Here is a 561,188-nt window from a genome sequence, read left to right on the forward strand (position 1 = left end):
TGTCATCATCCTCAGAGGAGACCAGGATGGGTATTGGGAACCTCGGAGGTCTTGATGGCCGACTCGATGCGGATAGAATGGGCCGAGTCGGAAAAGCACTGATGAGAGTATCAAGTCTGTCCAGTAGCGGTGTAAACATCAATGGTTCCTGGGTCGGTGCCGGTGTGGAGGCTGGCATCACTGGCTGTTGTAGATTCCGGAAGGCATCGAGGACTGCCTGGCGGACAAGGATGTCCAGTTCCTCCCTGAAAGCTGGTATGGATAGCGCAACTAGAGGGGGAGGCAGGCTAGGCGTTACTGGCTCTTTCACAGGAGTCTGTAGAGGTACAGTACCTGGCACTGATGACGATGGGGAACGCCTCAAGGTCTCGGGTGCAGAGGAGGATGGGGGGTCCTCGGCCCGGACCCTCTTCAAAGGCGGCTCGATGGCCATCGATGCTGCTGCGATGTTGGTGTCAGCACCGGGAGTGGAATCGTTTTGGTGCTGGTGGCAATGTTTCCTTCTGTGCTCGGTCCGGTCTTTCCCTGGCACCGAGAATGATGCTACCAATGCCCTGGATGGTGTCAGTGATAGACGGTCACAGTCTCCCTGCCGCTCCTGACAAGGCCTGTCAGTGGAAGGACCTTTATTCGCCGGTGATGACTGTGCAGAAGTCTGAGTTAACTTTGATATGAAGTGTCTCCATCTTATCCAGACGGGCACATCTGCCTTTTGGAGTCATTTGGGTGCATTTGGGGACACAGACCGACATCATGCGACGAGCCCATGCACAGAACATACACAGTGTTAGGGTTCATGATGGGCATTGTTCGAGGACACTCTGGGGACTTCCTGAATCCGGTCTCCATGCCGATAAAAAAGGGTGCGAAACGGTTGGTGGCCTGCGGGAACCGAATGATAAGGCGGCAGGAACAGACTGGAGGCACGGGAAAAGTATTCACTGAGCGTCAGAGGAAATGGAGCGTGATGGGAGACCCCTGTTAGGGAACTTTTAATGAAGTAAAACTTCAAGTTTTTCCATGAGGAAAAAAGGTGTGAGAAATCTCACAGAGCTCCAAACCTGCGAGGCAAACTGCAGTGTGGGAAAAAAAGAGACTGAAGGGGAGACCCCTGTGGCCACAGGGATTATGGCATGCTCAGTGTGCCAGTCAACGTTCTAGAAACTTTGACGTTCCGTGACAGGGTTCCGTCTGATAACATCACCCACACGTGAGGACTACCATCTTGCTTGCCCTGGGAGAAGTCTTGTTTTACAAATCTTGTAGATTTTTTCAAAGGTGCAAAGAAGCATGTAGATGTAGATAAAGGTGAACGATATGTTTGAATTTTCTGAAGGCCCTTGACAATGTTGCTCATGAGACTCCTCAGGAAATTAGTCATAGGATATGAGGCAGTTTCCAATTATGGACTGGTAATTGGTTTAAAAAAAAACCAAAGAAACAGGATGAAAAAAAAACAAAATGGAAAAGCCAGGACTAAATGGTCAGCATTTCAGATGGAGTACTACAGGGATCTGTCCTGGAACATATGCTGTTTAACATCATAAATCTGAAAAAGGGAACAAGTGAGGTAATCTATTTGCAGATGCATGAAATTATTCAAAATTGTACAGCAGTGGATTTTGAGGAACTACAGAAAGATCTTGTGCGACTCTGAGACTAGGCATCTGCATGGCAGATGAAACTTAATATTTAAAATGTAGAGATTACTTACCTGATAATCTCCTTTTCCTTAGTGTATGCAGATGGACTCAAAACAAATGGGTATAGTGTGCTCATGCTAGCAGTTGGAGACGGATCTGACGTCAGCACGGGTACATATACCCCCACAGGAAGTGTAGCAATTCAGTAATCTTCCTTGCAAAGCTTTATGGATATATGTGTGACTGACCGATCGATTAAATGAACAGGATTACCCTGACCAATTGATGGTAGCTGGAGACTGCCAGTGTACTCAGCCGGAAGGCATCGACACCCGGCAGGGTGGATGCCCTATATAAGAAAACATGGCTTACCGTGAGTCGGCGAATCCCCATATATACCGGCAGCCGGGCGGGATGCTGAGTCCATCTGCATACACTAAGGAAAAGGAGATTATCAGGTAAGTAATCTCTACATTTCCTAGCGTGTAGCAGATGGACTCAAAACAAATGGGATGTACAAAAGCTACTCACGGACTGGGCGGGAGGCTGCCCGAGGACCATGTAGGATTGCCCTCGCAAATGCTGTGTCTTCCCTGGCCTGGACGTCCAGACGGTAGAATCTGGAGAAGGTATGGAGGGAGGACCACGTCGCCGCTTTACATATCTCTGCCGGCGACAGCATCCTAGTTTCTGCCCAAGAGGCCGCTTGCGCTCTGGTAGAGTGAGCCTTGACCTGTAGAGGCGGTGGGTTTTCCCGCCTCAACGTAGGCTGCCTTGATAACTTCTTTGATCCAGCAGGCGATGGTTGGCCGTGAGGCCGCTTCCCCTTGCTTCTTCCCGTTGTGCAGGACGAACAGATGGTCCGTCTTTCGTACTGCTTCTGACATTTCCAAGTATCTGGCCAGTATTATGCCGATGTCGAGATGACGCAGTATTCGACCTTCTTCTGACTTCTTCAAACCTTCCGTGGTAGGCAAGGTTATGGTTTGGTTGAGATGAAAATGTGAGACCACTTTGGGTATAAAGGAAGGAACCGTGCGAAGATGGATAGCTTCTGGAGTGATTCTGAGAAACGGATCATGGCAGGACAGTGCTTGTAGCTCTGAGATGTGGCGTGCTGAACACACAGCCAGTAAGAACACCATCTTCAAGGTTAACAGACGGAGAGACAGGCCTCGAAGGGGCCTGAAGGCGGATCCCGCTAGAAATTCCAACACTAGGTTGAGGTTCCACAGGGGCACTGGCCACTTCAGTGGCGGACGAATGTGTTTGACTCCTTTCAGGAAATGTGAGACGTCTGGGTGTTTGGCAATGGTGTTGCCGTCCCTCCTGGGACCGTAGCAAGGCAGTGCTGCTACCTGAACCTTGATGGAGCTGAGGGACAGACCCTTCTGAAGTCCATCTTGTAGGAAGTCCAAAATGATAGGAATCTTAGCGGCATGTGAATTGGTGCTGTGAGAGTTGCACCAGGCTTCAAAAACTCTCCAGATCCTGATATATGTCAGTGATGTGGAGAACTTGCGTGCTCGGAGAAGTGTATCTATTACCGGCTCCGAGTATCCTCTTTTCTTCAGTCTAGCCCTCTCAATGGCCAGACCGTAAGAGAGAATTGAGCTGGATCCTCTTGTAGGATGGGGCCTTGCCGCAGCAGGTCCCTATGTGGAGGCAGGGGTAGAGGATTCCCTGCCAGTAGTCTTCTCATGTCTGTGTACCAGGGTCTTCTTGGCCAATCCGGGGCCACTAGAAGAACTAGGCCTCTGTGCCGCCGAATCTTGTGTATAATGGCGCCCAGCAGGGGCCATGGAGGAAAGGCATATAGTAGGATCCCCTGAGGCCATGGCTGTACCAGGGCATCGATCCCCTGGGATAGCGGATCCCGCCGGCGGCTGAAATATCTGGGTACTTGAGCGTTGGACCTGTCTGCTAATAGGTCCATGCCCGGCGTCTCCCACTGATCCACCATCATCTGGAAAGCTGTGGGTGACAGCTGCCATTCCCCTGGATCTAGGCTTTCTCTGCTGAGGAAGTCTGCCGTGGTGTTGTCCTTCCCGGCAATGTGAACGGCGGAGATGTCCTGGAGATTCACTTCCGCCCAAGTCATCAGGGGGGCTATTTCTAGGGATACCTGTTGGCTTCTGGTTCCACCCTGTCGGTTGATGTATGCCACCGTGGTGGCGTTGTCTGACATCACTCTGACCGCTCTGTTGCGAAGTCTGTGGGCAAATCGCAGGCACGCTAGCCTGACTGCCCGTGCCTCTAGTCGGTTGATGTTCCACCTTGACTCTTCTCTGTTCCACCGCCCTTGGGTGGCGAGTTCCTCGCAGTGTGCTCCCCATCCGTTCAGGCTGGCATCTGTTGTGAGCATGGTCCAGGTTGGGGAGGACATTCTTGACCCCCGGCTCATGTGGCCGGGCTGCAACCACCACCATAGCTGATCCCGCACTCTGGCTGGTAGGGGTAGGTGTGTACGGTGTAGTTCTGTGATCGTGGGCTCCACCGGGATAGGAGGGCGCGTTGCAACGGTCTCATATGAGCCCGCGCCCATGGTACCACCTCCAGAGTGGATGCCATGAGGCCGAGAACCTGTAGGTAATCCCGAGCTGTGGGCCGGATGGCGCTCAGCAGGGCCTGCAGATGATTCCAGAGTTTTGACTTTCTCTTGGAGGTAAGGCTGACCTTGTCTTCCTGGGTGTCGAATTGAACCCCTAGATATTCCAGCGACCAGGACGGCTGTAGGGAACTCTTGTTTATGTTGACTACCCATCCGAGGCTTTCCAGAAGAGCTATAACTCTGTTGGTTGCCCGGTGGCTCTCCTCCGGTGACTTTGCCCTGATCAGCCAATCGTCCAGGTGTAGGGATGGACGAGAATTCCTTCCTTCCTGAGTGCTGCCGCCACTACTACTATGACCTTGGTAAAGATCCGCGGCGCGGTGGCTAACCCGAAGGGTAAAGCTTGGAACTGGAAGTGCTGATTCAGGACTTTGAAGCGTAAATAGCATTGGTGATCCCGATGGATTGGGATATGCAAATAGGCTTCCGACAGATCTAGGGAGGTGAGAAACTCCCCTGGCTGTACTGCATTCTTGACAGACCGTAGAGTTTCCATGCGAAAGCTGGGGACCCGCAGGTGTCGGTTGACTGACTTGAGGTCCAGGACGGGCCTGAAAGTGCCCTCCTTCTTGGGTACTATGAAATAAATGGAATAATGCCCAGAATTTATCTCCCCTGCAGGTACTGGGATTATGGCTTTTAGGGCCAGGAGCCTCTGTAAAGTCACTTCTAGTGCTGCCTTCTTGAGAGGTGAACAAGGAGATTCCACAAACTTGTCCGGCGGGAGCCTAAGAAAATCCAGGTAATATCCTTCTCGGATGATGGCGAGGACCCACTGGTCCGAAGTAATCTCGACCCACCTGCGGTAGAAGAGGGTTAGCCTGCCCCCTATGGCTGCTACCCCCGGATGGGCCGGCTGATTGTCATTGTGGGTTGCGGCCGGGACCAGAACCCGAGCCGGTTCTCTTCTTGTTGTGCTTAGCCCGAAAGGGCTGGTTCCTGGCCTGAGAACGAGGTGCTTGATAGCGAGCCCTGTAAGGGTTGAAGCGCTGAGAGTTTCTACCTCTAGATGGCCTAGCAAAGGAACGCTGGCTCCTCCTCGACCTGTCTTCTGGTAGACGAGGTAATGGAGAGGCACCCCATTTAGTAGCCCAGTTCTCGAGATCACTGCCGAACAGTAGGGAACCCTTAAAGGGCATTCTTGTGAGGAGTGTCTTGGAGGAAGTGTCGGCCGCCCAATTGCGTAGCCAAAGTTGCCTCTTGGCTGCCACTGAGGATGACGGGAGTGGCAACGGGAGTAGAAACGGGAGTGGTGCCGAGAGATTGGAGAAGAGCGGTGGTGGTCCCGCTTCACAAGAGTGGGAACAGGGAGGAGGCTGGCAACTACAGGCCAGTTAGCCTCACTTCGGTGGTGGGAAAAGTAATGGAGTCTCTGCTGAAAGAGAGAATAGTGAACTATCTACAGTCCGGAGAATTGATGGACCAGAGGCAACATGGATTCACCAGGGGAAGATCCTGTCAGACAAATCTGATTGACTTTTTTGACTGGGTAACCAAGGAATTGGATCAAGGAAGAGCGCTCGATGTCATATACTTGGATTTCAGCAAAGCTTTTGATACGGTTCCGCACAGGAGACTGGTGAATAAAACGAGAAGCTTGGGAGTGAGTGACAAGGTGGTGACCTGGATTGCAAATTGGTTGACGGACAGAAGACAATGTGTGATGGTAAACGGAACCTTCTCTGAAGAGAGAGCGGTTTTAAGTGGTGTACCGCAAGGATCGGTGTTGGGACCGGTCCTGTTCAATATCTGTGAGCGACATTGCGGACGGGATAGAAGGTAAGGTTTGTCTTTTTGCGGATGACACTAAGATCTGCAACAGAGTGGACACGCCGGAAGGAGTGGAGAGAATGAGACGGGATCTAAGGAAACTGGAAGAGTGGTCGAAGATATGGCAGCTGAGATTCAATGCCAAGAAGTGCAAAGTCATGCATATGGGGAGCGGAAATCCGAATGAACTGTATTCGATGGGGGGGGAAAGGCTGACGTGCACGGAGCAGGAGAGGGACCTTGGGGTGATAGTGTCTAATGATATGAAGTCTGCGAAACAATGCGACAAGGCGATAGCAAAAGCCAGAAGAATGCTGGGCTGCATAGAGAGAGGAATATCGAGTAAGAAAAGGGAAGTGATTATTCCCTTGTACAGGTCCTTGGTGAGGCCTCACCTGGAGTACTGTGTTCAGTTCTGGAGACCGTATCTACAAAAAGACAAAGACAAGATGGAAGCGGTACAGAGAAGGGCAACCAGGAAGGTGGAGGATCTTCATCGCATGACGTACGAGGAGAGATTGAAGAATCTAAATATGTACACCCTGGAGGAAAGGAGGAGCAGAGGTGATATGATACAGACTTTCAGATACTTGAAAGGTTTTAATGATCCAAAGGCAACAACAAACCTTTACCATAAGAAAAAAATCAGCAGAACCAGGGGTCACGATTTGAAGCTCCAGGGAGGAAGATTCAGAACCAATGTCAGGAAGTATTTCTTCACGGAGAGGGGGGTGGATGCCTGGAATGCCCTTCCGGAGGAAGTGGTGAAGACCAGAACTGTGAAGGACTTCAAAGGGGCGTGGGATAAACACTGTGGATCCATAAAGTCAAGAGGCCGCCAATGAAGAGTAGGTGACTCGCCAGAATGATGGCTACTGCCTGGAGACAATACCCTTATTCAATAAACATACACATGGTTACTGTGACTCCAACATCACTCTAAGCTTCAACAGCAAGAGGAAATGTGGAAAAAAGGATTTGCACTCACAAAGACGGGAGTATCTGGCTTGTACGGCGGTTACTACCCCAAACCAAATATCCAAATTACTACCTCCACCTTCCTCTATTCCTGATGCCTTTCAACTAGCTTGATCATTCCATTCTTATACTTCACTTTCAATGCATATCCAGCATAGTTCTCTGCTTCAACAGCAGGGGAGAAGAAAAACTGTTACTTCACACATCCAGCAGAGCTCTCTGCTTAAACGGCAGGGGAGAAGAAAAAAGGGTTCGCACTCACAAAGCGGGGAGTAGCTGGCTTGTTATGGCGGTTACTACCCCAAACCAAATGTACCTGATACTTCACTTTCGATGCATATCCAGCATAGCTCTCTGCTTCAACTGCAGGGGAGAAGAAAAAAACTGATACCTCACGCATATCCAGCATAGCTCCCTGCTTCAACGGCATGGGAGAAAGACTGATACATCACGAATTTCCAGCATAGCTCTCTGCTTCAACAGCAGGGGAAAAGAAAAACTGATACTTCACGCATATCCAGCATAACTTCAACGGCAGGGGAGAAGAAAAAAGGATTCACACTCACAAAGCGGGGAGTAGCTGGCTTGTTACGGCGGTTACTACCCCAAACCAAATGTGCCTGATACTTCACTTTCGATGCATATCCAGCATAGCTCTCTGCTTCAACTGCAGGGGAGAAGAAAAAAACTGATACCTCACGCATATCCAGCATAGCTCCCTGCTTCAACGGCAGGGGAGAAGATAAACAACCAATAAGGGCTGTATAACATAATCTGGGTAAAAACAAATAAGCATGGGTGTTGCTTGCTCTAACTAATCAAGCTAGATATTTCACTTGGATGCAGCTCCATCACCGCTCTCTACATTAATGGCGGGGGTGGAAGGGAATTAGAACCAAGAGCTAAGAGAAACAGATAAGTATGAGAGAAAAAATGAGGGAAGCTTGCTGGGTAGACTGGATGGGCCATTTGGTCTTCTTCTGCCGTCATTTCTATGTTTCTATGACACTCCCTTGGCTGCCGTACGGACGAGATCGGAGGCTGCATCAGTGAGGAATGCGAGAGCTGATTCCATGTCTTCTCCCGGGTTGTTGTTTCTAGCCTGCGATAAACAGGAACGTGTCACCACAGTGCAGCAGGTCGCGATTCGTAGGGACATGGCTGCCACCTCAAAGGCTTGTTTCAGAATGGTGTCCATGCGCCGGTCATGTGTATCCTTGAGGGCCGCTCCCCCCTCAACCGGAATGGTGGTGCGCTTCAGAATTGCGTTAACTATGGCGTCTACCTTGGGGCACGCCAGCAGCTCCTTGGACGCCGGGTCCAGAGGGTACATGCCTGACAGGGCCCGACCCCCTTTGAATGAGGCCTCCGGCGCCTTCCATTCCAGATCGATTAGCTGCTGTGCTGCTTGTAGGAGGGGAAAATGGTGAGCCGTTTTGCGCAGGCCCTCTAACAGGGGGTTCATTTTGGGGTGTCCTGGCCCGGAATGGCCAGTTCAGATAGGCATTGTGAGACCAGGCCTGGAAGATCCTCTTTCTGAAAGAAGCGTCTCATGGTCCGATATGGTTCTATCTCCGAGGGAAGTTCTCCCTCCTCGGGGGGGCTCCTCATTTTCCTCGGAGCAATCCGAATCCCCATAATTGGGGCTGTCGGGTGGCGAGTGGCCATGCCTGGGTCTCGAGGGTCCAGGGGCCGGATCATCCGGAACGGAAAGACCCATTCGAGGAGCAGACTGCATCTGGACAAAGGCGTGAATCCCCTTGAATAATTCCACCCAGGAAAGCGAAGCCGGATCTGGCCTTAGGGGCACCAGGTCTCTCAGGTTCCCTGGCTGCTCGCCGCGGCCTGCTAAGTCCGGAGTGTTCCCTGAGGAACCGCTGGGCTGGGACTGGTCCTGGCCTGGAACTCCCATGGCCTCCTCACATTGGGCACATAGTGAGTCTGCTCCCTCGCTCTGTGTGGCTCTGAGGTTGCATGCTGAGCAGAGGCTTAGAGCTCTCGTGCCTGATTCTGGAGGTGCCGGCTCTGCGGACGCATGGGCTCTCTTATGCTCCATTTCGTCTGTTATTTCCTCCCAGCCGGAGTATGCGCCTTGAAATAATGTGCGCTTAACAGCATGCGCCTAGAACGGGCGTCTTATAAATGTGCGCCTATGAATGGGCGTCTAAGCAATGTGCGCCTGTGAACGGGCGCCTATCCTAGTAGCGTGTGCTCAACGTGCGCCTAGCGCATGCGCTAAACAACGTGCGCCTAGCGCATGCGCTAAACAACGTGCGCCTATCGCGTGCGTACAGCAACGTGCGTCTAGGTGGCATAGGCGAGTAGGCAGGCAAAATGGCGACCTCCTTGGCGGGCTGCCTCATAGGCAGGCCCAGTTAGTCCACACTTCCTCGGAGACCATAGTAAAGATGTACGCCTTACCTTGTCTTCGGCGCTTCCCGGCTGCGACCCGGGCGGTCTCCGGCTTCGGGGGGAGAGGGTGAGTACCTTCACCGCCACGCTCGAGGAATTGCACCCGCTGCCTCTAGGCCGCGCCCGAACTCGTCTCGCTCGGGGGCCAAGCCGTGCCCGAGCCCTTCTCACTGGGGGGCTAGGTCCCTGCCGCGAGTCGGCCACCTGACCGAGGCTCCTACCTCCGAGGAACCACGGAAGTCAGCTCGGGAAACTCAACTGGGTGAGGGACCAACTGGTATCACCACAGGAGTGCGGGGCTCGTCTTCAGCAGGTTTTCTTCTAGGAATTTAGTCGTTAGAATTTGGAATCACGCTCAGCGAGCATGAGGTAGCTCCAAACTGCTTTGGAGACGGAAATTACTGAATTGCTACACTTCCTGTGGGGGTATATGTACCCGTGCTGACGTCAGATCCGTCTCCAACTGCTAACACGAGCACACTATACCCATTTGTTTTGAGTCCATCTGCTACACGCTAGGAAAGTACAAATGATGCACTTAAAAAGAATCCCAACTACAGGTACACAATGCTGGGTTCTGTAGTGGGAGTCACCACCCAGGAAATGGATGTTGTAGTCTTTGTAGATAATACATTAAAATCCTCAGCTTAGTATGTGACAGCAGTCAAAAAAGCAAAGAAAATATTAGAAATAATCTGGAAAAAAAAATGGAGGATAAAATGAAAAATATATTTCCTCTGTATAGCTCCATGGTATGATTGCACCTTGAGTATTGTATGCTGTTCTGATTGCCCCCTCTTAAAACAACAAAAAAAAGGTAGTGGAACTAGAAAAAGTGGTTATTTACTCTTTCAAATAATAATAAAACAAGGGGCACTCTATGAAACTAACAATCATCAGACTTAAATCATAGAAAGCACTTTTTCACTTGATGCATGATCAAGCTGCGGAATCTGTTGCCAGTGGACGTGGTCAAATTGACTAGCATAGCAGGGTTAAAAGAGGTTTAGACAGGGGGGTGGGGGGTGGGGGTGCTATGCTGCTGGCGACAGGATCAGACGTGTAACTGCTGGGCTCCTGACCCCGGGAACACTCTTCCCAACCCTGATTGATTAAAAAAACAGTGACACCGACAATAAAACAGGTACCCCGTGTGCATTCCCACCAGGATGGCCACAAAGCATAAAACAGCTGATTTAAAACATTTCGGCTTTAGCAAACAGCCGCCCGAATTTGCGCATCCAGAGAGTGTGCAGGCCCCGACACCGGAAGACACGCTGACTGAGGAGGAGGATGTCTCAACCAGAGCGGCGAAACTTCAACTTAGCGATCTTCCGAGTCGGGAAGAATTATGCAGTTGGTTTATTGATCTCCGGGCTGACATGAAGCAACAGAACTCAGAACTACTGGCGGTGATAGCCGAAATCAAGGAAGATCTAGCATTGTTGGGAAACCGTGTGGATGATCTCGACGTGAGGATGGAAGGACACGAGGCCAATATGGCGGACATAACAGTGTACTGCCAACAATTTGAGAGTGACAATCAAATGTTCGCGGAAAAACCTGAGGACCTTGCAAATAGGTCCTGGCGAAATAATTTGCATATTCTGGGAATCCCGGAGACTGACGATTACAAAGATACGCCAGCGGTGGCGAAGAAAATCTGTGAGTATATTTTGGCACAGGCCTCGCATGACGCTGTCTCGCCGTTAGACGCACCCCCCACCTCAGTCCTCCTGGAACGAGCTCATCGAGCACTTGGCCCCCGTCCCAATAACAAACCCAGGGACATTGTCATTTGCTTGAGTAGCTACCCTATAAAATCTAAGATCTATGAGATGACCCGGAGCCAAACGGAATGGAACTGGGAGAATTTAAAAATCTCTATTTTTCAAGATTTGGCGCCTTCTACCTTGTGAAAGAGATTCGAACTGAAAGAAGACACGAAAATTCTTCGGGAAGCCCACATCAAATATAGATGGACCTTCCCGTTTGGGGTCTCATTCATGTATCAAGGAGCATCATATCGAGTGAAAACTCTGACTGAAGCGGCTACAGCCTTAAAAACAGCAGGTCTACCTGCAGAATTCACAATTATGGCCACACAGGCTTCCCTACCAAAAAAAGATCAGATCCCAAAATAGCAAAGGGTAACCAATGGCTGCCGCCGTCGACTTCAGAGGCAATCAGGAGGACTGCACTCTTGACTCTTTGGTCAGATTTGTCAGATTTCCACTAAATTCTGCCAGCTTAATGTCTACATACTGGTAGAGGACCTTTTTGACAATCACTTAGCACACTTACCTGTTACTTAGTTGTTCGGATTGGAACATTGATTTCTGTATGTTTGGGTTGGATTCACTTCAAAAATTCCAAACGGTACACAGATGTTAGCATTAGCTTACATCGTTATTGTTAAAAGCTGGTTATCTTTGTTCATTTAGACAGGGTAGGGGGAGGGAGGGGTCTCAGGGATTTCGATACGAGCTCAGGGTCTGGTCTTTTTGCAAGTAGTTTCCCCCAAGATGGGAGAGATTTGCTATGGTATGGGAGCAGATGTTGGGGATTTCCACATTTCCAGGGAGGGACACCCTTGGGTCCAATTACGGGGGTTCCTATTGCTTTTTTCTCATAGATTTGAGCCATTACAAAGATAACTGGTGACACACCTTTATGCAGTCCTAGAGTCTACATGCTATCCTTTCTTACTTTAAATGTAAAGGGTCTTAATATGTATCGCAAGAGGCAGCTCTTGTTTCAAGAATTACAAAGTCATAAGATCCTATATTCAAGATCCTATATTCAAGAAACCCCTTTAAGAGCCAAATATGAGAGGCTACTGACACACAGAAATTTCCCGGTGCAATACTTTGCTGCCAGCACTACGGGGTCTAAATATTCAGGAGTCGCTATCCTGATATCTGCCCCTTGTGTCCATGAAGTGTTATATAAATAGGCAGAGCCTTCTGGGCGGTTATTGATGCTTATTATTTGAATTGAGTTGGAAGTTTTGACATTACTCATTGTTTACCTCCCTAACACGCAACAGCAGGGGCTTCTTCAAGTCATGGAGGGGGTTTTATCCCCGTTTGCAAAAGGGTTTATTATTGTAGGAGGAAATTTTAACCTCACCCTAAAGCCAGTTCTAGATAACTCGGGACCTTATCAGCCTCAGCTTTCTGGGGAACCTAGAAGGAAACTTATTGCATTATTAACGAATTGGAATCTAGTTGACATATGGTGTCAAAGGCACCCGCAAACAACACCTACTCCCGCATAGATTTCTTTTTAGTTGATAAGTTCATACAGAATAAAATACATAAAACTGAATTAGAACTGCTGATGTGGTCAGATCACGCCCCTATTCTGATGGAATTGGCTATAGCAGATTCCACTGGCGGTATGAAGTACTGGTGCTTAAATGACAGTTTGCTTGATGACATCAGCTTTGCTGACAGACTGGCCAAGCTGATGCTGGAATATTTTAAATGCCAGAATATTAACTCTACTAATCCCATCATTATATGGGAATGCTCTAAAGCATATGGTAGAGGCCACTTTATATCACAGGCAACTTTTTGTAAGAAACAGAATGCTGCAGAGAGAATGAGGCTTCTAGATGAGCTGCCTAATCTGACTCATTGCCATATGCGTAACCCAAATCCAGGAATTTATACACAATATCAAAAGGGAATTTCCTGGCGTGTAGCCAGATGGACTCAGTACGAATGGGATAGTATCCGCGTGCTAGCAGTTGGAGATGGATCTGACATCAGTACGGGGGCGTATATAGCCCCACAGGAAGCGCAGCGACTCAGTAATTTCCGTCTCCAAAGCAGTTTGGAGTGCCTGCACGCTAGTTGAGCGTGCTTTCCAAGACTACTTTGATTTCTTTCTCTTTTTTTCTCATTTCAGATTCTCTTTCATTGTTTCCTGCTTATTTACGTTTAGAGCCCCGCGCTCCTGCGGTAGATACCCTCGGGTTCCTCCCCCAGCGAGCTCCCGGGGTGATTGCCGTGCTCCCCCGGTGGGAAAGTCTTCGGTCCTGCCGAGCTGCGGCAGTGACATAGCCCCCGGACGACGTTCGGGTGTAGCCTACGAGGCCCTCGGTCCCGGCGTGGACGAGGTAGCGGGTGCATATCCTCAATTGGGGTGGCGAGGTGTTCCCTTCCCCCGCAGCCGGAGACCGCTTGTGTTCCAGCCGAGGAGCGCCGACGCTGGTAAGCTGTACGCTCTTCCTACGGGTCTCCGAAGCACAGAGGATCGGCGGCGTGGCATGCCGTGGAGGACGCCATCTTGGGCCTGTTCAGGTACTCCGCGCCCGTAATAGGCGCGGCTTTTCTTCCTCCTTTTGGGTTCTGGCTTATTGTGGGCCTATTGCATGCCACTGAGCGTATATCGCTAGCCGCCTATTGCTGAATGCCTATTTAATGCATACTGTGCGTATACTGCTGACCGCCTATTGCTGCCAGCCTATTGAATGCGGATTGAGCGTATACTGCTGACTGCCTATTGCTGAATGCCTATTCCATGCATATTGAGCGTATACTGCTGACCGCCTGTGACTGCGGCCTTTCTGAGTACTTTTGCTGCCGCATATTCTTATTGAGCGCCTGTTATATTAAGCGCCCTTTTGCTACCGCATATTATTGTTGAGCGCCTGTTGTGTTAAGTGCCTTTTGCTGCCGCATATTATTGTTGAGCGCCTATTGTATTGCGCCTTTTGCTGCCGCATATTATTATTGAGCGCCTGTTGTATTAAGCGCCTTTTGCTGCAGCATATTATTATTGAGCGCCTGTTGTATTAAGCGCCTTTTGGCTGCCGCATATTCTTATTGAGCGCCTGTTGTATTAAGCGCCTTTTGCTGCCGCATATTATTATTGAGCGCCTGTTGTATTAAGCGCCTTTTGCTGCCGCATATTATTATTGAGCGCCTGTTGTATTAAGCGCCTTTTGGCTGCCGCATATTCTTATTGAGCGCCTGTTGTATTAAGCGCCTTTTGCTGCCGCATATTATTATTGAGTGCCTGTTGTATTACGCGCCGCTTGCTGCCGCTTTTTCTTATTGAGCGCCTATCACCCGATGGAGCGGGACGCAGCGGAGTCTGCGGCACCGGCGCCCCCTACCTCGGGCATTGCAGCCCTTGGCCTCTGCTCTGCATGCCAGCTTCGGGCCACGCGCAGTGATGAGCCAGACTCGCTTTGTGCCCAATGTGAGGAGGCCGTGCGACCCTCTGGTCTGGACCAGCCGCGGTTTGTGGACAGTTCCCCAGGGGCTACCCCGGAGTTAGGGGGCAGTCTCGACCACTCAGGAATCCCGGGGGAGCTTGTACCCTGGCGCTTTGAGGCTGCTTCCATTTCCTGGGTGGATCTCTTTAAGGGAATTCATGCTTTTGTACAGATGCAAACGGCTGCCCAGCCTGGCCAGGCGGTTCAGGCTGTTCCTGTCATTTCTGCGGTGACTGCGCCTGCTGCGCCTGCTGCTGCGGTGGCGGTTCCTGCAGATCCGGTTCCTGGGCCATCACGCCCGTATCGCGAGCAGGACTTCCCGCCGCTGGACAGTCCGGATCAGTCGGACCAGGAGGTCTCGCCGGACGAATCCGAGCTCCCGGACGAAGGGGACCTTCCTCCAGGGACTGAGCCATATAGAACCATGAGGCGGTTCTTCCCTAAGGAGGATCTCTCCGACCTGGTGTCTCGGTGCCTGGCGGAATTGGATATTACAGGTCCCAGCGCTGTGGTGCCCCCGGCGCAGAACCCCCTGCTGGAAGTTCTTCGTCCTACAGCCCGCCATTTTCCTTTCTTACATGCGGCGCAACAACTGATCGATTTGGAATGGGTGGCACCAGCGGCTGCCTTCAAAGGGGGTCGGGCGCTAAGGGGCATGTACCCATTGGCACCGGCTATACAGGAGCTGCTGGTGTGCCCTCAGGTGGACGCCTTGATTAGTGCTGTGGTCAAGCACACTACCATTCCCGTAGAAGGGGGGACAGCCCTCAGGGAGCTTCATGACCGGCGACTGGATGCCATTCTGCGACAAACCTTTGAGGTGGCAGCTTTATCCTTGCGGATCGCCACCTGCTGCACGGTGGTGATGCGTGCCTGTTTGTCACAGGTTCGGAACAACGCTCCAGCGGCGGACATGGAAACCCGCTCTTTCCTTTCTTACAGATGCGGCTTCAGACTTGGTCCGCACAACAGCTAAAGGGATTTCATCCTCCGTGGCCGCCAGGAGGCAGCTCTGGATCCGTAAATGGTCAGCGGATGCGCCTTCCAAAACGCGCCTCACTAGATTGCCCTTTAAAGGCTCCTTTCTTTTTGGCAGCGACCTTGACAAGCTGGCCAGGGCATGGGGCACCTCTCCAGTGCCCAGATTGCCGGAAGATCGGTTCCGAAGGGGCCAGCGCGCCTTTCCAAGACCCTCCAGGGGCAGGGGTTCACAGCGTTTTCTTCCTTACAGGGGTCGCTACCAGGTGCCGCGTCCTCCGGCCAGGAATCAGTCCTTTCGGGCCAAGCAGCGTCGAAGGGGAGCGGGCCCGGGCTCGGGTCCCGGCCGCGCCTCCCAATGAGGATGCGCCGACTCATCTGGGGGACAAAGCTATAGGGGGCAGGTTGGCCCTCTTCTACCCGAGGTGGGTCGAGATTACGTCGGACCAGTGGGTCCTCGCCGTGATCCGGGAGGGATATTACCTGGACTTTCATCATCTCCCCCCGGACAAGTTTGTGGAATCTTCCTGTCCCATGCACAAGAAGGCAGCATTGGAAGCCACACTGGCGAGGCTCTTGTCCTTGAAAGCCATCATCCCAGTACCTGCCTGGGAAGTGAATTCTGGTCATTATTCCATCTATTTCATGGTACCCAAGAAAGGGGGTACCTTTCGGCCTGTTCTGGACCTCAAGTCAGTCAATCAATACTTGCACGTCCCGCGGTTTCGCATGGAAACTCTACGCTCCGTCAAGGCCGCCGTCCAGCCAGGGGAATTCCTCACGGCATTGGACCTGTCAGAAGTATACTTGCATATCCCGATCCATCCGGATCATCAGCGCTACCTACGCTTCAAAGTCCTGGGCCGCCACTTCCAGTTTCGGGCTCTGCCCTTCGGGTTGGCAACGTCGCCACGGATTTTCACCAAGGTGGTGGTAGTGGTAGCGGCGGCGCTCAGGCGGGAAGGGATTCTCGTTCATCCCTACCTAGACGACTGGCTGATCAGGGCGAAGTCACAAGTGGAGAGCCTGGGGATTACCGACAGAGTGATCGCCCTCCTGGAAAGTTTGGGCTGGGTGGTCAATCTCGGCAAGAGCTGTCTGCAGCCTTCTCAGTCCATAAAGTATCTGGGAGTACAGTTCGACACCCGGGCGGACACGGTCAGTCTTACGACCAGGAGACAGTTGAAGCTTCGGCAACGTCTCCAGTATCTGATGAGAGCCAGTCGGCCCATAGACTGGGATTATCTGCAGGTTCTGGGTCTCATGGCATCCACCCTGGAAGTAGTGCCTTGGGCGCGGGCCCATATGAGACCTCTACAGCATTCCCTGCTTTCTCGCTGGAGCCCCCGTCGACGGGACTATTCCACGCACCTTCCTCTACCGGCCAGAGTTCGGACCCAGCTGCGGTGGTGGTTGCAGTCCAACCACCTGAGCAGGGGGTCGAAGATGTCCTCGCCCATGTGGACCTTGCTCACCACGGATGCCAGCCTGAGCGGCTGGGGCGCACATTGTGAAGAACTCACCGCGCAAGGGCGATGGAGCAGAGGAGTGTCAACGTGGAACATCAATTGCCTGGAGGCCCGAGCAGTCCACTTGGCATGCCTTCGATTCGCTCACAGACTACGACACAGAGCGGTCAGGGTGATGTCCGACAACGCCACCACGGTGGCCTACATCAACCGGCAGGGCGGAACCAGAAGCCGACAGGTATCTCTGGAGGTCGCCCCACTGATGGTTTGGGCGGAGGCGACTCTGCAAGACATCTCCGCCGTCCACATTGCTGGGAAGGACAATACCACAGCCGACTTCCTCAGCAGAGAAAGCCTGAATCCAGGAGAGTGGCAGCTGTCCCCCACAGCTTTCCAGATGATTGTCGATCATTGGGGGATTCCGGCCATGGATTTACTGGTGGACAAGTCCAATGCTCAAGTACCCAGATACTTCAGCCGCCGGCGCGACCCGTTCTCGCAGGGCATCGATGCCCTGGTACAGCCGTGGCCTCCCGGGACTCTTCTATACGCCTTTCCTCCGTGGCCTCTGCTGGGCGCCCTCATCCACAAGATTCAGACACACCGGGGCCTAGTTCTTCTAGTGGCACCAGACTGGCCAAGAAGACCCTGGTACGCGGACATGAGAAGACTACTGGCAGGGGAACCTCTTCCCCTGCCTCCTCTCCGGGGCCTTCTACGTCAAGGTCCCATTCTACACGAGGATCCGGCTCAATTCTCTCTTACTGTCTGGCCCTTGAGAGGGCTAGTTTGAAGAAGAAGGGTTACTCGGAGCCCGTGATCACTACCCTCCTCCGGGCTCGCAAGTTTTCCACATCCCTCACATACATCCGGATCTGGAGAGTATTTGAAGCATGGTGCGACACTCATGGCACCAATCCTCATGCGACCACAATTCCTATTGTGTTGGATTTCCTGCAGGATGGCCTTCAGAAGGGTCTGTCCCTCAGCTCCATCAAGGTTCAGGTGGCTGCGCTGTCGTGCTATGGTCCCAGGAGGGATGGCAAGACCATCGCCAGGCACCCGGATGTTTCTCGCTTCCTGCTGGGAGTCAAGCATATTCGTCCGCCACTGAAGTGGCCTGTGCCTTTGTGGAACCTCAACCTCGTTTTGGATTTCCTCGCCGGCTCCACCTTCAGACCCCTTCGGGACCTGCCTCTTCGTTCTCTCACCTTGAAGATGGTATTCTTGCTGGCGGTGTGTTCAGCGCGCCGCATCTCCGAGTTGCAGGCACTGTCCTGCCGTGATCCCTTTCTTCGGATCACTCCAGAGGCTATCCACCTTCGTACGGTTCCCTCCTTTCTGCCTAAGGTGGTTTCACAGTTTCATCTTAATCAAACCATATCCTTGCCTACCACGGCGGGTTTGCGGAAATCTGAAGAAGGTCGTTTCTTACGCCATCTCGACATCGGCAGAGTGCTGCCCAGGTATCTGGAACTTACACAAGACCTACGTAAGACGGACCGTCTGTTCGTTCTGTACAGCGGGAAGAAGCAAGGTGAAGCGGCCTCGCGGCCCACCATTGCCCGCTGGATTAAAGAAGTCATTCGAGCCGCCTACGTGGAGGCTGGGAAGGCTCCGCCTCTACGGGTCAAGGCTCATTCTACCAGGGCCCAAGCAGCATCTTGGGCTGAATCACGGATGCTGTCTCCAGCAGACATCTGTAAAGCAGCGACGTGGTCCTCCCTTCATACCTTTTCCAGGTTCTACCGTCTGGACGTCCAGGCCAGGGAGGACTCAGCTTTTGCGAGGGCGGTGTTGCATGGTCCTCAGGCAGCCTCCCGCCCAGGTGGGAGGTAAAGCTTTTGTACATCCCATTCGTACTGAGTCCATCTGGCTACACGCCAGGAAATGTTTAGATTACTTACCTGGTAATCTTCTTTTCCTTAGTGTAGACAGATGGACTTAGCATCCCGCCCCGCTGCCTGTGTGCATGAGCTTCACCGATTCCAGGTAAGCCATACCTTTGTTTACATGAGAGCGTACACTCTACCAGGTGTCACCGCTTTCCGGTTGGGAACGCTGGCGGTCTCCAGCCACTGTCAATCGGTCAGGGGAATCCTGTTTTCACTTTTCACTGAGCGTCAGTACGCACATCCATAACAGCTTTTGCAAGGAAGAATACTGAGTCGCTGCGCTTCCTGTGGGGCTATATACGCCCCCGTACTGACGTCAGATCCGTCTCCAACTGCTAGCACGCGGATACTATCCCATTCGTACTGAGTCCATCTGTCTACACTAAAGAAAAGAAGATTACCAGGTAAGTAATCTAAACATTATAGGTACTAGATAACAGATTGCCCATCACCTTAACATAGTTAAACAATAGCACTTTGAAGGGGGAAATAAAGTGGGCCGCCTGCTAGCCAGACGATTAAAAGTGGTACAACTACAGAATGCTATAGCCAATATTAAGGACACCTAGGGTAAGATAGTAACTCAATCCGTAAATGCTTTACTGCTTTCTACACCTCACTCTATGGCGCCCGTAAAGATATCTGTGATGCGGAGATAGAAGATTATTTGTCAGCGGTGTCCTTACCTACGCTAAATGAGGATCAACAACAGTTTCTGGATAGCCCCATAACCACACCAGAAATCCTTCAAGCTATCAAACAACTGAAGGGAGGCAAAGCCCCAGGCTTAGATGGTTTAACTTCAAATACTATAAAACACTTTCCCACGTACTGGTTGCCCCATTAATGGAGCTTTTTAATTCTTTACGATCAGGAGGCACCTTGGGGCCCCACTCCAATACGGCAGGGATCACAGTCATTGCTAAGCCGGGAAAGGATCCAACACAATGTAGTTCATACCGCCCGATATCACTTATTAATTTAGACTTGAAAATTATGGCTAGAATCCTAGCGGAATGCTTAAACCATTTATTACCCACAGTGGTCCACCATGATCAGCTGGGTTTCATTCCAGGCTGGATTAACTTGGTGGGTATCCAAGGAATCTATTCCCAGTGTTCTGTTTTCAATGGATGTTGAAAAGACATTTGATATGGTGCATTGGCCATTTTTGTTTCGAACATTGTACAAAATGGGATTCGGTCCATCTTTCTTAACTTGGATACAAAAACTGTATGAGGGACAGAGAGCACAGGTCAAGGTCAAGGTGAACGGAGGCTATGGTGATGGTGATAGTTTTTTAATTGAGCGAGGTACTAGACAGGGTTGCCTGCTATCACCATTTCTATTTGCCCTCTTTCTAGAACCATTTACTTCTAAAATTCGGTCTTCCACTGAAATCCAAGGGGTGACAATAGGTCCTAGTCAATTCAAAATGTCGCTCTTTGCAGACGACATCTTGTTCACCCTGACTGAGCCTTTGTCCACCTTACCAAAGGTTATGGCAGCATTACAACAATTTAGCGCTGTATCAGGATTTAAGGTTAACTTCGATAAATTGGAGGTGCTTAATATTAATACTCTGCCCTCAGTTGCTAATATGTCATAGTCCTCTCTACCTTTTAGATGGACGAAGAACCCCCTTAAATATCTGAGCATTTACCTGGGCCCTGATATCACCAAGTTATACATGCTGAATTATGAACCTCTATTGAAACTTGAGGTGTGACCACAAGTTGGTTTTTTTTTTCACTTTAAAAAGCAAAATTATAAAAGTTTGGATAAAAGAACCAGGAATAAAGGCAACAAAAGACACAGTTGCAGCAATGTGTATATTGATATTGTAAGGATTACAAAGTGTGAAAAATGTGGTTAAACATAATGATTGGATTAGCAGAACATTTCAGAATTTACAATTCTGCAATATTCCTGAATATTCCATTTCACTTCAACTTCCAGTAGCTAGTGAAAACTTTTTAAAACCCTCCCAGCGCTGTATATTTATAACATTCCCCAGGTTCATTTTAATTTAACTGTAAGATTTATATTTAGGTCTGGAGTAGAAAGGCTGATCTTTGGAAACAGGAAGTCTTACACAATGCACAAATGACTTCAGCAACTGCTTGGCATTACAAAATGATGATACTCCTTTTGGATATTCATTTATTTACATTTCAGCATTACAAGATAATCCTTCTGAAATATTATAAATTTAACTTATTACTGTAACATTACTTAAGGTGTCCCTCTGGTGAAAAAGGCTGTTACAGAATATAAGCTCAGGATAATTTTCATTTGCAGGAGCTGACAAAAGTAGTAAACTATTGCCAGCTACTGAAAGTTATCCTAAGTCTTAATGCACTTTTACTGTACAATTACAGCGTGTTTAAAAAGTGATTTCTAACTACTAAACTTGGCAGATATGATCTATAATTAACAGTATAACCTCAAGCAGGCAACACAAAGGTCTCATTTTTACAAAGTCACTTATTGTTGGAATCCTGCATTAAGTTCCATACATCTTAGAGTTGGAAGGCTGTAAGAAATCCAGGCGAAACTACGATTAAAACTTTCATAGCAAAATCTAGGAGAGACTGGACAGTTAATACTATTCAGCATGGAATATTACTTAAACTCAAAACAAACATTTTTTAGGAATTTTAACTCAATGAAACGAAAGCAGTGCTTTTCTGTGGTTTCCTGGTATGTCAACTGTTTTAGCAATGTGTCAAAGCTGCATTTTTCAAATTAAATCAACATTTGGTGTATTCAATTTAAGACTATTCCAATGTCACCCATAGTGTTTGCTTCTAGTTTATTATTTCCCATTTCCAGACTTAGATTCTGCATTGCTTTTGAAAGTGTATCTTCTTCTTTCTTGTCTCCTGCTGCAGCATCTTCCAGAATTTCATCCACTGTGCTAAATAGCTTCTCTTCTGGTTGGACAATAGTCACTCCATAGCCATTGTTATTGTAAATGTGATTATTGTTCATTTTCAGTTTGGGAGCAGGAAGAACCTGTTTGGTGTATAAAACCAGTGTGCAGTTTACTTTTGTGTATTCTATTAAGGAACAGGTCTCTTAAATATACTTCTGTACTCTGTCTACCCTGTTCAAATTAACATGATATTAGTAATACTAAAATTGATACTGTTCTGTCTCAGTCCCTAACTTCTGAACTTTGAAAATATATTTGCAACTAAAAAGGGCAAAGGAATATTTGCATATTTTAAATTGTCTGTGAACAATATCCCTGTGTTGAGGGAGGTATTACTTCACAATCTATGCATTAACTTGCTTAGCCTCTCTGTTTAACCCATAATGTGATCATTATATGGGATGAATGTATACTGAAATTGTCTCATTCACCACCACTCACAATCATATATTTGTAATCTCTTTTGTAGGGTAAAGATCTAATTACTACATTTTCCCATTACTACAGGAAAAGTGTTTGCAAAAAGAAATCAGTTACCAACATTGTAAGAAATACTTTGCAAAGAAATTTAATCTTATTACTACTACTGTTTATCTACCTTATAAATGGGCTCTGACCGACGGCCCGCAAATGCGCAGTAGAGAGCAGCTCTACCGCGCATGTGCGGGCTAGCACGTTGGTCAGAGCCGTGCGTGCCCGAAACAAAAAACATGGCGGTGGGGCCGCAGGAGCGGCGGCGGCCGCGAAGAAGGAGCGGGAGGAGGAGCAGAGGCGCCGCGCGCGAGTGACACCCCCCCCCCCCCCGAGATCTGCCGGCAGGAGAAGCAGCGCTGCGCACACGCGGAAAGCAGCGGCGCCGCGCGCGAGTGGCACCCCCTCCCCCCGAGATCTGCCGGTAGGAGCGGCAGGAGAAGCAGCGCTGCGCACACGCGGAAAGCAGCGGCGCCGTGCGCGAGTGACAAACCCCCCCCCCCCCCCCGAGATCTGCCGGCAGGAGAAGCAGCGCCGCGCGCGAGTGACACCCCCCCCCCCCCCCCCCCCCCGAGATCTGCCGGCAGGAGCGGGAGGAGAAGGTGGTGAGAGGGAAGGTGAGAGAGAGGGAGGGAGGTGACAGAGGGAGGGAGGTGACAGAGGGAGGGAAGGTGAGAGAGGGGGAGGGAGGTGTGAGAGAGGGGGAGGGAGGTGTGAGAGAGGGAGGGAGGAGGAGGGAGGGAGGGAGGTGGGGGGGAGGGGGGTGAGAGGGAGGGGGAGAGAGTGAAGGAGGAGGGAGAATGAGGGGGAGGGAGTGGGAAGGAAAGGGACCGAGCCCGTTGTTACGGGCTTAACGGCTAGTCTTCTATAAAGTACTATTAGACATATGAGTTGTGCAGGTATACATAAGAGACCATTCTTGATCCATGGAGTTTATAATCTAGTCCAGACAAACATACAGTACATACCAATCAAGAGTCATGGGAAATGTATTAATTGTAGAGAAGTGATTAGGAGTTTAAAAATAACAAACCTCTTTCCACATGCTATTCTTAGCAGAGCAAGACCGCTAATTGCTTCAATAGTTTACATTCAAAAATAGAGAAAATGTTACCTGTTTATTTTCTTTCCATGAATCCTGCTACAACCACACCAGTCTTATCAAGTGGGTTATGTCCCTCTACCAGCAAATGAAGGCAAAGCACAGTTTTCCTGTGTTATATCACCACCACTATTTAGGGATGGTAAAGCACAGGAAAAAAAACAGTATTCCTATGACAAGGCACTGCAAGCAGAGTTGCTTACTTATAACAGGTGTTCTCCAAGGATAGCAGAATGCCAGTCCTCACACATGGGTGACATCGGATGGAGCCCGGAACGGAAAACTCATGTCAAAATTTCTAGAACTTTTACTGAGCCTCTCTGAGCATGCTCAGATTGCCATTATACCACGTATGCATAGGGGGTCTCCTCAATCCTACAACATAGAATTGAAGTACAAACCCAAATCCTTGTGGTGGCAAGCGGCTTTCATGAGGACTGCCATCCTGCTTGTCCTCAGAAAAAACAGAGTTGCTTACCTCTAACAGGTATTCTCCAAGGACAGCAGGATGCCAGTCTTCACACATGGGTGAATCCCTAGCTAAAGGTTGCCTCCCAAACTAAAAGGGGCCAACAAAACATTAAACAAGTGCCAAAGGCACAATAACAACCAGTTTTGTGGGTAACAAGGGGAGGGGGAGGCAGCCTGAAAAGAAAGAAAGGACCCTAGGCAGAAACAGTTAGATTCTACAACTCAAACAGGTTCTGAAGGACAGATTGGCCAAACCTGTTGTCGTGTCGGCATCCCTATCCAGGCATTAATATGATGTGAATGAGTGGAGAGAACTCCACATCGTAGTTCTGTAGATCTCCTCCATAGGGCCTGCTCACAAGTGGGCCACAGACGCTGCCATGGCTCTAAAGGAGTGAACCTTGACATGGTCCCTAAGTTGCAATCTCGCCTGGGTATAACTGAAGGAGATAAGAGTCTGCTAGCCAATTGGAACGCATCTGCTTGGCAACGGCGATCCCTAAACTATTCTGATCAAAAGAAACAAAAAGTTGAGTGGATTGTCTATGGTCTTCTGTCCACTCCAGTTAAGACTAAGGCTCTTTTGCATTCCAAACTGTGCAGGGCTTGTTCGGCTCGGTGCAAATGAGGCCTGGGAAAAAATATTGGTAGGATGATGGACTGGTTAAGATGGAAGGATGACACCACCTTAGGTAGGAACTTATGGTGCCTGTGCAAGACCCCACCCTATTACGGAAAAACGTCATATAAGGTGGATAAGTTACTAAGACCTGGAGCTCGCTGACCCTGTGAACTGAAGTGACCACCAAAAATATGATCTTCCAACTCAGGTACTTAAAGTCACAGGACCTAGCGGCACAAAGAAGCTTTCAGCTGGGCTAAAATCACACTGAGGTCACAGGACACTGCGGGAGGCCGTAGGTGAAGATTCAACTGAAGCAGATCTCACATAAATTGTACAACTATAGGCTATGTACAGAGATGGGCTTATCGTCTACACTACTGTGGTATGCGCCAATTGTACTCAGGTGAACCTTAACAGAGTTGGTCTTCAGACCAGTCTCCAAGATGTGTAGAAGATAGTCAAGCAGCTTTTGTGTGGAGCAAGAGAAGGGAGTCTATACTCTCTTACTCACTCCACACTGAAAACCTCTTCCACTTCAGTACATAGGACTTTCTAGTGGAAGGTTTTATGGAAGCTACCAAGATCCGAGACACACCTTCCAAGAGATCAAGCAGTTGTAGTATCAGCCTCTCAACATTCAGTGACAGGACCTTGGAGGTTGGGTGGCCGTAACCGGCCATGATCCTTGGTGATGAGATCTGGAAAAGTCCCCAGTCTGATCAGTTTCCTGATGGACATCTCCCAAAGAAGTATAAACCAGACTTGTCTCAGCTCTGAAGATCATAATCCCTTTGTTCTTGCGAAGCTTCAACAAAGTCTTCTACACCAGTGGCATTGGAGGATACGCATATAGGAGGCTCTCACCCCAATAGCAAGCGAAAGCGTCCAATGCTGGCTTGCTGTGTGACCTCTACAGGGAACAGAACCAAGGAACCTTCCTGTTCCAAGGTGCAGCAAATCAGAGAACATTCGTGGGTTTGGATAGAATGACTGTCTGTCTGCTGTCGTGTTCTTCTTTCCAGCCAGATACGTGGCCTTGAGCACCATCCCCTGAGAGAGGTTCCATGACCAAATCTGGACAACTTCCTGACATGAGAAGTACGAGCCCATGCCTTCCTGCTTATTGACATACCACATTGCCACTTGGTTGGGTTGTATCAACACAATTTTGTTGGACAGTCTGTCAGTCTATGTCTGAAAGCCTACAGAGCTACCTGATCGCCTGGAGCTCCAGGAAGTTGATTTGACACAACTAGTCTCGGATGGACCAAAGGTCCTGGGTGCTGTGTCCATCTACCTAAGCTCCCCAACCCAGAGTGGGCAAATCTGTAGTTAGGACACACTGAACTTCAGAAATCCGAAAGGGAATCCCCCCCCATTCCAAATTAATTTGTCCTGTCACCAGGACGAGGAGTGATGGGGTGACTCAGATGCTGTCCCAAAGTCCCTGAGCGGCTTGGCACCACAGGGACCATAGTATCTACTGGGCTCTTTGCATGTGCAAGTGTGCCCTGGGAGTGACATGTACTGTTGTGGCTGTATAGCCCAACAAGTACTGCATGTGCCAGGCTGAGACCTGCTGGCTTATGTGAATCTCTGCCACAATGGACATCAAAGTGACAGGCCTCAAATACAGCAGGAAGACCTTGGCCTAAGCAGTGTCTAGAAGGGCTCCAATGTACAATTGCAGTGATGGACTGAGATGGGACTTGTGGTGATTGATGACGAACCCTAGTGACTCCAGCACTCAGAATCGAGCGCATGGACTCCACAACCCCTGCCCAAGAGGTGCTCCTAACCAGCCAATCGTCTAGGTACAGGAAAAGATGTACTCCCAGTCTGTGCAAAAACACTGCCACCATGGCAAAGCATTTAGTGAAGACACATGGGGCTGACGCTAACCCAAACAGCAACATGCAATACTGGATGTGATTTTCCGCCACAAATTGGAGATACTGCAGGTGCCCATGAAAGATTGAGATGTGGGTGTATGCATCTTTTAGATTGAGGGGGCATAGCCAGTCCCCTTTTTGCAAGAAGGAGATCGAAGTGCCCATGGAAATCATCTTGAACTTTTCCTTCTGGAGAAACTAGTTCAAGGTCCTTAGGTCTAGGATAGGATACAGGCCTCTTGTTTTCTTTGGAATCAGGAAGTACCAGAAGTAGAATCCCTGACCTCTTTATCCTGGTGGACAGGCTCAACTGCTCTGGCCGTTAAGAGGGAGAAGAACTCTGGAAAAGCAAAATTGCTTACCTTGTAATAGGTGTTATCCCAGGACAGCAGGATGTAGTCCTCACATTTAATTTTATTTATTTATTTAACGTTTCTTTTATACCGATGACCGTTCGCACATCGCATCGGTTTACAGTGAACACAAAACCATTGGGCGGGGCCCTTACATAAAACAGATAATATACTGAACTAGGAAACATATAATTGAAATTAGGGGGGAGCCCTTACATCAAAACTATGTACATCAAAACTATATACAGAATTAGTGCACAGTACCAAATCGCCAAGCATAGAGGTGGTCATAACAGGAAATCCGAGTAAGGGTAAGGGTCGGGGGGGAGTTATGTAATAGGGGGTGTGATGGAGTAAGCTTGTTGGAAGAGTCACATATGGGTGACGTCACTGAACGGAGCCCAGCGTGGGAAACCTTTCTGTCAAAGTTTCTAGAAACTTTTGACTGGCCCTGAGAGGCCACTGAGCATGCCCAGCATGCCATGATATTCTCTGCCACAGCTGTCTCTCCTCAGTCTGATATGTAGCAAAAAGCGTTAGCAAAAATAAAACAATAAAGGTATGAGGCCCAACTCCGCGGGGTGGCGGGTGGGTTCTGTGAGGACTACATCCTGCTGTCCTGGGATAACACCTATTACAAGGTAAGCAATTTTGCTTTATCCCAGGACAAGCAGGATGCTAGACCTCACATATGGGTGAATAGCAAGCTAAAGGCTGAGTCATTCGTGGTGAAGTAACAGTAATGTAGAGATTACTTACCTGATAATCTCGTTTTCCTTAGTGTATGCAGATGGACTCAAAACAAGTGGGTATAGTGTGCTCGTGCTAGCAGTTGGAGACGGATCTGACGTCAGCACGGGTACATATACCCCCACAGGAAGTGCAGCAATTCAGTAATCTTCCTTGCAAAAGCTTTATGGATATATGTGTGACTGACCAATCGATTAAATGACCAGGATTACCCTGACCAATTGATGGTAGCTGGAGACCGCCAGTGTTCCCAACAGGAAGGCGTCAACACCCGGCAGGGTGGATGCCCTATATAAACAAACATGGCTTACCGTGAGTCGGTGAATCCCCATGTATATCGGCAGCCGGACGGGATGCTGAGTCCATCTGCATACACTAATGAAAACGAGATTATCAGGTAAGTAATCTCTACATTTCCTAGCGTGTAGCAGATGGACTCAAAACAAGTGGGATGTAAAAAAGCTACTCCCGGACTGGGCGGGAGGCTGCCCGAGGACCGTGTAGGATTGCCCTCGCAAATGCTGTGTCCTCCCTGGCCTGGACGTCCAGACGGTAGAATCTGGAGAAGGTATGGAGGGAGGACCACGTCGCCGCTTTACATATCTCTGCAGGCGACAGCATCCTAGTTTCTGCCCAAGAGGCTGCTTGCGCTCTGGTAGAATGAGCCTTGACCTGTAGAGGCGGTTTTCCTGCCTCTACGTAGGCCGCCTTTGATCCAGCGGGCGATGGTTGGCCGTGAGGCCGCTTCCCCTTGCTTCTTCCCCGCTATGAAGGATGAACAGGTGGTCCGTCTTTCGTATCGCTTCTGACATTTCCAGGTATCTGGACAACAGCCTGCCAATGTCGAGATGGCGCAGTATTCGACCTTCTTCCGACTTCTTCAAACCTTCCGTGGTTGGCAAGGTTATGGTTTGGTTGAGGTGAAAGTGTGAGACTACTTTGGGTAAGAAGGAAGGAACCGTGCGAAGATGGATAGCCTCTGGAGTGATTCTGAGAAACGGATCACGGCAGGACAGTGCTTGTAGCTCTGAGGTGCGGCGTGCTGAACACACAGCCAGCAAGAACACCATCTTCAAGGTTAACAAACGGAGAGACAGGCCTCGAAGGGGCCTGAAGGCGGATCCCGCTAGAAATTCCAACACTAGGTTGAGGTTCCACAGGGCCACTGGCCACTTCAGTGGCGGGCGAATGTGTTTGACTCCTTTCAGGAAACGTGAAACGTCTGGGTGTGTGGCAATGGTGTTGCCGTCCCTCCTGGGACCGTAGCAAGACAGCGCTGCCACCTGAACCTTGATGGAGTTGAGGGATAGACCCTTCTGAAGTCCATCTTGTAGGAAATCCAAAATTATAGGGATCTTAGCGGCATGTGGATTGGTGCTGTGAGTGTCGCACCAGGCTTCAAAAACTCTCCAGATCCTTATATATGTTAGAGATGTGGAGAACTTGCGTGCTCGGAGGAGTGTATCTATTACCGGCTCCGAGTATCCTCTTTTCTTCAGTCTAGCCCTCTCAATGGCCAGACCGTAAGAGAGAATTGAGCTGGATCCTTGTGGAGGATGGGACCTTGCCGTAGCAGGTCCCTGTATGGAGGCAGAGGTAGAGGATTCCCTGCCAGTAGTCTTCTCATGTCTGTGTACCAGGGTCTTCTTGGCCAGTCCGGGGCCACTTGAAGAACTAGGCCTCTGTGTCGCTGAATCTTGTGTATAATGGCGCCCAGCAGGGGCCACGGAGGAAAGGCATATAGCAGGATCCCCTGAGGCCATGGCTGTACCAGGGCATCGATCCCCTGGGATAGAGGATCCCGCCTGCGGCTGAAATATCTGGGTACTTGAGCGTTGGACCTGTCCGCTAGTAGGTCCATGCCCGGCGTCCCCCACTGATCCACAATTATCTGGAAAGCTGTGGGCGACAGCTGCCACTCCCCCGGGTTTAGGCTTTCTCTGCTGAGGAAGTCTGCCGTGGTGGTGTCCTTCCCAGCGATGTGGACGGCGGAGATGTCCTGGAGATTTGCTTCCGCCCAAATCATCAGGGGAGTTATTTCTAGGGACACCTGTTGGCTTCTGGTTCCGCCCTGTCGGTTGATGTATGCCACTGTGGTGGCGTTGTCAGACATCACTCGGACTGCTCTGTTTCGAAGTCTGTGGGCAAATCGCAGGCATGCGAGCCTGACTGCCCTTGCTTCTAGTCAGTTGATGTTCCACCTAGACTCTTCTCTGCTCCACCGCCCTTGGGCGGTGAGTTCTTTGCAGTGTGCTCCCCATACGTTCAGGCTGGCATCTGTAGTGAGCAGGGTCCAGGTTGGGGAGGACATTCATAACCCCCGGCTCATGTGGCCGGGCTGCAACCACCATCGTAGCTGATTCCGCACTCTGGCTGGTAGAGGTAGGTGTACGGTGTAGTTCTGTAATCGTGGGCTCCACCGAGATAGGAGGGCGCGTTGTAAAGGTCTCATATGAGCCAGCGCCCATGGTACCACCTCCAGCGTGGATGCCATGAGGCCGAGGACCTGTAGGTAATCCCGAGCTGTGGGCCGGATGGCGCTCAGCAGGGCCTGCAGACGATTCCGGAGTTTTGATCTCCTCTTGGATGTCAGACTGACCTTGTCTTCCTGGGTGTCTAATTGAACTCCTAGGTATTCCAGCGACTGGGACGGCTGTAGGGAACTCTTGTTTATGTTGACTACCCATCCTAGGCTTTCCAGAAGAGCTATAACTCTGTTGGTTGCCCAGTGGCTCTCCTCCGGTGACTTTGCCCTGATCAGCCAATCGTCCAGGTAGGGATGGACGAGAATTCCTTCCTTCCTGAGTGCCGCCTACTACTATGACCTTGGTAAAGATCCGCGGCACGGTGGCTAACCCGAAGGGTAAAGCTCGGACTGGAAGTGCTGATTCAGGACTTTGAAGCGTAAATAGCGCTGGTGATCCCGATGGATTGGGATATGCAAATAGGCTTCCGACAGATCTAGGGAGGTGATAAACTCCCCTGGCTGTACTGCATTCTTGACAGACCGCAAAGTTTCCATGTGAAAGCGGGGGACCCGTAGATATCTGTTGACTGACTTGAGGTCCAGGACGGGTCTGAAAGCGCCCTCCTTCTTGGGAACTATGAAATAAATGGAATAATGCCCAGAATTTCTCCCTTGCGGGCACTGGGATTATGGCTTTTAGGGCCAGGAGCCTCTGTAAGGTAACTTCCAGTGCCGCCTTCTTGAGAGGTGAACAAGGAGATTCCACAAACTTGGCCGGCGGGAGCCGAAGAAAATCCAGGTCCGAGGTGATCTCGACCCACCTGCGGTAGAAGAGGGTTAGCCTGCCCCCTATGGCTGCTACCCCCGGACGGGTCGGCTGATTGTCATTGTGGTATACGGCCGGGGCCAGAACCCGAGCCGGTTCTCCTCTTGTTGTGCTTAGTCCGAAAGGACTGGTTCCTGGCCTGAGAACGAGGCGCTTGGTAGCGAGCCTTGTAAGGGTTGAAGCGCTGAGAGTTTCTCCCTCTGGATGGCCTAGAAAAAGAACGCTGGCTCCTCCTCGACCTGTCTTCTGGTAGACGGGGTAATGGAGAGGCACCCCATTTATTAGCCAGCTTCTCGAGATCGCTGCCGAACAGTAGGGATTCCTTAAAGGGCATTCTTGTGAGACGTGTCTTAGAGGAAGAATCAGCCGCCTAATTACGTAGCCAGAGCTGTCTCCTGGCTGCCACTTAGGATGATACTCCCTTGGCTGCCGTACGGACGAGGTCGGAGGCTGCGTCAGTGAGGAACGCCAGAGCTGATTCCATGTCTTCTCCCGGGGTGTTGTTTCTCGCTTGTGATAAACAGGAACGCGTCACCACGGTGCAGCAGGTCGCGATTCGGAGGGACATGGCTGCCACCTCAAAGGCTTGTTTCAGAATGGTGTCCATGCGTAGGTCATGTGTATCCTTGAGGGCCGCTCCCCCCTCCACCGGAATGGTGGTGCGCTTCACAATCGCGTTAACTATGGTGTCTACCTTGGGGCACGCCAGCAGCTCCTTGGATGCTGGGTCCAGAGGGTACATGCCTGACAAGGCCCGACCCCCTTTGAATGAGGCCTCCGGCGCATTCCATTCCAGATCGATTAGCTGCTGTGCTGCTTGTAGGAGGGGAAAATGGTGAGCCGTTTGGCGCAGGCCCTCTAGCAGGGGGTTCATTCTAGGTTCCCCTGGGGTGTCCTGGCCCGGAATAGCCAGTTCTGATAAGCATTGTGAGACCAGGCCTGGAAGATCCTCTTTCCGAAAGAAGCGTCTCATGGTCCGATATGTCTCTATCTCTGAGGGAAGTTCTCCGTCCTCGGGGGGTTCCTCATCTTCCTCGGAGCAATCCGACTCCCCATAAGTGGGGCTTTCGGGTGGTGAGTGGCCGTGCCTAGGTCTCGAGGGTCCAGGGGCCGGCTCATCCGAAACGGAAAGGCCCCTTCGAGGAGCAGACTGCATCTGGACAAAGGCGTGCATCCCCTTGAATAATTCCACCCAGGAAAGCGAAGCCGGATCTGGCCTTAGGGGCACCAGGTCTCTCGGGTTCCCTGGCTGCTCTCCTCGGCCCGCTAAGTCCGGAGTGTTCCCTGAGGAACTGTCAAGTGCGCTAGGCTGGGACCGGTCCTGGCCTGGAACTCCCATGGCCTCCTCACATTGGGCACATAGGGAGTCTGCTTCCTCGCTCTGTGTGGCTCTGAGATTGCATGCTGAGCAGAGACTTAGGGTTCTTATGCCTGATTCTGGAGGCGCTGGCTCTGCGGACGCATGGGCTTTCTTATGCTCCATTTTGCCTGTTATTTCCTCCCAGCCGGAGTATGCGCTTTGTAATATGCGCTTTGTAATATGCGTTGCTTATCAACGTGCGCCTATGAATGCACGCTTATCAACCTGCGCCCCTGTTGTGGGCAGGATTTTGGTGGAAATTCTGGAGGAATTGAGGTGAAATTTAGTTTGTAGCCTCGAGAGACTATGGAAAGAACCCATTGATCTGATGTTATGTTTTGCCAATTTGTGTGAAAATGAGATATTCTTCCTCCCACTGGTAGATTTGGCTTGGGATTGCAAGGTTGGGTCTGTTCTCTGGTCTTTGTTTCAAAAGCCTGTTGCAGGACCTGTTTGTGCAGGCGGTTGTGGACGAGCAGGCCTGGATTGTCTGGTTTGAGAGTGTTGTGTAGGTCTACTGGATCTACCCCTAGAAGTGTGTGGGTAGTATCTGCGTGGCCTGTAATAGGAATGTCTTATATCTCTTCTTGGAGGACGACGAGAAGACTGAGTAGTAGGCTCTTGAGGGGTTTGAGACAGCTGACGCAGAGTCTCAGTGTGGTCCTTAAGCTGTTGTACAGCTTCTTGAATTTTGTCCCCAAACAGATTGTCACCCAGACAGGGCAGGTCCACTAGTTTGTCTTGTACCTCAATTCTGAGGTCAGATGCTTTGAGCCAGGTCCATCTGCGAGCAGTGATTCCAGCTGCTGCTGTCCTGGAAGCAGTTTCAAAATTATCATAGACTGCCCTTACCTCATGTTTGCCTGCTTCCAGTCCCTTTGTTATTACAGCTTGTGCAGGCTCTTGGAACTGGGTGGGTAAAGAGGTTACAAATTCTTCCATCTGCTTCCAGAGCTTCCTCTGGTATTGAGTGATGTAGAGTTGATACGCAGATATTTTGGTGCTCAACATGGAACTCTGGTAGACCTTTTTACCCAGTGTATCTAGGAATCTGTGTTCCCTGCCTGGTGGGATGGATGAGTGTGGGCGCACACGTTTAGATTTTTTCTGTGCTGATTCCACCACTACAGACTGGTGTGGTAATTGCTGTTTGTGGTAGTCTGGAGCTGGTTGGACTATGTAAGTAGTCTCCACACATTTATGTACTGCAGGGGTAGAAGCTGGGTGTTCCCAGATTCGTTTTTGGAGATCTAGTAAAAGCTCATGTACTGGTACTGCCAGTACTTGTTTGGGTGGATCCACAAACTGTAGCACCTCCAGGGTTTGTGCTCTTGTGTCTTCTTCTGCTGTAAGTTTAAATGGGATTGAGTCAGATATGCTTTGTATGAATGAGGAGAAGGAAAGATCTTCTGGGGGTGACTTCTTTCTTCGATCAGGAGAAGAAGGGTTAGACATAAACTCCTCTGAAGAAAATTGAGGGTTCATCATCCCAGGAGTCTTCCGCATCTTCTGTGTAAGGTGATTTTGGCCTTGGTTTATGTGGAAGCTGGAGTCCTGAAGGACCAGGCTGTGGGTCATCGATGAAAACATCTGGAGATGTAGTACGTGGCCTAATAGGTGGTAAATTATCGAACACATCTTGATACCTTTGTAAAAGGCGTCGATAAAAGGCCTCATCTTGAACTTCTGGAGGTTCCAGTGGAGGTTGATCCAATGGTATCGGGGATGCTATCGATGTCATCGGTGGATATGGTACCGATGGTGGAACATGTGCAAAGAGAGATGTGGATTGTGTTCCGAGCCTTGGTGTAGTGGTTATAAAACCAGTTGACATCCTGGGCGGCAAGAAGGATGCCGTCAGCCGTGGTACCACCGGCATCGGTATTATTACCGGCATCGATGTTGGAGGCAGCGGAATCAATGTGAAAGTTATCGGCATCGATGCTGGGGGCATCGGCATAGACACGGAGGTCGACATTGACGGAATCGTCGGTATATTTTGCTCTTTGAGAGCTTGTAGAACCACTTGTCTTATTAAAGTAGACATCTCAGGCTGTACAATTGGTGAAAACACCGATGGTGTACACGGTGGTGGTACTGAGGTGTCCATGGACAAAGTGGTTGGAATCGGCGACTGAGAAGGCCCAGGCATAGAAGGTGCCGGTGTTTCCTGCTGTCTGGGCCGTTTTGGCATCGATTCATCCTGGGACATCGATGTAGAAGATGATGGACGTCGATGGCGATGTTTGGATTTCTGGAGTTCTGCTGATTTGGTTGATAGTACAGACGATGGAGAGGACGGGTGATCACCGGAGCCATCCAGACGCGGTTTTTTAAGCAGAACCCTTTTAGTCACTCCAGCCGGAGATGACCTCGATGATTTCGATGGAGAAGGGATTAACTGAAGAGAAAACGGATGCTCCATCTTCTCTTGTCTGGCTTTTCGTCCTTTCACTGTCATTTCTGCGCATTTGGAGCATGTACTGACATCGTGTTTTTCTCCGAGGCAAAGTACACGCTCCAAATGCGGATCAGATATCAACATGTTCCTATTGCAAATGGGGCACTTTTTGAATCCCGTCGACATTTTGGAACAGACGGCCGTCGATGGATGCGAGTATGAGGGAAAAATATTCCGAAGAATATGAGAATGAAAAAATGTTACTCACCAACCGGCGAGCTTGAGAGCTCCTATAAGAGAGAATATCAAAAACTATTGACTTTTTCAGTCAGAAGATTTGCAAACGCGAGGGCTGTAGGTCCGCGATGCGAACGGCAGCGCGGAAAAGCGAAGACTGAGGAGAGACACCTGTGGCATGCTGGGCATGCTCAGTGGCCTCTCAGGGCCAGTCAAAAGTTTCTAGAAACTTTGACAGAAAGGTTCCCGCGCTGGGCTCCGTTCAGTGACGTCACCCATATGTGAGGACTAGCATCCTGCTTGTCCTAGGATAATAGTACTTCCTAATGTGCTACCAGTCCCCAATAGGGACTTGGGGGGCAATTTGGAGGAGTACTCAAAAGGTTTAATTTGTACTCTCCACTGATAATGGATAGAACCCACCGGTTGGAGGTTAAAAGGGGCCACTTGTTCGCGTAGCCTCCCCAGACCAAGAGATCCAACATCTTGGGTATAGAGAACATGGCTATGTTCCTTATGATCCAATCAAATTCCCATCCCGGGAGTTGACTAGGACATCTTCTGGGACTTCGGGACCCTCTGCTGCCTGGGATGGCTGTGAGAGGCCTGCTGCTGCTGATGGCGTAGAGGTGGTGGAGGGATCGTAGTTGCTCGGCTGGAAGAAAGGCCTCCTCTGGCCCAACCTCAGACTTTCTAGCAGAGGAAGGTGGAACCTGGGTGCCATTGGAGAGCTGCTGAAGTGTATCATGGTGTTCATGCATTTGAGCTGTGTCCTTCATTCTATCTCCGAAGAGATTCTCTCTGGTGCATAGCACATCAGTGAGTATGTCCTGTATCTCCTGTTTGAGATCAGATGTCCTCAACCATGCAAGTCTGTGGGCACCAATTCCAGCTGCAGAGACCCTCTATACTATTTTGAAAACATCATAGGTTCCTCAGACCCTCATCTTTTCCACACTCCAGGCCCTTTCGCACCAGTGACTTAAAGGTGTCCTGCTGCTGTTCAGCCACCACCCTGCACCTGTTTCAGAATGTCCCGCAAATACTGCCTCATGTACAGCTGGTAGACTGCTATTCAGGCAATGAGCAAGGCGCTGTGAAACTTCTTTCTTCCTCTGATCCTTCCCCAGGAGTACTGAGGAATGGGTCAGAGTGCAAATGTCCTTCTTGAGAGTGGATTAGTTGACCAAAAACTCGTACGGTAGCTCATGCCTATCAAATCCAAGAGCCTTTTGGATGAGAGAAACTGCTTCCGCCTTCCTGTTGACAGGAGGAACTGAGAAGGGGGTGTTCCCACAACCTCATCAGTTATTCCACAAGAATCTCGTGCACTGGAACTGCCATGATCTCCTTGGGAAGCTCCATTAACTGGAGGATGTCCAGTATTTTGTGGCGGGTATCCTCTTCTGTTTGCAACTGAAACAGGATGGTCTCCACCATCTGCCGGACAAATCCCGTGAAGGAGAGGTCTTCTGGAGGAGACTTCCTTCTATCAGCAGAGGGGGATGATTCTGAAAGGAGACCTTCCGCGTCATCAGAGATACTGGAGGTATCATCCCCCAGGGGTCATAAAGGCCCACATCCTCGCTACCTGACAGTAAGGACGTATCTCTGGGAGCTCTGCCTCCAGCCAGTGGTATGAGTACCGGGTCTGCTGGCCCTGGGGGTTCAGGCACTGGTGCGGGCTCCGAATTTCCTCCGAGGAGCCGTGAACCAGTACCAGATTGGTCTATGGTGTCTCCAATGCCCCAGGAACAGATATACTGGCTGTCGTTAAGGCATCAATGAGCATATACAGAGATTTTAGCAGCGGCTTGAGGAGGGACGATGCTGGTTTTGAAGTTGTCTGTGCTGCGACATCCAGACTCCACATTGCCTTCTTCATGGTCTTCTTTGATAAAGACTGGCATGCCAATACTGGCTCTGAGACCCAGGAGGTGTGATCACATCTTCTTCAGAACCAAGAGGAGGATCAGCAGTGAGCATCATAGTCGATGGTGATCGTCGTGAACCCCAGGCATCGCTGTAAGATTGGCAGTCCTTGCGAGGGGGATGCTTGAGGGGCATTGCAGTGCTCAGCACCATGCATCAGCGGGGACCAATTCAGATACTACTTCACCTCCCTTTGACGTTCAGATCAGTTCTTCCTCGGTGCTGAGGTTGAACACTAACCTGATGTCTTTGAACTGGGGGAGGCAGACTATGGTCCATCTCTGGCATCCCTGACAGCTATCAGCATTAACAAAACTGACAGCTCCCTCAATGTTATGCCTCAGTGTCTATCAGTGTAGCTTGATAATATCGATGCCTCCAATGTCGATGGACCGGCCTTCTCCGACCCAAAGATTCGCTCCATCTTCTTGAGTCCAATTTTATGTCCTTTAGGAGTCATCTTGGCGCACTTGCTGTAACCTCTGATGTTGTGAATGCCCCTAGGCAAGGCTTGAAATCAGATGAGGACATATAGATATGAAATAAAAGGGATGACAAATTGAACTCTATGGCAATGACAAACGATGACCAGAGGGCACTGCCACTGTGGGGACATCAGCGAAAGAAAACTTGTCGAAATGGCAAAAGAAAACTGGCTAAGACTAAGACGTTAAAGACCGAGGTACCCTGTGTCGATTACAGGAACTCGCTGGAAAAACAGGAGGCCCATAAATAAAATGAGAAGCCTAGGAGTGGGTCCAAAGTGGTAGAATGGATTACAAATTGACTGAGTGACAGATGTCAGCGGTTAGTGGTAAATGGAACCTATTCTGAAGAAAGTTAAGTGGAGTTCATTAAGTATTGATACTGGGACTGGTTCTGTTCAATAACTTTTTGAGAGGTACTGCAGAGGGATCAGAAGGTAAAATTTGGTTTTGCAGATGACAAGATCTGTAACAGAGTGGACAAGCCTGAAGAAGTAGAATTAGAAGTGACCTAGAAAAATTCAAGAAGTGGTCAAAAGTTTGGCAGTTGGGATTCAATGCCAAGAAGGGTACAGTCATGCAGTTGGGGTAAGGAATCCGAAACTGTTGTGTGTGTTGGGGGGGAGGGTGTGAAAGACTGATGTGCATGAACTGGGAGAGAGACCCTGGGGTGATAGATTCTGATGACGTGAAGGTGGCAAAGCAATGTGACAGGCAGTGGCTAGGGTCAGAGGGATGCTGGGCTGCATCAAATGAGGCATAACCAGCAGGAAAAAGGTGATAATGCTTCTGTACAGAACCTTGGGTGAGGCCCCACCTGGAATACTGTGTTCAGTTCTCAAAAATGATAAGGATAGAATGAAAGTAGTCCAGAGAAAGGCAACAAAAATGGTGTGGAGTCTTTATGGAAAGCCATATGAGACAAAAGGACCTTAATATGAATGCCCTTGAAGGAAGAAGACCCAGAGGTGATATGGTACAGACCTTCAAATACCTGAAAGAAAATAATGATGTACACAAATCAAATTTTTTTCCAATGGAAAGGAAGCTGCAAAACCAGGGGAGTCTTCCAAGGGGGGAAGACTCAAGAACAATGTGAGGAAATATTTCTTCTTGGAAAGGGTGGTAGATGCATGGAATGCCCTTGCTGAAGACAAGAACAGTAATGGAATTCACAAGGGTGTATGACAAACACAGAGAATCTGTGCTGGCTAGACAATGAAAATAAACAAATGGGAAAAGTTTACTATTACTCCTAAAGTTTACATTTAACAGAAGGCTTAGACATACCCTGCATGAAATGAAAGTTGCTACTTGCCCTTAACAGAAGGCTTAGGGGAAGCCTGCATGGAGTGTTAGTAGCTACTACCCTTAAAAATTAAAATACTAAATAAAAAAGACTAGGTGGGCAGACTAGATGGACCATTTTGGTTTTATCTACATTCATTCACTGTTACTATGCCACTCTTCACACATCAATCAAGGAAATATTCCTTAACTCCTTGGGGTCCCCCTTAGGATCAGCAGGAGGAATAATGGCCAATGGAATCAAGACCCTTACTGAGTTGGGATAATTGGCACTAACCTGAAGGTCTGGGACAATGATAAAGTCAGAAGACTGCTGTTAACTCCTCATCACAACACCATTTTCCATCTGGGCTAGTAATTGCTGCTCACGTTCTGAGTCGCCACTACATGGAACTCCTTCCTCTGCCTCAGTCCCATGACATGCTGATTCCAACCCAACTCAGACAGGGATAACATCTGGGAATGTCTATAGAGCCATCCCAGTGTCCTCAGCAGGAGCTGTGCAAGGCTTTCCAGTTGCAGGTAAAACCGTTTGTGCCATCAGAAAGCTGTCCAAAAAAGAGCTCTGTTAAAGAGGAGATAAATTAGTGCCCAGGGAAGCTCCAAAGCAAGGTGAGGTTTCCAACCCCTGATTCCTACAGGCATTTTCTCTAAGGTGCTGAATAGGCTGATCCATCAAGCCCTGACTTAAAGATGGAGTGGAAGAAGTCATTAGCGGTTTCCCCTTTCTTCTCAGCGAGACCAGTTGAAATATAGCAAAATAGAGAAAAACAGAGGCTGCCATCTAGGCAGAAAGCACTTGATAAAGTCTACCATGAAAGATTCCTGAGTAAATTAAAAAATCATAAGATAAGAGGCAATGTTCTGTTGTGAATTGGTAACTGGAAAATAATAGGAAAGAACAGAACAAAAGGGTCAGTTTTCCTAATGTTGGAGAGCTCCAAGGATCTGTACAGAGATGAGCATTCTTTCATATACTAATTAATGATCTGGAAAATGGAAGAGTGTTTTTCCTATTTTTTTGGCATGAGGTGCCTGGCTGGGATTAGTATACACCCCCACAGGAGTGGTGCAGGGCTGGACAAGGGCTGGTCTTCTGCTTAGCCAGCCCCTTCCCCTGCAGGTTCAGCCCTTGGGTTCTGGGTGCCAGTAGGGCTTGGTTTTGGTGGCAGAATATCAGGGCTGGTTACAGATGGAAACTGGGCTGGTCTTCTGCATAGCCAGCCCACTCCCCTGCAGGTTGAGTCCTTGGGTTCTGGAAACTGGCAGGACTTAATTAGACAAGGTGGGGCAGGCTGGACAAGGCAGGGCAGACATAAGCTGGAACTGAGGTCTAGCACAGACTGGATGTTGTGGGCATAGAGACTAGAAGCAGAGATCTGGGTATGGAACAGGCAGAGAGCTGAGGACTGAATACTGGAACATGCAAGACAAGACTGGACAGAATACTAAGAGACTAGGAGTGGATACAGACACAGGTTTGAACATACTAAGCAGGATTGGAGACTGGATACAGACACAGGCTTTGGCAAAATACACAGCAGAGACTGACTGGATACAGAAATATAAAGCAATAGCAAGGTGGGGAATGGATACTAGGAACTGGACTGGGCAGAGATAGACAAGACAACAAGGACTAGACAAGACAACACAGATCAAAGAACACTGAAGCCTGAAGGCAACAATACAGAAGGTCCATAGGCAACTAAGAATAAGTCCTGGAGGCCACTAAGCAAGGAAAACCTGAGTAAATCATGGAGCAAGGTCTAAGGTAAGAGCAAGCCCAGAGGCCACAGAGCAAGGTATAAGGAGACAAGGCCTGGAGGCCACAAGGCAAGGTTAGGCCTCGATAGGCTACAAGGCCAGGAGCAAGAAATGAGATAGCCCAGAGGCCACAAGTCATGGAGCAAGGTACGAGCGGCCAGGTTAGACTGCAAAGGGTGACTCCATGAAGAGGCATCTAAGTTCTGGCAAGATAGGGTTAAATAGGGCTGGAGCTTGGGTATGTGGTGCAAGCAGCGAGGTGGAGATGACATGGCTGGAGGTGACCCCTGCTGGAAAGAAGGCTATACCAAAGGTTAGGAATAGAGCTCACTTAGAGGCTTCAGCAGGATCAGGGTATGGTGAGGCTGCACGGCAGGCAAAATCGTTACATCTTTCTACTAATTTGAATAGTGAGGATTAGATGATCACAACCACTATGAACATTTCTTAGTAGAATATTGCAAAGGTTTGTCATTGCCTTCTGCAGCCCACAACACCTGGTCTTTCTAGTGGCCTACTATCCAGCTAGTAACCAGACTTGATCCTCTTTAGTTTCTGAGATCTGATAAGTTCATGCTATCACAGGCCTGTACTACTAAGGGAAAACAGAGTAAGGTGAAGCTGCAGCGGCACAAAGTTATTCAAAGTAGTTCAAAACAACCTGTATGAAACTACAACAGGACCTTGCAAGATGCCAAGACGGGGCATCTAAATGGGAGATGAAATTTAATGTGACATATGCAAAGTGATGCACATAGGGAAAAATAATCGCAGCTATGGGGCCAATGAAAAATCTGTGCAGAAAATGGGCATTCAGTGTTGAGCGTCCGCTTTCCTAATGCATGCCCAGCCACCTTTCCTGGGCACGTGACTGAATATTTAAATGAGGAGTCGAGCTAAAAAGGAGGCGCTAGGGACAAATGTGCAACCCTAGCTCCTCTTTGGCAGCAGATGCCCAGGAGGGGTGGCTGTCAACAGGTTAGGAAAACGGATGCTCAATTTTACGAGTGTCCGTTTTCCTAACCTGTGCACGTCAGTCAAAAAAGCAAACAGAATGTTGGGAATTATTAGAAAGGGAAGGGTGAATAAAACGGAAAATGTCATAATGCCTCTGTATCGCTCCATGGTGAGACCGCACCTTGAATACCGTGTACAATTCTGGTCGCCGCATCTCAAAAAAGATATAATTGCGATGGAGAAGGTACAGAGAAGGGCTACCAAAATGATAGGGGGAATGGAACAGCTCCCCTATGAGGAAAGACTAAAGAGGTTAGGACTTTTCAGCTTGGAGAAGAGACGGCTGAGGGGGGATTTGATAGAGATGTTTAAAATTATGAGAGGTCTAGAACGGGTAGATGTGAATCGGTCATTTACTCTTTCGGATAATAGAAAGACTAGGGGGCACTCCACGAAGTTAGCATGGGGCACATTTAAAACTAATCGGAGAAAGTTCTTTTTTACTCAACGCACAATTAAACTCTGGAATTTGTTGCCAGAGGATGTGGTTAGTGCAGTTCATTACCTGCTATTAAGTTCACTTAGAGAATAGCCACTGCCATTAGCAATGGTAACATGGAATAGACTTAGTTTTTGGGTACTTGCCAGGTTCTTATGGCCTGGATTGGCCTCTGTTGGAAACAGGATGCTGGGCTTGATGGACCCTTGGTTTGACCCAGTATAGCATTTTCTTATGTTCTTAAAATGGATGCTTGTTAATTGAATGTCCCTTTTACTAACCTGACCATTGGCACACTTTTTTTTTTTTTTTTTAACATTCTAGTCCTTTTGGTTCCTCTGATTTAATATCACCACAATATTAAATTGGTAGGAAGTACAGAAAAGCAGTATTTTCTGCTTTTCTGTATACTTTTTGGGCTTCTCAGAAATTAATGCCTGCTCTAGGCAGGCGTTAATTTCTAATGTCTGCATCGGACGCATTTTTTGTTGTTGTTGAATTGGGGAGAATAGCTAATAGCGCTCACTAACATGCATTTGCATGTGATGAGCACTATTAGCTTCATGGGGGGCTGGGTGGACATTTTGGACATGCTAATCCTCTTATAGAATAAGGGGTTGTGGATGTGCATTCAAAACCCATATCCGGACTTCTGGGTATGACGTCATCGAAGTCGAAACCATGATCTGCTAGCTCCAGGCTCCTTTCTCCTTCAATCGGGCGCCATCGCCGGCCTGACCAACCCCCTGGAGTCTCGGGCAAAGCTCCTGACATCCTGGCAAGGAGGGCTGTAAAACTGCCAGCTTTTCACACCGGTTTGACGGGTGGAAGGCGCGATATGCGCTATCGATCCTCGCGTGGCCTTCCCGGGACCCGAAGCAACATGGCCAAGATGGCCGCCGAGGCCAGCAGCAGTAAGCAGCTCGCGGCAATTTCAGCTGAGGCTCTCCTTCAGATCTCTGCCAGCATTTCTACAGCGCTTGATGAGAGGCTCAATACAGGCATCTATGGAGGACTACTTCTCACTACTTCATATTTACCTTGAAGCAATAAAAACTTGGTTGTCCCACAATAGATTGAAACTAAACGCAGCAAAAACTGAATTAATTTACTTATCTGTTCCTGATTCTGTTCAATGTTCTCCAAACACATTTAATTTTGATGGACAATCAATAACCATAAAAAACCACGCAAGAAACTTAGGTATAACTGTTGACTCCAAATTATCACTAACCAAACACATTTCAGAAACTGTTAAAAAATCATTCTTCAAAATACATATGCTCAAAAAACTTAAACCACTATTACTACCATCTGATTTTCGAACTGTCACACAAGCTCTAATATTATCAAACTTAGATTACTGTAATGCACTATACATAGGGCTACCTTTATCCACACTACATCCATTGCAATTAATTCAAAATGCAACTGCAAGAATGATCTTCAACCTACTAAGAAAAGAACACATCACTCCCATATTACAACATTTACACTGGCTTCCCATAACTCACCGTATTAGATATAAAATCTTGAACATTATTCACAACCTACTCTATAACCCCAGTTCTGTATGGATCTGCACTATGTTACATATATACAAACCTACAAGACAGTTACGATCTATAGACAAATGTCTATTAGAGATTCCATCGGTCAGAAAAACTAGCTTAGCTTTAACAAGGAAAAGGGCCTTTTTGGTCATAGGTCTGACTCTGTGGAACTCCATTCCCGATTTTATCCGAATGACATCTAACTGCAAAGAATTTTTAAAAATGCTAAAACCGTACCTGTTTAACGATGCCTACAAACTCAATAACTGATACCTATCTTGTACTGCTATTTAACCCTAACTTTCTGATCTAATATCTTGTTAAGATTAAGTTTGTTTTGTTATGTATGTATATTTGTAAACCGCCTAGACGGACATGTAAATGCCCAAGTGTGTGGTATATAAAAACTTTTAAATAAATAAATAAATCTGCTGTGGAGGGTCAAGCCTGGAGGATAGCGGTGGCAGAACAGCGTATTTCAGATCAGGAAGACAGTTGAGCTCTACAGAAAGGCAAATGCAAACCCTAAACACCCAGCTAGCTAATTTTCTAGCCAGGCTGGAAGACCAGTAGAACAGAAACAGGAGAAATATTAAAATCATAGGCCTCCCTGAGTCCTTGCCTGACCGTGAACTGTATTCCTTTGTGGAGAGCTGGCTCCTGGATAAAATTGGGCCTGGTGCTTGCTCCTGACTGCTTATACTGTGAACGAGTCCAAAGGGTTGGGCCCCTGAGTGAGGCAAATAGCAGACCCAGATCAGTAATGGCGCAAATTCTGAATTGGTCCCACAAAGTGCAACTGTTAAAAGCTTACCGGCAACACCCTGGAATGGAATATCAGGACATAAGATCTTGCTCTTTAATGATTTCTCCGCAGCTGTAGCAGTGCAGCGAAAAGCAATGTCTCCTGCCTGTTCGGAGTTGGAATCTCTTTTGCCTATTTCCTGCAAAGCTGAGGGTGCAGCATAACAAAATCCTCTTTTTTTTTTTAATAAGGAGGAAGAAGCGACCTCTTTTCTGGCATCACTGGACCCTGCCGCTGTTTCTTAAGCCCTGAACATCCTAATATGGGACTTGTCTGATCTCATTAAGAGGGGTTCAAGCAGTAATGTTATGCTTTATACTGAGCTATGTGCGGACCCCTGAACTGGTTACCAAGTGCTGAAAGTTGCAGAACATACTCTTTTAGACAGTGTTGAAGTTAACCTGTTTTTGTGCTTTCTCAAGTTATAGCTTATTAATTGTTCAAACTCAATATGTTTTACTTCTTGGTCAGATCCTGCTGTTTGAATGGCTCTGTTTGGGGCGGGGGCTGAGGAGGAGGGGGGGCTAGAGGAAGGGCCTGTGAATCCCATGTTTGCGGGACTGATGGGCACCTTGAGCCTTCTGTAGTGTAGAATGTGGTTCTGGGGCGCATGTTAGGATGGCTATATGGAGTGAGCGTGTGTATGTGTGTGTATGTCTGAAGATTGTATGGCAGCTGGGGAGAGGGGTCGGGGAGACCAACTGAACAAGTGGGGAAAGCCACAGGAGCCAATAAAAATGGAATGTCTTTTTGTGCAGGCCGAGGCTCAGGCTGGGGAGCGTCGGACCTACTGAATATTCCAGGATTAGGAAGCTGGGATCCAACGTAGACAGCTGAAATGGCCACTTTAAATGTATCTTTGCTACACGTGGATGGTATACACTCGCCCATTAAAAGGAAGAAATTGCTCTCCCCGTTTCACTGACTGCGGTCTCTTGTGGTATTTTTACAAGAGACTCTTAACAGATAATGAGCATGCTAAATTAAAAAGGGAATGGGTGGGCAGCTGTTATTACTCTTCCTATTCCTCCCAAAAGAGGGGTGTAGCAATTTTGGTCCATAAACAACTAGCATTTCAGCTGGATAAGGTATGGAAGGATACGGAGGGTCATTATCTTGTTGTTACAGGCTTGCTTCATCAGCAGAGAGTAGCTTTTTGAAATGTTTATGCCCCAAATTCCTACACACACAAATTTTTCACCCACATTATAGCCATCCTGGCTAAATTGTCCGACCATGTCCTGGTGGTGAGTGGAGACTTTAATATAGTTTAATATGGTTATGGATAAACAATTGGACTGTAAGCCCCCTTGTTTACCAGGAAATAGAGACCACCTCATGGGAGTGCATTTTGTCAGTGCAGAGCTGGGTTTGCTAGATATATGGTGGACCCTGCATCCCGGGGAACAAGACTTTACATTCTTCTCCCACCCCCAATTATCTTACTCAAGATTTGATTATTTTTTACTTTCTGAATTTCTGTTCTGTAGGACAAGAGGTGACCATAAGTACTATGTCATTATCGGATAACGCACTTATATCAGTCATCCTAGAGTTAGGAAGACCTCAGAGGCCTGCTTTCTCCTGGTGTATGCCCCCAGACTTTATTTTGGACAAATTCTTTCAGACCTATTTGCAGATGAGTTGGGAAAACTATGCCCGACTCAATGCCACTCCCGACGTGACCCCAGACATTTTCTGGGCTGCAGGGAAGGGGGTGATGCGTGGTCAAATCATTGCTTATGTAGCTAAACGAAATAGAAAACGCAATGAGGAAATTCTGCGCTTAACGGCTGATCTGAAAGCGGCCCAGTCAAGACATATATGTGATATGTCTGCTCCAAACAAACAAGAGGTAGAAAATATACGATTGGCCCTCAATACCCTATTATATCAGCGGGCATCTAAATCTCTGCGGTACTATAAATATCAGCTTTATAAACATGGCAACAGGCCTAGTAAATTATTGGCCAATCTGGTTCGAGCTAGGAGCCCGAAATCAATTATTGATGGAGTCAGAGGTAAAGACGGTAGCTGTAAAACTACCATAGAGGATATTACCTCTAGGTTTCTGGACTATTACCAATCCCTTTACAGTGCAAAACCCAGGAATGCTGAAGCCTCTGAGGTCTTTTTCGAGACTTCCCCTGGCCAAAGATAACTCAGGAGAGACTGGGGCTGTTAAATATCCCTATTAAAGATAGCAAGATTTACGCTGTTATACAACGGTTGAAGAATGGCAAAGCGGCTGGACAAGACGGTTTAAGCAATGATTTTTATAAGATATTAAAGTTTCCCCTGCTACTGACTTTAACCCGTTATTACAATAATCTTCTTACTCACAAACATGTACCAGAGGTAGACAATAGATCTATGATTGTCCTAATCCCGAAACCAGGGAACAATCCCTGTAATGTGGGTTCTTATCGGCCGATCTCGCTTATTAAATGTCGATATTAAAATTCTTATGTTTAAATCTCCACTCAAAGGGGTTGTCCCATTTTGTACTACAAAATACCCATTCAACCCTCTTTATCCCAATTTATCCACAAAAATATTTCTATGGGGAGCCAATTTTTTTATTTTGTTATATATTTTTCTATTTACCTCACCAATATGTTTTTATTGGCGGCGGATGTCTCATTCAATGACTTGCTCAATTAACTTCAAATCCATTGAGTTAATGTTGGTCAAATTCATGTATTTAATCATTGACATTCCACCCTAGTATCCAGCAAACTAAGACAATTGGGAAACACAAAGTATTCCAGTGGAATTTATCATCCAATTATTGAGATTGGTGCTATATAGTAATTTTTTCTTATTTGGGGATAATTTTTATCACCAAAAACATGGCATAGCGATGGGATCAGCAGTAGCCCCTTCTATGGCAAACATATATGTTGCACAGTTTGAGCAAATGCATGTATACAAATCTAAATGGTGGGAGAACATAAGCTGTTGGAGTCGTTTTATAGACTATATATTTTTCATCTGGAAAGCATCAAAGGATGAATTATTCAGATTCAGTCACTGGATGAATTCATTAAATCCCAGCCTAAAGTTTACATGTGAGCTAATGGGGAATCGATCGCATATCTTGATGTGTTGATTATTGTGAGTGAAGGCAAACTTACCACCACCGTAAACCAGAAGCCGATGGATCGAAACAATTTGTTAAAATATCACAGTCACCATCAGCCTTCTTTCAAAAAAGGTTTGCCGGCAAGTCAATTCTTTCGTATAAAACGTATATGTTCGACATCAACAGAGTTTGAAATTCAGACCGGTATTCTGTCAGAATGTTTCAAAGCTCGGGGATATCCCAAATCAGTAATTAGAAAAGCACATAAAAGAGCAAAATATACTAACAGAAAGCAATTGTTAGAATATCGGCAAAGAAGTGAAGAAGATAGATATGTATATTGGGACACAGTACAGCTACGGCAATGATAGCAGCCTGCAATTATCCCTGTGACCACAGGTGTCTCCCCTCAGTCTCGTCTTATAGCAAAAAGCGCAAGCGAAACTAAAATAATAAAACATGTAGACCCAACTCCACGGGGTGGTGGGTGGGTTTCGTGAGGACTAACATCCTGCTGTGCTCTGAGACATATTACAGGTAAGCAACATTTGCTTTCTCATAGGACAAGCAGGATGGTAGTCCTCACATATGGGTGAGTACCAAGCTGAGGATGCCCGAGAGTGCATCAAAAAGCACAAAGGAAGACTATCTATGAAAGCCGTTAGGAAATACAAAAGAGATAGATGCCTGTAGTCTTTTTCAATTCCTTTATTGAAGTGGAGACGTAAAAAATGATAGCCCGACTCTGGCCGAGTTTCGCCGCTTATGACGGCTGCCTCACTTTGTTTGGCATTACAAGTGGAGATCCGTATTTGAAAGTGGACTGCAAGATTGAACATTGTTGCGGATAATACAGATGCAAATACAATTAACAAATAAGTTCATGACTTGAACCAAATCAAGAGTCCATGATTGTATATACAAGCCCCTGAGGCAGCCGTCATAAGCGGCGAAACTCGGCCAGAGTCTGGCTATCATTTTTTACGTCTCCACTTCAATAAAGGAATTGAAAAAGACTACAGGCATCTATCTCTTTTGTATTTCCGAGAGTGCATCAAATACACCCAAAGACGTACAAAAGGCGCAACGACAGGGGTGGAATTTGGTAAGGAGGGCATCCTAAAACCCTTAACGGGTTGGTGGAAGGATGTTGGGTAGTTATCTTCTTTTCGGTTTGAGTAGATGGACTGGCCAAACATGGAAGCATGCTGGCCAGTCTTATCTAAGCAATAATGGGCTGCGAAGGTATGGAGAGAGCTCCAGGTCGCAGCCTTACAAATATGTACAAGCGGCACCGGCCAAAGGTGAGTTATTGAGACTGGTACGGCCCTAACAGAGTGTGGTTACACACGGTGTTGTAGTGAAATGCCTGCTTGTTGGTAGGAAAAAAAGATACAGACCGTCAATTAGGAGGAAAACATCTGTTTGCCCACTGGAACTCGCAGCTTGGCTTTTGCCACAGAAGGAAAGAGTTAGGTGTAATTTCTATGGAGTGTAGTGCAGTCTAGATAGAATGCAAGTGCACTCTTACAGTCCAAGGAGTGAAAACCCTCTCGCTCTGGTGAGAGAAAGGTGTTGGGAAAAAGTGGGCAGAGTATATTCTGAGTAAGGTGAGATGCTGCGTCTACCTTAAGAAGGATATGAAGCTGAATACGTAAGACCACTCGGTCATGGAGGAACGCAGGGTCGGGTGAGTATGTAACAAAGTGTGGAACTCACTGACCCTGTCGGCAGAAGTGATGACTACGAGGGAATTTCCCATGCCAGACTGTTAAGTGAGAGGAATGGCAAGGCTTGAACGGGGAACGTATGAGTCTTGTAAGCACTAAATATAGGCCCCATTCCGTAACCAGTAAAAATAGAGGCGGCTTAATCAGTGGATAACCATGGTAAGCTGACTCAGAAGGGGTTGAACCATTAATCGGGAATCCCCACTCCCAAGTAGTACACCAATTGGAACCGAGGTGTACCCATGTGGAGGATGTCTGGGGAGCAAAGTCCGAGGGAGTAAGAGAAAAGAGTGGTGTAGAAAAAAAGGGGGTAATACCCTTTTGTATGTGCCACATGGTAAATCATGCCATTTTGAATGGTAAGATTTGCGTTTGAAAGGTTTTTGTGACGCTACCAGTACCTGAATACATCAGTGAGTCCATGACATGAGACTGACCTGTGAGAAAGCAAATTGGTTACTGGTGTGATAGATTGAGAAGTATGGGAAAGCATACTGGTCTCGGCCGGGACGTGAGTCTGAGAAACAGTGAACCTCATCCCGGTGCAGCATAATAAGAGTGCTGGCTATGAGAGACATCGAAAGAGACACATATAAGAGGCCTTTGTTGCAGCAAAGGCGTCCATGGGAACGCATTCGATACATGTGTAGGGAGTAGAATCTGTCCACTGTATGGTTCGATTCAGACGCAGAGGTCAATGTTGGTTGACCTCAGCGCTAGAAGATTTTTCTCGCTACACATGTAGTCCGAGACCATCCGAGAGGATGGAAACCTATATGGAGAAGGTCTGCCAGTGCGTTCAGTAAGTCTGTTAGATAAGTGGCCCGGGGATGCATGGAGTGAGCACCAAGGGTAGAGCTGCGCAGCTTCCTAGCAGAGCAGCCAAGAGGTTGTGCATGCTTGTGTGTTGGAAATACCACATTGTCACTATGCTGTCTGTCTGATGCACAAAGGTTTGTTGCAGAGGCAGTATTGTAAAGCATAAAGGCATAACTCATGGCTCGAAGCTCCAGGAAGCTGATGTGAAACTCTGCATGGAGCGGACTAGACGCAAATTGGGTTGAGAATATGTTAGTTCAAACTCTGAAACCCCGAGTTAATGCGAGCATGAGCAAGACCAGTCTAGGTTTTGGTTCTAGATCTGCAATATGGATCAGGGACGAAAGCGGTTGAACAGCTTAGATCCACTGAAAATTCAGTAGACGATACATGCAAATTACTATCTATATATCTGAAAGTGATTAAACAAGTGCTTGATCAGTTGAGACTTGTACTCAACATGGATAAAACGGAGGTAATTATACTGGAGAGAAAGATTTCCCCAAGAGACATAAGCCAGATAAAAATTCAGGATAATATTACCATACAATTTTCAGATTCAATTAGGGATTTAGGCTTTATAATTGACCCAGAATTCACTTTTAAAAAGCATATCCTAGCAAAAGTGAGAGAGGGCTATGCAAAATTGTTGATGTTAAGAAGGTTAAAGCCACTGTTAGAAACTAATGATTTTCGCACAGTATTGCAGGCTCTCATATTTGGAAGCCTGGATTACTGTAACTCCCTTTTGTTGGGACTACCGACATCTACTATCCGCCCATTACAGGTATTGCAGAATGCGGCAGCCAGAGTTTTGACGGGGGTAAGGAAGAATGAACACATTACACCTATATTAATTAAACTGCATTGGCTGCCGATAGAGTATCGAATTAAATTCAAGGCCAAGTGTATTCTACATAAATTAATTTTTGCAGACCAGGTAGACTGGCTGAATGCAGCCATAAAATTACACGTCCCTCAAAGGAATTTGCGCTCAGCAAATAAGGGCTTGCTTTCTTTACCATCAGTTCAGTCAGCACATCTGAATCAGGTTAGAGAAAGAGCGTTATCTTTAGCTGGCCCGGGAATTTGGAACTCACTCCCAGCTCCATTGAGGTTAGAATAAAACTTTAAAAAGTTTAAGCGGGAGCTTAAGACCCGGTTCTTTACTAAAGCCTATACAGAATAATCTAATATATCGAGGTAATTATTGAGACCAACTTTGGTTTTATGTAACATTGTAGAGTATACTAAAAGTCTATAGAGGTTAATAACATAATACAAAGATTTCACTCTTAATAGAAGTAGGTATAAATTTTAGACATGTTTGACCCACTAAAGGAGAATATTGGGAGGATATGAACATAAGAACATAAGAAAATGCCATACTGGGTCAGACCAAGGGTCCATCAAGCCCAGCATCCTGTTTCCAACAGTGGCCAATCCAGGCCATAAGAACCTGGCAAGTACCCAAAAACTAAGTCTATTCCATGTAACCATTGCTAATGGCAGTGGCTATTCTCTAAGGGGCGGATTTTCAGCGCCCTGCTCGCCTAAATCCGCCCAAAACCGGGCGGATTTAGGCGAGCAGGGCCCTGCGCGCCGGTAAGCCTATTTTACATAGGCCTACCGGTGCGCGCAGACCCCGGGACTCGCGTACGTCCCGGGGTTTTCGGAGGGGGGGGGCGTGTCGGGGGCGTGTCGGGGGGCGGGCCCGGTCGACGCGGCGTTTCGGGGGCGTGTCGGCCGCGTTTTGGGGGCGGGTACGGGGCGTGGCCGCGCCCTCCGTACCCGCCCCCAGGTCGCGGCCCGGCGCGCAGCAGGCCCGCTGGCGCGCGGGGATTTACGTCTCCCTCCGGGAGGCGTAAATCCCCCGACAACGGTAAGGGGGGGGTGTAGACAGGGCCGGGTGGGTGGGTTAGGTAGGGGAAGGGAGGGTAAGGTGAGGGGAGGGCAAAGGAAAGTTACCTCCGAGGCCGCTCCGATTTCGGAGCGGCCTTGGAGGGAACGGGGGGAGGCAGCGCGGCTCGGCGCGCGCAGGCTATACAAAATCGATAGCCTTGCGCGCGCCGATCCAGGATTTTAGTGGATACGCGCGGCTCCGCGCGTATCTACTAAAATCCAGCGTACTTTTGCTTGAGTCTGATGCGCAAGCAAAAGTAGGCTGTTCGCGCGCCTCTTAAAATCTACCCCTAAGTGAACTTAATAGCAGGTAATGGACTTCTCCTCCAAGAACTTATCCAATCCTTTTTTAAACACAGCTATACTAACTGCACGAACCACATTCTCTGGCAACAAATTCCAGAGTTTAATTGTGCGTTGAGTAAAAAAGAACTTTCTCCGATTAGTTTTAAATGTGCCCCATGCTAACTTCATGGAGTGTCCCCTAGTCTTTCTACTATCCGAAAGAGTAAATAACCGATTCACATCTACCCGTTCTAGACCTCTCATGATTTTAAACACCTCTATCATATCCCCCCTCAGTCGTCTCTTCTCCAAGCTGAAAAGTCCTAACCTCTTTAGTCTTTCCTCATAGGGGAGTTGTTCCATTCCCCTTATCATTTTGGTAGCCCTTCTCTGTACCTTCTCCATCGCAATTATATCTTTTTTGAGATGCGGCGACCAGAATTGTACACAGTATTCAAGGTGCGGTCTCACCATGGAGCGATACAGAGGCATTATGACATTTTCTGTTTTATTCATCATTCCTTTTCTAATAATTCCCAACATTATGTTTGCTTTTTTGACTGCCGCAGCACACTGAACCGACGATTTCAATGTGTTATCCACTATGACACCTAGATCTCTTTCTTGGGTTGTAGCACCTAATATGGAACCCAACATCGTGTAATTATAGCATGGGTTATTTTTCCCTATATGCATCACCTTGCACTTATCCACATTAAATTTCATCTGCCATTTGGATGCCCAATTTTCCAGTCTCACAAGGTCTTCCTGCAATTTATCACAATCTGCTTGTGATTTAACTACTCTGAACAATTTTGTGTCATCTGCAAATTTGATTATCTCACTCGTCGTATTTCTTTCCAGATCATTTATAAATATATTGAACAGTAAGGGTCCCAATACAGATCCCTGAGGCACTCCACTGTCCACTCCCTTCCACTGAGAAAATTGCCCATTTAATCCTACTCTCTGTTTCCTGTCTTTTAGCCAGTTTGCAATCCATGAAAGGACATCGCCACCTATCCCATGACATTTTACTTTTCCTAGAAGCCTCTCATGAGGAACTTTGTCAAACGCCTTCTGAAAATCCAAGTATACTATATCTACCGGTTCACCTTTATCCACATGTTTATTAACTCCTTCAAAAAAGTGAAGCAGATTTGTGAGGCAAGACTTGCCCTGGGTAAAGCCATGCTGACTTTGTTCCATTAAACCATGTCTTTCTATATGTTCTGTGATTTTGATGTTTAGAACACTTTCCACTATTTTTCCTGGCACTGAAGTCAGGCTAACCGGTCTGTAGTTTCCCGGATCGCCCCTGGAGCCCTTTTTAAATATTGGGGTTACATTTGCTATCCTCCAGTCTTCAGGTACAATGGATGATTTTAATGATAAGTTACAAATTTTTACTAATAGGTCTGAAATTTCATTTTTTAGTTCCTTCAGAACTCTGGGGTGTATACCATCTGGTCCAGGTGATTTACTACTCTTCAGTTTGTCAATCAGGCCTACCACATCTTCTAGGTTCACCGTGATTTGATTCAGTCCATCTGAATCATTACCCATGAAAACCTCCATTACGGGTACCTCCCCAACATCCTCTTCAGTAAACACCGAAGCAAAGAAATCATTTAATCTTTCCGCGATGGCCTTATCTTCTCTAAGTGCCCCTTTAACCCCTCGATCATCTAACGGTCCAACTGACTCCCTCACAGGCTTTCTGCTTCGGATATATTTAAAAAAGTTTTTACTGTGAGTTTTTGCCTCTACAGCCAACTTCTTTTCAAATTCTCTCTTAGCCTGTCTTATCAATGTCTTACATTTAACTTGCCAATGTTTATGCTTTATCCTATTTTCTTCTGTTGGATCCTTCTTCCAATTTTTGAATGAAGATCTTTTGGCTAAAGCTATGTTTTTTTAAGATTATATGGGATTTTAGAAATGTTTTACTCACTGAAGGAGATTTTAGAGTGATGTAGGACATGATAGGAGCTATGTTTTTAGGAAAATATTAGGATTAATACAATTTTTTATGTAGAGAGTGATAGTTTTAAGTTTTATACTGTATGTTCATTTTACTAAATATGTTTCTAATTTTATTTGTTGTGAACCGTTTTGATAGATTCTGAGCGACGGTATATAAAAAAATGTTAAATAAATAAATTGAAATTTCACTGAATCTTACTCATAGCAAATCTGGACCGATGAGTAAAGTGCATGGTGAAAAAATCCCGTGGTCCAGCAATTAAAGAATTGAGGGGCTGAAGTTATGTTGTATGCACACAGAGACAGAGGAATTTGTCAGAATGTCTGCGCGGTTGTTGGACAGGAAGTTCGTTGTGACTGTGGTGTCCAGAAGTGTTGTATATGGGATTTATGGTAGTTAACAGCAATCCCAGGTAGTAGATTTATAGTGAGTCATGAAGAAGATAGAGCTCCTTGCTTGGATTGACTGTTGTTATGCAGCTGTCCATGCAAGGAAAAGCGTGAATGATGGTTTACTCCGTAGAGAAACAGCAGTCACTGCTAGTGATTTAATGAAATACCCAAGTTGCCGAAGCTGGAGCAACCGGCAGAGCTTGGGATTGTAATATTGTTGACTCACCATGAAGCACATAGAAAGATTAGAGGAGAGAGACAACCTACTTACTGTGGTATGGAAGCATGGTGACGAGAGACACCATTTTACCTGTCCCTTCTGAAGAAAGTTGATATTTCTGAGGTCCAGGATGGGCGGAGAGTAACTACTTTCTGTTGAAAGAAAAATAGTGAGATTAAAACTCCCCCCCACCCTGCGCTTTGTAGCATCCGGGGGACTGTACCCTGAACCTTGGTACCAAGTGGGGTGGACGCTCTGATATCCGGCAAGTTGAGAGACCAGGAGGTGTCCAACTGGCGGGGCTGATGTAATCTGGATATCATGTAATCTCCCATGGGAGCGTGAGCGGTAAAAGTCTTACCCGCATTTCTGTGTGCTGTACAAGAAAACGTCGAGACCTGTCGCCAGGCCTTGAGGTGGATTTGCAATTGAGGCAGTGTTTGCTGGATCTTGTGTTTAGCAGATCTGCGAATGCACCTGGAATTTCGGTCCTTAATTAGGAACCAGAAGCCAGAGTATTAATCAGTACAGAGTCCCGTTGCTGAAAACGGGAGGATGTCCTGATGCAATCCCAAATAATTGGTAGAGAGGTTCTCTTGGTATTGTGTCCGACATAGCTGGCAATAGCGATATGTGACACTAATACGGTTCTTGGAAGACAAGACGACCTACAACCTTTCGAACCATATGGCCCGATTTAGAGAACAGGTCTCAATGGGATTGTCGCTGAAGCGGGATTAGAGTACTTACCATCCGTTGTGGATCGCAGAAGGACGAGCCGGTGAAGATCGATGGCTCCGTGGATTTCAGGAGGCATCGAGGGACAGCCTAAAGGACGTAAATGTACAACTCAACTCTGTAACCTGGTATGGTAGCGCAGGTACAGAGGAGACAGGCTGAGCGTGTCTTGCGCTACCACAGTAATTTGTGGAGGGTCAGAACCCCGCACCAGTATCGGTGGGGAACGCCTGGGGTACAGGGGAGCCATTATGACTCATGAACCCGGCCCTCTTTGCAGTGGCTCGATGTATCGTGACGCCAGTGCAGAATTCCTCGGAACTCGGTCCGGTCATTCTGGAGCACCGAGGACTGCCAGCACTGTGTGGAACAGTGGCGGTGGCAGTAACGATGTTGCTCAACCCGGGCATTCTCCAGCACAGAGTAGGATAGCACCGATGTCTGGGATGGCGTCGGTGGCGGTCGGTCACCGTGCCGGTGACAATGAGTGCCACGGTGCTCGGCCCAGTCTTTCCCCAGCGCTGAGGTGTATGCCCTCGCTGTCTTGGATAGTGAATGATGACGGACTGTCAGCATGCCTGTACTGCTCTTGGCACTATGTAGTGTTGTAGGCTGATATGGGGCTTTAGTTAAGAACCCAAAGCATGGAGCACTGTGTTTAGGTGAGGGCATTGCGTGTAGGTGCTATGTCAGTATTGATGGTATCGATGGCAACATAGAAGCGGCCTCGAGGGTATCATCAAAAATATAGATGAAAAAACGTCGATGGCCCGGGCAGAGCAACGATAACAGTGACCGAGGCACCAACAGCATCGGCGTAGGTATCTATGGAAACGATGTGGCATCGAAGAATCGAATAAACATCCATGGCATTGGAAAATTGATACCGGCATCGATAGGAACAACGTGGGCATCGATGGAACCGACCCAGGCATCGATGGCATCCACCCGGGCACCGATGACACCAAGGTGTGCATCGATGGCATCCACCCGGGCACCGATGACACCAATATGTGCATCGATGGCATCCACCCGGGCACCGATGACATCGATGGAAAAATCAGTGCCATGGATGAAAATATTGATGGCACTGAAAGAATCGTTGCGGGGATCGATGGCATCGATGGACCGCGGGGGGGGGTGGTCGATGGCATCGAAAAAGGCAAGACGGCCTGGATGGGGGTACCGATGGGAGCATAGACTGCACGAAGGTTCCGAGGTATGAATTCGACAGAGGCCCTGGCAACGGTAACCGTGGAAGTCCCTATCCCACTAATGCTAATAACCAGGCAGAGGGTCACAGGAGGACACTCGCAGGCTATGTGGGGCTGACTGTGAAAACATAGGGAGAGGGAAGGCCGCAATTCGGTTGGTAGACCAGGGAAACCGTAGTGAGGTGACAGGAACAGACTGAAAAACAGGGCATAGTACTCACCGAGCGTCGACTAAATGTACGCGAAGGGAGACCCATGCAGGGAAAAAGCGTTTGTGAAGTAAAAGTTTGTGTTTCCTTGAGGAGAAATTGTGAGAATTTCTCACAGAGCTCCTAACCGCTATGCTTACTGCAGAGCGGAAAAAAGGTGACTTGAGGGGAGACACCTGTGGTCACAGGGATAATTGCAGGCTGAGCATGCTCAGTGCACTCAGTGTGCCAGTGTCAGTCAAAGCTTTATAGAAACTTTGACAGAAAAGTTTTCCGTAACAGGGCTCTGTCCACTGACCTCACCCATATGTGAGGACTACCATCCTGCTTGTCCTGTGAGAAGGACATTACCTCCTTCGGTGCATCAGCAAACTGAAGGACTTCTAACATTTTATGTCTGGAGTCTTCTTCAGTCTGGAGAGTGAATGGATTAGACTCGGACATCTCTTTGATGAAACTTATAAAAGAGAGGTCCTCTGGCGAAGACTTTCTTCTCTTATTAGGAGAAGGCTCTGATGGAATATCTCCTGTGTCTTGGGAATCAGAAGAGTCATTGGACCAAGAACCCAAGGGATCTCCAGAGGGCAAAAATGGACCTCCTCCGGCCAGAGGAGGTTGGAGCACCGAAGGGCCCGGTGGCTGTATGGGTAGCATCAGTGTTGGCATCGGTAGAGGTCAATGGGGCATCGGTGGCAAAAGCAGTGTGGAAGGACTCTGTGGCCTCCTTGGTGGCAACACTCCAGAAGGGCCCGGCACCAGGTCTGGCATCGGCGATTCACCCTTATCTGAAGTGAGGGGAATGGGCATTGAAGGACTCTGAGGCAACGGTGTTTTCCTCGGTGCCGAAGGCAAAGCACCAATGAGGGCATAGATCCTGTCCAGCAACGGTGCAAGCATTGGTGGCATCAGTTCCAGCATCGGAATCGGAGCTGGTATCGGTGCCGATGGAATTGGATGTCCGTGGAGAGCTTGCACCACCGTCTCGTGAACCATCCGGTTCAGTTCCTCACGGAACGCTGGCGTTGTGAAGGCCAGGTCCAGAGTGGGAGGCTGTATGGGCACCGGCGGAACAACTACCGGTATAGGTGGCACATTGGTCGGTGCCTCTCCCGGAGGCGAGGGACGCCTCGGTGAACCCGGCACAGAGGAGGTTTGGAGCTTCTCGGCACGGGCCTTCTTCCTCGGTGGCTCCTTGGAAGTAGAAGTGGAAGCCACTGGTGCACTCGGATCAGATGGTAAGGGTTTGCGATGCCGTTGCCTTTCCTTATGGTCTTCCTTACTGGTGTCCGGTGCCGAAGATGCGGAAGCCGAAGTCCTCGATGCGGCTCGAGAGTCATCTGTATCCGACCGATGACGGGACTTGGATGACGACTGTGTCGATTTCGACACTTTTGATGAGGAAACCTGTTTGGAATGGAATAAAGCCATCTTTTCCAAATGAGCCCGACGCCCTTTAGGGGTCATTTGGGCGCAGTTGGTACACGAATCTACATCATGGGTAGGGCCCAAGCACAACACACAAACCTGGTGAGGGTTGGTGATGGACTTTGTCCTCGGACAGTCCGGGCACCTACGAAAACCCGTCACCATCGTCATAAAAAATTTAGGCCACGGCGCAATCGGTGACCTCCAGGCCTAAAAGTTGGAACCGCCGGTAACTGACCGAAAAAGCAGTAAAACTTACCGAACGGACACGGGTATCGATGGTATACAAGGGGGACCCCAGCCGGGGTGAAAATGTTTGAAAAACTTGAACTTTTTCTTGATGAAAGTTTTCCTGTCACGAAACCGTGGAAGAGCTCCTAACTCCGCGTGGCAAAAGCTGTGCGGAAAAAAAGAGACTGAAGGGGGACCCCTGCTGGATGCAGGGTTGGTACCATGCTGGGCATGCTCGGTAGTGCCCGTCAAAGTTCTAGAAACTTTGACAAAAAAGTGTTCCGTGATTGGGCTCCATCCTGATGTCACCCATATGTGAGGACTACCATCCTGCTTGTTCCATGAGAAAGACTGAACAGAAATATTTCTTAAGCAATTTTCCCTTTTCCTCATCATCCTCTACATATTCCTCCCCTTCACCACTGAGTGTCACAATACAACCTTTGCACTTCCTTCCATCTCTAACACCTAAAAATAAATAATCTTGTCCCCCCCCCCATTTTACTGTATTTGCTATTTTTTCTTCTATTTGAATTTTTGCATTCTTGACTACTTTCCCAGCTTTTTCTTTTAGTTTTGCCCACTGCCCTTCTACTTCCCCTAGACTTTCCCATCCAGCTAACAACTCCTTGAGTTACTCCCTCATTTTGAGACAGTTTTCCTGAATTCTAGGACCCTCACCTTAGAATGAATCTTCATCAATACTGTCCCTGTTGGTAAGCACAATGTCCAGTTTCACATCTTCCCATGTGGGTTCCCATCCTCAAAGGTTGCTAATACTTAGTGAGATAAATACTGGAACAGTTGATCCCACAGGCAGAAAGAAGGTCCATTGAAGATTACACATATTCAGGCAGTTCGGATGAACCACGAGACCTTGCATGTGCAGGCAGTTCAGATGAACCACATGAACTGGGCCATATGACCCAGGAGGACAAGGAATGACCTTGCTGATATCTGATTTCACTATGAGGGACCTCACAAAACCCATTAAAACTCCAGTCCTTTTTGCGAGTAGAAGAGCCTTCTTTTGAGGTGAATCTATCCAAGCACCTAATAACTGAATCTTCTGGAACAGAATCAAGTTGGACGTTGAAAAACTGATTAGGAATTCCAGAAATTGGAGAAGCTGGATTGCTGTGCAGAGGGACTGTGGCATGCCTGCTGGAGACTGGTCCGTCACCAAATAATTGTCCAGGTACGGGAACTGGCAGACTCTCCACCTGAAGAGTTGTGCAGCAACAGCTGCAAGACCCTTCCTTGAATGCTCTTAGAATTTATTTATCGTGTTTTGTATACTGCCATTTGGTTTCGCCATCAGAACGGTTTACAGAATCATGGAACAGGTTGTATAAACCTTACCACAGCATCTTATGTAGTGCAAATTGATTACATATAATAGTTATTAATTGTAAGGGTCATTATATACAGTAAAGATCTTATGTACAGCAAAGATATTACATATATACTGTTACATATAGGAATGGGTTAATAAGTGAGGGAGAGGGAAGGTGTATAGGTTGGGTGATATATTATAAATTTTGGATCTGTAACAGCAGGGGGGTTTGACAATTCAAAGTGTCTTTCTGATGAAGTAATATTTACTATATGAGGTCAGTTGTGTAATCCATTGTTAAGCGTTCTTTGGGAGACCTAGGGATGTAGCATTTTTCCTGTTGTTGGGTTGCATGTGAACTTGGTGGACTGGTTGATTGAGTGAATCTGCGTAGGCTCTGGTGAACAGCCATGTTTTCAGGTCTTTTTTGAACATTTTGATGCTTGGTTGAGTTCTTATTCCAATTGGTATTGAGTTCCATAGTGTGGGGCTGGCGATGGATATGGCTCTCTCACGTGTTGTGTTCAGTCTAGTGGTTCTTGTGTGAGGGATTGTGAGGAGGCCTTCATTCATTGAGCGTAGGTTCCGTTTTGGAGTGTGTATTACGATGGATTTGCTTAGCCAATTGTTTTGTTGTCCTATGATTATTTTATGCAGGGTTGTAAGTACTTTGTATTCTATTCGGTATTTTATTGGGAGCCAGTGTAATGAGATGAGTGTTGGTGCGATGTGTTCATATTTTTTTGATCCAGCCAGAATTCTGACGGCTGTGTTCTGTAGGATTTGGAGAGAACGGATAGTAGCGAAAGGTAGTCCAAGGAGTAGGGCGTTGCAGTAGTCTAGGCCGGAGAAGACGAGTAGTTGCAGGACTGTTCTGAAATCATCTTGTGTAAGGAATGGTTTAAGATGTCTGAGCGGCAGTAGTTTGTGATATCCTTCCTTTATCTTGTTGGTTATATGGATTTTGAAGGATAGTTTTTTGTCAATGGTGATTCCTAGATTTCGTGTAAGGGTGACAGGTAAGATTACTGTTTTTGGGTTTTCTGTTTTGAGTGGCTTCATGAGGGCGTTGTTTGTTTTTTGTTTTTTTTTTGTCTAGGATGATTAATTCAGTTTTATCAATGTTTATTATAAGTTTCAAGTCATTTAGCTGCTTTTTGATTTCCGAGAGATAGTTGTTCTATCGTATGTATCTTCCAGAGTATTCTGTATAGGGACTAGCATTTGTATATCGTCAGCGTATAGGAAGTGGGTCAGACCAAGGCGTTCCAGTGTATGACAGATAGGGAGATGGTATATGTTGAAGAGTGTAGCTGATAGTGCAGATCCTTGTGGAACTCCTGTGTTGAGGTTTACTTTATTCGAGAGGTTGTTGTTGTACATTACTTGGAAATTTCTATGTGATAGGTAGGAGGAGAACCATTTCAATGTGTTACCCATGATTCCTATTTCAGATAGTCTGTCAATTAGGATGGAATGGTTGACTGTGTCGAAAGCAGCTGATAGATCCAGGAGGATTAATAGGCAGCTTTGTCCTTTGTCAAATCCTCTGAGCACTGTCATTTAGTGAGAGCAGGAGAGATTCTGTGCTTAAGTTTTTCCTGAATCCGAATTGAGAGGGGTGAAGAATGTTGTTCATGTCGAGGTAGTCGGAGAGTTGGGTTTGGACAATTTTCTCTAAGATTTTTGCAATGAACTTACCGTTCATTGATATAGGTCGGTAGTTTGAATGTTCTCCGGGTGTAGGTTGTTCTTTTTTTATTAATGGTTTGATGATTGCTGATTTTAAGCATTCAGGGTATTTCCCTTCGGTGAGGGAAAGGTTGACTATGTGTTATTGTTTTGTTTACTGAGTTTACGATCAGTTTAATTGTCTGAATGGGGATACTATCGATGGGGTGGTTTGCTGGATTCATTTTTTTAAATTATATTTTGGATTTCGAGAGAGGATGCAGTGTCGAACTTAGTCCATGTTGATGTAATTTTCCAATGCAATTTTGGGGTTTGGGTGTGTGTGTTGTTGTTGGTGATGGAGTTGTTTATTAGTTTTTTTATTTTAATCGGTGAAATATTCTGCAAATTCATTGCTGCTGTTTGTGCTGGAAGGTGTTCTTAGTTCATTTGGTGGTTTGGTGAGGCTTTGTTCGATGTTGAATTGCATTCTGGGGTTATGGTGGTATTTATTTATTTTGTTCAAATAGAAATCTTTTTTTGCATTATGTATTAGTTTTTTATAGTTTGCTAGGTGGGTTCGGTAGGCATTGAGTAGTGGGTCAGTTTTGTTCTTGCGCCAGGATCTCTCTTTTTTCCTGAGTTCTCGTTTGGCTGATCTTATGCTATCGTTGTACCATCGATTTTGGTATTTTGGGTTTTTATTGACTTTATGATGGTGGGGTTTATTCTATCTGCTATGACTTTGGTGATGTTGATCACACAAAAAGGCCCTCTAACACAACACGTGTATTCCAGTCCATGTATTCTCTAGTCTGCTATAAGGTCCTCTTAAAAGAGGACCTTATAGCAGACTAGAGAACTATGTAACAATTAGGTCTTGACGACCTGGTTGGAAACTCCTTGAAGTTGTGAGCGAGATATACGCTTGACATCACTTCCGGTTTTCGTCTAGGGGCGACCGGATAGAAGACTAGTAAGATGAGGAAACCAATATAGTCAATACGACCTGGTTGGGAACATGGTCCGACCTGATTGAGAACATTTGGGCTGTAGGAACTTCCGGTAGGAGTATTTTAAAAGGATCCAGTTGGTTGCTGTGTTTTGAAAGAAAGGCGAGTCCAAATTTGGACCGCGTCTGCATTATTGGATTTAAAATAGCTGCCGGCGATTATGAAAGTTGTCTGATGAATGCCTTTTTGGATGTCACGGAATAAGTGCGAAGGACTGTTCCCCTGAAGCAGGACCCCGGTGGGGGTCCAAAACGCGATCGTGTTGGGCTATGCAGATGAGTATCACTGCTGAATTTTGTTGAGTTTACATCAAAGAAGTGACATTGTTGTTATCCTATTTAAATCGAAATTTGGAGCTTTCATCAGTTTGTTGTTGGAAGAATACATTTATGATAAAAAGTGATAAAAGTGATAAAAAATTATTTAAAAAAAAATAAATATATATATATATATATATATATAGCAAAACGGACCTGAGACCATAAAGAGAGTCTGGTTGAATACCTTGACCCTATGAGTAGTGGTCCTACAAAATTTATATTCCTTTTTGAAGCGAGACAGCTTGAATGAGTTTATAAAAGAGATACCAGGTACACCATCATTTGTGATTTGGTGATGTTGAGCCATGAGTTTGTGGCTGTTTCTGCATTTGTAAAGTCAATGTTCGTGAGTTCATCCTGTAGATTTTGTTGCAGTGTTTCACTATCAAAGGGGGGGGGCGGTATGTGAAGGTTCTTATGTTGTTGTTTTCATTTTTGGTGGGTTTCGTGTTGTAGGTAAGGGAGGCATGGATGAGGGAGTGGTCTGACCAAAGGATTTCAGTTGTTTTGGTTTGGTTTGTATCCCAGGTATCCGTGTTGATAAAAATTAACTCAAGGGTATGTCCTGCTTTGTGAATTGGTCCCTTGACGATTTGTTCTAGTCCCATTGTTGCTAGTGCATCTATGATTGTTTTGCATGTGGCTGTGAGAGGGTGGGTGTCCATATGCAAGTTGAAATCTCCCAGTGTGATGATTGGCTTATTGAGTGTTAAGTTGGTTATGATGAATTCTATTACTGGAGAGCAGTTTCATTCTAATGAGCTAGAGGGGACAGTATAGTAGACAGATTTGTAATTTAGGCAAGTCAAATAGTGCGATTTCAAAGGGGGAAGATATCTTGGAAGTGATTAGTTTCATCTGCAAGCTTTTTTTGCTGATTAACATGAGACGTCTGCCTTTTTTTTTTTTTCCGGTCTGGAGATTGAGATAGTTTTGTAGGTTGGGTCTTCTATTTGATTAAGACGTCAGAGTTTTTGATCCAGGTTTCAGTGATTGCTATGAAGTCTGGATAGTTATCAGTGAGTAAATCTGTGAGAATGGGCATTTTTTTTTTAAAATATTTTATTCAACTTTTATAACATTTAGATACATTTCACAGTTTGAAATAAAAAAAGTGTTAGTGGGAGCGTTGATTAATACTTTATTTTTTATTTTCTTATTTAGACTGCTTCTTGAGACTTATGATTCCCTTATAGCCTCTCTCCTTTTCCTATAATTATATTTCTAGATTATTATTCACAGCTAGGGTCAAGATGTCTGATAAATGTATTTTTTTTTCTTTTTTTATTATTTTCTTTTTTTTTTTTTTACTATGGATTGTGCGTTTAGTAGTATGAATGATAGTATCATGCATTTGGTGTAAGTTTTCAAATTCCTGTATGTAATGGTTGATCGATTGTACTCACTTTTTTTTTTTTTTTGAGTTTTCTGCATTCTTCATGTGGTGTGTTTTCCAGTCGAGGAGTAGTGGTATCCGTTGGTTGGGATGTGATGGACTGGCATGCTTGTTGTTGTTGTTGTTCAGAGCAGGCTGCTGTGTATACTTGGCTTTTTGCAAAGCTAGGGCTTCCAGTCCTCTTGGGGGGCTGTCTCCAGAAGGATCAGGATGTCTTAAAATGAGCACTACGCATATGCACAAAGGGGTAGGCCCCTTAGTTGTGCTCCTTCGTGCGCGAGATGCCTATGGTGCGCCACCACTCTTTAAATCGATCTGTCCCTAGTCGCGTCTTCGATGAGGTCAGTGGGCGGAGCGTCACTTCAGGAGGGCTGGTCCTGTCATCCGGTCATCTCAGCGTGGTCGGCCAGTGGTGGGAAGGCCACGGCGGTCGGAGGGCGTCCGGAGGTTGGCAGGGCATGCTGGAGAAAACCGCGGTGGCTGGCGGCAGATGAAGGCCCAATGCCGGACCAGGAGCGCTGGTAAGGGCTGTGGCGGCCGGCGGCGAGGGGCGAAGGCCAGAATCCGGGCGGGAGCGTGGGAGAGGGCCACGGCGGTCGAAGTAGTGTGGCGGGGTCCGCTTCGGTCCATGAGCACGGGAGAAGGGGCTGTTCCAACTCACCGACACTCTTTAAATTGATCTGTCAAAAGGAGCATTTTGTACTGGTAGTGCATGCCCTTCACCATGACCCTGAGAGACTGTCAATGGGAGGGGTGAATGGGGATGTGTGCATGAGTCTTTCAGATCCTGGGAAATGCAGAATTGCTTACCTGTAACAGCTGTTCTCCCAGGACAGCAGGATGTAGTCCTCACATGTGGGTGATATCACTGGACGGAGCCCTACCACGGAAAACTTTTCTGTCAAAGTTTATAGAACTTATGACTGGCACACTGAGCATGCCCAGCAGGCCATGATCCCTGCAGCCACAGGGTCTCCCCTTCAGTCTAGTTTGTAGCAAAAGGTGTGAGCAAAAAAATAAAATAATAAAATGTTTCAGACCCAACTCCGCGGGGTGGTGGGTGGGTTTCATGAGGACTACCATCCTGCTGTCCTGGGAGAACACGTTACAGGTAAGCAACTCTGCTTTCTCTCAGGACAAGCAGGACGGTAGTCCTCACATGTGGGTGATTAGCAAGCTACAGGCTGACTCATATTTGTTTGGACCAACAGCGTACAACTTGTGCAACAGGCACAACAACTGGTGTACTGTTTGGAAAAATGAGATAGCCTGTTAGCAAGTTGACTTTGTTCGTTCACCAGAGAAGCGATAAACGTTACTGGTTGGTTACTTGAATCTGGGATGAAAGTGGTTGAATGGCTTGGAGCCACTGAGATTTCAAAGTCCATTGAGTTATTCTCACGGCCAGTATGGCCATAGGAGCGACGTGGACCGTGGAAGCCATGTGTCCCAGCAACTATGGGCTGAGGCTGTTTTCTTTGTGTGCAGAGATACAGCTAGTCTGGAGAGTATGTCTGTGAGGTCGTTTGGCAGGAAGGCCTTTGCCACTGTGGTATCCAACTCACCTCCTGACTTTCATCGGAGCAAATTTGGAGTCAGCTGGGATTTTTGGTAGTTGATGAGAAATCCCAGAGAATGTAGCAGATTGATAGTGAGCTTGAGAGCGTCTTGATGAGCCAATCGTCCAGGTAAGGAAAGACATGTATGCTTTTCTTGCATAGATGGTCCGCAGCCACTGCTAGGCACTTTGTAAATACACGGGGTGCCGAGGCAAGTCCAAAAGGCAGGACCCGGTACTGAAAGTGTTGATGTCCCACTAGGAAAAGCAGATATTTGCGGTGATGTGGGGATATTGGAATGTGAGTGTAAGCATCTTGAAGATCCAGAGAACAGAGCCAATCTTCTTTTTGCAGAAGGGGAAGCATGGTGCCCAAGGACACCATCCTGAACTTTTCTTTTTGTAGAAATGTGTTGAGATTGCGGAGGTCTAAGATGGATTAGAGGCCGCCTGATTTCTTTGGAATGAGAAAATAGCGGGAGTAGAACCCTCTGCCCTGCTGTGCCCGGGGCACAGGTTCCACAGCCCTGGCGCCCAGAAGGGTGGACAGTTCTGACTCTAGAAGACTTGTGTGATCTTTGTGTATCCACAGTGGATTGGTGGTGAGTCTGGGGGTACCATGAGAAAATTTAGATGGTATCCGTGGGTTATGATGGATATCACCCATTGGTCTGTGGTAATGTTGAGCCAGTTGGTTATGAAATGGTGAATTCGACTTCCTACTGGCAAAAGTGGATCTGGATTTGTGGAATGGCTGCTATTCTATGAATAGGTTTCAAAATCCAGAGGCTTGGCTTGTTTGTGGTGGTAGCTGAGGCCTAGATGTCTTGGGCTGTCGAGGATGTGCTCTCTGAGACGGCCTAGTTGGCCTCGCATGAGATGCAGGTAGGTAGTATCTGCGTGGGGGATAAAATTGTTTCCTAGGGTCCCTTCTAGTGGATTTTCTTGCAGAAGATGGGGCCTCGGTAGTTACCGTTGATAACTGCTGCAGGGTCTCATTGTGATCTTTTAATTGAGCCACTGCGTCTTGTATCTTGTCGCCGAATAGGTTTTCACCGGTGCATGGCAAATCAGCAAGTTTGTCTTGGACTTCAGGTCTCAGATCAGAGGCTTTTAGCCAGGCCCACTTCTTGGCGCTGATTACTGACGCTGACATGCGAGAAGATGTTTCAAAGGAGTCGTAAGCAGCACGGACCTCATGTTTCCCAGCCTCAAGGCCTTTTTGTAGTATGGCGTTGAGACTATCTTGCTGCTGTTGGGGAAGAGAGTCGGCTATTCCTTGAACCTGCTTCCAAAGATTCCTTTGATACTGTGTCATGTAAAGTTGGTATGCAGCTATGCGTGACACTAGCATAGAACCTTGAAACATCTTGCGACCCAAGATATCAAGGAAATTTTGGAACTTGCCAGGAGGTGTTGAAGAGTGTGGTCGCAGTCTTCTGTCCTTCTTTTGTGCAGACTCAACTACCACCGACTGATGGGGCAGTTGTGGTTTTTGGAATCCAGGAATATGTTGGACCAGATAAGTTGCATCTGTCCTCTTATTCACTGACTGAACAGCACAAGGATGCTCCCAGAGACGATAATGCAGATCTACTAGCACTTCGTGTACCGGGATAGCCATCACTTCTTTCGGTGCATCCACAAATTGGAGAACCTCTAATGTTTTGTGGTGTGTGTCCTCCTCTGTAATGAGTTCACAGGGAATTGTGTCTGACATTTCCCTAACAAAATTGGCAAAGGAGAGATCTTCTGGGGGAGATTTTCTCCTTTCTTCTGGAGGAGATGGTTCTGATAAGATATCCTCTGTGGATGTGTCTGTGTCAACATCTTCCCATGTGTCAGAAAAGGTCTCTTGTCGAGATCCTGAAGGAGGGAAGAAGATTGGTATGGTAGGACGGGTTGGCACCGATGGATCCTTCAATGGCCTCAATGGAAGATGCGGTGGCACAGATGCGGGTTTCGGTGGCACCAGAGGCATCGATGGAAAACGAGAGCCTCTCTGTCCCGAGCGCCCTGATGGACCAGGCATCAGTGACAGAGGACTGGAATCCGTGCCTTCTTCTGAGGATCTCAGAATGGGAATTGGGGCTTTCAGAGGTTTTGCAGGTTGCTTTGGCATCGGTGGCCCGGGTTGTGTTGGAAGGGCACCGATGAGTGTATCCAGCCTGGTTAGCAATGGTGCAAATATCGATGGCTCCAGTGTTGGTATGGGGTCCGGCATCGATAGCTGTAGGTCTCGGAGAGCATTGAGCACTGCCTGGCAGATGAAACCGTCCAGTTCCTCCCTGAAAGCTGGTGTAGATATCGCAGCTACAGGGGGTGGCAGGCTAGGAGCTACTGGCACCTCCACAGGGACTTGTGGGGGCTCAGTACTCAGCATCGATATCAGTGGGGATTGCCTTGGTTTTTCAGGTTGAGAGGGTGTTAAGGGCTCCTCTACCTGTGTCTTCTTCGAAAGTGGCTCGATAGCCATTGAGGCCGATGCGGTGTCTGTGCTGGCACTGGGAGTCGACTTGCATCGGTGCCGATGTGTGTGCTTCCCTCGGTGCTCGGTCCGGTCTTTCTCCAGCACCGAGGTAGATGATGTAGATGCCTTAGACAGAGTCTGTGATGGACGATCACCGCTGCCCTAGTGCTCCAGGCGAGGTTTGATAACTAATTTCTTCGATGCTCCTGCCGGTGATGATTGGGTGGATGTCGATGGAGTCAACTTGATTTTAAAGAGACTCCATCTTGTCGAGGCGAGCTCGCCTACCCTTCTGAGTCATCTGGGCACAACTTGGGTAGTGAGACACGTCATGTGATGAGCCGAGGCACAGCACACAGACATCATGTGGGTCGGTAATAGACATGGTTCGGGGGCACTCCGGACATTTTCTGAAACCTATTGCCATAATGGCAGAGGTTGAGGCCCAAAAATGGTCGATGGCCTGTGGACACCGAAAGAGGTGGGAGCGGGAATCAACCGGGGATAGTGAACTTTACTCACCGAGCGATGGAAAACACTATCACGATGTGAGACCCCTATGAGGGAATCTTTTTTTTAAGTAAAATTTAAGTTCATTCTGTGAGGAAAATTGTGTGAGAAATTCTCACAGAGCTCCTAACCGCGAGGCAAACTGCAGCGAGGAAAAAAAAGAGACTGAAGGGAGACCCCTGTGGCTGCAGGGATCATGGCATGCTGGGCATGCTCAGTGTGCCAGTCAAAAGTTCTAGAAACTTTGACAGAAAAGTTTTCCGTGATAGGGCTCCGTCCAGTGACATCACCCACATGTGAGGACTACTATCCTGCTTGTCCTTGGAGAATGCATGTGTTCTTGAGAGCATTTCGGCCCTGTTTCAATGCAGACTCCACCAAAATAGAATGGTGTGGCAACTGGACCAGGCCACATGCTGGGGAGGTATGGACTCTATACTTCAAGTTGATTTCACGGACTACCGGAAGGCATGACATGGCAGCCTGCCACATCCACATCTGAAAATCTTTCAGAAGGCTATGCATCAAGATGGACACAAACTTCACAGGTGGTTGTGGAAATTATAACAAACTAAACACATCTGTTCTTGGGTTCTGTCCCTTTCTCAGGATGATACAAAATATTTTCACCAGTTTCTCCAGAAAGCAAGAATAACTGACGTCTGCTGGAGGTGAAATACACTGCAACAAGTCCAGAAGAAGATCTGAAGTAATTCTTACATGACCACTGAGAGACACTCAACCAAGACCCTGAATGAAGATGAAGGAGACTGAAGAGGTTGACTTCTGAGGGTCTGAAGAGCTGATTACATCCTTCCTCCACTGACTCATGGAGGAACTTTTTTGAAAGAGAAGAATTGGCCAAGACAGGTGAGGGACTTACTCCCACCACTCGCAATCATGCAAGAAGGAACGCCCTTGAGCCTCACTGATAAAGAAAAGCTCCTCCATTATGGATGGAAAAGGATATAACTTCCCTCTTTGGTCTTCTGAACTAACGGAGGCAAAGAAATTGCCCACCAAATCTAACAGCTGGGTTCCCACTGGCTGAGGAACCCTTGCGCTGGAGTAGGAGGTGACATATCCTCTTCTGAATCTCAGATGGGTTCATCTTCACAGAGTGCTACAGTGGCATATAGCGCTGAACATGAGCTTGGAAGTACCTGAGTTTCAACCTCTGAAGCACCTGGCTCAGATGCACTCCATGGCAGTAGTGCCAATGGATAGTGCTGGCCAGCACCTGGCCTTACCATTTGCATCGACAAGGACGTGTCCTGTGCCAAGGTTCTGCTTTCCCCTGTAAAATAGGTGCCTTTTCTGCACCAATGAAATGCACTTTGAGGATACTCACAGCCTCTTGGCACTCCACTCCAAGGTGACGACTGCATCTTGGGGTGCATAGCATGTTCAATGCCAATGAATGGATGGACCCAGGGTCAGAGCATCCAGGCAGAACAGATAGCTTAACACCATAGCAATCTTCTACCCCAGGAATGATGAAGCAATCTGAAATGAGGAGCCAAATGTTCTTCTCAGCATTGAGAAGGGGTTTGCCCCAGTGCAGCTCCATGTAGATGAATTTGGCACCAAGGAAGATGGTTCTAGAGAAGATCCCTCATACCACTTAGGAACTCTTCTTGGTGCCTTCAGCTTCTGTGCTGCACTCAATCCCTGACCTGTGTGAGATCCAGAGGCTGATGCTAGGGAGGAGGGTGTACAAAGGAAAATTAGTTTCTTACCTGATAATTTTCGTTCCTGTAGTACCAAGGATCAGTCCAGGACACCTGGGTTGTGACTCCGCACCAGTAGATGGAGACAGATTAAAACTTGTGGGCGGAGCCATATATAAGCCCCTGTGCCAGTCACAGCCCCTCAGTCATACGTAATGTCAAAGTAGAAAAATCCAAAAGCCAACATAGCTAACCATAGAAACTTACTAAGTAAAATAACTCCAACACCCCTACAGGAAAAGCAGACTCTCCAACCGGGAGAGCGAACAAAAGAAGGGGTCAGCGTATTAAAAAACAACAATGAGCGGACTCTCCATTACTATAGCGCCACACTGCGGGCGGGATCCTGGACTGATCCTTGGTACTACAGGAACGAAAATTATCAGGTAAGAAACTAATTTTTCCTTTCCCTGTACGTACCAGGATCAGTCCAGGACACCTGGGATGTACCAGAGCTAAGTTATCGAGGGTGGGAAGCAGAGAGTCCCCGCTCGGAGTACCCTCTCTCCAATCCCCCAGCATCAGTAGCTTGAACATCCAATCGGTAATGTTTAATGAAGGTATGCAACGATTTCCAGGTAGCCGCCCTGCAAATCTCTTGAGGCGACACCTGAGAAGATTCCGCCCAGGACGCCGCATGAGATCTCGTCGAATGAGCTCGAAGACCCACTGGCGGTGTTTTACCGCGCAGAATGTACGCGGAACCAATGGCCTCCTTGAGCCAATGGGGCGATCGTTGTGCGGGACGCCGCAGAACCTTTCTTCGGACCCGACGTCAACACAAACAGATGATCGTTAAACGAAAAGAATTTGTGACCTCTAGATAGCGAAAGAAGAGACCTCCGCACATCTAGTTTTCTCAAATCCCTCAACTTCGGGTCGGAAGAATCACCAACCGCGAAATCGGGAAGTTTCAATCGATTGATTCAAATGAAAAGCCGATACGACCTTCGGCAAGAAAGAGGGAACGGTCCGCAAGGAAACCCCTGAATCAGAAAGCGCAAGAAGGGCTCTCTGCAGGATAGAGCTTGCAACTCAGAAACACCGGCGAGCCGAAGCAATGGCTACCAGGAATACAGTCTTTAACGTGAGATCTTTGATCGTAGAATGCTTCAGAGGCTCAAAAGGAGCTGAGCATAAGGACGAGAGCACCCAGTTGAGGTTCCAAGAAGGACAAGGGAGCCGCAAAGGAGGACGGAGGTGTTTCGCCCCCCGAAGGAAACGGGAGATATCCGGGTGGAGAGACAGGGAGACTCCCCGAATCTTACCACGCAAACAACCAAGCGCCGCGACTTGGACCCGTAGGGAACTGCACGCTAAGACTTTGGCCAGCCCAGCCTGGAGAAAAAGCCAAAATATCGGGAATAGCAGCGGAAGTGGGATTAAAGACCCCGCTCCACGCACCACTCCTCAAAGACACCCAGACTCGAACATAAGCCAGAGACGTAGATTGTTTTCTGGATCTCAGCAACGTGGCAACTACCGCGTCCGAGTAACCTTTTTGCTTCAACCGATACCTCTCAAAAGCCATGCCGCGAGACCAGAAGTGATCCGCATCCTCCAAACAGACGGGACCCTGACGAAGGAGCCCCAGAAACCCCTGTAGACGAAGGGGTGCCGCCAACCGACAACTGGACCAGGTCCGCAAAACCACGGACGGCGCGGCACTCCGGCGCCCACCATGATCACGTTGGACGGGTGCAAATTCTATGCGCCGCAGTATCTTGCCGATCATGGGCCACGGTGGGAACACATACAGTAGCAACCTCCGCCGGCCAGGGAAGTGCTAACGCGTCGACCCCTTCTGCTCCTCTTTCTCGGCGTCGACTGAAAAATCTCGGAGCCTTTGAGTTGTTCCACGTGGCCATGAGATCCATGTGGGGCGTTCCCCAAGTCCTGCAAATGAGAAGAAACGCTTCTTCCGCTAGCCTCCCACTCTCCGGGATCTAGGTGGTGTCGGCTGAGGAAGTCCGCCTGGACATTGTCGGCTCCTGCTATGTGAGACGCAGCGAGATCGCTGAGATGCCGCTCTGCCCAGGCCATCAAGGAACATGCTTCCTCTGCTACTTGAGGACTTTTCGTCCCGCCCTGGCGATTGATGTAAGCCACGGTGGGTAGCGTTGTCCGACAATACTCGGATCGCCTTTCCTCGTACAAGGGGTAGAAAAGCTTGCAATGCCAGACGGACCGCCCTGAACTCTAGGCGGGTTGATAGACCACCGGGTCTGATCTTCTGACCACAGACCCTGAACCGATTTCTCTTGGCAAACTGCACCCCAACCGGAAAGACTGGCATCACGTGGTCACCACTGTCCAGTTGGGAAGAAGAAGAGATACTCCACAGGAGAGATGTTTGGAATCCAGCCACCAGCCCAGGCTGGAGCGCACCCTGATTCTCGAGAGGCAGTGGAAGATAATATTCCTCTGAAATCGGTTTCCAGCGGGACAACAATGAAGACTGCAGTGGCCGCAGGTGATGCGAACGCCCAAGGGGACTAACGCCAGCGTTGAGGCCATAGATCCGAGAACTGTCAGGTAATCGCAGACTCGCGGACGGTGTTGAGACAAAGACGTCGTACCTGAGACTGTAGTTTGCATATCCGATCCTGAGAGAGAATCACTCTGCCCCGTTTTGTGTCGAAAACGGCTCCAAGGTACTCCAAGGACTGAGTGGGTTCCAGATGACTCTTGTTGTAGTTGACCACCCAGCCGAGGGACTGCAAGAATTGTAGCACCCTGGATACCGCTTGCCGACACAGGCTCTCTGACTTCGCCCGAATCAGCCAGTCGTCGATGGTAAGGGTGAACCAGGAGGCCTTCCCGACGTAAGTGCGCCGCCACTACCACCATCACTTTCGTGAAAGTCCGAGGCGCTGTCGCCAGGCCGAACGGAAGAGCCCGGAACTGGAAGTGTCGCCCAGAATGCAAAACCGCAGGAACCGCTGGAAGGCTGGCTGGGATGCCCACATGAAGGTATGCTTCTGTGAGATCTAGTGACGCAAGGAATTCGCCTGGCCGCACTGACGCGATCACCGAAACGAATGGTTTCCATCTTGAAGTGAGGGACCCGAAGACATCTGTTGACTCCTTTCAGATCCAGTATGGGTCGGAAAGTGCCGTCCTTCTTGGGAACTATGAAGTAAATGGAGTTACCGGCCCTTGCCGTACTGATCGGCCGGAACTGGAGAGATGGCCCCCAAGCTTTCTAGTCTTCAGGATGGTGTCTAGCACTGCCGTCCTTCTTCTTGGGATCTTTGCAAGGCGAGACCAGGAACTTGTCCGCTGGGATGCGAGCAAAATCTAACTCGAAACCGTGTCTTATCACGCGAGGACCCACTGATCCGACGTTTATGCTGGCCCATACCCCGAGAAATAAGGAGAGACGCGCACCCCACATTTGGGGACAGCGTGCTGAGGGCGCGACGGAGGAATGGGCCGGCCCGAACTTCATTGCGAAGGTTTGGAACCCGTACCAGACGGGGCTCCTCCTTGCCTGCCAAAGCGTTTGCCCCGAAAGGACTGCTGCCAGTGAGTGTTTCGAGAAGAGGCCGGCCTGTACGAAGGTGCCGGTGGATCTTTGCGGCCTGGACTTCCGGGGACCCCGGAAACGGGCTCTGCCAGAAAACGAAGAGCGCGACCGGGTCCTATCCTCTGGCAGCCTAAACCGCTCGGTTCTCACCCAGGAAAACCATCAAGTCATCTAATTCCTTACCAAACAGCAATTTCCCTTTGAATGGGCAATGCCCCGAGGTGAGCCTTGGACAAACATCCGCCGCCCAGTTGCGCAGCCAAAGGAAGGCGGCGTGCCGACACCGCTGCCACCATGGATCTAGCTGAAGTGCGTAAAAGATCATGGAGCGCATCGGCCCCATATGCGATAGCTGCTTCCAACCTATCTGCTTGGGAAGCCTCCTCCGGAGAGAGACCTGCATTCGCCTGCAGTACCTGGGCCAGCGCAAACTAGCTCGCATAGCGAAGTTCGTGCAAATGGCAGCTCGCCACTCCCAAGGCGGAAACCTCAAAAATCTTTTTGAGCTGTACCTCCAACTTTCGGTCTTGAATATCCCGGAGGGCCGTCGCTCCCGTGACAGGGATGGTAGACCTCTTCTGTGACAGCGGACCACCGCCGAATCCACTTTTGGAAGTCGGAGGAGCTCCAGCGCCTTCCTCCGGGTAAAGGATAGAGTTTATCCATGGCCTTACTGACTTTCAAACCTAACTCCGGAGTATCCCATTCCTTGAAAAGGATATCCGTGGACGAGAAATGAAAAGGGAAGGCGACCGCCGGTCCTGTGAGGCCGAGAAGAACAGGATCCATATTCGCCTCCTGGCGGACCACCACCGGAGGAGCTTCAATTCCCAATTCATGGAGAATGGCCGGGATGAGAGGTGCCAGTTCCTCTCTGCGGAATAGCCGCACCACCTTGGGGTCATCCCCTTCTGCCAGCCTGTTGCAGCTTTCTCTGCAATGGGCTGTGCAAGTACCATCCACTGCTGCCTTCCCGGCCCCCATCAGGGGCTCCTCGGCGGACTCCGTATCATCCTCAGGGGAATCCTCGGGATCCGATTCCTGCGGCACCCCCCTGGGAGGCCGCTTCCCCCGGGACGCACCGTGGGCGATCTCCGCGCCCTTCCTGGTCTTCTTTTTCCGTGGAGGGGACCCGTGTTCGGCCGCACGCGAGCCATTCCCCCGGATGCGCTTGCTGCGCTTGTATTTGAGGACTTTGCGCAGCAACAGCGCAAAATCCTCAGAAAAATCACCAGAATCCGAGGAATCACTCTCGGAAGCCTCCCGGGACCGAAGCCCCTCCGAGGGAACCTCCCCCGCCGTGACACGCTGTGGGGAAAGCGCAGGAGGAAAGGAAGAGGCCCCCACCGTTTCCCGCGAAATTTCCCGGCCGGTGGCCAAGATGGCCACCATTCCCGCACTAACCGGGAAAAGATCCTGAGGCCTGTCAGCAGAGCTACCACCGCGCGACGGCGAACGCACGACCCGGGAACGAGCCCCCCGCGTTGCTATCGAGGGTCCCTCATCACCCGGGACGCAGGCTGAACAAAGGCTGTCCCTAGAGAGACGCGCGCGCGCCGAGCCGCAGGCCCTGCACTGTGCAGCACGCGGCATGCCGGCGAAAACGCGGGAGAAAAACGGGGCCGCGGCAAAAAAATTACCACAAAAATTAAAAAATTTAAAATAAACAAACAGAGCAATTCGGCGACCTCCCCCCTGCCAATGACGCCCCCCCCCCCCCCCCCCCCCCCCCCCGAGAAAAACGGAGCGGCGACGCCAGGTAACAGAGAGCTGCAAAAACAAAAGTAAAAACTTTTTTTTTACAAACAAAAACGCTGTCCCTGGTTCTGAAAAGCCCTTATTCCTGCAGGGGTGAGTGAACCAGGCTCCCTGGTGTCACCCCTGACGCTGCCACTAGCTTAGCCGGGTCCTCAACCCTGGCAGCGGCCTCAACTGGGGGAGGGTAGTCCCCTCAGGACCTCTCAACTCCCCCTGGGAGGCAGGGCACCCGGGACTAAGAGATTAAAAGAAAAAAACCCCAATTTTGGTATATAAACAACTAAGCCTAATAGAAAAGCCTAGCCCAAAAAATTCAAACCTGACTAACAACCAGAATCAGGTCAGGCAGGGCTGTGACTGGACCTGCACCATCTACTGGAGACAGAGTAAGACTGAGGGGCTGTGACTGGCACAGGGGTTATATATGGCTCCGCCCACAAGTTTTAATCTGTCTCCATCTACTGGTGCGGAGTCACAACCCAGGTGTCCCTGGACTGATCCTGGTACGTACAGGGAACTGATTTTTTTCTGCCATCATGTTTCTATTGTGTTGGTAATCAGTGGAGACCTCATGATAGGAGATGGAGCAACTACCTATCTAATGCTGAGGCTTCAGGGCCTTCCCAAATGGAACCTTCTGCAGAGTTTCCATCTTCCAGGCACAGTACTGCTGCCCTGCAGGGGTAGTGGGAGCATCATGGTACGAGTTCAGGCAGTTATAGAAAACTGAGTGGGATCTGTATTGAACATGCGACACAAACACCCACAGGCCTTAAACCTGCTGAACATGGGCATTTAGCCTTGGCTTCTCAATTATTTTTTTCCCTTGAGTATAATTAAAAATTTTTGTTGAGGGACTGCGAAAGTAGCAATGAAAAGAGAGGGACTTACAAACTCCCAAAACCGAAGGCAAAAAGTAAGAAAGTAAAAAAACAGAACTAGGGAAAACATATCTGTGCAGTAGCTCATTCAAACTCCTACACAGGCTCAGACAGACTTTATCTAAGCTCTGAGAGCTGGATATGTGTCAGCGCATGTTGTTTTGGTGTGATTCATGCCTGCTTGTCAATGGAGAAAATAAAAAAGCAAAAAGGAAGAAGGAACAGTGTGAGGAAAGTCAGCACGGACATAGTGAAAAGAATAATGAAACTAGGGTGTGAATAGAAAGATACAGAGGGCATCATTTACTATGCATTTTTCCCATATAGTCAGAATGGGAGAAAAGCCTTAGTAAATCAGGCACAGAGACTGTAACTAGCTGAGAGAGCTGACAGGAAAAAGAATGAGGCACAAATAAAAGATGATAATGAAAAGATGAAAGTGTGTGGTATCCAAGATGACAAAAATCCAGAGGTATAGAAGTTCAAAGTATCAAAGATAAAAGAGAGGAAAAGAGAAGCAAAGTACTACAACAGGGGGCTAGTATAAGGTTGTAGGATGAAGAGAGAGTTTATACAGGGCTGATCCTGAAAAAGAAAGTAAGGCAACATGTGAAAGTGGCGTTTGAAAGGGACAGGTATGGAATAACTTATGCAGTATGCACCTGTTCCAAAAAGCACTATTAAAAAAAAAAATTGAGAGGGTGGGGAAAATCTATCCAATTATTTTGGAGTAAACAAAATAAAGTGAAGTGCTGGTCGAATATCTCTAATTTTTAGACAAATATCTTTTTACAACAATTGCTAATCAACAAAACCAGAATATTTTCAGCTATTTACTTCCTTCAGGGCAAAAATAAATGTGGCCAATATTTAAATATAGCTGGCTATGCAAGTTAGCCAGAAAAGAGTTATCCGGCTAACCTAAACAGGATATTCAGCAGCATGGCAATGGTTAGTCAGATAAGTTTATTCAGCTAACTTTACACCTGCTATGGGACACGTCTACCTTATCCGGTTAATTTAATTGGATAAGTCTGAATATTGCTACTTTTCTGGCTAAGCTGGCAGGAAAAGTAGCACTGCCCAATTATGCCCACTGACTATCCAGCTAACTAGTGAGCCAAATAAGTGACTTATCTGGCTAAGTAGTATAGCCGGATATTCAGCAGCTGCCACTTAGTCGGATAAGTCAGACTTATCTGGTTAAATAATGTTTGAATATGGACTCCAATAAGTTTAACAATACTGGCTATTAGGTAGCCCCCATGCCAACAAGGGCCCTCACTGGGCCACACTCTGACCCACTTTAGCCTCTGCTTTGAAGGCTACATGATGCAGGAAGGCAAGCCCTATAAAAACCTCCCTCATGTGGAGTCTCTTCTTTGCATGCAGCCCCTTGTCCTTATATTCTTTACCTAGTGTTCCTGTCCTGGGATTCCTTGTTCTTGTACACCTTGCCTGGTTCTTTGGTCTGCTTAAGTCTCCCAGTGGCCTTTCTTGCCTGCTTGTTCCTAGTTTTGTTCTTGCCCTGTGTTAGGCCTCCCAAGTGGCCCCTTTGTCTGTGTTTTTCCCTTGTGCTATCTGTTTTTCTGTGCTTTGTCCGATTTCTTGTGTGGTCTCTGGACTACCCAGCTTTATGCTTATTTGTCAGTCCCTATCTTGTCTGTGCTTACCCATGTATGTATTCAGCAAGGCCAGGGCACCTTCCTGTCCCCTTGCTCTCACTATAGGAAAATTAGGTTCTTACCTTTGCTAATTTTCGTTCCAGTAGTACCATGGATCAGTCCAGACAGCTGGGTTATGCCTCCCCTCCAGCAGATGGAGTCAGAGAGAAAACTGAAAGCACCCCCTAGATACACTGGTGTGCCACCTGCGATCCTTCAGTATATGTGATATCAAAGCAGAAGCAATGAATTAAGCACTTTCAACACTGCCCCCAAGAATCCCTTTTTTTTTTTTTTTTTTAAACAAGTGACCAGATCAAGTAGAAACATCTTTGAGAACAGATAAAACCAGACACAACAATTAGGACACCAAGAGTGTACAGTAACTCACGATACACTGGTATAACTATAAACGGAACCTTAAACGTGTGGTAACAGTCGCAAGACCACTGAAATGGAAAAAATAGAGAATACGAGCGGACTCCCAGAACACTGTGGGCGGGCGTCTGGACTGATCCATGGTACTACTGGAAAGAAAATTAGCAAAGGTAAGAACCTAATTTTCCTTTCCCAGTATGTACCAGGATCAGTCCAGACAGCTGGGATGTACCCAAGCCGCCTTAACTGGGGTGGGACCCTGAGAGTCCCGCTCGAATCACACTGCTCCCAAAGGACTCCGCAGGAGGACCACGGACATCCAGGCGATAATGCCTGGAGAAAGTATGCCAGGATTTCCACGTGGCCGCCCGACAAATCTCTTGGCAGGAAACCAAGTGATTCTCTGCCCACGAAGTCGCCTGAGAGCGCAGCGAATGAGCCTTAAGTCCCGCAGGAACAGGCTTACCGCAGGCCACATACGTGGACGCAATAGCACCCTTTAACCAGCGCGCAATAGTAGCCTTGGAAGCCTGAAGACCCTTCCTGGGTCCATTCCACAATACGAATAGGTGATCTGACCGTCAAAAATCATTGGTAACCTCCAAATAGCGTAAAAGAATCCGACGGACGTCGAGACGTCTCAAATCCCTACCTTGCGAAGACTGGAGATCCTCCTCCGAAAAGGAAGGCAATTCCACTGTTGGTTGACATGAAACGCGGAGACCACCTTAGGCAAGAAGGACGGAACCGTTCGTAGAGAAACTCCGGACGCGGAGATGCGCAGAAACGGTTCCCTGCAAGAGAGAGCCTGAAGCTCCGACACCCGACGAGCCGAGGAAATGGCCACAAGGAAAACCGCCTTGAGGGTCAGATCCTTCAAGGAAGCCACCTTGAGAGGTTCAAACGGGGCTGCACACAAGCCACGGAGTACCAAATTCAAGTTCCAAGACGGACAGGGAAGCCTGACGGGAGGACGCAAGTTTCTAACCCCTCACAAAAAACGAGCCACATCTGGATGACCCGCGAGGGAAGACCCTTCGACCTTACTCCTCAAGCAGCCCAAGGCCGCCACTTGAACACGAAGCGAATTATAGGCCAGACCCTTCTTCAGGCCATCCTGCAAGAACATAAGGATATCCGCCACTGACGAACGCCGGGGCGAGGTACCCACCGTGTCACACCAATCATGGAAAACCTTCCATACCCTTGCGTAGTGGAAGACCGACACGCCCAAAGGAGAGTAGACACCACCGCCTCCGAATAACCTCTCTTCCTCAGTTGCTGCCTCTCATAAGCCGATCCGCCAGATTGAAAAATACTGGACCCTGACGAAGGAGATTGGGAAGATGACCGAGACGCAGTGGACCGTCCACTGCTAGGTTGACGAGATCCGCAAACCACGGGCGACGCAGCCATTCCGGAGCCACGAGAATCACTGGACCGCGATGGGACTCTATGCGTCTGAGCACCTTCCCTACTAGAGGCCACGGAGGAAACACATAAAGAAGGATGTGGCGCGGCCAAGGAAGTACCAGCGCGTCCACCCCTTCCGACGCGTGCTCTCTTCTGCGACTGAAGAAACGCGCCACCTTTGCGTTTTGGTGGGTCGCCATGAGATCCAATCGCGGAGTCCCCCAACGTCGAGTGATGAGAACCATCGCCTCCGCCGAGAGCTCCCACTCTCCGGGATCCAGGTGCTGCCGACTGAGGTAATCCGCCTGAACGTTGTCCACGCCGGCAATGTGGGTGGCCGCGAGACGTTCTATGTGCCGTTCCGCCCAGGCCATCAACAGCGCCGCCTCTGTTGCTACTGCTCGACTTCTTGTGCCTCCTTGTCGATTTATGTACGCCACTGTGGTCGCATTGTCCGACAGGACTCTTACCGCTCGTCCGCGCACCATCGGAAGGAGGCTGCGCAAGGCCAGACGAATCGCTCTGGTCTCCAACCGGTTGATGGACCACGTCGCTTGGAGCGCTGACCAGGTACCCTGGACTGCACGGGACTGGCAGACCGCCCCCCAGCCCGAAAGGCTGGCATCCGTTGTCACCACCAACCAAGACGGGGGTTCGAGGTCCACCCCCTGTAGGAGATTGTCGGGAGTCAGCCACCAGTAGAGACTGGAGCGGGCCGGCTCCAGCAAAGGCAATTCTATCCCGTAATCCTCCGACCTGGGATCCCACCCGAGATAGAAGTGCTCTTTGTAATGGTCGCATACGTGCAAAGCCCATTGTACCATTTCCACAGTAGACACCATATGACCAATGTCTTGTAAGTAATCCCAGACCCGTGGGAGTCGCAAGGTCCAACAGGCGACGCACCTGAGCCATGAGATTGAGCATTGCGTGGCTTCGGAAGAAGAAACCCTTGCCTACCACTTTATCGAACCGAGCCCCCAGGAACTCCAGCTGTTGGGTCGGCTCGAGTCTGCTCTTCACAAAGTTGACTACCCAACCCAACGCCTGGAGCTGGCGCACCATTAGGGAAACCGCCCGGGTGCAGGCCGCATGCGACTTTGCTCGGATGAGCCAATCGTCGAGATAGGGATGCACAAGGACTCCTTGCCACCGGAGGGAAGCCGCTACCACCACGAGAACTTTGGTGAACACCCTCGGCGCGGTTAGCCAAACCCGAAGGGGAGGGTGCAAACTGGTAGTGGGACCCCATCACCATGAACCTCAAGTATCTTTGATGTCGTTCTCGGATTCCGATGTGTAGATATGCCTCTGTCAGGTCCAAAGAGCCAAGAATCTCCCTTGTGGACGGCCGCAATAACAGACCGGAGAGTCTCCATCCGGAAGCGAGGCACGCGCAACGCCTTGTTTACTCCTTTGAGATCCAGAATGGGCCGGAAGGTGCCCTCCTTTTTGGGAACCAGGAAGTATATGGAATATCGACCCGTCCGGAGCTGGCCCTGCGGAACCAGAACCACCGCCCCCAGAGCCAGTAGATGATCGACCGTTTGGGCTATAGCCATTTGTTTTTCCACCGGGCCGCACGGCGATATCATAAAGAGATCCCGGGGGGGACGTACAAAATCCAACTCGTAGCCGTACCGTCCCACGTCGAGGACCCATTGATCCGAAGTAATTTTGACCCACTCCTCCCAGAACCGGGACAGCCACCCTCCGATAACAAGAACGGAGGAGTGGGCCTGCGCACCTTCATTGCGCGGGCTTGATGGCAGCAAAACCTTGGGACGAGCCCCCACGTTGAGGCCTCCTGCCGCAAAAGGAAGAAGACCAAGACTGGGCTCTTGTTGCCTGCTGCCGCTGGGGAAAGGAACCACCTCTTCCCCCACGGAAACGCCTTTGCCCCCCGGAGGCGAGCCCTGGCATTTCCAAACGACCGAGGTTGCCGGGGCTTATCCTCCGGCAATTTGTAAACTTTGTTGTCTCCCAGGTCCTTAATGAGCTGATCTAGTTCCTCGCCAAACAGCAACTTGCCCTTAAAGGGGAAGGAACCCAACCTCGCCTTGGAGGTGGCATCCGCCGACCAACGACGGAGCCACAGCAACCTCCTGGCTGAGACCGCCGAAGACATAATACGAGCCGAGGTGCGTAGCAAATCATATAAGGCATCCGCCGTATACGCGACTGCAGCTTCCACACAATTGGCCTGCTCAGCTTCGCCTGGAGGAAGCTCCTGCGTGGTCAGCAGCTGTTGGACCCAGCGCAGGTTGGCCCTCTGCACGAGGCTGCTGCATGCCGCCGCCCGGACACCCAGTGCCGCCACGTCAAAGATGCGCTTCAGTAGGACCTCCAGCTTGCGATCCTGGAGATCTTTCAATGCAATACCCCCCGTCACGGGGATAGTCGTATGCTTGACCACGGCCGTGACAGCCGAGTCTACTGCGGGTGTCTTCAAAAGCTCCAAGGAATCCTTAGGTAAGGGATATAGCTTTTCCATGGCTCGATTCACTCGCAGGGAAGCCTCTGGTAGCTCCCATTCCTTCGAGACGATCTGCAAGACCTTGTGGTGAAAGGGAAAGGTCTGCGGGGGGGGGCTCTAATCCCTGCCATTGCGATATCCCCTGTAGACGTGTCCGCCTCCTGAGGTGGAGTCGTTAACTCTAGCTCCTGCAACACGTGGAGAATAAGGGAGCTTAATTCCTCTTTTCCAAACAAGCGTAGTACCTGGGGGTCATCCCCCTCTACGGCCCCCTGATCGCCCGTCGTCAGCAAGTCCGGAGCCCCCGGGGATTCCGGAGCGGCTCCTGTGTCTCCCAGGTCCTCAGCTCCCCCCCCCCCCCCCCGCGGGGCGGGGACCCTGACCCCGGGGGACCCCATGCCCGGTGGGCTCCCCCGGGGCAAGGAAGTGGTCTTGGGGACCTTCGGGGGAGCGGGAGCCTCCGCCTCCCAGCCGGATTCTGCCTGCAAAAAGGCTTTGTGCATTAAAGGCACAAAGTCCGAAGAAAATGGCACTGACCGTTTTAAATTTTTCTTCGGGCCATCCGATGAGGGGGGGCCGCGAGGAGACCCCAAATCGGGCTGGGAGCGCGGGCTCTGTGCCTCAAGAGAGGGAGGAGGGGAGATTTCCTCCTCCGATGCTGAACATGCAGTCTGCCGCGTGTTCAAGATGGCCGCCGCACTCCTCCCCGGTGGTGGAGGGGCCGGAGAACGGCTGCCGGAGACGCTGCTGTGCCGCGCCGCAGAGGGGAGAGATCGGCTGCAGGCAGCGCTCGGCCCCCCCGAGGGTCCCTCGCCCCCGGGAATACATCGGGGACAGAGACCCCCGCGGGAGAGTCGCGCCCCCGCCTCTCCACAGGTCAGGCAGACCGAAGATCGCGGCATCAGCACCGCGAGCGGAGCAGCAAGGAAGAAATGGCGCCAAAAACCCCGGTGAGGAGATCCCCCACAGCAAACGCGCGCCGGGTGAGCTAGCCACCCCCTCCGGGGTTCGAACAGGCACTGGCAGGCCGGGGTCAAGAGAAATGAGCGCACTGCCTGTCCCCAACAGGACTTAAATGGCTCTAGAAATGAAACTTTAAACTTTAAACTTTTTTTTTTTTTTTTAAACCCCCTTCAGGACTAAAAACCTGGAATTGGGGGGGGAGGGTGACCGGCCCACCGGTAAGCTCTCCCCCAGCCTGCGGACACTCTAACCCGGGAATATCAGGAGGGTACTACCCTCCGAGCCTGCCTCACACTGATCTCTAGCTGCACAGCGCAAGACACTCACACAGACCTTCACGCAGACCGACAGGCAGACAGAGGAGAGAAAGGAAGCATCAACTGATCTTGTCCCCTGTCCTACCTCACTTTCCTTTTTTTTTTTTTTTTTTAATTTCCCAGTACCGAGAAAAACCGACCGGACCAGGACCGCAGGTTATGCCTCTCAATCTGCTGGAGTCAGAGAATATACTGAAAGATCGCAGGTGGCACACCAGTGTATCTAGGGGGTGCTTTCAGTTTTCTCTCTGACTCCATCTGCTGGAGGGGAGGCATAACCCAGCTGTCTGGACTGATCCTGGTACGTACTGGGAACTGCTGGTTCCAATGAGTAACCTGCCTTGACTTGCGCATCGCCTTCCAAAAGACCTGCCAACCACTAGCACTGGAGAGCTCAACCCGAAGCGAAAATGGCTGGCCAGGCCTGTCCTGTCCTGCCGGCTTCTGACCCCCATAGACTCTAGCCTAGAGGGTACCTTCAAATCGACCAATGCGGACATGACAATAAATGAATTGAACCCTATGAAAACAAATGAAAGCACTTTGGACAAACGCTGTAACACCAAAAAGAAGGTAGAGCTAAGAAACAGTTAAGTTGATATTCTGAATAGGCAATATTGCTGGGGGAGAAGAGGTTTCCCTATTGTATATCCTCTCCCATTTTATCTTTTAAGTCCAATCATTGCAGTAATAGCCCTTGGCTGAGGGCCATGCACTAGGGCTCCTTCAGAATCCTGCAATCATGGATCTAAAAACTATGGGGCAGATTTTCAAAGGAGTACACACATAAGATACGCGTGTACCCCCTGAAAACCTGTCCCAAGCTCCCCCTGCGTGCGCCGAGCCTATGTTGCATAGGCTGCCAGTGCACGCAAAGCCCTGGGGCTTTCCTGGGGGGGGGGGAGGGGGGCATCTGAGGCGTGTCAGGGGGGGGCGGCGTGCCGCGGCCGGCGCATCATCGGGGGCGTTCCGGGGGCATGGCCGCGACCTCCAGACCAGCCCCCGGACCAGAATATGGTGCGCCGGCAGCCGGTCTGGTCAGCGCAAGTTACGCCTGCCTCGGGCAGGCGTAACTTTTGAAATAAAGATGGGGGGGATTTAGTTAGGGCCGGGGGGCGGGTTAGTTAGGGGAAGGAAAGGGAAGGTGGGGGGGCGCTGGAAAGAAAGTTCCCTCCGTTCTCAGAGGGAACGGAGGCAGGCTGCGCGGCTCGGCACGCGCAGGCTGCCGATTTTGCGCAGCCTTATGCGTGCCAACCCTGGATTTTAAAAGATACACGTGTATCTATTAAAATCCGGCGTACTCTTGTTTGCGCCGTCTGCGCGAACAAAAGTACGTGCGTGCGTACTTTTCAAAAAATCTGCCCCTATGTCTATGACTTCCTCCCTATTAAGGATTGTGAATGCTGCCTCTGCAGAATCTCCTGTTGAGGATACTGCAGAGGCAACATTCACGGTAGGGATCCAAGCAAAGGATCTTAGTCTGTAATACTGCTGACCCATGCAAACAATCTTAGTCTGCTGTTTTAAGTTTCTTCTTTGCAAAGTGCTCCCACAAGGCTCTTCTGAGAACGAGATCACAGGCCCCATAGCTGTAAGACCTGTAACCTGGACTAGGGGTGGGCAGTTAAGGTCCTCAAGGGCCACAAATGGGTTGGGTTTTTAGGATATCCCTAACTAACATGTATGAATTAGGTACATATAATTGCGGCAGTGTTCATGCAAATCTCTCTCAGGCATATGCATTAGGGATATCCTTAAAACACGACCAATTTGCTACCCTCAGTGACCAGAGTTGCTCATTCCTGACCTAGACCCACACAAACTAAACAAAAACAAGGTTATGAATACATACATTATCGTCTCCTGGTTTTTTCACAACACAGCATGTGAGCCATTGGAGTTAATTTATAGAAAATTCCTATCTTTGAATAATAAAATCAATTGAAAACAAGGAAAAGTAGAGTTGCTTACTTGTAAAAGGTGTTCTCCAAGGACAACAGGATGTTAATCCTCACACATGGGTAACATCATCAAATGGAGCCCGGCACGGAAAACTTTTGTCAAAGTTTCTAGAAACTTTGACAGACATGCTAAGCTTGCCCAGCATGCCACTAACCACATGTACATGTGGGGTCCCCTCTTCAGTCTTATAACACAGAGTTCGTGAAAATTACAATACCAAACCGAGAGAAGCCCAAATCCGTGGAGTGGTGGGTGGGTTTCATGAGGACTAACATCCTGTTGTCCTTAGAGAACACCTTTACAGGTAGGCAACTCTGCTTTCTTCAGGGACAAGCAGGATGGAAGTCCTCACATATGGGTGATTATGTAGCTACAGGCTGCTCCCAACATGTGCAGCACAGAATAGGTGCCAACGTGCACAACAACTAGAGCTGCTAGAACCAGGGGAGCAAACCTGCGGCCAAGGAAAGAGCCCAAGGCAGGAAGAGTTGGGTTTTCATGGCTGAAAAACATTATGAAGGACCAACTGACTATAATGACTGTCATGTCATCCATCCTTGTGCAGACAATAATGAGAGGCGAACGTGTGGAGGGAACTCCAGGTTGCTGCTCTGCATATCTCGTTAATGGGAACAACACGGAAGTGAGCCGCCCAAACGGAATGAGCCTTGACGTGACCTTCAAGCTGCAGGCCCGCTTAAGCGTACCAAAAGGAAATACAGTCCAGTAGCCAATGGGACAGGGTCTGCTTAGATACTGCGACTCCCAACCTGATTTTGTCAAAGGAGACAAGAAGCTGAGTGGACAGGCGCTGAGGTGCTGTCCATTCCAGGTAAAAGGCCAGAACCCTTTAGTAATCCAAAGTATGCAGCACCCGTTCACACTGGTGAGCGTGTAGCCTTGGAAAAAAGGAAGGCAACACAATGACTGACAGATGGAATTCCATGACTACCTTAGGAAGGAACTTCGGGTGAGCATGCAAGGACCACCTTATTATGACAAAATTTCATATAAGGGGGTTTCGACACCAGAGCCTGCAACTCACTGACCCTGCATGCTGAAGTAACCGCTACCAGGAAGATAACTTTCTAGGACAGGTACTTTAGATCGCAAGACCGTAAGGGCTCAAATGGAGCCTTCATGAGCTGGGACAGGACTACATTGAGGTCCCAGGCCAAGTAGGAGGCTTACGTTGCAACAAGCCTCGCATGAACTGCCCCACGAGTGGATGGGTGGAAATGGAAGTACCATCTCTCTCCTGATGGTATTCTCCGATGGCATTAAGGTGAACTCTCAAAGTGGTCTGCAGACCAGACTCGGAGAGGTGCGACAAGTAGTCCAAAAGCTTCAGTGAGGAACAAGAGAAAGGATCCAGACTGCGCCCAACACACCAAGCCAAAAACCTCTTCTACTTGAGATTGTAAGATCTTCTCGTGGAGGGTTTCCTGGACTCCAAGAGGACGCGAGACATGCCTTCTGAAAGGCCCAGTGCCTGTAAGGTCATCTGGTCAACATCAAAGCTGTGAGAGACAGGGCTCAGAGGTTGGGATGGCGAAGCCTGATTTGGTCCTGAGAGATCAGGTCCAGAGCAGTCCCCAACCAGATCGGAGGGAGTGAGGCCAGCTCCTGCAGAAGCGGGAACCAGACCTGGTGATGCCAAAAAGATGCAACCAGGATCATGGTGCCTCGGTCCTGTTGGAACTTCTGGAGAGTTTTCAAAATAAGCGGAAAGGAAGGATAAGAGTACAGCAGACTGGTGCCCCAGTGACGTGACAAAGCATCCGACACTGATCACCTGCTTGCCCATCCCAGTGAGCAGAATCGATCCACCTTCTTGTTTACTAGGAAAGCAAAAAGATCCAGGTCTGGGGCCCCCACAAGCGAAAGAGGTGGTTCGCTAAATCTTGATTCAGGGACCACTCATGGGGGCGGAAGGCCCGACTCAAGGAGTCTGCCAAGACACTGTCCATCTCAGGGAGATACATAGCCCGGTGGAATATGCTGTTCTCGAAGGCCCATGACCAGATCTGGACTGCTTCCTGACAGAGGAGGTACAACCCTGTTCCTCCCTGCTTGTTCAGATACCACATCACCACCTGATTGTCAGTCTGAACCAGGATCACTTTGTTGTGCAGGTGCTCTCTGAACACCCTCAAGGCACAGCGGATTGCCCATAACTCCAGGAACTTTATCTGAGACAGCTTCTCCTGCAAAGACCAAAGACGCTGAGTAGGAGGTCTGCAAGATGGGCTCCCCAACCCATGTGAGAAGTGTCTGTGGTGAGGACAATCTGGGGCTGCGTGCCCCAGAAAGGCATCCCTTGCTCCAGATTGGATAGGGTTTCCCACCACACGAGGGATTGGAGGAGGGGAGTGGTGATCAGGACACTCATAGATCCTGGATGGCTTAATACCACTGGAACGTAATGTCCACTTTGCCCTGCGCAAAGCAAGTGAAAGGAGTAACATGTACCGTGGCCGCCATATGCCCCAAAAATCGCAGAAACTGGTGTGATGAGACATGGGAGCAACTGGAGACTACCCGAGCGAGGGCAGCAAGGGTCTACGCTCTGTCTCGAGGCAGAAGGGCCTTTTTCTGGACGGTGTTCAGCTTGGCTCCGATGAAGTCCAGTTGCCATGATGGCTGCAGATGGGATTTTGGATAGTTGATCAGAAATCCCAGAGTCTCCAAGGCACGAATGGTGACTTGTAGGGAACGCAGCGCCCCCCTGCCTAGAGTCGCTCTTGATAAGCCAATCGTCGAGGTAAAAGACATGAATCCCTTGCCTCCGAAGATAGGCCCTCACTACCGCCAGGCACTTGGTGACGTCCTGGGGCACCAATGCTAGGCTGAAGGCTAGTACACGGTACTAGTAGTGTTCTTCCTCTACCAAGAATCATAGGTACCTCCGATCCATTGGAGAGATGAGGATATGGGTGTAGGTGTCTGAGATAGAGGGAACAGAGCCAGTCCCCAAACCTGAGGAGGGGAATCAAAGTGCCCAACGAGACCATCTTGATCTTCTCTCTGACAAGAAACCGGCTTAGTGTCCTCAAATCCAGGATTGGGGCTAAGGCCACCAGTTTTCTTGAGAATCAGGAAATACCTGGAATAGAACTTGTCTCCCTGTTGCCCTGGTGGAACTGGTTTGACCGTTCAAGCCATTAAAGAGGGCAGAGAGTGCTACTCAAAGTATCTGTTGCTTTTCTACACCTCTCCACTGGGGACACGGAGGAGAACAGGGTGGAGTTTGTTGGAAATGCAATTTGTATCCCTGTCATACGATGGATAGGACACCCAGTGGTCCGATGTGATTGCTGTCCATCGATCATCAAATAGCTGCAGGCGGCTCCCCACTGGGGGTTTGGCATTCTGGGGCAGGTTGGCAGGCTCAAACTCCCTGGTTTCCAGTCAAATCCCACGACAGGATTTGGTGGTGGGGCAGGAGTTGGGTGGGATGTACGAGGTTGCCGTGCCCTCGGCCTTGCTGGAGTCTGCTGAGGTCTCAATCTAGAGGCTGGTGGATAGTATTGCATGGCCAGTAAAAAGGCCGTCTTGAATATTGCCTGGGAGGCTTTTTGTTGGAGGGCTGGGTATCTGAAATGCTGGCTGGCAACTGCTGAAGGGTTTTGTGATAGTCCTTCAGTTGGGCCACCGCCTCTAATTTTGTCCCCAAAAAGTTTCTCGCCCGTACAGGGCAGATCTGCCAGACAATGCTGGACCTCAGGGTGTAGGTTGAAGGCATGCAGCCAAGCCATACGCTGAGCTCCAATGCCTGCTGCTGCAATCCTCATAGCTCTCTCAAACATGTCTGCAGAGCGGACCTTGTGTTCATCACAATTCAGGCCCTACTGAACTATTTTCTGGAAGTCCTCCTGAAATTGCTGCGTGAGGTGTTCCCCCAGCTCTTAGGCTTGTTTTCAGAGGTTCCTGGAATACTGTCCCATATAAAGCTGACAGCAAGCAATCCTAGCAGCTAACATGGAGCCCTGGAACACCCAGCACCCAGAGTTCTGTGCTCACAGCCCAGGGGTGCAGAGACATGAGTCTTTTTGCCTTTTTAGGGCTGACTCTACCACCACTGACTGGTGGGGAAGTTGATGGTGGTCAAACCCCAATGTGGGTTGGACCAAGTAGACTTCGTCGGTCTTCTGATTCACAGGAGGAATGGAGATGGGATGTTTTCAGTGTCGGGTGACTAACTCCTTAAAGATGTCATGGACTGGAACAGCCACCACCGCCTTAGGAGCATCTAAAAATTGCAGGATCTCCAACATCTTGTGCCAAGAGTCCTGTTCTGTTAATAGCTGGAAAGGCACAGACTCTGCCATGGCCTTAACAAATCCAGTGAAAGAAAGATCTTCTGGAGGGGATTTCTGCCTCTCCTCCGGTAGAGAGGGTTTAGAAGGCCTCAGATTCCTCCGTGAAGGAAAAAGATGCCTCACCTTCCCAGGGGTCATAGGGGGCTTCCCCTTCCCTGTGAACGTCCAGAGATGCTGAAGGGCCGCGGGGGCACAGAGGGAATCGGTCCCTGTGGCCCCAGGCCAGCCAGAGGTTGTCCGGGTGCTGTGCGCACATGAGGCACCAGCGACCCCGATGGACCTTTCTTGTCCGAGGAGTCGCTCACCAGAATGGGAACTGGTGGCAGTAGCAGCGATGCTCCCCTTGACCGATGCATTGGAGCTGGATGCATCAGTAAGACACCAAGCAGCAGGTCCAGCCACTCAAGGAGTGGCGCAAGCACCAATGGAGTCAACTCTTGTGGCGGTGATGCTTGATGCCCTGCAGGGCCCAGCCAACCGCACACGCCTCTCCAACTCCTCAAAAACAGCCAAGGATAGGACAGCTTGAGGAAGAGGAGGCAGCGAAATCGGATCGACCCCAGGATCACGGGGTGGAACCAAACTCTCCACTGGCACTGGTGGGGACCACTGAGTATCCTCAGGAGGACTGGAGGGAATCACCTCCTCCACACGAGACCACTTTGGTGGAGGCACTGATGCGGTAGATTCCTTCCCATAGTCCGACTTCGAAGAGGACGAGCGATATCGGTGCTTGTTTAATTTCTCTTGGTGCTCACATCGGTCCTTCCCTGGACCGATGGTGATGGAGAGGAATCCAACCTGGATCGAGAGGATATTGATTGTGCTCGATCCCCCGCCCCCACCTCGGGATCAAGAAGTGGTAGCGGAGGGGTCACCAAGGGGGTTAATGCAGAGACTCCTTACTCTTGCAAAGCCCCAGACTCTAACGATGGATCCGATTTCTTAGAGGAAAATAGCTTTTCCATTTTGTCAAACTGTCAGACGGCCCTTAGGGGTCATCTGGGCACAAAGATCGAAAACATGGACATTGTGCGATGCCCCCAGCCAGAGGACACAGACCTCATGGAGGTCTATGATGGAAATAGTCCGGGGCACCGGCGAAAGCTGGACGACGCCATATCAAAAAACGCGATGCGCAGAAAATGGCAGGCAGATACCGGGAGGGCATCACCATCAGTAATCGACCGCGAGTACAAAAAAAACTTACCGAAAGTAATGAGGAGAAACCCAAAACACAGAGGGACTCAGCGCAACGCTGGAAGGAAAAAAACTGGAATTTCTCAGAAAAAGCGCAAGCTCCACAGTTGCAAGGCTTCAGCTTCGCGGAAAAAGAGAGACGAAAGAAGGACCCCACATGGACGCATGGTTAGCAGCATGCTGGGCATGCTCAGTGTGTCTGTCAAAGTTTCTAGAAACTTTGACTAACGTTTTCTGTGCCGGGTTCCATCTGATGATGTCACCTACGTGTGAGGACTACCATTCTGCTTGTCCTTGGAGAAAATGCATAAGGAGAAAAATATTTTATACCAATGCTTTTCAAGGGTAAATAGCAAAGAATAAAAGAACCTGAAGAAATGCTGTACAGTCAACCCATCTAATGGGTAGTATCAAATTAGTGTATATTACCCAAAGCTTATTAATGGTTTTAAGCCTAATGATATTTGATTAATCTATGTAGAGGAGATGAAATTATGAAACACAACAGGAGATCCCATGAAGAGATTCTAGATTTCAACAGCATTTGCAACATGTATGCATATTTAAATAGCAAAATCTGTGAAAAATATTACTGCCACAGTAGATCTCATACCACTTTTACCTGTTTCCATTTTAGCAAAAGCAGAGTAACAGTGGGTTATAATTTTACTGACAATCAATTCTTGTCTTTATCTTCAATTTACAAGTTTGTTAAAACTATCTGAAATGTACAGCATAAGTCATATTTAAAATTTTCTTATGTAAAAATGTCTGTTACCTTCAGATTAATTCCACCTAGGGCGCTCTTTAAAATATCACTACTTTTAAAGTTATTACAATGGTGAATTTCATTTCCATCAAGAATCGCTGCACTTCCTGGATACAGCTCAATACCAGCTCCCTAGTAAAACATGAGATAAAAATCATCATATACTTGTAATACAAAGATACTATGAAGTATGTAACATTTCTCCTTCAGATTCCAGTTATGCAGAGCACTCTACAGTCACAAGATTAATGATGACAAAGGTAGATTAGAAATGGGACAATTTTTAAAATCATAATATGGGGGGAGGGGGAGAGAAAAGGTTTGAGGGTTTAGTTCCATCCTTGTTTTTATGGTTTGATCCATTTTTGGAATGGCAAATTGGATTGAGATCTTTAAATCAAAATGTTTATATGCTCCCATAAAAAAAAAAAAAAGTACTAAGATTTTTTTCTTAGACCACTTTTTTTTTTAACATTCTCTCCTTTTATATTTTTGGGTAGCATGACAGTTTCTCTCTGCTCCTTTGGGTTTCCAGTTCAAATCAGAACTTAAATCTATAGAGAATATAGCTATGAAACTTCATTTCAATTTGGGCCTTTTCCTTATTTTATAACCCTCTCCACTTCTTTTGTTTTGCCTAGCTTTTGTAGTCACAATATGTAGCTAAAGGCCACAGTCAGAAGCCTCCCTTCAGATCCAAGCATGCACTCTATAGTTGGACCTCAGAGGCCACCGTAGTGTGAAAACTGGTATTCTCTTCCTCTTGGAAGCTGTGAATGCTACCGTCACAGCAATTACCGCCCCTACCAGCTTGAGAAGCAGAAGCTGATTGTGGGAATAAAATTCTGGTCTTCTGTATGGTAGCACATTTTACTACCATTGAGTTTTCAGACTGGTCAACCTTGTCCTTTTTGCATATATGCTATGATTAAGTGTTAAATAAATCAAAATATGATGGACTGATTTGTATATCTAGCATTCTGTATTAAAAATTTTGCCTGACAATTTTTACTTTTGTGGAAGAATGAGGCACAAATAAAAGATATTAATGAAAAGATGAAAGTGTGTGATATCCAAGATAAGGAAAATCAGGGGGTAGAAAAGCTCAAAGTATCACAGATAAAACAGAGGAAGAGAGAAGCCAAGTACTAAGTCAGGATGCTAGTATAAGGTTGTAAGGTGAAGGGAGAATTTATACGAAGCTGATCCTGAAAAAGAAAGTAAGACAAAATGTGAAAGTGGAGTTTGAAAAGAACAAGCATGGCAAAATTTATGTAGGATGTACCTGTTCCAAAAAGCACAGTTACAAAAAAAAAATCAATACAGAGTGGGAAAATCTAACTAATTATTTCGGAATAAACAAAAAAAATGGAAAGTGCTGGTCAAGTATCTCTAATTTTTAGATATATCTTTTTACAATTGCTAATCAGCAAAACCTTAATATTTTTAGCTATTTACTTCCTTCGGGCCATAAATAATGGGCTAATATATAAATATAGCTGGCAATGTAAGTTAGTCAAATAAGAGTTTTCCGGCTTACCATGCCGCTGAATATACCCAGATAAGTATTAAAGTTAGCCAGATAAGGTTTTTGACTAACTTTAGACCTGCTATGGGACACATCTAGCTTATCCGGTTAACTTAACTGGATAAGTCTGAATATTGCTATTTATCTGTCTAAATTAGAAAGAAAAGTAACAGCTCAATTATGCCCACTGACTATCCAATTAACTACTTAGCCAAATAAGTGACTTATCTGGCTAAGTAGTATAGTATAGCCAGATATTCAGCGGCTGCCGCTTAGCTGGATAAGTCCAATTTAACCAGCTAAATAGTATTTGATTATGGACCCCCAATAAGTTCAATGATACTAGCTGTTAGGCAGCCTCCATGCTAGAAAGATGCCACAAAAGTGAAAGTTGCTTACCCGTGACAGGTATTCTCGATGGACAGCAGGATGTAAGTTCTAACAACTGGGTAATATCATCGAATAAAGCACAAGTTGGTAAGGTTTACTATATAGTTTCTAGAAACGTTTGACACGCTGATCCATGTCACTGACATTGCATGGAGCCTTATCAATTCTTAATATAGCTAAATCATAGCAACCAACTCCAAGGGAAGGCGGGTAGATTTTCTGAGGACTTTGCATCCTGCTATTTTCAGAGAAAAGGCTAGGAGCTTTTGTATTCTCTGAGGACAAGTGGAACTTTTGACTGGCATCCTGAGGCTACTGAGCATGCCCAGCATGCCATGATATTCTCAGCCACAGGGGTCTCCCTTCAGTCTCGTTTGTAGCAATTAGCGTTAGCCACAAATAAAATAATAAAACGTATCGGACCCAACTCCGCGGGGTGGCGGGTGGGTTTCGTGAGGACTACATCCTGCTGTCCTGGGTTAACACCTATTACAAGGTAAGCAATTTTGCTTTATCCCAGGACAAGCAGGATGCTAGTCCTCACATATGGGTGATTAGCAAGCTACAGGCTGAGTCATCTTTGTATTGGACCAACAGCATACAGTTTGTGCAACAGGCACAACAACTGGTGTACTGCTGGGAAAAATGAGGCAGCCTGAAATCACGAAAAATCGGATGTGGAAGGAGTTGGGATCATACTGGAAACAAGTTCTTTAAGACAGATTGCCCATAGGCTGAATCTTGTCGTCCTTCCTTATCAAGACAGTAGTGAGCCGCAAAGGTGTGAAGAGAACTCCATGTTGCGGCTTTACATATGTCAGCTATTGGCACTGAATGATAGTGTGCTACTGAAGTTGACATTGCTCTTACTGAGTGAGCCTTTTCTTTTTTTTTTAATTCTTTATTTATTCATTTTAATACATAAACAAAAATCAAATTTGCTTATAAAGAAATACTGTGAGTACATTAATGTCACAAGCTGATTTTTCCATTTGCCACCATTTCAGCAAAAAGTCTTAAACAGCAATCATAAACAAAACATTTAAATTTATATAGACCTGGCAAGCAAAAGTTTTTATAATCACTTTTTAAACATTATTCGGTTATTAAGACCCACACCCAGCAGAAAACTAATTGGGGGAGATAAAAAATCTTTTAAGGAAGAAACAATAAGATAATAATAGCATATTTATCATGGTGCACGTAACAACAGTTCCATATGTTTTACTGGGTTAGTATGTTCACTTTCCTGGCCTCTATAAATTCTTTTAACTGGTCAGCAGTAAAAAGAAAATACATAACTCTCATTTCCCTTCATGAGGAAACATTTACAAGGAAACAAAATCTTTAAAACATAACCCAGCCCTATAGCCTCTTGTCTGAGGTTTAAGAATCCCCGATGCCTGGCCTGAGTAGCTGGGGCTAAATCAGGGAAAATTATTACTGCAGCCTCATGAAAATTGACCGGATATTTCCTGAAATAAGATTTCATGACTAAATCAATATCTTTAACAGTTATAAACGAAACCAAAAGTATTCCTCTACTTATTATGTCCAGAATAGAATCTTCTAAAAACCCCGTCAAATTCCCTGCAAAAGGGACATTGGCCGTGTTTCCTGAACATGTCGACACAGGAAGAAAAAAGCAAGAATTGATAGAAGGTAAATTTGCCTCAGTTATATCCAGCTTTTCCAGGAAAAATTTCTTCAGGGTAGTGTAGGGGATTTCCCCCACTACCTTGGGAAAATTGATAAAGCGTAAATTCAAGTGTCTGGATTTATTTTCGATTAATTCCATACGTCTAGATAATGTCTGGCTAACTTTAATGGCAGCAATCTTGTACTGTTGAAACTGCTTGCCTTCCTCTTCCAAACCATTCACTTTCTCTTTCAATCCATCAACTTGAATTTGTATGGCAGCAGATTTTTGAGCGCTTTGTAGATTTGAAACTTCCATTTTTTCATTCAAAGAATTTATAGCCGAGGCCATCCCAGCCATAAAGTCCCAGAGGGAGTCTAAAGTTACCTGTGCAGGTCGTGTTGGAATGGCGATTAACTCCCTCCTTATGGTGTTCTCTGGAGACATACCTCCTTCCAGGATTACACTGGTTTCGGTTAGTCTCTCCGCTCTCTGTTCTTCCACCGGGCTCGATGTATAAAGTCCCGGTGCTATACCCTGGGGAGTCAGTGAGGGGTCTTCTGGGTTCGGGCCAGCTTGAATCACTGCCAAACCTCCACTCCTCGTCTCCTCAACTAACCTCTGCACGGGCGGCTCCCTCTGTTCCGGGCTTAGAGACACCTCCCCTGCCGGCGAAGACGGCTCTTCCACGCCGTCACGCACATCAGATTCTTCGGTTCTCTGCTGCTGCACTGTTGGACGCATAATACTGGTGATCTACGTCTGAATACTCGTGGAGGGGATCGACTCTGACTGGTAGGTCCGAACTTTACCCTTCCTCTTAGCAGGCATTTTTCGGCAGGAAAAGTAAAACGGCAGAGCACTCCTGCTTAAGACTCAATATGTGCGGCCATCTTGGTTCCCCCCCTGAGTGAGCCTTTACTCGTCCCCTGGAGAGGAAGGCCTGCTTTTTCATAACAAAATTGTATACAATCTGCAAGCCAATTAGATAGTTTGCTTGCCTACCACCTTTCCAAGTTTGTTTGGATCAAAGGAAACAAAGAGCTGAGTGGATTTCCTATGGGCCGTAGTGTGATCTAAATAGTAAGCTAGTGCACGTTTACAGTCCAAAGTGTGTAAAGCTCTCTCCCCTTGGTGAGAGTGCGATTTTGGGAAGAAAGTAGGCAAGATGATGGATTGATTCAAGTGGAATTCCATAACTACCTTGGGAAGAAATTTTGGGTGTGTACGGAGTACCACTCGATCATGTAGGAATTTTGTGTAGGGTGACTATGTAACAAGTGCTTGTAACTCGCTAACCCTTCTCGCAGATGTGATGGCTATTAAGAAGATAGTCTTCCAAGTGAAAATCACAGGAATCCATGGGTTCAAAAGGAGAACACATGAGCCTCGTTAAGACTACATTACGGTCCCATTCTGTGACCTGTGGTCAGTGTGGGGGTTTAAGTTGAATTAAACCTCTCATAAATCTACTAACAAGGGATTGCACTGATACTGGTGCATCTACAACGGTATTGTGATAAGCTGAGATTGCACTTAATTGTATTCTTACAGATGAGGTCTGTAGACCAGAGTCTGAGAGGTGCCATAGATAGTCTAATAAAGATGATGTAATGGAGGAAAAAGGTTAAACACTGTTTTGTGTGCACCACATGGTAAACTGTTTCCATTTGGCACGATAGTTCTTTCGTGTGGAGGGTTTACGTGAAGCTACAAGCACTTGAGAGACATTAGTTGAAAGAATGAGAGATTGTAGAATCAAGCTTTCAACATCCATGCTGTGAGGGATAGGGATTGAAGGTTGGGATGACACAACCTGCCCTGATCCTGAGTTATGAGAGTGGGTGCTGTGCCCAAGTGAATTGGTTCTCTGATCGAGAGGTCTAGAAGTATGGGAAACCACACTTGTCAAGGCCAATATGGGGCTATGAGTATCATGGACCCCTTGTCCTGTTGTAGCTTCACTAGAGTTTTGGTTATTAGCGGTATCGGGGGATACGCGTATAGAAGGCCTGAGTTCCAGTGGCGAGCCAAGGTGTCCCTGGGTAAGCGGTTTCTCTGCTTGAACAGGGAGAAATAATTGTCCACTTTGTAATTCAGTTGTGATGCAAAGAGGTCTACTGTTGGTTGGCCCCAACGTTGAAAGATCTTGGTTGCCAGTTCTGGATCCAGAGACCACTCGTGAGGTTGGAATTGACGACTGAGGCGATCCGCCACTACGTTGTGTATGCCTGCTGGATAAGTGGCCCGTAGAAGCATTGAATGTGCTAGGGCCCAGTCCCAAATCCGTGCTGCTTCTTGAGCCTGTACCTCCCTGTTTATTGATGTACCACATGACTACTGTGTTGTCTGTTTGAATCAGAACAGTCGTGTGAAAAGCAGTCCTTGAACGCATGCAGCGCATAACGTATAGCTCGAAGCTCTAGGACGTTTATCTGAAATGTAGCTTCAAGTTTTGTCCAAGTACCTTGAGTTTGCAGGTGGCCAATATGTGCTCCCACCCTAAGGTGGATGCATCTGTAGTTAACATCACTTGCATAATTGGTTGTTGGAAAGGTAGGCCTGTGAGCAAGTTGCCCATGTTTGTCCACCATAGGAGCGAGGACCGTAGTTGCTGAGTTACTTGAACTGGAGAAGACAGTGGTTGAATGGCTTGTATCCATTGGTTTTTGAGTGTCCATTGAGTGAGTCCCATGGCTAATCTGGCCATAGGAGTGACGTGAACTGGGGAGGCCATGTGACCCAAAAGAGTGAGACATTGATGAGCTGTTACTTGAGTGCGCGCGCGTAGAGAGTCTGCTAACGAGGCGAATGTCTGCGCACGGTCTTTTGGAAGGAAAGCTTTTGCTGTTATGGTGTTTAATTCTGCTCCGATGAATTGTAACAGGTGAGATGGTGTGAAGTGGGATTTCTGGTAGTTGATGAGGAATCCCAACGAATGGAGTCGAGCTATTGTGAGCTTGAGAGAGTTGAGAGCTCCTTGTCTTGTTTCGCTTCTGATGAGCCAATCGTCCAGGTAAGGAAATACGTGTACGCCTTCCTTGTGCAAGTGGGCAGCTGCCACTGCTAGGCACTTTGTGAACACGCGAGGTGCTGAGGCTAGACCGAATGGTAGCATCTTGTATTGGAAATGTTGACTTCCTACTAGGAATTGCAGATACTTGCGATGAGGAGGGAATATTGGAATGTGAGCGTAAGCATCTTGAAGATCCAGAGAACAGAGCCAATCTCCTTTTTGAAGTAGAGGTAGCATGGTGCCCAATGATACCATCCTGAACTTCTCTTTTTTCAGGTATTTGTTGAGATTCCGGAGGTCCAATATGGGATGTAGGCCTCCTGTTTTCTTTGGAATGAGGAAATAACGGGAGTAGAATCCTCTGCCCTGCCGAGGCCGGGGAACTGGTTCCACGGCCCTGGCTCTCAGAAGGGTGGATAATTCTGTTTGTAAGACTGTGGATTGATTGTCTACTGTCCAAGACGAGGTGGGTGGAGTATCGTGTGGTACAGTGAGGAAGTCCAGGTGGTACCCCTGAGATGTTATGGAGAGTACCCATTGGTCTGTGGTGATGCATGACCAATTGTGTCGGAAGAATGTGATCCGACCTCCTACTGGCAAATTTGGGGTCGGATTGGTAAACAGGCTGCTGTTCTCTGGTGTCACTTCAAAACCCCGAAGTTGACCCTGTTTGCGGAGGGGGTTGAGTTCTAGATGCTCTTGGTTGCCTGGTTTGTGTTCTTTGAGGTAGCCTAGATAATCGTCCACGGGTAGGAGGTGGATAGTAGCACCTCGGCCTGTAGTATGGCCGTTTAGTTTGTTTCCTTGGGAGCCTTCTGGATGATGCTTGTGACTCCTGAGGCGCAGGAGAGCTGTCTTAATGTTTCTGAATGCTCTTTTAGCTGGGAATCTGCCTCCTTTACTTTGACACTGAAAAGATTGTCCCCTACACAAGTGAGATCATCCAGTTTTTCTTGGATCTTTGGTCTCAGATCAGAGGCCTTGAGCCAGGCCCACTGACGTGCACTTATACCGGTGGCAGACATTCTGGATGCAGTGTCAAAACAGTCGTACACTGCACAAACTTCGTGTTTGCCAGTTTCCAAACCTTTGTGGATGATGGATGAAAAAGACTCTTGGACTTGCTGAGGGAGAGTTTCAGAGAGCTCTTGAATCTGTTTCCATAAGTTACGCTGATATTGCATCATATACAACTGATAGGGCGCGATTCTAGAGACAAGCATGGAACCCTGAAACACTTTTCTGCCTATGTTATCCAACAATCTATTATCCTTCCCCGGTGGATTAGAGGAATGTGGCTTTATTCGCTTGGACTTCTTTTGAGCTGACTCAACCACCACTGTCCAACTTTGTTAAGATCGGTGCAAAACAGGATACATCCAGTATCTGTATCGGTGGAACCGACGATGGAGTCTGTACTGGCATCGGTATGGGTACCGGTGATGGAAGTGGAACCAGTGATGGTGATGGCCTCAATGGCGGAGTCAGTGCTGGCATCAGAGGCATCTGGAGGAGCGCATCTGACTGTCTGGAGGATGTAACCGTCCAGTTCCGCCCACATAGCTGGTGAAACCAGAACAGCTATGGGGGGAGGCAGCGAAGGTTCCCAGCACCGATATCGGTGGGGATCGCCTTGGCGTGGAAGGCTTCGGTGGAGCGTCCTCTCTCCGAGGTTTCTTTGGCACTGATTCGGGATCTGTCGATGGCACTCTGGTTATTGGTTCACTCTCAGGGTCATGAGGCCTCCGATGTTGATGCCGATGCTTTTGTTTGTGCTCGATGCCTTTCTCGATGACAGACGTGGACTTTATGGATGATTTTGAAGGGGTTGGTGGCCGATCCCCCGCTTCGTCCGGTCTTCGTTTCTTGAGGACAACCTTCCGAATCGCTCCAGCTGGAGACGACTGTGTGGATGTCTATGTTGAAGGCATTAATTGGAGATGGAACAAATGCTCCATTTTCTCCATCCGTAACTTTCTGCCTTTCGGTGTCATCTCGGCGCATTTTGGGCACGTCGAGACATTGTGTCCCTCACCGAGGCAGAGTACACACTCTAAGTGTGGGTCCATAATGGACATGGTATGGCAACAAAATAGGGCATTTTTTTGAAGCCATTTTAAGGGTCGAACAGCCGTCGACGACCTTCTGGCGGTATTATACGGTTGCAGAACCAAACGGAAAAATTTTTTAGACTTACCGTGATGGTAAAAAAGGGAGACCCCTACGGTGTCTGATGGTTTTTCTGGGTTTTTTGTAATTTTATTTTGTAAGGTGAAATTCACCATACAGGACTCCTAGAACTGCGAGGCTAACGGCTTCGCGGAAAAAAGAAGACTGAAGGGAGACCCCTGTGGCTGAGAATATTATGGCATGCTGGGCATACTCAGTAGCCTCAGGATGCCAGTTTTCCAGAATAGGGCTCCGTCAGTGACGTCACCCATATGTGAGGACTAGCATCCTGCTTGTCCTGGGATAAAGGGGAAAAATGCATATATAATGTAGCACCAACGGGCATAACTATTATAGGTAGAAACAAGCCTTTTTTTTTTTTTTTTAAAGAAGGTGGCTTGAATACTTTGAGTCTGGTCTGGTATCACTCTGTTAAAAGTTTCATCTTAGTGCAATTGGCACTAAGATGAACAAAACAAAAAGAACAGGCCTTATGGTGGGATGAAGTTCGATTCTAAACCTCAAACAGACCCTGTGGGACAGACTGACTAAACCTGTTCCAGGAATCTTTAAACAATAATGAGATGTGAATATGTGGACTGAACTCCATCTTGCAGTTTTGCAAATCTGTTTCATGGTGGCTGATCTCAGTTGGGCCATGGCTTTAACACTATTAGCCTTGACATACCGAGCCAGAGTCAAACCTACCTAGGCATAACAGAAAGACATGCAATCTGTTATCCAGTTAGAAAGGATATATTTGACAATAGCCATTCCAGGATTGCTGGGGGTCAAAAGAAACAAAAAAGAAAAACTGGGCGGTAGGCTTTCTAAGGGCTTCAGTCTGTTCCAGATAGAAGAATCTTTTGAAATCCAAACTGTGTGAGGCTTGTTCATCTTTATGGACATATGGTTAGGGGAAAAAATGCTGCAAGAACAATAATCTGGTTAAGGTGAAGGCCAATAATACCTTAGGTAGGAATTACGGGTCATTCTGCTCACATATTTTATTAATATGTGACTATGGCACCTCTAGGTTAAAGCACTTTTAAGCTTTAACCAGTATCCTCTATTGTATTTCTTAATTATTACCACCTATACTTCCTTCCAGCTACATAAGCTTCCAAGTTCTTTATCCTTGTTGAATGTAACTTTGCCTTATTCATTTCTTTTGTTTAATTTTCTTTAGTTACGCTACAGTTATACCCTTGTTAAATGTAAACCGATCCGATATGGTTATTACTATGAAGGTCGGTATAAAAAAGTGTTAAATATATAAATAAAAATACTTACCATAAGATGAATAAGTCACTATAGCCTGGAGCTCACTGATTCTGCATGCAGAACTGACCACCACAAAAAATATGACCCTCCAGATCAGGTACATTAGTTCACAAGAATTCAGTGAGTCAAAGGGAGCTTTCATACACTAGGTGAGAAACATGTTAAAATCCCAAAACATAGCAGAAGGCTTGATAGGAGTTATCAAGTGAAGCAAGCCCTCATTGAATTGACAACTAAAGGCTATACAGTGATGGGTCAACTTTTTACATGGTGGTAATAAATGCCAATTGCACTAAGATGAAACTTTTAACAGAGTGACACCAGACCAGACTCAAAGTATTCAACCAGTTTCTGTGTGGATCAGAAGGCAAACCTCCATATGATTTCCTTGTGGAATCCTTCTAGAAGCCAGAAACATTCAAGACACATCCTCAGTTAGATTAAGGGAATTCTAACTATTTGTTATGATATCAAGGTGTTTGGTGGATTCTCAGGGGCAACAGTGATGGTATCTCCTACGGGGAGGAGCCCCGTAGGGAGCTGTAGCACCGGGCTAGACTCAGATGCACAAACACAGAGAATATATCTTTTATTATACAGCTTGTCTGGTCCACCAAAGGTGGCAGTAGAGAGTGGATTAGATAGCAACAGTCTGTGATCCTTGGCATGGGAGACCCGTCCCACAATGGTGGTATAAGGTCCCGATGCAGATGTCCAGTAAGGCACTGTAGGAGAGACAGACTGGCAGATGTTAAAACACACTCTCTTGTAGCTGAGTAGAAAGAGTTCCCAGTGAGCAGTAGAGAGAGGATAGATATAAACAGTCTGTGATCCTCGGCAGAGAAGACCCATTCCACAATGGTGGTGTAGGGCCCAATGCAGATGGACAGCGAGAAGCTGTAGATGGACAGACAGGGAGAAGTAGTACTCACTCTCTGTAGCTGATAGGTAGTGTTCCAGCAGGTTGAAGAATTGGTAGCAGGCACCAGGATAGACACACAGGCACCTGGAAATAAGCAAAGGGCCCCTGAGGAGCGGGTACCCAGGTTAGTAGAACCCCGGAGGGTGAAGGTAGCTTCCAGCAGAGTAGAAGAGGCAGAGCAGCTTCAGACCGGAGCGTATCCAATCTGTTGCTAACTCGGCGAGAGTTAGCAAATGGGCAACCTTTTGAAGAAGGAAGCAGTGACATCACTCGAGGGGGACGCCCCCTAGGTTTGTGCCAACTCTGCTACAAGACGTGAGGCGCGTGTGCACGCCCTAGGAGGCCTCAGGTCAACATGGCGGGACACCGCACCAGAGCCGTTCCGGGGAAGCCGGAGGGTGCGGCAAGGAGACGCTACGGACGCCATTCTCCCGAGGCTGGTGGAGAAGGCTGAAATAGAGGTGAGGCATGTCAGGCGAAGCTGTCTGAGACTGACGGACGCAACACTATTCTCTCAACATCCAGCTATGAGAGCTAGGAACCTGATGTTTGGATGATGCAATGCTCCCTGGTTCTGAAAGATGAGTGTTGGAAAATTCCCCAACCTGATTGGTTCCTTGACAGGCAACTCCATCAGGAGAGGAAACAAAATCTGTCTTTGCCAATAGGGGGCACTAAGCATCATGGTTCTCTGGTCTCTTCTGAGTTTTAGCAAAATTTTTGCCACTGCAGAAATTGCTGAATAAGCATAGAGATGAACCTCTCCCCTGTTTAGGAAGAAGGCATTCGAGGTTAGTTTAGCTTGAGTCTCCCCTTCAGGAGCATATGTTCAGGACCTTTCTATTAAGAAGTCATGCAAACAGACCTACCATGGGTGTTTTCCATTTACTGAATATCTGATTTGCTGTTCCCTTGTCCAGGGATAATTTGTGTGGTTCCAGGGTCTGACTCAATCTGCCAGTATATTCTCCTTGTAGTCCTTAGGATCATTCCTTGAGAAATGGCCCAGTCCCGCATCTGGACAGATCCTTGAGAAGAGGAACAAGCCTGTTCCTCTCTGCTTGTTCACAAACAACACTGATACTTGACTGAATGTCAATTTTGTTGGCCAACTGATCAATGATAGTCTTTACAGCGTACAATATTGGCCACGGCTCTCATGAGTTTTATGAGATGGAGTTTTTTCTGAATAAAACAAAGGCCCTGGGTGTGGACAGCTTTATATAAGCTCCCTAGACTAGGTTGGATACATCTGTCTTTAAAACAATTTTGAGTTAGTAGAATTTTGAAGGAGATTCCTTTGGTCAAATTTGACTAAACCAGTCACTAGGACAGAGTGTCCTTGAGCTGTTCAGCGATTTGGATGCTGTTTCAAAGACTGAGTAGCTTGAATCCACTTGTGATCATAAGGTCCACTGGCATGAAAACATGCCAAGGGAATGATGTGTATTAATAATATCATAAGGCCCAACAAACTCAACATGCCCAATGCCGATATCTGCTGGCTCTTATTTCTTATACTACGGACTTCAGCATGATAATCCTTTCCTGTGGATGAAAGACTTTCACCTGAGCCATATCTAGTAGAGTTCCTATACATTCCAATTGAAATGACTGGCTCAAACGGGAGTTGGCATAATTTATGATTAATGCTAGCTAGTCTAGCACCCAGATGATTTTGTTCACAAATTCTATGGCACCAACTTGAGATGTGCTCTTGACCAGCCAATCATCCAAGTATAGAAATGTGTACCAATTTATGCAGATGTGCCACAACCACTACAAAATATTTTGTGAATACATATGGTGTTGAGACTAAGCTGAATGGCAGCCTTGTGATATTGGAGATGGCGTTTCCTTATCACAAATCTAAGATACTTACCATGATCTGGAACACATTCTACGTGGATGTGAGCAGCCTTTAAATCGAGGAAGCTTAGCCCAAGAAAGGAATCAAGGTGCCCAGGGGAAACTTTTTCCTTTACCAGGAATTTTTTCAAACCTCTTAGATCGAGGATGGGATTGTCATTCTCAGAATTGGGAAATACTTGGACTAAAACCCCCACCCTCTTTCTCCTGGTATAATGGGTTTGACCCAATTGGCCTCTACGAAGGAGGAAAGTTCCTTTTGCAGCCGTTTTTGATGCAGAGAAGTAAACCAAGTGCTTATCAGACAGCAATCTGTATCTATTTCTGATTATGTTGAGAACATAAGTGTCTGACATTATTCTGGATGAACAGTTTGCATAAAACCTCAGCCTTCTACCAACAAGAAGGTTCTCTGATCTGCATACTGGGATATTGGCTATGCTTTCCTGGATGCAGTCAAAAACCCATCCCAGGTTTTGGTTGGAATGCTGGCTGTTTTGCTGTCTGGAATGACGGAAAAGTTCCTGCTATTGATGGAAATGAGGGGGGTGAAGAATAAAGCCTCCTTGGAAGATAGAAGAGTCTCCTTGGTGTCCCACTTGAATACCACATAGATGAGAATGGTGAGTTTGGAGTGGCAGTGGAGAGGATTTAAAGCTTAGTGCAATGGCCTTTAATGTGAACCACCGCTTCATTGACCTTATCTTCTAAGACATTTTTTCCACTGCAGAGCATGTCAGTGAGTATTTCCTGCACATCCTGTCTAAGGTCTGAGGCCTGCAACCATGTGAGTCTAGCACCAATGCCTCCTGCCGAGGCTCTTGATGCCATCTCAAAATCATATGTTGACCTGACAATATATTTTCCACACTCTGTACCCTTGTTTACGTGTGACTCTAGGGCATAATTCTTCTGAGTGAGATGTTCTGACTTGCCCATCACCTCTTGCAGAATGTTTTGCATATAGTGCCCCATGAAGAGCTAGTAGAATGCTATACCAGCACTTAGCATAGTGCCCTGATAACTTTCCTCCCATTAAAGGTAGGAAAATCCTTCCTTGGGAGCTCTAAAAAGTGAGTTCTAGACTTCCTTGCTCTTTTGGGAGCAGATTTAACTACAACTGGCCGATGAGACAGCTGTAGATTTTTTAATACGGGAGCCTTAAGACACTATATGCGGCATCCCCTTCTTATTAACAGGTGACACATCCTCCTCTACTGTATGTCTCCTGAGGAATTTTGTGGATAGGCACTGACTCAGTCTCCTTGGAGGTTCTACAAACTGAAGGAAGTTTTGGACTCTTTCTCCTCCTGTAACTTAAATGGAATGATTTCCATCATTCTCGTTACAAAATCCTCAAAGAAGAGGGTTTTTTTTGTTTTTTTGAGGAGACACTCTTTTCCTGTGAAGAAGGGTCCAATGGATCAGAATAGTCCTCATGTCCACAGGCATGCTCCCAGGAATATTCAGAGTCCAAGCCAGGATCGCAAATTGGCAGTGTAGTCTGAGTGTGCCTTCTGTGAGAGCATCTGCCTCCCTTTTAAATTCTGTGCCTTCATCCACGATGAATTCGAAATTGACACTGGAAAGGCAGTTCCCATGCCAATGTGTCTCTAGCAACTGGCAGCAGGATCCATCCACCAGATGCAATAAATCTCCAGAAGAGGTTGGACCTCAGTTTTAAAAAGCTATCCACAATTTTGATGCATCGATGCTTTGAACTATACAGTCCTACACTGCTTGGATCCTTCTTTCCAACTCCTCCTCAAAAATAACAGATGCCAGTAACGAAAGGGAAGCAGGAATGGTAAAATCATCCTGCGCACTTGCATCTGGTCTTTGAAGGCTATCATGATTTCCTAGACAAATGCGAAAGTGAGCTGTCTATGCAGAAAAGCTAAAAGAGGTTAATGGCCACAGCCAGAAATCTCCCTGCTTCCAATATTGTGCACAGACTAGGACCAATGCTGATGCGTCTTAGCCTTCACTTGATGCTTGGTATTTGTACTCTTCGATGCCAGCATTAATGAAACAGTATCCCTCACTTTCATTGGGGGAGGGGAGCAAGAAAATGGTCTCTCCCATTGTCCCCTTTTGTTAAGAACATAAGAACATAAGAAAATGCCATACTGGGTCAGACCAAGGGTCCATCAAGCCCAGCATCCTGTTTCCAACAGTGGCCAATCCAGGCCATAAGAACCTGGCAAGTACCCAAAAACTAAGTCTATTCCATGTAACCATTGCTAATGGCAGTGGCTATTCTCTAAGTGAACTTAATAGCAGGTAATGGACTTCTCCTCCAAGAACTTATCCAATCCTTTTTTAAACACAGCTATACTAACTGCACGAACCACATTCTCTGGCAACAAATTCCAGAGTTTAATTGTGCGTTGAGTAAAAAGAACTTTCTCCGATTAGTTTTAAATGTGCCCCATGCTAACTTCATGGAGTGTCCCCTAGTCTTTCTACTATCCGAAAGAGTAAATAACCGATTCACATCTACCCGTTCTAGACCTCTCATGATTTTAAACACCTCTATCATATCCCCCCTCAGTCGTCTCTTCTCCAAGCTGAAAAGTCCTAACCTCTTTAGTCTTTCCTCATAGGGGAGTTGTTCCATTCCCCTTATCATTTGGTAGCCCTTCTCTGTACCTTCTCCATCGCAATTATATCTTTTTTGAGATGCGGCGACCAGAATTGTACACAGTATTCAAGGTGCGGTCTCACCATGGAGCGATACAGAGGCATTATGACATTTTCCGTTTTATTCATCATTCCTTTTCTAATAATTCCCAACATTCTGTTTGCTTTTTTGACTGCCGCAGCACACTGAACCGACGATTTCAATGTGTTATCCACTATGACACCTAGATCTCTTTCTTGGGTTGTAGCACCTAATATGGAACCCAACATCGTGTAATTATAGCATGGGTTATTTTTCCCTATATGCATCACCTTGCACTTATCCACTTTAAATTTCATCTGCCATTTGGATGCCCAATTTTCCAGTCTCACAAGGTCTTCCTGGAATTTATCACAATCTGCTTGTGATTTAACTACTCTGAACAATTTTGTGTCATCTGCAAATTTGATTATCTCACTCGTCGTATTTCTTTCCAGATCATTTATAAATATATTGAACAGTAAGGGTCCCAATACAGATCCCTGAGGCACTCCACTGTCCACTCCCTTCCACTGAGAAAATTGCCCATTTAATCCTACTCTCTGTTTCCTGTCTTTTAGCCAGTTTGCAATCCACCAAAGGACCTCGCCACCTATCCCATGACTTTTTACTTTTCCTAGAAGCCTCTCATGAGGAACTTTGTCAAACGCCTTCTGAAAATCCAAGTATACTATATCTACCAGTTCACCTTTATCCACATGTTTATTAACTCCTTCAAAAAAGTGAAGCAGATTTGTGAGGCAAGACTTGCCCTGGGTAAAGCCATGCTGACTTTGTTCCATTAAACCATGTCTTTCTATATGTTCTGTGATTTTGATGTTTAGAACACTTTCCACTATTTTTCCTGGCACTGAAGTCAGGCTAACCGGTCTGTAGTTTCCCGGATCGCCCCTGGAGCCCTTTTTAAATATTGGGGTTACATTTGCTATCCTCCAGTCTTCAGGTACAATGGATGATTTTAATGATAAGTTACAAATTTTTACTAATAGGTCTGAAATTTCATTTTTTAGTTCCTTCAGAACTCTGGGGTGTATACCATCTGGTCCAGGTGATTTACTACTCTTCAGTTTGTCAATCAGGCCTACCACATCTTCTAGGTTCACCGTGATTTGATTCAGTCCATCTGAATCATTACCCATGAAAACCTTCTCCATTACGGGTACCTCCCCAACATCCTCTTCAGTAAACACCGAAGCAAAGAAATCATTTAATCTTTCCGCGATGGCCTTATCTTCTCTAAGTGCCCCTTTAACCCCTCGATTATCTAACGGTCCAACTGACTCCCTCACAGGCTTTCTGCTTCGGATATATTTAAAAAAGTTTTTACTGTGAGTTTTTGCCTCTACAGCCAACTTCTTTTCAAATTCTCTCTTAGCCTGTCTTATCAATGTCTTACATTTAACTTGCCAATGTTTATGCTTTATCCTATTTTCTTCTGTTGATCAATTTCAAAGGAGATTGATGTCTATGCATTGCCAGCGTTTGGGTGCAGCTCCTGTGACACTCGATGCTGATGTCTCCGATGCTGATGGGCCGGACTTATTTTTCACACAGTTCTTCCATCAGCTCAAAACAGGAATGACATCCTCTGGGGGTCATTTTCCCACATATGAAGCTACCAGAGACGACAATGACAGACATAATGCAACTGCACACACTTGTTGAAGCTGCTGGCTCTCTTATCTTTCTGGGACATGGGCAAAAACATTATAAATTGACCTATGTCACCTGATACACCACACAGATATATGCAGCAGGCACAGAAAAAACTTGAAAACTTTTAGAACCAATTGAAAAATCGAACTAGTGAGCCTAAGAGCAATATGGTGAATCAACAGGGCCCTGTGACAAAACATGCAAAATTAAGAAAACTTCTCCTCAGAGAAAGCTGCAAAAAAGTATTCTCCATAGATGGCAAGATAAAATCAGTCATATAAGTGGATGATGATATCCAATAGTGCTGAGACAGAAAAGCTCTCAGTGCTCACGAAGACTAAGAAGGTTTTTCTGAGCATGCACATACCTTCACAAACAGCTGCCCACCATGCAAACTAAGCTTCAGCTCTAAAGGGGAGATGGAAAGGATTGTGTGGCCCATTGCTGTCTATTGAAAACAGTTGTTACAGGTAAGCAACTTGGCTTTCCCCATGGACAAGCATAACAAAAATTAGTCACACAAATGGGAATTCCCAAGCTCAGGGCTACAAATGATTAGTTTGTTTTTACATGTCAGTAGTAGATCATTGCGACCAGTCCTTACTGACTGATGATGGAGAGTAGAGTGGAAGGAATTACATAAGCCTCCAATAAATGCCTGCTTAAAACTGCTGTCTTGTCATGAAGCATTGTCTATGCAGTAGTTAGTAATGAACATACAGCTATGAGCATATGAACTGAATCCTTTGAGACCAGAAACCCAGGGACTGGAGAAGCCAGATGGTGATTTTGAGGGCTTTTAGGCTCCTGTCGGAGATGGGCCACTCACCAACCAATTGTCCATAATTGTGAATACACAGAATCCCTGATGACAAAGCAGTACTGCCATAATTGCTAGACATTTTGTTTACACATTCGGGCGGATTTTAAAAGCCCTGCTCGCGTAAATCCGCCCGGATTTATGCGAGCAGGGCCTTGCGCGCCGGCGCGCCTATTTTCCATAGGCCGCCGGCGTGCGCAGAACCCCGGGACGCGCGTAGGTCCCGGGGTTTTTGGACGGGGGCGTGGCCGAATGATGCGGCGTTTTGGGGGCGGGACGCGGCGTTTCGGAGGCGTGGTTTCGGGCCGGGGCATTCCGGGGGCGTGGCCGCGCCCTCCGGAACCGCCCCCGGGTCGGGTCTCGGCGCGCCAGCAGCCCGCTGGCACACGTGGATTTACGTCTCCCTCTGGGAGGCGTAAATCCATGGATAAAAGTAGGGGGGGGTTTAGATAGGGCCGGGGGGGTGGGTTAGGTAGAGGAAGGGAGGGGAAGGTGAGGGGAGGGCGAAAGAGAGTTCCCTCCGAGGCCGCTCCGAAATCGGAGCGGCCTCGGAGGGAACGGAGGCAGGCTGCGCGGCTCGGCGCACGCCGGCTGCCCAAAATCGGCAGCCTTGCGCGCGCCGATCCAGGATTTTAGAGGATACGCGCGGCTATGCGCGTATCTTATAAAATCCAGCGCCTTTTGTTTGCGCTGGATTTTGTTTGCGCCTGCGGCTTTTGTTTGCGCCTGCGTACTTTTGTTTGCGCCTGCTGCGCAAACAAAAGTACACGATCGCGCAGTTTTTAAAAATCTACCCCATTCTTATGTACTGATAGTGCACATCCTTCACTACAAACCTGAGGAAATTCCAGTGGGTAGGGCGAATGGGAATGTGCACATAATCATCTTTCAGATCCTGAGTACATATCCAAGTACATATGTGTTGAATAAACGGAAGAAACTATCTAGAGGGAACCTCTCAAACCAACAATATGTTTGGCCGGCCACAGGAAATGGGAACGCTGCCATCACCTTCCTCCTCCCCAGCTGTTGATCCCTGTAGGTGTATGTGCATATGCTGTGCTTCTGCCTCGGAGGGCCCCACAATGGGAAAACCAGTGGCAGGTGATGACATTACATGGCTGGATATTTAAGCCCCAGCTGCGCTACCACCAATGCCTTAGCAACAGTTCATCTAGCTATGCAGTGTGTGTTGCTTGTTGTTCCTTGTGCCTTCTCCAGTTCTTGGTCTCGCATCACCTCACCTGAGTTTGCCTTGTCTCATCTGCCTGTCCTAAGCCCGCACCTCCTCTCCAAGTCCCTGCCTTGAACTGACCTTATGTGCTTGACCTTACCAGAACCTTGACCCTGTCTGATCTCCACCTGCCCCGACCTTGGCCTGTACCTTGACTCTGCCTGCCCTGACCTCGGCCTGTACCTTGACTCTGCCTGATCTCTGCTTGCCCCAACCTTGGCCTGAACTTCGACACTGCCTGATCTCTGCCTGCATTGACTTCTGGCCTGCTTCCAGATTACACGTGTCTACTCATGGAGGTCTTTGCCTAAGTCCTGCTGGCCCCAGAAGGCAAGGGCTCAATCTGAGGGGGAAGGGATTGATACAGGTGAAGTCAGATCTCGACCCTGAGTACATCTGCCTGTTGGCATGGGCCTACCAGGTTCACCTTCTAGGCTGCGTCAAGCACATCACAGTCCAAGGACTCATGAATTGTGACAATTTGCTGAAGCGATGAGCTTGGCGGACTCGTCTGTAGTCCGGACCATATTGGGTTTGGCATTCAGGATCCAGCAACAGCAGGATGAGCTTCAGCAGATTGCTGGCGTACTTCAAAGAATGGCTGCTCAGATGGATACTATACAAGGCAGTCTCCTGCCCACATTCCGCACAGTAGAACTGTGCCACACTTGGCCGCCGCCTTGATATGATGGTGATCCTAAATCCTACAGGAGCTTTTTAAATCAGTGACTCATGCACTTCAAGCTGCAAGCTCCCAGCTTCCCATCAGGCTGAACAAAGATCACCTTCATCTTGACTTTACTATCTGTCTCCCCTCTATGGGAGAAATGACCCCCTCATGGAGAGCCTTTGTGGAATTCCTCACCCAGTTCAGGCATATAGTCAATGAATCTGGTCACTCATAAATCGGCAAGCTCGGAACTACAGCTCAAGCAAGGGGCCATGACCACCAGCGACAGTGCCATCCAATTTTGGACCCTAATGTCCAAACTACGCTGGAATGAGGAGCGCCTCATGGTTATTTTTTGGCAAGGTCTAACCAAGCAATCAAGGATGAGCTCGCAGAATGAGATATACCTTCTGGACTGGAAGATCTCATTGCCCTGGATATCTAGATTGATATTCGTTTCCAGGAATGTATCAGAGGAAAAGGGACAACTACAGACAGCACCTGAAATTGGCTCACAGGTTCCAACATCCTTTGGTCATTTTGCCTAAGGACTCCTGCTCTGGCCGCAACTCCCAGAGAACCCATGCAGATTGGAAGGTCCCAGTTATCTAGTGAGGAGAAGCAGAGGAGACAAAGCCTTAAACGAAGCCTCTACTGCGACAGCCAGAGCACTATGCTACCAATTGCCCCAAAAAGACCAAAACTACTGAGCCTAGGGCTCAGTCCTTCCTGGACTCCGGGGCTGGAGGTATCTTTATCGAGGAAACCCTGGTAAAACAGTATAATCTACCAGTGGTCACCCTTCTATCGCCCATAAGGATCTCATTCATATACAGAAAGCCTCTTCCTGGCCACCTAGCCATCACCACCACACCACTAACTATAAAAATTGGAATCCTGCACAAGTAGTGCCTCTCACTCTTTGTTCTGCAGACCAAGTCACAGTGACTGTCCCACTCGGACTCCCACCTCAGTATGCTGACTTCATGGATGTCTTTGTAAAAAAAAACTGGCAGCAACCTTATCACCACACAATCCCTTCACCTGCTCCATAGATCTGCTTCCCAGAAAGATGCCTCCCTGAGACAGTTTACCTACTATCCGTTCCAGAAATTAAAGCTATGTCTGAATATATTAAAGAAAATTTAAAATGGGGGTTTATCCATCCCTTGTCATCACCAGCAGGAGTGGGCTTTTTTGTGGGAAAAAAAAATGGATCTCTCAGACTCTGTATTGATTATGGGAACTGCTACCCACTATCCTTGATCGCCAAGTTGTTTGATCATTTAGAAGGAGCTCAGATATTGGACCTTCGAGGCACTTACAGTCTTGTTCGTATACGAGAGGATGACAAATGGCAGATGGCGTTCAACACTTGTGATGGACATTACAAATACTTAATACCATTTGGCCTTTGCAATGGCCTGGCTGTATTTCAACATATGGTCAATAAAATTTTCAGTGATAATCTTCACTTCTGTGTACTGGTGAACTTGGGATTGTTATCTTTTCTTGCTCCCTCTCTCAACACCACAAGCATGACAAACGAGTGCTCTGGAGACTCTGTGAGAATCAGCTCTAAGCTAAACTCGAAAAATGCACTTTCGAGCAGGCTGAATTGCCCTTTCTGGACTATGCTGTGTCACACCATGGTCTATGGATGGATCCTCAGAAACTAAAAGCAATACAGGAATGGACTTGAGTTAGCCTCAAAACCTTGCAGTGTTTCCTTGACTTCATAAACTACTACCAACGCTTTATCCATAATTACTCCATATTACCGTACTTGCTCCATTTATTTACATTTATAAAAATTTGTTAATTGCCTAACACAAGACTAGGTCTAAGCAATATACAATAAAACATACATAAAATATAACAAATTACCATACAATGTAAAATTAAAGATACAGTAAAAATGAAACAAAAAAACTAAAATTACATATATGCTAGCTTAAATAAAAGTCTTTAAGAGACCTCTCAATGTTTTTACAGAGTCACATAAATGGAGTTCCAAAGAAAAGGAATTCAAAAGACTGGGCCAGCAACAGAGAAGGCACATTCTTGAGTGATATGTAATTGTGCCAATTTTGGTGATGGAATGTCCAAGAGATCCCTCTGTGAAAACCACAAATTTCTGGTTGATAAATCTTTACAATGGCATTAGACCATAGGCAGGAATGATCGTTAATTAGTTTAAAAAAGAGTTGTGCCTATTTTATATTTGATTCTCTTACTGATAGACAGCCAGTGTAAGTCAATCAAAACAGGAGTGATGTGATCATAGCATTTAATGCCTGCAATCAAACGGGCAGATGATTTTAAGAGCAGTTGTAGTGGTTGCAGTGTCCACTTCCCTTACCTGAAGGACTCAGATACAAAGAAATGGTCTGAAGGAGAGAGGAGAGAAGTTTCCAGCAGCCGGTAATTAAAAGCAAATTATCTTTTGGACATTTACCTGCTCCGGGGTGAAAGGAGTTCTGCCCCGGTGGAAGCAAGCACTTCCGGTTGCTGACATCATCGGGGGCCCATAAAACTGGCCCGCTCACAGTGCACTGTTGAGGTGAAGGAGAGAGGAAAGAAGTTCCCAGCAGCCGGTAATTAAAAGCAAATTACCTGAGCCAGCACAGGAGGCGGATGTGGGCGCCTTAGCTACAGGTCTCGCGCTTCTATCCAGCCTCATCCTCTGCACAATTTCACCTGTTGCTGAATTTATATTCTCATAATAATATTGCCGCTGCATGAGGATTCTAATAATCTTTAAATTATGGCGACTCGCATGGTCCAGAAGGATAAGGAAAAGGACCGCGAAAAGCCCAGAGGACAAGAACCGCCTGAGCACCTGATGCCAGGGAAGACTTCAACGGGGCCAGATATTGAACATATTAAAACGGCGGTGGCTGCCGCGATCGGGCCGGAGTTGAAGGCCATAGCCAAACAGCTCGCTGAACTTAAGCAGACATTAAGTGGCTATGAACCCAGGTTTGTGGAGGTGGAATCCCGACTGTCGGAGGTCCAAGACGACCTCGTGGTGGCGCGACAGGATATCGCGGCGCTACAGGCTTCGATGGCACAGCAGGTCCGGTGGGTCGAGGACCTGGAGAACAGGTCCCGCCACTCCAATAGTCGTTTAATCGGCCTGCCAGAAAATATAAGGGACCCGGAGTTGCCAGCCATGCTAGAAAAATGGCCAACGTAGCAATTAAACATCCCAACAAGTAATGGTCTGCTGCGGGTGGAGCGCGCTCACAGGTTAGGCCAGTGACCATCCGATACTGCACGCCCGAGGCCTGTCATTGCCAAGCTGTTGAATTATGCCCACAAAATAGATATTCTTCGGGCACTTCAGGGGGGTCATACTTTATGATGGACAAAAAATCTTACTGTTTCAAGACTTCTCGGCAGGTGTTTCAGCACAGCGCCATGCTATGGCCCCTCATTGCTCGCAATTGATAAATTTGGGTCTCCGGGCAACGCTTATCTACCCGGCCCGGTTGCAAGTGGTGACCACCGAGGGGGTGAAATGGTTAGACCCCCCCAGAAACTCGCAGGTTTTCGTGATGGACTACAAGGCACGGGCTCTGATACTGCTTAAATATCCCTTGCTCTATTATTTGGTTCCGGCAACAAAATTTCAGCGGTTACCATGTCACATGGCCTGATATTATTCTACCAGTTCTTGTGTCGGTCGCTCTGGTCCCAACGGATTCTCTGCTATAGCACTCACGTAGGAGATTATGGCTATTTCCAGTGGTATGCGTGGGACATGGGGAAGGAATTCCTTGGGGGTTCCCTTTTTGGCTGGTTTTTTTTTTCCTGTTGACAGCGGCTGATTGAATTATTAACCACACTACGGTTTTGAGCTCTAGACAATATATGGTCCCCATCTACCTTCCGATTTGGAGCGGGACCTATGTTATCCAGACCGGGGGGGGGGGGGGATGACTGGTGGCCTGTCTTGTGTGTGGCAGCTTCTTGTTGGCCGGGACTCTGGTGGTATCGGGGGGGGGGGGGGGGGAGTTGAGGACTCTGCTCTCTATTTTGGAGCTGAAGATACCAACTCCATTTTGTTTATGGCCTGAGTGTGCTCGGGTTTTGCAAGGGGGTGCTGCTTTCTGGTGGCACAGGCGTGGGGCTCAGCAGGTGAACTTGTATACTTTCCAGAGGCCCTTATGAGCATATAATACTTTCTTTTTATTTTTTTTGTTTCCTCAAGTTCCTGCTCATTGTAGTGCTGGCTCTCGCGCACTGGTGGCGCACTCACAAATAATTAATCTATTCTTAAAATTGATGCAGAAGGGGGGAGCGGGGAGCCGAGGACTGAATGATCAGCAGAAATTGCATAGCTATGTTATTGGGTTCGACAATTGTTGTGCTCATCTGTTGAGTGATTATATTCCTAGTTCACGCAGTTCTATAAATATGTGGTTTGTTTCCTATAATGTATGGTGGAGACGTTTATTGGCTACAGGTTTAAAATGTTTTTATCCTTAATATTCGGGGGTTGGGACTGGATGAGGGGGCGGGAGGGTGGGGAGGATTAGGCCTACCAGCCGTGTGGGTGAGGGCCGCGTGATCTCCTCTTAACTTAGTTCTAGGTGGGGGATAGGAGACGACATGGGGGATGCTTCACAATGGGATAGGGGGGTTAGGGTGGGATTGGGGGGGGGGGATGCAGAGATGATTGGGGAGTGGGGGGAAGGAGTTCCCAAATGTGGACTTTTCTGTTGTTCATTGCCTTCATGATGCTTCAATATAGTTTTCTCAAATTCAAATACTCTCAATTACGAGACTGGAGTCCGGCTGGGAGGGCTCAGACTTGTCTACTGGTGAAAGATCAGCTGGGTACGAGTTGGATTCCTAGATGTCTCTAGTAATCTTACGCGTATAATTTCTTGGAATGTATGCGGCATTCATTCACCTGTAAAACATACAAAAATTCTAACTCATTTAAAACGGAAGGGAGCAATTGTTGGATTTTTGCAGGAAACACATCTTTCTGATCGTGAACATTTAAAGTTATGCACTCATTGGGTGGGTAGTGTAGCATATGCTTCGGCAACTGCTCGCTCGGCTGGAGTGGCGCTCATATTTCATAAAAATTTGCCGCTTCAAGTCTGCAGGGAAATTAAGGATCCAGAGGGTCGCTTTATTATTGTAATTACCGAAATGTACCACAAAACGGTGGTTTTTTGCAATCTCTATGCTCCAAATACTTATAATGCCCAATTCTTCCAAATGATTTACAGACATCTACTCCCTTATTTAGCCGATATCATTATAGTAGGGGGTGACTTCAACACCATTCGAGACCCTCAGGTTGATACGTCACAATCCGGGCGTCGTGAGCCTGGGATGGGGAAGGGACCCACATTGTTGGAAAATACTTTGCATCTCGTTGCTGCCTGGCGCACGCTTCACCCAGGGGAAAGAGAGTTTACCCACATATCTAGGGCCCATGCTACACACGCTCGCCTGGATTATTTTCTGATTAGTGGCCACACGTTCCACATGGTGAGTGAGGCAGGCATTGAAAATACTGTAATTTCCGATCATGCACCTGTATGGTTGGATTTACAACTCACACTCCCAGGCACTGGTGATAGGATCTGGCGCTTTCCTTACTAGATGGGTCTCACTAAGAGACTGCAAATTCCCCGTATTTGTGCTTACTTATTGCCAGTGGTAGGCAATCCCGAGTTTTAACCGGATTCCCAGAACCGAGCTTTTCGGACTTGGCGGACTCTGGGCATTACTCATTTGGGCCACCTCTTACAGCAAGATGGTAACCCTCTCCTTTTGGCGGAATATGTGCGCTGTATGACTTCGGTAAAACTGCTATATTTCCTTATCTTCAAATTGTTCATTATTTGAAATCTATTCCACCAGCTTTTTTACAATGTCGTACATTCCAGAAACTTGAAGAGGCGCTGCGTTTGTCCGGGAACACAGCGCCGTCTTTATCTTACTATTATAGACATCTACGAGCAGAGGGACGGAAGGATATCTTTGAAGTATTGGCTGCTCGATGGACTGGAGATGGTGACTTTATAGTGACTGCGTCTATGATTCGTATATGTTATGGGGGGGTGGCCAGGATCTCGTGTAATAATTATCGAGAATTGCAATATAAATTTTTGGGACGGGCCTACACTTCCCCGCAGATGGCATTCCAACAACGATTTGCGGTCTCTGCATCCTGTATCAGGTGCCCGGGAACTATAGGCACTCTGGCGCATGCCTTTTGGTCTTCTCCACTAATTCAGGGATTCTGGACCCATATTGCAAAGTATTTGGCCGGAGTTTTAGGGATATCAATACCAATTGTTCCTTCTTGGTTATTGTTTGACTATATTCCATTAGTGCACATTCGGGATCCTGGCACCGGTCTCTTTATTCAAAAAGCGAGTTTAGTTGGGGAAAAAAGTTATATTAATGGGGTGGCGAGAAGTGGATCCACCCTCCTTTTGGGCGTGGAGAAATCTCTTATATTCCTTGATGCATATGGAGGCACTTTCTTCTCAAGGATCACCTCTGAGGCGGACGCAGTTTCTGGCAATTTGGGAATCATATATCCAATCACTTTCGCACCGGGCCCGGAGCAGAATCCTGAATACTTGAGTGGTGAACTCATTTGGCAGTGAGGTGGTATGCTGATGTCATGAAGGAATGGACAATACATTATGGCAATGAACTCAGGGGTGGGAAGGGGTTGGTGGGGGGAGGAGGGAGGGAGAGGGCATGATTGTTCATTCATTATGCTATGTTCTTTTCTGTACTGGCTGGGAGAGGATGCAGAACTCACAGACTCCTAGACGTTTGTATTTATAGTGTAAAAACTAATAAAAATCGTTCAAACATAAAAGCAAATTACCTTTTGGACATTTACCTGCTCCGGGGTGAAAGGAGTTCTGCCCCGGTGGAAGCAAACACTTGCGGTTGCTGACGTCATCGGGGGCCCATAAAACCGGCCCGCTCACAGTGCACTGTTGAGGTGAAGGAGAGAGGAGAGAAGTTCCCAGCAGCCGGTAATTAAAAGCAAATTATGTTTTGGACGTTTACCTGCTCCGGGGTGAAAGGAGTTCTGCCCCGGTGGAAGCAAGCACTTCCGGTTGCTGACGTCATTGGGGGCTCATAAAACCGGCCTATTCTAGGCACCGAGGCTTTGTTCTGGAGACACTCCCATATATCTCCTTCACCTTAAAAGTAAGTCTTATGTTTAATCCCTTTCTCCAAGCCTTCAAATAGCAGTAACATTCTACTTGAATTGAAAGTAAACTGATAGCTCTCAGGAGTTTAGTATAAGGTTTTTCTTGCTTTGTATTCTCCAGTGTGTTGCATATCAGTATGCCACACACTAAAAGAAAGGGAAAGCTGAGGGAACTTGCAGTAACATCTTCCCCAGCGAACCCTACTCAGTCTAAAATTGAGAGTTGTTTCAGTTTAGTCCCGGAGACCACTACTGAGGGAAGCGCTATGAATTCAGCTTCAGAGCTAAAGCTGAACTCACCTGCTTCAGTTACCACACTGAGCCCGGGAGCACTGTCAATCCCTCCCCCTTTTTTGCAGTGTCATCTGGAAAATGTTCTTTCTGAAAAGAAATCTCTAATATTGGTATCGCCCAAAAGGGAAAAAGAAATGCCAGTGGCCACTGGAGAAAAGCATATTGATGGAAGATCTATTAGGGGAGTGGAGGAGGGACCCTCCAAAGAGCACCAGGATGTGCTGGACATTGGGGGGTTAGGAAAAGCCACTAAAACTCCTTTAAAGAAATTGGAGAAACCAACTGTCATCACATTAGATTCTGTATGGATGGCAATTGTAACTTTGGAAAAAGCTATTACCAAACTGACTGAAGTTACGATGGAAATGAACGAAAGAATATTAAGATCAGAGCAACAGCTTGAAAAACAAAATACACAGATTGAGGAACTTGAGCTGAAAGTTACACAAATTCAGAAAGTCCAAGTGGGGTTATTGCAAGGAGAGAGGAGCCAGGTGAAAAATCTTGAAAGACTGAAAAATGATTCAAGATTCTTGAATCTTAGAGTCATTAACTTTCCTCAAAGCAAATATGTCATTACATGAACAATTTAAAAAATATTTGAACGAAATTCTAAAAATTCCAACAGAAGCCATACCACCGCTGGCAAAGATCTATTATATTTCATCTAATAATGTGAAGGAAAGGCAAACATCTCGATTAAATGTGTCTGAGATCTTAGAATTAACTGATAACGATTCTGTGGAAAACAGTGGAACTGTTTTAGTAAGATTTGTGTTCCCATCGGATAGAGACACAGTTTTAAAGTTATTTTTACGTAATAGATCTATAAAATTTTACAATCATCAAATATGGATTTATCCGGATATTGCTAAAATAATGCAACGAAGAAGGAAAGAATTTCTTGAATTGAGACAATTAGCTGAGCACATTGGTGCTCAAATGACGATGCGATACCCATGTAAATGTTTACTAAGACTCAATGAAGTTAAATATGTGCATTTTGAGCCACCCGATTTAAAAATCTTCTTGGAGGCTAAGAAACAAATAGGGAGTAATAATGGCTGAGGTCGACGTAAAATGTAAGAAATAGGGTGCTATACTTTCTTTTTCCTTAAATATATTTCTTAGAAGAGCTCTATATGATACAGATTGTTTACTGTTAAAATTACATAGTAAATTGGGTATTAAATGACGATTATTTTTAAGCAAAATGATATTGGATTTATATATTTATTTAGGTTGTAATATTTAATATGAATATAGTTTCCAATAAGCAAGTGTTGCTTACCTGTAACAGGTGTTCTCACAGGACAGCAGGATGTTAGTCCTCACATATGGGTGACATCATCAGGATGGAGCCCAATCAAGGAAAACTTCTATCAAAGTTTCCAGAACTTTCACTGGCCCCTACTGGGCATGCCAAGCATGGCACTAACCCTGCAGCCAGCAGGGGTCCCCCTTCAGTCTTATTTGATAGCTACAGGCAGTGCCGAAAATATAAAACAAAACGTTATGAACCCAACACCGCGGGGCGGCGGGCAGTTTCGTGAGGACTAACATCCTGCTGTCCTGTGAGAACACCTGTTACAGGTAAGCAACACTTGATTTCTCACAGGACAAGCAGGATGGTAGTCCTCACATATGGGTGAGTACCGAGCTGAGGATATCCGAACATGCACCAAATGTACCCAACGGCGTGCAACAGGCACAACAACTGGAGGGGAATTTGGAAGAGGGCATCCTGAACCCCACCGGGCAGGCGGAAGGGTGTTGGTACGTCACGTTGGAAATAGGTTACTCAGGACAGATTGGCCGAAGATGGAATCTTGTCTTCCGGCTTTGTCCAAGCAATAATGGGCTGCGAAGGTATGGAGAGAGCTCCAGGTGGCAGCCCTGCAAATGTCAGGAAGCGGCACCGATCTTAGGTGTGCTACTGAAGTCGCCATGGCCCTCACAGAGTGTGCTTTAACAAGGTCTTGAAAAGGAATGCCTGCTTGCTTGTAGCAAAAAGATATGCAGTCCGCCAATCAGGAGGAGAGAGTCTGCTTACCCACAGGTTGCCTAATTTGTTGGGATGGAAAGAGACGAATAACTGAGTGCTCTTCCTGTGGGCAAGTGTACGGTCTAGATAGAAAGCTAGAGCCCATTTACAGTCAAGGGTATGCAGAGCCTGTTCTGCTGGATTGGAATGGGGCCTGGGAAAAAAGGTAGGTAGCATGATGGATTGATTAATGTGAAACTCCGAAACTACCTTTGGTAAAAACCTAGGGTGAGTGCGGAGTACCGCCCGATCCTGCAGGAGTTTAGTGTAAGGTGGATATGTAACTAGGGCTTGTAACTCACTAACCCTGCGAGCTGAAGTGATAGCTAAAAGGAAAATCACTTTCCATGTGAGATATTTTAGGTCACAGGAGTGAAGAGGCTCGAATGGTAGTTTCATGAGCTGACCGAGAACCAAGTTAAGGTCCCAAGAAGGGGCCGGAGGACGTAAAGGTGGCTTGATATGGAGCAAGCCCTTTAAAAATCGCTGTACTGATATAGGGACATCCCCGACACCTTTATGGAAGGCGGCTACCGCACTGACATGCATTCTGATGGAAGAGGTTTTTAGACCTGACTCTGACAAATGCCAGAGATAGTCCAAAAACCTTGGGATTGGACAGGAAAAAGGGATTAAGGGACTGCGAAGTGCACCATGATGTGTACCTTTTCCATTTATAGGAATAAGATTTTCTTGTGGAAGGCTTTCGTGAAGCAATCAGGACACGAGAAACCGAATCTGAAAGGTTAAGTGGTTGAAGGATTAACCTTTCAACATCCATGCCGTCAGGGACAAGGCCTGAAGATTGGGATGGCGTAGGCATCCGTCGTTTTGAGTGATCAGATGCGGGTCCGTTCCCAAGGGAATGTGCCTGCGGATGGAGAGATCCTGGAGTATGGGAAACCACACTTGGAGTGGGCAGTGAGGCGCTATCAGGATCATGGTTCTCTTGTCCTGACGTAGCTTTACAGGAGTCTTCAAAAGAAAAGGAAGTGGAGGGAATGCATAGAGCAGACCGGTTGCCCACGAGAGGGAGACTGCATCTCTGGGCTGAGAGCACTCGCTCCGAATGAGGGAGCAGTAATTGTCCACTTTGTGGTTCTGAGGGGACGCAAAGAGGTCTGTCTGGGGGTATCCCCATTGTCGAAAGATTGAGGTTGCTACCGAGGGGTTGACAGACCACTCATGTGGCTGGAAGACGCAACTCGGTTTGTCTGCTAAGACATTGTCCACTCCCGGCAAGTACGTGGCCCTGAGGTACATCGAGTGGGAGAGCGCTTCCGCCCAAATCTGCGCAGCTTCCTGACACAGGAGGAAGGAGCCTGTGCCTCCCTGCTTGTTGATGTACCACATGGCCACCTGGTTGTCCGTCTGAATCAGGATGACGTGATTTGATAGGTGTTCCTAAAAACCCCTGAGAGCATATTGCATTGCTCGAAGTTCTAGGAAGTTTATTTGATGTTTGGCTTCCTGTGGAGACCAAGATCCTTGTGTCTGTAGATTATCCACATGGGCTCCCCACCCGAGGTTGGAAGCGTCGGTGGTGAGAATGAGTTGAGGATCGGGCACTTGAAAGGGCAGTCCCTGGAGGAGATTGGTCTGATCTTTCCACCAGGCGAGAGACAGATGGAGTGAGTTGGTGATGTGGACAATGGTCGACAGAGGCTGAACAGCTTGAATCCATTGTGACCTCAGAGTCCAATGCATGAGTCTCATGGCCAGGAGGGTCATTGGAGTAACATGGACGGAGGACGCCATGTGTCCCAGCAGGACGAGGAATTGGCGAGCTGTTGCTGTATGTTGAGACTGCAACTGGTGAGCGAGGGCCACGAGTATTAGTGCTCTTTGTCAAGGTAGAAAGGCTTTTGCCTGTAAAGTGTCCAAGTCTGCCCCAATGAACGACAAGTTTTGAGATGGGGTTAAATAGGATTTCCCGTAATTGACAAGAAATCCTAGAGAAATTAAAGTGTGTAGAGTGAAATCGAGGGACGACCGAGCGGCTTGCTGGGTTGGAGCCCTGATTAACCAGTCGTCCAGATAGGGGTAGACGTGCACACCTTCTTTCCTGAGGAAAGCTGCTACTATGGGCAAATGAAGAACAAGCATTGGTAGTGCTCCTCTGCTATGATGGAAAATAGAAGTTTTCCTGTAGTCTTGTGAATTAATATGTCCGGAGAGTAAAGCTAGCTGTTGCTCTCTAGAAAAGAATGATACCTGAAGAGTTTCATACTGAATTTTCTTTCAAGTACTTCTTGAGATTCTTTCAGATCTTAGACCATCATTTCTTCTTCAAAATCAGAAAGTATTTGAAATAAAACCTAAGTCATTTCCTTGAAGTGGTACAAATTTATTTTATTTATTTATTTATTTATTTAAAAACTTTTATATACTGATTTTCACGGAGGGTATCCGACCAAAACGGTTCACAAGTTCAATTTATAACAAGGCAAAAATAATAAAAAAATAAAAAAATTAATAAAAATAAAAAATAAACAGAAATTAAATAAAATATAGTAAAAGATTTGAAAAAAAATACATCATGTAAACATAATCCCTGACTCGTTTACAAAACCTAACTAAAAATTATTACAAAAACAAGAGAAAAGCCGGAAATATAAAAGTTAAGAAACCAGAAGCCATAAATTATTATGTGGTTAGAAATAAGCAAGCTGTTAGGCTCCAAGTGCATATCATAACCTGGTACTGACATTATGAGGAACTTTGAGGAAGGATGTTTGTTTCTTCAATTCCAGCGTAAGCTATCGTGAAATAAGTAGGTTTTTCAAAGCCTTTTTAAATTCCTTGTGATCCGTAATAGATCTCAAGGTATTTGAAATTGAGTTCCAAAGAATGGGACCCGCCACAGAAAAGGCCCTTTCCCTAGTTATATTTAGTCTAGCTAGTCTGACAGTAGGCACATCAAGAAGAAATTTGGAGGTAGACCTAAGATTTCTAATAGGCTTATATAACCGCAGTGAAGTGCAGAGCCAGGTAGAATCCGGATCATGAATTAGTGTATGTATTAGTGACAAAATTTTATATTTCACCCTAAACTTAATGGGTAGCCAGTGTAACCCATACAAGAGGGGGGTGATGTGATATCTCATAGGTACTCCTGTTAATAAACGAGCAGCAGTATTCTGAATCTGTTGCAAAGGTCTTAAGGTGGAATCCGACAGACCCTGAAAAAGACTATTACAGTAATCTAGACCTGAAAAAATAATAGATTGAATAACCATTTGAAAGTCTGATTTAAATAGAAGAGGCTTTAGCCTTTTTAACATCTGTAATTTAAAAAAAGAAGTCTTAATCAGATGAGAAATGTGATGAGTTAAAGACAAGTTGGAGTCTAATTGTATTCCCAGATTGCGAATTACTCTTTTTATCTCAATCACCTCTGTACCTAGTGTGATCGATGAAGGTGGACAGTTGATAGGATTTTCAATCACACTTAACAGAAGTAACTCCGTTTTTTTTAAATTAAGTTTAAGCCTACTGTGGCTTAGCCATTGTTCAATTGTCTTTACGTACAAATTACATAATGAGATGGTCTCGGTCCAAGATGTTTTATAAGGGACGTAAAGTTGTATGTCATCGGCATAAATTCTAAATTGAACGTCCATGCTGACAGTATCTGGCACAGTGAAGAAGATATATATTAAACAAACACTGGTGATAGAGAACACCCCTGTGGCACCCCTGTTTTTTAAGTGTACAATTGTGATGATTTACCTTTAAAATTAACTTGCCAACAATGATCTGAAAAATAGCTCTCTAACCAGTTTAATACTGTACCTTGTAACCCTATACTTTGAAGTCTGGATAAGAGAATTCTATGATCAAGCGTATCGAACGCTGCAGATATGTCCAATAAACACTAACAGATAGTCCTATATTGGAATCGAAACCTCTTATATAGTATCAAATGTAGAAAGAAGAAGGTCTCAGTTGAGTAACCCTTTCTAAACCCGTGTTGATTTGGGTGTAAAGATGTCATAATCTGATAAATATTCTCTTAACTGATACAGAACCGAGGATTCGATGATTTTTGATAAGAGGTCAAAGCCGCAATTGGCCTAAGGTTTGAAAGATCCAACATAGAAGACGTTTTTTTTCTTTTGAATAGGGGGTTAGGGGTAATGGAGGCTTGCTTCAGGTGACGAGGGAAAATTCCCGTTTCTAAAGATTGATTTATGATTGAACATATCAATTCTGGATAATGAGCCCCCAGATCTTTAAATAGGTTACCAGAACAGGGGTTTAGGTGAGAGTTAGATGGCTTATGTTTACTAATTAGTCTTTGTACTGTCTCTATAGTAATTTTATCAAAAGAACTCCAATTATGTACAGAAGGTTGATCTGGGTAAACAGGGTAGGGCAAGTTCTGAAAATCAATTATAATGTTTTCAGTTTTTGATTGAAAAAATGTGGCTATTTTGTCACAGAAGCTATTATCAATTTCAGCAGACTCATGACTCGGGAAAGAGACTAAAGATTTAACAATGTTAAATAACACGTGAGGATTTTTATTTGCTAGATTAATTTTATTTGCATAATATTTCTTTTTTTCTGCATTAATCTCAGATCTATACACTCTTAACTGGGCAAAATAACTATTTTTTGTGTGAGAATTTTTTTGTTTTCTCCATAGACGCTCCTTTTTTCTTAACAATATTTTTTGCTTACGTAATGAGTCTGTAAACCAAGGGTTCTTTACTTTCCTCTTCTCTTGTATCATAATAGTTTTAGCAGGAGCTATTGTATTTAGAGTATCTTTTATAATATTGTTCCAACATTCAAGAGTGTTTTCAATATCATTTTGCATTATTGTATCTAACCTGTCAGACAATTCTGTAAGAAATTCCTCATTAGTAAATTTTCTTCTAACTTCAACCATTCTACTGCACCGGCTAATAAGAGGGATGTAAGCTCTAGTTAAAGCATGAGCTTTTCAGCAGCTAAACACTGCCTCCCTAGAGGATTGTTTGGGAAAGCAGATTTGGTTTAGCCTTGATATGAAAGTTTTGGACTGTCTGCCTATTACTAGAGACCATGCCCATACTACTCCTAATGGAAGTTCATTTAAGGACAATTTTTGAAATTGTAATAAAAAATTTAGAAAGGCTTTAGTCTGCATTTGTTGTAGAAGCTTCTCCTCTCTCTGCTTTGCAGCTTGTTTCAATGGTGCTGCTGAAAATGAGGGCATGGATAGAAGTACTTTAGCTTCTTCCTCATGGTTAGTAATATTGTCTTCTATAAATTTGAGGCTGAGCCTTTCTGAAGGTGGAGGGTTGCTTTGCCATAGTTGCTGAAAGGGTAAAGTAGGTAGCGCAGTGATCCTTAATATCCAGTTTCCTTGATCTTTCTTACCAAAGAAATTACACCAACACATGCAGCATCTGTGAGCTTCTCTTATACATCCTCACAAAGACCAGATGCACACAATCAAGCAAGCCTTTTGGCATTAAAAGTATCATATGCCAATTTTATTAGATATTTGCCACAGTGTTCTGCTTCCTGAATGGCAGAAAAAGTGATTCATTTTATTTATCAAAGCACTTCTGCTAGACATTGTGAGGTAAATATTCAGACATATCTATGTATGTAAATTAGCAGATAAGACTTATCTGGCTAACTTGAATGGGATATTCAGCATCATGGCAATGCTACTGAATATCTGTGTACAAAATGCTACTTAACTGGATAAATCTTAACCAGCTAAGTTAGACCTGTTCTATCGCAAATCTAACTTATCTGGTTTAACTTAAACAGATAAGTCTGAATATTGGCACGTATCTGGCTAAGCAGCTCTGCCCTTTAATGTTCACTGCCCACACCTTATCTGCCTAAGTAGTTTTGAAAATCGAGCTCTGCAATTATTGCAAAAAAAAAAAAAAATGCATATTGAAGGACATGCACCTCATGATCTGCTATTCTGGAGATTAGCAGAGTTCCTTGGAAGAACTTATTTTGCCATTTTGTGCAGCATCTTGGCTTCTTTTCCAGAAGGGACGTTGGAATGTGTCAAGGAATGCATTGCTTTTATTAGGGCTAAGTGATGTGGAGGCACGCCGGGCTTGTTCCGGTGTGCTGTATTTAACAGGGATCGAGCGCCGCGAACATGCCTCGCGATAGGGGGCAGCGGGGGAGGAGGAGTGGGTGACAGGGGGCCAATGGTAGCGCTGCACGTTTGAATTGCAGCGTTACCATTGGTCAGGGAGCCTAGAGAAGGAACGGGAGTAGGGGAAAGTGGGCAGTTGGGAATTCGTCAGCGGAGAGGAGGCAGAATTTTGCTTGCTGTGCTGCGAATTCCCAACTGCTTCTATTCGCGGTTAATTTTCCTTTTTTCGCCGGTTTTTGAGAGCGGGAGATGAGGGGAGCCAAAGCTAAAGTGGTTCCGAAGCCTGCAGGAGTCCTTCCGGTTTCGCAGGTCAGAACCAGGCGCGCTGGCCGGGCGTCGGGCCCCCGTGTGGCTCTCTGAGCTTCCGGTGAGTGAGGGCGCGCCCCCCTCCCCCCCTGACAGCCACCTTCGTCCCCCCCTGCCCTTGTTTTGACTGACTCGGGGGAGAGCGGCCCCGAGCCGTCCTCTCCCCCGCGGGCGCCCAGCCCGACTGCGGGCCCTTTCCTCCCGGCGGTTTCCACCCCCTCCCCTCCCCTTCCTGGCCTCCCTTCCCGCTTACCCCTTTCAGCCTTTTCCCCTCTTCACAGTGCTCCCGCCGCGGGTCCTCTAGGGGAGGGTGAGACCGAGGAACCGCGCGTCCCTGCTGCCGCTGGCAATGCGGCATGCCCCTTGCCGGCCCGCGCGCGGCGCATGCCCCGCCCCCATCGGGGACCTTTCTCGCCGGCACAGCCTTTCAGAGGCAGAGGTTTTTCCCGCCCCAGATGTGACCCCTTTTTCCGAGGCAGGCTATCTGGTTCGGCTCCCCCCCTCTCTCCGGGCTTCCGCCCGGTGTTAGGCAGAACAGGGAGCACGGGGCGGAGAGCTGGGGGGTTGGTCCCCAGGCCTAGTAGCAAATCCAGTGGGTACCTTTCCCCAAAGTCAGGTAAAGATCATGCAGACATAAATGCGGGTAACAGGGATCCTCCCATCATTCCCTCCCCTCCGCAGAAACAAGCGCCAGCAGTACAGCGGCACTGATTGCGGATATTTTGGGTCACATGGCCAGGTCCGGGTATGGGTATTTACCGACCGGGATCCGGTCGGGTGCTGGTGTGCCTCAAGGCATTGGGGGTTGGCAGAGTGGGTCTGGTACTCCGTTTGGGGAGCAAGTTTTTCCGTTAGGTACACGGATTACGGGGGACCACGATACGGGTTTGCCATCTGGTCAGAAACAAAAGGAAGGATTGGCACAGGAAAGCGGTAGACCTTCGCAGGAGGTGGCGGGGGGAGTGGGGCAAAACGGATTTGGAGATTTTTCCACAGATGGTGGGGACGACGAGATTCCAGGTCCGTCCAGCCGGGAGGCGTGGAGAGAGCGTGCAGATGCAGTGTACAGCCAGGCCGGTGGGAGTTCAATGCAGGGCGTGAGAAAAGAGCCGACAGTGGGAAGGTGCGGCGAGACATTAAGATCGCAGGACATCATCGCATTAAGAGAAGAGCAAAATGCAGGTAATGTGGAAAAGTTGCGGGAAAGGAAAGGACAGGGGAAAAAGAAGAGGAGGTCTCACTCTAGCTCGAGTTCGTCGACTTCTTATTCATCGTTTAGTGAAAGCAGATTAAGTAGGAGGGTAGTACTAGCGGAGGGGCCAAAATGTGATGTGGGGCATCTGGCCCTGGCATCACTTACTGAATTGTGCCGCAATGAGCGCTGGGTGCGTGATTAGCAAGAGGAGACGGGGAAGGGGGGTGAGGTTGAAATTTGATCCGGGACCTAGGGAAGAGTCGGGCTGAGCTCCGATTTGGAGAATTGTTTTCTTACTCCACTGTTAAAAATAACTGCTGATTTTTTTTCTCTCCTTCTATTTGCCTTGAATTCATTTTTTGAGTTCCCAGTAGTTCAGTGTTCCAGTCACACTATGAAGGTTGGGCCTGGCTCAATTATGACGAGAAGTTCCGGGACAAAATGGCTGGAAATAAATTCATGTCTTTGGGTTCGCAAGACATTCATCTGTGGCTTACTCAGATGACTAACAAAGGTTCCGGTTCGGGCAAGGGGGGGCCGGTAGGAACAGGGGTTGGCGCTAGTGTGGGTAACCAATCACTGGGGGGTAATAAGAGTGCTTCCTTTCGTTCCGGGCCTTTTTGAAAAGGTGAATCGGAGGTCAAGGGAGTTGGGAGAGGGGGAGACGTATGTTGGAGATACAACAAGCTTACTTGCTTGTTTCCCGACTGTAAATTTAAGCATGCATGCGCCACCTGCGGGGGAGCTCATTCGGCCCTCAAGTGTCAGCAGGGACAAGGGTCTATGGGTAACAAAGGTCCAAAGTAATCTCTGTTTGCAGTCCAAGGCGGACTCGCCCATAGTTCTGGCAGCGTTGGAAGAAGGTTTGCGGGCTTATCCTGATAGAAGAGCTGCGTTTTTGTTACATGCGGGTTTTACGAGGGGTTTTATCATTCCTTATGAGGGTCCGGGGGAGGGTGGAACGGTGAGGAATGCTAGGTCGGTTCATAGGATGGCAGATGTGGCCAGGACGAAGTTGCAGGAGGAAATTCGGTTGGGGAGGGTATCAGGACCCTTTGAGCGTATGCATTTATCGCCTCAAGCGGTCATCCCTAAAAAGGTACTGGGTAAATTTAGATTAATTCTCAATTTGTCTTATCCAGATGGTACATCGGTTAACGATTTTATCCCCAAGCATGCTTGTGCTGTTAAATATGCATCTTTTGATGACGCCCTTGTGTTAGTGCAAAAAGCTGGCCCGGGTGCGTTGCTGGCTAAAGCAGATATTGAATCTGCTTTTAGGTTATTACCCATACATCCGTCATGTTTTCCTTTGTTGGGTTTTTATTTTGAGAGTTTTTATTTTATTGATCGTTGTTTGCCGATGGGATGTGCGGTGTCGTGCGCCTTTTTTGAGGCATTTAGTACGTTTATTCACTGGGCTACCAAATGTTTCACTGATTGCGATGATTCATTGCATTATCTGGATGATTTTTTGTTTGTAGGGCCTGGTAATTCCGGTGCGTGTCAGAAACAGTTAACAGGTTTTATGAGGACGGCGCAATATTTCGGGGTTCCGATAGCAGAAGACAAAACCGAAGGGCCTACAACGAAATTGATTTTCTTGGGCATAGAGTTGGACACGGTGGCAATGGTGTCTAGGTTGCCTAAGGAAAAAATCGAACAGTTAAAAGACGTCATAAGCGTAGTTAAGGGATCAGTTAAAGTGACGTTGCGTCAGTTTCAATCGTTGATAGGCTCACTTAATTTCGCTTGCAGGGTAATACCTATGGGTAGGGCATTCATTAGGCGCTTGTCGGCTAGGACGGCGGGCGTGCGTGCAGGTCATCATTTTATTCGGGTAACGAAGGCAGTGAAGGAGGAATTAGCTATATGGGAGAGTTTTTTACAGTCGTTTAACGGTATTCGTATGATACCAGAGGAAGAAATTTCGAACATTGACTTAGAATTGTTTTTGGATGCCGCGGGTGCAACGGGTATGGGGGTATATTTTCGTGGGAAGTGGTGCGCTGCACAATGGTGGGTTATCCTCGAACACATCCCTCCACACTGGAGAGGTGGAGACCGTTCCACTTTGCTGAATTACAAGGAGAATCAATGGATTTTTAAGCTTCATTCCGTGGAACCTCAAGGGTTGAATGAAAAAGTAGAGTGGTTCTCCCTGGTTTAAATCACTCGTTCGATCACATCGCCGTTGTTCCCCTCAATAGCCTTTTCGGTGTTATTGAGAAATTCCTCCCAAAATGGCTGCAGCTCCGACGTCATTGACTTTTTTGGTATACAGCTATGTAGGTGGATTCCACATTACATCAATTCCCATACATGGACATTTCCATATTTGGAATATTAGACGTCATTTCCTGCCACCGAGTCAGTCGACGGAATCGCTTTAAATTCAGCGTTTTTTGGCGCTCAAGCTGTCAGTTGTTGAACGGAATGCAGGCAGGCTGCATTTTGACAGTGTACATAAGTACCTATATTCTTGGATAACGGCTTTTCTACTAAGAATATCCAGGTTCAAACACTGCAATTCTCCTCAAACTATTATTTTTATTGTTCCAGCGCATAAGTAGATGCTGTTTCTAAATTAATGGACTGACCAAACAATAACATTGAGTAAGTCCGATCTCCAAGTCCAATGCCATTGCAGCACACTAGCCGGTAGGCATTTTTCAAGAGCTCTTATTTTGTTCACTTTCCAAGCAGATCTGTCCAGACGGCTTGTTATTACCTGAAGGTCCCTGAAGAAGGAGTAATAGACTCCTTCTTCACGGACCTCCACTGTGGTGTCGGAGGATGCACTTCAGGACTGTTTATGCCATCTGTTTCTACGTGGATTAAGATAAGTGCACACACTAGATATCATACTTCATACAGTAAGAACATAAGAAAATGCCATGTTGGGTCAGACCAAGGGTCCATCAAGCCCAGCATCCTGTTTCCAACAGTGGCCAATCCAGGCCATAAGAACCTGGCAAGTATCCAAAAACTAAGTCTATTCCATGTTACCATTGCTAATGGCAGTGGCTATTCTCTAAGTGAACTTAATAGCAGGTAATGGACTTCTCCTCCAAGAACTTATCCAATCCTTTTTTAAACACAGCTATACTAACTGCACTAACCACATTCTCTGGCAACAAATTCCAGAGTTTGTTTGTGCGTTGAGTAAAAAAGAACTTTCTCCGATTAGTTTTAAATGTGCCCCATGCTAACTTCATGGAGTGCCCCCTAGTCTTTCTACTATCCGAAAGAGTAAATAACCGATTCACATCTACCCGTTCTAGACCTCTCATGATTTTAAACACCTCTATCATATCCCCCCTCAGTCGTCTCTTCTCCAAGCTGAAAAGTCCTAACCTCTTTAGTCTTTCCTCATAGGGGAGTTGTTTCATTCCCCTTATCATTTTGGTAGCCCTTCTCTGTACCTTCTCCATCGCAATTATATCTTTTTTGAGTTGCGGCGACCAGAATTGTACACAGTAGTCAAGGTGCGGTCTCTCAACATGGAGCGATACAGAGGCATTATGACATTTTCCGTTTTATTCACCATTCCTTTTCTAATAATTCCCAACATTCTGTTTGCTTTTTTGACTGCCGCAGCACACTGTACCGACGATTTCAATGTGTTATCCACTATGACACCTAGATCTCTTTCTTGGGTTGTAGCACCTAATATGGAACCCAACAATGTGTAATTATAGCATGGGTTATTTTTCCCTATATGCATCACCTTGCACTTATCCACATTAAATTTCATCTGCCATTTGGATGCCCAATTTTCCAGTCTCACAAGGTCTTCCTGCAATTTAACACAATCTGCTTGTGATTTAACTACTCTGAACAATTTTGTGTCATCTGCAAATTTGATTATCTCACTCGTATTTCTTTCCAGATCATTTATAAATATATTGAAAAGTAAGGGTCCCAATACAGATCCCTGAGGCACTCCACTGTCCACTCCCTTCCACTGAGAAAATTGCCCATTTAATCCTACTCTCTGTTTCCTGTCTTTTAGCCAGTTTGCAATCCACGAAAGGACATCGCCACCTATCCCATGACTTTTTACTTTTCCTAGAAGCCTCTCATGAGGAACTTTGTCAAACGCCTTCTGAAAATCCAAGTATATTATATCTACCGGTTCACCTTTATCCATGTGTTTATTAACTCCTTCAAAAAAGTGAAGCAGATTTGTGAGGCAAGACTTGCCCTGGGTAAAGCCATGCTGACTTTGTTCCATTAAACCATGTCTTTCTATATGTTCTGTGATTTTGATGTTTAGAACACTTTCCACTATTTTTCCTGGCACTGAAGTCAGGCTAACCGGTCTGTAGTTTCCCGGATCGCCCCTGGAGCCCTTTTTAAATATTGGGGTTACATTTGCTATCCTCCAATCTTCAGGTACAATGGATGATTTTAATGATAAGTTACAAATTTTTACTAATAGGTCTGAAATTTCATTTTTTAGTTCCTTCAGAACTCTGGAGTGTATACCATCCGGTCCAGGTGATTTACTACTCTTCAGTTTGTCAATGAGGCCTACCACATCTTCTAGGTTCACCGTGATTTTATTCAGTCCATCTGAATCATTGCTCATGAAAACCTTCTCCATTACGGGTACCTCCCCAACATCCTCTTCAGTAAACACCGAAGCAAAGAAATCATTTAATCTTTCCGCGATGGCCTTATCTTCTCTAAGTGCCCCTTTAACCCCTCGATCATCTAACGGTCCAACTGACTCCCTCACAGGCTTTCTGCTTCGGATATATTTAAAAAGGTTTTTACTGTGAGTTTTTGCCTCTACAGCCAACTTCTTTTCAAATTCTCTCTTAGCCTGTCTTATCAATGTCTTACATTTAACTTGCCAATGTTTATGCTTTATCCTATTTTCTTCTGTTGGATCCTTCTTCCAATTTTTGAATGAAGATCTTTTGGCTAAAATACCTTCTTTCACCTCCCCTTTTAACCATGCCGGTAATCGTTTTGCCTTCTTTCCACCTTTCTTAATTTGTGGAATACATCTGGACTGTGCTTCTAGAATGGTATTTTTTAACAATGACCACGCCTCTTGGACATTTTTTACTTTTGTAGCTGCTCCTTTCAGTTTTTTTCTAACAATTTTTCTCATTTTATCAAAGTTTCCCTTTTGAAAGTTTAGCACGAGAGCCTTGGATTTGCACACTGTTCCTCTTCCAGTCATTAAATCAAATTTGATCATATTATGATCACTATTGCCAAGCAGTAATGTCTGCACTAAAGATTTAGCCCTGGACAGTGCATATCAAGCGTTTTTGCAACCTATGATTAGACAAGCCCAGAGTATCACGGGCTTCATAATATAAGCCAAAAACATACTGAGGCTATTTATGACTGTTGCATTATACACCTTTATAGAGTTTCTTTTTACAGCTGAATCTTTTTATTGTGATTTGTCTCTATTTTTCAAGCTGTGTTTTGGGTCATAATTATTTTGATTTGGCACAGCATCCAGAACCTTTTCCATGGCAATGTTGTGCAAGGAGGGATCTTGGTTCACCAGGACAATTGGCTGATCAGGGCAAAGTCCTTTCAAGAAAACGTATCTGCTTCTCGATGAGTAATTCAGTTGCTACAGGATTTGGAATAGATTGTCAATTTTTTCAAGAGCTGTCTTCAACCATCTCAGACACTGGATTACCTGAGGCTCAAGTCGATACAAACTTAGGCCTGGTGTGACTAATGAAACAGAAGGTCCAAACATTGGGGGACCAGGTTTAGAAGTTGCAGGCCACCAGCAGTCCGAAGGCATGGTCTTATCTGCAGACATTCAGCTCTATGGCAGTGGCCTTGGATCTTGTACTGTGGGCGAGGGCACACATGTGTCCTCTTCAAAGGGCTTTGCTCTGCAGATGGAATCTGCAGTCTCAAGCTTATTTAATGAGGCTTCTCCTGCCAGAGCAGGTGAGAAATTCTGCAGTGGTGGCTGGCAACGAAACACCTGGAGTGGGGACTGGACTTGATGTCACAGACCTAGATTGTCGTAACAATAGATGCCAATTTGACAGGCTGGGGAGCACAATGTTAGAAGCTGTTTGCTCAGGGCTAATGGAATTCTGAAGAAGAGAAATCCCAAGATGGGATAAAAAGTACAGTCCATTCATGGAACCAGAAAGTAAATGGAATATCGCCATTAAACCCTCCTGATTCTTGGGCACCGAACTTCAGCCTTCAAAGCGAGAAGCCTCTGTACAGTGGATTGTACAGCCTCTCTCCTCTCAACAGAGCAGCAAGGAGAAACCATAAAAGGCGTTAGAAACAAGTTGAACAAATGCTAGGATATAACCCTGCCTTATAATTTCTAGGACCCACTGGACTGTCGTAATTTGGGCCCATCGCTGGTAAAACAGACAGAGGTGGCTGCCTATCTCTGTAACCAGAGATAGGGCCCCCAAGACTTCATTATGAAGTCCTGGAGTTCACTGGATCCACAGATCCATCTTTACCTCCTTTCTAAGAGCAAAAGCACTGGTCCCTGGAGAAGGACCTGTTCCTCTGACTCAATGCATTCCAGCCCGATCAGAATCTCCTTGAGTCCCGATACCTATTATGAGACAAGAATCTCTGAGTTGAGCCCTTCATCCTATCTTCTGAGAGCCTTGGAACTTTGGAATCGCCCCAAGCCTTCACTGCCATCTCCAACTCATCCCCAAATAAAAACTGACCCTTGAAGGCAACGTAGTCAAAGGAAAATTGGTTCTTACCTCCTAATTTTCTATCCTGTAGTACCACGTAGGGATGTGAATCGGGCTTCGGACGATTGAAAATATCGGACGATATTTTCAAAATCATCAGAAATCGGGAGCTCCCCCAAAACGATAGGAAAACCCCACGATATTGATCGTGGGGGTTCCCTTATCGTTTTGGGGGAGGGCAGGAAAAACGGCACACAAAAATAACTCCTAAACCCACCCCGACCCTTTAAAACTAATCCCTTAACTTCCCTCACTCTCCCGACCCCCCCCCCCCCCAAAAAACTTTTTACAGATACCTGGTGGTCCAGTGGGGGTGCCTGGAGCGATCTCCCACTCCCGGGCCGTCGGCTGCCACTAATCAAAATGGCACTGATGGCCCTTTGCCCTTACCATGTGACAGGGTATCCGTGCCATTGGCCGGACCCTGTCACATGGTAGGAGCACTGGATGGCCGGCGCCATCTTGAGCTCCTACCATGTGACAGGGGCTGACCAATGGCACCGGTAGCCCCTGTGACATAGTAAGGGCAAAAGCTATCGGCGCCATTTTGAATACTGGCAGCAGACTGTCCGAGTGCAGGTCGCTCCCGAACCCCCGCTGGACTTTTGCCAAGTCTTGTGGGGAGTCAGGAGGGTCCCCCAAGACTTGCCAAAAGCCCCTGGTGGCCCAGCGGGGGTCCGGGAGCGATCTCCTGCACTCGGGCCATCTGCTGCCAGTAATCAAAATGGCGCCGATAGCCTTTGACCTTACTATGTCACAGGGGCTACCAGTGCCATTGGGCAGCCCCTGTCACATGGTAGGAGCACAAGATGGCACGGGCCATCCAGTGCTCCTACCATATGACAGGGTCCGGCCAATGGCACGGATACCCTGTGACATGGTAAGGGCAAAGGGCCATCGGCGCCATTTTGATTAGTGGCAGCTGACGGCCCGGGAGCGGGAGATCGCTCCAGGGACCCCCACTGGACCACCAGGAACCTGTAAAAAGTTGTTTGGGGGAGGTCGGGAGGGTGGGGGAAGCTAAGGGATTAGTTTTAAATGGTCGGGGTGGGTTTTTTGTTTATCGGGCGCAGCCGATAAACAAAACCACGATCAGGCCCGATGAAAAAAAAAACCACATGTGAATTGGAACCGGAATCCGAACCGGTTCCGATTCACATCTCTAGTACCACGGTTCAGTCCAGACAGTGGGTTGAGCCTCCTGTCCAGCAGAGGGAGAAAGAGAAAAACTGAAAAGGTATCCTATTTCAGGACAGTGCTCACCCTGCATCCCCTTCAGTATAATTGATATCAAAGCTGCCAAACTAGTACAGAGAACCAGAATAAGATCAAGCAAGTAAACAACTATAACTATCAAAATGGAACAGGAAAAATCAAACATGTCTGAAAAAATGTTCTTACACAGCTATCAATATATATATATAGCAGAAACCTCTGGTGCCGTATAATTCGGATGAACTTCCAAATGCATTATAGCTCAAAACAGATGGTGGTGAGCAAAAAGGGGAAAATGGACTGCCTACCCGAGCTGAGTTTCGGTGGTGGTTTGCGAAGCTATGCCATGATATGGCAGCGATTAAGTCAGAGTTTGGGGCGATGGTGGCGGAATTGCGGGGGGACATTACCAACCTTTGTCACCATGTGGAGGAGGTGGAAACGCCACATAGAAGAGCATGCCGTTGATCGTAATGTGTATCATGAGGAGGCAGCAGGTTTGGCAAAGATGGCATAGGATCTTGAAAAGCGGCTTGAGGATCTTGAGATTTGGGGGTGTGCAGGAATCACCCACATTTTCAAACTGTTTCCAAACAGTTACCAACATTTGCACTGATAGTGTGTTTGGATGTCAACATTGAAACACTGCCGACTATTAAACTGGATAGAGCACACAGAGAACTAGGTGTGCAGAGGGGGAACATGCCACGTGATGATATAGCTTGTTTTCCCAACTTTGTAATTAAGCAAAAAGTGACTATGATGGCTAGAAAAATGGGCCAAATCCTATGAAAAGAGCAGAAGGTGGAAGTTTTTCCAGATCTTTCTACAATTTCTATAAGGAAACGCAGGGACTTCAAAGGCATCATTTCCATTCTCAGGAAGGAGGAAATCAAATACTGCTGGCTATTCCCCTCTGAGCTTCAGTTCTCAATTCGTGGTAAATCAGTTAAATTGAAGACGGTGGCTACAGAGGTGGCCTTTCTGTGAAATGCAAATGTATCAATGCCTGCGGGGGAACAGATTGCATGAAGGAAAGATGACAAGATCAAGTGGCAGAGAATGCCGGGAGCAGGGAGAAGACTTTGGAGGCAGTCATCACTTGGAACAGCGTATGAGGACTGGACGATAGAGATCTGACATAAGAAAATTATTACTTACCTGCTAATTTTCGTTCCTGTAGTACCATGGATCAGTCCAGACAGTGGGTTATGTCCCCAATCCAGCAGATGGAGTCAGCACAAGCTTTGAGGGGGCGTATCCATATATACTACTACCCCCTCTGCAGGAGTTCAGTATCGAGTATATCAAAGCCAGAGTAGAAACCCCCGAAGGATCAAGTTTGTGGAAACAGATAATGAAAACAATTGTAACCGCAACAAGTAACTGCAAACATCCTACCAACTTGTAGGGAGCTGTGAAAAACAGCGAAAAGAAACGACTGTGAAGACACAGAACACTGCGAGCAAGAAGTAGCGCAGAGCTGAGCAGGATCAAGAACCCAAACGCGGTGGGCGTCTGGACTGATCCATGGTACTACAGGAACGAAAATTAGCAGGTAAGTAATAATTTTCTTTTCCCTGTACGTACCTGGATCAGTCCAGACAGTGGGATGTACCCAAGCTTCCCTAAATCGGGTGGGGTCCTGCGAGGCCTGCTCGGAGAACCTGCTCGCCAAAGTGTCCAGAGACCAACGAGGCGAGGTGCAGACGATAGTGCCTCGAGAACGTGTGTAACGATTTCCAGGTGGCTGCCCTACAAATTTCCTGCGAGGATACCGAGCGAATCTCCGCCCAGGAAGCCGCCTGAGAACGTGTAGAATGCGCTACGATTCCGGGTGGGGGAGTCCAACCCGCCCCAATGTAGGAAGCAGCAATGCCGGCCTTCAGTCATCTGGCAATGGTAGTCTTCGAGGCCTGAGACCCCTTCTTAGGACCGGCCCAGAGTACGAAGAGATGGTCAGAGGTCCGGAACTCATTTGTAGCCTCCAGATAGAGGCGCAGAGTGCGCTTGACATTCAAGAGACGGAGAGACTTTGGCTCTGAGGAAGAGAAGGACGGCAACTCCACAGTCTGGTTCACATGGAATGCAGAAACCACCTTCGGAAGGAAGGAGGGAACGGTGCGAAGCGAAACTCCAGAGTCGGAGAAACGGAGATAGGGCTCTCTACACGACAGAGCCTGCAGCTCCGAGATGCGTCGAGCGGAACAGATGACCACAAGAAATACAGTCTTGAGAGTGAGATCCTTTATCGTTGCGCTGCGCAGCGGCTCGAACGGTGGTCCTGACAGGGAGCGAAGCACAAGGTTAAGACTCCAGGAGGGACAAGGGTCCCGTAACGGAGGACGCATATGCTTGACACCCTTGAGAAAACGAGCAATGTCAGGATACTGTAGAAGAGAGCCCCCATCGCTCAACAGCGAACCAAGGGCGGCCACCTGAACCCGTAGTGAATTATAGGCGAGCCCTTTTTTCCACCCCCGCCTGTAGAAACTGAAGGATCTGAGGTACAGAAGCCTTAGCGGGTCTCGTGGCCTGGCTGGTACACCACAGCTCGAACACCTTCCAGACTCGAACATAGGCCGCCGACGTCGATGTCTTTCGTGCCCGCAATAGCATGGATACTACCGCCTCCGGGTAGCCCCGACGCCGGAGGCGGCGCCTCTCAAAAGCCAGGCCGCAAGACAGAAGAGTTCTGCCTGCTCGAAAAATACCGGGCCCTGATGTAGGAGCTGGGGGAGGTGCCCCAGCCTGATTGGCCCGATCACCAGCTGTAGCAGGTCCGCAAACCAGGGTCGCCTGGGCCATTCTGGGGCGACGAAAACCACGGTCCCCTGATGGCTTTCTATTCTGCGGAGCATCCTGCCCACCAGGGGCCATGGTGGAAAAGCGTAGAGCAGAAGATGTGGCGGCCACGGGAGGACCAGGGCATCCACTCCCTCCGCGCTCTCTCCGGCGACTGAAGAAGCATGGAGCCTTGGCGTTGCGAGCGGACGCCATCAGATCCAAGTGGGGGGCCCCCCACCGATGGACGAGAAGTTGCATCGCTTTGTTGGAGAGAGACCACTCTCCGGGGTCCAGCAGTTGACGACTGAGGAAGTCCGCCTGGACGTTGTCCACACCAGCGATGTGCGAGGCCGCTAGCCGGACGAGATGACGCTCCGCCCATTGCATCAGCAGCGCCGCCTCGAGCGCGACCTGCGGGCTGCGCGTGCCTCCTTGTCGGTTGATGTAGGCCACGGTTGTAGCGTTGTCCGATAGGATTCTGACTTCCCGGTTCCGAAGAAGCGGGAGGAAATGTCGCAGTGCTAGCCGGACCGCTCTGGTTTCCAGACGGTTGATTGACCACTTCGCCTCCACCGTGGACCACGTCCCCTGCGTGGCGCTTCGATCGCAGACTGCACCCCAGCCTGCTAGACTGGCATCGGTGGTCACCACCACCCAATTTGGCAGATCGAGGGACACGCCACGGGCCAGGTTCGGCGGATCCAACCACCAGCCCAGACTGTCCCTGGCATTCTGCGGGAGCGGGGAGAATCATCTGGTAGTCCTGCGATACTGGTTTCCAACGGGAGAGGAGCGCCCACTGTAAGGTCCTGAGGTGGGCGAAAGCCCAAGGTACAAGGTCGATGGTGGACCCCATCACTCCCAGGAGTTGCAGGTAGTCCCAGGAGGTGGGCTCTGGTAACGCAGAGAACCGTCGTGTGTGATCCCGCAAGGATTGAGCTTTGTCCTGGCGCAGAAAAACTTTGCCCAGTAGGGTGTCGAAGGTCGCCCCCAAAAAAAACCCAAGCGTTGCGAGGGCATGAGGGAGCTCTTGGAGAAGTTCACTACCCATCCCAGGGAATGTAGAAACCGTACTACTCGAGTCACCGCTGAGCGTCCATGATCGAATGACTTCACCCGGAGGAGCCAATCGTCCAGATAAGGATGAACCAGGATGCCCTCCTTCCGGAGAGCTGCCGCCAAGACTACCATGATCTTGGTGAAGGTGCGCGGCGCCGTCGACAATCCGAACGGGAGAGCCGTGAACTGAAAATGCTGGTCCAGAATTTTGAAACGAAGGAAACGGTGGTGGTCCGGGCAGATGGGAATGTGCAGGTAGGCCTCCGTTAAGTCCAGGGAGGCGAGGAACTCCCCCCGATGCACTGCTGCTCCGAAGGGCACGGGCGCAATAGCGCCTATCTCCCGGAGTCTGTCCAGAGTCAGCTGCACCGCTCCTCTCTTGTGGTCTGAGCCACAGGGGGTAAAGATGGACCTTCCCTGCGGGGGGCGGACAAATTCCAATGCGTAGCCATGTTTTATGGTATCCAGGACCCACTGGTCCAAGGTGATCCGTGCCCACTCCGCGTAGAAATACGTTAGTCGGTCCCCAATCCTGGGGACAGGGGAGTGGGCGAGACTGGCATCATTGTGAAGACTTGTTATAGGGGTTCCCGGTTCCGGGAGTAGTGCGTGCGGGCCGACGCCCGCGAAAGGAGCGCGACCAGGGCTGAGACCTGGGGGCGGATGACCGGGAGCCCGCCTGTCTGTATCCCCTGTAGCGCCGTTGCGCTCTGGCTCTGGTCCGAGAAGAAGAAAATGCTCTGGATGGTCGAAACCTATCCTCCGGCAGCCGATGAACAGCGTTCTCCCCCAGGGACTTGAAACAAAGGAAAAACAAACTTACCCCTGGCTGCAACAAGAAATAAACAGCAAGGCCGCAGAGAAGAGACAAGGAAGATAAGCCACTCCCCAGAAGTTGAAAGAACTCTGCCTTACTTTTTTTTTTTTTTTTTTTTTTAAACTTAATACAAACTTGATACAAACTTGATCCACAGAAAAAGACAACAACAAGCCATAATCAAGCAAGAAAGTGAAGAAAAAGGAAAAGGAGGGGAAGCCTGATTCCCCTACTCGCATCTGCTGGAGTCAGAAGATACTGAACTCCTGCAGAGGGGGTAGTAGTATATATGGATACGCCCCCTCAAAGCTTGTGCTGACTCCATCTGCTGGATTGGGGACATAACCCACTGTCTGGACGGATCCAGGTACGTACAGGGAACTAGGAAATTTGTAGAAGACTCTTGAGTTCTGACTTGCTTTGGCTTATCTTTAAGAATGATGGTTTAACCTTTATGATGCTATATTGGGTAAAAGCTCGGACGGGGGGGGGGGCTGAATATTAATTTTTTTTAATGTTTTGAATTTGCATAGGGCTTTACACCCTCCACCGACACCACCCCCTTCCCCCTGGTCCTCCCTCCTACTTCCCCCCCTCTCCCCTATCTTCCCAGCCCCCAGAAACCTGTTAGCAGTTTGCGCTAGACATAACCCCGCTGTACACGTGTATCCCCAACTATATCCTTTCAATAACTGTTTTAATTATAATCCGTTATAAATATAAGATGTTACCTACCTAATCTATATATAAACCTGCATTGCCCCGAGCCCTTAGTTCTTAACTACCTTCATTGTTTCACCTTCTCTCCCTTTAAATGATTTCAGATATAACTTGTTACAACCTTGTTCCATGACCTGTTCCATACGTAAAGTTTTGTTATATGACATGTTCTATGTATAATTGTTTGTTCCAATGTAAACCGGGGTGAAGGCTTTTGCTAAACCTCGGTATATAAAAGCTCCAAATAAATAAAATAAATAAATAAATATTGCTAAGTGATTCTATATTGCAAATCCAATTAATAAAATTTAAATTACAAAAATAAAGAAAAAAAAGAACTTGTGCCAAAACTGCGCAGCATCATGCTCCAAGCATAAGAGGATTTTGCCCTTTTTAGTTGGATGTAGATGTAGATGTTTTTCTTTTTGTAGAAGAGGAGTAATAAAAACAAAGAAAGGGAAAAATATACTAGCGTGCAATGTAATGACCATTTGCAAGAGAAGAAAGATTGAGAGCAGCACTTTTCCATTCTGATGCTGTCTGATGACATCACCCATTTGAGTGGCTGATTTTATCCTGATTGTCTATGGAGAGAAACATGGCCATTGGGCTCCTTGGAAAAACAATAACTGAAGGAAGTGATGTCCATGACATCATGCACATACTTAGCGGAGCATGCCAAAAGCTTCTAGAAACTATGATGCAAAATTCACCCACCTGTGAGAACTTCACATCCTGCTTGTCCTTGGGAAAAAAAAAAAAGTTTCTGTGGAATATTCAAAATTAATTAGAGCTACTACTATTCTTTGGTTGGGGGGGAGGGGGGGGTCAGGCACTGGCAGTTTCCTCCTGCTCCTTTGGGATTCCAGTTCAATCAGATTGAGGCTACAGTACCATGAGCCTTCATTCGGAACTATTTGGAGATTTTTCTCCTTATTTTATATGCCACCCAAACTCAGCCCAGTCTTTGGCCAGGGGTCCTGCACCAGGGCTCTTTCTGGAACTCTGTAATCATGGGCCCTAAGTCTGGGCATAAGGTGCCACTATTGCATGATGACTGGTATTCCCTTCCCACAGGGGCTATGAATGTTGAATCCATAGCATCCTCCATTCCTAGTCAACCCAAGGAGCAGAAGTCCTAACCTGGGAATCAGCCCAGAGCCTCTGCAAGGCAGTGCATAGCACTCCATTGAGCTTTTGGGTTGGCCTAGAACAGTGGTTCTCAACCCTGTCCTGGGGACCCCCCAGCCAGTCGGGTTTTCAGGATATCCATAATGAATATGCATGAGAGAAAATTTGCATGTTATGGAGGCAGTGTATGCAAATTTTCTCTCTTGCATATTCATTGTGGATATCCTGAAAACCCGACTGGCTGGGGGGGTTCCCCAGGACAGGGTTGAGAACCACTGGCCTAGAACATCAACACTTTTAATTATAAAAGGCTACATTCAAAAGAACTAATTCCATTTTAATACGCTTTGATATTTAAAACTATAAAATACTATACCTGTGCACCAGTAAGCTCACAATTTTTCATGGTAAGAGCAGCCCCAGTTAGAACACAAACTCCAGTTCTTTCACATTTCAACACACAATCAACCAGAGTCATGTGTCCAGACTCCACAACTACAATGCCATCTGATGTTCCCCGCTGGACAAATGTGAGGTGCATCAGTTTCACATTTTGAGCTTTGGATGCTACAAAGTTGTCATAAACAGGATCTGAGACTATCACAATTTCCTCTCTCTTTCCAGCTCCTAATGTAAGAGAAAAATATTTTTTAAAACCAAATAAAATATCCTTCAGACAATGAAGAGAGGAATGAACTTAGGTTTAGAAAAGTAGGATCTGTGAAGGAGAAGGATTATTACTCTATGGCAGATCAGTTAATTTTATACTGTTAGATCTAGAAAAACAGTTACCTTCAAACTCCAGACTTTTCATTAAAAGAGGCAATTAGGATCAAGAGTAGCAATGGTCAGTTTATATTTTCTTCTAATTACTGGAGATTTTAACTTTGCATTAGACTTATCTGGGGAATCATTTGGACATCTATATAGCACCCCAAGGTGCTTTACAAAAAAGTGCATTTTAATGGAAGTAATGATCAATATGCATGAAACATATTACATGTATGTGACACCTTTTCCTCAAATATTGCCTATGTACATTCAACATGGATGCAACCTCTAAACATGTGCTATGGATGTGGGAACCCTTGAATAAGAGTGTTCAAGTCATCAGTGTATGCATCAGGCTGAACTGAGGACCATACAGTGGGTGAAATGGAGCAGAGGGAATTTAATAATTTCTCTTCATTTCCATAATTATCTGCTTGCAATGGATTCAACATAGATCCAAAGCTGAACAAGAATGGATGGGTCACTGATGTATCTACAGAAGCACTAGTCAGAGAGCAAGTGTTACAGATAGAGTTGCTTACCTACAACACGTGTTCTCTTAGGTCAGCAGGATGCTAGTCCTTACAGATGGGGCGACATCATCAGATGGAACCCAGTATGGAAATTTGATTTCAAAGTTTCCAAAATATTTGAGCATACTCTATTGGTGGAGTATGCTATACTACCATGTTTTCATACAGGCCCCCTTCAAGCTAGAATTTAGCTTAGACTTGAAGAAACCAACTCCAAGGACAGATGGGTGTGTTTTGTGAGGACTGACATCCTACTGTCTTTGGAGAATATCTGTTACAAATAAGCAACTATGCTTTCTCCAAGGAAAAGCAGCATAGTAGTCCTCCACATAGGGAATTCCTAGCTACAGACTGCTCTGAATGAAAAAAGGGAAACCTCAAAACTGTGCCACTAGGAAAATTGTGTTTAGCTATAAGACATTTTTGTATTTTCTGTCTTTTTTATAGACACAGCATGGTAACAAAAGAGTTTTATACCTCAAAGAGACTCTTCAGGGCAGACTGGCCATACCTACTGTCACATCAGGAGTCCCAGTTCAAGCAATAATGTGATGTGAATGTGTGAAGAGAAGAGCTCCAAGTCACAGCCTTGCATATCTCCATCATGGAAGCTGATCTTAAGTAGGCTACCAATGCCACCATGGCTCTGAGCCTTGACATGTCCCAACAGATTCAAGCCTACCTAGGCATCACAGAAGGAGATGCAAATTACTAGCGAATTAAGAGTGTACTTGGCAATGGCACTTGCAAGTGTGTTGATGTTTAAAAAAAAAAAAAAAGGTAAGCTTGCTAATGGCTTCTGTCCATTTCAGTTAGAAGGCCAGGGCTCTCAAGTCCAAATTTTATACCGCTTATTGACCTTCTTAGACATGTGGCCTAGGAAAGAATGCTAGGAGGACAATTGATTGGTTAAACTTAAAGTCCAACACTACCTTAGGAAGGAACTTAGGATGCATGCATATAACCATCCTATTTTAAACATATGTGGTATAAGGTATATAAGTCACTAGGACCTGTTGCTCACAGACTCATCAGGCCAAAGTGACTGCCATTAAAATATCTTGCAAATCAGGTACTTCAGTTCACAGGAATCGACAGGCTCAAAGGCAGCTTTCATCAAGTGGGTCAATACCATATAGAGGTCTCATGATACCACAGGATGCTTATTGGGAGATTTCAAGTGAAGCAAACCCTGCATAAAAAGGACAACTAAAGCCTGTACAGAGATGGGTTTATCTTCTACATGAAAGTAAGATATAGAAGGGAATCATTTTTGTGTGGCGTGAGAGAGAGGATCTAGGGCCTTTCCCTCATACCCAAAGACAAACGTCCTTCGTTTAAAACAATATGATTCCCTTGTGGCATCCTTCCTAGAAGCCAGAGGAATTCAAGACACTTGCTCAGATTAAAGGAATTCAACAATATTCTCTCAACATCCAAGCTGTGAAGGCTAGGGACCCAAAGTTGGAATGGGTACAACAGACTCTAATCTTCAGTGATGAAAGATGGGGAATTCCTCAGCCTGACTGGATTCCTGATGGACATCTCCTACAGGAGTGGAAAACAAATATGTCTTGGCCAACAGGGAGCTATGAAAATCATAGTTCCCTGGTCTCTTGAGTTTCAACAGCTTTTTACCAGTGCCAAGATAAGCATGAACACAGGTCTCAATGAGACAGGGTCATTCATCAAATTGCGTTAGGGCCTTATTGCGGAGTAAGTGCCCTCACGCCTGCGATAATGCCATAACGAATGTGTTATTTATCATATTGTGAGATATGTATGCACATTTTTTAAATTTAGACAAAAGGGAGGAGTTTTGGTGGTGTTTATGAAAATGAGGGTTGTTTAATGTTGCATGTGATATTTAACACATGTTATTGCATGTTTTAATGCCGGAAATAACTACACCTTTTTCCCTGGTGTTATGCTGGCTGATATGCCTGAAATGGGATTTGTGATAAATATTGCAAATCTTGTTTTGGGCAGGAGGGGATGAGCGAGACTCTAGGGATGCACACATATTAGTCAACCTTTTATACACTGTAGGAGGGTCAACTAGTAAGTCGACGTGAGGCTTTGGTGCTGGTCTAGGCTTTGGGGGGCAGTTTTACATGCACAGTCAGAGCTACAAATAACAGTACACATGAGTGCAGATTTGATGCGATTTGGAGTGAGGAAAGGTACACAAAGATGAGATTTGTACAATGTACTCTCAACCTAGCATCTAGGTAAAGAGTTCATCAAACTTGGTTGAGAGTACAATGTACAAATTTCATTTTTATGTACCTTTCCTCACTCTAAATCACATCAAATCTGTACTGATGTGTACTGTGCTGTTCATACCTCTGACTGTGCATGTAAAACTGCCCCCCCCCCCGCCCCCAAAGACTAGACCAGCACCAAAACCTCACCTCTAGTTACTAGTTGACCCTTCTACACTGGTATAAATAATTTACTTATGTGAGAGGCTTATAAAGACTCTCTCTCTCGCTCTTGCTCTCACTCTCTCGCCAGAAGCAGCCCAAAATATAGAAATGCCTGTCTGGCACTTCTCAACTTGCAAACTGAAAATAACACAGGTGCAATAAAGTTAACACACATTGCAGTAAAATACCTATGCAAAGCTCTAAAATAGATTGCATTACAGTATCTAAAAGATTACCCTAACCATGCCCTTATTTATTTATTTATTTACTTTTATCGTGAGCATTATTCATGCAAAATTTATAGCAAAATAATGAATCTAGGTCTTAGATTGATACAATTTGAGGAGACAAATACATTCCCCTGATGCAGATTCTATATTGAAACACAAACCAGGGTCTGGGTTCTTATTCATTGCAGTGAGATTTACATGAATTGATCATCACTGGAAGATAAGTATTTGACTTATCTATAATTCTATAAACTCTATCAAAAAACTGAACTGACCAATAATTATGTTGTAGGCTATGAAAGCGATTATACGCTAGTAGAACCTATTATGAGGTCTCATATATATAAAAATCTTTCACTGGAGTTAATGTATATTTAAAATAACTAATCAATTCTGAAGTTGCATATCACTCCTTATATACCTCCATGTTGACACCTGCCTGCCACAGTATTCTTGTAACAAGCTAATCGTATACAAGTTTAATACCATCAACCCTCTGTCATATTATTGGTGAGGGTCAATTTATTTTAACCAGTGCATTTTCAGAAAAACAAGGAAGCAGAAATGATGTAAGAATTCCCAACAGTAAACCAGAAATAACTCACCTGCAGGGAAGAATATAAATTCATTCTGGTCCTCAATTCCACTTACCTGTCTGGAAGAAAAATTCCTCTGCAAGGAGTTTGCAAACTCTTTAAGATACTGGCAGCACAGGGAGGGCCCTGTCCTGGTTTGATTGCATTAAAGGAAATTATCAGGTAAGAATTAATTTCACCACCACCTTCATCCAGTCAGATCAGGATAAGCCAGACAGTGGAATGTAGCCAAGCTACACCCTGATAGAGTGGGATGCTGCCTCAGTCCCTCGCAACACCACCCAAGATGAAGGAAGCCTCCTTTCAAGCCCCAACATCCAAGCAGTAATGCTTAGAAAAAGTATGCTTACAGATCTTCAAGGAAAGACCAATCGCAACTCCACCCAAAAAAACTGCCTGTGCCCTTGAGGAAGGCACCCGTACCTGCTTCTACAAAGGGATATCGGAATTCACATAATCTGCTGTAATTGCCTACTTAATTCAGCTCACCTCAGGCACTCTGATCATCTTTTTGTCCTGTATGGCGGAAGAGTATGACGGACTCTAGGGCTACAGTGGCATGCTGAATTAAGTAAATGTCTCCTTCCATCCAAGGGATACATCAGAGCATGGTCCTTAGAATCTATCTGCTTATTTAAAGAAAGAAGAGACAACTGATTCAAATGACGATCTGAAATGACCTTTGGAAAGAAATAGGACATTATAGAAATCTGGACACTTTCCTTTGTAATTAACAAAAAAAAAGCTCCTTAGGCCGCACTTGCAATTCAGAAAACCCTTTGAGCCAAAATAATAGCGACTAAAAAGACTGTTGTCAATATGCGCAGCCTGAAGAATTAACTTTAAGAATAGCAAACTGCGGTCCTGCCAAGAATGATAAAATTAAGTTTCAGTCCCAAGGCAGAACTGGAATCCAGAGCAGAGGTCTAATATGGTTGACACCCGTCATGAAGCAAGACACATCTGGATAAGAAATACCCTTATAGGAAGAGAGAGATGCTATCTGCGTCTTCAACACATTAAAAGCCAACCTTCTTGCAAAAATTCCCCAGGGCCATCCAGTTACCCAAGAACCAATCCTCAGAAACTCTCCAAACCCGTACATAAGCTAAGGAAGTGGAGAACTTTCTAGCTGTCAGTAGCTTAGCCACCACGGCCTAGAAGTAACCCTTCTGCACTAAGCATGCCCTCTCAAGGACAAACCAGAAGACAAATTTGATTCAGATCCTGGTGAAACACCAGACCCTGTAAAAGTAATTTCTTGTGAGATGGCATTTCTAGAGGGCTGTAACACAGCAAACACTGAAGAGCACATACCACGGCTGGTGAATCAGTCTGGAGCAACCAGCAGTACCAGCCCTGAATGATCGGCAATCCTTTGCAAAAGTCTGCCTAGCATGAGCCAAGAAGAAAGAAAAAAGTATAGCATCCCCTCCGTGGGCCATTCCTGAACAAGGACATGAATCCTAGCCAAGCGTCACTTTCTCAGCTAAAAACTTTCATGCACCTTCGCATTCTGGCTGGTCACCAGCAGATCCCAGTTTGGATGACCCCCACTTCACAACAATTTGATCAAAGGCTCTTTGAGAAAGGGGCTATGCTCCTTGATCCACAATATTGTTACATTAATCTTCTAAAAGGAGCCCAAAGCTCCCAAGTATCTTTAGAGATGAGACTCCTTTCATGGGAGGACATGACTTGTCAGGCCTCATCATCATCTCACCTAGCAGATGTGGACAAGGTTTAAGCAGGTGAGATGATGATGAGGCCTGACAAGTCATGTCCGCCCATGAAAGGACCCTCATCTCTAAAGATACATGGAAACTTTGGGGTCCTCCTGGAAGGTTTATGTATGCTACTGCTGCAGTCCCGTCAGACATCACTCCACTCTCCTACCCCAGTTACCAAGGCACAAACTGATGGAGAGCCAATTAAATCGCCATGGCTTCCAAATGATTGATGGAGCAACTCAGTTCCTTGGGTGTCTATTATTCCTAAGCAAATAGCTTCTGCCAGCACACACACACACCCCCAAGGCCAACAAACTGGTTGCTGTTGACAATATGATCCAGACCGGGGTCAACAAATTCATGTGCCCTCATCCATGACACTATATCAAAGGCTGCCACCAAGGAGGGATAAGACTACACTGTCAAGTTCCTGGTCATCCCCAATTACTGGATCTGGCCACACAATTTTGTACCCTTAAGATGTACCCGGCCTATTTTCATATCGAACCAAGCTCCAAGATAATTCAGCATCTGAGAAAGCTGAAGACTACTTTTGGAAAAGTGACAATCCATCTTAAACCCAGTAACAAATGGCGCACTGGGATCCTGAAAAAGCTTTTATCAGCTAATCATTCAAATAAGGGTCTACCAAATACCCTTCCTTGCGCAGTGTTTCTGCCACTACCAACACTACCTTCAAAAAGATTATAGGGCCAATGCTAAACCCAAGGGTAGATCCAGCATAGCCCTCTGCTTCAACGGCAGGGTAGCAAGACTGATACTTCACTTTCAATGCATAGCCAGCATGGCTCTCTGCTTCAACGGCGGGGGGGGGGGGGAATGAAGAAACGTGGATCTATATTCAGGCAACAACCAACAAGGACTGAATTACATAGTCTGGATAAACAGGTAAGCATGGGTGTAGCTTGCTTATTGCAGTGGTTAATACCCCTAACTAATTAAGCTATTTCACTTAGATGCAGTTCCAACACTGCTCTCTACATTAATGGCGGGGGTAGAAGGGAAATAGAATAAAAAAGGTTACTAAGAGCCAAGAGTAACAGATAAGTATGAGAGAGAAAAAAAAAGGGCAAAAGCTTGCTGGGCAGACTGGATGGGCCATTTGGTCTTCTTCTGCCGTCATCTATGTTTCTATTACCAGAAATCTTGAACATTCCATATTGAAATATGAAGATAATTTTCCATGATGTCCAAAAAGGTCAGAGATCCTCCTTTCTTGAACCACCATAATTACTGGTCCCAAGGTGTCCTTCTTGACATGGGCCACCTTCACAAAGCCATTGACCCACGTCATCCCTATTCAGGATGAAATGAAAGGATCTTTCCTCTTCCAGAACCACAAGTTAAATAAAGTAGTGCCCTAAATCTTCCTGGTCCTTTGGCACCAGAATTAAAGCCTTCAAGTCAAGAAGTCTCTGCAGAGTATGCTGTACAGCTTCTCTTTTCTTGAACAAAGAAAAAAGAAACCATAAAGTATCGGAAAACAAGAAAAGCAAGTTCTAGAGCTTCATGAAGATTTAATATCTCCAGGACCCATTGCTCCAGGCTCAACTCAGATAAAACAGAGACAGATGGCCGCCTATCTCTGGCACTGGAGATAGGGTCCTTCACTGCACTGTCCTGGAGGAACTGGAACCTGTGGCCCCCATCTTTACATTCTTTCTTGGATGGAAAAAAATTGGAATCTGGGATGATTTAGTCAAGTTAGTCTAGGAGAAACAGTTTGCTGACCAACTGCACCTTCAGGGATGCTCTTCCAAGAGAAAAGAGACTGATTATGGAAGAGGAGCTCCACTTCAATTTATTTATTTATTTATTTTTGAAGTGAGTTCTTACTGTCAAATGGTAGCCATCCATCATCTTCAATCTAGCAGATACTACTGTTATATGTACGGAACAGTGGGGATCAAAATTTGTGATCCCTGGATTACTTGTATTTTAACTGCTTTGAAAATTTGTGTATAATCTTCAAATTTATCACCTCACACATTGCTCTCTTTTCCAGATTAATGAATAAGTTAAACACTGAGTTCAGTAAATATTCCTGAGGCTCTCGGCTAATTCTCTTTCCATTCAGAAAACTGACCATTTAGTCCTACTCTGTTTCCTATATTTTAACTTGTGATTTATCCACAGTAAGACATCCTATCCCATGACTTTTTAATTTACTGAGGCATCTCTCATGAGGGTTTTTATCAAATGCTTTCTGAAAATCCAAATACACTTTATCAAATGGCTGTCTACATGATTGTTCCTACTTGAAATAATTCTAATAAATTAAAAAGGCATGACTTTCCTTTGTTAAATCCATTCTGGCTTTTTCCCATTTATTTATATGTTTATTTATATGTTTAATTTTGCTCTTAGCAATAGCTTTCACTATTTTAACTGATAATGAGGTCATGCTCACTATTCAATAGCTGCTTGAGTCACATTGGAGCTTTTTTGAAAATTGGTTTTATATTGGCTACCTTCCAGTCTTCAGGTACAGAAGCAGGCTGGAAAGTTACAGATTACCAGTAGTAGGTCTGCCGTTTTATATTTGAGTTTCTTTAGTACCTTCGTGTGAATATAATTAGTCCCTGTGATTTGTTACTATTTAGTCTGTCAATTTACTCAAGCACCTATTCAGGATTCATAATGATTTGTTTTAAGTTCCTCTGAATCATCACCAACAAAGAATGGCTCCGTATCAAATATGTCCCCCAACATTCTCCACAGTAAATACCAAAGCAAAGAAGACATTTAGTTTTTCTGCTATGGCCAGTGTGCCAGTGCACCATCATCTAAAGGCCCAACTGATTCCCTTGATTTCTTGTTTTTAATATATTGCGGAAAGCTTTATTCATTTTTGTCCCCATGCCAAGTACAGTTTCTAAGAGATAGTCTTGTGCCTTCCCATTTTCCTAATTGAAAATGGAAACAATGGAAAGTTACTGCTTTCCATTGTTTTAAAGGATGCCTTTATGGCTTTAAGAGCCTCTATTACATCACCATTTAGCTATTGAGGGAGACCCTTTTCTTCTTTTGACCTTTTAATTTGTAGAATGCATCATCATCTGTGTTTCCAAGATGGTACTTTTAAACAGTTCCCAGTAGTCCAGTGAATTTTTCATATCTGGAGAAAAATACAGTCTTTGTATAGGTTCTAGTTTGAAGATCTCCATAAAGACAACAAATATATGTAAAGGGTGCAAGGGTAATTGAGCCTGACATCATGTCTATCATGATAGCCAAAGGCCTAGAACTCACATGCACAATCCTGTTATCGCAAGCTCTGTAAGACTTTCACCTATGAAATTGGATGGTCTACCTTCTCTTGACAAGATCATGATGGCTAAATAAAGAAGTACCCATACAAGTTCTGAGAAGGCACCATCATGCACTTTTCCCAATTGATTACCTACTCATGGGACTTATTTCTTTAAAGGCATTTATTACCAACCCTTCTTACATTCAGAGCAGGGTACAATGTGGAACGTATACAGACAATAGAGAGAAGGGAAGGTAATGTAAAATCTTAGGTGGGGGGGAAAGGACAGGCATCAAGGTCTGAGTTCTGTGTGAAAAGGCGTCATCAGAGAAGGGAGTAGAAGGCTAGGTAGTATCTCCTGCCAGGGGACTGGCTGAGAATAGTCCGTTGTCATCTTGGTTCGGGAATGATCTCTTGAAGAGAAAAGTTTTTAGGGCTTGTTTGAAGAGTGTTCTTTCTTGGAGACATCTTATTGTCTTTGGTAGGCTGTTCCATAGGAGCAGTCCAGCAGAGAAGAAAGTGCATTCTCTGGTTTCTACTAAGTGTGTGAGTTTTGTGCCTGGACTACTACAAGAAATGATGAGTCTCTAACTTACAGATTAATCTAGATATGGAATACAACTAGTCATCAAACTTTGAAAGAGAATTAGTGGAGCAAATACTTTTGTGAACATTCTTGGGGCTGTGGCCAACTTGAAAGGCAAGGCTCGGTACTGGTAGTGGTTTTGAACCATAAGCCAGAAAAACTAGTGGTGAAACTCTGCTAAAGGTATGTGCAAATATATATCTGTAAATCTAGCAAACAGAGGATCTCCCCTTCCTGACTTCACCTTCAGTATAATGGGAAACAACTTCATTTTGAAATATTTCAGCACCATGTTCAAAATCTCTACATCTAGTACCAGTCAGAACAAAATTTGGAGTATAGTTTCTTGAACCTTTCCAGGCATGATACCAGCATAATTGCCTTGATCTGAATGAGATATTTCTGCCTTCAGTGTCCTTTGGAACACTGGAGATGATGCAGGAATAGACCGATAGGGACCTCTTAATAGAAGCCCCATTACTAATTAATCCTGGGTGAAAGAAACCAGCCCTCCTGTGATACTTGAATTTTTCCCATCCTAATTTGATCTACTGACGAGAATTATTTGGTAAAGACCTCTGTTTGCCAGCTTAGGTATAATCTGTTTCTTTGCTTTCTATTGCAATGAGCTATGCCAGAGCTTTCCAAACTGTGTGTCGGGACACGTTAGTGTGTCGCCTGCAGTGTGCAGGTGTGTCGCGCAAGCCCGGTCAACTCTGATGCGAGTTTGGGCTTTTTTTTTCCTAGAGATTCACTTTTTTTTTTTCAGTTTATAGGTTGCTTATTATTGGGTGATTTTTGCTGTCAATCGCGTTTTTTTGGGGGGCTTGGTGGGTGGAACGAGCCCAGCCATCCTTGCATTGGCTGCTGCTGCCGATGAGGCCTGGCCATGAGGAGTAGTCACTGCAAGCAGCAGTGTCTGGTGATCATGGAAGGGAGTGAAGCACTTAACTGGCAACAATCAAAAAGACGAGGTACATGAGTGTGGGGGCCAGACATGTGCTGGGGGGAGAGAGATGAGTGAGTGGGGGCCAGACATGTGCTGGGGGGAGGAGAGAGATGAGTGTGTGGGGGACAGACAATTTGTTTTATTATTGTTTCTCATAAATTATAACAATAACATGAATCTTGGAATATATATTTTTAATATAAATTTAAGGTTTTCATGAGATAGGTTGTGTCGTGAAACATTTTATTTATGTATATATTTAAGGAAACATACATAAATTGTCGAAATATGTTTCGTTCGTTTAACCTTTAACCTCTGGTTTACTAGTAGACTGAATTACCGTGTCGTGAAATTATGTTTGTCTAAAAAGTGTGTCACCAACATGAAAAGTTTGGAAAGCTCTGAGCTATGCAATAATTATAGGAACTTGTTAGAATAGTTTCATAAATAAGTATCACCTCTTTACATATTGTCTAGGTATTTGACAATTTTGCAGTAAAAGTTTTTTTGTTATCAGTTTCTTCACAAATCTTTTCCAGGCTTACTCTTAAAATGGGAGACCCAGTCAACAACCCCCACCACCAGAGTCCCCTAGTCCTAAATTGTCTTCAATTTAGGGAAGAATCAGGTCTTCAGATTTTTTCAGAATGTAAAGGTAATTCCTCTCTTGCCTAATTTCCACAGGAAGTTTGTTCCGCAAAGCAGAGTTGCTTCCTGTAACACGTGTTCTCCTAGGACAGCAGGATGTTAGTCCTCACAGATGGGTGACATCATCAGATGAAGCCTGGCACGGAAAACTTTTGTCAAAGTTTCTAGAACTTTGACTGGCACACTAAGCATGCCTACCATGCCACTATCTACGCATTCACATGGGGTTCCTCTTCAGTCGCATAACAGAATTCACAAGCAAAAAAAATAAAATAAAACACAGAAGAACCTAACTCCACGGGGTGGCAGGCGGGTTTCCTGAGGACTACCATCCTGCTGTCCTAAGAGAACACCTATTACAGGTAAGCAACTCTATCTCCTAGGACAAGCAGGATGGTAGTCCTCACAGATGGGTAATACCAAGCTAGAGGATGCTCCCGGCAATGAGTATGACCAAATGGCACTGAACCAGGTGCCAACAGGCACAAAAACAACTGCGGTGCTGTTGGAAGGATAGGGAGGCAGCCTGAGAGTTGGGTTTAAGCCTGGAAGACACTGCAAAGGACAGATTGGCCAAGCTACTGTCTTGCCGACCATCTTTGTCCAAGCAGTAGTGGGTAGCAAACGTGTGTAGAGAACTCCATGTCGCAGCCCTGCAGATTTTGGCAACAGGAACCACCCCGTAAGTGGGCCACCGACGCTGCCATAGCTCTCACAAAGTGAACTTTAACACAGCCTCCAAGCTGAAAGCCCGCTTGTGCATAGCAGAAGGAGATAGAATCCACCAGCCAATTGGAAAGAGTTTGCTTGCCCACTGCAACTCCCAATCTATTCTTGTTGAAAGTTATGAAGAGCTGAGTGGACTGCTTGTGGCCTGCTGTGCATTCTAAATAGGAAGCTAAGGCCCTCTTGCAATCCAATCTATGTAGAGTCCGTTCACCCTGGTATGAATGGGGCCTCAGAGAAAACGTGGGCAGAACGATGGACTGAGGTGAAAATCAGTCACCACCTTAGGCAGGAACTTGGGATGCATACACAGGACAACCCTATCATGAAATAATTTTGTGTAGGGCGGATACGTAACCAAGGCCTGAAGCTTACTAACCCTACAAGCTGAAGTGATCGCCACTAGGAAGAGAACCTTCAAGGTGAGGAACTTCAGATAGCAGGAGCACATAGGCTTGAAAAGATCTCACATGAGCCACACTAACACCACATTCAAGTCCCAGGATACAACAGGAGGCCAGAGGGGGAGCTTCAGTTGAAGCAGACTCTGCATAAACTGTCCTACTATGGGCTACACAGAGATGGGAGCCACAGCAACACCCTAATGGTAGGCACTTGTTAGGCCACTCAGCCATAGTAGGCCCATGACCGGGCCCACTCACCCCAGGAATCCAGCTGCCAGGTCCAGTTCACCTTCGCTCGTGGCAGTGGGCAGCCGCCTCTGTCCCGGAGCGCCTGCAGCCACCTCTGCCTCTTGACTCCTGCTCGGTTCCTCCTGGTGCCCAGCGGGCCTCTCCGCAAAGGCCAAGGAGTGACGCCGCCCTGCATCCTTCAGGCTCTGGCTTAGACACGCGTGCGTGCAACTTACGCTCTCTTAAAGGGGCTGAGACGGGAAAGTAGCAAAGAGATCCACAACTGACGGGGGGATATGATGTGTGTTTAAAATCATGAGAGAGGTCTAGAACGGGTTAATGTGAATCAGTTATTTACTCTTTCAGATAATAGAAAGACTAGGGAGCACTTCATGAAGTTAGCATGTGGCACATTTAAAACTAATCGGAGAAAGTTCTTTTTCACTCAACGCACAATTAAACTCTGGAATTTATTTATTTATTTATTTATTTTTAATTTTTATATACCGAAATTCTTGTAGAGACTACAAATCACTCCGGTTTACATAAAACGAAAACGAAAAACTGCCCAACAGAGAGAGGGGCTTTACATAAAACAGTAGAACCGGTGGAACAATATAACTAGATGACAATTAACATATTAAACATAGTGATAAATAAATATTATAGTTTAACATAGTAATAAATAAAAATTATATTATAGGATATAATCTATACAGTTTAACTAATTAAAGTAGAATAATGGCATATAAACAATGCAAATATATATAATACAGTAAAATGAATTTTTGAGCTCAAAGATTGTTGTCCAGTTGCAGAGTCCTGAAAGAAGGACTTGGTGCGGTGTCCATAAATAGGGGATGACCCAAAAAACAGCAGGGTAGGCGATCCAGTGAAACTGTAGGTAAGCAACAAACAAGGGATGCCACAAGAGTGTCTTTCTCAAATTTTAATCAAGGAGACGTAAAAAATTATTGCCCGACTCTGGCCGAGTTTCACCACATGTGGTGGCTGCCTCAGGGGCTGAATAGTCTGAAAACAATGTTCAAGCGATGGTCTGGATAGAGTCAACAATAAAAATTCATATCTCATGAATACACCAACAGTGTACGTCTCCTCCTTACTGTTCATCCAGAGGAGACGTACACTGTTGGCGTATTCATGAGATATGAATTTTTATTGTTGACTCTATCCAGACCATCGCTTGAACATTGTTTTCAGACTATTCAGCCCCTGAGGCAGCCACCACATGTGGCGAAACTCGGCCAGAGTCGGGCAATAATTTTTTACGTCTCCTTGATTAAAATTTGAGAAAGACACTCTTGTGGCATCCCTTGTTTGTTGCTTACATAAATAGGGGATGTCTCATATTTAGGAAGTCTTTCCGTTTCTGTTGAATTGAGAGTCAGGGAAGGCTTGTTGGAAAAGAAAAGTCTTCAATCTTTTTTTAAACTCTTGATGATTGGGTTCTCGTCTTAGATCAGGGGGGAGCGAGTTCCACTGGTGGGGGCCTGCTGAAGATAGCGCTCGTTTGCTCAATGATGATTTTACTTGCGGGGCATGCAGTGTTCCTCTGTAAGCACTTCTAATTGGTCTAGAAGATGTGTGCGGTTGTAGTTGAGCGCTTAACGTGATGGGAGCTAGATTGTTTATTTCTTTGTGGATGATAGTGAGTACCTTATAGAGTATCCTTTGTTTAATGGGAAGCCAATGTAGGTTACGAAGGATTGGGGTGATATGATCTTTTCTGTTGGTGCTTGTTAGAATTCTAGCAGCAGAATTCTGTACCATCTGTAATGGTTTGATGGTGTTGGTAGGTAGACCTAGTAGCAGGGAGTTGCAATAGTCGAGCTTAGATAATATGATGGATTGTAGTACTAGCCTGAAATCGGAGAAGTAAAGGAGGGGTTTGAGTTTTTTGAGGACTTGCAGTTTGTAAAAGCAGTCCTTTGTGGTATTGTTTACGAACTTTTTTAGGTTTAGATGATTGTCAAGCCATGCTCCAAGGTCTCTGACGTCAGGTGAGAACATGTTATTTACGTTTGGAGGAGAGAGGATGTGGTTAGTGCAGTTAGTGTAGCTGAGTTTAAAAAAGGATTGGATAAGTTCTAGGAGGAAAAGTCCATTACCTGCTATTAATTAAGTTGACTTAGAAAATAGCCACTGCTATTATTTATTTATTTAGAGTTTTTCTATACCGGCATTCGTGATTAAAAATCACATCATGCCGGTTTACATATAACAAGGGGATGTGAACAAAAAACGGAACATTAACAAGTGCAAAGAGTTCATAAAGTTACATTACAACAAGGTTAATATAACTGGGGAGAGAATTAGAGTAAGAATTAGAGTAAGATAACCGAGCAGTTAGGATTAACTATTTACATTATATTGTGAAGTCTCTTATAAGATGTTGCTGTCATTCAATTGGGATCTGGAAAGGCTTGCTTAAATAGCCAAGTCTTAAGCATTTTTCTGAAGTAGGTAGGCATGGTTCTTGTCTCAGATCCGGAGGAATAGAATTCCATAGTGAAGGTCCGGCTGTGGAGAAGGCTCGGTCTCTGAAAGTTAAATGGTGAGTGGTTTTGGTTTGGGGAACGAGGAGTGATCCTCTGTAGGCTTCTCTGATGGGTCTAGTGGATGTGTGTCGTCTGAGTGGGATTTGTAGATCAAGCATAGCATGGTGATGGATAGCTTTATAGATGATAGTGATGGATTTGTGGATAATTCTAAAGTGTATTGGCAGCCAGTGTAAGTTCTTGAGAGTGGAAGAGATGTGATCTCTTCTTCTGGTGTTAGTCAGAATTCTCGCAGCTGAGTTCTGGAGCATCTGAAGGGGTTTAATGGATGCAGAAGGGAGACCTAGTAAGATAGAATTGCAATAGTCTATCTTAGAAAAGATAACTGCTTGAAGGACCGTTCTGAAGTCTCGCACGTGAAGGAGAGGTTTGATTCTTTTCAGAACCTGTAGTTTATAGAAGCCGTGTTTTGTAGTTTGTTTGATGAAGGATTTTAAGTTAAGATGGTTGTCGATAATTATTCCTAAGTCCCTTGTTTGGGTAGTAAGTGGGTTGGTTGGAAGACACGGAGAGGGGTTACTATTTTCTGGTGATATGATAAGAAGTTCCGTCTTAGCCGTATTTAATATCAGATTTAGACTAGTAAGAAGGAGATTGATTTCTTGAAGGCAGATTTCCCAAAATTCAAGAGTTTTGGTGATGGTTTCTTTAATGGGGATCAAGATCTGCACATCGTCGGCGTATAGGAAGTGAGTTAGTTTCAAGTGGGTTAGCAGTTGGCAAAGCAGAAGAAGGTATATATTAAAGAGCGTAGGGGAAAGGGAGGAGCCCTGATGAACTCCTAAAGATGAAGTATAGCGGGAGGATTCTTTATTATGGATTTTGACCTTATAGCCTCTATTGCTGAGGAATGTATTGAACCATGATAGTGCAGTTCCTGTAATTCCTAAGTTTGCCAGTTGATTGAGGAGGATGGAGTGGTTAACGGTATCAAATGCGGCCAAAAGATCTAAGAGGATAAGTAGAAAGGATTGGCCTTTGTCTAGCCCCATGATGATATGGTCTATCAGGGATATGAGTAGAGTTTCCGTGCTTAAAGCTTTACGGAACCCATATTGGAAGGGGTAAAGTATTTTGTGATCTTCAATGTAGTTGGAGAGTTGAGTGTTGACCAGCTTTTCCATGATCTTGGCAATAAATGGAAGATTGGAAATTGGGCGGAAGTTGTTGGGGTCCTTGGGGTCTAGATTAGGTTTCTTTAAGAGCGGTTTTAGAGAAGCTAGTTTAAGGTCATCTGGAAACAGTCCCCGGAATAAAGAGCAGTTGATGATATCTGCCAATGTTTTGGAAATTGTTTCCGGTATTAGAAGGAGGAGCTTTGTAGGTATTTGGTCGAGGGGGTGGGAGGAAGGTTTCATTTTCTTAAGTAACAGAAGGATCTCAGAGGCTGTGATAGGTTCGAATGATTCGAAGGAGGTTCCTTTGTTTAGTATCTGCAGAGCATTATTTTATTTATTTATTTTTAGATTTTTATATACCGGTGTTCCTATATGAAATAAAGATCACATTGGTTTACATTGAAACAGAACATGAAAATTGCCAAAAGGCATTACATAGAACAAGGTTATGAAACTTGGAACAGTGTACATAAGTTCAAAATTTAACAATAACGTTGTAACATTGATGACCAAAAGATAAAGGAGAAAAAAAAAAAAAAGACTTAAACAATTAAGTTGACAGGTCTTATTGAGCATAAAAATTATAACGTATAAGTGAGAAAGTCTCAAGTGTCCTGCAGCAAGAGATTAGATACCGAAGTAGGTAGTGGTATGGAAAATGGGGGTTTGTGAAGAAGATATGTTCTTGCTGGTTGGAGGGGAAAAAATGATGATCATGGTCCTGGAAAAGCTTGGCTAAAGAGCCAGGTTTTAAGTTTTTTTTTGAATGAAGAGTGGCAGAACTCAAGCCGAATGTCTGGTGGGAGCGCATTCCATTGAATGGGGCCTGCTGTAGATATGGCACGTTTATGATGCGAGGATTTTGTTGAAGGTACATAGAGTGTGCCTTTATATGCTCCTCTGATGGGTCTAGAGGAGGAGTGAGGGCGTAGTTGGTTACATAATTGAAGAGGAGAGATATTGTGAATGGATTTATGAATTACGGTGAGTACTTTATTTAGGATCCTTTGCTTTATAGGCAGCCAGTGGAGGAGCTTGAGAATGGGGGTGATGTGAGAGAAGTGAGAGAAGTGTTACTGGGGGTCAATCGCTTTAGCAGGTTAGATATTTTGTCTTGGAAGAAAATAGCCAATTCTTCAGCTTTGGATTGAGCTAGGTCTATACGAATATCTGGAGTGTTGTTATGTGTCAGGTTAGATACGTAAGCAAAAAAAGCTTTAGCATCAAATACAAGGTCATGGATCTTGCTAGCATAGTAATCCCTTTTAGATCTTAGGGTGGAGTTCTTGTAGTGATGGAGAGCTAGTCTGTAGGCGGCTAAGGTGCTGGGGCAGGGGGCCTTACGCCATTTGCTTTCTTTGTGCCTTAGGCTCTGTTTGAGTTTACGGAGGTTGTTTGTGAAGCATGGTTGTCTTTTTGCTGGGTTCGGGTTTATTACTAGAAACAGTAGCATGGAATAGACTTAGTTTTTGGGTACTTGCCAGGTTCTTATGGCCTAAATTGGCCACTGATGGAAACAGGATGCTGAGCTTGATGGACCCTTGGTCTGACCCAGTATGGCATGTTCTTATGACATTCCCCAGTGGCTGAAAATCTGGGTCGCCACTGCCTTATCCAGTGATCACTCATGAGGTTGGCACATACGACTCAGATAGTCCTGCCACCACGTTCATTCCTCCAGCCAGGTAGATCGTTTTCAGGATCATGCCCTGCGATAGAGCCCAGGACCAAATCTGCACCACCTCTTGACAGAGGAGGAATGACCCCGTGCCTCCCTGCTTGTTGATGTACCACATTGCCACTTGATTGTCTGTCCAGATCAGGATTGCCTTGTGGCACAAGTAGTCTTGAAATGCCCAAAAGACATAAATTGCCCAAAGCTCCAGGAAGTTCATCTGATTTAGAGATTCCTGAGCTGTCCACCGACCCTGTATGTGGAGGTCGTCCACATGCGCCCCCAACTGTGGGGGGAGGCATCGGTGGTAAGCACCACCTGAAGAGGGCAAGCTGAAAAAGGATTCCGGGCTCCAGGTTGGATAGATTCTCCCACCAGGACAGGGAGACCTGCAGAGGTGGCGTGATGTAAACACATGCTCTGAGGTCCTGGGACACCTGCTGCCATTGCTACTGCAATGTCCATTGTACCCTGCACATGCAGAGGTGGGCCAACAGGGTGACATGGACAGAGGCAGCCATGTGACCCAAAAGACGAAGCAGCTGACAAGCAGATACCTGTTGAAAGCTGCAGACAAAGTTTGCCAGCGATAACAGGGCAAGCGTCTGATCATGGACGCCTTGGCCTGAAGTGTCCAGTTCTGCTCCTATGAAGTCCAGGTGGGGCGACGGGCAGGAGTTGGGACTTGGGGTAACTGATGACAGACCCCAGTGATTGCAGCACTTGGATGGTCAGACTTAAGAGTGAAGTGCCCTGTTGGGAGGCGCATTTGACCAGCCAGGCACTTGATGAAGACTCGAGGGACTGAGGCCAGGCCAAACGGCAGCACTCCATACTGGAAGTGAGCTTCTCCACCACAAAGCGAAAATACTTCCTGTGACCCGGGAAGATCGCAATGTGGGCGTAGGCATCCTTCAGGTCCAGGCAGCAGAGCCACGTAGACTTCACTTCGTTTTCCCTCTTCCAGACCCTGCTGTACTAAAGCAGAGAACACATCTCGTTGCGGCAGCTGTTCTGAAAACTTCTGGACCTGCTTCCACAAGTTCTGGCTATACCGGGTCATATATGATTGGTAGGAAGTGTTACAGGCAATGAGCACTGCGCCCTGATACACCTTTCTACCGAGAGCATCCAGCACCCTGTGATCCTGGCCTGGAAGGGCAGAGGCGTGGGTATGGGAGCACTTGGCTTTTTTGAGAGCAGACTTCACCACAACCGATTGGTGAGAGAGGTGGCGCCTCTCAAATCCCAAAGCCTGTTGAACCAGGAAGATTGTATCTGCCTTCCTGTTAACTGGAGGAACTGACACCAGATATTCCCAAATCTTAAGGAGAAGTTCCTTAAAGATATTATGGACTGGGACAGCCACTATCTCTTTTGGGGCATCGACGAACTGGAGGACTTCCAGCATCTTATGACGAGTGTCCTCCTCCGTGAGGAGCTGAAATGGGATGGCTTCAGCCATGGCCTGGACAAAGCCCGCAAAGGAAAGATCCTCCGGGGGAGACCTACGCCTCTCATCTGGCGGAGAAGGCTTGAAAGATCTCCGGAGTCCTCTGAAGAAGACTCAGATATCATCTCCCCAGGGGGTCATAAGGGGCCTCTTCCTTGTAAGGTCCCTTGGGGGCTTACATGGATGAGCCCTGTCCAAAATCCTTGGTCTGGGCATCGATGGCCTCGGCAGGCAGCAAAGGCATCAATGGCACAGAGGTTCCTGATGGCCCCGGAATGGGATTGGGGAAATCTGGTCGCGGACAAGCAAATCCGAAGGTGCTGGTGGCCACAGCAAATCTTCCCCTTGGAGGACCCAATAATGGGAATTGCTCCGGAGAAGGGCATCTGTGGCAACTGGGGAACCGATGGCCCCCTGGGCACTGGTCACGTCGGAAGGACGCAGAGTATAACATCCAGATGCTCTAGCAGGGGCACCAAAAGAAATGGCACATGCTCCGGCACCGGTATGGAGGCCAGTGCCGGAGGCGGTTCGATACCCCACAGGGCTTTGAGCACCGCCATCTTAACTCTGGAAATTCATTTGAAATGTTGCTTTGAGTTTTGTCCAAGTACCCTGGGTTTGGAGACTGTCTATGTGAGCTCCCCAACCTAAGGTGGATGCATCTGTAGTTAGTTATCTGTGGGACTGGTTGTTGGAAGGGCAGGCCCTTGCGCAAGTTGTCCTTGTTCACCCACCAAAGTAGAGATGAACATAGCTGGTGGGTTACTTGAATTGGAGAGGACAGTGGTTGATTGGCTTGGATCCATTGTGACCTTAAAGTCCATTGGGTTATTCTCATGGCTAGCCTTGCCATAGGAGTGACATGAACTGTGGAGGCCATGTGGCCTAGTAAAGTTAGAAACTGATGAGCTGTTGCTTGTTTCTTCGAGTGTAGCGAGTTTACCAGTAGGAAAAGTGTTTCTGCTCGATCCTCGGGTAGAAAGACCTTTGAGAGGATGGTGTTCAATTCTGCTCTGATGAATTGAAGTAGGCGAGACGGGATGAGATGGGATTTTTGGTAATTGATGAGAAACCCCATCGATTGTAACAGAGTAATCGTTCGACTGAGAGAAGCCAGAGCTCCTTGTTGAGAGTGACTTCTGATGAGCCAGTCGTCTAGATAGGGGAAAACGTGGACACCTTCCTTGTGTAATTGGGCTGCTATTACTGCCAGGCATTTTGCGAATATTCTGGGAGCTGAGGCAAGTCCGAACGGAAGTACTCTGTACTGGAAATGTTGATGACCCACCAGGAAGCGCAGATACTTGCGATGAGGAGGGAATATTGGAATGTGAGCGTAAGCGTCTTGCAGATCCAGAGAACAAGCCAATCTTCCGATTTCTTCAAACCTTCCGTGGTTGGCAAGGAAATGGTTTGGTTGAGGTGGAAGTGTGAGACTACCTTGGATAAGAAGGAAGGAACCGTGCGAAAATGGATAGCCTCTGGAGTGATCCTGAGGAACGGATCACGGCAGGACAATGCTTGTAGCTCTGAGATGCGGCGTGCTGAGCATACGGCCAGCAGGAACACCATCTTCAAGGTTAACAAACGGAGGGACAAACCTCGAAGGGGTCTGAAGGCGGGTCCCGCTAGAAATTCCAAAACGAGGTTGAGGTTCCACAGGGGCACTGGCCACTTCAGTGGCGGGCGAATGTGTTTGACTCCTTTCAGGAAACGTGAAACGTCTGGGTGTGTGGCAATGCTGCGGCCTTCACTCCTGGGACCGTAGCAGGATAGCGCTGCCACCTGAACCTTGATGGAATTGAGGGACAGACCCTTCTGAAGTCCCTCTTGCAGGAAATCCAAAATGATAGGGATCTTAGCGGCATGTGGATTGGTGCTGTGAGTGTCTCACCAGGCTTCAAATACTCTCCAGGTCCTGATATGTTAGTGATGTGGAGAACTTGCGTGCTCGAAGGAATGTATCTATTACCGGCCCCGAGTATCCTCTTTTCTTCAGTCTAGCCCTCTCAATGGCCAGACCATAAGAGAGAATTGAGCTGGATCCTCGTGAAGGATGGGACCTTGCTGCAGCAGGTCCCTGTGTGGACGCAGGGGTAATGGATTCCCTGCCAGTAGTCTTCTCATGTCTGCGTACCAGGGTCTTCTTGGCCAGTCCGGGGCCACTAGAAGAACTAGGCCTCTGTGCCGCTGAATCTTGTGTATAATGGCGCCCATCAGGGGCCATGGAGGAAAGGCATATAGTAGGATCCCCTGAGGCCATGGCTGTACCAGGGCATCGATCCCCTGGGAGAGAGGATCCCGCCTGCGGCTGAAATATCTGGGTACTTGAGCGTTGGACCTGTCCGCTAGTAGGTCCATGCCCGGGGTCCCCCACTGATCCACAATCATCTGGAAAGCTGTGGGCAACAGCTGCCATTCCCCCGGGTTTAAACTTTCTCTGCTGAGGAAGTCCGCCGTGGTGTTGTCCTTCCCGGCGATGTGGACGGCGGAGATGTCCTGGAGATTTGCTTCTGCCCAAGACATCAGGGGGGCTATTTCTAGGGATACCTGACGGCTTCTGGTTCCGCCTTGTCGGTTGATGTATGCCACTGTGGTGGCGTTGTCCGACATCACTCTGACCGCTCTGTTTCGGAGTCTGTGGGCAAACCGCAGGCATGCTAACCTGACTGCCCGTGCCTCTAGTCGGTTGATGTTCCACCCCGACTCTTCTCTGTTCCACCGCCCTTGGGCGGTGAGTTCCTCGCAGTGTGCTCCCCATCTGTTCAGGCTGGCATCTGTAGTGAGCAGGGTCCAGGTTGGGGAGGACATTCTCGACCCCCGGCTCATGTGGCCGGGCTGCAACCACCACCATATCTGAGCCCGCAGTCTGGCTGGTAGAGGTAGGTGTTCGGTGTAGTTCTGTGATCGTGGGCTCCACCGAGATAGGAGGGCGCGTTGTAATGGTCTCATATGAGCCCGCGCCCATGGTATCACCTCCAGAGTAAATGCCATAAGGCCGAGAACCTGTAGGTAATCCCACGCTGTGGGTCGGGTGGCACTCAGCAGGGCCTGCAGACGATTCCGGAGCTTTGCTCTCCTCTTGGCGGTCAGACTGACCCTGTCTTCCTGGGTGTCGAATCGGACTCCTAGGTATTCCAGCGACTGAGAAGGCTGTAGAGAACTCTTGTTCATGTTTACTACCCATCCTAGGCTTTCCAGAAGAGCTATAACTCTGTTGGTTGCCTGGTGGCTCTCCTCCGGTGACTTCGCCCTGATCAGCCAATCGTCCAAGTAGGGATAAACGAGGATTCCTTCTTTCCTGAGGGATGCCGCCACTACTACTATGACCTTGGTGAAGGTCCGCGGTGCGGTGGCTAACCCAAAGGGTAACGCTCTGAACTGGAAGTGTTGGTTCAGGACTTTGAAGTGTAAATAACGCTGGTGATCCCGATGGACTGGGATATGTAGATAGGCTTCTGACAGACCTAGGGATGTGAGGAACTCCCCTGGCTGTACTGCATTTTTGACAGACCGCAGAGTTTCCATGTGAAAGCTGGGGACCCGTAGGTGTCGGCTGACTGACTTGAGGTCCAGGACGGGCCTGAAAGTGCCCCCCTCCTTTGGCACTATGAAATAAATAGAATAATGCCCAGAATTGATCTCCCCTGCAGGCACTGGGATTATGGCTTTTAGGGACAGGAGTCTCCGCAAGGTAACCTCTAGTGCCGTCCTCTTGAGGGGTGAACAAGGAGATTCCACAAACTTGTCCGGCAGGAGCCGAAGAAAGTCCAGGTAATACCCTTCTCGGATGATGGCGAGGACCCACTGATCCGAAGTAATCTTGACCCACCTGCGGTAGAAGAGGGTCAGCCTGCCCCCTATGGCTGCTACCCCCGGATGGGTCAGCTGATTGTCATTGTGGGATGCGGCCGGGACCGGAACCCGAGCCAGTTCTCTTCTTGTTGTTTCTGGTCCGAAAGGACTGGTTCCTGGTCTGAAAACGAGGTGCTGTAGTTACACGATGTTAGGTTCCATATTAGGAGCTACCACCCAGGAAAAAGATCTAGGCATCATAGTGGATAATACTTTAAAATAGTCGGCTCAGTGTGCTGCAGCAGTCAAAAAAGCAAATAGAACGATAAGAATTATTAGGAATGGAATGGTTAATAGAACGGAAAATGTCATAATGCCTCCGTATTGCTCCATGGTGAGACCGCACCTTGAATACTGTGTACAATTCTGGTTGCCGCATCTCAAAAAAGATATAGTTGCGATGGAGAAGGTACAGAGAAGGGCACCAAAATGATAAAGGGGATGGAACAGCTCCCCTATGAGGAAAGGCTGAAGAGGTTAGGGATGTTCAGCTTGAAGAAGAGACGGCTGAGAGGGGATATGATAGAGGTTTTTAAGATCATGAGAGGTCTTGAACAAGTAGATGTGACTCAGTTATTTACACTTTCAAATAATAGAAGGACTAGGGGGCATTCCATGAAGTTAGCAAGTAGCACATTTAAGACTAATCGGAGAAAATTCTTTTTCACTCAACGCACAATAAAGCTCTGGAATTTGTTGCCAGAGGATGTGGTTAGTGCAGTTAATGTAGCTGGGTTCAAAAAAGGTTTGGATAAGTTCTTGGAGGAGAAGTCCATTAATGGCTATTAATCAATTATACTTAGGGAATAGCCACTACTATTAATTGCATCAGTAGCATGGGTTCTTCTTAGTGTTTGGGTAATTGCCAGGTTCTTGTAGCCTGGTTTTGGCCTCTGTTGGAAACAGGATGCTGGGCTTGATGGACCCTTGGTCTGACCCAGCATGGCAATTTCTTATGTTCTTAATGCTATATCAGCTTTGTATAATTGCAGCTCCTTTCTGAGTAAAAAGCGCTTTCTATAATAGTTTAGGCCCTTAACATTCAGAGAAACTATATTAACCATGAGAAATGAGATCAAAAAGGATTTCCCCACTGATATACCCACTGACATCCATTAGGAGAGACGGAAGAGAAATCATAAAAAGAAAAAACAAAATGCATTCCTGGCCTTGTGGATCTGGCTCTCTGACAGAGATCTACAATTTCTATAGGATTCAAGTACACCATTTCCACTGGTACTCAAGCCCCAATCCCCTGGAAACGTGATTTGCTAACCACCCATGGCAAATCATATGTTTGGGGGTGCATGGTATGCAACGCCGATAGCCCCCCAACAACCACTCCCTTTCCCGTAACATTAAAGCAGGCTTACCATGACACATTTTGTTTGCTACTTACTCAGATTGCTCATACATTGGTAACATACAACAATGAGAACAATTTTATATAAAAAAAAAACTCTTCTAAACAATGTGCATGGACAAAAGGTCATCAGCAAAAAGACACTCTTCCACACCTCTATCAAAAAATGAAACTGTGGCACTGCAGGTCATCAACCTTTCTCAGCCGAAGGGTCTCCCTTCCAAGATTGCTGCCTGCGGAGGTGACCACAACCTGAACCCGGCCTCTGCCATCTCGGTGTGTGGTCCACAGGCGGTGCACGCTGTTGCGGTGGGTCAAGTTTGAAAGTGACCTTCAGGCCCACTTTTTGGAAGCACTCAGCTGCTTCCTCCAGGTTCCGTGAGCGATAGGTGATACCCTTGCGCTGAAATATAAGGGCAAAGAGGAAACCCCACCGATAGCGAATCTCCTCATTGCGCAGCGCTGTAGTCACCTCCCGGAGTTTATATCTTTTTTGTAGAGTGGAGGGAGCCAAGTCATTATATATGGAAATCGCATGATCCTGCCAAGACCACTGTTGTTGTGATCTTGCACTCTTGAGCACTTCCTCTTTGACCCGATAATGATGAAATTCAATTATTATGTCCCACGGCTAATTGTCTCGACGGGGACCCAGCGCTCGATGGGCCCGTTCCAAATCTATCTCTCTATCACATTCCTGGGCGTTCGCTGATGAGGTGTCATTAGCAAGCACAAATTTACAATGGCTGCCGCCGTATGCACACAGTCTTGGTATTGTTCCGTCTCCGGATCACCCCTCAAGCGGAGATTCGCCCGCCGCAAGCGATTCTCCATGTCTTCTAACTTGTCGTTTACTAACTCCAGCTCCGATGAAGGAAAATTAGTTCTTACCTGTTAATTTTCGTTCCTGTAGTACCACGGATCAGTCCAGACAGTGGGTTGAGCCTCCTTTCCAGCAGGTGGAGACAGACTAAAACTTGAAGGATGCCCTATATCAGGACAGAGCCTATCCTCTAACCCTTCAGTATAACGTATGTCAAAGCAGAAAACAAGAAACCCAAGAATAGGATCAAGCAAGTAACCATAAAACGGGGCCGACTCGCCTCGTGCGGGGAGGGCCCCCCCCTTAACATGCCGTCTGCCGAGGGGGGGCCCCCCCACCACCCTACCTTGCGTCCCGGGGCGATATCCGCGGCGGCGGGCGATGCCCCACAGGCGGGGAGCAGCGGGCGTCATCGCGTCGATGTCGCTCCGGCGCGGCCGCGCGCGTCATCGACGCGATGATGTCAGCACGGGGTCGCTCGGGGGTCCCGGGGGGGGCCTCTTAAGGAGCGGCGAGCGCGGGCCTCGGCCTTTTCCATTGCCCGCGCTCGCCGGTTATCTTCGCCCGGAGCTTTAGGGGCAAGCCAGGAGGCCGCACACGAGGTCGGTGGGGCAGCGAGGCGGTCGAACGGTCGGAGGACCGCGTCGGTTCATCTTCGCCCGGAGCTTTAGGGGCAAGCCAGGAGGCCGCACACGAGGTCGGTGGGGCGGTCGAACGGTCGGAGGACCGCGAGCAGGCACCGAACGGGCTCCCAAGCCGATCGTGGACCCCCGGAAGGATTTAAAAAAAAAAAAAAAAAAAAACCCCTGATACGTGGGGCGGCACCCTCGGCACCAGGAGAAGCCGCAACCCCAGGATCGGAACGGCGGTCACACGGGAAACCCGAGCAGCACTAGAACCGCGGAGGGAGGCATCTGCAGCGCGGAGAAAGAACTTTTAAAGGAGAGCAGGCAAGATCACGGGCAGCTGAGCCGCGGGAAGCGCATGGCAGCATAAGGACATCAGCCCTGCAAGCACCACGTGGAGACCATCCCGGTGCCAGGATAAACACGAAGCAGCACTGTGGTTGCTCCGGGGAAATTAGCACTGATCTGTGCGGCTGGGAGCGGCAGGCTTGACCCGGAGGAGGGTTGCAGCAGCGCTGTGAAGAATTTAAAGACACAGCCGACAGAAATACAAGAGGCAGAGAGGACTCCCAGCACAGCTGAGCACGGGAAACACGTGGACAACTGGAACGCACGTTAACGGAGCTGAACGCAGGAGCGGACGAGGAAGCCCCAGCGCCCCCCCCCCCATCATTCGGAAGCGGCAAACCGTGAGTAGACAATCATAAACTGTTGAATAAAGAAAGAGAACAGTCCTGTGTGTGTTGATTGTGAGCATGCCGGGGAGAGGACCAGCGAGAGCACGGGGGGGAGCAAGGAAGAAGAGGGGTGAAGAACCACGGGACGGACCGGAGGATCCTGCCCCAGGAAATGGAGAGGGTGGACGAGAGACCGGCAGGAGGCGAGGACCACTGACGAGGAGCCACAAGGGGGCATGGCCGGCGGACAAGGCCAAGAAGGTGCAGGCAAAGAAGAGCGGAAGGGGACGGCAGCAGGCGAAGCCTGTCCCGGGCGAACAAGACAGCCACCATGGACCTACGGGCTCAAGGCTTGAGTCGGGGCAAGGAGGCCCACTGCAGTGGGGGTGGCCCACGTGGCATACAACAGGAGTGGGAGCCGTGCCACCCGCGGGAGCATCCGGCCCAGTACCGGAGACTCCGTCACAAAGTGGGCGGGGAGGAACACAGCAAAGTGCCCAAGCATGGTTGGCCACAATGGCTAACCCTTATCAACAGCACATGTACCCACCATGGTGGCAGGTGCCTCCGCCGTGGTACAACCAGGTGGCCGGGGGCACGACGGTCACGCAGGACAGGATCGTCGGAGCCCAAACGGCTTTGGAGTCTACGCAAGTGCGAGAGGGACAGAGCGAATCGGGACCGCAGCGCAAGAAACGAACTGCGGAGAGCGTGGCCCGCAGAGCCAAAGTCACCCCGGGGACCGAGAGTCGAGAAAGCGAGACGAGCTCCGGGGAGGACAACGGGTCACAGGTGCAGGGAGGCGCAGCGGACGTGGTGGTCGGAGCGGAAGCACCCAGCGGGCGAAGCAGCGGAGAGCGAGTCAAGGAGGGAGCAGCGAATAAGAAGGGTAATAAGAGAAGGAGGAAGGTCAGCGAATCCTCCACTGACTCGTCGGAGGACGACTCCGAAGGGAGCGAAGGGGAAACAGTGCACCCAGCGGCGGGCAGGGGCACAGGAGCAGGCGCGACAGCTACCTCGGCACTGCCGCCCTTAGCAGAATTGTGGGAAAGTGTTCCTAGGGCACTGCGCAGCAAAATAAGAAAAAGAGAGTACATAGATATATTCTCAGTATTGGAGGGTAGGAAGGGTGCAGTAGAGAGAAGGAAGAAGGGAAAAAAGGACGAGAAAAAGGTGGGCGAAGCAAAAGTGGCAAAAAACATAGTGAATTGGGCCAGAGCATTTTTGAGGATGATTAGTATAACAGGAAGGGCAGACCCGGCACAGTATGCGCCCATGCTTAGCTATGCAGATGCAATACTGGAAGGTTATAAGGAGTATCAGGGATGGTGCTGGTTGAATTATGACGAGCACTTTAGGGATAAAATGGAGGACAATAAGGGCATGTCATGGGGAACGCAGGACGTCGGCCTATGGCTACGTCAAATGACCAGCAAGGTCCTTGACACAAGTGGGGCACATGGGAGCGGAAAGGCGGCTAACGGGACACCAACGCCGGGGAGTAATTCCTGGGGGGAAAGCGGGAATAGCAAGGACAAAGTGTGTTGGAGATACAACAAGGCGGGTTGTACATTCCACGAATGCAAATTTAGGCATATATGCTCCGTGTGCTCCGCGCCGCAGCCGGCCAGCAAGTGCAATAAGAAAGGGCAGGGGCCGGCTAGTACTCCCGGTGGGGGAGGAAGGCAATAGCGTCCTCAGTAAAGCACCGTCGCCGATACACCTGGCGAACATGTTGGAATGGCTGGCAGACTACCCTAAAAGAGAAGAGGCTGCCAGGCTTAGGGAGGGTTTCAGATACGGTTTTAGGATACCATTTCAAGGAATAATTAGGAGCGCGAGATTAGGTAATGCCGTCTCTGTAGTGAGACACGCGGACATAGTACAACAGAAGGTCCTTAGAGAAATCGAATTGGGAAGGATGGCGGGTCCATTCGCGGACCCACCTTTCCGGGACATGATGGTTTCACCGTTGGCAGTAGTCCCTAAAAAAGAGCAGGGGGAGTTCAGGCTTATTCAGAACCTGTCATATCCCCCGGGTGAGTCGGTCAATGATCATTTACCGGAAGAGGCTTGCAGGGTCCAATACGCATCTTTCGATGCAGCGATCTCATTGGTAAGGCAATGCGGTCAAGGGGCTCTAATGGCCAAGGCGGACATAAAGTCAGCTTTCAGATTGCTGCCCGTCCATCCCGACAGCTTCCCGCTCCTAGGTTTTCAATTCAAAGGCAGATACTACTTCGACAAGTGTATGCCCATGGGGTGTTCTATATCTTGTGCTTGTTTCGAGATGTTTAGCACATTCCTACATTGGGCACTGCATAAAAGGACAGGGAACAGTAACGTGGTCCATTATTTGGACGATTTCTTGTTTGTGGGACCGGCCAATAGGGCCACCTGTGCACAGACGTTAGCCGGATTTCAGGAAATGGCCCGAGAATTTGGTGTCCCTTTGGCACAAGAAAAGACTGAAGGTCCAGCTACCACGTTATCTTTCTTAGGTATAGAGATAGATACGTTGACAATGACGTCGCGACTGCCGTTAGAGAAAGTAGGTAAGCTGCGGGACTTGCTTAGAAAGACAATGACGGCTAGGAAGGTCACCCTAACAGCGATGCAATCCCTGATAGGAAGCCTCAATTTCGCGACTCGGGTAATACCCATGGGGAGGGCTTTCTTACGACGATTGGCAATAGCGACGAAAGGGGTGAAGCGACCGTACCATCACATTAGGATATCGAGACCAGTAAGGGCTGAAATTGTAACGTGGCTACAATTTTTGGATAAGTTCAATGGCGTGGCAATGTGGCAGGAGGAGACCATGTCCAACAGGGACTTAGACATTTTCACGGACGCCTCGGGAGGATGGGGATTCGGGGCGTATTGCCAGGGTTCATGGTGTGCGGCACCGTGGCCGCAGGCATGGAGGGATGACGGCTTGGTGAAGAACATTACCTTCCTCGAGCTTTTTCCGATTTTGGTAACAATCACTGTTTGGGCCCATAGGTTGCATAACAAGAGGATAGTTTTTTGGTGCGACAATATGGCCGTTGTAACAGTCCTGAACAAACAGGCGGCCCACTGTCCGCGGGTGGCGGGGCTGTTGAGGGAAGTGGTTCTGCAGAGCCTGCGGTTGAACATGACCATAAGGGCAAAACATGTGCCGGGCACACGGAATCAGGTGGCAGATGCATTATCACGGGCTAAGTGGGCTCTCTTTCGCCAACAGGTGCCAGAGGCAGAGGCGGAGGGAGTCCCAATGCCGGAACATCTATGGCAAATTGGAACAAGGTCGAACAGGGATTGCTGAGGGCGTCAGTTGCCCCGGCAACGTGGAAAGCCTATTGCCGTGGTTATGCTAAGGTGCAGGAGTTTATGGGGGGTCAGGGTAGTGCCACAAGGGTGGTGGAGGCCAACCAGATAGTCCGGTTCATATCATGGTCAAAAGAGACAGGAATGTCCAGAGGAGCAACGATCAATCACCTGGCCGGTTTCTCCTTCTTTGCCAAGGCGCAAGGTCTGGGCGACCCTTTCAGCTTCTTCATAGTCAAGAAGATGCTAGCGGGGTGGGCAAGGGAGGTAGCTTGGGAAGGCGATAAAAGACGGCCCATCACGCACGAGTTATTGGTCAGATTGTGCGACGCGGTACAGCAGGTCTGCACTGACCCATTTGAGGTGGGATTGTTCAGAGCAGCCTTTTGCATAGCGTTTTTTGCGGCATTAAGGGTAAGCGAGTTGGTGGCCCCATCCAAAAACGATAAGGGCCGCAACGGGTTATTGTACGGCAACGTACAGGTGCAGGACCGGCTCATGAGAATTCGGGTACATAAATCAAAGACGGACCAAAAGGCTAAAGGGGTGGAAATCATATTGGCGGCAGGGGGGTCGCAGGTGACATGCCCGGTGCGGAACCTAGAGAGATATCTGCGAGTACGACCTACAGGCGGGGTGCACTTGCTGGTGCATAGAGATGGTGTTCCGTTGACGCGGTACCAGTTTGCAGCGGTGTTGCGCTCGGTTTTAGGAAAGGTAGGGTTGGACCCGAAAGAGTACGGAACACATTCCTTCCGGATCGGGGTAGCGACTAGCGCGGCGCAAGCGGGTATGCCAATGGACGTCATACGTAAGATTGGTCGTTGGCGATCAGCAGTGGCTAAGCGCTACGTGAGGCCGGGGTTCGTGCAAATGGGTAACTAATGCATTTGATTTCACCCGCAGATACACGGAACCTGAGGAGAGTAGCGTGGTTAATAGGACATTCATTCGTGAGATGGGCGGCCAAAAGGGGGCAGGAGAGACCTTACGGTGTACATTTGGGGCTGGCTCCGGAAGGAGTCACCCTGAAATGGATGGGAAGGTCAGGAATGAAATGGGAACACCTGCTGCCGGATCTGCGGCACAAACTATCCACGTCTCGACAACCAGAGGCCATAGTCATACATCTCGGGGGCAACGACCTGGGGTCCCATTCGGCTAAACAACTGATAGAGATGATTAAAAGGGACCTAGATGCAATTACGGGGTTGGCACCAGGAACTGACATTATCTGGTCAGATATTATACCCAGGATCAAATGGCAGAGTAGCAAGCTGTGGGGCAGGGGCAGGAAGAAGATTAATAGGCAGGTCGGGGTATGGGCACAACAGAGGGGCATTCACCAAATCAGGCATGCATGGGCAGACGAGCCTTGCGCCGGCCTGTATAGGCCGGACCAGGTTCATTTGTCCGACATTGGTTACGATCTATTCAACAACGCCATACAGGAAACTCTTGAGCGGGTACTCTGCGAGGTTCGGCCGCAGCATTAAAGGGGGGAGCCTGGGACAAGTGGAGCACTGTCCCAGTCTGGTGGCGGGGGTACCCGAGTCGGTAGGTAAAGGGGGACCTCGAGGACACGGTCAGGAGGGACCGGAAGTCCTCGGGAAAGCAAAGTGCGTGTATTCAGGCGTGGGCGGCCTGGAGGAATGGTCCCCTGGCTTGGTCACGGCGGGGAGCCGGTAAGATAGTGGCGGACTGGCTTAAACGGCGGACGCTGGTTTTCGACGCCCGGAACGCACTAGGGTTGAGAGCACCGACGGCTCGGGTACCGGTAATGTAATTATGTTGATTCATGTTAATTAATGTTAATAAATGCTGCGGCCTTGTTTCACCAAAGACGGAGTGCGGTGTGATATGTGGGGCGTTGGGGGGAGGAGACTTTGGGGGGGGGGTGCGGGGGACGGCCACGGAAGTGCAGACTGCCAATGTTAAGCTCAAAGGAGCAACTATAGAATAATGTAGAAACATGGTATACCTATATGCTCTTGCATAAACTTGGTATAAAAAACGACCAAGGCTTCCGGTGTAATTGCTCAGTAATCTTGCACAAAGTGAAATATGAAAATCTGCAAACCTGCAAGAAAACAAGCTTCGAGAGGACAGAAAGACAGACAGGGAAGGGAGTCTTGACTGATCTGTGGTACTACAGGAACGAAAATTAACAGGTAAGAACTAATTTTCCTTTCCTGTACGTACCCGGATCAGTCCAGACAATGGGATGTACCAAAGCTTCCCTAAACTGGGTGGGACAGAGACAGTCCCACTCGAAGCACTTGCCGCCGAAAGGAACCGAAAACCGAGCGTGCACATCCAGACGGTAGTGCCGAGCAAAAGTGTGCAGAGACGTCCAAGTGGCGGCCCTGCAAATCTCCTGCGGGGAGACAGACTGACTCTCCGCCCACAAAGTAGCCTGAGAACACAGAGAATGGGCCTTGAGACCCTCAGGAAGCGGACGCCCTTGACAAAGATATGCCGAGGAAATGGCTTCTTTCAACCACCGCGCAATCGTGGTTCTAGAAGCCTGTTTACCCCGGTTGGGACCACTCCAAAGGACAAAGAGATGGTCCGATACGCGAAAGTCATTGGTGATCTGGAGATAGCGAAGCAAAACTCGTTTGACATCTAGCCGACGAAGGTCACCACCAGCCATACCCGCAATCTCCTCCGGAGAGAACGCGGGCAGTTCTACAGGCTGGTTGACATGAAAAGCGGAGACAACCTTAGGCAAGAAGGAAGGAACCGTCCTGAGAGAAACCCCGGAATCAGAAAAACGCAAGAAGGGCTCCCGACAGGACAGCGCCTGGAGCTCGGAAATCTGGCGAGCAGAGGAGATAGAGACCAGAAAGACAGTTTTGAGTGTTAGATCCTTGAGCGTAGCGTGGCGAAGAGGCTCAAAGGGAGCCGTACACAGAGCACGAAGGACTAGGTTGAGACTCCACGACGGACACGTGGCACGAGAGGGGGGACGAAGGTGCCTAACACCCCTCAGGAAATGAATCACGTCCGGGTGAGCAGCTAAGGAGTGACCGTCCACCCGACCCAGGAGAGAGCCGAGCGCAGAGACTTGAATGCGAAGAGAACTGAAGGAGAGGCCCTTAGAGAGACCCTTCTGAAGAAAAGAAAGAACCAGAGGAATCGAGGCGGAGCGTGCCGGAACACCAGACTCCGCACACGTGGACTCAAAAACTTTCCAGATGCGCACATAGGCCAGAGAAGTCGACTGCTTCCGGGCTCGCAGCAGGGTGGAGATGACCTCCTCCTTATAACCCGTGCGCCTCAGGCGACGCCATTCAAAAGCCAGGCCGCTAGACAGAAGCAATCGGCCTGGTCGAAAAATACAGGCCCCTGCCGGAGGAGACGAGGAAGATGACCAAGTTGCAGGGGCCCGTCCACCGCCAGATTGATGAGATCCGCGAATCACGGTCTTCGCAGCCACTCGGGAGCGACGAGAATCACCGGTCCCCGGTGGAGCTCTATTCTCCTGAGAACTTTCCCCACCAGAGGCCACTGGGGGGGAACACATACAGAAGGACGTCCGCTGGCCAATGTAGAGCCAGAGCATCCACGCCCTCTGCGCCATGCTCCCTCCAGCGGCTGAAGAATCGATTTGCCTTGGCATTGCGCAGAATCGCCATGAGGTCGAGGTGAGGACCACCCCACCTGTCCACTATCAGAGCCATGGCCACGTCAGAGAGCTCCCACTCTCCCGGATCGAGTGACTGCCGGCTGAGGAAGTCGGCTTGAACATTTTCTTTGCCTGCTATGTGAGAGGCCGCCAGGCACTGTAGGTGGCGCTCCGCCCAAGAGAGGAGACGGCTGGCTTCCAAGGCTACCAGGGGACTGCGAGTGCCCCCTTGGCGATTGATGTAGGCCACTATGGTGGAGTTGTCGGACAGGACTCTTACCGCCTTGCCGTGGATCAGGGGAAGGAACTCCTGAAGAGCCAGGCAGACCGCCAAGGTTTCCAGTCGATTGATGTGCCAGCGCGACTGAGTCTGTGACCATATTCCCTGGGTGGATTGAGAAAGGCAGACCGCACCCCAGCCCAGGAGACTGGCGTCCGTGGTCACTATCGTCCACTGTGGAGCTTGAAGAGGCATCCCTTGCAGAAGATGAGGAAGAGACAACCACCACTGTAATTCGTCGACAGTAGAATCCAAAAACGGAAGGACTATGTGAAACTGCTCCGACCCTGGCTGCCAATGGGATAGCAAAGCTTTCTGCAACGGACGCATATGAGCAAAAGCCCAGGGGACAAGGTTGATGGTGGAAGCCATGGATCCCAGGACTTGAAGATAATCCCAGGCGGTCGGAGAAGGTAGCGCGATCAGATTCCGGACCTGATCGATCAGCTTGAGGGCGCGCACCCGTAGTAAGAAGACCCTGCCTACTCGGGTATCGAAGTGGGCTCCCAGGAATTCCAACTCCTGGGAGGGCTGAAGCTTGCTCTTGGAAAAATTCACTATCCACCCGAGGGAGGCAAGGAGCTCCAAGACGCGATCCACCGCCCGTTGGCAAGAGGTCTCCGACTTGGCCCTGATGAGCCAATCGTCCAGATAGGGGTGGACGAGAATCCCCTCCTGGCGCAGGGCCGCCGCTACCACTACCATGACCTTCGTAAAGGTGCGAGGAGCGGTCGTTAGGCCGAAGGGGAGAGCTCGAAACTGGAAGTCCTGGTTGAGGATGTGGAATCGGAGATACTTCTGGTAGTCGCGGTGGATGAGAATGTGGAAGTACGCTTCTGCGAGATCGAGAGAAGCAAGGAAGTCTCCGGGGCGGACCACCGCGATGACCGCACGCAGGGTTTCCATGCGGAAGTGGGGGATCTTGAGGGCCTGACTGACCCTCTCGAGGTCCAGAATGGGGCAGAAGGACCCGTCCTTTTTGGGCACGGTGAGGTAAATAGAATACTGGCCTGCGCCAACCTCCCTTTCCGGAACTGGGACCACCGCTCCCAGATCCAGGAGTTTGGAGAGGGTCTGGACCACCGCGTCCCTCTTGGCCCGTCTGCAAGGCGAGAAGAGAAAGAGATCCGGCAGGTCCCTGACGAGCTTGAAAGCGTACCCGTCTTTGATAATGTCGAGGACCCACTGATCTGATGTGATCTTGATCCATTCCTCGAAGAACAGGGAGAGGCGTCCACCGAGGTAAGGAACAGAGGAATGGGTCAGCTGAACTTCATTGTGTGGCAGGTTTAGGGGTAGAACGCACGGGCTGGCCCTCACGAAAAGGCTGCCTGCCACGAAAGGACTGCGACCAGGACTGAGCATGAAAAGAACCCCTCGCGGAACCGCCCCGCCCCCGAGAAGCGAAGCAACGCGACGCTGGCCCCTGAAGCGAGAGCGGGAGGACGCAAAGGATCGAGAAGACTTAGGGCGGTCCTCTGGAAGCTTATGGACCTTGTTGTCAGCCAAGGAGTCCATAAGCTTCTCGAGATCCTCACCAAAGAGCATCTTACCTTTGAAGGGCAACGTGCCCAGCCGAGTCTTCGAGGACTGATCAGCCAACCAGTGGCGTAGCCAAAGGAGCCTACGGGCAGCCACTGCCGAAACCATCGCCTTCGCCTGCACATGGACCAGATCGTAGAAGGCGTCCGATACGTAGGCGGTTACCGCCTCCAGACGTTCGGCTTGTTCTGCCTCACCTGGCGGAAGATCCCGGGTGCAGAGTAACTGTTGAACCCACTGAAGGCCCGCCCGCATCATGAGACTGCTACAGCAAGACGCTCGGACCCAGAGGGCCAGAATGTCGAAGATGCGCTTCAGGTGAGCCTCCAACTTACGATCTTGTGGATCCTTCAAAGCCGTGGAACCTTCCACCGGGATCGTGGTGTGCTTGGCCACCGTAGAGGGATAGGAATCTACCGAGGGATAGCGCAACAGCTCCAAGCCCTCTTCCGGGAGGGGATAGAGCTTATCCATCGCACGCCCCACCCGGTCCGAACCCTCAGGAGCCTCCTATTCCCAAAGGATAAGCAGCTTGAGCATGGGGTGGAAGGGAAAGGCTGAGACCGTAGCCCCCCCATAACCGGGTTCATATCCTTCGGGAGCGAGGCCATGAGATTATCCACAGAGGGACTTTCCAGACCCAGCTCCTGCAACACAAAGGGAAGGAGAGGCTCTAATTCCTCCTCACGAAAAAGATGAAGGGCTCTGGGGTCATCCCCCTCTAGAGGGGGGGCATCCGCCGAATCCAAGGAAGCAGCGGGGTCCGAGGACCCGGGGGACAGGAAGGGGGGCACCCCCGGGACCACCCGCACCGGTCCCTGGGGCTCCGCAGCCGGTCTAGCGGTCAACGGCGCTGAGCGAGGGATTTTTGGTTGGGGGGGGGCTTTCGTCCTGCTCATGCAAGCTAGCTAAGTAAGATTTGTGCATGAGGAGGACGAAATCCGCTGAAAAAGGGACCCTGGATTTGCCGGGGGAGGGGGGGGGGGGCGAGGGAAGGTCAGGACCCTCCTGGGAACCCACGCGGGCCAAATCGGGGGTTAAATCAAAACAATCTGGCCCCCCAGCCCCAGCGAGCACTGAAACAGCCCCGATGAAAAATCCAAGATGGCGGCCGTTCCCGGGCTCTGCCGACCCGGGAAAGGCCTGGCCATGCTGGGAGGAGTGGAGCCCCGGGCTAAATTTGCTTGTCCTGCCGAGGAGGGACCTTCCCCACCCGGCAGGCAAGCATTGCAAAGGCCCTGACGTGAAAAACGCAAAGAAGGCAGCCCACAAGAAAGGCAGGCTGCCTGCCGGGAAATAGCTAAGCCACGGCTGAAGAAAAAAAAGCTGAAAAAAAGCTTGATTGATAGCCTGCACAGCAGGAGAGAGCAGGAGGGAAACCTGCTGCCTTCTGCTTGGCTGGCTGCCGGTTCTAGGCCTACTCTGACCAGAAAAAAAGGAAAACAGCTGGTCAACTGCTGCCAATAAGTTAGAGGTAGGTGAGTACCTGCAACTTATTTAAAGTTTGAAACTAATGTTTTTTTTTTGTTTTTTTTTACTGAGCGCAACAGAGGGTTCAAAACCCTCTCGGCAGCCAGATGAGGGGGAACGAGGCCCAGAGAGCGTCGGTCCCCACACCAGGAAGCGTCCACGGACTCAGGCTATGCAGGGAACCCCCTCCTGCAAAAGGGGCAACGCCCCCCTGAGCCGGGCAAGAGCTGGGAGACGGCACCGTCTCCCACACAGAAACAGGAAAAATCACTAAAAAGAAGGCAAAATTCCCTTCTAGTTTTTGGTTTTTTTTGTTTTGTTTTGGTTTTTTTTTTTTTTTACAAGAAATACTTGCTTGAGCCTAGCAAAAGAAAGAAGAAAAAGGTTGACTAGCCTACAGCAGAGAACCGAAGGGGAGATGCTGCACCTGCTGGAGACAGACTAATACTGAAGGGTTAGAGGATAGGCTCTGTCCTGATATAGGGCATCCTTCAAGTTTTAGTCTGTCTCCACTTGCTGGAAAGGAGGCTCAACCCACTGTCTGGCCTGATCCGGGTACATACAGGAACATTTCTTTGTTTTGCATGGCGAGTGCATCGATCGCAGCACTGTGAGTATCCGCTCTTAGGTCTATTTCATCCACGCGGTATCCCATCGAGTTGAGATCTTCTCTCATTTCCGCAATTGAGGCTAAAAACTCGGTCTTGTGGGCTTTAAGATCAGACCGTAATTCCACAAACCAAGTTCGTAGCTCGGCCCGAGTCGGGAAATCTGGGCCGGTTCCAGCGGGCAATGTCTCTCCGGGTTCAGGAGTGCTGCTAATGGCGTCCGTGCCATTACCTGCCTCGTGGCGATTTTCGGCCTGCTCCTCATCTGCGATCGGGAGCTCCCCCGCGGCCTTACTAAAAGAGAATTGCTTTAAATCAGCAACTCATTTGCGCGATGCCATCCTGAGGAATTCCCCCTCAAAATTAGCTCTGCGCAATATCTGCACGCATAGTGAAGAGTTATAAAATTGTCTCTATAAAAACATCGGGAGTAAAGCAGCTGGGTTAGGCGGCCATCTTACAGCGCTGCTCGCTAGCGCACCCTTCTACTTAATTTTTGTCTACAAATTAAGCACTGTCTTAATATATTTTTAAGGTAAATTAATGTTGAAGACAAATGCAGAAATGGCCACCACCATTTCCAAAGGAGAAGCCATGATGGTGGCATAAGTTAGCCATGGGCTCAGGCTTCCCTCATTTCCTTGCTTATCGCTATGACTGTTGCTTTTTGAAATGTCACCAAAGAGGGAAGAGGAGGGTGAGAGTCTTCTCGTTCGAGGCCTTCCCTCTCCCGGGACAGCGGATCATGACTGACTTCATGGCTTCTGCTCTGGATGGGGCTAGGCAGTTCCCCATGTGCGATGATGGAGGAGGGACATTTTCGTCTAGGGAGGAGGGGTCGCTTAGCTACACCGGCGCTGCAGAGTTCCCTTCAATGCAGCTGCGGCGCTGAATGACGACATCATTACTGGGGCGCCAGCATCGAAGGGAGCCATTCCACATGACAACTCCAAAGTTTCTCCAGCATCCACAGAAGATGACTTGCCAGCGTGTTTCAACGATGCTCAAATGCAGGAAGTTCAAGTGACAAGTGCCAAAGGAGGATTTCTTGATTTGCCTGGAGGTGCAGCCACGCCGATGGTGGTTTCGACTCCTGTCGTCTCCTTTGTCCTGTGGCTAAACTGACAGTGGTAACTTGAGGCTCTCTGGGACCTGATGGCCAATTTTGCAAGCTTCTTTTTCTACTTGTATGGCCAAAGTAAGCAACATTTTTGCTAAATTGAATATTCTTTTTCAGGACATTGTATCTGATAGTCACAGCAATTATCAATAAATCACTCAAGGAAGGCGAGCTCCCTACCAAGCTAAAAATCGCATCAATCAAACCAATACTTAAGAAGAAAAACCTTAACCCAGAAGACCTGAACAATTACCGCCCAATATCAAACCTACCCCTCCTTGCTAAATTGACTGAGAAAGCGGTCCTGAAACAACTCAATGAACATCTTGACAACCACAAAATACTACATCCCACCAAACACGGCTTCAGGAAAAATCTCAGCACAGAAACCCTTCTACTCAACCTCTCCAATACCATACTAAGAGAACTCGATAACAAAATTGGTCACCTACTGATCCTCCTAGATCTTTCCACAGCCTTCGACACAGTTGACCACAAGACGCTAATAGCTAGCCTAGAAACCAATGGGCTCACTGGCAAAACTCTAGGCTGGTTCTCCTCTTTCCTAAATAACAGGTTTTACAAAGTCTCTGTCAACAACAAATCCTCCGAAGCCATCCCCCTTGAAACAGGAGTACCTCAAGGGTCGGCTCTATCGGCCAAACTCTTCAATATTTACCTACTACCCCTTTGCCAACTCTTATCAAGCCTAGGAATAACTAACTATATGTATGCGGACGACATTCAACTCCTCATTCCAATCACTTCCACCTTAGAAGACGCATTGTCGATTGCAGCCACACACCTCGATACAATTCGAAACATGCTAAACCACCTAAAACTATGCCTAAACATGAGCAAAACCGAATGCATTCTAATCAGAAGAAAAACTCAGGATCATTAACCACACCACCCCTCCAAATTGACAACCTCCGCATACAACTCAAAGATAACATAAAAGACCTTGGCTTTTGGATTGACAGCGATCTAAACTACAACTAAAACAAAAGAAGGCTTCCGTAAACTCCAAATACTCAAACACCTAAAACCATTGCTTCACCACCAAGAATTCAGAACCGTCCTACAAGTCCTCATCTTCACCAGCCTAGACTACTGCAACTCACTCTTAATAGGTCTACCTAAAACAGCCTTAAAACCACTGCAATTATTACAGAATGCCGCAGCCAGAGTCCTAACTGGTAAAAAGAGATCCGAACACATCACCCCCATACTCAATAATCTACACTGGCTTCCGGTAGACAAAAGAATAGAATTCAAAGTTCTAACAATTCTACACAATGCAATTCATAAAGCCGACAACACAGCTCTGGACAACGTCATACATGTACACAGGTCACTACGTACGACCAGGTCAACAAGTAACCTACATCTAGAAGTGCCACCACTACCGCTAGCCAAACTGTCCTCCACAAGAAATAGAGCCATTTCCATTGCCGGCCCAAATCTATGGAACTCCTTACCGCAACACCTGAGCTCACAAGAAAACCTTAAAACTTTCAAAAAAGAACTCAAAACATGGCTATTCAGCCAAACACTCAAAGACGGCATAGGATAACACAACAGACCACACCTACTGCATCCCTTCATTCGGATATGCAATATCATTCCAATGACTATTTCACTAACTCACCGAAACCTCATCAATCTTCTCCCTCTAACATCTCTTCCCCAGACATAATTTAAGCACAGCTATATACCTCATTATATGATTTATTTTGTTTGTTTTTGTTTTTATTTATTGCACTAAGTTATTGTTCAGTAGCAGTTCTAATTACTGTTTAAATGGTTCAGATGTAACAGGTTGTTGTAAATGTAAACCGGAGTGAAGGCATTTTTGCTATACCTCGGTATATAAAAAAACTCCTAAATAAATAAAATAAATTTCACTCATGTAAAATTGTTGCCTTGGAAGTTGATATCAAACAAGTACTGTGTCAACTTTACCTTAATTAAGGTATGTGATTTTATTGAGAAGAGTCAAGTTGATTGAAAACAATGAGACATTTAAATTTAATGTTTTTAAATTTTCCACATTTAGTTGGAGAGCCACCTATTGTGACTCTGCAACATTATTTAATGGAAATATTGGTTATTCTTTCTGATAAGCTCCCTCCATTTAATAAAGGTTTGTTCTACTATTTCGTTCTATTTCTAGGCAATTGGGGAGTGCTCAATCTATATTTGATTTACAAAATTTGATGGCTTTCTTAGAAAGTTCTTTTTAGGAAGTTTTTGAAAGGTCTGTCTTGTTGGTTTTCTTCATTACTGAACAAGATGTTAGTTTTTTAATGAGAAGTTACTTTAAAAACAATGTTCCGTTTCTTGGACAATCAATTAGAATATTTCCAGATTTAGCTAAGGTGACTCAGGAGAGAGAAGGTAAGGTTTTCTAGCTCTCCAAGAGGTCAGGGGAATCGGTGCTTCCTTTGTACTGAGATACCCATGCAAATGTATTGTCAAATTACAGTGCAGACTTATTTTCTGTGTGTCTGAATAACTTCGTGTTTTCCTAGATTCTAGACAAATAAGGGGGCCTCAGAGAACCAAGTGGCACAAGATTAGACTGTCAATTGTATTAGAAGCAGATAATTTCATGTAAAGGCCATTTCTATTATGTTTTCTTCTGTCTCCTCATATACTGCTTCCTCCCCTTTTATATAGTAATCTATTATTGAAATCTCTGGTTGTGATTTGTTGTTCATTGTGAGTTAATTCTTTTCTTCTTTTGAAGATCTCTGTAAAGTTATTGAGCAAAGATGATTCTTTGTATGACTGAAAATTAAGATAAAAATTTTAAAAACAAATGTGAGCAGCTAAAGATCAGGGTCTTGAAAAATCTGCAATAATGATGATGTATCAAGCTTCTGCCAATTCAAACTTTTGATTGATATGAAAATAATTTTAGCATTAATATAACTTCTGAGGACACTTTTGCTTTGAAAATTGAGGTGAAGAGAATCACTGAACAACTCTTAGATCATTAAATCATCTAGTCAAACAAATGGCTTCCAAAAACAAGGGATGTAAAATATTACCAGTTTAAATGCTAAGTAAAGTCATACAATTTACAGCCAGATTTTAAATCTGCCGCGCACATAAAAATCGCCACTTACACGCGTGGCCGGGCCCTGTGTGCATTTTATAAAGGGCCCGGCCACAAGTGGTGATACGTGCATAAATGCCGGGCCCTGAAAAATGGGTGGGCGGGCCAGGACAGTGCCATTCAATCGCTGTCCTAACTGCTGGTGCAGGCAAATTACTTCAGGTCAGGCCATGTAGTAACTAGAAGTAAAAAAAAGGGGATTTAGAGGGAGGGGAGGGGAGGAGAGGGGAAGGGAAATGGAGGTTAGGGTAGGGGATAGGAAAGTTCCCTCCCAGTCCGCTCCTAAATTGGAGCAAAATTTTACCCCCCTTGCGCATGCCGCCCGCACATTCGCACGTGGATTATAAAATCCGGAGAGTATGTGCGCGCAGCTCACGCATTTTATAACATGCATGCGCATCTTTTAAAATCGACCCCTTAGTGTGTTAATATCTAAAGGCGTGAGCCAGGGACATGCTCAGGTTAGCCCATGGGTGTCTACTGGGTTCCCAATTCTAAAATAAAGGTAAGTATACAGTCAATTTCAAGTACACAATTACATGCATTCATAAAAAAAATTGTATTGACTTAAACATATACTAGATCATATCAACTGTCAACCAAATATTCACAATTAAATACAAAACAATTTACATATCCAGTTTGTATAACAAAATATGAAATGTCAAACATATATAAAAACAAAATATTACCAAATATTATACACACATACCACATGCACACAAAATAAAATCCAAACAGATATAGCCTGGCAATGATCTCATAAGTTCTCTCTAATACATGAGTTCTTCTTAAAGGAATGTCCAATTCTTCAATTCACCACAAAGAGGAAACTATACCAAAATCCACAAAAATATTATTCTAAATCGGTATTTATTTATTTATTTATTTATTTTTAAATTTCTATATACCGAAGTTCTTGTGGGAATTACAAATCACTCCGGTTTACATAAAACGATGAACTGCCCAACAGCGGATGGGGGCTTTACATAGAACTGTAGAACATAAGGAACAATAAAACCGGATGTCAATTTAACATAGTAATAATAAATATAATATAATATAATATGTACATACAATTTAACTATTTAACGTAGTAGAGATGACCTGTCAAATCTACCATATAGATACAATAAGAGTAATATAGTGAACTTATGGATTCAAAAATTGATTGAGCAGTTGTGGAGTCCTGATAGTAGGAATTGGTGAGATGTCGATAATTTAGGGATACTATTATTTAGGAATAGAATCTGGGAAGGCTTGTTGGAAAAGCCAGGTCTTCAGTCTTTTTTTGAACTCTTGATGACTGGGTTCTAGTCTTAGATCTGGGGGGAGAGCGTTCCACTGGTGGGGTCCAGCTGAAGATAATGCTCGTTTGCTCAATGCTGATTTTACTTGTGGGACATGCAGTGTTCCTTTGTATGCGCTTCTAATTGGTCTGGAAGATGTATGCGGTTGAAGTTGAGTGCTTAGCATGATAGGAGCCAGATTGTATATTGCTTTGTGTACTATTGTGAGTATCTTATAGAGTATCCTATATTTGATGGGAAGCCAATGTAAGTTATGAAGGATTGGGGTGATATGGTCTTTTTTGTTAGAACTTGTGAGGATTCTAGCAGCGGAATTCTGTACCATCTGTAATGGTTTGATGGTGTTGAAGGGTAGACCTAGCAGAAGGGAGTTGCAATTGTCGAGCTTTGATAGTATGATGGATTGCAGTACGAGCCTGAAGTCCGAGAAGTAGAGGAGGGGTTTAAGTTTTTTAAGGACTTGCAGTTTGTAAAAGCAGTCCTTAGTGGTAGTGTTTACGAACTTTTTTAGGTTTAGATGGTTGTCTAGCCAGGCTCCAAGGTCTCTGACGTCGGGTGAGAACTTGCTATTTGAGTTATGAGAGAGGTTTGATGAGATTGTAAGGGGATCCTGGGAGACAATGAGCATTTCGGTTTTATTGTCATTCAATATTAGGTTGAGGTTTGAGAGGATGTTTTTAATCGGCTGTAGGCATTCGTTCCAGTATGTGATGGTTTTTTCAAGGGATTCTGAGATCGGGAGAAGGATTTGTATGTCGTCTGCATAGAGGTAGTGTGTAAGCTTGAGGTTTGAGAGTAGGTGGCAGAGAGGGAGGAGGTAGATATTGAAGAGGGTGGGTGAAAGTGAGGAACCTTGTGGGACTCCTAGATCTGTGAGGACTGGATGCGATTCTTTGTTGTTTATTCTAACTTTGTAGAATCTGTTGCTTAAGAAGGACTGGAACCATCTTAGAGCTGTGCCTTTGATCCCTATATTGGCAAGTTGGTCTATAAGTATCGTGTGTTTTACCGTGTCAAACGCAGCAGAAAGATCAAGAAGAACAAGCAGGTACGATTGTTTTTTCTCCAGGTTAATGAGGATGGTGTCAGTGAGAGATAGTAATAGAGATTCGGTGTTTAGGCGTTTTCGGAAACCATATTGAGCCGGGGATAGAATATTATGATCTTCCAGGTATTCTGACAGTTGCTTGTTGACAATTTTCTCCATCAGTTTGGCAATGAGTGGTAAGTTAGCGATAGGTTGAAAGTTAGCTGGGTCCGATGGAGAGGCGTTTGGTTTTTTTAGTAGTGGTTTGAGGATTGCCAATTTTAACTGGTTGGGAACTAGACCTTGAGAAAGGGATGAGTTAATAATTTCTGCCATTGGTTTTGAGATGGTGTTTGGTATGGCTATGAGGAGATTAGTTGGTAATGGGTCTGATGGATGGGAGGATGGTTTGAGTTTCTTGAGTGTATTTTCTATCTCCAGTGAAGAAGTGAGCTCGAATGAGTCCAGGCATGTGTTTTGTTGCGGCAGGGCTGTTAGGTGGTATGTTTGGGTGGAGCTGTTGGTTGTGATTGAATGTGTAAGGTTGGTGATTTTTGTCTTAAAGTAGTCGGCGAGTTCGTTTGCTTTGTTGAGAGCTTGGTGGTCTGGGATGGTGGGAGGAGATGGTTTGGTTAGAGAGGAGACATATGAGAAAAGAGCCTTTGAGTCGAAAATGAAGTTGTGTATTTTTTTTGCGTAGAATTCTCTCTTTGTTCTAAGGATAGTATTCCTGTAAGTGTTGAGGAGGGATTTGTAGATGGCATGTGTCGAAGTGGTTGGGTTTTTTCTCCAGCTTTGTTCATTTTTTCTTAGCGATTGCTTTAGTGATTTAAGTTCTGGGGTAAACCAGGGTTTTCTATTGTCTAATGTGGGTTGTATGGTTTTGGTTGAAGTTGGGCAGATTTGATCTGCGATTTTATTGTTGATAGTGATCCATGAGGTGGTTGCAGTTATTGCGTCTGTAAGGTCTAGTTGGTTTAGTGCTTCGGACATCTTTTCGCTGAGTGTGTCTGGAGAGCATGGTTTCCTGAAGTGGATGGTGGATTTGGTAGCGACTTGAGGTGGTGGGTTGTTGATCTTAAGGGTTGTGCGGATGACTCTGTGGTCAGACCAGGGAACTGGAGAACAAGTGGGGTTGGTGTGAATGGTAAAGGGTTCGTTAATGAAAATAAGGTCCAAAGTATGGCCTGCCTTGTGGGTAGGACTGTTGATGATTTGCGTAAAGCCCAAATGGTTGAGTGAGGAGAGGACTGTTTGGCAGTTGATGGATTGTGTAGTAGCATCTACATGTAAATTAAAGTCTCCGAGGATTATTGCAGGTTTGTCTGTGTTTATATGTTTGGCTATAAGTTCGATCAGCGGTGAGGGATCCAATTCTAAGGTTCCTGGTGGGGCGTAAACTAATGCTAGTTGGATTTGTTCTGATTTAAAGAGGGAGAATTCTATTTTGGTGGAGGTGTTCATAAGTTGTAAAGTTATACTTAGACCTTTTTTTGCTGCAAGGAGGAGTCCTCCACCTCTTTTTTTGGGCCTGGGGACAGAGAATAGGTCGTAGGATTGCATGGGAAGCTGATTTGTGAGTACAGTATCTGTGTGTTTTAGCCATGTCTCTGTGACAGCACAGATATCTGGGTTAACTTCTATGAGATAGTCACTGAGGATGTCCATTTTTTTGGTAAGAGACTGTGCGTTGAATAGGGTTAAGGTAAACAGAGAGAGTCCTAGGAATTGCGTAATTGGAGATATCATTATTGGTATAATCCTTTGTTGTCGTGCAATGTGATGTATTGTAGGTTTTGTATGCTTTCTGAGTTTGTGCCAAATTTTGGGTATGGTGTAGAGGTGCATTATTGTGGCTTAGTTGGTTGTGAAAATGTTGCGGTATTGGAGATACTGCAATAGGTATAGGGGAGACTTGATGAATGCTAGAGAGACTGGATGGATGCTGTAAGCTGGAGAGTCTGGATGATTGCTAGAGAGACTGGATGATTGCTAGAGAGACTGGATGATTGCTGGAGACACTGGATGATTGCTGGGTGCTGTATGCTGGAGACACTGGATGATTGCTGGGTGCTGTATGCTGGAGACACTGGATGATTGCTGGAGAGACTGGATGATTGCTGGAGAGACTATCTAAAAAAGGTATCTAAAAAAGGTGCTTTAAATGATTTTCTGCAACGTTACTCTGTGTGGGCTGCAACGTGGTGAGATTCTTTGCTGCTTGAAGAATTTTGCCGGAGTAGTGCTTTCTTTTTTTTATTCTGGTAATATGAAATTTTTTGCCTGCTGAAGGTAAACAATGTGTCGAGTTGTTGGCAGGTTTTAGGGATGTATAAATGCTTTTGAAGGACATCACCCTCTAACAAACAGCGGTTTCAATATTTTGGATTGTCCTCATACCTTCTCCAGTTTATCATTCCATGCGGTGATATGACTGTGCTTCTTTGGTGAAGGTTGTCTCAGTTATCGTTGAGGCGAATATCAAAATGTGATGCCGACAGAGTAACATTGCAGAAATGCATTTAAAGTATCTTTTTTGATACCAATTTAGATAATAGTATTGTGGTTTTTGGTATAGTTTCCTCTTCAATCATTCCTCTGAAGCAGCTTTGTTTTGGAGGTGAAACTTGGGCTCTGGCCAGGACGTCTGTCTTTTTTTTAAATAAAGGATTACATTTCAGTATCTAAACCTAGAATGATTCCCCATATGAAGATCTTTTGTGGTGAACTGAAGAATTGGTCGATCCTTTAAAGAACTCCTCATGAATTTGAGAGAACTTATGAGATCATTGCCAGGCTACATCTATTTGGATTTTATTTTGTGTGCATGTGGTATGTGTGTTTGATATTTGGTAATATTTTGTTTGTTTTATATATGTTTGACATTTCATATTTTATTATACAAACAGTGGATATGTAAATTGTTTTGTATTTAATTGTGAATATTTGATTGACAGTTGATACGGAAGACGTGACAGCAGGCAGTTGATGTCGGCGGACACAGAGGCACTGCCACCACGGGGGGAACTGAAGCAAAAATAAATTTACCAAACCACCAAAAAACCTCAATGAGGACTCTATGGGGAACAGAGAGGGCCCGGCGTCCATAAAATGCAAAAAAAAAAAAATAGCTGGAAAAGTTTTCCAAGGCAATTTTTTAAAGAAAAGCCATGAACGCACTTAAATGCGAGGCAAAAGCTCCATGAAATAAAAGGCTGAAGAGGGACCCTGAGTGGATGCGTGGTATAGGGCATTCTGGGTATGATCAGTATACACAGTCAAAGTTCCAGAAACTTTGACATAAGTTTTCCATGCCGGGTTCAATCCAATGATGCTTTCCACATGTGATGACTAGCAAACTGCTTAACCTAGGAGATTTCTAGCCAGAAGCTAGAAATAGTTCTTGGAGGAGAAGTCCATTACCTGCTATTAAGTTCACTTAGAGAATTGCCACTGCCATTAGCAATGGTAACATGGAATAGACTTAGTTTTTGGGTACTTGCCAGGTTCTTATGGCCTGGATTGGCCACTGTTGGAAACAGGATGCTGGGCTTGATGGAACCTTGGTCTGACCCAGTATGGCATTTTCTTATGTTCTTATGTTCTTATTAGAGAAGTCTAACAGTGATTGGTCCTTACCCATAGTGTATTGGTGCTGAAGCCAGATGAGAGCATAAGATTCAGTATCTACTTTAAAAAGGTCAATGAGGTCTCAAAACTTGACGCCAATCAGATGCCATGAGCGGATGAACTGATTAAATGTCTGGGATAGACCCTCAATTTTACCGAAGGATATTGGCAGGTGCCTCTCATGCCCTCTGCGAAAGAGAAGACTATTCTCAATACCTGGTGGACTGAGAGGAGAGGATCACCTTGCTGGTGGCTGAAAGGAATCAGTAAGTTTTTGCTTGGGACATTTAAAAGTATTGGGGCAAAGTTAACTATTTGGGAATATTATTTAGTGTGTTTGTGCCTTTAATAGTCAGAAAGGCAGTGAATAAACAAGTCAGACTGTTTGTATTTTTAAATAGTCCGTTAATAAGGTAGCTAGTAAGCAGTAGGTAGTATGTTTATTTTTAAAAGTCTGCAGAACTGAGTGTTCTGCAGACTTTTAAAGAACTGAGTGTTTGTATTTAATACAAACTGAGTGTTTGCATTGAAAAAAAAAAAAACAAAAACCACCAAAACAAAAAAACCCCAAAAAGTAGCCAGAAGCTAGAAATAAGCTAGGAGCAGTGTATACCTAAGTAAAAAAGTTGAATAGTTCAGCTCGGTTACTCACCTTGGAAAGGTGTTGAGGTAGTGTGATTGGGTTTGAATAGGGACCAACATTTGTTAATCAAGAGAGCAGTGAGTCACTCTGGCTGACTAACTGAAGTTAGACTGTTTATATTTCCCAACCCTCTCCCACCCTCCCCTAGCTCATCCCTTAATATATAGGCAGGTGCCACTTTCACAAAAAAAACAAACAAAAAACCATTAACAAAAACTTTATTAAGAATTCGATCAGACCCCGGTAGGCCACTACCAGATATATAGTGAATTCACTAATACATTTAAAGGACATTAGACACATTCCTACTCCCATAGCAACCTAAAACTCAACTAGGAACTGATCAAAATTGAGATGAAGGCAGCAGTCCAGCAGCAAGAGGGGGGCTTCCCAGTCTTTTGCATAGAGTGTCACATGTATGATTTTTTACCCACCGGTGAGAAGTTGTACATGTGCATGCGATGCAAAGAGCTCCTGGCTCTCAGAGAACGAGTCCGATCTCTGGAGGCTAGAATGGCAGATCTGGAGGAGCTGAGGCAGACAGAGAGGTATATAGATGAGACCTTCAGGGACACAGTAGTCAAGTCCCAACTTCAGACTGGCAGCCCTGGTGCTGTCTTGGAGGAAGAGGGTCTCATGATGGGAGAGCACCAACCAGGTGCAGCAGGAAAGGATCCTGTAGCAAGGACCTGCTCTCCAGATGATGCATTGTCCTTTCGCACTAAGGATATCTCCCCAAGGCCTACTGCCCAGGAGGGAAGGGTTAGGTCGGCCGTCATAGTTGGTGATTCGATTATTAGGAATGTAGATAGCTGGGGTGGCTGGTGGGCGTGAGGATCGCCTGGTAACATGCCTAGCTGGTGCGAAGGTGGCGGACCTCACGTGTCAACTAGATAGGATTTTAGACAATGCTGGGGAGAAGCCGGCTGTCGTGGTACATGTGGGCACCAACGACATAGGAAAATGTGGGAGGGAGGTTCTGGAAGCCAAATTTAGGCTCTTAGGTAGAAAGCTTAAATCCAGAACCTCCAGGGTAGCATTCTCTGAAATGCTCCCTGTTCCACACGCAGGTCACCAGAGGCAGGCAGAGCTCCAGAGTCTCAATGCGTGGATGAGACGATGGTGCAAGGAAGAGGGATTCAGTTTTGTTCGGAACTGGGGAACCTTTTGGGGAAGGGGGAGTCTCTTCCGAAGGGATGGGCTCCACCTTAACCAGGGTGGAACCAGACTGCTGGTGCTAACCTTTAAAAAGGAGATAGAGCAGCTTTTAAACTAGAACAAAGGGGAAAGCCGACAGTCGCTCAGCAGCACATGGTTCGGAGAGAGGTATCTTCAAAAGATACTAATGATGCATTAGATTTAGGGCATCCCGACAGTGAGGTTCCAATAATTAGAAAAATAGTCCAAGTGCCTGTAACTAAAAACTCACCTGAGCTAAAACATTCTAACTTATCCCTATCAATTAAAAAGCAGAATGAAAATACAAACAAAAAACAAACTTTGAAATGTCTGTATGCTAATGCCAGAAGTCTAAGAAGTAAGATGGGAGAATTAGAATGTATAGCAGTGAATGATGGCATAGACTTAATTGGCATCTCAGAGACATGGTGGAAAGAGGATAACCAATGGGACAGTGCTATACCGGGGTACAAATTATATCGCAAAGACAGAGAGGAGCACCCGGGAGGAGGTGTGGCGCTTTATGTCCGGTATGGCATAGAGTCCAACAGGATAAACATCCTGCATGAGACTAAATACAAAATTGAATCTTTATGGGTAGAAATCCCTTGTGTGTCAGGAAAGACTATAGTGATAGGGGTATACTACCGTCCACCTGGTCAAGATGGTGAGACGGACAGTGAAATGGTAAGAGAAATTGTGGAAGCTAACCAAATTGGTAGTGCGGTAATAATGGAAGACTTCAATTACCCCAATATTGACTGGGTAAATGTATCATTGGGACACGCTAGAGAGATAACGTTCCTGGATGGAATAAATGATAGCTTTATGGAGCAATTGGTTCAGGAATAGACGAGAGAGGGAGCAATTTTAGATCTAATTCTCAGTGGAGCACAGGACTTGGTGAGAGAGGTAACGGTGGTGGGGCCGCTTGGCAATAGTGATCATAATAAGATCAAATTTGATTTAATGACTGGAAGAGGAACAGTGTGCAAATCCAAGGCTCTCGTGCTAAACTTTCAAAAGGGAAACTTTGATAAAATGAGAAAAATTGTTAGAAAAAAACTGAAAGGAGCAGCTACAAAAGTAAAAAAAAGTCCAAGAGGCGTGGTCATTGTTAAAAAAAATACCATTCTAGAAGCACAGTCCAGATGTATTCCACACATTAAGAAAGGTGGAAAGAAGGCAAAATGATTACTGGCATGGTTAACAGGGGAAGTGAAAGAAGCTGTTTTAGCCAAAAGATCTTCATTCAAAAATTGGAAGAAGGAACCAACAGAAGAAAATAGGATAAAGCATAAACGTTGGCAAGTTAAATGTAAGACATTGATAAGACAGGCTAAGACAGAGTTTGAAAAGAAGTTGGCTGTAGAGGCAAAAACTCACAGCAAAAACTTTAAAAAATATATCCGAAGCAGAAAGCCTGTGAGGGAGTCAGTTGGACCGTTAGATGATTGAGGGGTTAAAGGGGCACTTAGAGAAGATAAGGCCATTGAGGAAAGATTAAATGATTTCTTTGCTTCGGTGTTTACTGAAGAGGATGTTGGGGAGGTATCCGTAATGGAGAAGGTTTTCATGGGTAACGATTCAGATGGACTGAATCAAATCACGGTGATCCTAGAAGATGTGGTAGGCCTGATTGACAAACTGAAGAGTAGCAAATCACCTGGACCGGATGGTATACACCCCAGAGTTCTGAAGGAACTAAAAAATGAAATTTCAGACCTATTAGTAAAAATGTGTAATCTATCATTAAAATCATCCATTGTACCTGAAGACTGGAGGATAGCAAATGTAACCCCAATATTTAAAAAGGGCTCCAGGGGCGATCCGGGAAACTACAGACCGGTTAGCCTGACTTCAGTGCCAGGAAAAATAGTGGAAAATGTTCTAAACATCAAAATCACAGAATATATAGAAAGACATGGGTTAATGGAACAAAGTCAGCATGGCTTTACCCAGGGCAAGTCTTGCCTCACAAATCTGCTTCACTTTTTTGAAGGAGTTAATAAACATGTGGATAAAGGTGAACCGGTAGATGTAGAATACTTGGATTTTCAGAAGGCGTTTGACAAAGTTCCTCATGAGAGGCTTATAGAAAAAGTAAAAAGTCATGGGATAGATGGCGATGTCCTTTCGTGGATTGCAAACTGGCTAAAAGACAGGAAACAGAGAGTAGGATTAAATGGACAAATTTCTCAGTGGAAGGGAGTGGACGGTGGAGTGCCTCCGGGATCTGTATTGGGACCCTTACTTTTCAATATATTTATAAATGATCTGGAAAGAAATACGACGAGTGAGATAATCAAATTTGCAGATGACACAAAATTGTTCAGAGTAGTTAAATCACAAGCAGATTGTGATAAATTGCAGGAAGACCTTGTGAGACTGGAAAATTGGGCATCCAAATGGCAGATGAAATTTAATGTGGATAAGTGCAAGGTGATGTATATAGGGAAAAATAACCCATGCTATAATTACACAATGTTGGGTTCCATACTAGGTGCTACAACCCAAGAAAGAGATCTAGGCGTCATAGTGGATAACACATTGAAATCATCTGTTCAGTGTGCTGCGGCAGTCAAAAAAGCAAACAGAATGTTGGGAATTATTAGAAAGGGAATGGTGAATAAAACGGAAAATGTCATAATAACTCTGTATCACTCCATGGTGAGACCGCACCTTGAATGCTGTGTACAATTCTTGTCGCCGCATCTCAAAAAAGATATAATTGCGATGGAGAAGGTACAGAGAAGGGCTACCAAAATGATAAAGGGAATGGAACAGCTCCCCTATGAGGAAAGACTAAAGAGGTTAGGACTTTTCAGCTTGGAGAAGAGACGGCTGAGGGGGGATATGATAGAGATGTTTAAAATTATGAGAGGTCTAGAACGGGTAGATGTGAATCGGTTATTTACTCTTTCGGATAATAGAAAGACTAGGGGGCACTCCATGAAGTTAGCATGGGGCACATTTAAAACTAATCGGAGAAAGTTCTTTATTACTCAACGCACAATTAAACTCTGGAATTTGTTGCCAGAGGATGTGGTTAGTGCAGTTAGTATAGCTGTGTTTAAAAAAGGATTGGATAAGTTCTTGGAGGAGAAGTCCATTACTTGCTATTAAGTTCACTTAGAGAATAGCCACTGCCATTAGCAATGGTAACATGGAATAGACTTAGTTTTTGGGTACTTGCCAGGTTCTTATGGCCTGGATTGGCCACTGTTGGAAACAGGATGCTGGGCTTGATGGACCCTTGGTCTGACCCAGTATGGCATTTTCTTATGTTCTTATGTTTTCCAGGTCTCCGTGCTCCCTTTTGGCATTCTTGGCACCCCTGCAACATTTCAAAGATTGGTCAACTGCCTGCTCCGCCCACAAGGGTAAGCAGCTGCCTACTTAAATGAGATCGTGGTCTACAGCCCCAATTGGAAAACACATCTTAGTCAACTCCAGGCCTCCCTCTTACCCGGCTCTTAGGACTGGGGAACTCCCACTACACAGAAATACATGCTGCTTTTTTCCTTCCAGCCCTCTAGCTGCTTTTGCTTCATTGGGTTGCTGCAGTACCTTGACTGCTCCCCTCCAGGTTTTACTGTGGCTGCACACCTGAAACTGCAGTGTAGCTTGCTTTCTGGGAATAGAGCAGGGCCCTCTTCCATTAACTGCACTCACAGCTCACTCTGGCAGCTTTTTCAGGGCCACATCCTGTTCAGCAGTCTTGCTGCACCAGTATTCTTTCCTATTTCCCTTTACAAGGCAAAAAAAAAAGGTTAAAAAAAAAAAGGCATGCATAACCAGCAATAACTTAATCACTTTTAAATCCCTATCTACCTTCTAGCAGAGATTCTCTTTAGCCGGTTCATACCTTCCACTTTCTTGGCTGTCCCTGCAATCAGACCCACCCACAATTTCCTCTCTACCTGAAACTTTTTTTTTCTTCAGTGCATCTTCTGAGACACTCCCTTTCACAAGCCACTGTGCTCTGTGCACCCCTGCACTCTGTACTTTGTTTTAGAGCCACAGGGCCCTTGTGTTCTGTACTTTGTCTTTTTCTCAACTCTCTGTACTCCAAAAAGACACTTTCCTTCTCTCTTTTGCAAACTGTTTGGCCTCCAAACTGCTTCTAGCAGGCCACCTATACACCACACTCTTTCGAGGCTGGGTTTTCCTCTTTATTAAGTTTAGAGAAAAAATCCCATACATGATACCATATGTGGGAACAGAGCGGTGATTCCCCAGGCCTGGAGACACACATGCAATCTGACTCCACTCTTTCTTAAAACATTTATCTTTATTACAGCTTCACAATCACACAACAGTAGATTGTCTTCCCTTCAGAACAATGTACTCAATTATTCACCGTTCAGTACTGCTTCCCTCAGTACTCACAGTTCAGTTTCGGTACAGTTCAGTGATTGAATAGTGTTATTTTACAGGAGCTGCCTTCCTCCTGGAGTCTTGGGCCTGGTCTGACTATCCACACCTGGCTCCCAGCTCTTATTCTTCCCCTGCTGGGCCACGCCCACAGAGCTCTCTCTCACAAGGGGTATTAAAGGGGACCAGGCATCCTGTCTGATCCCACACTGTTTTAAAGGGCAACATAGGGGCACTGCCTCACATGCACTGTCCAATGCCACTGCCATACAGCCCAGAAGATGAAGATAACCCCATACCGTATGACGACCTGTGGCCAACAGTGCTCACACTTGGCGCCCTATCATCTCTATCCTCTGCTCTGTTAAGGACACACAACCCAACTTTGTATAGAAGTGAGCAACTACAGTATCCAAGACTGGGCCTGCTCCAGATTGCTCTTAAAGAAATTCACTATCCAGCTCAGTTCCTGCAAAAACTGAATCACTTTCTGGGTGGCCAAGAGACTGAATATGACTTCGCCCAGCTCAACCAATCAACCAGACAATGATGAACCAAGATTCCTTCCTTGCACAAGGCCACCACAACCACTACCATTACCTTTGAAAAGGTTCTTGATGCTACTGCCAACTGAAACCGAAATTATAATCTTATCTGTTCCTCTCGCTCATGTTCCAGAAAAAATTGTTTTCAAAATTCAAAATATATTTAGCACTTTTATATACCGATATTCAAGTAACAGGGTTACCAATCACTTCGGTTTACATTCCAACCAAAAACCATGACATGAGAATGGTAATATACTTATATCCAAATCATGACATGAGAAAATATACTTATATCCAAAACAATTTGTAATCTCAGCATCCTCATAATCTGTCTTCTCTTTGCAAGCTCACATTAAGGCTCTTGCATAAACTTCATTTTTCAAGCTGCACCTTTTATACCATCTAAAATCACTATTTGAACCTCTCAACTTTCAGATGGTTCTTCAATAACTTCTCTTGTCTGGTTTGGATTAATGCAATTCACTTTTCAAAGGTCTGCCATTTATTCAATTTGTCCCTTACAGATTATTCAAATTTATGCTGCTAGGCTACTATCTAGAATACATATACATGAACACATCACCCCAGTTTCACATGTGCTACCACTGGTTCCCAATTTCATTTCAGATGCAATACAAAACTTACTGTCACTATCCATACCCTCATACATAATATTCTTTCACCATGGATTACAGCAACACTTAGAATTCATTCTCCAGTCAGAACTTTGCGTTCCTCCAGTTAGTACCGGTCAGATACTCCCTCACCTCGAATAGTCCATCTTGAAGAAACTAGAAATGTGTCTTCTCTATTGCTGGTCCTTTCTTATGGAACTTCCTTCCACAAGAGATAAGAACAATAGCAGAACCAAAATTTTCCTGAAAAGCTCTCAAAACCCATCTATTTCAAAAAGCGTATTCCACCTGAGCACGTCAGAGTCAAATACATCCATGATTGCGTTTATCAGCACTGTCAATGCTCATATTTTTGTTTTGATTTGTCATCACTGATTTTATGTAATTTCATGTAATTTTATGTGTTTTCCTATACCCCTTCCCTGAATGCAGGAATGGCTGGTAACATATATTTCAAAAACAAATAAATAATACAATAAATGGAAGGACTTGAAACTGGAAATGCTGTCCCAGAACTGCAAAGCGAAGAAAATGCTGATAATCCAATCTTGCTGGAATGTGAAGATAAGCCTGCATCAGGCCCAGCTCTATCAAGAATTCTCTCTTTCTTACTGCCAGAATCACTGATTTTAGTATTTCTATCCTGAAATGAGAGATACAAAAACTTGTTGACCTGCTTAAATACAATATGGGATGGAAGGATATGCCCTCCTTTGGGAACTACGAAATAAATGGAGCACTGACCCAGAAGTTCCCATCCCTTTGTAACTGGAATAACCACTTTGATGGCTAGAAGTCTTCCCAGAGTCACCTTTACTGCTTCCTTCTTTTTGCCAGAACGCTCCAGAAGAATTCAGGGTGTAATCATTGTGGGATGTCCACTACCCACTGATCTGTAATAATTTGGGCCCATCTCAAAAAAAGAAAAAAAAATTTGAGATAGACTGCCTACCTCTGAGAGCAAAGATAGAGCCCCCAAGGACTCATACTGAATTCCAAGAGGCTTCTGCACTCAAAAATCCTTCCTTACCTCCTCTCTTAGATCAAAAGGACTGGTATTTGAAAAGGAACCCAAGCTTTGATAAAATGCACTTTTGTTCTTGCCTCGAGTCTCAAAATCTACTGCGATATAGGAAGGACCGAGAAGATGTTTTGGACCTGTCCTCTGGGAGCCTTGGCACCATAGAGTCCTCCCAAGCTTTTGCCAACTCAAGATCCTCCCCAAACAGTCGCCCTTTAAAGGAAAACTTTATCAAGTTAGTCTTCAAGATAATAGTCCACTGACCAACTTCTAAGCCAGAGGAGCAGCCTCAATAGAAGCAACCTCCCTAGTCAAAGAATGCACCAAACCAAAACAGGCAAACATGCTGCTCCAGTTCCAACTGAAAGTTATTCTCTAATGTGCCATCCTGTGCCAGACAATCCAGATCTGGCCATGATACAGCTGCAGACCACAATCTGTAGGGTCATGCTGACTGCCTCAAAAGCTTGCTTACAGACTGACTAACTTCTGTCCTGTGAATCTTTAAGGGCAGCGCCACCTTCCAAAGGATGGTAGTATATTTAGTCACCAAGCAGATCAACACATCTAACCTGGTAAAATTAAGTTTCTCACTTTGGTCAGGATCTAAGGTTTATAATTTGGCTAGTCAGCGACCTCCCTTAAAATTGGCCTCTGGAGCCACCCACTCCAGATCAGCAGATCCACAACTAGCTTATGGAGCGGAAAAAATTTAGACAACATCCTAATACTGACCATAACAGGGTCCTCAGTGATACTGGATGACTCAGATTTAACTCCGCAACATCCAGTACACACAGGGAATGGGAAATAAGAGACGCTAACTCTTCTTTGTGAAAAAGATGGAACAGAGATATCATCCATAGACTCTAGAGGACATTTCCCTCCCCCCCCCCCCCCCAAGTCATCCCACTATTCTCATGAGGCAGCCCATGAAGGTCAAGAGAATCTTCTGAAGAACAGAATATTCTCCTGTCCTCTACTGCCTTAGGCCTCTTTCTTGCCTTGGCCCTATCAGGACCTGAAGATAATGGAAGCTCATACAGTTTCTGGACCTGTTCCCTACCCCATGCAAAAAGCTTGTGGCCCTTTAAAAAAGGACCGAGGTGGTAGCCCAGGACAATGAGGAAACATCGAACTGCAGTTCAGCAGCATCTGATGCAACCACTGGAGAAGCCATCGCAGCCTCTCCCACATGCCTAACAGGGCTTAGAGAAGGTGGCTCAAATACTCTTTTGCTGTTCCATGGCTTTAAAATGATCACCAGAGCTCCTTCCAGCCACTGAGCCTCAATGGTAAAAAGCTGCAATGCCACCCCTCCATCAAGCTGTGAATATGGTGCTCTAGAGCTCCCCCTGGGCCCCTGTAGCGCCTGTAACCTGAGAAAGATACAAGCTGGGAGTAAGAGGCTCCCAATCAAAGAAAGAATCGAATTCAAGACCCTTACTATAGTGCACAACGCCTTATACAAAACGGAGAACACCACACTCAGCAACATGATCCATCAACACAAACCTCAACGTCACACCAGAACTGCAAGCAAACAATTTCTCGACATATCATCACTTCCAACAGCGAAGCTCACGAGTACGAGAAACAGAGCCTTCTCAATTGCAGGCCCAAACTTATGGAACACCCTACCTCAATACCTAAGATCGATAATCGACTGCAAATCCTTCAAAAAAGAACTGAAAACCTGGTTATTTAGCCAAACTTTCAGAGATGGCGTGGGCTATATGTCATAACCCCTCCACCAGCACTTCCCTTACAAGATGAACTCAATAAGCTACGCTAGAATCTTGTCTCTTTCTCTTTGTTTTTTTGTGAACCCATTTCCCAGTTCTTTCGATGCCGTGCAAAGTTTCAGTTAAACACGCCGCGACCCTGTTCAAACGTTTAAGTTTTATTCTATGATTCTATGTTATCAGTTCGATGTATTCTCTGCCACTCTATTTTCCGTGTCCTGGTTCGATGTAACAAGTTGTTCTACTGTAAACCGGGGTGAAGGCTAACTGCTAAACCTCGGTATATAAAAGCACCGAAATAAATAAATAAATAAACAAATGGCAAACTGTGCTGTAATTGTGTTGAAAATTACGGCACAGTTTGCCATTCCCACACCCCCACTTGTATCTTTCGCAGGCTACAAATGCTGCACAATGAGGCATGCTTTCCATGCTCAGCTGCCATTTCCCTGTTGTGTGCAACTCACGCTCACTGTGACAAGAAAAACTTTGACCTTCCCCGAACTAGTCATTCATCCAGGATAAATCCCCAGCAAAGGTAGAAGATGTGACAAGCACTGCCACTGCAGTCCTGCAGTCATTGAAAGCTCCTCTTGCTGTTTATATATATATATATTTTTTATTTTTTTTTTTTTAAACTGTTTAACGCAAACAGTCTCAAATTTAAAGGACCACCACCAGAAATTGTAGGGACGAGCCTGGGGGACAATAAAGGAAGAATAGAGGGGAACAGAAAGGTGGAAAAACAACATGAAACAGGAGGATAAAATGTATTTCATGCATTAAAAAAAGGTCAAAGGAAGACCTAATGACTGCCAGTGTGATTAATGGTGATGTAAAAGATATTTAAGTGAAGTTGATTCCAATGGTTCAAATGGTGAATGTATTGAGTGAGGACTATATTGAAGTCTCATGGCACCAGGTTTAGTGATGGAAGGATGCAGCCAGAGAAGTCCTTTCTTAAATCTGGAGACAATATATGTAGATATTGGAGCTCCCTCCACATATTTGTGATAGGCTGCGATCGCAATTAAGTGAACTCTCACTAAAGCATTAGCCAGACCTGACTGTGACAAAGAAAGAAGGTATGATAATAGTTGCATAGGCTCACAAGTGAATGGGCTGAAAGATTGAAAGAGACACCAGTTTAAATACCTTTTCCATTTTAATAAGTAATTGCACCTTCCTTGTAGAGAATAAAACATTCTGAACTGGGTCAGAAACACTTTGCGCTCAACATCCAGACTATTAGTCTGTGAGATGGTAGAGCCCGGAACAAGACAAAGACCTTGTTCTTGGTAAAGAACATCTACTCCCAATGATATGTGGGGTTTCAAGGATAGCTGAACTAGAAATGCATACTATGACTGCTTGGGCCATGCCAGAGTAATGAGTATCATTGTGGCTTGGTCCCATATTAACTTCTGAATTGTTTCCAATGTAAGAGGTACGGGAGGAAAAGTGTGTACATTGTCTCTTCCACAGTGTATCAGAAAAAGGTGTCCTGTGTTTCTCAAAGTGCACTTGGAAGAATGGAGTAGAATCAATCTAGCTTCCCAATTGCTTTCTGATGCAAATAGGTCTATCCAATGGTGGCCCCATTGTTTGAAGAGATTGTTCACTACAGACTGCTAGAGCGATTATTGGTGGGGATAAAAATGTCTGCTTAGGCAATCTGCCAGGATGTCAGATATACCCAGAAGATAAGTCACTTGTAAGGTAGCTCTGCTTTTCACTGCTCATTGCCAAATGTATAGGGCCTCTTGTCAGAGAATGTACTTGTTTATGTAGAACATTGCAACTTGATTGTCCATGTAAATCATGAGGCTTTTGCTGTGAAGAATGTGTGTGAACTTCTGTAACATGTTGTACATGGCACAGAGCTCTAAGAAATTTATCTGGAGGTGACATTCTTGTGGGGACCACAGACCCTGAGTTTTGTATTGATCTGTGTGAGCTTCCCATCCTAGGTTTGAGGCATCTATTGGCAGAACTGCCTGATATGAAAGTGGATGAATAGGAGCACCTTTCTGGAGAATGTCTGGTTTTAACTACCAATCAATCTCTATTTTCATCCCTTGAGTGAATTGAATAGGCATGCTCAGGGGATGTAGGAGCTGATTCCAATGTACAAGTAAACCAGGTTCATATCAACATATATGCAGTCTCATCAAGGGAACCAAGTAGATTGATGCCGCTAGATGGCAGAGGAATATGTCATGCTGTTTAGTGGTGAGAGAATAACAGAGAGTGAGCTAACAATTTCAAAGAGATTCTCTGCTCCAGTGGAAGAAAAGTTCATACTACTTAGTTATCTATGGTCACTACAATAAACTGTAGGTGTTGGGTTGGTTCCAGAATAGATTTCTTGAAGTTGACTAGGAACCCAAGAGATTGAAACATTTCTACAGTTGTTTGTACATGAGTCCAAAGAATCTGGCTTCTTGAGTATGGAAACATCTGGATTCCTTGTTTTCACAGATGAGCCACCGCAAGACATATCATGAAGGCATGGGGAGCAGCCCCCAGTACAAACAGAAGGACTTTGTATTGGTAATGGATTGAGCCCACCTTGAAGCATAGGTAACACCAGCAGGAGGGGTGAACAGATGTGCGCATAGACTTCTTTGAGGTTCAGAGAGCACATCCAGTCCCCCGCCTGGGTGAAAGGGAGAATCATGATCAGTGAGGTCATTTTGAACTTAACTTGATGAAAATGTAATTTTAAGGCTTTTAAGTCCAAAACTGGTCGCAGGCTTCCTGTCTTCTTGGAGTTTAAGTAGTATTGGAAGTAGAACCCATTGTTTGTTGATTCAGGGCTTCTTGCTAAATTGCCTTCTATTGCAGAAGAAGTTGGAGTACTTTCTCAAGAGGGGAAGATGTGCTAGGTCAGACAGTGAGACTGATGAGCGAGATAATTCAGGATAGTGCTTGAAATGAAGGCGATATCTTTGATGGTACTGTACTCAGAATCCATTTGTATGTTATTAGAAGCCATTTGGTGTAAAACAATTGGATTCTACCCCCACTGGGTTCTGGGCATCTGGAATCAGATTGGTCAAAAACCCTGTGCAGACTGTGTGTCTGCTGCTGCTTACGTTGGCGATGTTCTCACAATCTGCCTCTGCTAGTGGATGCTTGAGATTGTTGACATTATGGTTGGATGTGAGGGAGACATTATTGGGCATACAATCTGTAAGAGTCTTGGGTAATATGGTTGCTTATAGTGGATATAGGGTAGTCTTTGAGGGTGGTGTGGTTCTGGTGCTGTTGAAAAGGATTGTATCATCACATTTTGCTCTTATTTGTGAATCTATTGCTGTTTTTTGCCAAAAAGATTATCCCCGAGGCATGGGAGCTCGGCTAATTTTTCATGCACGTCGTCTTGTATATAACTCACTCTGAGCCATGCTATATGGCATGCTCCAGTCAAGGCCCCCAAGGTTTTAGCTGTAGTGTCAAACAACTCATATACCAAGTGAAGCAGGTATCTACCTTCAAGGTTGCAGAGTGGTGTAAGTGAGCACTGTTCTCTCATTTCAGATCATATACAGGGTTTTAGGTTGCAGGCATTGGTAGATATATTGAACCATATGGAATTGATGATATGAGCCATGAGCATGGTTCCTTAAAAAAATTTCTTCCTGAAATCATCCAAAAGTTTATGATCTCTGCCTAGATGAGTATTGGCATAAATTAAAGTTTCCTTAGCTTTCTTCATGGCTATATTCTATAACCAGAATGTGGGGTTCCCCTCATTTTAACTAAGACATTATCCAAAATTATATTTATTTAGGTAAAGCAGACTGTTCTGCTGGAAGATGTAACAGAATGCCCATGACGTCTGATCAGGGATCCTGCTCCTTCTCTACTACTACATCCAGTGCTTTGCCCATTTTTCTACCAATTTTGAGTATGTGAGATCCTTGAGTGGGGAAGAATGCATTGCAGCGACAGATAGTATTTCTGTGGAGCTTCATGGAGACTCCCCTAGTGACAGCATACCAGAAAAACAGCGTGGAAAATCTGGTAGAATACGTTCTTCGGATGAAAGTGGTAGCGGAAGTGAGCAAAGTTTTCCAGAGGATGAAGAGGTTGGTAGTGGAAGCCCACCTGGCATAACAGAGTGGCGACTTAGCTTGAATGACAAACTGGCAGAAATGTTGGTGGTTGTGAATCCAGAATCAGAGAAGAAAAAGGCCTTTGACTATATTCACTATTCGGTCCACCGCCTGTTACGAACACTGCACTGGCGTAATGATGGTGCATCCTCTTCTGATATCATTAGACTTGTGTTCTGTAATGAAGTATGGCCCAGATGATAAAGGCCGTACTGCCAGAATTGGGTTTTTAGTCTAAGACCTTGAGAAAGTAGTTGAGATGGCGGGAGAGCTGTTGTGATTGATGGTGAAACACAGGCAAGATTCTGCTCTGACAGAGTTAAGGGCTGTATATATTTGAGTTGGCATTACTGCAAGTAGAATCTCATAAGCACACAGTGCTCCTCTAGGTGTGATGGTATGACTGGATATGATATTAGTTCTGGGTTTCTTGGATGTGGGTGAAAAATTTGAGTGCTGTGAAGCCTCACCTGAACTGATGGACAAGACTTTTTCTTCCACTACTGATGATGTCTAGGAAGGTACTTTCTTTTATATCGATTTTTTTCCTCTGAGCAATGTGATTTCATTCACATCGATGGCATCTAGTTGCATTTCTGCTGCATCAATGCACCGGACTTCAAAGGTTTGTGCTTCGAGTGCATCAATTTCATTAATTTCATCACCTCATCTTGCTCCTATCTTTTCAGAGCATCCTGCATCAATGCCCTCAACACAGCTTGCAAACTCCCTAACGTAACTTGCACAGATCTTCCCGACACATCTTATGTCGATGTGTGATGTGCCATGTGTCAATCCTCGAGTCATCATTTGTCAATGACTCAAAGTGTGCATGTGTCAATGCTTTCAATGGATCCTATGTTGGTCTCATCGATGTAATATATTTGGTTGATTTCTGCATCTTGTGCGTTGAGGACTACATTGACTGCATCAGTAGGCTTGGGAATATCTCCAGAAGTACATGACTCTGTACCGTCGTCCTTTTTTGTCAGCCCCGGCTCCAAATGGTTGGGCTGACGAAGATTGATACTTTGCTTTCAATGGTTGTTCCCCGACTCAGATGACTGGGCCCGTCATGTACTGAAAAGTACTAGGCCTAAATAGCCTGGGTTAGTCCTGTGTGATGACGGAGTTCAGGATTTACACCTACTTCTTGATGAGTCAGATGATCCATGATTTATGGCACAGACCTGCTAGGGTGCAGACTTTGAATTTTTGCTCCTCTCGACCTTTGTGAGCATGGGGACATTTTATCACATGCTTAACAGTGGGCTGGTCATGTTTTGGACCAGTAGTCTTGGCTGTCTGTGATGGACATGACCTGTCCACAGACACAGGTCTTAAAACCACCCATTTCTATTTTTTAAGCAGCACTTAAAAGAGCTGTTGTGGGTTTGCTGTGAGGACAGCAAGAGTATGAAGAGAAGAAAATATGAGAGAAAGAGAGAGAGCATGAAATCTGCTCATGCGAAACAGACAAAGAGAGACATGGGCGAGCTCCCACACGTTTAGTAGAGCTCAAAAACTGTACCAGTTTTGAGAGACAATTCCGTTCAGTGCCACCTGATTATGTCATGCACAGATTATGCTTAATTCAGCCCTGTTCATTGACAGAAAATAGGCAAGAGCATAAGCACTGGATGTAAAAGAGTAGTTAGACAGGTCAAGAGACTATGAGAAAAAGCTGCCAGTGAGGCAAATTCTAATAATAAAAACTTCACATACATTCAAAGCAAAAAAGCCTGTAAGGGAGTCATTTAGGAAACTAGATGACAGAGGACCAAAAGGGAGTGCTCAGGGCAGATAAGGAAATAGAAAAACTAATTCTTTGCCTCATTCTTCATGGAGGATGATGAAACAATTTTTAATGATGGAGATTCTGAACAACTAAAACAAATCAGATTGACAAACTAAAGGGTAACAAATACCGGGACCAGATGGCATCCATCCCAGAGTTCTAAAAGAACTAAAACATGAAATTGCTAACCTGTTATTAGCAATCTGTAACATCTATCATCTAAAACAGCCATGATTTCTTTAGCCTGGAAAATGACAATGTGATGCCAATTTTTAAAAAGGGCTCCAGGAGTGATCCAGGAAACTACAGACCCATAAGCCTGACGTTGCTGGGCAAAATGGTGGAAACCATTCTTTCAAAAAAAAAATCACAGGCCATACAGATAGATATAGCTTAATGGGAAAGAGACAACATGGTTTTAGCAAGTTGAAATATTGTCTTATCAGTCTTTTAGATTTTTTAGAAGGTATAAACAAACATGTAAAGGTAAACCAATTGATATAGTGTATTTGGATTTTCTGAAGACACCATGAGAGACTCCTCAAAAAATTATAAAGTCATGGGATAGGAGTCTATTGAGGACTGGTAACTGGTTAAAAGGTCAGAAACAGAGGGTAATATTAAATACATTTTCAAATGGAGAAAGGTTGTAAGTGGAGTACCACAGAAATTGGTACTGGGATCTGTGCTGTTTAACGTATCATAAATGATCTGGCAAAGGAACAAGTAATGAGGTATCAAATTTGTAGATGACACAAAATTATTCAAATTTATTTAAACAGCAGCAGACTATGAGAAACTACAGAAAACTTTGTGAAACTAGGAGACTGGACAACTGAGTAGAAGATGAAATTTAATGTAGTAAAGTGCAAAGTGATCACATAAGGAAAAATCATCCAACTACAGGTACACGATGCTGGATTCTGTACTGGAAGTCACTACTCAGGAAAAAGACTTTGCAATCCTTGTGGACAATACGTTAAATTCCATGGCTCAATGCATGATGGTGGTCAGAAAGACAAATAGAATGTTAGGAATGATCCAAAAAGGAATGAAGAATAAAGTGTAAAATATCATATTGCCTATTATCAAAACATGGTGCAACCATACCTTGAGTACTACATGCAGTTCTGGTCCGGTGTCGTCGTCCCCCCCCCCCCCCCCCCAATCTCAACAAAGACAGAGAAGCTAGAAAAGGTACAGAGGAGGGCAACAAAAATGATAAAGGAGATGAAACATCTCTATGATGAGATAGGGCTCTTCAGCTTAGAAAAGAGACAGCTGAGAGGGAATATGTTAGAAGTTTATACAATCATGAGTGGGGTAGTACAGGTAAATAAAGGATGGTTATTTACCCTTTCATATAATACTAAAACAACGTCAACTCAATGAAACAACCAGCAGATTCAAAACAAATTATGGCATGTACTTCTTTTTTACTTAACACACTATTAACTATAGAATCTGTTGCCAGAGGACATAATCGAGGCAACTAGCATAACAGGGATTAAAAGAGGTTTGGACAAGTTCCTGGAGAAATAGTCCATCATTATTAGCCAGGTAGACTAAAGAAAGCTATTGCTATCTCTGGGAGTGAGTAACAGGAATTAAATCTACTTTATGGGATCTTCCAGGTACCTGTGTCCTGGATTGGCCACGGTTGGAGAAAAGATGCTGGGCTCGATGGACCTTGGTCTGACCCATCATGCAATTCTTAAATGTTCCATTTTAAACACACTTATCTCATGAATCCACTGAACCAATCACACTGTTCAATTTCCGTTTATGTCTTTACAAGTTGTTTTAATGAACATGTTTAAAAAAAAAACCAACACATTTTGTTATATAAATAAACCTTAAAGCAGAATTAAGCAAGCTGTTGCTAACCTTTAATTGTGATATCATCAGTTAACAAAGCAAGGCCTAGAGCTTGATACTCTCCTGGGTAAATTACAATAGAATCACCACAATAACAGTTGTCCAAAGCCGTGTCCAAATGATTATGTTGCTGAAGGAGTGTGTCTGCAGAAAAATCCTTAATCTACACAGAAAACAAAATCAAGTAATTAATTTTCAACAGAGCAAAATAAGAATCAATGGCACCAAATATCCAATTTAAGAATTTTATCTAACAATTTAGTACTAGACCATAGAAATTGTTGCCATTTAGAAATACAATTAAATAGAGGATGCAATTTGATATGAAATATCAATCTGTAGCATTCAATCGTAAATATAAGAATATGTACAAATAACTGTAGGCAGACTAATACTGTAGTAATTAGATATGAATTTAATGTACAATCTGTTTTAAACTATATAACCTATTTCAAGGGGGTCCTAAATAATGATTAGATCATGTTAAATATCAAATTTATTATAATCAAATGTACAAATATGAAAACTATAATTTAGACAGTCAAAATGAGAGATAACCCTAATTTGAGAGAGAATATGATGGATCCAGGAAGCCATTTTCAGAAGTGATACAGCAGAGTTGCTTACCTGTAACAGGTATTCTCCCAGGACAGCAGGATGTTAGTCCTCACATATGGGTGACATCAGATGGAGCCCTGTCACGGAACACTTTTGTCAAAGTTTCTAGAACTTTGACTGGCACACTGAGCATGCCCAGCATGCCACTAACCCTGCAGCCAGCAGGGGTCCCCCTTCAATCTTGTTTGTAGCAAAAGTACGAGCGAAAAATAAAATAAAACGTAAGCGAACCCAACTCCACGGGGTGGCGGGCGGGCTTCGTGAGGACTAACATCCTGCTGTCCTGGGAGAATACCTGTTGCAGGTAAGCAACTCTGCTTTCTCCGAGGACAAGCAGGATGGTAGTCCTCACATATGGGTGAATAGCAAGCTAAAGGTTGAGTCATATGTATGAGGCCAAGCAGCACCAAACATGTGCAATAGGCACAACAACTGGGGTGCTGTTGGCAAGGATGAGGCAGCCTGAAATTCACAGCAGGTCAAAATAGGACAAGTTGGGTTCCTACACTGGAAACAAATTTCTTAGGACAGACTGGCCAAAGATGGAATCCTGTCGCCCAGCCTTGTCCAGACAGTAGTGAGCTGTGAAGGTCTGGAGAGAGCTCCATGTTGCAGCCCTGAAGATGTCAGCAATCGGTACTGAACGGTAGTGTGCTACTGACGTTGCCATTGCTCTGACTCAGAGTGCCTTCACTCGTCCCTGTAGTGGAAGGCCTGCTTGTTGGTAACAGAATGCAATGCAGTCTGCTAACCAGTTTGACAGTGTTTGCTTGCCCACCGCATTCCAAGGTTGTTCTTATCAAAAGAGACAAAGAGTTCGGTAGACTTCCTGTGGGCTGTAGTGCAGTCTAAGTAAAACGCAAGAGCACGCTTAGAATCCAAGGTGTGGAGAGCTCGCTCACCTGGGTGAGCGTGAAGTCTTGGAAAGAAAAGTGGGCAAATCTATGGACTGATTTAAATGGAATTCAGTTACCACCTTAGAAAGGAATTTAGGGTGAGTGCAGAGAACAACCAGGTCATGGAGGAACCTTGTGTAGGGTGAGTAAGTCACAAAGGCCTGTAACTCACTCACTCTGTGAGCAGATGTGATGGCTACTACTTTCCATGTAAGGTATCTGAGTTCACAGGAGTGAAAGGGCTCAAAAGGAGTGTGCATGAGCCATGCAAGTACAACATTGAGGTCCCATGCCATGACTGGTGGCAGCAGAGGAGGCTTGAGCTATACTAAGCCTCTCATGAAGCGACTCACCAGGGGTTGAGCAGTTATCAAGGCATCCCCTATTCCATGATGGCAAGCAAGAGATGGCACTAAGGTGCACTCGGATAGATGATGTCTGGAGACCAGATTCCGAGAGGTGCCAGAGATAATCCAACAGATTCGATGTGGGGCAAGAAAAAGGATTGAAGCCCTTGTGTGTGCACCACAAGGTAAATCTCTTCCATTTAGAGCGGTAGGATTTCAATGTGGAAGGCTTCCATGAAGCTACTATGACTTGAGATACTACAACCACTCAACCTTTCAAGTGACTTATCAGCCTTTCAACATCCAGAGGGCCAGGAGGTTCAAGTGGCGTAACTTGTCGTGATTCTGTGTTATGAGGTTGGGCGACATGCCCAGACGAATGGGGTCCTGAACAGAAAGGTCGCAAAGTATGGGAAACCAAATTTGGCGCAGCCAGTAAGGGGCTATGAGAATCATTAAGCCCCGGTCCTGTTGTAGCTTCACGAGAGTCTTGCTTATTAGCGGAATCGGAGGATACACGTAAAGCAAGCCTTTGTTCCAGGGACGGTTGAAGGCATCACTGGCTGGTGCATGCCGATCCTTGTGCAGGGAGCAGAAGCTTTTCACTTTGTGGTTCTAACTGGACGCAAAGAGGTCGATGGTCGGATGACCCTACCAGTGGAAGATTCTGCTCACAACCGAGGGATTCAGAGACCATTCGTGGGGCTGGAAACATCAGCTGAGGCGGTCCATCAGTGCATTCTGTGTGCCCGCTAGATAAGCTGCTTGCAGAAGAATGGAATGCGACAGGGCCCAGGCCCAAATCTGTCCCGCCTCCTGACAAAGCAGATAAGAGCCCATGCCCCCTTGTTTGTTCAGGTACCACATTGCAATTTGGTTGTCTGTTTGAATCAGGGCAACTTTGTTGGAGAGGTAATCCTGAAATGCATAAAGGGCATGCTGCATCGCTCGAAGCTCCAGAAAATCGATTTGATGGGTCGCTTCAGCTTTTGTCCAAGTCCCTTAAGGCCTTGGACATGGGCTCCCCAACCTAGGTTGGAGGCATCTGTAGTTAAGGTCACCTGAGGAGCCGGTTTCTGGAAAGGAAGACCCACTTGTAAGTTGGCTTTGTGTATCCACCAGGCAAGGGACAGATGAAGCTGGCTGGTTATGTGTACCATGGACGACAGCGGCTGAGTAGCTTGTCGCCACTGGGATTTCAGAGTCCATTGGGTCGCTCTCATGGCAAGGCGTGCCATAGGGGTGACAAGGATAGTTGATGCCATGTGGTCGAGCAACCTGAGTAGCTGGCCAGCTGAGGCTCTTTTTCGAAAGCGGATAAAGCTGGCAAGGTTGGACAGCGTAATCACACAGTCATTGGGTAAGAATGCTCTGGACAGTGTCATGTCTAGGTCTGCTCCTATAAAGGAGAGAAGATGAGACTGTGTCAATTGGGATTTGGGGTAATTTATTAGAAATCCCAATGAGTTTAGAAGCCTTATGGTGAGACCGAGAGAGTCAAGGACTCCTTGTTTTGTCTGGCTTTTTATGATCCCAATCTTCCAGGTATGGAAAAACGTATACGCCTCTGCTGTGTAACTGCGCAGTCACTACTGCCAGGCACTTCGTAAAGACTCGAGGCGCTGAGGCTAGGCCGAATGGTAGTACCTTGTATTGACAGTGACTGCAACCCACCACAAATCGCAGATATTTGCGATGAGGAGGGGAGATCGCAATATGGGCATATGCGTCTTGAAGGTCCAGAGAGCAGAGCCAATCTCCTTGTTGAAGTAGAGGAAGGGATACCATCCTGAACCGTTCCTTGCAAAGAAATGTATTCAAGGCATGGAGGTCCAGAATAGGCCAGAGGCCGCCGGTCTTTTTTGGAATAAGGAAATATCTGGAGTAGAACCCTTTTCCCTGCTGATTTGATGGAACCGGTTCTACGGCTCTGACCGACAGAAGGGTTGAGAGCTCTGACTCGAGTTTTCCTGTGTGGTTGTCCCAACTCCAGGATGATATTGGGTGGGAAGTCCAGGGGTATTTTTGAAAAATTTAGATGGTAACCATGGGTTACGATGGACAGTACCCATGGTCCGTGGTGATTGGATGCCAATTTGTTGCAAAGTGGCACAGGCGGCCCCCCCCCCACTGGAATATGGCTGCTGCTCTCTGGGAAAGAGTCAAAATCCAGACTTGGGGCCAGCTTGTGGATCTGGCTGTGGTCTAGATGTTCTAGCTTGGTGCGCATATCCCCTCCGAGGTGCACGGAATGCAGGAGGGTAATATCTGCGTGGCCTGTAGAATTGTTTCTTGGGTTTTCTACACGTGGCCCTACGGGCTACGGAGGGAACATCTGGGGAGACAGTTGACAACTAGCGCAGGGTCTCATGATGGTCCTTTAACTGGGCCATTACGTTCTGGATCTTATCCCCGAACAGGTGGTCTCCAGTACAGGGTAGATCTGCCAGTTTGTCCTGTACTTCCGGGTGTAAGTCTGAGGCCTTAACCCAGGCCCAGCGTCTAGCACTGATGCCCGCTGCCGAGACTCTGGATGCTGTTTCAAAAGAATCATAGGCAGCTCTGACTTCATGTTTACCTGTTTCCATTCCTTTTTGTAGGATGGAGGACCAGGCTTCTTGTTGGTGCTGTGGTAGTGTCTCCGCAATCTCTTGGACTTGTTTCCAGAGATTTTTATTATATTGGGTCATGTATAGTTGATATGCTGCAATTCGCAATATCAACATGGACCCTTGGAAAATCCTTTGTCCCAACGCATCCAATGCTTTCTGTTCCTTACCAGGAGGGGCAGAAGAATGTGGATGTGACCGTTTAGCCTTTTTCTGAGCTGATTCCACAACTACAGAGTGGTGGGGCAGCTGACTTTTGAAAACCTGGGCTTGTTGAACCAGGTAGGTTGCATCTGTCATTTTATTGAATGGGGGTACAGTATCTGGGATGTTCCCACAGGCGGTGCATGAGGTCCAAAAGAACTTCATGTACCGGTATTGCCATTATTTCTTTTGGAGCATCTACAAATTGTAAAATCTCGAACATTTATCTTCCTCCGTGACCAGTGTAAAAGCTACAATCTCAGACATTTCTTTGACAAAACTGGCAAAGGAGAGGTCTTCTGGAAGAGATCTTCGCCTTTCCTCCGGCAGTGAAGGCTCTGAGAGTAGGTACTTGGATGCCCATGATGACTCATCTGAGGATGCATCGCCCCATGGATTATAGGGACTTTTGTCTTCTCCCGGTGGAGCTCCTGAAGGAGGAAGCATGCCAAAGCCAAGAGGGAGGGAAGGCATCGACTGAATCGGCATCGATGGAATCGAGGCAGATGAGGTGCGCTTGGTTACCGGTAGCCCCAATGGCCCTGGCATGGGCTCCGTCATCAACAGTTCGCGTGGAGGGACATGGCCGGGAATTGATCCTTCCTCCTCCGAGGAACCCGGTACTGGAATCAGGACCTGTGGAGGCCTCAATGAACGACTCAATGCCAGAGTGTCCAGTGGCAGAGGAGTCAATAAGGCACAGATGAGCGAATAGAGGCATTCGAGGAGCGTTGCCACCATCGAGGGAGCCGGTTCCGGGGCCGGTATGGGGTCGGCGCCAGCAGAGATTGGAAGTCTCGTAAGCCTTTTGCCTCTTGGACCATGCGATCCAATTCCTCCTGGGAAGTTTGCATGGGTGGCACAGCAATCGGGTTAGGAGGCAGGCTAGGCGTGACCGGAGCCTCCACAGGGGCCTGAGGATGCTCGGTGCCGGTCAGGGACACCCGGTGCCGGTGTTTCCCCCCAATGCTCGGGCCAGTCTTTCCCCGGCACAGAGGACGATGACGCCGATATCCTCGGAGTCGGTGGCGGACGGTCATCCAGTCCATGGTGCTCCTGGCGAATCGTCTCCAAGGTCAATGGATCCTCCATGGTCGATGGCGCAGTGTTTTGAAGCAAACAACTGCTCCGTTTTGTCCAGGCGAGTGCAACGGCCTTTGGGGGTTATTTGCACACAACTAGGGCATCGATGAACGTCGTGCGAGAGGCCTAAGCACAAAACACATACATCAAGTGGGCCCATTATGGACATGGTCCTCGGACACTCGGGACATTTTCTAAACCCGGTAACCATGTTAAAATTTGGTGGGCACGCGGTCGGTGACTGTCAAGCACCGAAGCGGTAAGCCGCCGGGAACCAAGCGCAAGTACCAACACTTACCGAGAATCGGAGGGAACGGAGCACGATGAGGGACCCCACCAAGGGATTTTTTTGAGAAGATAAACTTCGAATAGTTCCATGAGGAAAGTTGTGAGAAATTCTCATAGAGCTTCTAAATCGCGAGGCAACTGCTGTGCGGAAAAAAGACTGAAGGGGGACCCTTGTTGGCTGCAGGGTTAGTGGCATGCTGGGCATGCTCAGTGTGCCAGTCAAAGTTCTAGAAACTTTGACAAAGGTGTTCCGTGACAGGGCTCTATCTGATGATGTCACCCATATGTGAGGATTACAATCCTGCTTGTCCTGGGAGAAAATTGTTGTGAAAATATTAAAAGCAACAGTATTACAAATTTCTCTAAAAGATTCACTTCACAGTCATTTTGTGAGTGCAACAGCACTATCTAGGGCACAGGCTCCACTTTCCTGCAGCAGCTCAGGGATAGATTCTGTAGAAAGAGAAAACTCTGAAGCAAAATTTCTGAAATTCTGTCATACATTTACATAGATTTATATTTACTGCTGGGGGAATTCTGCACAAAAAACAAAAATTCTGTGTGCACAAACTTAAAACTGCTCACAAAAATTTTCAATTCGCACAAATTTAAAATTCTACAAAATTCTGCATACTTTATATTAGTCAAAATAACAATATACATGGCAGTCTTTAAGTAATTAATTTAAAATGTAAAACAGAAATAAGTTATTAATGATGCAAAGTTTTGAATACTTTGAGCAGAATTTCCCTAGAAGTACCATGTAAGAGTGTTCCTTCCACCTCTCTCCCTGCTCCCCTGGCCAATCTCCTTTCACTTTGCCTTCTCAGGCCCCAACTCCTCCACCCTCCACTATCTCTCCCCTCCCCCTCTAGTCTCAACCCCTACCATTCTATCTGCACTCCCAAAATGTGACCCCTCTCTCAGTGCTGCCCCTCACACACACACACACACACAAATGCTCCCTCTCTCTTGTGCACATACACACCCCTCTCACAGAGGCTCCCTCCCTCTCACTCGCGCGCACACACATACCCTCACATACAGGCTCCCTCTCTTGCACACACACATCCACAGGTTTTTTTTCTCTCTCTCGCACACACCCCTGCACACCCTCATGCATGCTCTCACACACATACACACACACACTCCCCTACATACAGCCTCGCAATCTCTCTCACACATACACATCTACACACAGACTCACTCTCACCAGGGCAGAAAATGGAAATTCTGCACAGAAGGGGAATTCCCCCAGGAGTATATATTTATTTATTTATAGCTCTTATATACCGAAGTTCGTATGTACATCACATCGGTTTACAATTAACATATCGCAAGGATGACCGGGAAAGAGATGAGAAGTAAGTTACATAAAACAATATAATCAGGATGATATATATATATATATATATATATATAAAATAATATAAAGAAATCTTGATTCTTACCTGCTAATTTTTGTTTCTGTTCAGACACATGGGTTTTTCATCCCTACTAGCAGATGGAAACAGAGAAGAAAAGCTTTGCTGACGCTGTGCTACTTAAGATAGAGTGCCACCTGTAGTCCCTCAATATGACCTGTACCCAAGCCAAGATGTGATAAAACCCTTAACCAATTTCACCCCTCCCAAACCATGCAGGGTAAATGTTAAGCCCCCCATCTTGGAGCCCTTTCGTTAAGGGAATTGGAAGCTCCCAATACGCAAACCATTTCTTCAATATCTACACACAGAAAAATAGAGTGGTCTTTCTATAGAGGGCAGGGTTCTGGAATGATCTGTGGTATTCCAGGAATAAAAATTAGCAGGTAAGAACCAATTTTCCTTTCCTGTTCATACCATAGATCAGTTCATACACATGCTATGTATCCAAGCTCCCATAATCTGGGCAGGAATGTGAAAGACTTGCTTGCAGCACACATTCTCCAAAACTAGCCACTTCCAGTCGATAGCCACACATTCACGAAGCACTATCAGGTTGCCACCCAACAACTCTCCAGTGGGGATACCAACTAGAACTCAGCCCAGAACACCACTTGAGCTCTAGTAGAATGGGCCTGAAGCCCTTTAAGGATCAGACTCCCCTTGCAAATGTAAGCCGACACTATGGCCTTCTTCAACCATCAAGCAGTTGTGGCCTTCAAAGCCTTATTCCCTTTATTTATTCTCGAAAACAGAATGAAAAGATAAGTGAACCTCTGAACTCTATTGTGACCTTCAAGTAGTGCAACAAACCCATACGTACATCCAACAAATTTAGCTCCCTTGCATGTGATACAGATGGGTCCAAATTCTGGAAGGAAGGAAGCTCTCCTGTCTAAGATGACGGTCCAAGACTACCTTCAATAAAAAGGAAGGTACCATGCACAGAAAACCCCATCCTCCAAAAACCGAAGGTAAAAGATCCCTACAAGACAACGCTTAGAGTTCTGAAATCCTCCTGGCTCAACAAATGGCCATTACGATGACTACTTTTAACGTAAGGTCCTTAGTGACACATTGCTCAACGGCTCAAAAAGAAGACCACAGAATGCGCAACACCAGATTATGGCTCCACGAGAGAAACACTCACCTCACTGGAGGATGCCAATGCTTCAATCAGAGAAAAAAAGATCACATCCAGATATGAAGTCAGGGATACCCCTGTGCACCTTTCCTCGAAAATAGCCCAGAGCTGCTATCTGGACTCTTGAAGGCGAGCCCTTTCGCTAAACCATTCTGTAAAGAAACAGCACATGAAATACAGATGCTCGAAGTAGGGCAACCCCCTCTACAAGGCACCAGGCCTCAAACACCATCCACACCCTAACATAGGCTAGAGAAGTGGAAGATCTCCTAGTCTGGAACAAGCTGGTAAGAGACTTCTTCAGAATAACCTCTCAATCTCAATAAGTGCAAGGTGATGCATGTAGGGAAACATAACCCATGCTATAATTACACAATGTTGGGTTCCATATTAGGTGCTTCAACCCAAGAAAGAGATCTAGGTGTCATAGTGGATAACACATTGAAATCGTCGGTTCAGTGTGCTGCGGCAGTCAAAAAAGCAAACAATGTTGAGAATTATTAGAAAGGGAATGGTGAATAAAACGGAAAATGTCATAATGCCTCTGTATCGCTCCATGGTGAGACCGTACCTTGAATACTGTGTACAATTCTGGTCGCCGCATCTCAAAAAAGATATAATTGCGATGGAGAAGGTACAGAGAAGGGCTACCAAAATGATAAGGGGAATGGAACAGCTCCCCTATGAGGAAAGACTAAAGAGGTTAGGACTTTTCAGCTTGGCGAAGAGACGGCTGAGGGGGGATATGATAGAGATGTTTAAAATCATGAGAGGTCTAGAACAGATAGATGTGAATCGGTTATTTACTCTTTCGGATAGTAGAAAGACTAGGGGGCACTCCATGAAGTTAGCATGGGGCACATTTAAAACTAATCGGAAAAAGTTCTTTTTTACTCAACGCACAATTAAACTCTGGAATTTGTTGCCAGAGGATGTGGTTAGTGCAGTTAGTATAGCTGTGTTTAAAAAAGGATTGGATAAGTTCTCTAAGTGAGCTATTAAGTTCACTTAGAGAATAGCCACTGCCATTAGCAATGGTAACATGGAATAGACTTAGTTTTTGGGTACTTGCCAGGTTCTTATGGCCTGGATTGGACACTGTTGGAAATAGGATGCTGGGCTTGATGGACCCTTGGTTTGACCCAGTATGGCATTTTCTTATGTTCTTATGTTCTTAATCTCCGAGCCAAGCCACAAGACAAAAGCTACCTAATCCAAGAAGATGGTCCTTGATGGAGCAACTTGGGAAGATGCCAGAGTCTGAAAGGGCCATCCACTGCCAGATTTATCAAAACTGAAAACCATAGGCAACGCAGTCTCTCCCAAGTTACTAGAATCACTTTCCCTGGGTGTATCTCCTATTAGTTGCCAAGGAGGGAAGACATACAACTGTATCCAGCGGGGCCATGGGAAAATCAACCTCTGCACTGACCTGCGACTGAAGAAGCAATTCACTTTGGCATTCTGCTTCAATGCCATGAAGTTCACCTGCAGAATGCCCCACCTGGAACAAATGAGCACCACTGCCTCTTCCACCAGCTCCCATTCTCCGTGGTCCAGCCTGTTGACTTCGGAAGTCTCCCTGAACATTTTTCACTCCGGTGACATAAGACACCACCAGCACCACCAGATGTTACTCTGCCCAATCGGAAAAGTTCCTGGGCCTCCTGAGAGACCATGAGATTCCTGGTATCTCCTTGGTGGTAGATATAAACTACTGTCATTGCATTGTCCGATAGGACTCCCACCGCTTCATCGCACAACCATGGAAGAAAGGCAAATAGTGCATTGCGAACCGCCCTAGTCTTTAACTGATTGATAGACCATGACTTCTCCTCCACCAAGCACCGGTCCTGTGCCAGTTGGCCCTGGTAAATGGCTCCCCAGCCCTGCAAGCTGGCATCGATGGTCACTACAACCTAATCCAGGATCTCCAACTCCACACCCACCTCCAAATTGGCCCAAGAAAGTCACCAGAAGAGATTGGACCTAGATTACTCCCAAAGTGGCAGATGCAATTGGAACTCCTCTAACAGAGGGTCCCATCAGGACAGAAGCGTTCTTTGAAGAGGCTTCATATGTACAAATGCCCAGAGAACAAGGTCTAGCATAAATGCCATAGATTTCAGGACCTGCAAATAATCCCAGAATCTGGATACCGAAAGCCGCAATAAACTGTGGACTTTTGCCTGCAACTTTAGCACCCTATCCTCTGTGAGAAACAAATTTGTCCAGACGGGTATCAATGTGGGCTCCTAGCTACTCCAGGGACTGGGTTGGCAGCAAGTTGCACTTTTCACATTCACTACCCACCTCAAGGTCTGAAACATCTGCATGACATTGGGGACAGACTGTTGACATAGGTCCTTTGAGTTCACCCAAATGAGCCAGTCGTCCAGATAAGGATGCACTAATATGCCTTCCCTTCGTAGCGTTGTGGCTATGACTACCATAACCTTGAGGAACATCCATGGAACAGTCACCAACCCAAAAGGGAGCACTCAAAACTGAAAATGCTCTCCCAGCAACATAAAGCAAAGGAATTTGATACTCCTCCCTCATTGGAATATGTAGATATGCTTCTGTGAGTTCCAGAGAAGCCAGGAACTCCCCTTTGTGGTCTGCTGCAATCAGAGCATAGTTTCAGAGGCACATTCACCTTCTTCAGATTTAGAATGGGCTGATAGGTCCCTTTCTTCTTTGGGACCACAACAAACAGAATACCATCTGGCATCCTGCTCCTTGGAGGCACCACGATTATCACCGCCAGGCGACGTAAACTATCGAGGGTGGAACGAAATGCCTCTTGTTTAACGTGGGCGGCACACAGGAAATTCAGACAGGCCTCACTGATCTGACATGCAAATTCTAAGACATAGCCATTTCCTATGCCTGTAAGGACCCCCTGGCCTGTTATCTTGTTCCATTCTTCAGAAAAGCAGAATAACCACCCCCCAACGGCCTCTGGGGAAGAGCAAGTTTGCTTACCGTAAACGGTGTTTTCCATAGATAGCAGAAGAATTAGCCATGCTGTATGGGTACGTCCTCCGTGCCCCTAGGTGGCGGAGCTCTCAAAGTCTAGCAAAGACTTTTAGCTAGGCACTCCCTCCCTGCTGTATAGTCACAGGATTACCTCAGGCTTCCTCAGTTAGTGTCAAAGCAAGGTAGGTGTGCTAGAACTGTCCGGTGAGGCGGGTGGGTCAGCATGGCTAATTCATCTGCTCTCTACGGAAAACACCGTTTACTGTACGCAAACTTGCTCTTTTCACGTAGATAAGCAGCATGAATTAGCCATGCTGTTTGGGAATCCCCAGCCGACGTACTGAGCAACGAATATGTATGTGAAGTGTTATGTAGTTCACTTTTTTTTATTTTTGGTCAATACAATAAAGAAGGGTGGACAGTTCCCATGAAGGCTGTATTTGTGTGGAAGCAGTGCTCTTCTGTAGGATAGTCCGTCGCAATAGGGCATCATCCCCGTTTGTGTGTCTAAGAACTGGCGGGATGTGGAGTGTGTAGCGATGACAACGTCTGTGCTTGACATATGCCCAAGAGGTATGAGGCTGTCATTGCATGCACTGAGGCTGTCATTGCATGCACCTGATGTGCCCTTGGGTCGCAGATTGTGCTTGCAACCTTGTCTTAACACAAACTGGATAGAGGTGAATATCCCTGTGGATAAAGTGTTTTTTGTTATTGGACAAGCTTGTGCATTTGGAGTGAAACAAAGACGTAGTAGTGATGGTTGATTGGGTGAAGAAGTGCGCTGCTTGTGGTATTCCAGTGCACGTGTAACAGGCAAGGTGTGTAACAGTCTTGCATAGTCATTTGCATGAGGGTTAAGAAGTCCGTGGTAAGGTGATGTCTTGGCTAATGTGGAAACTGACATTTGCCTTCAGCGGACATTAAGGGGAGTGCACAAGATCATCCTGTCATGGTGAAATTGAAAGAAGGAGGCTAGTTAACTAATGCTGAGAAGCTACTTGTTCCTTTTGCAGGAGTTAAAGCAATCAGGAAAAAACACCTTCATGCGGCAGCGAAGGTGACAATTGTCCAAAGGTTCAAAGGGAGAAATTGTGAGCTGTATGAAAATTGTAGTAATGGCTCACAGTACTGGAAGCTTATGCAGAGGTGGAGGTATGCAGAATACTTCCCTCATGAATCTGGAATTAATGTGTTCTCCATCTAGATGAATTGGAGAAGGTGGTATGGCTCCTAAGGTAGAACGTAGCGCAAAAATAGCAAGGTCATTGCTATTAAGTCAATGGAGGTACAAGCGAATTGGGTATATAGCAGGTGAAGGAGTCGATACTCGGTGATGAATACCAGGAAGCGTAGCAGAAGTATTTTCTCTGGTAACTGACGCCAGTGGATAGTGCTCCTGAGGAGAAGACCTCTCGAAGGGTAGGAGAAAATGTTAAAAACAGTATCCATCGAGCTCAGTTAATCCCTATGCCCTGAGGAGTAGGGAGGAGTGATGAAGATGCTGCAGTGATTCCCTTGTCCTGGGTAGACGCTGCTAGGTGGCGACTAGGGAATTTTTTTTTTGATTGAAATGTAGTAGGTAACCGAGCCTGGTTTGGTTGGCCATGCTAGCGGGATGAGAAAGATCCCACTGGTTCGCTTTGTATCTTTGGATATGCGAGATAGGAGTGGTATTGAAGGGAATGTAGAGAGTGGAGCTTGTGACCAATCGATGATACAAGCGATAGGCGCGAGTCAGAGTAGCTCAGTAAACTGAAGAATGACTGCAGTGGCCCGTTGTGTGTCGGAAAGATACGACTGTAGTGAGGCTCTGCCTTATAGGCTACTTCGGATTCAGTGTCCAGTAGTGGGGTGAAAATTTGCCCTCGAGTTTGACCTCTCTGGAATTGTAAATTTTGAGAAGACAAATTGTTTGCAGTGAAATGGGCGATGAGCAGCAGATATGAAATGACGTATTGCGAAGTCATCCAAACTTTATTGGCTGTAGTCTGTGGTATGCCGGAACGGATTCTGTACTTTATGATTCGTTTGCATTGCCAACTAGCCACCATGGATTAATTGCTGCTTGTGACCTTTGGCAAGACACTTTATCCTCTATTGGCTCAGGTACAAACCTAGAATGCAAGCCCGCTGGGGATAGGGAAATAGCACCGTAGCTGAATGTAATCCCCTTTAAAGCTTTGTGGAAAAGAGCATTTGCATTCCATATTTGAAGGCAATTGTAGGACCCGTCTATGAAGGCTTACAACTGGGTGTTGTGGCCTGTGACTACGGTCGTAAGCTTCGGATGCATGCGTGAGTTTAGCCTCCGACGAATCGTGGGTCGGCTGATTTTGTATAGGACTGTGTAGAAGTGACACAGAACGCATCGAGTCGTAGTAAGCCAGTTTTCGGGCAGGAGCTTTGTTGCTCACAGTACACGTGAAGGGGTGGTACCGGTTTTTTTTAGGCATGCCCTTTCTGGGCTTTCGCCGTCAGGGGTTGTTTCGTTTTGGGGGGGGGGGTTTGAGTCCTTCGTAGCTGTCGCATCAGGGCTCTGTGAAAAAAAAAAATTTTTTTAATTCAGCATATTTATCTGCATGCTGAGTCCTCGATGTGGCTGCAGATGGAATGGGTGGTTGTGTCAAGGACGCGTTGGTGCGCCATAGGATACTGCGGCATATTGGTAAATGCACATGTTCCTGGTGTGTTTCGAAGTATACGTGGACGCATCCATGCCCCATGCAGTCTGCCTCTCAGCTGTCATTGCCCCTCACCATCCTATGCTAATCCCCTCTCAATCACTACCTCCAAACTATTTCCCTCATATCCCCTCCACTCAATCTCCTGCCAATTCACCCCTCTTCTCCATCCCCCTGCCAATTCATTCCCTCTTACCCTGCTGATGGTTAATCTCCCTCTTTTCCCTTTGCCAATCCTCAATGCCCTCTCTTCCTTAACCCTGCCTTTCTCCAACCAGCAACAATCTGGATCAGCAGTTCAACTTTCCAGTGTTTTATACACCTATTTTATCTTCAATATCATGAATCAAACTATTACCGATGTCGAGATGACGCAGTATTCGACCTGCTTCCGATTTCTTCAATCCTTCCATGGTTGGCAAGGATATGGTTTGGTTGAGGTGGAAGTGTGAGACTTCTTTGGGTAAGAAGGAAGGAAGGAACCGTGCGAAGATGGATAGCCCCTGGGGTGATCCTGAGAAACGGATCGCGGCAGGACAGCGCTTATAGCTCTGAGATGCCGCGTGCTGAGCATACGGCCAGCAAGAACACCATCTTCAAGGTTAACAACCGGAGGGACAGTCCTCGGAGGGGTCTGAAGGTGGGTCCCGCTAGGAAGTCCAAAACTAGGTTGAGGTTCCACAGGGGCACTGGCCATTTCAGTGGCGGGCGAATGTGTTTGACTCCTTTCAGGAAACGTGAAACGTCTGGGTGTGTGGCAATGCTGTTGCCGTCACACCTGGGGCCGTAGCAGGATAGTGCTGCCACCTGAACCTTGATTGAATTGAGGGACAGACCCTTCTGAAGCCCATCTTGCAGGAAATCCAAAATGATGGGGATTTTAGCGGCATGTGGGTTGGTGCTGCGAGTTTCGCACCAGGCTTCAAATACTCTCCAGATCCATATGTAAGTTAGTGATGTGGAGAACTTGCGTGCTCGGAGGAGTGTATCTATTACCACCCCCGAGTATCCCCTTTTCCTCAGTCGAGCCCTCTCAATGGCCAGACCGTAAGAGAGAATGGAGCTGGATTCTCGTGGAGGATGGGACCTTGTCTCAGCAGGTCCCTGTGAGGGGGCAGGGGTAAGGGATCCCCTGCCAGCAGTCTTCTCATGTCTGCTGACCAGGGTCTTCTTGGCCAGTCCGGGGCCACCAGAAGAACTAGGCCTCTGTGTTACTGAATCTTGTGTATAATGGCGCCCAGCAGGGGCCATGGGGGGAAGGCATATAGCAGGATCCCCTGAGGCCATGGTTGCACCAGGGCATCGATCCCATGGGATAGAGGATCTCATCTGCGACTGAAGTATCTGGGTACTTGAGCTTTGGACCTGTCCGCTAGTAGGTCCATGCCCGGAGTCCCCCACTGGTCCACAATCATCTGGAAGGCCGTGGGTGACAGTTGCCATTCCCCCGGGTTTAGGCTTTCTCTGCTGAGGAAGTCTGCCGCGGTGTTGTCCTTCCCGGCGATGTGTACGGCGGAGATGTCCTGGAGATTTGCTTCCGCCCAAACCATCAGGAGGGCTATTTCTAGGGAGACCTGTCAGCTTCTGGTTCCGCCCTGTCTGTTGATGTATGCCACCATGGTGGCATTGTCCGACATCACTCTGACTGCCTTGTTTCGAAGTCTGTGCGCAAATCTCAAGCAGGCTAACCTGACTGCCCGTGCCTCTAGTCGGTTGATGTTCCATCCCGACTCTTCTTTGCTCCACCACCCTTGGGTGGTTAACTCTTCGCAGTGTGCTCCCCAGCCGCTCAGGCTGGCATCTGTAGTGAGCAGGGTCCAGGTTGGGGAGGACATTTTTGACCCCCGGCTCGTGTGGCCGGGCTGCAGCCACCACCGTAACTGATTCCATACTCTGGCCGGTAGAGGGAGACGCACGGTGTAGCTCTGTAATCGTGGGCTCCACCGAGATAGGAGGGCGCGTTGTAACGGTCTCATATGGGCCCGTGCCCATGGTACTACTTCCAGAGTGGACGCCATTAGGCCGAGGACCTGTAGATAATCCCAAGCTGTGGGCCGGGAGGAGCTCAGCAGAGCCTGCAAACGATTCCGGAGTTTTGATCTCCTCTTGGAGGTCAGGCTGACTTTGTCTCCCTGGGTGTCGAATCGAACTCCTAGGTATTCCAGCGACTGCGAAGGCTGTAGGGAACTTTTGTTCATGTTGACTACCCATCCTAGGTTTTCCAGAAGAGATATAACTCTGCTGGTTGCCCGGTGGCTCTCCTCCGGTGACCTTGCCCTGATCAGCCAATCGTCTAGGTAGGGATGGACGAGAATTCCTTCCTTCCTGAGGGACACAGCCACCACTACTATTACCTTGGTAAAGGTTCGCGGTGCGGTGGCTAACCCGAAGGGTAACACCCGGAACTGAAAGTGTTGTTTCAGGACTTTGAAGCGTAAGTAGCGCTGGTGATCCCGATGGATTGGGATATGCAGGTAGGCCTCTGACAGATCCAGGGATGTGAGATACTCCCCTGGCTGTATTGCGCTTCAGACTGACCGCAGAGTTTCCATGCGAAATCTTGGGACCCTTAAGTGCCGGTTGACTGACTTGAGGTCCAGGACAGGTCTGAAGGTGCCCCCCTTCTTGGGTACGATGAAATAAATGGAATAATGCCCAGAATTTATCTCCCATGCAGGCACTGGGATTATGGCTTTTAGGGACAGGAGCCTCCGCAAGGTAGTTTCCAGTGCCGCCCTCTTGAGGGGTGGACAAGGAGATTCCACAAACTTGTCCGGAGGGGGATGAAGGAAGTCCAGGTAATACCCCTCTCGGATGATGGCAAGGACCCACTGGTCCGAAGTAATCTCGACCCATCTGCAATAGAATAGGGTTAGCCTGCCCCCTATGGCTTCGTCCCCCAGATGGGTCGGCTGATTCTCATTGTGGGGTGCGGCCGGGACCCGAACCCGAGCCGGTTCCCCTCTTGTTGTGCCTGGTCCGAAAGGACTAGTTCCTGGTCTGAGAACGAAGAGCTTGGTAGCGAGTCCTGTAGGGATTGAAGCGTTGAGAGCCTCTACCTCTGGATGGCCTAGGAAGAGGGCGCTGGTTCCTCCTTGACCTGTCTTCTGGTAGACGGGGTAATGGAGAGGCGCCCCACTTGTTAGCCAGGTTCTCGAGGTCGCTGCCGAACAGGAGGGATCCCTTAAAGGGCATTCTTGTAAGGCGTGCTTTGGAGGAGGAGGAGTCGGCCGACCAATTCCGTAGCCAGAGCTGTCTCCTGGCTGCCACTGAGGATGACACTCCCTTGACTGCCGTACGAACTAAGTCAGAGGCCGCGTCAGTGAGGAACGAGAGAGCTGATTCCATTTCTTCTCCCGGGATGTTGTTCCTGGCTTGTGACAAACAGGAACGCGTCACCACGGTGCAGCAGGTCGCAATTCGTAGGGACATGGCTGCCACCTCAAAGGCTTGTCTCAGGATGGCGTCCAGGCGCCGGTCATGCGCATCCTTGAGGGCCGCCCCTCCCTCCACTGGAATGGTGGTGCGCTTCACAATTGCGCAGACTATGGCGTCTACCTTGGGGCACGCCAGCAGCTCCTTAGTTGCCGGGTCCAGGGGGTACATGCTGGACAGGGCCCGACCCCCTTTGAATGAGGCCTCCGGCGCATTCCACTCCAGATCGATTAGCTGCTGTGCTGCTTGGAGGAGGGGGAAATGGTGAGCCGTTTGACGAAGGCCCTCTAGCAGGGGGTTCATTCTAGGTTCCCCTAGGGTGCCTTGGCCCGGGATAGCCAACTCCGACAGGCATTGAGAGACCAGGTCTGGGAGATCCTCCTTAAGGAAGAAGCGTCTCATGGTTCGATACGGCTCTATCCCCGAGGGAGGTTCACCCTGCTCGGGAAGCTCGCCTTCTTCCTCAGAGCAATCTGAATCCCCACAAGTGGGGCTTCCAGGTGGTGAGTGGCCGTGCCTAGGCCTAGAGGGTCCAGGGGCAGGGTCATCCGGTACGTATGGGTCCGTTCGGGGAGCAGACTGCACTTGGACAAAGGCATGAATCCCCTTGAATAATTCCACCCAGGAGAGTGAAGCAGAGTCTAGCCTCAGGGGCACCAGGTCTCTAGGGTTCCCCGGCTGCTCACCTCGGCCTGCTAGTTCCGGGGTGTTCCCTGAGGAACTGGCAATTAAACTGGGCTGAGATCGGCCCTGACCTGGAACTCCCAGGGCCTCCTCACATTGGGCACATAGGGAGTCTGCTTCCTCGCTCTGTGTGGCTCTGAGGTGGCATGCTGAGCAGAGGCCTAGAGCTCTTATGCCTGATTCTGGAGGCGCCAGCTCCGTGGACGCCTGGGCTCTCATACGCTCCATTGCGTCTATTATCTCTTTGCGGTGCGCTCCCAGCCGACAGTATGCGCCTTGTAAAATGCGCGAAAGCTGTGCGCCTATCAATGTGCGCCTATCAACATGCGCCTATGAATGTGCGCCTATCAGCGTGCACCTAGCAACGCTATCGACGTGCGTCCAACAACGTGCGCCTAACCACGTGCGCTTATGAATGCTATCAACGTGCGCCTAACGACGTGCACCTAACAACGTGCGCCTAACAATTGAATGTGCGCCCTAACAGGGCAGAGGGCGACGGCGGGCAGGCAGGCAAAATGGCGGGCTGCCATGTAGGCAGACCCCGCTAATCCTCGCTCTCCGGAGACAAAAATAAAGATGTACGCCTTACCTGATCTTCGGCGCTTCCCGGCTGCAACCTGAGCGGACTCCGGCTGCGGGGGGAGAGGGTGATTACCATCACCGCCGTGCTCGAGGAAGTGCTCCCGCTGCCTCTAAGCCGCACCCGAACTCGTCTCCCTCGGGGGCCAAGTCCTCACCGCAAACGGATCGGGACCGAGGCTGCCTCTACGCCGCGCCCGAGCCCTTCTCACTCGGGGGCTAGGTCCCTGCCGCGATTCGGCCACCGGACCGAGGCTCTTACCTCCGAGGGACCACGGAAATCACCTCGGGAAACTCAACTGGGGGAGGGACCCGAGGGTATCACCGCAGGAGTGCGGGGCTCGTCTTCAGGTAGGATTCTTCTAAGAATTTAGTCGTTAGGTTTTTTTGGAGGAACGCTCAGCGAGCGTTAGGTAGCTCCAAACTGCTTTGGAGAAGGAAATTACTGAGCGTCTGCACTTCCTGCAGGGGTATATGTACCACGTGCTGACGTCAGATCTGTCTCCAACTGCTAGCACGAGCACACTATACCCATTTGTAATGAGTCCATCTGCTACATGCTAGGAAATAAGTAAATTAGTCTGGGCCCGACGGCCCTGAGGACACCTACCATCGCCTCTCCTCCACACTGCCTCTCGGCCCACCCCCCCACCCCACCCCCGGCCACATCACTCACCACGACGACATCCAGGACTTAAAAGCAGGCGCTGATCCCAGGCGTCGTGCGCCCAAGGAGCACGCCCAAGGAGCTTGCCCGTTGGTACGCCCATTTGTGCTCCCCCTTGGGCACTCCCACCCTACGTCACACTGGCCAACTTCTGACTAAGCACTGTGCTTTAACATCCATTCTCCCTTGTACTCCCCTGCCTGCCCACCCCCCTTCTCTTACCGTGCCTCTCTTCTTTCCCTGTCCCTCCCCTATCCTCTAGCGACAACACTTTTTACTGCAACCCTGTGTTAGTTCCAGTTCACCCGCATACTAAATGCACACTTTGCTCCATGCCGGTATATTTTTTTTTCCATTTTGTACCTGTAACTAGTGCTTCACTACTGTTATGTTTTCTCCTCACCCCTTTTCCTCTAGCAGACTTCCCTTTAACTAATTCCCCTTCCCTGCCTGACCCACACCACACCCCCTTGGCACTGCCCCCTCTCCCTTTCATTGCTCTCCCCCTCCCCCCCGCCTGGCCGATTTACATCGCTGACTGCATTCCTGTCCATTGCCTCCGCCCGTACCCTCCCAGACCCCACAATGGCAAGCTACTCAAGCTATCCTATCCCACGTATTCACTACCCAACCCGCAGACCTCCTCACCCTCTCCATCACAACCTGACCGCCCAGTGTAAGTCCCTTCTCCCCATCTTCATCTCCCCACTTACACAACTCCTAGGACTCACAACTCTATCCATAGTTCTCTTTAATGCCCAGTCATTTCCTAAAAAAACCGTAATCCTTAATGACCTCTTAGTTGACTGTAAGCCGGAAATCTGCGCCGTAACAGAGACCTGGTTCAAGGACTCCGATACTGTCCTCCTTAATCAGCTCCCCACTCACACCTACGATATCTTTTCTATCCATAGACCCAAGAAACGAAGCAGAAGCCTCCTCTTAGCAATTAAAAAGCACATAAAACTCAAACCTGTGAACACAGATTTGAGATCAGGTTGTACAAATCCCATGAACTACAGATCTGCCTTGTCTACACCCCCCCTGGCCTTCTAGAACTCAACCCTTCCCCCCTTATTGAATTCATTACTGACAACATCAATATTGAAGCCCCTACCATTATTTTAGAAGATTTCAATCTCCATGTAAACGTTTCCTCCCTCTCTTCGTCCTGTGAAACTTTCCTCACCTCCCTCAACGCCATTGGATATAAACAAATCATCTCCTCTCCCACTCACAAAGCATGGCACACCCTTGATCTCATTTTCATTAACTCCAGTCTCCACTCCTCCAACACGCCCTCATGTACCCCTGTTCCATGGTCGGACCATTCCATTATCAAAACCTCTCTCTCTATAAAGACACCAACTTCGTGCAACCCTGCCTCCAGCACCTCTATTATCTTCAGAAAATCCTGCCCCAGCGATGATCTTCTCAGTCTTCGCCGGATCCCTGCCCAAACTCGATTGCACTACTCCGGATGCTGCCCTTGAATCCTGGAGCAACCTCACCCTCGGTATTGCAAACAACCTTTGCCCTATCACCAGACGTGAGCTGAACCCATCTGCAAAAAATCAAAAACCATGGCATACCATTGACTTAAAACAAATGAAAAACTCTCTCAGACAAAAGGAGAAAGCATGGCGTAAAGACCCCTCCCCTCAAAAAGTATCCATTTTCAAATCTGCCCTACATCATTACAGACTCTCCACACTTAACGCGATTTCTATGCCTCTAAAATACATGACTACTCATACAACTCGAAAGCCCTCTTTTACTATGTTACCAAACTCACTAAGTCTGCACCTCCCTCCATTCCTGACAATGAAGCCAGTAGCAAGTGTGAAGAACTGGCTCTCTACTTTCACAATAAAATTGCAAACATCTTCCTCAGATTCCCTCCTAACCCCCACCTCCTCTCCGTGGGCATACGCCCCACATCAGCTACCTTTGACTCCCTTGACCTTACCTCATCCAATGAAATCGCATCAATCCTCAAAAAGATTAAACCTGCAACCCACCCTTCAGACACCATTCCTACCAAAGCCCTTCTCATGATACCCGACACCATGGCCAAACCTATAGCCGATATCATCAATTGCTCTCCTCAGGCAGAGTCCCCGACACTCAAGCATGCAGTGGTTAAACCTTTGCTCAAAAAACCTTTGTTAGACCCTAAGGACCCAGCCAACTTTCATCCCATCTCTAATCTCCCTCTCATCTCAAAAATCATGGAAAAGGTAGTCAATTCCCAGCTAACAGACCATCTCGAAAATAAGATAATTCACTCCTCACAATTTGGCTTTCGTAAACATCTCAACACGGATACCCTCCTACTCTCCCTATCTGATTACCTCATCAGAGACATGGACCAAGGACCCTGCTACATCCTTGCCCTACTGGACATTTCAGCCGTGTTTGATACTATAAGCCACAATCACCTCCTCTCCCTCCTATCTGACATTGGCATCTCTGGCTCTGCACGCAAGTGGTTCACATCCTCTCTCTCCAACAGGCAATTCTCAGTCAAAATAGGCAATGCAGAATCCACCCATCACGCACTCTCCTAAGGAGCTTCTCAAGGTTCCTCCCTCTCATCTACCCTATTCAATATCTACCTCACCCCTCTCTTCCAGCTCCTTTCTGATCTCAGCCTCAAATTCTATCTTTATGCTGATGACGTGCAAATCTTCATACCCATTCATGACTCTTTAACTAACGCCCTTTACTTTGGGGGAACTGCCTTGCCGCCATTAATACCCTACTCACAAACCTCCACCTTGTTTTAAACACCTCCAAAACAGAACTGCTCCTCATCTCACAACATCTACCCCTCAAACCTGCCCTTGCAAACGATCCTACCTACAGCACCTTTCCCACTCAGCACAGTGCTCGAAACCTTGGAGTTCAGATTGACCAGCAATTGAACCTAAAAAAACATAACACAATCCTCAAGGAAGGTTTCTACAAACAATGTGATGAAAAAACTAAAACCCTTACTTCATGCCAGTGACTTCCGCACCGTCATCCAGGCCACCCTCTCAACTAAAATGGACTACTGTAATTCCCTTTTCCTAGGCTTACTCTACTCCTCCATAAAACCCCTCCAAATGCTGCAGAATGCAGTAGCCAGAACCATTTCCAACGCCCGTAAATACGACCACATCACCCCTATCCTTAAAGACCTTCACTGGCTCCTGATCCCTTCCAGTATCCTCTATAAAACCCTTATCACGATCCACAAAGCCATATACACTCACAACTCCAACTGGCTTGATGAGCCTTTCTGCCTCACACGCTCTAACCGGCCCACCAGAACCCCCAATAAAAGGAATCCTCCATGTACCCTCCCTAAAGAAGGCACACCTTACATCCACGAGGGATCGAGCCCTTTCCATTGCCGGGCCCACGCATTGGAACTCATTACCTACCAACCTTAGGCTTGAGCCATGCACTACGAAATTCAGATCTAACTTAAAGACGTGGCTTTTCAAACAAGCCTACCCTCAATAACCCCGCTGTTTCCTCCTCTCCCCTGCTTCTCCCTGCAATTAACTGAAACTCTGTATAAAGTTATGTTACAATTGTATTTGCTGTTTACTGGTCTGCACTTGCCTCCAAGCAGCCCGTGGTGTTTGTACTCTCTCTTTCATTGCTAGCTCTCGGTTCCTATAATTCCCCCCCCCCCCTTTTTTTTTTTTACCTGTTTATTGTAATTTCCATTCTATAGTTGCGCTGTAAACCGATATGATGTCGCCACTAATATCGGTATAGAAAAATTCTTAAATAAATAAATACATTTTTAGAACACCTATTCTTCCCACCCAAGATAACTACAAACTATCTCAAATATACTATTAATCACAGGCACATAATTAGTCATATAAAGATCTGTCAATGATTTAGACAGAAAACTCTCCAGATATTTGAATCCTTTCTTGGCCTGTTTACAGTCCAGTATATGATTATCTTTTCCTCCCCCAATAACAAACAGCTCAAATTTTTGGTAATTTATTTAATAATCTGATACCCTGCTATATTAAGTCAGAAATTCCAACTAATCTAGGAGCAGACTTTTTAAGATTGGTTATGAGCAATAAAACATTGTCCACATATAAACGAGATTTTGTGATATTTACCATTAAATTAAAAATCCACAATCCGGGAGGGCGGTGACATCACCAACTGAGATGGCAGCCTGAACCGGAGCTCCGGAGCACCAAAACATAGCAATTAAATAGATCTATGTTCATCCTCCCTCAGCGATAGTTATTTTTCAACCGGAGATAACCAGCATACCACAGAGCATGGCTGCAAAGAGAAAGGGAACCGATTTGAGCCAGTTCTCCTACACTAAGGGCACCGGCAACAGAGAGGGCCTAGAAGCGCATGGAAAGCCTGAGGAAGCCATGTCCCTCGGGGCCGGCGGAGATCACTCCTCCTCTGCTGAAGAACTTGATCCGCCTAACTCATTGCCCACCCGAGATGAATTTCGCCGTTGGTTCAGTGAAATTTGTCGGGACATAAAGAACAACAAAAGAGAAACTATGGAGAAAATAGAGGGGCTTAAGGAAGAAATGGCGGAGATTGGCCACTGCGTTGAGGATTGCGATCTCCACTTGGACTTTCAAGCAGAAAAAATTGATAAATTGCAGGCGCAGAGTGAACAGATCGCAAAGAAGGAGGCCAACCTTTCTCTTAAAATTGAAGACCTGGAGAATCGCAATCGAAGGTGTAATTTGCGAATCCAAGGAGTTCCCGAGACGGAGGCCTTTCGAGATTGCCATGTGGTGGTAAGGAACATTTGCAAATTTTTTCTAACTCAACCCGCGGCTGATGCCACATCGGTTGGAGAACAACCAATCGAGATCGAAAGGGCCCACCGCACGCTAGGACCTCGGCGTAATAACCTGCCAAGAGATATTATAGTATGCTTTCTGCGCTTCCCCCTAAAGGAGCAAATTTTACGCATTGCTAGGAAGCAACAGACCTGGAAATGGGAGGAAAGCGTCATCTCCATCTTTGCCGACCTCGCCCCAGCAACGCTTAAATGTTGGTTCGAGTACTGAGAAATTACTGCTACACTGCGGAAAGCGGAGGTTCGTTATCGGTGGTTATACCCCATGGGAATCGCCATCACGATTGAGGGCGTGACGTCTAAAGCAAATTCGCCGGGTGAAGCCGTAGCCATTATGGAAGCGGCGAGTCTACAGGCAAGAATACAAGTGCCGAATGCGCCGCGGGAGTGACCTGATCCCCCAAAGTGGCAGAGGATTGAGAAAGGCGGGCGGTGATTGCGCCGGAATCCTGAGGGCCTGACTCCTTCCTCCTTGGATGATCCGAGTTGACTGTCGCTGACTGACTAATTCAAATTCATCCTTCTTTCTTGTTTCATAAGAATTCAGGGGAATATTTAGTCTATCTCCGGTTATGTACTTTCGTATACTATATCAGTTATTCGGCTGCTATGGTTGTTATGTTGGTTAGCTTTTAGGGAGTCATTCGGGCGAACGAACCGAATGCGGGAGATGAGACCAGTTGTGTGTTAGCTTTTGGGGCTCGGGGGGGCTGTGTACTGTGTTTGGGGAATGCATTGGCCCTCATCCCTGCGCAGGCGGGCCATGTTGACATGGTTTCTGCAAGGGGGAATATCGGGAGGGGGGGAAGGGGGGGAACTGGAGTGTGTGTGTGTAGAAGGAGGAGGGGAGCGGGTTGTTGCAGGGATGGCATGTGGTGGATAATGATGGGCGAGAAGCTGCACTTGCTTTACTTCCATGGTATAAACATTGCATATTGGGGGCCTCTTTATTAGGTTATGGGATACCAGAGCAAGCCTCTAGCATGTTCTCTTTTCCAAATCACTAATATGTCTCTTAATATTTTATCACTAAATGTAAAGAGTCTTAATATACCGCGCAAGCTTCAACTGCTAAAGCAGGAAATCCACGCCCATAAGACAGCTATTATATGTTTACAAAAAACACTTAAAACGCACGTATGAACGCTTAATGGCGTGGCCTGAGTGGGCTTACAGTTTCTTTTCTGCTGCACGAAAGGCCAGCAAGTATGCGGGAGTGAGTATTTTCTTCAAAAAGGAGTTTGATTATATAATTAAAAAGCATGTGGAGGACCCTGAGGGGTGATATTTATTGATTAAATTTGAGTGTCAAGGGGTTCTTTATACATTGCTTAATCTATATGCCCCAAATTCTGATCAAGGCAAATTTTTCGATCAAATTGACCAGCTCTTAAATAGAGAAAGCGAAGGTAATTTGAATCTCCAGGGGATTTCAATCTATCTCTGAATCCCCAGCTAGATAATTCAGGAGGAGGTAACCTAAACACTGGTGCGCCGAGGAAGCGCTTATAGGCCCTCATGAAGAAATGGAACCTTCTCGATGTGTGGCGACATTGTAACCCCCAAAATAGAAACTACACTTTTTTTTCCACACCGCACCAGTCATACTCACGCATTGACTATTTTTTAATAGACAAAATGTTATTGCCTCAGGTAACACAGACCAATATTCACAATATCACATGGTCGGATCATTCGCCGGTAGACTTAGAAATAAGATGATTTGGTGAGAGGGAGAGGTTTTTGCCCATGGAAATTGAACAATTCTCTTATCCAGGACACGGAGTTTTGCAAGACTCTACATAATACCATTTCACATTATTTGGCTTCCAATGAGGGTTCCCCAGCACTAGTGTGGGAGTGCCTGAAAGCGGTGGTACGGGGCCATTTAATAGCCCAGGGGGCTAGGAATAAGCAAACCCGCTTGAAAATTAGGACCAAGCTCTTGGGGGACATCGCTGCTCTGGAAACTAGCCATAAACAAACGTTATCAAAGAAAACATATGCCAAAATACAACTCCTACGGCAAGAGTTGCAGGGGATGGCGGATGCGGAGCTCTCTGCCAAAGTGGTACTGCTCACACGGGAAAAATACGAATGGGGTAATCGCTCTGGTAAGCTACTTGCCAGATACTTAAAACAAAAAGTACTACAAAATCAGATTATAGGGATCCAGGACCTAGACGGTACTTTGCTAAAATCCCCCCCCCCCCGGAAATTCGACACCACTTTCAGCACTTTTACCAGACGCTGTATGAAGCAAACTCTTCCATATCATCAGAGCAGATAAGTGAATATATCAGGGAAATAGAATTGCCACTGCTTTCAGATGCGGAGAGGCTTTCCCTTGACAAAGAGATCACTTCACTAGAGATCTCTCAAGCCATTAGGGATCTCAAAACTAACAAGGCACCCGGATTGGATGGGTTCACCCCACAATATTACAAAATAATGGTGTCCTCATTAGTACCCCCTCTGAGCGCTTTATTTAACTCTCTACGCACAGGGAGCTGAATACGCCCTGAAGCTAATGTGACAGGCATTACAATTTTAGGCAAACCAGGTCGAGATCTTACACAATGTGGATCATACAGGCCTATTTCACTTATTAATATAGACCTTAAACTACTGGCAAAGATACTAGCGTCCCGTTTAAATTCAATCCTGCCTCGGTTAATACACACTGATCAAGCAGGTTTTATACCTGGCCGAATGGCAGCTGATAACACCCAGAAAATTATTGACTTAATCGGATGGGTAAAGGAGCGTTCAATTCCAGCGGTTCTTCTCTCTGTGGATGCAGAAAAGGCATTTGGCATGGTGCATTGGCCTTTTCTGTTCCATACACTCAAAGCGATGAACTTTGGATCCTATTTTCTCACTTGGTTGGAGCACTTATACGATAATCCCAGAGCGAGAGTCAAGGTCAATGGCACGTATTCCGAGGCTTTTCCAATCTCCAGGGGAACGAGACAAGGTTGCCCGTTATCCCCATTGCTTTTTGCGCTCTTTTTAGAGCCGCTGGCTATCAAGGTAAGGGCGAACACTTTGATCAGAGGTATTGCAGTTGGGGAGCAAGAAAATAAAATGTCTATGTTTGCCAATGATATTCTATTTACTCTGGCTAATCCTTTTAGCTCTTTACATACGACCTTGGAGGAATTGCGGGCTTTTGGGAAAGTCTCTGGTTTCACGTTAAATGTTGACAAATCGGAAATCCTAAATGTGTCCACTCCGCAAGCAGAGTTGGGTGTCTTGAAATCGATGTTCCCCTTTAAATGGGCATCCAAAAAGATTAAATATCTTGGGATTTATATCAGTGCCAATAATGAGGAGTTATATACTTTAAACTATCCTCCTCTCATCCAGAAACTCTTTAAGGATCTGGATCGGTGGTCCGACCTATATCTGTCGTGGTTCGGTCGGATCTCCACTATAAAGATGAATGTGCTACCTAGGCTGGGCTATTTGTTTCAGTCACTTCCCATAGATATCCCTACATCTCAGATTAAGAGATGGCAACAGAAAATTCTCTCATACATATGGAAGAGAAGGCCACCTAGGATATCCCAAGCTACATTGTATAGGCCAAAGCTCAGTGGGGGGCTGCGAGTCCCGAATCTTAGATTGTACCTCACCGCTGCTCAATTTCGAGCCATATTCGATTGGCATAGGTCTAAAGACCAGAAGCAATGGGTGGTCATCGAGCAGAACATAACAGGGGGGACCCCACTTCGCTCATTGATTTGGTAACACAGAGATTCTAGGCCTCCACTGCCTACTCCATCAATGGCGACTAATACCACCTTGAGCAGTTGGGAGAAATGGAAGCCTCGATTTGTGGGATCTAGGAGATACTTTTACAGCTCCCACATACGAACCAACACTCATTTCACAATGGGCAGAAAATATGCATATTTTAAATCGTGGGAGGAGAAGGGGATAACGACCCTGGGGCACGTGTGGGACGGACGGTCACTCCTTTCTTTCTCAGCACTTTCAGTTAAATATCACTTACAAGCAGTGGACAGTTTCCCCAAATCTTCAACTCAGTCATTTCTTTCAAGCAGAAAAAGTGGGTAATGATTTAGCACTCGGAAAGACCCAGATGGAGAACTGGTGTGCTCGAGCTGGCTCGCTCAAGGGGGCAATCTCCCAGGTGTACAGTTTTCTTAATAAGGACCCCCAAACAAAACCTGTTTTTATGAAAGCTTGGGAAACAGATTTGGGTAAGACTTTATCAGAGGATACATGGGACTATCTTTTTACATACTAAAAAGAGCTCGGCTTATTCGGCTCTGGCAGAGAAGACTTATAAAATCCTGCTATGGTGGTATAATACACCAGAGCGCATACACAGAATTAGAGCTTCTTATAGTTCTAATTGTTGGAAGGGCTGTGGACATCTGGGTTCGTTCTTTCACATGTGGTGGACTTGCCCTAAGCTGGCTACCTTCTGGCACTCCATCTCACGTTTCATTTGTACAATCTCTGGTGAAGTTGTTTCGTTAACTCCTGAATCTGTGTTGTTGAATGTACTGCTCGATGTCCCACCTACTAAACTAAAACTGGTTCATCTTATTATTATGGCGGCTCATAGGGAACTGGCCCCTCTTTGGAGAACTGAAAATGTGCCATGAGAGGCAGGCCTCAGACTTCAACTATCTAAATTGGGTTCTGTTCATAAGGCAATCGCTACGAATGCAACACACAAACATCATACCTTGCGAGTGCTGCAGCCGCTCTTTGTATGGTTGGACCAGACAGCTACTGGATGACTAATAATAGAATATGACTATAGCTTCTCATCACATAGATTAGCTAGCTAGTTTTTCTAGTGTTTCATCTTGCCTCTGACTGTGGATAGATCAGATCCATTACAAACCATTCTGCAACGCTTGGGGGGGGGGGGGGGGGGGATGAGGGAGATTGGGGAAGGGAAGTACACGTTGGATGTTTAATGAAAAATGGTCACACACCTTGTATATTTGTGTTATTTTATTATCTACTTATGTATGGTTCAGATGTATTATGAAGATGTCTTTTTCATTGCTGTGTTGACACTAATAAACGTTAAATTAAAAAAAAAAATCCACAATCCTAGAGCTGACCAATCACTTGCAACAGAACCTCTATAGCAAAATCAAACAGTAGAGAGGACATTGGGCATCCCTGCCTTATGTTAAAGGGGATCAGAAAGAGTCATGAATTAGCACCCTGACAGTCAGATGAGTATACAATGCCTTGGCCCCATCCAGAAATCCCACCTCAAAATGATATGCCCTATGTGATTCAAAAGCCTTCTCTGAATCAAGTACCATAAGCATATTCTGAATTTTAAACCTCTTGACCAAGGAAATAATGTGTAAAGCTTTCCTAGTGTTTACGCAGAGAACTGTCGCTTGATAAACCCTATATGATCATCCTTAACCATAATGGCTTCCAACCTAATCTGAAGGACCTTGGCCAGGATCTTCACTGTTGCACTTTTGGACCCTTGGACTGAGGTGAGGTTAGCGCTATCCACAGGGAGGAGTCCTGCAGGTCCTCACCGCTGGCATGCGGAGCTGGCTGGAGCCAGAGGCCCAACAGGGACTTCACCACGTTCAACCCATGTTTCCCGCAGATTGAGCCCCCTTGGGTGCCGGGGTCAGCTGGACTTAGGCATGGGCCTCTGGAAGATGGAGAATCCGTCATGGAAGAAGGCCAGCGAGAAGAAGACAGGTCAGTTCGGGCAGAGGTCGAGGCAGGCAGCAATCCAGCAAAGTCTAGGAAATCAGAGGTCAGCCAAGAATCCAATACCAAAGAACAAGCCAGGGTCCAAGCCGAGGTGCAAAAGCCAAAGAGACAGTCTGAAGGGAGGAAAACAAGGTAGGACAGCAGGGAGCAGACGAACAGGGAAACACCAAATGAGGAGGCCGGAACCAACGAAGACACAGGAACAGGAACTGAAGACAGAGCACAAGAACAGCATGGCAAACAGCTACTCAACAGAGTTTGATCTATTGCCGAGGCGTTGGATGCTGGAAAAGCAGGCCTTAAGTAGCACAGGCCTGGGACATTATCTCAGGGCACCGCAGGCCCTTTAAAAGTGCTCCAGTCACGCACATGCCATGGGATGCCCCGCTCAGCTGAGCGACGGCCCTAGCACGACGTGATGGGCCTTCATGGTGGCCGACTGCATCTTGCTCCTGTCTGTGTCGGGAGTCCCACTGTGGCCCAGGGGGGCAAGGTAAGAGCGGCTGGTAGTGGGAGCGACTGGCCGAACACAACATTCACATCAGTATTTAAAAGTGATATGGACCCGTGACAGCCAGAGTCCAACTCATCCCTACCCTTCTTGGGCATAAATCCATCAATCTATTGGGGAAAGAGGGATGCTCCCTCAAATATTCAAAAGCGCTGGTAAGCTGAGTAGCAAACTCTTGAAAAAATCATTTTTATAAAAATCTAGATGGATTCCGACAGGACCAAGGCTCTTACCATTCGGGAGATTCTGCAGCTCAGGAAGCAATATGGGTGCTCTCGGCATTTTAATTTGCTCTGTTGTAACTAAGCAAGTTTACCTTTTTCCAGATAAGCATTTATCACCTCCTAGGTGCAGCAGACATCACCCAAATACAGATGTGAACAGTCAGACCAGAAAGTCTCATTAATATCTTGTAAATTATGTTTAACCAGCCCATCTTTAGTTTGAATAGCAGTAATCATATCACTCACACTTTTCTTTAGAATACTAGCTAATGCCTGCCTTCTTCCTATACTCATAACATTTTTATCAAGAAAAATGTAATGACTTCTCGAACTGATCTATTTGCAGCGTTTCTAACTTACATCAATACTTCTGCAACTTTTTCCAGATTCCTTTAGAGCAATAGTGCTTATGTTGTTTTTCTAATTCAATAATTTCTCTTTCCAAATATCTCTCCCTAGTTAGTCTAACCCATTTGAAATAATTAGTGTAGCTTTTAATCTTGCCCCTTAAGACTAAGTTTAACATCTCACAGAGCACCACTGGGTTATATTCTTCAACTGAGTGAATTTCAATAAATTTTTTAATAGCCTTGCAGACCGTATCTAAAAAATCCTCCCTTCCCAAAATGGAGAGATTCTTTCCACGTGTGCTCAGTGGCCAAGTCTGGGAAATGTTCAGCTATAGCTCTATTGGACTGTGATCAGATATATGGCACAAAAACACATCAGCTGCTACCACTTTGCGCATCAGGCCATCTGAACAGAGATAAAAATCCAAATGGCTATAGGAGTTATGTACACTTGAAAGATAAGTGTAATCTTTCCTATTTGGAAATTGTGCTCACCAGAAGTCAACCAAACACAACCCACAAACCAAGAATAGGAATAGCCTAGTGGTTAGAGCAGTGGACTATGAACCAGGAGACCAGGGTTCGAGTCCTGCTGTCACTCCTTGTGACCTTGGGCAAGTCACTTTACCCTCCATTGCCTCAGGTACAAAAACTTAGATTGTAAGCCCTCTGGGGATAGAAAAATACCTACAGTACCTTAATGTAAACCGGTGTGATATCTTGATTGAGATCGAATGTCGGTATATAAAAATAATAAATAAGATTTTAAGGCTCTTATTCTGCTCCGCTGTCACCCTTGTCTGGATGGATCCATCCAACAGTGGATCCAGACACATATTCCAATCCCTGCAGCTACAATGGGACTAGAAGTAAATTTCACAATTACTTTAATAAGTCAATGATAAAAGGTATTCTGGTCCCTATTGGGCTATATACATTCTAGAGATGTGCTTCAGATTGGGCGCTCCGCGGGAAATTTCGGTTTCCCACGGTTTGTTTGGGGGGTTTTCCTGGCAATTTTCAATGAAGTACTTAGTGCGCACTAATGGGCCTTACTGTGCAATAACAACCAGTTAGTGTGCGCTATTTCTGCATTAGTGCGCAGTGCACCAACCGAGAGAGTGCGCACTAGCTAGATGTTAATGCGCATTAAGGCCCGATAGTGCACACTAACATATTAGTTCGTGCGCCCTAATAGAACTTACAGCGTACTAAGTATGTAGTAGTGCGCTGTAACTAATGTTAGTGCGCTCTCAAAAAATGCTACTTAAAATTTAAAAAGTATCAATTCATGTGGAGTTCGTTAACTAGAGAAACAGTGCGCACTAATTGGTATTACTGCACACTAAGATATGCAGTGCGCAGTAACTCCATTAGTGAGCACTAACACGAAATACGAATTTTGCCGAAATTTCGGCAAAAATCGCTTCGTATATCGGCACTACCGAACCGTAACGAATTAGACAATATCGTTGACTTGTCAAATTCGTGAAAAACAAATGCACATCCCTAATACATTCACTATGGCCAATTCTGCTCATATAAAGTTCCCTCAATTAATACAAGTCTCTCTTCAGTGTCCATTTTAATCCTATTAACCTTCAAGGGTAAAGATCTGTGTATTAATATATACATGCCCTTACTTTTAGAATTATGGGATGTATAATATACCTGACCCATTTATTCTCTGCAGAACTTTTCATGTTCTTTATCTGTTTGTTTGAATCTCTTGCAGCAATGACACATGTGCCTTGTAGTTAAGAAATTGAAAAGCAGAGTTGCTTAGCTGTGTTCTCCCAGGACAGCAGGATGTTAGTCCTCACAGATGGGTGAAAGCAAGCTACAGGCTGCCTTAGAACATAGCAGGCCAACCAGCACCCAAAAATGTGGAACAGGCACAACTGGGGTGCTGTTGGCAACCAAGAGGCAGCCTGAAATTCCAGAGGGCCTAGGTAGAAGAGATGGGTTTTCACACTGGGAATAAATTCTGTAGGACAGACTGGCCAAAGACTGTCTTGCAAACCAGCCTTTTCAAGACAGTAACGGGCTGCGAAGGTATGGAGAGAGCTCCACATCGTGGCCCTACAGATGTCGACAATCGGTACTGAACGGTAGTGTGCTACTGACGTTGCCATGGCCCTGACTGAGTGCGCCTTCACTCGTCCCTCAGGTGAAAGGCCTGCTTGCTGGTAGCAGAATGCAATGCAGTCTGCCAACCAGTTGGAGAGAGTCTGCTTGCCCACCGCAACTCTAAGTTTGTTTTATCAAAAGAAACAAAGAGTTGGGTGGACTTCCTGTGGGCTGTGGTGCAGTCTAAGTAAAAGCCAAGCGCACGCTTACAGTCCAAGGTGTGCAGAGTTCAGTCACCAGGTGAGTGTGAAGTCTTGGAAAGAAAGTGGGCAAGACAATAGACTGGTTTAAGTGGAAGTCAGTTACCACCTTAGGTAGGAATTTAGGGTGAGTGCGGAGAACCACCCAGTCATGGAGGAACCTTTTATAGGGCGAGTAGGTCACAAGGGCCTGCATCTCACTGACCCTGCGAGCCGATGTAATGGCTACTAGGAAAATGACTTTCCATGTGAGGTATCTGAGTTCGCAGGAGTGCAGGGGCTAAAATGGAGGACGCATGAGCCATGCAAGTACCACGTTGAGGTCCCAGGTCATGACCGGTGGGCGTAGTAGAGGCTTAAGCTGTAGTAAGCCTCTCATGAAGTGACCCACAAGGGGTTGAGCCGATATCTGGGCATTCCCTATTCCTCGATGGTAAGCAGAGATAGCACTCAGGTGTACTCGTATGGAGGAAGTCTGGAGACCAGATTCCGAGAGGTGCCAGAGAGATAATCTAGGAGTTGCGGCATGGGGCAAGAAAAGGAATCAACTCCTTTCTGCGTGCACCACAAGGTAAATCTCTTCCACTTAGAATAAGACTTTCACATAGAAGGCTTTTGTGAAGCTACTAGGAAATGAGAGACGTTACTAGAAAGGTTGAGGGGTTGTACTATCAACCTTTCAACATCTAGGCCATCAGAGACAGGGCCTGGAGGTTCGAGTGGCGCAACTTGCTAATTCTATGTAATGAGGTTGGGCGCTGTGCCCAGGAGAATGGGTTTCCTGGCAGAGTGGTCGAGAAGAATGGGAAACCAGACTTGACGTGGGCAATAAGGGGCTATGATCATTGAGCCTCGGTCCTGCTGTAGTTTCACGAGAGTCTTATCAGCGGAATCGGAGGGTACGCACATAGGAAACCTGTAGTCCAGAGGCGGGCGAAAGTGTCCATGGCTAGTGCACTCTGATCCCTTTGTAGGGAGCAGAATCATTCTACTTTGCCGTTGTCCTTGGACGCAGAAAGGTCAATGTCCGGCTGACCCCACTGGCGAAAGATTCTGCTCGCAACAAAGGGATCCAGCAACCACTTGTGTGGCTGGAATGTCCGGCTGAGGTGGTCCGCAACTGCATTCTGTGTGCCTGCCAGGTAAGTGGCTCGCAATAGTATGGAATGCGACAGGGCCCAGGCCCAAATCTGCACCACCTCTTGGCAGAGCAGGTAAGAGCCCGTGCCCCTCTGTTCAGGTACAACATTGCTACTTGGTTGTCTGTTTGAATCAAGATGATCGTGTTGGACAGGCAGTCCCGGAATGCATAAAGGGCACACAAGCCTATCGTTGAAGGATTCCATATTAACCAACTCTCTCTCACCCTCCAACCCACCCTTCTCCCTCCCCGCACTCCCAAACTTTTTTCTCTTTTTTCCCTTTCCACTCGCAACCTCAACCCACCCTTTTCCCTCACCCCCGCCACTCCTCCCATCTGACATAACATGTATATTCCAGCTGTATATATTCCATATATATATATTTCCATGTATATTTCCGCTGATTATAATCCATGTTTTCTGTATTATTAATTTATTGTTTTATGTTAATTTATAGTTTGTAATTTTGTTAACTTATTGTTCAATTACTTAATTCTGTCCTATCTTCCGACATCCATGTTTTTACTCTCCCTGTTTTAATGTAACTTCTCTTTTCCACTTATACGTTAATTGATTTTTCCCCTTGTTCTAATGTAAACCGGTACGATAAGACCTGGTCTTGAGTGTCGGTATAGTAAAAGAAGTTAAATAAATAAAATAAATAAATAAATAATGCATCACTCGAAGCTCTAGAAAGTTGATCTGACAGGTTGCTTCGGCTTTTGTCCAAATCCCTTAGGTTTGCAGGCCTTCGACAAGGGCTCCCCAACCTAGGTTGGAGGCATCCATGGTCAAGGTCACCTGAAGAGCTGATCGCTGGAAGGGAAGATCTTTTTTGCAAGTTGGCCTTGTGCGTCCACCAGGCAAGGGATAAACGAAGTTGGTTAGTTATGTGGACAAGGGACAAGAGTGGCTGAGTGGCTTGGTTCCACTGAGATCTTAGGGTCCACTGTATCACTCTCATTGCTAGACGTGCCATTGGGGTGACGTGGACCGTTGACGCCATATGGCCTAGCAACATGAGTAGTTGGCGAGCCGAGGCTGCTTGCTGACAGCGGATCGAGCTAGCGAGGTTGGACAGCGTGGTTGCGCATTCTTTGGGTAGGAACACCTTGGCCACAGTGGTGTCCATTCTGCTCCAATAAAGGAGAGATGGTGAGACAGTGTCAAGTGGGATTTCGGGTAGTTTAATAGAAATCCCAATGAATGCAGAAGTCATATGGTGAGGCGGAGGGAGTAGAGGGCTCCTTGTTTGGACAGGCTTTTTATGAGCCATACGTAGGACCACTCGGTCACGGAGGAACAACGCAGGGTCGGGTGAGTATGCAACAAGGTGTGTAACTCACTGATCCTGTTGGCAGAAGTAATGACTATGAGGGAAAGAAGTTCCCATACTAGACTGTTAAGTGATAGGAATGTAAAGGCTCGAACTGGGAACGTATGAGTCTTGTAAGCACTAAATATAGGCCCCATTCCATAACCAGTGAACATAGAGGTGGCTTAATCCGTGGATAACCCATGGTAAGCTGACTCAGAAGGGGTTGAACCAATAATCAGGCATCCCCACTCCTAAGTGGTACACCGAACTGGAACAGAGGTGTACCCATGCAGAGGATGTCTGAGGAGCAGAATCCGAGAGAGTAAAAGAAAAGGAGTGGCGTAGAAAAAAGGGCTAATAACCTTTTGTATGTGCCATGTGGTAAATCATGCCATTTTGAATGGTAAGATTTATTTAAGGACGGCTGTTGTGACGCTACCAGTACCTGAAAACATCAGTGAGTCCGTAATATGAGACTGACCTGTGAGAAGGCGAATTGGTTACTGGTGTGATAGATTGAGAAGTATGGGAAAGCATACTGGTCTCAGCCGGGACTGGGTCTTAGAACAGTGAACCCCATCCCGGGTGCAGCATAATAAGAGTGCTGGCTATGAGAGGCGTCGAAAGAGACACATATAAGAGGCCTTTGTTGCAGCAACGGCGTCCGTGGGAATGCATTTTGAGATACGTGTAGGGAGTAGAATTTGTCCACCATATGGTTTGATTTGGACACAGAGGGCAAGGTCGGTTGACCTCAGCGCTAAAATATTATTCTCGCTACACATGTAGTCAGAGAACATTCGAGAGGATGGAAACATCTATGGAGACGGTCTGCTAGTGCATTCAGTAAGTCTGTTAGATAAATGGCTCGGGGATGCATGGAGTGTGCAAGGGCCAAAGGCTAGAGCTGTGCAGCTTCCTAGCAGAGCAGCTAAGAGGTTGTGCGTGCTTGTGTGTTGGAAATACCACATTGTCATTATGCTGACTGACTGTATGCACAAAGGTTTGTTGCAGAGGCAGTATTGTAAGGCATAAAAGGCATAACTCATGGCTCAAAGCTCCAGGAAGTTGATGTGAAACTCTACATGGAGCGGAAGACACGCATATTGGGTTGGGAAGATGTGGCTTTGAACTCGTCAACCCTAAGTAAATGCGATCATGAGCAGGACCAGCCGAGCATCTGATTCTAGATCAGTAATATGGATCAGGGACGAAAGCGGTTGAACAGCTTAGATCCACTGATAATTGAAAATTCCACTGAATCGCGAATCTGGATATATGAGTAAAGTGGATAGTGAAAAAATCCTGTGGCCCAGCAATGAAAGAATTGAGGGGCTGAGGTTATGTTGCATGTGTGCAGAGATATGTAGGAATTTGCTGAATGTCTGCGCGGTTGTTGGACAGGAAGTTCGTTGCAACTGTAGCGTCCAGAACAGTTCTATATGGGATTTATGGCAGTTAAACAGCAATCCCAGGTAGTAGATTTATAGTGAGTCGTGGAGAAGATAGAGCTCCTTGCTTGGATTGACTGTTAGGCAGTTGTCCATGCAAGGAAAAGCGTGAAAGGAAAATTGGTTCTTACCTGCTAATTTTCGTTCCTGTAGTACCATCTGTCTCCAGCTGTCCTGGACTGATTCCAGTACGTACAGGGAATGATGTTTTACTCCATAGAGAAACAGCAGTCACTGCTAGTGACTTGATGAAATACCCAAGTTGCCAAAGCTTGAGCAACCAGCAGAACTTGGGATTGAAATATTGTTGACTCACTATGAAGCACACAGAAAAACAAGAGGAGAGAGGCAACCCACTTACTGCGGTAAGGAAAGCATGGTGACGAGAGACACCATTTTACCTGTCCCTTCTGAAAAAAATTGACATTTCTGAGGTCCAAGATGGGTGGAGAGCATCTGCTTTCTGTTGAAAGAAAGAATAGTGAGATTAAAAACTCCCCCCCTCCCCCCCTCCCCCCCTGCGCTTTGTAGCATCTGGGGGACTGTACCCTGAACCATGGTACTAAGTGGGGTGGCCACTCTGATATCCGGAAAGTTGAGAGACCAGGAGGTATCCAACTGGCGGGGCTGATGTAATCTGGATATCAGCTAATCTCCCACGGGAGCGTGAGCAGTAAAGGTCTTACCCACATCTCTGTCTGCTGTGCAAGAAAACGTTGAGAGCTGTCGCCAGGTCTCGAGGTGGACTTGCAATTGAGGCAGTGTTTGCTGGATCTTGTGTCAGCAGATCAGCTAATGCATCTGGGACTTTGTGCCTTAATTAGGAACCAGAAGCCAGAGTATTATCGAGTACGGAGTCCTGTTGCTGACAAAGGGAGGATGTCTTGATGCAATCCCAGGCTATTGGTAGAGAGGTTCTCTTGGTATTGTGTCAAACATAGCTTGCAGTAGCGATATGTGACACTAACACGGTTCTTGGAAGATAGTATGACCTAGAACCTTTCGAAACCACGTGGCCAGATTTAGCAACCAGGTCTCGATGGGATTGTTGCTGAAGCGGAATTAGAGTACTTACCGTCCTTCGTGGTGGATCACAGAAGGACGAGTCTGTGAAGATCGCTGGCTCCGTGGATTTCAGGAGGCATCGAGGACAGCCTGAAGGACGTAAACGTCCGACTCAACTCTGTAATCTGGTATGGTAACGCAGGTACAGAGGAGACAGGCTAGGCGTGTCTAGCACCTCCACATTATTTTGTGGTGGCTCAGAACCCCGCACCGGTGTCTGTGGGGGAATGCCTCGGCACCTCGGGAGCAGACGAGCACATGACTCATGAACCCGGGCCCGTTTCGCAACTGGCTCAATGTACCCTGATGCTAGTGCAGAATCCCTTTGAGCTCGGCCCGGTCATTCTCAGCACCAAGGACTGCCACCACTGTGCGGAACAGTGGAGATGGCAGTAGCGATGTTGCTCGGTCAGGTCATGCGCCAGCACAGAGTAGGATAGCACCGATGTTCTGGATTGTGTCTGTGGCGGACAGTCACCGTGCCGGCGATGATGACTGCCACGGTGCTCAGCCCGGTCTTTCCCCAGCGCCGAGGTGCATACCCTTGCTGTCTTGGATGGCGAGTGGTGACTGACTGTCAGCATGACTGCACTGCTCCTGGCACTATTTAGTGCTGTAGGATGATACGGGGCTTTAGTTAAGTATGGAGCATTGTGTTTAGTTGAGGGCATTGCGTTTAGGTGCTATGTCAGTATTGATGGTATCGATAGCGGCATTAAAAGTGGCCTCGAGGGTATCGTCAAAAACATCAATGGAAACTTCGATGGCCCGGGCAGAGCAACGATAACAGTGATGGAGGCACCGACGGCATCGGTGTAGGTATCGAAGAATTGATGGCAGCATTGATAGAAATGACCCAGGCCTTGACGGTCTCTACGGCATTGACCCGGGCATCGATGGAACCGACCCAGGCGTCAAAGACATCAATGGAGACAACCCAGGCATCGATGGCACCGAAGTGAGCATCAATGGCATTAATGGAATTCAAGGAGAAATTAGTGCCATGATGTGAACATCGATAGCACTGAAAAAAAAATCGATGCGGGGATCGATGGCTTCGATAGAGGCAGGACGGCATGGATGGAGGTACCGACGGTATTGATGGGGGACATCAACCGCACAAAGGTACCGAGGGAATCGCTAGATGCATGGATTCAACAGCAGCCCTGGTGGCAACGGTAACCGTGGATGTGTGTTTAAAAAAGGATTGGATAAGTTCTTGGAGGAGAAGTCCATTACCTGCTATTAATTAAGTTGCCTTGGATAAAAACCACCGCTATTACTAGCAACTGTAACATGGAATAGACTTAGATTTTGGGGTACTTGCCAGGTTCTTATGGCCTGGATTGGCCACTGTTGGAAACAGGATGCTGGGCTTGATGAACCCTTGGTCTGACCCAGTATGGCAGGTTCTTATGTTCCCTATCCCACTAGCCCTGATATCCCGGTGGAGGGTCGCAGGAGGACACTCCCAGGCTTTGTGGGGCTAACTAAGGATGAAAACATAGGAAGAGGGAAGGCTGCAATTCGGTTGGTAGGCCGAGGAAAACGTTAGTGAGGTGACAGGAACAGACCGAAAAACAGGGCATAGTACTCACCGAGTGTCGATTAAATGTAAGCAAAGGGAGACCCATGTAGGGAAAAATTATTTGTGAAGTAAAACTTCAAGTGTTTCCATGAGGAAAAGTTGTGAGAAATTTCTCACAGAGCTCCTGAAGCAATGCTAACTGCAGCGCGGAAAAAAAAGACTGAAGGAGATCCATGTGGACACAGGGATCATGGCATGCTGGGCATGCTCAGTGCGCCAGTCAAAGCCTTTTAGAAACTTTGACAGTTTTCCATGATAGGGCTCCGTCAATGAAGTCACCCATATGTCAGGACTATCATCCTGCTTGTCCTGGGATAAAATAATTTGCAGGAGTTCCCAAGAGTATGGGCGATGAGTAGAAACAATAGGGAGGGGAGGAAGTGACGTCACCTTAAGGGATGGCTGCATAAAACGAGAGCTCCTCCGACCACTACAATAATCCCTGACAATCTAAACCATCCTTGATCATTCACATCTCTAAACGGACTAAAGTACATTCTATAACACTACCGATGGCTACGAGGCGAAAGCAAGTGGATTTTAAGAAATTTGCTTACCAGAAGGCGGACGACGAGGGGGGATCGCTGGCAGCAGACATGATGGCGGCCGGTGAAATACAAATGCCGGGGCTGAAGGCACGGAGGCCCAGCCCACACAAAGTGATGATGGCGATCCCCCGACTAAAGCTGAAATGCGAACATGGTTTGCGGAGATTAAAGCCGAAATGGTAAACAACACCCAGGACATTATGCAATCCATCAAGGACCTTAAAGGTGAGATTGCAGAACATGGCCGCCGGCTTTTTGAGTTGGAAACGCGTGTCGACGCACAGAGTGAGCAAATAAAAGCCCATCAGGAACAGCAATCGCATGCTAACACTGAAATAGAACGCCTTAGCGATAAATTAGAAGACTTAGAGAACCACTCGCAACGCCACAATCTACGATTTCGGGGTATACCGGAATCGCCAGACAATCAGGACTGCGCGGTGGGGGTTCGGCACATATGCGAGATGCTGCTAGCTTCAGCAGCGGTGCCGACTGGAGACATTCCTACTAAAGAAATTCGGATAGACAGAGCTCATAGAGTGATGGGACCCCGAATTGGAAACAAACCAAAGGACATACTCGCCTGTTTCCATGACTTTGCGATATTTACCTTGATTACTATGTAATTTAAATTGTATACTTAGTTTTTCTTCTCTTTGTCTGTTACTTAAAGTTGCTTAAATGTTCATTGTTCCATGTAATGCCGTCAGGCAAGTTTTTTGTTCTTTGTAAACCGGTTTGATTTGCATCTAATGTAGGAAGATCGGTATAAAAAAAACAAAAAATAAAGAAATAAAAGACGAATTGGCTGGCATTGCCCGGAAACAGGCCACGTGGCAGTGGCAGGGAGCAGCCATAATGATTTTTGCGGATTTGGCGCCCACCACTATTCGGAGACGACAAGCACTGAAGCCTATTACGGATGCCTTAAGGGAGGATAACGTGCGATATCGCTGGCTTTTCCCTTTCGGGATGAGCTTTATTTTGAAAGGGGAACAGTATAGAGTTAAAACTTTACTGGAAGCTGCAAAAATATTACATAATGCGGGTTACCCGGGAATGGAACAGCTACAAATGGAACCGAAAATCCACAGTCGCAAAGATGACTACCCTTGATGGCAGCGGGTAACTAGAGGCGACAAGAGATTGCGGAGGAACCCGATTATCACTTCCTATGACATCATATGACCTATGAGGATAGGCTGAAGGCCCTAAATATGTACACCCTGGAAGAGAGGAGGCACAGAGGGGACATGATACAGATTTTCAGATACATGAAAGATATAAACAATTTACAACTAAAAACAAACCTTCTACTTGAAAGATACAATGAGAACAAGGGTGTCACAATATGAAACTCCAGGGAGTTAAACTCAAACTGAATGTCAGAAAATGGTTCTTCACGGAGAGAGTGGTAGACATTTGGAATGCCCTTCCAGAGAGATGGTGAGGAAGAAGTCTGTAAGGGACTTTAAAAAGGCATGGGATAGACTATGTGGTTTCTTAAGAAAGCAAAATTGCTTACCTGTAATAGGTGTTATCCCAGGACAGCAGGATGTAGTCCTCACATATGGGTGACGTCACCGACGGAGCCCTATCACAGAAAACTTTGTCAAAGTTTCTAAAAAGCTTTGACTGGCACAATGAGTGCACTGAGCATGCCCAGCATGCCATGACCCCTGTGTCCACAGGGGTCTCCCTTCAGTTTCGTTTGTAGCAAAAAGTGCGAGCGAAAAATCAAATAAAATAAGAAACGTATGCGGACCCAACTCCGCAGGGTGGTGGGTGGGTTTCGTGAGGACTACATCCTGCTGTCCTGGGATAACACCTATTACAGGTAAGCAATTTTGCTTTATCCCAGGACAAGCAGGATGATATACCTCACATATGGGTGATTAGCCAGCTACAGGCTGACTCTTATTACAACAGGCCAATAGCAGACAACTCGTGCGGAGGCATAATAATTGGGGTGCTATTGGCAATGATGAGGCAGCCTACATCACAGCAGGTGGTTGTGGAAGGAGTTTGGGATCATAGTGGAAGAAAGCTTTTCAAGACAGGTTGGCCAAAGGCAGCGTCTTGACAGACTTTCATTGATAAGTAGTAGGGGCAGCAAATGTGTGAAGATAGCTCCATTTCGCAGCCTAGCAAATGTCGGCAATTGATACTGAATGATAGTGTGGTACTGATGATGTCATTGCCGTTATAGAATGTGCTTGCACTCACCCCTAGAGAGGAAGGCCTGGGGCATCATAGGAGAATTCGATACAGTCTGCTAGTCAGTTGGAGAGAGTCTATTTGCCCACTGGAACTCGCAGCTTGTCTTTTGTCAAAGAAGGAAAGAGTTAGGTGTAATTCCTATGGAGTGTAGTGCGGTTTAGATAAAATGCAAATGCACTCTTACAGTCCAAGGAGTGGAAAACCCTCTCGCCCTAGTGAGAGAGGCATTGAGAAAAAGGGGCTGGATCCACACACCGCCCCCCAGCCCGACAGGCTGGCATCTGTGGTAACCACTATCCACTCCGGTACCCTCCAGCGAAACACCCCGAGCCAGGTGGTGAGGAGCCAACCACCAGCTGAGGCTGAGGCGAGCCGGCGCGGGATTGGGAAGTACTGCCTGGAAGTCCCGGGACGCCGGGTTCCACCGGGACAACAGAGACCACTGGAGAGGCCGGAGGTGCGCAAAGGCCCATGGGACCAGGTCGATCGTGGAAGCCATGGTTCCCAGGACTTGCAAGTAATCCCATGCCGTGGGTCCTGGGAGTGATGCGAAGCAACGCACCTGCTGTCGTAGTGCCTGGGCTCGCTCTGGGCGAAGGAACGCCTTGCCCACTTTTGTGTTGAAGTGTGCGCCCAAAAGATCCAGCGACTGGGATGGCGTAAGGTTGCTCTTGCCAAAGTTGATTATCCATCCCAGGGCCCGCAAGCATTGTACTACCCGGTCCACCGCCCGGAGGGCCTGGGGCAGTGATTTTGCTCGGATGAGCCAGTCGTCCAGATACGGGTGTAACAGGATCTCCTTCCCTGCGAAGATCCGCTGCCACCACTACCATAACCTTGGTAAACACACGTGGAACCGTTGCCAAACCGAAGGGGAGGGCTCAGAACTGAAAATGCTGCCCCAGGACCTTGAAGCGAAGATAGCGTTGGTAATCCCGATGAATCGGGATGTGGAGGTACGCTTCCGTGAGGTCCAATGAGGCGAGGAATTCCCCCGGGTGGACCGCGGCCAGCACTGACCGGAGGGTTTCCATGCGGAAGTGCGGGACCTGGAGGGACCTGTTTACTGTCTTGAGATCCAGTATGGGACGGAAGGTGCCCTCCTTCTTTGGCACCACGAAGTAGATGGAGTAGTGACCTCTGCCCAGTTCGGAGGCGGGGACTGGAGTTATTGCCCCCAACGCCCCAAGGCGTTCGAGTGTTTGGCAGACTGCCCTTCTCTTGAGAAGGGACCCGCAAGGAGAAAACAGGAACCTGTCCCTGGGCATTCGGGCAAAATCCAACGCGTAGCCGTGCTTTAGAGTATCCAGGACCCATTGATCCGTCGTGATACGGAGCCACTCTTTGTAGAATAGAGCAATCCGGCCCCCTATCCGTGGGGGTCGGATCGTGGCCCGCCTGGTGTCATTGGGATGTCTTCGAGGAAGGACCCGAGCCTCTGCCCTCCCTGCCTGGCCTGCACCCCCGAAAGGGCCGGTTCCAGTGCTGTGAGCGAAAGGACGGTCCCGGGGAGATTGCTGTTGCTGTCTCGCCGTACGTGCCCGGCGCTGATTCCGGTATCTATTCCTTGCGGATGGCCCCAAGGGCCTCGAGCGCGAGGCCTATCCTCCGGTAGCTTATGTACCACATTCTCATTGAGGGACTTGATGATTTGGTCCAGGCCTTCTCCGAAGAGGAATTTGCCTTAAAAGGAAGCGACCCTAGGCGAGCTATAGATGAGGCATCTGCCGACCAATTGCGGAGCCACAGGAGACGACGGGGCCGAAAACTGCCGCTACCCATGGAGCGCGACAAGACCCGGAGAAGGTCGTATAAAGCGTCCGCCCCGTATGCCATCACCGCCTCAAGCTGATCCGCCTGCAGGGCCTCCGCGGGTGGCAGGGTTTGGGAGGTGAGGAGCTGCTGTACCCAACGAAGGCCCACTCGCTGCGCCAGGGAGCTACAGATGGCCGCTCAATTTCCCAGCGCTGAGACCTCGAAGACTCTCTTGAGGTATACCTCCAGCTTTCTGTCCTGGAGATCCCTTAAAGTGGTGCCGCCCGTAACTGGGATCGTGGTACTCTTTGTGACAGCCGAGACGGCGGAATCCACGGCCGGTACTTTTAGTAGCTCGAGAAAGTCTTCCGGGAGGGGGTAGAGTTTCTCCATCGCCCTGCCAACCCGGAGCGAGGCCTCCAGCGTATCCCACTCCCGGGAAATCAACTGTAAGAAGGTGGGATGCGTTGGGAAAGCCTTGGAATGAGGCTTGAGCCCTGCCAGAAGCGGGTCTCCCTTCTTCGACCCGGGGTCCTCTCCCACGGACTCCGGGGGGGGGGGATCGATGTCCATCTCCTGTAAGATGTAGGGGATAAGGTCATCCAACTCCGCTGCTTGAAAAATGCGGAGAACCCTTGGATCGTCGCCCTCCACCTGGGACGCCAGAGTGGGATCATCCCCCGCCAGGGAAGGGTCTCCCCCTGGGGGGCCCAGTCCTCCATAACCCCCGGGGGTCCCAGCATCAGGGAGGATGGCTGGGCGCTGCCTTGTGGCTGTAGCTCCCGAGGGAGGGGCCCGAGCGTGCCAGCTTCGGGGGAAAGGGCCCCATGAACAAGGAGGGTGGGAAGTTCCTGCTCTGCAGGAAAGCCTGGTGCATCAGCACCACAAATTCCGGCGAAAACGGGGGTAGGCCCGCCCCGGGGGGGCCCCCCCGAGGCAGCTCCCTGCTCCATAACCGGCCTAGCCAAGACCGGGTCCCCAGGATTCTGCTCTGAAGTGCTGGCTTCCTCCTCCGAAAGCAAGATGGCCGCCGTCTCCGCACTCAGGGGACCGGGCCTGCCGCTTGCGCGCGGCGGTCCTCCCGCGGGCGTGCGCCATCCCCCAGGAGCGAGCGGCCCTCTTCGGCCGGCAGCTAGTACAAAGCCCCTCCCGCAAGAGCCGGCTCCCCTGCCGACCGCAGGCGGAGCAAGGAGCTCTCGGCATCTCCCGGCAATGGGGGGGGGGGGGGGGGGGGGGGGGGGGGGGGGGGGGGGGGGGGAAGTAGCGGCGGAAAAAGACGCGGCTCCAAGCCGGCATGTCCTCTGGGCTGGCCCTCGCGCTCACGGATCTAGGCCCCCCCCCCACCGACCGGAAGGAGCCACCGGGGAAAACACACCTCCCAGCAGCTGGCAGTCCCGGGGAATGGAACGTTGCGAGGCCGCTGGTCGGGAGCGAGGGAGCAAGCGAAGGGGGGGGGGGAGGGGGAGTGGCTAGCCCCACTAGCGTGCACCCCCTAATGATCCGGCGGGAAACAAGCTGTAAAGAAAAACAAAACAGGAAGACTTACCCCAGAAGCCGACAGCAAGGGGGGGGGGAAACAAGCTGAGAGAGGAAGGGGAAGAAAAAAAAAAAAACCCCCGGCCTGGCAGCAAGGAAGCCTGCTCCTGCGACCTCTCCTTCCGTCTCAGTTCCCTTTACTTTTTTTTTTTTTTTTTTCCGATTGATCCCTCCAGAGAGCCTAGAAACCTAAACTCAAGTGCTGGGGACAAAACGTCCCCTGCTCACATCTGCTGGAGTCAGACGATACTGAAGTCTGAGGTAGAGGCAGGAAGGTTATATAGGACCTCCCCCTCCTCGAGTTTTTTGTCTGACTCCATCTGCTGGACGGGGACATAACCCACCGTCTGGACTGATCTTGGTACGTACAGGAAACATGGGTGGCACGGATAGGAACGATGCAGGGACGATGGCATCAGAGTACCGCGGGGGGAGGGATACCGATGGCATCTAAGAATCCAAGATGGTCTGAAGGGGGTACCGACGGTAGCAATGGGGACATCGACTGTGCGAGGGTACCGAGGAAATCGAAGGATCTGAAATAGACAGGGGCCCTGGCGGCAACGGAAACCGTGGAAGTCCCTGTCCCACTAGCGCTAATAACCAGGCAGAGTGTCACAGAGGAACACTCGCAGGCTATGTGTGGCTAACTGAAAATGTAGGGAGAGGGAAGGCCACAGTCGGTTGGCAGGCCAGGGAGGTGACAGGAACAGACCGAAAAAAGACAGGGCATAGTTCTCACCGAGCGTCGAATAAACGCACGCGAAGGGAGACCCGTGCAGGGAAAAGTGTTTTTGAAGTAAATAAGTGTTTCCGTAAGGAAAAAGTGTTAGAATTTCTCACAGAGCTCCTAACCGCTATGCTTACTGCAGAGCGGTAAAAATAAGACTGAAGGGAGACCCCTGTGCCTGAGAATATCATGGCATGCTGAGCATGCTCAGTAGGCTGTGTGCCAGCCAAAAGTTTCTAGAAACTTTTGACAGAAGTTTTCCGTACCAGAGCTCCATCTGATGATGTCACCCATATGTGAGGACTATCATCCTGCTTGTCCTGGGATAATCTAATAAACTTTAAGAGAATAAATGCAATTGTACTCAGTACCTTCTGATCTAATATTGGTATAAGTGTAAGCAACCAATTATACTAATAGTGGAAGTCACAATAGCATTTATCGATCAATAGAAGAAGACAATTGCATAGAAATTTCTAATTGACAAATACATTGAAGTTTAGTTCCACATATCTATTCCTTAACAGCAGGGCTTGTCCAAAAATATTTGGTGTCCTAGGGGAACTTTCAATCATGCTCCCCTTCCCCCTACTTATCTATTGGCAGCATCTCCAGCACAGCATGCCCTTCCTTGATGGCACTAGCTCTGGCACAGAGCTCATTTGGGCCTCGTGTTAGCATGATTTTGCTGCCCCCATAATTATGGCACTCTAGTCAACTACCTAGTTTGTCGAATGGAAGCACTGACCTTGCTCCACCAAGCCCCATAATGACTGAAAGGAGAACAGACCAATCAATAGTGTCTCAAAACTCTTGCTTCGCCATTTGTTGTCCTCTTCTTTGTTTGCTCTCTTTCTCTCATCATTATATGCCTCTGTGTTTTCTAAGACAAATATGCCATCCCTTTTGCAATAAAACCATGATACCATTTTAAAAGTGTGCCTGGTAATTTTTATAATGTGAAAGCTTTGTAAACTTGGATTAAAGATCTTTACTCAAACAACCTACATTATAAAGTGATAGCTATGTAGGAAACTGGTACTACATATATAGAGTTAAAAAGTACCATTCCTATGTCTTACCATGTCTGGTGTCATCATTTTTGCTACAATATGAGTTACAACTTTTCCAAACTCTCTTTCCCCCTTCTTCCGTCTCAATATTCTTGGGAAAAAGGTCCATAAGCTCTGATTTAAATGAAAAAAAAAAAAAAATCAATAAAATTATTTTTACATAAAGCTTTCACAAAGCTATACATGTCTTTTAAGCCTGACACTCAATCTGTTACAAATATTAACAGATACTGAACAATGCCCTCACACATGAGAGATATGTCAGGAATGTACTGTATCACAAAATATTCATGGTCCTAAATGCTCTACTTTCAGAAATATAGACACAGAATTCTTTTACATTAAACTGGATTGCATTCTTTAATCACTCAGCCCCCACATATTTCATGAATGTTTGCCGTAACCGAACGGTTTCTCAAATTTAACACAAAACCATGAGAATCGCGTAACTGAAAGACCAAGATACTTCTCTTCAGATGTCAAATAACCAACATCTTAATTAAATTTAATTATGTTTGTGGTTCACATTTTCTTTTTCACAGCTTACATTATTTAGTGATTTTTTTTGACAAGATGTCAAATTGGATAACCATATTGCCGTAACACTAGCCAGGTGACACTACATCACAAAGCGTAACATTCAGGCCACAAGAATCTAAAAAGCTTGACTAACCTAGCTAACCACAAGTTAATATCATAGGATCTCTGTACAATCTGGAGGCATCTCTGTCAACATAAGATTTCCTTTTAAAAGTTAATAAATACAACTCTGTATTATGTTAGTAACAAGCCGTTAAGCCCGTTAAAACGGGCTACATCCCTCGTATCTCACCTCCCCCTCATTCTCTCTCCCCTCACTCTTCACCACCCCCTACCTCCCTCCTCTACCCACTCCTCCCTCTCCTCTCACACTCACTTCCCCGCTCCCTCTCTCACTCACACTCAGTCCCACTCACTCTCCCTCCCTCGTCCCACGCCCTCCCCTCCCCCTCAGTCCCACTCCTCCCTCTCCCCCACTCCTCTCTCTGTCCCACTCCCTCCCTCCCTCTCTGTCCCACTCCCTCCCTCTCTCAGTCCCACTCCCTCTCTCCATCCCACTCCTCCCTCCCCCCTCTATCTCGTCCCACTCCCTCCCTCTCTCTCTCCCCCTCTCTCTTCTCCCCTCTCTCTCATCACTCAGTCCCCCTCTCACTCAGTCCCACTCCCTCTCTCTCCTCCCCTCTCCCTCAGTCCCTCCCTCTCTCTGTCAGTCCCTCCCTCTCTCTCTCCTCCCTCGCTGCCGCTGCCACCCGACGCGCTTGCCAACCGCTGCTGCCATCCACTGCCACCGGACGCCGCCGCCGCCGCTGCTAGCCACCCAACGCCGCCGCTGCCACCCGCCGCCGCCGCTACCACCGACGCCGCCGCTGCTGCAACTCAACGCCGCCGCTGCCTCCGACAACGCCGCCGCCGCTGGCCACCCGCCGCTGCCACCCGCGCCGCCGCCGCTACCACCGGACGCCGCGCCGCCGCTGCCTCCTGACGCCACCGCTGCCACTGGACGCCCCCACCATTTTTTTCGGCTCAGGACTGACGTGCTCACCCGCACATGCGCGGTAGAGCTGGTCTCTACTGCGCATTTGCGGCACGTCGGTCATCCTTCGTTATTAGTAGGATATTATAATTGAAAAGTGAAATTTCTAACCATTATATATTATAGATCTTCCTCGAAAAGAACATCTCAGGTCAACCCCAGCCTTATTCCCCCCCCCCCATCCCCGTTTTTTTCTTCATACAACTTACATTTAGTGATTTTCTTTTTTTTTTTACAAGACAACCCCTCCCCCCCCCAATATGATCTTCATATACTCAATGCATTTACAATCATACTGCAGTTTCTAGTAAAAAGCGATTTTAGATATTGATCCCAAATTTTTATTTTTTCTTATAATAATTTTAACATAGTTAATCTTTCCATAAGTAATAGATTGTGCATATGGTTACGTCACATTTCCAAGGTAGTAGAATCACCAGATATCCATTGTATTAATATACACTTTTTTATCATGTAACTTGTCTTTTGTATAAACACAAGCAAATTTGTCTCTGATATATCCCATTCATCCAGAAGAGCCAACAAAAATACTGGGTCATTTATCATTTCATGTTAGGACCCTAACGCATGCGATAACGCCGTAACATGCACGGTAAATAGCACGCCAGTTAGTATGCAAATGTCACATTTGCTATGAAAGTGAGTCTGGGAAGAGTTAAATCACAAGCAGATTGTGATAAATTACAGGAAGACCTTGTGAGACTGGAAAATTGGGCATCCAAATGGCAGATGAAATTTAATGTGGATAAGTGCAAGGTTGATGCATATAGGGAAAAATAACCCATGCTATAATTACACAATGTTGGGTTCCATATTAGGTGCTACAACCCAAGAAAGAGATCTAGGGTGTCATAGTGGATAACACATTGAAATCATCGGTACGGTGTGCTGCGGCAGTCAAAAAAGCAAACAGAATGTTGGGAATTATTAGAAAGGGAATGGTGAATAAAACTGAAAATGTCATAATGTCTCTATCGCTCCATGGTGAGACCCGCACCTTGATACTGTGTACAATTCTGGTCGCCGCATCTCAAAAAAGATATAATTGCGATGGAGAAGGTACAGAGAAGGGCTACCAAAATGATAAGGGGAATGGAACAACTCCCCTATGAAGAAGACTAAAAAGGTTAGGACTTTTCAGCTTGGAGAAGAGACGACTGAGGGGGGGATATGATAGAGGTGTTTAAAATCATGAGAGGTCTAGAACGGGTAAGATGTGAATCGGTTATTTACCTCTTTTGGATAGTAGAAAGACTAGGGGGCACTCCATGAAGTTAGCATGGGGCACATTTAAAACTAATCGGAGAAAGTTCTTTTTTACTCAACGCACAATTAACTCTGGAATTTGTTGCCAGAGGATGTGGTTAGTGCAGTTAATATAGCTGTGTTTAAAAAAGGATTGGATAAGTTCTTGGAGGAGAAGTCCATTACCTGCTATTAAGTTCACTTAGGGACGGATTTTCAGAGCCCTGCTCGCCGGTGAGCCTATTTTACATAGGCCTACCGGCGCGCGCAGAGCCCCGGGACTCGCGTAAGTCCCGGGGTTTTCGGAGGGGGGCGTGTCGGGGGCGGGACTGAGCGCAGCGGCGTTTTCGGGGCGTCGGCAGCGTTTGGGGGCGGGTACGGGGGCGTGGCTACGGCCCGGGGCGGTCCGGGGCGTGGCCGCGCCCTCCGTACCTGCCCCCAGGTCACGTCCCGGCGCGCAAGAGGCCCGCTGGCGCGCGGGGATTTACGCCTCCCTCTGGGAGGCGTAAATCCCCCAACAAAGGTAAGGGGGGGGCTTAGACAGGGCCGGGTGGGTGGGTTAGGTAGGGGAAGGGAGGGGAAGGTGAGGGGAGGGCAAAAGGAAGTTCCCTCTGAGGCCGCTCCGATTTCGGAGCGGCCTCGGAGGGAACGGGGGTATGCTGCGCGGCTCGGCGCGTGCCGGCTATACAAAATCAACAACGAAATTGCTCCCAGACTCCCGCAGGACCCCCAGGGATTATTGGCAAGCCTTGGGGGGGGGGGGGTCAGGAGGCCCCCCCCCAAGCTGGCCAAAAGTCCCTAGGGGTCCAGTGGGGGTCCGGGAGCGATCTGCACTCGTGCCGTCGGATGCCACGAATCAAAATGGCGCCGATAGCCTTTGCCCATACAATGTCACAGGGGCTACCGGCGCCATTGGTCACCCCTGTCACATGGTATGAGCACAAGATGGCGCCGATGGCCATATGACAGGGGCTGACCAATGGCGCTGGACCCCCAGGGATGTTAGTAAGTCTTGGGAGGGATCGGGATGGGGGGGAGGGTGGTTGTATTATACTTAATCTTAATGTTTGGGGGTGGTTTTTAATTTTAAAAAAAAATGTGCCCCTCTCCCCACACAAACCCGAAAAAACGAAGTTTCCCCGAAGTTCGGGGAAAATCCTTTTCGGGTTTCGGGGCCCCTGAACCACGACGAATTAGGCAATTTCGTTGCAATTGCCTAATTCGTGATAAACGATTGCACATCTCTAGTTTTTATTGCAAATACTGGTTTAGGCAGGGAGACAGAGAGAGAGAGCCTTTGTGGAGACCAATATGTAAGTTTACGATTTATACCACTGTAAGAAGGGGCACTTTTACATATACAGTCAGAGGTGCGAACAGCAAAGTTGACATCAGTGAAGATCTTCTTTCATTTGGAGTGATGAAAGCTAAAAGAGGAGTTGATTTGTACACTGTATGCTCTTACCTAGCTTGACTGAAGTAGCATCAAGCTAGGTAGAGAGTACATTGTACACATTAACTCCTCCTTTTAGCTTTCATCACTTCAAATGACAGAAAATATCTCTCTCTCGTTCTCAAATTGCATTTCATACATATCTGCACTCTCAGCCAGTTTTGCCAATCTACCCAGTGCCAAATGAAGATCTTCTTCTTCCAAAGTAACATTCAAGTCCACGACCATTTGGCAGTTATCCTCAGAAAGAGGATCAGAGCTCCAATCACCCAGCATATTTTATATAATGTAGAAAGTATTTCAGTACTCGAAAATGGGCAAATATCAGTTTCAAAATTAACCTGCTGAAAACCACTATTTCCTCTTAATACCGAGTCAATATAGTTATGCAACTGTAAGTACGAATAGAAGTCGTTATTAGGCTATATTTATCTCTTAATTCCTGAAATGTCAAAACTCCTGTCTTGCTTCTACTAAGACTTGACCACTCGTCTTTAGGCCACACACTTCCCATTGAAGAAAATCCCCCTGATCTAATCCTGGATGAAAAGATGCATTTTCTCTAATTGGCAAAAACACTGACACTCTCATAGGTAAACCATACTTAGTCCTCACCCACCTCCAAGCTTTAAGAACTGGTATAAATAATTGTTTCATTATTATTAATAGGGGTAATTCTGAAGTCTTTCTTGAAGAATATATGACAGTGACAGAGGATGAATCATGTTATTATCTACCTCAATATCTGTTACAGTACTCAGACCCCCTAACCAATCTTTTACCACCTTAAACAAACATGTAGCATTGAACATTCGTAAACTGAGGAGTTTTAAACCACCATCCCAAAGACTCACTTGGAGCCGAGAAATCCTCATATAAGGTTTACTCCAGCTCTATATAAAATCTGAGATCATTTTATTCTAAGCAGTTATATCACGCTGCAAAACCCAAAAAGGTTGTGTTCGTAACACGTAGAGAGAGCCTTTTGGGCAAGATAATCATTATCACTAATTGGATCCTTCTATACCAAGAAATTGGAAAATGTTGCCAGTTCTAACACCTTTTCCATCATAGCCAGAGGAGTCACGTTTGCATGATACAATTGAGAGATATCATGAGGAATACGAATACCTAAATATATTAAGTCCTCCTCCGCCCACTGCAAAGGAAAATCCCCGTTCCATCTAGTCCTCAACCTCATCCTTATATCTAATGCCACCGACATCGCTTGGTTAATGTGCAACCCCTACAAAGAAGTGAAAACCTGCAATATATTTAATAATTTTGGTAATGAGTTCAATTGGATGAGAATACGCCACCAAAAGAACATCTGCAAATAATGCAGTCTTCACCTCCTTTGAGCCACAATGAATCCCTGCAATACCACTATTTTACATAAATAAAATAAATAAATAAAATTAGCGAAAGGGTCATCCCTGCCTAGTACTTCGCTCGAGAGAAAAGAAATCTGAAGTTAAGCCATTAAAATCATTATATAAGAGATGTAATATTTCTCTCTCTCTCTCTGAAACATGTTAACGCATGCAAAAACACCATAACACGATTTGAAAACTAACCCTATTAGATTGTAAGACCACTGGGGATAGGGAAATACCTACAGTGCCTGAACGTAATCCGCTCTAAGTGCTGAAAAAAGTGCGAAAAGCGGACTATAAAAATCTAAATAAAAAAATGTTGAGCATTACAATGTGCAAAATCTTCCATTTATCATGTAAATAATTTTTAAAATTGTCATCCTCCATTAAGTGGGATGGCATACACCATTGAAATGTAGTTTCCCTCCTTCCCAATTATGTTGGGGAGATATCTGTATCAGAGAAGATTTTCATGGGTAATGATTCAGATGGACTGAACCAAATCACGGTGAACCTAGAAGATGTGGAGGCCTGATTAACAAACTGAAGAGTAGTAAATCACCTGGACCGGATGGTATACACCCCAGGGTTCTGAAGGAGCTAAAAAATGAAATTTCAGACCTATTAGTAAAAATTTGTAACTTATCATTAAAATCATCCATTGTACCTGAAGACTGGAGGGTGGCTAATGTAACCCCAATATTTAAAAAGGGCTAGAGGGGAGACCCGGGAAACTACAGACCGGTTAGCCTGACTTCAGTGCCAGAAAAAATAATGGAAAGTGTTCTAAATACCAAAATCACTAAACATATAGAAAGACATGGTTTAATGGAACAAAGTCAGCAAGTCTTGCCTCACAAAATCTGCTTCAATTTTTTGAAGGAGTTAATAAACATGTAGATAAAGGTGAACCAGTAGATGTAGGGTATTTGGATTTTCAGAAAGCGTTTGACAAAGATCCTCATGAGAGGCTTCTAGGAAAAGTAAAAAGTCATGGGCTAGGTGACAATGTCCTTTCGTGGATTACAAACTGGCTAAAAGACAGGAAACAGAGAGAGTAGGATTAAATGGACAATTTTCTCAGTGGAAGGATGTGGGCAGTGTAGTGCCTCAGGGGTCTGTATTGGGACCCGTACTTTTCAATATATTTATAAATGATCTGGAAAGAAATACGACAAGTGAGGTAATCAAATTTGCAGATGATACAATATTGTTCAGAGTAGTTAAATCAGAAAGCAGATTGTGATAATTGCAGGAAGACCTTTTGCGATTGGAAAATTGGGCATCAAATGGCAGATGAAATTTAATGTGGATAAGTGCAAAGTGATGCATACACAATGTCAGGTTCCATATTAAGAGATACCACCCAGAAAAGATCTAGGTTCAGTGTTCTGCGGCAGTCAAAAAAGCAAACAATGTTGGGAATTATTAGAAAGGGAATGGTGAATAAAACGGAAATTTCATAATGCCTCTGTATTGCTCCATGGTGAGACCGCACCTTGAATACTGTGAACAATTCTGGTCGCCACATCTCAAAAATATATAGTGTTACGATGGAGAAGGTACAAAAGAAGGGGAGACCAAAATGGTAAATACAATGGAACAGCTCCCCTATGAGGAAGACTAAAGAGGTTAGGACTTTTCAGCTTGGAGAAGAGAAGGCTGAGGGGGGATATGATAGAGGTGTTTTAAATCATGAGAGGTCTAGAACAGGTTAATGTCAGTTATTTACTCTTTCGGATATAGAAGACTAGGGTGCACTCCATGAAGTTAGTATGTGGCAATTTAAAACCAATCGAAGACGTGTCCACACGTGGTCCTCTTCAGTCTTATAACAGAGTTCGCGAAAAAAATAAAACAAACCGAGAGAAAAAAAACCCAACTTTGCAGGGTGGCGGGCGGGTTTCGTGAGGACTAACATCCTGCTGTCCTTGGAGAACACCTATTACAGGTAAACAACTCTGCTTTCTCCAAGGACAAGCAGGATGGTAGTCCTCCTCACACATGAGTGATTAAGTAGCTTCAGGCTGCTCCCACCATGTGCAGCAGAGAACAGGTGCCAACATGCACAACAACTAAAACTGCAATAACCAGAGGAGCAGACCTGCACAAAGAAAAGGGCCCACCGGAGGGAGAGTTGGGTTTTCATGGCTGAAAGAGATACGGAGGGCGGACTGTCTGAAACGACTGTCCAGCTGGCCATTTTTGTCCAAGCAATGTGAGGTGAATGTGTGGAGGGAACGGCCAGGAAGACGCAATGCAAATCTCGTGAATGGGACTGCACACAAGTGGGGCCACAGAGGACTGACATGGCCCGTACTGGTAAGCCTTGACATGGACTGTCAAGCTGTAAGCCCACCTGCGCACAACAGAAGAAATACAGTCCGAAAGCCAATGGGATAAGGGATGCTTAGAGACAACGATCCCCAATCTGTTTTGTTGAAGGAGACCAAAAGTGAGGGGACAAGTGGTGAGGCACCATCCGTTCCAAGTAAAAGGCTAGTGTCCTTTTACAATCTAGAGTGTGCAGAGCCCGCTCACCCTGGTAAGCATGTGGCCCTTGGGAAAAAAAGAAGGCAACACAATGGACTGACTGAGATGGAACTCTGAGACCACCTTGGGAAGGAAACTTCGGATGCATCCGCAGGACCACCTTGTCATGACAAAATTTTTGTATAAGATAGATAAAACACCAGAGCTTGCAGTTCACTGACCCTGTGAGCTGACATAACTGCGACCAATAAGATGACTTTCCAGAAAAGGTACTTCAGGTTGCAAGATCACAATGGTTCAAACGGGGATTTCATGAGTTGCGATTAGGGCGATGTTGAGATCCCAGGAAACCATTGGCGGGCAAGTTAAGGTACTTTAGTTGTAACAAGCCCCTCATGAACCACCCCACAAGCGTATGGGAAGAGATTGCAGTACCATCCATGCCCCGATGGCCCTCAGGTGAACCCCCAGCAACATGGTCTGCAGACCAGATTTGAAGAGAAACAGGTAATCTAAGAATGCCAGTAAGGAACAAGATAAGGATCCAGAACCGAGACCCCCACACCAAGCTGAAAACCTGTTCCATTTCAGATTGTAAGATTTCCTAGTGGAGGGTTTCTGGAACATAAGAACATCAGAAAATGCCATACTGGGTCAGACCAAGGGTCCCTCAAGCCCAGCATCCTGTTTCCAACAGTGGCCAATCCAGGTCTTAAGAACCTGGCAAGTATCCAAAAACTAAGTCTATTCCATGTTACCATTGCTAATGGCAGTGGCTATTCTCTAAGTGAACTTAATAGCAGGTAATGGACATCTCCTCCAAGAACTTATCCAATCCTTTTTTAAACCACAGCTATACTAACTGCACTAACCACATCCTCTGGCAAAAATTCCAGAGTTTAATTGTGCGTTGAGTAAAAAAGAACTTTCTCTGATTAGTTTTAAATGTGCCCCATGCTAGAGTGCCCCCTAGTCTTTCTATTATCCGAAAGAGTAAATAACCGCTTCACATCTACCCGTTCTAGACCTCTCATAATTTAAACATCTCTATCATATCCCCCTCAGCCGTCTCTTCTCCAAGCTGAAAAGTCCTAACCTCTTTAGTCTTTCCTCATAGGGGAGTTGTTCCATTCCCCTTATTTTGGTAGCCCTTCTCTGTACCTTCTCCATCGCAATATATCTTTTTTGAAATGACCAGAATTGTACACAGTATTCAAGGGTGCGGTCTCAACATGGAGTGATTATAGAGGCATATGACATTTTCCGATTTATTCACCATTCCCTTTCTAATAATTCCCAACATTCTGTTTGCTTTTTTGACTGCCGCAGCACACTAAACCGACGATTTCAATGTGTTATCCACTATTTATTTATTTATTTATTTAGCATTTTTATATACCGACTTTCCAATAACAGAATTACTGATCAACTCGGTTTACATTATAACAGAACAATCACATTTACAAGTAAATGTCTTACAATGAACAGGTAGATAAAACTTGGATAGGTAAATATGGGGGTTAACCAGTAAAAAGATACATTGCCTAATGTAGGCATAAGTAAAGATACAGTGCCTAAATTTAGGTTAAATAAACAGTGCTAATTATAAGACTAGGTTATGATCCTTGACTGCCAAAGTTTACGTGTGTTCTATAGATGATCTGAGTAGCTCTCAGGTGGATTACCACCGAGAGGAACATTGGCAGGGACGTTCCCCGGGGTTATGGGAACGCTTGGTTGAATAACCAAGTCTTGAGTCTTTTTTTAAAAGTAGATAAGCATTGCACTGATCTGAGTTCTGGTGGGAGAGTGTTCCAGATTTTGGGGCCCGCTGTGGAAAAGGCTCTTTTGCTTAATGCTGACTTTCGTCGGTGGTATGCGCAGGTTGTTATATAGGCTTGTCTTACTGGTCTGGTGGATGTGTGGTATTGGAGAGGGATTTTGAGCTCGAGTGGTGCCAAGTTGTGTAGTGCCTTGTGGGTTATTGAGAGCACTTTAAACAGAATTCTGAATTTAACGGGAAGCCAGTGTAGGCTTTTCAGAATGGGTGATATGTGGTCTCTTTTGTTGGACTTTGTTAAGATCCTTGCTGCTGCGTTTTGCAGCATCTGTAGAGGTTTATAGCGTTAGCCGGGAGGCCTAGTAAAAGTGAGTTGCAATAATCAATTTTCGTGAGAATGAGTGCTTGTAGCACTAAACGGAAATCTTGGAAATGGAGGAGAGGTTTCAGCCTTTTCAAAACTTGTAATTTGAAGAATCCATCCTTTACGATATTATTTATTAGAGATCTGTAATTCATTTGATTATCAAGGATAACCCCTAGATTGCATAATCACTATGACGCCTAGATCTCTTTCTTGGGTTGTAGCACCTAATATGGAACCCAACATTGTGTAATTATAGCATTGGTTATTTTTCCCTATATGCATCACCTTGCACTTATCCACATTAAATTTCATCTGCCATTTGGATGCCCAATTTTCCAGTCTCACAAGGTCTTCCTGCAATTTATCACAATCTGCTTGTGATTTAACTACTCTGAACAATTTTGTGTCATCTGCAAATTTGATTATCTCACTCGTATTTCTTTCCAGATCATTTATAAATATATTGAAAAGTAAGGGTCCCAATACAGATCCCTGAGGCACTCCACTGTCCACTCCCTTCCACTGAGAAATTGTCCATTTAATCCTACTTTCTGTTTCCTGTCTTTTAGCCAGTTTGCAATCCACGAAAGGACATCGCCACCTATCCCATGACTTTTTACTTTTCCTAGAAGCCTCTTATGAGGAACTTTGTCAAACGCCTTCTGAAAAATACAAGTGTACTACATCTACCGGTTCACCTTTATCCACGTGTTTATTAACTCCTTCAAAATGTGAAGCAGATTTGTGAGGCAAGACTTGCCTTGGGTAAAGCCATGCTGACTTTGTTCCATTAAACCATGTCTTTGTATATGTTCTGTGATTTTGATGTTTAGAACACTTTCCACTATTTTCCCTGGCACTGAAGTCAGGCTAACCGGTCTGTAGTTTCCCGGATCGCCCCTGGAAGCCCTTTTTAAATATTGGGGTTACATTTGCTATCCTCCAAGTCTTCAGGTACAATGGATGATTTTAATGATAGGTTACAAATTTTTACTAATAGGTCTGAAATTTCATTTTTTAGTTCCTTCAGAACTCTGGGGTGTATACCATCCGGTCCAGGTGATTTACTACTCTTCAGTTTGTCAATCAGGCCTTACACGTCTTCTAGGTTCACCGTGATTTGATTCAGTCCATCTGAATCATTACCCATGAAAACCTTCTCCATTACGGGTACCTCCCCAACATCCTCTTCAGTAAACACCAAAGAGGACTCCAGCATGTACTCTGTGATACCCCTTCCAAAAGGCCCCGGCCTGCAGTCACCAGGCCAACATCAAAGCCAAGAGAGCCAGGGCTCTGAGGTGGATGAGGCAGAACCTACCCTAGTTCTTGAGAGAATAGGTCCAGAGTTGTCCCCAATCGAATCGGGTGTGAGAGGCCAGGTCCCATAGGGTAGGAACCAGGACCTGGCGGGCCAAAATGGGGTGATCAGGATCATGGTTCCCTGATTCTGCTAAAGCTTCTGGAGCATTTTCGACATGAGAGGAAGGGGAGGGTAAGCGTACAATAGCGCGATGCCCCAGTTGTTGCGCCGGAGGTGGACCCTTAGGCTGAGGTTGAGGCTACCTGTAGGAGGGATCCTACGGGTCCCCACCATCGGCAGGCGGAGTGGGCTGAAGGACAGAGGCTGGCTGGTGCTTCACCAATACCAACCCTCGTTCCCCATGGGTTGAGCCTTTGGGTACCGGGACCAGCTGGACTTAGGTGGGCCTCAGTATGTCATCGTCGATGGAAGGATCAAGAGATCAGCCCAGAGGCAGCAACAGTGGAGAGAAGAAGTCTGTACTGGACGAGGCGGAGACCCGGGCGCCAATAGAACCAAAGTCAGACAGGGAGCGCCCGTGCAAGAACAGGCCGAAGCCTGAATAGGCCACGTTCGCCTCAAAGGGCAAGCTGGAGTCAGAGCTGGCGGCAATCTGAAAGCAGTGGCAAGCAAAGCTGAGATCTGGACGAGGAGAGAGTCAAGAGTTTAGTCAGACAATGCAGAGGTCCGGGCTTGGGAGAAAGGCAATGGAGTAGTCAGGCAAAGCAGAGGTCCGGGCTTGGAGAGAGTCAACAGCGTGGTCAGGCAAAGCAGAGGTCCGGGCTTGGAAAGAGTCAACTGCGTGGTCAGGGAAATCAGAGGTCATATCCGAGAAGGCAATCCAAAGGTAGGTTAGGAATCAGGAACACAGGAATGAGGAAACCAGGAACAGAAATCAGTGAGGATCAGGAACCAGGAATGAAGGAGAATCACCAGGGGGCAACGAGTACACGACCAGCATGGAGACCTGTTGCAAAGGCAATCCTTAGGAGCGGAAGCCCGGCCTTAAGTACCGGAGCTCCACTAACCTAATCATCCGGGGCCGTGGCTAGGTTCCTGCCGCAGGCCCTACTTCAGACTCAGTGATAAGCGTGCGCGCGCCTAGGGAGGGCAAGCGCTGAGTGGCGGCGTCTCTCCACGAGCCACTCAGAGAGGCCAGACGCGGAGTACAGGGATCTGCAGCTGAGCCGGGAGGCACAGGGGCGGCCCGAGGATGGAGCCGGCGGCCCACCGCTGCCAGGGACGAGGAACCAGGCACTGGATTTGTCTGATAGGTGAGGGGACCGGGCTGCGATCTGCTGTGTCCGGCACGCGTAACACCAGTGAAACGAAAAGGAATCTGCCGTCGATCCACTGCTCCTCTGGCCTAGGGAGTAGAAGTGGTCCACCTTCCTATTCTTCAAGGAAGCAAAGAGGTCTATGTCCGGGGTCCCCCACAAGTGAAAGATCCGGTCCGCTACCTCTTGATTGAGGGGACCAATTGTGAGGTCGGAAGGCATGGTTCAAGGAGGCTAGTCAGGGCGTTGTCTACCCCCTGGAAGGCACACAGCCCTGAGGAGGATGCCACTTTCGATGGCCACCAACCAGATGTGGACTGCCTCCCGACAGAGGGTGAAGGACCCCGTTGCCCCCTGTTTGTTCAGATACTACATAGCTACCTGATTGTCGGTCTGAACAAGACCAACCTTGTTCAGGAGCTGTTCTCTGAATACCTGTAGAGCATACTGAATTGCATGCAACACCCAAGAAGTGGATCTGGGACTGCGATTCCTGCGAAGACCAAAGCCCTTGGGTTTGGAGGCCCGCAACATGTGCTCCCCACCCCATCTGAGACGTGTCTGTGGTGAGGGTAACCTGGGGCTGTGGGCTCCAAAAGTGCATCCCCCGCTCCAGATTTGAGGGGGGTCGCCCAGCACTCGAGGGACTGACACAGTAGCATGGTGATTAGGACATGAGCAAGTAGGTCTTGGGTAGCCTGACACCACTGGGAATGCAAAATCCACTAGACTTGCCCCCATCCCTTAAACTCCCATGGAGCAGGATGAATGTCGGTACGGCACGCTGAGCATGGAGACCAGAGGAAGGAGAAAGCCCTACACAAGAAAAACTCCTTCTCTGTCTGTTTCAGTTATATTTTTTTTTTAACTTACCTGAGTTCAGCCCTTCCTGGCTGAGTACAGAGATGGTCTGCGGCTGCAGGGAGAGAGGGCATATACTGTCACTGCCGTGCTCGGCTTCCTGCACCCGCTGCCTTTCAGCTGTTTGAACAGCTAAGTCCACGCCGGCTAAAAAAAAAAAAAAACAGCTACCGGACCAAGGCACTCATCTGAGGGACCAAGTAAATCACCTCAGGATTCTCAACTGGGGGAGGGACCATTTGGTATCATCGCAGGAGAGTGGGGAGAATTAATTTTCCCTTTATTTCTCCTTTCAAAGTAAAGCAATCCCAGTAGTAAGATTGCACGTCCACCATCTGCTGGAGACTGAGAATACTGGCAGGCTGTCACTGCAGGATTATATATACTGTGACATCAGTTTGCTCCATCTCCATCTGCTGGTAGAGGTGCATAACCCACTCATTTGGATTCATCTGACCAGACGCGCTAAGAAACAGGACAAAGAGTCCCGGAGAGACAAAGTGACACGGATGCGATCCTGGAAAGTCCTGCGTGGCTTGACGCCACTGCAACCTAAGGTGGCCAGGGAAGTGACGTGAACTGCCTGCGGCCATATGGCCAACAGTCTCAATACGTACCGACACCTGCTGGATCTATTGAATTCCTGCCGTGATAGTCATCAAGTTGATGGGTCCTTTGTCGAAGCACGAAGGCAGTCTAGCTAGGCTCCAATAAAGCCCAATTCAGGTGACAGGCTGACATGGGTCTTGGGATAGTTGATGACGAACCCTTGCATCTCCAGCACCCGGATGGTTGAAAGCATGGACCTATCGGCCCCCGCCCAAGAGGTGCTTTTAACTAGCCAATCATCCAGATACTGGAAAACATGGACTTCCAGTCTGCAAAGGTGTACCGCCACCACAGCCAGGCATTTTCATAAAGACACATAGGGCTAATACGAGCCCAAATGCAGCAAGCAATACTGGAAATGCTGTTTTCCTACCATGAATCAAATACTTCCAGTGACTTGGGAAGATCAATATGTATGTAAGCATTTTTTAGATCCAGGAGCATAGCCACTCCCCTTTTTGCAAGAAAGGGATCAAGGTGCATAGGGAAAACCATCTTGAACTTTTCTTTTTTGATAAATTTGTTCAAGGCCCTTAGGTCTAGGATGGGACACACAGTCTCCCTGTTTCTTTCATATCAGGAAGTACTGGGAATAAAACCTCTGCCCTCTTTGCCCTGGTGGAATGGGTTTGACCGCTCTAATCATTAAGAGGGAGGAGAGCTCCGCTACTAGTACCTCTGGATTAGCTACAGGGTCCAGAATGGGTTTGGGGACAATTTGGCAGGGCATCCAATAAATTCAAATCAGTACCTTTGTCAGACGATGGAAGGAACCCACTGGGCTGAGATTACACTGGACTACCGGTTCGCAAAGAACCATAGCCTTCCCCCCGACCGGCAGATCCATCGCCCTGGGTACGGGCAACTGGGCTATGTTCCCTACAGTTCAGTCAAAACATTATCCCTGAAGTTGACTAAGGCACCGGCTGGGGCATCAGAGCTCTTTGTTGCTTGGGGCGGCCACGAGAGCCCTGATAAGACCTTTATGTCTTCTATATCTGTAATAATTTGAAGAGGCCATTATAGGGATCTAGGACCTATAACTTTTTCTCGTATAACTAGTTCTTATTCTAAGCTAATTCCTCATGTCAACTCAAATTCTGGGCTGCATTCTTCACAATTCTTTCATGGTGGCTTAGTAAATACCTGGTCAGTAGTTCAAAATGGTCTCATATCAAAGATTTGATTACTTCTAAAGGTTTACATATATTACTTGTAATGGAGACATGGTTTTAAAAAGTAATTAAGCACATAAGAACATAACTAACTCAAGCTTAAGGGATTTTCATTTTTCTATAAATGAAGGAGTAGGCGTCATGGGGGAGGAGTTGCTATTAATGTTCAGAATGCTTTAAGGGTAAGAGAATTCTCTCATAGATCTTGTCACTATATTGATATTTTGCTAATTCAATCTCACCTATTCCAGGGACTGGCTTTCTTCTAATTTATAATCCTCCTATATTTTCATCCCGGTCAGAAACTATGGAGATTTCAAATATATCTCACAATTTCAAAATCTTATTATCTTAGGTGATTTTAACTTTCACTTTGATACATTGGATCTGACAAACATTTTTATTCATTATCTTGTGAACTTGGCCTCCATCAATGGGTAAATTTCCCTACCCATAATGCAGGGCATATGCTGGATCTCTTTTTTTCCCCACCAAAGCCAATTATTGGTTTCATCTCTTCACTTCCATAGACTGATCTCTATGGAAGGTCTCTTTTTGTCTGAATGTTTTATTTTCTCAGAATGTTGATAGCAAAGCAACCTATCAGTTTAGGGATTTAAAAAACTTAAGACATGGATTCTTTTAGCCGCTGAATTGGATTTTTTCCCAACAAATGGTGAATTTGCATTGATGTCTTTAGAACAATAAGTAAAAACCTGGAATGATGTTCTTTCAAATGCCATTAACAAAATTGCTCCCATTAGATGAAAAATTGTTAATTGGTTAAATAATCCCTGGTATCATCCAGGTCTCATATTACTAAGGCAAATTTATCATTACGAACATTTATGGTGTAAGAGAAGTCAATAGTGAATAGGAAAGTCTTGGTCTATGGCCAATAAATACTATGGAACTGAAATATTAGGAAACTGCAACAATATGATGTATAATCCTAAATATAGTAATGAGTGAACATCATATTAAAAGCCGATGTTGTCTTAATGCTCTTTTTGAAAGACTTAGAAAACCCTCATAACATCCAATATTGACTCACTTTTAAAACAGCCGTTACACCACTTTTTTTCGCATTACTTCTTTAACGCTTATTTTTTCTTTTTTTCTTTAGTGTGTGTATTGGCTTGTTTTTTTAGAGCATTAACTTACAGCCTACTTGTGACAGAAGGCTGTGGAATTTTAATCATTGGTTTCCAAGCTTAATCAATATAAAACTTGAGCATTTAAGCATATTAAATTGATTTTAGTTAGTTCAAACTTTTAAAGATTTTAAAGACACTGGCACTTATCATGAGAAGAAAGCAGCACTTCTGAATCAAGAAGAAAGTGCCAACGGGCAGAAAAGATTGAAAATTTGAAACGGGCTAAAAGTTTGAAAGCCCCCTGCCCCCAGAATCCCACTCTTCTCTGGGACCGGAGAAACAAGTGAGGCCGATTCAGAAAAGGGCAGCTTCTTTAGGCCCTTCCCTCCTCGGGCTCGGGTGACTGAGTCAAACGCCGAGAAAAGATACACACAGACCTTTCGGCACTCGGGGTATCCAACCCACGTTCGATGCAACCCCCGCGAGCGTCACACAATTCATCATCCAGTGCTTCGGAGCACCCACATAAATCAAAGCGGGGCACGTTCTTTTATTTCGACGCACCTTCCGGCGCTGTCACAACTACCGGTGCAAACTTCCAGCACCAGGGAGCTTATTGACGCTGACGCATTTACCAGCGCCAACACCAAAAACGACACACCCATTAGCAAGGGTGAAAACATCGCTACATCTACACAAGAAAGCCCATAAACCCAGTCATAGCACTGCAGACTTCCCTGGAACTACCAAGAAATGACGGGACGAAGGTCACTCACTAACAACTCGACCACTTGAACACAGACCAGCAAAACATACTCGTAAGAGGAAACATACAGAGCACCCACACACTTTGGGTACCTCTACACACCGGTGCATCACTCATCACGACAACGAGTGCAAGAGCTGGAAACTATCGCATAGTTCACCTGGCCATCAATCTCCGCTGCTGCACACAGCTTAAGAAGAATGGTTACAGGTCTCCTCTCACTCATCTCCCATCCTCTCTGCAGATTTTCTCAGAGGCCTCATCAGGGTCACACACCCGACAAGACAATGTAAGGTTACAGGAAACTATACATCAAAGGAGAAGCATAGGGGAAGACTTCCCTCTACAACCGACAACACCAGTTCCAGGAGATCAAAAAAACTTACTTCCAACCCTACCACGATTAGAGCCACCATCGCCAGTACCTCCTCAAATGCCAGAACTAGCACAACAGGCTTTGACGCAGATTTCCACTGCTCTATCTGGGCTTTTTGCTTCACTACAATCAGCATATCAACTTCCGCTGCTTCACACCCATTGGATCCGTCGCAATCTCCTTCTCGTTCAACAGAACAATCTCCGCCTAAGAGTATTTCTCCAGGATCCCCAGTTACTAACCTCCCAACACCGGTCCTGCCGGAGCAACCAACATCCCCTTTACAACTGCAACACCCAATTTCTATCCCGCCTTCTCCTACCTCCTCAACGGGATACCCATCTGATCCTCCTTAGGAACCACAGGAACCTTACTCACCCCCCCGGAAGACCTTACTTACCCAAATTTTATACATCAGGTGGGTCCACCTCTCAAGTTGGAAGTACAAAAGGGACCTGACCCTCGTTCAGAAACCCTGGGTCTACTGAAGATCTTTGACCTTCCCACTGAGCCAGCTAGTTTACCATCTCACAGTGTACTAGATTCAGTACTCGAGAAATCTTGGGGAAACCACTTTCAATATCACTTCCGTGTCTAGAAAAATAGACCTCAATTACAAGATGAAACATTCACCATTCTACTCAACCCCACAATTGCCACATCAATCCATGGTTGTTGAGTCAGCTATGCAACATGCTAAGAAGACTCGAACACACTCTAGTAATCCACCGGGTCGAGATCATAAATATTTGTATGATTTTGCCAAAAAAATCCTTCCAATCATCGATGCTAACCGCATGTATTGGACACCACCAATTTTACATTATCCAATACCTGTATGACTGCTTACAACAGGTAAAAACTCTACTACCACCTTCAGATTCGTCTTCCGGTTTTCAACCAATCCAAGACATGGAAGAAGGGCTGCGCCACCTTTTACAAACCATTTATGAATTGTTTGAAACATCTTCACGTAATTCTGCGTCGGCAATAGCGGCGTATAGAATTGCATGGCTAAGATCAAGTGCAATACGTGAAGATGCCCACAACAAGCTGGCAAACCTTTCCTGTTGGGGAGGACAATCTCTTTGGAAACAGATTGCAAGAAACAGTCTCACAATTAAGGAGCAGTCAGTGGCGGTACAATCACTAGTTAACCCCACATCATATCCCACATTTCCAGGCGTTTTAATCCACCACTTAGGAAACAACCATATCAAAGGAGACAGTACAGGCCATATCCACCATACCAGCCACCTTCCTATCAGCAGCCTCAACGTTCTCAGCTTCCTCAACAGCAAAGCAGATGTGGAAGGCCTCGAGCCCAACGAACACAGCCTCAGGCATCAGCCTCTACAGCTAAGACGCCATCCTCTTTTTAAAAGTAGCAGGGTCACCACCGCAAACTATCATAGCGGGCAGAATTACATCTTTTTTCCATGCTTGGAAGAACATCACTACAGGACCGCTGGGTATTAGACATAGTGCAACAGGGCTATCGCCTTCATTTCACATCCCAAACCACCCCTTCCCTCTCGAATTTATACCAGGCAGAACAGAAGAAACCAATCACACCTAGCACAGGAAATCACTTAACTACTCAGACAACACGCAATACAACCTGTTCCCCATGCATCATGGGACAGAGGTTTCTATTCCCCAAATTTCCTAATTCCCAAGAAAACGGGGGATTTACACCCTATCTTGGATTTGCGCGAACTGAACAAGTACCTGAAGGAAAAATTCAAGATGGTTTCCTTAAAGTCCATCCTGCCTCTTCTGCAACCCAACGATTGGACATGTTCACTAAATCTGAAGGATGCCTATACACATCCCAATGCAATCCGACGTCATGGCGTTACCCTCTGTTTCCAGTTCAATGGCAAGCATTACCAATACAAGGTCCTACCGTTCAGTCTGGTGGCTGCACACAGAGTGTTCACGAAATGCATGGTAGTGGTGGTGGCTCACCTCAGAAAATAAGGAATTCAGAGACTCAAGATGGTGCCGATGTGAGAGGACATAGCGTTTGGAGCTCCTTCATAGAGATTTAAAACTTTTTTCTTACTGCGAAAGCAAGTTAATTAGACATACCTCATACAAAAAGAAAAGGCAGGGTAAGAGTCTACCTCAAGAACCTCTACTTCAGCCCTGATGCAGACCACGATAGCAGAGTTCTATCCGTCGGCAGTGAAACCTCCAGAGAATCCCGTGCATGTGGCAGCCGGAGAGCAGACGACGTCACCAACAGGCGAAACAACTCTAAGCCCTGGAGCACCGCTAACATCCTCCCCCCCCCCCCTAGGCAAAGGCAATGGCAGCAGCAAGCCCCGAGCTAACTCTTCAACGGATGTCGTTGGTAGATGTGAGTAAGCCCGAGGCGGGCTTTGCTGGGGAGATCGCTGGCCCTGCAATTAAAAGGGGATTGAGAGCTTCTACCCCGGTGGGGGGAGAGGTGCCCTCACAGAGTGTTCGAGCCAAAGGAGGGGGAAGGACTTATCTCAGTACTGTGCCAGTGATTCCACAAATCTCTGAGGAATTAAATATTGTGGTTCAACCGATTTCTTATCCTGTATTAAAGCCTCTGGAAAAACCTAACAATATAACAGTTGAATCATTATGTGTGCCATTTCTACATTGCAAAATTCGTTAAGGACTATAACAGATGTTCTAAAAAATACATAAGGCTCCTTTGAAAATTTAAATTCAGTAATGAATGGTCAGAAGGATAAAATGATACAAATGGGAGCAAAGTTGGAAAATTTGAATTCTGTTCAGAATGTGATTATAAAAGGTGAAACAGCAATGAATAGAAGAGTTGAAATATTGGAAAATGAACTTAGAAGCAATAACATTAGAATATTGAATTTTCCAAAATGCAGATTAATTTCTGCAAAAGAACAGTTTAAATGTTATTTAAAGGGTGTCTTAATGATACCAGAAGAGGAAAGCCAAAGATTATTAAAGCCTACTTTGTGTCAAGATTAAAAGAGGGAAATGGCAACCAGAAGAGAACCAGTGAAAGCACCCTGAATATTACAGACTTTCTAGAAACCCCACAAGAAGGTGGAGGGGAGAGGAATACTTCTTGTTAAATTTTTGCTATCGTTTGATAGAGATGTTATCATTAAAAAGTTTCTTCAAAAACATTCATCTCCCTATTTAAATCAGAAAGTCTGGATATATCCGGATGTCTCAAAAGAAACTCAAAGAAAGCAAAATTGCTTACCTTGTAATAGATGTTATCCCAGGACAGCAGGATGTAGTCCTCACATATGGGTGACATCATCAGATGGAGCCCTAATACGGAAAACCTCTGCCAAAGTTTCTAGAAACTTTTGGCTGGCACACTGAGCCTACTGAGCATGCCCAGCATGTCATGATATTCTCAGCCACAGGGTCTCCCTTCAGTCTCATTTGTAGCAGTATGCGTGAGCTAAAAAAATAAAATAATAAAACGTATCGGACCCAACTCCGTGGGGTGGCGGGTGGGTTCTGTGAGGAATACATCCTGCTGTCCTGGGATAACACCTATTACAAGGTAAGCAATTTTGCTTTATCCCAGGACAAGCAGGATGATAGTCCTCACATATGGGTGATTAGCAAGCTACAGGCTGAGTCATTCTTGCATTATACCAACAGCATACAACTTGTGCAACAAGCACAACAACTGGTGTACTGCTGGAAAAAATGAGGCAGCCTGAAATCACAGCAGGATGGATGTAGAAGGAGTTGGTGTTATACTGGAAATAAGTTCTTTAAGACAGATTGTCCAAAGGCTGAACCTTGTCGTCCTTCTTTGTCCAAACAATAATGAGCTGCAAACGTGTGAAGGGAACTCTATGTTGCAGCTTTACATATGTCAAGAATGGGCACTGAATGATAGTGTGCTACTGATGTAGACATAGCCCTTACTGAGTGTGCTTTACTCGCTCCGGAGAGGAATTTTTGCTTTTTCATACCAGAATTCGATACAGTCTGCTAGCCAGTTGGAGAGAGTCAGTTTTCCTACAGCAACTCCTGGTTTATTTGTGTCAAAAGAAAGAGTTGGGTGGATTTCCTATGGAGCGCCGTGCAGTTCAGGTAAAAAGCTAGTGCATGTTTACAGTCTAAGGTGTGTAAGACTCTCTCTCCCTGGTGAGAGTGAGGTCTTGGAAAGAAAGAAGGCAAGACTACTGACTGATTGATGTGAAAATCCGTTACTACTTTTGGTAAGAATTTGGGGTGAGTGCGAAGAACTACTCTGTCATGCAGGAACCTTGTGTAGGGTGAGTATGTGACGAGAGCTTGCAACATGAACTTTGTGATGCAGGCACCTGTGAATTGCAGTTTGAATAGACTGCAATGTCGACTTCCTGTTCCTTTTTTCTTTTTTTTTAGTGGATTAGGAGTACTAGATTGGTTAGACAAGAATCGTCTGCAAAGATTTCCGTTTGGTAGCATTGGAATGGAAGACACCAGGAAATTGTCTAAAACGGAAAAACGTACTCCCTCTGACAACTAATGGTGTGGCACCACAGTTGTCCAGTGGTTGGTGAAAGCTAGTGGGAAGAAGTGAGGCTGCATGGAAGAATCTTGTTTAGCAGAATGGTTGCCTGTCTGGAAAAATCCTAGATAACACTAGGTATTGGGGTGCATCGATATGTAAGCATAAGCCTGTTTTGAAGGCAGTGCGACACCCAAGATGAAGAACGGAAGAATGATCTTGAGAGAAGGCATTCCGCCGGCACTAGTAGTATTATTTTAATTAATTAATTAATTATTTTTAATTTTTTTTTTTTTTTTTTTTAAATCTGATTGATTCAGTGCAATGTGACTACAGACCAGGAAGAAGTGGGCAACTTTATCCCAGAGGCAATGAGGGCAGCCCATGATTTCTCAAACCCCCAACCAGGGCTTCGGAGATGGAGGATCCGTAGGATGCCGCAGCTAGCAAAGCGTCCCAATACGCTGAAGTGATGCGTGTTGCTGATCAGCCCACTGACTCAATGGTCAAAAAGACAGCGCTTATAAGTGGAGTACGGTTTGAAGGTTATTTTCCCTTTTTTTTTTTAATCCTCGGTAGAGGTCCGAAGCTGAATATTGACGTCGTGATAAGGAAGCCAAGAGAAGGTATGAAAGGGAATACCAAGTTTTAGTCTCAAGGCTTTGTGCCTTATCGGTGATTTAATCTCCGAATAAACTGTCTGGACGGGATGGTAATATGCCCAGTCGTCGTTAAACACCATCTCATATGGCACTAGAACTGAACCATGGAAGGCAGTTGGCTGCCAAGGCGTTTGTTGAAGTCTTAAAAGAGACTTCCAAGTCACGGAGAAAAGAACGGAATTAAAAAAAAATGCTTCCACCTTTTCTCGAAGTTTAGGCATTGAGGCAAGGCTTGTTAGAAATTGTGGTTCCAGAGCATGTCGAGTATCAAGATATGTGATGCAAATTTTGATGGTTATGTTAATATGGGGGTTGTGAGCCTTTCCAAAGAAAGACTTTACCTTGTTTAGTTGGTGGTGTATTGGAACGGATCCTGGAGCACAAGATGCCTGCATCGTCGACTCAACTACCCAGGAGTGAGGGGGAAGGTGAAAGGTAGGTATAGAAACACAAATCTTTTAGTCGAACTTCCAATCGATGATAAAAAATTTTGGGGGAACCAATAAGGGAATCTTTCGGGGATCTTCCCGTACTGCTGTCCTCTGGGAGTTGTGGTAGGCTAGTGGGTCAGCAGGAACCTCCAAATTTCTTAGATGCCCAGTAACCACGTACGTGGAAGTGGAATGAAACTGGTTTTTATAACAGTTATTGTCCGACCTATATTAACTACATAGGTGGTATGTGCGGTCAAGGACCAACTTGTTTTGTCCTTTAATTTTTTAATTTTTTTTTTTTTACTGCCTATTGGTAGGCCTTACACTGGGTTGAGGGGCCGGTTTTGCTACTTATATATTATTATTATTTATTTATTTTTTGCCAATGCCTTTGTGTTAGTAGGCATTTGTTGGGCATAAGTGTGTGCGCCACGCTGGGCACCTGCATCAAATTTCTGGTGCTTCTGTCGCCCAAGTCCATAGTCCGGTGCTCAGTGGGCTTTGTGCCCACAATCTAGTTGTGTGTGGGCACCTTTTTTTTTTTTTTTATAACCTTTTGTTCTTTGTTTCCTTTCCTCTTTATCTCTTGAAGATATCTCTATAGACATAATTTTTTTAAACTGTTTTTATTGGCATTTTCAAACTATATTACAAACATCTAGAAGATGGTTTTTCCTTTATCCCCTCTTAGCCATTACAGAAGAGCAAACAGAGATATCCCCAATAATTTTAAATGAAGAAAGGAGAAGTAGAACAGGAACCTTTTTCCATATGTGGTGGAGATGCCCAAAGGTAAAGAGATTTTGGGAATTGGTAAACGGTACTATCAGTAGCATATTTGGGATATCCTTCTCTTGTTCCCCCGAGCAGATTCTACTTAGCGCACCAGTCCCCAGTAGTAGGTTAGAATGGCTGCTTATACATCAGATCTTTATATCCGCTCGTTGTGTTGTAGCAGCTGATTGGAAAGACTGTATTGACTTCACTTTATTTATGCTTCTTCAGAAATTAGATAAAATGCAGGAATTGTATAAATGGACTGCACAGAAACACCGAAATCAGCCAAGGTTTTTAGCCATTTGGCAACCTTATCGGGAATGGAGAAGTAAACCACACCCTAACCATTTTTAAAAGAAGTTGAAAGCTGCGCTATCATGTGGCATGAGATCCTTGGTCCATTAACAGGTACCGGTCATAACATGCACAGTGGTAAACAGCCATGATCGGAAAGCCATAGAAAGTAGAATGCCTACTTCCCGCATATGCTCTCTACATCATACTTCTGTTGATGCATTGTTGAATAATTTTTCTGTATCCCAGATCCGCTTCACAATACGATAATATGTAACTCACACATGTGAATTGTTGAACTCTGTTTTACATGGATTATTACACATGGTGAATAAACTATAAGTGATAAAACAAAAGAAAGGAGAAGTAGAGAGCTCCGCGCACACCGTTGTGCAGAAAAAAAACAGACTGAGGAGCCTGAGGTAATCCTGTCAGGATACAGGAGGGAGGGAGTACCTGGCTAAAAGATTTTGTTAGACTTTGAGAGCTCCGCCACCTAGTGGCATGGAGGACCTACCCATACAGCATGGCTAATTCAGCTGCTTATCTACGTGAAAAATATTTTAACTGTTCTGGAGAGAAAAAAAATAAAACAGTTATCCTGACATTTTATAATACAATTGCATAGATACCTAAGTAAGAATGGCAAGCTACAATTGCTTTGGGTTGCTCTAAGGGCCAGAAACCCTTTCTTTCTCTCCTGTCTTACTGGAGCTAAGTCAGGGAATATTCTTATCCCATGACCATAAAAAGAGATGATATAGATCTGAACTATTTCTGTATCACAGAACTCATATTTTGTTCATTAAAAAAAGGAAACAAGTAATGTTGACCTTTCTATAACTTCTATTTGCATGTAATGAGCGCTATTGCATTCACTCCACGTTGGACGCACGTTAAATAGGCGCATCTCCCCCTATTGCATTAGGGAGTGGATTAGCACCTATTTAACCCGCGTCCCAATGCAGGTTATACAGTGCGCTTGGGTGAGCACACTGTATTGCATCGGCCCCTCAGAAACTAATCTGTCCAAAGGCTAATAGTAGTTGAGGAACAACTTGATGGAAAGTCACACAGTCGACAAGAGATGAAAGAATCTTACAGGAGGGGTGGGGTGAGGGTGAAAGAAGAGGATAATTACAACTCCATTAGCCCTGCATTGCTTGCATTAGGATCACAAATGCAATCTATTTCTGGCCCAAAAATGCCACTTTCCCCAGTACTACCACGGCAGCTCACTCCAACTACAGTTGATACTACTGAACAGGATACTCTTATTCACCACTGCTCCATAAGCTCTCAAAGGGCAGCACCCCCAACATAAGTTAAAAAAATAAATAAATCCCTGAACTACATAAATATTTGGAGCCCTAGATCACAAAAGAATCACATGGGGGGTGTAGGAGAGTATGGTGGGGGACTTGGTGGGAGGGCAGGAGTAAGCGAGAGGATCATGTAGCAGACAGAGTGAAAGGTGAAAAGGAATAAAGCCAACAGAAGCAAGTGAAGCTATACCTCTCCTACTGGTGTCCTGTCAGTAGATTATTCTGGGATAGAAAATACTTACAATACAACTACTGCTAGACTAACCTGATACTGTATCACTAAAAACAAAGGTCTGCTTTTTTTGAATAGTGAATCAGAGAAATTTGTGCCCTGTACATTTAACAAATAAGTTTGTCCATCATGAATACTAATCCCCAGAACACAAGATTCACTTTGCTGAGTCAGAAGGTCCATCAGCCCAGCATCCTGTCTCTGACAATGACCAATCCAGGTCTCAAGCATCAGATGTAAACCGAAGAGTAGATCCATTCCATATTGCTAAGGAAATCTTAAAAAAAAACAAAAAACTTTTTTTGGCAAGATTTGTTACTGTAAGATAAAGGAAAACAATCTTACCTCAGGCGGAGGTCCTCCCAAATTTTTAAGAGCCCAGATAACATCAGTACTTCATAATATTTGTTCCAGCATTCAACTGCTTCTCCTGCAGATGGATCTTCCTTAATGTTACTTTGGTACTCTATCAGTTCCATACGCTTATTTCTGTATTTCTCTAGAATTCTCTTAAAACGTTGTCCAATAGGGCCAGGAATTGTCCCATCCTGAATGTCATAGTATCTTAAAAAAAATTTTGAAAAAAAACTTTCAGAATATTTTTTTCAAATGACTTTAAAAACATGCTGAATTATACTTACAACTTAATTCTTTCTTCTACGAGAGCAGTATAATTCTCACAACTTTCTTCTTCATCCCAATCTCTCCAAAGAAAATCATAAAAAAACCTGAAGAATACACATGAGCATCATTTTATTATTAGTACTACAATGTCTGAATTCAGTAACTTGAAAGAAAGACTCTATATCTAGCATCAACTCCTCTCCTGGATGGACAGACTTCCTGAATCTCATTCTGTAAAAACATGTTTTACTTCTAATACCCAATAAGGAGAAATTTAGTCTTACCTGTTAATTTCCTTTTCTGCTACAGCAGTCCAGATATGTGGGTTTATTCTGCCTTATCAGCAAATGAAAACAGAGAATTACCAACTTTTTAGTGGCATCACCAGAACCTAGGATGTTAAGAGTCTAGGCAATTGCCTGTATCTTTACATCAAAATAATGGAAGCAAAAAATAAAGGGGCAGATTTTAAAAGGCGCGCGAATAGCCTACTTTTGTTTGCGCTCCAGGCGCAAACAAAAGTACACTGGATTTTAGTAGATACGCGCGGAGCCACGCATATCTGCTAAAATCCTGGATCGGCGCGCGCAAGGCTATGGATTTTGTATAGCCGGCGCGCGCCGAGCCGCGCAGCCTACCCCCGTTCCCTCCAAGGCCGCTCCGAAATCGGAGCGGCCTCGGAGGGAACTTTCCTTTGCCCTCCCCTCACCTTCCCCTCCCTTCCCCTACCTAACCCACCCGCCCGGCCCTGTCTAAACCCCCCCCTTACCTTTGTCGGGGGATTTACGCCTCCCAGAGGGAGGCGTAAATCCCCGCGCGCCAGCGGGCCTCCTGCGCGCCGGGCCGCGACCTGGGGGCGGGTACGGAGGGCGCGGCCACGCCCCCGGACCGCCCCGGGCCGTAGCCACGCCCCCGTACCCGCCCCCAAAACGCTGCCGACACACCCCCGAAACGCCGCGACGACCGGGCCCGCCCCCGACACGCCCCCCTCGGAGAACCCAGGGACTTACGCGAGTCCCGGGGCTCTGCGCGCGCCGGGAGGCCTATGTAAAATAGGCTTCCTGGCGCTCAGGGCCCTGCTCGCGTAAATCCGCCCGGTTTTGGGCGGATTTACGCAAGCAGGGCTCTGAAAATCCACCCCAAATTGTGTAAAGGAAAATTAGTTTCTTACCTGATAATTTACATTCCTGTAGTACCAAGGATCAGTCCAGACTGCTGGGTTATGCCTCCCCTCCAGCAGATGGAGTCAGAGAAAAGCTGAAAAGCACCCCCTAGATATACCGGTGTGCCACCTGCGATCCCTCAATATAAAGAATATCCAAGCAGAAGGAAAACTAATCGTACACTTCCGCTGATGAAGAAACCCCTTTTTAACTGAACCACTGACCAGATCAAGTAGTAACCTTGCCCTAAAGACAAAAACAAGCCTGTCTCCCTATGCACAAAAAATAGCAACAAAACGCAGAGCTTACTGGAAAATATGCCGCAAAAACATAGCACCATAATCCGCAGATGTCGAAAACTGCAAAAGGAAAAAAACAGATAGAATCATGAGTGGACTCTCCGTAAACTGACTTGGGCAGGCGTCTGGACTGATCCTTGGTACTACAGGAACGAAAATTATCAGGTAAGAAACTAATTTTCCTTTCCCTGTACGTACCATGATCAGTCCAGACTGCTGGGATGTACCCAAGCCGCCTTAAATGGGGTGTGACCCAGAGAGTTCCGCTCGAAGAACGCTGCTCCCAAAGGACTCTGTCGACGAACCACGAACATCCAAGCGATAATGGCTAGCAAACGTTTGCAAGGATTTCCAAGTGGCCGCCCTGCAAATCTCCTGGCAAGACACCAACTGGCTTTCAGCCCACGATGCCGCCTGAGAACGCAGAGAGTGAGCCTTAAGCCCCTCAGGAACAGACTTTCCGCAACCAATGTATGTGGACGTGATTGCGCTCTTCAACCAGCGGGCAACAGTCAACTTGGATGCCTACAGACCCTTCTTGGGCCCATTCCACAACACAAACAAGTGATCCGACCTTTGAAACTCATTAGTTACCTCCAAATACTGCAGGAGTACTCGACGGACATCCAAACGCCTCAAATCCCGACCTTGAGAAGAGCGGAGCTCCTCCTCCGTAAAGGAAGGTAATTCCACCATCTGATTGACATGAAAAGCCAATACCACCTTAGGCAAAAAGGAAGGTACTGTGCGCAAAGAAACCCCGTATTCTGAAATAAGCAAGAAGGTTCTCTGCACGAAAGCGCTTGAAGCTCCAAAATGCGACGTGCGGACGAAATGGCCACTAGGAATACCGTCTTGAGAGTTAAATCCTTCAAGGTGGCCCTCTTAATAGGTTCAAATGGGGCAGCGCATAGACCTCTGAGAACGAGGTTCAAACTCCAGGATGGACATGGAGCCCTCACAGAGGGACGCAAATTCCTAACCCCGCACAAAAAACGAGCAACATCTGGGTGACCTGCAAGAGAGTAACCTTCAATCTTGCCCCTCAGGCAGCCCAGAGCCACCACCTGAACCCGAAGAGAACTGTAGGCCAAACCTTTCTTCAAACCATCCTGCAAAAATGTAAGGATATGACCTACCGAAGCCCGCCGGGGAGGACGCTGTAACTCACTACACCAAGCGTCAAAAACCTTCCACACCCTAGCATAGGTTAAAGTAGTCGAGGACCTGCGCGCCCTAAGGAGGGTAGAAATCACCGCTTCTGGATAACCTTTCTTTCTCAGCTGCCTCTGCTCATAAGCCAAGCCACCAGACAAAAGCGATCCACCAGATCGAAAAATACCGGGCCCTGCCGAAGGAGATTCGGGAGTTGACCGAGACGCAGGGGCCTGTCCACCGCCAGATTGACGAGATCCGCGAACCACGGGCGTCTTGGCCACTCCGGAGCCACGAGAATCACCAGACCTTGATGGTACTCTATGCGCCTTAAAACTTTTCCCACCAAAGGCCACGGGAGAAACACAAAGAAGGATGCGAGGAGGCCACGGAAGCACTAGCGCATCCACCCCCTCCGACCCGTGCGCTCGCCGAATGCTGAAGAAATGCACCGCTTTGGCGTTTAGCCGTGTGGCCATCAGGTCCACGTGCGGAAACCCCCATCTTCGAGTGATGAGTCGCATCGCTTCGGCCGACAGCTCCCACTCTCCTGGGTCTAGATGTTGGCGACTGAGAAAATCCGCCTGAACGTTGTCCACGCCTGCAATATGGGTGGCCGCGATGTGGGATAAATGGCGTTCCGCCCAGGCCATCAACAATGATGCTTCGGCCGCTACCAGGCGACTTTTTGTGCCCCCTTGTCTGTTTATATATGCTACCGTGGTCACGTTGTCGGATAGAATTCGCACCGCCCGACAACGCACCATCGGAAGTAGTTGACGCAAGGCCAGACGGACCGCCCTGGTCTCCAGGCGATTGATGGACCACTTGGCTTGTTGAGAGGACCATCTCCCCTGCACCGCTCGGGACTGACACACAGCTCCCCAACCGGACAGACTGGCATCCGTCGTCACGACTATCCAGGGTGGAGGCTCCAAGTCCACCCCCTGCAAAAGATGGTCCGGGCTCAACCACCAAGCGAGACTGGACTGGGCCGGTTCCAGCAATGGTAGCGACCTGTCGTAGTCCTCGGACCTGGGATCCCAGTGAGAAAGAAGCGCTCTTTGCAAAGGTCGCATATGCGCAAAGGCCCAAGGCACCATTTCCAGAGTAGAAGCCATATGCCCAATGACCTGTAAATAATCCCAGGCCATAGGCAGGGGCAGGTCTAATAGGTCGCGCACCTGAGCCATCAGATTGACCATCCGCTGATGTGGCAGGAACACCTTGCCCACCGAGGTATCGAACCGGGCTCCCAGGAACTCCAATTGCTGAGTCGGTTCTAGATGGCTCTTCGCGAAGTTGACTATCCAACCTAGCTTCTGAAGTTGATCCACCACTAACCGAACCGCCTGCTTGCACAAAGCTTCCAACTTTGCTCGGATGAGCCAATCATCGAGATAGAGATGGACCAATATCCCTTGACGTCGAAGAGAAGCTGCCACCACCACCAGAACCTTGGTGAAAACTCTGGGGGCAGTCGCTAATCCGAACGGAAAGGCGCAAAACTGAAAATGGTCCCCCAACACCGTGAACCTCAGGAACCTCTGGTGACGCTCCTGGATTCCAATGTGGAGATACGCCTCTGTTAGATCCAAAGAAGCCAAATATTCTCCCTTGTGGATGACCGCAATAACAGACCGCAGCGTCTCCATGCGAAAACGTGGAACTCGCAACGCCCTGTTGACCTGCTTCAAATCCAGGATCGGCCTGAATTTGCCTTCCTTCTTTGGAACCACGAAGTAAATGGAATACCGGCCAGTACGACGTTCGGCAGACGGCACCGGGATTACCGCCCCCAGGGCCCGCAACCGGTCCAACGTTTGTGCAATGACTAGCTGCTTTTCCGGAGGACCGCATGGCGACACCAGAAACAGATCCCGGAGTGGACGAGCAAAATCCAAAGCGTAACCTCGATTTACAACGTCTAGAACCCACTGGTCCAATGTTATCTTGACCCATTCCTCCCGAAATAGGGACAACTGATCCCCGATGCGTGGAAGGGAGGAATGGGCCCATGCGCCTTCATTGAGAAGCTTTGTTTGGGGTAAAGGCCTGTGAGGATCCCGACCTCTGAGGTCGTCTACCACGAAAGGAAGGTGTCCAAGATTGCGACCTCGATGCCTGTTGCTTTTGGGGAAAGGACCCACCCCTTCCCACACGGAACCGGCGTTGGCCCCGAAACCGGCCCCTGGAATTACTGAAAGATCGTGACTGTTGTTACTTGTCCTCGGGCAACTTATAAACCTTGTTGTCCCCCAAGTCCTTGATGAGCTGGTCCAACTCATCTCCAAACAACAACTTCCCCCTGAAGGGAAAGGAACCCAAGCATGACTTAGAGGAAGCATCCGCCGCCCAGCGCCGTAGCCAAAGCAACCGCCTGGCTGACACAGCAGCAGACATAGTGCGAGCGGAAGTCCGCAGGAGATCATATAAGGCATCCGCCGTGTAGGCGACCGCAGCCTCCATGCAGTTAGCCTGCTCTGCTTCATCCGGTGGAAGCTCCTGGGCTGTGAGCAACTGCTGGACCCAGCGGAGAGTGGCCCTCTGCACTAGGCTGCTACAGACCGCCGCCCGGACCCCTAACGCTGCAACTTAAAAAATGCGCTTCAATACAACCTCCAACTTCCAATCCTGGAGATCCTTCAGCGCTATACCACCGGTCACGGGAATGGTAGTATGCTTCATCACGGCCGTGACCGCCGAATCCACTTTGGGAATTTTAAGAAGGTCCAACTTATCCATAGCCCTACTGACTCTCAAGGAAGCTTCCGGAAGTTCCCATTCCTTAGAAACAATTTGAACCAGTTTGGGATGAAATGGAAAAGTTTGCGGAGGGTCCCGAAGGCCTGCCAAAGCTACATCCCCCAGGGAAGTGTCCGCTTCCTGGTGTGGAGCCAGGAGTTCCAGTTCCTTCAAAACATGGGGAATCAGGTAAGTTAGCTCGTCCTTGCCAAATAATCGAAGGACCTAGGGATCATCCCCTTCCACGGACGCCTGACCGTCCGATTCTCCACCCCCGACGGTATCCGGAATGTCCGGAGAAGGATCCGGAGCCGGAGTCACCAGAATCCCCGCACCACCCTGTGGACGGGGACAACGATTCCCCGCTTTCTCCTGGTCCGGGGCTGCTCTGGGGAACTCAGGTGGAGAAGGCCCGGTGACCTCCCAACCCGCCTGCGCTTCTAAGAAGGCTTTGTGCATTAATAGCACAAACTGAGAAGAAAATGGCGCCGTTCTTTTCAACATGTCCCCCGCGGGTCGGGAGGGAGGGGGGGACCAAGGGGCTCCAAAATCGGGTGATTCCTGCAGGCTTAGATCCGGCGGCGAGGGAAGAGGGGAATCCTCCTCCTCCGACGCTGCCCCCTCAGACGGCAGAGAGTCCAAAATGGCCGCCGCCTCCTTCTCTTTGGGAGGCAGGGCTGTCGACCGGGCGGCAAGAACTCTCCTCGGCCGCGAAGAAGACGAAGAGCTGCGGGCAGCGCTCGGCCCCGGAGAGGGTCCCTCACCCCCGGGAAGACATCGGGAGCAGAGACCCTCTCGGGAGACTCGCGCCCCCGCAGGCCATGCAGGCCGAAGATCGCAGCATGATGCGACAAGAAGCAGTAGAAATAAAGCGCGCCAAAAACAAAGGTAAGCACAACCCCCAAAGCGCACTGGGTGAGCTAGCCACCCCTTCCGGAGCCCCGGGACAATAGGTTGGCAGGCTGAGGCTGAACGGGATTGTACCCTGCCTGTCACCAACAGGACTGACGGGTACTGAGATCACTCTACACTTTTTGCTTTGGTTTTTTTTTTTGTAAAATCAAACAGCAGTCTTCACCAAAAACACAGCCCCCTTCAGAAGTCTCAGACTTCTGGAATAGTTCGACTGGGGGGGGGTGACCGGCCCACCGGTAAACTCTCCCCCTGGTCCCTAGAGATAACCTCCGAGCATGTGGCATTAGGGCATTGCCCTGCCAAGCCTGCCTTGAAAACCTGCTTGAAGGAAAAATCAGAATAGAATAGAATAGAATAGAACTCTTCCTGCAGAATTATATATATATATATTTTTTTTAAACAGAACAGAGCAAAACCAGTTGATCTAGTCAGGGTTAGAGCAAATGACCGAAAAGAACCTGTACACCACAGAAGAAATTTGCAAGGAACAGGACCGCAGGTTATGCCTCTCAATCTGCTGGAGTCAGACAAAATACTGAGGGATCGCAGGTGGCACACCGGTATATCTAAGGGGTGCTTTTCAGCTTCTCTCTGACCCCATCTGCTGGAGGGGAGGCATAACCCAGCAGTCTGGACTGATCCTGGTACATACAGGGAAAAACTTTTAAACTTTCACAGTTAAAAAATCCTTGAGGGAATCCTCCAAGAAATTTCTCCTCTCCAATCACAAAAGGAAAGGAAGAGGATCAAAAAGAATAGACTTCACAAAAAGCAGGAGAAAATTCTTGGGTTCTTCCCATAGGAAGAGTAACACATTCTGCAAACCCTGCGAATTTCAACCAAGGATAAAACAAAGCAGCCACTGTCTTCCTGGGAGGGTCCTGAAATGGACTAGCAGGATTTAAGGAAAGGAAATTAACAGGTAAGACTAATTACTTATCTCTCATCATCCTGTTAGATCAGTCCAGATGCATGGAAGTACCCAAGACCCTACTAGCACAGGTAAGAAGAAGACAGGTTGCCCTGAGTGACTGCCCCAAAGGCTGCATCTCCCTTGGCTTGTACATCTACTCTGTAATGTTTAAAGAAGTAATGTAAGGAAGACCGCCTTATAAATGTTTTAGGGAGCAACAGCCACAGCCTCCACTCATGGGGAGACCTGAGCTCTGAAAGAACAGCTTCCAGAATTGGCCAAACCTTCAGTAAATAAGCTGAATAAATCTTTTCCTTAATCTATCTGGCCAGGGTCAATTTGGAAGCTGCCTCACTTTGATAAGATCCACCAAAAAGAACACACATGCACACAGTCAAATGGAAAGAATTTAACTTTCTCCAAATATATCTCCAAGAATACCAGAATAGAAAGTAAGTTTGCTTACTGTAAAGGGTGTTTTCCATAGATAGCAGGATGAATTAGCCACTGCATGAGGGTGACATCATCCGGTGGCACCAAACAGACTTGTCTCTACAAGGTTATAGAGTTTTTAACTCTATTGAACATGTGCAGGGGTTCCTGCACAGGCTGTGCTTCATGAGCTTCTTCAGTTAGTAACAGAACTAGGTAGTCAACTCTCCAGGGAGTAGGGTGGGCCATCTATGGCTAATTCTTACTGTTATCTACGAAAAAATTTACAGTAAGCAAATTTGCTTCCATTGATAAGCAGGCTGAATTGCTCATTACATGTGGGGAATCCCAAGCTGAAGGATCCAGCGGAATATTTTCTTAATAAACAACCCGGACTCCACTGTGCAGCATAGGCTTTGTCGAGACTACATTCTGCAACACTGTCTGACCAAAACCACTGTCAGCCTTTGAAAAATTGCCCAGAAAGTAGTGTAAAGTGAACATGTAAGAAAATTATTCCTTACCTGCTAATTTTCCTTCCTGTAGTACCATGGATCAGTCCAGACTGTGGGTTATGTACCCCATCCAGCAGATGGAGTCAGAACAAAAAGCTCGGGGGGAGGTCCTATATAACCTCACCTCCCTTGCCTCAATCCTCAGTAACTGGACTAGCAAAGCCAAGAAGAGAAGAAATGGATAGGGATGTGAATCGTTTTTCAACGATTAAAATTATCGTCCGATAATGTTAATATCGTCTTAAATCGTTATAGAACACGATACAATAGAAATTCTAACGATTTATCATTAAAAATCGTTAAATCGTGTTAGTGCGCACTAACGGGAGTTAGTGCGCACTAACTCCCCGTTAGTGCGTACTAACTCGATTTAGTGCGCACTAACTGAAAATAATACAAATAAACACTTTCCAGGTCACTGAAGGTCAGTTAGGAATGAATATGTGTTCCTATTGGCTGGCTGCCCTCTTATCTATTGATGTTACCAAGGTTACCACTGAGGTGATGGTTGGGGGGATGGTAAATGGAACTGGAAACTAACGAACACCAACAGAAAATGAAACAAAGTGTTCACACTTCCCAGGTCAGTAAAGGTCACTTAGGAATGAATATGTATGTATGTATTCCTATTGGCTGGCTGTGCTCTTATCTATTGATGTTACCAAGGCTAACACTGAGGTAATGGTTGGGGGGATGTGAAATGGAAACAGTTGGAAGCTTGACAAAAAAAGTAATGTAATGATCAGCACTCACGTGACTAGAACTTGTTTGTTTATTATTTTTGTTAGCAGGCACCTGAAATGCTAGTGCATGTTGAATTTGCCAATCACTGTGCATTTTAGAAAGTGGTCCTGGCTGGAACTGTACACAGTTCAAATATATGTAATTGATTGTTGGTAAGTGTATTTTTTAAGTAGCCACACTGGCACAAGTATGTTTACTTTTCCTCCTACTTAACTCACTAGCTCAGCTTTGTAAGAAGGGCTTCTCTGCTTGTGTGTTGTTTTTGTTTGGTGTGAGGAGAGCAGAAACATCAGATCTTTATTCAATCTACTACAGTCATCTCTTACAGTGCCCTATCCCTATTAATACCAGGAGTGTTGTGATCTTCCTGCACACAGTGCCCTAACCCTGATACCAGTCTGAGACAGCTCCCTCCCTGCATTACTAGTGAGAGGCTGGCTTCACAGACAGGGGGGAGCTGCCTGACCCTCACTCCTGACTTCCCCCATGTCCCAGCTAGTGAATGGTGTGTGGGTGAGGGGGGGGGGGAGGATGGTGAAGTCTGAGACAGCTCCCTCCCTGCATTACTAGTGAGAGGCTGGCTTCACAGACAGGGGGGAGCTGCCTGACCCTCACTCCTGACTTCCTCCATGTCCCAGCTAGTGAATGGTGTGTGGGTGAGGGGGGGGGGGGGGGGGAAGGAGGATGGTGAAGTCTGAGACAGCTCCCTCCCTGCATTACTAGTGAGAGGCTGGCTTCACAGACAGGGGGGAGCTGCCTGACCCTCACTCCTGACTTCCCCCATGTCCCAGCTAGTGAATGGGGTGTGGGTGAGGGGGGGGGGAGGATGGTGAAGTCTGAGACAGCTCCCTCCCTGCATTACTAGTGAGAGGCTGGCTTCACAGACAGGGGGGAGCTGCCTGACCCTCACTCCTGACTTCCCCCATGTCCCAGCTAGTGAATGGTGTGTGGGTGAGGGGGGGGGGAGGATGGTGAAGTCTGAGACAGCTCCCTCCCTGCATTACTAGTGAGAGGCTGGCTTCACAGACAGGGGGGAGCTGCCTGACCCTCACTCCTGACTTCCCCCATGTCCCAGCTAGTGAATGGTGTGTGGGTGAGGGGGGGGGGGAGGATGGTGAAGTCTGAGACAGCTCCCTCCCTGCATTACTAGTGAGAGGCTGGCTTCACAGACAGGGGGGAGCTGCCTGACCCTCACTCCTGACTTCCCCCATGTCCCAGCTAGTGAATGGTGTGTGGGTGAGGGGGGGGGAGGATGGTGAAGTCTGAGACAGCTCCCTCCCTGTATTACTAGTGAGAGGCTGGCTTCACAGACAGGGGGGAGCTGCCTGACCCTCACTCCTGACTTCCCCCATGTCCCAGCTAGTGAATGGTGTGTGGGTGAGGGGGGGGGGGGGGGAGGATGGTGAAGTCTGAGACAGCTCCCTCCCTGCATTACTAGTGAGAGGCTGGCTTCACAGACAGGGGGGAGCTGCCTGACCCTCACTCCTGACTTCCCCCATGTCCCAGCTAGTGAATGGTGTGTGGGTGAGGGGGGGGGGAGGATGGTGAAGTCTGAGACAGCTCCCTCCCTGCATTACTAGTGAGAGGCTGGCTTCACAGACAGGGGGGAGCTGCCTGACCCTCACTCCTGACTTCCCCCATGTCCCAGCTAGTGAATGGTGTGTGGGTGAGGGGGGGGGGAGGAGGATGGTGAAGTCTGAGACAGCTCCCTCCCTGCATTACTAGTGAGAGGCTGGCTTCACAGACAGGGGGGAGCTGCCTGACCCTCACTCCTGACTTCCCCCATGTCCCAGCTAGTGAATGGTGTGTGGGTGAGGGGGGGGGGGGGGGAGGATGGTGAAGTCTGAGACAGCTCCCTCCCTGCATTACTAGTGAGAGGCTGGCTTCACAGACAGGGGGGAGCTGCCTGACCCTCACATCCTGACTTCCCCCATGTCCCAGCTAGTGAATGGTGTGTGGGTGAGGGGGGGGGGGAGGATGGTGAAGTCTGAGACAGCTCCCTCCCTGCATTACTAGTGAGAGGCTGGCTTCACAGACAGGGGGGAGCTGCCTGACCCTCACTCCTGACTTCCCCCATGTCCCAGCTAGTGAATGGTGTGTGGGTGAGGGGGGGGGGGGGGAGGATGGTGAAGTCTGAGACAGCTCCCTCCCTGCATTACTAGTGAGAGGCTGGCTTCACAGACAGGGGGGAGCTGCCTGACCCTCACTCCTGACTTCCCCCATGTCCCAGCTAGTGAATGGTGTGTGGGGAGGGGGGGGGGGGGGGAGGATGGTGAAGTCTGAGACAGCTCCCTCCCTGCATTACTAGTGAGAGGCTGGCTTCACAGACAGGGGGGAGCTGCCTGACCCTCACTCCTGACTTCCCCCATGTCCCAGCTAGTGAATGGTGTGTGGGTGAGGGGGGGGGGGAGGATGGTGAAGTCTGAGACAGCTCCCTCCCTGCATTACTAGTGAGAGGCTGGCTTCACAGACAGGGGGGAGCTGCCTGACCCTCACTCCTGACTTCCCCCATGTCCCAGCTAGTGAATGGTGTGTGGGTGAGGGGGGGGGGAGGATGGTGAAGTCTGAGACAGCTCCCTCCCTGCATTACTAGTGAGAGGCTGGCTTCACAGACAGGGGGGAGCTGCCTGACCCTCACTCAAGCAGAGAAGCCCTTCTTACAAAGCTGAGCTAGTGAGTTAAGTAGGAGGAAAAGTAAACATACTTGTGCCAGTGTGGCTACTTAAAAAATACACTTACCAACAATCAATTACATATATTTGAACTGTGTACAGTTCCAGCCAGGACCACCTTTCTAAAATGCACAGTGATTGGCAAATTCAACATGCACGTGTCTGCTAACAAAAATAATAAACAAAGAAGTTCTAGTCACGTGAGTGCTGATCATCACATGTCAAGCTTCCAACTGTTTCCATTTCACATCCCCCCAACCATTACCTCAGTGGTAACCTTGGTAACATCAATAGATAAGAGCACAGCCAGCCAATAGGAATACATATTCATTCCTAAGTGACCTTTACTGACCTGGGAAGTGTGAACACTTTGTTTCATTTTCTGCTGGTGTTCATGAGTTTCCAGTTCCATTTCCCATCCCCCCAACCATCACCTCAGTGGTAACCTTGGTAACATTTATTTTATTTATTTATTATTTATTTATTTAAGTTTTTTTATATACCAACATTCAAGACAGTAGTCCCATCATGCTGGTTCACAAGAAACAGGGGTGCAATAAACTTTACAATTTGAACAATGGTGCAGAAAAGCAGTTACATGTAACAGGGAATCAATAACTAGGAGTAAGAAGGAAAATGAAGATCAAATAATTATATATATATATATATAATAACATTATAAGAGGTGGCTATTAATGCTATATTAAGATAAGAGGGCTGCCAGCCAATAGGAACACATATTCATTCCTAACTGACCTTCAGTGACCTGGAAAGTGTCTATTTGTATCATTTTGAGTTAGTGCGCACTAACTCGAGTTAGTGCGCACTAATCGGAAAAAACGATTTTTAACGATTTTTCAACGAAATAATCGTGCCAAACACGATTTTCTTCTCCTGCCACACGATTTCTATCGTTAAGACGATATGGAAAACGATTCACATCTCTAGAAATGGAGGGATCAAGGAACTAAACGTTCTCAATGTAACGTTAGAAAAATTCATAACTGCAGAAAACAAAACCCCCAAAGGGAACTTGCAAACAGAACTGTGAGACAAAACAGACCCTGGATCCCCAGGGAGCTCAAAGGAGAATCAGAAATCACAGTCGAGCAGAGGCGAACCCCAAACAAACCCCCCAAGAGCAAACAGGGATGGCGTCTGGACTGATCCATGGTACTACAGGAACGAAAATTAGCAGGTAAGGAATAATTTTCTTTTCCCTGTACGTACCAGGATCAGTCCAGACGGTGGTATATACCAAAGCTTTCCTACTATGGGTGGGCCCGTAGACAGCCCTGCTCGAATACCTCTATCCCCGAAGGACCCAAAAACTGGAGCCCGCACATCCAGACGGTAGTGTCTCGAAAAGGTATGAAGCAACTTTCATGTGGCCGCCCTGCAGATTTCCTGCGAGGACACTGACGTACTCTCCCCGCCCAGGACATAGCTTGAGAACGAAGGGAGTGCGCGCCTTAACTCCCAGCGGCAGGTGCCGTCCAGCACCGAGATATGCGGAGGGGATCGCCCCCTTCAGCCAACGGGCAATAGTGGCCTTGGAGGCCATATGACCCTTCTTAGGTCCCGACCAGAGGACAAACATATGATCCGAAAGCCGAAAATCATTAGTGACTGCCAAATATTGCATCAGACATCGCTTGACATCTAGCTTGCGAAGATCCCTGGAGTCCAACGAGGAAAAGGAAGGCAATTCAACCGACTGGTTGAGGTGAAAGGTCGAGACTACCTTAGGTTAGAAAGAGGGTTCCGTGCGCAAGGAAACCCCCTCCTCAGTGAAGCGGAGATATGGCTCACGGCAGGACAACGCTTGAAGTTCGGAAATGCGACGCGCCGAGCTGATCGCTACCAGAAAAATAGTCTTGAAGGTGAGATCCATGAGAGTGGCAGTTCGAAGAGGCTCGAATGGTGGGCCACTGAGAACGCGGAGTACCAGGTTGAGACTCCAAAAAGGACAAGGTGGCCTAGACGGTGGCTTCAAGTGCTTTACCCCCTTGAGGAAACGCAGAATATCCGGATGGGATGAGAGTGACGAGTCATTCCCGTTGTGAAGGAAGGCTCCCAAAGCCGCTACCTGAACCCTGATGGAGTTATACGCGAGGCCCAAATCCAGACCATCCTGCAGGAACAAGAGAATCTGTGCCACCAAGGCGTGCGACGGATGAATGGTATGAGACCCGCACCATGTCTCAAAGACCTTCCACACCCTCACGTAAGTAACAGAGGTGGACGTCTTACGTGCCCGCAAAAGAGTCAAAATCACCGCCTCCAGATAGCCACGACGCCTCAGCTTACGCCTCTCAAAAGCCAAGTCGCAAGACAGAAGCGATCTGCCTCCTCAAAAAATATGGGACCTTGACGAAGAAGACGCGGGAGATGACAGAGACATACTGGCCCCTCCTCTGCCAAGTTGAGAAGGGCCCGGTAATTCTGGAGGCCACACCGGCGCCACCAGAATTACCGGGCCCTGATGGCTCTCTATCCGCCGAATCACCTTCCCCACCAGGGGCCACGGCGGGAAGACATACAACAGGATCTGCCGGGGCCACGAGAGAACCAGAGCATCGACCCCTTCCGCGCCATTTCTCTTCTGCAGCTGAAGAAGCGAAGTGCCTTTGTATTGCCCGCCGTGGCCATGAGATCTATGTGGGGAATCCCCCAATGCCGTACGATCAGAGCAAAGCTTCCTCCGAGAGCTCCCACTCTCCGGGGTCTAGATGCTGACGGCTGAGGAAGTCCGCCTGTAATGTGGGAAGCTGCCAGGCAGAGTAAATGGAGTTCCGACCACTGCATCAGCTTGTCTGCCTCCCACGAGACATGTCGGCTCCTCGTGCCTCCCTGGCGATTGAAGTATGACACCGTGGTTGCGCTGTCCAAGAGGATCCTGACCGCTCGATAACGAACCAAGGGAAGGAAGCCCTTCAAAGCTAAGTGAACCGCTCTGGTCTCCAAGCAGTTGATGGGCCACTGTGCTTGATCTGCCGTCCAACGGCCCTGGATTGAGCTCGATCAACAGACCGCTCCCCAGCCGGCAAGACTGGCGTCTGTGGTGACTACCACCCAGTCCGGAACCTCCAGGGACACCCCCTGGGCCAAGTGTTGAGGATTCAGCCACCAGCGGAGGCTGAGGCGGGCTGGTGTCGGGATCGGGAGTACCGCCTGGAAATCCCGCGATACCGGCTTCAACCGGGACAGCAATGCCTTCTGGAGGGGACGCAGGTGCGCAAAGGCCCACGCGACCAGGTCGATAGAGGAAGCCATGGTTCCCAGAACCTGTAGATAATCCCACGCTGTGGGGGTCGGGAGAGCCATGAAACGAAGGATCTGCACACGCAATGCTTGCGCCCACTCCGGCCACAAGAACACTTTGCCCTCCTTTGTATTGAAGCGCGCGCCCAGAAAGTTCAAAGACTGGGATGGAGCAAGGTTGCTCTTGCCATAGTTGATAATCCAACCACAGACCGAAGCAGTTGTACCACCCGGTCCACTGCCTGAAGACCCTGGATCAGAGATTTTGCCCGAATGAGCCAGTCGTCCAAGTAAGGGTGCACCAGGATCCCTTCCCGGCGTAGTGCCGCCGCCACTACTACCATGATCTTCGTAAAAGACGCGTGGAGCCGTTGCCAAGCCGAAGGGAAGGGCGCAGAATTGAAAATGTTGCCCTAGGATCTTGAAACGAAGATAGCGTTGACAATCCTGATGGATCGGGATATGAAGGTACGCCTCCGTGAGAGCCAGAGAAGCGAGGAATTCCCTTTGATGGACCACAGCCAGCACCGAGCGGCTGTGGTCCATCAAAGGGTCCATCAAAGGGCTCTGATCGCTTGAGAAGAGACCCGCATGGGGAGAACAGAAACCTGTCCCTGGGCGCGCGGACAAAATCCAATACGTAGCCGTGTTTTAGAATATCCAGGACCCACTGATCCGACGTGATTCAGACCCACTCTTCATAGAAGAGAGCAATCCTTCCCCCCTACCCGAGGAGTCTGCTCGTGGGTCAGCCTGGCATCATTGAGCTGATTTAGAGGAGGAGCCCGGACCCTGGCCCTCCTTGCCGGGCCTGCACCCTCGAAAGGACTGGTTCCAGGTTTGCGAACGAGATGACGGAGCCCGGGGTGTCTGCTGCTGCCTTGTAGTCCGAGACCGGCACTGATTCCGGGACCAGTTCCTGGTGGAACTGAATGATCTTGTAGAACGAGGCCTATCCTCCGGGTGTCGATAAACCGCATTCTCGTTGAGGGACTTGATGATTCGATCCAGATCTTCCCCGAAGAGAAACTTGTCTTCGACGAGGCATCCGCCGACCAGTTTCGGAGCCACAAAAGACAACGGGCCGAAACCGCCGCCACCACTGAAGGGGCCAGGACCTGGAGGAGGTCATATAGGGTGTCCGCCCCATAGGTCACCACGGCCTCCAATCTATCCGCCTGTTGAGCCTCCGCAGCCGGCAGGTTTTGTGAGGTGAGGAGCTGTTGTACCCAACGAAGCCCCGCTCTCTGCGCTAAGGAACTACAGCCGCCCGCATCCCGAGCGCCGAAACCTCGAAAACTCTCTTGAGATATACCTCCAACTTTCTGTCCTGTAGGTCCTTTAGTGCCGTGCCGCCCGTGACCGGGATAGTGGTCCGCTTCGTGACTGCAGAGACAGCGGAATCCACGGCTGGGACCTTGAGCAGCTCAAGGAACTCCTCCGGGAGGGGGTAGAGCTTCTCCATCGCTCTACTGACCCGGAGATCAATTGTAAAAAGGTGGGATGCGTCAGAAAGGCTTTAGCCAGAGGCCGAAGGCCTGCCAGATGAGGATCCCCCTTCTTCACCTTGGGATCTGGTCCAACAGGATCCGGAGGGGCATCAATGTCCATCTCCTGTAGAATATGAGGAATAAGGTCATCCAGCTCATCCGACTGAAAAATGCGAAGGACCCTCGGATTATCACCCTCCACCTGGGCCGCCAAGGTGGGATCGTCCCCGGCAGGATCCGGGAGAGGGTCCCCCTCCGGAGGGGCGTGTGATCCACTCGAAGGCACAGGGGGTTCCCGGGAGGGACCTGGCATTCCCCCGGGTGGCTGGGCACTGCCCTGGGGGGGGGGGCCCCAGGAATGGGGCCGTGTGCGCCAGCTTGGGGGGAAGGGGTCCCATAGGAAAATCCAGAGATTGGCTCCTGCTCTGCAGGAAAATCCTGTGCATCAATATCACAAACTCCGGTGAAAACGAAGGCACCCCCGAGGGGGGACAAGCCTCCCCATCTTGAAAATCAGGCTCCGGCTCCGCAAACGGAGCTAAAACTGGTGGCGTCGCCGAAATCGGGTCCCCTGGTCCTCCTCCAAAATGCCGGTCTCGTCTGAAAACAAAATGGCCGTCGTTCCCACTGAGCGCGGGAACGGGGGCCTGCCGCTTCCGAGCCACGCGGTCCTCCCCACGGGCTCCTGCACCATCCCCCTGAGGAGAGCTGTCTTCCTCCGTGGGAAGGCAGCTCGTGCAGAGCCCCTCCTGCGAGAGCCAGCTCCCCTGCTGGCCGCAAGAAGAACAGGCCGCTGCTCGCGGCATAGTGGGTCCCCGGGGGGGGGGGTGGGCAGGAATCAGACAGGCGCAGCGAAAAACTCGGCGTCCGACGGGCCAACGCGCGCGCTCATGGATTCCCCCCCCCCCCCCCCCCCACCAACCCGAGGGAGCCGCCGGGGAAATCGGACCTCCCAGCGGCTGGCTGCCCTGGGAAATGGCACGTCGCGGGGCCGCAGGTCGGCAGCGGCAAGAAGGAGGAGGCGGGGAGAGGTTAGCACCACTAACATGCACCCCAGCGATCTGGCGCGGCCCACAGCAACGGTGAGTACAGCTAGAAGAAAATAAGCTGAAAACAAACACACACTTACCCCAATACCTGAAGGCAATGGAGAAGGAAAGAAGGCAGGAGAAGGGAGCAGACCTGTCAGCAAGCCCTGCCTGCCCTAGCAAAACAATCCACTTTGTTGTTTCTTTTTTTTTTTTTTTTTCCACTTGATCCCTCAGAGAACAAACCCAAGAGGCCTAGAAAACCTAAGCTCCTGTGCTGGGGACTGCCAGTCCCTTGCTCACATCTGCTGGAGTCAGAAGATACTGAGGATTGAGGCAAGGGAGGTGAGGTTATATAGGACCTCCCCCCCCCCGAGCTTTTTGTTCTGACTCCATCTGCTGGACAGGGGACATAACCCACCGTCTGGATTGATCCTGGTATGTACAGGGAAGCACCGATTACCATGCTGGCAGCTTTGCAAGTATCTTTCAGAAAAACATCTTTCAAATGAACAATGGAAGAAGCCATAGCTTGCATTTGACGAATTTTGACTGTATTAGTAAGGTCAAGACCTGCTGCACTGTTGAATACAAGCCATTATCCAGTTGGAGAAGGTGCTTTTGATCAATGAGGTACCCAGACTATAAGGATCATAGGAGACAAACAATTTAGAGGTCCGATGATGGGGCTGATTTCTTCTCTTATACTGTAATATGCAAGAGCCCGTTTGCAGTGCAAGGTAATGTGTTCAGAGAAAGTAGGAAAGACAATGGATTGAATAAGATGGAAGGCCAACATGATCTTTGCCAGGAACTTTGGACGATTGCAAAGTCACACTTTATTGTGGAAGAATTGTAAATAAGGAGCATAGTGTACAAGGGCTTAAAGCTCGCTGACATGTAACGTGCAGATCTCACCACCACTAGAAACACCTCCTTACATGTCAAGTATTTGACAGAGGTGGAGTTAAACGGATCAAAGGGCGGATCCATGAGACTCTTAAATACAATGCTTAAATTCCATGGTACTGGAAGTTTCCAAATAAACGTATGCAGACTCTGTGGGAAAAAAAAAAAAAAAAAAAAGACTGAGGACTGACTAGTGGGCAAGATGATAACTACTGCTTCACATGCTCAGTTCAGCATGTCTGAAAGCTCTAGAATCTTTGAGATCAAAGTTCCGGGACCAGCTCCATTCGATGTCACCCATGAGTGAGGACTGCCATCCTGCTGGTCCTCAGAGAAATACCTTTACCTAAAAATATTGTATAAGTGCTTTTAAAACTACATAGGCCCCTTCTTCAGATGTTAGATCAGAGATATTCACATCTAAAGACAGGTCCTATATTGTCTCAATAGCTCACGTACAGTATTTTGGGATAATACTTACATATCTCCAATAAAAGCTATCACAGCCTGCCAAGAATACAGTTTGCCCCAGAGACAAATCTGCCATATCAAAACACTAACTCCCAAGACTCAAACAGCAATAATCCTACCCAAGACAGAGCACCAGCAAATATTACACCAATAAAACAGTTAAAAATAGTAGATATATCAAATAACATCCAATAATTAAAACTAATAGGGATGATGTGTGAGGTGGAACCAAGATGGCGGGTGACGTGGCATTCTAAGCTGCTCCCGACTTTTCCTCTTATTCTTTGAAAATGCCTTCCAAACATAAAGGGAAGCTTTTGGGTGGCGATATCCTTTCATGGATTGCAAACTGGCTAAAAGACAGGAAACAGAGAGTAGGATTAAATGGATAATTTTCTCAGTGGAAGGGAGGAGGCAGTGAAGTGCCTCAGGGATCTGTATTGGGACCCTTACTTTTCAATATATTTATAAATGATCTGGAAAGAAATACGACGAGTGAGGTTATCAAATTTGTGAATGATACAAAATTATTCAGAGTAGTTAAATCACAAGCAGTCTGTGATACATTACAGGATGACCTTGCAAGACTGGAAGATTGGGCATCCAAATGGCAGATGAAATTTAATGTGGACAAGTGCAAGGTGTTGCATATAGGGGAAAAATAACCCTTGCTGTAGTTACACGATGTTAGGTGCCATATTAGGAGCTACCACCCAGGAAAAAGATCTAGGCATCATAGTGGATAATACTTTAAAATCGCCAGCTCAGCGTGCTGCAGCAGTCAAAAAAGCAAACAGAATGTTAGGAATTATTAGGAAGAGAAAGCAAAATTGCTTACCTTGTAATAGGTGTTATCCCAGGACAGCAGGATGTAGTCCTCACATATGGGTGACATCACTAACGGAGCCCTATTGCGGGAAAACTTTCTGTCAAAATTTCTAGAAACTTTTGACTGGCACTGTGAGGCCACTGAGCATGCCCAGCATGCTATGATATTCTCTGCCACAGGGGTCTCACTCTAGTCTCGTATGTAGCAATAAGCTTTAGCAAAAATAAAATAATAAAAGTTATGAGACCCAACTCCGTGGGGTGGCGGGTGGGTTCTGAGAGGACTACATCCTGCTGTCCTGGGATAACACCTATTACAAGGTAAGCAATTTTGCTTTATCCCAGGACAAGCAGGATGCTAGTCCTCACATATGGGTGATTAGCAAGCTAGAGGCTGAGTCATTTTGTATTGAGGCAACAGTGAAGTATTGCTGATGAAAATGAGTCAGCCGAAGATTACAGCAGGTTGGATGTAGAAGGAGTTGGGTTTAGACTGGAAACAAGTTCTTTAAGACAGATTGTCCATAGGCTGAATCTTGTCATCCTTCTTTGTCTAGACAGTAATGAGCTGCAAAGGTGTGACGAGAACTCCATGTTGCCGCTTTACATATGTCTAGGATTGGCACTGAACGATAGCGTGCTACTGAGGTTGACATTGCTCTTACTGAATGTGCCTTTACTCGCCCTTGGAGAGGAAGGCCTGCTTTTTCATAGCAAAACTGTATGCAATCTGCTAGCCAGTTGGAGAGAGTATGTTTACCCACTGCTTTACTCGGTTTGTTTGGATCATAAGATACAAAGAGCTGAGTGGATTTCCTATGGACTGCAGTGCGGTCTAAGTAAAAAGATAGGGCACGTTCACAGTCCAAGGTATGTAAGGCTCATTCTCCTTGGTGAGAATGAGGCCTTGGAAAAAATGTGGGTAAAACTATGGATTGGTTCAAGTGGAATTCTGTAACTACCTTGGGGAGGAATTTTGGATGTGTACGGAGAACCACTCTGTCATGTAGGAACTTTGTATAGGGTGAGTACGTGACAAGTGCTTGTAACTCATTAACCCTTCTAGCTGATGTAATTGCTATAAGGAAGATGGTCTTCCATGTGAGAAATTTAAGGTCTCAGGAATCTATGGGTTCAAAAGGAGAACGCATGAGTCTTATTAAAACCAGATTCTGGTCCCATTCTGTGACTGGAGGCCGAATTGGTGGTTTAAGGTGAGTTAAACCTCTCATAAACCTGATGACAAGAGGTTGTATGGATATTGGTGCATCTCCCATCTTGTGATGGTAAGCTGAGATTGCACTTAAGTGTACTCTTACAGATGAAGTCTGGAGGCCAGATTCTGAAAGATGGTAGTAGTCTAGAAGAGAAGTAGTGGGGCAAGTGAAAGGATCAATATTCTTTTGTCTGCACCACAAAGTAAACCTCTTCCATTTGGAAGAATACTTCTTGAGATACATTGAGATACATTGGTTGAAAGATTGAGTGGTTGTAAAATCAAGCTTTCAACATCCATACTGTCAGGGATAGTGACTGAAGGTTGGGATGGCGCAACAGACCCTGATCCTGAGTTATGAGAGTGGGAGCTAATCCCAGGTGAATTCGATCCCTGACTGAGAGGTCTAGAAGTGTGGGAAACCATACTTGTCGAGGCCAATACAATGCTATGAATTATCATGGACCCCTTGTCCTGTTGTAGCTTCACTAGAGTTTTGGTTATGAGCGGTATCGGAGGATACGCGTATAGAAGGCCTGAGTTCCAAGGGCGAGCAAAGGCGTCCTTGGCTGGCTGGTTCTTCTGTTTGTGTAGAGAACAGAATTTGTCTACTTTGTGATTCAGATGTGACGCAAAGAGGTCTATTGTTGGTTGTCCCCAATGTTGAAATATTCTGGTCACTACTGTGGGATCCAGGGACCATTCGTGTGGCTGGAACTGACGACTGAGTCGATCTGCCACTACATTGTGAATGCCTGCCAGATAAGTGGCCTGGAGAAACATTGAGTGGTTCAGGGCCCAGCCCCAAATCTGTGCAGCTTCTTGACAAAGGAGATACGAGCCCATACCTCCCTGTTTGTTGATGTACCACATGGCAACTGTATTGTCCGTTTGGATGAGAACAGTCTTGTGTGAAAGGCAGTCCTTGAACGCATGCAGCGCATAACGTATAGCTCGAAGTTCCAGGAAATTGATTTGAAACGTTGCTTCGAGCTTTGTCCAAGTACCTTGGGTTTGGAGGGTGTCTATGTGAGCTCCCCAACCCAAGGTGGATGCATCTGTAGTTAGAGTTATCTGTGGAACTGGTTGCTGGAAGGGTAGGCCCTTGCGCAAGTTGTCCTTGTTTGCCCACCATAGTAGAGATGAACGTAGCTGGTAGGTGACTTGAATTGGAGAGTGCAGTGGTTGAATGGCTTGGATCCATTGTGATCGTAAAGTCTATTGGGTTACTCTCATGGCGAGACGTGCCATAGGAGTGACGTGAACTGTGGAGGCCATGTGGCCTAGTAAGGTTAGAAACTGATGAGCTGTTGCTTGTTTCTTTGAGTAAAGTGAGTTTGCCAAAAGGGAAAGTGTGTCTGCTCGATCCTCGGGTAGAAAAGCCCTTGAGAGGATAGTGTTTAATTCTCCTCCTATGAATTGAAGCAGGTGAGATGGAGTAAGATGGGATTTTTGGTAATTGATGAGAAAACCCATGGAATGGAGGACAGTAATTGTTTGATTGAGAGAAGCGAGAGCTCCTTGTAGAGATTGACTTCTGATGAGCCAGTCGTCTAGATATGGAAACACATGGACACCTTGTTTGTGCAAGTGTGCTGCTATTATTGCCAGACATTTGGTGAACAGTCTGGGAGCCGAGGCAAGGCCGAATGGCAATACTCTATTGGAAATGGTGTGGACCCACCATGAAGCGCAGGTACTTGCGATGAGGAGGGAATATTGGAATGTGAGCGTAAGCGTCTTGAAGATCCAGAGAACAAAGCCAATCTCCTTTTTGAAGAAGTGGAAGCATGGTGCCTAGAGAAACCATCCTGAACTTTTCTTTCTTCAGAAATTTGTTGAGATTTCTGAAGTCTAGGATGGGACGAAAGCCTCCGGTTTTCTTTGGAATGAGGAAATAACGTAAATAGAATCCTCTGCCTCTCTGAGACCGGGGCACCAACTGTACCGCCCTGGCTTTCAGAAGGGTGGATAATTCTACTTGTAATTAAAGCATGTGATTTTCGCTGAGATGAAGTTGACTTGGTGGAAAATCTGTGGGAACTGAGAGGAAATTGAGTTGATATCCTCGAGATATATTGATAGGACCCATTGGTCTGATATTGGTATCCAATTGTTGTGAAATTTGGATATCCGGCCTCCCACTGGAAGTTGTGGCTGAAGATTTGAGAAAAGGCTGAGTTCTCTGGATGTGGTTTCAAAAACCAGCAGCAGGTCCTGTCTGTGGAGCAGATTGGGGCCTAGCTGCCCTCTGCTGTCTTGGTTGCGGCCTTTGTTGTGTTCTAGAAGGCCTGGGTCGAGATGCAGGAGGGTAATTCCGCTGCCGGTAAAAAGGTCTTCTGGTGTCCTTCCATTGAGGCCTACGCCCAGTGTGTATAGGGGATCCTGTGGGAGGGAAGAAAGCTGTCTCAGTGTTTCCGTGTGTTCTTTTAGCTGAGACACAGCATCTTGGACCTTGGATCTGAAAAGGTTGTCTCCCAGACAGGGGAGATCCACTAACTTACCCTGAACCTCCGGTCTAAGGTCTGAGGCCTTAAGCCATGCCTATCTCCTGGCATTGATGCTGCCACCCTTGAGGCTGTTTCGAAGCCGTCATAGGCCGCCCGGACTTCATGTTTTCCGGCCTCCAGACCCTTGTGGATGATGGCCTGGGCAGTCTCCTGATATTGAGTAGGGAGAGATGGGACAAATTCTTGAACTTGTTTCCATAAATTTCTTTGGTACTGGGTCATGTAGAGCTGATAGTAAGAAATCCTAGAGTTCAACATGGCTCCTTGAAACACTTTACGACCCAGGGAATCCAGAAATCTATGGTCTTTACCTGGGGAGTTTGATGAATGTATTCTTGTTCTTTTTGACCTCTTTTGTGCTGATTCCACCACCACTGAGTGGTGAGGAAGTTGTGACTTCTGATATCCAGGAGTGGATTGCACTAGGTAGGTACTGTCCATTCTCTTGTTTACTGGTGGGACAGAGCAGGGATGTTCCCACAGACGATGTTGTAGTTGTAAGAGAACACCATGTATTGGGATGGCCACTACCTGTTTTGGAGGGTCGACAAACTGGAATACCTCCAAGGTTTGTTGCCTGGTATCCTGCTCTGTTTCTAATTTAAAGGGGATGGAGTCCGCCATCTCCTGTACAAAAGTGGTGAAAAGTGGAATCTTCTGGAGGAGATTGCATTCTGGGATGTGGTGGTGATGGGTCAGACATAAAACCTTCTGATGATGTGTCTGAGGCAGTGTCACTCCAAGAATCATACTCTTGAGTTTGTTGTGGAGGTGCTGAAGTCCTAGGTGGGGGAGGAAGGCCGGAAGGTCCTGGTAAGGGATCTTCAGGAGAGCAGTCCTCTGGATTATCCTCTCTTGGATTAGATGGTAAAGGATCCAATAAATCCTGATATCTTTTCACAAGTATGTTATGTAGTGCTGACTCTGTGGATCCTGGGGCCCCAGGAAGGAGTGGCACCGTTGGTGAAGGCTTCGGCATCGAAGATATTGGTGTCTTCGATGGTTTTCTTGTAGTCACCGATGTTTTTCCCTTTTTTCCCCGTGTCGGTGCAAGGGTGAAGATGGGCATCGGTGTCGGAACCGATGAAGCCATAGACATCGGCATAGTGTCTGGTAAGACAGAAGGCATCGACGTTGGAATCGACATCGAGGTCAGCAGTGGAATCGATATGTCTGGCATCGGGGTTTCCCCCAGCATCGGCGATGTCACCAGTATCGATGCTGCCATCGTCATCGGTAAGGTTACCGGCATCGGTGATGTCAGTGTAGGAGACGTCACCGGCATCGGCGATATCGCCGGAAGTTGGACTTTTAGGGCTTGCATTACTGCTTCCTTGATGAGTATCGACAAGTCCTGTGGAATGAGTGGAACGGCTGGCGCCGGTGGAGGAGGAGACGATATCTCCTGTGATGGCTGTATAGGTTGTACCGAAGTAGGCCCGGACAGTAGCGGTGTATCTTTGTGTCTTTGCCGCTTTGCCCTCGGTTCCCCTGGGGAGGGAGCTAACGGTGGTGTCGGGGCATGACGATGTAGATGCTTATGCTTAGGCCTTATTTCGGTTACTGACCTTATCAATGCCGTCGACGGTGTTGGCGATGCTTGATCCCCAGATCCTTCCAGTTGACACTTCTTCAGCAGGACCTTTTTTGTAACTCCTGCTGGGGATGATTTTGTTGACGAAAGTGAAGGAAGGAGTTGTAGGTGAAAAAGATGCTCCATTTTTTCTTGCCTAAGTTTCCTTCCCTTCTGAGTCATTTCTTGACATTGTTGGCAGGACGAAATGTCATGTTTTTTGCCCAAACAGACTACACACTCTAGGTGTGGGTCTGTGACTGACATGGTCTGATTACAAATCGGGCATTTTTTTAAAACCCGAAGCCATGACAGTATCGACAGCCGTCGATGAAAATAGAAAATTTGTGAGAGGAAATTTATCGTTCTTACAAACGTAAAAATGCTATCAATTTCTCACTTTCCGGTGAGAAAAGGGGGAGTAAGATCCTGTATGGGAGAAAAATTTTGGAAAAAAATGACTTTTTCAGTCAGAAGTGAGTAAAACTCACAGGGCTCCTATCTCCGCGATGCCTACAGCAGCGCGGAAAAACGAAGACTAGAGTGAGACCCCTGTGGCAGAGAATATCATACATGCTGGGCATGCTCAGTGGCCTCACAGTGCCAGTCAAAAGCTTCTAGAAACTTTGACAGAAAGTTTTCCCGCAATAGGGCTCCGTTAGTGACGTCACCCATATGTGAGGACTAGCATCCTGCTTGTCCTGGGATAATGGTTAATAGAATGGAAAATGTCATAATGCCTCTATAATCCCTCCATGGTGTGACCGCACCTTGAATACTGTGTACAATTCTGGTCGCCGTAACTCAAAAAAGATATAGTTGCGATGGAGAAGGAACAGAGAAGGGCAACCAAAATGATAAAGGGGATTGAATAGCTCCCCTATGAGGAAAGGCTGAAGAGGTTAGGGCTGTTCAGCTTGGAGAAGAGACGGCTGAGGGGGATATGATAGAGGTCTTTAAGATCACGAGGTCTTGAACGAGTAAATGTGACTCTGTTATTTACGCTTTTGAATAATAGAAGGACTAGGGGCCTTCCATGAAGTTAGCAAGTAGCACATTTAAGACTAATCGGAGAAAATTCTTTTTCACTCAACGCACAATAAAGCTCTGGAATTTGTTGCCAGAGGATGTGGTTAGTGCAGTTAGTGTAGCTGAGTTCAAAAAAGGTTTGGATAAGTTCTTAGTGGAGAAGTCCATTAACAGCTATTCATCAAGTTTACTTAGGGAATAGCCACTGCTATTAATTGCAGAGTCTCCACTAATTTTCCCACCACCATGGTGAGGCTAACCAGCCTGCAGTTTCCAGCCTCCTCTCTGCTACCACTCTTGTGAAGCCGGGACCACCACCGTTCTTCTCCAATTACTCGGCACTACTCCCATTTCCAGGGATCTATTGAATAGGTCATGCAGCGGACCCGCCAGCACATCACTGAGCTCCCTCAATATCCTGGGATGAACCTCATCTGACCCATGGCCTTGTCCACTTTCAGTTTTCCTAGCTTGTTCCAAATATTGTCTGTAAATGGAGTTTTATCTACCCCATCTCTATTTACAGTCTTGTCAACCAGCAATGTGGTCCTCCTCCAGGATCTTGTTTAGTGAACACCGAACTGAAGTATTTGTTTAATATTTCTGCCCTTTCTTCATATCTCTCCACACAGTGCTCCTTGTCACCCTTCAATTCCACTATACCATTTTGGGCCTCTCTTCTATCTCTGATAAATGTTTTGTCTTTTCTCATTGGCAATTCTCTCTTATGCTTGACATTTTGCTTTCCTGATTTCTTTGTCTCCCTCGGTTTTAACAGATATTCTTCTTTGTGTTCTTTTTGGGTTCCTTTATACTTCTTGATTGCTATTCTTTTTGCCTCATTTTCAGCCACCGTCTTAGAGACTCAGATTGGTTTATTTTTCCTCTTATTCTTCTTTACTTTCCTAACATATAGATTTGTTGCTTTTGAAATAGCTCCTTTTAATTTGGCCCACTGTTGTTCTACCTCACAGTACATCCCCAATTTGACAAAGTCCATATTTGTGAAATTCAAAACTCTGGTCTTTGTGTGACTTATTTGTATCCTATTTACAATATCAAACCATACCATCTGATGATCACTACTGCTCAGGTAAGCCCCTACCCAAACATCAGAGATATTATCCCCATTAGTGAGCACTAGATCGAGGATCATACCATTAAAATCTCCAAAGAGCAATACTTCTCCCTTCTTTCCCAACTTTGATGTCCTTGATCAGGTCTCTATCCAGTTCATACGTTTGGGTTGGAGGCCTGTAGATCACACAAGTAAAAATGGAAGCATCATCTTCTCTTTTTAGGACGAGCCATAATGCTCCCCTGCTAACAGTTGGAGCAAGTTGATGTCACAGTATATATATACTCCAACAGTGACACCAGCCTGCCAGTATTCTCTTCAAAAGTAACTGTGGACAGACTAGCAAAAAAACGATTAAAAACAGTCAAACATTACTGTACTCAGACAACAAGAAATACCAAACTCAAGGAAGGAATATATGTACTCCAATCTAGGGACTGGATGAACACTTACCAGTAATCCCTAGAGCACATAGCCCCACAAGAGGAACACGTAGCCCCATAGGAGGACCATTACCACAATCATTCGGCAGCCGAGGACAGAGTTCAACTGTCTACACTAAGGAAAACAAAATTATCAGGTAAGTAGTAATTTCTCCTTTCCTAGCCTGTAGACAGATGGACTCAGGACCAGAGGGATGTAACCAAAGCTACTCCCGAATAGGGTGAGTGGCTGCCCATGGTCCAGTCAACACCACAAGTGCACATCCAGACAATAAAACCTGGAAAAAGTATATACAGAGGACCACGTTGCAGCTCGGCAAATGTCGATGGGAGAAAATCTAACCTCCACCCATGACACTGCCTGAGCCCTAGTGGAATGAGCCCTAACTTGAGTAGGCAACGGCTTTTCAGCATCCAGCAATTAAACTTCATGTTCCGCAACAAAACTTACGGTCAGCCAACAAAGGCCTTTTAACAATTCCTTCAGTACGCTCTGCACAACTCGCGTTAGTTCAAGAACGTGCAATCTAACTCGCCAGTCCAAAATTATGGAATGCACTTCCCACTGAATTACGACTACAACCAAGTCTAAAAACATTTAAGAAGGAGTTAAAAACCTGGCTGTTTACCAAGGCATATCAAGATTCATAATAACCCTCATACACTTACACTGGAAGATTTTTTTTTTTTTAGTATTTCTTTTTAATATTTGCCTTTTAATATGTAACCTGCATCTTAATTTTTATCTTGAATGTTATTGTATTTTATCTTTATTATGCTTTGTTTTACTTGTATTTGAATGTTAAACCGCTGTGATGGCTACACCGAATGAGGGTATACAAAACCCTTTGGGTAGGTGCTAATTTCTTAAAGTAAAATGTGCGGCTTGGCTGCACATTTTACTTTCTGTATCACGCGGGCATACCTAAATAGGCCATCAACATGCATTTGCATGTTGATGGCGCTATTAGGTGCCGCGAGTTAGACGCGCATTTTCCGCCCCTTACTGAATAAGGGTTAAGAGAAAACGCGCATCCAAGAGCAGGTTAACAGTGCGCTCCGACGGAGCGCACTGTACTGTATCGGCCTGCTTTAGAGTGGCTTCGGGTGAATCCCATTCCCTAGATAACAACTGGAGGAACATGGGATGGGTAGGAAAGGCCATCGCCGGCGGGCGGAGCCCCGCGAGCACAGTGTCTCCCTTCTTCACCAGGGGTTCGGGACCCGGTGGGTACGGAAGAGCATCAATGTCCAGTTCCTGCAGGATATGTGGAATGAGACCTTCCCAGCTTGTCCCTTTGGAAGATGCGTAGAACCCGAGGGTCATCTCCTTCCATCTGAGCCACAAAGAGTGGATCATCCATGGCCGGGTCTGGAACCGGATCCCCCCCTTCCACAGGGGGTACCCCCTCGGCAGCCCGGGTGGACCCTGGGATGCGCCCGCAGCCCCCCTCCTTGCTGGTCTTCTCCCTGAGGTGTTCCCCCCGAGAGAGGATCCGCTGACCGCACCAGCTTGGGGGGGGGGGGTTCCGGGGGTGAGATCCAGTGGTTGAGACATCCTGGCTAAATATGAATTATGCATTAGCAGCACGAAATCTGGGGAAAATGCCGGTGGGCCCGGTGGGGGCCTGGTTGAGGAATCCCCCGACGGAAGAGACTGATCCAGAGGCGGTACCAGTGCCAGGAACGGCGGCAGAGAAGGAAATGCTTCTTCCTCCGAGGTGCAGGAATCCATCGGGTCTGGATTCAAAATGGCCGCCGTTCCTGCGCTCAGCGGGATTGGGGCCTGCTGCTGTCTGCCAGGGCACTCCTGACCACACGATCCTGAGACCTCCGGCGGCCGCGAGGTGCCCTCCCCACCGGGGAGGCAACTGGTGCAGATTCCCTCCGGGAGAGCTGGGACCGGGGCCGGCCACATGCGGCGCATGCCGACACTCTCGGCATGTCGCAAGGGGGGGGGGGAGGGAAATCGCGGGAAAATTAAAGACCAGCAGTGCAGCAAATTTCTTCTCTGAGCCCAGAATGCCGCTCTAAGCACCCCAACGATCCAGAATCCTCACAGTACCCGCCAAGGAATGTAACCTCTTGGCGGGCGGCAGCCCCGGGGAATGTGCTTCGCGGGGCCGCAGGTCGGAATGCGGCAGAGGGGGGAGGGGAAGAGGTTGAAACCTCCAACTTGCACCACAGCGGCTCGGCGTGATGGACCAGTAATACTGAAATTAAGAAATTACAACACTTACCCCAGCTAAGTACCCAATAGAGGGAGAAAGGCAGAATCACAGCCAGAGTGAAAGAAAGGAGAATAGGTCTGTCAGCAAGTGCTAAGTGGAGAGCCAGAATTCTTTAGCTCTCTCATTTTTTTTTTTTGTCTATTAGGAAACTTGATTCCTCTGAAAACAGTCAAAGAGAAAAGATGAGAGAAGATACACTTAGACAGTGTACTGGGGAACAGATGTACCCCTGCTCCTATCTGCTAGAGTCAGAAAGATACTGAAGAGGGATAGTGGGTATGCTGGCTTATATGTTAGCACCCTCAGAAGTTTCTTGTCTGACTCTCTGCTGGATGGGGGACATAACCCACCATCTGGACTGATCCAGGTACTTACAGGGAATTTATATTTATTTATTTTTTAAACTTGCCTGAGTGCAGCCCTTACTGGCTTACAGAGACAGTCTCCAGCTGCGGGGGGAGAGGGCATCTGCCATCACTGCAAATCTTGGCTTCCTGCACCTGCTGCCTTTAAGCTGTACAATCAGCTAAGGCCACGCAGGGAAAACCATCTACTGGTCCAAGGCACACATCTGAGGGACCACGGAAATTACCTCATGAATTTTCAACTGAGGGAGGGTCCATCTGGTTTCACCGTAGGAGAGTGGGACTTTAAAAAAAAAAAAAAAATTGTCCTTCCAAAATCTGAAGCAATCCCCATAGGAAGATGCACGTCCACCATCTGCTGGAGATGGAGAATTCTGGGAGGCTGGTGTCACTGCAGGAGAATATATACTGTTACGTCAGCTTGCTCCATCTCCATCTGCTGGCAGGGGAGCATAATCCACTGGTCCTGACTCCATCTGTCTACATGTTAGGAAATCAAACTTCTCCTGGAACAAGCACAGGTATGTGTGTGTCTGGAGAGGAACCTGAAAAATTATTTCTCTTCTGTTTAAATTACTTCTTAATCAACCCCTGCAAAGTCTTGTGAGTCACCAGACCTAGAGGCTATTACTTTCTTAAACTTTAAACACCAGTTATTTCAATTCATATTAGCCAAAAGTCTAAAAACACTAACCGCTCGCCCAGCACCAAGGAATGCTCTCTGTTGCATAGAGTCTATACAGGCACCTATGTATTGGAGGCACTGAGTTGGAATAAGAAAATTATTCCTTACCTGCTAATTTTCGTTCCTGTAATACCATGGATCATTCCAGACGGTGGGTTATGTTCCATGTCCAGCAGATGGAGTCAGAACACAAAATTCCCAGGGGAGGAACCATATAACCACGCCTCCCCTGTAACAGCTCTCAGTAACTAGACTAACAAAGCCCAAAAGAGAGAGACTAAAAACAGAGGGATCAAGTAATTAAAGAAGGAATTGAAATAACCACTGTCCAAATAAACAGCAACTAAATTCTGAACAGTGAACTTGCGAACAGCAGTGCGTGAACAAAAAAGATGCGCAGTATTCGAAATACAGAGTAAAAGATTGTTAAGACAGGTAGGCAGGGATGTCCCACAAGCAAACCCCCAATCCAAGGGAGGGTGTCTGGAATGATCCATGGTATTACAGGAACGAAAATTAGCAGGTAAGGAATAATTTTCTTTTCCCTGTACATACCAGGATCATTCCAGACGGTGGGATGTACCAAAGCTTTCCCATCACAGGTGGGCCGCAGACTGCCCTGTGCGTATTACCTTGTCTCCAAGCTGACCGCCCGACGGAGCACCGACGTCCAGGCGATAATGTCTCGCAAAAGTATGTATCGACTTCCAGGTGGCCGCCCTACAAATCTCCTGAGTGGAGACGGAGGAGCTCTCCGCCCAAGATGTCGCCTGGGCTCGAAGAGAATGAGCCTTGACAACCAGCGGAGGGGACTTACCTACGCCAAGGTACACCGCTATGATCGCTCCCTTCAACCACCGCGCTATAGATTGTTTGGAGGCCATACAACCCTTCCGGGGTCCGGACCAGAGGGTAAACAGATGATCGGAGAGCCGAAAATCATTAGTCACCTCCAGATAGCGTATCAGAGACCGCCGTACATCCAGTCTACGCAGGTCTCCAGACTCAGAAGAGGCAAAAGATGGTAATTCCACCGATTGGTTGAGGTGGAATGCCGAAACCGCTTTAGGGAGAAAAGAAGGAACCGTCCTCAGCGAAACCCCTTCAGGCGTGAAACGAAGGTATGGTTCACGACAGGATAGGGCCTGCAGCTCGGAAATATGTCTTGCTGAACTGATTGCCACGAGAAAAATGGTCGAGAGTGACGTCCTTGATGGTAGCTGAGCTTAGAGGTTCGAACGGCGAACCACAGAGGACTCGGAGCACCAGATTCAGATTCCACGACGGACAAGGTGGGCGAATCGGAGGCTTCAAGTGTTTCACTCCTTTAAGGAAACGGGAGACGTCCAGATGCGAGGACAGAAACTCCTTATTTCCACTGCGAAGAAAAGCCCCCAAGGCCGCCACCTGAACCCGAAGAGAATTGTAAGCAAGACCCAAATCCAAATCTGCCTGCAAGAAGGAAAGGACTTGTGGCACTGAGGCCTGCATGGGAAGAATGTCATTCGCTCCACACCAATCCTCAAAGACCTTCCAGACTCGAACATAGGTAACAGAGGTGGACATCTTACATGCTTTCAGTAGCGTTGAAATAACCAGCTCCGGATAACCGCGCCTCCTCAACTGACGCCTCTCAAAAGCCAGGCCGCAAGACAGAAGCGATCTGCCTCCTTGAAAAATATTGGTCCCTGGCGTAGAAGATGTGGCAGCTGACCGAGATGAAGGGGACCCTCCACCGTCAAATTGCGCAGATCCGTGAACCACGGTCGTCGGGGCCACTCTGGTGCCACAAGGATCACCGGCCCTTGGTGTGCCTCTATCCTGCGGATGACCTTGCCCACGAGGGGCCACGGTGGGAAAACATATAGGAGACAGTGGCGCGGCCAGGGCAGGACCAGCGCGTCCACGCCCTCGGCGCTGCGCTCCCGCCTGCGGCTGAAGAAGCGGGCGGCCTTTGCATTTCCGGCGGTTGCCATTAGGTCTACGTGCGGTGTCCCCCATCGCCTTACTACTATCCGCATCGCCTGCTGCGAGAGCTCCCACTCTCCGGGATCCAAGTTTTGTCGGCTGAGAAGTCCGCCTGTACGTTGTCCACTCCCGCTATATGCGAGGCCGCTAGTCGTTGGAGGTGAAGCTCTGCCCACTCCATCAATTTGTCGGTTTCCAGAGAGACCAACCGACTTCTCGTGCCTCCCTGGCGATTGATGTACGCCACTGTAGTCGCATTGTCCGATAGCACCCTGCCTGCTTGATGGCGTACTATGGGGAAGAAACCCTGTAACGCCAGACGGACAACCCTGGTCTCCAAGCGGTTGATGGGCCACTTCGACTGTTCCTCCTTCCATCGACCCTGGATTGAGCTGTCCCGACAGACCGCTCCCCAGCCTATGAGGCTGGCGTCCTTGGTGATAATCACCCAATCCGGGTCCTCCAGCAACACCCCCTGAGCTAGGTGCCGCGGTTCCAGCCACCAATGGAGACTGATGAAGGTTCCTCTCGGAATCGGAAGGATTGCCTGGAAATCTCTCGACACCGGCTGCCACCGGGAGAGTAGGGATCTCTGCAGAGGCCTCAGATGCGCAAATGCCCAAGGAACCAGATCGATGGTCGAGGCCATGGTCCCCAGTACCTGCAGGTAGTCCCAGGCAGTGGGCGTCTCGAGCGCCATAAATCCTTGAATCTGCTGACGCAGAGAATGAGCTCTGTCCGGATGCAGAAAAACCCTGGCATTCTTGGTGTCGAAATGAGCTCCCAGAAAATCCAACGACTGGGACGGGACTAGGCTGCTCTTGGTGAAGTTGACAATCCATCCCAGAGATTGGAGAAGTTGTACCACTCTGTCGACTGCGAGGATACACTGCGCTCGTGACTTTGCACGAATGAGCCAATCGTCTAGGTAAGGATGCACAAGGATGCCTTCCTTGCGCAAGGTTGCCGCCACTACCACCATGATCTTCGTGAAAACCCGTGGAGCTGTGGCCAGGCCAAAGGCAAGAGTGCGAAATTGGAAGTGTTGACCCAAAATTTTTACGCGTAGGTAACGCTGATGAGCTTGACAAATTGGTATGTGGAGATACGCCTCCGTGAGATCCAACGAAGCCAAGAATTCTCCCGGATGAACTGCCGCTAACAATGAACGGAGTGTCTCCATGCGGAAACGAGGGACTCTGAGGGAGCGGTTGACCTGCTTGAGGTCCAGGATAGGACGAAAGTACCTTCCTTCTTGGGAACCACAAAGTAGACTGAATAATGCCCCCGGCCCAGTTCGGCGGCTGGCACCGGCACTATGGTCCCCAATTGAAGGAGACGATCGAGGGTCTGCCGCACGGCTCCCTGTTTGATTAAGGACCCGCAAGGGGAAAACAGGAACCGGTCCCGAGGAGCGCAAACAAAATCCAAAGCGTAACCGCGTCTTAGAATATCCAGAACCCATTGATCCGACGTGATTTGGACCCACTCTTTGTAGAAGAGAGCAAGGCGACCCCCCAGTCGAGGGACCACCTCAGGGTCCGTCTGGCATCACTGGGTAGATTTAGCGGATATACCAGCACCCTGCGCTTCCTTACCCTGGCGGCGCCCACAAAAGGGCCGGTTCCAGGAGTGCGAACGAGAAGAGGGAGCCCGAGGTGGCTGTTGCCTCTGAGGACGCACTCTCCGCTGGTTATGATAACGGTTTCTGGAGTAATTATATGATCTTGACGAACGGGGTCGATCTTCGGGCAACTTGTGCACCGCGTTCTCATTAAGGGACTTGATGATCTGATCCAAGTCTTCACCAAAAAGATACCTACACTTAAAAGGAAGGGACCCCAAACGTGTCTTGGAAGAGGCATCAGCCGAACAATTGCGAAGCCAAAGGAGCCGACGCGCTGAGACCGCCACCACCATGGTTCGGGCTATAAAGCATCCGCTCCATAGGCAACCACGGCTTCCAGTCTGTCCGCCTGGTGAGCCTCAGCGTCTGGTAAAGACTGGGAGGTGAGAAGCTGCTGTACCCACCGAAGACCCACTCGCTGTGCGAGGGAACTGCAGATAGCCGCCCGCATCCCTAAGGCTGAGACCTCAAAGATACGCTTGAGGTAAACCTCCAGCTTTCGATCCTGCATATCCTTCAACGCCGTCCCTCCAGTGCAGGAATAGTGGTATGCTTTGTGACCGCTGATACCGCAAAATCTACGGTGGGAACGTTGAGAATTTCCAAAAAATCGGCCGGCAGAGGATACAATTTTTCCATGGCTCTACCGACCCTAAGGTTGGCCTCCGAGGAATCCCATTCCCGAGTGATCAACTGCAAGATCTTGTGATGAATAGGAAAAGACTTGGCTAGAGGCCGCAGTCCTGCTAGGAGGGGGTCCCCCTTCTTGAGAGCCGGGTCAGGCCCCACCGGTTCCGGAGGGGGATCAATATCCATTTCCTGGAGGATGTAGGGAATGAGGTCATCTAACTCCGCCGTTTGGAAGATGCGGAGGACCCTAGGGTCGTCACCCTCCACCTGGGCCGCCAAGGTGGGATCGTCCACGTCAGGGTCCTGGGATTGTCCTTCCCCCGACGAAGTCTGTATTATCGATGGTGTCCCGGTAGGGCCACGAGATGTCCCCGCTCCCCCGCCTACTAAAGGGGGGCGAGCCTGAGAGAGGGTCCCACCCAGGAGGGGGGTAGGACATGGTATCTTGGGGGGAGAGGGTCCCCAGGTCCCGAAGGTCGTGTCTCAGCTCTGAAGAAAAGCCCTGTGCATCAGGACTATGAATTCAGGGGAAAAGGCCTGGCATCCTGAGGGGTCACCCACCGGGGGATCCCCCCTCTGCCAACCAGGATTAGACTCAGAGTAAGGGTCCAAAACGGGGCTAGAAGTGGGGAACGGATTATCCGTGTCCTCCTCAGAGAGCGCGGCATCAGAATCTTGCAACAAAATGGCCGCCGTTCCCGAGTTGAGAGGGAACAGGGCCTGGCGCTTCCTTCCCACACGGTCTGCAGCTCGAACATCCTTGTTAGTAGCTGGCGCACATTCCCCCTCAGGGAAACAGCCTGAGCACAAACCCTCTTCAGAAAATAATCCGGCCCTGTCGGAGCCCTCACAAGGCGCCGCGGACTGCATCACCGCAGGGAGAGGGGGGGGAAGCTCTACAGGTGGCTCGCGCCTAAAATGAGCGCCGACCCAGCAACAGACGCTTGCTGTGGTCCCCCACCGACCTGAAGAAGAACTGACGGGGAATTACCCTCCCGACAGCAGGCGGCCCCGGGGAATGGTGCTTCGCGGGGCCGCAGGTCGGGACGTCAGTTGCTCCCCAAAAGGGAGGGGGGAAAACCTGGATCAGGAGGGAGAGGCCAGCGCTACCGACTTTCACCTCAGAGAGCCGAACTGAGTCCAAAAAATTGCAGTCTTCTGCTGAAAAAGAAGATGAAACAAAAATACACTTACCCCAACTGAGCCCTCAGTGAGGAAAATGAGAAAAGAAAGAAAGAAAACAGGCACAGCCTGTCAGCAAGTCACCAGGCTAGAGAGCGATGAGCTAGCACCAGCGGAGAGCTCTCCCCCTGCTGTAAGAGGAGCCTTAGCAAAGTGACCTAAACTGTAAATTTAAAACTTCCTATTTTTTTTTTTTTTTTAAACTTGATCCCCCTGAGGAGGTAGCCCTAAGCTAATAAGCTGGGGACCACAAGTCCCCTGCTCACATCTGCTGGAGTCAGAACGTTACTGAGAGCTGTTACAGGGGAGGCGTGGTTATATGGTTCCTCCCCTGGGAATTTTGTGTTCTGACTCCATCTGCTGGACATGCAACATAACCCACCGTCTGGAATGATCCTGGTATGTACAGGGAACAAGCAGGACTTCTCAACGTTGATAAGAAAACCAAGTTTTTACAGCACGAATGGTTACTTGCAGATTGTGCAGCACCGTGTCTCAAGAGGGGCCTGTGATTAGCCAGTCATCCAGATATGGGAAGACCTGAATTCCTGACATCTTAAGTAGGCTGCCACTACCACAAGGCAGTTGTTAAAGACTCTCGCAGCTACCTAGTGGCCAAACGGTAGTATCTTGTACTTATAGAAACATAGAAACATAGAAATGACGGCAGAAGAAGACCAATCGGCCCATCCAGTCTGCCCAGCAAGCTTCACACTTCTTTTTTTCTCATACTTATCTCTTTTTCTTGACTCCTAGTAACCTTTGGTTCTATTTCGCTTTCACCCCCACCATTAATGCAGAGAGCAGTGATGGAGCTGCATCCAAGTGAAATATCAAGCTTGATTAGTTAGGGGTAGTAACCGCCGCAATAAGCAAGCTACACCCATACTTATTTGTTTACCCAGACTATGTTATTCAGCCCTTATTGGTTGTTTTTCTTCTCCCCTGCCATTGAAGCAGAGAGCTATGCTGGATAAGCGTGAACTATTAGTTTTACTTCTCCCCTGCCGTTGAAGCAGAGAGCTATGCTGGATATGCGTGAACTATTAGTTTTTCTTCTTCCCTGTTGTTGAAGCAGAGAGCTATGTTGGATATGTATTGAAAGTGAAGTATGCATTGAAAGCCACATAATCTATCAACAAATATTGAATAAGCCTAATAATTGGTAATACCTATAGCTTATGAACTCTTCATTAATTTTACATACTCTTGCCCACCCCTGGTTTGTTTGGTTTTTTTTCATTTGGAGATGGCAGCCCTCCATCCTTCCGCTCCGTGAAGGTGGAACACCAACCACTGGCCACTGGCATCCCGCTCCGTGAATGCCTCTGTGGCTACTGCCGCTCCGTGCACTGTTTTGCTGCCTCCTCTTTATACACTTCCTCTAGACCTGATGGATCCACAGTGTTTATCCCACGCCCCTTTGAAGTCCTTCACAGTTTTGGACTTCACCACTTCCTCCGGAAGGGCATTCCAGGCATCCACCACTCTCTCCGTGAAGAAATATTTCCTGACATCTTCCTGAAATCTTCCTCCCTGGAGCCTCAGCTCGTGACCTCTGGTTCTGCTGATTTTTTTCTGATGGAAAAGGTTTGTCGTTGTCTTTGGATCGTTAAAGTTTTTCAAGTATCTGAAGGTCTGAATCATATCACCCCTGCTCCTCCTTTCCTCCAGGGTGTACATATTTAGAATGTTCAATCTCTCTTCGTATGACATCCGATGAAGACCCTCCACCTTTTTGGTCGCTCTTCTTTGTACCGCTTCCATCTTGTCTCTGTCTCTTTGTAGATACGGTCTCCAGAACTGAACTGAACACAGTACTCCAGGTGAGGCCTCACCAAGGACCTGTATAAGGGGATAATCACTTCCCTTTTCTTACTCAATATTCCTCTCTCTATGCAGCCCAGCATTCTTCTGGCTTTTGCTATCGCCTTGTCGCATTGTTTCGCAGACTTCATATCATTAGACACTATAACCCCTAGGTCCCTCTCCTGCTCCGTGCACATCAGCCTTCCCCCCCCCCACCCCAATCGAATACAGTTCATTTGGATTTCCACTCCCCATATGCATGACTTTGCACTTCTTGGTATTGAATCTCAGCTGCCATATCTTCGACCACTCTTCCAGTTTCCTTAAATCCCGTCTCATTCTCTCCACTCCTTCCGGCGTGTCCACTCTGTTGCAGATCTTAGTGTCATCCGCAAAAAGACAAATCTTACCTTCTATCCCGTCCGCAATGTCGTTCACAAAGATATTGAACAGGACCGGTCCCAACACCGATCCTTGCGGTACACCACTTAAAACCGCTCTCTTTTCAGAGAGAGTTCCATTTACCATCACACATTGTCTTCTGTCCGTCAACCAGTTTGCAATCCAGGTCACCACCTCGGCACTCACTCCTAAGCTTCTCGTTTTATTCACCAGTCTCCTGATAATGCATTGATAATGCATTGCATCTACTTTGAAGTGGAGGTAGCGCCAACAAGAGGGATGGATTGGAATATGGGTGTAAGCATCCTTTAAGTCCAAGGCACACATTCATTCCTCCTAAAGAATGAAGGGGAAGATCATTTGAAAAGAAATCTTCTTGAATTTCTCCCAGAGGAGGAATTTGTTGAGGAGCCATAAGTCGAGTATCAGCCATAAGCTCCCTGATTTCTCGGCAATAAGGAAGCATCAGGAGCAGAACTCCTGTTCCAGTTGCAATGAAAGGACTATCTCTACCAAGCACTGCTTTAGCAGGGTCTGTACTTCAACACGGAGCTGAGGTGAGAGATCCAGTGAGGGGGAGGCCATCTGTGGAAGGAGGTGGGAGTCAGAAGAAATGCAAAACAGTAAAGATAGCACACAATCCACAGGATGCAGGTATCCGTGGTAATGAGGTGCCATGACAGTTGGAAAGCCTAAATCCTGCCTTCCATTGGATTGGGACTAGTTTTTGCTCTCTCGATCAAAAACTAAGTCCCAGCTTAGACTGGGCCAGCATAGCAGATTTAGGCTGACTGTGATTCTGCTGTCAGGGTCTTGCAGGGAATTGCTGCTATTATGGTTGTTGCAGTAGTAAACAGCAAGAGAGGGTATTGTTGGTAGGAATGGAAAGGACACCTCTCATAGTAGAGTCCCCGGTGGGAAAAGAAAGAATGCTGAGATATAAAGGGTTGTTTTGGTACCTTAGACAAATGGAACAGCCACATTCTGATCCTTAATTTGGGAAACAGTTTCCTGCAGCCTCTCACCAAAGAGGTTGTCTCTCAAGTAGGTTAAGTCCCTGAGCTTCTTCTGGACGTCCTCTTGGATACTGCTAGCCCTCTAGGATTAGCTTGCTTCCCCGGGCTCAAAGGGATCCTAGGAGCCAACTAGCAGGGCTTACTCGTTCAGGCTCATAAAACCTGGGAGCCAGAACTGCAGTCTGCTCCATTAGGGAAATAGCTGGCAAGTTATAGCCCTAGAACCCAACACCTGCTCAACCTGATAAAAAACCCAGAGTATCATCAGGTAAATTCATAGGCAAAACATAGGACCTGAGATCCTACTGGACCAGTCCAGAACTACCACCATCTGCTGGAAACAGAGAATACTGGCAATTGCACCATCCTGTGTATTAATGATGATGATGTCAATAATAAATTCATATTTATCTCCATTTGCTGGTAGGGCAATATAAACCCATATGTCTCAACGGATCTGAAAGGATAAGGAATTAGGGTTATATTCTCCCACACTAATCTCAAAGTCATTTAGCTGGATAACTTGCAAGTTATCCATCTAAAATAGCAACTTTTTAAATATTTGGTCACATATCCAGCTAAATTATAGACAGATAAGTCATTAAGTGACTATAATTTAGCCTCATAAAAAGAGGTGATCTGAGCTTTGACTACTTCTCTGGCTAAATTAGCTGATTTTCAATTGTAACCAGATAACTTATCCAGCTTTTTGTGGCCAGATAACTTGCTATTTAACTGGATATATTTAAGGCACTATCAAAAAAAAAAAAAAGTCATTTGTGGGCCAGCAGCCAGATTTCCACTCCCAACCCCAATATATTCAAAATGGTCCAGATGGGCCAAGCAGTGCCAACCCCCAAAAGAGTTAAATTAGTTATGGGCAGCTTACTCTTCCAGCACAGCACTGGAAGCACCAGGAGCAGGTAAGATGTTACCTCGCTTCCGGCAGAGGTTTTTCTGCTCTGGGTGGGGTTGGAGTATCATTCCATTTGAAAATATGAGGGGCCACAGAGAATGTGAGTAAACCAAAATTGCTTACCTTGTAATAGGTGTTATCCCAGGACAGCAGGATGTAGTCCTCACATATGGGTGACATCACTGATGGAGCCCTATTGCTGAAAACGTTCTGTCAAAGTTTCTAGAAACTTTTGACTGGCACTCTGAGCCCACTGAGCATGCCCAGCATGCCATGATATTCTCTGCCACAGGGGTCTCCCTTCAGTCTCGTATGTAGCAATAAGCTTTAGCAAAAAATAAAATAATAAACCGTATCGTACTCAACTCCGCGGGGTGGCGGGTGGGTTTCGTGAGGACTACATCCTGCTGTCCTGGGATAACACCTATTACAAGGTAAGCAATTTTCCTTTATCCCAGGACATGCAGGATGCTAGTCCTCACAAGCTAGAGGCTGAGTCATTTTGTAGTGAAGCAACAGCGAAGTATTGTTGGTGAAAATGAGGCAGCCGAATATCACAGCAGGTTGGATGTAGAAGGAGTTGGGATTAAACTGGAAACAAGTTCTTTAAGACAGATTGTCCATAGGCTGAATCTTGTCGTCGTCCTTTATCTAAGCAGTAATGAGCTGCAAAGGTGTGAAGAGAACTCCATGTTGCTGCTTTACATATATGTCAATGATTGGCACTGAACGATAGCATGCTACTGAGGTTGACATTGCTCTCACTGAATGTGCCTTTACTCGCCCTTGGAGAGGAAGGCCTGCTTTTTCATAGCAAAACTGTATGCAATCTGCTAGCCAGTTGGAGAGAGTATGTTTACCCACTGCTTTACCCGGTTTGTTTGGATCATAAGATACAAAGAGCTGAGTGGATTTCCTATGGACTGCAGTGCGGTCTAAGTAAAATGCTAGCGCACGCTTACGGTCCAAGGTATGTAAAGCCCGTTCTCCTTGGTGAGAATGAGGCCTTGGAAAGAATGTGGGTAAAACTATGGATTGGTTCAAGTGGAATTCCGTAACTACCTTGGGGAGGAATTTTGGATGTGTACGGAGAACCACTCAATCATGTAGGAATTTTGTATAAGGTGAGTACGTGACAAGTGCTTGTAACTCACTAACCCTTCTAGCTGATGTAATGGCTATAAGGAAGATGGTCTTCCATGTGAGAAATTTAAGATCACAGGAATTCATGGGTTCAAAAGGAGAACACATGAGTCTTGTTAACCTTTTAGATCCCAACGTTCCACAAGTGGAACATTTTTTTAAATGATTTTAATTACTCCAAACCTAAAGAAAATCAAATTTTCAACCATTTAGCTTGAGAGTATAGAACTTGAACAGTCTAAATCCAAAAATGTGATGTTCCTAGATGAATACTCTTAAAGATATGAATATGCAAAGTAGGTCAAAAACTGAAGTTTTGACATAGTTTGACCTTTTCACCTTTTGGTATGATACTGAGTGTCAATAAAGGACTAGTGTGATATATTCAAGTTCCCAAGGGTTTTCTGATCATGTTGGCATAAATCTTTCTTTTGTAGGTAAGATACAAATTGATCAGCACCAATTTATGTTTGCATGTTCCACATGTGGAACGTTGGGATCTTTGTGGTTCAAAATATACACATTTTTGAAAAATGAATAAAATGCAAAAAACGATTCACAAATATTTTAAAAAATGGTAAATTACATATAATCCCATGCTCTCTCTCATGCATAAACATACACACAGACTTCTCATTCTCATGCTGTCTCTCAAGCACATACACAGGCTTCACTCCCATGCTCTCTCTCTCTCTCAAACATACATACACACAGGCTTATCACTCCCATACACCATATGAGGAATCTTACTGTCTCCTGGGCCTCCATCTCAGGATGCAAGGACTGAGCAAGGTCCTCTTCTCGGGCCGCGGGAGACTAGCTCCGCGACAGCGTCTTCTTCTCGGGCCCCGCGAGACTAGCTCCGCACGAGCGAGACTAGCTCCGAGACGCCGTCCTCTTCTCGGGCCCCGCGAGACTAGCTCCGCACGAGCGAGACTAGCTCCGAGACGCCGTCCTCTTCTCGGGCCGCGCAAGACTAGCTCCGCACGAGCGAGACTAGCTCCGAGACGCCGTCCTCTTTTCGGGCCGCGCGAGCGAGACTAGCTCCGCGACGGTCCTGTTCATTTCCTAATTTGGAATACAATGAAAACTCAGAAGTACTTGACTGTTGAAGAAGCAGTTGAACAAGTTTTGGGCGATTCTGAAGCTACAGAAGCTGATATTGTGATTTTACCACATGGCTGTTGTGGCAGCTTGGAAAATTCACTGCCATCTGCTTGGAAAAGAAGCAATGAGCCACTTGGACTTCCTACGTGAAGTATCTACCGTAGCAATGAAATGTGGCCTTTCAAGCTACCGCATCCGGAAAGGAGGTCCTACAGCATCCATAAGTGCTGATGTAAAGGCATCACAGCCTCACTTCTTGTCCACAACTTCCCAAGGCCGATGTGCTGTCTGCTCCAAAAATACTAAAAAGTGGTGTAAATTTTGTGGTAAACGTTTACATGAAAAATGTTTTCCAGATTATCATGCTTGATTTTTTTGACTAATTTTCATTCTTATGTATGATATCAGCTGTAGTATTGCAGTATGTTACAAGAATTACCTAAAATAAAGAAATGTTACAAGAATTACCTAAAATAAAGAATTTTTGAAAAAGTACTTTTTGACTCCTGAAGATCCCAACGTTCCACTAGTGGACATGCGTTTTTCTCAAAAACCCATAGTCCGATTTCCTTGAAAATTGTTTTATACCATATTTGGGTCTAGTTAACTAAGATATGTAAAAAGGGGCATCAGGAAATAAGTCCTTCAATGAGCGGGATCTAAAAGATTAAAACCAGATTCAGGTCCCATTCTGTGACTGGTGGCCGAATTGGTGGTTTAAGGTGAATTAAACCTCTCATAAATCTACTGACAAGGGGGATGTATGATATTGGTGCATCTCCCATTTTGTTATAGTAAGCTTAGATTGCACTTAAATGTACACTGACAGATGAAGTCTGGAGACCAGAGTCTGAAAGATGACATAAGTAGTCTAGTAGAGAAGTTGTGGGGCAGGAGAAAGGATCAATACTCTTTTGGCTGCACCACAAAGTCATTTTTTCCAATTCGAAGAATAGTTCTTTCGTGTGGAAGGTTTACATGAAGCTATAAGCACTTGAGATACATTGGTTGAAAGATTGAGTGGTTGTACAATCAAGCTTTAAACATCCATGCTGTCAGGGATAGGGATTGACGGTTGGAATGGCGCAACCGACCCTGATCCTGAGTTATGAGATTGGGAGCTACCCCCAGGCGAATTGGATCTCTGATCGAGAGGTCTAGAAGTGTGGGAAACCATACTTGTCGAGGCCAATGCAGGGCTATGAATATCATGGACCCCTTGCCCTGTTGTAGCTTCACTAGAGTTTTCGTTATGAGCGGTATCGGAGGATACGCGTATAGAAGGCCTGAGTTCCAAGGGCGAGCAAAGGCGTCCTTGGCTGGCTGGTTTTTCTGTTTGTGTAGAGAACAGAATCTGTCCACTTTGTAATTCAGGTGTGATGCAAAGAGGTCCATTGTTGGTTGTCCCCAACATTGGAATATTCTGGTCGCTACTGAGGGATCCAGGGACCACTCGTGTGGTTGGAACTGACGAATGAGGCGGTCTGCAACTACGTTGTGGATGTCCGCTAGATAAGTGGCCCGGAAAAACATGGAATTTGTCAGGGCCCAGTCCCAAATCTGAGCGGCTTCTTGACAAAGGAGATACGAGCCCATACCTCCCTGTTTGTTGATGTACCACATGGCAACTGTATTGTCCGTTTGGATGAGAACAGTCTTGTGTGAAAGGCAGTCCCTGAACGCATGCAGCACATAACGTATAGCTCGAAGTTCCAGGAAATTGATTTGAAATGTTGCTTCGAGTTTTGTCCAAGTACCCTGGGTCTGGAGATTGTCTATGTGAGCTCCCAAACCCAAGGTGGATGCATCTGTAGTTAAAGTTATCTGTGGGACTGGTTGTTGGAAGGGTAGGCCCTTGTGCAAATTGTTCTTGTTCGCCCACCATAGTAGAGACAACATAGCTGGTGGGTTACTTGAATTGGAGAATACAGTGGTTGAATGGCTTGGATCCATTGTGATCTTAATGTTCATTGGGTTACTCTCATGGCGAGCCTTGCCATAGGAGTGACATGAACTCTGGAGGCCATGTGACCTAGTAATGTTAGAAACTGATGAGCTGTTGCTTGTTTCTTTGAGTGTAGCGAGTTTGCCAATAGGGAAAGTGTTTCTGCCCGATCCTCGAGTAGAAAAGCTTTTGAGAGGATGGTGTTCAATTCTGCTCCGATGAATTGAAGCAGATGAGATGGAATGAGATGGGACGATAATTGATGAGAAAGTCCATGAGGTGAAGTAGAGTAATTGTTTGACTGAGAGAAGCCAGAGCTCCTTGTTGAGATTGACTTCTGATGAGCTAGTCTAGATAGGGGGAAGACATGGATACTTTCCTTGTGTAAATGTGCTGCTATTACTGCCAGACATTTCGTGAATACTCTGGGAGCTGAGGCCAGTCAGAATGGTAGTACTCTGTACTGGAAATGATGATGACCCACCGTGAAGCGCAGATACTTGCGATGAGGAGGGAATATTGGAATGTGAGCGTAAGCATCTTGTAGATCCAGAGAACAAAGCCAATCTCCTGTTTGAAGAAATGGAAGCATGGTGCCCAGAGAAACCAACCTGAACTTTTCTTTCTTCAGAAATTTGTTGAGATTTCTGAGATCTAGGATGGGACGTAGGCCTCCGGTTTTCTTTGGAATGAGGAAATAACGGGAATAGAATCCTCTGCCCTGCTGAGTCGGGGGCACCGGTTCTACAGCTCTGGCTCTCAGAAGGGTGGATAATTCTACTTGTAGATGAATTATGTGACTTTCGCTTAATGGGAAATGTGTAGAGGAGAATCCGTTGGAATTGAGACAAAATTGAGTTGGTATCCTCGAGATATTATTGCGAGTACCCATTGGTCTGTTGTTATTTGTACCCAATGGTTGTAAAAGGAGGATACTCAGCCTCCCACCGGTAGATCTGGTTGAGGGTTGTAGAGATGGCTTTGGTCTCTGGCGATGGCCTCAAAAGCCTGCAGCCGGTCCCGTCTGCGGCGGAGGTTGAGGCCTAGCAGCTCTAGGTTGCCTGGGCTGAGATCTTTGCTGTGGCCTAGAAGATCTGCCTCTTGATGTTGGAGGGTAATATCGCCTCTGTCTATAGAAAGGTCGTCGAGATGATGGTGTAGCAGAGTCCTGTGGAACTGACGACAGTTGGCGCAGGGTTTCTGTATGTTCCTTTAATTGTGCTACAGCATCTTGCACCTTAGAGCCAAAAAGGTTGTCACCAACACATAGCAAATCAACCAACTTTTCCTGGACCTCAGGCCTAAGGTCAGAGGCTTTAAGCCATGCCCAGCGCCTCGCACTTATACCAGAAGCCGCTACTCTGGAAGCTGTCTCGAAGTTATCATAAGCGGCTCGGACTTCGTGCTTGCCAGCTTCAAGTCATAAGAACATAAGAACATAAGAAAATGCCATACTGGGTCAGACCAAGGGTCCATCAAGCCCAGCATCCTGTTTCCAACAGTGGCCAATCCAGGCCATAAGAACCTGGCAAGTACCCAAAAACTAAGTCTATTCCATGTAACCATTGCTAATGGCAGTGGCTATTCTCTAAGTGAACTTAATAGCAGGTAATGGACTTCTCCTCCAAGAACTTATCCAATCCTTTTTTAAACAAAGCTATACTAACTGCACGAACCACATTCTCTTTTGTGTATGATTGATTGGGCTGCTTCTTGGTATTGTTGTGGCAATGAATTTGAAAATTCCTGCATCTGTATCCACAGGTTTCTTTGATATTGCGTCATATATAATTGATATGACGCAATTCTTGTGTTTAGCATGGCTCCTTGATAAATTTTTCTGCCCAGGGAATCCAAGAATCTATGATCCTTGCCTGGAGGAGTTAAGGAATGAGGCCTTATCCGCTTTGATTTCTTTTGTGCAGATTCCACAACAACTGATTGATGTGGCAGTTGTGCTTTCTGGTAACCGGGGACAGATTGAACCAAATAAGTGGTATCCACTCTCTTGTTAATGGGTACTCCCAAAATCTGTGCTGTAAGTCTAGGAGGACTTCGTGAACAGGTATAGCCAAAAATTCTTTTGGAGGGTCCACGAATTGGAGGACCTCCAGTGTTTGCTGTCTACCGTCATCTTCGGCTACCAGAATAAACGGTATGGTGTCCACCATATCCTGCACAAAATTTGTGAAGGATAAATCCTCCGGTGGAGATTTCTTCCGATCTTCCAGAGGGGAAGGATCAGACATAAATCCTTCAGATGAAGTGTCTGTATGCCTGTCTTCCCAGGTGTCATATGGATCGTCCTGATGTGGAGACATCAGAGAAGACCTTGGTGGATGAGAAAGTCCTGAAGGACCTGGTTGTGGATCATCTAAAAGATATCCCTCCAGGGACTTCTTCCCGATGCTTGGATGGAGTTGATGGAATAGCACTGACTATTTAATCAAATTTTTTTCATCAGAAGCTGATACAGTGCAACTTCTGGATGTCCTGGAGCCCCAGGTGACATCAGCATCGATGGTATCGGGTCAGGCATCGGCGATGGAATTGGCATCGGCATCGATGGTCGCTTCAGTATAGACTTAGTCTGTGGCACTGGCATCAGCGAGATCGCCAGCATCGGCGCAGGCACTGGCATCGGTAGCGACTTCTGTTGATCCTTCAAGGCTTGGAGCACCGCTTGACGGATAAAATCCGACAATTCCTCCGTGATAGCTGGTGCAGGCAGAGCAGCTACACGTGGTGGCGGTGGAGTTTTCGATGGTCCTTCCACAGAGCCCTGTGGAGGATCGACCATTGGTGCTTCGACTTGGGATGAAGGCCTCGGCGATGGTACTGGTGTTTCCTGGAGTCTAGGACGTTTTGCAGTCGATTCCTCCAGGGAGAAAAGCGCCTCTGGTATCGATGGGTGTCTGTGCCAATGGCGATGCTTCAGACGGTGTTCGGTCGCTGACTTCGTCGATGCTATCGATTGTGTCGGCGATGCACGATCCCCCGACCCTTCCGGACGACGTTTTTTCACTATTATACGTTTTGAGTCTCCGGCCGGAGACGATTGAGTCGAAGTGGAAGGGGATGGCAGAAGCTGTTGATGGAATAAATGCTCTATCTTTCCTTGACGGGCCTTTCTTCCCTTCGCAGTCATTTCTGCACACTTGGGACAAGTTGTTACATCGTGCTTTTCTCCTAAACAGAGGATACACTTGAGGTGTGGATCTGTAATGGACATTGTCCGATTACAATTGGGGCATTTTTTAAATCCCGTGGCCATATTTTTTCGTCAACAGCCGTCGATGAAAATGAGAGAAACGTGAGAGGAAAAAATTTTACTCAAAGAGTAAAAAAAAGAGACTAAGATTTACTCACCAGCCGGTGGAAAACCTGAGACCCCCCGATATGGGAGAGAATAAATTTTCTGAAATCTGATTTTTAGTCAGACAAGAACTGTGAGAAAAACTCACACAGGCTCCTGCTCCACAGTGCTCACAGCAGCGCGGAAAAACGAAGACTAAAGGGAGACCCCTGTGGCTGAGAATATCATGGCATGCTGGGCATGCTCAGTGGGCTCAGAGTGCCAGTCAAAAGTTTCTAGAAACTTTGACAGAAAGTTTTCTGCAATAGGGCTCCATCAATGATGTCACCCATATGTGAGGACTAGCATCCTGCTTGTCCTGGAATAATTATCTATCTACACACACAGGTGCAAAGTTCACAAGGAATTCAAAATGAAATCCCCAGGTATAATTTATTGGTCCCTGCTCTGTTTTGCACTGGTAATAGTATACATGTTGTCATGTGTTTACCAACGTAAAACTTGAAAACTGCACACCCCCCCCCCACAATAAAATACTTTTAGTAAGGCCAACACTTACAAAAAGCACCACTAGTGGAGTAAAATGAAGGTGAATCAAATTTTAAGAGAGTTTGGCAACATAAAGGGGCAGATTTTAAGAGCCCTGCTCGCCTAAATCCGCCCAAAACCGGGCGGACTTAGGCGAGCAGGGCCCTGCGCGCCGGTGAACCTATTTTACATAGGCCTACCGGCGCGCGCAGAGCCCCGGGACTCGCGTAAGTCCCGGGGTTTTCGGAGGAGGGCGTGTCGGGGGCATGTCGGGGGCGGGGCCGAGCGCCAAGCCGTTTTCGGGGCGTGTCGGCAGCGTTTTGGGGGCGGGCCCGGGGGCGTGGTTACGGCCCGGGGCGGTCCGGGGGCATGGCCGCGCCCTCCGTACCCGCCCCCAGGTCGCGTCCCGGCGCGCTAGGGGCCCGCTGGCGCGCGGGGATTTACGTCTCCCTCCGGGAGGCGTAAATCCCCCGACAAAGGTAAGGGGGGGGTTTAGACAGGGCCGGGGGGGTGGCTTAGGTAGAGGAAGGGAGGGGAAGGTGAGGGGAGGGCGTTAGAGGATTCCCTCCAAGGCCGCTCCGATTTCGGAGCGGCCTTGGAGGGAACGGGGGTAGGCTGCGCGGCTCGGCACGCGCCGGCTATACGTAATCGATAGCCTTGCACGCGCAGATCCAGGATTTTAGCGGATACGCGCGACTACGCGCGTATCTACTAAAATCCCGCGTACTTTTGCTTGCGCCTGATGCGCCAGCAAAAGTACACGAACGCGCCGTGTTTGAAAATTTACCCCTAAGTGAACACAAAGAACAGTATTTGAAAAAAAAATTTTTTTTTTAATTTCCAAAGTATAGTGCCTGGAAAGGAAGAAGTGTTTTCTGCTTCACTGTGCTAATTATACACACATACTTTCTTTGCCTCAAATGGTGCCAAGTGCTTTCAGACATCAACACCAATGTTCTGGAATGTATTTATTTTTTTAAACTCTTTATTTTAACTCAGGCACAACATATACACAACATATTGAATACATCAATAAGAACCACAACAAAGTGTTCTGGAAATTTAAAATCATTTACTAACCAGCAAAATCTTCTAGAATCTCAATAACGCACATACGGACAGATACAGTGGAGTGCACTGCTAGCCCGCGTTTGGACGCGCGTTTTCGACACGCTAGCTTTACACACACACACACACACCCCAGAAACTAATAGTGCCCGCAACATGCAAATGCATGTTGATGGCCTATTAGTTATTCCTGCGTGAATCAGAAAGCAAAATGTACAGCGAAGCCACACATTTTACTTTCAAAAATTAACGCCTGCACAAAGGCTGGTGTTAATTTCTGCTGGCTCTGGGGAAATGTACAGAAAAGCAGAAAAAAATGCTTTTCTGTACACCCTCCGACTTAATATCATAGCGATATTAAGTCGGAGGCCCCACAAATAAAAAAAAATCAAAATATTAAAAAAACAATAAATTTAAAATCGGCCCGTGGGTCGGAAGACGGACGCTCAATTATGCCGGCGTCCGTTTCCCAAACCCATGGCTGTCAGCAGGTTTGAGAACCGACACCGGCAAAATTGAGCATCGGCTGTCAAACTCGCTGACAGCTGCGGTTCCTGTCAAAAAAGAGGCGCTAGGGATGCGCTACTGTCCCTAATGCCTCTTTTTACCGCGGGCCCTCATTTGCATACTAAATTGCGCGCACAGGAGAGTGGCCTGTGGGCGGGTGTCTCGGAGCGCCTGCTCTCCCGCAGATTTTACTGTATCGGCCTGATAAAGCGCAGTTGCCTTCCTGTAACAAGTATTCTCTTAGGACAGCAGGATGTTAGTCTTCACAGATGGGTGACATCATTGATGGAGCCCTATCGTGGAAAACTTTGTCAAAGTTTCTAGAAGCTTTGACTGGCACACTGAGCATGCCCGGCATGCCACTATCCGCACATCCATGTGAGGTCCCTTTCAGTCTCGTAACATAGAAAAATACAAGCAAAAAAAAAATAAAAACGAAGAAGAAACCAACTCTGCGGAGTGGCAGGCGAGTTTCCTGAGGACTAACATCCTGCTGTCCTAGGAGAAGACCTTTACAGGTAAGCAACTCTGCTTTCTCCTAGGACAAGTATAGGTGAATACCAAGCTCCAGGCTGTTTCCGGCAACAACTAAGATCAACAGATAGCGAACAAGGTGCCAATGGGCACAACAACAACTGCACTACTGTTGGGCGGTAGGGAAACAGCTGGGTTTCAGTTTCCAGGGGGCTTTTGGTAGGAAGAGTTTGCACAGGACAGATTGGCCGAATCTATCGTCTTATCGACCACCATTGTCCAAGTAGTAATGGGCGGCGAATGTGTGTAGGGAGCTCCACGTCGCAGCCCTGCAGATTTCAAACGATGGGGACAGCCCATAAGTAGGCCACTGATGCCGCCATAGCCCTCACAGAGTGAGCCTTAACTTGACCGTCTAGATCAGGAGTCGGGAACCCATGGCTCGCGAGCCAGATATGGCTCTTTTGAGGGCTGCATCTGGCTCGCAGACAAGTGTCGCCATACTTCGCGGTTCCCCGCTGACCCAGCTGCTCCCCGGTCCTCCGCCGCCCGGGCTTAAAATGCTGTCAGCCCGGGCGGAACGCGGCAGGACAGCTGGAGTCAGCGGCACCGGCGTGCTCTCTTCTCCCCCCCGCGGCCCGGAAGAGGAAGTGGAGAGCATCGGGTGCCTGCGCGGGAAGAAGAGACCACACTAGCGTGGTCTCTTCTTCCGCGCAGGCACCCGATGCTCACCACTTCCTCTTCCGGGCCGCGGGGGGGAGGAGAAGAGAGCACGCCGACTGGAGTCATCCGGGTGCCTGCGCGGGAGTCATCGGGTGTCAGCCGGGTGCCAGCGCTGGAGTCATCGGGTGCCTGCGCGGGTCTTCCCGCGCAGGCACCCGATGCTCTCCACTTCCTCTTCCGGGCCGCGGGAAGAAGAGAGCAGCGCGGCTCGGAGGAAAATGAAAATCTTCAACCGCGGCCGATGGGACTCCGCCTTCGCCTCCGCGAGGGCTGAAAATGAAGGAGGTTAGGGTTAGGAGGAGGCTGCTGCTGCCACGAGTTCCCGGGGGGGGGGAGAGAGAGTGTGAATGAATGAGCGAGCAAGCATGTGTGTTTGAGATCCTGTGTGTGTGAGTGAGAGATTGCATGTATGTGAATGATTGAGAGCCTGTATATGTGAAAGAGAGTATGTCTGTGATTGAGATCCTGCCTGTGAGAGAGAGAGCATGAATGTAAGTTTACCATTGGGAACCTGTATGTGTAAGTTTGTAATTGAAAACCTGTTTGTTTGAAAGAGTATGTGTGTATGATTGAGATCCTTTGTGTGTGAGAGAGATCATGTGTATGTATGATTAAGAGCCTGTGTGTATAAGTAAGAGAGAGATCATGTGTGTCTGTGTCTGATTGACAGCTGGTTTAGGTGATGGAGCATGTGAGTATGTGATTGAGAGCCTGTGTTTAAATGAGAGAGAGAGACCATGTGTGTATGTGTGTGATTGAGAGCTGATTTAGGTGAGGGAGCATGTGAGTATGTGATTGAGAGCCTGTGTGTAAATGAGAGAAAGAGAGGACATGTTTGTAAGCATGTGAATGAGAGTCTGTGTGTGAGAGAAAAAGACAGCATGTATTTATGTGATTGAAAGCCTGTGTGTGTGTAAGCGTGAAAAGATAGACAGCATGTGTGTAAATGTGTAATTAAGAGCCTATATAAGTGAGAGAGAAAAAACATTTGTATATGTGAGTGACTGAGAGCATGTGTGTATAGGTGTGTCATTGAGAGCCAGTGTGAGAGAGAGCGCTGGTATGTGACTGAGAGACGAGAAAGTTCCAAGCAAACCACCCCACCTCCTGCTAATTCAGAACAATCTCAGGACACCTGGATATCAAACGTTCCCAGGTATGCAGAGCAAAAAAATGTTTGTATCCTTATTATTTTTCATTACTGGATCTTTGTGTCTGCTATTTTGAAATATTTTGTTGGTATCTGGAAATGTTTTATATGAGTTTTTAATTATTGGATATTCCACTCATCAGCTGTTTCGAAATATGTTCTTTTTGTTAGTACAGTTTTACTGCTGATGATTTTATATTTCTTGATTTGTTTTATAAGGATGTGTGATGTTTCTTTTTTCCTTTGTTACACTGCATACAGAGACTCTGGCTTGTTGCAGTTTCCAATTCAGTTTTTGTCTGCATGCTTCTTGTTATGCGTTTTGGTCTCTTTATTCTATGTTAGGTGAGGGACAGCACGTGATTCAGGTGAGGTTTTCTGCTGGCGTGTAGTTTCTGTGTAGGACTCTATAGCAGCCTGACTTGGTCCGTTTTCCTAATAGGAGATGTATTGGTGTCTTAAGGCCTGGTGTAATATTTTCAAAGACTTATTGTACTTTAAAAGTGTGATCTTACATAAAATGCACACATTTACTTGTATTTAGTTTTAAACATATTGTATGGCTCTCATGGAATTACATTTTAAAATATGTGGCGTTTATGGCTCTCTCAGCCAAAAAGGTTCCTGACCCCTGGTCTAGATGAAGGTCTGTTTGCCCAACGCAACCCCCATTCTGTTCTTGTCAAAAGATATGAACAGCTGGGTGGACTGTCTATGGCCTGATGAGCATTCTAAATAGAAGGCCAGAGCTCTTTTGCAATCCAATGTATGTAGAGCCCATTCCCCTTGGTAGGAATGGGGCCTTGGAAAAACGGTGGGCACCAAAATGGATTGATTGATGTGAAAGTCAGTCATGACCTTTAGCAGGAATTTGGGATGCGTACGCAGAACCACATGATCATGAAAGAATTTTGTGTAGGGCAGGTACGTAACCAAGGCCTGAAGTTCATTTACTCTATGAGCTGAACTAATCACCACCGGGAAAAAGACTTTCCAGGTGAGGAACTTTAGCTCACAAGAGTGCATAGGTTCAAAAGGAGGATGCATGAGCCAGGCCAACACAATACTGAAATCCCAATAGGGGGCTGCAGCGGGGGCTTTAACTGAAGCAGGCCCCACATAAAGTGACCCACTAAAGGGCTGAACCAAGATGGGTGTGCAAGCAACCACACTAAGCACTGACTGCACTCAAATGGATCCTAACCGAGGTGGTTTTGAGTCCAGTTTCAGAAAGGTGCCACAGGTAGTCCAGAAATTGCAGCACTAGGCAAGTGAATGGATCTAAGCCCTGTTCCCCACACCAGGCTGAGAACCTCTTCCACTTCAACTTAAAAGATTTCCTGGTGGAAGGCGTCCTGGAGGCCACCAGCACCTGGGACACATTATCAGACAAGTTCAGGGGCTGAAGGACTAGGCGCTCAACATCCAAGCCATCAAGGCTAACACCCGGAGGTTTGGATGGCGCAGAGTGCCCCAGTCCTTAGTTATCAGGTCGGGCACAGTCCCCAGGTTAGCTAATGGGAGTCCTTGATAGATCTTGGAGGAGAGGGAACCAGATTTGCCTGAGCCAATATGGCACCAGTAGAATCATGGGCCCATTGGAGCTTCAGGATAGTCCTCATGAGAAGCGGAATAGGAGGATACACATAGAGGAGACCTGTGCCCCAATGGAGGGCAAAGGCGCCAGAGGTTGAGCATCCATCCGTCCTGAAAAGCGAGAAGTTGCTCAATTTGTAATTGTATGGGTAGGCAGATATCCAAATCCGGAGTTCCCCACAAGCGGAAAATCTAGGTTGCTACTGCCAGATTTAAGGACCACTCTTGCGGCTGGAAAAAGCGGCTCAGGTGGTCTGCCAGTACGTTGAACGCCCCAGCCAGGTACGTTGCTCGTAGGGACATGCCCTGCGACAGAGCCCAAGCCCAGATCTGCACCACAGAGGAGGTACAATCCTGTGCCTCCCTGCTTGTTGATATACCACATTGCTACCTGATTGTCTGCCGAATCAGGACTGCTTTGTGGAAAAGCCGATCCTGAAACACCCAAAGAGCGTAGCGGATTGCCCGAAGCTCCATGAAATGTATCTGGTACCAAGCTTACTGAGCTTTCCAGTTCCCTTGTGTGTGGAGTCCATCCACATGCCCCCCCCCCCCCCTCCCAGCCATGGGGGGAGGCATCGGTGGTAAGGACTACTTGAGGTAGTGCAGGTTGGAAAGAAAACCCCTGTTCCAGATTGTAGAGATTCTCCTATCAGGACAAGGAAATCCTCAGGGGCTGCATGATGAAGATATGCCTTCCGAGGTACTGGGATGCCTGTTGCCACTGTGATCGCGGAGTCCATTGTGTCCTGTGCAAGCAGAGGCGGGCCAAGGGGGTGACATGGACAGAAACTGCCATGTGACCCAGCAATCAAAGCAGTAGACCTGCTGACTGCTGCTCACCAAGGCTGCCAGCAAGGACAGGGCAAGAGCCCGATCATGGGACAAAAACGCCCTCGATGAGTCATGTCCAGGCTGGCTCTTATGAAGTCCAGCTGGGGAGACGGGCAAAGGTTGGACTTCGGGTAGTTGATGACAAGTGCCAGAAAGTGTAGCACCTGCATACGCGCTCAATGCTCCTTCACGAGAGTAGCTTTTGACCAACCAGTCATCTAGGTAGGGGAACACTTGTACCCCCCCCCAAATGTCTGAGGTACGCTGCAACCATTGCCAGGCACTTGGGTCAAGACTCGAGGAGCTGACACCAAGCCAAAACGGCAGTACTCTGTACTGGTCATGAACTTGTCCCACCAGAAAGCGGAGGTACTTCCTGTGCCTCTGGAGGATGGCAATGTGAGCATAGGTGTCTGGGATCGAGGGAACAGAGCCAGTCTCCTCTCCTGAGGAGCAGGATCAGAGTGCCCAGAGCAACCATCTTGAACTTTTCCCTGTGGAGAAATCTGTTCAAGGCCCTGAGATCGAGAATGGAGCACAGGCCCCCAATTCTCTTTGGTATCAGGAAATACCTCAAATAAAACACCCGCCCTTGCTGACGATGGAGAAGTGGTTTTATCGCTCCCGCAGCTAGAACGGAGAGTTCTGTTAGAAGTAAATCCTACGGGACGGACAACCCCACGATGGACATGGGTGAAAGTCTGCCGGAACTTCCCTGAAGTTCAGGCGATACCCCTAGCAAACGATGGCAAGGACCCACCAGTCCAACATGATGAGCGGCCAGCAGTGGGTGAAGCCAAGAAGTCTACCCCCCACTGGGGGATCGTGTGCCAGGGGTATGGCGCACTGGTCTCCAGTCAAAACCCTGTAGCCAGGGCCAGCTGGGCCTTGGGAGTTCGCTGTTGACGGGAGCAACCTCTGGAACCAGCACGGGACGTGCAAGTCCAGGTGGTTGAAGGATAATACTTCCACTGCCGATAAAAGGACTTCCTGAAACTTGGTCGGGAAGATTTCCTGGCAGAAGGTTGGTCAGAGGCACTAGCGGATAGCTGTTGAAGGGTTTCAAGGTGATCCTTCAGCTGAGCTACCTCATCCCTGAACTTATCCCCAAAGAGATTTTCCTCTGTACAAGGGAGATCAGCCAACTTCTCTTGGACTTCTAGATGAAGGTCGGAAGCACGGAGCCAGGTCATCCTACGGGCGCCAATGCCCACGGCGTCCACCCTGGCTATTTCAAAAACATCATAGGTGGGGGAGCGGTGACGTCACCCGCAGCAATGGCCGCCTGAACTCAGTGCTCTCTCCTCCGCCATAAGCAATCCTCCCCCATCGCGAGCATCGCCGAGCGAACCCTCTCCAAAATATAGCGAATCGCAGCGCCAGAGACCCGCGATGACCCACACCGCGGAAAAAAAACGGTTTTTTAAACAGGTTTTCCTTCGCGGCGGCGTCCACGACTGCGGCCCTGAACAGCGAGGAGGGAATCAAGATGGGCGCCGGCTCGAGACCCCGCGGACCCCCCGGAGGACCGGGACAGAGGGCGGCGACGAACAAGGCGACCTGGAGGGTACCCACCCGCCACGAATTTCGCCTGTGGTTTCAGGAGCTAAGGGGAGATGTGGCAAGGTATCGGGAGGAGATGGGAGTAATGATAGCAGGCATTCAGAAGGAGGTCCGCGATGTTGGTCACAGGGTGGATGATGCGGAGGTGGGGCTGCAGGAGACACAAACGGAGCTAGCACGGCTGCAGGATGAACAGGGGAAGATACAAGATTTGCAGGAGGACCTCCAGCGCCAGGTGGAAGATCTAGAGAACAGAGCGAGGGAGGGTTAACCTTCGGTTTCCGGGGCATCCCAGAAGGGGAAGAGTACAAAGATTGTGCACTGGCAGTTCAAAGTACATGTGCTCAACTACTGGATCCGGAGGGAAAAGTAGAGCGGCCTAGGGAGGTCGTGTTGGAGCGAGCCCACAGGATATATGGCACCCCACGTAATAACCTACCACGTGACATAATAGTGTGCTTTCATAGCTTCTTGGTGAAAGAGCAAGTGGCACAGGCTGCCAGGGCCCTGGGTACTGTAACATGGAAGGGCCATAAAATTGAATATTCCAGGATTTAGCCATCTCCACCATAAAGAAGAGGCGGGCCTTCGTGATGTTGTACGCATCTTGAGAGATCATAACATAAGATACAGATGGCTTTTCCCCTTCGGCTTACAGTTTGCAATAGGGGGCGTCACCTCCAGAGTTCATCAAGTCATGGAAGCAGAGGATATCCTGAGAGCGGCAGGACTTCCGGATTCTAGCTTACCAGAGCGCACGGACAAGCTGGTGGACGGGGGTCAGCGCGCAGGACAACGGCCCCGGTGGCAGAGAGTGGACACGGGCAGGGGACGCCTGAGCCGGAGATCAGGAGGCACAACTGACCTTGAAGCACCTGGATAGGACAAAGGGGGCGGGTGTGCATGAGACATATGCCACCTGGCTGGGCAAGCAGGGGGTGGCGGGCCTGACGGTTATGGTACTCTGAGTGCTCTGGGGTGCTTGGTTTTGCAGCCCAAATTGGGGATTTATCTGTTGGTTATTAACTGTTATGAGTCATGTTATCAACTATGATGCTGCGGGAGAGGTAAAGTGAAATTAAGGTGGGGGAAGACGACTTTCAGTACTTGGAATTGTATGGGGGCGGAGGGGAGGATGGTTCAGTGCGGCAGGGAACGTCAGCTCTCTCAGGGATTTGAACCACATGGTGGAGAGTGGTTGCAGGACGGGAGGGGCGGGGGGAGGAGGGGGAGGGTCTGGGGAGAAGAATGTTATTCCATATTGTAGTTGGTGTGATTCTGTCTACGGGTCTATTGGTAAAATGTTATCTGTGCGTAGGGGGGTCAGGCAAGCAGATGGCGCTCAGCTCACTTTTTTGTCAGTATGGGGCTGATAACTATCGCTTCCTTGAATGTGAAGGGCCTTAATACCTTCATAAACGCCAGCTGATGTTTAAGGAAATGGCCTTATTGAAGGCGGACATATTTTTTCAGCCAAGAACTCATATCAGGGAAACGCCACGAGCGTTTGCTTACCTCTGTAGGTTACCCTCAGGTGTATCATGCTGCAGCGACAGGGCAGCACAAATATACTGGTGTGGGTATTTTCTTTGCTAAAGCTGTGGTCGTGGATATTTTGTCAGTACTCAGGGATGTGGAGGGACGATACATATTAGTGAAAGCTACTATTAATGAAGTATTGTTTACCTTACTGAATGTATATGCTCCAAATACGGACCAGTCCTCATTTTTTACTAAACTATCTACAGTCCTCAGCGAGTGAGCGGAGGGGCAACTCGTCGTGGGGGCGATTTTAATTTTACTCGTTACCCTTATTTAGACAACACGGGCAGGGGAGGAGTTGGGAGTAAAAACATTCGGCGAGCACTCAAAAACCTGATAGCTGACAGGGGCCTGGTAGATATTTGGCGGCTTCGTAACCCTACGTCCCGCAACTATACTTTTTTCTCAAAGCCCCATTCTTCCTACTCGAGGATTGATTACTTCCTGGTTGATAAGCCCTAGTGGGGGGTCATTAGGGACGCGGATCTTGGTACCATTTCCTGGTCCGACCATGCCCCGATCTGGCTTAAGCTTTATTTGGGGAGTCCACAAGCAGGAGTGAAATTTTGGCGGCTGAATGATCGGCTATTGGATGACAAGCTCTTCGTGGATGAGATAAAGGTCAAAATAGTACAGTATCTAGAGCTCAATGATATCGGGGAGGTCACACCTGGTGTTCTGTGGGATAGCCTGAAGGCCTATGTGAGGGGTCTCTTTATAGCCCGGGCCTCGTATGTGAAAAAGGAGAGGGAACGGGAGAGAGGTCAGTTGATGGACCAAATAGCTCGGCTGGAGCTACAACACAAGCGCACCCTTGACCCGGCCCTGATAGGGAAATTGGGGGAGGCTAGAGGGGCGTTGCAGGCCTTGGATAAGGATCAGATAGCCTTTCTGCTACAAAGACTGAAGCAACAGCATTATGAATGGGGAAACAAAGCAGGGAGACAACTGGCAAGGAAGCTAAAAGAAAGGGAAGCGCAAGCCAATATTATTAAGATTAAGGGGCCTCAGGGTCACTACATCTACACTCAGCAAGAAATAGGGCAGTGCTTCAACAAATTTTACCGCACTTTATATGATGCAGAACAGTTGAGCACTCAGGGGGAGATAGATCAGTATCTCAGGGACATACACCTTCCCGTTTTGTCTGATATACAGCGGACCCAGCTTAATGACGAACTCAGAGAAGGAGAAATAGCCTTCATTATCAAGGATCTTAAATTGGGGAAGGCCCCGGGCCTGGATGGGCTCACTGGGAAATTCTACAAGACCTTCAGCGAGGAACTGACACCCACCTTAGTGTCCATGTATAATGCTTTACGCGGTGAGGGCACGATATCCCGGGAGGCAAACACCGCGGGTATAACAATATAGGCCAAGCCAGGACGGGATCATACACTGTGTGGCTCATACCGACCCATATCATTGATTAATATAGATATGAAGATTTTTGCGAGGGCGCTGGCAGTCCGGTTGGGGAAAGTGGCACCTGGGTTGGTTCATAGCGACCAGTCGGGGTTTATTCCCGGGCGACTGGCGTCGGACAATGTGAGACGGGTGGTAGAACTGATGTGGTGGGCCCAGACTAATCGTATTCCCGCAGTATTACTCACGATTGACGCCGAAAAGGCGTTTGACAGGGTTCACTGGCCATATTTATTTAAAGTCATGGAGGTTATGGGCCTGGGGAAACACTTCATCACTTGGATTACCAAATTGTACGGGAACCCACATGCCAGAATTAAAATAAATGGGGCCTATTCTGAACCTTTTGAGGTGAAGAGGGGCACGAGGCAGGGGTGCCCTTTATCCCCGTTATTGTTCGCCTTGTCGCTGGAACCGTTCGCAGAGCATATTAGAGGGCACCCAGACATTCAGGGGATCCCCATTCAGGAGGTACCCTATAAATTATCACTTTTCGCTGACGATTTGTTATTTACCGTTGCCCATCCGGAGGTTTCCCTGCAGCCTCTGTTGGAGGCTATGAGGCTGTTTGGCAGATTATCGGGGTTTAAAGTTAACGCTGATAAATCTGAATTGCTTAATGTTTCCTTGTCAAATGATCAATATGCTGCGTTGGGGAGGACGATGCCTTTCCGATTGGCTAAAGAGGCTATAAAGTATCTGGGTGTTAAAATTGGGACCCACCTGGCTGACTTATATAAGCTTAATTACGATGTCTTAATGACCCGTATACAACTAGATTTAGGTAGGTGGGACAGGTCGGATCTAACCTGGTTCGGGAGGGTGGCAGCCATTAAGATGAATGTTTTGCCTCGCTTTTGCTACCTATTCCAAACCATACCTGTAGCGATTCCGGAAGGAGCCATGAGAATATGGCAACGAAAACTCTTTCAGTTTATCTGGAAGAGGAAACCCCCCAGGGTGTCCCGCAATATTTTATATAAAGATAAGGCTCGAGGAGGCCTCAACATACCTAATCTCCAGTGGTACTATTCCGCCATCATGTTGGGTGTGATCATTAGTTGGCACATAAAAGGCACACCCAAACCGTGGGTGGCCATAGCGTTGGCGGGTTCGGAGCCAGTGTCATTAACCTCTCAGGTCTGGAGCCGAGACATGGGGAAGGATACATTCAAGTCACTCACACCGTTCACCCAACTGGTCTTGAGGCACTGGGGAAAATGGCAGGAGCGCATGGTGGGTAACAAGAGCATATATCCACTTACCACCTTCTTATGGCATCCTAGATTCCCACCAGGGCAGGATCGTGGCTTTGTCCGGAGGTGGCGCCACCTGGGGATCACTACGGCCGGTCAATTCTATCAGGGGTCTCAGCTGATTCCAGTAGCAGTTCTTCAAAACACATATGGTTTATCACCCAAATACCTGTATGCTTATCGACAAATCACACATTTCCTTCGGTCCGAAGGGGCACCTGGTGCATGGTCGCAGGGCAGATCTCTATATGAGTCGCTCTGTGCACAGGCTCAGCCGGTACCCAAGCCCATTTCTCGCCTCTATATGCTTCTCAACAGTGGTCCCCAGGGAAAGATGGGTTACCAGGCTCGGTGGGAAAAAGATTTGGGTTTATCCCTATCGGAAGCAGAATGGGACCTATGCCATATGATTGTGGGGCGGGGATCTATTTCTGCTACTATTAAAGAGAATGGGTATAAACTCATGTACCGGTGGTATATGGCGCCGGAAAGACTGCATTGTATACAACCCCAGATCAGCGACCGCTGTTGGCGTAAATGTGGGGAGCAGGGAACATTCTTTCATATGTGGTGGCTCTGTAACAAAATCCAGGGATTATGGGCTGATGTGACTAGGTTTATCACTGACACCCTGGGGGTAGCCGTTCCGCTCGATCCTAAGGGATGTCTGCTAGGGTTATTGGGAGACATTGGGGACGAAAGGCAGAGGAGACTTGTATTGTATGTCTTTATTGCCACAAGGTGTGAAATTGCCTTTAAATGGAAAGGAGACGATGTGCCTACTCTCGCACAGGTGTTAACCAGATTGGATAGAATATACCAGATGGAATATCTGACTGCAGTTACTCACGACCGGGTTCGCAAATTCCATGCCATTTGGGAATCTTACCAAGTATGGAAGCACATCCAGTAGTGTCTATTCTCTATTTACCAGCCTGTTGTTGCAGTGTAATATGGACAACGGGGGGGATGGGGAGGACGCAAACAGGGGGAGCTGTTCAATAACTCACGGTACACTTGTTGTTGATTAAGTTCTGTTTATTATGACCGAGGGCACATTGATGTATAACTTGGGAATATATCACACTATGCATTCATTTATTTGTGCACAGGGTTGTAAGAATATTGCTTGTGGTGTTGGCTGTTATACCTGTGAAGGTACGTTGCAGTTCCTGTTATGTAAGAGATTAAATAAAAAATTTCAAAAAAAAAAAAACCATCATAGGTGGATCTCACCTCGTGTTTTCCGGCTTCCAGACCCTGTTGTACAACAGCGGAGAATGACTCCTGATGCTGCTGCAATAGACATTCTGCAAGCTCTTGGACCTGTTTCCACAGATTCCGGTTGTACTGGGTCATGTATAACTGGTAGGAGGCAATACGGGCGAGGAGTATAGCACCCTGAAAGACGTTCCTACCTAAAGCATCCAGCTCCCGATGTTTTTGCCCCGGGAGGGGCCTTGGGCCCAAAGCACTGGATGGCGCCAGCAAGTCAGTGCATGTCTTCCTTCTCTTCGCTGGATCCGATGATGGGAATCGCTCCCAAGGAAGGAATCTGTGGTCGTAGGGGAACCAATGGTCCCCCGGGCAACAACTGCATCTGAAGGGCGCCAAGTAGGACGTTCAGATGCACTAGCAGGGGCGACAGAGATGGTGTGGGTTCCAGCACTGGTATGGGAGCCGATTCAATGTAAGGCTCGGAGCACCGCACCCTGCACCTTGCAGTCCACCTCCTCCTTGAAGTCCGGTGAAAACAGGACTGGTGGAGGGGAATGAGGAGTCATTGGAGTCTCCTTGAAGCCCTGAGCAGGTTCAGTGGCTGGCACTAATGTCAGTGGGGAACACCTAGGACTCCCGGGTCTGCTGAAGGATGGAGCCTCCTCACCACGGGGCCTCTTCAGTGGTGGCACAGAAGCCACCAGTGCCGCACCGGAACAGGAATCATGTGCCGAGGGTGACCAATGGCGATGCTTACAGAGTTTCCCATGGTTCTCGGTCTGGTCTTTCCTCGGCACCGAGGAACCCAATGTCCGAGATTGGCCCTCGCCATTGTCTGTCCTATCACCGGCTCTCCGACCCTTGAAAGTAGCTGCCGGGGATGAGGGAGAGGGACAGCGTATACATCGGTTCCCCCCTAACTCCGTTCGGAGATTCCGGAGCCGGTGTTGTGTGTGTTGGCCGCGGCAGGCCTGCAGTGAGGCCCTCTCACCCTCTGCTGCCTAATCCAGCATCTGGCTCCACTTCCCTCACGGCTGCAGGCCGCTGGCTCCGTCCCCGGGGTGCACCCGGCGCTCCTGGTTCTGCTACTGACTCCTGTGCTCTGTGGCCGGCCTCTCCGCGTGGTCCGCGGAGAGACGCCGCCATCCAGCACCGCGCCCCTCCTTAGGCACACGTGCGTGCAGCTCTGCTTCCTTTAAAGGGCCCGTGGCAGGAACTTGGCCACAGCCCCAGATGATGACGTCGCTGAAGCTCCGTTATATAAGGCTGGGCTCAGCTCCTGTTAGTCGCCTTTGCAAGAGGTCTCCACACTGGTCGTGTACTTTGTTGCCGCCTGATGTTTCCTTCCTGTTCCTGATCCCTGCGAGTTTCTGTTCCTGGTTTGTCGTCTTCGTTCCTGTGTTCCTGCTACTTGGCTTTCTTTATGGACTGATCTCCTGGAACCGACCTCTGCTTCGCCTGATCACGCTACTGATCATCTCCTTGTCCAGACCTCTGCTTTGTCCGACCACACTATTGCCTTTCTCCTGGACTTGACTTCAGCCTTGGCACTGCTCCTTAATTGTCGCCTGCCCTGACTTCAGCTTATTCTACGACGCACCCCTTGTCTTCGTCCTGGACTGGTCCTCTCAGGCTTCGGCCTGTTCTTGATCGGGCATTCCCTGTCAGACTTTGGTTCCTACTGGCGCCCGGGACTCCGCCTCCGTCCAGTACAGACTTTTCAGTTCCATAGTTGCTGCTTCTGGGTTGACCTCTTCATCTCCTCTTCAATGACACACGGAGGCCCACCTAACTCCAGCCGGCCCCGGTACCCAAAGGCTCAACCCGCAGGGAAAGAGGGCTGGTATTGACGAAGCTCCAGCCGGCCTCCATCAGCCAGCCCACTCCGCCTGCCAACGGTAGGAACCCGTGATATGTTTTTACATGAATGCCGGTATACAAAAACTAAATAAATAAACCCCACCTCAGCCCAAGGGTCCACCTCCCGCACAACAGCCTGCGTAGATGGAGTAGACCTTTTGGAGCCAAAGAGTTTCTCCATTTTGTCGAGACGATCACAACGGCCCTTGGGGGGGGCAGGGTTCATCTGATCACACAGTTCTCACCCTTGGACATCATGTGATGCCCCCAAGAAGAGGATGCAAACCTCATGCAGGTCCATGATGGACATAGCCCACAAGCATTGGGGGCATCGGCGAAACCCGGACGCCATGAAAACAAGCCAGCGAGCAGTTGATGGGCGGCGGTCACAGGGAAGCGAGCAGCCAGGAATAGGGCACGAAAGAGTGGAAATGGTAAAACTAACCTGCCGTGCCAAGGGGACACCCAACGTGAAACAGGAGGAAAAAAAATGCTAGAAAAGCTGGAAGAGAGCACAAATTAGAGAGCTCCAAAAACCGCAAGACAACTAGCATTGTGGGGAAAAAAAAAAAAAAGACTGCAGGGGGACCTCGTGTGGACAGTGACATGCTGGGCATGCTCACTGTGCCAGTCAAAGCTTCTAGAATCTTTTGACAAAATTTTTCTGTGCCAGATTCCATCTGATGATACCCATCTGTGAGGACTGCTATCCTGCTTGTCCTAGGAGAAAATGAAAAATTATACCATTCATGAAAATATCTTATGCTTCGGACATGATTCATTATATCCCGCATAAGACATTTTCGCTTCCTTTTCTTTTAATCACTTCTCTCTGCCTTCTTTCCTCTTCCACCTTTTCTTCCCTCTAGCCTTTTTCCCCCAATTTAGTTTTTCCTCATCTCCTTCCATCCATTTCCCTTTTTTCCTGCCACTTCTCTCTCCCTTTCACCTTCCCTTATCCTTCCTCCTTTTGGTATCTCTCCCTATCATCTCCGTACAACCACAGCCCTCCATCTCCCCTTTGTATTCCACTCCATAGTCCTCCATGGTCTCCTCTGGTCAAGTAGGGAGATCTCTGAGACAGGCAGCAAAGAGGAAGGAAGGAAAGATGACTCCTGTATCATTTTGGGGCTGGAAGGAGAAAAAGTAGCCAGAAGAGACACTTTGTCACTGGTTTCTTGATACAGGTGGGAAGGACTCCTCCTGCAGTTGGCTAAGTCAGGAAGGAGTGCCTTCTCTGATTGGGCCTGGAGATCTCCCTTGGTTCCTCAGGGAGAATGGTCAGGTCAGATGGAGAGGGAAGGAGGCCTTCAGAGGTTCCTTGTGTTCCAGGTCCTGCAAGGCACAGTAGTCACTCTGGGAAAGGAAGGGAAAATAGGCAGTAGCAGTATCTTGGAAGGATGGCAGATTGGCAGCTGCTCGGTGGAATGCAAGGCTCTTCAGGAGAGAGATGGAAACACATTTGTTGGTTCTGGGGGACTAGCAGGAGGGATCCATGCTTCAAAGCAGGCAGGTGGGAGGAAGGTGGAAATTTCCTGGGTCTCAGTCAAGCAGGTGGGCAAGAGATAGTTGGTGGTTCCTCATTGACTCTACAGGCAGGTAGAAAGGAAGCAGACTATTTTGTTGGACAAGAGGGATGACTGTTGGATTCCACTAATTCTTTGACTCAGATAAGAAGGAGGAAGCAACAGTATTCTTGAGGGCTCAAAAGTTAGCTTCCATCTAGAGATTTCTGGTCATCATTAGTGACTAGGCAACCATATTTTGAAGCCCTTGTCACCACAGTGGCAGACACAGAAAATTCCATTAAATAAATGCCCTGGCAATGACCAAAATATTTTTCTTCTTTAAACTAAGATTTTTCTTCGTCATTTTAACTCGCCCTTCTTTCATTTACAACTAATCTAGGGCAGGGGTGACCATAAAAACATCTGAAATAGGATGTCAAAACTCTAAAACATACCCATCTCAAACTGTATTCAAGACCCACTGGTCTGAAGTGATATGGACCCAGTTCCATAAAAACCCTGATAACCAATCACCATTCATCTCATCCAAACGGACCCTTAGACCAGGGGTAGCCAACTCTGGTCCTCGAGAACCACAAACAGCTCAGGTATTCAGGATATCCACAATGAATATACATGAGAGATTTACGTACAACAGAGGCAGTGCATGTGGATATCCTGAAAATCTGACCTGTTTGTGGCTCTCGAGGACCAGAGTTGACCACCCTTAAATCTAGGATCACCTGTGAATATATATGGTTCTATACAATTAACCATCTGTCATGATATATTAATTTTAACAAATATTTTACAATTCCAAATATTCATATACATTATTTTACACTTTTTAATCAATTCATGATGCACCCAAATAGGAGGAAGTTAGTTTTCCTGCATTTTTGGATAAGGCAATATTCTGAAATACATTTATCCAACTGATTGATAAAATACGGAAACCGATACCTCACAACATCCAATGAGTGTGCAATACCACATACGACATCATCCTGTCCCTCAACAGGATAGACTTCCAGCAAAGGTACACAGTAATCCAGTCCCTCCAAAACTTCATCAATAAGTTCTCTTGGAAGATTTGCAATGTTGCAGGAAAAAGGCTCAGCAACAGACACAGTAGTTTTTAAATGAGAAGATGAACTTAAACGAGGTTTGCAAGTAACCTAAGAAATAAACATTACAAACATCAGATTAGAAGGGAGTAAAGTTAAGCATTATGAATTCCATTATTCCACTATAGCCCCTGTGTTTTGGCAGATGGTACCAAAATCTGCAACAGGGTAGATATCCAGGCAGGTGTGGCCAAACAAGGGAAGAATCAAGCAAAACTTGAGAAGTGGTCTGGAGTCTGGCAAATATTTAATGCTAAAAAATACAAGATCGTGCATTTGGGCTGCAAAAACCTAAGGGAAAGGTATAATATAGGTGATGAAATTCTTCTATGCACTAATCAAGAGCACAGTCTGGGGATGATCATATAAGATAATTCAAGATGGCCAAACAGCTGGATAAGGCAATGATAAAAGCCAGAAAGATATTTATGAACACAGGAAAAGGAATGGTCAGTTGAAAAAAAAAAAAAGAGGCAATAGTGTCCCTGTATAAGTCCCTGGCAAGACCTCATTTGGAATACTGGGTACAATTCTGGAGACTGCACATCAAAAGGATATAAACTAAGAGGCCGATATTCAATGATACTTAGCCAAATAAGTAGTGACTTATCCAGCTAATTGGCGGCTATGTTAAGCAGTCGCCACTTAGCCGGATAAGTACTTATCTGGTTAAGTAGATAGTCGAATACCTTGGGGCATACAATGAATGGATCAGGGCAGAGCTACTTATCTGGTTAACTTAGCCGGATAAGTGCTAATATTCAGACTTATCTAGTTAAAGTTAGACCTGTCATGCAGCAAGTATAATTTAGCCAGGCAAGTCTTATCCGGCTTAGTGCCAATTTCTACAGGGATATTCAGCAGCATAGCTGTGCTGCTGAATATCCCATTTAAATTAGCCAGATAAATATTATCCTGGCTAACTTACATAGACAGATATGTTTGAATATCTATCTCTAGGTGGAGTTGATCTAAAGGGTGGCTACTAAAATGGTCAGTGGTCTTCATTCTAAAGCATATGGGGATAGACTTAAAGATCTAAACATGTATACCCAAGAGCAGGGGTGAGCAAACTGGGGTGTGGGCCCCTCAGGGGTGCTTGAACAATCCTGAAGGGGGACCCACTGGCAGCCCAATCAAGGAAGTAAAAATGGCTGTAATGCCATGGAGGCATTGCAAGCTCAGGAAAGAGGAAACTGCTGGAATGCTTAGACATGTCTCTTTTGGTGGGCCAGGAAGAAGAGCTGCTTGTGCTGTTGCAAGCTCAGAGACAAGCCGCTTACTCTGTGGCAGAACTGGACCTGGGAACAGCCTCTGCCCAAGAAGACCTGCCATCCTCAAACCTCATCCCAGTAGGAGTTCCTGCTGCTGCCCGGTCCCTACAGAAAGAGAGAGAGAGATCATAACTGTTGCACACTGGGGGAAAAAAGAAGTGGTGATATAGGAGAAGGGAATGGGCAAAGAGGCTAGAGGGAATGAAGAAATGGAAGTGGGGGGGGGGGGGAGAGAGGGAGGAAATGTGAGAAGAAAGAATAAAGGCAAAAAAGTGTAAAATAAGTTCAATGAGCAAATCAAAATATGAGAAAATAAAAAAGATGAGCAAACTAATACAAAGAAGGAAAAACAAATTGGAAAAACTAGTGAAAACAGGTAAAAAAAAAAAAAAAAGTTGGGCAAGATGGGATAGCCAAAAATTTTTTTAGGAGCTGAGAACTATCATTTAAATTTTGTGAAAAATTTTCTAGCCCTTCGTATTGTGATTTGTGGCCTGTATGTCTGGGTGTGGTGTGGAGTGTGTGTGTCTGGGGTGCTTTGGTCTGTGTGTGCAGTCTATATCTGTGTGGGTGATGTGGTCTGTCTGTGGGGTGAATCTGAGTGTGTTATGTCTGTATTTTTCTGCCTAGGTGTTTTATCATCTATGCCTCTCCCTGTCTGGTTGTTGGGTTTCTGTCTCTCTGTGGAGTGTGTCTGTCTAGGTATGGGGTCTCTATATCTATGTTTGAGCCGGTGTCTATTTCCCTCTCTGTTGGTCTGAGTAAGGGTGTCTGCCTCTTTGTGCTAATGTGTATATGTGAGATTACTCCTTTCAGCAACTTAAAGAAATATAAAATGAGGGTTTTAGCCACTGGTTGGCAGAATGGCTACCTGGTGAATACCTGTATGTATGTAGTAAGTTATCTTGGGGGCCCCAATCAAATAAATCAAGAGAGGGCTGCAGCTCAAAAGGTTTGCTCACCCCTATGCTAGAGAAAAGGTGGGAAAGGGAAGATCTGAGTGACATTTTAATAACCTCAAGGTATCTGTGCATAGAAGATAGCCTCTTTCAATGGAAAGGAGGCTCTGGAATATGGGGTCATGGGATGAAAGTGAAAGGGAGTAAACTTCGGAGCAAGCAAAGGAAATATTTCCTTACAGAAAGGGTGGTGGAGACAAAAACAGTATCTGAATTCAAGAATGTAAGGACAAGCATAGGGGATATCTTAAAAAAAAAAAATGGTAGGGCAGATGTGATAGCACATATGTTTTTTCTACCTTTCATTTATCTTTGTCGTTATATTACCATGCAAAATAAAAACTATTAATCCAGACAAATCGACATTGACCCATTTGGAAGAGTTATCCAACTCAGTGATTCTCAACCCAGTCCTCTGGACACAGCTAGCCCATCAGATTTTCAAGATATCCACAGGGGTAGATTTTCAAAGGGGTACGCGCATAGGATACGCGCGTACCCCCCGAAAACCTACCCCAAACCCCCCCTGCGCACCGAGCCTATTTTGCATAGGCTCGGCGGCGCGCACAAACCCCGGGACGCGTGTAAGTCCCGGGCTTGCATGAAGGGGCGTGTCAGGGGCGTGCCTGGAGTGATGCAGCGTTTTGGGGCGTGTCACGCGTGACGCAACGTTTCGGGGGCGGGGCCGCGCCCTCCAGAACAGCCCCGGGTCTGGTCTTGGTGCGCCAGCAGCCCGCTGGCGCGTGCGGATTTACGTCTGCCTCTGGCAGGCGTAAATCCATGGATTTTAATGGCTACGCACGTATCTATTGAAATCCCGTGTACTCTTGTTCGCGCTCGCCCAAATTTAGAAAATCTACCCCCCCATGAATATGCATACCTGGGAAATTCTGAGTTGTGGTCACCCTGATATTGCTGCTGATTAGCAGGGCAAGGAATGAATAATGCACATCAACTTTCTTCATTCCACCTCTTGCTGCTAATCCACACCTCTCTGCCGCCGCCACCACCACCACATCCCCTCCTCCAAGGATGACCACTTCCTCTCTCCCTGACTCTTAACATTCTCTTTGGTTCCACCGTCCTATAATTACAGCTCCTTGACTTGTGCACCTTCACTCTACCCACAGCTGAGACCCAAATCGTGTATCACAGTTGCAGGCACGCTGTTGTGTGTTGCAACCCTCTCCAATTTCTCCTTATATGCTGCCTGCAGTGTGTGCACTCTAGGCTGACCCCTTCCTCGAGTTCCTGAAGGGGGAGTGGTTGGAATTGTAAACAGAGAGGCCCAGAGCTTTCTACTATTTACCCAAAGACCCCAGCAATTGATGCATTCCCTGAATCTCGGGGGGGGGGGGGGGGGGGGGAATCCAGAGAGTTCCCAGGTATATGATAATGTATGAGAGAGATTTGCATGTACTGCTTCCATTGTATGCAAATCTTTCATGCATATTCAGTATTGGTATCCTGAAAACCTACCTGACTAGGTGTGTCCTAAAGACTGGGTTGAGAAATACTGCTTTAGTATAATGCAGGATTATAGTCCCTAGTTCATGTGTGCCCCAAGTCAACAATAATCCCAGGGGTCACTCTAGGCCACTGGGCTCTTCCTTTTATTTCCAGCACAGACCAAGAGCTCTAGGAGGCCAATATTCAGCTGGCCGTTAGTGGACAAGTTATCCGGCTAAAGTTAGCCAGATAACTTATCCTGGATATTCAGTGGAAGAAGCGTCCCACTGAATATCCCTGATTCAAATTATGACTAACCATAGCCAGATAATTTTAAACATAACTGGTTATTCTTTGGAATATTACCAGTTAGGTATAAAGTTATCTGGCTATGGTTAGCTGTATAATTTCAGACTTAACTGGCAATATTCAAAAGAATATAGCCAGTTAAGTAATGTTCCTGTTTAAAAAAAAAAACAAACAAACAAACAAAAAACCTCACATCATGGGCCTACAGGCCCTAACCTGTCCTCCTCCTCCCTCCCACATGAGTTACAAAAGCCTTCCGGGGCTTAACTTGCCACCATCTCCCCAAAATGATCTATTTCATGTTTAAAAAATAAATTATTAGGGCCAAGAGTTCCCCCTACCCCAGCCCCTGCTCTAACTTCCCCTTTTATTTTTTTTAAGGACATCTCGCAGGCTCCAGCCCCCCCCCCCCCAAGCCCACCCCAATCCCTTCCCTTCTACGACCCCCTCCCTCGCCCATACCTTTATTTTAGTGGTTCCCAGGTCGCGGTAGTCTATCGCAATCTGGGACCGGCGCTTCTGCTGACACTTCTGCCATTGCTAGACTACTAAAATGGAAGTATTGAATATAGCCGGTTAAGTCTAAAGTTACAGCCACACGAAGCTGGATAACGTTATACCTGTTTCCGAGCAAGTCTAAAGTTATGCGGCTAACTTAGCCAGATATACCCAATATTCGGTTAAGTTAGCAGGATAATGGGACCCCTAACTGGCACGCCCCCAAAACGCCCCTTTTAAATTTGACTAAATTATAGCTGAATAATTTAATTTACCTTTAATTTAGCCATATAAGAAGCTCAATATGCTAATAACCCATTTAAACAGATAACTTGTGAGTTATCTGTCTAAATGACTTTTGAATAACAATAAAAACAAAAAACACTAGAATTCTGGAACAACTGCCTCCTAGACATCAACAATCTGCTCTTGAGCATCAACTTAATTCTTAATCCAACAAAACGGAATTACTCCTCGTTTCACAGGACAGCAACTATGCAATGTCCAACATACTCCCCACCAGTCAACCTTCATTCTCCTCTCAAGTCAGAAACTCGGAGTCATCATGGACAATCAATTAAACCTAAAGAGATTATTAATAACACCACGAAGGATGGCTTCTTTAAATTACAAGTCCTGAAACGCCTCAGACCACTCTCCACTTCCAAGACTACCGATCAGTTTCTTCAAGCAATCATTTTCTCAAAAATCGACTATTGCAACTCCCTTCTACTAGGCCTTCCAGCCAACACCATAAAACCACTACAAATGCTTCAGAATGCTTCAGCCAGGATTCTGACTAGGTCCAACAAAAGAAACCACATTACCCCCATCCTAAGGAAACCTACACTGGCTCCCTATCAAGTTTAGAGTCTCGTATAAAGTTCTCACAATCATTCACAAATCTATACACAAGCTCATTCCACTAGAACTCAACATCCCATTACAACCACATATTACATCCAGACCAACGAGAGCAGCTTATAGAGACACTCTCCTTACCCCACCTATCAAAACCTCGTTAAATAAACGATCTCTATCTACAGCAGGCCCTGCGCAATGGAACTCTCTACCTCCAGAACTCCGGAAGGAACCTTGCCCAATCACCTTTAAAAAGAGACTCAAAACTTGGCTATTCGAACAAGCTTTTAATACATAACAATAATCGCCCAGCAATGTGCTCCTTGTAACAGGACTCCCTATTTACTTAGCCAGATTTCAGTTATAGAATATTATTACCTAATCGTAATCATTGCAATTTACTCCCCAGTTCATTGATCCAAGTTATCCTACCTGTTCGATGTAACCGCATTCTTCTATGCCTGTTAATTGTTATAATGTAAACCGAAATGATATGTAACTTTGCTACATGAATTCCGGTATATAAAAATGTTAAATAAATAAAAAATAATAATCTAAAAGTTTTATTTTCCTTCCCATTTTTTTTTTACATTAACTAATGGTTCTCCTCTTTTATCACCTGTATATATTTCCAGCACCTGTATATATCACAAGAATATCAGCAGTTCATAAGAGACAGCAGTTTTTGTTGACCTTCAAATTTAGCACATTGTTGGATCTCCCACTAGTCTACATTCTTTGCAATTTTACCAGGTAGATCAACAGCAGTAAGTTCTTAGTCAGTTACTATTAATACACAATTGATTAGTAAGAAGTCATCCAGAGTTCAAATTTCACAATGCCTTAACAATGCATTCGATGATGGCCCAATAAATGCTTGGGTGCCACTGGCCTACTAGGCTAATACCACCATTTCAACCACAAGAGGCATGCAATCCTTAAGCTGAAGGAGCATGCAGGTACTCTGCCGATCTTTCTCTTGAGAGGGTGCCAGCTGTAAATTGCACCTAAACTGCAGGTTCAGGGAAAAGGGTGACCATAAGGAGAAATTTAATTTATCTGATAATTTCCTTTCCTTGAATCCTGCTACGCCAGTCCAGATGTGTGGGTTTACTCCCCCCCCTATTAGCAGGTGGAGAAATAGAACACTACATTTTTTGTGACATCATTGGTTGTTATCATGGGGCAGTTCCGGCAAAAGCCATGAAGAATAAACTAACAACTAACTCAAAATAAGAGGAAATACCTAAAAAGGATCTTCCTTAAAGAAAATAGCACCCTAAATTATTTTGGTTAATGAGGAACAACAAGTTAAAAAAGAAAAACAAGTGAATCTGTTGTCCTCTAAACGAGTTCAACCAAGTTCTGTAATTTAAGGTACAATGGAATAAACTGCACAGGCCCCAGGAGGATGGACTGATGTAGCAGAATTCAAGGAAAGAATCAGGCAAGTTAAAATTTCTCCTGCTACACCAGTCCAGATGTGTAGGAAGTACCCAAAGACAATAAATCTATGAGGAAAGAAGCTAGGATTAACTTGAGAACAGCACCAAAGGTGTGTCCTTCCTTACACATACATCCAGTCCGTAATGCTTAGTGAATGTGTACAAAGAAGACCAGGTGGTCTTTCTCAGGGAAAAAAAAAAAAAAAAAAAAGATGTTGACACTACCCGGGAAGAAGCTTGAGCTCTTATTGAATGAGCCCAAAGGATATTTGAAGCCCAATGGCCTTTCAATCGGTAAGCTTTGTTTCAGCTTGGAAACTGTTTCAGCCTTGGAAACTGACTCACTCTTACGTGGCCCTCCAAACTGTCAGATTTCAGGAATGGATTGGTAACCTCCAAATATCTAATAAAAACTCAGACATCTAACTGTATTGATCCATTTTTTACCATGACTCTCTTCCATGAGATTGCTGGGAGAGAAATTGATTGGTTTAAGTGAATCAGAGAGATCACTTTCAGTATAAAGGAAGGGACTGGAAGAGGAACAAATAAGAAAAGGATTTCTACATGACAAACTTGCAACTCGGAGGTCCATCTAATAGAACAAACAGTGATCAGAAAAATATTAGGAACAGATCTTTTAGAGAATCTCTCTTAAGAGGTTCAAATGGCAGCCCTACTAAAATTTGCAAACCAGATTAGTAAGGACTAAAGATATGAAAGGCAGTAATGCACATTTAACCCCAAGGAGGAACCAAGATACATCTGGGTGGGCAGTGATGGAAACTCCCTGAACTCTGTCCTTGTAACATGAAAAAGCTGCAACTTGCACCTTGAAAAGGTGAATATTAAAAACCTGACACATGCATCAATTAGGGGATGGACGAATGTCAAGCTTGTGCAAGTTGAGCAGATTTGAAAAGTCACCAGCATATATGCCACTGCACGCAGAAATGAAAGTTTCCAAAAAGGGGCACGGCATGGGCATTCCGAATTTTTTAACTTAAAATATGCATGTAAATACATGCACTGGTGCACAATGGGGTGCCCTGCCACATAACTTTAATTCTGCTATGGTTGACGTGTTACTTATAAAAGAAAGAATCTAAGCAGATCAGCAAGGTTGGGGCTAATGGGGGGGGGGGGCTAACAGGGGGGAATGGAGGCTATTAAACTAGGGGCTTTTGGAAGTTCTATTCCTTAACTGAGCACGAACTGGAAAAACTAGCAATGGCATCAGCACACTTATGTGCTTTTGCATGCACGGGCATGTGCTCACTTAAAATTGAGTGAATATGTGCACGTGGTCAGGCTATTTTATAACATGTGCACATAAACAAGCTTATGTTATAAGATAGTCACGTCCCTGGGCATGGGCCGAACGCATGCGCATGTGTGCCCACGCACCACTTTAAACGTTACCATCTTAGAGTTTAAAGGCAGACCTTTATCCAATCCTCTCCGAAGAATGATCAAGATGTTAGAAATATTTGATCGCCCAGACCATTCCTTGCAGCATACCTCAATTGATGCTAGACACAAATATAAATCGGCAAAGTGGGGTTCTTGCAGACTTTCAATAAAGTTCAAATTAGAGAGGAGAAATATCTTTTTTTGTATAACCATAACCTCTCAAGAGCCAGGCCATAAAATAAAATGGAACCGGATCTTCCAAGAGAATCAGAACCTGAATATAGTCCTTGATCTTCCAGAAAGTGTATTGACCTGTAACCTTACTAGATCCATGTACCACAGTCTTCTTGGCCAATCTAGAGCTACTAAAATTACCAAAGGAAGACTCTATTCTTCTTATTATTTATTTAATATTATTTTTATTCAGAGCCTTCCAAAGTTTGGGGCGGGGTAGATAAAAAAACATATATAAAAAAAATACATATAAAACAGCATATTCTTTTCAAAGAGTTTCCCCTATCAGAGAGGAAATACATACAACAGTTTCCCCACCAGCCAAGGCTGGATTAGAGCATCTATACTACTTGCACTGGCTGAAATAAAGGGAACTTTGGAATTTTTGCAAGTCGTCATAAGATCCAAGCAAGGAAGAATCCCAGGGATTTATTATCCTCTGGAAAACCTCCTGGCTGAGTTCCCACTCTCCAGGATTAAATATGTTTCTGCTTAGAAAATCAGCCTGAACATTATTCAGTCTTACAATGTGAGATGCCAAGATTTGTAAAAGATTCTCTTCTGTCCAGCACAGTGTACTTGCCTCGTTTGCCACCTTTGGGTGCCTCCCTTGTTCACATACATACTGCCATGGTATTGTTAGAAAGGACTCAAATTGCCTTTCCCTTCACAACTGGCATGAAGAGAAGCAACATTAACCTGATCACCCTTATTTCCAACATGTTGATGGACCACAAATTTGTCTCCTGTCTCCAAAGTCCCTGAGCTACTTGATCCTAGCAGTAGGCACCCCAACCCATCAAGCCTTGCATCTGTTGTTAAAACAGACAGTAAAGAAGTTCCAAAATCATTTCCTCCTCTAAGTTTAACAGAGTCACCACCACAAGAGGTTCTGCTTTACCTTGGAAGAGGAAGACTTTGTAGTCTTGTAGGTGAGGTGGCCAGAGAGAAGACTGAATTCTCTGCAAAAGGGGCATGGGATAAATACTGTGGATTCCTAAAGGCTTGAGGATGGAAATGAAAAACAGCGTACATAGAGGTAACTTGCTGTTATGGCAATGGTGGTAACCTTCATGGAGCAACAATTAATAGTTTTAAACAGAAGGCATGGAGATTACTACCCTTAACCAATAAGCCTCGATGCTTTGATGCAACTGCAAAACTGCTCCCTGCTTCGATGGCCAGGGGGAGGGGGGCAGGGAATTGGATTCAGACGATAATCATCATGGGCCCTGACTTTTACGGTCTGGGCTACTGATACGCAGATATTAGGAAAGCTTATGGACTGCTTCTATAGCAAAGTACGTAAGCAGCACTGTCTGAATTTTCAAGAAGGCTCATCATCCAGTAAAAATGTTGCTAGCAATACATTTTTAATGGGTTATCATAAGGCTTAGGGATATCTGCACAGAACAGCAGTTGTTACCCTTAACAGTAATATTATGTTTTATGTTAATATTTTTTTTAATTTCATGTCTATTACTATGTTTTACCTACAGACATAGTATTTTGTGAATACTGTTAATGTAAAGATGTAAACTGCTTAGAATTACTGACAAGCGGTCTAGAAATATTTAAAATAAACAAACAAACAAAAACATGGGAGTAACCTGCACAGAGCAGTAGCTACTACCCTTAACAGTAACATGGAGATAACCTGCAAAGAGAGGCAGTTACTACTATAAAAAGCTTGCTGAGCAGACTGAATGGATCATTTGGTCCTTTTCTGCTGTCATTACTATGTTACTAAGTATGTACCCCATGGAAATTGCAAGAGGACCTTGCAAGACTGGAAGATTGAGCATACAAATGGCAGATGACATTTAAATGTGGACAACTGTAAAGTGATACACACAGGGAAGAGCAACCCAAATTACAGCTACACAATAGAAGGTTCCACATTGATAGTCTTCATTCAGTAAAAGGATTTAGAACATCATCATGGATATGTTGAAATCCTCTGCCAAGAAAGCAAAAAGAATGCTCCTTGGTGCGACTACACCTTGAGTACGACGTGCAGTTCTGGTAACATCTTAGAAAAGATATAGCAGAACTAGAAAAGTTAGAGAAGAGTGACCAAAATGATAAAGATGATGGAACAATTCCTTATGAGGAAAGGCTAAAGAGATGACTGAGGGGAGATATGATAGAGAACTATAAAATAATGAGTGGAGTAGAATGGGTAAACGTGAATAGTTTGATTACTCTTTCAAAATGTGCAAAGAATAGGAGACATGCAATGAAGTTACTAAGTAATACATTTAAGACAAATAGAAAATATGTTTTACTCAATGCATAATTAAGCTCTGGAATTTGTTGCCAGAGGATGTGGTAAAAGCTGTTAGTGTAGCTGGGTTTAAAAAATGGTTTGGACAAGATCCTGGAAGAAAAGTTCATAAACCATTATTAAAGTGGACTTGAGGAAATCCATTGCATATCCCTAGGATAAGCAGCATGGAATCTATTTATCTTTTGGGATCCTGCCAGGTACTTGTGAGCTGGATTGGCCACTTTTGGAAACAAGATATTGGGCTTGATGGACCTTTGGTCTGCCACAGTATAGTAAATCTTATGTTTTTAAGATTTAGCTTTCTCACAAACTGAACAGGAGGTTGGCAGTGCTGCTAGAGCACTTGCTCAAAGTTCATTGCATTCAGCAGACATTCCCTGTTTAAAAAGAGCACAGAACAACAAGGGTAGAAAGTATCTCAAACAGTCAAAAATTGCACAACCCTCCCCCCATAGGTATGAATGGATGACCATGTTGCCGCTTTGCAGATATCAATTAAGGGAACTTTGTTCAAGTGGACAACCGATGCTGCGGTAGCGCAGTTTTGGTGCACTTGAGGCTTTGCGAGTAGTTTTATTGAACACATATTGTAGCAAAAAAGTATGCATTGTGATAACCAACTGGCTATGGTCCTTTTTGAGATTGGTTGTCCAGGATCATTCGGGTTAAAGGAAAGGAATAGTTGAGAAGGCCTCAAAGTTGATTGAGTCCTGTTCTTATAGTAAGCCAACGCTCTCTTACAGTCCAACATGTGTAAAAGTTTTTCACGCTCGTTATTATGTGGTTTTGGCATAAAAATAGGTAGAGTTATGGTTTGATTAAGATTTATTTATTTATTTATTTAGGGGTTTTTTTATACCGACATTCTCGATATACATATCAAATCAAGTCGGTTTCCATAGAACAAAACTGTCGCCAGTGAAGGCGTTACATTAAACAATAAACAGAGTATTGAACAAAAAACGTGCGGCGTTACATTAAACAGTAATTAGAGTATTGAACGAAAGAACGTAAAGATGAAAGAATGTTACCATTTTTGACAGAAAGGAAGGGTGAGGACGAAGTCATGGTAGAATTCAAGATAAGGGGAGTAGTGAACCAAGGCTTGTAGTTCACTGACCCTCCTTGCAAAAGTAATGGCAATGAGAAAAACTGTTTTCCATGTCAAATATTTGATGTGGCTAGAGTCTAATGGTTCGAAAGGCGGAAGCATTAGTTGTTCCAGCACTACATTTAAGTCCCATGGAATTGGAGGCTTAGTCACCAGTGGCCGAAGCCAGATCATTCCCTTCATGAATATAGATATCACCGGATGGTTAGACATTGGAAGGTTATTAAAAGCTTCATGAAAAGCTGCTAACACACTGATATGAACTCGCACCGAAGTGGTGGCTAGTCCTGCTTCGTAGAGTGTGTGCAGATATTGCAGTAATTGAGTAGGAGTGGATTAGAAAGGTTTTATGTTCTTTGGAGTACACCAAGCCAAGTAACGTTGCCACTTTCCTTTGTAGTTATGTCTGGTTGAAGCTTAACGTGATGCAATAAGAATATCCTCTAGCTGAAAAGATAAGCCTAAGGGGGTTAATATTTGCCTTTCAATCTCCACGCTGTGAGATGAAGTGATTGATTCATGGGGTGAAGTAATGAGCCCCCTTCCTGTGTCAGAAGATGTGGAAGGTTTTGTAGCGTTATCGGTGGATAAATGGAAAGTTTCACGAGATACGCATACCAGGGCTGTCTCGACCACGCCGGAGCTATTAAAATCATGTCTGACACGTCCTGGATGCATTTCTGAATTGTTCGAGAAATGAGTGGAATAGGTGGATAGGCGTACATCAAGCCTGGCGTCCATGGAATGAGAAAGGCATCTGGAGCCATCCTTTGATTGCTGGGGTAAATTGAGCAAAGGTTTTGGACTTGTCTGTTTGTTTCTGTGGCAAAGAGGTCTATTCTGGGAAATCCCCACTGTTGGAAGATGTTTTGCGCCACCTCCGGATTTAAGGTCCATTCGTGTGGATGACAAATCCGACTGAGACGATCTGCTGTTACATTGTCCAGACCTGGAAGATAAGTTGCTTGAATTGATACTTGGGCTAGGACTGTCCAATGTAGAATTAGTGTTGCTTCCTGGCATAGAGTCCAGGAACCGGACCCTCCTTCCTTGTTTATGAAAAACATGGCTACCTGGTTGTCTGTATATACCATGAGGCTTGATCCCCATATCTGATCCGAGAACGTTTGAAGTGCCATCCAAATGGCTCTTAGCTCCAAGAGATTGATCTGATATGTAGATTCCTGAGGGGTCCACAGACTGAGTTTTCAGTTCGCCCAGATGTGCTCCCCAACCCTTGGTGGAGGCATCTGTAGTCAGAGTTATCTGGTGAGGCGGTAAACGGAATGGAGCTCCCGAGGAAAGGAGCCACCATCGAATGTCCTCTTTCATTGCGTTTGTAATTTGAATTCTGGTGTTGAGCAGTTGTATAAATTGAGACCACTGAGTCTTTAAACCCCATTGTAACAGGCACATGTGAAGCCTGGTGTGAGGAACCACATAGATCGCTGCTGCCATATGACCCAGAAGTTGAAGAACCTGGCGTGCTGATGCTCGGTTTCTGTGAAGTAGGCTTTGTGCCAATGATTGTATGTTCTGCATCCTGTCTTGAGGAAGGTACGCTCTCTGTTTGACTGTGTGTATGAGAACGCCTATGAACTGAAGTATCTGAGTCGGTTGCAGGTGAGACTTCTCGAAATTGATAAGAAATCCCAAACTCTGAAGGCATTCTATCGTGCGTACTGTATGATCTCTCAGTGTAGACTGATCCGATGCTACTATTAACCAGTCGTCCAGATAAGGAAATATTTGAATCGAAAGTTTCCTAAGGTGAGCCACCACCACTGCTAGACACTTGGTGAATACTCTTGGAACTGAAGATAGGCCAAACGGGAGAACCATGTATTGGTAATGTATATCCCGAACTTGGAAACAAAGGTAACGCCAAGAAGAGGGGTGAATTGGTATATGGGAATATGCATCCTTCAGGTCGATGTTCTTTGGAATGAGGAAATATTGGGAATAAAACCCTTGTTGTTGATGAAGGGGAATAATCTGTTTAGATTGTTGAATTTGTAGGTTGTTCAATTCTACTGTGAAGGATGTGGAGTGGGATCGTATCATCCTCTTCGGAGGAATATGAGGAAGAGAAGGAGTGGATTGAACATTTAGAGAGAGTAACCGTTTCTGATAATGTTGAGTACCCACTGATCTGAAGTAATGGAATCCCAATTGTGGATAAAAAAATTGAAGGCGTCCTACTATGAAAGCCGGTAGTGGTGGTGGCGGCTGCATTAATTTCAAAAAGAGGAGGCAGGTTTCTGTTGAGGGGTTGGCATTTGTTTTACTGGTCTTTGCTGTCTGGCATGACCCCTAGACCCCCATGACCCCCTGTATATAATTAACTTCTTCTATCTCTCTTTATTTCCTCCACCCCAGTTCAATAGTCCTTGTTAATTGTAACTGCATCTCTTCTTCACGTTTATCTATGTTCTTTGTTGTATTCATTGCACCCCTGTTTTTTATGTAAACCGACATGATGTGAACGCTTCATGAATGCCGGTATTAAAAAACCTTAAATAAATAAATAAATAAATAAAATAAACTCTGCGGAGCTGTATTTCTTGGAGGGACATACTGTTGAGGCCTGTATTGCGAATAAGGCCTGTTGTATGGTCTGGAGTAATACCGGCGACGGTAAGGATAGAATCGATGTTGCGATTTTTGAGAATCTGCAGGAGTGGTGAGAGATAGTACAGCTGCACTTTGTTCTTTAAAATGTGATATGATGTCTCCAAATTTATCTCCAAAGAGATTGTCACCCATACATGGGATGTTGGCTAACTTTTCATGGACATCAGTCCGAATTGCGCTGACTCTGAGCCAAGCCATACGCCTGGCCACAATAGCCGAAGCAGACGCTCTTGCTGAAGATTCAAAAGATTCATAAATAGAGCGTAATAAATGCCTGAGTCCTTCTTCCATCTCCAAGAAAGACTGGTGTGGTGTGTTGTCTTCCGAAATACACAGCGGACGCAGGTTTTGGAGTGTTTAAAAGAGGTACTGTGTAGTGTAAAACTGGTGATGCTGTATCCTGTTGGTGAGCATGGAGGAATGATAGATCTTTTTGCCAAAATCATCGAGGCATTTATTTTCTCTGCCGGGTGGAGTATTTGAATGTAACTTATTCCGTTTTGCCTTGGATAAGGCTGATTCTACCACTATGTTGGTGGGGTAGTTGGGCAGACTCGTAAATTGGTGAATTACGCATCTTATATTTGATGTCAATTTTCCTTGAAGTAGCCGGTGATGAGAAAGGAGTCTTCCAAATTTTAAAGAGTAGATTTTCTAATACCGAATGAGGAGGGAGAGCAGTGGGCTCAGGAGATCCGAATATTTTTAAGATACCGAGCATTTCAGCTCTGGGGTCAGGTATTCTTCCTGTTTCCACCTGAAGAAGATTGCCTACTTTCTCAATAAATTTTGCATAGGTCAAGTCCTCCGGAGGAGAATACAGTTCAGGTAAACCTTCCTGAGGGTCAGATGGCATATCTGTTGAGGAATTCAAAGAATAAACTGATTCCGGAGAACCTGGGCTGATGGGTTGAGTTGGAGTATCTTCTTTTACCAGTTCTAGAGGTTCTACCCCTGGAGGTGATGCAGGAGAACCCTCTGGAGAATGTTGTGGTGGTAATTCCTTTGTTTTTTCCAGTTCTTGAAAAAAAAAAAAAAAAAAGAGTTGAGAATATCTGAGATTTTCGTCATAGTAGATGCAGCCAAAGTACCTTGTGGAGGAATGTGTATCTTTTGCTTTGGGGTTTTTGTTGGAATTGCTGTAAGCAAAATGTCCTCAGGTGCTTTTCCCTTGTGTTGACCTTGAGGAGGTATAATCGGTGAAGGGCGAATATGTTTTGTTAATGGCATTTGTAAGGAGGGAGAACGTCTCTTCTCTCTGGAAAGTGATGAGAGACTAGCCAAAGAACTACCACTAGAAGAACGGCCTGATGTTAAAGATTTTGATGCCGATAAGCCTTCAATGTCTACCTCAGAAGTTAAGGACATTCTTGATGAACTTCTTGATTTTATTATTTGTTTTGTAGAAGCGATATGATGTGACTTCTGGCGATGTTTGCCTGATGCACTTCGTTCTGGTGATTGGAGGTGCATTGTTTTAGCGCCATGTGCTGTAGGAGCGTCATGGATTAATATATGCTCCGTGGGTGAGTCGTATGATAGGCTTCGCGCCATATCTGCTCCGTGCGCCTTAGATGCTCTGTGTGCCGTAGCTGCTCCGTGCGCCGTAGCTGCTCCGTGCGCCGTGACGGCAATGTGCTGTAGACGCGCCGTATCCATGCTTCATACGTTTTGAGGCGTCGTGTTGTGATTTCAACGACGCAGACGGTGCAGGCTCTGAAAAAGTACCCGCCGGTACTTTGCACCGTAGATCCTCTGCCAGATCCCCGGCTTTTGGACGAGGCCTTGAGGTTGTGTGAGACCCTGGCCTGAAGCGTTTTTCGAGCCTCGAGTCCTGCTGGTCCCAGCGAGGACGCCCTCTTCGGGTGTGCCTTACCCGACAGTCGGTCCCGGCGAGGAATGGGCGGAGGATGGTGGGCCGAAGATCCCATGCGGAGCCTCTCCATCTTTGCAGCCCGGTGTCGCTGGGCCCGCGGAGACATCCTACCGCAGTCCCGGCAACGACTTTGATCGTGGTCCAGGCCTAAGCAAATGTATGCAATAATTCTGTCCATCCGTGATGGACATAATTTTGCCACATTGACAATATTTGGAAACCAGATGGCTCGGAGACATCTGAGATGAGAATTTGTGAGAAAAAAACGTGAAAAATCGACGAAAAACAATATCCAGTCAGAGAAAAACTCGCTAAGAGAAAAAAACCCCGCTTGTGAAACGGCTCGCGAACAAAGAAACTGAAGAGGTGGAGGGAACCACGTGAGAAGACGAACCGCGCAGACGCACAGAGTTCAAAACCTCCGTAGTCAGCTCGAGAAACTACTCGCCTACCCGGGATCGTGGCGCTTCCCAGACAGCATGGCTAATTCAGCCCTGCTATCGACGGGAAAAGCAATAAACCCAAACTTGGGAGACTAGTATCTTGCTGCAACAAACAGTAAATCCTGCCATATGCTGGAGACAGAAAATGGTGACATTTATTATCTGATAACTTCCTTTCCTTGAATCCAGTCAGACCAGTCCAAATGAATGGGTTATGCCCACCAACCAGCAGATGGATAAGGCAATCAACAGGTTCGCTGACGTCTCCTCTTATGCATACACATGCTGACCTTTGCCTCCCAATATTACCTGTAGCAAGCTAATGTCCAACAATTTAAAAACCCTATGGAAACTGAACAAACAAGAAGTAAGAATCTGAAGGAAAAAAAAACTATATGTAAGTTTATAAGCAATGCTTAAATCAGTTCCATCCACTCCAAAGGGCTGAAGGAAGGAACATTTGGCAGAAACTGAGTAGGTCCTGTCTGACTAGATTCAAGGAAAGGAAATTATCAGATAAGAATAAAGGTCACCTTCCTTTCAGTTTCTGCCAAATGTTCCTTCCTTCAGCCCTTTGGAGTGGATCGAACTGGTTTAAGCATTGCTTATAAACTTATATATAGTTTTTTTTTTCCTTCAGATTCTTACTTCTTGTTTGTTCAGTTTGCATAGGGTTTTAAAATTGTTGGACATTAGCTTGTTACAGGTAATATTGGGAGGCAAAGGTCAGCATGTGTATGTATAAGAGGAGACGTCAGCGAACCTGTTGATTGCCTTATCCATCTGCTGGTTGGTGGGCATAACCCATTCATTTGGACTGGTCTGACTGGATGAATGGGATGTATTTAAGTTACTCCAAAATAGGGCAAGACAATACCAAACCTGCCCTTAAAACCTCCTCAGCAATTAGTTAGTTTTGATGCTGAAAAATATTTTGATAGGGTTAATTGGGACTTTGTTTACTAGGACCATGACCTTATGGTTTCTGGGACCAATTTTTAGATTTAGTTCCCCTTCTTTATAATAAACCAACAGCACAAATGTGTTAATTGAGAGTTCTCAGAGGAATTTATGTCAGAACGGGTACTCAAGATGCTTGCCCCTTCTCTCTTCTTCTTTTTGTAGTCTCCTTAGACCCTTTTCTATGCAGAGTGGTTATGGATGCTGAAATTTCTGAACCCTTAGCCTCGTAATCAACCAGACCTATGTTGTATCGACAGAGCACCCAGATACTCCAGTATCTGAAAGGCAGTAATACCCATCCCAACTCCTGCAATAAATTTAACACCCTTTTCGGGGCCACAGTGCTCTTCTGCTCCAGCTTCATTCTTATGATCCAATCATCCAAGTAAGGGTGCACCAAGATTCCTTCTATCTGCAGGGCCTCAGCCTTCAAAAAGGTCTGTGGAGCCATCACCAGTCCTAAAGGGTAGGACCTGGAGTTGAAAATGCCCTCCTAACACCGCAAAACAAAAACTTCTGCTGAGCCTCCATTAGTGGAATGTGAAGATAGGAGGAATTCTTGATTTCTTAGGATCTTATGGAGGCCTATCTCATCGCTTCCTATATTACTCAACTTCATCTCCCTCCTGAAATAGGATAGAAACTTGACAGTTTCACGTCCGGAATGTGATAAAAAGTTCCATCTTTCTTGACCTGAGAAACTTGACAGTTTCACGTCCGGAATGTGATAAAAAGTTCCATCTTTCTTGGGAATCACAAAGTAGACAGAATACAGCTCATGACTCAGTTGATGACTTGGAGCCAGTATGACTACCTGAATGCTGAGCAAATACTCCAGAGTCGACCACAGTATGTCTATCTTTCTAGTGGTTCAAGAGGGGGAAGCCATAAAAGCGTCAGAAATAAGTCAGGAGAATTCCAAAACATAGCCCATTGATCCAAGGTTATTTAGACCCAACTGATAGACGGCAATCTATCACAGTTTTATCTCCTGAATAGGAATCTGAATCCCCCAAAACTCATTGTGGACTACGGGAAGATCCCACTGAATCTGAGGTTCCATTCTTACCACCTCTTTTGGCAGCTTGAAAGGACTAAAACCTTCCAAAAGTTCAAGATCTCTGCACTGAGGAATATTTCCCCTGTTTAAATCTAACATCTTGAAACCTATTACGAGCCTGAGGGTTACATGAAGCACTTCTAGGCCTATCCTCAGGGAGTTCTGAGACCTTGGAATAACCACAGGCCTTGGTTATCTTCTCAAGGTCCTCCCCAAACAAAAAAAATTCTCCTAAAGGGGAGTTTTGATCAAATTAGACTAACAAATGGATCCACCAACCAGTTAAGCAATCACAGTAACCTCCTAGCTGCAATTATGGAAGCCATACTTCCTTGCAATGGTATGTACAGAATCAGAGGCATCACACAGATACACTGGCAATGGTTCCAATTGAGAACATTTGGCCAGAACCTTGCCACCAAATTTGTACTCTCTCTCCTGAGCACACTGCGACAAACGCAACCCACATCTTACTATATTACAGCTTCAGACTATTTGCAACGACATACTAGCAGCCTCAAAGGCCTGCTTCAAAACTGATTTAATCTTCTATCATGAGCATCCTTTAAGGCCATACCCCTTTCCACTGGGATAGTAGTCCTCTTGTAACAGAAGCTACACCAGTGCGTCCACCTTAGGAAATCTAAATTACTCCTGATACTGAGGTACCAAGAGGTATAATTTAGATAAGGAATATCCCCCTTTAAAATTTATTTCTGGAGAGATCCATTCTAGATCAGTTAAATCCTTAACCTCCCTAAGCAGCATAAAGAATCTACAGGGCTTCCATATACTTACCATAATAAGATCCTCTGCAGAAGGGGGGAGAGCTCTTCTCTTTTTCTCCACAATGTTTAAAAGTACATAATGCCCAAGTAATAAGGCAGGACATTGTTTATGAAACAAAATGGACCTTAGAAGAAACCATCCTCTCCTTCCGGAAGGTATTCCCCTTCTTCCAGCTCCTCTTTACTATCAGAGCCCTCAAGATCTTTAAAATCTTCCAGGGAATCCTCCGACCCAGAGTAGTTATACCTATATCCAGCTCCAAATCTTTCCTTTTTTTTTTTTACTTTTCTTCCCCTTTGAAAGTTCTAATAGAGGGTAAAAACCCAGAGTAGACTGTAGGACTGAATTCTGTCCCATACAAAGGCCTTATGTAAATATTTAATGAACTCCTTGGACATGGAGACACAGGCCATAAAGGAAGTTGCCTTAGAGAAGTTTGGCATAGCCTTATAGACCAGCTACTACAGAACCCACACACTCTTCCTGTGCCATAAGTTTGAGTAAAGTAGGCTCTGGATCCCCTTCACTATGCCGCAATCTCAAAATGGCTGCCATTCTCGCCACGGAGCTCACCTCCCCAGGAGGAACTGGCTGTAGAAATGGTACCACCAATGTGTCCATCACCCCCTAGGGTGATCCAAATTTGCTGTTCCATTGCTTTCCTTCCCCCTCCAAATCCAGCAAATGTTTCCTGTTCCTACTTGCAGCCTCCATGGTCTATAGGCACTGCACAGCGCAGTTTTCTTCCCGCAATCTTCAGCTGGCGCCATGCCTCTTTCTACTCCCTGACTCACAGACCCACACTACTGCAGCCAGGAAACCAAGGGAAGAAAACAGGATTCACCCAATCCACCGGTTCAGACTTTGAGGCAATATGACTGTCCTACCATCGCTTGTTCTCCATTTGCTTTTTCTTTGTGGTAAAAAATTAATTGGACAATAGAAGAAACAAGCTTTCTTTTTTAATGTTTAGCAGCAGGAAGAAGAAGAATGGAGAGAGAGAAGGGGAAAAGACCAGATACTAGTCACAGCCCCAAACTGGTAGCCCACTGGCCCAGGCCCTGCTCCAGAGGGAGGGAGTACTAGACTTTCACCTCAGGAGCTGCCTTAAACTAAATAATCTGTCTTTGCCCCCATCCCCCCCCCCCCCCCCCAAGGCTATGCTCAACTGAGAGAGAAAGAACTGGTCCATCTCAAGAGCTGCCCTTCAAAATTTCCTCTTAACCCAGCCTAATCAGTTCACAGCATAGGATGCTCACCTACCAATTGTTGGAGAGAGAGAATACTGGTGGGCTGAAGTCTGTGCTGGTAAGTTCCTATAAGGGGTGACATCAGCAAATCTATTAATCTCTGTCTCCATCTGCTAGTTAGTGAGCATAACTCAGTCTTCTAGGCTAGTCTAACTGGATGAAGAGGAAACTGGCTTTTCCTGGAGCTGCCCCATGGTAACAACCAGTGAGGATGTCACAGAAAAAAGGTGTGTCCTCTGTCTCCATCTGCTAATAGAGGGGAGTAAACCCATGCATCTGGACTGGTGTAGCAGGATGATAAGGAATAGAGTTTTTGTTGGTCAACAGACAAGAATGTGAATTTGTGGAGTTGTCAAGTAATTGCAAACAGTTTTCTGAACAAGTATTTTTTTCTGTTAAAATACATTCTCTTCACTTTTTGGCCCCGATAATTCAAGTAAAATTTTACATGAAATTTGATTGCTGTAATCTCCAGTCTTCTCTATCACTCATCACTTCTTTTAAGAAAAGTGATTTAGTAAAGATTTTCAGACAGAATAGGTCAGTGCTTCCCAATTTACATTAAAAGAAAAACGAATGAAAAAAAATTACCTCAACGAGGATTTCAACAAAAGGTATAGAAGACTCTTCATACTGCAATTTGGCAAAGAAAAGTTCTGGATTGGTCTTCCACACCCCTAGCCACTTATTTTTCTCCTTCAGTTTCTCAGAAAGGTATTTGCTCATAGCCTCGTCAGCTTCTTCAGCCTATATAAATGGAAAATGTGAACAAAAGGCACAAGACCCATAGTATTACATCCTTGCAGTCAAAAAATATTTCCAAATGGAGTCATCATTCAGATTGTTTCACTAATGAATGCTCACATAACAATCCTAAGGTAGTGTTCAAACAGAAAATACTTTCCTTTCTTCTGCATATAAATTATGTGTGTATTTTTCTCTCGCTTCACTTATAATGTATGTATGTGTGTACATACACGGATGGAAAAAAAACAATCACAAGAGATAACTTATTGCTCGCACCTTCAGAGCCACCGCTAGGAGTGAGAACACTGCTCTCCAGTGAAGTGCATGCCACAGAGCCACACTTTATCACCACTGCAGCCCTGTGAAACCCATGCTACCAGGCCACCAAGAGCATCTAGGGCAGCTGAAACACAGTACAGCATATTCCACCAAGCCACAAAGATAGAAAGGAATTAACTATAAGCCTAGGCGGTAAAAAACAAAAGAATTAAGCAGGATGGAAAAGGCATGGGACGGGCAAAGGGTCCAGGGAGGCAAAAAGTGTAGAGCAATAAAACAAGGAGAAGCAAAAAAATAACAATAAAACCAAATAGCGCAAATTCTTCTCCTTCAGAACATGAGCAAAACTGAAAAGAAAAATAAGCAAAAAGAAAAACAAGAACTTGAAGCAAAATAAAAAGAAACAATATCTTGTTTTATTGGGCTCCTAAAACTTTTAGCTGAACCTTAAATTTTCTAATATATTTTTACCTCTGTATATATAACATCAGGTGCTCTATTCTTACATCATTTACATTTCTCTAAGAAAGCATGAGATTATTTATGGCATCAATAAGCAAATACTGAATTATGTTGAGGTAAACACAACACTAATAATTATTATTTATATTATATAATGCCAGTCTGTATGACAACTCAATGGTTACAACAGAGGTGAAAAAGTTGTTTGTTTGTTTTGTTTTTTTAAATCTATTGTGAATGCTAGTGCCAATAAAAAAAAAAACAAAAAACCACTTAGGCCTGGATTCACCAATCTTTCACAGAATGATGAATCCAGTGAAAACGGGGGGCGGGCAGCCTTCACACTACCGCGGTGTCTTCCCTGCCGGCTTTCGCACCGAAGAGCAATACCATGAAAGGTGGCGCTATTCAGCGCACTACTGGCGACAATGACGTTTCTAACTTTATCACCGCTAGCGAAGATGCCGCCAAGTCCGCCCCCTCGCCACCCCCAGCATGCTATCGCACACGATAAGCCTTTGAAAATGACCCCTTTAATTTAGGGGAAAAAAAAATCTGGGAGCCAGTCAAAATTTTTAGAAGCTAAGAGAAAATATTTTTCTCATCTACTCCCCCCCCTTTTTTTACCCAATCTTTTTGTGTTTCTTTGATCTCTTCCCCTCCCTCCAACCTATCCTGTCTGTTTCCTCCAATCACTTTTCCTCCCTCATCTAGCTTCTTCTCCTCCCCTCTGGCCTCTCTTCCTACCTCTACTGCATCCCCTCGCTTCCCCACCTCCAGCCTCTCTCCTTGCCTTCCATTCCCTCTAGCTAACTATTCCATACCCAGGGACCTTTGTTTTCAGTTTTTATTTTATTTTTCCCAGGAATGTCAGTGTTTTATTATAAAAAACAAAAATGTTAGAAAATCAGTCAAAAAAATGAAAGTCACAGCCAGTAGCATTTCATTCTTCCACAGTAGCTAGTGGTATTATTATAGACATCCCTGTAATAAGAACATAAGAAAATGCCATACTGGGTCAGATCAAGGGTCCATCAAGCCCAGCATCCTGTTTCCAACAGTGGCCAAATCCAGGCCATAAGAACCTGGCAAGTACCCAAAAACTAAGTCTATTCCATGTTACCATTGCTAATGGCAGTGGCTATTCTCTAAGTGAACTTAATAGCAGGTAATGGACTTCTCCTCCAAGAACTTATCCAATCCTTTTTTAAATACCACTATACTAACTGCACTAACCACATCCTCTGGCAACAAATTCCAGAGTTTAATTGTGCGTTGAGTAAAAAAGAACTTTCTCCGATTAGTTTTAAATGTGCCCAATGCTAACTTCATGGCGTGCCCCCTAGTCTTTCTACTATCCGAAAGAGTAAATAACTGATTCACATCTACCCATTCTAGACCTCTCATAATTTTAAACATCTCTACCATATCCCCCCTCAGCCGTCTCTTCTCCATGCTGAAAAGTCCTAATCTCTTTAGTCTTTAAGGGGGAACTGCAGTTTTTGTCTCAAGTTCTCAAGGGCTACAAAGAAGTCTGTTTTTTATGATGTCCACAACGAATATTCATAAAATGGATTAAAGACCAAGTTTGAATGTTTTGGTTAATTTTAGTTTTAAACAAGCAAGTGAGGAAGAAAAGCAGGAGGGGAAGTGAAGAGCGAAGTGTCAAAAAAAAAAAAAAGAATTTTGATTTAAAAAAAATGTAAGAATTAAAAAAATAAAAAGTTAATTTATTTTCCCCAACTCCTAAAAATATTGGCTGCTGTGAAAGATTTTTAAAAAATATTTCCACCCAATGATGATAATCTCTGGAATATAAATACCAGGGATACCAATACAAAGTGTGACTGAGAACGGAAACTCTATAGAAGAGCTGTCATGACCAAGTGTGTCATGGGCGTATATACACTGTCATACTCATGTGACCCAGAACAACCAGGAGTGCCCTGGCAGCAAGTTCTGGACAAATGCCAGAAAGGAGATCAACTTTTCCAATGACAGGAGACTCCCATCTCCATCCAGTCTGTCTATGCCCTGAAGAACTTGGGCAGAAGCAGGATTCTATAGGCAAGACTGCTTTGAAACCTAAGGACTACAGGAGCTGAATAGTCTTCTTCAGGGAATCTAACACTGTCACTCAAGACAATCCAATCAGTCAGTCATCTAAATATGGAAAAATGCATATTTTCCCCTGACACAGAGCATTTTGGAAAGACACTCCCAGTGCAGAGGGGCTAAATGTAAGGACCCAATCTCCCTGAATTCTTGGGGATCAGAAATTAGTGAGAATAAAACCCCTTGCCCTGTTCTTCGGGAGGAATAGACCCTATTGCCTGTTAGTAAAAGAATGACTCTACCTCCAGTTGAAAGAGAAAAGTGTACACAGGAACGCACACCTCTGCAATCTTAAGGACCCAGAGGTCCTTGGCAAAAATCTTCCATTCGTTGAGGAATATCCAAATTCTCCACTCTACTGGTGGAGTTGGAAACAGAAACCATAGGACCGCTAAGATTGCTGTGGGACCTTGAACTGATGTTTCGCATGTGTGTCCTCCAGCCAGAAATTACTGCTGATGCAGGACAGGTGGCAGGCTGTACTACTGAAATGGAGAGAAGACACATCTGAGAAAAGGATCTTTTATAAGCCAAGAATGGAGGTCTTCAAGCTGAAGTCTGACTGGCCGAAAGGCCTAGAAAACTGGGTGCTGCTCCTTAACTAGGCACCAGTTTCTTAGGCTTTGCCCCAAACAGATTATCACCAGAACCCGGGATGCCAGTTTATCACATATCTTCCCTGAGAGAGCTATTCTTAACCAATGGACTTTGCAGAAGATCTAGCTACCATGTGAAAAAATTCATACAAGGAGCACATAAGGATTATTTCACACACACACACACACTTGGCCAGGGTCTCCTGCAAGTGGGGACTTGACTGCCTGCGCCGAGACACTGAGGACAAGTCCAAGCAGACCTGGAGGAGTGAGAAGACCCCCGTGGATCCATATTCAGAGCCTGAATCAACATCAGAGCAGACCGGAACAGAAGCAGACGCATCATGTCACTCTTCTCGCGGAAGGGATAACTGCGGGGATCTGTCCACAGCACGGTTGCTCGCAAATCCACTGTCAATGGACCATTTACGCTTCAAGGCAGGTGATTGTGTGTGTCCCTGCATCGATCTCTTCGTTGACAACACGTGGTGCGTCAATCTCGATGCTGTCTTGCGTCAAAGCATTGACCACTGAGGCCTTCCTGTGCTTGGAGGAGGACACGTGCATCCATGGCCATCCATGTGCACGGTGCTTCGAAGCATGGGTGTCAGCATGGCATGGTGCGTTGGAAGGGTGCATCAGGGCACCGGCGCTGACCAGCTGGAAACCAGGGTCGCCTGAAGGCCCCACCAAGGAGGCTCTTTTAGTTTTTGAAGCTGGATGGTCCAGACTGGGTCCAGGAGAAGAATGGGCCGAAGTGGTGGTGAGGGCATAATACCCCGAAGCTGCCTCCTTTAGCTTGATGATTTTAGCGGCCCACTGTCGGGCCCTGGGGGACATGCGGCCATAGTCCCTGCACGCTGTAGGATCATGGTCCGGATCAAGGCAGAGGTAACACTGCAGGTGGCCATTGGTCAGAGACATGATTTTGCCGCAGTGGCAGAACTTGAAGCCAGGCAGCCGTGGCATTTCTTCACTTGTTTTGTTTTTTTGCTTAAAGAGAAGCGCTCCGCGTGCGACCTGCAGCGCAGAAGAAAAAGACTGAGGCAAGATGGAAGCGGCGCAGGAAACTACACGCAAGCGCACACAATCAAGAACTCTGTGCTTAGAAAAGCTCCGCCACCTAGCCGCCTGGAGGACGTTCCAGACAGCAGGCTAATTCATCCCTGCTTATCTACAAGAAAATTGTTTTTATTTTTTATTTTTTAGGTAGCACTGAAAAGTGCTGTTGTGGGAGCTGCAGAGGCAGTGATGCAACTATAAGAAGATATACTGGAGACAGAAATACCACATTTTAAAAAGTTTAGAGAAAACTTATGAGGAGATTGGAGTACACATCCGTGCTTGTATTCAGACAAAAAATGACTGAGGAGGCTTGCGTGGGAATTCCCGCATGTGCTCAGTAGAGCTCAAAGCTATACCTCCTTGGAGCAATGAATCCATTCGATACCGCCAGATGATGTCACCCACGTATAATGGCAAATTCAGCCTACTTATTGACAGAAAATTAAATATTACCTCTTAATTTCCTCTCTTTAAATCCTGCTATATCAGTCTAGCTGTGTGGTTTATACCATCCTTCCAGCAAATGGAGATGAAAAACCACACTATTTTCAGTGACATCATTGCCTATAGAGTGGTACGGAATGAACACTTGCCAGTATCCTTATATCAAAACAATGGATTAAAAAATGCCCCTATGACACAACTATAAATAACTATGAACCTTGGAGAACGGAAAGGAAAATCTCCAATTCCCATTAAAATTGTAAAGAGAAAAAGGGAGGAATAGAGATAGAAAACAGAGAAAGACAATAAAGAGAATCCTAAAGTTCTCTACAAAGAGAGCCTGTAAATCTTCCAAAAGACCTAAAGGATTCCCAGCCAATGATAATAGAATATAGCCACTGACTTCCCAGGAGGGTCCTGGACCGATCTATCAGAATTCAAGTAAAAGAAATTGACAGGTAAGACTACATTTCTCCTTCCTTATCAACCTGCTAGACTAGTACCCAATCCTCTTCTAACAAGGATGGGAAGAGAACAAGCCTGGCCGAATGACACCTACGTACACATCTCCCTTGGGCTGCACATCCAATTTGTAGTACTTGATGAATGCAAAGAGTTCCAAGTGGCCATCTTACAAAATATCTTCCAGAAAAACCGCTATATATTTCAACCAAGAAGAAGCCTGAACCCTCATAGAATGAGCCCAAAATATCTCAGGGAATCTGTAGACCCTTAAGCAAATATACTGACAAGCCTGTCTCTTTGATTCACCTGACAATGATGATTTGAAAGCCGCCTCTCCCTTGCAAGGCCCGCCAATCACCACCAAAAGGAATTAGTCACACTTAAAACAGCTGAGGATTCAACAACCTCCATAAAGTGAAAAGAACTATCCTTACCTGTTGCCATCAAGGAGTCAACAAAATTTGGCAGTAGATGCAGGTCTCGCTTCTACTCCTGCAGGAAAGGAAGGCTGGGTTTCATGATGGCATGAAAATTAACCGCTGGGAAGATTTGGTAAACACCATCTTCAGAACTGAATTGGTTAAGCCATTAGAAATTACTTTGGATTCTGTTTGGAATGCCATTGTATATTTAGAAAATTGTATTGCCACATTAGTTTCAGTTACAAAGGATGTATATCATCGTACACAGGCTTTAGATCGTCTGGTTTCCTCTCACAATTCAAAGTTAGAGGATTTAGACCAAAAGACCAGTTACAACTGGTTCAGAATGATTTGGTACAAGGAGACAGTTTTAACTAAAAAGCTGGAGAACTTGGAAAATGCTCTCATATATTTGAATCTGAGAGAGTTTTGAACTTTCCCAGAATTAATCTGATATCCCTACGGGACCAGTTCAAGAAATATCTTATGGATATTTTGAAATTTTTTTCTGAAACATTGCCACCTATTTCTAATATCTACTTTTACTTCTTTTGAAAAGAAAGAAGATACCGGTCAGGGTAATCAAGCCCTGACTGCAGTGCCTTCAGATAATTCAGCATTCTTGGAGTCTTCAGGAAATGACCAGGTCACAGACTGTGGAACTTTGTTAGTTTTATTTTTCCCTTTGATCCGTACATGGTTCTTAGATTATTTCTTTGTAATAGAGAGATTTTGTATTTCAGTCAAAAGATTTGGATGTACCCGGACATTGCTATATCTACTCAACAATGCAGAAAGACATTTTTGGCTTTGCGTCAAGAGGTTGGGCAAATAGGGGCACAGATGATACATTTGCAAGGATAACAATTTTATTATGAAAATTAACAATGTAAGATGTTTTATTTGAACCTTCACAGTTGAGAGTATTTTTGGACTCTCACACAACTGTAGATGCTACTCACCGATGTAATTACCAAATAATTGAGAATAATTGAGTTGATCTTCTTTCTCCTCAGCTTTGCCTTTTACCATTGCTTGTTTAAATAATATGCTCTTAGAGCCTTGATCTCCCTTATTACTTTGTACTAGGGTCTAAGGTAGTTTTGCCTGTTTTTCCTTATTGATTTTGAAAATGTAAGAACATAAGAAATTGCCATGCTGGGTCAGACCAAGGGTCCATCAAGCCCAGCATCCTGTTTCCAACAGAGGCCAAACCAGGCCACAAGAACCTGGCAATTACCCAAACACTAAGAAGATCCCATGCTACTGATGCAATTAATAGCAGTGGCTATTCCCTACGTAAACTTGATTAATAGCAGTTAATGGACTTCTCCTCCAAGAACTTATCCAAACCTTTTTTGAACCAGCTACACTAACTGCACCAACCACATCCTCTGGCAACAAATTCCAGAGCTCTACTGTGCGTTGAGTGAAAAAGAATTTTCTCCAATTAGTCTAAAATGTGCTACTTGCTAACTTCATGGAATGCCCCCTTGTCCTTCTATTATTCGAAAGTGTAAATAACTGAGTCACATCTACTCTTTCAAGACTTCTCATGATCTTAAAGACCTCTATCATATCCCCCCCTCAGCCGTCTCTTCTCCAAGCTGAACAGCCCTAACCTCTTCAGCCTTTCCTCATAGGGGAGCTGTTCCATCCCCTTTATCATTTTGGTTTGGTTTTGTTACTTATGACACTTATTTCAGGGACAAGTTATATTGCTGTCTAAAAATTTGGAAACTTAAAAAAATAAAATAAAAATAAAAAAAACACAATCCTTACCATGGCATTCCCCCTTTTGGGGAACACAAAAAAAATATTGCCTAGATAAAATAAGATTACTTACCTGTAATAGGTGTTCTCTGATGGACTGCAGGTTGTCAGTCCTTATATATGGGTGATGTTATCTGACAGGGCCCGACTCGAATTTTTTATTTCAAAGATTCCAGAGCTTTCAGCATGCTCTACTGAGCATGTGCAGCTGTAGTCACCTCCCTGCCTCCCAGGCAGGAACCCTCAGTCCATAATAAAGCTAAGTCATGGAAAAACCAACTCCCAGGGGAAGTGGGAGAGAATCCTGAGGACTGACATCCTGCTGTCCACTAGGTAACACCTGTTACAGGTAAGTAATCTCAATTTCTCCAAGGACAAGGAGTACAGCAGTCCTCATACATGGGTGATATCCCAAGCTATAGGCTTCCCAAAAACAAGAAAAAGGGGGGAGAAAAATCAAAGTGCAAAGGCACCACCTTAAGTGTTTGGTAGAAGAAACCACTATCCCACTTTTCCTATGTCAAGGCTACTATTGATTTTTTTTTTAGGCAAGTTCTACACCTCAAAGAGACCCAAAGCACAGATGGTGTGACAAAAACCCTATTACACAGCAATGGTCCCCCACCAAAGGCAGGGGGGTGTGATGTGAACTCCTGACAAGAATCCACTTTGCCACACAAAAACCTACAGCAGTCAGAGCTCCTGCACAGCGAACCTGGACCACACGGTTTACATTGGGGTCAGAAGGACAGCTGAATAGGCAGTCTGGAGTTAGAGCTCTCCAGAAAGAAAAATGTGGATCACTAGCATCTGAAGGGCAAGAACAGATTGCTTACCCATAGCCACACCCAATGTTCAGCCATGAGAAACAATGTGCATAGAACCTAAGTAATTGCTTCAAAGAAGTGAAAAAAAAAATGTATCAGTGTCTGTGGCAGACCCCACCTGCCGAATGACTACAATGACCTGCCCACCTAGGTCAGAGGTAGTGGAAATAAGAGTGCCAAGGCAAGCTACCCCCTAGTGAGAGCACCATGCCAAGACCACAAGTACAGCTTTGAATGAAGCCCACCCAATCTAAAAACTTGTATGATGGGTTTATCCTCCCCCCCAGCAGAATAAGCCCAAGTGAAAGTGAAGCACATTGGCCAACCAATCGACACACGAAAAGCCAAAGGCATTTGAATCAGGATTCTGGCCAAAAGTAGAGAAAGGATTGTGTACCCTTCCTTCAAGCCATACATTAAGATCACTCCTTTTCACACCATGTCTTCTCCCTTAACATTCCAACTGGACATCACAGGAAGCAAAGAGACAGACAACTGGGCTACTGGAACAAAGAAACAGCCTTTAAGTTGTAGAGACTGACGTTGAGCAATATCCCAAGTGTACCAATCCTCTGCTTCGACAGAGTCTGACTCAGCCCATAGGCCCAACCTCCTCTCAATAAAAAAGTGGCAACATAGAAAGAGCGGCAATAACAATCACTACTAACCCTAGATGCCAATCAAAGGTGGAAGCCTCTCTGCTGAGAAATGGAAACAGGAATACTGCAATGCCCAGCCCCTGTGGAAAACAGGACTTCTTCTCTAACTTGGGAACCCTGAGGGTCCCAGATCAGGTTCAGTCTGATCATCAGAACAGACTGCTCACCTTTCTGGCCTAGGGCTTCAAGCTCCAACTGAAAAACCTCATGGGTATACAAGGTGGAAGAAAAACATCTGCATTGACAAGTACTACCTTCTCATCCAATGAAAGCAAAATTGCTTACCTTAAGAACATAAGAAATTGCCATGCTGGATCAGACCAAGGGTCCATCAAGCCCAGCATCCTATTTCCAACAGAGGCCAAACCAGGCCACAAGAACCTGGCAATTACCCAAACACTAAGAAGATCCCATGCCACTGATGCAATTAATAGCAGTGGCTATTCCCTAAGTAAATTTGATTAATAGCCGTTAATGGACTTCTCCTCCAAGAACTTATCTAAACCTTTTTTGAACCCAGCTACACTAACTGCACTAACCACATCCTCTGGCAACAAATTCCAGATCTTTATTGTGCATTGAGTGAAAAAGAATTTTCTCCGATTAGTCTTAAATGTGCTTCTTGCTAACTTCATGGAATGCCGCCTAGTCCTTCTATTATTCGAAAGTGTAAATAACCGAATCACATCTACCCGTTCAAGACCTCTCATGATAGGTGTTATCCCAGGACAGCAGAATGTAGTCCTCACATATGGGTGACGTCACTGATGGAGCCCTATTTCGGAAAAACGTCTGTCAAAGTTTCTAGAAACTTTTGACTGGCACAGTGTGCCCACTGAGCATGCTCGGCATGCTATGATATTCTCAGCCACAGGGGTCTCCCTTAAGTCTCATTTGTAGCAATGAGCGTTAGCCAAAAATAAAAATAATAAACATATCGGACCAACTCCGCGGGGTGGCGGGTGGGTTCTATGAGGACTACATCCTGCTGTCCTGGGATAACACCTATTACAAGGTAAGCAATTTTGCTTTATCCTAGGACAAGCAGGATGCTAGTCCTCACATATGTCTTACATATGTCCTCACATATGTCCTCTTACATATGTCCTCACATAGTCTTACAAGCAACTATTTTATCAAAGATTGATTACTGCAATGCTCTGTTACTGGGTCTACCTAAAGCCACCATTCAACCTTTGCAAATGCTGCAAAATGCAGCTGCCCGCATTATCACCGACACAAGCCGCCATGATCACATCAGCTCTTCAGTCTTTGCACTGGCTACCCGTGGCTTTCAGGATAATTTATAAATCTATGTCGCTGATACACAAAGCCATTCAAAACAGAGAAATGCACTGGTTCACAGATCAACTACAATTCAAAACGTCTTCCCGCCCAATGAGATTCCAGAATTTAGCCAAACTAAATATCCCAGCACCCAATCTGACTAAACTTTCTAGTACAAAAGAACGATCTTTCATCATTGCTGGATCAACAATATGGAACACCATGCCCTCTGAATTACGCCAGGATCTCTGTCACAAAAAATTTAAACAAAACCTTAAAACCTGGCTATTTAAAAAAGCCTACTATCAATGATCTGAATCCTCAACTACTCTTCCTAACTGCCACAATCTCTCATATATTGCTTATATTCTATTAATACAAAGTTATATACTATATTGTATTCGTTCAGTTACCATGTTATATTGTAAAGCGCAATGCTGAATTACTGTTTGAATGTAAACCGAGGTGATGTTATTTACGTACCCCGGTATAGAAAAATCTATAAATAAATAAATAAAAATAAATATGGGTGATTAGCAAGCTACAGGCTGAGTCATCCTTGTATTGGACCAACAGTGTACAACTTGTGCAACAGGCACAACAACTGGTGTACTGTTAGGAAAAATGAGGCAGCCTGAAATCATGAAAGGTTGAATGTGGAAGGAGTTGGATCATACTGGAAACAAGTTCTTTAAGACAGATTGTCCATAGGCTGAATCGTGTCGTCCTTCTTTGTCCAAACAGTAATGAGCTGCAAAGGTGTGAAGAGAATTCCATGTTGCTGCTTTAGATATGTCAAGAATTGGCACTGAACGATAGTGTGCTACTGAGGTTGACATTGCCCTTACTGAGTGAGCCTTTAATCGCCCCTGGAGAGGAAGGCCTGCTTTTTCATAACAAAATTGTATACAATCAGCAAGCCAATTAGATAGAGTTTGCTTGCCCACTGCTTTTCCAGGTTTGTTTGGATCAAACAAACCTGGAATTCCGTAAATACCTTGGGAAGAAATTTTGGGTGTGTACGGAGTACCACTCTATCATGTACGAATTTTGTGTAGGATGAGTATGTGACAAGTGTCACAATGTTCAGCCTATTGTTTTGTTCTCTTCAAATACCATGCATAATCTTGTTCCATCCCCCCTGTTACCATGTTACAAACAGTTACCATGTTATAATGTAAAATAAGCAAATCATGCCTTATTTGTTTTAGTTACATGTAAACCGATGTGATATCTCGATCGAATGTCGGTATATAAAAACAATAAATAAATAAATAAAATAAATAAATAAGTGCTTGTAACTCGCTAACCCTTCTCGCAGATGTGATGGCTATTAAGAAAATAGTCTTCCAAGTGAGAAATTTAACATCACAGGAATCCATGGGTTCAAAAGGAGAACGCATGAGTCTCATTAAGACCACATTAAGGTCCTATTCTGTGACTGGTGGGTGGTGTGGGGGTTTAAGTTGAATTAAACCCCTCATAAATCTACTAACAAGGGGTTGCACTGATATTGGTGCATCTCCTACAGTGTTGTGATAAGCTGAGATTGCACTTAAATGCACTCTTACAGATGAGGTCTGGAGACCAGAGTCTGAGAGATGCCAGAGATAGTCTAATAAGATGATGTAGTGCAGGAAAAAGGGTCCACACTGTTGTGTGCACCACGTGGTAAACCTTTTCCATTTGGCACGATAGTTCTTTCGTGTGGAGGGTTTACGTGAAGCTACAAGCACTTGAGCGACATTAGTTGAAAGATTGAGTGGTTGTAGGATTAAGCTTTCAACATTCACGCTGTGAGGAATAGGGATTGAAGGTTGGGATGGCGCAACCTGCCCTGATCCTGAGTTATGAGAGTGGGTGCTGTGCCCAGACGAATTGGGTCTCTGATCGAGAGATCGAGGAGTATTGGAAACCATACTTGTCTAAGCCAATACGGGGCTATGAGTATCATGGACCCCTTGTCCTGTTGTAGCTTCACTAGAGTTTTGGTTATTAGCGGTATCGGAGGATACGCGTACAGGTGGTCTGAATTCCAGTGGCAAGCAAAGGCGTCCCTGGGTAAGCGGTTTCTCTGCTTGAACAGGGAGCAATAATTGTCCACTTTGTAATTCACTTGTGATGCAAAGAGGTCTACTTTTGATTGGCCCCAACGTTGAAAGATCTTGGTCACCACTCCTGGATCCAGAGACCACTCGTGAGGTTGGAATTGATGACTGAGGCGATCCGCCACTACATTGTGAATTCCTGCTAGATAAGTGGCCCGTAAAAGCATTGAGTGTGTTAGGGCCCAGTCCCAAATCTGTGCTGCTTCTTGACAAAGGAGATACGAGCCCGTACCTCCCTGTTTGTTGATGTACCACATGGCTACTGTGTTGTCTGTTTGTATCAGAACAGTCTTGTGTGAAAGGCAGTCCTTGAACGCATGCAGCGCATAATGTATAGCTCGAAGCTCTAAGAAGTTTATCTGAAACGTAGCGTCGAGTTTTGTCCAAGTACCTTGGGTCTGCATATGGCCAATGTATGCTCCCCACCCTAAGGTGGATGCATCTGTAGTTATTGTCACTTGCATAATTGGTTGTTGGAAAGGTAGGCCTTTGAGCAAGTTGTCCATGTTTGTCCACCATAGGAGCAAGGACTGTAGTTTCTGAATTACTTGAACTGGAGAAGACAGTGGTTGAATGGCTTGTATCCATTGGGTGAGTCTCATGGCTAATCTGGCCATAGGAGTGACGTGAACTGTGGAGGCCATATGACCCAACAGAGTGAAACATTGATGAGCTGTTATTTGTGTGCGTGCACGTAGAGAGCCTGCTAACGAGGCTAGTGTCTGTGCACGGTCTTTTGGAAGGAAAGCTTTTGCTGTTATGGTGTTTAATTCTGCTCCGATTAATTGTAACAGGTGAGATGGCGTGAAGTGGGATTTCTGGTAGTTGATGAGGAATCCCAAGGAATGGAGTAGAGTTATTGTGAGTTTGAGAGAGTTGAGAGCTCCTTGTCTTGTTTGGCTTCTGATGAGCCAATCGTCCAGGTAAGGAAACACGTGTACACCCTCCTTGTGTAAGTGGGCAGCTGCCATTGCCAGGCACTTTGTGAATACTCAAGGTGCTGAGGCAAGACCGAATGGTAGCACCCTGTACTGGAAGTGTTGAGTTGAATCTCAGATATTTGCAATGAGAAGGAAATTTGGGAATGTGCGCATTAGCGTCTTGAAGATCCAGAGAACAGAGCCAATCTCCTTTTTGAAGTAGAGGTAACATGGTGCCCAGAGAAACCATCCTGAATTTTTCTGTTCTCAGAAATTTGTTGAGATTTCTGAGGTCTAGGATGGGACTTAGGCCTCCTGTTTTCTTTGGAATAAGGAAATAATGGGAGTAGAATCCTCTGCCCTGCTGAGGCCAGGGAACTGGTTCCATGGCCCTGGCTCTCAGAAGGGTGGATAATTCTGTTTGTAAGAGTATGGATTGGTTGTTTACTGTCCAAGATGAGGTGGGTGGAGTATCGTTTGGTACAGTGAGAAAATCCAAGTTGTATCCTTGAAATGTGATGGAGAGTACCCATTGGTCTGGGGTAATGCGAGACCAATTGTGTCGGAAGAAAGTAATCCGACCTCCTACCGGCAAATTTGGGGTCGGATTAGTAGAGAGGCTGCTGTTCCCTGGTAGTACTTCAAAACCCAGATGTTGTTCCTGTTTGCGGAGGGGGTTGAGCTCTAGGCGCTCTTGGTTGTCTAGACTGTGCTCTTTGGAGTTGGTCTGGATGAGCGTCCACGGGCAGGAGGTGGCTAATAACGCCTTGGCCTGTAGTATGGACGTTTGGAGTCTTTTCTTGGGAGTATTCTTGATGGTGCTTGAGACTCCTGAGGTACAGAGGATAGTTGTCTTAGAGTTTCTGAGTGCTGCTTTTGCAGGGAAACCGCTTCCTTAACCTTATCTCCAAAGAGGTTGTCTCCTACACAAGGGAGATCAGCCAGTTTCTCTTGTATTTCCGGTCTCAGGTCTGAGGCCTTGAGCCAGGCCCATCTTCTAGCACTTATACCTGTGGCCGACAGTCTTGATGCAGTCTCAAAACTGTCGTACGCTGCACGAACTTCGTGTTTGCCCGCCTCTAGGCCTTTATGTATTATAGAAAAGAAAGAATCCTGGACCTGCTGGGGGAGAGTTTCAGAGAGTTCTTGCATCTGTTTCCATAAGTTACGCTGATATTGCGTCATATATAATTGATAAGACGAAATCCTGTAAACTAACATAGATCCCTGAAACATCTTCCTGCCTATGTTGTCCAAGAACCTATTGTCTTTGCCTGGTGGAGTTGAAGAATGAGTCTTTATTCTTTTTGATTTCTTTTGTGCTGACTCAACTACTACTGACTGGTGAGGTAGTTGAGTCTTCTGGAAGCCTGGGATGTGTTGGACCAGGTATGTTGTGGCGGTTCTCTTATTTACTGGAGGTATGGAGCAGGGATGCTCCCATTAACCTGTGTAACAATTCCACGAGGACTTTGTGAACTGGTATTGCTAACACCTCCTTAGGTGGGTCCACGAACTGCAGCACCTCCAGGGTCTTTTGTCTGGTGTCCTCCTCAGAATGTAGCTGAAAGGGAATGGTGTCAGCCATATCCTTGATAAAATTGAAGGATAGATCCTCAGGAGGGGATTTTCTTCTTTCCTCTGCAGGAGATGGTTCCGAGATGACTTCCTCTGAAGAGGTATCAGTGTCAGGATCATCCCATGTGTCAGGTATATGCAGTCAAAGAGGCTTAGATGGCATAGGCACCTTTGGTATTGATGGTTGTTCCCTGGGTTTCGACGGGAACAATGGGGAAAGTGGTGGAAATGGACATGGAAGTGGATCCGGAATTAGAGATTCTCCTGCAATATCCTCTTCTCCTCGGTGTTGGCATCGGCACCGATGAGAGTATCTAATTTTGCTAAAATCGGCGCAAAAAAAGATGTATCGGGCATCGGCATCGATGGAACCGGTACTGGCGATGGCGCTGGCCTCGATGGCAGACTCTGTGCTGGCAATGGAAGCATGTTGAGGAGTGCATCCCTAACTGCCTGGCGGATATACCCGTCCAGTTCCACCCGCATAGCTGGTGAGACCAGAGCAGCTATGGGAGGAGGCAGTGAAGGGGATACTGGTACCTCCACAGAGCCCTGTGGAGGTACGGTTCCCGGCACCGATATCGGTGGGGATATCGGTGCCAGGGTGGAAGGTGTCGACGTCGCATCGTCTCTCCGAGGCTTCTTTGATGCTGATTCAGGATCCGTCGATGGAGCACCGGTTATCGGATCAGTCTCAGGATTGTGAGGCCTCCGATATCAATGCCAATGCTTCTGCTCGGTGCTCTTTTCGATGATCGACGATTTTATCGAAGACTTTGACGGGGTTGGCAACGGCCGATCTCCTGCTTCATTTTTTTTTAAGGACGACCTTACGTATTGCTCCAGCCGGAGACGACTGCGTGGACGTCAATGTCGATAACATTAGTTGTAAATGGAACAGGTGCTCCATTTTCTCCATCTGGAGTCGTCTGCCTTTCGGCGTCATCTCGGCGCACTTCGGGCAGGTCAAAACGTCGTGTCTTTCACCAAGACAAAGTACACACTCTAAGTGTGGGTCCGTAATGGACATGGTACGGCAACAAATCAGGCATTTTTTAAAACCCGTAGCCATTGTGAAAAGTCAGACAGCCGTCGATGACTTTTAGGCTAATATATATACAGTACGGAACCGATGGAAAAAAAGAGAAAAACTTACCGCAATGGTAAAAGACGAGAGATCCCTGCAGTGTCGAAGTTTTTCGAGTTTTTAACAAACTTATTTTATATGGTGAAAATTCACCACACAGGACTCCTAATAACCGCGAGGCTAACGGCTTCGCGGAAAAAAGAAGACTGAAGGGATACCCCTGTGGCTGAGAATATCATAGCATGCTGAGCATGCTCAGTGGGTACACTGTGCCAGTCAAAAGTTTCTAGAAACTTTGACAGAAGTTTTTCCGAAATAGGGCTCCATCAGTGACATCACCCATATGTGACGACTAGCATCCTGCTTGTCCTGGGATAATGCCCACACTGACAGGGTTATACTTCAAAGAGAAGATGACAACCCCTAAACAACTGCAATTTGGGTGCTAGGCCTCTTTGCAAGATTCCCCACTCCATAAGGCATGCAGCTATTGCTGGGGTAAGTTGTGCCACCTGAATGTAACTATGCCATTTGGGTTAGAGTACCATCCAAACATGATACTGATTGGCAGCATGGTCGCAATGTGAAAATATGCATGTTTCACCCAGCAGATATCAGAAAAGGTATTCCCTCAAGCAGGAGAAATCTTTATCCACTGCTGGGGATCATATTCCCATAAGAAGAATCCAATGCCAATCCTTCAGGAAGCCAGAGTTCGGGGTAGCTCTCCACATGCTATGAGGTATCTCAGCTGTGCGGTAGTGCAAAGTGGTGGCGTGAATACTCCTCTCCAACTGGCTCCCAGATCCAGTGGCTTACAGAGAACAGACAAGGAAGAAAGCAGCCACTCAGAGGCAAAGTCACTCAGAGAACAGAAAGTGAAAACAACTCCTTTGCTGAGCAGAAAACAAGAAGCTGAGAGGGAACCTACTAAGGATTCCTTTCAGAAACCAATAGCCATACCTTCTATATTCTAAGGGGTATGAAGATAACTTTAAGCAGGTTGGCAGCATATATTCCACCAGATCTGTCCCATATTTGTGATCAACACAGTGGCACTATCAGAGTCCAGGCAGCAAAGTCCTGATCTTAGAACCCTCTACTCTCTGTACAAATGGGACACAGTTGCCAACTTATGGAGAGATGGGACAGGGCCGCCACCCTCTCGCCACAGTATCTTATTAGCGACAGAGCAAGGTGCCGGTGGCTGAACAATGAAACACAATGGACACCATGGCAACCAGCACAGGGAAGCCAGCGAAAGTAGTCTAGCCAACCCTCGCTGTTTACCCCCAGCAGCTCCCCATAGGATACCTGCAAAGAGCTGTTCCGAATCATGCAACTGGTACCCACACTACACAGTATGGATGATCTAGGGGTTCTTGGTGATATGTTGCCACTCCTCTACAAAATGTTGGATTCTTCCCCCAACTGAGTGAGTGGGGAATAGATTGATTGGAGGGATCAAAAACTAGGCCCCAGTTTGGGCTGGGCTTATTGTGTGGCTTTCAGTTGATGGCATTCTCTTTGTCTAGGCCTGAGCAGAAATGGCTGTTGGCACTGGACCACAAAGGGCGGCAGACAGTACTGTTGAAAAGACCAGTACGGACTCCTATGGAAGTATGGTTGTTTGTATGGATAGCAGTGACACCTCACTGTGGAGGGCTGCTCAAGAGATCGTGAGTGAATGCGCTGCCAGATACTGGTCTTTTATCTGAGCGACCATCTCCCAAGGATGGTCCTTTATTTCACCAAAAAATTGACCCCCAAGGATGGGACGTTGGTCAGTTTTTTGTGAATGTCCCTCCAGATGCTACTTTTTTTTTTTTTTTTTAAGTCATGCTGTGTGTCTAGCCCCAGTGGAGGCTAAGAAAGTATACGAAATGGACAAAGTCTGATCAGCGCCATTTTGAAAAATGGCACTATCCAGGGTTAGGGGGCGCCCCAAGTCCTTAAACTGAATATGAATGATAGTTTTAAGGTAATGGAGTGTGGGGAGAAGGTCTGAGTGGTCCGGGGTGGGGGTCCACTAGCCCACCAATGTAATTTTTGAAGAGTTGGAGTGGGGCACTACTGACATTATTTATATGGCAAGGGGGTTGCTAAAGAAAGGGGTCTTCATAACATAGCACTTTTAAGCTATGATATTATTAGATTTTTTCTGGGGCTGCATCAATTGGCAACCCCAGGGTGGGGGGGTCCTAATAAGAACCTTGGTGACGTTTTCTTTCTTAAGGGGAGTAGTGTTGGGACGCAGGCCCCTATAAATCCTCCCTGGGAGCATCAAAACCGCGTTAGTATCTCGGTGCTCCCGCGGTAGAATAGTATTTTTCAGAAAAGATGTCGTTAAAATAATGTGGCTGACAAATTTCTAAGTCAGCCATATTATTTTATTTACATAGGATTAGGTAATTAGCTGCTTCGCATGGATTTGCAAAATTCATGCATGCAAATGCCATGCAAAACAGCTCATTGTAATAGGGATGGATTTCTGGCCCAAATATTGTGTGATATCACCGCAATAGGACTATATCATGTGATATACATTTATCATGTGATAAACGTTGTTTAACTTGCATTATAATCCTATCATGACTTGATAAATTTCCCCCTTAGAATGTGGGGATATGGAAATTCTTACAGTATGTGAATGTAATCCACTTTGAAGTGTCAAAAGGAGGAATATAAATTAAATAAAAATAAAAAAAACTTAAAGAAACAGATTTAGATCCCACCAAGAATGAATATGCTTGTCTGCAAAGGAAATGGGCACAACTGGGTGGAATGCCATCAAGACTCCTTGAATTAGACTTCCAAAACAAGAGATAGCGTTTGATTCCTTGAGAGTACAAGTTAAAGCTACGCCCTTGCCCAGACCCTTTTGCAAGAAGGCTGCATCTAGTTATCAAGGTCCTTTTATTATGGACTTCATTGACCCCAGCGATTTGTATGGAATTAAATGATTTAAGATTTCAAAAATCAATTAGGACATGGCTTTTAAAGCAGATCTTCAATTACTTTTTGGCTTGATAGTCTGACTTGGGTTCTGTTTATTTTATGGTTCAATCTTTGTTACATTTTGATATGTTTTATGGGTTTATTATTTTTATTTATACTGTATTATATAGACTATCAATTAACTTTGATATAATATGTATATTTGTGGATGATGTTCCTTTGTTTTAAATTCATGATTAATTAGTTGTATTTTCTAATTCTATTTATATTTTATTGTAAACTGCTTTGAATTTGTGTGGAAAGGCAGTATAAAATAATTATGGTAGACTAATGATAATAACTGTTGGAACATATGTTCACTGGGTGAACAGACAAGAGCTTTGTAAGAAACCTCACAGAGATGCTAGACATGGACATAAGCCCACAAAGTTAAGAGCTTACAGGATCTGCTCAGGATATAATTCACTGCTGAAGACTATCCCTTTCTATGCAAGTGAACCTTCTCGAAGGTCAAGATCTTTAGAACTGATCCTTGGCATAACAGGCTGTGACCAAGGGGAAGATGGAGCAGAACACTAGCTTTCAGCCTCACTAGATCAGTATACCACAATCTGCTTGGCCAGTCTGGAACCACAAGAGTGACATTTGACCAGTGTTCCTCTATCCTTCATAGAGTCCTGCCTATGAGACAGCAAAGTGGAAAAACCAGGAAGTTTGCTCTTCGGTCAAGGCTGGATTAGGGCATCAATTCTGCTGGAACCCCATTCTTTCCATTGGCTGAAGAATCAGCCAGTTTGGAATCCATTTGATGGATGCCAAACCAATCTATCATCATCTGGAAAGCTTCCTGGCTGAACTCCCACTCCTATATTTCTGTCGAGGAAGTCAGCTTGAATGTTCTCTGCTCTTACAATCGGGCTGATACAGTAAAAAACGCGGGAGAGCGGGTGAGTGCCCGCTCTCACGGCGCGCACACAAGACACTCTCCTGTGCGTGCGATACAGTAAAAAAATGTATTTAAATTAGGCCCGGCGGTAAAAAGAGGCGCTAGGGACACTAGCGCGTCCCTAGCGCCTCTTTTCGGACAGGAGCGGCGGCCGTCAGCGGGTTTGATAGCCGACGCTCAATTTTGTCGGCGTCGGTTCTCGAGCCTGCTGACAGCCACGGGTTCGGAAACCGGACGCCGGCAAAATTGAGCGTCCGGTTTTCAACCTGCGAGCCTATTTCCAAATTTTATTTATTTTTTTAACTTTCGGGACCTCCGACTTAATATCGCCATGATATTATGTCGGAGGGTGCACAGAAAAGCAGTTTTTACTGCTTTTCTGTGCCCTTTCCCAGTGCCTGGAGAAATTAGCGCCTCCCTTTGGGAAGGCGCTAATTTCTGAAAGTAAAATGTGTGGCTTGGCTGCACATTTTACTTACTGAATCGTACGGGAATACCTAATAGGGCCATCAACATGCATTCGCAAGTTGCGGGCGCTATTAGGTTCGGGAGGGGGGTTGGACACGGGTTTGGACGCACTAATACCCCTTACTGAATAAGGAAGCTAGCGTGTCAAAGACAAGCGTCCAAATGCCGGCTAACAGTGCGCTCTGTCAGAGCGCACTGTACTGTATCGGCCCAAGTGTGCGCTGCCAAGAGCTGTGATAGGTTCTGCTCCACCTACTTGAAAAAAAAAAAAAACCACACACAAGCTCATTTCCTGGACCATTATCAGGTTACAAATGCCCCCTTGCATGTTCATAAGAGCTACCATTAAGGTGTTTCCTAAGCACACCTGAACTGCAGCGTCATTTGCTAAGGACCAGAACAGCTACAGGGCCAATCTGACAGCCCTAATTTCCAGCCTGTTATGAACCACAAAGCTTCTTCTTTGGACCAGAGTCGTTGGACTACATGCTAATAATCATGAGTATACCAGTCCTCCAGACTCACATCTGATATGACAATCCAGTAGCACAGCCAGAACTGATTTTTTGGATGGGCACAAGATTACCATGGGTGGGCTGTAGGCATGCCGGTCTGAAACCTACTAGTTGTATTCTGATTGATAAATTATGCCATATATTGCACCCTAAAATGGCTTTCTAATGCCATATATTGCACCCTAAAATGGCTTTCTAAGTAGTTTGCAACAGCTATTATGCATAATGCATGAAACTTTAAAATATTTTACCTCAATTATTTCAAGCACTTACCAGCATTAAAAATCCCTTATTAATCTATATTAATTTAATTTATATTTATTGCAGTTTATAAATCCACAAGTATATCATGTAAAAAGCAAAGAAAACAAACATCCTTAGTCAGGTAATAAAACAAAAATCAATATATTGTTTCATGAATCCTCTTTGCAGAAAGCCAGAAATCATCATAAGTATAATATAATAGCATTAACCATCAGAAAAGGTGCAGAACAGAGCTAGTACAATTCATATTACAACTAACATTAACAAAAATATATTCAAATTCTGGTGTCACCTCAGCACAAAATATTCCTCCACTGCTAAACATTTTGTGAAATAACACAAATAATCCTGCAAAAAAAAAAAAAAAAAGTCTGGAGCCTTGCTGTCACAGCACTGACTCACAGGATTCAAATAACAGCAATGCAAATACTACACCAGGCCCTAGAACATTAATATATCACCTGCTAGAGTAACAGAACAAGCTGGACTGCTACAGAGAAACTACACGCTAGCAGAAATACTGCACTTCAGTTGTACAGAGGGAAAGCAGAGACCGATCCCTACCTAATACAGAAATAAGGGACGCCAGATTAGAAACAGAAACGTACAGACAAAACCAAAATAGAAAGCCAGAGAAACTAGACTCAGAACAGTGGAATACTGAAGAAAGAGCAAAATATTAAAATATAAGAAATGCACATTCCTAAAGATGACATATTCCAATTGCTAAAATCTCAAAATACTTTTTTTCTTTTTACCTTTGTCATCTGATCTTTCTATTTTTCTAATTTATTTTATTTATTTAACATTTTTTATATACCTACAACCGTTTGCACATCGTATCGGTTTACAATTAACTAAGAACTAAAAGGCAGGGCCTTTACAAGTAACGGTAACTATAATTAAATTAATCATCAATTGGCCCCATTCTCTTTTATCCCCACTTTTCCCTTGTTGGTCATTTCCTAATTCCTTTTCAGGGTCTCTTTCTTCCTGCTGTCTTCTTCCCTTCCTCCCTCATACACACACACACACACACACACAGGCTTTCTCTCACAAACTCCCTCACTCACACACACACACACACACACAAGCTCTCACTCTAACATGCTCTACCATACATACATAAACAAGCTCTCACTCTCACACACACACACTCAGATAGATGCACTCTCAGGCTCCCATACTCACCCACACCCACACCAAGGCTCCCATTAAAATACACACACACACCCCCAAGCTCCCATTCTTACCCACATATACACATTCAAGCTCCCATTTTTACCCACACACATGCAGGGCCTTTTCATTTCGCACAGCCAAACTCCTACTTCCACTGCCACAGGGATAGAATTCTATGACAGCATTGCTTCAGAAGCCCTCCTCTTCGCTGTCACAGGGATGGATTCCACAACAGCATTACTCCAACAGGCTTCTTCTGGTGTCAAACAACCCTCGCTGGGTGGGCTTGATCCCAAAGTGGGTGGGCCATGGCCCACCCAGGCCAACCTGTAACTACACCACTGCCACAATCCAATTAGAAGGCCCCAGATCCATTCCTTTCAATAGCTTCATGGGAACTACCCACCAAACTAGACTTTCCCTTACAGGGAGTGGAAGAGGAATGCACATGATGTCCTGCAAATGTGCGGGCCAACATGATAAAACGATATCTGAAGAGGCCATCTATAAACCCTGACCCAAGATACTAGAACTAAAGCAGCCACCATTGTTGTGGGCTGTAAATAAATGCTTAACACCGGCAGCTGAAAGAGAAAGATCTTTACTGAGATACCTAAGAATAGTGCAATTACTAGCAAAGCAATTCAGAAGCGGTGGATCTCAAGCATTGGCAATATTGTTAGGTCAGGTAGAAAAACTTTGCTGACTCTATGGAATCAAGACGACTGAGCCTTCCCTGTCATTGAATCTAAGCGCCAGATTCTCCAAAGACTAGAAAGTTATCAAATTGATCTTCATGTAGCTTTCCACGACCTGAACCACACAGGTCAAGGCCAACTGTCACTCACAAAACAATTTGACCTTCAACAGTTCATCATCACAAATGGCAACAGTATCTGTCATAAGCAGGAGTGGTGAGCCGTAGGACCGCTGCTGGGTTGACGCTACCTAAGTGGTGTTGGCCCTGTTCGGGTCCTAGCAAGTGGCAGCTGAAGCAAGCCAAGGCAAGGGCAAAGTCCAGGAACAATCTGAGGTCAGGGCAGGCAGCTAGCAGAGGTCAATATCTGAGTCAAGATCAAGGCAGTTAACATACAAGCAGGATCTGAGAAATAAGTACAGGCTAGGGCAGGTGGCAATCAGGCAAGGTCAAGGTCTATTTTAAGTCAGCACCAAGAAGACAGTCCAAAGAAGCAGGAACAGACAAGGCAGGAAGGCAAAGCAGAGGCAAGGCTGGGACAAGGCAGGAACTGGATGCGAAGACAGGAGTTGGAGATGAGGGCTGGAACTGGAAGCCGAGACAAGGACTGGGAGATAAGTATTGGAACTGGAGGCAAGGCAGCACCTGGAAAGAGACTGAAATTGGAAAGACAACACTGAAAGGAAGGGTATGGCAGGAGACCTGTTGCTGAGGCACTGGCTGTTAGCAGAAAACTTCCTTATATACTAGGACAGGATATGATGTCATCAGCTAGCACCCCCAGGAAGTCCCAATATCAGGGCTTATAAGAGGATAACTTTATCCAACTAATTTTAGGACAGTTCTTTGGTGCAACCAGACTTAGCCAGATAAGTTATCCAGCTAATTAACACAACTGCTCTCTGGAACAACCCTAAATTGTCTGACTAAATATTGGCCAGATAATAAGATATATGGGTAACATTTAGCTGGTTAAGTGTCCAAATATTAATTTAGCTGGGTAACCTCTGAGTTATCCAGCTAAATGTCTCTGAATATGGTCCTCAGGATTTCTACAATGAATATGTAAGATCTATTTTCATATAATGGAAGCAGTACCTGCAGAAATCTCTTATTGTTCAAATCCTGAAAACCAAAATGTATTGTGGCCTTCAAGGAACAAGTATGAATAACCTTGGTATAGGGGATGAGGTTTTGTGGATAAAATAAGAACAGGATCTGGGGGGTGATAATATCTAATGATCTTAAGAGATGGCCAAACTGGTAGACAAGGAAACAGCCAAAGGGACGCTGAGTGCATAGGGGGAAGGTTTAGCCAGCAGGAAAAATATTATATTGCTTCTGTATAAGTCTTTGGCAGTTCTGGAGACCTCATCTTCAAAAAGTATTTAAACCAGAGTAGGACCAGACAACAGCAACTAAAATGGTTAATAATCTACATCATATATAATACAGTCTTGAAGATCTAAAACATTCAGACCATGGAAGAAAGGGGATATGAAATGTACATAACTCCAAGGAATAAATGCACAAGAGGTGGGCGACAAAAGGTTGTGGTAACCGGGGAAGGCATTACTAGTGGTGTGCTGCAGGGATCGCTCCTTGGACCCGATCTTTTCAACATTTTCGTAAGTAACATTGGTTTTGAGGATACCAAAATTTGCAACTGGGTAGACAGCCAGTAAGGTGTGAAGATATGAGAAGGGATCTAGCTAAGCTCGAGGAATGGTCTAGAACAGCACTTCCCAACCTTTTAAAGCCCAAGGCACACCTGCATTAACAAGTGTGTGGCACACCATCCTCCTCGATCTCATATGGTCAAAAGAAAAGCTAGGGAAATATTACATATCATCTGTCTTTCTTCCAAATTTTACAACAAGAGGAGAGAGGGGTTGAATACACATGAACCTGTCACAAAGGACCAGTTCCCTCTATATACAAGTACAGGAGAAGAGAAGGGTCAGTGTGGGCAGCCATATTGGTTAGTTAACTCGGCTACCACAAACGGCTGTTAGAGCTCCTCCACTGATGCTGCTCCCAACACTTAGAGTGTGTCACATCTAATACTCTACACGCACACTCCCTGTCTCACTCAGCCTGGGGATGAGACAGAGACAGGAAGCTCAAGAAAAGGAAGAGGAGGTGCTATGCGTACTCTATGTGCCCCATTAAATGGGGCCCAGCTATCCATGCCCTGCAAGTAGCCCATTAATTATCACACTACAGAGCTCATGCTATACTTTAGAAAAAGAGGCTTGCATGAATACCCATAAGAACATAAGAAATTGCCATGCTGGGTCAGACCAAGGGTCCATCAAGCCCAGCATCCTGTTTTCAACAGAGGCCAAACCAGGCCACAAGAACCTGGCAATTATCCAAACACTAAGAAGATCCCATGCTACTGATGCAATTAATAGCAGTGGCTATTCCCTAAATAAACTTGATTAATAGCCATTAATGGACTTCTCCTCCAAGAACTTATCCAAACCTTTTTTGAACCCAGCTACACTAACTGCACTAACCACATCCTCTGGCAACAGATTCCAGAGCTTTATTGTGCATTGAGTGAAAAAGAATTTTCTCTGATTAGTCTACTTGCTCACTTCATGGAATGCCCCCTAGTCCTTCTATTATTCAAAAGTGTAAATAATCGAGTCACATCTACTCATTCAAGACCTCTCATGATCTTAAAGACCTCTATCTTATCCCCCCTCAGCCATCTCTTCTCCAAGCTGAACAGTCCTAACCTCTTCAGCCTTTCCTCATAGGGGAGCTGTTCCATCCCCTTTATCATTTTGGTTGCCCTTATCTATACCTTCTCCATCTCAACTATATCTTTTTTGAGATGCGGCGACCAGAATTGTACACAGTATTCAATGTTCTCAGCTAGAAGCTCCTACACATTTAACAGCCATCGCTGTTGACGGGAGGTGCTGAGAACAAAGCTCAGGTGTTATTGGATTTAGACTAAGTAGTGATTTTTCTGTGGCAAACCTAACCAGGTCTGAAGGCACACTGGTTAGGAAACACTGGTCTAAAGTCTGGCAGCTAAGATTTAATGCTAAAAAATGCAGACATATATTTGGGCTGCAACAACCCAAGGAAGAGGTACATTATGGGGGTGAAATTCTTCCAAGTATAAAAGAATAATGGGATCTAGGGTTAATCATATCCGATATTCTTAAGGTGGTCAAACGAGTAGATATGGTAATAGCAAAAGCCAGAAATATGCTTGAGTGCATAGGGAGAGGAATTGTCAGCAGAAAAAAAAAAGAGGTGATATTGCCTCTATATATGTTCTTTGTGACAGCTCATTTGGAGTAGTGCATGCAGTTCTGGAGACCAAACCTTCAAAAGGATATGAACAGGTGAGTCCAAAGGGTGGCTACTAAAATAGACAGTGGTCTTCATCTAAAGCATATGGAACAAATTAAAGATATAAACATGCATACCCTAGAGAAAAAGTGAGACAGGGAGATATAATAGAGACATTTAAATACCTCCAAAGTTTCCATGCATGGGAGGTGGCCTCTTTCAACAGGAAGGAGACTCTAGAACAAGGGATCATGAGATGAGGGTGAAAAGGGACAGACTGAGGAGTAGTCTAAGGAAATATTTCTTTAGAGAGGTGGTAGATGCATGGAACACCCTCCCCATGGAGATGATGGAGACAAGACAGTATCTGAATTCAAGAAAGTATGAAATAAACACAGAGGATCTCTGAGGGGGTGGTAGGGATCATAAATCTGAGTAGTTGGTGTGGTTGGGCGGATTAGAGTGACCATATGGTCTTTTTCTGCCATCATCGTTCTATGTAAGGATGCTCTGGAATGAGGGGTCATGATATAAGAGCAAAAGGGAGTAGAATCAGGAGTAATCTAAGGAATCCATTCTTTACAGAAATGGTGGGAATGCATGGAACAGCCTCTTTGTGGAGATGGTGGCAACAAGGACAGTATGAGAATTCAAGAAAACATGGGACAAGCACAGAGATCTCTTAAGCAAATGAAAGGAACTATAAAGCTAAGCAGATGTGCATGGGCAAACTGGATGGATTTTATCTGCCATCATGTTCTACATTTCACTGTTTTCATATGCCATTTTCTTCCTGACAGAAATCCATTACAGCTCATTAAAACAAGACAGCAGGAAAACACCATAACACACTACACTGTCTGCCCATCCACACAACTGCTCAGCTCTAGAGACCCTACTATTATTTATTTTTATTTTATTTAAAAACTTTTCTATACCGTCGCTAAGTTATATACCATCGCAACGGTTTACAAAGAGGCACATAGACTAAGGTAAGTAAATGTAGGATATCGTACATTCTAACAGGTGCCAATAAAGTTTGGTTACAATTTCATAAATAAAATCATTATTTGAGTAATGTTGGTCAAGTCCAGGTAAATTATTGAGTTACTATCGCTTTGAGATATTACTTCTTAAATGTAGGATTGAGTAAATTCATTCTCATCTGCATTTTCATTCTCTACCCTCCACACTCTTTAGTGAAGGCTTTTTTAAAGAGCCATGTTTTTAAATTTTTCTTAAAAGTTTTGAGATTATTCTGTAATCTGAGTTCAGGGGGCATTGTGTTCCATAGTATGGGCCCAGCCAATGATAAAGCCCTTTCTCTCACTTGGGTTAATTTTGCTGACTTTACTGAAGGGATTGTTAGTAGTGCTTTGTTTGCTGATCGGAGGTTTTTTTGTGGAACGTGTACCCGTACGGCTGTGTTTAGCCAGTCTGCTTCTTTATCATATATTAGTTTGTGTATGGTGCATAAGGCTTTGTATTTTATCCTGTATTCGATGGGTAACCAATGTAAGTCTGCTAGAGTTTCGGTTATATGGTCCCTCCTCTTTTTTCCCGTCAGTATTCTGGCTGCAGTATTTTGAAGTATCTGGAGTGGTCTTACTGATGTGCTTAGAAGTCCTAATAAGAGTGCATTGTAGTAGTCAGTGCTAGAAAAGATAAGTGTTTGCAATACTGTTCTGAAGTGGGCAGGTGTGAGTAATGGTTTCAATCTTCTGAGGACCATAAATTTTGCGTAGCCTTCTCTTACTTTTAAAGATATGTGTTGCTTCAGGTTGATTTCTGGGTCCATTATTACTCCCGGATTCCTTACTTTTTCGGCTAGCTCAATTTTTTGGTTGTTTCTTAGGGTTATCGGTGTTTTTTCTCTCAAGGTGAAGGAATTCAGTTTTGTCAATGTTGATAACCAGTTCCATTTGGTTTAGTAGTTGTTTAATTATGTCTAGGTACATGTTAGCTAGACAATGTTTTTTTAATTGTGTCGTCTATTGGTAGAATTAATTGAATCCCTGTGCTTGTCCCATGCTGTCCTTGCCTGCATCACCTGCACTGAGAGGCTTTTCCATGCATCTACTATCCTTTCTGTTCCATTCTCATTTATATATTTACATTTTTGATCAATGATGCACTGCATGTAGAGTCTGGCTTCTTAAGGTTTTTGTTTGTTTTATCTGCATGTTTCTTTTTCTAAATAGTTAATCCCTTATTCTGTGTAAGATCAGAGTCAGTCTGTATTCTGCTAGCATACAGTAGTCCAATTTGTTCTGTTTTCCCCACAGGAGATGTATTGGTGTTCTAGGACCCAATGTAATATTTGCAGTTCTGCCTTTTCATAGTTAGCATTGCTGCTTTTTAAGTCCTTGGAATTAATCCTGTTTTAGCATAGATGATTCCCTTACCACTCACCATGCAAAAAAAGAATATTTAGATTCTGGTGTCCTCTTAATAACAGTGACAAACTGCCTCCATTACCAGGCACTCTGAAGAAACATAAAACGCTTGAAAAATACACTCAACAACTATGAAGCAAACCTGATATACCAAACACTAACAACCTGAACTCACATCTACAACCCAGTCTACGAAAAGGTAGCAACACAACTACTGCACTGTGCTCTAGAACAGCGGTTCTCAACCGGTGCGTCGCGACACACCAGTGTGTCGCCAAGCACCGGCAGGTGTGTCGCGTGGCTCCCGGTCCCTCCCGCTGCTCTTTCTTCCCTGCTGCCGTTGCCGCCGGGCTATCAGCACGTTCAAGCCCAGCGGGAACGGCAGCGGTGCAAAAAACAACTGTGGCATCCGCAGCTGGCATTTTCTTCTTCCCGCGCCTGCATTCCACCCCCCGACCCGGAACAGGAAGTGATACGCGGTGCGCGGGAAGAAGAAAGGCCGTGCCGCGGGAATTCTTCCTTCTTGGCCGCCGGCGGCCGAAGAGTGAAGAGGACTGTGCGCCGCCGCCGGCGGCCGAAGAGTGGAGAGGCCCGTGCGCTGCCGCCGAAGAATGGAGAGACCCGTGCACCGCCGGCGGGACTGAAGTCAAGAACGAAGAGACCTGTGCGCCGCTGCTGGAGGCTAAGCCGGAGGGACTGAAGAGCGGAGATTCCCTGCGCACCCCCGGAAGTCAGGTCAGCGGCAGCTGATAAGCGGAGGCCAGGCTTATTGGGGAAAACAATGAGAAGAAACTCCGTGTGTGGTAGAATGTGTGCCTGGGTGCAACTTTGTGTGTGTGTGGTAGAATGGGGGTGTGTGTGTGTGGTAGAATGGGGGTGTGAGTGCAGCTTTGTGTGTGTGTGTGGTAGAATGGGGGTGTGAGTGCAGCTTTGTGTGTGTGTGTGTGGTAGAATGGGTGCCTGAGTGGCAGCTTTGTGTGTGTGTATGGTAGAATGGGTGCCTGGGTGCATGAGTGAGAGCTTGTTTGTGTGTGGTACAATGGGTGCATGAGTGGCAGCTTTGTGGGTTGTGGTAGAATGGGTGCCAGGGTGCGTGAGTGGCAGTGCTTTGTGGGTTGTGGTAGAATGGGTGCCAGGGTGCATGAGTGGCAGCTTTTTGTGTGTGTGGTAGAATGGGTGCCTGGGTGCGTGAGTGGCAGTTTTTTGTGTGTGAGGTAGAATTGGTGCCTGGGTGCGTGAGTGGCAGCTTTGTGGGTTGTGGTAGAATGGGAGCAAGAACATTTGTATGTGATTGAGAGAGAGACTGGTCAGAGGTGATGTGTTTCTATGAGAGAGAGACAGACTGGTCAGGAAGATGACTGGTGTGTGTGTGTGTGAGAGAGAGAGAGAGACAGACTGGTCAGTGAGGTGACTGGTGTGAGTGTGAGGAAGAGATACTAGTTAGGGAGATACTGGTCTGTGTGAGACAGAGACTGGTTGTGACTGGTTGTGGGCCCTAAGGAAGAGGACTGTGAGGACAGAGCTTCAGCAGCCACTGCTGCTTCTGGTGAGTGCTATTGGTCTGCAAGGGAAAGGAGTAGGAGAGTTGCTGGAGAGGGTAAGTAAAGGCGGCTTTTTAAGTTTATTTTTCTTGATTGACTGCCATTTTAATTATTGGGTATTATGTGATGTGTCTGCTGTTTTGAAATATTTTATTGATATTTGGACAATTTTTAATAATTTTTATGAGTTTTTAATTGTTGGATGTTATTCTGTTCATCAGTTGTTTTGTAACATTTATTAGTATAGTTTTACAATTATTTCTAAGTAGGTATCTATCTATAGCAGCTTGGCTTACTCTGTTTTCCTAATAGGAGGTGTATTAGTGTTTAGGGCCTGGTTAAATATTTGTAGTGGTAAATTACTGTCTTTTCATAAGGAGGGGTATTGTGCCTGCCAGTAAAGAGAGTTTGTTTTGCTTTTACTGAGATGTCATCAGAACCAGAATATATTTTTTTGTATGGCGAGTTGTACAGGGTAATGCCCTAGATCTGCTTTGCACCCATTTTTGGGGGTGGAGGGGATTCCTGAGGATGCAGAATGTATATTTACATTTTGCCCCTTGACGGTCACATGTTCAGTGTGTCACGCATATGAGAACCATCTGTCAGGTGTGTCCCGGCCGAAAAAAGGTTGAGAACCACTGCTCTAGAACACCAACACTTCTCTTATTGGGAGGGTCAAACTGGAAAACTTAATAAGTTGGACTGCTATAGATTCCCCAACAAAAAATACATGCTAGCAGAATATTTAACTTTGGCTATAAATTCAAGAAAAACCCTATAATCCTAAGGGAAATAGGAGAAAAAGCAGCTATATTAGCAAAATGCGTGGTCTCCTGCCATCAGGCCAAAAATTAAACCTGTCCAGGCAACAATAGGGATCAGCACCAAGCCCTGAGACATGTCCCTGAGGCTATACTTTCTATAACTTGTATCTTTGACTTATTACCATTTTTTATTTTTTTCCATTCTTTTCCTGCCCTTTTAATCATTCTATATATTACTCTGGCAATACACAGAAAACTATCATGCCAATAAACTTATCTGAATCCACTTCACAGAGACCGATGCAACTACCTGAGCGTTAAAACTGTCCTAATGGACAATTTTGTTTTTACACTCCCAGTGCTGTAAGCTAAGGGTATGCTAATGCATCCAGAGTTAAAAAAAAAAAAAAAAAAGATAGTGGGTTTCATGTAAAATGTGCATTTGGTGCAAATTTTAACTCAGGATTGGAGGGGAAGGGGGGGGGGTAGGATGACAGCCACCCTTACTTAGCCAAATAAGCACTGACTTATCTGGCTATCTGGTGAGGTTCACCACTGCCACTTAAGAAAATGCCATACTGGGTCAGACCAAGGGTCCATCAAACCCAGCATCCTGTTTCCAACAGTGGCCAATCCAGGCCATAAGAACCTGGTAAGTACCCAAAAACTAAGTCTATTCCATGTTACCGTTGCTAGTAATAGCAGTGGCTATTTTCAAAGTAAACTTAATTAATAGCAGGTAATTCACTTCTCCTCCAAGAACTCATCCAATCCTTTTTTAAATACAGCTATACTAACTGCACTAACCACATCCTCTGGCAACAATTTCCAGAGTTTAATTGTGCGTTGAGTGAAAAAGAACTTTCTCCGATTAGTTTTAAAATGTGCCCCATGCTAACTTCATGGAGTGCCCCCTAGTCTATTATCCAAAAGAGTAAATAACCGATTCACATCTACCCGTTCTAGACCTCTCATAATTTTAAACATCTCTATCATATCCCCCTCAGCCGTCTCTTCTCCAAACTGAAAAGTCCTAACCTCTTTAGTCTTTCCTCATAGGGGAGCTGTTCCATTACCCTTATCATTTTGGTAGCCCTTCTCTGTACCTTCTCCATCGCAATTATATCTTTTTTGAGATGCGGCGACCACAATTGTACACAGTATTCAAGGTGGGGTCTCACCATGGAGCGATACAGAGGCATTAAGATATTTTCCGTTTTATTCACCATTCCCTTTCTAATAATTCCCAACATTCTGTTTGCTTTTTTGACTTCCGCAGCACACTGAACCGACGATTTCAATGTGTTATCCACTATGACGCCTAGATCTCTTTCTTGGGTTGTAGCACCTAATATGGAACCCAACATTGTGTAATTATAGCATGGGTTATTTTTCCCTATATGCATCACCTTGCACTTATCCACATTAAATTTCATCTGCCATTTGGATGCCCAATTTTCCAGTCTCACAAGGTTTTCCTGCAATTTATCACAATCTGCTTGTGATTTAACTACTCTGAACATTTTGTGTCATCTGCAAATTTGATTATCTCACTCATCGTATTTCTTTCCAGATTATTTATAAATATATTGAAAAGTAAGGGTCCCAATACAGATCCCTGAGGCACTCCACTATCCACTCCCTTCCACTGAGAAAATTGTCCATTTAATCCTACTCTCTGTTTCCTGTCTTTTAGCCAGTTTGCAATCCATGAAAGGCCATCGCCACTTATCCCATGACTTTTTACTTTTCCTAGAAGCCGCTCGTGAGGAACTTTGTCAAATGCCTTCTGAAAGTCCAAGTATACTACATCTACCGGTTCACCTTTATCCACATGTTTATTAACTCCTTCAAAAAAAGTGAAGCAGATTTGTGAGGCAAGACTTGCCTTGGGTAAAGCCATGCTGACTTTTTTCCATTAAACCATGCCTTTCTATATGTTCTGTGATTTTGATGTTTAGAACACGTTGCACTATTTTTCCTGGCACTGAAGTCAGGCTAACTGGATAAAGAGGTATACAGATGAGAGAAGATGTGGACATGGGACGTGGGAGGTGGTAGGGATGGGAGACAAAGAAAATGAATAGAAGGCTAAGAAAGGAAAATGGAGTGGAGTGGTAGGTTGCAAGCTCAAGGATCTACAAAAAAAAAAAAAACTATAGAAAAGTGAGAAGAAATGTTAGAGAAATGAGAAAAACCTATGAAAACTGGCAAAGAAAGACGGAGAGATAGAGTTTGGGGCCCTGCTGGTGGGCTGTGGAAGTGTTAAGTGGTGACACTACGCCAAAAATAGCTTGTGGAGAAGAGGACAGATCTGAGGACAGATCTGTTCCCTATCGTTCACTTGCAAAAAACGATGTGCCCAACAGCAGGGAGCATGTGCGCATCCATCCTTACAAAACGAAAATATTAGCTGTAGTTCTGATTAACCTAATCATTTCCCTTAAATAATCAGAACTACAACTCTTTGCATCCAATGGGCCAAAATCAGTCTTTGATAAGCCTTTTCAGTCCACCTGGAGTGAGTTGATAATTCAGATTTTAATTTTTTATCATCCTAATCATTATTACACGGAAATCCAGATCAAGATCCTCTTTATCTGGTACCTATGAAAGCGGCCCTCTCTGCTCAAGCCCATCTAAGGCCTCTTCTGCCTTCTTACCTTGCAGTTCTGTAGAATCCGGTCGCAGTACAGTGTAATCCTCTCTTGGGCTGCTAGTTTCACATCGGATACATAGACCGGCGGCGGTAGTAAGGCATCATTGAGCACTAAAGGAAGACTATCTTCCACCGGGTCTGCCTCCTCCTTGTTATCCAAATCTGGTGGCAGCAGCCGCCTCCTGGCCTCTCCAAAGCTGGTAGCCCCTTTTGTTGGCCGAGAGGACGAAAGCACGTACTGGACCGGCGAAAGGGCACCCCGCTCCTCGGACTCTACCCGATCACCAGGATGGCGCTTGCCTTCCCCGCTCGAGTTCGGCTTCTTAGTTTGTACCGTAGACGCGATTCTCCGCGGGGACAGCTTCTCGGCCCCCTGCTCAGTTTTTTCTTCTGGCCCTACGAGGCTCTTGGGACTTGACCCCTCAGCTTTCTCGGGCGATATCTCCTCGCTGTTTTCGGCGATAACAATCGACGCCATTTCCCACCCAACGCAGACGTCCGTTACAATTCGTTCAGTTCCCGCTCACAAGCACGAGACAGTGCAGCGATTGGCCCATGAAGAGGGAGGGGCAGCGCGCGCTTGGCGTCGGCCTTGGTAACTTTTCTTTTTTCTGGCGAGTTTGAAGACCTTGGACTAAGTGATTTAGTAGTGCTTCACAAATAAAAAAAAAACTAGTCGATACCGTATCGCTCATGGAGCTCAGATAGTTCTTTGCTCTTAGAATTGAAACATGAAATCTTAGTATTGTGTGACTGTGGCATGTTTTAGTAACCTGGAAACAAAAGAAAATGATTTTTAAATAACACGTACAACAGGATTTCAACATCAAAATACAAAGGTGAAAACACGGGGACTGTCAACTTGTAACGCTGCTTTACCATGTTTTTAAGAAATTGAGGTGGTAGGTTAGTAACCAGATGGGGAAATTAACTACATACGTGGTAAATAACACCAAAATAAGGAATACTAACCTTAGAAACCAGGAAGTTCCAAATAAGCTGAGGTTTTATTATAACACTATAAGCCAAGAAACTAAAGATTGTTGGTTTCGGACAAAATGGTAGAAGCTATACTTAAAAACAAAATTACAAATAACATAGATAGAAATTGTTTAATGGAGGAGAGTCAAATGGTTTTGGCAAAGGGAAGTCTTACCAATTTACCAGATTTCTTTGAAGGTATAAATAAACACGCAGATAAAAGGTGCGCCAGTTGATAAGTGTATTTGGATTTTCTGAAGGCATTTCCCTCCCAAGAAACTCTTCAGGAAAGTGGAAAGACATGGGGTAGGAGACACTGTCCTATAGTGGACTGGTAACTGGATAAAAGACAGTAAACCGGACAGGACTAAATGACAGAGAAAGGTCATTAATTGAGTGTCCCAGGGCTCTCTGCTGGGACCTATGCTATTTAGCATATTCATAAAGGTGACTAATTTTGCAGATGACACAAGATTGTTTCCAGTCATTAAAACAACAGCAGCAGCAGAATGTAAGGAATTTGTGAGACTAGGAGACATGACATCTAAATGGCAGATGCAATTTAATGTTGAAAAGTACAAATTAATTGTACCTAGGAAAAAATAATCTCAAGTACAGGTACACAAAGCTGGGTTCCATACTAGGGATCATCATTCAGGAAAAGGACCTTGTGGGCAATATCTTGAAATCTTTAGCTCAGTGAGCGTTGGTGGTCAAAAAGGAAAATATGAATTATTTGGAAAGAAATAAAGAACAAAACTGAGAATATCATAATACCCTTTTAATGGGGTGACCACACTGTTATGTTTTTGGTAAGAATGTGAACTCTGGGCTGAGATGAGAGGTGTCTCCGCCCACAGGGAAGAGCCCTGTGAGCCTCACTGTCAGCAGGCATAGTCTCGGTGGCGTGGAATACAGCTAAGTAGAGACTTTATTATGAAGGAAGGAAAAAGTATTATCCACAGAGTTATACATGTAATAGTACAGTCCAGAGTAATGGGGAATACCCAGGGCAAGGCCACAGGTGAGAAGATCCGGTAGTGACCCGCGGAGTGGGGTACGCCAGGGATCCCCTCTGACGAGTGTGGACACCTCTGGAATACAGATCCGGTAGTGGCCTGCGGAGCGGGGTATGCCGAGGATGTCTGTACAGTAGATGTTGAAGAACTGTAGAGATGCCAGAACCCAGAAGTGGCTCCCGTAGTTGGTGTGACAATACTCTGCAGCGCAGGAAAGCTGAATAGTTTCTACTGGAGCTCAGAGTACACTGCTGGAAATCCTCAATACAGTTCATATGGTAGAAATCAGTAGAGGTACTCACAAGAGATGGTTTCAGGAGAGAGAGAGACCTGGGAAGCAGGTCTGGTAGCAGTCAGGCAGGAAGGACCTCCAAGGAGCAGATAGCCAGGAACGCAGGGGAGCCCCCAAGGAACGGGTACTCAGAGCGTTAGATGCCAAGATCAAAGTCAGGAACAGGAAGTCCTTGAATGAGGTGGATTCAGCAAGACGGAACTCCTTGCTAACTCGAGGACGGCAAGGGCTGGTCAGTTTAAATACACTAGCGGATTGAAGTCATCGGGAGGGGACGCCCCCGAGGTTCCCGCTATGACGTGTTCAAAGGAAGCCCTTGCGCGCATGCACGCCTAAGTAATTCCGGATCCAAGATGGCGGTCGTCACCGCCCACGCTGTTCCGGGAACGCCGAAGAGGTCGGCAGGGGTTAGCAGAGGCCACCATTCTTCCCAGACTTGACGGTGCAGGGGAAAAAAAAAAGGTGCATGAGAGGTCGCAGCCATCTGCAACCGACAGGTGTAACTCGCACCTTGAGTATTGTATAGTTCTGGTCACCCCATCACAAAAAAAACATAGTGATCATAGAAAAGATACAGAGAACGGCAACAAAAATGATAAAGGAGATGCAAAAGCTCCCTTATGGAGAAAGGCTAAACAGATTCTGACTCTTTAGCTAAACAACTCAGAAGGAATATGATTGAAATTTATAAAATTGTGAGTGGGGTGAATGGGTAAATAGGGAACAATTATTTACCATTTCATGCTATGCAGATGACATCCAATTGATCCTTTCTGACAAAGACAATCCTGGAGATGGTATGGCTTCGCTCCACTCAATTTTTAGCATTGTGGACCAATGGCTTAAAATGAATGGTTTACTTCTAAATGTAACTAAGACAGAGATTATCCCTGTTAGTGCTAATAAAATTCCCTTGTACTTCTTAAAAATAAGATTAAATGATGTGTAAGTTGCTCCAGTAGAGGCAGCGTGTAATTTGGGTTTTATTTTTTTTATTTATTTATTTGGGTTTTAAATCTCCAAATTTCATCATAAGGCCAGAATGTTATTCTCATCAGTTCAGAAACTTACTAAAACCACCCAAGATTCTACATGTACCAAACATGGAAGCGATGACTTTGCTGACTTCTTCAACAACAAAATATCTCATCTAATCCAAACCAACAACAACCAAAACATCAAACTGAACACTAAGATAACCTCATCATGGTCAAATTTTGATACCGCCTCCACTCTCGAAATTCAATCTATTATAAATAAAATGAACCCCGCCAGCCATCCAATAGACAACATCCCTGTAACAACCCTCAAAACAATTGAACCCACCATATCTAAAACTATCACCAAAATCGTCAATTTATCCCTGACTGAAGGTAATTACCCCAAATGCCTCAAATCTGCAGTTATCAAACCTATTCTAAAAAAAAGAACAACTTAGATCCTGAAATCCTCGCTAACTATTGCCCCATCTCAAACCTATCGCTCATAGCCAAAACCATTGAAAAAGTCGTACACACCCAACTTGATGACTATCTTGAAACAAACAACATCCTACCTCCAACTCAATATGGATTCAGAAAAAACCTAAATACAGAATCTCTCCTTTTCTCACTAAATGACATAATACTAAGAGGCTTCGACAAAGGTGAAAAATACCTACTCATCCTCCTTGACCTCTCAGCTGCTTTCGACACAGTAAACCACAATATACTGTTAGAACGACTGACTCAAATCGGCTTAACTGACACCACCCTACAATGGTTCTCTTCCTATTTATCTGACAGAACCTACCAAGTTTTAATCAATAACAACCCATCCAAAAAGATCAACCTCAACACTGGAGTTCCCCAGGGATCAGCATTATCCGCCACCCTATTTAACATATACCTTCTCCCCATCTGCCAATTACTAAAAAAGATAATGGAATCACCCACTTCCTCTACATCGACGACATTCAACTTCTAATTCCAATCCAAAATTTGATCGAAGACACCTACAAGAAAATCTCGACTCTGCTTATCTCAATTAAACATCTCCTAAATTCTCTGAAGCTCATAATCAACATAGACAAAACTGAAATAACACTCATGGACAAAAAACCTAATCCAACTCCGCCACCCCTGCCTTTACTTGACAAACAAATGAACTCTATACTCCCCACCACCCACACCAGAAACCTTGGAATTATGATCGATAAAGAACTTTCATTTAAGAACCACATATCAAATAAAACTAAAGAAGGATATCACAGACTTCTAACCCTAAGACACTTAAAACCATTTCTTAACCCTTATGATTTCAGAACGGTCTTACAACTACTCATTTTCTCCACCTTCGACTACTGCAACTCTTTACTAATTGGAATACCTTATTCAAACCTCAAACCGCTCCAGATTCTACGGAACTCAGCAGCCAGAGTTCTGACATGAACAAAAAGAAATGAGCACATAACGCCCATATTGATCTCACTTCATTGGCTCCCAATTAAAGCACGCATCGAACACAAATCAATGACCATCATTCATAAAATTCTAAACAATGATCATCAAGGAATAAATGGCTTAAACATAACCCCCCAGAATCCTCAAAGAAACCTACGTTCAAACAACTCAGGATGCTTAAACATCCCCCCCATCAGAGATGCGCTTCTAACAACAACAAGAGAAAGAGCCTTTTCCATTGCTTCCCCTAAATTTTGGAACTCTCTACCTAAAGATCTGAGAACCCAACCTCAAAACGTTCAAAAAAGACCTAAAAACATTGCTGTTTCACAAATTCTACACTGACCTTCATACTTCTGAACATCCTAACTCCCAATTGAACTTTCATCCAAAAACCTCAAAATAACTTCTCTCCAACCAGAACAAAAAAATCCCTCCTCCTCCCACATAATGATACTTTCTGGACTTGAATTGTTTAACCTCTGTTTAATATGCACATTGTTATACTTTTTCCACAATTGTTAAGAGAGTTACATTTTAAATTTTGTAAACCGTTATGATGGCTTTACCAAATGACGGTATATAAAACTCAACAAATAAATAAATAAATAAATATTATGGATGGCACCTTTAATTTTATCTCCTGAGGGTAGTTGTAAAGGGTTTTGTTTTTTTTAAACTGCGGGTATTGCAGTGTTTGCAACTTATTTTAGATAGTTATGGTTTTAAGACACAGATACATTCTTCTATATCATCGGTTTTAGAATATTGTAATGGGTGTATATAGGTTTGCTGAAAATAAATCTATACACTGCAAATATTGTTAAATGCAACTGCCCAGTTAATGGCCCAGTGTCCAATCCAGGCACATATAACTCCAGTGCTGAAAACCTGTATTGACTACCAGTTGAGTACCGGGTAAAGTTTACATTTTTACTATTGGTGCATCGAATTATTTATGGTAAATGTCCTCAATATCTGAAAAAACTGGTGTCAGTATAAGCCACGGTGAGCTTTGCGATCAGTGATAAAATACTGCTTTTGTTACCAGCTTCAAAATCAGTACGATTGGTATTCACTAGGAAGCTTATCTTCTCTGAAGTGGCACCTTTTCCCTGGAATGCCCCATACAATTGCAGATTATAAGTGTTTCAGGAAGGCATTAAAGATGCATTTCTTAAATGTAGCTTTTAATTGTTAAAATGTCATGTTATTATTGTATATTGTTACGTGCCATAAACAAGATATAGTATATAGATAGGGGCGGATTTTCAGAGCCCTGCTCGCCTAAATCCGCCCAAAACCGGGTGGATTTAGGCGAGCAGGGCCCTGCGCGCCGGTGAGCCTATTTTACATAGGCCTACCGGCGCGCGCAGAGCCCCGGGACTCGCGTAAGTCCCGGGGTTCTCCGAGGGGGGCGTGTCGGGGGCGGGCCCAGTCGTCGCGGCGTTTCGGGGGCGTGTCGGCAGCGTTTTGGGGGCGGGTATGGGGGCGTGGCTACGGCCCAGGGCGGTCCGGGGGACGTGGCCGCGCCCTCCGTACCCGCCCCCAGGTCGCGGCCCGGCACGCAGGAGGCCCGCTGGCGCGCGGGGATTTACTTCTCCCTCCGGGAGGCGTAAATCCCCGGAGAAAGGTAAGGGGGGGGGTGTAGACAGGGCCGGGCTGGTGGGTTAGATAGAGGAAGGGAGGGGAAGATGAGCGGAGGGCGTTAGAGGATTCCCTCCAAGGCCGCTCCGATTTCGGAGCGGCCTTGGAGGGAACGGGGATAGGCAGCGCGGCTCGGCGCGCGCCGGCTATACAGAATTCATAGCCTTGCGCGCGCCGATCCAGGATTTTAGTGGATACGCGCGGCTCCGCGCGTATCTACTAAAATCCAGCGTACTTTTGCTGGCGCCTGATGTGCCAGCAAAGGTACGCCTATTCGCGTTTTTTGAAAATCTACCCCATATAGTATACTTAGATTTTCAGAAGGCATTTGACAAAGTTCCTCATGAGAGGCTTCTAGGAAAAGTGAAAAGTCATGGGATAGGTGGTGATGTCCTTTCGTGGATTGCAAACTGGCTAAAAGACAGGAAACAGAGAGTAGGATTAAATGGACAATTTTCTCAATGGAAGGGAGTGGACAGTGGAGTGCCTCAGGGATCTGTATTGGGACCCTTACTTTTCTATATATTTATAAATGATCTGGAAAGAAATACGACGAGTGAGATAATCAAATTTGTAGATGACACCAAATTGTTCAGAGTAGTTAAATCACAAGCAGATTGTGATAAATTGCAGGAAGACCTTGTGAGACTGGAAAATTGGGCATCCAAATGGCAGATGAAATTTAATGTGGATAAGTGCAAGGTGATGCATATAGGGAAAAATAACCCATGCAATAATTACACAATGTTGGGTTCCATATTAGGTGCTACAACCCAAGAAAGAGATCTAGGTGTCATAGTGGATAACACATTGAAATCGTCGGTTCAGTGTGCTGCGGCAGTCAAAAAAGCAAACAGAATGTTGGGAATTATTAGAAAGGTAATGGTGAATAAAACGGAAAATGTCATAATGCCTCTGTATCGCTCCATGGTGAGACCACACCTTGAATACTGTGTACAATTCTGGTCGCCACATCTCAAAAAAGATATAATTGCGATGGAGAAGGTACAGAGAAGGGCTACCAAAATGATAAGGGGAATGGAACAACTCCCCTATGAGGAAAGACTAAAGAGGTTAGGACTTTTCAGCTTGGAGAAGAGACGACTGAGGGGGGATATGATAGAGGTGTTTAAAATCATGAGAGGTCTAGAACGGGTAGATGTGAATCGGTTATTTACTCTTTCGGATAGTAGAAAGACTAGGGGGCACTCCATGAAGTTAGCATGGGGCACATTTAAAACTAATTGGAGAAAGTTATTTTTTACTCAACGCACAATTAAACTCTGGAATTTGTTGCCAGAGGATGTGGTTAGTGCAGTTAGTATAGCTGTGTTTAAAAAAGGATTGGATAAGTTCTTGGAGGAGAAGTCCATTACCTGCTATTAAGTTCACTTAGAGAATAGCCACTGCCATTAGCAATGGTGACTTGGAATAGACTTAGTTTTTGGGTACTTGCCAGGTCCTTATGGCCTGGATTGGCCACTGTTGGAAACAGGATGCTGGGCTTGATGGACCCTTGGTCTGACCCAGTATGGCATTTTCTTATGTTCTTATGTTCTTATGTCCTTCTTGGGGCAATCAAAACCCAAACCTCTCTGAACCCTCCAACTAGATAGTACATTCCTTTTGTTAAGGAACCAGAGGTTCCTTACACTTACCATTATAGGAAAATATGACAACTATATTACAACTGACTATATGATTATTACTATAAATGAGAATATGATGATTACTACTAGTGAATACATGAACATGTGATTGTGTGTGTTCTAATTAGTACAGATGTCAAATATCACATTTAATTAGAATCAGACAATAATATTATCCTAATAGCATTTGCATTCAAGGTTGCGATAACTTGGTTTGACTAGTTTTAACAGGACATTGCATTGTTTGTAGAATTTTCATGGTAACCTAGGCCTGTATGAAAAATATGTATCCTCATCGGTTGGTTTCCATCATTCACTGGCATATCACAGTGACTGGAGTCTGATTAATAATATTCTCTAAAATGTTTTTTTCTGTTCTGAGAAGTGGCCTTCAACCATTATTGTTTTTGGATACATGAATACTAAATTATCAGCTTCAAGCTGTGGCTTTTCCATGTGCCTATTCCATAGTTTTATTTCTATTTTTTTTTTTTTAGTTAATCCTATCTCTCCTTCAGGGTTATGAGCACAGGTTCCCACCACGAGCAAGCTGAGCAAAGGGAGCCCATATAATGTATCTAGAGTCTGAGAATAGTGAGCTTGCAGTATGAAGAGAAAGTGCTGAGATTCATGCTGAGATGGCCCTGCAGCCATCAGAGCTTGTAGCAGCAGAAACTGGTTCTGGAGTTTTCAACATAAGAGCTAAAACTTTCTACACAAACACAACTGAAAACTAAATGGGGGGTTTTTTCTCAAAAAAGAAAAGTGTTTCCTTTTGTAGGAAAACGCAAGCAGCATCTGAAAATAAGCATGCGCTATAATGTACGTTTTAGTTAGATTGCCATTTTAACTTTCCATCCCTCCTGTGTCCCAGCTGCAGTGCACTAAAGTAGATTTAGCTGTTTGAAAGGAAATGTACAAAAATTGTGCTTATTTTCTGATGTAACTCATAATGTACCCCTATAAAGAGGGCCAGTTAGCAGCTTTGCTTCTTGTTGTCAGTTTTCCAGTTGGAAAGGTTTTTGTTTACAACCAGAAAACAGTATGGACAGAGCCAGAGGAAGCAGGAAAAGCTCTGGAGGGGGGAACACCTGCCAGCTTTCCTTCCCATCTGGAAGAATAGTCATTGACTGTTTGGTTTCAGCATGAGGAAAATGTTAACGGTCTCTCTGTATGTCAAAGAAATATAGAAAGCAGCTGTACTTTTCACTGGTCCTCAACATATCAGCTTACTTGGATCTTGGCTCCATTCCTTTTTTATTTATTCGTATTCTAAGGTCTGCTTTTTCTCCCCAAATATTTTCTCTCTCATATTACTGCGCATTTCGTTTTTTTTCATAAAAGCATGCATTTTTCTCTGTTGAATATATATCCCTTAGGGCTGTGCCAACAGCTTAGTATGAGCAGCATGTAAAGACCTAGATTGGATTCCTGAAGTCAACTTCTGTTTCTCATGCCAGCATTCACAAACCCTGGGAGTGAGGAGAGTTTCAGCCAGAGTCACCGAATGGTCAGACTAAAGGTGAAAGCATACCAGAGTAAGCCATGGCCTGCAGCCAGTGTTTGAAGATTGTCTCTGAAGTGGTTGGGATAACTGTAAAGGGACAGAGTGTTAAAAATGAGGAAAATTCCCAGGTAGTTGTGAGTGAAGGCTTATGGCACTGTGGATCCAATAGATGCCAGGTCTGACTGAGCTGCAAAGCCTAAAGGAGCGGAGGAAATTGTCAGACTAAAACACTTCCCCAAAACTCTCCTTTGGACTGTTTATATTTTATTTATAATTGAGTTGGACCAGGTGTTGCATAGATAGCTGATGATGAACAGCTTTAGCGCCCCAGATCTATAGCAGCAGACGTGGATAAGTAAGGGAAGCCTTTTAACAAATACCTGTCTCTAAGAGAGAAAACAGAAATCAGAAATAAAAAGATATCAATGATTTTATTGATTCTGACTGAAACATTTAAGAACATTTTCTGCAGTACTGCTGCATTAAAAAAATTAGCAATGGCTTTGTTTTGTTGTTTTTATTTAATTTTTTTTTTTTTAGCAAACTAATGGGGTCATTCATCAAAGTGAGTTAGGGCCTGAAGGTGCTTAAATGGGGTCTAATGCACATTGCGTGCATGATAAACAGCACAATACAAGCTAGCATGCAAATATTAAATTTAGTACGCATGCGAGAGGAGTTAATGCAAATTAATGCGTCCTATCACATTCTGCGATAGCTTAATGCACACTAACGCGAGATTTAGTGTCAGAAATAACTACACCTTTTTTTGTGGTACAAGGGAAAAAAAGTTTTTATCATGTGCCCATGGCCATGATTGCAGCTATTATCGAGCACGTTAAAAGAGGCTTCTATCAGACACATCTACCACACCCTCCTGGGCCAATAAAAACACCAATTCTTGCCTGGCCTGTTTTCCTAAACCCATGTTTGTGGCAAGTTTACATGTTGGGGGATACTGGATGCTTCAGGAAGCTCGCCACAGACAGCAACAAGAAGAACAACAACAACCACAAGAACAGGCAAGGGAAGTTCCAATCTCTCTTAGGGAATCTCCTGCACCGGAGCCCGAGCCACTGACCTCACAGGCAGAGGGTCGGGGCCCACAGAAGCGCTTGGCACGCAGGCAGGCACGGTGGAGGAGATACAGGGAGTGCATCTTTCCTCCATGAGCCTCATTGCTAGGCATGTCAGAGGATTATGTGGTTCGCAGTATTGCCTCAGCTCTCAGGCTATCCTGGAATTATATGAAGAAATCTTTCGCTGTGCCGGGCCTCACCGACTATTGGCTACCCTGCATTTCATGGCAAAGGGCACCTTCCAAATGACAGTAGGGGTCATGGGGGGAACGTCCCAAACCACTTTTTCCCACTGTCTGGACCAGGTCATAACAGCTGTATCTGACCACATGAATCACTACATAGTATTTCCCTGGGACAGGCAAGACTTGATAGAATTGAACAGAGGCTTTTATGCCATCGCTAACATTCCCAGTGCTCTGGGAGCTATTGACTGTACTCACATAACCATCATCCCACCCCTTGACAGGGAGGACATCTTCTGCAATACAAAGCTCTTCCACTCCCTCAATGTGCAAATGGTCTGTGAGTGTCCAGGTCCCTGGTAGCCACACACAATTCCTTTATATTTAAGCAATTGGGCCTGTATGAAAATTTTGAGGATGGCCTCTATAGGTAAGAGAGATGCTTCTTTCTCTATTCCATCTCTGACTATGTGTTTGCAGCAAATGGCACTGACATGGCGGGGGGGGGGGGTGCTGTGGGGGATGTAACAGCATTGCTGACATGACAAGTGGCTTGTACAGTTAGGTCTGCACCCCATTGCGCCAGGGCATGACTTACTTTCCCCAGTCTCCAGAGGCCTGATAATCTTGTGAGGCCAAACAATGCACTTGCCATAAATCTTGGTGTGTGAGCAGGCACTACACACTTTCTACGGATTCACTTTAAACATTGGCCTTTTCCATTCCTCCCATTTGGAGCATTTGAAATCTCACTGTTTAATCGCAACCTTTAAGTGTCCATACTGCTGGTACTCGCAGATCAGGTGTGCCCTTTTAGTGGTGGGTCAGCCAGGATGTCAGGCACAGTTTGTCTTGCCCATCAGACAAGTAAACCAGAAGCAGTAGCTTGTGCATTTTGGTGCCTAGCATATTCCCTGTGTAAAGATTGACAATTTTGTATCTCTGGAGAACATACTGCAGAGCAGCCAGGGACTTGTAAATTCAGACCACAAGGTAGAGGTTTTTCTGCTAGGACAGATGTAGCAGCTCTGATGTACTGCTTCACGGTTTGATGACTACTACGAGCGAGTAGTCTTAGCTTGGTTGTGAAGGGCTGCCACACATTTGGTGGAATACCCAGATGCAGTTACTAGTCTGGAAGATCTGACCTAGATTCAGCTACAGCTATACTGGTCATATAGTGTCAAAGAAAAAGGTGGCATGCCATTAGGGTAGGGAAATAGGCTTTTAAGGCTCATGCTAAGCTAGAGGTTAGCTTCTACGGTCTTATAGCATGCTGTGGTTTGGCAGCCAGATCTCAAAGTGACTGTGGTGTGAATGATGCCCCTATTCTGTCTTTGCTGCAGGAGATTCGGGATACGGTTGCAGGACCTGGCTTCTTACACCCGTTGTTATTCCCAACACACTGGCGGAGACAAGGTACAATGAGGCCTTATGTTCTACCTGCTGTGTTATAGAACGCAACTTCAGAGTTCTCAAAAGTAGATTTTGCTGTTTGGACAAAACGGGTGGAACTTTAATGTATGCCCGACCCAAAGTAGGAGATGTATGTGCTGCTTTGCTGTGTATTCCATAATCTCACTCTATGCCATGAGATACCAATGGAGATACTTCCAGATCTACCCCTGGATCTCACATCTGTACCTGCACAAGCCAAGGACACTACCATGAGTGGTAGCCAGCTTTGGCAAAGCCTCATAGAATGCTACTTTGCCTGTAGGCCTCAACTACCTCTTCCCCTTCCATGGAAGGGAGGCCAATAGAGTGTTTGCAGCTGTTCTCCTCTCTATCATCTTTCTTTCACTCACTGCTCCTCTGTCTGGGTCAGTATGTAATGGAAACCACATATGCCTACTTAGGCTTCATCTTGACAATGGAGCAGTAGACTACACATTAAAAATTCTACTCAAAGTAAAGCTAACACCAAATATATGTGGCTGGCCTAATGTTTTCTGACTGATAGTGAATCTAAAAGAGGTATGTGTCACAAGACAGTTCGTGTAGGACTGCCAATATAGTGTACATAGCTTGGCCTAGCTTGCAATGTTTTGCTTGGCAGGCCTACCCTTAGAACTCTCTCCTAGCTCTCACATGTGGGTGAGATAGTGCCATAGGTCTGATGGAACTCCAGCTGGACCTTGAACATGGAGAACAACAGCTCTAGAAATCCTATAAATCACAAGTAACTCTGTAGTTTAAAGGCATAGCTTAAAGCTACATTTAAGGTATCAATCACAGAGTTGCCATTTCACATCCTCATTCCATAGCTGACAACCATGTGCATGTGAAGTTATGCACCTGTACTTGGGATGCTTTGTGTCATATGGGCCTGCAAAGACACTTTTGACAGCACTGCCTCAGCTGTGTCAGAGCCAGTACTGTCATGAGAGTGCTCACATAGGAGGCCTTTAGTTCCAGCCTTTAGTAAAGCACCTATGCAACATTATGGCATTCCCACAATGCTCACAGGTCATTCCAAACTAGCATACCTCTTTGTGTTATTTTATTTATTTATTTTATTTAAACGTGTTTGTATACTGCTTTTACAATTGAAAATTAATCAAAACGGTTCACAATGTTAAAACATACATAATCTGTGTAAAATAATAAAAAGCATAAAACATAGGGGTAAAACAAAAATAACACAACTCTGTTACAAAATAAATACAGAAAAGTGCCAGTGGGTGAGGAAGTCAGGATGGGAGACATAGCAATACTTAATAGGGATGTGCATTCGTTTCATTCGTTTAATTTGTTTCATACGTTTCCCGTTACATGTCAATTAGATGTGCATTTGTTTCATATGTTTCATACGTTTCATATTACATGCTTGTATAGGAAACAGATGAAACAAATGCACATCCCTAATTTAAGAACCAGTACTAGCAGGGGAATTAAAAGCTTTCAGAAATAAATGTGTTTTTAATGATGTTTTAAATTGTTGTTTAGATGGTATAAGACGGAGAGAGTTTGGTAATGAATTCCACAGGATAGGGCCCGCTACAGAGAAGGTTCTATTACGCGTTATATGTAATCTGGCAAGTCTGATGGATGGAATATCCAAGTTGCAGATGCACCCTGCTACAACTGCCTAGGCAAAATGTCAACTATTATGTACAGATGGTGAGGGCCTTGGCTGTTGGGATGTCATGTTGGTTAGGTTAGTTTCTCGGGGAGGCTACATAAGGATGCTGGTCAGATTGTGTGAAAGCAGGATTGGGAATCAGATGGTGACATGCCTTCACTTGTAGTTGCCAGTCACCTCAGAAATGTCAACGTCACAGTATAGTTTCTAATGACTCTAAGAGCACCCACATGTTTCCTAAGAAATAGTTAATGTCATTGACCCCAATGGAAAGGTGTGTTAGAAGCTATTTGTCTCACCCGACCCATCACAGGTAGCCTTTATCATATATGGAGATGCAAGGCCCTTGGTCAATCTATCTAAGGGCTAGTCATGTGGTGCTGCTGTATGTATGTATGTACCTAGAAAATATACAGAACAATTTGCTTGTTGCAATAGCTAATATCAGTTACAGCCCTTATGCTATCTATGGCCACCCTTAAAGCACATAGGCTAAGGACTCCTGGGGTAAACAGCTTGCAGAATGGTCAATTTCCAAGGTCAGTCACCAACTTTCAGGGGTTATATGGTTGGAGGCCTTTGCTGATCCACATGGCTGGCTGGACTTGTGACCAAGCTAAAAGAGTTGTTGTCCTATAGGCTGGCTGTCATGTGGTGTTTGTCACTTTTACATTTAGTGGTGACAGGGCAGGTGTGCTGATAGACTCTCAATCATCAGCTCTGTGTATATCACAAAGGCCAGAGAAGCTATTGTCAGCTGATGACCTCAGGAGCCTAAAACCTGCCTCGTTTGCAAACCTGTCACTGTGCTAAATGTATGGGGCAACTGCTCCCAGAGGTGTCATGTGATTGGCATGATGGCTTATGCACTTTCTGTGTTAGCCTCTTGAACGGCAAGCATTTCCTGCCATCTGAGGGCTTGAGAGGCCCATGTCAGTACCTCTGACAAAGTGCTTATCATATATGCTTCTCACAGATGTCTGTCATGTTGGCAGGTATACCTAATCTTCTGTGCGTAGTTCGCACTTTGACTCCCTCATTAGTTAGAGACCAGGCAATCACAGACATCAATGATGGAGGATTTGTTATAAATCTGCTCCCCAGAGGGGCGGAGTTAGCAATCTGTTGTAAATCACCCCGCCAAAGGGGAGGAGTAGCAATCTGTTCAATGCTGCTCCCCCAAGGGGAGGAGCTAGCAAGTTGTAATACTCCGTAGGCGGAGGTAATGATCTGTTGTGGGTTGGCTCCCACAGAGTGACAGTCTGTATGATACTGCTCAACAGTGTAAGGAATAAACACTTAATGTAATTTGGTGAATCCCTGGGCCGATGGAAGATGACAGCACCCCCAGGAGGATATCCTGAGAGGGACCACCGGCTAGGCTGGAGTATGGAGACAAACACAGACAGGAAGTAGAACCACCAGAGGTGGCAATAGTGAGCTGATGTGCCCGGCAGGGCTGAAGTCCCTCAGATACTAGAATTGTGGTCTCTGGGTTGCTGAGCTGTAGAGAGAGACTATAGGTAGTGAGTAGACAGGGTATGCAGGATACATAACCAGTAGCAGATGATACACTCACAATTGTAGATATCAGTAATGGCTTCTACGCAACAGAGAATTTTCAGTATATTCAGGAACAGGAGCTGTAGGCGAGTACTGGTTCCTATATGCAGTCTGGAATAAGTTTGGAATAAGAACTCACAATATCTGTGTATGAGATGGTTTCTGGAATAGAAGAGAGTCTTTGGAGGGTTTTAGGAACATAGGCCCTCGTGGAGCGAGTACCGGTTCCTATCTGCAATCTGTAATAGTAATTCACAAGGTATAGGTATGGAATAGCTTCTGAAATAGAAGAGAGTCTGTGAAGGGTTTAGGAACATGGGCCCTCATGGAGCGAGTACCGGTTCCTATCTGCAATATGAAATAGTAGGGATGTGAATCGTTTTTTGACGATTTAAAATATCGTCCGATATATTTTAAATCGTCAAAAATCGTTAGGGCCACGATACAATACCAATTCCCCCAATTTATCGTTAAAAAATCGTAAATCGGGGGAAGGGGGAGGGCAGGAAAACCGGCACACTAAAACCCCCTAAAACCCACCTCCGACCCTTTAAATTAAATCCCCCACCCTCCCGAACCCCCCCCCCCCCAATGCTTTAAATTACCTGGGGATCCAGCGGTGGTCCAGAACGGCGGCGGTCCGGAATGGCCCCCTCAATTGAATCCTTTTGTCTTCAGCCGGCGCCATTTTGCAAAATGGCCGCCGCAAAATGGCGGCGGCCATAGACAAAAACGATTCGACGCAGGAGGTCGTTCTGGACCCCCGCTGGACTTTTGGCAAGTCTTGTGGGGGTCAGGAGGCCCCCCCAAGCTGGCCAAAAGTTTCTGGGAGTCCAGCGGGGTTCAGGAAGCGATTTCTTGCCGCGAATCGTTTTCCGTACGGAAAATGGCGCCGGCAGGAGATCGACTGCAGGAGGTCGTTCAGCGGGGGTTCCGGACCGCCGCTGAACGACCTCCTGCAGTCGATCTCCTGCCGGCGCCATTTTCCGTACGGAAAACGATTCGCGGCAAGAAATCGCTTCCTGAACCCCGCTGGACTCCCAGAAACTTTTGGCCAGCTTGGGGGGGCCTCCTGACCCCCACAAGACTTGCCAAAAGTCCAGCGGGGGTCCGGAACGACCTCCTGCGTCGAATCATTTTTGTCTATGGCCGCCGCCATTTTGCGGCGGCCATTTTGCAAAATGGCGCCGGCTGAAGACAAAAGGATTCAATTGAGGGGGCCGTTCCGGACCGCCGCCGTTCTGGACCACCGCTGGATCCCCAGGTAATTTAGAGCATTGGGGGGAGGGTTCGGGAGGGTGGGGGATTTAATTTAAAGGGTGGGGGTGGGTTTTAGGGGGTTGGTTCACGATTTTAACGATTTTTCACGATATTTTTAAAACCCAAACGGCAACAATACGATTCCCTCCCCCTCCCAGCCGAAATCGATCGTTAAGACTATCGAGGACACGATTCACATCTCTATGAAATAGTAATGTACCAGATATAGGTATGCAATAGCTTCTGAGATAGAAGAGAGTTTTTGAAGGGTTTTAGGAACATGGGCCCTCGTGGAGCGAGTACCGGTTCCTATCTGCAATCTGCAATAATAACTCACGATCTCCGTACCTACGATAACGTCATAGACAAAAGGGAGTCTTTGGAGATTAGGACATAGGCCCTCGTGGAGCGAGTACCGGTTCCTATCTGCAATCTGCAATAATAACTCACGATCTCCGTACCTACGATAACGTCATAGACAAAAGGGAGTCTTTGGAGATTAGGACATAGGCCCTCGTGGAGCGAGTACCGGTTCCTATCTGTAATAGAACACGTCTGCAATCGCTTCCAGGCAGTAAGGAGTCTTCTGATTATTCAGGAACGTAGGTCCTCGAGGAGCGAGTACTGGATCCTGTCTTAGCAATCTGAAATCAAGAAGAGAGAGCGGGGCCCCCGAGGAGCGGGTATCCCTTGGTAAGTTGAAGAGGCAGAGCAGCGGAGGATGAAGCGGGTTGGAATGATCCCCGCAATCAAACCCCTTGCTAACTCGATTCGTAGTTGCAAACAAATACCTTTTAAGTTGGAAGCGGATGACGTCACTACGGGGGGGACGCCCCCAAAGTTCGCGCCCTTGCCGGTACAAACTCTGGAGCACGCGCGCCTTTACGTCATCAGGAACATGACAGATCCACAGCGTCAGGCCAGCCCGGGGATTCCAGGGAGAAGTGGCGAGGAGAAGCCGCGGCAGCATCTGTCCGTCAGACCCGAAGGGAGTCGCCACAAGGTAGAGAGGGTGGAGCGAGGGCGAGAACAGGCACGAACGCAACAGGATTACAGACCTTCCAGTAAGCATTGCCCATGTGCCTAGGTGCACAAAATGCTGGAGGTAGTCTGTCCCCAAAAAAGGGCCAAAACATATATGTGATTATGTGCGTCTGGGTGAGTGACGTGCTGTGTTAGCCTTGGTCTGAGGTTGATGTTCCCTCCATTACCACACATATGCATATCCCAGAGCAGGCATACCCCAGTGCAACCATTTGGCAGAGACTGTCTTTCGGCACAAGTGATCCTGTGCTTTCACTGTTTATAACAGGTGCCTTAGAGATACGATTATATCATATGGGGAGAAAATGGCCTCACGTTTACTCAAAGAACATTTCACCTACGGCTCATACTGTCTAGTCCTTGTGTTGGGGGGAGGGGGGAGGATGTGAATCATGACAGCGTAAGACCTCAGATATGGTGTGTCACATTTCTGGATGAGTAGATATCTGCCTGTAGTTTAAACTTCCACCCCCTGGACTCTGATGCTCTTCAACCTAGTACTTAGAGTGGACTTAATTGTCCAGTTATTTGAGGGTGTGCCTGATTCCAAGAGCTTCAGCTGCCAGAAAGGGTTTGCTGTTTTGGTAGGGTTGCCTGAGGCTTGCTAGTACTCCTATTAGAGGTTCCCTTTTTCAAGACCGTGGCCTACTTATCCTCCTCTCTGTAGAACAGATCCTGGACATTCCAACATAGAGGTTGCCACACCAGACCACATCTTTTGCGCCTTACTCTGCCAGATGTATACGCTGGTAGGTTACACCTACAAAGTTGCTGCCATATGTAGCTCAATATATTTTGTATGCATACATAGAAGTGGTGGCCAATTTCTGCAGTTGATTTTAGGGGATAGGTTTAGCAGCCAATTTTCCCCACATCACTTGTTCTCTACACAACCTGTGCATTATGCACCTCTGTCTACTTGGCAGCAGCTGTGCGACAACTGAGGAGGAGTGAGGGAATTGCGTAGGTTAGAAAAACCCAACAGCTCAAGAGCAGACAGCTAGGAGGCCTGCTTTTACTTAGCAGCAAGTAGACCTCCACAGATTGGCTGCTTCCCCTGTACTGGCCTGGCATGTGGATCTGTATAATACCTGTTCACTAACTATCAGCCTTAGCAATAGTGTGACAACTCCCTCACTCCTCCTCAGCTGTCACACAGCTGCTGACACAGAATTAGAGCAGCCTGCAAGTAGACTGAGGTACATAAAGCACAGGTTGTGTAGAAGGCAAGTGATGCAAGGAAGCAGGCAGACCCCCACAGACTGGTTGCCTCCCCTGTACTGGCCTGGCATGTGGAACTGTATAATTTCTGTTCGCTAAGGCTGATAGTAAGCAAGCAGGTATTATACAGTACAGGGAAGGTAGCCAATCTGTGGAGGTCTGCCTGCTCCCAAGCAACAGCAGGCCTCCTAGCTGTCTGCTCTTGGGCTGTTGGGTTTCTCTAACCTACACAATTCCCTCATGCTTCCTCAGCTGTCACACAGCTACTGACATGGTGTTGGAACAGCCTGCAAGAAGAAGACATTTTATTTAGTGTGGAACCTTAAAAGGGTATTGTCCAGATTGCCTTTAGGTGGAGTGAGGACCCAAGTAAGGGGCCTAATGTTAAGTCTTGTGGGATGATTAATGTATCTTGCTCTTAACATCACTCAGGCTTTACATGTACACTATATTCTCTCTGTCCCAGATACCTGCAGCTGCACATTTATGCTCCCTAGAGATAAAACACACTTAGAGCTTTATGGCATTTTCAAATAGCCCTCTGAATGAAGACTTATGTAAAGATAGCATTTGGTGCCAGATCCAGAGAGAAAGGCCATTGTTTGGTCAGTGGTGATATATAGCTAGACAACCGATTGGTCCCCACAGAGAAAACACATAGCTACTGCACCTCTAGGCAAACATTTCTACACCTATTCCACCGGACTGCATATGGAGGTGAACACTAGCTAGCTAGTGCCCATCTCACATACATGCCCATGTATCCAACAGTTAGCTAAGAGTATGCTCTCTAGAGAAGGCAACTGGAGCCAATACTGAAGCTCCAGAGTAAGGAGTCTCCTGTTTAGCTCTTGCTGTCTTCCTTGGAAGCATACAGTGAAAGTCCGGTGGAATAGGTGTAGAAATGTTTGCCTAGAGGTGCAGTAGCTATGTGTTTTCTCTGTTGGGGACCAATCGGTTGTCTAGCTATATATCACCACTGACCAAACAATGGCCTTTCTCTCTGGATCTGGCACCAAATGCTATCTTTACATAAGTCTTCATTCAAAGGGCTATTTGAAAATGCCATAAAGCTCTAAGTGTGTTTTATCTCTAGGGAGCATAAATGTACAGCTGCAGGTATCTGGGACAGAGAGAATATAGTGTACATGTAAAGCCTGAGTGATGTTAAGGGCAAGATACATTAATCATCCCACAAGAATTAACATTAGGCCCCTTACTTTTTTTTTTTTGTACGCCGTAGGCCATATGGTCTTGCCTGCGAGAAAAGTGCCTACTTGAAATGGTCAATGGCACTTTAGCATACAAGTTCATGTGAATCCCAAACCTTTGACCTAGTGAACCCTTAAAAGAAAAAAGCACACAATACAAATTGACAATCAGAAAGTGTTCTTTCAAACCTGTGACCACTTTATTACACAACAAATGACAACAGATTAAAAACAAGTCAACATCTTTGGTAATCACATTCTGCAAGGACAAGATACATGACATTGTAACTGAAATGAACAGCACATTGAGTGTAAACCTCTACATACATTGTTACAAATGGCAGCATTACATATACAGTATTAGCATCTTATCCTTTTGCACAATCATGATTCCAGCAAAGAACATAAAAGCAGAAGAGCACCCCAATAGCTTCAGTACATCTCTAATGTTAAAGCTGATAGCAGCCCAACTATGAGATGTTAACCTAAAGCCCCCCAGACAGTCCATGTTGAAAGAGTGCATTCAAGGGGACAGCCTAAGGGCCAAGGCAGCAAAGGTTAAGTAGCAGGCAGCAGGACCAGGACTGGAGAGCACAGCATGGAGAAGACACCGCAACATGGAGGCAGAAGCCCCAGGAGAAGACACAGCAGCATAGACGCAGCAGCACGATGAGATGAGATGAGATGAGATACCAGCATCAGGTGTAGGAGATGAGACATGATAAGAAGAGACAGCAGCTGGACCTTGACTGGAGATGGCATCAAGGAGGCTGGAGAAGGGCAGAGCATTGAGGGGAGCATTAGAAACAGACAGCAGGACAACACTGGCAGACAGTAGGCCATCCCTATCATCTAGCTGGCACAGGAACTCTGTAGACAGGATGGGCCCGACAGGCTTTTTCCATCTAGCCAGCACAGGAGCTCTGTAGTCAGATTGGGCCCAGCAGGCTTCTTCCATCTAGCCAGCACAGGAACTCCATCCAGAGGCCTGGCCAGGCTTGTTCAACAAGTCTTGTTCATAGGCTTTACAGGGCAGCAGTTCCAATCCTTCATGACCCTTTGCCATGCCATGGCTTGCTACTTGGTGGTGGCATGTCTTTGGGGGCCCTACCTCTGGTCATCTCTCGGGCCGGGGATTGTTACATGGCATGGAGTCTTGGGATGCTGGGGAAGGCACAGGTGGAGGCTCCGGCATTCATGGCAGAATTTGGGCCAGAATGCTGGTGAGGTTATTGATCAAGATAGCCCCTTTGGTGAAAGCTTGTGTGTGGGCTGCCATCTGGTCACACAGGGCCTGGGTCTGCAGGCCCTGTGTGCAGGCGTAACTTTGCCAACAAAGGTAGGGGGGGGGGTTTAGATAGGGCCGGGGGGGTGGGTTAGGTAGGGGAAGGGAGGGGAAGCTGGGGGGAGGGCGAAGTAAAGTTCCCTCCGAGGCCGCTCCGAAATCGGAGCGGCCTCGGAGGGAACAGGCAGCGCGCGCTGGGCTCGGCACGTGCAGGTTGCACAAATGTGCACCCCCTTGCGCACGCCGACTCTGGATTTTATAAGATACGCGCGGCTACGCGCGTATCTTATAAAATCCAGCATACTTTTGTTCGCGCCTGGTGCGCGAACAAAAGTACGCAATCGCTTATTTTTTAAAGATCTACCCCAATAATTCTTCCCCCCCCCCTCCCTTCAGCATTTAACTAGAAAAGCAAAGCAATGGTCCTTCTATATCATTTGAACAGGAAAACAAAATACTTGTGACCCTTTGTCTCCTTCTGGCAGGTGATCTCCAACTGTGGGGCTGATCGTAAAAGCTGAGCATTAATACTATGCACTGAAATTCAGTGCACAGTTTCCTATCTCACAAGCTTTTTTTTTTTACTTCTGATGCAGTAAGCTAATAGTATGCTAATGCACTGGGAGTTAAAAAATGCATACAAATGAGAAAATGTATGCACAGAAAAGGCTTAGCATTCAGAAAAACAAGTTTATGTGCAGAAAACATGGTTTACATGTTGATCCTCTTTCCCCCTGCATTCTCTGTCCAGTAGCTTCTTCCTCGAGTCCCCTGCCCTGTACTCTATGCCTTCCATGCCTTTCACACCATACTCTACCACTCTCTTCTCCTGTCCCCCACTCCCCTATCTTTTCCTGCCATCACCTCTCTTTCTGCCTCTCACCTTCTACCCCTTCTCTCTTCCCTTCTCATCTCATGCCTTCCCTTCCACCTGACCCCCATCAACCCCTAAACCCCTTCTCTTCCCCCATCCTGTCCCACAATGCTACGTTGTCTCTCTTTCCCCATCCCACAGCATACTAATTCCCAGGCTTGATCAGGTTCAAAAAAGGGGGTCTCCCTAGTCCCTCTACCTGCAGCTGTCTCTGAATCTCCGTCTCCAATGAGAACTGCGGGTTAGGGAGTTTCAGGAGATTCAAGGCAGAGGGAGGAGTTCAGTGGCTTCAGTGCTGATGAAGGGGGCTCTAAGGATGAAACAAAATCAGCTGTGATTCTACAGCGGGAAGCAGTGGTGGAGGCTGAGGCATGTGAAACAGCTCCCCCCCCCCCCCCCCCCCCCATCCTACAACAGGCACACCTTTTGCACCTGCTTTACTGCGCCTGCTGCTTATGAGTGGCTGCAGACTGCTGCAGCTGAAAATTAGGAGAAAAGATGGTGAGGGAGGGGAAATAGTAAAAAAGAACTGGAACAATTTCCACAAAGTCCAAAAATGTATCAACAAAAGGAAATGTTATTTAATGAATTTCTTGTCACAATGCCACTTCCCCAAAAAAATTTTTTTATTTTTTTATTTTTTTAATTATTTGGCCGCATCATCAAGCCTGACAGCGCGATCTCTGTATGTTCAAAGGAGACCCGCCCGGACCTCTAATCATCTGCGGCAAGCAGTTTTTGTATTTTTTCTTTTTGTTTTCAATTTCTTACGATTTTTATCAGATAATTTATGGTAATCTTTTTTTAAAATTGATGTAGAGAAAGCTGTAGGGAGGGGAAATGCCAGCACGTTCAGTGGGTTAAGTAGCCCAACCCATACATCCAATTTTTTTCCCTGCCCAACAGGAGAATAACTAGCCCAACTGGGTGTGAAATATCCCAGTCTGGCAACACTGGAGCTAAAGTGGGCTCACCAGCTCTGTTAAATTCTACTTTCCTGAAGATACTGCTCACCGGGTAGGGTTATAGAACACTGTGCACACTCCTTCTCTCTAATATCATGAATCCAGCCCCTGTGAAGACTTTGGTGACACTATGGCCTGAGCGGCTATGACTTCTATTAGAGTCTCAGCCCATAATGCCAAATGTCTCATTCCAGCTAAGGCAAATTTATGTTGCTTGGGAGAATGGTGATGGGTAGTGCTGGCAAGGGGAAGAAGAGGGAGGAGAAAAAAGATTCCAATAGCAGCAAAATTCATAACTGTGAGGGGTAAAAGAGAAGCTTTCCTAAGATTAGAAAGATGGACAAGATTCTGGGGAGGGGGACAGGAATTGTAGATAGAGCATTGGACAGGAAGGCAGAGGGGAATGTACTATGGAGAAGCAGACAGAGTAGGGAGGAGAGAAGAAAAGAGAAGAAGGGAAAAAGATGGGGAAAAAGTGAAGAGTAAAAGAACAAAGGATGGGGAGAGAGGTGGAGGGAAAAGTGAATGGTGGAAATTTGTGAAGAAGACTAGGGAGCACTCCATAAAGTCAGCAAATAGCACATTTAAAACAAATTGGAGAAAATTATTTTTCAGTCAACATAAAATTAAGCTCTGGAATTCATTGCCAGAGGATGTCATAAAAGTTGTTAGTGTAGCTGGGTTTAAAAAAGGTTTGGAAATGTTCCTGGAGGCGGAGTCCATAAACTGTTATTGGCCAGGTGGACTTGGGGAAAGCCACAGCTTATTGCTGAGCATTAGCAATATGGGATCTATTTACTGTTTGGGATCTTGCCAGATACTTGTGACCCGGATTGGCCACTGTTGGAGACAGGATACTGGGCTTGATGGACTCTTGGTTTGCCCAGTATGGCAATCCTTATGTTCTAATAAAGAGAAAATATAAAAAGACCAGATGGAACCAGAAGACGATAACAAACTAAAAACAAAACAGAAGTATCTTAGCCCCTTTGTGCAAGTATTATATTTAAACTACTCAATACCGAATCGCCAACCTGGCTCAGCTCAACTCTATGTATCTACAAACATGTTAGACGACTCCGTTCTGCTGATAAAAACATCCTTGAAATCCCAGCCTTAAAAATAGCATGACATGACATAAATAGAAATAGAGCCATTTCAGTAGCTGGCCCCTGATTATGAAGCAGCCTGCTGGATCAACTCAGTGCTATTACTTGCATAAAATCCTTCAAGAAGGCTCTGAAAACATTTTTCTTTTCTCAGGCTTGTGAGACTATTCCCTAGCCAGCAAATGGTTCCATAGTGTTAATCTATGATTGTATTGTACTTTATTTCTGTATGATATTGTGTGTGTTTTTCGAATTATAATCCGCCTGAAAACTATGGTATTTGTGCAGAATTCAAATATTTTTAAATAAATAAAATAAAGTTGCATTAAACATCTCTTATTCTAACTTCAAGAAAGGTAATTGTAGCAGTATTTATTTTAATTTTTCAGCTACTGTTTTTACAGGGAATAGAGATTTTTGGTCTCATTTTATCTTGAAGAGTCCACCCACCCAGACTTATTCCCCATTTCCCCTAAACAAACAACAATTGAACTGTAAAACATTCTGCCAAAAATTATATTTTCTGAAATAAGATGAAATGACACAAAAATATGTGGCACAATTTTTTACCCACAACCTATTATCATGGAATGCTGTAGATTACAAATGCATTTGCTCCACTCCAAGGAAGATTAGGGTAACAAACCTTTAAGTGTCATGCATTCTTAAAAATTACATTTTATCTTCTTTCAAATAGCATAACTAGGAGTATTTTACCAAAGTTTTAGCACGTACCACTATACTCTCTTTTAACACCTTTATTCCAGAGGGTTTATGGATATGAAAAATGTGGGCCTTATTTATTAAGAGGTCGATATTCAAAGACATTTAGGCCTGGATTCACTAATGCTGCAAGGCATAGTGAATCCCAGCGGTAACAGGGGGCGGTCCTGCGCTATCCGGCAGTGATCGCATCTCCGCGGTGTGATCGCTGTTGGCATTGCATTGAATAACTACACCATAAAAAGGTGTAGGTATTCAGCGCGAAATAGGCAGCGAAACGGAAGCTTACCGTTTCACTGTCCACGCTGTGTTTGCAGAGTTGGCCCCGGTGCCGCCCTGACTCCTCCTCTTCTGAGGCCGACTCCGTCCCGATGTTGCTTTCGCACGCGTGCGCTAAGCTTTAGAAAATAACCCCCTTAGCCTGATAACTCAGAAGTTCTCCAGCTAAATACCAACTTTTCAATATTTTCACCACTTATCCAGTTGAAGTTTAACTGGATAACTTATTATCCAGAAAAAATTTAGTGGGATTATATAGGAGCAATTTGGGGAGAAGTTAAGTTAGCAGGATAAGTTATCCAGCTAACTCCGATATTCAGAATTAGCCACATAACTTATGATAACTCTGGTTGTGTTATAGAGCAGTCCTAAAGAATACAGGATGAAACTTATCCAGCTATTGTTAAGATAGCTGGCAATATTCAATAGTGTGGCTGCACCATTGAATATCCCTGCAAAGTTAGCCAGATATGTTTATCGGCTAATGTTGCAATCCGGCCAGTGACTGATTATTGACCTCTAAGCTTTTTCCTCATACAGAGAAGACAACTTTCCAAAGCTGTTTATCTGGATAACATTATTTGGCTAAAACTTGCCCTTCAACATCTGGCTCCCAATATATATGGGCACCCACAGTGCACATACTTTTAGGTGGGATTAATGGTGGCTTTCCTGGGGATATGTGTAAGTCAAGGAGGAAAGCAGTGAGCAAGCATGGGGATTTTTTTTTTTTTTAAGTACACATGCTATTTTGCCCCTATTGGGCTGGCCTGCCTGCATAAACAGCAGGTGCAAAGCATTCAGGCACTTTTATCCTACAAATGTTGTGGCTGCTAATTTTCAAAGGGAGAAAACACTGATAGTTTCTATTTGAAAATGAGTTGCAATTAATAATTACTAAAAATGATTCAAAATTGCCCATAGAATGGGAGTAAAGCCTTACTAAATCAGCCCATATATGAGGGAAAATGTCTCCCCCATTCTTGATGTCTTCACTTAGACTCTGTCCTGTTCATTTGTGAACTTATTAGGGATGTGCAGAGCAAAATTTTATGTTCATATTTTTTATGTCCGAAAGGGGGTCCCACTTGCGGCCAATATGGACATAAAAAAAATCCAATGAGTTGGGTATATGTACATATGTGCAAAAAAAAAATTTAAACCCCCTCACCCTCCTTAATCCCCCCCCCAGACTTACCACAACTCCCTGGTGATCGAGCGAGGAGTGAGGACGTCATTTCTGCAATCCTTGGCGAGAAGCATGTGACGTCGGTGGCACGTCGAGTGACGCGGCGTCACGTGATTCCCGGCGAGTTTGCGCCGGACGGCTCGTTCGGCCCAAAAAGAACTTTTGGCCAGCTTGGGGGGGCCTCCTGACCCCCTCAAGCTGGCCAAAAGTTCTTTTTGGGCCGAACGAGCCGTCCGGCGCGAACTTGCCGGGAATCACGTGGCGCCGCGTCACTCAGACGCGGCGTCACGTGATTCCCGGCAAGTTCGCGCCGGACGGCTCGTTCGGCCCAAAAAGAACTTTTGGCCAGCTTGAGGGGGGCCTCCTGACCCCCTCAAGCTGGCCAAAAGTTCTTTTTGGGCCGAACGAGCCGTCCGGCGCGAACTTGCCGGGAATCACGTGACGTCGCGTCTGAGTGACGCGGCGCCACGTGATTCCCGGCTCGTTTGCGCCGGACGGCTCGTTCGGCCCAAAAAGAACTTTTGGCCAACTTGGGGGGGCCTCCTGACCCCCCCAAGCTGGCCAAAAGTTCTTTTTGGGCCGAACGAGCCGTCCGGCGCGAACTTGCCGGGAATCACGTGGCGCCGCGTCACTCAGACGCGGCGTCACGTGATTCCCGGCAAGTTCGCGCCGGACGGCTCGTTCGGCCCAAAAAGAACTTTTGGCCAGCTTGAGGGGGGCCTCCTGACCCCCTCAAGCTGGCCAAAAGTTCTTTTTGGGCCGAACGAGCCGTCCGGCGCGAACTTGCCGGGAATCACGTGACGTCGCGTCTGAGTGACGCGGCGCCACGTGATTCCCGGCTCGTTTGCGCCGGACGGCTCGTTCGGCCCAAAAAGAACTTTTGGCCAACTTGGGGGGGCCTCCTGACCCCCCCAAGCTGGCCAAAAGTTCTTTTTGGGCCGAACGAGCCGTCCGGCGCGAACGAGCCGGGAATCACGTGACGCCGGCGTCACTCGACGTGCCGCCGACGTCACATGCTTCTCGCCAAGGATTGCAGAAATGGCGTCCTCACTCCTCGCTCGATCACCAGGGAGTTGTGGTAAGTCTGGGGGGGGATTAAGGAGGGTGAGGGGGTTTAAATTTTTATTTTGGCTCAACAATCGCGATTTCCCACATATCGAACATATCTATGTTCGATATGTGGGAAATCCGATCGTTTATGTCGAATCAATTTTTTAAGTAAAAAAAAAATATGAGTTGCGTTTTACTAATGCGGTCAATCCGAATGCACACCCCTAGAACTTATTGCTTATTTTTTCTTTGGAAAGATTGTGAACAACAAACCATAAGAACATAAGAAATTGCCATGCTGGATCAGACCAAGGGTCCATCAAGCCCAGCTTCCTGTTTCCAACAGAGGTCAAACCAGGCCACAAGAACCTGGCAATTACCCAAACACTAAGAAGATCCCGGCACTAGTTATATTTCTTGAAATGAGACAGAGGGTCCTATGTACTAAGTCTTTTTTTCCCATGGACACAAAATGAGGGAAACCCTTTAGGCCCCTAAATGAAGGTTTAAGGAATGTGACAGTTCTTTCCCATGCAATAATTTTTTATAGTCATAATCCCCATGAAATGCAATGATACCACTGAAAAGTGGTGTTGTTCCAGCTGTTACAATTCTAGAGGGTTTCTCAGAAAGATATCTTCGCTAGAGAAAATGTTTGCACATTCTTAAAGTTCTAATTTTTGTACTGCAGAAAATATTACTTGTAATAAATTGTATTTATTTATTACATTTAACATCCACCCCCAGCCATGATGGCCCCAGGCAAAGTACAGAACATAACATAAAACTACAATAGAATAAATATCAAAAAAATGTAATACAAGTAAGCTGTCATAAACAAGTAAAACGACAATGCTTTATTGTTCAGAGATGAATTTTATGGTTAGAACATGAGGTGGCTCTCAGTCTGCAATCAATCTTCTAGAATCGGTGTTAGGCCCAGCTCTTCTGTTCTCTCTCAAAACTACTTTTGAAAGAAAAAAATGTTTTACTCATTCTTGAAACCCCCCTTTTCCGTAGTTTCAGAAATGATATCTTAGTTTGACCACTTTTTATACAGAAAAGATCGAGGGGACTATAGTTCAGCTTGGTCATCTCTGGCCCATCATCCCTGTTTCCAGTCTTGCCTCATCTTAGACCATCGCTTGCCTGCCTTGGTATTGACCTCTGCCATGGACCCGGACTTCTCTTCTGCCCGCCACCTGCCACTGACCTCTGCTACAACCCTCAATTACACTCTGCTCACTACCTGCCCTGATAGCTGCCTGTCTCGACCTTGGCATGGCCCCAGACTCTCTCTTCCTGCCGGCTGCTGGAACCCAAGGACTCAACCAGTGGGAAACAGGATTAGTATAGGTGAAGGTCCAGCCTCATCCCAGCCCTGGGCATGTTTGTCAGCTGTCGGTGTGGGCCTAGTAGTTTTCCCACACCACAGCACAAGGGTCCACTACCACTACAAGGGTTTACATTTCCTAAAATGTTATATTATGGCATATGTGGTAAAAGCATAGTATCCATGCGGCTCCAGTTCACAAGAGCCAGGTGAGTGAGTCAGTTCTTTGTTTTCCAATTCCTGTTTCAAAAGTTTTCCATATGGAAGAACTTCCAAAGAGCTAACGGAGGCTCATTCAGATAAGCCAAAAAATTACTAGGTTCTGACAGCTCTTGGGGTTTTCTATGTTTTCTTGTTTGGTTTAGGTGTGTGAAAGCTGATGGTGTTTGAAATGTATTTATATACTAGTAAAACTGCTTGATTCTAACAAAGGAGAAAGCATGTTTTTCTTACAAGGCTCGCCGATTCACCTAATTTCTTGGTTTTCTTAAGTAGATTGTTTTGTGAGGCAAAGATTCTGTACTTACAACTTTACCTAATTAGATAACTTGGTCCCTGTCATCAATTTAACTGCATCTATTAACTCACCTTGGACACAATCTTTTCCCTGATTCTTCCCAATGCTTATTTATCATCTCTGTCTGTATGTCGACTAGGTTATAAACGCCACAGAGTAGAGATTTTCTATTGTTTGTATCTGTACAGTACTGCATGCACCTTGTAGTACTATAAAAATATTTAATAGTAGCAGTAGTAGTAGAGGTGCTTTGAAAAGATGAGTTGAAAGAATTAACTCCTGTGTTGCTTAATGACCTGAAATCTGTTAGTCACTCTGCTTTAGGTAGAATGATCCTGGACCATTAACATATTCCTTTAAGATGAATTTGTGTAGCGAAAGAGGATAGAGAGATCCAAAATTAAATTATAAAAACTATTATGAGGTCACGTGCTGTGATGTGAGGAAGCAGACACAGTCCTTCCTTGCTCCGAGATCCCGCTCCCTCTATTTACATGTCTTTCTGTTATTTTGCTGAGATTTAGCTCATTACTACACTCGTTAAGTATATGAGCACAGCCTCTACCTATTAAGCTGGTTGCTTATTGGTTTCACTGAATGGCGGCAAAAACAAGAAAGGAAGGACCAGTCAAACCCTGCAGATAACGGTGTCAGTGAAATCGTGGCAGCGGTAATTGCAGCATTGTCTACCAGCCTGGACACAAAACTTGAAAAGGGCTATGCCAAATCTGAGGAAATGCATTCCTTGCTTATGGACGCAGTCAAGTAACTGAATGAGATGGAGGTTCATTCATCAGGAGTGCAAACGCTGGAATCTGAGGTATGGGTGCTGCCATCAGTGAGAAAGAAAATTGAAGCTAAACTAGAGGACTTAGAAAATTGGTCCAGTAAGAACAATTTAAGGAAGATAGGGTTCCCAGACACAGTTGCAGATCAAGATTTAGTGGGGACTGGAGGCCTGGCTAAAGCAGGTGCTGGGTCTTTCGGAAGCGCATGGCCCCTTTTATATAGAATGTGCATACTGCATAGGGCCTAAAGAGCCTAACTGGAGCAGGCCCCATCCAATAATCATAACAGTTTTTAATTTTTAACACAAGGAGGAACTGCTTCGCAGATATCGGGTATACATCGTCGGATTCGCTTGTTTTCTAGAACTGATTGTCAATCTTCATTTGTGGTATATTATGGGGTGAATTTTAAAAAGCTCGCACGCGCAAATACCAGGAGATATGTGCACGGCTGGGCCGTGTACGTGCTGAGCGCATTTTAAAAACAGCCTGGCCACATGCGTATCTCCCAATACACACAGAAGTGCTGGTCTTGATGAAAGAGGGGGGGGGGGGGGGCCGGAGGGGGAGGGGCGGAGGCCAGCTGGGACAGCGGCCATTTGGCCTTGTCCTGGAGAAGGGCGAGCCGGCAGCAGACCAAATTTTTACAGTTTTGGAAAAGGGAACTAGGAGTGGATTTTTTCACTTCTCAATATGTCAGTTGTTTCATTAGGATACAGTCTGTAATGAGTAGCTTTTCTTTGTGGGAAACACAATATAAATTTCTTTTAAGAACATATTGTTCTAAAAAACTTGCTCACTTAACCAAATTAGCTCCTACAGAGTTCTGTGTAAACTATAAACTTGAGTGTTTGTACCTTGGAACATCAATTTCGAGCCTGTCTAAAACTTGCTACATTTTGTAGGAGTCATTGGATACTTGGGTGAAGTTTTGGGAATACAGTTACCGAATGACTCTAAAATTCTTTTTGATGGATTATTGAGCATCCCATTTAGGCACTCTTATATTAGACTGTGGGCCCAAAAAGTTATTATGCTGGCAAAAAATGTCAATTCTACAGTGCTGGCTTAATGAGGATCCACGCTCATGATGATGTGAAGGAAAATCTGGGACCAATGCCTGCAATTTCTATCCAATAGAGCTTTCTGTTTAATAATTTGGATTGAGCAGGAGTTAAGGGTTTCCAGAGGAATACTGCTTGGTGGCTGGATTTTGCCCTAAGGTCTGGTATGAAGGACTATTTTAGAGAGACTGGGGGGGACTTTCTGGGGAAGGGGAAGGAGGAAGGTGTTGTGGGTGTTGACCCTTGGACTGAGGTGGAGTTGGTGCAACCTGCAGCGTGGAGCCCTGCAGATCCCTACTGTCGGCTGGAGGACCTGGGAGAGGCAGAGGCCCAACTGGTGCTTCACCTATACCAGCCCTCATTCCCCTTAGGTTGAGTCCTCGAGTGCTGGGGCCAGCAAGTCTTAGGACAGGGGCTTCTGCTGACAAACTGGAGATCTGTAGAGATGGTCAGGTTACAGGCCGGGGTCTGGGGCAGGCAGTGATCAGACGTTGCTAAAGAGCAGGCAGTGGTCAGCGGCAGGTGGAGTTCAGTCATGGTCAGAGAGCAGGCAGTGGTCAGTGGCAGGCGGAGTTCGAGCAGAGTCCAAGGCAAGCCAAAGTCAGAACTGGAGATCCGTCCAAGGGAAAGATGTACAGATAAGTAGGCAGGGAGGTGAGGAACAGCAGAGGCAAGTAGATGAGGCAACAAACAACACTGAAGATGTGAAGACTGACCACAAGATGAAGACCACACGAAGAACTGAAACCGACCACAATAAAAGTGAAGACCAGAAACTGAAGAGATGAAGACCAGAAACACAGGCAGGGACGCTGAGGCAACTCGCTTCTCACAGTACTTGACCTATTGCTGCTGCGGGGGAACTGCCCTTAAATGGGGCAGCATCGATGACATCATCCATAGGGGCCATGGAGACTTTCCCACCGTGGTCCCTTTAAATCTAGCAGGAATTTGCATGCGCCTAGGAGAAGTGTGCGAGGGCTAGCATCGCTGGAGGCAGAAGCAAGTTGAATGCCGCAGATTCTTTCGGGGGCCTTCCCTGGCATCGGCATTCTCCCCACTGGGCTCAGGGCTAGAGATAAGTGTGGCGGTCCATGGGGTAGGCCAGTGGTCCTTCAAACGCAACAGAAGGGATTGGGGTTTACTGTGGGTTTGAAAATAAAAGATGTTTATGTGTTCCGGGGATGGTCATAGCAAACCAGTGTCCGGTGTTTTTGTTGTGATCTTGTTTTAACGTAATAAAAATATTTGAACATAAAAAACTATTATATAACCCTGAAGTACTACCAAAGTAAACTGTTTCTTGGAATGTAATAAGTCAGTGTCTCTGCATGCAGAACACTCTCAAATATATGATTAAAGCAGAACAGGCCCCTTTCAGGACTTAGTTAATACAGCTCTGCTCTCAGCATCAGATGCTGAACTTAGGCCCTGCTAGAAAACGTTGAAAGAATGTTTCCATGGAAGTGCTTATGTCGTGGGGAACCCGGAGAAAGGATTAAAGGCATCAGCATGGCATGAAAATCTTCCTAGTGCAGAAATATTCATTTCATATTATGCTGGGCAGAGACAGGGAAGTCAAGGCAATGCAGCTGCCACCTTGTCAAATTCAACATATTAGAGGTTTCGTCATGAGAGCTCCAGGGATGAATACTGGTTATTCACATTCTCTCTGACTCTTAATAGTTACCTGACAAGGCAGGAGGATTCCTTCATTTGTATAAATTATTTTTGTAATATTCCCATCTTTTTTTGGGGGGGGGGGGCCCTGGAAGTTTCCCCCTGCTCTTTTGGGCTTCCTGACAAAGTGGAACCTGCCTCTTTTGGACTACAGTTTCATGGTCCTTTACGTGCAACTATCCTGAGGGGTTTTCCCCTAACTTTATGTACTCCTCTCAACTCTCCCCGTCTGACATTGCAACGCCAGCCCTTCGCCTCCAAAACTTAGCTAACATGGTCATAAGCCTGGTCTCTATGTGCTGTCATATTGCCATGCATGAGAGAAGAAAGCCTTTTTTGTTGAGGGGTGGGGGTGGACCCAACTCAACCATACACCACCCAATTCTTTCCCCTTGGCCCCAGCCCTGCCCTCCCTCCCTATTAAGCTGTGTGCATAGTGCGCACGCACACAGGTCATGAACCCCCATGCACATGGCAGAACGTAGTGGGGCAGATTTTAAAAGCCCTACACGTGTAAATCCTGCTGGATTTACGTGCGTAGGGGGGTTACGTGCGCCGGGCCTATTTTGCATAGGCCCGGCGACGAGCGCAAGCCCAGGGACGCACGTATTTCCCGGGGCTTTGTGAAAGGGGCAGGGTGGGGCGGGACCGAGGCTTCCAGCCCAAAGGCAGGCATAACTTGCATAATAAAGGTTAGGGGGGGGGGGGGGTTTAGGTAGGGCTGGGGGTGGAAGGAAAGTTCCTTCTGAGGCCACTCTGATTTCGGAGTGGCCTCGGAGGGTTGCGCGAACAAATCTACGCCCGCACATAAGTTAAAAGATCTGGCCCATAATGTACACAAACACTAATAGATGCTGTATAACACAGAACAAGCTAATTATGACTGACATAAGAGAGAAAAAATATCTAGGGAAATAAATACTATTTTTCATCTGTTATTCTTTAACAAAACAGCTCCAGCCCTAGTCCCCATGCTGGCCCCAGCCCACAGATATAATTACCATACTGGGTCAGACCAAAGGTTTATCAAGCCCCAATATCTTGTTTCCAACAGTGGCCAGGCCAAGTCATAAGAACCGGGCAGGATTCCAAGGTGTAGATAGATCCCATGCTGCTTATCCCAGAGATAAGCAATATATTTCTGCCACTCCACCTAAATAATGGTTTATGGACTTTTCCCCCAGGAACTTGTTCAAACCTATTCCAGAGCTTAATTATGCACTGAGTAAAAAAATATTTTCTCTTAATAGTAACTTGCGGGTCCCCTAGTCTTTGTACTCTTTGAAAAAGAGTAAACAACCGATTCGCATTTACCCGTACCACTCCACATTTTATAGACCTCTATCATATCTCCCTTCATCTGTCTCTTCTCCATGCTGAAGAATCCTAATCTCTTTAGCCTTTCCCCATAAGAGAATCGTTCCATCCCATTTATCATTTTGGTTGCCCTTCTCTGTACCTTTTCTAATTCTGCTATATCTTTTTTGAGATGTGGAGATCAGAACTGCACACAGTACTCAAAATGAGGTTGTACCATGAAGTGATACAGAGACATTATGATATTCTCTGTTTTATTCTCCATTCATTTCCTAATAATTCCCAGCATTCTATTTGCTTTCTTGTCTGCTGCTACACACTGAGCAGAAGACTTCAATGATTTATCAACAATGACACCTAGATCCTTTTTCTGCTTGGTGACTCCTAATGTGGAACCTTGCATTGTATAGCTATAATTTGGCTAACTCTTCCCTAAGTGCATCACTTTGCACTTATCCACATTAAATTTTATTTGCCATTTGCATGCCCAATCTCCCAGTTTTGTAATGTCCTCTTGCAGTTTCTCACAATCCTCTTGCAATTTAACAACTTTGAATAATTTTGTATGATTGGCAAATGTTATCACATCACTTGTTCCCATTTCCAGGTCATTTATAAATATATTAAAAAGCAGTGGTCCTAGCACAGATCCCTGGGACATGCCACTATTTCTCCATTGGGAAAATGTACTATTTAATCCTACTCTCTGTCTGTTTGTTGTGGTTCTGGCCGCGAGCACACAGTGGCCAGGCCCTTACCTCCAGGCTCCCGGACCTGCTCCCGCTTTCGGAGGCCTGGTTTGTGGCCTGTTTGGCGGCGTCCCCGCTGGGGCTGTGCCGCTGCAAGGTCTCCCATGGACGCCTGGCGCCTAGCCGCACACGCGCGCCACTTGGGCGCTTTTCTAGGCCGTTTCCCGCCAGTGGTGACTCCGCCCAACTCCTGACGTCAGACGCCGTGGCCTTGATAAGCCCGCCACGGCCATCCAGTCTTTGCCTTGCAACGGGTTAGCCTCCTGGTTTCCTGTTGCACTGTGCCCCGGAGTGAATCACCTTGCTTCGTCACTCTGTTCCTGCTACAGTACCTGCTTGGTTCCTGCCTGCCTGCTACAGTACCTGCCTGGTTCTTGCCTGCCTGCTACAGTGCCTGCTTGGTTCCTGCTTGCCAGCTACAGTTCCTGCCTGGTTCCAGTACCCGAATCTTGCTACAGTTCCTGCCTGGTTCCAGTACCCGAATCCTGCTACAGTTCTTGCCTGGTTCCAGTACCCGATTCTTGCTACAGTTCCTGCTTGGTTCCAGAACCTGAGCCCAGTTATAGTATTGCTACTGTCCTAGTCTGGTTCCAGTTACCTGTCCTGATCCACAACCCGCTAAGTCCCAGCAGCCAGGCCCCTACGGGCTCCTCCCGGGGGGGCTTCGGCTTCCAAGGGTGAAGCCACCTAAGTCCCAGCGGTTAGGCTCCTACGGGCTCCTCCCGGGGGAGTACCAGCTTCCAGGGTGAAGAGCATCTACGTCCTGCCTGAACATCTGCCTCCCGGCCTGCTATTCTTTAGAGATATTGACCACCTTCCCAGTCTCCAGCAGGTTGCCCAAGGGTCCACTAAACAGAGACTCCCATAACACTGTTTTCTATCTTTTAACAGGTTTGCAATCCACAATAGGACAGTGCCCTCTATCCCATGACTTTTTATTTCCTAAGAAGTTTCTCATGAGGGAATTTGTCAATACTTTCTGGAAATCCAGATACACTATATCAACTGGCTCACCTTTTGTCCACATATTTATTTACACCCTCAAAACAAATGTAGCAAATTGGTGAGACAAGACGTCCCTTGTCTAAATCCATGTTGGCTTTATCCCATTAAATTATGCCTATCTATATGTTCAGCAATTTTAGTCTTTATGATAGTTTCTAACAGTTTGCTTGGCTCAGATGTCAGACTCACTGGTCTGTAGTTTTCTGGATCACCCCTTGAGGTCCTCACTGCTGTAATTGGCTATTCTTCCCAGTGGCAATTAAAGCAACCTTTCTTTTTTTCAGGTTGCGCCTTCCAGTGGGAGCACTGAGGAGAGGAGAGGATCACCTTGCTGGTGGCTGAAAGGAATCAGTAAGTTTCTGCTTGGGACATTGTCTTTTTCAAAAGTATTGGGGCAAAGTTAACTATTTGGGAATATTATTTAGTGTGTTTGTGCTTTAAATAGTCAGTAAGGCGGCAAATAAACAAGTTAGACTGTATTTTTAAATGGTCAGTCAGTAAGGCAGCTAGTAAGCAGTAGTTAGTGTGTTTATTTGTAAAAGTCTGTAAGGCAACTAGTAAGCAGAACTGAGTGTTTGTATTGAAAAAAAAAAAAAGTAGACAGAAGCTAGAAATAAGCTAGGAGCAGTGTATACCTAAGTAAAAAGGTTGAAAAGTTCAGATCAGTTACTTACCTTGGAAAGGTGTTGAGGTAGTGTGATTTGGTTTGATTAGGTACCAACATTTGATAATCAAGAGAGCAGTGAGTCACTCTGGCTGACTAACTGAAGACAGACTGTTTGGATTTCCCAACCCTCCCACCTCTCGCCCAGCCACCCCTAGTTCATCCTTTATTTTATAGGCAGGTGCCACTTTCACAAAAAAACAAACAAACAACAAAAGCTTTATTGAGAGTTTGATCAGTTCCTTGTAGGCCACTACCAGACATATAGTGAATTCACTAATACATTTAAAGGATGTTAATTAGACACATTCCTACTCCCATAGCAACCTAAAGCTTAACTAGGAACTGAACAAAATTGAGATGAAGGCAGCAGCCCAGCAGCAAGAGGAGGGCTTCCCAGTCTTTTGCATTCAGTGTCACATGTATGATTTTTTACCCGCCGGTGAGAAGTTGTACATGTGCATGTGATGCAAAGAGCTCCTGGCTCTCAGAGAACGAGTCTGATCTCTGGAGGCTAGAGTGGCAGACCTGGAGGAGCTGAGGCAGACAGAGAGGTATCTAGATGAGACCTTCAGGGACATAGTAGCCAAGTCCCAACTTCAGACTGGCAGCCCAGGTGCTGCCTTGGAGGAAGAAGGTCTCATGACTGGAGGGCATCAACCGGGTGCAGCAGGAAAGGATCCTGTAGCAAGGACCTGCTCTCCAGCTGATGCATTGTCCTTTCGCACCGAGGATATCTCCCCAAGGCCTACTGCCCAGGAGGGAAGGATTAGGTCGGCCGTCATAGTTGGTGATTCGATTATTAGGAATGTAGATAGCTCGGTGGCTGGTGGGCGTGAGGATCGCATGGTAACATGCCTACCTGGTGCAAAGGTGGCGGACCTCACGCGTCACCTAGATAGGATTTTAGACAGTTCTGGGGAGGAGCCTGCTGTCGTGGTACATGTGGGCACTAACGACATAGGAAAATGTGGGAGGGAGGTTCTGGAAGCCAAATTTAGGCTCTTAGGTAGAAAACTTAAATTCAGAAGCTCCAGGGTAGCATTCTCTGAAATGCTCCCTGTTCCACTCGCAGGTCACCAGAGGCAGGCAGAGCTCCGGAGTCTCAATGTGTGGATGAGATGATGGTGCAAGGAAGAGGGATTCAGTTTTGTTAGGAACTGGGGAACCTTTTGGGGAAGGGGGAGTCTCTTCCAAAGGGATGGGCTCCACCTTAACCAGGGTGGAACCAGACTGCTGGCACTAACCTTTAAAAAGGAGATAGAGCAGCTTTTAAACTAGAACAAAGGGGAAAGCCGACAGTCGCTCAGCAGCGCATGGTTCGGAAAGAGGAATCTTCAAAGGATACTAATAATGCATTAGAATTAAGGCATCCCGACAGTGAGGTTCCAATAATAAGAAATGTAGTCCAAGTGCCTGTAACTAAAAACTCACCTGAGCTAAAACATTCTAACTTATCCCTATCAATTAAAAAGCAGAATGAAAATACAAACAAAAAACAAACTTTGAAATGTCTGTATGCTAATGCCAGAAGTCTAAGAAGTAAGATGGGAGAATTAGAATGTATAGCAGTGAATGATGGCATAGACTTAATTGGCATCTCAGAGACATGGTGGAAAGAGGATAACCAATGGGACAGTGCTATACCGGGGTACAAATTATATCGCAAAGACAGAGAGGAGCACCCGGGAGGAGGTGTGGCGCTTTATGTCCGGTATGGCATAGAGTCCAACAGGATAAACATCCTGCATGAGACTAAATGCAAAATTGAATCTTTATGGGTAGAAATCCCTTGTGTGTCAGGGAAGACTACAGTGATAAGGGTATACTACCATCCACCTGGTCAAGATGGTGAGATGGACAGTGAAATGCTAAGAGAAATTAGGGAAGCTAACCAAATTGGTAGTGTGGTAATAATAGGAGACCCCAATATTGACTGGGTAAATGTATCATCGGGATATGCTGGAGAGATAACGTTTCTGGATGGAATAAATGATAGCTTTATGGAGCAATTGGTTCAGGAATCGATGAGAGAGGGAGCAATTTTAGATCTAATTCTCAGTGGAGCACAGGATTTGGTGAGAGAGGTAAAAGCGGTGGGGCCGCTTGGCAATAGTGATCATAATATGATCACATTTGAATTAATGCTAATCCATGGCTCTCATGCTAAACTTTCAAAAGGGAAACTTTGATAAAATGAGAAAAAATTGTTAGAAAAAAACTGAAAGGAGCAGCTACAAAAGTAAAAAGTGTGCAAGAGGCATGGTCATTGTTAAAAAATATCATTCTAGAAGCACAGTCTAGATGTATTCCACACATTAAGAAAAGTGGAAAGAAGGCAAAACGATCACCGGCATGGTTAAAAGGGGAGGTGAAAGAAGCTATTTTAGTCAAAAGATCTTCATTCAAAAATTGGAAGAAGGATCCAACAGAAGAAAATAGAATAATGCATAAACGTTGGCAAGTTAAATGTAAGAAATTGATAAGACAGGCTAAGGGAGAATTTGAAAAGAAGTTTGCCGTAGAGGCAAAAACTCACAGTAAAAACTTTTTAAAATATATCCGAAGCAGAAAGCCTGTGAGGGAGTCAGGTTAAAGTCGAGGGGTTAAAGGGGCACTTAGAGAAGATAAGGCCATCGAGGAAAGATCAAATGATTTCTTTGCTTCGGTGTTTACTGAAGAGGATTTTGGGGAGGTACCCGTACTGGAGAAGGTTTTCATGGGTAATGATTCAAATGGACTGAATCAAATCACGGTGAACCTAGAAGATGTGGTAGACGTGATTGACAAACTGAAGAGTAGTAAATCACCTGGACCGGATGGTATACACCCCAGAGTTCTGAAGGAACTAAAAAATGAAATTTCAGACCTATTAGTAAAAATTTGTAACCTATCATTAAAATAATCCATTGTACCTGAAGACTGCAGGATAGCTAATGTAACCCCAATATTTAAAAAGGGCTCCAGGGGCGATCCGGGAAACTACAGACCGGTTAGCATGACTTCAATGCCAGGAAAAATAGTGGAAAGTGTTCTAAACATCAAAATCACAGAACATATAGAAAGACATGGTTTAATGGAACAAAGTCAGAACGGCTTTACCCAAGGCAAGTCTTGCCTCACAAATCTGCTTCACTTTTTTGAAGGAGTTAATAAACATGTGGATAAAGGTGAACCGGTAGATGTAGTATACTTGGATTTTCAAAAGGCGTTTGACAAAGTTCCTCATGAGAGGCTTCTAGGAACAGTAAAAAGTCATGGGATAGGTGGTGATGTCCTTTCGTGGATTGCAAACTGGCTAAAAGACAGGAAACAGAGAGTAGGATTAAATGGACAATTTTCTCAGTGGAAGGGAGTGGGCAGTGGAGTGCCTCAGGGATCTGTATTGGGACCCTTACTTTTCAATATATTTATAAATGATCTGGAAAGAAATACAACGAGTGAGATAATCAAATTTGCAGATGACACAAAATTGTTCAGAGTAGTTAAATCACAAGCAGATTGTGATAAATTGCAGGAAGACCTTGTGAGACTGGAAAATTGGGCATCAAAATGGCAGAAGAAATTTAATGTGGATAAGTGCAAGGTGATGCATATATGGAAAAATAACCCATGCTATAGTTACACAATGCTAGGTTCCTTATTAGGTGCTGCAACCCAAGAAAGAGATCTAGGCGTCATAGTGGATAACACATTGAAATCGTCGGTTCAGTGTGCTGCGGCAGTCAAAAAAGCAAACAGAATGTTGGGAATTATTAGAAAGGGAATGGTGAATAAAACGGAAAATGTCATAATGCCTCTGTATCACTCCATGGTGAGACCGCACCTTGAATACTGTGTACAATTCTGGTTGCCACATCTCGAAAAAGATATAATTGTGATGGAGAAGGTACAGAGAAGGGCTACCAAAATGATAAGGGGAATGGAACAGCTCCCCTATGAGGAAAGACTAAAGAGGTTAGGACTTTTCAGCTTGGAGAAGAGACGGCTGAGGGGGGATATGATAGAGGTATTTAAAATCATGAGAGGTCTAGAACGGGTAGATGTGAATCGGTTGTTTACTCTTTCGGATAATAGAAAGACTAGGGGGCATTCCATGAAGTTAGCATGTGGCACATTTAAAACTAATCAGAGAAAGTTCTTTTTTACTCAACGCACAATTAAACTCTGGAATTTGTTGCCAGAGGATGTGGTTAGTGCAGTTAGTATAGCTGTATTTAAAAAAGAATTGGATAAGTTCTTGGAGGAGAAGTCCATTACCTGCTTTAAGTTCACAAAGAGGTAGATTTTCAAAATCTACGCGAGCGCGTACTTTTGTTCGTGCAGCAGGCTTGAACAAACGTACACTGGATTTTATAAGATACGTGCATAGCCGCGCGTATCTTATAAAATCCGGGGTCGGCGCGCGCAAGGCTGCGCAAAATCGGCAGCCTGTGTGCGCCGAGCCGCGCAACCTGCCTCCGTTCCCTTCCCCTATCTTTCCCACCCCCCCCGGCCCTATCTAAACCCCCCTACCTTTGCGCGCGTCGGCCGGCAGCCCTGCTCCATCCTCCGGTCCCGGGGGCTGGTCCGGAGGCCTCGACCATGCCCCCGGGCCGGCGCCACGCCACTGGGCCCGCCCCCAAAATGCCATGGCACGCCCCCGAAACGCCGCGTCATTTCGGGAACGCCCCGGACACGCTCCCTCCCGCCCCTTTTCGAAAGCCCTGGGACTTACGCGCGTCCCGGGGCTCTACGCGCGCCGGCGGCCTATGCAAATAGGTGCGCCGGTGCGCGCGGGCCTTTTAAAATCCGCCCCTTAGAGAATAGCCACTGCCATTAGCAATGGTAACATGGAATAGACTTGGGATCTTCTTAGTGTTTGGGTACTTGCCAGGTTCTTATGGCCTGGATTGGCCACTGTTGGAAACACAATGCTGGGCTTGATGGACTCTTGTTCTGACCCAGTATGGCATGTTCTTATGTTCCCAAACTCTCTCTGAAGCACATGTTGCTGAGGATACAGGAAAGCCTGCAAGCACTATTTTGATGATATTCTTGCAGGCTTTCCACTCCCTGCTGGCAGAAAATAAAGAAACACAACGGTGTGGTTTTAATGACTGTCCCACAGGGGATGGGAACCCCATGGGTAGGAAGAAAAGAACTGCAACAGCACAGTTTTGAGGACGTGAGCATGGGATTCCCATCCCCTGCAGATAGAAAAAAAGAACCACAGCAGCATGGTTTTGATGACATCCTTGTGGGGTCCCACCACCCTCACAGGCAGAAGAAAAGTGTTGCAGTGATGCCCAAAATAATGAGCCTGAGGAGTTATTGCCCCACTACGGCAGCCAGAAGGAGCAGGAGCAGTGTTGGTCCATGTGGCCAGAAGAAAGCTGATAGAGTATTGTTGGCCCATATCCCAAGAGGAAAGAAGTAGTCCCATCAGTTACATGAGCTGAAGGTGGAGACTACTGCAACTTGTACATTCCAGAGAGGCAGAAGGATGCATGTATGTATGTATGTATGTATGTATGTATGTTAGCATGTGAGAGTGGGAAGAAGTGTGTGTGTGTGTGTGTGTGTGTGCCTGGGAATGAACATGTGTTAGTGTGGAGGCATTTATCTGCTGTCTGCTGGGCGCCAACACCCAAGACATTACAGAGAGATTGCCGAAAATCCTCAAGCTTACTGACCACTATCCAATGTTGCTCATCCATGTTGTCACGAATGATACTGCTAAGTACCATATCAATTGACTTCATGGCTCTGGGAGAGAGGATAAAGCAAATAGCTGCACATATGGTGTTTCCCTCAATCCTCCCAGTCAAGGATAAAGTCCCAGGCAGGGAAGCTCGCATTCAGGAGATAAATGAATGGCTGATAGATGCAGGGCCGGTGCAAGGGGATTGGACTCCCTAGGCACCTTCAGCCTTGTGCCGCCCCCCTGTTGTGCCACCCCAGCCCCGCCCCCGGTCGCAGCCCTGCCTCCTCCCCCACCCCCCACAAAAGAAAACTTACAAAATACCTGGTGGTCCAGGTGGAGGCCCGGGAGCGATCTGCCGCTCTCAGGGCCTCAACTGCCACTAACCAAAATGGTGCCAGTGGCCTTTAGTCTCTACCATGTGACAGGGGCTACCGGTGCCATTGGTTGGCCCCTGTCACATGGTAGGGGCTAAAGGCCACCGGCGCCATTTTGCTTAGTGGCAGCCGAGGCCCCAGGAGTGGCAGATCACTCCCGGGCCCTCTGCTGGACCACAAGGGGGGCATCGGGAGGGTGGCACGGTGAGGTGGGGGCTGGCAGAATCTTGAAAGGGCACTTTTTGCCCTTTCAAAATTCTGCCGCCGGCTGCGGTGTCCCCTAAATCACGGCGCCCTAGGCACAGGCCTAGCTCGCCTAGTGGTTCCTCCAGCCCTGGATAGATGGTATCAATATGAACATTTTGTCTTCCTGGATCATGGGATGATGTTTCAAGGACTGCTGAGCAGACATGGGATCCACTTATTGAAGAAGGAGCATAGTATCTTTCATTACAGAATGGAAAACTTGCTGAGGAAGGCTTTAAACTAAAATCATCAGGGATGGGTGAACAAAACCCTAAGTAAGTAAAACAAATATTCATACAGAAATGTGAAATATGGGAAAAAAGGGCAATATCTGGAAAGCAATGTCACCGGTCGGCCTCGAAGGCCTTGCATACCTTTGCAACCTTGAAGGCCTTACATTCTGTGGCGGCCTCAAGGCCTTGCGTTGTTTAGTGTGCCCTTGGGCCTCAGCCCAGCCCCAGGCGAACCCAGGACCGACCCGAGGGTTGACGGCGTATTCCAGCGTGGCAGGCGGCTGACCCTCTGCCAGGCCTGAAAGCTCCCAAGGCCAACATCCGAGGATGTTGGAAGTTGAATGGTCCTCCGACCATTCCGAGCCCTTTCGGACCCGCTGCGAACAGCATGGAGCAGCAGGCCTGGCCTGAGGTAGAGGGCAGTCGAGGACCTTGACACGAAGACAGGACAATGGTAGATATATACGGTAACAGGGTTCAGGTACTGGAACCAGGCAGGAGCTGCAGAAAGACTCAGGTACAGGAACTGCAGCAGGACTCGGGAATGAAGACATCACAGAAGACACTTGAGCAGAAGGACAGTTGCACAGTCTCTCAGGGCACCCTATTCAGCCCACCCGCGGGACTGAGTCATGGACCACCTTGTCCCACTGCACGCCCTACACAGCCCGAAGGCTGGTCACGGACCACGAGGAGAGCGGGACATGCGCAGGGAAGATCCAGGCGAAGAGGAACTCTGATGACAGGTACAGTGACATCCGAAGCTCCGACGGCTGACGGGAGCGGAAGCTCCAAGTTGCAGGGACAGATTCTACTGTTAGCCACTCCTAGGCTCAACAGGTCAAAAGGCCAGGAGCACATACGAAGACGCAGGGAAGAACATCCGGGAAGACAGGACATCTGAATGTAGAAGATCATGGCAGGACATCAGGACGAAGGTCAGGACAGGAACATCAGGGTACCTGGACGGGACATCTGAACAGGACATCTGGACGGAACCTCAAGCACAAAGACAAGACGAAAGAACAGGAACTGAACAGGAACTCCATGGAGAAGACAGGAAGGCCTGATGGAACTCTGGCAGACAGGAGCCTCCAGAAGGATGACCCTCCGATGCAAGGCGAAGAACAGACTGACGAAGCAGCCCTTTATAGGGCAGAGGCAGGAAGTCCACTTAGAGGTGGAGTCAGCCACACTTCCTGTGGCTGGCCCCTTAAATGAGGCAGAATGGCGCAGGCTGGCACCTAAAAAGCAGCAGGAGACCAGTGCAGGACCGCGGACAGCGGCCTGCACCGACGTTAGACGCTGAGAAGCAGGAAACGGGCAGGCAGGCTTCGGGGCAGCCTCTAGGCTGTCCCACGAGGACCCCCATGATGGCATCGCGGCTCCCTGCCGCGAGGGCTGACCCGGGACGGCTCCATGCCGCGAAGGTGGTCATGGCGTCCGGTGGCGGCTCCCAGCCCGTGGGGGCGGAGAGAATCCAGGGCAGCCTCCGGGCCGCGTGAGCAAAGGGCAGGCCGCGACTCCTGCCGCATGGGAGGCCAGACAACGGCGTTCTGCCGCGTCGGGTGAAAAAGGGCAGAGTCGTGGTAAGTCTGCTCGTGGGATGGGGCCTGCGGGCAGCGGGTCATAACAAGCTATGTACACGAATGCTCATAATATGGGGAATAAAGACCTAGATCTAGAGGCAGTCATGGAAGAAACTTATTTAGTTATAGTAGCTGTCACGGAGACCTGGAACACAGAAAACCATGAGTGAGATATAGTTATACCAAGCTACAATCTAGTCAGGAAGGACCCGGTAGGAATGAAGGGAGAAGGCATGGCATTATATAAAAAGAACAATATTAAAACAACAGATTTTCTGGGCTTACAACCTTAAACACAACAGCAAAAAACTGCTAGTCATCAACTATATTAAGGCATATTATAATCCTTGAGATAACTAGGTAGGGAAAGCTTTGGAGAAAAGAGAAATTTTTAACATCTTCTAAAACATAATAGGTCATATTCCATTTTTAGTGGTTCTGGAAGACTAGTCCAAAGGGTGTAACCAGCGATGCTGGAAAGGAGAATGTGACTGAGCTAAGCGGATGGGCATATATGTAAGAATCACCCATAATCTACGATCAGTCGAGCGCAAATTGTGAGGAGAGTAGAAAATACTGTGGAAAAGAGGGAACCTTAATGGCTTTAAGAATCAGATTATTTTAAATTGGATCTGCTGTTCTATTGGGAGCCAGTGGTATGCGGCCAAAACTGGGAAGGTATGTGCATGTAACGAAGTGCCAGAGACCAGGCGTGCTGCTGAATTTGGATGAATTGTAGCATATATATATATATATTTTTTTTTGCAGGCCTAGGTAGTGAGAATTACAGTTATCTAATGAGTTCATAATCAATGTGCCACAAACTGCAGCTCCCACAGAACTCAGTTAATGTGTATCCTACAGCTGGTCACTAAATGTCACTGTTGTGCAATGACTGAGATCCTACTGCTTAATGGTTGTAAATGGGGAGTCAGAATCAAACCTACTACTGCTCTCACTGCTCTAAGCAAAGCCTAAGCTCTAAGCTTAGGGCAGAGGTAGGAGGGAGATAGAAGTGGGGGGTTGGTGGGTGGAGTGGGAATCTAAAACATAAATTATAGAAACTCTGTGACTGGAGGTTGTGGGTGGAAGGGATGTGAGGAAGGAGGAATGAAAGACCACAGGGACAGAAGTTGAATAGTAAAAGCTAGAGAAAGAACCTTTGGGAGGGAAATGCAGGCTGTAGTGAGTAACAGAATGTGGTATAATGTTATTATTTAGGAGAGTTGTGGGTGGATCTTTGGGCCGGTGGCAGATGACCACGCCCCCGGGTGAAGATCCTGAGAGGGACCACCGGTCAGGCTCAGAGTTAGGAGACAGACACACACTAGTTCTTTTATTAGACAGTATACTGAACCACCAGAGGTGGCAGAGGTGAGCTGGAATGCCCGGCTGGGCTGTAGTCCCTCAGATACTGGAACAGCGAACCCTGGAGGCTGAGCTGTAGAGAACTGAAATATAGTGAGTAGGCAGGGTATGCAGAGTTCATGGACAGAACCTGATGGTAACACTTACACAATGTCTCATAGAAGCCCAGGAGCTGGAATGAAATAGGCCCTCAAGGAGCGAGTACCTGGTTCCAGGGAGGTTCCGAGGAGGCAGAGTAGCGTAGATAGAACGAATCCTTATCCTTCCATTATCCATTATCCGTATCCTTGCTAACTCTAGTTGTTAGCAATTCAGAGATCTTTAAATATCTGAAGCGGATGACGTCATCTCAGGGGGACGCCCCTGAGAATAGGAGCATCGGTTTGTGGGTGAGAATGGGTGCCTGGATGTGCATAAGAATGTAAGCCTGGGGAGGGGTGAGGGGTGAGAAAGTGAGAGCTTGTATGTGTGGCTGCAGAGAATGTGAGCTTGTGTGTGTGTGGGAGAGCATATGAGAGTGAGAGCTTGAGTGTGTGAGAGAAAGCATGTATGTGTGTGTGGAAGGGAAGAAGACAGTAGTAGAAGAAAGAAACTGAAAAGGAATTAGAAAATGAGCGACAAGGGGAAAAAATAGGAAAAAGAGACCAGGACCAACTGATTGGAAAAATACAAAGATCAGACAACAAAGGTAAAAAAAAAAATATATATATATATTGTGAGTGATAGACATCTTTGGGAATGTGCATTTCTTATATTTTTGTATTTTGCTCTTTCTTCCATATTCCACTGTTCAGAGACTTTAATTTCTCAGGCTTTCTATTTTGGTTTTATCTGCATGTTTCTGTTTCTAATCTGTGGTCTCTTATTTCTATATTAGGTAAAGATCAGTCTCTGTTTTGCCTGTGTGTATGACTGAAATGCAGTATTTCTGCTAGCGTGTAGTTTCTCTGTAGTAGTAGTCCAGCTTGTTCTGTTATTCCCATAGTTGATGTATTAATGTTCTAGGGCCTGGTGTAGTATTTGATTTGCTGCTTTTTCATAAGGTTGCTGTTATTTGAATCCTGAGAGTCAGTGCTGTGACTGTATGGCAAGGTTCTAGATGTCTCTTTCTTTGCAAGAGTTTGTGTTACTTCACAAAATAGCAGTGGAGGGTTATTTTTTGCTGAGGTAACACCAGAATTGCCCTAGCTCTGCACCTGTTTTGATGATTAATTATATTTTATTGTATTTATGAAGATTTCTGGTTTTCTGCAAAGATGGTTCATGAGAAAATACATTAATTTTTGTTTAATACATGATTGGATCTGATTGTTTTCTATACTTGTGCATTTATAAACTGCAGTACATATAAAATAAATTCTGATTAATAAAGGAATTTTTAATGCTGGTAAGTGCTTGAAATAATTGAGGTAAAATGTTTTAAAATTTCACGCATGATGCTAATGGCTGTTGCCAAACTACTTAGAAAGCCATTCTAGGGTACAGTATATGGCATTATTTATCAATAAGAAAACAACTAGTAGGTCTCTGACCTGCTGACCTGCATGCCTATAGCTCAACCATGTTAACCTTGTGCCCACCCAAAAAATCAATTCTGGCTATGCCACTGGTATGTAGTACTGTACATATACAGATAAGAGCCAGCCCCTGTTCCATGGAGCTTACAATCTAATCAAGACAAACATCCATGACAGGCAAGAGTCTACAGGAATGTATTTATTATGCAAAAGTGGTTAAAATTTAAAAGTAATAACTTTATTACTTCTTCCCTTTGGAAGCAGTCCTTACATATCACTTACGAAAACTGGTATCCAAACTTTCTGCTCCAGGATTGGCTGTTTACATAGAAACACAGAATATGACGGCCCAATCCGCCCATCCACATCTCCTCTCATCAGCTTTATCCTTTTTAACGTCCTATTTACCTGAACAGAACCCCCACAAATAGAAATGCTTGATTAAAATGTCAAATATGTGGGTACAATAAAACAAACAGAAATGTTAAGCAAAACCGTGCTGTGAATTATTTGTTGATATAGCTAGTTCTAAAACATAAGCTTTAGAGTTAGTAATGAAGCTTGTCTTCCTCTGTCCTGACAGGTAAGGTAAAAAAAAAAAAAAAAAAAAAAGGGTCGGTCTCCTTCCTCCCTGTCAGACTGCACTCCACCTTGCCTGCGCGGCAAGTAAGTAGCCTGCGGTGGGACCCACCCTTAGCATACCGTGCAGGCACACGCACGGGCCGTGGCGTTTCCGCTTTAAAGCATCCCACCCGCGGCTCACTCTTCAAACACATTCCAGCGGCCGGGGACGGAAATAGCCGAAGATCGCTGGCCCCAAACTTTTTTTTCCCCGCCTCCAACCCCCTCTTCCTTTGCGTTCCCGGGTATTCCAGGGTGCACCGCGAGGGTGGCGCCCACCTCCCCTCTGTGTCCTCGTCCGGCCGGATACTATTCCCCGTCTTGCTAGCGCCTGCTGGGGAGAGAGGAGAAGGGGAAGAGACTGCAAAGTAGGGGGTACGCGCCGAGCAACCGGCGTCGGACTATCTCCCGGGCGGGCGCGAGGCCACTGCGGTTAGGGGAGCGCGAGACGGCCGGGACTTCTGCTGCCGTGTCCGTGCCTCCTCTCCTTCCCAGCACCGTGCATCGCTCCGGACTCTTCCCACACGCCCCAGTTTGTCAAACTTTACCCTCCGGTCCGCCGTTCTGATCCCAGGAGAACCGAGTAACCAGTTTAGAGATGAGCTCGTGGTGCTGCCGGGCGCAGCTACTTTTCTCGCTGCTTTTGCAGCTGTCGGGGGCAGCGCTGGCCGCCATGGACGAATGCACCGACGAGAGCGGGCGAGCCCAGCGCTGCATGCCCGAGTTCGTCAATGCCGCTTTCAACGTGACCGTGGTGGCGAGCAACACGTGCGGCTCTCCGCCCGAGGAATACTGCGTGCAGACGGGAGTCACGGGCGTCACCAAGTCCTGTCACCAGTGCGATGCCGGCCAGCCCCACTTGCAGCACGGAGCCGTCTACCTGACCGACTACAACAACCAGGCGGACACCACCTGGTGGCAGAGTCAGACCATGCTGGCAGGCGTCCAGTACCCGAGCGCCCTCAACCTCACGCTGCACCTGGGTAAGTGGCTGCAGCCGGGGCTCGCATTGGGCCACAGGCTGGCATTTGTTTTTTTTTTTGGCTTGGTAATTGTCAGTTGAGTGGGATAGTGACACATGGGCAAAATGCGTGAAGCCTTGGTGCCGAGTTGCAGACACTCAGATTTGCCGATGATCTCATTTTAATGAGGGCGGTCTCTTTATAACTCGAAGCAGAATTTAACGTATATTCATTATGACCCGTCTGATAAATCAGGCCTGTTTGTGGCTCTTTTAGGACTGGAGTAGTCCACTCTGCCAACTCAAGATTGAGCAGAAATCAGTGTCAGTCTTGGATGAACGTAAAAGGGAGAACACTGCTAGATAACTCATCTTACAACAAATCCAACATATGAATATGATGGAGGGGTCAGAACCTGATAATATAGATGGGAGACTACTTAGACTGGGGGAAAAGGAGTCTATGCCAGGTTAGTTGGGGGATGGGTACGTATTAGATGGATGATGACATGGAACTCCTTCTCAATTAGTTTTAGGACTTTGATGTATGAGAGATGTTTGTAGTCAAAGGAGGCAGTGCATGCAAATGTATGTAATGCATATTTATTGTGGGTATACTGAAAACAGACCTGTTTTTGGCTCTTTTGGAGTAGAATTGGCCACCACTGCTGTATTTGATGCTTTTATACTTGAATGACATCAACCAACCCAAATTGCCCTCTTTTTTTAAAAAGCTTCTCAAGCTAAGGGCTAGACTAGTATAGTGGCTGCCCTGTTATCCAGCTTTACTTGTGCTTTGACTTGATAGGTGGTGCAATGGTTCCAGCAATAAGTACATCTGTGGTTTTAGGGCTGCCTCTGGGTAACTCTTGTAAGCTAATTAATATGAAAAGCTGGATTTTATTTTGGCATTTTAGAAGTTTGTGCGCTGCTTTTTTTTTTTTTTTAAATGAGACTTTGCTTGTTGGAATAGTGTGGTAGTAAACCCAGTCTCCTACTCAATACTAGAGGGCCCCATGTAAAATGCACACATTTTCTTTACTTGTGTGCTGAAAAGCTAACTCAATGCAGTAATTTCTTGGTGGCCTATTGGATTGAGAATTAAAAAAATAAACCACCCTATATGAAAATGTGTGTACAGGCATGTCAAGCACTCAGAAAAAAACATGAGTTATGTGCATAAACCATGTCTTCTATACAGAAAACATGTTCTGCACCGAAAACATTTTAAAGTGAATTTTAAAAGCCTGGTGCGTCCATCAATTAGGGCAACTATTCTCAACCTGTGTTTCATGCATGTCCAGGTCTCCCCCTGCACGTCCTTCTCTCTCCTCCACCCAGCGAGACACAGACAATTCTTTGAATACTGCTGCTGTTCCTGCCTGGCCTATCAGCACAATCAAGCTTGGAGGGGAACGACAGCAGTATTTGTGAAAGCTGGCAATAGCACCATGGCTTTCTTTTCTGGGCCGCAGGGGCGGGAAGAAGAAGTGATGTTCAGTGGGGTGCATGGGGAGAAAAAAGGGCCGTGCCGCAGTTGCAGAGATCAAGTTCCCCAAGGCTCCGTCCACCTCCCTTGATGGTGGGAGCACTTCCTTCTCCTTTGAGGCAATCTTTCACCACTGCAGACCTGGGACAGCTGATCACTGGATTTTCTCAAGAGCCACGAGGTAGGACATGCCTGCGGCTCCATTCTCAGCTGACTGCTTCTCTGCTCCGCACCGTGATGAGTGCTGCCTTCTTAGCAGTGTGGGGTGGGGAGTCACTCCTGTACTTCCCAGCCTGTCACGATTCTGGTTTAATAGCAGTACACTGGCTGTGCTTCTCAGCCACCTAGAGCAGATCCAGGATGCCTCATGCAGCAGCTGCCAATCGTGCGAGAGGAAGGGTGAGTGAGCCAGCATGTGTGTGTGAGAGAATGTGTGTGATTGAGACGTGTGAGAGAGAGGGGAGGTGAGTAGGGAGAGCGGTCAGGGAGGTGACGGGTGGGGTGGGTGAGAGAGAGAGCGGTCAGGGAGGTGACGGGTGGGTGGGTGTGAGAGAGAGAGAGAGAGCGGTCAGGGAGGTGACGGGGGGGTGGGTGGGTGTGAGAGAGAGTGAGCGGTCAGGGAGGTGACGGGTGGGTGGGTGTGAGAGAGAGAGAGCGGTCAGGGAGGTGACGGGTGGGTGGGTGTGAGAGAGAGAGCGGTCAGGGAGGTGACGGGTGGGTGGGTGAAAAACTGGTCATGGGCCCTAAGGACAGAGCTTCCAGCAGTCATTGCTGCTTTTGGTGTGTGCTATTGATCTACAAGGAGAGGGAGTAGGAGAGTTGCTGGAGAGAGAAGTAAAAGTGCCTTTATTTTTTTTTAAAGTTTATTTTTTTTGATTGACTGCCATTTTAGTTAATGGGTGTTATGTGATGTCTGCTGTTTGAAATATTTTATTGGTGTTTGGAGAAGTTTTTTATAACTTTGTTTAAGTTTTTAATGATTGAATGATATTTATCAGTTGTTTTGAAACATTTTGTTGATTAGTATAGTTAAAATTATTATTTATATTTCTTGAGGAATGTAGAAATAGAAATGTGCTGACAAAAGCTGAACTGGAAACATCAAGAAGTGCAGTGCAACAATGGAAAAACAAAAACGTTAGCTTTATAGTCACTTTATTCTATATTTGGTGATGGTCTGTCTGTTCTGCGTGTGTGACCCAGGTAAGGATATTCTGTAAGCTTGTAGTTTCTGTGTAGGGATCTAAAGCAGCTTGTTTTGTTCAGTTTTCTTAATTGAAGGTGTATTGGTGTTTAGGACCTGGCTAAATATTTGTAGCGTTACCTTTTCATAGATAGGGTTGTTACTGTTTGCGTTAATTTCATAATACAGGTGTGTACTAGTTTGTGTTCATTATTGCAGATCCTGGGACTATGTTAGGTGCTGTATTTGTTTCCGTTTCTTCAGTTTTGCACTGCATCCAGATTGGCCTTTTTGAGTTTCCATTCCAGCTTGTTTCCATATTGGTAAGTTGTTGTCTTTTCATAAGTAGGACTATTGCGCCTGGTAGTAGGGAGAGTTTATGTTGATGTTTGTTACTGAAATGATACCATAACATTTTTTTGTATGGTGAATTGTACTGGAAATGGCCTAGTTCTGCTCTGCACCCATTGTGTGTGTTTGTGGGGTTATCAGCGCAGTTCCTGTGGATGCAGAGTATTATCACATGACCATCACAGGACTAAATGTAAACAATGTGTCAAGCATGTGAGAACCAAATGTCAGGTGAGTCCCGAAAGAAAAAAGGTTGAGAACCACTGAACTAGGGGTTGCATGTACAAAAGGGTCTTAGGCACACTGACTAAATCTTAAAAGCCACCCACATGCGCTTGTATCTTCTGCTGCGCACACACATCACTTCATTTTTTAAAAGGGGTGTGGTCTGGGCAGGGCGTGGACATTTCAGGGCATGGCAAAAAGATGTGCACGTAAATAGTTATGCAGCTTTGCGTGCACCCAGGTCCACTGCTGCGTAAGTTTACTTCTGCTAGGGAGGAAGCATAAAAAAAAATTTAAAACGAGCCGTTTTTGCTAGGTTTAAAGGGTCTTGGGTAACTGGGGGGAGTGTAGGCTATCACTCTACAGGGTGTTTGGAGGACCTAGCTCTTAATTGGGTGAACTGGTGAAACTGGCAATGGCATGGATGCGCACCCTTGTAAAATACTCTGACTTATGTGGTAGAATCGGGATTTGTGTGCCCACTTAAAATTGGGCAAGTGTGCATAGCTGGGCTATTGTATAATATGCGTGCAAGTTACGAAATTGCTGCGAGTTTGGGTGCACATCGATGCACGTGCACCGGTTTGAAAGTTATAGTCTTAATGTATGAATCCTGAGTACAGGACCCCCTCGCTGCAAACTCCACTCCCTAGACTAACACTTGTCCCAGTAACATTATTCCACTTCAGACCAGACATTAAAGAAAACATTAGGCTAGTGCACTTCTCTGCATTGATGGATAATAGCTAATATCTTGATTAACGTGATTTGCATGGAGGAGTGCTAATTTGTGCATATGGTGTTTGTGTGCTAAAGTTTGTTAAATCACAAATAAAGTACACACACGCCCCAATTTTTTATTACATAGGGGCCAGAGTAAGTATAGCTTCTTGGTATATGAAGGCCTGTATACCCTTTAAGTTCATAGTCCCAATTAAGACATCTGGATAAAAGGGCAAGAAGGATGTTTTGAAGACAGAAAAAGCCTTTTTCTCCCTTTTTATATCCATGATGACTAATTTCATCCAAATACAAGTTTGGAAAATTAAACTCCTTTCTGGAAGTCCAGAGAAGTTACAAATGCATTCTTTCTGAATGCTGTAACGTGGTTCAGTGGTGTTCAGAATGCCTTTAAAAGTTCTTCCTTGGGCTAGATCTGTGCCTAGGTCTGTCTGTCTGCTGTTCTCCAGGAGGTCCACACTATTGAATATAGCTGGCTATCTTTTATAGTTAGCTGGCTAACTTTAGGACCGTTCTTTGGCCTGACCAGGCTTGGCTGGCTGAACATGGGAGTTAGCCAGCTAACTCGACTCCTCCTACATATGGAATGCCCCTAATTTATCCAGCTAAATTCTAGCTGTCTAACTTATTAGCCACCTAGAATTTAGCCAGACATGTGCTGAAATATTAATTTAGCCGGCTAACTTCTGAAATAGCTGGCTAAATGCTTTTGAATGTGGACCTCCATGTTTCTGCACTGTTCCCTAATTATGCCAGCAAACTTATGTATTTTGCACTGCTGCCACAAACAGCACATAACTGTATGTTGCCTTTTGCTTAGCCCTAGAGTTGAACATGAGGATTCCCCATATTCTCTCCTTTATCACATTTTAAATCTCCCCAAGGCCTAGAAAGTAGGGGTGTGCATGAGAGAATTTTTTTTGGAATGACATTTCTATTGTTTTGTTTCATTTAGCACATACTAGATTTTTGCATTGTGCACTTTTTCTTAGTTTGCAAAATTTAACTATTTTATTTATATGTATATTCCGCTTTTCGCACTTTTTTCAGCACTTCAAAGTGGATTACATTCAGGTACTGTAGGTATTTAGCAGCATGTGCTGAAATGACAGAACTCCGGTAGTGGTGGGTTGGTTTTTTTTTGTGTCATTTCGGATAGGAAATGACACAAACTGATACAACAGATATCATTGTTTTTGTGTTATTTTAAAAATGACTGCGCTTCTCTACTGGAAAGTCGTGCCCCCCCCCCCCCCCCCCCCAAAAAAAAAGGAACTGCTCTCCACCCTAGCACAGAGATCTTGAGGGGGAGGGGGAACAGGCTGAAGAAAGGACAAGGATGAGACAGCTCTTCTCCTAGGAAGGAGGAATAAGCAATGTCGTTTACGAAGGAATTCCGGAAGGGCTCCCCTCCCCCCCCCCCAGAATATCCAATTAAGTTCCCATCCCTCATGATAGCTGAAGCTTGGGAAAACCATGCCCACTTCCGTCCCCAGGAAAAGTCGAGAGTTTAGTCGTGGGAGGAGGGGTGGGGAAGAAAGAAGAGATTGAAAGTTACCAAAAAGGAAACTTTTGTCTTGTGGAAAAAAAAAAAAAGCCCATGTACTGCGCTGGATTTTCCTGATCTTGCCGAAGTTGAATTTTAAATGTGCTATGAGACCTTTCTGTCATAGGGTTAAACTGCTGCTTTGTAGTTTTCCAACTTAATTAAGGCCACAAAGCTTCTCCAGTGTTAATCCCATGGAAGGGAAAACAAAGGGGAATGTGTCTGAACAAAGCATTAATAAATGGCTGAAACATTTCTTGTCTATGTCAACAGGCTTTTAAGCAGAGAAGACTTCACTTTCTGTGTGTTTCTGTTTGAGTTTAGGAAACTCAAGTTTAGTTGGTCTTCATTTTCAGGCAATTGGTTGGAATTCTTCCAATAGTCTTTTTTTTTTTTTTTTATGGAAAGGGGAGGGTGTTGGATATGGGGGTTCATGGACGTGCATGCGTATCTGCGAGTTGAAAACTACTTAAGTGAGAATCTTCAAAATATTATCATTCCCCTCCCTTCCCCGAGTAATTTACAACAACTTCAATACCAATACAGTTCAGTCCCTGTCCTGGACCCTTTACAATGTAACTGGGTACCTGAGGCAGTGGGAGATAAATTCAGTTGCCCAAGGTCATAAGTGTTTAGAAGCAGGATTTCAACCCAGGTCTCTTGATTTTCTAGTCTGTTATTGTTTAAGCACTGGGCCATTCACTCTCTCCCTTGCTTGTTTGCAGACCCTGTTCCTTTAGTCTTATTTCAAGTTCCGCTTTATTTTTGGCCTAATACATAATCAGGCTGATACAGTAAAGTGCACAGGAAAACGGGTGCTCAGTGGCGAGTGCCCTCTTTCCTAACGCGCGAGCAGGCACCTCTCCTGGGCGTACAGTACTGTATTTAAATGAGGAGGCGCTAGGGACTGTAGCACTCCCCTAGCGCCTCCTTAGCAGCAGGAGAGGTGGCTGTCAGCGGGTTTGGAAAATGAACGCTCAATTTTACGCGTGTCCATTTTCCTAACCCGACCTACCGGCTAATTTTTTTTTTTTTTAACCTTTTGGTTCCTCCGACTTAATATCGCCACATTTAATTAAGTCAGAGGATGTACAGAAAAACGGTATTTTCTGCTTTTCTCTACACTTTTTCGGGCTGCTTAGAAATTAACACCTACCCTTGGGCTAAACCCCTTATTGTAGAAGGGGTAGTGGACATGCGTCCAATATGTGCGTCCAGCTGTGGGTAAAAGAGTGCGCTCAGCTGAGCACACTTTACTGTATCGGCCTGAATGTATTCGATTTTATACTGGGATAAAGGGTGTGTACCTTTTTCTCTTTATGGTTCATACACCTAGCCTTTTAAAATCTCTATCTTTACGTTCACTTTTCAGTTCATTATATTGGTGCTTTATGTATGGCAATGTTCCTTCTGAAGGAGAAGGATCTTTGCAGCAAGCCCTGGTTTGCTTTGGCTCATAATGGTGGTAATGCCAGTAACCCGATGAAGGGTGGATAGTTCTTTGAAGCTAGTCAAAGTATTGCCTACACCAGTGGCTCCCAAACCTGACTGGCTGGGGGTTTCTCAGGACAGGTTTGGGGGAATTCTGGCCTACAGCTTTCTTAGTTGACTTTTTTATTTATTTTGTACCAGACGCTTTAATTATACATTTCATGATCATCCTAGAGAAGTTTGCTGTTGTCAGTTTTGGTTTCTCATTTCTGTTTTGGAAAAACTTAATACAAAGGAAAGTTTGGTTGGTGTTGTCTGGTTGCCATGTTAGTCTATTTGAATGCCTGGCAATAAAGATTAAGAAACAAAAAAAAAAAAATAGGCGATACCTTTTTTTTATTGGAATAACTGAAGTCATATCTTGGCTAGCTTTCAAGAGGTGACGCTCCCTTCCTTGGGTTTTTTTATTATTCAGGTAGATGTAAATCTCATTAACAACAAGGTGCCTGACTATTCCTAAAACTGAGGAAAAGGGAGTTTTGCTTTTGAGCTGTTTTGAGGATGGAGTTTTCTGCAGGAAGAACATACTGTTTTAGCAGATAAGTCATTTTACCAAAAAGAGGTGAGATTTCGGTTTGCTTTAGCAATGATGCATTTTCTCATCGCTTTGTTTTATATTTATTAAAAAAAACAAGTTCCAGGGCAGACCAGCATAGCAAATAGTGTGCTGGCAGAAGGCTGGAAAAAGAATCAAGGGGCTTATTTTTAGAAATTCCCTGGCAATCTAAGCCTTGGGATCATGATTTCACGGTTAGTGAAATTATATTTTCAGCAATCCCAGCATACACAAAAATATGTGGTCTTATTTTTTATTTTTGCATAATATATCTGCCTTATTACAGAAGTAGGGAGTGCTAGTTAAGGTGGAGAAAATCTGCCAGCTGTGCGAAGTTTGAGCAGGAAGTTCAGGGGTGGTGGTGGTCTGAGACACCGCCCTTCACTTGAGATGGTATTTCTCTTACCCTCAGGGGACTCTATTTTAGTTTAGGCTCACAAAGCCTCGATTTACATTTTGCAGGTTTGAGCACGAATAGCTTCAGATTGTTGTAGTGGTGTGGTTGTATTTTTTTTTTTTTTTTATAATGACCCAACAGTTGTTAAGCTCTTGTGATACTAAATCTGCTTTGTTTTCCTCTCCTCTCCTCCCCTTTTCTTTTAAGTTTAGAGTTTGTTTCCTTCTGCATCTGGCTGCCTCCCTGTCTCTTTTCCCTGGCCCAGTCAGTTAGCCGGCAACATTATCCAAAGGGCTGTGCATTTATTTTAGGGGATGGAGACTGTGTGACATTTTGGTGCACAAAATAGTTACTGTTTGTAGTGCTTGGTTGCTGCTAACTTGTATTTGTCGCTTACAGATCCAAGAGGAAGGGCATTCAGATTACTGGCCACTCTCACACTCTTCGGAACTTTTTAATTCATTTTTATTTTGTATTTTTAGCTCACGCCTTCTTTGGGATATCAAAGTGAGTTGCATTCAGGTTCAGTAGCTGTTTCCCTTTCTCACTCTAAAAGCCTCATTTACTAAGCATTTTTCCCATAGACACAGAATGGGAAGTAAAGTTTTAGTAAATCGGATCTTAAGTTTGCACCTGAAGCAGTGGAGGGTGACCTGACTTGGGCAAGGTCACAAGGAGTAGCTTCCCTGGTTCTCGGCTTCACTGCTGTAGACATTAGGACAGTGGTTCTCAACCTATTTTCTGTCGGGACACACCTGGTAGAAAGCCTTGTGACTGTAATGTGGAACTAACCCCTCGGTAATGGGTATAAAGCAGAACTAGGACATTCCCTGTACAACTCACTATATAAAAAAAGATATTCTGGTGTTATCTCAATAACAGCAACACGCGCTTTCGACTCGCTAGCTTTATCCCTTATTCAGTAAGGGGCGGATTTTAAAAGGCCCTCACGCGCCTATTTTGCATAGGCCGCCGGCGCGCGTAAAGCCCCGGGACGCGCGTAAGTCCCGGGGCTTTCGAAAAGGGGCGGGAGGGGCGTGTCCGGGGCGTCCCCGAAACGACGCGGCGTTTCGGGGGCGGGCCAGGGGGGCGTGGTGCCGGCCCGGGGGCGTGGTCGAGGCCTCCGGACCAGCCCCCGGGACCGGAGGACGGAGCGGGGCTGCTGGCGACGCGCTCAAAGTTACGCCTACTTTCAGCAGGCGTAACTTTGCCAACAAAGGTAAAGGGGGGGGGGTTTAGATAGGGCCGGGGGGGTGAGTTAGGTGGGGGGAGGGCGAAGAAAAGTTCCCTCCAAGGCCGCTCCGAAATCAGAGCGGCCTCGGAGGGAACATGCAGCTCACGCTGGGCTCGGCGTGCGCAGGTTGCACAAATGTGCACCCTCTTGCGTGCGCCGACCCCGGATTTTATAAGATACGTGTGGCTACGCGCATATCTTATAAAATCCAGCGTACTTTTCTTCGCGTATTTTTTAAAAATCTGCCCCTATGGTAATAGCGCATCGAAAACACGCGTCCAACCCCCCCTCCCCCCCGAAACTAATAGTGCCCGCAACATGCAAATGCATGTTGATGGCCCTATTAGTTATTCCAGTGCGATTCACTAAGTAAAATGTGCAGCCAAGCCACACGTTTTACTTTCAGAAATTAGCGCCTACCCAAAGGCTCAGTTTTGCTGGCGTCCGGTTTCTGAACCCGTGGCTGTCAGCGGGTTTGAGAACAGACGCCGGCAAAAGTGAGCGTCAGCTGTCAAACTCGCTGACAGCCGCTGCTTCTGTCAAAAAAGAAGCCCTAGGGACGTGCTAGTGTCCCTAGCGCCTCTTTTTACCATGGGCCCTCATTTAAATACTGAATTGCGCGCACAGGAGAGTGGGCGCTTGCCTGCTCTCCCGCGAATTTTACTGTATCGGCCTGAAGGTGAGGTATTTTTACTATCCTACATGCTAGTTAAATATCTCATCTCTATCATACACACAAGATCAACCCTTACCAAGTTCAGAAACAACACAAATAACAAATATGGAGACAGAAACAGGAATGGAAACCCAAAAACGTCACTGTGCATGATGTACAAAACTGGAGAAATGGAAACAGAAATATAGCACCTAATTTAGTACCAGGATCTGCAATAATGCACACAAACTAAACTGCATAAAGTTACACCTGCATTATGGAACAACTCTACCTATAAAAAGGCAACACTACAAATGTTAAACCAGGCCCTAAATACCAATACACCTCCCAATTAGGAAAACAGAAAAAGCCAAGCTGTTATAGATTCCCACACAGAAATAATTATAAAACTATATGAATAAATGTTTCAAAAGTGCTGATGAACAGAACAACATCTAACAATTAAAAACCTCTTAAAAATTATTCAAAATTTTCCAAACACCAATAACAGATTTCAAAACACAGACACATCACATAATACCCAATAATTAAAATGGCAGTCAATCAAGAAAAATGAACTTAAGCCACCTTTTACTTACCCTCTCCAACAATTATCCTACTCCTTTCCCATGGAGGCCACACCAGAAGCAGCAGTAGCCGATGAAGCTGTCCTCGCGGTCCTCTTCCTTAGGGAACACACACGTCATCTCCCTGATCGCTCTCTTAATCACACAGTGCTCTTTCTATTTCACTTGCACACAGGCTTTCAAACACACACATGCCCCCCTCTCTCTCACAGCCTCAAGCCAGCCAAAAACATGCTCCATCTTTCTCGTGCACACACAAACACAGAAGCATCATCGCTGTCTCACATACACTCCACACGCCGGCCCCCAGCTGAAGGGCTGGTCTCCGGCGGCGGTCAGCGGCACCAATCTTTGGGTCTTTGGCCCCACCAGCTGTGGGTAGCACACCACACACTTGCCGGTGCGTGGTGACACACTGGTTGAGAATCGCTGCATTAGGCAGCTACTCTACTTCCTTTTTTTTTTTTTTTTTTTTTTAATTTTGCAGTTGACTGCATATATTTTGGTTAGTAGATTACCATAAAAAAAATTGAAGATATGATTGTGAATTCCTTGCCACTGTCCTGGCAAGATGTTCTTTTATAAGTGCTTTGCTCCTTACCTGCTTTGAAAATTGTCTTTGTGTAGAAGAGATGCAGATTTTGTTGTCTCATCCCACGTGGGCAAAATGTGGTTGAGAATGTACAGTCTGCAAATAACATAAATGTGGAATAACTTTTTTTTCCATATACAGTTCTCTTCTCCCCCCCCCCCCCCGATCCCTCAGTCCTAATGTTGGCCCTTTAGAAAGGGGAGGACTATACATTTTCCTAACCTGCGGCTGGTACTGAGTGTGTCTTCCCTCATAGACACACATTGGGGGGTGGGGGAAACCCTTTTAGTACATTTTGGTCAAAAGGGAGCAGAGCTCTCGAAAGCTGGTTAGGCCAGTAAAAAGTACAGTCTACAGCTAGTCACAAAATCCCTCACACCTCTGCCTCCAAATTGCGTGGAGGTTTGGTTATGTTAAATCTACAATGAATGCAGCAGTTATTTATACATCCAGCCATGGAGTCTAAAATTCCTCTAGGATTTATCTGCCAGGGATGGAATGCATGCACCATGTACTTGGGCCTCTCTCTTCCCCCAACACCCCCCTCCCCCATCCCAAACAAAAACGTTTTTTTTGAGGTGTGGTGGGAATACATGCTGAGTGTGTTTCTTTCCTAGCAAGTGTGCCCCTCACCCTAGGACAGCTTTACACTCCTTCCCACCTCCACCCAGGATATTCTCGCTCTCTCTCTCTCTCTCTCATTCTCTCTTCCCCCCCCCCCCCACCTTCCTGTCTGCACAGAGAAAACACTTCTGCTTCTTTCTGCATCTAGATCCTGAGGGGGCGGGCGGGGGGGGGGGGGGGCAAAGACTTCTGCAGTCTCCTGTGCCTGGGATGCTACTGCCAGCTCCCTTCTCTGGGGCCGGTCAGCTGAGAAAATGTGCCCATCTTCGGCAAGAGATGACTGCATCTTCTAAACCCTGGATGGAACTCTGGAACCACAGGATTTCTTTCCACTGTGGCCCTTGGTTTAGGGAGGAAAAGTGGTCAGAGTGTGCACCTGACTCACGAGTCCTGGCTTCTGTTTTAATGCATCTCTCTTTAAATTTGCTTGTCAGCAGCTGGTTTTACTAGGAGATGATGTAACAGGTATGCATGCTTTAGCTTAGGGTTCTTGTGGTGGCACTGGTTTGCTGGGTTTTTACATCTGGAAATGCCTTGTCAAGGTTGGATTGCCTTTGCTTTAGGATTAAGCATTAGATTAGGAGTTCTTTAATAATAATTTATTTTGGCAGCCTCAGTATGTCCACCCAGATCTTGCTAGTGGTCACATTGACAGATTTGTTTCCCCCTAAAATAACTGTTAATTTTAGCTGACTGCTGCCATGGTGGCCACAGAAAAATCTGTTGGAGCACTTTTTATCTTTTTTTCTTTCTTGTTTTTATATATTTTATTTACAAGCATTCCCTTTGCTTTTTTTGTGCTTTCTTTGTTCCTTGCTGCTTCTCCATTTGGCTTTATTTGTATTGCAGCTTGAGAAAGAGGAGTTAATTCTTGTAAAAAGTTTGAGAGTTACTGACATGAAAGGCTTTCAGTGTGAGGTCCCCCACTGCATCCGTCGTGTACAGAAATGCCCCTTGAAGTCTTTGGCTTGCTGTGCTCTTCGCATTAAATGTAGCTCTGGTCTGCATAGGGCAAATCCTGGTGCCAGTCCTAAATAGCATGGTGACACACTTGGTCTTGTGGTATGCAGTGCTAAGTTACACATTCATGAGGTCGCACATCTTTGGCTGAGATAAAGTTCTGGGAATAAACTGGAAGATTTATGTGCACACGGAAGTTATTAACTAGAGCTGTGTTTTGCATGCTGTGTGAAGGGGCCTTTGTCTTTTGTGTCACACTGGCAGCGTTTCCCAGCCAGTGTGGCTTTAGACCAGATTGTATGTGTGTGCCGCAGAAAAGTCAATGCTACCTGCTGCTCAGATCCATACTGCACCTGGGCACTACCCTCCAGTACCTCGCAGCATCAAAAGACATGAGCAAAGACCATTAAATGTGTAGGAGCTCCTTTCTGAGAGCATTTGTAAATCATGCATGTCTCTCTCTCTCTCTCTCCTTCCCAGCTAAAACATGAGCCATCTCACAATGGACCATTTCACTCTGTATACAATTGCAGGAGAAGGAAGAAGTCATTGTGGTGCTGGCAGCTGGCTCGGAATAGTTATCTCAACTGCCGGATGTGGCTGCCAGATCTCCTGCACTGTGCTGTTCCTAACACTCCCCCATATCTTCTACCTGACCTCTTAATCCTTTTCCTAAACCTGCCCTCTATATCTGCCATGAGCATGTCCAAATTCTGTTAGTGATGGCTTCCATTCCCTTCTGCTAGAGAAGGTTATTTCACGTTTTGCTCTCTTCAGCTTTGATGCTAACAAGACCAGTACTTCAGCCAACAGCCAGTTTCCCTTTTATGTCTTATTGCTAAGTTTTGGTTTTTTTTTTTTTGTAATAATCCGGTCACAAAGATCAGTGAATCTGCTATGAAATAACAGCCCCCCTCCCCATGCTCATTGAAGTCTTGGTTGTAACCATGGTCTCTCTCTGCTGGTCACCCCCAGCTTTCGTGCAAGCCCGATGATGTCGTGCCGCAGCTACACTGTATAGGGTTGTAACAGCAGCTCTGTCAGGTGAGCCCAATGCAGTTATACTGTTGCTGTTTTTAGGGTCGCAGTTAGCCTTCCCTCCCTGAAACTCCTGACGTCAGCAGAAAGCATGATCCGTAAGGCCGAGCCAGGAAGAGCACTGTTCTTGCAAATCGCTGCCTTCTCTCTCTCACCCGGAATCACTACGTGCAAGTTTTAAAGTTTGGCCTTGCCTTGAGCTGGGGTTCTGTCTGACAGAACCAGTAAAGGGAGAAGTGGATAGTTTATATCTTACAGTTAAGAAGGGACCTGCTCCTCTCTTATCTAAATTGGTGTTTCTCAACCTTATGTTCACTAGGGATTGACTATCCACCTTCCTTAATTTATGTTGACTGGTTACAGTGCTGATGAGCTTGATGAGGGGCAGGGAGTTTCCCACCCTAGAAAATTAAAGGGAGGGGGAAGGATATACTGTTTCCCCCCCCCCCCCCACCCTGGTTTTTAATCTCATGGGTCAGCCCTGCAGCTGATCTGTCATTTTAAAAGGTAACTAGCCAGATTAAAGACATTTTTTGTTTTTTCATTAAAAAAAAAAAAAAAAGTCACTTCTCCCAGCCAGTGACGAGATAAAAAAAAAAAATTTGTCCCTCCCCTGCCAGCCAGCAACACTACTAAAATTATTTCTATCCCCCTCCCCATGGATTTTTTCTGGTTGGGACCAGACCTGAAGCCTGATCTTTGGGAAGGGAGCAGATGCTTTTGAATGTTAATGAGCCTGTTTGAGATTGAGGAGCTGATGTGATTAGCGGGTTAAAACTGGGCACTGAAATTCTGTGCAAACACGTTTTTCAAAAGTTTCAATGCGATTAAGCTTATGGGATGCTAATGCATCGGGAGTTAAACAAAAAAAATAGCATACAAACCACAAGATGCGCACAGAAAACCATTTATGTGCATCATATTTTATATAGAGAAAATATGCTTTTATTGCACAGAGTATGTTCTTTATGCATAAAATACTGACTACTGGTCCCAGCACTAGAACTCTTGCCTCTGCCTGTAGATTAACACTAGTGCTGGAAACCTTACTCTAGCTTGGACCAGGAGTAAAATTTACAGCGCTAAGAAAACATAAGGTAAGCCAGCGCACCTCTCTGTATTAGGGGGAGGGGTAATAGCTAATGTCTTAATTTGCATGGGCTTTCCATGGTGGGTGTTGAGTGGAACAGTTAGCTACACACACGTTTTTGGTGCGCAAAACTCTTCCAGTGCAGCAAAGTTTGCGCATGACCGCAGGTAAAATGGTGCGCTGTGCTGAGCACCCCTTACTACATCGGGCCCACTGTTAGTGTCTGCTGTGCTCTCAGGCCCCACAGCAATCCCATCCCCTCCTGGCTCCTGTGTGGGAGGCAGGGCCCGAGAGTGGAACAGCCCCTGAATCAGTCTCATGCTGGCTCATTCAGCTGCAGATTTGGGGCTTCAGGACTGGCCCCCTACTGGAAAAATAAGCTCTTTGGGATTGGGGTTGAGATGTGGTAAATGTTTCTGCTGGCTGCGGTGTGTAGCGTGTGTAGCGGCAGTGTAAGCCTTGCTTTCTCCTCAGCCTCCTGCAGCCACCATTGCTCTGTGGGTCATCAGAAAAGCTGCTGGGGACTGGTGCTGATCAATGGACCTGTGGTTGAAAAACACTGAACTTAGATAAAAGAAACTGGTGAATCATCTGATCATCAGCCTGCTTTTGGAAGGGAAAGAAGACCTAGGAGATCTGTGTTCATGTGTACCATTCTGCTCCCCCCCCCCCCCCTCCCCTTTTAACTTTTATGTTTTCTGTCCTGTTGGCATAAAATGTTGAGGGTACATCATGGGGGAGAAGTATTGTGAACTCAGCATATGGGTACCCTGGAAAGTAAGATGAGTTAGGTTTAGATGACACTTTGTTCCTTTCCTACAGAGCTTTGAAAAAGCTAAACCTTGATGTCCTGCTGAATAATTCAGAAGTGGATGCAAGATGGAGATGCACCCTACAGATATGACTGTTATGGAGCTCTAATATTTTTATTTATTTTTTTTTTAAAAAGTAGCACCCTGTACGATTTCCCCCAAATTCTCTGGTACAGCTCTGTTTGGAAGAATGTTACAAGTGACCCTGCGTGGAATGGCATCTGGTACATGCCTTGGTTCTATACTACAAGTGGCATGCTAACCAGTATAGACCAAGTGTATCCATGGAGTGCAAGGTAATTTTTACTTTGCCAGCATGGCTGTACCCAGAGTTCTGGAGGAATGGCTTAAAAGTACCGCCAGAAATAATGACGGGAAATGTTAGTAGACACTACAGGGCGAGTTACTGTTTTGCAATGAAACGTTCCAGAGGGCACAGCTTTTCCTTCTAGATGTTTAGTATTGTTGGGCTGCATTGTGAATGCATTCGTAAAGCACTGTGACTGTAGTGGAAAGTCCAAGAGTAATTCAGTTTGAAACATGTAGTCTGCACTTTCATTAGTGGTAACATGCATTTGAGTTCACTTAAGAAAATTGTGCTGCCATCTGCCCCAAGGGGCATGTGGAATACGTTGCATTTCATCCTGCTTTTCTGCTGGAAATATACAATGGTGGAGAGAGATTTATAAAACTTGGATTCCAGTCAAAAATTTTTTAGGAGCCAGGGACATTTTTTTCCTTGCCTTTATGATCTTTTTGTTGATGTTTTGCTTATGTTTTAGGGTTTTTTTCCCTTATGTTGCTTTTTTTGTATGTGTTGTCTTTTTTGTTTTGTTTTTTAAATTTATTTTTGACAACTTTTTCCTTTATTTTTGCATTTCTGAAATTTTACAGGTAACCTGACTCCTGGGACTTTTCTAGCCCTGGAAATACAAGTTGGAAATTCTGTCTGGATACTGCTGATCCAGTATGAAGGCTCTTAAAGAGAGCATCACCTTTTTAAAACCATTTGAAGCAATACTTTGTGTGTGTGTGTGTGGTTTTTTTTTTTTTTTTTTTAAAGCCCATATGTCCTGAGGCCAATTCTGCTCATTTTTGTGAATTGTATTGCAAAGAGGTTAAAATGAAAAGTTTGCCTATTGCAGATGACACTATGAACTGAGGGAGCTGGCAGAATTAAGTGATCAGAAGAAGCTTGAGGAATGGTCAAATGCTTGGCATGAAGTGCAGTATCGCGTATTTGGAATGCAGAAATCTGAGGGAGTGGTACTGAGTGGAGTATAAGCAACTTATGTGTACTAAGCAAGAGAGAGAATCCTGAGCAAGCTCATAGCAAGCAGAAAAGAAGCGATAATGCTCTATACAACTGGTGGTAAGATCTCATCTGGAATATTGTTGGGGTCTGGAGGCTATACTTCTGAAAAGATATAGAAGGAGTGGAGGTAGTCCAAAAACATCAAATCCCTAGGACATGAGACTTAAGGACCTAAATATTTTTATACCTGAGCGGAGAGATGAGTGGTGGAGATATGATACAGGTATTCAGATACCTAAAAAAAGATAAATACAGTGCACACAAAGCTAACCTTTTTTTTCCAGAGGAAAGATTGTTCTACCTTAGAACAGGTCACGGTGTAAGGCTACAAGAGGATAGACTTGAGCCACATCAGAAGACATTTCTTAATAGAGTGGTGGAGTAGTAGAGTATGGGACGGCTTTCCAGGGGGAGAAGGTGGAGTCAGTAACGCAATTCAGGAAAGCCTGGGACAAGCAAAGAGGATTTTGAGTTGTAGAGAAGTGACCGGAAAACCAGAGATCAACTGGGGTCTATTGCATTTTACTAAAGAGTGAAGTTAGGAAGCCTTTATCTTCTGTCATCTTCAGCGTTTCCATCCGAACGGTCTGCTGACAGGTACGCTTGGCAGATCAGCAAAAAATAAATATATATATAATCGAAGCACAAGAAGGGAGAGTCTTGAGAGAGGACAAAATTAATATAATTTAGCTTTTCATCTACACATAATGCACAGTATATGTTGAGGACACAGAAAATAGCTGAAATTGCCGCATGTTGGAATCTGGCATTACTTCGACCACATTCTTTGCTCTTAGCTACGTGTGTGAAGGAGAAAAATCTTTCCCCATGCCTAACTTGATTAACATGGGCAGGGTGTCATCTTTTCAACACTCCATGTGTAAGAGACACTCATCAGCTCTAATGTTGGGAGATTCTGAACTTTTCTCTGGTGTTTTATTGCGGTGGATTCTGGTGGGACCTGTGGTTTGTCTGATCTCAGAGGGGTAGCACAGTAGCCAGAAAGTCTTGCAGTGGCATGTTGCTTTTCCTAGCACTTGCACTTTTGTTCAGGTTTTATATTGTTGTATCACTGTGGGTAAAGGCTTGGCGCAGTTTCATTTTACTGAATGTGTGGTTGTGTTTTCATAGAACTTGTTTTTTTTGTTTGTCCCCTGTGTGTAATTTTTTTGAAAGCTACTGAAAAACAAAAGGATATTTGGAAATCATGTGAAGTGGAAGTTCATCTTATGTGTAAAAAAAAAAAAAATTTAAGGAAGTAACCTGGGATATCACTTGCAAACCTCAAAGCTGTGGAGTTTTTTTTGTTTTTTTTTTTGTCAAAATCATTTTTATTGAGAACGCATAAATACAACTACAGCAGCCTCAAGACAGGGTAACCAATATTAGCCCAAAGCAGGCACAAAACATAGACATGTTATAAAACAGTTGGGCAAAAAAAACAAAACAAAACCGATGCAAGTGCTGCAACTGCATACACGTCCCCATTTTCCAATGTGTATACATCTCCCCTCACTCATCCCTCCTACCAACCATCCCAGTCACACGCAAACACTCATCCAGACAACCCCCCTAGAGTTCCCCCCCCCCCCTTCCCCGGGAGATGGTGCATTATGAACTGAATATTCAAACGAACAACTATTCAAAAAGATGACACAATCAGTTCCATGTGGTACTATATCCAGTATTTAAAAGTTGAGTTTGTATGTCCAAAGGTAGTAATGCAAAACAGGCAGCCCAATAGGCCACATAGGAGGTGGTCAAAGTGCGTCCTACAGTGCTATTTGTATGTAAGATCATTATCTAACAAAACTCCTCACAATATGAGTATTGATCCAAGATCAATACTCATATTGTGAGGAGTTTTGTTAGATAATGATCTTACATACAAATAGCACTGTAGTTTACTTTGTTTTCGAGCATTTGGGTTGGTTTGGATAATGCTTAAGTTTTTTCGTTCAATACACAGTCAAGCCGTGGAATTTGTTACTGGAGGACATGGTTAAAGCATCTAGCATAGCTGAGTTTAAAAGGGGTTCGGACGAGTTCCTGGGTGGCAACTCCATAAATCATTCTTACCCATGTAGATTTTGAGAAAGCAAAGGCTAATCCCTGGGCCTGAGCAGCAAGAATTGGATCTGCTCTTTGGGATTTGGGTTCTTGTGGCCCAGAATGGGCATTGTTGGCAATGGGGCCTGATGGACCTTTTGGCCTGACTCGACATGCACATCTTATGTTTTTAATACCTGATAACCGCCCAGAGAGAGAGTGAACTTTTCAAATGCTGGCAGGCACAAGTGAGAGACTTCTGTTCCCCTGTGCCCTCGCTTAGTGACTCTCCTATATGAAGCATTGTTCATGGCAGCATTTCAGCTACGTGCTCCTCCCTTCTCAGTAGTCAAGGTTCGCAAAAGGGCCTACTCTGTTTAATGACTTCTTCCTGAACAACTGCATATCTTCATTTTAAAAAAAAAAAAAAAAAAAAGAAAATTATATATATATATATTGACGATATTTCTTTTTGAACAGGTCTTTAGTTTAGACAATAAGATCTCCGGATTAGCATTTTCTGTTTGTTTATCTTTTGTCAGCGAGTTCCCACTTAAGAATTCAATGTTCTCCTTTTGTTTATTAATTTTTAAGTGCTTAAGCAATGCGTCCTTTTGTCTGAATAAGGGAAAGATATATGTGTATATAAAATTTAGGAAGATAAAACATGTGGCTTCTTGCATGCAAGGGCCATGTTTTCTGCTAAAAGCAGAAGTGGTCGTACAGTGGCAAGCATTCCTAGGTCAGTATTTGCAGCAGGCAGGTCTGGCAGCATTTATGCTGGGAAAAGAGCATTCTGCAGACAGACTGGGAGATATTTGACTGCTTTTATGAATGCTGAGACATGAGATTCAGTTAACTTCACATAGGAAGGGACCTTCATTTTCAGACATTATTTTATTTTCCCTGGGAATTTATCAACATTTGTTATAACAAAAATGGGAGAAAATCAGTGGAAAGTCTCTTCCCCCCCCCCCCCCCCCCCACATACACACAGTGGCTTGCAAAAGTATTTGACCTCCTAAAAAAAGTCAGCAGATTTGTGTAGATTACAAATGACACTTACACAGATTGTTGCACACACTGTTCATTGCAAACCAGTATGCTATTACAGTAAACTTTCAAAGTCACAATTTATTTCTTCGTTTTATTTTAAAATAAAATTAAAAACTGAGAAATGCTGCTTGCATAAGTATTCAGTCCCTGTGCTGTGGAAGCTCCAAGTTTTATACAAATGAAAGAGGTTGCCCCTAACAATTGGCCTCTACCTGTGAATCATTATAAAAGGTCAGCTTTTTCTGGACAAAAGTCCCCTAATTCCAGTGCCATTGGTCAGACTGTAAATCTGAAGGAAAGCTGTGAAAATGAAGATCAAAGAGCATTCTAAGGAAATTAGATATAGACATGCACAAGATAGGAAAAGGCTACAAAATAATAATATCCCAGTGAGCACTGTTGGATCAATAGTGAAAAAAATGGAAGCTGCATCATACCACCCAGATACTGCCTACACAAGGTCATCCCTCGAAACTCAGTGTCAGAGCAAGGAGAAGACTTATGAGGGAAACCACAGAGAGGCCAACAATCACTTTGAAGGAGCTAAAGAGTTCAGTGGCTGAGACTGGAGTGGAGGTGCACCAGTCAATCATATCAAGAGCTCTGCATACAACTGGCCTGCATGAGAGGGTGGCTAGAAAGAAGCCATTACTGAAGAAAAACCATATCAACGTATGTCTAGAGTTTGCCAGAGAGCATGAGGGTGACTCAGCTAAAATTCAGGATATGATTTTGTGGTCGGATGAGACAAAAAAAGCTTTTTGGCCAAAATTCAAAACTCAAGTGGCACAAACCTAACACTGCCCATTCCTCAGCAAACACCATCCCAACAGTAAAGTATGGGGTTGCTTTTTATCAGCGGGGACTGGGCATCTTGTTAAAACTGAAGGACGGATGGATGGGGCAACATACTGGGAAATACTGCAAGATAACCTGTTTTAGTGCTAAAAAAAAAACCCCCTAAAACTTGGGAGAAAATTCACCTTTCATCAGGACAGTGATTTTGAGCACAAGGCCAAAGCAATACCGGAGTGCTTGAACAACAAAAAGGTGAATGTTCTACAATGGCCAAGTCAAAGTCCAGATCTCAATCCAATTGAGAATCTGTGGCACAATTTGAAAATTACAGTCCATAAACATCTTCCAAACAACCTGGAGCAAATCTGCTAGGAAGAATGGGCATAAATCACTCCCAAGCAGAGTGCAAAGCTGGTGGAAACTTACCCCAGCAGACTTAAAGCTGTTATTGCAACAAAAGGGTGGTACCAAATACTAGTCAGAAGCAGCATTTTCAGTTTTTATTTTATAAAAAAAAATGCAGAGAAATAATGAATTGTGACTGAAAATTTACTTTACAGTCTAGGTAATGTCACTTGTATTTCACACAAATCTGACTTTGTAGGGGTTCAAATACGTTTGCAAGCCACTATGTATATGCCAACTCAGTGGAAAACTTACAGCCAACATTTAAACTTGTCCCAATAGAAGCCAATATTTCAAGCCTGATGATTTGCTACAGTGATCACGGTAAAGTTTTTACAGTGGCACATCAGTAGGGCCTATGGTCAGCCAAAGGCTTCGCTAAAAAAAATGTCTTAAGGTGTTTCTTAAATGCCTTCAGACATTATTCTTTTCTGATGAGCTCAGGCAAAGAGTTTCCCAGTGTTGGGCCGGCAGCTGCAAATATTCTATCCCAGGACTCTGTCAAACTTAGAACCCCAATTGTCAAAATCTCCAGCACACTTCGTTTGGAGGATCTCTTGCTGGGTTATAGATTCTAAGTAGGGAACTCATACACAATGAGGGTCATTGCTTCAAGTTTCATAAACTTAAGGTGAATGGAGGGATCTCAAAACTTGAGTAATGATCCCTTCATGAAGTGCTGGTGAGGATTTGTGCTGCTGAATTCTGAATCATTTGCCGAGGTTTTTTTGTTGTTTGAAGCAGGTAACCCAAAGTAAATGGAGTCACAATAATTAAGGATTGCATGATGGTTCAGAATTAAAAAAAAAGACTTCAGTTTTTGAAGTTTATTTTTTTATTTTTTTTAAAATGAATTAATTTTAATCTGGCCATGAAAAGAGAGAGCAGAGTTGAACATGCTTCCATATTCCTTACTTGTTTGACAACAGGGATATTGCAGACTGGAAATTGTCATAATATAATTTCTGACTTTAAGATAGTTAAAGCCAATTTGACATGTATTGCTTGCTAGCAAAATGATAGATTGCAGCTGAAGCTAAATCATTCTGAATAGAGATGTAATTTGGGGGGGGGGGAACTGGATATCATCATTGGGGGTGCTTTTAGATTGGGAACTAATTATGAAGGCCTCATTATTAGTGCCCTTGTGACATTCTCTTTTGTTAAATTAAAAATGCTGAGGCGTTTAAAGCCTGTGCATGACGTCAGAACTGTGCTTCAGGCTTTAGTCCTTAATATACTAGATGACTGTAATTCTTCACTTATCGGATTAACTGCGAACTCCCTACGGGCTCTCCAATTGATTCAGAATGCTGCAGCAAGGCTTTTAACCAGGATGGGTTTGTGTGAACTTATCACTCCTATTATTATATTCACTTCATTGGTTCCCGATATCATGGCACATCAAATTTAAAATTGTTTTATTAGTTTTTAAGCTTTTATATTGTACCGTTTCCCCTTGTGCTTTTGTAATTTTAAAATGTTATGTGCTACCGTGTACATTGCGCTCAGCCAGTTGGAATGTACTAGAAGTTCCTTCTTAGAACTGTTCATTTATCTGAGGCACGGGATTGTGCCTCTTCACTGATAGGCCCTCATTTATGGAACAAGCTCCCAGAAACAATTAGATCACGGACTTGCTCTTCTAGTTTTAAGAAAGCAGTGAGGACTTTAAATTTTGGAAAAGCTTTTAATTAAGCCATTTTATATACTCTTGTTCCAAGTGAAGCTCACAATAGTTTACATGATGACATAAATATCACTTGAGGTGTTCATATCTTATACATTTTAGTGGGAGACACTTGGCTAAGGTGGTCAGGGGAGGAAGGATATACGGGGCTGAGGTAGCTCTTTTAACACAGGGTGCCGGAAGGATATAAAGTAGGGAGTAGAGAGATGTAACAAATACATATATTTGGGCTCGGTTGGGAAGTAACATAATGAGTTCTTTAGTTAGGTTCATGATGAATTTGTTCATGAAGGAGCAAGTACTGATTTAAGAAAAGCTTAAGTTAGCTTGTAGGCATTTTGAAATGACCATGTTTTAAGGTCACGTTTGAATTTCTTTGTTTCAGTGGTCAGTCTTAGATTCTCGGCTAGAGAGTTCCAAAGGATAGGGCCTGCTATGGAGCACATACGGTCTCTTATTTTTGTCAGATGTGTATTCTGTAATGATGGCACAGCTAATAATCCTTTATTACGAGATCTAAGTGATCTCTGTGGCTTGTATGGTTGATTCGCAACCACTACCAGGCTGGTGGTATCAGAATGGAGGGAGGAATGTATTAATGTTAACTTTTGTACTGGATTCGGGATTGTATAGGTGGCCAGTGCAGAGCTATCATTGACTGCGAGATGTGATCGAATTTCCTGGATCCAGTTAAGAGTCTAGCTGCAGCATTTTGTAGTGGTTGTAATTTTTTTTTTTTTTAATAAGACTTTTAGAAGTCCTGAGTAAAAGGGAGTTGCAGTAGTCTTAAGTTTGAAAAAATGAGGGTTTGCAGCACCGTGTGGAAGTCTACATGAGTCAGCAAAGGCTTCAGTCTGTGTAATAATCGCAGTTTAGCGTAGCCCAATTTGATTAATTTATTTACGTGTTTTTCTATTGTTAGGGTCTCGTCAATCTGTATTGCCAAGTCCCTCACTTGGTCTGCAGGTGTAATATTGAAGTTACCCAGGTCAAGTATTTGAGGAGACATTATTGGGTGATTTCTTAACAGAATGATTTCAGTATTTTAGTGTTTAGAGAGAGTTTGAGATTGGATAGTTCATGTTAAAATGCACGACTACATATCATATGAAGGCTATTCTGTTTTCCTTTCTTCTCTATGATCTGTGGAAATATTGTGTGGGAAAAAAACTGAGTACTTGAAGAGAGGTGCTCCTCATATTTATATTTTTGTATCTGTGTGGTCATTTTTAGAGTGCAGAAGACATCGTAAGCAGTTTTGTTTATGGCAGTCTTTGGATACATTTTTTTGATCATTATGTTTTGACATGTTTTAATGCATTGTTTTAAATGCATTTTAATTTGTTTGGTTGTATAATGCTTTACTTGTAATCCGCCTTGATCAAGTTGGAATCGTGTGGAATATAAATTAAACATACAACCTATAACGAAGGCCAAGTCCAGATGATAGTTTACAAATTGGACTGATACCCTATTTAATATCTATATCTGAGAGGATGGAACCTTGAGATATCCCTGTTGTCAAAGAGTACCAAGATGAAGTCTGGGAGCCAGATCTCACCTGTTGCGTTCATTCAGATAGGAATGAATGAAACCAGTTCATCACAGTCCCCAAAATACCAATTGAGGGTAATCTGGCAATCGATATCCTGAGGTTCAAAGTGTCAGAGGAGGCAAAAATTTACTACCAGAGTCAAAGCCTCATTGGATGCCATCGAGACTAGATAAGATAAGTATTTCTGTATAAAATTTAGGCCAATAGCTAAACCTGTTCAAGGATTTCATTGTTTCCAAGCCTGTCCTGGGGGACCCCAACGCAGTTGGGTTTTCAGGATATCTGCAATGAATATGCATGAGAGAGATTTGCATGCACTGCCTTCATTGTATGCAAAATTATTTTGTGGGTATCCTGAAAACCCGATTGGCTGGGGGTTTCCAGGACTGGTTTGGGAATCACTGGTCTAGAGTTTGAAGTTTTTTGGGCAACAAACTCAACTACCTTTGCCACAGAAGGGCAGGATGAAATTGGGCAGAAATTAGCAGGATCACTACTATCAAGAGTTTGCTGTTTTTAGCAAGGATGTACTGAGGATTGCTTGGCCTTCAGAAGGGAAATGTTGACGAACCTGGCCAGGGGACTGCTGATTTCATTTTTTTAATGCTCTCATTATAGCTGAATCACAGGGATTGTGTGCAGAACAATGTATTTATAGTGCCAATTCTTCATGAGATTTCCTTTTTCTGAAATTGGGCTAAAAGCATAGAAACCTGACAGCAAAGACCATGTAGTGTGCCCCATCCGCTTAATTGATTACACTTTTATACGCTGAGTCGTGCGTTGTATGGGAAGTAATGCGTTTGACTATTTGAAATTTAACATAAGGTAGCAATCTTATTTTGAAAAAAAGGAGCAGAGCTTTCTGGGTGTCTGTCCTTAGAAGGAGCTAGGTGAGGAAACCGTGAAAGCTGGGTAACAGAGACTAAATCTCGAATCACATTCTGCTCTTTGGATTTTCTTTGAGAAGTATGTTTTCTTTGCTGCAATAACATCCTGACTGTACTTATCAAGTGCATGATTATAAAGCATTGCATTAGAATGTGATTCAACTTTTATGCCAACAATGTGCCTTGTTTTTATAAACCTCTATTACCTCCCACCACCACCACCACACTGTTTTGCTGAAGAGGCCTAACCTGTGGCACTTCACTTAACCTTAAGGACTGAAATTCTTCAGTGGGCCTGATTCCTGAGAAGAAGGCCTGGGACTTTGAGGGGGTGAATTGAGGAGAAAGGTGGTAGATGTTATTATGGGTGTCTGTAAGTTGGGCCCTCTTTCCCTTCCCGCACTTGTACAGGAGAGGGGTGTTGCTGACTTGGAGGTAGATATTGTCACAGTGCTTGCTGACCTAGTGGTGGTTATTGTGCACCATCGGGAAAATTTTGTGAAAGGTGTGTGTGTGTGGTATCCTCCTGTCTCAGTTTTTTCTCTTCAGTGAGCTGGCAAGAGAATCCTATTTTAATTTAGCATGGCTGCCTAGGTCTCTCCCAAACTACTAGAGTCTCCATCCCAGTCTGTCCATTTATTTAGTTTTATTTGATTTATATTCTTTGCTCTTCCAGAGGAGCATTAGGGGTTTTTTGCTTTGCAGGCATGAGTAAGCTTGTTGAAAGTCACGGATCGCTGCTCCCTGCTTCCTGGCCAGGTTCTCACACCCATCTCCAGGGGTTTCCTCATGTGTTCAGCACCTTATCTCCCTTTTCCTGTTTATCTGTGCCTGGCCCTGGAAAAGTTCTGCACTGTGTGTGGATTCTAGGGCTTGTGAGTCATGTGAGAGTTTTCGCAGCTCGGGACTGTGGAAGATATTTGTCCTGGAAAGCAGAGAAATTTCAACTTTTTTTTTTTTTTTTTTGCCATTTGCTGCAGGAAAAAAAAAAAAAAGTAAGTTTCAGTATTTTTCTACCAGTCTACTCAGAGACCCTTATTGGCTGAATCAGCTTCTGGTTACCTGCCATCCTTCATCCAGTATAATCCCGATGTATAGCATGGCATGCACTAGCACCTGATGCGTGTGCTCACATGTTCTTCCCCTACCTCTCCTTTTCAGGTGCTGCTTATATGTGCACACTCTAAAATTAGTATTTTTTTAATAAAATTCATAATACAGCTAGTTTTTTAATTTTTGAATTTAGATTCCTCATTATGAGGGTTATACATGCACACGATACCAGTCACACTGGAGTGCATCAAAATGTGCTGCAAACAAGAAAGTATTCATGAACTCACTGCAGCGCCACTGCTCCATTTGCCTGCATCTGTTTTCTCTCTGTTCACATTTTCATCCCGTCTGTCGTTGGACCTGTTCTGCAGTCAGTCTGGCTTGTGTGCTCATTCTGCTGTGCTTCACCCAAGGACCTCCTTTGTGGCTGTTCTGGGCTGGGGCCTTCACTCAGTTTCTGGGAGCTGCAAATAAGCATTAAGAGGGCATTTTTCAAAGATATATGACTATTTATTAATTGAATATTCAATTTTTGGAATATGCTCTTATGTCTAAAATAGTAAATGTACCATTAATATTTGGTATTTTGCGGCTTGGTTTCTGTGAAGCTGAAATCTGTTTGTATTTTATTTTGTTTTTATTATGTATGTACCCTTGTATATCGCCTAGGCCTGGTTAAGTGTTAGGCGATTAATACATTTTATTTTGTAATGTAAAGTTTTTATTCAACATTTTCAAATAGAAATACAGAACATGAGCAAGCAGTCAGTGCATATCAAAAATACGAATACAAAAATACAAAAGTGGAAAACATGGAGCATATGGCATATGCAATCATACATCTCAATGGGAGAAGCAAGGTATTATCAAATTATCAGATCCGTACATCCAATAGGGAGAACAGAGCAGAGCACCTCCGAACCTGTTAGCCCACCGGCTATCCCCAAAATATCCGGGAAATCAAGCAACTGGGGCAAGTGAACCTTACAATAGAGTACCAGCATGAATAAGTGGCTGAATTATAAACCAGTGTGATTGGACAGAGCAGATTCTCTCCAGGTAAGATAAGGCTGCCACACCCGTTGGTAAGTGGATAGGTGATTCCGTTTTTGAGCAGTTAGCTTATACATAGCACTCATTAATACATTTTAATAAATGAAATGAAAGCACATACTGTAAATTTTCGCTACTAAAAATTATCCTCCTTCCATGCAGCTATAAGTACACATGGTGGTCCACAGTGTACATGTTTGCTCTGCATTTTAAAAGACGCATTCTTTTGGGGGAGGAGGGGGCCTGTTTTTAGGTCAGGGGAGGCAAATGTTAAAAAAAAAAAAAAAAAATCCAACCTGGGGACTATCTGGCAGTGCTGTGTAGTGTGGAAGGTCCCTGGTTTGATCCCTGCTTGCTGGGTTGGTTGAGGATGCTGCTCGTCTCAGTCCTCGGGGGGGGGGAGAGAAAGTTGCCATTATGTAAGGGTGATACCTTGTGGTCAGGTTCCAGGGGGCTTGATTACAGGGTTCTGGATGTAGCCGTGGGGCATGACCCATGACTAGTGCTGCGGTGACCAGAGTAAAAAGCCCTATTTTACCAAACTGTGATAATCTGTTTGTGTGTGCAGGGAAAATGGTGGTAATGCCCAGAATTGCAAACTAAATGCATTATTTCCTGGCCCCAAAATCTAGGTGCAGCATGGTGTGCTAACCAGCTGCTTCACATGTAAATGTAATCAAAATAGCTCATTGGCCTGCCCAGGAGTAGCGGAGTGAGAGAAAAAATCTCTGCCTGCAGTGGGGAAAGTTACTTTTCCCTCAAGGAGCAGCTAATTTCTACCCAAGAGCATTGGCGGGCTAATGCATCTACTGATGCTGCCAGAAGCCTTCAGAAATGGGTTGCAAGACACCCCCCCCACCCCTTTCTCCACTCGGGCCATCAACAATTTTTAACGTTGCCCTGCCTCCATTAAAAAAAAAAAAAAAGTGCTTCTCAGCCTTACTGGCAAATACCTGGTGGTCTGGGGGGGCGGCAGGAGTGATCCTCACGCAGTCCTGCCTTCTGGGCAGCATTTTACAAAATGGCACTGGCTGACCCGAGGCGCTCCTTTGTGCTTAGCCCATGCGTGTTAAACATTTTACATTTATTTTGCCCAGTATGATATTGGTTGGGAGGGTTACTTCCATATAATGTAGTCACATTCTGCTATCTCAGACAGGGCACAGATCGACATGGTGAGGAGGGAGGCTCATCGGCTCTCCTGGTCACGGTCTGCCTCGTGTTGTTTGAAGAAGCAGAGCTTTGTGCTCTGTGGTGAGTGCCTGTCTATATCTTGGTTCTTGCCATCTCGCAGGCCATGCCCCGGCTTCTCTGCCAGCACCCATTGGCATTGGGTTTCTGGAAAGGCATTTTTGTTGGAACTTAAGACTATATAAGAAATTGCCATGCTGGGTCAGACCAAGGTCCATCAAGCCCAGCATCCCATTTTCTGACAGTAGCCAGGGCCGGGTCACAGGTACCCAGCAGGATCCCATGAAGTGTACCTGTTTTCTGTTACTCGCTCCCAGGGATAGTGATGGCTTTCTCTGGTCTACCTGGCTGCTAGTGTTTTATGGACTCTTCCTCCAGGAGCTTATCCAGACCTCTTTTTAAACCTTGCTATGCTTGTCGTCTTGACCATATCCTCTGAGAACAGATTCTACAGCTTGATTGTGCACTGCATGAAAAAAAGAAGTACTTCCTAAGATGTTTGGGGAGCAGTGATATATTTCACATCTGTTGGTAGTGTACGTGCGTGTGTTTCTGGCAGGGGAAAACAATTGTTTGCAGTTGTACAGATCCTAGTACAAGCCGTCCTCGAAGCAGAGGCTGAGTTCCCCATGTGGAGCTATAATTTTAGCCACCTCGTTACCAGCTTTGGCAAGTGTTTGGGAGTAGCTGCAGTGCAGGCAGCAACATTTGGAGCCATCTGCACGGTTTCTGGTATCTCCATGGCATTTGGAAGCTGCACATGATTTGATTTTTTTTGGGGTTTTTTTTATGCCATAGGAGCGATTCTAAGCTGCTTCCCCCCAGAATTTCTGCACTAGCTCTGCTTGTCACGCCATCCCTATCTCCGCTTCACAGTCGGGCCGATACAGTAATGTGCTTTAGGGCCGGGCGCACCCGCGTTTGCCGCACGCACAGTTCAGATCACAAAGCGCTCGATACTCTATGTAAATGGCATCCAAATGCAAGCCGCGTCCAACGCGCGTCCATGAAGCGCAATCCATTTTACTGTATAGGCATATATACAGCGCCTATACAGTATCCTGGGTGCGCTGGTACCTGTCATTTCAAATGACAGGTACCAGGAAGTGGATCCCAACTTTAACCAAAAGAAAACCTAAAATCCCGTCCTCCTGAAGCAAGGGCGCAGGGCGAAAAGTGACTCGACATGTAAAGTATTGTGAATAAGTGTAACCAAAGTTAACTCACTTTTTCTTTCTTTCAGCCCTCTCTGCCCTCCTTCGGAGGTGCGCACCACGGCTCCCCTGCCTCCCGGGGGCAGCCGGCGGCGAAAGCGGCTTCCAGCGGCCCCCGCCGAAGACGGATGAACGCACGCCCGTAGTGCACGGGCGCTCAAGCCAGCAAAAGCACATGAACAGGCGTGCGTGACATCACGGCGTACGTTCATACGCTTCGCTGACTTGGGGCCCCGTCAATTTGGGCGCTCAAGCCAGTGAAGCGTATGAACGTACGCCGTGACGTCACGCACGCCCGTTCATGTGCTTTTGCTGGCTTGAGCGCCCGTGCACTACGGGCGTGCGTTCATCCGTCTTCGGCGGGGGCCGCTGGAAGCCGCTTTCGCCGCCGGCTGCCCCCGGGAGGCAGGGGAGCCGCGGTGCGCACCTCCGAAGGAGGGCAGAGAGGGCTGAAAGAAAGAAAAAGTGAGTTAACTTTGGTTACACTTATTCACAATACTTTACATGTTGAGTCACTTTTCGCCCTGCGCCCTTGCTTCAGGAGGAGGGGATTTTAGGTTTTTAGGTTTTCTTTTGGTTAAAGTTGCTTCGGGAGGAGGGGAGAGAGGACTGGGGCTGCCCCGGAGACCGGCACCCATGGACGCGGCCAGGGCAGGTGAGCAGGGGCTGGGGGAAAGTTTGCCGTCTACCCTTACCCCTGCCTCTAACGCAGGGGTAAGGGTAGGCGGTAATTTAGCAGGTTAAAGACGCGGCTAAACTGCAGGTTAAAAAGGCGATAGTCGGGGCGCACGTTACTGAATGGGAGGGAATAGCTAATCCGATCGTTTACATCTCATATACATGCCGCGGGCGGAAGGGGTTACCCGTTGATTTAAAGAAGCGGTAAGGATGGGTTAAAAGGGATAGTGAATCGCAGGTTGGACTAACGCGGCCAAATTGTGAGTAGAAAGCGGGTTAGAAGCAGGGTAACCGCGGCCGCACTTTACTGTATTGGCCTGAGTGCTAGGTGTACCTGTACGCCGCCAGCTTGGTCAGAGTATCACCTTGCTTGTTTCTTAGCCCTGTAGCACATATTCAGCTCGATCCAGTAAAGTCCGTGGGAGAGCGGACGAACGCCCGCTCTCCCGGCGCACGCACCGGCCCTTGGCCGGTGCGAGCGATCCAGTATGCAAATGAGCTGACGCGGTGCAAACGAGGAAAAGGAGGCGCTAGGGACACTAGCGCGTCCCTAGCGCCTCCTTTTGGCCTGGAGCGGCGGCTGTCAGCGGGTTTGACAGCCGACGCTCAATTTTGCCGGCGTCGGTTCTCGAGCCCGCTGACAGCCACGGGCTCGGAAACCGGACGCCGGCAAAATTGAGCGTCCGGTTTTCGGCCCGACAACCGCGGGCCGAATTCAAAATTTTTTTTTTTTTTTTTTTTACTTTTGGGGACCTCCGACTTAATATCGCCATGATATTAAGTCGGAGGGTGCACAGAAAAGCAGTTTTTACTGCTTTTCTGTGCACTTCCCTGGCGCCGGAAGAAATTAGCGCCGACCTTTGGGCGGCGCTAATTTCTTAGAGTAAAATGTGCGGCTTGGCTGCACATTTTACTTACTGGATCGCTCAGGAATACCTAATAGGGCCATCAACATGCATTTGCATGTTGAGGGCGCTATTAGGTGCCGCGGGTGGGCCGCGTGTTTTCCTCCCCTTACTGAATAAGGGGTAAGGGAAAACACGCGCCCAGAGCAGGGTGACAGTGCGCTCCGACGGAGCACACTTTACTGGATCGAGCTGATTGTGAGCTTGTAATTCTTCATGTCCCGCAAGGTAACTTTTTAAAGCCACAACATTGTTGTGTGTGTTGTTTTTTTTTTAAGCATCGCAGATTCAGATGGAGCTAAATTTTAAGGCAAAGAGAGCTGTTTAAAGGGGGAAGCACTAAGGCTTGACTCATTTCTCAGGCAAAACAGTGGTTGAGTTCTGCTGCGCTTTGCTTACTCCTTTGGGCCTTCTAGGGCGGACTTTATTTATTTATTTATTTATTTATTTATTTATTTATTTATTTAGTCCAAAATTTAAGGCAAATTTATACACTACCACTGAGTTCACACTTCAGCTGGTTGTGTGGTGTTCAGACAGCGTGTACTTGGGTGTGATGCATTTGATAAGGAGCAGCACAGCAGTTCCCTGCTTTGTTGAGGTTTATGATAACTATGGCAGTGACAGAGGAAGAGGAGCTCTCAAAAACTCCAGGCATTAGGCATCACTATTGTAGGACGACTGACTGTATCCTCCATCCCCGAGGAGCTGTGAACACTGCCCCCGCGGTATCCCCGGCTGACCAGGGGAGCGCAAGACCTGACTTGGTAATCAAGCTTAGGAGCCTTTGCATGGCAATACACAGTACTATTAAGGAATCTCTGGACTGGCCCAGTATATCTTTTTTTTTTTTTTAACTGAGCACTGAAGTATCAAAAATTTGTAAAAGCCCACCAGAAACACACAACTTTGGGATGAAGATATTTTTATATTCAAATGCTGATCATCTTATGTTCATATCCTAAGTGTCCTTTTTTTTTTTTTTGTTTCTATTCAAGCTGTTATTGCAAATTAGATTTTTTTTTTTTTTTTTTGGTGGGCTAACAGAGCATTTGCTGGAGTATAGAAGATAGAACAGCTTATCCTGGACAATCCTTTAGTGGTCCTGCTTTTTAGGTGTTGTGCAGGTACTTTGGGGGCCGATGCAATGTAAATCGCGGAAAGCGGGCGCTGAAAAGTCAGCACTCGCTTTCCTAATGTGCGCATGGCGCCTGCAAGGGGGGGGGGGCGGCGCCATGCAATATCCAAATTAGGGGGTCATGCCAGCAAGGAGGCGCTAGGGTCGCTTGCGCAACCTTAGCGCCTCTTTGCTAATGCGACCCCCGCCGCGGCTGCCAGTTATCGCGGTTGCCGGATATCGGCGGCCATTTTCATTACTGGCAGACGCCAATTATGAAAACTGCCGAATTTACCAATGTCTGTCGTCTTAACTCTGTGGTCTGCCGAGTTATTTTTTTTTTTATTCTTTTTTTTACTTAAGTACAGAAAAGTAGTTTTTTTTTTCTGCTTTTCTGTACTTCTTTTACCTGTGCTCAGCTATTAACGCCTGCTGGTCCGGGCAGGCGTTAATAGCTGAGCGATTAAATCTGCGTCTGAGACAGTGAATGAGTAATAGGCTCATTCACCTGCATTTGCATGTGATGAGCGCTATTACATTCACTCCACATCTGCGGGTTAAATAGGCGCTAATCCCCCCTATTGCGTTAGGGGGTGGATTAGCGCTTATTTAACCCGCGTTGGAGTGCGGGGTATACAGCGCGCTCGGCTGAGCGCACTGTATTGCATTGGCCCCATGTGACTGCAGTGTGGGGGTAAGAGACATGATACCGGTGCTGCTCATTGCAGCAGCTGTTTGCTGGTTACCGCAGAGCTGAGAGGGAGCTGCATCCTGCTTTTTCAGGGCAAGGGAGGTCGCAGCAATACTGTCAGCCACATGAGAGAGGATGTGGGGGGCTGGGGGAGCCCTGAGCCATGCAGATGAAGTACTAGAAGAGGTGGATGAGGGAGGAGCAGTAGAAAAAGGGGACAAGAAACACATCTTTTTTTTTTTTGACTGAATGCATGTTTCTGCTGGCATGTGCTCTGGTCTGACCAGTTGGGTGGGTGGGGGGAAGGCTTTGTGGGGTGCAGCAGAAGGACTTGGGATACTTATCAGGTTATCACAGGTAAATGAGGTTTCCTTATCTAACGGATCGATGGCCTGTGGATGAGGGGCTGGTGAGCCTGTGGAAAGGATGACGACTGCTGCATTGTTTCCCCTCTCTCTCTCTCTCTCTGGAATCTGCACGGATTTGTGTAGGACACGTAATCTCCAGACAGCAGCTGCATGTTCAGGCCTGTAGAACCGTCTGCCGGGGGTGGGGGCTGTGGAGAGTTAGAATTTGTAGCCAAGGAAGACAATAATAATATTAAAAAAAAAAAAAAAGAAAGAGAAAAATCCCTTGCTATGATAAGGCAGAAGAAGGGGAAATTAAAACTTTTTAGTTTGGGGCCTCCACAGTCCAACTGGTTTATATATTCTGATAAGGAAAAGATGAAAGGCATAGCTGAGAGCAGAAATCCTACTTTGTTACTAATTAACAGGAAAGATTTATTAACAGGCCTGAGATTTGTTGCACGTACATGCTGCATTTTGGAACTTGGGTGCCAGGCCACAGGCTCCCTCCCTTTCTCTTATAAGCTCTGCATTTTATTAAATTATGCCCCCCCCCCCCCCCGCCTTGAGTATCGCTTAATGCTGTAGTGGGGATTTGGAAATGGTATGTCGTGTTTTTTTTTTTTTTTTTTTTTTAGTTACTAATCCGAGGGAAAGGGACAAGGCTATGGACTGTTTGCTCTGCTGACCCTACCGTTAAGCATACCTTGCTCCTTTTATCTTGTAAGACTGTCTGCGGGGACATGAAACAAATTGTGCTTTCCACTTGCCTGTTTAAAACTATGGTTACTTTATGCCACTGCAGATAGGCTGACTGAGTTTGCAAGGGCACAAAAATCAGGCGGTTTATCTTTTTCCATCTGGTTAAAAATGTTTAAAAATCCCAGCATAGTCTTGGGCCTTCCTGCCAAAGAGGCTGCAGAGCTCTCTGTGTGTTGAAGATTGCACAGGCCATGCAACACACACACACACACACACACACACACACACACACACACACTCACACTCACACACTCTGTAGGAAAGCAGGTTATTTGGCAGCATTTTAGATTCCGGTTACTGTACGAACCGCTGCCTCTAACGCAGCAGTGATAATTTCTCCAAATACCAGTTTGACTGGTATTTGGGGAGTTTGCAGCCCATCTGCATACTTCTTTCAGCAGCTTTGGTGGTCAACTCTGGAAGTCACCACCTCTGCCCTGGGCTACTCCCATCCACATTCCTTGAGCAGCTGGCCAGGTACTGGGGAGGTTGCAAGCCTCTCTATCTCCTGTGGCTCCACTGCGTTTTCTCTTTCTGATGCTAATCCTTCCCAGTTAGATTCCCTGCTGCAAACTACTACTAACACAAAGTCAGTCTTCCCCATTGCCTAAATGCTTTTTCACCTGCCATTCTGTCATCTGCATTGTCCAATGCTCTTGAGCTTCAAAGTTTTTTTTTTTTTCTTCTTCTCATCCAGCCATCACTCTTTATGACAGCATCTCATCCTTGTCACTGTCAATGAACCTCTACCTTTCTCCTACATATTCTCCTGTTCCTCCTCCTTTCAGTCAGGGAATATCATTCCCAATCCTGGCCCTCCAAGGCAACTTTCACCCCATCGGTGCATATCAAACAGTTACCTCTCCAGTCTTATCACTATTCCTTTCAAACTCGCCCTTCGTATGCTTCCTGTGGAATGCCCACTCTATTTCCAAGAAGTTTACTTAAATTCATGACCTCTTTATTCCTCTCCTTGCCTACATTGAGACCAGCTTTCTCCTGAGGACTCTACTTCAGTTGCTGATTTCTGTCATGGAAGTTATTTTTTCTCCCATACATCTTGTACAATAGACTATAGTGGTGGTGTTGGATTTCTGCTCTCACCTGCCTGTAGGTTTCAACTCTTTCTTCCCCACCATTCTAATTCTTTTTCTTCCTTTAAGGCCCACTTCATCCGCCTATAAATTCCCCTCCTTGTTTTTCAGCTGATTTTCTTGATCCATCTTCCCCTTCTTTTATTCTTGAAACTTTAATCTCCATGTTGATGATCCTTTTGACTCTTATGCCTCAAAACTGCTTTCCTTAACCTCCTCATTTGATCTCCAACTCTGCTTTACCACCCCTGTTCACAAACATGATCACTGTCTTGACTTAGTCCTTTCCTTCAACTGCTATCTCTCAGAATTCTCTCTATTCAGACCATCATCTGATTTTCACACTAAACCACCTTACCCCTCTAAACATAAGAACATAAAAAATTGCCATGCTGGGTCAGACCAAGGGTCCATCAAGCCCAGCATCCTGTTTCCAACAGAGGCCAAAACCAGGCCACAAGAACCTGGAAATTACTCAAACACTAAGAAGAACCCATGCTACTGATGCAGTTAATAGCTGTGGCTATTCCCTAAGTAACCTTGTCCAGTCACCACCACCTTCAGAAATCTCTAAGCTGTTGACCCTTGTATCCTATCCATTACTGTTTCGTCTTTCCTCCACTACATTGTCTAAGTCAATTGATGAAGCAGTTTCTTCTTACAATATTATGCTCTCCTCTGTTTTAGACACTCTTGATCCTCCCCTTACCCGGCCTGTAAGGTGCACTTAAACCCCAGCCTCTGCTCAACCCTAGAATTTGTTTACTATTCTGCCCGCTCTGTAGAATGTCTCTGGCTAATATTCCGTGCCCATATGGACTTCAAGCATTTCACAATCCTGCTGACTTCTTTCCAGTCCGCTATTGCGCTTGCCAGGCAAGACTATTACGTCCATCTGACACTCTCTTGCATCCAGCCCTTCTTTGCGACATTGGATTCTTTTTGCCTTCCTCCCCTCCTCCACGCTCTATGCAGACTTATGGCTGACAACGTCCGTGACAAGATTCACAAAATTAGTCTTGAATTCTTACTCGGGGCCCCTCTGCTGTGCTCTCCCCCACTTTTTTTCCTGTATCCTTCCTCTGATCTCTGCTAATCTCGCCTCCTTTTCTGAAGTCACAGAAAAGGGAACTGCTCATCTTTTCTCCTCCTCCAAATAACTTGTTCTTCTGACCCTATTCCCACCCAGTTCTTCAGCTCTCTTCACTGCAGTCATCTTTTTCCGTCTGTCACATCCTCACTCTATTACTTTCCACTGCTACTGTTCCTGTTGTCTTCAAACATACTGTGATTACACCTGTACAACCACTCAAAAACTCCTCACTGGATCCTACCTGTCCTGCCAGCTATTGTCCCATTTCTCTCCTAGCTTTTGCTTCCAAGTATTTGAACGTGCTGTTCACTGCCCGCTGTCTTGTCTTGACTTTTTCATCTCGATCCACTCCAGTCTGGTTTTCTCCCTCTGCATTCCACATAAACAGCTCTGGCCAAAGTTTACCCATGGCCTGTTCATGGCTAAAACCTTTACTCGGTCCTTATTTTCCTTTACCTATCTGCTGCTTTTGATACTTGATCACCACCTACTCGTTGATACACTGTGCTAGCTTGGTACTCCTCCCATTACACTTTTAGTGATTCCTTTGGCAGATCCTTCTCTACTGCCATCCCACTGTTAATTGGTGTGCTTTGGGATTCTGTCCTTGGCCATTTTCCCTTCCTTTGAATTAGTATACAGACACAACAGACTAACTTTCTCTCATGGCTTTCAACTCCATCTTTATGCTGATTCCCAGATTTACAATTTTACACCAGAAATTTAATCAGGAATCAGTCCTAGATCTCAGCCTTCTTGTCTGACATTGCCTGGATGTCCCACCACCATCTTAAACTCAACATGGCCAAGTCAGAGCTCCTTATTTTTCCCCACAAGCTCACTTCTTCACTTCCCCCTTTCTCTGTTTCTGTGGATAACACTAATTCTCCCAGTACCCTCAGCCGTAATCTTGGAATCATCTACAATGAATCTTGCTCTCTACACATATCCAAAACACTGCTAAAATGTGCCATTTTTCTCTCTGATGTCACCAAAATCAATTTTTTCCCTTTCTGAACACACTACCAGAACACTTATCTACTCTTATCTCCTACTTAATTGCGACCTGCTCTTCACAGGTCTCCCAGTGAGCCATCTCTCTCCACTATAAATGATCCAAAATTCAGCTTTGCAGTTTTTCACCAATTGCTACACCCACAAAACCCCTCTTTTCAAGTCACCATGTTGGCTAGACCCTGCTCGCAGACTTCTCCCTTTTTGGGCACGTGGTAGGCCATGAGGTGTATTTACACGTTTTATATGCTGTGGGCATTTGGCGATCTCCTGCGCGCCCTTTTGTGTGTTCTGCTTATACTGGACACCCAGATTGAGTGCCTAGTTGAATATGTAGCCTAGGCATGTATACTTGCACGAATACTTGGGTGCCCATTTTTATGTGCAGGTTTTTTTTTTTTTTTTTTTTTTTTGTATGTTCATTTTAGGCGCAGGTGTATGCGCACATATTCTAGGAGTGAGCTTTTACCATTCTGCATGCTTACAGCTATGGCGCCTGCAGTGAAGAAGCCTAAGTGCTTATCTATTTGTGCTGAATGCCACATCAGGGCCATTCAGCCGGTGCCTTCTTGATGTCTGTGTCAGCACTGCAATGATGCTCAGGGAGATTTACCCCCTTTTGATTTTGCTAGCTATGGTCCATCTCCTTGGTCTGAGGGGAGGGGGCCGAGGGAGACACAAAAGGGGTGTTCCCTCCTTTGATCCATGGGCCAAGTTATCACAAGCCGCTGGTTCTCAGGATGTCAGGTTTGGGTTTATGGGGCCTGGAATGGACCAGTCATCCTTTTCCTGGGTAGAATTCTTCCAGAGATTGCAGATGCTTCTACAGGGCTGGTCTTCTGAATCGGCATTCACTGCTAAGGTTTGTCCATGTGCTCCAAGTGCTCCTCTGCTTGTCTCCGCAGTCATGCGCTGTGGTGCATTGTGGCTTGACTAAGCTCAAATGCAGGTGGATCAGGATGGTATTGATGGTGATGGGGAGATTGCCCCAGATTTGGAGCTATATCGAATTCTTCTCAGTTTCTTTCATATAGATGAGTTACCGGGTTTGATCTCTCAAGCCTTGAAGACCCTCGGAGTGGCTGGACCTGCCTCCTTGGGGATGCAGAAGATTCCTATTTTGGTCACCCTACTCGAGGCTTCTTGTTTCCTTCCCCTCCTGGATGCAATCCAGGAGTTGATTGATCTGGCATGGAGTGAACTAGAGGATGCGTCTTGGCGGGTTCATACCCCTTAGATCCGAAGGCCAGAGAACAGTTGCATTTCCCTTAATGTGATCTGTCATGAATCATACCACCATCCCAGTAGAGGAAGATGCAGCTCTGAAGGATGCTCAGGATAGGAGGATTGAGGCTATCCTAAAGCAAAGCCTTTGAGGCATTTTCAGCCTTATAGGGGAGCTTCTTTCAGAGGACTCTGTCCTTTCACCCCGAGGATCCCGAAAGCATGCAGACCCCTGAGGTAGAGCCCCTCTGTCTTCCCAGTGAAGGTTTGCAGGCACACCTGTTGGTTCAGGAGCTAGATGTGGCGTGTCTTCCGTTTTTATCACAAGTGGGTTCAGATTATTTCGGATCAATGTGTTCTCAAAGTTATTCGGGACGAGAATGCTCTAGAATTTCTTCCCATTCCTCTGGATGCCTTCATGGTCTCTCCATGTAACTCCCCTCAGAAGTGGGTAGATGTGGAAGCAACATTACAACGGCTGTTAAACGTGAAAGTGGTGATTCCTGTTCCCAAATCGCAGGCTGTTATTGCATTAATTTTGTCATGCCCAAGAAAGAAGGGTCATTTCGGCCCATACTGGTTCTCAAGGGCGCCAACTGACATTTACAAAGTCACGCATTCCAGAGTGGAATTGATGCGCTCTGTCATGATGGCAGTTCATGCAGAGGAAAACCTTAAGTGTCTGGATCGGAGGGAGGCATATCTGCATATTCCTATCTGTCGGGAACATCAGTGGTTCCTACAGTTTGCTAATCTATATTATTACCAGTTTTAGGCCTTGCCTTTCGGGCAAGCCGCGGCGACCATGACCTTTTTCCTAGATCAATGGTGGTGGTAGCGGCAGCTCTCCGCAAGGAGGGCATTCTAGTTCACACCTATCTGGATGACTGGTTGATTCAAGTCAAGACTGTGGAAGAGAGTCTTCCCGTTTCCCACAGAGTGGGTTCTGCTGTCAATCTGGTCCAAGAGCAATTTGCAGCCATTTCAGACCCTGGAATATCTCTATTCAATACAAGGTGGGGCAGAGTGTCTGCCGGAGTCACTGATCCACACGTTGATGTTGTAAGTTCGATCCCTAGGGACCTCTGTTTGTTCGACTGTGAGGTCTTAGCTGCAGGTTCTGGAGTTAATGACTGCCACATTAGAAGTGGTTCCTTGGGCAAGGGCACAGATGTGCCCTATTCAGCGTGTGTTGCTCTCCCAATGGAATCTGCAGTCAAAGAAATATGTGGTGAGGCTGTTTTTCCCATTAGAGGTGAGATCCTAGTTGGACTGGTGGTAACAGGCAGATCAGCTCAGGAAAGGAATTTCCCTGATGCTGGATTGGTTGGGACTCATGACAGATGTGAGCCTCTGGGACTGCGGGGGCTCACTGTCGGGAGTTTGTGGTGCAAGGGTGCTGAAATGTGACAGAGTGGCAGTGGAACATCAACAAACTGGAGGCATGAGTGGTTCGGTTGGAGTGCCTACGGTTTGCCAAGTGGCTAGAGCAGCATTGCCTAAGCATTTCTTCCTTTCACATTACTGGAAAGGACAATGTCAGAACTGATTTCCTCAGTATGAGAAATTTGGAGCCAGGAGAATGGGAGCTGATGGACAAGGCTTTTCAGCTCTTGGTGAACCATGGCGGGGGGGGGGTCTCTATTGGATCTAGACCTGTTGGCGACATTCAACAAAGCAAAAGTTGCACACTTTTTCAGACGCAGGTGGGACCCAAAAGCAATGGGCATCAACGCTTTTGTTCAGGAGTGGCCACACAGCGCCTTTCTGTATATGCTTCCTCTCTGGCCACTGATACGCAGGTTGGTCCAGAAGACTGCAAGTAAAACCAACTCCGTCCTTTTAGTGGCTCTGTATTGGGCTCGAAGGCCATGGTTCTCCGATTTCCAGAGCCTTCTGGTGTGCAGTCCCCTTAAGTTACCATCTCAGACAGATCTGTTATGTCAGGGGCCCATTCGGCACAAGGATCTGGGTTGATTTTGTCTTGAGATCTGGCTATTGAAAGGACTCAGTTGTTGAAGAGGGTTTTTCACCTGCGGTAATTTCCATTCTTCTTCGGGCCTGGAAATCTTTTCTACTTCTCTAGCCTATGTTAGAGATTGGAGGATCTTTGAGATCTGGTGTACTGAGCGAGGTATTCAACTGCTCAAGGTGGATATTCCTTTGATTTTAGAATTTTTAAAGCAAGGCTTATTTAAGGGTTTGGCCCTTAACACCTTGAAGGTTCAAGTTGTAGCTCTGGCTTGTTTTAGCAGGAGAGTCAATGGAGGACCTTTGTCTTCTCATCTGGATGTGTCGTGGTTCTTGCAGGGAGTTAAGCATCTTTGTCCCCTGTTGCAGCTTCTGGTACTACTGTGGGACCTTAACTTGGTCCTTGAGTTTTTGGCAGGTCTGACTTTTTGACCGCTGTGTACTCCTTCCTTGCAAGGACTTACCTTGAAGACAGTTTTTCTGGGTGAAATCTGTTTGAGCTGCAGGCTCTTTTTTTTTTTTTTTTTTTTTTCTCCATATGACTCCAGGTGTGGTTCGGCTTTGGACTGTGCCCTCCTTTTTTTGCCCAGGGTAGTTAAGGAGTTTCATTTGAATCAGTCCATTTCTCTGCCCACTTTGGACAGAGATGGAGCAGTCTTTTACGTTCCTTGGGCATCAAGTACCATTTATTTATTTATTTTGAAGGTTTTGTATACCGATATTTGTTAGGAAAACATCACATCGGTTTCCATAGAACTATAAAATAGCCAACAGGGCTTTACAATGAACCTGATACAATAAACAATGAACAGGAGAGGGGGGTGGGGAGGAAGGGGAGGTGGATTAGAGGGTGTGGGAAACCAGGGTTATATTGTACATATGGGTTAACATAAAACATATTTAAATACAATTATAATTATATTGTATGGTACTTGGCGATGACTTAAAACTGTTCGGAAGTCTGATCGCCTGGTGCATCGGCGACGAGGGTAACTATTGCCCGCTGGCTTAAGGGAAGTTATTGTGGCTGCTGAGGTAGTGTTACAAAAGCAGGTTATACCACGTTCCACCAGGACTCAGGCGGTATCATGGGTGGAATTTCATTTGTTGTCGCCCATTGAAATTTGCTGAGCAGCGACATGGTCATCTTTGCATGCCTTCTCCAAGCATTACTGCTTGGATGTTAGGGGTAAGGAGGACGCTGAGTTAGTGTGGGCGGTATTGACTGGACTGCTGGCAGCCTTCTGCCCTTTTCGAGTTTAGTTTTGGTACATCCCACTCAGCATTGACCTGCCCGAACGCTAAGGAAGGAGAAATTACTAGTTATTTGATGATTTCTTTTCCTTTAGAAAGAGCAGGTCAATTCCTGACCCTCCTTTAGCTGCAAATGTTTTAATTTATGGTTAGTCTTTCTTCAGGCGAGCTGTGCAGAATATGATTTCTGGTTTTCATTGAAAACTGATAAGTGGCTTCTCTAGCACTTTGTTTGCTAGATATGTTCCTTCTTTTGGCTGAGTTCAGTGTTCCTATTGGATGAGAAACATGAATGTTTGACTGTTGATGATGTTCAAGTATAATTGGTTTTGTCCACAGTTTGGCTTTTCTGGAGAATACTGGTGGGCTAATGTCTGGGTGGGACCTTATGGCCGAGATGTCAGCATTTGCTCTGTGTCCATCAGCTGGCAGAGGTGCATAACACACTGGTTGGGATTGACCTGCCCTTACTTAAAGGAAAGGAAGTAATTATCAAGTAAGTAGTAATTTCTACTTAAAGGTTACTTTCTCTTTGCTATAATGCTGTTTAAAGGATATTTTATAAAGTACATAGAGTATGTTTGTTGTGGAAGCCATAAAGGTGATGCATTTGAATACCTTGGAAATCTCTCTTTTTGTAAAGTAACATGAGTCTGTGCTCCCTGGAGACTGGAATAATTATTGCTAATCCCAAAGACTATTGCTCTCATACTGCAAATGGCTGCTCCCTTACTCCACTGTATGGTGACGGTGAGTGAGAGAGGATCCCCTCAGGCAGCACTTTTTTTTTTTTTTTTTTTACACAGGTACTTGTGTGGGAATGCATTAAGGCAGCACACTTGACTGTTCATGAAAGGAATCCATAGCTTGAATCAGCTCTTTCTGTCCTGCCCCCAGCATCTGTTGTAGGGTCTCAGTAGCAGACACTGCTTCGCAGATAGTGGGGGCACACACTTCCTGTTGCAAGACCCTGGCAGAAGCCTATATTGTATGGGAAACGACTGCACAACTTTTGTTTTTTAATTACATGTCGTAGGACTGAAGGAATGTGTCTTCCAATCCACCATCCATTAAGGAGCCTACTGGCACCTTTTTGCACACTCATCCAGTAGCTTCATGAATGTCTGTAGAAAGGAGCCCTGGGATCAGGCTGTGGTATTAGATAGCTAAGTTCTGGCGTCCCTGAGATATTGATTAATTTCTTATGGCACTACATACAATTGTGGCTGAGGGTTTGCTACGTGTTGGCTTTGCTCAATCTGCTCTCAACCTTTTCCTTCGGGTAGTGTGTCCAGGTGGGTTATTTTGTGCACACCTTGATAGGAATGAACCTCACTCATAAGCCAGGGTATTTTGGATATGATCTTGTTCTCTGCTAGTGCTTAGCTCAGTACTTGTATTGTACTAAAGAGAATGGGAGTTTAAAGGTATATTATATATAGGCAACATATCAAGCAGCCCTTGGAAGTTCTTTATAATCAGGCCTGTAGTGCCCAATGCAATTGGGACATCTATACCTTTGACAGATTTTCCTGCTCTGTTTTTCTTTTTTCTACTTGATCTTTTTTCTCCATGCATAGTATGGAATAGTCACTGTTATGTTTTAGGTGGATAATAACTATTTTATTAAACAAAATGCTTCTATTAGTAATACTGTTCTTGTGTTTTTTTTCCTTTACCACAATGTTTGGTTTTCTTGCATCAAATTTTCTATTGGTTGGAATGGCCCAGTTGATTACAACTTCTCTACAACGCTGTCAGGGTCATGATTTCAGCACTTTTCTGGTACAGCAATGTTATAATCAGTTTCCAGTGAATGAGCTTTGCCGCTTCTATGCCTTTCCATATAGAGGCCTTCTGACATAAACACATTTTACTGCACCTGCATTTGTTTTACTGTGATTTTATTTTCTATGTAGACTGTAAACCATCTTGTCCATAGTCCACTGTCCTGTGCTGCAGTTATCAATCTCACATCTTTAGGTTTAAGTTCACCTCTCCTTAACCGTTCCTGTGTCAGATTTTGATCTGCTTGTGATTGCAGAAATAATTCTCAATATGTCCACTGTATTTGTGCTTTAGTCATTTTTATTTCCTTGTTTGTTGGCCTGATTCCTTAATGAGTGTATTTCCTAACTTTTCATCTTCAATTGCCTCTTTCCCCAAATGTGCTAATAGATTCTCACTCATTTCTTTTACACATTAAATTGATTGTCTAAGCTTAAGGATGGAGACGGACTTTTTTTTTTTAATCCATTCTCTTTCATATTTCAGTATTTTTTGAGTTTTTTGCATCTATTGTTGCTTTTAGGTATTCTTGGAGGCCTATATTAGTGGCTTGGTATATTTATTTTTTCTGTAAGACCCATACCGCCTTCAACTCATGGTATGAACATTCTTGGCATACACTGATTCTTATAGATGATTCTGGGGGCCATGGTGGAGTGTTCTTGTTCTGAAATCCAACTGTTCAAGATCTTTGTGGGGCAATTTTACAAGTTGCAAACAGCAGTTTGATTGGATTTGATTAGGTAATTTATTAATGTTAATTAAACCGAAGGAGATTGTGGGGATTGCAAGTTTAAGAGCTTGCATTCTTTTTTCCATGCTGTTAGTACTTTTCATCATCTATTTCAATCTCTTGTAATCTTTGTTGATATTTATCTCACTAACTTGTGCTGAATTGTTGTACTTTCTTCTACTCCTAGATATTTATAGATGCCTTCCTGCTCAAGTTCTTTTGTTAGCCTTCAGTCAGAGAAGTGTGTGTTCAGTTTACTTAATTTTCCTTTAAGGAAGATGTCTCTAGCACATTTGTTCAGGGCAAATGTCATCCTGAGGTAATCTGAGAAGCTCTTCACTACTGGAGGAGTTCTGCTAAGTGACTATGGCAGGAGCTGTAAAGCTTCAAGTTATCTACAAATAGTAGATGTAATGTTATTAGTGGGTCAATTATTTTCTCTAGGATAAAGACTAAATCCATAGCCCAAGAAATTAGTAAGAATACTCTGTGGATTCTGTGCCGAACAAAACAGGAGTGGCAACAGGGGAATCTCCCTGAAATACTCTTCATTGCATCCTGGAATGACAAATCCCATATTCATATTTCAAATGGCATGTACCACATTTTTCAGGTAAACGTGACTTTGACTTTTTTCGTACAGCTGGCCTTGATGACTTTATTCAGAATTAACTTATCTTTGATTTTGTTTGCTGCTTTTTTGTTGCTCTTGTGTTCTGTCACCATAATAGTATTAATGGCTGCTGTTGTATGTTCTACCTGCATCTATTGCAGTGAACAATTTGTAGATTGTAGGTAGGCATGTCATTCCTCACTTGTTCTCCCTTTGGAAGGAGAAGTGTTTTTGTTGCTAGCCATTGTGGTGCTGGTTCAGACTGACTGATCAGGTGAATTTTGCAATTTGCCAGGTTGTGGTATTTAACTGTTTTGAGTTAAAAGTTGTACCCTTCATCGGGGCCAGGGTTCATTTTAACCTGGTTTCCAGCTCTCTTATTACTTCAGGCCATTGCTTAGTATGGATGTTTGCCTTTTATATGTTCTTTTGTGTGCTGGATAGCCATTCCACTGCTCTGTAATCAGTGGTATCATCATGTAAACTTCTCCAGAACTTCTCAGTTTTGGCTTTGGCTCATGGTGTGTTAACTGCACTAATGATGATTGGCAAAGCCGTAAATCTGCATACAATCTTATTTTAATTAATCTTTCCCTTCCCTGGATCTCAGCATACATATCCATCTCCACAGTAGACCAGGAGCTCAGCTGCCAGTGTCTCTACCTCTCGCCTTTCCTCTTCACTCTGTGTCCTGGCCTGTCTTTCATTGCTTTCATTCTTATGTGTGGTACCGTTATCATTCACTGGTGTCTCACTCATTGCCACCTCCAATTGCTCTGGCTCTTCCTGCACTTTTCTTCTGGTACTTCTCTTCAAATCTCCTCTTTCTTTCTGCAACAGCTCTTAATTGCTTGTTTTCATTTTTGTTATACTACTTTGCTTTGATTTTTTTTTTTTCAGTTAGAGATCTTAAATTTTTGTCAGCTGCCTTTTTGCAGCTTTTCCTTTGATAGTTTTTCTCTTTCTTCCCGTTTTCAGCACATTGTCTTTGTAAATCATCTTATTTTAAATATAGGGTTTGTGACATGAAACAGTGCATTATCTCCTTCTTACCTTCAGGGATCCTCCTAATTGAATTTGTTCCTCTTAGAGCACAAAAGCTAATGAAAAAAAACTATCTCCTACAGTGGGAGGTTCACCATGGCCTATAACTGCGCCAGGAGTGTTGTCTTCACCTGAAGGATCTGTGCTGTAGCTACCACCATTATAAGCCTTACTGCTGAAGCTAAGAGTGGACTCCATTTTTTTTTTTTTAATCCTTTCATAATTCAGTAGTGGCAGTTGCCTTGCTGAAGTATATGTAGTATATAGCAAGAGAGAGCTAGCAGAGAGGGAAGTAGCAGCAGATAGGTGCTGCTCTCTGAACCCCTCTGCTGGCAGGAGGGCATTCTGCAGGCAGGCAGCTGCTCTTGCGGCACAGTGCTGAGAAACACTGACCTGCAACATGTTTCATGACCTTTCTAAACACACAGGCTATAAATGGGTGATAAGGCCTAACTGTTTTGCCATTGTGATTCCTGTTGTAGTACCATAGACCCTGGTTGATCTCCAGGTTTATTGGCTGAAAGGAAAAAGTGCAGAGGAGGGACTGTAAGTCTGAGAGGTGAACAGGTGGAATGTTTTTGGAGGCTGACTAGGAAGAAGCAGAAACTCTAACATTGGAGAAGGACAGATGATAATACTAATATATGGTAGATTGGTAGCTGGTGGACATTTTGGGTGCTAGTCAAATGTTTCTAGGAACTAGGGCTTGTACCCTCTTTCGTCTTGATTCTGTTTGAATAGAAGTTTCAGATTGCATTGGGGTGTGTGTGTGAGAGACAGCTCTTTTCTCCTGCTAATTTAACCTGTATGGGATTCAAGTCAGGAGATTTTGAAGCTGTAAGAAGACACAGAACCTGTTGCTTTCTACTTGTTTGGGCTTTTTCAGTCTGCTTTCCAAATGGGAAAGGCAGTTTATAAGATTGTTAAATCTGTGTGTGTCCTATCTACACCACGTTTTCAGTACATACAGTATCAGAAGGAACATAAGGGCTCCATATATCTGCAGGTGCCCAGATATCCTTAAAAAAAAAATAGGCACCTTTATTTCTGGTCGAAACTACTTCATTTTTTTTTTTGGGCTATTTGTATTTTTTTTTTTTTTACAAAGCAGAAGAAAAGAACTCCTCATACAGGTCATATCTGACACTCTTCCTCCCCTCCTCTGCAGAAAAGCAGCCTGACGGAGTTTACTGAAAGTTGGTGAGTGGCTCATGCAGGTCTGTGGGACGTGACCTGAGACTGAGACTGCAAAGCTTTCTGAGCAGTTGCCATGTTGGGGGTGGGGGAAAAGAGCCAGGATTTCTCTAGCAGGAACTTGCTGACTGTGCTAACTCGATGTGCGCTGCCTGTCGTATGCTGGCCGAAGTAAATGTCTCGCTGCTTCCGGTGTTAGCAGCTTGCCATGCTGCTCAACGGTGCCTGCCGTGAAGAACTCCATAGGCTCCCTGCATACTCCCCGTGGAGTTCCACCACCTCCACTTGTTGTTGGCTTTCTTTGTTATTTTATATTTGTACACCAGTCTCTTTGGATATGCCTCCTGTTAGGACTGATTCTATTATCTCTAAGTGTTTGTTTATTTTTTTTTGGGTGGGGGGGGTGGTAGAAAGGGACTGATGGGTAGATCATGTGGAGAGCAGTGGAGATGTGAAGTTGAATCTTTCAGAGTAGATGCTGGTTGAGTGCTGACAGGTGCAGTGACTGTTCTGATGGACCCTGCTGTGCGGGCCTCAGAGGAGTTGCCAAACTTAACAGGCAGTGCTGGTGCAAGGAAGCAGTGAGGGGGGGGAGGCAGCTCATCGTCCTGGTTCCAGAGCAACATAGCTGTGAAAAACGTGCAATTAAAACCATGGGAGGGGGAACATAACTACCTTTTCGGTATCTCCTCCTCCACCTCAGGGTGTCCAGCATGTCTTGAGTCCTTTTCTGTAAAATTTGTGAGTGTTAAACTGACAAATGTAAAGTGGCTGCAGGCTTACTGTGCCTTCTCACTGTCTCTCTGCTGCATTGCTCCTGCTTGCAATTAGCAGGATACTATGAAAACACTTGGGGGTTTTTATTTTCTCTATTCTTCTTGTACTATGTTTCCAAGTGAGTTACTGCTTTGGACGTGTTTGCAATCAAACGAGAAGCATCTTTTATGAAGAAAACTGCAGAGCCTGTCAACACAGATCAGAGAGGCTTGCTGCATGTACACATCCTAGCGTGTACCTTGATCTCTGTGCATTTGCTGCTGTTTTGGAATAATTTATTGATTTATTTTAGTTAATGAGTTTTATTGCACATCTGTGATTTCCTGGGGTTTTTTTTTTGTTTGTTTTGGTTTTGTTTTGTGGTTTGTGCTTGCTGAGTACGGAGCAGATGGGGTTTTCACTGCCCGTGCTGGAGGAGCGTTTCTTGCTCCGCGTACATGACTGGCCTTCATGAGCAATAGTCTAGCAGTGTGGGTGAGTGGCAACCGTGAGAGAGAGCACAGGAGGGGAGACGGTGACTGCAGCTAAGGGAGGTGGAAGAGAATAGAAATTGGAGATCTGAATAAAAGGAGGGATTGTGTGAATTCTCTCAGAATATCAAGCTGGGTATTTTCTTGGCTGCGTTCCTCCTCACTGGTTTTCTTTGGGCAAAAATGTATACTTCTGTTTTATATTCTGTTAAAAGAATTAAATGTGTTCACCTTCTTATACTGTGTATTGTTAAGGCTGTCCTGAGGATCATTCATCTCTTGATGCTGTATTTAGATGCTTTATGAATAAGTTCTAAAGTATAGCAGCACCCCCAAGCTTTATTATAATGTTCTAAGAAGTTATTTTGAATTAGAAGGACTTTTGTTTATATTTCACAATCAAAGAGAAAAATGAGAACAAAAAAATATACCTTGAGAGTTTTCATGTGTATTTATCAAGTCCCTTCAGGGGCCCTCTCCTTTTGAGCTGCAGAAAGAAGGTGCTGGGGAGCTGACACATTCCTGTGCTTTTTGGAGGCAGACTTGGCAGAAAGTTCAGACAGGTTTCCTTTCACGACAAGCCACAGCAAGAGGAAATTCTGGCTGTCGTTTTCTAGAAAGAGTGGAGTGGGGTTACTTTCAGTACTGACAGACCTCCCCCTTTCTCTTGCCCTCTGGGACGCCGCAGTTTACAGGCTCGGGGTACTGCCCTGCTGGCCTCTGCGTTACTGGCCGTGTGCTGCAGTAGCTTAGTACCACAGACAGATGTGTTTCCAGTGTTCTCCTCCTGGGGTAGAACCCACACGCTGCGTCTTTCACTTCCGCTGTAAATGTAACTGTGCCCCTGACTCCTGGCTTCCTAGCCTGTGTGGTGGGAGGGACCCTCTTATCTGTGCCATTAATCTGTGGGTGGGAGATGTGTAACCTTCTTTAGATTTAGCAGCTTTGTGGCTGTCCCTGCTGTGTGTGTGGCTCTGGTAGTGATTTACCACATCCTCCTTGTGGTTATGTTCTTATCTGCCTGTCTGCTGCAGCCCTTTGCTTCCTGCTCACAGTTCTTTTGCTGCTCTCAGATTCTCATGTGGAGTGACTGATATAAAGCATTTAAATAAACAAAATAAATAAAACAAAGGTATTAAAACAGAATAATAAAGATGTTCTGAATCCATAAGTATCTATTAAAAACTTGAGTTTAAGGTTGCTTCCTAAATGAAGACTCGGAAAATGTGGGTGTCCAACATTTTATGACTGGGTTCCAGTGGATCATATCCTATGTTGAATCAGATCTTGTTGGTGGGGGGAGGAGGGTATCTCTCTTGAGTCTAACATAATAGTAAATAGCTCATGGTCTGAAAACTGCCAGGTTGCCTGGACACCTTTTAAATAAATTGGTGCTGCTTGTTGGTCCCAGAACCAATGTCAGGTTCTTAGCTTGAGTTACTTAAAACAGTTCTGTCTTCAGAGTTTATCACAGCAATTATTCTTAAAAACAAGGTTAACAGAAACAGTACGCAGGTTATCTTCACCCTTGGGGCTTCCAATATAAATTACATGTGCCTTGAGGGCATGGAGCAGGGACGGTCCACAGTTACTAGTAACAAATTTGAATGCTTCAAGACTCAATCAGTTCACTGGACTTGCAACAGGTTCATCCTTTTTTTTTTTTATCTCAATGGGACATAGTATATGGCGGCCACTACAGCTTTAACTTGAGTGGCTTCACACTATTTTATACTCTAGGACAGGGCTTCCCAAACCTGGCATGGGGACCCCATAGCCAGTCGGGGTTTCAGGATATCCACAGTGAATATGCATGAGATAAATTTGCAGATCATGGAGACTCAGTACATGCAAATTTACCTCATGCATATTCGTTGTGAATATCCTGAAAACCCGACTGGCTGTGGGGTCCCCAGGACCGGTTTGGGAAGCTCTGCTCTAGGAGAAGTAAATCCAACATGACAGCTTTCCACAAAGCCTAATACGGACCTGCTTTCTCCAACCACTTTGACAGACTACATTGCTCATCCGTAAGACATCCATTTGCCAAGAATATTTTATGAAATTCACCAGTAAATGTTTGCTGCTGTATGTCCCAAAATGCAAAAGGCCGAGGTCCATGGAATTCCTTTTTTTGTTAAAATAACCATAAAATGTAAGAGACTCAGCCAAAGGTTTTGTATGTTAGGACAGCCCCATAGACTATGTACCAGAGAAGAGAGAGCTTTTGTACATTTTAAACATTTATCTGACTTGGCTATTTTTGCTTTATATGCCCTTAAAGGTGAAAATATTTTATGTAGAATTCTAAAATGAAGGTCATGAAAAGACACAATCATATTCCTTTTATATCTACATTACGTTTGGTCTTCCAAATATCTGCTAAGAGTATGCACTGCGTATGTTTTAACTGATTGTAGGAACTTGGAGACAAGACCAGAGAGCTATGATCTGTATACCAATGGTGGTAATTCGTGCATATCTTGCTGCCCTGACAATTAAAGACCATAAAAGATTTTGCGACAATTGCTCCTTTTTGGCACATAAAACATATTTCAATTCTGAGAGACACTGAATTGCCTTCCATATCCAAATCTGAATATTCTCTTATTTGACAACCAATTTCCTAAAGATCTCATCAAACAGGCCATTTGTAGTATCTAATATTTTGAAAATTTTATACCTCTTTCCTATCTAGACACTAAACCTTTCAATAGACAATTTCATTCTTTTCCCCTTCCAAAATAAATTAGAACACATTTTACATGTCAAGCTAATGTCTCTCTCGAATAGGACCAATGGGATCATTTGCATCAGACATGAAAGCTCAGGAATTAATATTTTAACTAATGCTATTCTTCTGATAAAGAGAGAGGAAATTGCATCCAGTCTTGGCATCCTATTTTTGGCGCTTAAGAGGAGCATTAGACATGCCACTTTACAGGAATCTTGTGCGTATTTTATCCCAAATACTTAACAGTATTTCCTGCCTATTTTAAAGGAATAGTTTTCCCATCTTCTCCTCAATTGCCTAGTCATGTCCAAAGCCTCTGATTTTTCTAAATTTAATTTTAAGCCAGAAAAACTGCCATGTTCCTCAAAGATCCTCCAAATGATTGGCAAAGTAGTTTTCACGTTAGAAAGGGTTAATAGTATATTATCAGTAAAAAGGAGTTTTCAAGTATTCATCAACTGGTATACCTACTGTTTATTTCTTGTTCATGTTTAAGTGTTAAAGGCTCCATTGTTTGGGGCTTTTTTTTTTTTAACTTTTCCTTTTATTTTAATTTTAACAACTTGCATCAAGAATAAACTTGATTAGACAATCCGGTAATTACACCAAACAAAGAAAAAAAAAAGTGAAACAGAACATAACCACAGCCCACCAGAGGTCTAAGAATAGAAAACCTAAGAGGCAGGTAACAATGTAAAATACAACAAACAACTTCTCATTTAGGAGCAGTCCTTCCAGTAAACTAATAACTTGGGTGAAACTTTGCTGGCACCTTCCAGACTTTAGGGAACTAACCCTGGTTTCTTACTATTAATGAAACAGCACAATTGAGATGATTAAAAAATACTGCAGTGTTAAGATAGATAAAAGTTGGAGATAGACGGCAGCCTTTAGAATATAAAACTTTAATATATTCATAAATAGAACCAGTAAAACCAAATCTTTATATACTTCAATCTTAAAAAGATCTAGGAAATCTTATTGAAGGCTTTCCCTGCATCAGATCCCACTATCATTGGGTCCAAATTTTATCTCCTGTAGAAGCATCCCGTGCAAGATGTAACCTGAGCACATTCACACACTGCCGTACACAAATCCCAGCTGGCTTCATAGCTCCTGCTCCCTTGCGAAGACAGGCCTTGCCTCCAAAGAGTATGCATTCATGTCTGCATCAGGGCGGGAAGGAAAATGGAAGGGGGCCAGGGGGGTACAACTCATCCTGCATCTTCAGCATCCCCTTTAGCATGGCCTCTCAGGTGGGAGCCCATCTGTAGGGATGGCCCTAGTCAGGATATCCAGGTACACATGGGTAGGTTCACACATCAGTTGTTTCACTTCTACTTAATCTCAAGGGTTCTAGATCTACTTATCCAGATCCTGGAGCAAGTAACTCTCAAGTTGCCTGGAACAAGATGTTCCCAGTGATTACTTTTGAAGTCCCAGAGCCCGGTTCTGTTCCTAAGGTGCTCAAAGGTCCCTAGTACTTGCAACAGGTTTAATACCAGGTTTCTTCCTTACATAAGCTAGGTTTAGTAGTGCCATTCAGTGACTCTGGAGGCAGATCTGTCTTATGCCCAACAGGTTCCCAGTTCAAGGCCTGGCACAACCTTGTTTTGCCCTTATGACCAGGTCTCTCTGGTTTGGAGCTGTTCCCTGCCAACACTGAAGAAAGGCTGGAAGGAGGGGGGGGGGGGATGAGAAGGTAGAAGAGTGCAAAAAAAATTGGAAGAAAGCAAATATTATAGTCCAAAAATAAGAGCAAAACTGAAAAGAATCAGAAGACAAAACGGAGCAGAAAAAAGCAGCAAAGTCCAAAAAAGATGATAAAAAAAGAGAAAAAAAAAGTTTTTGCTTGTTTAAAAAAAAAAATTTTTTTTCCCACCTCTGAAATAGTAATTGCAGACATTAAGTGGGATGCAACAATTGCACTGTCACTGAAATAGAATGCGGCTTCAGAATTAGCTTCCTCAGCCATCTGTGACTGCTTCTCTATCAATTGTGCAAGACTTAAAGGGATTCTAGATGAGATAAGTGGGATTGGTTCTTGCTGAAAGTTATCTACTAGTTTTGTGATATCACTCTTGTCTGCCAGAGCTCTGCTTGGCTCAGTTCTCCCTGCGGCTCAAAGAGGAACCATTAATATGCCCCAGTATCTACTCATCTTCGTTTTAAATAGTCTGGTCACGTCAGGTAAACATAGGTGGACATCATTTAAATAGTTTTTATTGGGGAAGGGGGAGGAAGCCAGAAGATTCCTCCTGCTCCTTTGGACTTCAGCTGAATTGAAATTGGGCTCCTTTTTTGGGCTATGATGCTATGAGACTTCATTTACAAATACTCAGATTTTTGTTTCTCCTCCCTTCCGCCTCCCAACATAGCCTAGTCCTTGACCTGGGGCCACAGGCTACAGCTCTTTCTGGAACCTTTTAACATAAGACCTGAGTCTGACCACTAGGTGTTGCTGTTGGGGCTTCCTTGCTCCTGGGAACTTTAAACTTTTCCCTTTTGCATCCCCAGGCCTGGGCTAGCAAGTAAACGCAGATCCTCTCGTTAGTAGCAGTGCTGTGTACTAGTATACTACTGGCATGGCATGGCCTGGCCTAGCCCAGTCCTATTTAAGCTAATTTTATTTTGCATTTACTTCTAGCAACCATCTTAATGCAGCTAATTACACATATAAATCTCATTATCTATAAAGCATTCATATTTTTCGAATATTAATCTGGAAATTGTATTTGTTATATTACATCTGGAATACATGGTTGAGACTTCACCATGATTTGAGCCTGATTTCGAGGTAGTGAAACAGTCTAATCAGGCAATAGCCAGAGGGATGCTGTAGTGCATAGGAAGAAGCATAACCAGCAGGAAAAAGGTGATAATCCCTTTTGTACAAGTTATTGGTGAGACCTCACCTGGAACACCATGTCCAATTCTGCAGGCTAGATCTTTGAAAGGACATAGAGAGGAAGCAGTCATGTCAAAATGGTGTGGGGTCTGCAGCAAAAAACACAAGATGAAGCTTAAGGACTTTAATATGTATATCCTAGATTAGTGGTAAGACTGCTCAGGACCTTTTAGCCGTTTGATTTTTTTTACAATTTACCTAATGAATATGCATGAAATATATATCTATGCCTCCTCCTCCTATATCCCTTCCATGCTACCCTCCTCTAGACACCTCCCCATCCCACTCCATTCCTCTCTACGCCTCCCAGAAACAAGCCGCTGAACATGTTGCCCTCCCCCCCCCCCCCCCTTTTTTTAGTATCCCCCTAACCTGTGGCAATATAACGATTTGTTGTAAATAAGTTCCTCTCTGCACTTATGGTTGGTTTTCTCTCTCTCTCGCTCTACCTGCATTTCTCTCCTTCCTCTCTCTTATCTCCCCTTCCCCTCTCCCGTTTCTCGCCTGCTCCCATCCCCTGCCCATTGTAATTCCTCCTTCTTTGTTATTTGTAAACCGGCGTGATGTGTCCTATGAACGTCGGTATATTAAAAGCTGTTAAATAAATAGATAGGCAGTGCATTTGTTAGGGCTATCCTGAAAATCTAACTGGCTGCATGGTACCCTTGAGAATCAGTTTAAGCATCGTGTCCCTATAGAGCAAGGGGTGCAAAGGGGTTGTTGGAATGGTTGGATCAAAGATTGGCACTCCACTGATCTGGTTTTCAGGATATTCACCATGAATACGGATGAGGTATATTTGCATGTACTACCTTCATGTTATGCAGATATATTTTATGCATATTGATTGTAGATATCCTGAAAACCAGACCTGTTTCTGGTATTCTGCAACTAGCTTACTCCTGAAATAGACGTATCTCAAAGGTGCAAATCAGTGGGAGGACTTTTCAATATTTGACAATTAAGGTTTGTATTAAAATTGGATCAGTTTACTTCTGGCACTTCCTGCATCTTGCTGCTGTGCTTTGGGCTGTTTTGATCTCCCTGTCAGGTAAGGTATCTGTTGTCCCCCTGGGCACTGTTGGTAATTAGCTGCTTTTTGACAGGTGCACTTGTGCATGGAGGGCCTGATCTATCACATAGAAAGGGATAAAATCCTCAGAGTTTGAGAATTGTTTCAAGACGGAAGGAAGAAATTGTTACTGTCGCTCAAAAGCGCAGTATTTTTCAGGCTTTTTTTCAGTCCCCTCCTTTATTGCTAGGGTAATTCTGTACGACACAGAATTTGTGCAGAATTTGGCATGGGGAATATGAAACCACTAAATCAGAGTTGGCCCTGTGCAGGCTGGAGGAGGAACGGTTCAGCAAACTCTCCCGCATTCAGCTGGTTATCTCACGTGCTCCAAATTTCTATCAAGTGGCAGAGCAGAACATCTGTGTTTCCTATCCTTTTTCTTCCCGCTCATGGTTTTGCTGGGCTGTTGCACAGAACAGCTGATTACAAGCCGTACAGTGCAAGAACCAAAGGAGATGTTTGACGTGCAAGATCTCTACATCTGGGACTCGAGAGGGGAAAAATAAACAAGCCAAGCATTGAGGATTGCAGGTAAATAAATGTCTTCATGGACAAACAGGATAAAGTCAACCACATGAGTGGGGTGATGTCATTTGGTACCGAGATGGAAAGCACTCTCGGGGCCTATGCAATAGTGTGTTTGGCAGCGTACATGGATTAACTTGGTTGTGCTCACAAAAAAATGTACGCACAACATACTCATAACGGCATGAGCTGTTACCTTGAGACTTGCGGAGAGGTGCACTGGCTTAGTTCATGTTTTCATAGGACTGGAAACGTATTCCACCTCTGATTAGGCGTGAGTTTCCAGGGCTAATGTTAGTCTATGGGTAGAAGCTGGACTTCTGGTGCCTGGACCTGTAGTCAGGATCTCTTTATAAAATATGTATACATACAAAAGTCTTCTGCACCAAAACCAGTTTTGTGGGCACTAATCATATTTTATATGCAGAAAATATGCTTTGTGTATTTTTCTGCACATAAAAGCTTTTATGTACACACAAGTGCTTGTTTTTTGTGCACATAAATCACGACTTGGAGATTACTTTTTTCCTGCCAGACTTAAAATATGCGCTCAGACTGTGCAAAGGCTGAATATATATTTTAACAGGTTTCTTTATTTTAACTCCTTTTCTTCCCTATGCAGTACGCTAATAGTATGCTAATTTTTTTAATTTACTATGCGAGTTAAACTGTGGCGAATTTCAGTGCACATTTTTACTGTGATCCTTCTTGTTCTCAGAGCTGAGAAAAACCTAGAAGGTATTTCAGAGTTTGCACTTATCTTCCCGAGGAATGAGTTGATTAGCTAGTCTAAGGCATCTTAGATGTAGGGGAAATGGTTATTTGTCTTGTCTAGCCTTGTTGTCACCAGTCCTATCTCATCTGGCTTTCCATATGCCTCTGAAGATCACTGGTATTGTGATTATTGTTAATATTTTTTTCATTTTTAGCTTGGTTTTCCAAATAATTCTCAAGTCTGTTTGCTGCAAAAAAAAAAGACCAATTGGCCCATCCTGTGATTTCAGAAAAAGAAAAAAGGGTGACGGGCTCAGAAGAGAAGAATGAAGTGAAGGAGGCTTGTTGGAAAATTGGAGATTTAAGCTTGTGAATCTTTGCTCTTGGAAGAAATCTGTTTTAATCTGGGTAGAGTAAAGGATGGGGAACAGTCTGAGGCAAAGAAAACAGCAAATGAATCTGTCAGATGGACATAGGCTTGCTTAGTGAGTGGAATAAAGGATGAGAAGGTTGTGAGCATGAATTTGAAATACAGAAGGTTGGTATAAAAATGGAGATACTCTGCAGAGCAGGTGCAGGAATATAGGAAGCAAACTTTGGAGGTGAACCAGGATTGTGGTTTGGTATAACCTAAGGATGGGGGAGAGGTGTGTCCATACAAGAGAAGAGAATGGTGAAACAAGACTACCTTGTTAGCGGACTCTGACAAGGTAGGAGAGGGGAGATGGAAGGGTCAATAGCTTGAATATTTCAATGGAATAGGTGGTGACTAGATAAAGCTGTGTCGGAAGGTGGCTCAGAATTAGATGATGGTCAGAGAGGCAACAGACAAAAGTGGAAAATCCACAAAACAAGCTGTTGAAGAAAGGACTAGAACAAGACCGAACCCACAATGAGGGGGGCAGGAGAGCATAGTTGACATCAAATGGAAGTTAGGCAAGGAGCACTGAAGCAGAAGAATCATTGGGGGTCATCCGCATGGAATACTGAGATCTGATGTGCAGAGCTGGACACGTTTTGGGTCTGTAGAATTGATGTTTGATATACCTCTGTGCCTTTCATATGTAGCCTAGAGGCAACTTTATTGATTCAGCTCAAAAATGCAGCATGCTAATATTCTCAGATTGCCAATGAGGCCTATTCTGAGCTTGACATTCATGGGTTTGATACCAGCTCACTGAAGACTGATCTTACAGATAACCCTTCTTTCTTCTTCCTTGCTTTGGCTTCTCATACAGGATATGCTTTTTTTTTTTTTTTTTTGAGGTGGCATTCATTAACATGGGTCTGTTGGATTCCCTGTCCTTCTCCCAAACCTCTCACCAATCACAAATGGGTTAAATAAGGCACAGTTTATCGACAAATTTACAAGTTAACTTACAAACTAGGCTCTGGTTATCACAACATTTAATGCAACTTCTGCTATAGCCTATCCTACCACAGGGCAAGCTTTGGGGTGATCTGCCATCGACCAGCAGTACCACCACCCAATTCCCAACTCCTCCACTAGCAGTCCTTCGACTCCTTAGTCCCTCCCAACAACGACCTAGTAGGGAAAGACCTCCAACATGGCCAACAACCCCGCCACACCATGTCAACTCTGGGGTTTTAAAAACAACCTCCCCGCGCCTCAAAATGTTTATTTACATAACAATACCATTACAAAGTGTACATAAGTCAATCTGGGCTTGGGTTACTGCCAACTGAGACAACAAACACACTCAACACCCACAAAGAGCAAAATTGGGTGGGTGGGGGAGGATGTGGGAAAGAGAAACAATTAGGTGAGCAGTTGACTGGAAAAATTTGAAAATGGGGAGGGGGGGGGTGCCCTATATATAACTCTATATCCTCTAACAGAATGAGGTCCACGTGCCATCAACCAATCCAGGGCTGTGAATGCCCCAGCTTGATTCAGATCCACAAGTGGACATTCTTAACCCTCAAGAAACTTATCCCAAAATAACCTACCCTCAGTTTGAATTTAAAATTATTCCCAGAGCCCATGAGAAAGAGGTGAGGTGGGGGTTCTTAAAAAAACAAACAACCCTCCCCTCCAGCAATAATAAAGGGGGTTCTGGGAGGAGACCGGGACTACTACCATGTTAACGGCAGTTAGAATTTTCTTAGCCTGCCTTCTAATTATTTATAGACCTTTTGATATTCTACCTTTTCCCAAACAATCAGGACAGTACAGAACGGTGCACTCAGCTGAGTGCACCGTTAGCCCCCGTTTGGCTGCGCATTTTTTACGCACTATTTTTACCCCTTATACAGTAAGGGGTAATAACGCGTGGAAAACGTGCGGCCAACCCCCCCCCCCCCCAAACTAATAGCGCTCATCACATGCAAATGCATGTTGATGAGCCTTTTAGGTATTCACCTGCAAGGCAGGAATTAATTTCAGACGGCACCAGGCAAGTGTACAGAAAAGCAGAAAAAAACTGCTTTTCTGTACACCCTCCGACTTAATATCATAGCGATATTAAGTCAGAGGCCCCCCAAAAAAACAAAAAAAAATCTTAAAAAAAAAAATTCTGCCCACGGGTTGGGAAATGGACGCTCTATTTTGCCGGCGTCCGTTTTCCAAACCCATGGCTGTTGGCGGGTTTGACAACAGACACCGGTAAAATTAAGCTTTTGTCTGTCAGACCCACTGACAGCCGCCTCCTCCTTATTAGTGTGGGCCCTAATTTTAAATGGTGAATCGCGCACCCAGGAGAGAGGTGCCTGGGCTCTCCCGTGCACTTTACTGTATGGGCCTGTAAGGTAACAAGTCAGGTCATAATCAGTTAATTGCAATTGCAGTTATCTAAACTTAAAATCATCACAGGATTGATGATCATCCATTCTTATCACCTGGTCCAGTTCACTTTCCTTGATGGTTGTGTTTGTCCTCTCAAGGATTTCAACATTATTCACTCTGTCCTGCCAATAAATGCTCATTTAGTAGAAGCACATGTGGAACTACTCAAGCTGTTTAATGTGCAGGTTCTAGAGTCCATGTCACAGAGCTGTAGAAGAGATGCCCCTTGTGCTTGGAATAGTCTTCCTGAACTGGTGCGTCATGATCCCCCTCTCACCGTGTTTAAATACCATCTAAAGATCACTTTTTTTTTTTTTATCTGCTTTTAAATCTTAAACCTAATTGTCGGTGTGCCAGTCAGTTCTAGAAACTGACAAAAGTTTTCCATGCCGGGCTCCATCTGATGATGTCATGCATCTGTGAGGACTAACGTCCTGCTGTCCTAGGAGAATAGCTGTACAGGTAACCAACTCTGCTTTCCCATCTCCCTCAGGGTAGGGTCCTGTGGGCTACCCTCACTTGGTTTAGCTCACTCAGTGAAGTTTGTTTGCTGTGGGGTAGCTTCTGTAGCTACTTGGAACCACTGGTGAGAGCTGGGTGTAGGAGGGAACCAAAATGGAGGACCTGCCCCCTAAGGAGCTTGACATGATCCCCTGACCAGCTGTGTTACTCTCCTCCCCTCCCCCCCCCCCCCCCCCCCCCAATGTCCCATGTACTGTAGCATGTTGCTGAAGTGGCACTTTCAAAATATATGCTCTGCCTTCTATCCAAGCCAGCATAATCTGACTAGCAAGCTCACTTTCTTTGTTTTTACCTGGAGGCAGGGTACAAGGCAGCATGCAGCTCCTTTTTGTTTCCCTTAAGTTTTTGTGTTTAAGTCAATTTGTCCATAAGCTTGAGGGCACACATTTTATCTTGGTTCTTTGTATTTTGTGCAGAATAGGTGAGCATTACCATTCCTGTCTATGAATAGGGGGTATCTTTTTAACTCTCCCTTGATCTTGCTCTCTGACACTTTTATGCTTATCTCCTCAGGACCCCCTCCCCCCCTCCCAAAAAAAAAGTACTCATTGACACTCTACATTACTATTGTGAGGTAGTGGTCTGCAGTGCCTCTAGGGGATTTGCAGGGCTTAAGATGTGCAAATATGCCAGGCGCATTTGTTTAAAGGAGGAAACCGGTTGATCTCCCTCCTATGCTAAGAGTGGAGGAGGGTTTGGATGAAAGAACTGACCACATCATTATTATAAATTAATAAATGATGGAATAAAGGTAGTTTTGAATTGTTAATAACACATGGGCCGATACAGTAAGACGCGCGGGAGAGCCGGCGAGCGCCCAGGCCACTCTCCTGGGTGCACGATTCAGTAAAGAAAGACATGCAAATTAGGGCCTGTGGTAAAAGGCGCAAGGGACACTAGCGCGTCCCTAGCGCCTCCTTTTTGACAGAAGTGGCGGCTGTCAGCGGGTTTGACAGCCAATGCTTAATTTTACCGGCGTCTGTTCTCGAACCCGCTGACAGCCACGGGTTTGGAAAATGGACGCCGGCAAAATTGAGTGACCATCTTCAACCTGCGGGCAGATTTTTAATTTTTAATTTATTTTTTTAATTTTTGGGGCCTCCAACTTAATATCGCTATGATTAAGTCTGAGGGTGTACAGAAAAGCAGTTTTTTCTGCTTTTCTGATCACTTTCCCTGTGCCGGCTGAAATTAACTTCTGCCTTTGGGCAGAAGTTAATTTCTGAAAGTAAAATATGTGGCTTCACTGCACATTTTACTTTCTGTATCTCGCAGGAATAACTAATAGGCCCATCAAGATGCATTTGCATGTTGCGGGCGCTATTAGTTTTGGGGGGGTTGGCCGCGCGTTTTCGGTGCGCTTTTACCCCTTACTGTATAAGGGGTAAAGCTAGCGCGTCGAAAACGCGCGGCCAAACCGGGGCTAGAGGTTCACTGGGCCGAGCGCACCATACTGAATCGGCCCGTGTGCTAGTGAAGGGGTGTTTCTTTTTGAGAGAGGTTAAAGCTGCCCAGCACAAAAATGATTTGTGTGTAATTCTAGGAAATCAGTGGAGCACAACAAAAACCCAGCTCTGAAGCACTGCGCCTCGCTATTCCAAGGTTTTGTGAAATAGCCTTAGGGCTGATCTCAAGGTAAAAGTAACCCAAATATAGTTTATCGATTTTCTATTTTGTAAATAAAGTACAATTAGCTTCTTTTGTTCTGTTTTCTCTTGAAGACACAACTTTTATCCGCCAGGTATAAATTTGCTACATTTGTGTGTCAGTCATGCTACCTTTTTGGTACATTTTACTGATTGGTTTTCGTTTCCTTGGCATCTACTTTCAATATCCCATGAGAAATTGGCCCTTTTCCTTAATTGAATTCAAAATACAAACAAAAATTATTTTTTTTCCTTGGGGCATGTAAAGAAGGCAATTTCCTGAACATTTTGTCTAGCCTATGTGGGGGTAAAAGTATACATGTAGTATAATAGAGGGCATTCTTTTACCCACTGCGAGAAAGGCATGTGCTGACTTCCCCCATTGAGAAAAGTATTCTGGGAGTGACTGTACACACGTTGTCTTCTTACCTCACCATTCATAATTGGGTGCTTTCACTAATATTCAAGTATAGGTCTTCCAAACATATGAAATATACCAGGTTTTGAAATGCTACTGTTGCTGTTGCTGTCTTCAAAATCCAGAGGAGAAACTATATTTATACTGGAGCACTATAGAACATTGTCAGGTTTGTTCTGCTTCAGTGTACCTGTAATTAAGTAATAATTTGTCCGAAGTGTTAGCATATTTGAATTTAGTGGGTATGCATTGCATTATTACAGGAAACTCGCTTATTTATTTATTTTGAATTTTTCTATACCGGCGTTCATGTAGCAAATACAAATCACGTCGGTTTACATTAAAACAAGTTTATATACGTTGCATGAGAGCATTAAATGGAACAGGGGAAAAGTAACTGGGGTCCATGAAGATAAATAACTGGGGTAGATATAAACTACTAATATAACATTCAGGTGTAACGCCAACCATAATGATAGTTCAAGAAGTTAACAGTAGATTCAGAGAATGACGTAACAAATTATAAGTTATAAATAGACTCTGGAGTGTACATTAAAACTGTCATCCTTAAAACGTACAATAAACGTCAGTGTTCACCATTAAGCGTCATTAAACAGGTATTAATCGTCTTTAAGCGTCTTTAATGGTTGTCAGTATGGGGATAAGCTAGGCTGAATAGCCATGTTTTGAGCTTTTTTTTGAAAGTCAGTGGGCACGCTTCACATCTGCAGAGCATGCTAAACTGAAATAAAAGCGGGTAGCACAAATATATAGTGGCGCCTTTTCAAGAAAACAGAGGAGAGTTGCTGTGTTGATAAAGGAGTTTAATCTTTCAATTTCATGTACTGTGCCGGGGCCCAGAAGGGAGGTTGGGTAGCTGTTATTGGAAGACTTGAGTGAATCTTACCCCTTTCTGTTATTATATTATGGCCCAAACACGGGTTATGTACTGCTACTTAGAAATATGCTTAACATGATTAAAAATGTAAACTGTAAAAATATCTTAGTATTTATTTTCTACTGTAATAGTCCCTTATATTGATGTGTGGCAGGTAAGTATTGCACATTGTGAAATGGGTAACTTCTTTGGCACTGAATGACAGTCCTACAAGCCTTAATGTGTCCAAACTGGGACATAAGAACATAAGAGATGCCATTCTGGGTCAGACCAAGGGTCCGTCAAGCCCAGTATCCTATCTCCAATAGTGGCCAGTCCAAGTCGCAGGTTCCTGACAAGTACCCAAATGTTAAATAGATCCCATGATACTAATGCTGGCAACAAGCAGTGGCTATTCCCTGTTGATTAATAGCAGTTTATAGACTTCTCCTTCAGGAACTTATCCAACCCTTTTTTAAACCCAGCTACACTAACTGCACTAACCACATCCTCTGGCAACAAATTCCAGAGCTTAATTGTGAGTTGAGTGAAACATTTTCTCCGATTCTTTTTAAATGTGCTACTTGCTAACTTTATAGAGTGCTCCCTAGTCTTTGTATTATACGAAAGACTAACCATTTCACATTTACCCATTCCATGTCCTTTTGTGTTTTTGTAGACTTTTATCATATCCCCCCTCAGCTGTCTCTTCTTCTCCAAGCTGAACAGCTCTACCACTTTAGCCTTTCCTCATAGAGGAACCGTTCCATGCCTTTATCATTTGGTCACCCTTTTCTGTACTTTCTTCAGTGCAGCTATCTTTTTTTTTTTGAGATGCAGCCACCAGAATTGCACACAGTACTCAAAGACTTTTTGCAATTTGCTATTGTTAGATGTCCCAAGCTCTACCATATGATCATTACAACTGTTACAAAATGCTATGAAACTGATGCTCTCTGGTAAGAGAAAATATGATTTTATTACACCAGTTTTGGCATTACTGTACTGGTTGCCTATAAAATCAAGAATACAAAATAAAGTTCTAATGTTAATGTATAAACTGAAAAAGGTACCATGGCTAGACGCTTTATTTCAAATATATATGCTTTCTAGATCTTTACGATCCCAGGATAAAGGCCTTGTAAAGGTCCCATCAATGTGACAAGCACATACATGTTGCCCAGGTCAGGGACTGATCGATCATTCTCTGTAACAGGTTCAGTGTGGTGGAACTCCATGCCAGAGCAGTAGGCGAGTCACATTAGACACTACTAAATTTAGGAAATTCTTAAAAACTTGGTTATGTAGCCAGGAATTTGAAGAGGAATTATAAAAGGAAGAGAGATAAGGTAAGAAGGATAAGACTAGTAGCAGGAAAGGAGGCACTGTGATCTTGTATATTTGTGATTTGAATTTTAGTGTGTGTGTGTGCTGTTAAACTGCTACGATTGTTTGGAGTAGGTGACATAGAAACATTTTTAAATAACATTTGGAGATTATCGGGTAGCAAGGTTACACACGTTTCTGCTGAGCACAAGTTCTTTTCTGGAAGAGACCACCTGCTGGTATCTGTTTGCATTGTTGGGTTACAATAGGTGAATTGATCGTAGAAGTGGCTGGCTTTGGTGGTGATGGTGCAGGTGTGCTTGGCTAGTTTGCCTGCAGCAACTAGGAAGTAGTAATTGAATACAAACCTTAAAAAAAAAAAAATAATCCCACAGCTAAAGAGGTGAAACAAATCAACTCATTGTTTTACTGAAAATAGTACAGGAGATTGTACAATACAGACGTGTTAGGGAAGTGCCCAAGGCCATATGCTAATTTTATAGGCCTTTGTAACTGTAAGGAAAGATTAAAAAAAAAAAATGAACCTGTCCCTAGATATTAAAAATGAGTAAAGAATTTATGAAGATTCTCATTGCATGCAAATCTTAACAAATTAGGTAACTAACTTCCAATACAATCTTACGACATATTTTCTATCCCGAGATTAAAAAAAAGAGGTGGAGGTCTTCTACTTGCTGCCAAAAAGAAATTTAAATTATCATTGCAAGTATCCAGCTGCTCTCAATCTTTTGAAGTCGCAGTCTTCAAATCCTCCCAATTGCAAACTGGCCTCATATACTCTCCTCCTGGATGTTTAGATTCAGATCCCTCGCCCTTAATAGAATGCATAGCCAAACACATAGACTCCGACTCACCAGCTGTTTTGATGGGAGATTTTAATCTCCATGTAGATACCATTCCGCACTCATCCAACTGTGAAGCCTTCCACAATTCCCTTAACTCCATGGGATTCAAACAACTCATAAACGAACCCACTCATAGAGCAGGTCATACCCTGGACCTAATTTTTACAAATCAAAATCTCACCCTCAATTCCAACATTACCTGCCAGCCAATACCTTGGTCTGACCATAAGTTAATCAACTTATCTTTACAAAATCACCTAACAATTATTACAGGCCCCCAAAAATCCACAGTCCAATTCAGAAAACTCTGCAACCCAGACACCCTCATCGCCCAACTTACTCAAGAACTAAACTCAATGGACCTCACGGACACCAACTCTGCTTTAGCCTCATGGTCTGAAATCACAAACAAAGTTGCAGACATTAATTGCCCTCTAATCACCAAAACTATGCAGTCCAACAAGGATACAAAAAAACCTTGGTATACTCCAAAGCTCAAATCTATAAAGCGTGAACTCAGGTATAGAGAAAAGACTTGGCGCAAGAATCCATCAACCTCAAACCTTATGGCCTTTAAATCCTTAATGCACCAATACAGATTCTCCATCCTACAGACAAAAAAGGACTTCTACTCGCAGAAAATTCATAACTTTATATTTGATCCAAAAGCCCTCTTCTCTTTAGTGACTTCTCTCACCAAACAACCCGCCTTCGCTTTCCCGGACGATAACGCAGCAAGTAAAGCATCTGATCTTGCCACCTATTTTAAGAACAAAATTCCTAACCACCTGGACCCTATCAAGAAAATGAAAGTCAACTTGCCACCTCATCTACTCCCCTCCCCTCCACAAATCACAGCAAGCCTTGAGATCTTTGAACCAGTCTCTACTTTGGAAATTGAAAACATTCTAAAAAGACTTAAACCTTCAGCACACCCACTAGATGCTATTCCATCCAATCTCCTTATTTCAATTGCCAAAGACATCTCTTACCCTATATCACAGATCATCAATTCCTCTTTATTACAAGGACTCGTCCCCACTCCACTCAAACTCGCCATCCTTAAACCATTACTAAAAAAACCAAATCTTTCCCCAGACAATCCAGCCAACTTCCGCCCTATAGCCAATCTCCCAATTATCTCCAAAATCATGGAAAAATTAGTTAACAAACAACTCGCCGAATACTTAGAAAACAACAACATCCTCTCTTCTTCTCAATTTGGTTTCCGAAAATCCAGAAGCACCGAATCCCTCCTTTCATCACTTTCAGATAAAATTCTCTTGAACCTAGAAAAAAAACAATCATCCCTCCTCATTCTACTCGACTTATCAGCTGCTTTTGACACAGTGAACCATGATATCCTCTTAGATCGTCTAACAGAGATTGGCATAAAAAACACCGCACTCAATTGGTTCTCATCTTTCCTCCAGAATAGATTTTATAAAGTCAAGATAAACAGCAAAGAATCACCACCTTTCAGATCCACTATGGGAGTCCCACAAGGTTCTTCTCTTTCCCCAACATTATTCAACATTTATCTTCTCCCTCTGTCAGCTCCTCTCCAAATTTAACCTTATTCACTATATTTATGCAGATGACGTCCAAATCCTTATCCCAATTAAAGATTCATTGCAAAACACCTTACAATTCTGGAATTCCTGTCTTCTATCTATCAACAACCTCCTAACAAATCTTAATTTGATTCTCAATTCCAACAAGTCAGAATTCCTGCTCATCACCCCTAATGGTAACTACACCACTCCCTACTCACACAACTTATCTCCTCCGGCCTTTTCCACTCAGGTCAGAAACCTTGGGGTTACCATGGATAATCAGCTGAACTACAAAAGCTTCATTATCAACACCATAAAAGATTGCTTCTTTAAACTTCAAGTATTAAAGAGGCTAAGACCACTCTTATACTTCCAAGACTTCAGATATGTATTACAAGCAATCATTTTCTCAAAGATAGACTATTGTAATTCTTTGCTGCTTGGTTTACCCGCAAACACTCTGAAACCTCTGCAGATGTTACAAAATGCCACTGCGAGGATCCTAACTAAATCTAATAAAAGGGACCACATTACTCCTATTTTAAAGAACCTTCACTGGCTCCCTATCAAACACAGAATCCTCTATAAATCCTATCTATAATCCACAAAGCCATCTATAACTCCATTCCAATGGACCTCACCATCCCTTTACAGCTTCACTCCACCTCTCGTCCGACTAGACAAGCTCAGAAAGGCACGCTAAGAGCCCATCCTCTCAAGACCTCACTTAGCAAAAGAGCTATTTCCACTGCCGGTTCTAAGCTTTGGAACTCACTCCCACCAGACCTTAGAATTGAACAATCGACTCCCACCTTTAAAAAAAGACTAAAGACCTGGTTGTTTAACCAAGCATTCTCTCAAACTTAAACTCAATATCTAAGCTTTGATCTCCAGGACGGTCCACTACTTTGTATATAATTACTCCCATTAAGTTATTATTATTTATTTTTTCCAAGTTCTATTTACCCTGTTCATTGTAAGACATTATTCTTTATACTGTCAATCTATTGTTGTAATGTAAACCGAAGTGATTAGTAACTTTGTTACCAGAACTTCGGTATATAAAACTGTTAAATAAATAATATAAATATGAATATTTGCAAAGAAAATGGAGCATGCATTATATCTGACAAAACATATGTATATCCTTAGTAACTAAAATAGTAAAATCTTAGCACATTTGACAAAAACTCAACAGATGGATTATTCCCAGTATTTAGAGTAATATGAGACAACGGATATCTGACCCGAGAAAGATTGGTGAAAACTTTGCTAAATGTGATAGATAATGTCTGAGTTGCAGAGGAGAGAGGAATTTGCAGAGGTTTAAGATTTTGAGCGTTCATAGGACTAGGATGCTCAACTAAATAGACCAGCAGCAGAACATATGAGGTACATGCAGTGGTTGGACTCATGCCTAATTGCAAGGCACTGGGAGATAATGGGTTTAATTGGATATTTTGACATCTGAATTAACTAAATTGCATAATGTGAGTCTGGAGCAGAATTTCTAAAAGTTATTTACCAAGTGGTAACTTTACTTATTCCAAGAATTGAGATTCCTTAGAATGTGCTAGCAATAGGCCCATCTAACTCCTGAACATAGACTTAAAAATTCTGACCAAATTAATAGTAGAAACTGTTCAGAGAATAATATTTATTCATCCAAATCAGGAGGGTTCCATTGTTGGAAGGTTCTCTTTGGATTGTATAGAGAGGCTCAACTGATATGGGAAACGGGACGAAAAGAGAACACTTGGTGGATGGTGAAAAGGCCTTTGACAAAGTGAAATGGAAAAACTTGTCGATGACTGACTATGAAAAGGTTTGAATTTGACTAAAGGTGTAGATTGACTAGAAGTAATTAATTTACAAGGAGCCTACAGCAAGCATAGTAGTAAATCATATATCACTGCAAAATCTTAAACTGGAAAGACAGACTTGCCAGGGCTGTCCCCCTCTTTCCTGGTAGTTGCCATTGAGCTTCTAACAAGTCCGGGAGCTGGTCCGGAGGCCGCGGCCACGCCCCTGGAACGCCCCTGGACCGGAACCACGCCCGCGGCCCCCGCCCCCGGAATGCCCTCGATGTTGCGCCAGCCGCAACATGCCCCGACACCCTCTCCCCCCCCCCCCCCCCCAAGGAAAGCCCCGGGACTTAAGCGTGTCCTGGGGCTTGTGCGCGCCGCCGAGCCTATGCAAGATAGGCTCGGCGTGCGCAGGGGGTGGAAGGGGCAGCTTTTCGGGGGTTACGCGCGTAACCCTTTGAAAATCTACCCCATTGTGCGTCCCTAGTGCCGCCTCGGCATCGAGCGCACCAGAGAGGTGACTGTCAGTGCTACCGGCACAAGATACACGGTCTGGACTGGTTATCTTTCGCGTGTATATTGGGTCTCCAGAATTTTTTTTTTTTTCCCAAGACTTTCTTTTTTTTTTTTTTTTACCTGAATCTGCTTGGTATCGCGACGATACTAATAGGAGGAAACGCATAAAACAGGATTTTTTTTTTTTTTGTTTTATCAATGAGCCCTTGAGCGCATTATAGCTTTACGCCAGCCTTGGTGCTAGTGTAAAATTTTCTGCATTGCAGTGGACGCATTGGCGCTGTGGGAAATTTATTTATTTATTTATTTTTTTGAATTGCGGATATTAACTAATAGTCTCATCTACATGGAATTTACATGTGGTGAGCACCATTAGCTATTTGGTAGTTTGGATGCACTACCGGTTTGCATCAGGGGTTATGGATGCCCATCCAAAATGCGCGTCCAAATCATGTGTTAAGCCATGCGCTAGCCGCAGCGCACAGTATTGCATCAGCCTGCCTAAGGGGCAATAGAGGGCTTGTGCTGGATGTAAAGGTGAATTCAGCCACATGAGTGAGGTTTGGAAGGCTGCGTGGCGGGGCGGTTTTGGGGGGAAGAGGTAAGGTGTGGTTTTTGTTTTCCTTTTTTCTTGGTGAGTTAATGTTCAAGCTAGTGATAGCACGGAAAATATGAAAGGATCTGCGCAGTTAATGCTGAGCCTAATGTGTAAGAATCAAATATACATTGGACGTGTGTGTGTTTGATACTTTAAAGGTAAAGTCACAAGCCTGAATTTGCAATTACCCAGGTTTCTCCTCCCACCCTACTCTACCAGACCGGCGATTGGTGCCCCCATTTCTGGAGGATGGCTCCTCATGTTGCTGAGGCTGACTCAGGAGCGCTAAAATGTGCTCATCAGAGGAAGGAAATATGGATAGACAGGAGAAGATCATCCTGCACTTTTCTATTCCTTCGCAGCAACACTGCAGCTCCCTCTAGAGCTCAGGTAATGTGGATGCTAAGTCTGGCCACTAGGTGTTGCTAATGTGTGATGTCTGACATCCACCCTCCCCTCATGAACAGTAAACACTGCCAACAATGCATCTCCAATGCTTTTCAGTTTTAAAGGACATTGTACCTTTTTTTGGGGGGTGGAGGGAAAACATGTCCCTTAGTTGATTATTGTCCCTTTTCCAAATTCTCAACACAATAAGGCTGTCTGCTCCCTCAGCATGTAGTCATTTAGTGTTACAGTTCTACTTGTGCTTGTCATTAACTGTACTTAATCTTGCAGAGAGAGCTTTATATATTTCATTAAAATTTCTCCCATGCACCCCACCCTCTCATACAGAATTAATTTAGTTTGTGAAGGACTCTTGAACAGGAAATAGTATTGCTTTGCTGTTTTGTCTGCTGAGTGACCTTGTGTCCCTAATCCTGATTCCAGCTCTCCTTTTACCTCATTAAGTGGTCTGAAATAGTTTCTGGTGGTGTCTTGCTTGAAGCCATCCTAGGAGGCGACACCTGTCTGTGCCAAGATGGTCTTTCTTAGCCTCATGGCTTTTCAGACCTGTCTGACAAACATGAGCTTCCTCCCTCCTGCTTGTAAATACCTCCCTGGGGGGAGTGATTGGGTATTAGTTTAACAGTGAGGTCATCTCTGGATGGTTTTTTGGCTACTTCCTGGTGAATCATTGAGTTCATTATTTGCTTCCAAGCCTTAAATTCAGAGTTTTCTTGTTCCACCAGGTCCCCCTCCCTCGCAGCACCATCTTGTTTGACAATAACCGGGGGTGATCTTTTTAGAGTCAAATGCAGCCCGACTAGACTAGAGAAACCCCTCCCCCAGTATTTGTTAATTTAAAACGCAAAGAGCCTGATTTGTTAAAGGTTTTCTTGCATTCTGCATTTATGAGAAAAGGCCTCGATGAATCAGTACTTGGCCCACCTTATGAAGGCTCTGTTTGAGCCCCTGCACTCCTATGACCTGAAATATCTGTCCTGGAAGGTCCTCTTCTTGGTAGTGGTCACCTCAGCATGCAGGGTCGGTGAACTTCAAGCTCTGGTGTCGTGTACACCTTATACAAAGTTCTTTCACAATAGGGTGGTTCTGTGTATGACCCAAAGTTCCTGCCGAAGGTGGTGACTGAATTCCATCTGAACCAGTCCATCGTCCTGCCCACCTTTTTTTTTTTTTTTTTTTCCCCAGGCCTCCTTCGCACCAGGGCAAACGGGCCCTGCACAGCCTAGATTGCAAGAGAGCCTTAGCCTTCTACTTGGAGCGGACGGCAGGCCTCGGGCAGTCTATGCAACTCTTTATCTCCTTTGACAAACAGATTGGGAGTTGCTGTTACCAAGCAGACTGTCCAACCGGCTTTGCAGATTGCATTTTTTTCTGCTGTACACAGGCGGGACTACAGCTTGGGGGGCCATGTCAAGGATCATTCTTTCAGAGTCATGGCAACTTTGGTGGCCCACTTGTGAGCAGTCCCCGTAGATGAGATCTGCAAGGCTGCGACCTGGAGTTCCCTCCACACCTTCGCCTCACACTACTATTTGGACAGAGATGGCCGATGTGACAGCAGTTTCGGCCAATCTGTCCTCCGCAATCTTTCAGATTTGAATCCCAACTCTTCCTACCTTGGCCCTTGTTTGGGTTCAGGCTGTCTCCCCCTGTTGCAGCAGCACTAGGTTTGTCAGTTGGCACCTGGTTAACTACTGTTTGTCCTATATTGTTTGGGAGCAAGCCTGTAGCTAGGGATTCACCCATGTGTGAGGACTACCATCCTGCTTGTTCTAGGAGAAAGCAGAGTTGCTTACCTGTAACAGGTGTTCTCCTAGGACAGCAGGATGTTAATCCTCATGAAACCCACCCGCCACCCCGTGGAGTTGGGTTTCATTAGGTTTATTATTTTATTTTTTGTAAATTTTTTATTATGAGACTGAAGAGAGACCCCGCATGGATAGAGGCAGGCTGGGCATGCTCAGTGTGCCTAGTCAAAGTTCTAGAAACTTTGTCAAAAGTTTTCCATGCCGGGCTCCATCTGATGATGTCACCCATGTGTGGGGACTAATATCCTGCCGTCCTCTGAGAATAACTGTTACAGGTAAGCAACTCTGCTTTCAGGTAAGTAGTAATTTCTCCTTCTGCTATGGACGGTGTATAAGTATTAAAATAAAAAAAAACTAGGCAAGTCAGTGGTTTTAAGGGTTGGGATTATAAAAGGCTACATAATGGGGTTAGGAAGTCAGATCTGTTAACTGGGTGTACTGGGAAAGGGCTATTGCATCAGCATGCATTTTTAAAATCCCCCTTCATGCGGTAGAATCCGCATTTGTGCGCACATGCGTGTGTCCATATAGAATCGTGTGCACATGTACATGCATGTTGTGGCTCTGGGCGTGAGCCAGCATACGCGCGTACTTGTACGCCCAATTGGCTATTTAAAGGTTATTGTCCCAGTGCGCAGTAATCTCCCTTACTTCTTCCCAAAGAAGTGGAAAAGGTTCTGATTTCTGCCAGGAAGCATTCAACCAGAAAATCCTACCGTTTCAAATGAAAAAGGTTCTCAAGTTGTTGCAAGACCAGCCAACTGGATCCCTTCTCTTGTGGCCTGAGGGACTTCAGTATCTGTTCTGCCTCATCTTCAGACCTCTCAGCACCTTTTCGAAAGTTTCTCTGAGCCATTGCATCACACCAACCAGCAGATGGAAGGGATTCCAATTTCTCTCTTCATCCCTTGGATGAGAATTTATGAAAGGACTCTGTATTACAAACCTCGAGTCAGTGGACTTTGGTTTCTCACCTGGAAAGTTTCTCATGGCCATTGCTTTAGCATAAAGAGTTTGTGAATGTCAGGCTCTGGTTTAATATTCACCATACCTTCTGTGTTTTATAATAGAGTGATTCTACAAACTTATCCAAAGTTCCTTCTGAAAGTGATGTCTACATTTCACTTATCAAACTATTGTGCTATCTAAATTCTTCTAAGACCACATGCTAGGAATGAACATGAATTTTTTTTTTTCATTTTCATTTTGTTTGTGTTTTGTGTTTTATTTTTTATTTAGTTTTCGAAAATAGGAGACCCTATTTCCTGAAAACAAAAGCATTTACAAAATTTGTTTTAAATTTTATTTTTTGCTTCATTTGAAAAGAAACAAAACAGGCTCATTCATCATGTTTCTCACTTTTGTTTCAAACAAATGCACATCCCTATCACATGCATACAAAAGTGAATACGATCTTTACTCTCTGGACACTGAGAGCCCTGGCATACTTAGAGGCCTCAACCTCTCACCATCAGGCTTTTCAACTGCTCACGTCCTTTGTTCATAACGCATTGGAAAGGGCAGTTGCTAAGCAAACTCTGTCCAATTGGCTAGCAGACTGTATAGCATACTTTCATGCTCTGGCTGGTTTACAAATTAGACTCTGTCACTTCTAATCAAGAGCGAGCCATGGTGACTTCAGTGGCTCATCTGGGTCACGTCTATTGAGGATGTTTGTAAAGCTGATACTTGGTCATCAATTTATATCTTTGTCCCACTAGTGTCTAGATAACATATTCTAAAGTAGACTCGCCACGCTTATTGGCTAACTTATACCTGCTTGTAAACAGAAAGCATGTTTGCTTAGCTGTAAAAAGGGATGTTAGACATACTTTAATATCCGCCCACCTCCCTGGAGAGTATACAGCCTCACTAAAGCATAAGCTATGGAAGAGACTGAGGGTCTGTGTGCAAGTGGGTCTCCCCATGCGTGTTTAGTAAAGTCTTTACTGAGTGCTGAATGCTGGCCCAGTGTTGATGCCATTGGATGATGTAACCAATGCATTATAGCTCATATATCCTGCTGTCTACAGAGAACTGTGTTTTACAGATAAGCAGGCTTGCTTTCCCCTCATTTTCTTCTGTGCTTTCATCTTCTCTGACCTCTGTTTTCTGATTTTTCCTTTCATTTTTTTTCTTCCATGCTTGCTGTCTGTCTTTATTGCCTGTCTCTGAGATATCTTCTGTCATCTCATTTCTCTTCTTTATTCTCCAGCTGTCTTTCTCCTTTCGTTATCAATGCTTTCTCTTCTGCCTCCCTTCTAACTCCATTTCTTCCCTCGGAGCCCTCCATCATCTCCCCTCTTCCCTTCCTATTATTCCTTCACTTCCCTCTCCAGCCAGTTATCCACATCCCTTCTCTTGATCTTTCTTCACACAATTTCTCCAAGTTCATTTTCCTGTTCCATGTAAGACTCGCATGTTAAGTCACTCCAATGTTATATGTAAACCGAAATGATTAGCAACATTGTTGCTAGAATTTCGGTATATAAAAAATGTTAAATAAATAAATAATTCAGTTTTGGCCTGGCTTGGGTGTTCCCTATGAGAGCCCCAGAGAAGAAGGGGGGGAGGGACAGTGCGGGTAGCAGCTTGATTGTAGGTGTGATGGTTGGTTAGGACAGCAGATGCGGGCATGTTAGTCCATGCTACTGTGTTACGGGCACTGACTCTGTTTCCCTATTCCACAGGTGATACTGCATTCTGTTCGTGCGAGAAAGATGGTAGGCACGCGGTGCAGGGCCGTCCAGATGAGATGGGGCACGGCTTACGTGCCTCTTTGTTTTGCCCAGTAATTCCTGAACTCATTCACAGGCAGAATAGGGTTGCCAGCTGTCCGGAGTTGGACCGGACAGACAGGTTTTCAGGCATGCTGTGCAGTGTCCTGACCTGACCGACTGGACACTAAAAGTCCGGTTTTGCAGGTAACTCCTCTCCCCCTCAGTCTCTTAGTTTCAGGGAGAGACAGGCAGGGAGGAGGGAGCCTCTCGGAGGAGACTGCATTTTATTCCTGCCGCTCCCCCTCCCCCCCCCTGCTCTTTTCTTATGCTGATTAGACAGCATAGGGAGAGGAAGGAACAGCAGAGCTCCAGGGGCTCCACAGATTTCTGTAGCAGTGACTCTCTTGGTCCCATCCCCTCCCTCCCCTCTCACAGCATGCTGGGCCAGGACCAGAGAGAGGGGTGCAGTGAGCCACCTGAAACAGATACAGGCACAGAGGAGAAGGTGGAGAAACACATACAGGGTGAGGAGAGGAGAGAGACAGCAAAGGACGGAGACATGGAAGGAGGGAGTGGGTCACAGGATCTCTTGCTCAGTCCAGCTGATAGCTGCAGCTGTCTGGGAAATTGCTCTTCGGGCTGTACCTTCCTTCCTCCCTCAGGTCTCACTCTGAACCCATGCCTTGTCCCATAAGCAATTTGGAACTTACCTGATGTTAAAAACATATACAGCACTGCAGTGATCCCCCTTCCCCTCTCTGCTCTTGCCTTGTACCCCTTTCCTGGTTCCTTCTCTGCCTATTATCCCACTGCTCCCCTCAAGCTTATTGCTGGGCTACTCAGTACCCCGGGTAATGTAAGTAGTATTCCTGGGGAGGGCAGGCAGTACCTCCTTGGATGACCTGACTGGCCACGGCAGCCGCATAGGGGCTAAGGAATGCTTGTTCCACTACAAAGGTGGCCAGCCCCCTGATGAGGTCATTAGTGCAGGGGGCACTAATGACCTGGGCATTTGCTTGCCTCTTCTGACAGCCCTGGTTCTCCCCTCTTTTCCCCCTTCCCTGCCCAGCATGTTTCTGACCTTCTTATATCATGTGTGAAAGAGAGAGGGAGCATGTATGATTGAGTGTTTTGTGTGCGACAGAATGAATGTGTGTGTGTATGGAGAGGGACACAGGAAAAAGTTTGCGCTACCCACCAACGCCCTCTTTTATAATCCACGAGAAATTGAAATGGCCCCCCTTCATTGCCCTGAGAGGCTGTAAGAGAAATTGCTGCCTGTGTGCAGCCTGTCAATTCATTATTGCCCTTTAATGCATGTACAGTGATCAGGCAGTTCACTGGCTGGATCTAACATTTATGCAAATGAGGGATACCATGTCTCTTCTCCCCTCCCCCTGTTCCTCCAGTGTCCAGTCCTGGTCTGTGGAAATGTTGGCAATCCTAAGGCAGAACCGGACTTGCTAATAAATAACAAGCAGTCCCCTTTGCTCCCTGCAATCCTGGTCTGTTCTTCTCCCCCCCCCACCAGTCTAGCTCTTTTGTGTTGCAGGTCTGCTGAATAGAAAGGGTGTGGGTGATTTACAGTGTGCGCTGCTAACAAGCAAATGGCTGGCGCTGAATGGAGTTACCAGAGTGGGCAGGGCAGGACTTGTCCTACCCAGCAAGGTGGTCTCACTTTCTTTGTTTAAGCAAACATCTCCTTGAGCTGTGAAAGCCCCAGCCCTGCTCTCTAGTGAGCTGTTGTGACATTCCCCTTATCCCTGAAGACAAGACCTCCAGGACATTGGGGGAGGGGGAGGGGGGGTCATTCACAGAGGGCACCGGATGCTGTACTGCTGGACCCTAAGCATACCCAAAACCTTGGGGACACAGGATTAGGAAGCAGCGAGGGAGGACTTGTTATCTGTCCTTTTTAAGCGTCAAGGCTATGTGGAAACTGGGCAGCTTTGACATTGCTAACAATTTGGATTTCTGAAGCATGTTTTTTTTTTGTTTTTTCCATGCAGACTGGATCCCAGCTCACTTTACAATTTAACTCTTCAGAAGCTTACTCTACATGGTCATCTTTTGTGGTGCTCAGCATTACATCCTGTTTTCTGCCACCAGGATGGCACAAATATTGTCAAAGCAAATACATTGGGGGGGGGGGGGGTTTGAATTGGGGAAGAGGCAGAGCTTTTATTACTTCTCACTTTCAGCTGTGTAAATTGAGGCCCAGGGAGATGGACAGATGTCTCAAAGAAACAGAGGGTCAGTGGTAGACAGCAGACTTGTACTCTTGTCTCAAGGTGTCTCCTGGGTCTGATCTCATGATCTGTTTAACACAGGGGAAGACATTTTTGTCACACCATTGATTAACAGGTTATAGGTGATAGAGGAAGCAAATGAGAAATACAGAAGTTAGGATTATTACATTACCTCCCTCCCACACATCCCTTTTGTGCTGTTACCATACAGTTGTGAGAGGAGCTCTTACAGGCGAGGAGAGAGAGGAAGTCTGGGGTAAAGACAGAGGACCTCTAGTTGGGAAGAATTGAGTGGAGTTGCAGATCGCAGCTGGATCCTATGGCTTTGCACCAGGGATAAAACTGGGCAGCCATGGGACTTGGAGTCCTCTCACCCCAGAAGAGAGAATGTGAGGTAGTCAAAGAGGATCATGACTGTGGATGAAACTCTAGATGTATTTAAATTGTTAGGAGATGGTTTTGTGTAACTGTCAGTTGTAAAACAAATGATGTTTATTTTGTTTGTGTGAATGTGGTACTGGGTATGTGGTAGGAAGCTTAAGGTTGGTGTTAGCAGGAGCATTCAGCAGCTATTGGAAGAAACCAGCCTTGTTTTAAGTTCATGGGGATTTTGGTTCAGGGTTTTTAATTTTTTGGCTTGGACAAGATTAAAAGTTTGCGGTGAGGGGACAGCAGAACCATTATTGCCTTGAGAGACTTTTTGGATTTATAAATTGGGCATACTAAAATCCTTTGGTATGAACTCTGACCTAATATATATATATATATATATATATATATATTATCATCCTCCTTTCAGTATGTATATATGTGTGTATATACTGAAAGGAGGATGATATGAAGAGGAGGCATTTGCTGGTGTGTGAGAAATGGGGTGGTATGAGGAGTTAAATATTGGGTACACGTGAGAGGTAACTGCTTGGGAGAGCATGAGAAGGGTAGGTGAATGTTTCCTCTCTTTCCTCCCTGACATTAGCAGACTTGGGCTGTGTGAGGTGCATGAGACCCATGTAAAAAAAAAAAGCAGATTTCTGTAGCAGTGACTTTTTAAAATTATTTTATTGAAATATTTAGCATTGCTTGTTAGATGTTTGCGCTGAAGTTCATTAGCATTGAGTGGTAGCGGGCGGGTGGAGGGTCCCTGGTTGGATTGCTGAGTCTTGGCACCTTCACTTTTTCCGCCACTTTTTTTTTTTTTTTTTTTTTTACATGGGCTGTATGAGGTGCATGAGACCCAAGTCTGCTAATGTCAGGGAGGAAAGAGAGGAAACATTCACCTACCCTTCTCATGCTCTCCCAAGCAGTTACCTCTCACGTGTACCCAATATTGAACTTTCCTATGTTCCCTTCTCCAGCCCCTCCCCTCCTATTCTTCTCCTAATTATCAGGCAGATGCAGAAAGGTACCTTCAGTCGAATGCATCTTTATTTTTGCCTGCACTTCAACGCACGTTTTCTGCGCGCAAAACTTACTCCCAATGGAGTAAGGAGCTTTATGCACAGAAAATGCGCATTGCTAATCGGGAGAACTACTTAGCGCCCTCGCGTGGAAATCCCATGCGAACGATGGCATTAAGCAGTACCCCCACCTCCAAGATGCAGAGAGACTGCATCGGGCCAGTGCACGTTTTTTAATGCTGGACATTTAACTCCAGGTCAGAGCTGGAGTTAAGTTTCCAGTGCTAGTGTGCTGGCACTTAAAACCCCTAAACAGACAGTTTAGAAATGTCCGCAGGTATGTACAGACTTATCCGGGTAAGTGACGGCAGCTCATTTATGTGGATAAGTTACTGCTGCCACTTTCCCACATAAGTACTGACTTACCTGTCTGTCTGGCAACGGGAAGCAGCTGCCAGATAACCGGGAGAGTCCGTACTTAGACTAGCTGATGGATAAATACTTGCCTCTCTGGCAGCTGCATCCCACTGCCAGATTTATGGATAAATCTGTATTTATGTGGCTAACTGATAGCTGTAGCTGTCACAGAGCGCTCCCCCCTCCCTTCCTCTGTTAAAAGGTGCGTTTGGTTTGTTCCAAACACGCATTTTAAAGTTTTTGTGCAGTTTTTGAACTCCCGATCCATTAACATAGCTTTCTGCATTAGGAATTTAAAAAAAAAAATAAATTTACCTGAGCGTTAAAAATGTGCCTTAGAAACCAGCGCACTTTTTTTGTTTTAATGCTCAGATTATTGCTTTGGCCCCTATGTTGGCAGTGTCTGCTCCAGTCCCTTCGTTCCTGTGGGGGATAAGAGGGTGGAGAGGGGTGACACAGAAGCAGATACTATAGTGGAAAAAATGAATTGCTCCTTCCCTCCCCTACAGGCTGCCTAGAGGGGAAGGTTTGTAACAGTCACATTTTGATTTAATAACTGACCTTTTCAAGTCAGTACTCTCAAGGAGAATTACAGTTCAGATTCAAAAGGGAGGCTCCTGCCCCAGAAGGCTTTACAGGCTGACAGGCCGATGCAATAAGGTGCTGTCAGCAGAACCTGCAGTTGTACCCATGGTTGCGTGTGTGTTTTGTGTGCATAAACCTTACTGCTGATATAGCAAGGAGGTTTACGCACACAAAAAGAGCAGGTAGAACCGTTTAGCGTCATTACATGGAAATCCCGTGCCAGTTGAAGGCATTAGCTATTGCCGCCCAATGCGGAGAGGTGTGCTGGCAAGAATCTGCTTCTTCCTAGCGCTGCAAATTTTTATTTCTGGTCAGAGGTGGGGTAAAGTTTCCAGTACTGAGGGAATGGAGGGGGAAAACAGCCACCATTTCCCCTGCTGGCTAACCCACTGCCAGCCTTGAACTTCACAACCTCCTTCCCTGTCAGCTGAGGTTTACCCAACTTTTTACTGTTTTTGTTTTTAATTTTTTATTTTTCTCCTGTGGATCAAACCATTACTTGCCTTCCGCATCACTCCAGCTCGAAGGACTAGGACTAAGCTTGTAGCTAACAGAGCAGTTCTGCAGAGACGGGGAGAAGGACCCCGAGCCATGCGTCTTGCCCACTGGTGTTTGTGCCAGTGACTTGCTCTTGCATTAAAAAAAAACAAAAACTGTGTGGTGATTTTCAATGCACAGTTTTAACCCTCAGCCTTCTGCATTGGCCGGTTAAATTTGTATCTGAGGCAATTGAGGATCAAGTAACTTGCTCAAGGTCATAAGGAGAGTCACCTGGGAGAAGCAGAATTTGAACTCTGACCTTCTGGTTCGCAGCTTTCTGCTCTAGCCACTAAGAAGATATTCCAGATTAGCTGTTTTCTGCTGGCCAACAGATTTGGGCACAAGCCCTGTATTCCCATAGCTAGGAATAGTCCTCCTTTATTGCCATGGATTGGGGGGGGGGGGGTGGGTATTTTGCCCATATTTGTGGGTGCATTTTGACATGGCCAGAGTTAAAACATCCTGCTACTTTTTGTCTTTCTGTTGCATCGCTCACTCCCTTGAACCAGTCAGATTTCAGGATGTTTCGTGCCCTCCATTCTGAGTGCGTCTGTCTGAATGTTCTAAGGAAGTAGAGGAGTAGCCCAGTGGTTAGAAAGCCAGGGTTCAAATCTTGCTGATGCTCCCTGTGACCTTGGGCAAGTCACTTCCCCCTCCATTGTGTCAGGTACAGACTTAAACTGTAAGCCCTCTGGGGATAGGGAAATACTGTATCTGAATGCAACTCGCTTTGAGCTCCCAGTGAAAAGGTGTGAGTGAAATATAAAAAAATAAAGGATGGGACCCTCAGTGCTGCATACAAGTGGGAAATGGCTTGATATTTCTGCTGGGACAATGGCAGTAGCTATTGGTTGGCTACAGAGGAGCATGAGTTACTAGGGGCCAAATAGAACCTTTTTATTTATTTTTAAATTTCCTGTTTACAGTCCTATCTGTCATCTTCCTGCACTGCAGTATGAAGAAGAGACCCAGGAACACCAGAGGGATGCTGAAAGGACCTTGATTGTAGGGACCCTGATGTAATAAGCAGGCCTGGTGTGACCAAGTGTGCACACCGTGCATTTGCACGGGGCGGCACACTTGAGGGGGGGCAGTGGCAGCAGGAGAGGACACGGGGCCACTGGCAGAGCTCAAACTGCCGGCAGCTGGAAAAGAAAAAAAAAAAAAAGGCCAGGAAGAAGAGAGATGGCTCGTCGGCCGGTTGAGGAAATACCGCGGCAGTTTCCTCTGTTAGCTGCATGCATGCACTCACAGACTTCTGGCCCCGCCCACCCCCTCAATCGCGAGAAGGCCGGCGGGTCCGAAGAAAGATGAGCCCACAGCGCCATGGTGCACCATGGCCCGATCTTAAGGTGGAAGGAGGCCAGTGGGGCTGTGGTGAAACTCATCCCACCATGGCCCAAAGTGAAGAAGAGGATGGATGTGGCTCTGCCAGGAGCCTAGAGAAAGGAGGCTGTGTATGTGTGTGAAACTGTGCATGTGTCTGTGTCAGAGCTTGAATTTGTGTCTTTAGAGCTTGTGTTCATATGTGAGAGCCTCTGTGTGAGTGCCTGTGTGCATGTGTGTGGGTGTGTGTGTGTGTTACTGTGAGAGCCTCTGTGTCACATAGAAGGGAGTTTGTGTGAGAGCTTAGGCATGTATATGAAAGAAGGAGTGTGTGTGTGTGTGTGTGAAGATGGTTTGTGTGGCCCTACCTCCCCAATGCTTGACAATGTCAGGGTGACTGGAAATCAAAAGATCCCAGGTATGAAGAGCAGGAGATATTTTAATTTTTGGGTTTGTGCATTTTTAAATATTTTAGTTTTTTGGAAATATTAAAACATTTTAATTAGATTTTTTTATTCATCAGATGTTTTGAAATATTTTATTGGTGTTTGGGAAATTTTGGATATTCTGTTTAATTGGTTTGATATATTCTTTTTATGACTATGATTTTACTATTATGATGATTTCTTGGTTTTATTATTTAATGTTTTATGAAGAATGGTAACATTTTCTGTTTTTCCATTGTTGCTCTGCTTATTGGGTTCCGGTTCAGTTCTTCTCTGCATGCTTTTGTTTATATTTTCTGGTCTTTTTAGACTGTATTTGGTCAGGGTCTATCTGCGTTCTCCATATGTGACCAAGGTGAGGTATTCTGCTACCATGTAATTTATCTGTAGGGATCTATAGCGGTCTGATTTGTTCTATTTTCCTAATACTGGTGTATTGGTGTTCTAGGGCCCGGTGTAATATGTGCAGTGTTGTCTTTTCATAGATAAGGTTGTTACTGCTTGAGTGCTGGCAGTTAGGGTAGTTTTGGTATGGGAGGTTTACTATATTGTAATGGTAATTCCATTTATTCATGGCTTTTCAGAGGGCCAAGCCCACACTCAGCACACATTACAAAAAATGTAATTCCATAGGAGTTCCAAGTGTCTTTTTTTGCAGTGTTTTCTGGTTTATACCATAGTAGTGCATGTAAATATAATATGCATGTTGTGATATTTTTGCCTCAGAAGATTGACTTTTGAATGTGCTTTTTCATGTAAAATCTATTATAAATCCATAATTGAATTGTGTATGTGCATCTGTAGAGGGTGTGTGTGTTTGTGCAAAGCTGTAAGGTTTGCTTAGAGTACCTGATACCCTTCCTTTGACACCATGGGTTCCATTTGGGGGAGGGTGACAGATTTCAAAAATAAGATTACCGGAGGGAGCTCGGCTTTTTTTTGATGGGCACGGGACAGAGACTGAATGAACTGGGGGTGGGGGGGAATTGTTTGCACAGCGCAGCAAAAAAGCTAGCTCTGGCCCTGGTAATAAGATGTGAGTAGAAAATGTGCACTGAACTTCAGCACGCATTTTCTTCATTCACACACCCTGATGCAGTGAAGCCAGTGTTTCCCAACCTTCTCCCAGAGCCATACTTTGTCAGTTGGATTTTTAGCATGGCCACAGTGTGCACAAGAGAGGTTTGCAAGCCCTGGATCTCTAATGCATGCAAAGCTTTCACGGATATATTAAGGTTATCCTGAAAACCAGACTAGTTAGGTGTGCTTGTAGGAGAGTGTTGGGAAATATTGCAATAAATTAATGGCATCTAATACATCCAGAGTTTAAGATACAAATGCTTACTAACCAGAAAACACTCACACATACACTTTCAGGGGGTAATTTTCAAAGGAGTTACGCATGTAAATGTGACATACTATCGTAGCAATTTTCAAATGCTATTTACTCCAGTAAAGTGCACTTACTTGAGTAAATCCTATGGACAATTCAATGGCATATATTGTAGCAATTTTGAAAAGCCCACTTACTTGAGTAAAGTGTATTTACTCGAGCAAAAACCAGTTTTGCTCGAGTAAATGCTTTTTAAAATCAGGCCCTCAGTGCGCAGAAAACTCTGAGTATAAGCCGTGTTTTATGCATAAAACATGTTCTCTGCATTAAAGTTGACGGCATGGATTTGTGAGGTTAATTGAAAGTTGTAGAGCAGGTTCATCCTTTTTATTTTTTTATTTTTATTTGATTTTGAGGTTGGTTTTGGGGGGTGGGGTAGGGGAGAGGAATTTGCTGAGTGGCAAAGTGGAATGTTAAATCAAAGAAGAGAGGCCACGACTTGGCATGGGAATGTATCTCAGATTATACTTTAACCAGTCTCAATAATCCTCTGTTAAGTAATAATTTACAAAACAAATACCAATTTTTTAAACTTTGCATTTACAGCAGATTGACACTTAGAAGTAAGCTAGCACTGCAGAGGAAGGCATGGGGGCGCTAGCTGGCATGTGAATGTGCATCCTCCCCTGATCAACTCATGTGCCAATGTCTTATGCTAACTCTTGGATGGCACCTTTTCACTTTTTGCTTTTCTCAAGAAGTACGAGTTGGTAGTTCTGCTGTGCCAGCAGAGCAGAGAAATTGCCAGGAGACTTATTGCGCAGTTCCCAAGTGAGGGTCACATTTGGTGGGGCTCAGTTTAGCAAGATAAAGGGAATTAGCATGACCTTTTCCCTTTTTTGTTTTTCCATAGTTTTGTTTTGCTTTTGTTAACTGCATACTTGAAGCAGAACAGAGATCAGCCTGTGGTGGCCATTTGACGTATCCTCAGAATACAGGACATCTCCTTGGTAAAAGCTACACCAAACATTATATTTAAAAGACCAACCTTCCTTCACCATCCCTTACTTGGCAACCCAGATCAGTGACAGTGTTGGCAGCACGGGACACAATAAGCAGGAGCCGGCTCCATTGGTGCTTGCACCTTTGGAGCATCTGGACCTGCTGCTTGGTGTCTTACTGACCAGCCTGCCCCGAGTCCCTTTGTTACCGAAGGGGGCATGGATGTGGCTGCCATCAGTACCTATCCCAGTGAGTGATTCCTCTGATGAGGAAAGTCCGGGGTGGATGGCGCCACTTCCACGTAAGGCACCCTGGCCGGTGCTAGCCTTCCCGGGGCCTGATGCCTTCAGAGCCACCGATTTTCCCCCGGTGCTCCTGTTGCCTGTGGGACCGTCTGTGCTGATGTGCCCCTAGTGCCTTCGATGCCTATACCAGTTCCATAGACTCCCCCGAGACCATCGGGGTCGCGGCACAAAACCCCATTGGGGGCTCCACCTCAAATGTCTCCGGGCATTCAGAGTGAGGAAGATGCTCCCCACAATCCTTGGGAGGGAGAGGCATCCTTTTCCTTGACAGAAGAATCTGAGGACCTGCCCTCCAAACCCTCTCCACCGGAGGAGAGGCGAAAGTCCCTGCCAGAGGATTTGACCTTTGCTGAATTTATAAAGGCCATGGCGGAGTCAGTGCCTTTCCAGCTCTTAACAGGGCAGGATTCTAGGCATAAAATATTGGAAGTCCTATGACTTGTTGATACTCCTAAAGAAGTGGTAGCTGTGCCGGCGCTCAACATCAAGGAGCTAGTCATCCGGCTCTGGGAGCATCCCATCAGTGAACTGGAAGACTGACGCAGTCTATCTGGTCCAACCCAACACAGGTTTTGAACGCCGTCAACTTCCATACCAGTCAGTGGTGGTAGAATCTGCCTTTTGAAGAAAGCAAAGAGGTTATGTACTCATGCATTGGCTCTTCCTGGTCGTGAGCACAAAGCCCTGGATGTTCTTGGAAGGCAGGTATTCCAGGGCTCAATGTTGGCAGCCAAGATTGCTTGCTTATCAGCTTTTATATGAGCCAATACTCCAGAAACCTCTGGAAGCAAGTCCAGGGTATAGTGGAATACCTCTCACAACAGTTTCAGGACGATTTCTAGAAAGTAATTCAACAGATCACGATCTACCAAAAGGAATAGATCTGGATCCTCCCAGACTAGTTGTAGGCACATGAGACACAAGCTTGGTGCACTGGTGTGTGTGTGTTGTCACTCCCTGCATAGCCCAAAGGATCCAATGCAAAGAAAAAGCACATGGTATATAAACAGACCAGAAACTAGGGCTATCAGGTCAGTCTGGTTGCAGTTCCTGTCCTTAATGGTTGCTTATTTGAACAGGCAAGGGAATGTTTGGAGACCAGTGATAGCCCAGAAAGCAAGCAGGTTATTCAAGGGGGGGGGGGGGCAGAGCAGAACTTACTGTGGCTTTTAGCAGTTCATGTTACAAGGTTAGTGGATGTTCAAACTGACTTCCTCAACAGGAATAAGTTGGACCCCAGAGTATGTGAGCCTGGACTGGAAGTTTTCCTGAGCAGAATTGATTATGGGAGTCCCCCACAATGAATCAGATGGAAAATAAGCTTAACACCAAGCTCCCTGAATCTGATATCTGTACCGTGAAATAGCTGCAGCTATGACACCCCCCCCCCCCCCCCCCCCCCGATTTGAGAGCTTGGCCCTTCTCAAAAAACCTTTAGCAGAAAGGTCAGCATGGATGTGGATGTCTTACCCGGGGGGGATGAAATGGCCAGTGATTTGAAAGAAGCCTCAAGTCTAATGAGACTTCAGCAGAAAGAATCACTCCAAAGATTATTCCTCTCTGCACTAATACACTTCTCAAGTGTTAAGATGATATGACAAAAAGACAGTTCCTGGCGTACCAGACCATGAGCAATGACTGAAATCAATTTTTTCCCTTCCTTTCTGTTGACTGAAGAATCTCTCGGCCTTGGAAACTTGCATTTTGCCCTCCCCTTGGGTCTCTGGTACCCAGTGGACTCTGGATTACATTCTTAGAACACTTGATTCCTCCTTTCGAGATGCATAGTCATGTGTTCCAAGGATATTCCTTAAAAGATAGTATCCCTAGTGGCTTATACCCAGAGTTACAGACCTTAATTGATAGTGATCCCTCCTAGTCTTTTCCCAGAGTTAGTTACTTTTAACCAGTGTCATCCTTATCCAAGGTTGTGTTTGCCTTTAGTCAAACAGGCAGTATCTCTTTCCGTGTCTCATATAAAGGGGAATGTGATAAGTGCAGTTTCTTCCCTTATTAAATATTTTTTTGAACTTTCCTCAGGTATTAAAGATGGCTAATCCTTTCCAGCTAACTGATTATTCAGCAGTCCTCATGGTGAGAGGCAGCTTCAAAACACTCATTGTCCATGTCAGTCAAGCAGATGATCCCCTCTGCCTTTTGCTGAAGGGTTAACAAGTTCCAAGGTGCTTTGTGCTTATAGGGCTCAGGCTTCCTCTTGAACAGGGTCAACAGTACCTGCTCCGGAGGACATTTGGAAGGCAGCCATTTGGCCTTTACATTCTCTCACTGATGCTACGGACTAGATGTGCAAGCTAAGGGAGGGACTGCCTCGAGGCAGGCGTTCTCGAGTAGTCCTCTCTTTTTTCCTCACCCATGTTGGAATGAGCTTGGGGTACATTCCATTAGTCTTGACTGAGGTAGCAGGATAAGGCAGGTGAAATGTGATCATACCTGTTAATTTCCTTTGGAGTCCTGCTTCATCAGGCCAGGAACCTCCTGGAAAGTCACAGTTATCCTTAGTAGCAGACCTTGGGTTTGGCTGAAAAATTCAATGTCACCTTCAAGTTGCACCTGAGGGTTCTGCTGCTGTGCTCTTCTCTTCTTGGTGTGTGCATTGCTGTACAGAGATTCATGGGATACAGTCCCTGCTGAGCAGAGGTTGCTGTCTAGACAGGACAGACAAAAGAGTTTCCCCTCTCTCTCCTGATCAAGAAGTCTTTATTTATTGTTCTTTAAGTAGTGTTAGAAGCAGTTGGTAGTTTCTGTTGCTTTGACACAAAAATACTGGCATCAGCCTTATATACTGTCATGTCTCTGAAAAACAATGTGTCCTTGTCTCCATCTGCTAGTAGGTGCAGATAAACCCATTCGTCTGTTCTGGTAAGATCAAATTTTAGCTTCACTGTTTTGATCGCAATTCACTTTGTTTTTCAAAAGATGAAAAATTAAATTCTCTTAAGTAAAGATGGAAAGGTACCCGAGGGAGAGGAAGGAGGAGCTGGAAAATAACCTGTAATAGATAAATGGGAGGGGTGGGGGGTAGGTGAGGAGGAACCTGTAAGGTACAAAAGAGGGCAAACAGGAAAATGAGACAAAGGAGAAGGATCAGGAAGATGATGCATCTCACCATCTGCATCCTGCCTACTCTTTTTCGATGTCCTAACTTTGCCCCATGTATGTTATGTATGAAATTTTAATCAAATTTCTTTTTCTGACTGTGGTGAGATTGGAAAATAGGACAATTGGACAATTGTTCGTCTTGCTTAAGCAGAACATAGGACATTCCTGTTTTATAAGAAATGTTCCTATTAGTACTGTTTATTTCTATAGCGCTACTAGACACATGCAGTGTTGACATACACAGTCCTTTCCCCATGGAATTTACTGTCTAGTCAAGACACATAAAGACAGACTTCAGAAGATTAAAAAAAGAATGTATAAAAATACTCATTCCTCCAGATGGTATCTATTGGTAATCTGTGGGATGCCCGAGCGTGCAGTTCAAGTCCCGAGGTTCCTGATAGCCTGCCTCTTTCCCTTGCTCCTTTTCCTCCAACCTTGTAATAACACAGCCCAGAGGCAGGGAGCTCTACCAGGCCACTGCAGCAGTGGCGTGATCTTTCTGGTCACCTCTCACTGTAGTGGCATCCTACTCACAAAGCCACTAAGGCTGCTTACATTTAACATGCTTGAGAGCTGGCTTTTCAAGGCCAGAAAAAGATTGATTGTTTCTTAATTCTGGCTGCAGGAGGGCTTCTGAATCTGCCCATTTTCCGGGCCAGCATAGGTGATCCGATAGGACTGCACAAAATTCCAGCACTGTCTAGAATGGGACAGAGATCATAGAGAAAATCGTGGTTACTGAAAGGTAATTTTCCGTCTCATGCTGCACTCTGAACCAGCAGGGTTTTGCCTACAGAAAATCAATTGTAAGAACTTCTGTCTAGTGTGTGGCAGACAGGACATCTGTTCTGGCACTAAAACGCTTTGTTGTATGGTTTGCAGAAGACACTACGCTGGCTTTTTTACATTACATTATACTTTCCATTTATATATCATCCTCCTTCAACAAATGACCTAGAGCGGCTTACAACAGAACATCATCCTGTGAAAAATGTCTGCTGGATCAAGTTGCAAATTGTAATTCATTGGCAATTGACACATTAACGTCACCCCTTTCTTCCTGTCCTCTTCCCCACAGCGAAGGCAATTGGAAATGCCTGGTATATCAGAGAGGTATTAAGTCACTTGTTAACTCCACAGTGGTTGAACATAATCAAGTTTCATGAAAAGTCCCTAGCATATTTAAAATGATCTACTTTCGTTCAGGCCATTAAATAGTTCTTGTTTTCAATGTGGCGCTCTCAGATGTGGTGGCTGTGTCTGCAATCATTGGTGTCTTTGTAAACCATGATTTTTGTACACTTGTTTTACTGTACTTTATATTGTGCAAAGTTCTTGCTATTGCTTACTACTTTCTGGCTTCAGCACCGTTGAGGGCATCATCTTTGTCCTTGTGACCAAGTGGTTTACCTGGCTCTTCTGCTAAATTGGGATCTCTGCTCTCTTGGGTTTCTCAATTTTTTTTTTTTTCTGTTGTAAGGTCTAGGTGTGCTGAAATGGCCTTCCTGTCTGCGGAAGTGGTGGATGCCAGTACTGTAAGAAAGTTTGGACATGCTTAGGACAGAGGATGGAGAGCTGTGAATAGAGAAAGCGTTCAAAGGCTGGGTAAAAGACATGGAGAAGGGGGTAGCTGGTGTCTTAAGTATGGGCGGTTTATATGCTCTTCTACACAGACAGGCCAATACAGTACAGTGGCACGCGACAGAGTGCACCATTAGCCGGCATTTGGACTCGCGTTTTCCACGCACTAGCTTTACCCCTTATTCAGTAAGGGGTAATAGCGCGTCGAAAACGCGCGTCCAACCCCCCCAAGACTAATAGCGCCCGCAACATGCAAATGCATGTGATGGCCCTATTAGTCATTCCCACGCAATACAGTAAGTAAAATGTGCAGCCAAGCCGCATATTTAACTTTAAGAAAATTAGCGCCTACCCAAAGGTGCACCCCTCCGACTTAATATCATGGCGATATTAAGTCGGAGGCCCCAAAAGTTTAAAAAAAAAAAAAGTAAAATGGGCCCGCGGTCGAAAAACCGGATGCTCAATTTTGCCAGCGTCCGGTTTCCGAACCCGTGGCTGTCAGCGGCTCGAGAACCGACGCCGGCAAAATTGAGTGTTGGCTGTCAAACCTGCTGACAGCCACCGCTCCTGTCCAAAAAGACGCTAGGGACGCGCTAGTGTCCCTAGCGCCTCTGTTTACCGCGGACCCTAATTTAAATAAATTCATTTTCTGTATTGTGCGCACAGGAGAGTGGGCGCTCTCCCGCGATTTTTACTGTATTGGCCCGAGAGATAGAAAACCAAAAAAAAGAGGAATCTTAGGGCAAACTGAATGGACCAGTTGATCTTTATCTGTTGTCATTTACTGTGTGTCTTGTCACAGGAGGTTTTCATTCAGAGGCTGAGAGAGCCCTCTTGAAAACTGGCTCTTGAGAACCACTGCTTTCTTTAGTAAAATGAGGTTAGGGTGGAGAGGAGTTCTGGACCTTCAAGATTTGTTTTCCATGAATTTACACACAAAGTTTAAACACTGAAGTTGAAACCACAAAAGAATCCACTTTTAATTGCCGTTAAACACAGGGCGAAGAAATCGCTGCTTCCAAGCAGTCTCTCTCCTACTTTCTTCCCAGCTGTGGTTATGGAGAGCACTGCATTATGCTGAGGGAGGGAACACACAGATTCCTCCTGCTTTGATCATTATCTTTGACTGTTTTTGCAAACCTTAGCTTGTTTAGTCTGCTTTCATTGCGTATCATCAAGAGGGTTCCAGGATAACAGCAAAATGCCCTTCACACACCTTAACCTGCTCCCAGCAATGTGGTCTTCAGATTGGTGCAACATTTCCAGAGAGGGCAGCGGGGAAAGGACAACCTGCAAGTGGACTCCCTCAGGAAAGCTGGGAAAGTAATAGAGGAGATGGATACAGCAAGTGTGGGGAAAAGCTTGATCGAAAGCCCCTCCCTTCCTCTTTCTTTGTTCCACAGCAGGGTTCAAGCATAGATAACATTGCTTGACCTTTTATAAGCTAATAATCTATCTGCTTGTTAGGAAGATGTCAAAACAAAGCTTCTAGGCATGGCCCTGGAAAATGTCACTGGCCTTTATTTTTGGGAATGTGTGGAATGAGAAACAGCAGAGAGGGCAATAGGGGAAGCGGACACTGTGTTTTCAGGTCTAAATTGTATGGTGATTCTTTTGATATTATTTTCACCATTGATTTCCCTAAACAAACCTGATCAAGTGCAGGCAATGTGTCCCAGTGACTACAATTCATATTGAAATAATTGATTTGTCTGTACGTTGCCGTTCATTGCAGTCGAAGTAAAGGGGTATGCATAGTATTTGGTTAGAAAAACCATACAGTTCAAATCCGTTGTAGCTCTAGACTGAAGCGTTTGAACTCTGAACTAGAGCCTCAGAACTTAATACTTAGGATGACATGCGTTGCCAATTCAAAATTAAATGGATGGTGGTTTTATGGAATAGCATGAGGTTAGGAAGGAGTACCACAGGCCATTGCATGAAAGGAGTTAAAGGTCCGTAAACAATGATTCTGTACTCCTGTGCGCAGCTCTCTTAATTGATTTTGCCATCTCTGGAGGATACGCATGTCTGTTCCCATCATGGATAGGGGACATGCCCTTTGTCCTTTTTTGCCTCTCTTATGTCTCGATGTTCCAGCTTATTTATTTGTACCTTACTCTTTGTCGTTGGGTTTGTGCTTTCTGCCCCTACCTCTGTCAACTTTTTCTTGACGCTAGTTTTGAGTTCCCCTTTCTTTTCTTCACAGGATAGCCAGAAAGTGAAAACTTGGATGGAGCATAGAACATGCTTCTGTAGAAAATAATTCTCTCTGTTTACTCTAAAAATCTGGTGTGAAGAATGCTCTTGATCAGAGTCTGGTTAGGGGAAGATGCAGAATCCTCTTCAACGCAGATCTACCATACCACCACCAGGCGCCTGGTGAATACCTTCGGGGGCTGCAGATAGGCCAAAAGAAGGACCTTGCATTGGTAATATATTTCTTTCACTGTGAATCCTCTGTAAAGGTGCACCTTAGTGCCTTTGCAGCATACCATCAGCAGTTAGAAGGTGCTCCAATTTCCTTGTATTCTTCGGTATCCAAGTTTATTGTGGCATACTAAACTGGGATTTGAATATAGTCTTTACTTGGCTTATGAAGCTTCCATTTAAACCTCTGGAGCCTGTTCTGTTAAATTTCCTTACATGAAAAGTGCTGTTTCTAGTTCCTATCACATTTGCACAATGAGTTGGTGATTTGCAAGACTTGGTGACTTTTTCACTTTATCTCCAATTGCTCCATAGCAAAGTGGTCCTGCATACTCGCCCTAAGTTTCTTCCTAATGTTTTTGGTTTTTCACACCAAACTGTGGTGTTTCTACTTTTTTTTTTTTTTTTTGAAGACCTCATGCACATGAAGGTGAGAATGTGCTTTCATTGGATTTTGAGAGCTTTGGCCTACTGTGTAAACAAGATTTAGTCTCATTCTGATAGTTCTTGGCTAGGCTAGAAGTGGCAGTTGCCAAAAAGACTCTGCCAAATTGTCTAGTGAACTGTGCGTTGGCCAGTCTGCTGATCATGGACTCTTAAGGCTCATCAAGTGAGAGCCATGATGACTTTGGTGGCTTGCCTGAAGGCTGCTTCAATTGACGACATCTGCAAAGCTGCACCTTGGTCATCTCTGCACACCTTTGCATGCAGGGACGGTTCTATAATTAATAAGGCAGGGTAAGGTGGCAAGGTTTTGGGGTGGCAAAACCTGCTGTGCTGGTGGCATGGAGCAGTGGCGTACTGGTGGGGGTTCCCACTCCCCACCAGCAAAAGAGGTCCTGTGGGAGCAGTAATGTGCTGGTGTGGCTCCCACTCTCCCCCAGCAAAAGAACAATCCAGAGGCTGAAGAAGAGGTCCTGTGGTGCTGTCGGCATTTCCCTTGCAGCTAGCAGCAGAAAAGGGCCTGCCAGAGAAAGATCAAAATGTGTGTGAAAGAGACTGGCCCAGTGGATGGGTGGGTATGTGTGTGTAGGAGAGTGTGGATGGGTGTGTGTGTTTGATATCCTCTGTATATGTGTCTGTGAGTGAGAGTGCCTGTGTATATGTGTGTGAGAGGTTAAAGTTTGTGTGCCCTCGAACAATCTTCGACAATCTCAGGATGACTGGAAATCTAAAGTTTCCAGCTTTGGAGAGTGGGAGATTTTTTTTTTTTTTTTTTTTTAAATCCTGGTTAGTTTTAATTATTGAATATGATGTGTCTGCTGTTTTGAAATATTTTATTAGTATTTGGTAATATTCTAAACATTTTTATGTGCTTAATATTTGCAGTATTACTTTTTCATAGGTAGAGTTGCTACTGTTTGAGTGCTGGTAGTTAGGATATGGAAGGCTTACAATCTTGGAATTGTAGTTCAGTTTATTCCTGGCTTTCTTTGGGCCAAGCCCACACTCAATACTCTCTACCATAGGCCTATACCATATGGGATCCAGTAAATCGCCTTGATTACTATGAGAAAGCTGGTTTATTAAGTCTATTAAACTATTATTTCTGAAAGTGTCTTTTTTGCAGTTTATGCGGATATTATATATATATGTTGTGATATTTTTACTTCAGAAGATTGTTCTTTGAATCTCCCTTTTTAGGTTGGGGAAGTAGTTAATACATTTTAAAATGGAAAAGAATGCATAATTTTGAATTCGGTGAGGAGGGGAGGAAAGGGGAAATGAAAGACTGTAAGGTTTGTTTAGGGCATCTAATACCCTTAAATCGGCCCTAAGAGCGTGCGCACACACTCCCACCATTCACCAACCTCTCTCATCCCCAGGGGGCAGATCCCCCGCGGAAGTGTGGGAGGCAGGCGATAGGGAATAGAGGAGTAGTGGTTAAGGCTGTGAACAAAGGAAACCAGAGTTCAAATCTTACTGCCACTCCTTGCGACCTTGGGCAAGTCACGTCACCATTGCCTCAGGTACAAACTTAGATTGTGAGCCCTCTGGGGCTCACGGGTACATTCAATACCTGAATGTCATCTGCTTTGAAATGGCTGAAAGGCAGAATATAAATAAAATAGTTCCCAGGAGTGTGGCAGAGTTGCCAGTTTCCTAGAAAATGTCAGTGGTGATGTATCTGCCATTCCTTTTGGGATCCTGATTCTTGCAGCCCCTCTTTCCCGAGCATTACAAATCACCGAAAGGGCCAGACTCCAAGAGGGACCCTCCCCCCCTGCCTTGGCCTTCTTAGTGATTTCCCCTGTGCCGCCCCATGGGGGAGGGGGTGCCATTTCATCCTTTGTCTCAGGCAGAAGATTGCCTTGAGCTGCCCCTATTCACATGCTACTATTGTCTGGAGAGCATGTCAAGAAATGATCAAGTAGTTTTGTGCAGCCTGTTCACCCTGTATAGTCCACTTTTCAGTGATGGGGCTAGGTTGCTTGTGCAATAAGTGCTACACGGAGCAATCTTGAACTTGGCACTCTCCACACCTCCTGGCTAATTTAATCCTTCTTGTTGATGGAGAAAGCAAGTTTGCTTACCTCCATGAATTAGCCCTTATTGCCAGACTGCCTCCCTGGATAGTCAACTACCTCACTAAAGTTCATTAAGCTCTGAAATTGACAGAGGGGCTCAAGAGGCATGGGAACATCGCACATGCTCAGTAAACATTTACTAAGCTTGGGGAGATGAGTCTCTATGGCACTGTCAGATGATGTCACCAAAATGTCATGGCTAATTCATCCTGCTGTCTACAGAGAATCCTATTTACAGGCAAACAAACTTGCTTTGTAGACTAATAGATTTATCGATGCATGCTCTTTTAAGGACAAGAGTCCACTGCTTCACATGCATCTGACAAAGTGGACTCATTTTCGAAAGCTTATTCCTCAATGAATCTGTTAGTCTACAGCAGCAGTAGGCAATTCTGGTCCTGGAGTGCCACAAATACACTGCCCTCCCTTCCTTCAGTCTCACAACAAGTACGGGACTTAGGCGTTACCATTGACACTGAATTTAACTTTAAAAAATTCATTAATTCCACCTTGAGAGATTGCTACTTCAAGCTGCACACACTAAAAACAAAAAACTAAAGCCTCCCCCTCCACCTCAGTGACTTCTGATCAGTATTGCAGTCCCTCATTCTGTCCAAATTTAGACTACGCAAACGCCTTACTCCTAGGCCTTCCTAAAAACTCTATTGCCCCCCTACAACTGCTACAAAATGCCACAGCACGCATTTTGACAAGCACCAGAACAAAAGAGCATATCACCCCTATTCTTAAACAACTCCACTGGCTTCCCATAGCCTCCAGGGTCCACTTCAAGACACTCACTCATAGACAAAGCCATCCACAACCCAAATATGCACTGGTTCAACGACTCCTTGTGGTTTCGCTCCTCCACCAGACCCACCTGAATGCAGTATCTTGCCACTTTACAAACACCCTCCCCCCACTCAACTCACTCACACTCACTTCCACCAAGGAATGCTCACTATCCATAGCAGGACCTGCGCTGTGGAATTCCATGCCAACCAACTTATACCAAGAACTCTGTCCAAAAAAATTTAAGCAGAAACTAAAAACCTGGTTATTTACTCTTTCGGATAATAGAAAGACTAGGGGGTATTACATGAAGTTAGTATGTGGCACATTTAAACTAATCGGAGAAAGTTCTTTTTTACTCAACACACACATTAAACTCTGGAATTTGTTGCCAGAGGATGTGGTTAGTGCAGTTAGTATAGCTGTGTTTAAAAAAGGATTGGATAAGCTCTTGGAGGAGAAGTCTATTACCTGCTATTAAGTTGACTTAGAAAATAGCCACTGCTATTACTAGCAACTGTAACATGAAATAGACTTAGTTTTTGGGTACTTGCCAGATTCTTATGGCCTGGATTGGCCACTGTTGGAGACAGGATGCTGGGCTTGATGGACCCTTGGTCTGACCCAGTATGGCATGTTCTTATGATGTTCAAGCAAGCTTACTCCTGAGACCTCCTCAACTGCACATTCCTCTTCCCTCCTTCTCATCCTGTTCCAAGCAAATTCTCTCAACCCACTGATTTAAATGTATAATGTATATTCTCCCTTCAGTAATATGTTTCTACCTTTCCATTTCTAATCCTGCAGAATTAACTATAAAATGTAATTTCTCCCACTTTTATGTCTAATGATGCCGACTAATGTATTATTTATCCATCTTACTTTCCTTGTATGTTACCAACTTCTTTAATATCACACATTTATTGATTGTACATAAGTTATAGAAGATTATTGTAATATCCCCCTTTTTAAATATAGCACCCCCTTCCTAGACCCTGTTAGTTTTTACGACCTGTTGCTTAGTATCTCTCCTCCCCAGTTCAAAATCAGTTTGACTGTAAAGCCATTGTCACTGCATTTATGTTCTATGGAAACCGATGTGATGTTATTAACGAATGTTGGTATATAAGAAATGTTAGATAAAATAAATAAATAAATAGGTCTGGTTTCCAGGTTGTCCACAATGAATATGTATGAGAAATGTTTGCATGCACTGCGTCCATTGTTTACAGATGTATTTCATGCTTTTTATTGCGGGCATCCTGACTGGCACTCCAGGACCGCAGTTGCCTACCTCTAATCTTCAAGATTCCATCAGCCTCTTGTGTCATTTTTGCTTCTACAAACTAACACAGCCAACCTCTGGAAGGAGTATTCAGAAGCAGGTACTAACTTGGCAAGCCTGCCCACCAATTTTTAGTGCAAGAAATGCATGACTTCTTCTAAAAGAAAGAGAATGATGATCTTACCCAGTTAGAGATTGGTTGGAGGCCAAGTGGCTTCATTCTTTTATAGATCTACAAGGAGCATTTAGATGAACTCTAGTTTTCATTTTACAGCTCTGGGGCTACTATCAGATGCTGGTCTAGGTTGACCATTGGTCTGACCCAGCCTGCCCATTCTTATGTTCAGTTACAGCTGGGTAAACTGAGGCATGAGAAAAGGAAGTGCCTAAGGTCACTTGGAGTCATGGGAGAGAAGTTTTAGCTTTCAGTTCCCAGGCCTTGTGGCTTGTATTTCATGGTCCACTCTCTAAGGCTCTTCGTCTTGAAATGGCTTTAATTTTGAGAGGCAGAGGGAATCTGGGGGGGGGGGGGGTGTGTTAAAGTAGAAGGGCTGTTTTCCAGAAGGTTGACAAGGCAGAGGATGTTTTATCTTACTCACTCTGCAACTCCATTCTGACCTAACAAGAGGTGAAAGTAGATTAGTATGAGGAAATAAGATCTAAAAAACGTACAGGGTTGATTCCAGTAGTCTGGAGGTTGGAGAAGAAAACTGGAGGACTAAACTGCTTTCCTAGAGTGCAAGCTGTGACTTTATTCGAGTCGCCCATCTATAACTCAGTGATCTTTTTCCTGTTCCAGAGGCTGCCATGTAGTTTCATGTGGCAAACTTCATGGGCTTGGCATTTCCCCCAGGAATGGCTTTTTGTGTATTTCCAGTTACAAGGTGTGTGTGAGATCCTGTTTTAGTGCAAGTTGTGTTATAAAAAACGCAAATCTTTATTAAAGTGAAAATAAAAAAATTTGTAACCACTGACAATGTCTAGAGTTTGGTAAACCAGGACTTTGTGTGTTCATGAGATCTGCAGCCTCTGAGGATGAGAGGCATTTTGAATAGAAATTTAGAATATTTTCTCTGAGTGTCTGTTCATTTTTTGAATAAAGTGTTGATTAATTTTATGACTTTTTTATTTGTCCCTTGCTCTGGGGGTGTGTTACTTCTTTTGATATTTGGCAGGGTAGGGCTATACAGGTTGTCCCTCATTAAAAAAAACCAAACAAAAAAACCCCATAATGTTTAGAATATTTTGTTGTTGTTTGTGTGTCCAAGGCATGCAGTGGGTATAATTAAAGATTTTCTTTTTTCCTTTGGAGTCAGCACAATGATGGTCAATTCTGTCCAGCCTCAGATTTGAAAGAAAACATGAATGAATGACTTAAAAGGAAGAATGCTGAGATGTCCGGAGGGGATAGTAAGTCAGGAGATGGGATAATTCCCTTTGTAGTATATGTCAGTATAATTCTGTAGTATTTTCTCAGAGAAGAGAGAAGGTCATGATATGAGAAAGATAAGATTGTTTGCTATGAACACAAGGGGAACTAATCAGACCAAAGAATCTGTAGTCCATGCCTCAAGGCAACAGTGTCCTGTTCTGCTCCTGGTTTTATGAGGACTTTTGGTAGTTGGATGAAGAAATGGTATTGTGGGTGTATTAAATATAACTATATATGGCAATTTTCAAATTACCCACATTGGTGGAAAGTCTGTGAATAGTTTTTCCCATGGGCTTTTCACAGATTCTCAAAGGGGAAAGTCTGAGCATACTTGGTACTTCAGAACATTACCCCTGGAAAATTGTCTGCAGATCTGTGCTTTTTTTCCTGAGGGAAAACAGTTGTATGTATGTTTGAAAATGTAAAACATCTTGTGCTACTGCTGCCTCTTGCCAAAATAACTCTCTCTTAAAGTCCCATCTAGTCTTTTCCCCAGGTAAAACCCTGTGTGCTGTTTTTATCCCTGCGTGAGCTTTTTCTTGGTCCGCAGGCAGGGCTTCAATCAGTCCTTTGCTCCCCGGCACCATCAGCGCGTGATGCTGTCATGGCGTACTGCTGGTATGTTACATCCCAGGGACAAGAATGGGGCTGGACATTGATGAGTGGCTTGGACAGAACAAGAATTGGGTATTCTTCTGCCTGTACCAGCCACCTTCCCCTCAGCTTGAACCCTGAGGTGCTGGTGGCCAGCAGGACTTAAACTGGAAAAGAGAGACATAAAGGGCACCTATTAAGTCAGGGCAGAGGTGTAGAAGCAGGAAACCAAAACGTGCTACTAATAGTTACCTCTTGTTATATTGGTGTCCTTATCTCTGTTTCACCTCCTTGATTGTGGGCTTAATTTGGAGACTCCTGATCTGATATGCTCCATTGTGCCTCTTGTCTCTCTTGGGCCACCAGTGCAGATAAGCCAGAAAGAGAATGTCTTCCCAGACTCCAGGTCAAAGGACTGTACAGTCCACAGACCATGTGGTTGAGTGGGTGAAGACTTTCTTCATCTTGTTGGGGGCCAGTGACAAGGAGGGCACACTTCAGCCTCTCCTTTCCAGAATGTCTGATATGTTTCTGGGAGTGAGGGGGAATTCTCCTTGCCTTCACGCCTTGGGAGCTTCCATGAAAGGTACCAATGATGGGATCTAATCATCACCAGCTGGGGCTCACCATCCCTCTCCATGGAGGATTTTAGCCAGTCTGAGGATGGAGCATGTGACATAAGCATCTGGAGCATGTCCCAGGAATATTTACCTCTGAGACTATCAAGGATCCTCTCAAACCCCTTATTTGTCTTGCTAGACCAGAAGATGTCTTGCAATCTAAATTATTGGACCTAGCTGGGCAAGGCGATTGGAGCCTGTGTCCATAGGGACAAAGATCCCTGTGCCAAGGTCTTCGGACTACTTTGGATTCTGGAAACACCTTCCGAAGTTGCAGCAATCCCAATTCATTTGATCCTGCAGGATTTGCACATAAATCTAAGGGAGAGTCCAGCCTCCTGCCTCCCAGTAGCCAGGAACCTGGACCTTAAATGCAGAGTTCAGCAGGGTCCTGTTTTGGGTATAATTCAACTACCACACCAGCCAGTGGCAGTGGAGTCTGTGCTAAAACAAGCTGAAAAGACTAGAACCTTCTCCTATACCCCTCTGGGTAAGGACCTTAGGCTATTAAGTTTTGGGGAAAAAAAGTTGATCAGAACTTGATGCTCAATACTTGCATTGCAATCCACCAACTATACATGGTACGATTTTCACAACTGCATCGACAAGCTGAAGCCTATGGTAGAATGCCTCAACAGGGAGTTAAAAGAACATGAAAACTATCTCCTGCAGTCAGTATATGTAGCGTTTGACACTGTAGCAAGATGTCTGCGGCAGTCATTGGAGCATGCCAGGTGGCCTGGTTCAGAGCTAGCAGCTTGCCTCAGGACATTCACGACAAGTTGGCCAATGTCCCATGTTCAGGTGGCAGTCCCTTTGGGGATAAGGTTTATGAAATTGTCTCCCAGATTAAGGAACATGTGGCCATTCAGTCCTTATTGACTAGAACTGATCAGCTTTTTTCCTCTAGACTGCCTTACTTTGCTTTTAAGACTCCTCTTTCCAGAGATGCCCCTAATGTCAGTTTCAATGGTATTGTGCCCCACCAGCACTGCTGCATCAGTTTCTGGTCTGCAGATGTCCATGTGAGAGAGATCCTAAGCCTGGACCTAGTTTTGATTAAACTCGACCCTCAGGCTACTCCCTCTTTGGTAGAGGGTAGGATTCGTGTTTTCCTCAGAGGGGTGGAAGGTCACCAGGGTCTCTTAGGCCCTCAAAATTGTGGAGTCTGTTTGTGCTTTTCCTGCTCTCCAGTACTGCACCAATGTTTACCCTTCAATCTGGATCTGTCTCAACCCAGCTCCATCTTGAGGTGGAGACTCTTCTCAGCTAGCAAGTGATAGAGCCTGTCCTTCCCAAAGACCATAGTGAGGGGCTTTACTTTTTGCTATTTTCTTAACCCCAAGAAGTCTAGGAGCTGAAACCCACTGTAGATTTATGAAGACTGAACAAGATCCTGTTATGGGAGAAATTCAAATGAACTCCCTCTACACTATATCGTTCTTCATTCTAGCAGGAGATTGGATGTGCACTCTGGATCTGAAAGATACATATGCTCATATAGCCATCCATCAGTTTCATTGTAAATACTTCAGATTCATGGTGGATTCTTATCACTACCAATACAAGGTTCTTCCTTTTGGGCTCTCAGTGGCCCTGAGTCTTTATTAAATGGCTAGCAGTAGCAGTGGCAAACCTTCATTGCCAGGGGATTGTCTTTCCTTACCTGGACTACAGATTGATGACAGGACCTTCCCAAGCAGGGGTGTTGAGATTCCATGTAGAAGACTATCCAGCTCCTTCAGTCACTAGGGTTCATAATCAACTTTGCCAAGTCAAACCTACTTCCTACCTAGAAATCCGAGCATGGATATAGACTTATTGGAGTGCATTCCTCCTTTCAGATCAGCTGTTTTATCTTCAAACATTGATCTAGAAGTTACTAAAGCGGAATCAAGTCTTGGCTCAACTTAGATTGTCCTCAAGCACATGGCAGCAACAGTTTATGTATTCCCCATGACCTACTTCAACATGAGAGTTCTCCAGTGGGAACTCTTCGCCCAGTATAAACAACTGTTTCAAACCCTTGTAGTAAATGCAGTGATAAGAATGTCTTTCCTTTGGTGGCTAGATTCAAAAGTCCTGAAGATAGGTGCTCTTCTTTGAATTCTACCTCCTGAAGTAATGCTAGCAACAGTTGCATCCACCAGACTCTTAAGATTCAAGTAAGATCCATGGCTACCTCAGTGGCTCACTTGAGAGCCATATTCATTGAAGATGTTTTCAAAACTGTAACTTGGTCATTATTTCTTACCTTCACAGTTCCTCCAGAAGTGACAGTAGCTTTGGGTAATTATAAGTTTATTTTTGGTGAACAGAAGCCAGGACATTAAAGAGAGAGATTAGGATCCCTAGAGCAGGGATTACCAAATATTATGCAAAGCACTTTCAAATTCTGTTGCCAGGGCTAGATGAACACTTTAATGACCTCTTCTACCAGCATATCTCCTTTTTCTTTCCCCTCTCTCTTCAGCATCTCCCTTATTTTCACTTTTCCCTTTGCTCTTTTCTCCCCCAACTTGTCTTCAAAAGCTTATGCCTCAATAAATCGATTAGTTTGTAAGATGCCACCAGTTTCTTATTTTCCTTTCTTCTCTGTCTCCTCTTGCCAGAATGCCTTGCATCCTCCCCTTCACCCTGTCCTTTGTCTTTGCCTCTTCTTAGGGCCCCCTTCTTTCTTCTCCCCTTCCTCTCAACAGGGTGCCCTCCCTCCCAGTTCAGCTTCAGCAGCAACTCTTCCACAAGTAACGTTTTTCTTCCTTGTGGATGCTGTTATGAAGTCATGGCTGCAGCATGGATGTGCATGCTGCTCTCTTATCTTTTTGCTGCATTCCTGTGAATGACCCACTGTCAGTCTCCTGGGGGAGAGGAAACTGGAAAGCATCAAGGGCCTTCCATTGTGTGTTTGAAATTAGGGTAAAATCAGTTTAACATGCCCAAGACTTTATTGATATAAATCATTTTAGACTGATAGTGAACGACCTTGCTTATCACCAAAAACTCATAGAAACATAGAAATGATGGCAGAAGAAGACCAAACGGCCCATCCAGTCTGCCCAGCAAGCTTTCACACTTATTTTTTTTCTCATACTTATCTGTTACTCTTGGCCCTTATTAGAAACTTTTTGGTTCTAGTTACCTTCCACCCCTGCCATTGATGTAGAGAGCAGTGCTGGAGCTGCATCTAAGTGAAGTATCAAGCTTAATTGATTTGGGGTAGTAACCACCATAACAAGCAAGCTACACCCATGCTTATTTGTTTACTCAGACTATGCAATTCAGTCCTTGTTGGTTTTGTCCAAATATAAATCCTCTTTTTCATTCTCACCCTGCCGTTGAAGCAGAAAGATATGCTGGATATGCATTGAAAGTGAAGTATCAGTCTTATTTGGTTTGGGGTAGTAACTGCCGCAACAAGCAAGCTACTCCCTCGCTTTTTTGTGAATGCAAATCCTTTTTTTCTCATTTCCTCTTGCCGTTGAAGCATAGAGCAATGTTGGAGTCGCATTAACCGTGTGTATGTTTATTGAATAAGAGTATTAATCACCAAGTAGTAGCTGTCATTCCTGCAAGCCACCCCCATGCCTCTTCTCTTCATTTCCATGCTCTAGACTTTATGGATCCACAGTGTTTATCCCACGCCCCTTTGAAATCCTTCACAGTTTTGGTCTTCACCACTTCCTCCAGAAGGGCGTTCCAGGCATCACCCTCTCCGTGAAGAAATACTTCCTGACATTGGTTCTGAGTCTTCCTCCCTGGAATTTTAAATCATGACCCCTGGTTCTGCTGATTTTTTTTTTCCCAAAGGAAAAGGTTTGTTGTTGACTTTGGATCATTAAAACCTTTCAAGTATCTGAAAGTCTGTATCATATCACCCCTGCTCCTCCTTTCTTCCAGGGTGTACATATTTAGATTCTTCAATCTTTCCTCATAAGTCATTGGATGAATACATCCACCTTTTTGGTCGCCCTTCTCTGGACCGCCTCCATCCTGTCTCTCTCCCTTCGGAGATACGGTCTCCAGAACTGAGCACAGTACTCCAGGTGAGGCCTCACCAAGGACCTGTACAAGGGGATAATCACTTCCCTTTTCTTTCTCGATATTCCTCTCTCTATGCAACCCAGCATTCTTCTGGATTTAGCTATCGTCTTGTCACATTGTTTCGCCAACTTCAGATCGTTAGACACTATCACCCCCAAGGTCTCTCTCCTGCTCCGTGCACATCAGCCCTTCTCCCCCTATCGAATACAGTTCTTTCAGATTTCCACACCCCATATGCATGACTCTGTACTTCTTGGCATTGAATCTCAGCTGCCATATCTTCGACCACTCTTCCAGCTTCCTTAAATCCCGTCTCATTCTCTCCACTCCTTCCGGCGTGTCCACTCTGTTGCAGATCTTAGTGTCATCCGCAAAAAGACAAACCTTACTTTCTATCCAGTCTGCAATGTCTCTCACAAAGATATTGAACAGGACCGGTCCTAACACTGATCCTTGTGGCACTCCGCTTAACACTGCTCTCTCTTCAGAGTAAGTTCCATTTACCATCACACATTGTCTTCTGTCCATCAACCAGTTTGCAATCCAGGCCACCACCTCGGCACTCACTCCTAAGCTTCTCATTTTATTCACAAGCCGCCTGTGGTACCGTACAAAAGCTTTGCTGAAATCCAAGTAGATGACATTGAGCGCTCTTCCTCAATCCAATTCCCTAGTCACCCACACAAAAAGTCAGATTTGTCTGACAGGACCTTCCCCTGGTAAATCCATGCTGCCTCTGGTCCAACAATTCTTCTGACTGTAGATAGTTCACTATTCTTCCTTCCAGCATCGACTCAATTACGTTTCCCACCACCGAGGTGAGGCTAACCGACCTGTAGTTTCCAGCCTCCTCTCTGTTCCTACTCTTGTGAAGTGCGACCACCACCGCTCTTCTCCAATTACTCGGCACCACTCCCGTTTCTAGGGATCTATTGAACAGGTCACACAGCGGACCCTCCAGCACATCTGAGCTCCCTCAGTTTCCTGGGATGAACCTCATCAGGCCCCATGGCTTTGTTCACTTTCAGTTTCCCCCAGCTCTTCCCATACATTCTCTTCTGTAAATGGCATTACATCTACTCCACTCCCCTCCAGTTTCTTGTTAACTAGCTACTGTCCTTCTCCAGGATCCTCTTTAGTGAACACCGAACTGAAGTATTCATTTAATATTTCTGCCATTCTTCATTTCTTTCAACACATTGATCCTTTTCACCTTTCAATTTCACTATACCACTTTGAACTTTTCTCCTTTCTTTGATGTATCTGAAAAATGTTTTGTCACCTCACTTTACCTCTTTGGCAATCCTTTCTTCCACTTGATGTTTTGCCATCTTGATTACTTCTTTCTTCGTAATCAAGACGGCAAACAGTCAAGCGGAAGAAAGGATTGCCAAAAATGAGAGTTCTGGAGGCTGAGGTCAGGAAGGTCGAGACTGTGAAGTGCATAGTTATCTTCTCTGTATTTGCTCTGAACATCCATTCTGCCTTTTGATTTTGAGAAGAGTAAAGAGCCTCTTGAGCAATTTGACTTCCAAAAGAAACTACTTCTAATCAGTTCTCTGTAAAATATGTAGAACAATAGCATTTTTGAAATTGCAAAATTTACTGTGAGCATTTGATGAAAGGGCATAGTATATGCCAAGTAATTTCTTCCAGGAGTTTGTCACTGGGTCTGTTTTGACACCCATATACTTTCTTCGTAATCAAGACGGCAAACAGTCAAGCAAACAGTCAAGCGGAAGAAAGAGCTACATTGGCTACCCGTATACTTCCGTATCATGTACAAAACCATATGTATCATTTTCAAAACTATACATCAATGCACTTCCCTCGATCTTCAATTTCCTCTCCAAGTATACAACTCGACAAGACCTACCAGAGATGTTTATAGAGGCACACTCCAAGTTCCCCCTGCAAAAACGACTAGACACATTACCCTAAGAGATCGCGCCACCTCCACAGCTGGCCCCCTTCTGTGGAATTCATTGCCCACAGATCTCAGACTGGAACCTTGCCTCCCAACTTTTAGGAAAAGACTTAAGACTTGGTTATTCAAGCAAGCTTTCCAAGACACAATTTAATGACACAATCCAAGGACACAACCCAAGGACTCCTCAAAACATTCAGCCATTAATCATGCCATTTGTACATAACTTGTAATGTGACTTGTATATCGTTTAACCATTTATTCTTTCCTTTTTCTTCCTCTTCACCAAGTTCTGCCACCCTTGTTAATTGTAACTGTACTTTCGGTCACCTGAGTTCTAGTTTGATGTATTTAATGCACTCCCGTTTCATGTAAACCAGCAAGATATGTTCTCATGATTGCCGGTATATAAAAACCTTAAATAAATAAATAAATAAATATACTGTGTGGCATGTCCCTTACTTAGAGATTCAGATAATTTTACATGTGTTGCCAAAGTGGTGCATAAATTGGCATAATAACACAGAAGGCAGAAAAAGACCCAAGTGGTCCATCTAGTCTGCCCAGTAAGCTTTTTATTTTTTTTTTAATTTTTTTTTCTTAGGGTAGTTGCCACTCTGCGCAGGTTACCCCAGTCAGCATGGGTTACCCTTTCTCTTCATTTCCATCCTTTAGCCACTGAGCGTCCTCTGTGTTTATCCCATGCCCTCTGGAATTCCATTACTGTCTTTGGCCTTACAACCTCCTTCCAGGAGGGCATGCCTTTTTCTGAAAAAATACTTCCTGATGTTAGTCTCGACTCTACAGTCTTGGAGCTTCATATTTGACCCCTTGTTCTAGTTTTCTTTCCATCAAAAAAGTGTTGATTCTAGTTTATTAATACCTTTCAGGTATTTAAAAGTCTGTATCATCCCCCTTGTCTTCTCTCCTCTCCTTCTGGGTATACAAGTTTAAGTTCCAGTCTCATCTCATAGCTTTTTTAGTGCAGACCCCACACCATTTTGGTCATATTTCTCTGGACCATGTCCATCCTATCTGTCCTTTTTGAGATACGGTCTCTAGAACTGAACACAGTACTCCAGATGAGTCCTCATTAACAACCTCTACAGAGACATTTTCGGATCCTTTTATCCTGCTGGTTATGTCTCTTTATACAGCCCAAAACTGAAGAAGAGGCACCAAATTATTTATGAAGGATTCCTAACAAGATAATTAAACCACAATTTTGAACCCTCCAGATCGATATATTGAACAAATATATAATGTTCCGAACCCAAATGTTAGGTGACACAATTCAAACAGCATATAATTGAATGTATGTATAGAAAAAATCAGGCAACATCTCAACACCCACCGACCGAGGATCGAAGGAGGACGAATTCCCTGA

At 45.9% G+C, this 561,188-nt stretch overlaps 2 protein-coding genes across 2 annotated transcripts in view; one reads left to right on the forward strand and one right to left on the reverse strand.

The window, feature by feature from the left end:
• Window positions 1-20,794: 20,794 nt before the first annotated feature.
• Window positions 20,795-406,607, reverse strand: SHCBP1L (SHC binding and spindle associated 1 like). Its single transcript, XM_029617645.1, has 11 exons — window positions 406,046-406,607; window positions 372,091-372,246; window positions 350,478-350,692; window positions 284,546-284,632; window positions 284,250-284,468; window positions 275,705-275,951; window positions 257,932-258,036; window positions 209,847-210,000; window positions 143,939-144,189; window positions 92,065-92,187; window positions 20,795-22,004 (listed from the first exon to the last, which is right to left on the reverse strand). The coding sequence occupies exons 1-11, from the start codon at window positions 406,517-406,519 to the stop codon at window positions 21,756-21,758; spliced, it is 2,280 nt and encodes a 759-aa protein (XP_029473505.1). The 5' UTR covers window positions 406,520-406,607; the 3' UTR covers window positions 20,795-21,755.
• A 48,012-nt stretch (window positions 406,608-454,619) lies between these two features.
• LAMC1 (laminin subunit gamma 1) overlaps window positions 454,620-561,188 on the forward strand; it is a 367,470-nt gene continuing 260,901 nt past the window's right edge. The window contains exon 1 of the mRNA XM_029618808.1: window positions 454,620-455,433. Coding sequence (XP_029474668.1) covers window positions 455,049-455,433 — 385 coding nt within the window. The 5' untranslated portion in view covers window positions 454,620-455,048. The remainder of the gene's footprint in view (window positions 455,434-561,188) is intronic.

Source organism: Rhinatrema bivittatum, chromosome 10 (assembly GCF_901001135.1).
Source record: "Rhinatrema bivittatum chromosome 10, aRhiBiv1.1, whole genome shotgun sequence".
Lineage (NCBI taxonomy): Eukaryota > Metazoa > Chordata > Amphibia > Gymnophiona > Rhinatrematidae > Rhinatrema > Rhinatrema bivittatum.

What these genes read in the sequence shown, in the direction of transcription:
- SHCBP1L (XM_029617645.1), bottom strand. Translation starts at nt 406,519, where the DNA reads ATGGCGTCGATTGTTATCGCCGAAAACAGCGAGGAGATATCGCCCGAG. An exon ending in TAATCGTGGTAGGGTTGGAA is followed by an intron (nt 258,037 to 275,704) that starts GTAAGTTTTTTT and finishes CATTTAAATCAG; the next exon opens with AGCTTATGGACCTTTTTCCC. An exon ending in AAATGATGACACCAGACATG is followed by an intron (nt 210,001 to 257,931) that starts GTAAGACATAGG and finishes TTTTCTGTGTAG; the next exon opens with ATTAAGGATTTTTCTGCAGA.